The 512960-nt window shown below is 39.9% G+C and overlaps 2 protein-coding genes across 2 annotated transcripts; one reads left to right on the top strand and one right to left on the bottom strand.

Annotated features, from left to right (window-relative positions):
* Nucleotides 1–90254: 90254 nt before the first annotated feature.
* On the bottom strand, nt 90255–433493 carry Fbxl7 (F-box and leucine rich repeat protein 7). Its single transcript, XM_057790165.1, has 4 exons — nt 432976–433493; nt 328366–328455; nt 101131–101742; nt 90255–93308 (listed from the first exon to the last, which is right to left on the bottom strand). The coding sequence occupies exons 1-4, from the start codon at nt 433010–433012 to the stop codon at nt 92572–92574; spliced, it is 1476 nt and encodes a 491-aa protein (XP_057646148.1). The 5' UTR covers nt 433013–433493; the 3' UTR covers nt 90255–92571.
* LOC130887297 (60S ribosomal protein L31-like) lies at nt 365154–365546 on the top strand. Its single transcript, XM_057789655.1, has one exon. The coding sequence runs from the start codon at nt 365169–365171 to the stop codon at nt 365544–365546; it is 378 nt and encodes a 125-aa protein (XP_057645638.1). The 5' UTR covers nt 365154–365168.
* Nucleotides 433494–512960: the final 79467 nt, after the last annotated feature.

Genomic DNA, 512960 nt, shown 5'->3' with positions numbered 1-512960 from the left:
TAGCTAGAAAGGGCTGCAGTGATGAAATGGAACAAGGAATGATGTAATTTTATGCTAATTAAAATTACATTTTTAATATTTATTTAAAAAGAAAGTTTTCCATATCTTCTATTTTCTTATTGTACAATGAATAGCATAACTATGATACATGCTTTGTAATTTTTTTGCATTGAGCTATGTTTCAAAGCTGGGTTTTTAATTAAGAAGTAAAGTTCTGGTTTATTCAGTTGTATCTACACAGCATGCTTACTGCCATGGAAGAGGACAGTGATTCACTTCTGTTCTGAGGGTCGGACTGTGGGGTATCAGTTCAAGGCTGATATTCAGCTTGTTGCACAGTAACAGTCAGCCTGGAAGCTATGACTGATGTTCATTCTGTTTGATTGGTTCTAGGGATCCACCAAGGGTCTTCTTAATAATGAGTTTTGGATAGAGTATTATTGGATAGAAACCAAATAGAATAAAAGGATGTATGTCATACAATGTGAGTGGCAATGAGTTACTCACAGTGTTTCCTTCTCTACCCCAACACACACACACACACACACACACACACACACACATTTCTCAGTCTAATCACTCCAAAATTTAGATCAAAAGAAAAGTCATGCATTATTATCATAAGATAGTCTCAAAGTACTTACCTGAGTAGAGTGGAGCTGTGGATAGTGGATCCTATATACTTATCTGTTGGCTGAGATTTCTGTCCCACCATGAGGTTTTCTTCATCTGAATCTATCTTTACAGTATATCTCTCTTTTTCTGACCACGTGACTCTTTAATTTGCTAAGCAATATGGCAAGGATTAAAGCCGTGGCTTTGACAGCTGGATCCAACCCATTCCTTAGCTTTCTGAAAACCTAGCCTCAAGGCAAAAGTACCAGAGCCATGTTTATTGCCACAACTCTATGGCATTTCAAGATCCCTGACATCACCAAGAAGCATGCTGTTGGCAATTCATAAACACCATTTAAGTGTTTGGAAAGAGGTCCTCTTAAAAGAGTTGCAAGGTTTTGCAGCTAAAGCTGAGTCAGAAAGCCTCTCTTAAATGAGGCACACTTGCTTCTAGCAAACAGAGTCCACCTGAGAAAATGCTACCAAGAAGCCGTGCAACTCTGGTCTTTTTGCCTGGAATTACTTTCCCAGCTCTTTCAGGCTTTATGTGGATGCACACGTTGGGCACCATTTTTTGACTGGGGGTTTCTGTCCCACCAGGTCCCACATCCATTTAGTCCCAAATAAACACACAGAGGTCTACATTAATTATAAACTGTTTGGCCTAGTATCTCAGGCTTCTTATTAACACTTATAACTTATATTAGCGCATAATTCTTGTCTGTGTTAGCCACATGGCTTTGTACCTTTTTCGGGGAGGCAGTCACATCTTGCTTGCTCTGTCTGGCTTCCTCTCTGTCTGGGTGATGACTACAGACTGAAACTTCCCTCTTCCCAGAATTCTTGTTGCCCTGCCTCTACTTCCTGCCTGGTCACCCCACCTACACTTTCTGCCTGGCTACTGGCCAATCAGCATTTATTTAAAATATAATTGACAGGGTACAGACTATTGTCCCACAGCACTTATCCTGTAGATCTTATCTCCCTGGAGTTGATGTATTGGATACCTCATGAACACACATATGCACACATGTGAGAATGAGTGACCTCCAAAAACTAAAACTAAAAAAAAAGTGAGAATTAAAACCATTTGGCCAAGTGATACCAAAAATGCAGAAAGTTTTGCTTTCTTGTATTGCTGAATAGTTCAGCATCCTTCAGGATTTAGCGAACATGTACATTCTATCTTTAGAACACATTCAGAGAACAATTCCAGAAATGATACAGAGAGACTCCATCTGGAATCAATTGTTTAAAATGCTCAGCAAAACCCTCCTTCTCTTTGGAATGTTCCAGCCCTGTAAATAGAGTTAAGATTAAAATAACTCTCAAATCTCACTCTTGGCTGGAAAGTAATAGTGTATGGAGGGGGGATGTCTTAACACGAAGAATTCCTACAAAATATTCTGGTATGTTTTGTGGTTTGTCCATGTAGTTCTTTCTAACCTTGTACTTTGAAAACACTATCCTGAGTGAGGTAAGCCAGACCCAAAAAGAGGAACATGGGATGTACTCACTCATATTTGGTTTCTAGCCATAAATAAAGGACATTGAGACTATAATTCGTGATTCTAGAGAAGCTAAATAAGAAGGTGAACCCAAAGAAAAACATATAAGCATCCCCCTGAATATTAACCTTCATCAGGCGATGAAAGAAGACAGAGACAGAGACCAACATTGGAGCACTGGACTGAAGTCTCACGATCCAAAGGAGGAGCAGAAGGAGAGTGAGCACGAGCAAGGAACTCAGGCCCGCGAGGGGTGCACCCACACACTGAGGCAATGGGGATGTTCTATCGGGAACTCACCAAGGCCAGCTGGCCGGGGACTGAAAAAGCATGGGACAAAACCGGTCTCGCTGAACATAATGGACAATGAGGACTACTGAGAACTGAAGAACAATGGCAATGGGTTCTTGATCCTATTGCACGTAATGGCTTTGTGGGAGCCCAGGTAGTTTGGATGCTCACCTTAATAGACCTGGATGGAGGTGGGTGGTCCTTGGACCTCCCACAGGGCAGAGAAACCTGCTTGCTCTTTGGGCTGAGGAGGAAGGAAGACTTGATTGGGGGAGGGGGAGGGAATGGGAGGTGGTGGCGGGGAAGAGGCAGAAATCTTTAATAATTAAATAAATTAATTAATAAAAAAAAATAAGCCACACAAAAAAGTTGTCTCTACGTTGCATAGGCTTAGAAGTTCATTTCTTTTATAAATACAGTAACAGAATAGTGAGTTTAGCCCCAGAAAGAGCAGACAACACCAGAAGGTACAAATGAAATGACTGGTTATCGGATGTGCATCTACATGTCACAACATCCTCAGCACAGTGCTTTCTGTAAAACAAGAAGGAATACTATCTTTTGTGTAGGTTAGACCAAATGAGTCATTTATGGGGGTGCATGGGAAAAGTTGAAGATGCAAAGAGAGAGAATGAGGTAATACAGTAATCATGTATGATATTCTAAAAAAATATACTCACTATAAATAAAAATGAAATCATATCCACTCTTTTCCTTCACCGTCTGGGCCCATGTAGCTCCTATAGATTGGGTTTCAGGAAGTGGTTTATCAGAAACATCCTTGAGCCTATTAGGTGTAAATTTTATGGTGTCAATAATGGACCAGACACATGAAGCAATTTTCCTAGGTACCAGGAAAAATGCATTTCCTATCCTCAAGTAGCTGTTACTGCCCTCGACACTCAGGTTCACATCTCCTCCTGTCTCTTTTTATTCATCCTAATTAGAAACAACTGAATCCAGAGCTGTTCTCTGCCTGGTCAATCTGCAATTGGATTGTCTGTGTAATTCAGATGGAGAGACCTGATCCTGCCAGTCCCTAACGGGTCCTCTCCCACAGGCAGGCAGTGTGTCTGATTCTGATTCTGAGGTTTTTGGTTTTTTTTTTTTTTTTTTTTTTTTTTTTTTTTTTTTTTTTTTTTTTTTTTTTTTTGACAACACAAACTAAAAGGCTGTATGAGCCTCACAAAGTCTACCAAGTTTTTCTCATGTTTCTTATTTTTGAGACACATAAAAGTTTGACTTGCAAGAATTAATCTGTGTTCACCTTGATGCTGTGTTCACATACAGTGTGAGCATTAGAACTTATTTTTAAAGAAAAGTCCCCAAATGTCACAAAGGGTCTGAGGAAATCCATTCAGAATTGAAGGACAAGAATGTTTCAGTTCTCCTGGTTGTCAACACAGAAGGTTCTTTCTGAGCAGGAGTCAAACACAACTGTCTTGTGTCATACATTAATGGCAAGTTATTTGAGACCATCCTTTATTTCTTATCTCGTTCATCTCAGAGGTGAACACAAGAGTTGGGTCACATGGGCTTTTAGAGAAAAGAATAATCTAACTTCCCACATATAATCCAATTTAACATCAAAACTTCTCTCCAAATCAGTGATAGAATATCCATTTCAGAAAGGTTGTTTTAAAATCACATTTTGCTACCTTTTTGAGGGTTTTTATTTATTCAAGGCTGCGCTTAGCATGAGCGTCACCTAAGACTTCTCAGCTGCTATGTAGATCATGAGCCCTCCAATTCTCCCTATGGTAATTATAAGATCCACGAGTAGTACGCAATCTTGTACTCTCCAGGTACCAGCAACTTTGGAATTGTGTAAAAGTTTCCAGTTTTATTCTCTACATGGGAATTCTCGTCAGGTGTTACTGTGTCTCTTCTGTTGTTTGTTTGTTTAAATAATAGTACCTGCATCCTTTTCAGGGGGATGCTCTTGGAAGAAGTTGAGACAGAAAGACTTTGTGGGATGTCCAGAATCTGACCCTAAGGCGCCACTCCCATTATACAGTTATTTGAAACAAGCAGTCAGGCAGATTTTCCAAGCCCCTAAATCCATCTGCTTCATCTTCCTGGCAGCTGTGTCATCTGTAAGGACTGCAGGGACGTGCTTCTTACTCTGTCTCACATTTCATATGAAAGTTACAGTCTGAGGCAACCCTGGACTCGCCAAAACCTTGTCATCTTCACAGAAGGTGTTCCGGACGCCAGTCAGCTGTTTCCACTGACCAGACATCTCTAATTGTCTTGTAAAAGCTGGTAAATCAGATACCACAGAAGATGCTCTTGGAACGATCCTATGATGTTGTTTCTATTTGTCCCTTTAGAGGGTGAACATTCAAATCCAAGATCTCTTGACATTTCTGTTTCAAAGTACCAGGAATCAGCATCAACTGTACAGTGTAAGCTAGTGTTTCAAGATCATCTGTCTTGCAAAAATCCTTGGTGGGCAAAGGAGGAGTAAACTTAGAACTCTGCTTCATTTAAGTATGAGTCAAGATAGGATGGATAGATAAACGACCATAATGAAGACCTCAGGAACTCAGGGGTTCAGTAGGCATCCAAAGGGGTAGATATGGCCTTGAAGCAGTAAAACTGGGGACTGTGGGCATTCAGTATATGGGAACTGGCCATACATTATCAGGGTAAGCAGACCATAAAGAGGAATTACATGTCCAACGTTGCTTCCTGGGTTGTAAATAAATGATGCAGTAGGTGTGCTATTTTTCATCTGTATGGTATTAACTTAAAGTGTCTCTTGATGTACCTTTTGTCCTTCCTTGACTCATTCTCCAGAGAAAACATAGCCCCCTTTAGGAGGAGGCATAGCCTAGCTGGCAGGAACGGGGACAGTTCACTCAGAATGCCTGGGCTCGTATCTAGAACCCTCTTATTGGCTGTGTGGTTTTGTGTGAGTTACTTCTCTGTGCCTTGAGCTTAATATTCATGAAATGACATGTTATCATTTCCATCCCTAGCATAGAATGAATATTAATGAAATCAATATACCAGAAATCATTTAAACAGTGCCTGGCATAGGATTAGCCTTGCAAAAGTGTCAGCAACCATTATAACAACACAGAGGCAGATATAAAACACTTTATAGCTGAAAATGAGTTCTGAACTATGGGAAGTTTAGTTGTAAAATGTCTTTTTATTCTAGGCGTCAGGGTGGAAAAATCAGAGCCACTTCCATTGTGGGTGGGAATCCTAGATGTTATGGTCTCTGGATGCAAGGCAGTTAATACATGGGTTTGCCATGCTCAGACACGTGTTCATTCTTACTTGATGCTCTCTGCACTAGGTAGCCTTCTGTCGCTGTGAAAAAATGTTTGAGAAAATCAGCTTTTCCAGTTTTAGAGGATCCAGTCCCTGTATTCAGGTGCTTCTCCCAGCATTCTTCAGCCTGTGATGAAGCAGAATCATTATAGTAGAGAATGGGTGGTGGGCCTGAGCTTCTGATCTCAAGCCAGTTAGGAAGGAGAAAGCAGGGAGTGGGAGGGAGGGAGACAGAGAGAAAGAGACAGAGACAGACAGACATGAAAGAGAAACAGATAGATTGGAGAGAGAGAAAAAGAGGAAAAGAGGGAGGGAGGGAGGGAGGGAAGGAGGAAGAAAAGAGGAGGGAAGGAGAGAGAGAGAGAGAGAGAGAGAGAGAGAGAGAGAGAGAGAGAGAGAGAGAGAGAGAGAGAGAGAGAGAGAGAGAGAGAGAGAGAACCAAATTACTACTAAGGTGGCCAGAAAATTCATTCTTCAAAGTATGACCTCATTCCTTCCTCTAGTTTCTGTCCTTCCACATGTCTATTTTTCTTGCCATCTCCAAATTGTCCATTAATATAGAACAACTTGACTAAAACATCAGTGAGTCCAGAAACATCATGATCTGACCACTGTACCAAATCTCTAACTTCAAAAACTACTGTATCAAAACGCACTGTAGACCAAGCCTTTCACACATGATCTTTGTGATGCGTTCCAGATCCAAACTGTAGAACTCTCTGAACACAGGAGATGGTCAGTAAAAATGCTAGTCCTGGGACTTGCTCCTACTCCAGGAATATGAAACCTGGACAGACTCTTCCAATACACTCAGTTTTGACAGGTCTTGCCCCTCTGTTTGTTCCGAGAATTCTCCAATTCCAGCCCTCACTCCTACTCAATCAGATTAAATTTTAGCATTCCTGAGTTCCATGTAAACAGGAATTTTAGTTACCTCCCAGCTTCATGGTAATAGTTGAGGTCATGGGTACTTTTGGCAGGGGAGAGGCGGTATGGGGGTGAGGGGAGTGGCGTCATTGAAATCATGACAGAGTTACAGAACTTGAAAAGGTACAATCAGAATGAGAAAAAATGTGCATTCTTTGTTTCCCAGCTTTTATTTGATCCCAATAATAGTATCTGAGTAGGTTTAACACATTTCTCTTATCCACTACTTCCTTTTTCCTGGGATGTCTCATTGCTCAGTAACAAGACAAAATATAAATAACCAGGACCTTCAGTGAAACCTCCTCACCCAAGCATCATTTGCAATTACTCAGACATTGGTTTCAGCAAGATTAAATGGTGAGTTTTTGTAGTGTGTGGGTGGGGTGAGAACAATGCTTGAATTCCTATTCTCTATGATGCTCGATTTTCCTCCGTGTGTGTTTCCATCGATATGTTTGCTTCTATCTACCCATCTTCTGCCTACCTACCTATCTAACAACATACTTCTGGGTTGACGAAATACTGATAAGAGTGTTTGAAGAGATCTGGTCTTAGGGGATCGAGACAGTTTGGGACACATTCATTTTGTATGGAGAAAGAGGGGCACAAGAAATCCATCCAGATAAATTCCCTATCAACCATCCACGCCAGGCAGGTCATCCCATTTAACTGCACTGCCACACTGTGCACCGAGTCATCACTGTTTCAGAGACAGAAAGCTGAGGCTCAGAAAAACAACCCCAGTACACATAGCTAAGAGGCTGTATATTTGTCCTTAGGGTAACACCTAACAGACCACAAAATGCTTTCAGGTGAAAATATTTTTTAAACCATTATAAAAGAAATAAAGAAGCAGGCATGAATAATTAGAATCCTCCTTGTTCCCACAGATGCATATTGTAACCGAGCCCTTAGCCCACCAACTTCCACATCTCTATGTCCTCTTTTTCTCCAAGAATCCCTCCACTTTCCAATTCCTCCTAGACAAACCTCCTTCTTTCTAAAGATAGAACCTTTTGCACCTCCATCCATTCATGGTTTATATGACCTAGGAGTCTTACTCATGTAACTTTGTCTCTAGGATGCCTCTCTGGGACACAAAAGATATATAAAAAACAGAGTTTTCATATTCTTATGCCACCTCCATGCCCAAACCTTCATAGAAGAGAGAATAGAGAATATCTACTTTTTATAAGATTTCAGGGAAATATCATTTCAAAATATCAAATATTTCTGACAGCTTTTTGTTCATAACAAAACCTATTCCCCCAGAACTGTTTTCAATTCTGAAAGCTGTAACAATGTAAAGAACTATAATGAAACTTTTGAAAGTTAGAGTCTCGTTTCCTAGTATTCAGTATGCTAAGGTGGGGTCTGAGAAAATGGAGTAAAACTTCAGCCTGGGGGATGGAAACAATGCCACAGGTCACGTGAAGCAAAACCTGAAAAGAATATGAGTCTACTGTTAAGTGGTTTAACTATGTGACCTTGACCAAGTTACATTGCGTTTCTGTCCTCTCAATGGCATAAAACCCCAAAGATGAATCCTGGTGATCTCAGGAAGCTCTGCTGTCAAATGAAACAGTAGATGTGGAAGAGTTTTGAAAATGTATTATGTACAAGGAATATTATATATGCTGTAAACAAGCACTGCTTCCGTTAAGCCAAGAGCTGAGTCACTGGGACTAGCAATGAAGCAAATGGTGAAAGAGAAAAAGAATGGAAAAATATAGATGCTGAGTCATTCTCCTTGAGCCGGGGTGAGTCAGTGAAGGTGGCAGAGCTGAGGGCAAACCAGGTGAGCGGCTAGGAAAGGGGGTCAGACGGGGTTGCTCTTATATCCGGAAAATTGTTCAAGAGTCGCGGGTGAATTAAGAAGGGGAGTGTTTTTGACAGCTAAGGACGCTCTGTCACAGTAATGTGGATGGATCCTTCACTTAATCAGGAAGTCTTACTTCCATTCAACGCCCACTGTGTGCAAGTTAAAAAATGCTGTGGGTGATTTAAGGTGTATGATGCAATGTTTGTCCTTGTTACAGAAATAACAAAATCTAGTAAAAAGCAAGGTGAAGTGAATGTCACAAATGAATGAGGTATGGCAATGCTTCTCTCTTGTATTTTAATATCTGTGTGTACTGCACATTTAAAATATTACCTCGGGAACAACTGTACTAGTCTTCCCAATATTTGGGAAGGATCAGAGGTTTCATTCCCAGGCCGGACATGTGAGGCTGTGAACCAGATGCTCGCCTGTTTTGGCACATGTCTACTTATTCATAAAGAAGATCTTTGGAAAAAATATGAATTCTGAGCATGTGAGTTGGTTACCAGCCTTCATGTTGGCCTAATGAAAAGTCATGACTCACTGTAGTTTCTATTTGCTTTCACCGAACATTCACATTTGCTGGTCACTCATCCTCTGATTAATTCATATATGTCCTAAGTGTCTCAATATTTCATCTGTAAAATATGGTTATAACATCAACTCACTTACAATGTTGTGCCAATTAATACACTGACGCTAAAACCAGCAACCAAGTGTTCAGCAGAATACATGGCTCTTCATACCAGTTTCCAGCAGAGAGCAGATACCATCCCATTATTGTATCCTAGAGGTTATAATTTTATTATCATAAGTGGATTCTAATAACATATTTCTAAAGATTACAAAATATCTAAAATTCTATATAAAAAGCAAACTTCCCTTCTCCCACACAGAAATGACCCTTCCTGTGAAGTTCTAATGCACATTGCTGGTTAGAATGCACGATTATTTGGATTAGTGAGCAAAGGGACAATGCCTTGCTGCCTCTGAATTTATATGAACAAGGACACAGTCTTTGGCTCAAGGGTACTACTTGACTGTCCTTTGAGTCTTCAATAGGTTGCAGTAGATGAGAATAATTTCTCTGGCAATATTTAGAGCTGGGACTAATGAATCTTCATTTCTTTTCAAGCTCATCTATTCTGATTTAAAAGCAATGAATAGCAGCAGTTTGGAGAGATGTACTTTGTTCATGGGCATAATAAAAAATAGATGTCAATGTTCTTAATGTCCTTTCCCCAGGGGAGAAAATAATTGCTACAAGGAATTAAAATTTAACTCCTTGCTCTTATTACTTCAAAAAGGTTTTCTGGCATGTTTTAGGTACACCCATGGTTTGTCCAATTTAACTGCAGGATATTTTATATTTCTATGTTCATTAATATTTTACCTGTATTTGGCATATTGCTAACAAACTGAATTATATTCCGTTGTACTATTTTTTTTCAAAGAACTCAGAGCTTTAGCACTTTGAGTTGAACATACAGAATGCAGACCTCATGCTTAGTCACAATTTGTAGATGAGTATTGGTGTGTAGACCTGTCCCTAGTCTCAATCCCTCCCAAAAAGTTTCTCAGGTGAAGGGGACCCTGCACAGATGCAAAGTAGAAACCCCTAAAGAAAGGAGATCATGTTTATGTCAGGAAGGGAAGCCAGATAGCAGTACTGTCTAGATTACAGTTTCTTTTGAGAATGAAGTCCAGAGGTAGAAATATATAATGCAATATGATAAATATATCCTAAAATTATATCAATAAACAAAATGTCTTAAACAGAGGTAGAAGCATACATGTATACAATCTGACAAAATAACTTTGCAAAGGTATACAAATAATGTAAACAGAAATAACAAATATAATTTGAACTTGTATCAGTATACAAGAATCTATACTAATGTAAATTGTCCATAAATAATAGCTTTGTTTTTAAAGAGATCTCTGGACCTATATAATTTATACTCTAACCCTCTGCCCTATACAAATAATAATCAGCCCCTAAATAGTGTTCCCAAACCTGAGGAAAAACTGTGTTGGGAGTGGGGATGCTGTTGGTAAGACTCATGTAAGCATGAGACTCTTAGTACCAGGGTTGTGGATCTGAACCTCACATGGGGCGTCAGATGTTACTGGAAGGGGGAGTGAGGACATAAGTAGCCCTGGCAAGGCTGACGGTTTTCTCTGGGTACCTAACAGGTCATGTCCTAACATGGTCCAGCCTCTTACACATCATTGGCTGAAGGAAGTTCCCTATCAATTTGGTGTTAGCACATTTCCCAAGATTGTGCTTGCTCATTTTTATTGTCAGTGTAACGGTATTTAGATTCACTTCAGCCAGACAATTTGGGGCACATCTGAGCATATTTCTAGAAAGGTCTGCTGAGGATGTAAGATTAATCCTAAAGGCACCCAGCACCATCTTACAGTACAGCACCATCTTACAGTACAGTTAGCATCCCAGACTGAATAAAATGTAGAAAGGGAGAGTAAGTTACATGAGAGCACTCATTCCTCTCTGCCTCTAGGCTGTGGGTACCATGTGACCAGCTGTCATATAATTCTGTTGTGTTACCCTGTATATTCTGACTGTTAAAACTTCCTTGCCATGATGAGCTGGGCCCTCAAACTATAAGCCAAAAGTAAACCCATCCTTACTGGATTTGACTTTTTTTGGGTATAAGTAACCTACAGGATGCTTTAGGTCGTCACCAGCAATTGTTATAAACAGTTGGGGTAAAGTCTACTTACCATTCACGGACTGGAAGATTTCAAAAGCACCATCTAAAATCCTAGGACTCTATTTCTTCTACAGCATCTAATATTTTAATAACAATGATTTATAACAATGGAACATTTGGAAAGCACCTATAATACCCTTTGTTATATGGGAACCCGAGGGAGCATGGCCTCAGACTAATGAAGTACTTAAAATGTCGCACACATAGTCCAGAGCCGACAAGTGCTAACTGATGGGCTGCTGGGGTCAGACATCAGGGTTTAGAGATATCATCTGGTCTCTCCCAAACATAAGCTGTATTATGTGATTTTAGAAATATGCCACAAGCAAAGGAGCAAGAGAACATTTAGTAATAAAAAGATTGAGCTATTGGCAGCAAGATACTATTAGATTGCTGTGTAATTTTTGGTGCTGCTGTGATTGCGATGCCATTGCTAGATGAGGAGCCTTGAGCACGTTTCCCGTTAGCCTCTTGTGCTGCCCTGGAACCTTAGCAGTTTGTTTGGGTCCACAGTAAGGAACTGGATATACCACTTGCATATATTACCCAGTGCAAACGACTTACAGAGAATGCTGTATTTAGTGGCTGCCACAAGTAGTTCTTCATTAATAGATGCTGACACAGACCTTCCAGAGCTATTTCATTCCACTCCAGACTCTAATTCACTTTTCATGGAAAAGTCAAGACTTTTATAAAGCAAATAAAGCATTTTGAAAACACAGTATTGACTCATGTCTGCTGCAAAAGGACAGGAGCTTTGGGGAGACTATGGGCTACTTTTGGTTCCTATGCTGATTTTGGATGATTCTCACAATCATCTTTCAAAATAAATCTGTAAATTGACAGAGAGAGGAATGTCTTACTTCTCTGTCTGTGTTAAGTGCACTTCTTTCCAGGGTGTCCTTATTGATAAAGGCATCCACTCTGGTGCTAGAAGGATGGAACTGCTCCAGACAATCTAAAGGAGAAGCTGAAACCACATGCAGTTCAATTCCAGAGTTGCCTCCGCCTGCATTCTTCCACCCTCTTTGTCTTCATGGCAAAGCTTTATGGGAACTTGTATTTTCTGCTTCAGCAATATTAGAAAAAGATCAGAGGCTGGGTGGCTTAAACACAGTACTGTAGTCTGGAGGTCAAAGACCAGCATGCCAGCATGGGGGTTCCTTTGGGGGTCTGAGGAAGGGATCCATCCCAGACATCTCTCCCTGACTTGAAAATGCCATTGCTGGCTGCATCCTCACATGGCCATCCTGTGTGTCTTGTTATCCCAATGTCTATATTGATAAAGAACAGGAGGCGAAGCTGTTCTTCCCCGAGGTCACACACCACAGTGAGAGGGAGGCAGTGCCAGCAGCATCCAGCATAGCATAAGAAGAGATATTTTAATTTCCACCTGAGAGGATTTAGAAATTTCTTATATAGAGAGTCGCTTTCCTCCAATTGTAAGACCTGTTAGGATAGACATGCTTCTTGTTACCTGCACATGTATAGTCTATATGGAAAGGAACATGATAGATGTGGGTATAGAATAGCTACATAATCAATATGCAATTGCTCTTTTTGTTGTTGTTGTTTAGATAATGTATACATCAGATTTGAAGTCATCCCACTATGGCTAGAATGTGAAAGGTCTCCCAGAGGTCCTGGTATTAGGGCACATGATGTCCACTTGGTGGCACTGCTTGGGGAGGTTGTGGATTCAGTTGTTGGGCATGTGGCTGACCTAGCAGAGGGTGTGGGTCCTGAAGTATCTGTCAGCCTGGTTTTGAAGTGTGAGTTCTCTGCTTGGAGCCTCTCTGCTACCTGTGAAACTCACCATCGTGAACTCTACTGTGCCTTCCCCAAGGAGAAGGATGGAAACTGAGACCTGAATGGCCAAACAGACTCTCTTTACATCAGCCAATATTATATTGACAGGTCATTTTTGTCATGGTGACATGAAATGTAATGAATATTCTCCACTCCACTTGCTGCTCACCGCAACCCCCCTCCCCCGCCCCCCATCTGTGCTCTATGCGCTAGAACCCAGTTCACGAGCTTCGGGCAAGGGGCTGGAGGTTGAGAATACACGCGCAGAGACAGACTGACACACAGACATTCAAACACTGGTACCAAAAAGTCCCTCTTTAATAGCACCTCGGAGGCTTAAATACCCTGCAGTCAATAGCAAACAGGTGAAAATCCCATCCTCTGATCCTCTAGGCAAAGCACAGCTTTTAGTCACTTCAATTAGAAGGCTCTAGACAGGGAAGAGCAGCTGAAGGCCAGGACTCAATTCGTCCCAACATCCACTAGTGCATAACCTTTGTTCTGCAGAAGTCCAAAGCATATTTTCTCTGTTCTTTATAATTTTCAAGGGAAAGCTCCTAAGTCTGCTTTAACCAGAGTTAAGATACAACTTCAAGGCTCACCTTTGTCCCCTATCTACCACAGTTCTTACACAGAGGTCTTATAAGTTTCCTAGAATTTTCTTTGCTATGATCTGGTCTTCTTCCTCTTAGTTTCCATCAAGGGACATGGATGAAAGCCGTCATTCTCCCTTCATTGCCATCACCCTCGGTTTTACTCATCCCTAATGCAGGTAATTCAAAGGCTAACAGGTGTTGGCCTCTCCCCATTGAGACTTGACCTCACAGGATGAAAAACGAAAACAAGCTACAGCCTCTGCTTTGCAGATCACTAGAAAGTGTCCAGTGCCCTGATGACCCCCTGTAAAGGACCAGACTAAAGATGGGCCTTTGCCACTGTGTGCAGCTGGGAGAGTTGGCAAAACCTTGATATCAAAATTTAGATGCATGAAACCCAGGCTGCTAACTCCATTTTAGTGTGTCTTTTGAATTTGAGACACATATTTACATATTGTATACAGCTGTGGCTCTATGTTAAAAAGAAAACACTCCATTATAATGATATATGTTTACATTTTGAAAGAAATGGCTTCATGTATGCCCCTCTCCCCAAGCCTCTAATTTCTGGCTCTGTGAAACAGCAGTTTTATCTAACCTTTGGGTTCTAATTTATACCCCTACTTTGCTTTTGATAGAAGGTAGATAGCTTCTTCAAATGTTATTTCCTTGAAGGCATTTGTCTGATCTGTCTGTGAAGAAACAGCTCTCTTTCTGCTAGTCTCATGCACAAAACGATGAGTGAAAAGCCCCTTATCTATTTTTCTTAACGCAGAAAATCATGTTAAGGTAGTCATTGCCAGCATGTTCCTTATTTTATGGTGATACATGCCTTTAATTCCAGCACTAAGGAGGAAAACGCTAGTGAATCTTTATGGATCAAGAATATTCCAGGCTACACAGTGAATTCCAGGCCTGAGAATGTCTACATAGTGAGACCACCTTGAAAAAGTAAAAAGTTTATACATTTAAAAGTAGTTACATGTTAGTTGTTTCATTTTAATGCTTTTGCCAAAACAGAAAAATAAATGTATTAGGTGCTAGATATGTTAATTCTGCTTAGGAAATTGAATCAGTACAAATATTTTCATCATATGAGAATGCATATCTAAATACATATATAACAAGCAAATGCCTTTATGATTCACATATCCAGAATTAAATATGAGACTATTTCTCAGGGTAGTAAGCCCTGAAACCTCTGCTTGTCTTTATACCCTTGTCATATTAAATCCTGTTATTATGAGGTAGGGCAAAACCACTGTTTTTCCCTAAATCTTTTCCGGTAAGCCAGTGTCATGTGGCGATACACAGATGAATAGAAATGGGTTAAATCAAGATATGAAAGGGCCCTCCTCTTACAAATGGTGCTAGCTAAATCCACGTAAAGGGGAAGGGACGGCTGGTTCCTCCCGACCACTCAGCTGGCTTAGCCCTGAAATAACCACACAGAAATTGTATTAATTAAATCACTGATTGGACCATTATCTATAGCCTCTTATTAGCTAACTCTCACATCTTCATCAGTTCCTAAGCACGGAATCCCACCAATCCATGAGGTTCCTGAGCATGAACTCTCACCAGCCCTTGAACACAGAGTCCCACCAAGCCCTGAGCACAGAATCCCACCAATCCCCAAGTTTGCCCCAGAATCAGGCTTCAAAATGTCACCAACCCCAAGCCCCCTCTGAAAAGCTCCACCCCCAAAAAAATCCTATATAAACTCTGTACCCTGGGAGGTCACATTAGCATATTTCTATGTGTTTGAAGGGGTTCAAGGAGAGATTAGTTTGATACTGGTAGTCTGAGTAAGAGACATTCTTCTCCATTGTGAGAGGGAATCACTGCAATGAGTGATTGGAACAAGTCCATGAAAGACTGCTGATTTTGTTCTCAGCTCCTCGGCATATTCCTGGGACCGAAATCTTCAACTTTGTTGTCAGGTCTCCGCACTGTAGCAACACACTTCTGGGTCTTCAGCCTGCAGAAGGAAGATCAGTGGACTTTCACAGATGCCACATGTATTTGTACAAACGTCTTACACCAGGATGTCCTTGAACTCAGAATCCACCAACCTCTGCCTTCCTAGTGCAGGGATTAAATGTGTGTGCCACCACCTTCTGGTTTACATCTCATTTTTACATATTTTTAAATGTCTTCTGCTAGTTCTATTTTTCTGGAAACATCAGAGAGTGCAAAAGTCAATACTTCTATTACGTGGACATTTTGCAAATGTGTTCTTTCAGAGATAGGCTTCATGCAGACCAATTCCATAACTGCATGTGAAAACCATATAATCTCTGCTTCTTCTGTCTAGTCCTGAGTTTTGTCCACTTCCATGATTAGTAACACTTCTAGTTGAACATAGAACCTCTCGAGTCCCCACATTGGGAAAATACCACTGAGAAATGATACAGAGCAGCAGAGAACACTGATCAACAGGGACATCACGGTCTTGATATTGCACTCTGAGAATACGCAGATTTGAGAACATGTTTCCATTCCACAAACACCATGCATGACATTTAGTTGCTTTTATTTCTGTAAATTTTTCCCTCTGAGAACAATTGTCTGATAAATGACATTTTTGAAATTTGTCTTATTATGAGTATCAATTACCTTATTCATATACAAAGGTCACATTCAGCAACAAATCAGCCAATGTCTTTAATTTTATTCTCTTAATATGGTCTTTATTTCCATCATTAGGTATTTCAACGTGGCATATTAGTGAGTAGGAGTATATGACTCTGTGTGTATATATGTATATGTGTGATTGTAATGTTCATAGTCTATAAACTGAAAAATTCAGCTTAGTAGTACAGTATAATGAGGTATGGTGCTGGAAAATTTTTTCAATTGTTCCAAAATACATCTTGTCACTACATAGCCTGTTTGCACATCACAGACAATCTATACTTGAAGAAAATATGGGATATAATCTATGTTGAAATATTACAACATTTTAAATATTTAATCCCCAAGTTTTTTCTCAATATTTTCTTTTAAAAATAGCCCCAACTTCTCTAACTCTCTCTGTTGGTCCAACTCTCTGTTACTCTCCCTCCTTCTCTTTTTTCTGTGTGGAATGCACATGTGTGCATGTACATGTGCAGGTAGATTCATCCATTCATGCTCATCTGAATACCAGATGGTGATATTGAATGTCTGTCTTTGTTACACTCCACTTTTTAAGACAAGGTCTTATTGAACTCACAGCTTATCACTTTGGCTATATTGGCTGGCCAGTAAGCTCCCAGGATTTAATTGGCTTTGCTCTGGCCTGAAGCATTGTGTTTCTAGAATATTTTTAAGTGGGTTCTAATGATCTGGACTCAGGGCCTCGTGTTTCCGCACAAATATTTTGCCCACTGAAAGCCATCTCCCAACTCGGGAACATGGGCTTTCTGTGTGTGATGCTTTAGTTCTTTCTTTTCTTTTTATTGAACTTTCGAGAGCTCACATGCATAGATTACACTTCGCATGTCCTCATTACTTCTGCTTTGACTGTTGCTATATCTGACTGCTGCTCCTATTTTAAAGTCGTCATTTTTCATGTAGACATTTATTTTCTTCTGTATTGTCTGTGCTCCTTTTCTTTTTTCTCAAAAATCTTATGCAACCTAATGGGTGTAGATTGAGAGCAGAAAGAATTGCCTTCACTCTTTAATAGACTGTTGAATATCTTCAGCACCCTAGCCACCCATAAGACAAATAGTCATCAGGAATCCAATAATGGCCATCATGTAGCATGAGACTCACCCCTTCCTCAAGCGATAGACACAAAAGCCACAGAGTTAGCTGGGATGTTGTCCCAAACTCAGTGAGGAATTATTATCTTCCAGTTGAACCACATGGTAAACTTCTAACAGGCCTCATCACCTTCAAAACCCAAACCCAAATATGTGTTTTCCTCAGTTTATAAGGAAATGATGACCCAGTGTGCCCGAATCAGGGTCAGTTGGTGTAGAACCCCAAAAGACACCTGGGACTGGGTCCGTCTCACTTGTCCAGGTGAGAGAGATGCCCATTAATTAGAAATTTAACTTTTTCAAATGTCTACTTCTACACAGAGTTCATGAATATTCTAGAAACTGATCGTTTTGGTCACTATCTATTGACAAAGATTTCTGTCCCGCCTGGTCCGGGAGCCATTCAGTCCCAGAGAAACACACAGAGGCCTACATTATTATAAACTGGTTGGCCTATTAGTCCAGGCTTTCAATTAACTCTTACATCTTATATTAGCCCACAATTTTTGTCTGTGTTAGTCACATGGCTTGGTACCGTTATCAGTGAGGCGTTTTCATCTTAATTCCTTTGTGTCTAGGTAACAACTGTAGACTGACTCTTCCTTTTCTCGCCTCACTGCCTCTACTTCCTGCCTAGTTGCCCTGCCTATATTTCCTGCCTGGCTACTGGCCAATCAGCATTTGATTAAAAATAAAACAAGTGATAGGATAAAAGACCATTGTCCTACAGCAACTATCCTTTTTGAACCTAAGGGACACTGTATGTGTAGAAGGTGTGTCTGGGGAGGCAGAGATAAAACTAGAAGAAACTTTAAGACCCATTATATTCACCCAAATGACAACAACTTTTAGTAGCATTGAGCATAGACTGTCCAACCAAGTACTGCATGAGACAGTCTCCAAACCGCTGCTGTGTCTATGGTGCATCTTTAAATTTAAAGAATAAAATTTATTCATGGTATTTCTAATGAAATAATCAGAAAGCACTCCCTTCTCACCCTCCCTCACACAAGCAATGGCATCTCATTCCTTTCTCACTTTGCAAATGACACACATGTCTATACATCACTGACTGATTGGACACCATCAAAATAGAGTCACATTGCAAGGAGTATCTGGGAAGAGATGGAGGAGAGAAGAGAATATGATCAAAATGTGTATTTTATTTTATTTAAAAATTTATATAACAACACACACACATATATAGACAAACAATGCATACACACATGCTTCCATGTGAGCAGTTTTGTGCCTTTAAGTTAATCTTTCAGGCAGCTTTATAATGCAGAATACCTTAAGTAAGCAAATGGGGGCAAAAATCATGCACGGAATTCCATATTTCTCTAGGATTAAGTGTTTTAAACAAAAATTTATCACAATTTTTTTTTGAGATGAAATAGGCAGAACTTTCCTGAGTTAATGAGACATCCTATGTGTTTTGAGTTGTCTGAAAATAAGTTGATATGATGTCCATCTGTTGAGTGGGTCAATCACAACCTTTGCTACGTGGAGGATGATCTTACTTCCTTCAATGACTTCTAGATCTAACCATAATCCTTTTTTGGTGGTAGGGAAGGAACCACAAAAGTAAGCTAATGTGTACTGACTTTTCCCACTCTGTGAAGTGTATACTTCATTTTTAACTCATTAAAAATTCCTCTGGGCTGTAGACATTTGCAATTTCATTCAATAGTCAAGGAAACTGAGGATAAAGAAAGTTCAAACAAGCCTGTCTAAGATAATGCAACTAGTAAGTGATGGAAATGACATTTCAATTGAGCTTGTCTGCCTCCAAATTCCATGTTATGTCTAGCAACAATTGATTCTATCTCTGCTGAATAAGTAGTTGCCTCCTCTGGTAATATTCGCATCAATAATTGAACAAGGCAGAGCCAGCCTTGACATGAATGCCAGTGTGGGTCATCTGAGGTAACTGATGCCTGGCAGAAGCCCTTTTCCCTTTAGCTCTCTCCCCATTTCACTTTTCTCTGGCTAGATAAATTCTATTCCAGTGTCGAGTGAGTACTGAAGCATAACTTTCTACTCAACCCCATCTTTTCATTTGTAGAGCTTGGCAAACTATAAATTAAAGAAAAAATGAGGGCGAGAAGAAAAGGAGGTAGGAAAGACGAAAGAAGAAAGAGAAGGAGGGGTGAGAAAAGGAAGGGAGAAAGAAAGGGAGGGAGGAATTATGGAAGGAAAGTGGGAAAGGAGGGATTGTCATGGGAGGGAGGGAAGGACGAAGGAAGGAAGAGAAAAAGGGAGGGGATGACTCTCTTCAGTGTTTTACTTTTATCTACTTCTTGAGATGTATGAAAATGGTCAAATTCAGTGTCCTGCATGCTAGCTTAGTGATTGAAAGAGATAGATGTCCATGATGCTGACAAGACACCAGGGAAGCTGCAGTTCAAACCAATTCATTGATATATTTGCCCCCTATGCTTCTTTCTCTAAGAAGGACCTGCCACAGAAGTATCATGGAAAAGGCCTCTCAGGGCCATGAACTGAACTAAGCTGAAGACCTCAACACTGTACAGAACAGTATTAATTATGTACCATTCCGTTGAGATGCTCTGTAATGCTATGAGGAATAGCACTCAGTCTCCCTACAAATGTTCTCTCAGACAGTGACAGCTACCTTCCCTGTTCCTCAGCTGCTACCAAGCTTACCTTCTGTTTCCCCAGCTTTATGTGTTCTCTCTTAGCATTGGGATTCTGCGCTTTGCCCTAAAAAAACAAAATCAACATTTTCAATTTTTATAGCATCCCTAGTGAGAAATTCAGTTCATCACTTGAAGCTGTTTTGTTTCTCTTAAACAAGCCTGGGGGTATTTTCCCTGTTTTCATTTCAGAAGAGTTGCTCAACTTTTTCCAGAACGATTGTAGGATTACTTCTCTGTTGAAGAAAACTAGTATTAATAATCATTATTTGTTCAAGGTTGGCATCTGGGTTAAATGAAGCACAACACAGGCTAGAAAATTTAAGCAGGTTTGGTGTGTGTGTTTAGTTTTTGCAAGAACACTTTGTAATTATCAAGGTGTTTTGAAGGAAGCTATTGGTATTCCTGTGGCCATCATTACAGCTATTCATCACTCCTTCCACACATGGAGGAAACGGCAATTACTGAAACGTGAAGTGATTGCTACTCTTACAGGTCAGTTTTAACTGAATAACCCTGAAGGACAATACTGTTTCTATGTTCAAAGAGGTGGGAGGTGTGCTCCTTAAAATGACAGATGTCAGCACAGACACCATGACTTACACTCATAATCTAAAGGAGAAGATGATTAAAAGTTAGAATGCCTGGTCTGGTTACACAATAGCATCAGTAATAAACCTGTTTAGGGAAGGTTTCTTTTTATTTTACATGCACAAATATGATAATAAGGGAAGAATATATATATATATATATATATATATATATATATATATATATACACACACACACACACACAATTATAAAATCCTAGTTGTTCCAACTGTGGCTGTCTCTATTTCTTTTAATTGCAGACAAGGAAGCAAATAGAATTGAGATTAAAATTTTGGCTGACAGGGATGCTGGTGATGTTTCTGTTCTGTAGATGGTGTCCTTTATTTCTCTGGGAAGCTTTCTGTGATAATTTGAGTACATAATGATTTCTGATGATCTCAGGAGAACAAAAGGCTGACCCAGTCAGAATTCATCTTCTGCTTGCAAGTGTTGATGCAACCATTTAAAATGATTAAATATGACTGTAATAGTTCAAGTGAATATGCCCATCTTCTGGCACTGTGGTGTCTATGCCCCGTATCTGCCATGGACGAGGTGGGTATGTTGCTAAAGGAGGCCTTGGCTGGAGATTCACAGGTGGGAAGAGCATTGAACTGGCTTGTAATCATAACCAATCCTCAAAGTAAAGGTTCCATTTCTGAGGTAACCACAGACATCCACTGACACAGCATCATTTATTAGTCTTCTTCTCTTAAAATGTGACATTGAGGATAAGTTTCCCATGCAAGTTTTATGGGGACACATTCGAACCACTGTGCATGACCTCTCCAAAGTGGTCTACCCATTGTTTGGCCACGTGCATTTAGACTTGCATGGCAAGTGCTGCTGGTGGCCAAAAATCAAATCAATGTGCTTCATTGGCCCTTCTCTCCAACAGACTCTCCTCAGAGTCAGCAAAGGCCTAGGTTGGCGCTGGGATTGGAGTGGGGTAGAGTAGTCTCAAGGGTTTGTATGCTCTGGCAGTCAAATAGGCTGCATGGTAAACATTTTAGACTCTGTGGGTCATCTGTCTACAGTAGCTGTATGTAGCATATAGCAATGTGTACACCACATGCCAATGTGAGGGAAGAATTGACAGGCAAAGGTCTTGAGTCTTTGGCAGCATCTAAAGAAGGGTTTATTTATTGTGACTCAAGGTTTAAGAGTATAATTCATCAAGTTGGGGAAGGAAGGCATGGTGGCAAGAGCTTGGGGCAGCTGGATGCTTTGCATACCCAGTTCTCCCAGGTCCACCCCAACTTTTTCTTCAACACCCCCATGAAAAAAAGAAGAAAAGAAAAAAGAGGAAAAATTATATTAAGTTGAATTTGTGTGGCCATGTACTCACTGGAGCATGGTCACACTCCCAGTGGCCAGTTTTTCCTTAAAGGAAACTTATTCCTTCCCACCCAGCCTTGCCAGAAGCCATCAACTGTGAAGAGCTACACATCACCATCCCTATCACAAATTAAGGGTTCTCTTCAATGGTTCTCTGTATAGACTGTTTCTTGGGGGGATAGGGATAGAGGTTGTCTCAGAAGCCTTCTATGTCTCTAATTCTCAACTTGAGTCAGCAATCATCAGTGTCATTGCAAAAGAAGCTGTTTGACCTTTTCAGTCAGGGGTAGCATGGATCATGGACTTCCACATGGTTTCTGGTGACAGCAGAGACCACTGACCTCAGCATGATCTCCAGTAGCCATACAGCACAACCTAGAGACAGCCACATGGTTTCAGGTGACAACACAGACCACAGACATCCACATGGCCTTAGGTGGTAACATAGACCTCAGACGTTCACATGGTCTTCCGTGAAAACACATACCTCGGGCATCAATATGGCCTCCTGAGGGAGCACGGACCACGGAAGTCAACACAGATCTCAGTCACAGCAAGGACCATGGATACCATCATGCCCCTCAGTTGCAGCGCAGGCCACAGACATCAAGTGGCCTCCCACCCAACATCACAGACATCAACACAGCCTCAAACTGCAGCACAGACCCCAGACACCAACATAGTCTACTCTGGGAACAACATGGACCATATAAATATTTTGAGGAGGCCCAATCCAGAAAATGAACTGTTCTCCTTCTCAGATATCCAGACTTTGCTCAGAGCCAGGCGATCATACAGCTGGGAAACCAGTTTGGGGGCAGAGCCTACATGAGTTTCAGGTTGCTGCATACCACCCTGTAGGCCATAGTCAGCAAGGACATACTCCCCATTCAACTGCAGCCTTCTCCCACATCTGCCTCCTCCATGGGCCTCTAGTTCTGCTTTCTTCACTATGCAATGCTGATCTTTTCCTCCATCTTTCCCATCTCTCTACCACATATTCATTGTCATAGTGGCATTGCAAACTGCAGTGGGTCACACTGTATATTATTTGTGCTCAGTTTTACATGCAAACACTCATTGCAATGAGCCATTGGTCTGGTTCAAGGCTTCTTGTTTCTGGAGCACCATGAATCCTGGACCATTGCCGAGACTCCTCTCTATGATATCCTACTGTTACCCAGAATCAGAGGGGTCTTGTGACTAGCAGGGCATCCAGAGGCAGGACCCCTACGAGCTCCAGAATGCCTCATACCTCCCTGCATTCGGCGCCAGCTGCTCCAAAGCTCAGACCCTTGTGCTACAGCTTGCATGCAGTGCTCAGGCCCCATGTTTCAGTTCTCCCAGCAGGGTGAGCACCACCGGCTGCAAGCAATGCCTCCATTCTGTGGGTCGGCTGGGGGTCAAGAATCGGCCCTATTCAGTCATGCCATACTCTGCCTGCTGAGGCCACACGCCCATATCACTCCTATACCCTCTCTGCCGTGACTCTAGTTTTATCATTCTCGGTGGTACTCATGACTTTGTTTTGCCTTCTTTCTTTCCAAATTCCTGAGTTCACTTTTCAAAAGCATCTTTTCATAAGACCTGCCTTGTTTCAGTTGTTCTGGAGATAACTTCAGGCTCTGCAGGCTCCCCTCAGAGCCTCCATGGGTGTCTCAGACTCCTTGGAGCTGTTCCATGGTCCTACCACCACCTTAAGTTGACTAAAAGGGTATTCCTTCTAAACCTCAATTTTCCACTTCTTATCCCCATGGGATAATGGCTGTCCTAAAATACAAAATCCACCTACCTGAACCTCTAAAGTCTCCATAGACTTTAACCATCCCAACAAACTGTTCCTTTTTGTTTTGTTTTGTTTTGTTTTGTTTTTGTTTTTGTTTTTTGTTTTTTTGTTTTTCGAGACAGGGTTTCTCTGTGGTTTTGGAGCCTGTCCTGGAACTAGCTCTTGTAGACCAGGCTGGTCTCGAACTCACAGAGATCCGCCAGGCCCACCAAACTGTTCTAAAGTCTAAGTGCAGAGTTTCTTCTGAGTCTCGGATAATCTGCAAACTCTCATATAAAAAATAAGTTTCATACTTTGAACATATAATGGCACATAATAAACATTCCTCTTTGAAAAGGCAAGAAGGGAGCCAAATAAAGAATGACCAGACACAAAAGGCAAGACCAAAATCCAGCAGAGAAAATAGCACATCTTAAAGCTCCATGATGGAGTCATTTGAGCTACTAGGGGAGTAGCCCCACTGGTCCAGATCTGCTGCTTAGAACACTAATAGTTTTTCTCTTGGGCCAGCTCTTCTTCATTTGTGCAGCTTTCCTTAAAAGACATCTCTTGGTCCTAGCATTACCATCATCTTAGGTCTCCATTGGTGTTTAGGTTTTACCCCCACAGCTTCACTAAAAGGTTTCTCCAGGCATTATTGTAGGAGTCCTGATAACAACACACATTGCTTATCCTCAATGCCTCTCTAGAATGTTGCTACAAGACTTTGTGACTTCCTTAATCTTGTATCTGTCATGCTTGAACAACAAGTACCATATAAACTATCCTACTAAGTATACAAGACGATCAAAATTGAGCACAGCCCCTTTGGAGCTCATCTGGCTTGTCCTGTGTGTTCTGACCCTGAAGAGACACTTTCCCGAGTCTTCTTTTTGAGCAGGGAATGCCTTTAGTATCTCTCCTGCTCAGGCTTTTTCCTTCCAAGTGGTTTCAGCTGGGTGGGGCCTGACCTTCAGGGGAACCTCTACAAGTGCTTCACCTGTTCCTCTTTTCCCACAGTTTTAAACTTGCTCATACTACTTTCTTAGCCACACTTCATAGTTTTTCATGTCCTTTTTCTATTGCTCACTGTAGAATAGAATAAGATAAGAAGTCAAACCACAGCTCAAATGCTATCCTGTCTTAAAATTAGTCCATCAAACAAAGTAATCCATTATTTTTTTCAGTCTCTGTGGGAGGAATGGAGAAGAGTTTATAACCATGAGCATTAGAATGACTCATTGCTGGTAGAACTGCAAACTTAGAGAGCCACTATGGATATCAGTGTGATGGTTCCTCAGAAAGTTGGAAAAAGAGGTACCTCAAGATTCAGCTATATCACTCTTGGGCATATATCCAAAGGATGCTCATTCAACTACAGAAATAATTGTCCATCCATGTTCATTGCTGCTCCCACAAGTCTTGCTGAGAACTGCGTGACTGGGTTAGCTCTAGCAATGGCTCCATTTCTCCGTATCAGTTTTCCATAATAGTAACATTTATTGTTGCAAACGTAACACTTTCAAAGACAATGCAATGAAGAAAGAGTTTATTTGGTTCTCAGTATAAGGGTCATCATGGAGAGAAGCCATGGATAAAGGAACAAATTTTAGTAATCAGCTTGATTTTTAAAATTCAGTTTAGAGTCCCATTCCTTAGAATAGTGCCATCCACATTAAAGGTGGATCCTCCTACCTCAACATACCCTTTCTAGAAACCTTCTCTCAGATATGCACAAAGACTTATCTCTATATGGCTCTAGATTCTGCCAAGCTGAAGATTAGTATGAATTATCTCAATCCCCATTTTTTTATATCACCAAGTCAGAAGTTGTACAAATACATTGTATTGATCGATCATTGCATGCTCACATGTTCTTTAAGAGAGGCTTAGATGCACTGTGAAGTTTGTGCATACATATAAGGGTTGGGAGGGAAGAGAAATAAAGGGACAGAGAAATGGGCAGAGATAGGGAGAGGCAAAGAACATGAAAGAGAGATGGACAGACAGACACAGAGAGAGTAGGAGCAATGTAGAGACAGACACACTGCAATAAAGGAAAAAGTCTGCAATATTTTCTCACCTGCAAAACACACAGGTTGGATTAAATGGTCATGGAATTGTTTTGACTTTTCAGGTGCTGCAATTTTCAAACAGTAACACCTAACTGCCTGTGAATAATTATGAGTCTTTTCTTGTCATCTGAAAAAGATGGGAGGAATCAACACATCTACCATCTGCTTTGTGAGCTTCTTGGACCTGGAAAGTATTTCAGTGCTTGCTGTCTGGATGGCAAATAGATTTCATCATGCATACTAACTCCTATTGTTCGGTTTCGTTTTCCAAAATGCTTGTGCAAAAATGTAACTCATGCAACAACCCTTGTTTATTGGGAAAGAGAGTCGGGAATTTTTTAAAAGCTCGATAAAAGTGAGGGACTGGACCAAGGTAGAGCTGTTCATGGAATATGTGTCGCCTGCCCATAGTGAACCCTCAATTAGAAAGAATTTCCTCACAGGGACAGGACTGGTGAGAGCTGCACTGTGTGGCTGATTGCTGTGGTTTGAGGAAATGTCTCCCAAACACCGATGATGAAGTCTTGCTCCTTAGATTCTGACACTATTGGAATGTAATGGAATCTTTAAGAGACTGGGCCTAGAGGAAGGAAGTCAAACATTCTTCACTCCCTGCCAGGATGTTTCACATTACTTGAGGTTCCAAAGAAGAAAACCAACTGACCAAAGCTTAGACATTCAAAATCGTGAGCCCAAATAAACCTTTTGTCTTGTCAAGTTCATTATGCTACATTTTGCTATAGTAACAGAAAATGGCTAGTATATCTGTCTACAAATTCTAGCCTAAACTCAGAAGTATTAGGGGCCAAAATCCCTCGTGAGGACCTTCTTCACCAAAGAGAACTACGAGACCAGGAGTTTAGGTTGAAAGTAGCTGGGGAAATTGCAGCTGAGACCCTGAGCTACATGCTGAGCCAGGTAGGCTGTTCTACAGCAATTCAGTCAGAATGGAGGGCAGCGACTTTTAAGTCATCAGTAGCCAATGTAGACACTAATGGAGACACCAACCGCATGGTCTTACATGGTCTTTCAATACACTCTAGGGGACAGTGGTGCGACATTTAAAGATAACTTTGCATGAATCCTGAAGATGCTTTACCCAGAGCATAATTCCTGAGGTTATAACTCCTCCAGAATTATAGAGAGATAATGGAAAAGTAGAGCTGAGGTAAAGGATGAAATATTTGGCACATAAAAATCTGAAGGCTGTTTACAAAAAAAAAAAATCTTTCCCTGTTTATGAATTCTACATTCCCGTCCAATCCACGTGCCTAACTTATGTCTGTGTTAGCCCTTACAGACTAGCCAAATTTGGTTCACTGATATTGTAGGCACACAGAATCGAATGAGACAACCGTTTTCCTACATTAGATGTGCAGATTCTTAATTGGGACTGACCCAAACACTCAAAGGAAATGTGAGCTCAGTTTGTTGCATTTGCTTGAAAATGTGAACCTCTCTACATGGAAAACAGTTGCAGTCTTTATTTGACATGCCATCAGTTAAACAATTGTGAACCATAATATAACCTATATACTAGAATAACTTTTCTAAAAAAAAATAGCATTAAGTAGACTAGCTGTGACCAAATCCAGAGGAAGACAGGGAAATTAAATTGTGAAGGTCTGAAAAGGGTGGAGAAGTGGGAATTCTGTGGGAAACTAGGTTGCTAATTCTGTTTTTGAATAAAAAGATATACTTTAAAGATGTATTTTGGTATTATTTATCTCAGACTCATACAAAAGATTGAGGAAAAGATAATGCTGGGCAAGTAATAAAAGTAATAAAACTGGCTGCAAGGCAGTTACAGCTAAAATAGTGCATACTGGGATTGAAGAAAGTTTCATTTTCAATCTGTTTATTTCATCTAGAATCTATGAATTAAAATGCCAGTGCAAGTGTATGAGACATATGAAATACTTTCTTGCTTTTTTGTTCACTTTTCCTTGCTGAACTGAATGATTTAGCTATTTACGAAAGTCATATTAGCCCTGAAAAGGTGATATCTATCTTCAGTAAGGAAATGTATGTATACTGCGTTCAGTGAAGGACATATAAGTGATATGGTACTAAAGATAATTTTCTGACAGCAGCGTCATTGGAACGGGGGTGGTACAAGTTCTCAAGAAGCTAACTTTGAGGAGAAAAGAGTGATTTGATTGTGTCAAATCCTGAATTGGAAGAAACATTAATTACATCATTTTATTGTCAGGATTCTCCTCAAAATCTCCATGGAAGAAATTTTCAGCAGTTTCCATGGTAAGATTTGGAACTCTTATTGCATAGACACTAGTTTTCACATCAGTATGACATCTCTCTCCCTATCATTCTGCTTGTCATATTTTGTTTCTTGCCTTATTAGGAAAACTGCTACTTCATGAACTTCAACCATGAAGTGCCCATGAGGTGGACATGAGATCTTACAAGGTAGGTAGTAATGCCTCTTCTGCTTCTCTTCATTTGCATGCAGTTAGAGTAAGCATATTAGCAGAAGTGATTGTTACAGATTGCTAGCAACTGGTTTAGTGAGATTAGCTACTTCCCACACATAGATTTGGGTATGAGAGCTGAGATTCTTACCCAGTGAGATTCTGAGACCCTTCATGACTGCTGTCAGATCCTCACAAGAGACTTTGGCTTCTCTGAAACACAGAAATTAACATAGATTCTCTGAAATACCAAGAAGGCATCTAGAATAAGTTACGCTGTCTTGATTTCCCCCAGTTCTTTGAAGCCTGATAAATGAGGATCTCAGCACAGTGCTGCTCCCAGGAGATGCATCACATGTCCATAGTGAATTATCACTGTCACATGAAGTCTCCCTGGGTTGATTTCCTTGGAAGGAGACAGTATGGGCTCCTTTGCATCGGTTGCTAGTTGACTTGTTGTATCCATCAGCTAGAATTACAAATGTACTGCAGAATATAAGAAGAACGCTTTAAAAAATAGCTTTTTACTTAAAAGTCCTGCAGGATGCAACTTCCCCACATCCTCAAGCCCCAGAGACACATGACCATAATAATTTATGGTACATCAGCCAAGAGAACAGGGAAATCATCATCTCTAAATTATAAAATCATAGTCATACACTCTGTATAAGCTCTGGGTTTCCTTCCATGCAAATTTAGTCTCTATCATTAAATGCAAATATAATATACATTCCCAAACCACTGAGAAAAAACCTTCAAACTACAAACTAGACAGTAGCTTACAGCTGAGTGAACCTCAATCAAATTTGAATTCCAATTAACATACAAATTTAATAATGTTAACCATACCCATATCCACTACCATAGAATCAGCAGCTTTTTGATAGAAACTTGAGGAAATTTACAATCGTAATCCCATAAACCCACGCTACACTTTAGTTTCAAATTTAAACTGATTTTCAAGGTATCACTTGAAATCTTTTCTGATTTCCAAACGCACTTAAGCCTTGCCTATGGCTGTTTTGTCTCAGAAAAGGTTTTCCGTTAATCTTCCCAACTTCAACCATTTTAATTAAATTTCTGCTATGAAAGCTGATGTTCTTCCCTTTTGTTCAAGTAAAGAACTTTGGCGCACTGGAACAAATTTTCACTTGTTGTGCAGTGAAGAGATTGGTCATGTGCAAACAGTAGGAAGAGGGGCCTCTCTGGAGACTGTGTCTTAACTATAATATATAGCAAACTGCTGAAAAGTTATTAGTTTGAAACAGTTGGTAACTAATACCTTGCAGTTTCACAAGACCTACACTGGGTCTTCTGCTGTGGGAACAATGAGACCTGAATTTGTGCAGCTTAATTTATATGCAGATTCTAAGGATAAATTCACCTTTGACCTCATTCAAACTATCGGTTGCAAGTTTAAATTAATTTTATGACTGGGACCTCTATCCCTTAAGCTTTCCACCTTTGGGCCAACTTTGCATATATGGGCTGTATATTTCATCCTGGCTTTTCATTCAGCCACTCAAGGCAATGGGTGTGAATCCCATTACTGTTTTACCTATGTATTCTTTGGTGCTATCTCTCTATACGAAACTGGAGTAAAACATCCTGTATTTTTCATGCATGAGATTAGAGAGTGGTACTTAAATATTACTGTGTAATCTTCTTATTGTAAGTTTCCTAATAATTATATCACTAATAATTCCAAATTCAGTGGATTAGAATTAAAGACAAGCAGTATAGTGGATTCCTTTATGAAGTGAATATCAGCAACCAAAGCTAAGTAAGACAAATTATAATAAGAAAAAAATAAATGTTAGAGTGATCTGTAAACTAAGGCCTCATCTGCTCTTCTTCCTCCTCCTCCTTTTCTTGTTCCCACTTGCTGTGAACTGCTTTTCCATAGCTCCTGACTTATTTTTTCTGCCTTGTCAATCAACCATTAGATTATTATAAAAATTAACCTCTGGCAATTCTACTTTCACATTACTTCTAATATTTTTTCAAATCTTTTAGTGTCTCACTTGAAGATAGACAGCTGGCTCAGGCTGTTTCCATCAAAGTGTATAAGGAATATCTGTTCTCATAATGTTCACCTGTGTGGAGGAGGAAGCGTTTGACTTCAGGAAGAACCAAATTCACTAAGCCCTTCAGGCAGGCAGGCAGGCAGAAGTTTCAGTTGAAAGGGATGATCTATTATTAGATTACTCAAAATCATATTATTTACTTTTCTTAATAACAAATGCACATTATGTATGTATGATCAAGTGCCAAATCTCACTGACACAAATGTGTAACATGTTATTCCAATTGAAACATTATATTAGAAGTGATCTGACTATATGTGTTACAATACTCATAAAATATATGACTGCGGGGCACCTAGGTTGTTTCCAGGTTCTGGCTATTACAAATAGTGCTGCTATGAACATAGTTGAACAAATGCTTTTGTAGTATTATTGGGCATCTCTTGGGTATATTCCCAAGAGTGGAACTGCTGGATCCTGAGGTAGGTTGACTCCCAGTTTCCTGAGAAACCGCTACACTGATTTCCAAAGTGGTTGCACAAGTTTGCATTCCCACCAACAATGGATGAGTGTTCCCCTTACTCCACATCCTCTCCAGCATAGGCTATCATTGGTGTTTTTGATTTTAGCTATTCTGACAGGTATAAGATGGTATCTCAAAGTTGTTTTGATTTGCATTTCCCTGATCGCTAAGGATGTTGAACATGTCCTTATGTATCTTTTAGCCATTTGAAATACACTGTCTTATCTCACTGCTCAAAAACAATGGTGTAAGAGTAGATTTCCACCCTGGAAATGGGCAGTCATATCATGTATCAATCCACAGCAACTTACTCAGGGTTACGTGGTTCGATATGGAAGCACTGAGCTTCCCATGTAGAGGACATGTACTAGACAGAGCCAAAGGCCAATGAGAGTTGTTTTTAGAATTTGTTGTAGGCAGAGCTAGAAAATGGATGCATATTTCTTCACCAGTGTCAAGGATGGAGAGAAGAAGCTGATGCTTTTGCTTCTTGGGAAGTAGATGCTGAGACTTGGTATAAGTTTCAGGTATTTGGGGAAAACTTCCATGGGTACACAGTTGTTGGAGGAAAGAGAAGGGGCCAGGACCAAGCATGGGGCAACTTGTGGCTGGGAGCTGCTCTTAATGTTTCCGTTCTTACTCTTTAAATTGTACTGAGATTCTGTAATGAATTCTGTGATGTAGAAGTTTTGGAACTAAACCATATGTCTCTCTAATACCTACACACCTTACTGAACACAGAGAGGTCGAACTTGTACCTACCTAGAGCTTTCAGCCCTACAGACTAATCTTCATGGTTTTGAGACACCCTGAATGATAACAAAGGAGAAAGGTAAACACTGGTAAACCCTTGGATCTACAATGGTGGCCAGACTGTAAGATACAGTAGTGTAAGAGTGGTACAAAGTTTATAGGAGTAACCAGTATTTCATTGACTTTAAGGTCCACTCTATGAGATATAACCCATACCTGATACTGTTTGAGTGGCCAAGAACCCAGTACTAGATAGGATAGGTACCTAGGAGAAAACAGAATACTACTGTTCTACTAAAGGAATGTAGAAATAAAATGACTCCTAAGGACATTCTGCTATACTCATAGACCAATAACCAATAACCATGAACTTACAACTTGAAGTAATAAACAGCACATTCTTGCTCAGTCACCATCAGAGAAGCTTCCTTCTACAGCAGATGGGAACAAATACAGAGACCCAAAGCAAGACAATGTGTAAAGAGTGAGAGACCATGGAGTCATCAGTCCTAGATTGACTGTTTCTATCAAATCCCTCTCCTCAGGCCTCAGAGAATCCCCCAGAGGTGGAGGGGGATAGACTGTAAGAGCCAGAGGGCATGGAGGACATTAAGGAAACAAGACCTTCTAAACCCAGCAGAACCGATGCACATATTACTCATAGAGGCTGTGGCAGCATGCACAGGTCCTGCACAGGTCTGCATCAGATGGGGTCCAAGAGATAAGAGAAAAAGTGGACACACATCTCCATCCCTAACACAGAAGCTATCTCCAATGACAACCATTTGCAAATGGAAAGTTAGTTTTCTGCAAACTAGTCTCATGGGGGTAACAAACCACTCTTAATGGTATGCCCAACACAAAACAAACTCACTGGCATCGTTGAAGATTCCTTGCCTCATAATGTTATGTCAGTGCATTTTTCTTTTTAACCATACAGGTCCTTTGCATATTTATTATTGCTTCCAGTTTTGTGTTTATGGGATTCCCGTGTGTAATATGTGTATCTGTGCATCTTATGTGTTTCTCGGGCATTTTCTTTGGCTATATTTCTTCTGTGTTTTTTTTTTCCTATTCGGATTTGGTTTTGTTTTATCTTATTTAATTTTAATATTGTTCCATAGAATAATTCCTTAGAAACACACAAGAGAATTGTTTTCTAATAAGAGACAGGAAGGGGGTAGATCTGGGGGGAAGAGAGTGGAAGAACTGGGAGGGGAAACTGTAATCTGAATATATTTGAAAAAAATCTGTTTTCAATAAAATACAATACATGTCTCCCCAGATGCCCCAAAATGCTGTCTTCAAGAATTTCCTGAACTAGGAAAGAGTCACTCACCTCAAGTTCATGATTGCATTCCAGGGCAGCCACATCTAGTAAACTGTCAATGCAAAGATAAAGGCTTGGTCTCTTAGGCAGGCACAGAAAAAAATCCCTGCTGACCTAAAATACATATGGAGTCTAACATGGAAAAAAAATGAGGCAAAATATAAAACATAAAATGTAAAGGAAAATGTCACTAGAGGTGGTTGGAAGGAGGGGAAATGATGAAATGTGGGTCAAAGGGCATAAAGTCAGAAATCTGGAAAATGAATCGACTTAAAAGGTATATAACATGAGGAGTACAATTAATAATATATAGTTCTCAGGATTGCTGGCTGAAAGATTGGCCCTTGCCACACACACCGAAGTAACTGTGAGATGATGAATCTGTTAATTTATTTGATGAAAGAAACATTTCATTGCTCGTGTACATGTCAGGACACCATCTTACCTGCTTTAAAAACTTACAGCGCAATTTAATTTTTAAGTTCCAATGTCTCTCACTGCCAAGTGAGTATGTAATACAAGAGTGGCCAAGAAGAGAGACTGTACCAGGAAATAAACCCCGCCACAACTTCGCTCCTGGATTTTCCATTCTTTAGAATTATGAGAAAATAAGTACTTGTTTAAGCCAAAGACAAAAACTCAGGATACCTAGTAAGTTCTGACCAGTCTTTCTTCCAAGATGTTTTCCCCGACTGCAAAAGAAAGACACAGGACAATTGCTCCTTTGGTGTCAAGTCAGATGAGCAGGGAGAGTTTAATTGTAGAGGATAAAGTTTTTTTAAAAAAAAAAAATCATTGAATGAAGTAGTTACAGTGTTTTGGAAAATATTGATAGCTTTAGGGTGGAACTTGATAGATGTAGGGGTCATTTAAGGAAATAGTTGGGTGAATTGAATAAAGAAAGGTCTTTATTTGGCTGTTCAATCCTTGTAACTCAAATTTTGAGTACATTCCCCAATTGTGCAGGCAGATTGAAAGGAATGAAGATTGTATTCTCAGAGAAAAGGAACACTGAAGAAGGCCTAAACTAGGCCCTCTGAGTGTGGGTGACAGCTGTGTGGTTTGGGCAGTCAGTGAGACCACTGAAAGTGGGACCAGCATTTATCGCCAGGGCTTGAACTGACTTTTTGGAGCCCATTCTTTTTGTAGGGATACCTTGCTCAGCCTAAATATAGGGAGAAGGGCCTTCCTTGGGCCTGCCTCAAAGTCATGTGTCAGACTTTGTTGACTCCTCATGGGAAGCCTTACCCTCTCTGAAGAGTGGATGGGGAGTAGGGTAGGGGGACAGTGGGGAGGGCAGGAGAGGGGAGGGAGTCAGAACTGGGATAGGTATGTAAAATAAGAAAAGATCATTTTACAAATGAATGAATGAATGAAGAATGAATGAATGAAGGCTTCAATGACTCCAAAACCCTGATGATGGTAGCAGGTGCTTCCTAAAACTTTGGAAAAGAATTATCACAGCCTAAGTCATTGTTTGAATATATATAAAGTAATTATGTCATATGTTTAACCGTAGTGAGATCACACCCTACATACTTCTTTTCTTTCTGTTCTATTTGTCATTTTAAGCAGAGAGACCCATCATTTGAAGATGGTGATTGAAATATAATATGTATGGAGAATTGAAAATGAAACTTTGGCTAATCTTCCTTGGCTCAGACTATGGCCTCACAAAGACCAGCAGCAATAATAGCTGTGATTTATAGGTTTCTTGCAAAGCTCCAGGCATTGCTCTAAGTTCTTTGTGTGAGTTATTTCATGCTAAGAGTAGATGCTCATTAATATCCTCATTTTATATATGATAAAAATCCAGCTCGAGAGGTCAGATGTCCTGTTTCAAGGGGGGAGAAAAGCAAAGTTCAGATAGAACTAATGTTGCAGGCCGCTTTGCAGAAAGTACTCCAAATGAAAGTAATAAATCATGCCCCATGAGCTTTGGGAATGGCCAAGAAGGGATAGATGGTGCCTCACAGGATGGAAGAGAGCACACACCTGGCTTAGGGAGGGATATAGCAAGGGACAAAATGTAACAGTTCATTACCCCAGCAGCGACAGATAGATCAAGGGCTGTGACATCTCAGTTGAAGGGCTCCTCTTTCTACCTGGTGTACACAGAGGGTGCCTCTCCTGTGTGTCTTCATGGAACCATTCTAATTTATCCAAAGTGCACTGTGTTCCAAAGGTTTGGGAAGAAAAATGGAACAGATCAATGAAGGAATGAGTGAGTAGAAGTTTAAGGAGGGAAGATAGTAATACAGTTTTCAACAAGACAGACAAAATATATTTTTAAATATAGCAGCCAGTGCGGTAAACTTCCGACTTGGGGACAATTCCTGCAAAGGCTTAAGTGAATGAATGAGGTGCTGTTTCTATGCCCTACTTGTCTTCAGGTTGGTTTGAACATAGAGTCAGGAGCTGGGATTTCATGTGGATATATACTCATCCCAGTAAGCAAAGTCTTATTTGAGGTTTGCCACATATGCTTAAAACATACATGAATTGTCTATGTCTATGTATGTCATATATGTATGATTTTAAGAACTCAGTAATGTTTGTTGAACACTGAGCACTTGCATGGCATAAGGACAAATTCAAATAGTTCCCATTTTATATACTAAAATTAATTTGGTGTTACAGTATAGTTATTGACACCCAAACAGCAATGGTCTCATCTCTTTTTGTGGTCTCAGATCCAGTGTCCCTTCTTTATAAAAGCCTTGCTTATCTTGAAAACCTAACTCAAATCCCTTCTGTTATTTTTTTCTTGGTGACCAAATTTTGTCTCTTTGCTTATTGTGTGTTCTAACTAACATCTATTGGTGTGGAATAATTTAAAATGGCTTTCTGGTAGCAAAGGCTAGACCCTCTCATTCATTACTGTAACTCCAACACTTAGTGTCCAGAATATATCAGCTATATAAATAAATTTTATTTATTTAAAATTTAAATTTGATATAAATAAATTTAATATAATATAAATAAATTTATTTAAATTTATTTATATAAAATTTAAATATGAATGAAAGAGGAAACAACACTCCCATTTACAGTAAGATGAGAAAACCACTGGGGTGGTAAATGACCTTTGAGAGGTCAGACTTTAACTGCCCACAGATGAAGAAAAGTGTGCCGAGAAGAAGTTAACCAATTCGTTATCAAAGTTATTTGCATTTAAGCTAAATTAAGAATTTTATTTATTTAAAGGCCCATTGATTAATTTCCCAAGATAAGAAAAAGGTTACAGATGATGACAGCCAACACACTTCCTTCAGATATTGTATGGATTCTTTGAAAATGTGAGAATTCACACACACACGCACACATACACACACACACACACTCATACATATATAAAGCAACACAACAGCACACACACAAGCCAGTATAATATGGTTTTGTGAGATAGTCTAAGGTCAGTGCTGATAATTTCAAGTGTTAAAAAGCAAACATCTGATCTAACTGTAAAACATTCTGTTTTCAGAAGTTAAACCTGCTTCAGGGGTGTGTGTAGCCAGGTGAGTAGATCCCCAGAAAGTTCTGGTAACCCCTGCTTTAACCTGACTGGCCTCCTAAAGTAACCTTTGATTTTATAATTCCAAAATTCTACAGGAAAGCATAATTTCCCATTATTTCCCCAAACTTCCATCATCAAACTTCCATCATCTGTTCCTTTCTGGAAAAAGAGCTGAGCAGTAATTCTAGCCTCTGTGTTTGAAGTACATGGTTTTTTTTTTTCAACTCCAACAGTGATGCTTTATAAACTCATAACAAATGGGTTATGATTTAATAAACTCCACTCTTTCAAAGGGAACATGAGAAATCTGAGCAATTGGCCCAAACTGCATAACTGTTAGCCTTGATTTATTGGTAACAAAAGCAATTACATATTCATGGAGCTGTAACCACTATCTAGACACAACATTAATATTTATTAAAGCATTTTCCAGCAATAAGTGAGCTATTTTTCTAGCAAATCAAAATCCTGCATCATCTTGATTAACAAATATTATTGTTATACGGACTATACGTGTATAACTCAGACATTTAATCTTTAACAATCTCCTTAATCCTTGATTGAATTGTTGTGAGCTGATCTAGGAACACATGCAAACTTGGCCAATTGTTTTGTTTCAGCATTGCATACTGTGTTTGGGGAATGGAATGAGTGTTTGAATATGATGAGATGTCTGACCTTGAAATGAATATATTGTTTCACTATTTCATTCGATTCTATTTATATGTCATTTATATTATTTCCTTCACCATTTTATTCTTTTATAGCCACCTCAGCAAGTTCTACTTGGGATAAGAACAACCCAATATTTTTTCGGGTTTATGGTGTTTATACATGCGGGACTGTATTCAGCCATACTTTGTAATATGCAGAGAATATCATTTTAACATTCACTACCCAGAAAATCCATTTGACCCAAAGCAAAGACCACAGGTCTGCTAGATTTGGGGACATGGATATCGCATTTCCACAGTACACAAAACTACACTCCGGGTTCAGCAAGGACTTTCGCTTCTCTGTTATAATTAATACTGCACAAGCTTGTTGCCAGGTTTTACTCAGTTCATTTTTTTTTACTTTCTAATCTTTTAAATCGTATTTCTTTCCCACAAATTATAGGCAAACTGGCTGCACCGAGGCAATCTTCAGTACCAATAAATCACGCGTTCCATAAAACTACAGTTTCTTGCTGATGGCATTTGAAGAAGAAAGTTATTAAATCATCACTCATTTAATATGAATTTTAGGATGCTCAATTACAGCTTACTACATACTTTTTTTCTCTAGTCAGAGTGCAGGAATTTAGATATTGTAAAGACCTAAGCTGGATGTTAATGACTTTCAAGGTGTAATTGTCTGCTGTTGCTAATGATAAAATAGGCATGCCTATTTCCTTTAACTGCATGTTCCCAGCTCGGTGCCATGACATGAAGGAGAAACTCTTTGCACTCAGAGAAGACAGCTACCATGGCCTCATTGGACATCTCATGGAGTAGAACTCCTTTATTCCTCTCTTGAGTCCCACAGCTCACATTATAGAGACATGAGCCTGCAATAAGCTAATTAGGTCTAATGAGGTACATCCATGTTTACTTACTGGAAAGAAGAGAAGAGACACACGATATAAGTGTAGAGACATGGCCATTTTCCCAGGGAAATGAATTGATTCCTTGCTTTCTTGGAGGTGACATTCTTGGGGTGGAATTCCCTGTAGTAGAGTATTCCAGGCTCCAAGACTAGGATATTGATTCCTTTCCAAGGCTCAGGCCATTGTCCGTTAAGAGCATAGAAGTTGAATACATAAGACTTCAAGATTTTGCCAGGCACACCTTTAACCCAAGCACTGAAGGCAGAGGCAGGAGGATCTCTGTGAGGGTGAGGCCAGTCTGTTCTACATAGTAAGCTCCACGACAACCAGGACTATACAGAGAAGCCATGACTAAAATGAAAGAAAGAAAGAAAGAAAGAAAGAAAGAAAGAAAGAAGAAAGAAAGAAAGAAAGAAAGAAAGAAAGAAAGAAAGAAAGAAAGAGGGAGGGAGGGAGGGAGGGAGGGAGGGAGGAAGGAAGGAAGGAAGGAAGGAAGGAAGGAAGGAAGGAAGGAAGGAAGGAAAGGAAAGAAGGAAAAGAGAGAACAGGGAACAGGGGGAGGGAAAGAGGGAGTAAGGGAAGGAAGGGAGGGAGAGAGAGGGAGAGACGGGAGGAGTAGGAGGAAAGAAAGAAAGAAAGAAAGAAAGAAAGAAAGAAAGAAAGAAAGAAAGAAAGAAAGACAGACTCCAAGGATTTATTCACACCCCACAGTTGAAAAACTTAAAAAGACAGAAGATGTTTTTATAAAATTCCAGCTCTATCAGCAACTGGCAGATGAGTATTTCTCTTTGGATAGAAATCGAGTCTCTTGGAAGCAACCGTTTGGCCCATCGTCTTCTAGAACCCCCTTCAGTGAACGGCTTCTTGCACTGAGCGGTGACTTGCTGAAAGGCTTGTGTTGTGTGGGGAGGGTAGGCCCTCAAGTAATGCTCTTACTTAGGGACTGGTAGCTAAAATTCTATCATTGAAAACTGATTTTGACTTAATTATATTTCTCTTCCTCTAGTTCTTTTCTATAATTTTATAAATGTAAAGTCATTAGTAAAGGAGGGTAAATTTATAAAAACAATAGAGAAAAGTAGAGAGATATAAAATTGAAAGAAGTGTTGGGGAAATATGAGAATACTTAAAAAAATAACTTTGTTTTAACCTTGGGTCGTGGGGTCACAGCCTGTCTTTAAGCATAAATTTCATTGCTTCTTGTTTCCAAGCAGATTTCCCCACTTTACGATCTGCACTGAGAGCTCTCACGTGTGCTGTAGGATGCTTAGCAGCGTCACTGCCCCATACCGATAGCAGACAGTCAAACTTCAGCTACAGTTCTGTTTTTTTTTTTCAGACATTACCAACAATTCCCTGGTGGATAAAAATCACCCCTCATTGAGAACTCCCGGTGTAGTGTTCTTTACAGACTCCAGGGTAGAAGGCTGGATAATCGATTTGTCCTATAGATGGCGCTCTTGTTCAAGAACAAGCTTCTCTGAATGGGTAAAGACACACATCCAACTGAAAGGAATTACAGCATTAGTTCACAGGTCCCTAACTCAGCTGCAAATTACCCCCTTGGTTCTATGTCTTTCTGAATCATCAGGAGTCGAACAGCTCTCGGTAGCTCTGCTTGGTGATGCTGCCTTGACTCTCTGGGTTGGCTAGGAAAGTTGATCCCAAGGGTGGAAGGTTCTGGCTTCTAGGATAGCTCTTATCCAGGGAGGCTACCAGGGGAGGCTGGGTGAATGCCTGAGTTTGCAGATCATTGCCCATGCACCAGACCGCTCACATGCTTTCAATATTGCAGAACCGTTCCTTGTTGCCCTCTATGTTTTGTTGTTAAATTGCTTTCACTGTCGTATGTGGTCTGTGGAACACACCTCATATCTTCCTGCTTGTAACCATAATATTGCCAGTGTTTATCCCATTTAACAGAAGTCCCTTTCATTTTTTAGCCCGAAGAGTCAACATTAATTTGGAGTTGCAGGGCTCAGCAAATAACCCTTGAATAAGAGGTATATAAATACCTCCAACAAATTCCTTGTTACCCAAAAAGAATACATGTACCCTGAACACCCAAAATGTTGCTCAAAAATCCCAATGGCTAATTGTGGATCTCATTGTACAATGTTGAGTCAGCTTCTGGGTTGGAAAGCCAAAGTGGTCCTCCCGTTGCTAGAGCACACTGCAGACCTCATGCCCGTTCTCTCCCATCGATGAAGGGAGTGATTGACAGGCGCTGGAGACATGGACCACATAACTGTCTCTCATTTTGCCTTTAGCAGCAGGAGTGAGACTCATCAGCACTGGGAATTGTCAGCCCAGCTTGGTTATTATCCATAAACTCCTTCCCAACTTCTGTAAAGATTCGTGCTGCACAAATAAACATCCCAGAGGCCAGAGGTTCACATCCCCAGAGAACTCGCACTATATTCATGATGTGAATACACACTCTTAACGATTTACCATGTGAACATGGCTCCACTTTAGGCAAGGATGTTACTCCCAGGCAAGGGCACAAAGGGTCATCTAAAAGCATATGAACCCATTTGCAGGAAACCATCTGGTCAAGTCTGCTTTTCAATACTCAAGAGCTGCTTCTTAGAACCTCCCCGGGGACCACTTTTTCCAGTCACAACAGCAGTAGCTGAACTTGTGGTAGGATATAGCACTTCTAAAGGGATATGAGGAGTTCCATAAAGCAAATCCATAAAGGACCCCGATGACCTGCAGCAGTCAGAAGTGTGAGTTTAGTACCCTGAGCTCAAGGGTGCTCCCTGGATTCCTCTTTGAGCCACCTCTTAACATGTTCAGCTCACCTGGAACCACTGTTTCATTGTAGAGGTCCTCAATCCAGGTCATTCATTGTTGTCACTTAAGAGATCTTAAAAATACCGCTGAAGGGGGCTGGAAGACGACTCGGCATTTAGGAATATCTGTTGCTCTTGCAGAGGATCTGAATGTGGCTTCAGTACCCACATGGCAGTTCACAACCACCTCTAGTTCAGTTCCAGGGGCTTCAGTGCCCTCTTCTGACCTCCACCAGCACCAATCACAAATATGGTGAGTTTATATAAATGCAGGTAAGAAGTTATGGAACATACCAAGGTGTCTACCCACAAAGGAATGGATAGAAATATGCAGGATTTGGATTGCATCACTCTGAAGTGAAATGTTTCCTTCAACATAACTCAGTTCTTCATCTGTGTCTCTCAAGTCTACCTATGTGTGGACATAAGCTGGGGACTCAATATCCTGGTGTCTGAGCCCAATCTCACACTACAAATCTCTGCAGAAGTACCCCCACCACTTTTGAAAGTTTCTCAGTGTCTGAACATAAGAATGTGGGGCCCATTGGTGGACTTTCTGCTTGTAATGTGGAAAGAGCCCACACCAGAAAGAAGAATCTAACACAGACTGGCATCAACCTTTATGTAGTAAGCATCAAAAAAACTAGATATTCCTTCAAGAATTCATGAGGAGGTATGTGTGTGTGCGCATGTGTGTGTCTATCCATTTAAACATGCATTACACAATCATTGGCAAGGCGTGCTCCGTAAAGCTACATGAACATGGGTAGTAAACTCAGGACTAAGGAAAATAAAGTTGGCATCTCAAACATCCCTTAACAACTTCTGTACCCGAGTATTACTGAAAAATGATTAAAAGTTCAATCTTTCATGATTCAGAATCATACACTTCCAAAAGGAAAGCTTGCTTTAACAGGACTTAGTGTGTTTATCAAACTAATATTGGGAAACAAGAGCAAATACCTAGATTTGAAGAAGTCTCCAAATATGTAATTTGTGTGACCTTTGGGGAATTTTACCTTTCTCGGGATTTTGCCTATGAAGGTAGATTGTAGAAATTCTCCTGTATCCTGTCTCCCCTATTTCTATTTCCTTAGGATAGTTTTGTAGGTTCTATGCCATACACTCTGTATTTACCTATGTTCAGGGTTCTGGGTCTGTTGATGAACCCACTCCCGTCTTTCCTAAATATTTCACCCCAGCATATGTCCTATTCTCTGAGGCCTCTGTCTCCCGAAGTCTTCTGAAACAACGGATGTGCCAGAAAATTCTTAGAGGTGACTGACTGGCCAGTGAAAAATGATTATAAAATCGTCTTTTCTCTCAAGAATGAATGATTGTGAGAAAAATATCCAGAAAGTCCATTTCCACATAGAAACTGGTGAGTTGGTGGGAAGAACATGGGTTTTCTGTGGTGACTCTCAACTAATCCCCAATGTGAACAGCTGCTCTACATAGGATCTGTGTCGTCTCATGGCTGCCTGCCTGCTGCACAGAAAGAACAAATCCTCTTTCTTTACTCTGGGAATTGTTAACATTGAAAAGTGCAAAAAAGTTAAAACTTCAAGATTTTACTCATTTGCAAATAGTAATTAATTTTTTCATATTTTTTAAAGGTTAAACAGAATCCTACATGTTCTGAGAAGGTACAATGTTTTTATAAACAGATAGTGATATATGTCTTTCTACTAAACTAATAGAAAACTACCCAAAATGTTCATCTAAGTTTATACGTAAGATCACAGAAAATGTAGAGACACTGGAAAATAGCATGGGTGTATTCCAAAATGTTAAAATAGAACCTCCCCATGAGCCAGCATCCCATCTCTGAGAGCATGAACAAAGGAAATGAAATCAGAACATCAAAGATATTTCTGCTCCTCTGTGTTTAGTGGGGATTATTCACTACATCCAAGATAGTGAACAACTAAAGTCACCTTTGATGAGAATAAAGAAACTCTCTCTCTCCCACTCTCTCTTTCTTCTCTCTCCCCTGTTTTTCACCACCCTCCAACAGAGGCATATGGTTGAAAGATGGAAATCTTCTAGTCGTGACCACACATGTGAAAGTAGAAGAGCATATACAATGTGAAATAACCCAGATGCATAGAGACAAAAGCTTCAGAATCTCACTGACATGTGGAATCTAAAATAGCCAAGTTCACAGCAGCAAGATAGAACTACAGTTAGCTATATTTGAGGAGTATGAAGTGTCTGTTACACTCGATCAAAAACATTCTGAATCCTACGTGAAGTTACTATGTGAATATAGTTAATATGTGTACCTGAAATATACTGAGGATAGATCATAACTAAGTGCCCCCCCACACCACCCCACTAAGGAAAGAAGAGATGATGGTAGGCATATACAATGGTTGTTAGGTTAATTGACATTACTGTGATGATTATTTTATAATGTATACATATTTTATAAGATAAGTTGTATATCACACACACAAAAATGCTGGAGATGTGATTGCCTTACTCATGTTAGGCAAGCACTCTAATACTGAGTTATACTCCAATCCACAGTTATAATGTTTTAATTATAGCTTAATGAAGATGGGCAAGAACTGGCAGTGGGAGCATCTGGCTTTCTAATTGCAGTTAAGGAGAATGTAGTTTACACAAAGATGCTTGAGGTCATCAAAGTATTTTGCTTTCACATTAGTTAGAATCATATCTCTACTAAGTGTGAAGACAGCCCCTGTGAAATAATTTAACTTTCTTTTTTTCCCATTCCTGTTGTTTTTATTGTCTTCACAGTTATCCTTTTCTAGAAGGCCAGTAATGAGAAACATTCAGGATGTGGTCATTATCTATTGACTTCTTACATTTAATAATGCACATTTGGTTTTTCCATGTCTTATAAACGATGAACAGTATTTTTTTTTAGGAATGAATAGTATTTCATTGCTTGTATGTATCCCAGTTTTTTTTTTTTTCTTCTCTACTTGCTTACTGGAGGACATCTTGGTTGTTTCCAAGTTTTGGCAAGTATGAATGAGGTTTCCTTTTTTTTTTGGTATTAGAATAATCACTTTATTATTTTTTTAATTAAAATTTTCCACCTTCTCCCATTTCCCTCCCCCTCCCCCACTCCTTCTCCCCCTCCCTCTCCAGTCCAAAGACCAGTCAGGGTTCCTGCATATCACCACAGAACCTTCATCTGGCGATGGATGGGGACAGAGACAGAGACCCACATTGGAGCACTGGACTGAGCTCCCAAGGTCCAAATGAGGAGCAGAAGGAGGGAGAACATGAGCAAGGAAGTCAGGAACGCGAGGGGTGTGCCCACCCACTGAGACGGTGGGGCTGATCTAATGGGAGGCCAGCTGGACTGGGACTGATGGAGCATGTGATCAAACCGGACTCTCTGAATGTGGCTGACAATGAGGGCTGACTGAGAAGCCAAGGACAAGGGCACTGGGTTTTGATTCTACTGCACGTACTGGCTTTGTGGGAGCCTAGTCTGTTTGGATGCTCACCTTTCTAAACCTGGATGGAGGGGGGAGGGCCTTGAACTTTCTTATTTTATATAGATGAGCTTTTAGCTCTATATATCCAAATATGAGGAATGATCAGGCCAGATTCATGATTCTAGGATTATTCTTTGATGCTCAGACCACCATGGAAAGACAGGACGGAAGCTTCTCCCATCCCCTGCCCTTCCTTATTTTGTATTTTACAAGCAATGAGGTTTTGTACACAGAAAATTGGTGTGTGTGCACATATATGCATAAGGGTGCAAAAACCAGTGTATACAGAACACAGAGGAGGATGCCGGGTGTTAACAGAGACTGCTTATTCATTCCCTGGCCATCCAGTGACAAATAATCACACAGAAACTATATTAATTACAACGCTATTTGGCCTATTAGATCGGGCTTCTTATTAACATCACAAATAAACCCATTTCTATTAATCTGTGTATTGCCGCAAGGCTGAAGGTTTTCCAGCGTCTTTCTCCTTCAACAGCTACATGGTGTATCCCTGACTCTGTCTACTCTCTCTATATATATCATCCAGCCTGGCTATATTTTGCTCTGCCGTAGGCCAAAGTGGTCTTTATTCATTAACCAATAAAGGCAACACATACACAGAAGGGCATCGCATATCAGTGGGGTATCCTGCTCTACCACTCTGTGCTTTATTCTCTTGAGAAAGGGACTTGGGGCTTACTATTCTGTTTAGTTTGGGTGGGCACCAATCAGCCTGTGAACTTAAACTCCATGACATTTTGGCAAAAGGATCTAAGAACACACAATGGAGAAAAGACAATCTTTCGCAATTAGTGCTGGGAAATTTCATGTGCAGATACATGAGCTAAACTCCCATGATTTATGAGTTACAACTTTCAGCTGAAAACAGATTAAAGACTTGAACTTCATATCCCAAACTATGGAACTTCTGTAAGAAAACAAGACAAGGTTCAGAGCATTAGGTTCAGTGATGGCACTTGGATCCCGTGTTGGCTGAAAAACAATTTACAAATTTACTAATTGGAACTATAGCTAACTCAAAAAGATTCTGAAAATCAAAGGAAACTGCTGAGCAGAGAAACCAGTTAATGGGAGAAAATATTTGCAAATTATGCATGTGGCAAGAGATTAGTATCTAGAAACCAATAAGAGATTCAAAATAATCAAATAACCAAATTTTTAAATGTGTGAAGGTCTGAACGTGGTCTTCTGATAAGGGAAAAGGGTAAATAAACAACGATAATCACTTAAGGAAATGCAAATCAAAATCACAGTGGGATATCACTGCACCCTATTGAGAGTGGTTATTACTCAAAGGACAGCATTATAACAGCGGTTGGGGAGTATTTGGAGAAGGAGGAATGCTTACATACTGTTGCTGGAAATGTAAAGTTCTCTTGATGCTCAACCAGATTGCCTAACCTACCACACGGCTTGCATTCTTGTCTACTTCAAGTAGAGATCTAAGGACAGAACATTAACAATGGAGCCCAGAACAGGCTGAACCATGGAAAGCAGTCAAAAGAGTACTGATGGCAGCATACTGCTTTATCCCAATGCAATTTAGATTGAAAATATGTTAGCGATGTACAGAAGGAAATTCTGAGACTCCCTTGACCATTTAACGAAAAGATCACTGGGGCCTTAATTCACTTTTGTTACTCCTCAGCAGTATTTTATAGCCTTATTGGAAAAGTTAACACACAAATATAACAATAAGTGTGTATTTTATGGTTTTATCATTGTATTTCTTGGAATCAATCTAAATGTTGCTCCTTGGTTCCTTCCATCCATCCAAGAGAGTGAAGGACTGAATGAAAAGGCAAAAAGGCAGAAACAAAGTCCATTGCTGCATTTCTTTTTTTGCATTGCAAAAGCACCAGGCCACCCCTACTTATTCTTGCCCAGGGGATATTGGAACGAGAATTCAGAAATACCTGAAAGTTTGATTTGGATCTAAGCCAGTTCTTTATCATTGTCTCATCTGATGGACTCTCTTACATCAGGTGAAAAGTTACAAGCTTCACTAACAGTTCCAAAGGTCGCCATGATTTATTGTAGTTCACTGAGTATATCTAACTGTGATGCTCCGATGATTGTGTAAATTAAAATTCATACAGAATTCCAGATAAATTCAAACAGACTGAGATTGCCTCTCTTCCAGGTCTGTGGTTGTACAATCGAATTCCCATCAGGAAGTTATTAAATTAATATTATGAGATTTTGAAAAGATTCACATATGCCGCCAATTCACTGGTCTCTCAATCTCCTCGTCACAGAGTGTGCAGGGGACCTTTTAAAGCAGGGACTTATTTGATTCTGACATTTTAAGTCACGGAAAAGTTAAATTTTAAACTCAAGTTTTTTAAAAGATGAATAATACATATATTTTTTATAACTGACACATAAAAATTTCATATCATTTTGAGCTAACATGTGATGATTTCATTGATGATTATCCAAAATTCAAATATTGGACTAAGCATATCTATCTATTCAAACATTTATCATGTCTTCAAACATGTATCAGTCAGGAAGAGGACACGTCACTGGAGCTAGAGCTACGGGCTCTTTCTTCTTGCCCTTCCCGTCGTCTCCTGAATTGTGAAAATAAACTGTTTGCTAGTTTGTTAGACTATTCTAAGTTATGGTCATGTTATCAGCATTTAAGAAAATATTGTAAGCTACTGGACCATAGAAGAGGGGATAACAGCTTGTGTCTTATCCTTCACAATGACCCCAAATGGTGCAACACTGTAGTTTTCTTCTGATTGGTTCTTTTAGAGGCTAGAGGAACAATGAGAACTAAGGGAACATTTAAGAACAATTTAATTAAACATTGAATCAGTAACTGTGCAAAATACACTCAACTGGCCATTAAGGAAATGAAAATTAAGCCTACTTTGAGATTCTATCTCCTTCCAGTCAGAGATATTGTCATCAAAACATAGGACAACAGATGTTGTTGAGGGTACAGGAGAAGAGAAACCCTCATCCATTGCTGGTAGGTGTGTAAACCAGTACAGCCATTATGGAACTAATATTTGATGTTTCTTAAAAAATAGAAAAAAAGAATTACCTCCTGAACCAGACACATCACTTCTGGGTGTATACCCCAAGTTCTCCTTACACTGTTACAGAGACACTTGCACAGTTGCTCACTGTTGCTGCATTTGTGATAGCAAGGAAATGCAGCCAGTTTACATGCCCATCAATGGATAATGATAATGGGGTATAAACAATGGCATTTTACTCAGCTGTAAAGAAGAAAGTGATTATGAAACTGGCATTGGAAAAGAAATGGAAAGGTATTATATTTGAAGAGGTGATCCAAAATTAGGTTTAAAAGAAGTCCTCATTTTCTTTCTCATATTCAAAACCTAATTCTTAATATAGATAACAATGTATACAAATGGGAGCAGATGAGGGCAAAGCCTCAGAAAAATAGAAACGAGAACAAGGGATGGTAAAAGGAGACACTGGGGAAAGGCAGGGCAAAAGGACACATTTGCAAGGAGACTGGAGCAAGGATACGGGGAAGAGGGAAGCGTGAAACTGGTGGAGAGGAGACACAACTAGAGCAAATTTTACCTGGGGATGAAATAATTATTCCTAATATTTTATATTCTAATTAAATACTAAATATTTCAGAAGAGAAGGGAATGAAAGCAAACTAGAGCTATGCCTGAGGTAACTGAGGGATAGCTGTGCCTTGCAGGGAGTATGGAAACAAGTTAGTATAAGGCCTGAGTTGGTCCCTGGTCTCTCACAGGCTTGTCTATTTGGACATGAGTGTCCTTGTTCTACGCAGTCCCACCATCTGCCGGGTTATAGAGCCCTCACAAGAGGTTGGTCTAAACTGTATTGAAATTTTGTAATTAAGTCTCTTTTTGTTGTGAAGCTAGCCTGTCCGAGAGGCTTCACTGTGATAAGCATTAAATAGACTAATACCCCAGTCATCATAATGCTTCAGTGACGTGTAAGTCACTCCTAGCTCATCTACCCCTCTCCCACACCTGCTGTGTGCAAACTGTACCAAGGAATTCACTGCACAGATTAAAATGTGTTAGTGATTAGCTCTGAGCTACCAATAATGCATCCGTGTCAAATTAAGGAAAGAAATAAAACCAGTGTCCTTGGAGTCGTTTAACGGAGAGTGAGTCCAGGTTTGCATCACCTATGCCATGTTCCCCTTGTCCTCCGTCCTCTGTCTTTTGGTCTCATGGGTCTGAATCTGTGTGTGTCTGGATGCTGCCTTGTGAGTCTTGTTTGTTGTTTTCTCCGTGTGTGTTGTGGAGGAGCTCTGTGTGGCTGGTGTGTACATGTGTTGCATGTATCTATGTGTGCAAGTGCTGTCGGTCGTGTGACAGGTTGTGTCTGTCTTCTCTGACAACAGGACACACTGTCTTGATTGAACAGCATAGAAAGTATAACACAAGGAACGGAATCTTTAACGGAGTTTGGCAAGGGCTTAAGTCACGGCCTCCAATTGATCCCAGCTGGTCCAGATAAAAACGCCACTGTTTATCAAGCCATATCCGTAAATGGTTGCTTTCAACCTTTACAGTAAACTTTAGAAAGTTGTTTTTACCTTCTGTATTTAGTACTTCCAGCAAATGATACACAAGCATTATCTGGACCAGGGTACCGACAATTAAGATTGCAGATAAGGATTTGTTTAGGTGGTACAAATTAATTACCTGGGAAATCCAAGGCTAGTAAGGTTGATGGTTACATATTTTCCCTACAGGCAGGTTAAACAGAGTGTGAGTATACCCTCATTCTCTAGATAGTTAAGTTATACTCTTAACTCTCTTGTTAAGCCCTCAGTCTTAAGTCTTAAGTCTTCAACATGTATTATTAACTCTGGCTGTGAGGTTCAGCAAAAGTTCCAGTCGCTTGGAATGTAAGATATTATGATGATATTGTAGAACCACAATCCACAGCACTTTTTTCAGAAAGTCATTGGCCTTTGAAAACCTGTACGTGTTGTCTCCTCATTGAACCATGACCTCCACTCCTCTGCTCCTAGTCACTGTTTGCTTCTCTGATCACTGGTCCCGCAGCTCGGAGAGAACGGTCGCTCACAGACAGCTCACAGTCACACACGCCTGGAGTGTGTTCACTTTTCCTGTCTTTGGCATTTACTCCCATCCGAGGCCAGATGCAAGCACACTGGAGGGGAAAGCAAAAATGGATTTAAAGGAGATAAACTTAAGTCTTTGGGAGGCGCTTTATCTGATTTCGCTTATGGAACGTAGATGCTGTTCTTTTCTGCTCAGACTCTCAGAGTACGTGAATGGAAATTCAACCTAGGAAGCTGGTAGTAGGGAACTGGGGAAACAAATCCCATTTCCATGCCCCCGTGGTGACTTTAGGATAAGAGCCAGATTCAAAGAATTTTGGTAAAAGTTATCAGGTGGCTAGCTAGGGAAAGCTTTTTTCCCTTTTTAGCATGGGCTATATACCAGGACTCAACATAATTAAATCGAAAATATAGAATTAACAGAAGAAAATGTGATGAAATCTGTTTAACTCTCTTTTGCAAGGAGTATATTCCATGGAAAAGAACAGTGGCACTTTGAAATTGCTTGTATTTTGGCTGGCCGCCTGTGTTGTTTTCAATGTGGGGTAATTATGAACGAGAGTTTGAACAGTGAGTCGGCAGGAAATACTCAGTAGGAAGATCCCAGGTGTTGTTGGTTTATAGTTCTCTATTTCCAGGATCTTATGAAAATTCATTTTGACAACACCATGCTGGATGAACTTCTAAGATTTTTCTAGAAAGAGAGGAAAGCACCTTCAACAAAGATCCAGTCACCACACACATGCTACATTGGTTAAGGAGTTACATGGAAGAATAGTCGCCCCATGCAGATTTAGCTTTTTATTTTCAAAGACAGAAATTTGGTCTGACCAGATGGTTCAGCCGACAAAGGACCTGACAACCTGACTTTAATTCCCACGACCCACATAGTGAAAAGAGAGAACCAACTCTGGCAAGTTGTCCTATAACTTCAGCTGCACCATGGTAATTCACACACACACACAAATATAAAAAATCAAAAGACAAAAATATTAAAGGCTTTAGTAGAGAAGCTTTGAAACTTGAAGCACTATTTATTTTAAAAATATACTTTAGTTCTATATGATATATAAACATAAGGCGGAGACTTAGGAGTGAAGGGAAAGGACAAAGCACAGAGGGGGAGGGGGACCATCACTATTAACCACCACCACTAACAACAACAACAAATGCAAGTCCAATTTGTGTTGCCCATGGTCAAACGCCCAGTGGCAAGTCCCTTAAAGAAAACTGAGTCTTTCCCTACCCATACCCTCACCAGAAGCCATCAGTTGTGGAGAGCTACACATTTGAGGCCATGTTGATGTCCGTGGGCCATGTTGCCACAGAGGGCAATGTCATTTGAGGTCATGTTGATGTCCGTGGGCCACGTTGCCACAGAGGGCCATGTATGAGTCTGTGGTCCTGCTGCAGCCATGTTGATGTCCACAGTTATGAAGACGTACCTGATCTTTGCTGCTGCCTAAAGCCATGTTGATTTCCATGGCCTTTGTTGCTGCCTAGAGCCATGACTCATTTTTTTAGTACTTTTTCACTTTCTGAGCTACAAGGTGCTCCAGGTTCAACATAGGTTGCCCACTCTTCTAGTATTGACCACTTCTGTAATATTAAGGTTTATCTCAGGCTTCCTGACCATCCCTTATGTAATACCAGGATATTTAGTGTCTTTTCTTGGAAAGCAGTTCCATACATATGAACTGTATATGTACATGCATATCTGTACATGCCAGCAAATAAGGAAAAGAATTCACAGCTCAATGCTGGCATGTTATTGATTCTGAACCCCACTGATGTTTATATTTTAATCAATATTTTGCTTTCTTTATTAGTGTGGTTTTCTATTATCTTGAAATTTCTATATATGAGAGTTCTAAATTTTTTGTTTCAAATCTTTGTCTTTTATTTCAGTTTGTCAGTGTGTGATCATCTGCACAATGATCTGATAAATGTTTCATAGAGTTTTCGCTGAAGCTGTGGATTATCTTGGTGTAAACAGACCTCAACAGTATAGAACCTTTCAGAATATTTGTTTTTCTTTTGTGGATTTTGCTCAGGCAATTCACTGTTGTTTGGCTCTTAAATATCCCTCAAGGCTTTATGTTTAATACTTATTTGCCATCCTTGGTAGTAAGAATAATTATATTCTCCTGTTGGTGACAGAGCACTTAGCGGATGGGTCTGATGGAAGGCAGCCAGGTCACTGAGAGAGCATGTGTTTTAAGGGATAAAGTGGCCCAGGCTGCTACAATTTCTTGTCACTTCCCAGAATGCAATGAAAGAAACAGACCAGTTCTACCCTGTCTTCTCCCACTACCACATACCTAAAGGTATAGAGACAAACAATATAGACAGATGCCACTGACACTGTCAGCCAAATAAACTGTGCTTCTTTCTCACTTGATTTACTACAGGTATTTGTCACCTTGACACAAACTGAACACCTGATTTTCTAAAAGCCTTTTTTTGTGTGTAAGAAATTGAAACTAATTAATTAAAGTCTTATTTAAGGAACCTGATTTCAGCCGGGCGGTGGTGGCGCACGCCTTTAATCCCAGCACTTTGGAGGCAGAGGCAGGTGGATCTCTGTGAGTTCGAGGCCAGCCTGGTCTACAAGAGCTAGTTTCAGGACAGGCTCCAAAACCACAGAGAAACCCTGTTTTTTTTTTTTTTTTTTAAAAAAAAGGAACCTGATTTCAGAACCTAATTCTTTGAATTGAGGAATGGACTATAGTCAGGTCCAATAAGACAGCTCAGTGAGTTAAGGTGCCAGCCCCTAACATAACAACACAAGTATTGCCGGACACATGGAGGAAGAAGGAACCCAATTCCTAAAAATTACTCTCTCACTTCCATCCACACTTTGTGGAACATGCATTCTCCCCCAATAAATAAAATGCAGTAAAAACAATAGATCATAGTAATTGGCACCTTAACTTTTGGCTGGACAGCATTTCACATATTTCACATAGTCCTTTTTGATTTCATTTTTGTCTCTCCCTTGTCAACAGCAGCTAGACTGAGAGGAAAAGAGAGAAGGAAAAAAAATCTCCATATGATAGGAGAGTCATAGGAGAATGTGAGTCTTTGCTTCTGATGCCCTTAACAAAACTCACTATGCCCAGACTGAGGTAAGTAATGTCAAAATACTCAACACCCTAGACGTGTAACATTTTTATTTGTAGATGTTGTGCGAATGCCTCCTGTGTGGCTCCTTTCTGACTCTGAACACTCACAACCTTTTGTGATTTTTTTTTTAGAGATGGAAAAACATACCCATGTAGGATAAGATTGCAAATAAGTGAAATTATTTTTTCACCATGAAATCATTATTTGTTGGAAATACCTTAGATTTCATTTATTGCAGGAGCTTAGAATAATCATTCCCAGTACATCTATTGTGGTTTGGAAACCAAAGAAGACATGCATGTGGTCTTTTACAGCCCATTTAGTTTTGAAGATTTTCAAGAATTAATGTGTTCGCTGAAATTCTTTTTTCAACTTCATCCAATTCCACACAAGTTGCCCAGTTGGGAGAACATAATTAGGCCTCTGTTGTAGCTTAGAAATTAGTGATGCAAGGCAAGGATGGCTCAGAACAGTCTGAAGAGAAAACCCAAGGGAGGGCTCAACTGACATATTTCACTTCTAGAAGTGTGTATTCCCGCTGATGGCTGTGTAGACATTTTTCTCTTTAACTAAACTGTGCTGTGCTGTGCTCTGGTACACAATATGCCCTGTGGTTTCAGATGTTGGGTACCTTGGTATAGAAAGTTAAAAAAGAGGATAGTATTATCTTTTGAAGGAAGGCCACTAGTGGACACTTTACTATTGATTTTATTTTATAATAAAAATGTGCTGAAATACACATAGTATAAAATTTACCATTTACCATCTTTAAGTGTTCAGTTCTGTAGCACTAACTGCATCCATATTCCTGTGAAACTCACACCGCTATCCATCTGCAGAACTCATTTCATCTTGCAAAACTGAAATTCTATACCCATGAAACAATAACTCTCCATTTCCCTCTCTTTCCAGACGCTGGCAGCCACCATTCTGCTTTCCAGTTTTATGATTTTTGACTACTCTAAGTACCCCATATAAAAGAAATTATATAGTATTTGTCATTTTGTAGCTGGCTTATTTCACATATCATAAGTTCCCTAAAGTTGTTTCATGTTATAGCAAAGCTCAGCATTGTATTCCATCACAAGGTAGAATAATATTCCATTGTAGGTGCATGCTGCATCTTGGTGATTCAGTCATATATTGATGGATGTTTGGGTTGCCTCCATGTTTTAACTATTATGAATAGTACTGCTAGAAACATGGGTGTGTTTGGATCTCGTTAAGACTCTACTTTCGGTTGTCTGGTTAGTTCTAGCAGTGAAATTGTTGGATCCTTCAATAATTTCATTATAATCTTCTGAAGATCTTATTCTGTTTTCCACAGCGGCTATACCACTTACCATTCCCACCAACAATATACAAGGTTCAAGTTCCTCAAGAAATACTCCAAGTACATTTGAGAATGTGCATTCTGTTACTGGTGTCATGATACTCTGTTAGATCTAGCTGGTTTATAGTGACATTGAACTCTTGATTTCTTTCTTTGTCCTTTCCTGTCTGATTGTTCTGTAACTAACAGTTGGATGTTGACACATCCAGCTGTTATTATAGAATTACCTACCTTTTTCTTTAATTTATTAATTTATGTTTAATATCTTTTGAAGGTCTGCTATCACATATACAAAGGTTTTAAGTGTTTGTGTCCTCTTTCTGTATTAACATTTATTAACATGTATTTTTGTATTCTGTAACCTTTGAAATTTTAATAACTGTTTTACCCTCTCATGTTTACTTATTTGCTCTTGATTTTGTCTTTTCCTTTTCTTTTCAATTTTTAATCTTTGTATTAGAAATAAATTTCTTGTAGGCACAACCTAGCTGCATCATTTTTTAAAAATCCATTCTACAGACCTTCATTTTTTTATTGCAAAGCTTAAACTATCCTGATGTAAGGTAACCGCTGGTAAAGAGGTACTTGCTCATTTTGCCAAGTACTCAGGGCACTGTTCCCTCACTTCTATTTCTCTTCTTTCCGGTTGGACAGAGCATCACCATGGGCTGCTTAAATGTCTTCTTTTCTTTTTTGTTTTGAATCCAGCTTCTTGGTGCTTTTTAAGGGAAGATCATACTGGCTAGTTACAAGTAAATTTACAACACTCTAGTTTATACTGTTTAATAACATGGGAAGCTCCTTTGTGACTGTCTACATGACTTTGCATTATTAATGTCACAAACCATACCTTTACACAATGTGTAGAAAAACATAACTGTGCCCATTTTATGAATCAATCACCTTAGTTACACAATAGCAAAATAAGGAGTTACTAATGAGGACTGTGTGATCATTTGAATTTGAAAATTTCATTTTAGGATTCTATAATTATAAACCTAAAAAGAAACTTTATATTCTATACTTTGTCTTTTCATACCAGTTCTATCAACTGACAGCCAGAGTACATGCTCTGTGTTTGGTCTGTCCTGAGAAGATGATGTGGCCGATGAGTTCATGGTTTATGTCCTCAAGGGACAGCACTCTAACAGGGGTGGCAGAAAGTCCATAAATATTGTGGGAGCAGGGAGCCGGTCTCAAGAAAAACTCAGCAATGAGGAGGTCCTCTGTCTTAGTTAGGGTTTCTGTTGCTGTGAAGAGACACCATGAAGGGCAGCTCTTCTAAAGGAACACGTTTAACTGGGGCTGGTTTCCAGGTTCAGAAGTTTAGTCAATTCTTGCCGTGGGAAGCATGGCAGCACACAGGCAGAGTGTGCTGGAGAGGTAGCTAAGAGGCCTACATCTTGATCCACAGGCAGCAGTAAGTGAACCGCATGCCACATAGCTTGAGCATTTGAGACCTCAACATTTGCCTCCACAGTAACACGTTTCCTCCAACAAGGCCATACCTACCCCAATGAGACCACGCCTCCTAAAAATGCCACTCCCTATGGACCAAGCAGTCAAACATATAAGTGTATGGAGGCCAGAACCATTCAAACCACCACAACCTCCAACATGGGACTATAGAATAAGGTGTAGGGGAGACCCAGCCAATCACCTTGCTTGTAGGGCGGAGTCCCCCGAGGCTATTTTTTACTTATAAAGATTGCAGGCGTGCTCCCCGCCTTCCCTTTTGCTTTCCTGTTCTTCCTGTTCTCTGCTGGAACTTTGGTTTCTGTGAGTTTTTCCCCAATTAAAGCTGAATATTTTACTATAACTTCCGTCTGACGTTCATTTACGCCGTTACAATAAGGCATCTAAAACAAGCACACACATGCAAAGTAGCTATTACTGGAACAGCATCTTCTACATGCTGAATAGCAACTAAGGAAATTGTCCCATGAGGTCTTCACATGTCCATGTAAACCAAGGAAAAGGAGAGGACCACAATGTAATGTCATTAAATATCTGAGATTGGATTTACTCTGTGATAGATATCCTTCTAATATTTAATGATATAATCTTCTTTCAATAATAAATACATGTACCCAGTTATTCATATATATATCTGCATAGAGAGAAACACGAAAAAATGTTAAAATTAGTGAATCTGAATTAATTATATGTGGTAGATATTTATTCTACTCTATGCTTGTAAATTTCTGAAATTTGGTTTCAGAACAAATGCTAAGGGGCTGGACAGATAACTCAGCAGTTAAGACTATGAACTGCTCTCATAGAAGACTTGAGTTTAGTTCTAGAACTTGAAGTGGGTGACTCGCAATCACCTGCATGTCCAGCTCCAGTGGGATTCAAATCCTTCGAGGACAACTATGCTCTGACACACAGATACACACATAGCCCCACCTCACACCTGCTGGCTCTCTGGGCTGAGGAGGAAGGAAGACTTGATTGGGGGAGGGGGAGGGAATGGGAGGTGGTGGCGGGGAAGAGGCAGAAATCTTTAATAATTAAATAAATTAATTAAAAAAAATTAAAAAAAAAGATAGATAACTAGAAGATATATTTTCATTGAAAAATATCTATATCTGTAAGCACATGAATTCTGAATACTTCACTACTTAAAATAAAAACATTACAGATGTGCTCTTCAAAAAAAAAATACAACAAATATAAAAAACACAGAAGTAAAATTAAACCTTTTAAAATGCAAACTCTGATGATACAATTATTTTTTTATAAAATAAATGGAAAAATATTATGTATTGGTTTTGAAATTTTATTATCTATGAGCTCCCAAGGGAACAATATGACAGTTTCTTTTTGATGCGGTAATAAGTTACTATGAAGTTATTAAAATGTACATTTTATTCTGGATTTTAGAAAGCAGGAATCAAAAATGGGTCTCAGTGAATTAAAATAAAGCTGTGAACTTGGCTTGTATTCTTCTGGCTACCCAGGAAAGGAATCCATCCCTCTGCCATTTTTAAGGATCTATTGAGTGATTTTTTTTGTGTCATTATATAGCTGGTAGGTGAGTACAGGATAGGAAGATAGAAAGAGCAGAACACAAACTGGCTGGAGTACCCTGGGGCCAGGGTCATGCTGTTGTCCAGAGATGGGCAGTCAAGGGGGATGATGCCAGACAAATGGGAGAGCTCTAGACTCTACTGCTCCCTGGGGTCTCTGAGCTCATGGAAACCCCCATGTTTCCATTCAAGGATTCCAGGTGATTAAGTCAGGCCTGTCCAAGGTTAGAATGGTATTTAGCTACCATAATTCACCATAAGTCATCTGATTAAGGATTTTAATTGCATATGAAAAGTCCCTTTCAACAGAACCTTTTTGGCTAAACCCTTGGGAGAAGTCTGGAGACCACCAGCTGCCTGCTTCCTTTCTTCCTTCCTCCAACCCTCATAGAAGAATTTCTCACCCAGACACATTAAAGGGAGAGAATTCCAGACTCTGTGCTTCAGCCTCGCCAAGTTAGTTGACACATCATAAAGCTACAGCAGGAAGGGAGGAGTGAAGGAAACATGGTGTGAAGTTTCCTGGTTGGAGACACTGAAATGAACTCTGGGGAGACAGGCGAGCATGTGACACACAGAGCTACTCAGAGGAAGGACCTCTGTTATTTTACATTCTCTTGCAGTCATGACTTCAGACAGGACAGCAATTAGAGAGATAAGTGCATGAAAAGAACCACACATTTAAGGTCAATCAGCCTCTTTCTGGACGTCTCTTTCATTTTAGTTTGTGGTGATTAGACTCCTGTCTTCAGGAGTCATGAGTATATGACCACTGGGAACTGACAGGTGACACCAAGGCTTGTAGCTTTCCTGTTGGATTTTATTGCTTGGCAGTAACATTCACACCTCTTGGCCTCTTGGCTTCTCTGTGAAAACGGCATCTGCTCATTTCTCTAGGGTATACACATAGGAAATTGAGCATATGTGGGATAAAAGGGGATTGGGTGGGGCCTGACGTCACTCTAAGAGCCATTTATAGACCTTCTGCAACAGCTATGCCTCACGCTGTTCAGCTTTGCACGTCATCATCGGTCATTTAGAAATGTTATCTACAGGGCATCCATTGCTTCTTGGAATCCATATAATTTACCATTTTGTATTTACAGGAAAAAGTTACCCATGATGAGTCTTAATATGTTCACTCCAAGTTTTGCAGTTTGTGTTTTGTGTGCACATGTGTATTTGTGGAATAAACATGTATGTGTATGTGTGTGCAGGTATGCTCGTACACGCAGGCATATGTAAAGACCAGAGATAGACATTGAAATATCGATTTCTACTGCTGTCCACTTTGTACTTTGAGATAAAGTCGCTCTAACTGAACATGGAACTTACCATTTCAGTTAGACTGGTTAGCCAGGGAGCCCCAATGTCTGCCTGCCTTTGCTCCATGGCACTAGAGTTACACCATAATTTTGCATGGATGCTGAGGAACCAAACGCAAGTCCTCATGTATGTCCAAGAAGTAATTAAACTTTGAGACATTTTTTCAATTCTGGTTTGATTGTTAAAGTTAATGTATTGAATTGAAATGTGGGTTAAAAAAAAACTTTATAAAGCTACCTTGTATTGAAAATGAATTGTATATTGCTTTTATATTTGTTTTCCTATAGGCAGTTCAAGACATTATCTTATTATCTACTCTTTACCAATGAGAATTTCCTAAGTCTATTTTCTTTGTTGTTGTTTTGCTTTTTGGTTTTTCAAGACAGGGTTTCTCTGTAGTTTTTGAGCCTATCCTGGAACTCATTTTGTAGATCAGGCTGACTTTGAACTCACTAAGATCTGCCTGCCTCTGCCTCCCAAGTGCTAGGCTTAAAGGTGTGCTTGACCATCTAAGTCTGGTTTTTAGGAAAGGAATGGTAGAGTCAGGTTTTGAATACATGTGTGGCTGAACTAAGGTTAAAGTTTTATTAACTATGGCATGAATACACTTTTATTTGAAGCTTGATGGCTGTAACACAGTCAGGTAGTGAATATTCATATCAATGATGTTCTCTTACAAACTGATAGAAAAACTGCAATCTTCAAGTACTCCATTGCTGAAAGTTGGCATCAATCAAAAGAAAATCACAAACTCATAAAACGTAAATGGCTGGAACAGTAATGAAACCGAATGCCCAGCAATGTAAAGTTCATGACATCTGTTGTTTGATTGATTGAGACATCGTGAGCTGGACGCATATGATGATAGAAAGATAAATGTGCCGTGCACTATGAATGTGGCAATGGATACAGCATAGATTACCACAACATATGACAGTCTGATCAAGAGAAAACAAAGTTTGGTAGGTCAGGAAGCAGAAATTCATAGAATTCTCAACAATTTCCATCATATAGTCACAATCACCTTCTATCTCCTACATTAGAGAATTTTCATATTTGAAAATTTGGTCATTTCAAATTAGAGCTGCTTCATGTGTGTCTGAGAGTTTATACAACTAAATTGACTGCCATGCCTTGGTACCAGCGATGGAGTGGAAAAAAGCTGAAGTATCATCAATTGCCTCACAGAGCAGGATATTATCAAGTGAATATTTTCCATTTTATTTTTAAAATGTCATTTAGAAATAACACATAATAGTTGTGAATGTTTACCATACCCATTACCTCAAATATTATCATAACCTTGTGGTAAGAATATTTATATTATTTTTAACCTATTTTGAAATATATAAACCATTTTCATTGGACAATAGTCATTCTCCTATGCACTAGGACACCAGAATTTATTATTCATATCTAAGTATGACAATTGTCTCTAGTCTATTTCCTTCCTGACTGCCACAGTCTTTGGTAACCAATATTATATTATGTACTTCTATGAAATCAACATTTTTAGATGCTAATTGCATTAATGAAGTATTTATTTTCTGTGCCTGGCGAGTGTCACTTAAAATAGGTTGCTTGCTTCTAGATTTTGTAAAGCAGCTAATTCACTGTTCGGTTTGATTTTTTTGAATAATGTCCCATTCTCTAACTTTACATTGCCTCTTAAATGATTGTGTTTGCTGTCTTTCTCTTTCCTAGAATAGAGACATAAGCAGAGACAACACAACAGCTACAGTGAGGGATGGAACTCACAGCAATGTGTCCGGCAGATAGAGGAGGACATCAACAGATAATACATCAAGACAGAACAAAAACTGCTTTGCCTTCTAGAGGAAAGTTCAGATAGGGTTTGTCACTGAGAATACTTGAATTCCTAGGTGGTAGGTAAAGGGAGATCATCATTCATTAATTACCTTATTTAATACTTATATAGAAAGCTCCAAAAATGCACTGTTTTAGCATATCTAAGAATGCTTAATGGAAAATAGTATCCCTGTAACTCAGGTAGAATTTGCTGAAGTCATGCTCAACAAACCAGGATGCATCTAAAAGTATCCTGGCTCTGGTCCTCCATTCCCCTGGTGTTTGCAGCCATTAGAAAGACAGAAAACTAAAAACTAATGTCACAAATAAGTGTGTACTACCAAGGATAAAAAAGCTGAGAGGATAGATCATGATAATGCAATTGGTCCATTCAAAGCTGAGAACTGACCAGTCTCCCTCTCCATCTTCCCCTCTCTTTTATTCTCTCCCTCCTTTTCTCCGTCTTTATTCATCTCCATCTCTTTTTCTGAGCCTTTTGTCACTGTAGCCATCATCATCATTGTCATCCTCACCATTTCCATCTCCTCTCCTATCTGTCTCCTTCCCTCTCTCATTATGTTTGCTTTCCTTGTGTTCTTTAATGACTACTACACTGAGGCAGATAGGGAAGGAGCCAGCTAGCATCACTTACATAGAGAGTTAGTGAGCAGGTGTAAAGCATTTTCAAGTGTTAACAAAACATGGTTCATGCCTTGGGCACATCTCTATTGAAAGAAGGACCATATTTTGGGGAACAACTCTTGTCCTGAATTGGATGCGAGTGCATATTGTCTACATTTCTTTTATTTTCTTTTGTTTCTCTTTGGTTTGGAACCAGAATTTTATCCTTAACATTGACCTACCTTTCCCATAGCCGATTGACAAGTTATTTACTCCCAATGTCTTCCTTTTAACCTTCATTCCCCATGTAGAATGGTTATCATCGTCTTAGTACACCTTGCCTCATGAGGTTGTTTCTGAAGCAAAATAAGAGTAAGACTATAAAAGTTCAGACAGTCCTGAACACATAATATCCTTCACATAAAAGTTACCTCTTGTAACTGTTGCTATTATGAGTATGATTTTTATTATTATTGGGTCATAAAAGTCCTCAGCGAAACACGTGGCCTCTTCTTTCATCTAGTTCTCTGTGCACTGCACAGATACATCATTTTTAAATTGCTTCCAAGTTTTCTTCTTATATGGTCTTATAAATCTAAATCATGATTGCTGTCAACACATCTAAAATATTGCAATAATGAAGAAAATACCTTGTTTCCCCATCTAGAAGATAGTACTACTAACACATTGTGTATATTTTTCTATGTTTTACTGTGAATTTTATGCAGTGGTGTTGAAGTGTGTAACATACTTGTATATGCTTGATTTTCTAAAAACTATTTTAGTCTGATTTGAGATATACATTTCAAATATAAATGAAAGTAAATAAAATTTGTATGTTCATCATAGAAAAAGTACAAATACTTACAAAATGTATCTCTAAGCATTAAGAATATGTAGCTCTTAATTTGTGTTGTTTAGTAAAACATTTTCATGATTTTAAAGAAAAATAGTTGAAATGAGCTGATATATAATAAATTAATCAACAGATCAAAATTGATCAACAGAATACTTTTATATTATATGAAAAATTATGAAAGGTTATTTACTGAGAGATAATATAACCTCTGAGTACATTTATTATTTTTCTAGTTGATAAACACTTATCTTACCTTCATATTAAATTTTGTGAGATCAAAAATTTTCATTTAAATAACTTGAGATGACATCTGACAATATACTATAGATATAGTTTTGCTTTTATAAGTAAAAAAATTAATCTTCCAGTATTCTGCTGAATCAATCTCTTACCTACTCAAGAGATAGCTGTTCTTGGTATATTAGTTATATTCCTTATTGCTGTGACAAGATGTCTGATGACAAGAAACTTGAGGGAGAAAGCATTTAATGTTGCTCATGGTTTGAGGTGAATCACCAGTCATAGCAGAGAAGGCAAGAGTAAGCTGGCTGCTTTGTGTGTGATGTAAGAAGCAGAGTGTGTTGAATGTGCTCCTTTTGACTTAGACTTTTTCCCTCCTTTAATTTACTCTAGTATCCTAGATTATGGGATATTGTCATCACATTCACTGTGCATTTTCCTTCTTCAACTAAAACCCTGTGGAAACATACTCCCTAACATACCCCAGAGATGAATCTCGTAGGTGACTCTTAATTCAAGTGATAAAGAGAAACTATCACAAAAGTCCAGTTCTTACCGACTTCAAACTTGCCAACTTGATTCCTACTCTTGCCACCCAAACGCTTCACTTTTTAGTTCATAATGTTTCACCACGGCCTGTGTTTTACATTAGTTTAACAATGCAAAGTGATTTAATCCATTTATCCAATTCTCCCAAGATGTAAAAGTTCTAACATTGTTCAGAAAGTGAAGTTCACTTTCAGAGGGCTTATGGAAACTCAGGCAATCTCTTAACTATCAAAGAAAGAACAATCCTAATTCAGAACCGTGGGATGAGGACACATGCATTGATTTTCTTGTTGCTATGTTAAAATACCTAAAGAAACAACTTGGGGAAGAAAGATTTATTTGCACATAGTTGGAGGTTACAGTCTTTCTTGATGGGGCAGACATGGTGGCAGAAACATGTGGCTGATCTCATCACACCCACAACAGGAAGCCGAAAAAGTTGAATGCTTGTATACACCTTTTGCCATTTTTTATGAAGTCTGGGATCCAGCCCATGAAATGATGCCATCCATATTCAGAGTAGGTATTCCTACCTCAATTAGCCTGTTTTAGGAACTCATATGTATGTGTGTGTGTGTGTGTGTATATATATATATATCCGGAAATTTGTTCCCTGGGTGATTCTATATCGTTTCAAGTTGAAAGCCAATGTTAGGTATCAAATGGAAGGTACAGAATGGAAATATTAATTGAAAGCAAGAGTGAATTTCAGTATGGTAAATACCCAAGTCTGCAAGGCCCCATGTGAAATCTGGGATTTATTTATTAAGTAATCTGGGCTCAAATACCCTTAGGAACACTTACTCCCTTTAGTTCTGACCCCTACAGTACATAAAATCTCTGCAACAGTGGGCTCCACATTGTGCTGATATCTTTTCTTGGTTGGTATGCCAGGATCCTGGCTCTCTAAATTCTTAGATTTCCATTGTAAGTTAGGCTTCATGGTCATTGCTTCAACCATGACCTTTCAGCATTTCCCCAAAGAGAGTCTGACTGTGCCTCACCTTGCATGGTTTCAGAGGCTTTCTAGCCTGGTATAAGTCTCCATAACCCCATAACTTTTACATTTTGCATTTCTGAAAAACCAGCATGTAAGCAATACTGGCCCTTTGTCTAGACAAATAAATCGTGGTCTCCTAACACAGCTGCAACTACTTCTGCGGGGGTCGGTGACTAAACCCGAGAAAGCATTGCCCTAGGCAGCTGCTTCAGAGTAGCGGTTCTTAACCTGTGGATCTCTACCCCTTTAGGGGTCACATATCAGGTATTTTGCGTATCAGATTCTAACATTATAATTCACACCTGTAGCAAAATAGCAGAAATGAGGTATCAATGAAGATAACTTTATGGCTGGGGTCACCACCGTGTTAAACGGCCACAGCACAGGAAGGTTGAGAACCACTGTTTTAGAGTAAGTAGGATTCTCAGTTCAGTTTCCTTTCTTGGAAATGAATTTGGTGCATCAGGGAAATCGTTTCTATTGTCCCAGTGCAGAGGGAGAGATTTGTTCAAATTTGCTCATCTTTTCAGCAACTGCAGCTGTTCCCTTTGCACTCACCTTGTCTGCAACTTTGAACATTCCAATATTCCTTTCTTTGCCAAACTGTAAATTTTTAAATATATTTCTGCTCTCCCTCCCCCCTCTCTCATTAACTAACAGGAATAAGAAATAACCAGGCTACTCCCTCAGTGTCCTCCTATCCTGAAATTTCCTTTACTGAGTAACTTAGAATAATGTTTTACAATCCAAACTCAGTCAAAGTTACAAAAAACAGATCAGCCTATCATCGATCAATATATCATCTATCTATCTATCTATCATCTATCTATCTATCTATCTATCTATCTATCATCTATCTATCATCTATCTATCATCTATCTATCTCTTATCTATCATCTATCTATCTATCTATCTATCTATCTATCTATCTATCTATCTATCGATCATCTATCTATTATCTATCATCTATCATCTATCTATCTATCTATCTATCTATCTATCTATCTATCTATCTATCTATCATCTATCTATCTATCATCTATCATCTATCTATCTATCTATCTATCTATCTATCTATCTATCTATCATCTATCTATCTATCTATCTATCTATCATCTATCTATCTATCTATCTATCTATCTATCTATCTATCTATCATCTATCTCTCATATATCTGAAATGTAATGACCCTCGTCCCAGTTCTTGGTAGAGTTCACTGTTCTCTTTTGAAGCTTCATGAATATCTTTACTCTCTTTATATTTGCCTTCTTGACTTCCACACTCTGATTACAAAATTCCTAGATCTTCTTCATTACTCTGAAAAAACAAGTTCCAAAAGCCTAGAAATGGCATGGTCAGATTTATCACAACGCTAATCCTGCTCTTGGTACCTCTCTTAGTTAACTTTTTTTTAGCACTATAGTTAAATACCTGAAAATAAGCATTGTAAGAGAGGAAGGCTTTATGTTGGCTCATAATTAGAGAGTCACATTCCATTATGGGAGGGAAGGCATGGTAATGTGAGCTTGACTCAAGTACCAGATCATATTGCTTTTTACCACTTTGCCCAGTGGTCTGTAGAGGATGGGATCAAATAATAAGCCATACAGGTGTGCTGGAGGACATTATAGACAAAATTATATGTGAAATTTATGTTAGATGTAAAGTTTGGCCATTCTCTCATTCAATTCAAGCTAATCCAAGTGTAGATATAGTTTTTTGAACAGGTGGATTTTGCAATCTTTTTGTTGAAAACTCAACCTTGTAAACTGCATATTTCTCTTTATGTGAAGCCAAGGATCTCATGCACTTAAAGGAGAAAACTATTAATAGTTGCCAAGGCAAATTTTACTTAACCTATCCTAGAAGCTTATAAATTTGTCTTTATCTTTGAAACTCAAAGCTTCTGGCAGAGAATGGGGTAGTTTGTCTTGATTTCCTCCCCTCCAAGAATATAGTAACCTTTTCAGATTTTCACTCTTCAATTTTAAAACTCAAGTTCCTTGAAGTTTATCAACACAGAAATGAACTTTTCAAACATAGTGTTGATTATTGCTTGTATGGGGGAGCTCCTTCCTGGTTCTCATTTATAGCACATCATCTTTCACTTGATCAATTGTCCTTTATTTCCTCCAGCAGAAGAGGATTCAACTGATTGTATTGCTAACCTCCTTACATTGATTACCTATTCCATCCATTTGCTATTTATGCTATCGTGTTTTATTTTTTCTGTCTTCTCTTCATTCCATCTGTTTGTATTTTCCATTAATATCATGTTTTCTCTGACTCTAATCATGAATAATTTTAAAAGAAGCTTTGTTGTTCTTCTGAGGTTTCAGGATGGTGCTTAAATGCATTTAATCACACCTTAAGCACTTGTGTGTCATACCAGGCTGCTGTTGCAGCCCTTTGTGGTTGTTTATCTTTCTCCATGTGACATTCCCACAACTCCTTTTTTAAAAGATGATTTAATCTTATTTATTTTATAAGAATGGGTATTTTCCTACATGTATGTATGTGAGCCTCATGCATGTCTGGTGCTGGCAAAGTTTAGAAGAGGGAGTCAGATCCCTGCAACTGGAGTTAGCAATGCTTGTGGACCATCCCACATGGGTGCCAGGAACCAAACCTGGGTCCTCTGCAAGAGCAAGTGCTCTTACCCACTAAGTCATCTCCCTAATTTCTAACATTGATTTTATTTTTAATTTTTGAGACAAGTGCTCACTGTGTAACCCAAGATAGCCTGTATTTCACTAATTAGACCAAACTGGCCTCAAACTCACAAAGATCTGCCTGCTTCTGTCTCCTAAGTGTTGGAATTAAAAGCATGTGCCACTATGCCCAGTCTTTCAGGAATCCTTTTCCTCTTGGTTTTCCATAGGCTAAGATCACAGAAATTTCTACTTGGAGAATAGATGGAAATTGAGAGTGGGCCCGGGAACCTGCACTTTTTGGACCCCTTCTTGGGGCTTCTGTCTTCTGGTTCAAGTTCACTGTTTCTTTTAAGTTCCTCATCTACCCAACTCTATCCAGACCCTAGAATCTGCTCACTGTTCTCTTACCATTTCTTGTTTCCAAAGCTTTTGATTTTCTCTACTTAGTAAATAGTAAATTCTTAAGCCTTCTGTAATGACACACGTGTCAAAGTGTCTAATCATAGTATCCATTCTTTTGGTCAAATACTGGTCTACATGTACTATAGCTTTGAAAACACACTATGGGTTTGTATCATGTATACTTTGTTGTCTTTACATAAGCCACATAGCCTTCTGCAATATGGGTTAGCCCCAGCTTATCAGTTAGATACATCAAGGGGAAAACCTGAGGCTTCCCCAAAGCAGTAATTCTATTTTATCAAGTCCATTTCTTAATCAATCTATGTTGCTCTTGCCCAATTACTGAATAGGACCTGGCTGTTATAAAACTTTTGATAGCTACATATAGGTAAGGAATGTTTACAAGCACTGCTTACTCAAGATTCTATTTCCTTGTTATTTCTTTTGTCCCTCTGTGTTCACTATTACTCCAGCACTGGGAACCAGAAACTTGCAAGTCTCTGTACCTAATGCTTGGAAATTCTCAGACTTCTTGGAAGCCTAGAAATGCAAAGGAATGAAATGTAGTGAAGACAACAGGTGTGTTAAGTAAAGTGGCATTTGACCTCTTCTCTCTCCTAGATATTCAGAGCTCCAGGCTCGAAGGATAGCTATGCTATATTACTTACACAGCTGGAAGGAACTTCTGGACAACAGAGCTGCCTGTGTGGATCTGTCTGTGCTATCCAGAGAGATCAAATCACCTGCTGTCATAGTTCGCATTTCTATTGCTGTGATAAAGCACCATTACCAAAGTCACCCTGGGGAGAAAGGGTTTATTTCATCTTAGTGTCCTGATCACAGTTCATCATTGAGGGAGATCATGGCAGGAACTCAAACAGACCAGGAACCCGGAGGCAGGAGTTGATACAAGGGCCGTGGAGGGTGCTTCTTACAGATTTCCTCCTCATGGATTGCATAGCCTGCTTTCTTATATATCCCAGGACCACCTTCCCAGGGTGGCAACACTGTCTTAGTTAGGATTTTTATTACTGTGAAGAGACATCATGACCACAGAAAACTCGTATAAGGAAAATACTTAATTGGGGTGCCTCGCTTACAGTTTCAGAGATTCAGTCCACTATCATCATGCCAGAGGGCATGACAGCATGCAGTCAGACATGATTCTGGCTACATCTTGATCAGAAGGCAACAGGAAGTAGACTGTGGCACTGAGCATGGCTTGGGCATATATGAGACCTCGACGCCTATCCCCACAGTGACATACTCCCTCAAACAAGGCCGTCCCTATTCCAACAAAGGCACTCCTCCTAATAGTGTCTCAAACAAGGCCATCTCTACCCCAACAAAGACACACCTCCTAATCGTGTCACTCCCTATGAGTTTATGGGGGCCAATTACATTCAAATGTGCCTTTCTTATCAACCAATCAAGAACATTTAGCACACACTTTTCTCATTTGCCAATCTGTAGGAGAATTTTCTCAATTGAGAGTTTTTTTCTTTTACAAAAATGACTGCAGCTGATTCAAGTTTACAAATAAATAAATAAATACATAAATAAATAGCCAGGGCAATAAAATATGTATGACATGGAAGAGGAGCTTAAGACTTGCTACCATCATCATAGAGAGCCCAAAGTCTTACTTTCTGAAAGAGAGTAAGAAAGGATAGTGATGAGATTCAACCTGTACATGAAGCCATGAAGACCAAGAAAACTAAGGGTATATGTCCAAGTTTGGGATCAGAGGCATGAGAAGTAGAGATACAAGTACTGGAACTTCAAATCCCAAGAAACAAGAACTCAGTGTTCACTGGCAGAGAGGATGTCCCGGCTGAAGATGACACCAAACCTACACTGCCAACTTTAGCTTTACTTGCTTACTGGTCAAATGCTAACGTCTTTATACAGACACACCCAGAAATGATGCCTTCCTAACCATCCGAACCTGAGTCAGTCCAGGTGACATAGAAAATCATCCGTCACTTAAAGCAGACTGGATCTGTTGACTATCTGTTCATACTGATCCATCCTTGGCTTCAGTATTTGCAGTACATTCTTCAATATGCATTCTCATTGTATTAAAAGTATTCTGAAAACAGTAGGATTCTAAGTATCTCATGAATTTAAGTGTGGATATGGTACCAAACCCCCCAAAACACTTAGTGGCTCAGGTGGCATGTCTATGCAAAAAAAAAAAAAAGAAAAAAAAAAAAGAAAAAGAGAAATCCTAGGACAATATTCTCATTAATATTTTTCTTCTTTTTCTTGGTCACAAGCTGACACTATAGCCATTTTTTTTTAAAAAAAATATACATTATTTAATTCTTCCTCAAAGAATAGAAATATTTGAAATAAGTTATAGTTTTCAGAGCTGCTATGATCTTAACAATTTGCTCAGTTGATTAATCCATCAATATTTAGCAAGAATTTTACCAAAATGAGGCAAGTTTTAGGGGCTCTTAAGAGAGGTTCTCGGTAGCTGCTAGCCAGATGTCATTTGAAAACCAGAAGTCTGAGCCCATCATTGTTGATAAGGAAATGATTCAATTCCATTTGGGTAAACTATGTCTCTCTATGAAAGCAGACACTTGATTGAATCAAAGGAGGCTTTTCTTGGACACTCTGGTAATTGCTTCAGCTCTCTGGCTAGCTCTCAGATATTGCAAAAATGGTGTTTGAGGGAGAGGAGGATGGTAGGTCTAATTGCATAGTCTGGTTTTATAAGCAGGCTGCTTTCATCTTGCTCTTCTTTGGAAATAATGAGGTTTGTAAAATCACTGTAAATATACATCTGAACATGTAACCCTCCTCACTCTCCTGCATGATTTCATAAACAGCTGGTGTTGCCATGGCAGTTGAACAGAATAAACTTACTCATTCTAGAACATCTGTATCCAATACAGCCTCTCTGGCATGTCTCTGTCCCTCCTCTGTGTGTAACATGATGGAAAGCAGGCTCGGAGTTTTGGGTGTCTGCCTCATGTACTTCTTCTCCATATCATGAAAAGCCATTTCCTTTCCAACTCTCATAAATGCCTCGAGGATTTTCATTTTCCATTAAGAGGACAAGATTTTCCTTCTCTCTGTGATCTCAGAAGTTCTTGCAGCTGGTACTTTGAGGAAAGTGAAGAAAAGGCCGCCAGGCCTGTGACCCATCTGCTCTACAACCTCACAATTCCCACAGTTTTAACTTTTTATTTCGGTTTTGTAAATAAAACAATAGATATAAAAAACAAATGATAATTGATACCAAAAGTTGAAGGGTAAGATTGAGTGGCATCTGCTTCAAAACAATAAATTCTGGCCATGTCATCATTTTGTTCTTCGTTTCAATTCTTCTCAAGTTCCCTACCCAAGGAGATCACACGCTACCCCAGTCTTAAAAAGTATATTTTTGCTTAGAAATTCTGATAAGTGATTTGAAATATATCATTAAGACATTTATCTAGTTTAACCTGATCTTGTCTCATTTGGAAGAAAAGGGTTTGCTTTAATCAAAGGAAAAAAAACTTTAGCAATGTGTATAGTCTGAATTGTGATTCTCAGTGTATGGCCCTCAAGAAATACCAACATTCCTTAAAAAATCATGGGAATGGGAATTCTTTAGACAAATCAAAACCTAAAGATCTGGGATTGGGACCCATCTGTGTGTGAATTAGCAAGATTTCCAGGTGACTGCTAAAATTTGAGAACACTTGCTCCCTAAAAGAAAACTAGAGACTTAGAAACAAAATCAACATTTGTAATAACATACTCTCTCAGACCTTGACATAGAGACTTTGGCGATAGCATATGCTCTGTGAGCACTCTCTTGAGTTAACTGATTTACCTGACTTCAAGTAATGAATCATTACAGCAACCAATGGGGTAAGTACTGTCATTCTGATTATCAGAATGAGCTAAGTAGGACATTTCTAATATGACACTGCTTAATCAGCTGAGTGCACTTCCACTCAGCCCAGTGTAGCTAGGCATCCTGGGGTACCTTACCTGGACCTGCCGGACTTAGGAAAGAATTGAACATTTTTCACATGGAATCCAGGGAAGCTCTTGGAGGAGTGTTGTGAAATATTGGTTTAAGATGAATTACCTTTCTTTATGTTGTGGAATATTTCATTAATGATGCAAAGATGTGTTGCATTTTTTTATACTGCCTTTTTTTGTTTAACTCTGTGAAGCTGTGTTACTTTACCTGTCTAAAATACCTGCTTGGTTTAATAAACTGATGAATAGCCAACAGCTAGGTCAGAGAGAGAAATAGGTGGTACTGGCAGGCAGAGCGAATAAAAATGAGAAGAAGAGAAAAAAGAGGGAGGAGGGAGAAAAGGAGATGGAGAGAGTATGCCAGGGGGCAGTCACCCAACCACACAACCAGCCACAGAGCAAGAAGGAAAGAAATGTATATAGAATAGAGGAAGGAAAAATCAGGGGCAAGAGATAGATGGGATAATTTAAGTTAAGTAAAGCTGACGAGAAATAAGCCAACCTAAGCCAGGCATTCATAAGTAAGAATAAGTCTCTCTGTATTTATTTGGGAGCTGGGTGGAGGACCCCAAGAGAGCAAAGAGTTAAGAACAAAAAGAACCAACTGCAGGTGAATGTGAGGTCAGGTTCATTTCCAAAATATGAGATAAGTAAAGAAGGTGTACTATAGGTATATGCGTATGATATTTGAACATTACATCTGAGCACAGATTTCTGCAGGTACTTCTCATTTTTTTATTCATAGTAAAATATTTTTTTCATAAGCATCAACTGCTCAGCTAGTTCTTAAGGTTTAGAAAGAAAGTTTTATATCTCTCTGTGCCCAGAACACAGCCCTGATAATAGGATTTTTCAAGGATAATTTCAACTGTTTGGGGGTGTTCAAAGTTGTTTACATAGGGGCTTTTTGACTAGACTTTGGCTTGCTTTATGTTTAGAATGTAAAAGGACTCTAGACCTTAGTATAGTGAATGCCATGTTAGAGGCAACATTCTGATCTTGAAACTCAGGATGTAGGCTGAACACTTGTCAAAATGAGAACAAAGATCTAATCCATCAAAGACGTATTCCATAGTCACAGGAAAGTCCCTAAATGTACTGATCCTGCTTTGTGGCTTTTGTTGTTTGGTTTCTTCATAATTAAGTATGGCAACCAGGATGTGTTTTGTACATAAAGGACAAGGGCCATAAGGCTGCATGATTTGTCAAGTTCTCCCGGCAGCCTCTGGCTGGCAATAAATTCACACAGTGGTCTCTGGTGGGCTTATCTTGCAACAAGAACAAGCAATAGACACCTGTAAAATATATCAATTTTTCATTAATGTTCAATGAAAGTAAGATGTGAAACTGAAAATCCTTCCTTTCCTTCCTTGGAGTCAGTAGAAGGCAACCCTTATTGTGCAGAGCTGAGAGAATGAGCAAACATATTACTGTATTATTTTGGGTACCTGTGATTTGAGAACAATTTTAGGGAAGGGTCAGTGGGGCAAAGGGTGGAGTTGTGACCTAGTAAAAGTCAACTCTTTGTGTCCGTCTATGAGTGTGAATCTCTTGTTTGGACAGTTTCTTCATGGTCACTAAATTGTCGAGCGATAGTATGGATGATTTTCTTGCCTTCTCTAGAACAGGGTATCAGGACTCAGGCACCTGGGCTTTTCTTTTGCTCCAGAATTCTCCATCTCTTCCACAAGCCACAGTCACTTTCTGGACTCCTTCTCCTCAGACTGGTGTGCTCCACCTTCTTCACCACCTCACTGTTGCATAGTTTGCATAAGTACCAGCACCGCTGAGGGAACGAGGCCCACAGAAAGCCTCACGTGAACTCACTTCTCAGCATCGCCGAGGGAACGCGGCTCACAGAAAGCCTCACGTGAAGTCACTTCTGCACTGAATGAATATGACCAGAACCATGGGAAGTTACCAGATCCTCTGGCAGAGTTGGGGAGGCCTGCTCACTCATCACCAAGTCACTGCATTCCTCCCCAAACAGAGCAGCTCTTCTTGGTACCTTTATTGAACATTTGGTACATCTATTCAGGGATGAGGGTAAGACACTCTATGCCTCGCTCATAGTCTCTGCAAACTGTTACTGAACCTTCTCTCCTGTAGGTGGCATTTTTTTCTTCTCTATGATTACATTCAGAAGCCAGGTTCCTCAGAGCATGACATGCTACCAATAGGGATAGGTGAGGAGAGCGAATCTAAAACAATTTGGTCCTGTTTAAAAAATATCTAAAAAGATATCTAATGGAATATTTTCAAAAATAAATTAAACCTAGATAACTGATAACTCTGAATTCAGCAGCAAGGCTCATTACAGAACCACAAGCATGGTGTAACAATGACTTTTCAGAGGTACCTTGATATTTAGAGAAACAGAATTTTGATTGCTTTAGAGTGTAGAAGGGCAGTGGAAGAGCATCTTACAAAGCTCACTGGTATACTTACGTTTTTTCCCCTTGAAGACTCTCACAGAAGTCCAAAATAGTTACTGGGTAATTTTCATGAGGTAGTGTATATTGAGCTAAGGAACTATATTTTGTGGATGAAGATCTTACATGTACCAAGAACAGTGAAGTAGATATAATACTACCATACAATGTTTTAATACAAACCTTACGACTTTTGAGTTAAAGTCAGCAAGTTTTAGTTTGCACATGTTATCAGGTAATGGATACAATGCTGATGTATGATTAAAAAGACAGGATGCAACATAAATTAAAAATTGGACAGAGTATTTCTAAAGATAACCATGGCATTTGGTTCAACAGAACATAAAAACAGATGCAAGAGTCTTTGACTTGCAGTATACAGACTTTTGAGGAAGTACCAACACATCATTCGTTATTTATTTTATCATGATTTCAGGGTGGTAAAAAAATTTCTTTCATCATCTCTCACATATCACCCAGTTACTATGTAAGGAAGGAATCTGGGTCAAATTCTTACAAGTGAGGAATGGGGAAGCGAGGTAAAAACATGGTTTTGCTTTTCTCCTAGGTGCATTGGCCAGGGCCATAGCAGATTAACAAGAAAAATACATACAGAATTCTATCAACGTGTTCATGCTGCATGCACATGGGAGCATTCAAACAGGAACAAGAAGTGATTAGAATTTGAAATATATATGCTTTGTGAGAAAAAGAGGGGAGAGAAATGCCTATGGATTTCAGAAAGCATAAACAAGTCCTTGCTAGAGTAAGTGGAAGATATGACTGCTTGTGGCCTGAATGTGGTATCTACTCTTCTTCCACGTGAAAGGTGAGTAAAAGCCTAGGAAAGGAATTTATAACAGCTGCGCTGTTTTGGGAGTCTTTACTTTTAGGCAGCAGAGATTTATGAAGCTTCATGTCATGAGTAGAGACTTCTTAGATGCAGGATGTCATATTGGGGTCATCTTACAGCCACTAGGAACAGGGAGCGAGAACTGCTCCTGGAGACAGGTAGCTAAGAAGGCAGAGAGCTGGCGCATTGCTTTCCAAGCCCATTGGTCTTCCCATGATAGCTGTCATGTCAGGAGAAGGCAGGGGCCATTACAATAAAGGGAGAAAGAAAGCAGTTACTGAGAGCAGCCGGTGGTGGCATAAGAACCAGGGAGAGCAGTGAGTAAGGAGTGAGTAGTCTCTTCAGACACCGTACATCTCCCTCATCCTTCAACTGAAAAATAACAGCCTCTGTTTCCACGGGCTAGTTCTTCATCCATGATAAATGGCTGAGACACTGGAGTCATCAAGTTGCGGATGTCTTTCTGGCACCTGTAAACTTAAGGCAGCAAGCAAAAACTTTTTTTTCCCCTCATGGAAAGGCTTGCATCCTCTAGCTGATAGCTTCAACGGATGAGATCAGAAAAGAAACATGTTTATCAGGGCGTACCAGCGTAGAAATATTTGAAACATCTCTGTGTTTATCATATTGTACAGAAGATAAAAGAAGCTAAGTGCCATCAGCACTTCCGCCTCGAGACACATGAATATTTACATCCGTTCTATTAACAGGAAATACCTACTGTAGTTTAAAAAAAAAGACAGTAATAGGCTAAGAGGCAATACTTGTGTGTCTTTAACTTATCTATAGGCAACAACTTTTTCCTGGTTGTAAATCTCTTCCCATCACTTCCTACTGCTCCCTTCCCCTCTCAGCCACCTCCACTTTGTAAAACCACAGTATCAGAGCAGTTGCTGCTAAGGTTACTCAGCCAGTTTTTAGCAGCCATGCATTATATTGGAAATTTCCTGGGCCAAGAATTACTCCTGTCTACTTCGGGAAGCAAGAAGGACGTGTCAATCAATTTTTACGTCCACTGACAGGTGATGCACATGTTTTTTTGTCTTCTACCCACAGCTCCAGGTCTCTACCAATGTGTAGGTCTCACATTTAAAACAGAGATTTAAAATAATTTTAAAAGATGACTAGAACATTACAATTGGTTCTCTGGGCGAATCATGGCACTTTCCAACAATACAAAGGAATAAGAACCTTTTCTTAAGCACCCGTCTCTTCCCCCCATTTGCATGTCCTAAACCAATGAGGTTTCAGGGGACTGAGTTGTTTATAAGCTGACCACAACATTGACACTGTTGTGTTTTGCATATAGTTTATTTCTATGAAAGTTTATCCTGGGCCTATGACATTGACACAGTTGTGTTTGGCATATAGTTTGTTTCTATGAAAGTTTATCCTGGGCTCAGCCCCTGTGTAACAGTGCAGAAGTATTTGAAACTGAATTAGATATTAAGAAAGATCAATGATTTGTTCGAAGCTTTCATTCGGCAGGATGGATTGGTTAGTGCAAATGCAGATTGAATTTCTAAAGCACATTAAGATTCCTTGGCTCCCCTTATTTCCTCTTTCACTGTATAATCTCTCCCTGGCATGCTGCTTCTCCTCTGCTTTCTGTCAGGAGGGCCTCAAAACAAGCCAAGCAGATGCCAACACCAAGCTCCTGGACTTTAGAATCAGGAACAAATCATCCCTTTTGTTTATAAATAATCAATCTCACCTCTTCTGTTGCAGTCACAAACGGTAGACAAAGACAGTTCCAGAACTTAAGTTGGGATGTAGCTGATATCTGGATGTATGATTTGAGTATAGTGTTGCCATCCTCCACTCCTGAACAACTGGGAGAAAGAGAACTGGCTTCTCCCAGGAATGGCTCTTGCTCTTGATTGTCCAATTTACGGTGTTCAGCCCTGAAACTGTGTCCACACAAGCAACAGAAACAGACTCAGCAGGTCTCTTTCTCCCCATCTCTCTCTCTCTTTCTCATGTGTGTGTATGTGTGTGGTGTGTGTGTGTCTGTGTTTATGCAAGCTGCAGTAATGATGGAGACAATTTTAATAAAGAGCAGTGAGTGGAGGCATTAATATACAGCATCCAGGTTCAGTACATTTCCAGAGGAGGTCCAAATACAAGCCATCTTTTGGTTGCTTTGTGGTTTTTAGAAAGAAATTACACACACATACACACAAACAAAAACAAAAACAAAACAGCATTCTTGGGATACTAGAGGGATCAGCTAAGGATTCTTTTTTTTTTCTTTTTATTTATTTTTTATTCTTTTTTAATTAAAATTTCCACCTGCTCCCCGTTTCCCATTTCCCTCCCCTCCTCCCAAATATTGCCCCCTCCCCCCACTCCCCTCCCCCTATCCCCACTCCTCTTCTCCTCCCCCCACACCATTCCCCCTCCATCTCGATACTGAAGAGCAGTCCAAATTCTCTGCCCTGCAGGAAGACGAAGGTCTTCTATCTACGTCCAGGAAGGTGAGCGTCTAAACAGGCTAAGCTCCCACAAAGCCAGTTCATGTATTAGGATCGAAGCCTAGTGCCATTGTCCTTGGCTTCTCATCTGCCTTCATTGTCCGCCATGCTCAGAGAGTCCAGAATCAACCCATGCTTATTCAGTCCCAGACCAGCTGGCCTTGGTGGGCTCCCAATAGATCAGTTCCACTGTCACAGTGGGTGGGTGCATCCCTCGTGGTCCTGATTTCCTTGCTCATGTTCTCCCTCCTTCTGCTCCTCATTTGGACCTTAAGAGCTCAGACCGTTGCTCCAAATTGAGACTCTGTCTCTACCTCGATCCATCGCCAGATGAAGGTTCTAAGGTGATATGCAAGATATTCATCAGTATAGGATAGGGTCATTTCAGGTTCCCTCTCCTCAGCTAAGGATTCTTAATCTTCAGTATTTCACTGGTGATGAGGATGAGGAGGATGAAGGAAAGATCTAAAGCAGCACATTTCCTCAGCACTTCAGCATGCCAAGATACCTTTGTGCAACAGAACATAGCATTCAAGTCAGAGCTAGGAATCATTTTCTTTTGGCTGAAGCTCTCATATTATACCATTTATTAGAATATAAATCTTGCCTACAAAAGGATTGGAGACAGTATATAACTTTAAACAACAAAAAACAAAAGACTGGTAATCACATGAAAATCTTTGGAAGGAATAGATATTACCTGGAAAGAGCTAAAATGATGGCTTAGCCTATAATGTTTTTATTTCCTAGAAACAAAGAAAGACAAAGAGACACATTGAGATATGCCATTTTCCCAGACTGTTAAAGAAAGCAGGCAAACTTGTCTGCAGAGTAAATCTTTTTCCTGGAACTAAAGCCAAGGAGAAATTTATTGTGTGAGGCATTTTGCAGAAACTTAAGTGAATTAAGAATGTCAGATGTTGAACAAGGGATAGCAGATCATAAAATATACAATGTCTTCAAATAGATTTAATGAAAGCAATTATTTATAATGAAAACTGCCTTATAGCTAGCTTTAGTCTTATAAAAGAAATACTTGTTGTAATTCTTATCCTTGGGGAAATAAAACCTTTACAAACCCCCCTACTTGTGATAACGGTGGTGACAGTGAGTGGGAGAAATGAACCTTACAATACTGAGGAAGCTATATAATGCCACACAAGCCATTGGTGATTCTTTTTTTTTTTTTTTTTTTGCATGAATCTCCTGTTGACTGAAGATGCCTGTTTAGGACAATGTAACCAGATGGTTTTTCAGAGAAACTCGAAACTTTGCTCTCTATTTTTATCTTCCATCTTACCTCTCTGACTTCTTCCTTCTCCCTTGCTTTCTCTACTTCTTCTGCCCGTCCTGACTTTCTCTTGGCCTCTGAGAGAGAGGGATCAGCATTGACCTAGTGGTATGACTGAACAACAAACAATTGAGTAGTTGTCAAACAAAACATGCCAGGTGTTGAATGTACCCAGTCTCCACTGCAGCTGCAAAGCTCACCCTTCCTTAGATGTCACATCTTCCTTGGCTCTTCGACGCACACTCTGTGATTGGTAGTGCATACCATAAGTCACAGGATGCTAGTCTAAAACAAGTTCATTAAAAAAGACATAAACACAATGGAATACAACATAGCAGAAAAAAATAACGGCATCTTGAATTTTGCAGGAAAATGGATGGAGCTAGAAAACATTATTTTGAGTGAGGTAACCCAGACACAGAAAGACAAATATCACATGTACTCACTCACAGGTGCTTTTTAAACATAAATCAAAAGAAAACCAGCCTACAAACCACAATTCCAGAGAACCTAGAAAACAATGAGGACACTAAGAGAGACATACATAGATCTAATCTACATGGGAAGTAGAAAAAGACAAGATGTCCTGAGTAAATTGGGAACATGGGGATCTTGGGGGAAGGTTGAAGGGGGAAGGAAGAGGCAGGGAGGGGAGCAGAGAAAAATGTAGAGCTCAATAAAAATCAGAGTCTACCTCTGTCTTCTCAACTTTTAAATTGATGTTTTACAAAAACAAACAAACAAACAACAAAAAAACCCTAAAGCTTAGCATGGTAATTCATGCCTTTTATCCCAGCACTCAGGAGGCAGAGGCAAGTAGATTTCTGTAAAGTTTATGCCAGCCTGCTCTATGTAACAAGCCTAGGCTATATAGCGAGACCCTGTTTCTAAATAAATAAACAGACAAATAAATAAATAGAATAGCATGCTTGGTGGGACATACCTTTAATCTCAGCACAATGCAGGTAGAGGCAGGTGGGTTGTTATGAGTTAAAGAAGAGAGTTTTAGGCAAGCCACAGCCACACAATGAGATCATGGCTTTAAAAATAAAATTAGAAAATTCATCTGGCAAGTTGTGATGGCATTAGAACGTAAGCATTGTGAGGGCATGGGATCTGTCCATCTTATTTCCTGCTCTACCTCTAGAGCCTCAAAACGTGGCATCTTTTGATGGCATCTACGAACTTCTTTGTCCATTACAATTTTTTTATTAATAATTTATATGGAAGTACATTCCTTTTTCATATTTTCATACAGCATATTTAGATTCTATCCATCCCCTACTACTCCTCCAACTTTCTCTTTCTCGTTTTTCTTGTTCTTATTCTCTTTCATAGCACACTGGGTCCTGTTTGTTGTACCCATGCAAGCATGGATATAGAACATCATCCCATGGAACACATGTAACCCATCGTGGGCCACATCCCTAAAGAGAGCTTACTTTTCTTCCTCCAGCAGCTATGAACCGCCAATGGCAGCTTCGCAACTGCTGGGGACCTCGTGAGCTCCTTCCTTGTCTATGCTGAAGTGTTGACTCGGTAGATCTAATACAGATATTTTGATGGCGAAAGCCTCCTGTAAGTTCAGGAGTGCAGTTGTCCTTTCTTGTCCAGAAGACACCTTCGTTGTCCTCTGGTTTTGCTATTCCTTAATGTTACCTGAGTTTTGGGGAAGCTGTGATACAGGTGTCCCATCAAGGGCTAAGAAACAATTCTTTATTCTAGTCAAAACGCCTCTTAATGTTGTCTTTTCATCAACAGCTGACAGACACATCGAAGGCACGAATTCTGTGTGCTTGTGACAGAAACAGAGGGAAGACCGCCAGTGAAGGTATACTCAATTAATTGTCTAGAAAATGGTCAACTTTATAGCCCCCAAAGGATCTTTGTGTGTTAATAGCATTTTAGGCTGAAAATCCGGCAGGTGCATTGAGCCTTTTCCCAGCTGAGGCTCTAATTTTCCTTTTGGTTGGACTCGGCAGGCTTAGGAGCTGCTGTGATGTAGACTTTAAGTAAAAAATAAAATTGTTCAAGCCATCAGTGGAAACAGTTTATGTCACTGCACCAACTGCAATCTCTAGTTTAAACAAACTACTCATGAACAGTCTCTTCCCCTTCTTCTTGACAGTATTTGCTATGGAATAATAATGATATAAAACATAGTGGTATCTTCATATCTTTTCTTTCTTTGTTTGTTTCTTTTTTCCAAGACAGAGTTTTTCTGTAGTTTTGGAGCTTGTCCTGGAACTAGCTCTTGTAGACCAGGCTGGCCTCGAACTCACAGAGATCCACCTGCCTCTGCTTCTTGAGTGCTGGGATTAAAGGCATTCACCCGGCTAAGTACCTTCATATGTTGAGAGTATTTCTGTGCCCTCAGTCTTTTCATTATGTCTTTCCACAGTCAGATCTAACTGTTCCACCACACAGAAAACACTAAAAGGCTTCACATCAAAACTTTGGTTGTGTTTTTTGGAAATTAGTTCCCTGGGATGCTGGTTACTTCCGGCTATCAACAGTATGCATGCATTCTGCTATATTTTTTGGCTAGTGGATTTGAAAAGCCAGTACAAAGCACACATCTGAATACTACCACACTGGCAAAGAGTACCAAAGAAACATTGTGTTTGGCAAAAGGGGGAACTTTTAACTGCAACTGATAAATACACTCTTCTTCACTCACAGTAACTAGAACTGAGAAAAATATCCAGGCCATGAAGCCCTGTCTCCATCCTTTTCAGATCATTATTTATTCTTTTGGCTCTCTCTTATGGCAGCTCAATTTTATTGGCTGAGTCAAACGTCTTTTTGGTTTTCATTCCAGCATCAGTAGTTTATCTTACTCCTTCATTCTCCTAAGCAGACAAAGCAACCAGTATTAGGATGATGCTGATGAAAACAGAATGGCAGACGCAACGCTCAGCCTTCTTCATAAACGTTTTGATTTTTGTATTTTTTTTGTATTGAATTTTGTATTGTGTCTTGAAATGATTATGTTTCCTGAGGCTAAATGAAATAATGAAGAATCAAAAGTGCCAAGAACACCAGTTTCATTATGATGGTACCAATGCCGGGCACTTTCCAGCCAAATTGTGTGTGAGTGTATGTGTGTGTGTGTGTGCTTATATGTGTGTGTGTGTGTGTGTGTGTGCTTATATGTGTGTGTGGTTCGGGTCTGTCTTTCTTTTATATGAAGATCAGACCATCTTGGAACTATGAACAATGGGAATATTTCCAAGAGGTTTGGCTCCTAAGCTGCTATTGTTCTCATAAGCAATAATTTAGAAAAAAAACTCTAAGCATCAACACGACATCAATGGCAGAACCTGGAAGCAACTTCTTCTAGACTGTTCATTTCTAATGTAGTGATTAATGAACATAACAAGACCTGATCTTGTTATGAAAAGTCAAAGCAGGTCTTTCTTTAAAAGCCTGAAAACAGTACCAGGGTAGAGCTGGACTGTACTTCCGAGTTTGCTCTTTCAGGGTATGAGATGACTTAGCATGGAGATTTATCTTGGTCCATGACTACTCCGAGGGCCTTTTACCATGGATCCCTAATGTCAACAGGAATAACAGGAATGTTATTACTTTAGAAATCACCTTTGGAGACATCACAAGCACTGAACCACGGTTAATTTAGGGGCATTTGGAAACTGTTAATAAAAATGCTGAGCAGGGATCAACTCTGTTCCTTCTGAGACTTTTGTCAGTGCTTTCTACTTTCAGCTTGGAGTATTGCAGAGCTTTAAGGAAGGGCAAAGAAAGGCCCAGCAAGCAGTTCCAAGTGTGCCGGGACAACAGGATGGCAGCTGAACGTAGTTTCCTGGGCTATTACACCTTCACATGTGCAAAGTTCTACTAAATGTACTAAAATGCTGACTTGAAGTAGGCAAAGATCTGCTCGTGTGTTAGACGTATTTTGATATGAAACAGACAGTAGCCACAGCTCTTTCAGTATATGATTCATAAATATTGGAAACTTCAAAACCTAGGTGAACAGGAAGCAGGCCCAGGAGATATTCCAGTGTCACAGGTGAGCTGAAGCACAGTTACAATCCTTCCAACCAGAACTGGGCCCTTTACAAAATGAAACTTAATATTTGAAATCAACGGTTCTCAACTTGACCTTTTAGCAAACTTCTGTCTCCAAAACATATTTATATTATGATTCATAACAGTAGGAAAATTACAGTTATGAAGTAGTAAAGATAATGTTTATGTTTGGGGTTGTATTAAAGGGTTACACCATTAGGAAGGTTGAGAACCACTGTTTTAAACATTTAGCTCTTTATATTCCCAGTCCATTGATGAATATGTGAGAATAATATTTTGGGGCAATAAATCTAGTATATCCACAAAGTTCTTGATATTGTGATGTTTTCTCTTTTTTATTATTAAAGACAGACTTTATTAACTTTATTTTTTTAATTTTAATTTTTATTGAGATCCCCTCCTGCCTCTCCCCTCTCCTTCAACCCTTCTCCCCTCCTCTTCAACCCCCCTCCCAAGGTCCCCATGCTCCCAATTTACTTAGGAGATCTTGTCTTTTTCTACTTCTCATGTAGATGAGATCTACGTATGTCTCTCTTAGGGTCCTCATTGTTGTCTAGCTTCTCTGGGATTGTGATTTGTGGGCTGGTTTTCTCTGCTTTATGTTTAAAAACCACTTATGAGTGAGTACATGTGATCACTGTCTTTCTGTATCTGGGTTACCTCACTCAAAATGACGTTTTCTAGCTCCATTCATTTTCCTGCAAAATTCAAGATGTTATTTTTTTCTGTTGTGTAGTACTCCAATGTATAACTGTACCACATTTTCTTTACCCATTCTTTGATCGAGGGCCATTCAGGTTGTTTCGAGGTTCTGGCTATGACAAACCATGCTGCTATGAACATAGTTGAGCACATCTTTGTGGCACGATTGAGCATCCTTTGGATATATACCCAAACGTGGTATTGCTGGTTCTTGAGGAAGGTTGTTTCCTAATTTTCTGAGAAACTGCCACACTGACATCCAACGGGGTTGTACCAGCTTGCATTCCCACCAGTATTGCAGGAGTGTTCCTTTTACCCCACAACCTCTTCAGCATAAGTTGTCATCAGTGTTTTTTATCTTGGTCATTCTTACAAGTGTAAGATAGAATCTCAGAGGTGTTTTGATTTGCATTTCTCTGATGACTAAGGATGTTGAACATTTCCTTAAGTGTCTTTCAGCCATTTTAGATTCCTCTGTTGAGAGTGCTCTGTTTAGGTCTGTACTCCATTTTATTTATTGGATTATTTGTTCTTTTGATGACCAATTTCTTGAGTTCTTTGTATATTTTGGAGATCTGCTATTATGATATTTTCAATCAACAAATGTTGCAAAGAGCTTTGGGACTGCTGTAAATTGTTTTTATGAATTGTTGAATTTTTATCTAGCAAAAGGCTTTTTGTAGCTCAGTAACAGCTCCCAAAGACAGATTGGTAGTCATTGTGCTGGTTAATTTTTTATTTTAATTTTGATTTATTCTAAATGTGTTTTATGTCATGTATCCTGATCTCATTCATTTTCCAGTCCCTTTGTATCTGGCCTCTGCCCATGTAGCACCCTTCAAATAAAACAATATTTAAGAGAAAAAGGGCATAAAATTAAAGAGGAAAAGAATTTAAAATTTCATCATGGAAGCTGCAAGGTGACACCATGAGTCACGCCATAGACCCCTTGGTCCATCCATTTTTATTTTTAAGTGCTCATTGCAAAGAGCCGTTAGTCTGGTTCGAGGCCTCTGGATTTTACTACGATCAATGCTGGACCCTCACTAGGATTCTTCCTGTTGTTGCCATGTGTTGTGGAGATCCTGCAGCTTTAGGTCTGTGAGTCAGGTCCCTTCGCATGCTCCAGCAGATCATAGATGGAGTGGATGTTTGGGCTGGCCAAGTCGTAAGCTGGGTCTGGACCTGGGCAGCTGTAGGATTGGTCTGCCAGATGAGAAATGGGGACGGGGGGGGGGGGGGGGACGACTCTCATCTGTTCTTGTCAGCACAAGGCACATGGGTAATAGGGACAGCTGTCCCATGCTCACAGTTTCAGGGCTGGATCACCCACACCTGTGTTAACACGGTTGACTCTATTGTGCTGCCCTGACAAGGCATAGGACCTGCTGTCCCGAGTACTGCAGCTCATTAGGTTTAAATGTTAACTTGCCCCAACCTAGTATCCCCTTGGAAGAGCGTTTCAGTTGAGAAATCCTAGATCAGGTGGATTGTGGGTGCATCTATGGGGGAAACATCTCTGTTTCTCCTTGATGAAGGAAGGACAAGCCAACACCCGGAGGCACCATTTCCTAGGCATGTAGAGGTGAATGGTGTCAGAGAGCTAGCTAGCACAAGCCTACTGACTAGCAAGCCGTCTCCATGACTCCTACCATGCTTGCTCAGATGCGAAATAAGTTCCTGGGGTGGAGGAGATGCTCGGTGAGATAACAAGCAATCCTGCCTTCAAGGTTTTGCCTTGACATTTAAGTGATGGGCTGTGGGCTGGAATTATAAGCTGAATAACCCTCAATTCTCACAGGAGCGAAACTTAATTCTATAAATGACTATAAAGAGCAAAAATGAAGAGGCAATCACGACTAGTGAGTGAACATCTTCAAATATCATGAATATTTTTGACAAAATAATCCAGGCAAATCTCATCTAATTTATTGCTCTCTGATCTCTGATTCATAGTACGAGATAATTAAGTTTTTACACACATTTTGGAATTTGCCCTCAAGACATGAGGTGGAGTTTTTCTCTTTTTTTTTCTTAGATTTTTTTTCAACTTTCCAGGGTCATTTAAAAAAATAAGTATTGCAATATTTAATGCAAGCAGTATTTTCTGTAAGCAACCTATGCTTACAGAAGTTGCTTAAGGAGTTATCTGAAACAACCACAAAATCCCCTGGAAACTGGATTTGCTACGTTTGTGTCAGTGTGACCAATATGTCTAACAGATACACCTCAGGGGAGGAAGTTCTACTGTGTTTCAGGTGGTCAGAGACAGTCCAGTCCTGCGGGTAAGCAAGGCAGGAGAGCTGCTTAGCCCAGGCTTTACAGGGTGTGTGGCAAGAGAATCAGGAAGCAGAAACATCAGACTAGAATCGAGGATAGACAACGTTTTGGATTTATCCCCTTTTACCTACATCCACACAAAATTGCCTAAATAAATGCAATAAAATATTACAAAAACAGCATGATTTGAAGAGGATGAACAGATCTGCTCCTAGGCAGCCCACTTGTATCTCTTTTAGCCAAGATCTACTCAGTGTTTGTAGCTTTATTTGGGGAAAAAAAAGTCATGCCATTGGTATCTCTAGGCTTCATTGTCATAGGTACCTGCATTGTTTATTCAGGAGTTTTCTCAAGAGACTCTGAACCTGCTACACAATTCCTGGCTTCACAGGTTGGTTTGTGTTGTTTTGTTTCTGGTAGTTTGGGAGACCATCCCATGATCCTGTAACTCAAGTGTCCTGAAGGCCTGAAGACCCATGTTCGACACTCACCTGGAGATGCAGTCAAACACCTTTGAACCACAGCAGCAGCGTGCTGTCAACCCCTTAATGCTTGAGTCCGGGAGAACATGGACTGAGGTGTCTCTGTTCTAGAAGTTTCTCAGATTCATATCCTCATTCTCAGCAGAAGGCCTCCACACACACACACACACACACACACACACACACATCCAGTCACACCTGTCTGCTTTATTTTATTGATTTTTTGGTAGTGTCTTACTTGGTTGTCTGGATTTCCGATCATCCACCTCAGTCTTCTGCATGTTGCAACTCCAAGCCAACACCCCCCACATCTGACTTCCCTTTGTTGTTTTTAAAGAAATAGTTTTCTAAATGAGTTTACAGTTGTACATCTTAGGGTCTTCCATTACAGGGCTCTCATCTTCAAGGTCTTTTTCCCATTGGGCAGTTCTCAATTTCTCTTTAGCATAAGTATCAATCTCGTTAGCATAAGTATCCTATATGTCCACACTGCTTTGTCTGGTTCCAAACTGCACACTTTCATTTCTGTGTTATAGAATTTTCCTCCTTGGTTGTCAGTGTAAAGTTGGCTAAAAGCTGCAAGAAGTCGCCCATCAGTAACCTGAGTGTTACCATGACTTGAGATTTCCTCTATGAAGTAAATTAGTTCATTGCATTTAAATTGATCATATTTTAAACTTTCAGGACATGGATAAAAGGCAACCAGAACATGAATTCCTTCTGAAAATGGCACATAGTAAATATGCAAGTAACCAATTCCAGCTAGCAAAATAAATGGCCATATCTCAATATTCAAAATGGAAGCAAAATGAATAAAGCCACCCCAACAAAAATGATAAGATCTGGAAACTTAAGACCCAAATCTGAATTTGTATTTCCTTGTTGTGGACATAAACCTGGCTGAGTAGCAGCATTATGGAAAACGAAACAGATTTATGGAATTTTATCTCATCAAAATTAAGAAATACTGCTTTAAAAGGGGTTTTAAAATCCTTTAGGATTGCTTTAACAATGACCAGTTTCAGCTAAAAGACACTCTTAACCCTGTGTCTTTAAGTCTCACTTGTACTAGTTTTGTAAGTCTTTCTTGTGACTAATGGGAGCTGGGTTTAATAAAGGCTTCCAAGTCCTTGTGGAGAGGAAGATTTGAAAATGCTCCTAGGGTTCTTTCTCACCATTCAGAATATCTGGTAGGAATGGTCAATTTTCTCCTTGTCCAGAACAAGCTAGTGACTGTGAAGAATTTTCCACCAGGACCCGAAGGTCTATACACTAAGGATAAGAGACGTTAAAGAAATAAAACTTCTTACTACCGCTGAAGATATAGCCATGATCTATCATGATCACCTGTAACATCATCTCGAATCGAGTTTTAAATTGAAGGGGCCAATGTTTTCCCACATCCATGTTTGCTTTCCTCTGTGTGCTGTTTCAAAGAGAAACATCACACACATATGCGTAGGAGTCTTGGGGCAATGGCCCTAGTAGAACTGTCCCAGCTTGGGGATCTGGAAAGAGACTGGCTCTCATCATATGAGTGAGAGGTTACTATTTGAATATCTCTCCATTACTCTAGATCCACAACCCCTTGATCTCTAGGTCTGCAGCATGCCTGTGGTCATTCATTATTCTTTGGGTGTGCTAAGATTATAAACACGGAGGGGAGCCAACTGGAGTTCGACTGACCCAGTTCGCTCATGGAAAGATGCTGCTGCACAGCTGCCTTTCATATAGATCAATCATAAGTCACATGTTTAACCGCATGCAAGCAAAGATTAGAAGAGGAGAGATTGGAACTCTCTTACTCTGTTCTATGGTCAGTAATTGTTAGGCCAAACGGTCTCTTCTACCACTTTACCAAGTAGTAGTAGAATATGGAAATTCAATAGATCTGGATTAGCTCAGTTTCTACTTAGAAACAAAGAAACTGTACAGTCGAAATTAAGAATATTTGTTAGTTATTTTCAAAAAATACAAAATCAACCTTCAAATCTTTAAACCAAATCCACCCCAGGCTCTCAGATAATAGTGGAATAGGTTGTTTGTCAGTTCTGACATTTCTAGCCCTTTATCAACTTTCCCATAAATGAAAAAGGCCACGGTAAGTTTGTTTAAAATGTAAATGAAATACCATGAGAAATAAATGGTGTAGAAATCTGATGCTTTCTTTGTTTTTTTAGTTTTCATGTTATTGATAGAGTATGTCTGTGTATATGTTAGTGTTAGAAAGAATAATAGGAGTAAATAAAGTATCAATTACCGGTTGATCTTTGTAACTAGAATTCCTCCCTCCTGTATCTTTTGCATGACTATCTGGGAATGGGATTAATCAGGGCCTGCATATTCTGGGAGACACTCAGGGTTCTGGGAAACCATGACAACCGTCATTCTGCCTAGAGGGAGGATTCAAAAGCCTTTTTGTTGCTTTTGCAGTTGTAGCTGCTTTTGCTGTTTAGTTCATTGTTACTCTGAACAAATAAATTCGCGTTTGCCACCCTAGTGGCAAGTGAGATTGCCAAGAGCTCATCCTTAATGGCATTTCAGGCCATGGTAGGCTGTTGCTTTAGTCTTTTCAGGCCATCCATTACTTTTTAAGAGTACGACACAGTCATTTCCCAGTGAAGGGGCATGGTAAAGCGACCTGAGAAACCTTGGTTATTTGGATCCCCCCATCACAGGCATTTGTAACTAGATTAATACCAGAGGAGAACCCCGCTGCTGAATACTTCGAGAATAACTGACAGAGGGAACAATTAGCTTCTTGGAAATCCTGACTGAAGGTTCATGGGCATATGGGCCCCCATGTTTGTACCATTATGACATATACTGTTTGAAGGGGCATGCAAGCTCTGGGTATCTTAGTTTCTCAAAGAAATTCTGTTTCAGGGCCCCTTTCCTCACAATGCTTTTATCTACCAACACACATACACACACACATACACACACATGAGCCATGGGGGTAGGAACGTCCACAATTACAAAATCGGAAAAGGGAGTCGTAGGAAGAAAAGAGTGATCAAAGAGTTTAATGGGGGGTATAAACATTACAACATGTCATGTAAAAAACTGGCAAAAAAAATTAAACCATTTAAAAAACTTAGGTTCAGAGAGTTAAATGGAAAAACATGACAACATTCATGCATTAATCCAACAAATGTTTACTGAAAGCTTATTATGTTCTGGCCTTGATAGAATTTACCAAAATACTGCTATAGGAGACAAGTGATTAATATTAGTGGCCTCTTAGAGAAGTAGACCCATGAGGTTTGTTTCCCATTCTGACGAGGTGGGCATTAAAAAGGAATAGAATGGAATCCTATTGAATGCTCAAAACAGCAGCATTTGTGGAGAACACTCAAGGGGATAATATTGGGTAACACTACTCTCTCTCTTTCTCTCTCTCTCTCTCTCTCTCTCTCTCTCTCTCTCTCTCTCTCTTTCTGTGTGTGTGTGTGTGCAGGTTGTGTACAGGTAGCCACAGCGGCTGTGTGTTCATGGTCGCGATGGCCATGCCGTAGCAAGGGGACAGTAGTTCCTACTTCTCCTCTCTCTCTGCTTGGTCTTACTGTCTTTCTGTCTCATTTGATGTGCTGGTCCCTGGGTCCTAGAGCAGCTAATGCAGACATCTTATTTGAAGCTGACTGCTCAATAGTCACTCATTCTTAGCACTTGAATAATTTGTCTTTGCACTAACCATTATCCTCTGCAAAAAGAAGCTTTTCTGACCCCTGCTGAGTCATGCCAGTCTGTGTTTATAAACGTTAAGTATATAGGAGGCAGTTTGGCTATAGTAGTATGCCTTTCACTAGAGTCTATAATTCTCTTCTCCCTTTCCAAGTTAGAGACTTTGACCAGGGATACAGTACTTGCTATTTCCGACTGTGCTGTACTCATTCCCCACAGATTGCAATGGTGTCTGCACAAGGTAGATGTCAATAAATGGTTCCTTGATAATTTTTTTTACCATGATCACTTTTTCATTCATGAGAAAAGATGATTGAAATCTCCAGTGTCTAGTAACATACTAATTTACCATGTAGTCTAGGATGGAATTTCACCAGTGTAAGAAAAAAAAAAAGAAAGGAAGGAAGGAAGGAAGGAAGGAAGGAAGGAAGAAAGAAAGAAAGAAAGAAAGAAAGAAAGAAAGAAAGAAAGAAAGCAAGCCCAGAGGCAAAAGGTAATGGGTTAATTTAAGAAAAGCTGGCTAGCAAGGAGTCAAACTAAGGCCAGGCATATATAACTAGAAAAAAAATTAAAAAGCTGAGTAGCTGCTAAGACAACCATTCCACAACACACAAAAATATTGCTAGACAACATAATCCTTTACATCTCTCCTCAGACATCAGAATGATTTTAACTGCTAAACCCTTGAACAACACTAAAAGCAGAAAAATGGTTTTTTTGAGTGATCAGTAAGATTGGAATTGGAGATACAGACATTTCTTGAGCTTTTGAGTCAGACAGCACATCTGTTTTGTTGAACAGCAGGTCTGGTATCCTGCATAACTTCTGAGTCAAGGTGTTATGTTTTTAGAATACAACCTGATCTGCTAACTGGGGGTTGGAATAGGGCTTCACAAGATGAGCTTGTGGCCTAAGAAATGACATTGCACTGAAGGAAAAAGGACTGCATACACCAGGTTATCCAGCGAAACAAGCCCAAGCTGCTCTTGAGGGAACTTGAGTTGTGTTTAGGCAACTTAGTGATAACACCAGCATACACTCAAACAGGTGACGCAAGCTCACTGCTAATGGCATTTCTCCCTAATGAAGAACGATTTGGTAAATATGTATCAAACCCCAGAATAGAATGTACTAATAGCATCCAAGTGGAGAATATCACAGATTTTTAGTGTATTTTCATTGCAATATTTATTTACCTATCTTTCCAATATTTCTTCTCCATGTAGTATATATTTAACTTAAGAAAGTTACCTAGAATGGTCATGATGGCCAAGTATTGACACACTTGGCAGCTTTTCTTTGAGAATGTTGACACGGTAGGCAGTGATACTGTACTACTTTTTCTCTTAAACTATTCAATCTTTTAACTTGAAATTGAATTCTCCCGAAAGTCAGGTATCTGGAAGGCACTGTCTAATTGTAAACAAATAATGAAATTTTAAGTCAAAGAATTTCAAAGTGAATAGGTTTAACTCACTAGTATTCTTATTCTCAATGTTTTATTCACTTACCTGCTAATTTAAACCCAAAGTCCCAAGGTCCATGGAGACAACAGAACCTTGGGTCTGACTTTAAAGGGACAAGAGCAGCAATGAACTGCTTGTTCTGATTTCAACAGGAAGCACTGTTGATTGATTGATGATTGATTGGTTGCTTGGTTGCTTTTCAGTGCCCATATCCAAGCAGTGCCACCTTAGGCAAGATTATTAAAAATGGAACTGAGTCTGATTGCCAACATCTTGCTTTATTTCTTGGTGGAAGTAAATTAAGGCTTTCTAGACTCGTACAGCACGTAGTGATTTGAACATTAGAATTAAAGAGAAACAAACAAACAAACAACATTGACCAATGAGCATTCAATGTAACGGAGCCAGGAAAGAAGCCATGTTTTAACACAGAGAATTTTTCAATGAGGCCTTTTGCTTGTCCTCCAAAAGCTACCACAATGGGTTGTCTGTTACCCTCAATACCGGAACATTCCAAATCATTTGGTTTAATACTCCCCATTGTGACTCTGCAATTCACAAACTTTAGGTAGAACCTCAAGTCAGAGAGCAGAGGAGCGCTTCATTCAATTTCCTTTATGACCCTACATTCGGTTTCGGTGGCTGTCACTAGATCCTGTCCCCAGCCAAGACTTTTGCTTTCCCTAATGACATAATTTTGTTCACTCACCCAGACAAGGATGGTGTGAACTGAGCAGAAGCTGGGACTCATGGAGTGAGCGACAGAAACCTCCTGAGGGGTTGCCAGCTTATTGCCTAACTTCTTCTTCCCAACACAAGACAATAGTACACAGCAGAGCCTACAATGGGAGTGCAGTTGTCGTACAGTGCATAAGCTTGGTCTGTAACAAAGGCAGCGTGCTTGGCTCGAAGGAGCAGAGGCTCTGCGAATGGAGGCTAGACACTCCGAGAAGAAGATGGGTGAACTGTTTCCATAGTGATGGGGAAGGAGTGTGGCCAGAGAAAAAAACTTGGGGAAGTCCTGTGTTTACTAACAAAAGACAACTGGAGTTCACAGAAACAAGCGGCAGGATTTCTTCTGGCTATCTGATTCTTTAAAAATGAAACTAGTAAATTGATTTTTGTTCAGAAGGGACCATTTAAAAGTCCTTCACCTGAAAATTCAAAATTTGAACTGATATTGATGTTCTGTCCCAATGCCTTGGTGGGTGGAGCAGCATCTGTGTGTTCAGTGCATTCCCTCTCCTGCATGACTGGCGCTTCCAGTGGAACAATATTGAAACACCTGGAAGCCTGCTTTACATTCTTTAGTGGAAAACATGCAGACAGCAGGCAAGGTGGCCTTGGTACAATGAGCCACTTACAAAGTTAACCCCAGAAGGCTCGTTTGATGGAACAGTAAGGAGATGAGAGAAGTCAAACTGAATTGTGAATGACAAAGGACCAAGGCATCTGTCCCCGCGGGCTGCACGACAGATGTGTCTGAAGCACAGCACATGTGCACTGAGAAGGGTAAGAGAAACCTTTAAGGATGTGGGCTCCCTTGGACCTCACTTGTTAATTAAAAATTATAAGGGTCTGTACTTGGATTTGAAAATGCCCAGTGGATGCAAGCTGACAGGGAGATGCAGGCTTGGCGTCCTGGTGCACTCTCCTGCCTGGGTTGCGTGTGGTGGAGTGAGGGGATGCTACGGCACGTGAGCATGGAAGTGCAAGCATCCAACACGGCAGAAGACGTGTCAAAGCCTAGCCCACCACACAGTTGTGCTGGGTCTGAGAGAGGAGCACAGGGACATCCACACAGGACCCTAGGTGCACGGCAGTGACCCCACAGACCCACCTGAAAGCACAGCTCATCCACACAACCATTTCTCTCAGAAGCATTGCCCATGTGCTTTTCTACAATGCTCCTTATACAAAGCTCGGCTTACTGGTGTCATTATTCTCTCAGTTCTAAAATGGGCATGAAGGTCATCCCTACCTCTGGCCTCTGGTGGTGGGAAGCTGAAGCCCAGAAAGGTGAGGCTGACCAAGGTCACACAGCTAGTTAGTGGTAGAGCTGGGAGAGGAATTACGTCTCTTCTTATTCCGTGTGATTTGCCATAATGCATTAGCACAGGGAAGCTCTCTGCATACAGAAAATGTTAGCATGACTTTAACCCCAATTTGCTTTGTGAGCAATTTAGGAGCGGGGCTTAGGCAGCGTTAGAGGGCCTCATTCTGATGCTAAATGCTGCAGCTGTTGCAGGGTTGGATGCAAGGGTGAGGAACTCTGGGGCATAGCTTGTGTACAGGAGGGGGAAGGGAAGCCAGGGTAAGGTGCGTTTCTGAAGACACACTGACCAGCAAGATGAGCTGCATCCTTTCCAAGAGGATATGTCTACAAATGAACCGACCAGAAACAGTTTACCGTGGTAGAAATTTGGTTTTTCTCCTTCGTTTCTTTGACCTCATTTGTGGATGAGAAATAAAAATAAAAGCCAGACTCCAAAGAACATTCCTGGAAGAAACGGGGGCTGTGAGTGGGCATGGGTGCTTAACATGGGCAACTTTTACAAAACATTGTTTGGTTCATGTTGCTGTGAAAACATGCCCCCTGGGAGCTGTCCCTTCAGAAGAAAGCAGGGTTGGTATGCTCAATGACACAGCGCTTGCAGTGTCGTTTCACAAACCGCAGGGCCTCCACTGAAACTTCACAGTCCTGGACGTTCAGCATCTGCAGGTCAAAGCAGTTGGCAGCCACGATCTGCAGGCCCTGGCCGGTGATGCTCTCACAGGACTTGAGGCTTAATCTCTTGAGATTGAAACAGTTTAAAGCCAGGGATTCCAGACCTGTGTCAGAGACCAGAGGACATTTGCCAATGTCCAGAGACTTAAGTTTCGTGCAGTTCTTGGCAAGGTACTCCACGCCATGGTCCGTGATGCCCTCGCAGCCCCTCGCATTGAGGTAGCGTAATTTGCTGCAGTACTTAGCCACATAACGAATGCCCACATCCGTGATGCGGCCGCAGTGGGCGATGCTGAGGTACCGCAAGCGGGACTCCAGCTTAGCGATCTCCCGCAGGCCAAAGTCGCTGACAAAGCGGCAGTCACTGACACTCAGCTCCTTGATGGACGTGCAGTAGATAACCAGGTAGCGGAGGCCCTCGTCGGTGAGGCGGACACAGCGGCGCAGATAGAGGTGTGTGAGCTGCGTGCAGTGAGCTGCGATGGTGTGCAAACCTTCGTCCTCCAGCACGAAGCAGTCCGTCATATCAAGGTATCGGATGGAAATCTGTTTGCCATGCAAGGGGGACAGTTTAATGGAGGCCTCCCGGGTCAAGCTGATGCAAGTAACTTTGGAGCACCCTGCATAAAGACACAGAACACACGCTCAGAACAACTTGCCGGAGTGAGAACTTGGTTCTGGGGAGCCAGAACTGAGTCTTAGCTCTCTCTAGCCCAGCCCAGGGGTTAACGCTAATGGTCTTGACTCCTGAAGATAAAGATTTTAAGAATGATTTCCTGCTTGTCAGGTTATTTGATAATTTTGCTGAATTTTGGGCTTAAGGGGATTTGCAAAATTTTTAATTGGAAATATCAACATGTGTTGGGGCAAACCACACTTTGGTTTCTTTGTCCTAAAACGGACACAGGCCCTTTCCTTCAGGGCAGTTGTAATGGGGTAAGAGCACATGCCTAAATCTCTGGCTGTGATCCTAGAGGTTCAGGAAGTTCCTAAAGCTCTGGTAGTGACCTAATAGCTTCTTGATTCGAATAAATGAAGTGAGAGAGAAGGATAGGGAGAGAGGACACTGGTACTTGCTGGGCAGCCCCTTCCGGGTTCCCTGGGCTGATATTTTCACTGAGTTTAGGACCACTTTTCACTGCTTCCCCAGGAGGCCAAACATTCTGTATCTCAATGTTGTGACTGGCAGTCCTATACTTTGGGAATAGAATGATGTGCAGTGAAGCCACAGATAAGGAAAGCCTTTGGAAATTATGGGATATTTCTGTCATTATTACTCTATCTAAATTAATTTGTGGGATTTGATTCAACAGGTACTGATAGAAGATAGCAGTGCCATCTAAATTGTTGCCGTAACATGTCTACCTGTCTCCCTCTTTTGCTTTGCCCTTATACCCAGTATTTCTATACAGTTGTTAGAGGTCATTAGAAGTCTAGAAAAGGCACTCAAAACATCTTCACTCAGAGTCTTTAGAAGGGGGCCCATTTTGTGCTGAGTATAGTATCTAGTCAGTCTAACAGATCACCCAAGGGCTTCTCTGTGCTCTTACCACTGGCCCTACTGTGTGCCTGTCGTTTCCCTGACACCACCTCCGCCCCTGCCTTCTAGTCTCTGGGCCTGTATTATGAAAGGATCTTCCTCGGATAGCTCTAGGAGCCACCTTCAACTTTCTTAGGTCCCCGGGATACCAAACAATTGCTTTCCTGGACTGCCATATAAAAACCAGCATCCCTTTATTTGAAGCGCTCTTATCAGTTGGTAGCATCGCATGTTTATCTGTTCAGCTATTTATGCATGCTTCTAATGCATGCTCCTGAGGAAAAGTACTCAGGCAAGTTGATGACCGTACTTCCTGTGTTCAGTTCATAGCTGGCACTTGGTAGGTGCTGTTGAATGAATGAATGAGGGAGGGAAGACATGATTTATAGAAGAATGTCTCCATAATAGATCAGATGGGAGACTTGAATATCCATCATTTACATGTTCAGACTTTGGCCTTAGCTCAAGAATATCTGCATCAAAAATACTTATTTATTTTATAGTTAATAGAAATGCCTTTCATTTGTGTTGTCTTATAATATTTACAAAGTACTGTGATGAAGATTTTTTTATCTTATTCTTAATAAATTAAAGAATAGGATAGCAATGCCCAAGGAGATATTCTTGGATAACTCCTATACAACATTTTTAATTCCCTAGAACTATGTGTAAAATTATATACATATACATATGTATTGTACAGTTTAATTATTATAATATTGCATATCACTTTACAAAAATATATGTAGCCAACTTTTATTCTGTAAGCAGTTAATACCCATTAATACAAACTATAAAATATACATTTAGAGCCTATCCCATTCTACTACATTTTTTCTTCTCATTTTCTCCTAATTCTTATCAAATGCTGTTGCAAGTACACAACCATTTGCCTCACTTAAGACACCCCCAAATTTTAGCTACTCAATACAATATCTAAGACTTGTGAGTAGCACTATAACAATGTTATTGGGGACTTTTCTCCCATCTCCTGACAGGCTGACCAGGAAACTTTGATAAAGCATAGGTCCTGGGAATAACATGTTTCAAATATCATATCTTCAAAGCAAGGGTTTTAGGATGTGAAGCACAGAACCAACTATGGGAGACAGATGGGGTTCCCCTCTCCGGGGGCATCATGGGTTTCTGGGATATGGTTAACTCCGAGGACTTCCCTTCCAGTTTTTCTTTTAGGTTTCTTTCTTTGGGATGACTGTAACCCTGCATATCTTGAATTTTTCTTCCTATCTGGGTTGCCTGTGAAAGCATTCTTGCTTTCTTGTGTTATATAATGAATTTTAATCCAATATTTTGGTTTAAATATTTCTAGATTCTTAATATCCAGCAAAATCTATTGTGCACCAGGAAGAACACAATATTTGGGCAAAAACATATCTGAAAAATAGGATTTCAAATTTAAGAAAATATTTTAGTACAATTGCAGGAAATGATTTTGATATGCTTGTATGACTTATGTTATAGCTATCTCTAATTCTTACAGAGTTGTTGAGTTTGCATTGGAAAGAAAATAATTTTTTTCATGGTTCAGAAATGCCAATGGATAGTTCATGCATTCCTGTTATACAGACACACACGGACACTTAGAAATCATTTATTTAGACTTCAGTTTTAAAAAGAGGAGGCATGTGCCTTCTATACACAGGCTAGAGCAAGTTTACAACTATTCAAGGTTTCAATACTAAGAGGGAGGTAAGCAATGACTATGATATGGCAGCATTGTGGGTTACACAGGGATTTTCAGTAGATGCGTCATCAAGAGGTAAACATGCAGACAGCCGTGGAAGAGCTTTTTGAAATGACTGTATTTAAGGAGATCATAAAAGAGAAATAACTTGGATTCTGAAGTCCCAATACTGAAACAAAGGAAACCAAACTTGAGAGACAAGAAATCACTCAGTATCTGGAGGAATGAGAATATTCATGGAGTACATCTTAGGGTTTCTGGAAAGACTTAACAGAAAATAAGGAATGGTTGTCTGGGGCCAGAACATGGGGGACTGCCTTGAAGTCCAAGATAAAGGGGATGGGGTGTGAATACTCTTCCCCCAAAAGAAGAGCAACGGTTGAACAAGTATTGATTCAAGCTCTCTCAAATTTTCTCCGCATCGTGATTTATTCTCATTTGGGGTGAGGGGAATCTCTTCTTTCTGTAGAATGCAAGGTAGTCCTATCAGCAAAGACCGATGACTAATTTCGGGGTGAGGGGAATCTCTTCTTTCTGTAGAATGCAAGGTAGTCCTATCAGCAAAGACCGATGACTAATTTCTAAGATTCCTGATGAAAATATGAAAATGAAACAGCAATTGTTGCTGTTTATTGAGTGTTTGTTACAATTTTCTCAGTGGCGTGCATGCAATGACTTAACTCAGGGAAGCCTCAGCTACCCTAATTTTAATTATGAGATTTTTGACTTTTTTTTTTCAGCTTTTGCAATGTATCTTGGTATATTAACCAATGGAAACTTGAATTCTTTCAAGATAGCCATTTCAGGTTTTGGACGTTTTTTCCGCACTTAATTACAAGATCCCGAAACACAAAACAAAAATCCCTTGTTTGTGCTGATAAAAAAGCACATGTCTTGAGAGAGATGGACCTATAAATATGCAAGTACCAGAAAGTAAATTCAATGATGCTTTAGTTGCCATGTTCAAAATGCAGACACCAAGAGGAAATCCTTGGCTCACTTGACGTAAGGTGTAGAAGACTGTTCACATGAGATTCCACCTGTAAAATGGCAAATCTCTTAAGAGAGTTGTTGAGAAGGCTTTGGATGGGAGCAGAAAGAGGACTAGTATGGAACCCATATAGGTAGACATTCATTAATGTACGCACAGGTCCTTTGTGTTTGGGGATCTGCAGATAGTTCTGTAGAAGAATGAGAATTTGAATCTCATTGGAAGGACAATTGGATGAGCAATTCATTTGGGGCCTTAAATGAACTATTGAAAAATGAGTCTTTCCTGTAAGTGTTAAATGGAGAGCAATTGGAGATTTTAGGCATGAGAGTGAAGACTTACAACTTGAAAATTTTTCCTCCAGAAGCTGCATATGTGGAGTGCGGACTGAAGTGTTAAAAAGAGCAGTTGATGAAATGCTCCTGTAGGCAGGCAGGTGGAGGAGAGGGGGTGGGCTCCAGGGGCTGGGAAATTCACATGGTCTGGATAGGATTCTGCTGATTAGGAAGAAAAGATTGGGGAGGAAAAAAAAAGGTGGTTCTCAAGTTGGAGAGAGCCTCTTTGAGGTAATTTTACTTGCAACAATTACATTTTAGTTTTCAAAATAAGTTTATTTTTAAGATATTCTAATTATGTTTAAAATACTCATAAGACCCTGTCCCCTGCACCTGGCGTGGGCAGCACAATAGAGCCAACCCCATTGGCAGAGGTGTGGTAGAGCCAGGTCTGAAGTTGTGAGCATGGGAGAGCTGCCCCATGGATGGGGGAGGGCATCTCCTGAGGCAAGAGGGAGAGCTGACCCTGCTCCTCACTGACTGCAGCACTTGGGAGAGCGCCCCCTAAGCCAAGGCAACACAGTAGAGCTTCCTTGAAGGTGCAGGTGAAGGAGACCAGATGCTGAGGACATGAAAGCAGGAGAACTGTCCCTGCCCTGTGCTCATTGCTGCAAGGGGGAACTAGCCAGGGCAATGTAGGAGAGTTTACCCTGATGGTGAGGACAATGGAGAGCTGGGGGCTGATCAACCCTGCCATTACCTAGGCCTAGAACCAGGATTATGAGTCGGCCTACCCCAATATCCACTCCATCTGTGATTTGCTGGAGTGCATAAAGGAACTGGCCCTGCAGACCCAAAGCTGCAGGACCTCCACAAGACAGAACAACAGCAGGGTAACTAAGAGGAGTTCCAACGAGGGCCCAGCAACAACAGCGTAGCAGAAACCAGAGGCTTTGAACCAGACCAATGACTTTTTGCAATGAACACTCCCTAGTAAAGATATGTGGATAAAAGGGTTTGCTGTGTGACTCACTGTGTCATACTACAACTTCAAAAAGATAATACTAACAAAGGGTAATTTGTGATAATGTTAAGATACTGTATCTGGCTATGGTAACTACTAGTGATTTGAAAATGTAATATTAAGTATTAGCATTTTCTACCTTGCTAAATATGGCCCAGGTAATCTCATGCTACCTAGAGCAGTGGTTCTCAACCTTCCCAATGATGCAATCATACAGTTCCTCATGTTGTAGTAACCCTCAACCATAACATTATTTTGTTGCTATTTCCTAACTGCAATTTTGATACTGTTATGAATCATAATGTAAGTACCTGATATGGACCCCTGTGAAAGTTGCGACCCAGAGGCTGAGAAATGCTATTCTAGAGGATTTGAACTCTAGACCAGAAAGTGAGCCTTCCATACTGAAGTTTACTGTCATTGGAAAGCTAGCCACTATCTGAAACCCGCTTAAAACCATGGGGTTTGGGCGATGAATCATGAAAGCAGTTTTGGCAACTTTCTGGCCTCTCTGTGTCTTTTGGCATGACCACTTCCAAATTCCCCCAGAAATGGAAGAAATTTTTAGTAAGTGCTGAAGGCAAACCCATCCTTTAATCCAACCTGCTAAACCTTTCAAGTCCATCTCTCCCCAGTCATATGTGAAATTGCATCTTAAGTTGGTAAGCCACAGGCTCCTCCTATCCTCCTACACAGATATATAGATCTGTGGTGTTATTGGCAATCTTTGTGAAGCTCTAGAAATACGTATAATGTGAGAATGGCATTAAGGTAGAGGACAACTGGCGAGACAATGAGGATTACTGAGAACTCAAGAACAATGGCAATGGGTTTTTGATCCTACTGCACGTACTGGCTTTGTGGGAGCCTAGGCAGTTTGGATGCTCACCTTACTAGACCTGGATGGAGGTGGGTGGTCCTTGGACTTCCCACAGGGCAGAGAACCCTGATTGCTCTTAGGGCTGACGAGGAGGGTGACTTGATCGGGGGAGGGGGAGCGAAAGGGGAGGCAGTGGCAGGGAGGAGGCAGAAATCTTAAATAAATAAATAAATAAATAAATAAATAAATAAATAAATATTTCATGACAGTTAGTGATGTTGTACAGCAAGCTAACCCAGGCCGGAAAGCTCAGTAATCCCATTCCCAAAGAGTCAAGTGGCTTCGGCCCTTTAAACCTTCAAAATGATCTCAAATAGGAGAACACAAGTACTTGAATTCTACATGAAGAACACCTGGGGACATGCTCTGACATAGTACGGGATTCCATCAAGTCATTCTCTAACGAGGAAATACAAAGGAGGGTGTGTAAGTTGTTCAGATGGCAAGAATGAGAAAGAGTCTGTCAATCTTCTTAGCTAAAGAGAAAACACATCAGGCTGTAGCTCTGAGCACTAAGTGAACTGTCCCACATCTCAGGGCTCCATGTTCCCAGAGTGCCTTGGAGAAAGACCCTGAGAAATTGTCCTTGTTTTCTGCTTCTGTATGCCAATGGCGGCTCATGACTAATCTACCACACAGTCAGGATGACTTTGTCCCACAGCCAGCTCAAGCAGGAAAGCCATAAGCAGCTTTCCAGGCAGGGAAGGAATCTGCAAAAATAATGGGCTGTCAGCCGAAATATTTTCAGATGTCGGCTTCTGAAGGACAGACCAAGCTGGGAGCTGTTTTACCTCCAAGAATTTTTTTTTTGAAGGGCTTCATTTACCTCAGATTCTTGTAAATCCCAAATTCTATTTCTTTGCCTGACACAGTGGGTTTTACCTTCTGACCTTTCTCCAATCATTCCTGAGGTCAAAGATCATGTTGCTCATTTTTTTTTTAAAAAAAAGAAAACCTCTCTGACGCATATTACACATCTCAGCCTCTGTAATGTTCATTTTTTGACTGTATCGCAGATGAGATTTAAAAAGGGGCTGTTATTCAGGCTGGGTCCCTGACTGGCGCCAAAGTTTGACTCTGGGTTTTAATTCTTCCTGTCTGAGAGAGACTTTTAAGTAAAGCAATTATATGGGGATTTCCTTCCATTTTCAAAAGAATGAAAAGTTAGATTCAATGGACCCTGTCCTTGTACTCTGTAACTGAGAAATGCTTTAAAAGTTCTGTGAAATTAACCCAAAGGAAGGGAGAATGGGGGTACCACTTGACCATGACAGACTTCCCCAGTGTTTAGAGAAAGACAAGCCATTGTGAGCACAGCTGCCAGGCTTGCATTTTATTCCTCATGGAGGACTGTCTGGTCATGACGTGGTACACAGGGGCATCGCTGTTGCTTTACCATGGTTCACAGGCTCTACTAACTCATAACACATGCAAAAGGCTCATTTCTAAATGACCTGTTTAGTTAGATATTTCCTTCTGTTTGTCTTAATTAGATTTTTGGTTTCTATTGTGCACAGTTGTTCTGGAGTGTAAGGTCACATTTAAGGTAGATGGACCCCCAACCTATCAGGACCAAGATGCCCACAGTTCCTTCAAGAGGCAGATGTTCAATGCAGGGGCTACTTGTGCCCTTCAGAGTTATGAGTTCACAGTGAGATATGTCCTGACCAGTTGGCCTCCCTACTATGGACTGTCCATCTCTGGTAGCTAGCAAGGAGACACCAGGGGCTGGAGAGATGACTCAGTGTTTAAGAACACACACTGCTCTTCCAGAGGACCTGAGTTTCCAGTACCCCTCAACTGCCTTTAATTCCAACTCCAATGGATGCAAAGCCTTCTTGTGGCACCTGTGGGCACCTGCAGTCATATGCCCACACTATACACAGACACATAAATACACCTAAGTTTAAAAACATAAAAAAAAAAAAAAGAGAGAGAGAAAGGGACCCTGTAAAGTTAGCAATGTATCTTCTACTCTGGGGTGGTATATTAAGAACACACAGGTTTTAAGTTCAGTTTCCATTTACCTGACACATCCAGGTGCTCCAGGTTGGGGCAGAGGGACACCACATCAAAGACAGCTTCGTTGGAGATATTGTAACATCCTGAGACTTCCAGGCGCCTCAGTTCTGGACAGCACTGCGCAATGGTATAAAGGCCTCGGTCTGTGAGCCTCCGGCAGCCACTGACAATGACAGTCTCCAGCATGAGACACACATTGGGGGTGTCCTGGCAAAGCCTACGGGTCAGCACTTTCAGGGCACGGTCCACATTGATGGTCTCGCCCGTAAGGCGGATAGTCCTCCAGAGGCGCGGGTCCCAGGCCAGGTTGTACCAGCGGCGGCACACGCGTGCGCACCGGCACAGCTGGTTGGTGGGCAGGAAGGAGAAGATCTGCACCATGGAGTGGTCTGGGAGCCGGTCTATGCTGGCTTGTTCTTTCTGGGGTCTGGAGGCCAGACGGATGAGTGGGTGGGTGAGGCGGGTTGGGGGTGGGGAGTGAACCATTGCCACTGTCTCCCCGGTGATGGAGGATGAAGAAGTAGAGGAGCCCCTTCCATTCTGAAATCCCGGCAAAGTCGGTGGACATATCAAGGCTGGGCTGGGCGTGCTCAATGTACGCATGCTCAAGTCAGAATCTGGCAAAGGACAGAGAACAAAGGGTTAAGAATGAGGGCTTTTAATAGAACCTAGAGCTGGAAGGAAGGAAGGACACACATGGGGCAATGGTGACACTCCCCACGGCCTTCACTCCTGGACTTCTTCAGAGGCCCAGGCTGCAAGCCCCACCACTCCCTAAAAGCTTCTAACCCTCTTGCTCCACAACAGGGTAAGCAAACTGCAGCATTCACTTGTTAGGCCTGGGCTTTTCATTACAGTGACTCAGCCCTGCTCAGGCTATGCAAAAACTGTCATAATTAATAGAGAGGAAGACAGGCATGGGTGCCATAATCTTGACTCACATAAACAGAGCCGTTGGAGAGGACTTTGTGCAGACCAGGGGCAAATTTCCTCATTCCCCTATTCGCCCATAGCCCCCAGGACTGATCATAAATAAGAAAGGCACAGCTCCCAAGCTGCACTGCTTCCGTCTAGGGAGAAACCTTATCAGCGATAGAACTGATTTGCTCTCCTAGCGTCTCTTGAAGAGGCAGCTGATCGTACTGTATTTTACAAGTGAGGGGGATGTGTTTGAGCAGAGGGGAGAGCTTGGCTGTAGAAAGTCTCTGTTCCTTTGTACTCACTTGCTCTGGCATGCACTTGTCCCTCACTCTGGTGATAGTTTCCCAGAATAGGGAAACCACCAGGCTTTCTGAGTTAGGCCAGGCTCCAGTCCTTGAGAGTTCATTCTTCCTTCTAGCTAACTTTATTTACATTGCATTTGAAAGCTCTATTCTGTTCTTTGAAACCAGAGAGGTCACGTGATGAGGACTCTTGTAGCTTCTGAGTAGTCGAGGAATTAAGAATTAAGAATTGCTCAGAGGACTAGAGAGAGAACTCATCAGTTAAGAACACGCACTTCTAATGCAGAGGACCTGAGTTCAGTTCCTAGCACCGATTTTAAGTGGCTCACAACGGCCTGTAACCCTAAACTCCAGGGGCCTTGGTGCTTCTGTAGGCGCCAGTTATCACATACACAAACCCATACACAGACACATACATATACATAACTACAAACAAATATAAAGGAAAAGAATTCTTCAAAGAGAATTCTCAGTTCATTTCTCTTTTTCTACAAACAAGAATTAGTCTCTCCCTCTCTCTCCAAATACACTTAGATAATAGTATCTATTTTACATAGACATTATTTAGAAAATAATCCATTCAATATAGTTTATATAAATATGCATATATAAATTAATACCCATATGTGTTTATGGTATGTAGAGATAGAGGGGCAGAGAGACACAGAGAAAATTTATTTCTAAAATATAAATTTCTTTACCTGCAAAAATAAATGACTTGGTTAAATTATGTCTCAGTCAGTTCTACCTATGACCATATTTCTAAAGATTTAAGTCCTTTGGATATTCAAGAACAACAAACAGTAAGTCTTTAAGGAAAACTTTAAGCAGAAACTCAATTAGGCCTCTTAAAACTGCCTCCAACTTATCATGATACCAACTTATCATGATCGCATGTCCTCAGGGAATTAGCTCTGATGCTAGTATGTTTCTACAGAGGTGAACAGTTTACTTTGGGGCAGGGAGGAGGGACAACTCCAGGCTCTGGACTCTGCTGTTTAGGAAGATAAGAGGGCTCTGAAATCTCTCTCTTGCTTGCATAGGTTTCATTCATCTCGGAGAAGGTGTTTTAGAGCGCCACATGGAGCTCTGTGCTGTACGGCCCTGAAGCGTCACACATACTCCTCCTCCCTCTAGTGGAGGGGAACAGATGGCTTTACAACAGGAGTCTTCACCTGCCTCACTTTCTCCACTCATACCTCAGCCCTGAGGGGGTAATACAAATACATTCAGATCGTTTAGCACAGATGTGCCTTTCATGATCATTTCAGCCATTTGCTTTTCCTGTCTGCAAGATTCCCTGGGTGTGATAAGAATTTATGCCTACCCTGAAATGGAAATTACCCACAACTTTGAGGAATATTCTGGGCTGGGAAAATTGGGAAACTCTCTGATAGTTCTTCTTGCCATCCCACTTGGAGTTTATCCACAGGAATTCTAGAAGGAAGTCCATAATTCGTCATTGTTCACAAATTGTCTATGCATGCATGCATGCGTGAGTGTGTGTGTGTGTGTGTGTGTGTGCAGGATTTATTCCAAGAAAGCTGATATTTCTTTTACCAGGAACACGTAGCAAGATTTGCTGAGCCCTTCAGGCTGACTTTAAAATGGGTAAATAATCCTCCTAGAACTTTTGAAAGTATATAATCACAATGGAATATATAGCATCCAATAATTACAAAACAATAAAATGATGGTCTAAGCTTGAAGTATTCATACCTAGAACTTTCTATAAAATATTTTTCTTGATATTGTCCCATATAAAATTCACATATTAAACTTAAAAGGTAAACAACTATTTATCTATCTATGTATCTATGTATCTATCTATGTATCTATGTATCTATCTATGTATCTATGTATCTATCTATGTATCTATCTATGTATCTATGTATCTATCTATGTATCTATCTATGTATCTATGTATGTATGTATGTATGTATGTATGTATGTATGTATGTATCTATCTATCTATCTATCTATCTATCTATCTATCTATCTATCTATCTATCTATCTATCTATCTATCTATCTATCTATCTATCTATGTGTGTGTTTAAATTGAAACACACTTAATTATAAAAAAAGTAAGTATGCTTGCCAGACAATGTGTCAAAGAACCATTTACTGACACTAGACTGGCTTGCAGAAACAGACGACTCACAGAACTTTCGAGATTCTACACTGTGCTGGCACACTGGAAAAACAGAATATGGCTTCCACTTCAAACAGGAACCACATATGTCTCAGTTAGCAACTCTCGGTTGCACCAGAGAACGCAGAAACACCAACTCCACTCTTTATACATTTTTCTCTCCTTGGATCCTTTCAGCTAACTGGCATTGGTATTAACTGTTGACTTTTTCAAGTCAGCTTGGAAACAAGAACCTCAATGCCAAGCTATCGAGCATGCTCAGAAAAGTAGGGCACAGATGAAGCAGCCTGAAGATGGAAATTATGGAGGAAAGTGACAAGCCTCCTCCTGGTCATCTAGCATTGTGGTACAAACATGCAGAAAGACAGCTAAGTACATTGGAACTCAGACTTTGCAGGCATGACTTACTTTCAGTCCTAAATAGCTAATAGTAAAATTCTACCCTGAAGCAGAAGCCCACAGTTTATTTTAGCAGGAAAGTGATATGTATTTCACTAAAGAATAGTTCAACCACAACTCTGAGAGGATATTAATGGTCATCTTAATACTGGATAGGATTTGGGATATATCTATAGAAAAACTGGTGATCATACTTCATCGTTCTCCCCCCCCCCCCAAGATGAGAACATTTGTGATTGGTACAAGGAATTAACTACACACTGTCAGGAGGTGTTTTGCAAGGGCGAAAGTATCAAACCAGAGAATATCTTTTCAATTAAAAATATGGAAGGACAGAGAAAAGATAGAAAAGAGAATAATTCAAGTGTCATAAAAGCTGAAGAGGAGATGAAAGTGAGAAATGACATATTCTCACAATAAAATGTGAATTTCTGTATCTGGTCTCCTAGTGATACTAGAAACGTAGAGGTAGCCAAAGGATAGTGAAAATACACTGGTATCTTCAGGGCGAAAACCAGAATGGGTTATAAGGAATATTCTGACCAGGGAGGACAGGACAGCATTTTAGGTTTATATAATTCAATGTAATAAATGGTACTGTTGCAGATGTTTGGGTCACATGGCTATGGGCAAGATGGAGTTTTCATCCATTCAATGAATGATTTAACACACACTGTTCCTCATGTCTAGTTGAGGCCAGCAAGGGAGAGATAGCATCTGACTGGATTATAAAACAAAGGTTCCTAGCCTGCCTCCTGTCTTTCCCTCAGCCCCATTAGAGTGCTGCCACAGCACACGCTCAGGTGTCTGCAATTTCTTGCAATCCTTTGGGGAGACAGACAGGCAAATGACTATATTGAAGTTATTCCCAAATCCCATAAAATACAACATGGTAAAGGATAAAGAAGTTTTTATAAGTCTTGAAAAAAATAGAGCAGGAATCCAACCTGGAAAAGATAAATGTAGACTCTACTAGCAGTGGAAAAATATGTTAATCAGTATTTTAATAAGCTTTTATGTTTTTTGGACAAAAACAAAGGCATATTTTGACACAATGGTGATGCTGAAGTTAAATAAACATAATTGCATTTTATGATTATAGATATAGTCGAGTATGGACTAAATTAAGAGATTATAGATTCTTTAAAGAAATCCTGGTTTGTTAATTATTTAAATTACTTCCAAAGTATGTAACTAGTACAGGAGAATGTCCTTTAAAAAAATCATTTAGTTACTTTGAATATGAAAAAGAATTACATTGTTTTCCTGGGGGAAAATCTTATGAATCATTTTCTTCCTAATTTCAAAATTCTGGAAGTTTTACATCGTTATTAATCACAATACAGTACCAAAATATTCAAGGCATCTCTCACGAACATGCTTGTTAGTCACATATTCTTCTAACAAGCTAGTTGTCTATTTTTGCAGTTTTATTTTCAAACCACTGCTGTTTACACTCTAGGAATTTTATTTACATGACTCTGGGTTTTCAAAGTCAAAGTTTACAAGCCCACCCTCGTGTTTCCTCCATCTGATGACCTAAGCTTTAGTACAAGAGGCTTTACATCACAACCCAGCTTTCTCCTCAAGGACTATTGCCATAAAAAGCAAGAGTTCTTTTCTTATCTTAAACTCGAGCTTTAAGAAAATAGATCTATAAAACCGAGTTAATGAAAAAATAAATACACTCCAAGTGTATCATTTATCTCCTTGTTTTATTCAAAAATATTTCCTTTTAATGTGGTTACAATCATATAAACAATCTAGAACCCACTTAAGGCCCTTGCAGCTCTAAAGTAGAAAATGATACATGGAAGGTTAAACCTGCATTTTCATATGGAGGGAGTTAACGTCAGGATTTAAGAGTTCTTGTTGGGACTGCAGAAGATGGCACTTGCAGAATTAAATAAATACCTGTTAAAGACGTGTCCAGAAGAGAGTACATCCGTTGACAATCACCTGGACAAGCCTCACATGGGTATCTCCATCGTAACTGGCTTGTGGAATTCCAGTGAAAATAATGAGACTTTTCTGCTAGTGCGTGTAAAGCCTATTCTAGCATGCAGCTCTTTGTAAATGTTTGAACTTTATTTTCCCAATGCTATGCAGCATCTGACTCACTCTGCTCTTCTACAAGGGTATATTCCCATTGCTATGGAAGCTTGTAAGCCACAGACGGCGGCATGTACAGACTCACATGTTTGGACCCTGCCTGCAACGTGAGTACTCCGAAAGGACCACTTAAAAACGCAATACTCACAGAAAGATCAGAAAGCCTAACAGACCAAGACTGTTAGAACTCACAGACTCCTTTGGCTTGCTTTTGTGCTCAAATGACATCTAGCACCTGCTCCCCCTACCTTGTATGTCAAATGGCAAAGTAGGATGACTTTTAAATATCCCATAATGTGCCCATTATGCATGCACCATTCCCGAGATAATCCTCTGCTAGTAGAAGCTTCCCCCGTCATGCCTTAAGATTTATTAGTTACTTTTCCTTTTGCTGTGATCAAGGAGCTGACAAAAAACAATCCTAGGGAGGAAGCATTAGTGGCTTACAGTTTGAGGGAATGCAGTGAGTGCATCATGGGAGTGTAAGGCATGGATGTAGGTAGCTCCTTGGTGGCAGCTGGGATCCTCCCATCTTCTAAGGGGAAGCACAAAGTGAGCAGGAAATGGAGTTGGGCTGTAAAACTGAAGTGTGCACCCCCAGCGACGGATTTCCTTTAGAGGCTCTACCTTCTTCTGCTTCTACTCTTTAAATCAGTATCATCAGCTAGTACTCAAGTATTCAAACCTATGAGGGGCATTTCCTTCAAACCACAAGGCACATACATAATCTATGATAATTACAGAATCTCCCTAGACTTAAGATTTTCCTTCTTAAGAAATCGGGCCCCAGGTTCAAAGTCCTTGACAGGAAGAAATATTTAGCTAGGTCTTATAAAAACTTTATTCAGTTTTTCTTTGTAGTGGCTATGGAGATCTGTCCTCCATGGCAGACATGAATGTTGTCATTTTGAATTGAGAATCATTGTGATCTTGTGTATGAGACCCTTACAAAATTGGGCCCCTAAGATTTCTCTATCAAAGGTGGGGAGGGCACATGAAAGACAAAGGTGTCATAAACTCAGGAGTTACATGAGTACAGACCTGAAGCGACATACACACATAAAAATTGCTGGTGTGTGTGTGTGTGTGTGTGTAGGCAGAAGTTTCTGTCCTCATTGGTCCCAGAGCCATTCAGTCCTAAATAAATACACAGAAGCTTATATTATGAACTGTCCAGCCTATTGATTAGCTCTTGCAACTTAAATTAACCCATAATTCTTATCCATGTTTAGCCATGTGGCTTAGTACCTATTCTCAGTAAGACATTTTCATCTTGCTTTCTCTGTGTCTGACTAGCGACTGCATCTCTACCTTTTCTCTTCCCCAGAATCTAGAAACCATAGTCTGGTTGTCCAATCTATACTTCTGCCTGGCTACTGACCAATCAACATTTTATTAAACCAATACGAGTGACAAATCTTTACAGTGTACAAGAGCATTATCCCACAGCATGTGTGTGTGTGTGTGTGTGCATGTGCACGCATATACATGTGCCGCGCACTGTGCCCCCGTGTCTGCGCTCTGTGCGCTGGCACCCAGTTCGCGAGCTTCGGGCAAGGGGGCTGGAGGTTAAAATACACAGACACACACAGACAGAGAGACAGCGACACGGGTCATCCTTGAATTCCCCAAGAATGCCCCCTTTACTGTGTTCAGGGGCAGATTGTATAGAGATAGCCACGCCCCAGCCAAACCCACCAGAAACCACTCTTCTGCCATCAGGAACTCCTGAAGGTCTGGTGCTCAGAGCAGCTGTAGGCACTCAGATCAGGGGATTACAAGAAATTCAGGATCTGGGGTCTCACTGCTCCCAACATACAGGCACGAGGGTGGGCATCTTTTTTTTGTGTCTTCTGTCTGTGCATTTGTTTTCCATGACCCTACAAACAATCACTCACCTATGCTCCTATAGGGAGTCCAATTAAACTCACTGGTTCACCAAACTAGGCATGCACAGAATCATTTCTTTTGTCTGATACTGGTGCCATACTTTTTGAATAGATATTTGTTAGTGATCCTTCAGGAGAATTCCTGTCACACTAAGTACTCAAGTGAGGACATGACAGAATCACACGAAAGTATGGTATACGTGAACTAAACAAATGCCTAAAGAGAAAATCATGGTGAAAAATCCACAGGTCAAATCCTGCTGCAACATGTTCCCCTACTTTGTGTGGCTGAGACACCCCACTGGTGAATGAGGTTTGACATAGGAGTATGGAGACACCTCGCACAGGACTGACAAACGATAGCATGCATTTCAATGGACCTGCATTGTCCTTAGGAAGGGCAGTGAGTGAAAGGCATGAGGTTGAACAGTCTTCCAAGAAGAAAGCTTCTCAGGTAAGGTACGGTGTTCAATATACACGTGAGTGTCATCTTCAATCATGTATCCTCGGGAAAAGTTACACAACAGCTCTTGGTCAGGGAAGCTTGTTTTTGCAGTAGATGATAGCTGCTATCCCAACTTATAAGTGACCAGCCTTTTGGGAATAAGTTATTGATGCTGTGGCATAGTGGTTCAATTTTTTTTTTCCTAAATGAGAGAGAACATAATCTCTATCATCCCCTCCTCACACCTATGCTCAGGGAACAATGTAGAAGAAAGGGCATAAAGAATATAAGAACTGGAAGTATTGTTGAACCCGGTCTTCTAGGGACTACATGGCTGTTGCCTGCATGAGAGGCTCAGAAGCTTGAGTTCACTACTACTCCCTCAAGAAAGAGGAGGAGAGCATGAGGTGTAGGAAGCCTCCCTCATTCCTGATGCTATACAGACATTGTTGACTATTTCTAGGGAGTGTGAGGGGTTCTAGTTCATTGTTGTAGCTTCCTTTAAGTTGCTCATGCTCTTGCAAACAATCCCACACAATATGCTCCTGCTAGTAACCCTACTTAATTTAAGAGTGCCATAAGTCAGGCTTTGGTGGAATTCTTTCTTTGTTTTTGTCACTTGGGCCCTATCCAAGTTGAATACACGTGTGTTCACATATTTTGGGTAAAAGTAAAGCAGTAGTTCTATCCAATAAAATTCTTTTTTATTTTAAAAGTTATTACCTATTTATGGAAATTTATTTAGTTTTATATAGAAGACAATGCAATCCCACATTACTTTAAAATAATAATTTAACTTCATATTAAAAACCCTTAAGTGAATAATAGTATAGATGAGAGACAGATGTCAAAACAATTCTTACTGCAGAATATAAATGTCTTTACTTTGGGGACATTTTTGGGGTTGAAGATAGTTAAATTGAATTCTCACTTGCCATCTACCATGTGGAGTTTGTATGGTCAGGGAAAAAAATCCCTGAAACTTCATGATCCATAAATTACTCTTTTGGAAGCTAGAAGGCATTTTACCCACTTCTCCGCATAGTTAGGTAACTTTTATGAAAAGAATATTATTATTATCAGAGACCTTAAAAATCCCAGAACCTCTACTGGTGATACCATGGGAAAGCAATTCTGGGCCCTCCCACTATGGGTTTGTTTTTAGGGTCATGTTAGTCTGGATTCCATGGAGAAACTCTTTGGAAATTCCCTGCTCTTTCCTCCATAAACTTTTGCAAGGTCTTACATGTGAAGAGGTTAGAGGAGTTAAAACCACAGCCTTTGGGTGGATCACAGTGACCTTTCTCTTAGTTAACAAATTTGTTCATTGACTTTGAATTGGGTAAGCTCTTTTCCATCGTTTGTTCAATAAGAGTTGTTTTCTCCGAGCTCCTCCCATCCTCCCCTTCTCATATTTCTCATCCCATTTCCCCTTTGCCCCATGCCACCTCACCCGCAAGTTCCCAGTTTTTGCCCTGGAATCTTGTCTACTTCCCCCTCTCCATGCGGATGACTATATGATTTTCTTTGGGTTCACTTTCTTATTTAGCTTCTATAGGATCACACATTATATGCTTAATGTCTTTTATTTTATGGCTAGAAACCGATTATGAGTGAGTACATCCCATGTTCCTCTTTTTGAGTCTGGGATACCTCACTCAGGATAGTGTTTTCTATTTCCATCCATTTGCACACAAAATTCGAGAAGTCATTGTTTTTTACTGCTGAGTAGTACTCTAATATGTATATATTCCACACTTTCTTCATCCATTCCTCCATTGAAGGGCATCTAGGTTGTTTCCAGGTTTTGGCTATTACAAACAATGCTGCTATGAACATAGTTGAACAGATACTTTTGTCATTTGATGTGGCATCTCTTGGGTATATTCCCAATAGTGGTATTACTGGATCTTGGGGTAGGTTGATCCCAAATTTCCTGAGAAATCGCCACACTGATTGGGATGGTTGGGATATAGGAAGGATGGATATGGGAGCAGCGAAGTATATATCCTATCTAAGGGAGCCATCTTAGGGTTGGCAAGAGACTTGACTCTTGAGGGGTTCGCAGGTGTCCAGGAATATGTCCCCAGCTGGTACCTTGGGCAACTAAGGAGAGGGAACCTGAAATGACCCTATCCTATACTGATGAATATCTTGCATATCACCTTAGAACCTTCATCTGGCGATGGATCGAGGTAGAGACAGAGTCTCAATTTGGAGCAACGGTCTGAGCTCTTAAGGTCCAAATGAGGAGCAGAAGGAGGGAGAACATGAGCAAAAAATCAGGACCACGAGGGATGCACCCACCCACTGTGACAGTGGAACTGATTTATTGGGAGCCCACCAAGGCCAGCTGGTCTGGGACTGAATAAGCATGGGTTGATTCCGGACTCTCTGAGCATGGCGGTCAATGAAGACTGATGAGAAGCCAAAGACAATGGCACTAGGTTTCGATCCTAATACATGAACTGGCTTTGTGGGAGCTTAGCCTGTTTGGACGCTCACCTTTCTGGACGTAGATAGAAGGACCTTGGTCTTCCCGCAGGGCAGGGAATTTGGACTGCTCTTCAGTATCGAGAGGGAGGGGGAATGGAGTGGGGGGAGGAGAAGAGGAGTGGGGATAGGGGGAGGGAAGTGGGGGGAGGGCAATATTTGGGAGGAGGGGAGGGAAATGGGAAATGGGGAGCAGGTGGAAATTTTAATTAAAAAAGAATAAAAATAAATAAATAAGTAAAAAAAAAGAGTTGTTTTCTGTGACATGGTCGATGCTTTTTTTGAAAATTTTCCTATATTTGTGCAACATTATTCCAGTTTGCACTTCTCCTTATTTCTCAGTGGCTATTTCCTGGCCCTCTTCTGTGGTGTAGAGATGTGGGATTCCTCTCTGTATGCAGGGTCAGGGAGAAGCCATGTAGCCCTACTGGAGACAGACACCGGAACTTTACCCAGTAAGCCACAGCCTTGTGGCAATACACAGATTAATGGAGATGGGTTAATTTAAGATATGAGTTGGTCACAAATACACTTAAGCTATGGGCTAAACAGTATTGCAAATAATATGGTTTCTATGTGATTATTTTGGGGCTGAGCACCCAGGAACAAACAAGCAGCCTCTTACAATAGTGGACCATTTAAATGCTGATGTTCCTAAGTCATAGTCCCATTCCCAGTTGCTGCTCTGCTTCTTGGTAGTTTCTATCACCTTTCCTCTTGCCTATGAGCATTTGAACTCAGTGTCCTGTTGACAGAGCTTTCTTTCCTGCCCGGTCCCACAGCTATTTAGTCCCAAGAAACACACAGAGGTCTACATTAATCATAAACTGGTTGGCCAGTAGCTCAGGCTTTTTATTTAACTCTTACATATTAAATTAGCCCATAATTCTTCTCTGTTTAGCCACGTGGCTTGGTACCTTTTATCAGTGAGGCATTTTCATCTTGCTTCCTCTGTGTCTGGGTGATGACTGCAGACTGAGATTTTCCTCTTGCCAGAATTCTCCTGCTGTATCACCCCACCTCTACTTTGTGCCTAGTCACCCAGCCTATACTTTCTGCCTGGCTACTGGCCAATCAGCATTTTATTAAAATACTAGTGACAAATCTTTACAAAGTACGAGACCATTGCCCCGCAGCAGTGTCCAGTTGATACTTTTTCTATTTCCGTGTCTTATAAAAATATTAAGCACACTTGCCCGAGCACCTGCTTGAGCAGTGCTGTGCAATACGATAGCCATCAGGCACTTGTACCTATTAAAATTGAATGCATTACATTTTACTAAAAACTCAGCTCCTTGGGCACAATGGCTACAAAATTTATGAGTTCAGTAGTCATGTAACGAGTTTGCATACATTTGAAAAATTCTTCTTGAGAGATTGCAAGGACTCTGTTTGTCCTTTGGTATAAGGATCAACTATCCTAGATACAGTACATGTACAGGGGTGAACTCAGCTGTAGTGATTTTTCAGTTGTATTTTAATAAATAAAGTTTGCCTGAAGATCAGAGTGTAAAACAGCTGAACTGATCAGCCTTACAGACTAGGAAGTGATAACACACATCTTTAATCCTAACAGCCTAGTTTGGTATAGAAACCAGGCAGTAGTGGTGCATGCCTGTAATCCCAGAACTAGAAATGATTATAAAATGGGAGGAGACAGTTCTCACTCACAGTCTCATCCTGAGATTCCTGGAGGCAGGATTATCATTTCAGAATGAGGTAGAGGTAAGAGCCAGTAGCTGACTGATTTGCTTTTCTGAGCTTCATTTTGAACCCCAATATCTGTCTCTGGGTTTTTATTAATAATATCATTATTAACAATAACGGCATTAACAATACCATTGGAAAAACATCTTCCTATGCCTACATTCTGGATTGTATGATATCATCTGCTTCCCAAACTAAAACCTAGGAATCCCCTAGACTCTCCTCTCATTCTCACCAAGTGGTATTGGATCTGATGCCAAGTCTTTAAGTTGAAATGTCTAGGGATCTCAGTTTTCCTTTAATTCTCTCTACCATTCCATATCGGTTCAAGTTTTTCTTTCTCACAACTTCATTAACATGTTAGGTGACACTCCTGATTCTTGTTCTTCCCCTGCTCTACATATAGAGCTAACTTTTGAAAACACAGGCATATTTTCCAGTGCTCAAATCCTAAATGGGCCATTCTTTCTGTTATAGGTTAAACTGTGTTCTTCTGTACAAACATAGTTTCCTTAACACAGTTAAGACATGTTGAAGTCCTAACCCTGGTGTTGGTGAATGAGACTTTATGAACTGCAGAAAACACATATAACTTCTTCTGCACTGCTATTATTGAATGTCTAAAGTATGTAGACATCAGTAATACTAGATATTACTCAAGGAAGACAATCAAGTTTTTATAGTGTGTATGGGACCCACAAAGTTCCCAACTGTAAGCCCTTGCTTATGTTTTCCAAGTCAAGGCCTATTTCTCCAAATTAACTCTTAAGTTATCAGCTACAACTCTGATCTCTAAGATTGCACTATGTCAGATATTCTGTTGAACTTTCCAAGCTGAATAACTTAGCTATATTTACTGTTTCCTTTGAGCTAAGACATATGTATATTCCATCCTGTCTCTCTTCTCATAGTGCCTCTCCTGGTAGGAACAATGAGTATCTAAGGGCAATTGTTGTCATTTTCATCTCTAAGTCATTCAGACTTACCTGTATTCATTCACCCAGAAGTTGCTCAACTGACACACTAAAGAAAATGTGCTTCCCTTACCCTAAAACAAATCACTTGTGGTTTCCTGCTGGTTGCAATTGGAAACATTGATAGGGGCTAACAGCAGAAACTAGATGCTTTAGATTGAAGAAGTAGACACATCTCTGGGATTTGTTTAAATTTCATTTTTGGACATTATGTCTTTGTCTCTCCACTTAATTAAGGCTGAAGTAGCACACACTTAGTTTAATAATATTCATAGGCTCAGAAGCTTTCTTAAAAGATACAAGAAGACTCAAAGATGATATCCCTCAGGCCTCATCACAAAGTGTATCAGAGTCAAAATACTTGGTGATCCTGTTTTCTTTTTGATAATCTGCCTTCAACTCTTACCACATATAAATCAGTTGTCTTCTGTCAGTAAATCCACAGACAGAGATTAAGATTGTGCTGGTGCAGAGCATTGGCTCATTTAGGCAATAATTATGTGGACACAGACATGATATTGGGCACTTCGTTTTGGAGGTGTTCAGAACTTTTGTGTTTCATGAGTTGGGTCATAGGTGCCTGGTAAGGAAAATGAAGTGATAACTTCATAGATTTAGACAACATACTCCATCTCAAACACTAACCACCTGTTATAAGGAAGGAAAGAACACAGCCATGGGGAAGCAATGAAGGCAACATAAAATATCTACTGTGTAGTTTGAAGGCACAAGAAGATGGACAGCAACACATTGAAAAGTAGACACAGGGGACTTTCTTCTTTGGAAAATTTCTTAGGACTCAGAGTGGTGAGTTACTGGAGTGGATTCTATAGATTCTGTAAACATAGCTTCTGTCCCGACTCATCACACCACTTTGGGTAGCCTGGACAGAGTAAGTTAATTATTGAAGGATGCAAGTGGATTCCTTGGACATTTAAGCTCATTTATTTATTTATTTATTTACTTATTTACTTATTTATTTATTTATTTATTTATTAAAGATTTCTGCCTCTTCCCCGCCACCGCCTCCCATTTCCCTCCCCCTCCCCCAATCAAGTCTCCCTCCCTTGTCAGCCCAAAGATCAATCAGGGTTCCCTGTCCTCTGGGAAGTTCAAGGACCACCTCCATCCAGGTCTAGTAAGGTGAGCATCTAAACTGCCTAGGCTCCCACAAAGCCAGTACGTGCAGTGGGATCGAAAACCCATTGCCATTGTTCTTGAGTTCTCAGTAGTCCTCATTGTCTGCTATGTACAGCGAGTCCAGTTTTATCCCTTGCCACCTGGCCTTGGTGAGTTCCCGATAGAACATCCCCATTGTCTCAGTGTGTGGGTGCACCCCTCGCGGTCCTGAGTTCCTTGCTCGTGCTCTCTCTCCTTCTGCTCCTCATTTGGACCTTGAGATTTCAGTCCGCGGCTCCAATGTGGGTCTCTGTCTCTGTCTCCTTTCATCGTCTGATGAAGGTTAATATTCAAGAGGATGCTTATATGTTTTTTGGGGGGTTCACCTTCTTATTTAGCTTCTCTAGGATCACGAATTATAGGCTCAATGTCCTTTATTTATGGCTAGAAACCAAATATGAGTGAGTACATCCCATGTTCCTCTTTTTGGGTCTGGCTTACCTCACTCAGGATAGTGTTTTCTATTTCCGTCCATTTGTATGCAAAATTCAAGAAGTCATTGTTTTTTACTGCTGAGTAGTACTCTAATATGTATATATTCCATACTTTCTTCATCTATTCTTCCATTGAAGGGCATCTAGGTTGCTCAACTATGTTCATAGCAGCATTGTTTGTAATAGCCAGAACCTGGAAACAACCTGGACATTTAAATTCTAAAATGCATATTAACCTGAGAAAAACAAGCCTGCTGCAGTAAAACAGATAATCACATCCAGATAGCTGTTCACCATGTCTTAAGAACTGTGGGAGGAAAAAACAAAACCTGATGTTTTTGGTGGAGGGGCTATTATTTTAATGATTCTTAAGCTGATTTTCTCAAGTATTCAGATTAGAAGTAAAGCCTATGAAAATTTATTATTTCAAATCCATTTACTTCTGTGGTAACATCTCCTCCATGTCAATGATCTCACATGCAATGATTCAATGAGAATCAGCAGAACCCATGAAGCACAACAATGTCTCAGAATACTGAAGTTAAGAGTCAAAAATAGTGTGATGATTGATAGCATGTGTGTGTAGACATATTATATGTGGTCAACTCTTTCTATTCAGGGGTTTATCCAAAAATACTGATGTTTAAGATTATTTTAAAAATGTACTGTATTTGTACAGCTCTTTTCTTGCTGTTATTTCCTGAATAATAACACATGGTAATGAGTATGTACACAGAATTTACATTTTATTAGGTATTGTAGGTAGTATAAATCTGATTCAGCATGTACTGGAACACACATGAAGGTTCTATGTAAACATGTATACAGCACTTGCAAAGACTGGAGTTCAGAATCCACAGGGAATCCTAGGTTCACTGTGGACAATTGCATATAGAAATATAACATACAAATTCATATTATATTTTCTGTATTTATGTATATACATGGCCCAGATAGTCTGTTTTGTGTGTGTACATACATACATATATATGTATGTGTGTGTGTGTGTATTATTTAACTAATTATCCAGTCTTTTTTTTATAAATAAAAGAGAAATAGAAAATGCTGGGGAAAGTATAAACACCTTGCAGAAGTGGAGCAGGTGCAACAAAGTGACTTTCCAGCTGAAAGGGGAACTCAACGAGGAAATGGCACTGAAATTTCATGTGATATGCAACAGTGCAGACTTTTAGCTCTGAGCTGCAGCTTTTCATGGATTTCAGAGCTACAATCACATTGGGTTTTATTTTCTGGCCAACGGCAAGTATTTTAAATACAGAGTTGTATCCAATGATACACATTCCTGGTTTGAGGCTATAGTATAATTGATCTATAAGAATAGTTTTCATATGGCTATGCCTATATTTGTTGGAATAAATGCACAGATGTACTTAAAAATGAATGCTAATATCAAATTTCATTTCTCCTTTATATCTATAGATAGACAGATAAAATCTCTTTATCTTCCATCATTCTCATATCTATCTATCTATCTATCTATCTATCTATCTATCTATCTATCTATCTATCTATCTATCATCTATCTATCTATCATCTATCTATCTACATATTATCCAAATATGGACATAGATGTACATATAGATATATCAGTATACCTAGAGACATTATGAGAGTCTCAATCAATCAAGCTTCTGACTGGCACTGCATTTCCACTAGATATCATTGTCAAAATTATACACTTATTTTGTTATGTAAATCTACAGAACTTTCCAATCTTTGGGGAAGAAACAAGAAGTGTCATTCTTGGTCCACCAGAAATGAGCCATAGATGAGTAGCTGGTTATAACATAAACAGATGCTAGAGCTCATGAAATTTCCGCCATGTGACTGAAGGGTTATACAGTTCATATGAATCTAGCTGTATTCCAAGAGCAAATTCTAGTGAGACCATCTTCATTATTTTCATTTTATGTTTGCATATCCAGGCCAAGTGTATTACATTTCTGTACTGACTTTTCAATGTGTCTTGTTACTGTTTGTGTAAGTACACAGTCATAGTACGAAAGGTATTGGGCTGAGGTGGGTAGTTCAGTGGTCGGGCTTGCTCATTCTCAGTGTGACAGAAAGATGCTGATGGACGGTGCTGGGATCTCAATGAATTCTATGTCCTTTGCTTTAACTTCCAACCTTAATCCACTCTCGTTGGCTCAGTCTTTGAAAACACATCTGCCACCTATCTATTCCTTTACTTCACCTCTTCATGGATACAGGAAAAGGTGTGTATTGCATGCCAAATTTAGATAATTTTTTTGTTTACATACATTAAATTGAATTTGCCAAGTCCTTCTTCCAGTGGTTTAACTTTGCAGGACAACGAGGGGCTGATTTCAGCTCTCCTACTGCTAAGATCCCACAGACAAACTACTCTTTTATTTCTCAGTTTTTAAATTTTTTTTTTAGAATTTATGCTGTTACAAAATCTTTTCATGTGTGACTCGAATACTATATTCTCTGTAATTCTTCTCAGACTCTTAACATAGATGTGTGCCTCATTTAAATCACATAGCTCTTTGCATTTTAATCAAAACATATACTTATCAGTCTCCTCAGTCGATTTTATCCTCCATGACAATGTATGCCTTGATTATATTATTTAAAATTATTTTCCAGAATCTAAAAAAGTGACACACACTTCAGAGGCAAATACACAGAGTATGGATAAAAAAATATTATAAAGGATTTAGATATAACTGTGTAAAGTTTTTCATTTTAGGGTTGGTGAGATGGCTCAGTAGGCAAAGATGCTTGTCAAGCCAGGTGACCAGAACTCCATCACTAATACTAATCTAATACTAATGCAACTCTCTCAAGTTATAACCTACTTCCAAAGACCCTCTGGCTTCTGTGCACAGACAGACAGACACACATAAATGTAAATTTTAAAAGCTTTTCCTTTTTGTATCCTATGGTATGAAGCTGAATGATTATGCAGATCAGATATATATTTTTTTAAATTTAGATGACCCTATAAAACATTTTTTATTCAGGAAAATTTATACTTGTCTCCAACCTCACTGCAGTCTCACTTCTGAACATACAACATGCATTCTGCACTGTATGTGCTTCCATGCTGCCCAGAACAAATGCATGCTGCCTTCAATACCTCGGCTTGTAGCTGAGATTATCATGTATAGAAAATACGGTGTTTTTACTGTACAAAAACTTTTCTGCTTTTATAGTAATATCAAGATTTAATTATGGAAAACAAAACCTTTAACCTTGTGCTACCTTCATTCCTCTTCATGTATCAAACTACTAAAACTTGGGTTAGAATATTTGACTTTAAAAATTGTTGATTTTCACTAAAATGAATGAATGAACAAATGAGTGAATGAATTCAGGTCAGTATTCCCAACAGTTCAGAAATAGCCCAAATGTATTTCTGCCTTTTAGCATTATATATTCATGCAAAACAGAATTCTTATTATTATTATCAAATGAAAATGTCAATCAACTCTGCAGAATGCCAGTGCTCCACAGTGTAGTAGGAGGCTACTTGTTTGTTTCCCAGCTGCCCAGACTCCTGAAATAACCACACAGAAACTGTATTAATTAAATCACTGCTTGGCCAATCATTATAGCATATTCCTAGCAATCTCTTACATATTAAATTAACTCATTTCTATTATTTTATATTTTACCAAGAGGCCTAATGGCAAGGTTCCAGCATGTCTGTCTCTGGCTTCTCTCTGACTCCACCTTCTTTCTCCCAGCATTCAGTCTAGTTTTCCCTGCATACCTAAATTCTGCTCTATGTAGGCCTAAGACAGTTTCTTTATTAACCAATGGTTTTCACAGCATACAGAGGGGAATCCCACATCACCACAGTACTAAGCTTCAGTCAGGATTTAATGCTTATGTAAAATAAACAACATATCTATCTCATTAGCGTGCAACTTTGATTTCAGATTTTAATAGGTAAATTCGTATGTATACAAAATAATTATTTTTTAAAACTATATGATTTATTTTAAATAAATATTTTATTTATATATCTGTATATGAGTGCATGAATTCCTTGCGAAAAAGCAGTTGTGAGTGGAAAAAGCATAAGAAGTCCTCTTTAGCATAGAAATTTTAAGGATCTGACACACACAATTTATAATGTTTTCAAACAAAGCATTCAGTACATTCAATAGCTCGAGCATAGAATAGCTTCTTTCTTCATTGTATTTTAATTTTATATATTTTCAAGAATAAGTATTTTCAATTTTGTTTAAGGCTCCCTGTAGAGTTTCAGTTATACCTCTTCCCATATGTTTTAGCCTCTGCATGGTACTTGCTTTTCTTTGCCATTGAAATTAGCTAGATTTTAAAATTCGGAAATAGCTTATGAGATGCCAATTACATAAATAATGTATGCCTACTACTAACATTAAAAGGGGTTTTGATCCTACTTCATGTTCTGGCTTTGTGGGAGCCTAGACAGTTTGGATGTTCACCTTTCTAGACCTGGATGGAGTGGGGAGGACCTTGAACTTTCCACAGGGCAGGGAACCCTGACTGCTCTTGGGGCTGGAGAGGGAGGAGAAGAGGAGTGGGGGGAGGGAGAGAGGGGTGGGTGGCGGGGGAGGGAAATGGGAGGTGGGGAGGAGGCGGAAATTTTTTTTCAATAAAAAATAAAAAAATATATAGATTATCACAATGATAAGGATAACATATAATTTCCTCAATCACTTAAGCATTCTGATAGGGATTTTTTAAATCATGGGTACAGGGAATGGTAGATTCCTAAACAGAACATACAGGACAAACTGACAATGGCATGTTGATAGTTTTGAACTGTTTCAGAAATATAGATATTTTGACTTTCAGTTTGATCATTTACTTTATTAAAGTGAATATCTCATTGTCGTTAAAATTTTATGATTTATCTTTGGACTATTTTGAAGGCTTACTTTATCTTATTTTGTGTGGCAGCTTGCATACAGCTTAAAAATTAATATACCTCCTAGCAAATCTAATACCAAAAGGTCCGTAAGAAATATTTCATTAGCCTGATTGTGTTTGTATACAGTTGGTGTATAATTGTTGGGCAGAGTTCATATTTCTTTCTCAAATCTACCTTTTCACAAGAGTTAATAACAACAAAGTCTCTATTCATAAGTAGTAAAAATATGACATTCTCTTTATATGCCCACTGGAATGTGGCAGAATCTTTTCCTCAAAATGAATCATACAGTTAATTCTCATAGACCTCAGGTTGAACTTTACCTACATTGTAAACAGTAAACACTATAGAAACTACAAAGTTACTCAATAGCCTCCCCTCAGTTCTGATGATCTTCCTGGCTCTGAGACTGATATTTATTGTCTGAGGTCTGCACTAACAGGTAGCAGGCAAGTCTTGTATTTTAACACACCCAAGAATAAAAATGTTATTCCATTATTAGAATATTCTCTTTGTGATACCTCTGTATTTTGGTTGGTGAGAACAACCAAACAAAATTCCCAAAGTTCTTTTGGCATGTGTGACTCAGCTGATATCATATGAACCCCATTCACCTTGATTTTTTATATGTTGATGCCTCTACCTGATGGCACAGAATATTGGTCAGTTGAGAGTTCGCTATGTCTCTTGTTTGGATGCTCAAGTTCAGCTTAAGTTTGCTTCCTTACTCCCTAATACTAGGCATGACAGAGAGACACAGTTCAATCCACTCACTATATGCTCAAATGAAATTTGTGCTATGAGATATTTGACTTACATCCACCCAAACAAGTTGAGCAATTTGGGCTTAATGTTGAATTAGAAATGTGCAAAGGATTCTCTGTATCATTACTTTTCAATTGGATCCTGTAGACAATGACTCATCTAGAATTAAACGAAAATCATGATAATCAGGTCATGCAATAGGCTCATTCAAGTTGAATAGATACTTACCTCATGGCAGTCGCCTTTCTGATTTATGCCGATTCTGCTATTAACATGATTGTTGAGGTGGGGAGTTTGTAGGCCCCACTGTGCTCATTTTGTGCTTATAACCCAGCACTGATTTAGAACACATTAAATCATAATGCTCATTTCTTGCTATTGAAATGGATACGAATGAACTGTGATCACTATTTTTCTTTATAATTTCCTACCATTCCTTTTTGAAAGGAATGCTGGAAGAGAGACCATCACATGTTACGAAACAAGCAACATCTTTCCTGACTTTTCTACCAGGGGCATCGTGGTTAGAGCAAAAGCACAGATTTGGAGTTCAACTGACTTCTGCATCATCTGCCCCCAACAGAGCGACCTTTCGAGAATCACTATAATTTTTCCAAGCCTTGATTTTCGGATCTGTAAAATGAGGAAAATAGTATCTATTTGAAATATCATTACAAAACACAGAGTGAAGAAATAATTTCAGTTTAAATACTGAAGGAGAATTTGCCATATAGTAATTAAGAAGTATCTTCAACTTCCTTGTTTGCAGTAATTTCTTAAATGGCTGAACTGAACAGTAACAACATGCTGAATTTTCAGATCTGATGCAATCACAAGCCCAGAGAACAGTGGACTCGGTTTCCACAACAATTTTCATAGTTCTTGGACTCTCCTTTCTAAAAGCAGTCTGACTTCCCATCTGGAACTCTGCTATCATCTCTGGGCCACAGGAGCCATCACGTCCATTCCGGTTTCCCCACGCCATGCTTACTACTTGGCGGCCACATCCATCCTCTGCCTCTAACTCCCTTCATCTTTGTCTTTCTCATTCCTAGTTGTAGGGATAAGCCCCACCCCCTCGGGCTAATGTTTACTGATAAATCTGCCAGGCATGATCCCAGCAGCCCCTTTTTCTGCTTTCCTGTTCTCCTGTGGTCCTGTAAGTCTATTTCCATTAAAGCTGTATATATTTTTATAAAAAAAAGGGGGGGGATTAACTGGTTTTATGGGATGATTGGTATTTGTGAATTACTGTTTTTAGAAAATTGTATTGGTATTGTTTCTTGTATATTGATATATTGAATATTGAATGTGAGTGTTCCTACCTCTATTTTTGTATAAGAGTATGCTTATAACTTAGTCTATATTGTATTGATACATCTACCATATTACAATTTACATTTCTACCTCTGATACTATTTATATAATGACATTGTTTACAGTTGAAGATCATTGTCTTCATTTATTGCACAGTTGTTTATTCTTTTAGTCTTCAAGTTAGATAGGTATTGAGAATTATATGTTTGTCATATTTATTTTTAGGTTAATCGGGTCTTTTAGATACATAGAGATTATATTTAGTATAGATAGTATAATCTTCAGCCTCTTCGAAGAGCTGTAGAAAATGGCCTTTAATTTAACCTAAAATTCTGTGCCAATGAGACACAATTACTTCTGGCAACGCCACTCTACTCCCGAGAGAACGTTGAGCACCAAAGACACTCCACTGAGAGCTTGTCTTCTTGGCGGAACTGGCCTTTGGGTTAAGAAAAGCCCATACCTCAACTTCTGACAAAGACACAGAATATCCCTAAGTGGATGAAACAGGATTGTCTTATCCTGCCAAGACAGGGTAGGATAGTTCTAAGAATGGTATGTCAGTTATGTTAGGCCTTAGCCAAAGTTGGTTGACTCAACATTGCAAACGAGACTTTGGGTGATTGTCCAGGTAGTCAGTTGTCTCTGTCAATTGTTGCACATTTTGGATATCTCTCGTTTGTTAAGTAATATTTATTCCCTTCTCAGATCTTTGATGGAGTTGAAGATTATATAATTGTAGTTACTCTCTACGTTATTTAGACTCCTTGAGATAGAATGTTTAGCAAAACTTTTGTTCTCAATATTGTTTGTTATATTTATTATTTGTTATTATTGTATATAGTTGTATTTGGTTTAGTTCTGTCTTATTTAGACAAAAGGGGGAGATGTAGGGATAAGCCCAGTCCATTAGGGGGCGTGTTCGCCTCGGGCTAATGTTTACTGATAAATCTGCCGGGCGTGATCCCAGCACCCCCTTTTTCTGCTTTCCTGTTCTCCACGGGAACCTGTGGTCCTGTAAGTCAATTTCCTCATTAAAGCTGTATATATTTTTATAATCTGTCTGCATTCATTTACGTCATTATACCTAGTATCTAGCTTTGATAAATTCCACGTTTAGCAGATGGTTGTTAAATATAGCTATTATCTAAAAGACAGAACATTCTACTGGGGATTTCTTTCCAAAATTTTAAATGGAAAAGTTTTTGCCTTAACATACACAGCAACTCTGCAGATTGGCATTGCAGGAGGGATGGAAAGGAAATGGACGTGAGATCTAACAGTTGAGTTCCGCCATGTTCTCATCAGTCCTAGGATATGCTGGTTGTACAAACTGCAAACACTAGCTGAGCACAAACATCCATCACTCTCTGCTTCTTAGCTGTGGATGAGACACGAATCAGCGGCTTCAAACTCCTGCCGTCCCAATGTGATGGACAGTGTTCTTGCACTGTCTGTCAAAACGAACTCTTCATTGAGTTGATTTTGTCATAGTATTTTCTTACAACAACAGGAAAAGAAATAGAAGTCATACTTGAGGATTCTATTTTCCGGACATAGTTTAGTGCATATGGTAAAATTAAACACTGAAGACCTGCATTGCTTCTTTGGAAGTCTTTCAAAAACTCTTCATCAGCATTTGTTGCCATGGGTAATATAATAATAACACATGGAGCAACTATAATGAAGCTGTAATTTTCTCCGGCCATATGATAGATTTTAACAAGCATTGAATAATTTTAATTTTCAAGGTTTATCAATTGTCTTTTCAATATATTATTATTTAAGTTATGTTTGTTTTAAATACTACCTTCAAATTTATTGTCATGAACCAGCTAGTGGGTACCTCATCTCCTTCAGAACTTGTATAAAATGTGTAAAGAGTACAGAGTCGAAGACAGGAATAATGCGTGGACATTCTTGTTGGCCTGACTTGTAGACTCCCTTATAGAGAATACCAAAGGCAAAGTCTGTCAGTGTTATTCTCCTTACTTGCAAAATCAAAGTGAAATGGTGAATTCTCAAGAATTTCTTGTTCATTCTAAAGTCAGCTCTATGAAAAATCTTCTTAGGTAAGTATGTGTTAATGCACCTTGTTCAGTTTGGGACTGATTGCTGAATGATGTTATATGCTAGAGCTCTTTATCAGCTGTGGATAGCTGCTAAATAATCATGCACATGGAAGGAAAGAATCAACGGACTCTGGAGACAGAGATGCACAAAGCATTGCTGTGAACCTGGTTGACACTTACAAAGGCACCATTCCAAGACTTGGCTGCACGCTGCGATTAACAAGAGAGGGTTAAAACAGCACCAATGCCTGGATTCGTCCCCTGAGATTTTAATTTGATGGTATATGGAGTACACGGGCACTAGAGTTGTTTCACATCTCCTGGGAAGTCTTATGAGGAAGAGGGCTGGAGAGCCACTGGCTTCTGGGATCTAAGCATCCCTGGTGTGCCTTTACCGAGGGTCTCAGCTGAGTCGAGGCCGCAGTGGCATCTGCTGTCTAAATGTAAGAGTACTATGGTTCTGTAGTTTTCTACTTTGACTCATTGGGAATAACTCTCTGTGGCTCAGTGCTTGTCTAAGAAGTTTTGATTTGTAGACGGGAAGGCATCTTGAAGTCACATGTAAGCACCATGGTAATTTTTTTTTTTTTTTTTTTTTTTTTTTTTTTTTTTTTTTTTTTTTTTTTTTTTGGTCTTTTCGAGACAGGGTTTCTCTGTAGCTTTGGTGCCCATCCCGGAACTAGCTCTTGTAGACCAGGCTGGCCTCAAACTCCCAGAGATCCGCCTGCCTCTGCCTCCCGAGTGCTGGGACTAAGCACCATGGTAATTATGTAAAGAAAAACCTTATCTTAGTCCACATAAGGCTACTTGAGGAAGGGTCCCACTGAAGAACAAACTCTGCTTGCTGATCTTCAGCCCCTTGAACTGGAGGGCCTATGCTATCAAATACTCTACCACAGAGATATATCCTCAGGCCTACTAATGCCTCCTTTTTTGCTCTGTATGTGTGTGTGTGTGTCTATCAAGTTCGTCTTATATAAACTATCGGTAATATGAAGAAATCAAAGTTTAGATACTCCCAAAGCTATGAAGAAAGAAACTCTACACAGGTACACTTTTCAGTACTGGGTGAATTGTATCATCCGTTCAGGAAGAGAAAGACCAATATTGTCATTTTCCATAAAGGAGAGAGAAATTTAATCTTGAGTGACAGAATGGGTGCTTCAAGGATGGTGCAGATTGTTTTCCCTGGACATCATTTCCTGACCAGATATAGTTTCTCAAGCCAAACTAAATGATTCTTTGAATAATTTACATGTATATATATTCATATATATGTAAATATATACACATACATATTCTACTTGTTATATTAACTTTAATTATCAATTTGATCAGAAGGAATATAATAGATTATTAAAGCACATTTCTGAGTGTGTGCCTAAGATTTTATTTTCAGAGAAGATTCAGGACTGGGAGAAAGTTCACCCTAAATGTGGGTGGCCCCATCCCACAGACTGAAGCCTCAGAGTAACAAGAGCAGACAATGAGACACTCCAGCTCAGAACAGACATTCCTTCTTGTACAAGTCAACAGACAATCATGAATAGCGCCCTCTGGTACTCCAGGTCAAACAAATCTTACTGTCTTAGGTGGCTCCTGAGTACCAGGAGCGAGAGAGAGTAAGAGGAGAGAGAGTACACAACGCAGAAATGGAGGAGCAACACATCCCAGAGAAAGTTAACCATTTTAAAATACACATGCATTTTAAGTTATTCTTTTAGAGTATGTATATCATACACATACACATTTTAAAATATCAGAATTTCCTCTTTTACGCTGGCAAAAGAAATATGTTTAAAATAATTCAAAAATAATCACACAAAGCAAACCTTCTCGAGTTTACGAAAATAGGCACATGAGATACCTGTTAGATTCCCCACAAGAACTATTCATCTGTGTCTACTAAAAGATTACAGACACCCATGATGGGTGGTGGAGCGGGTAGTGAAAGGACTGTGTTCACTAAGTTACTTATAGGCTCGCGATCACCAGTGACATCCCTTCACAAAGCCTGGAAATGCACACGGACAATATTTATGCTTGCGAGACACATGGAGAGGGTGTGGAGCCGTGTCTAACGACAGCTGTGCAAATGGTTCCTTTTGTGGTACTTTCCAGACTTAAATATCCACTTGGCAATCCCCTGTTACATGCAAACACTGAAAATATGTTCGCTTTTGATATGTGGCAGAATCCAATTTGGGATTTAGAAGTTAACCCAAGAGAGATCATCTATTCTTCATGCCTTTTCTCCAGTTTCTTCCTCTCTCTCCCTTTCGGTGACAACCCACACAGCCATGGCTCTCCCTAAGAAGTTCCCAGAGCTCTTTTGTGCTATCGTAAACACAGGAGTGAAACATTGGCTGGAAATGTAAACTTGGATCAAGCTTCCAAAACACAACAGAACAATTGGTGGTCTTGTCAAGCCCAGCCTTTCATTGGGCAAAACCATAGGCTTGTCTAGGCTCCATTGTTTATAAGGTCCATCCCCATATATAAACTATTTTTCTTAAATTATGGGAGCCCTACGTTTAAAAGTGCAATGAGTCTTTGTTTAGAAAAAGCAATTTATCTGTCTCTAGAATTGGTAAAGCTTCTTCTCTTTTCTCTTACAGCCTGAAGCAAAGCAAAGTGCTTTTTGGCCTTTTAACTGCATCTGAGTCACAATGAGCTTGCGGAATGTCAAGCCGTCTTCACAGCACTTTAAATCACCGTCTGGGATCATGGAGGTCTGAGATCAGCGCTGTTGCTCTGTGAGCTGCTTCGCGGAGAAAATATGTGCTCTTGAGGTTAGGCACACACACGCAAACACATATGCGATTCCCAAGGTCTTGTCAGATTTTATTAGCAAAGGACTTTCCCCCTTGGCTGTGTATCCACTGTTTGTAGCCATGCTAATTACACAAAGTGGAATACCCTTGCTTTATGGGGTGAAAAGCTCGTGTTGGCAGCATGGTCTTCTATAAACCAGAATAACGAAGGGGCAAGGCAGGGATCACTGAAATTAGTCCCTAATTGAAGATAAAATACAACTTTGAAGATGTACCAAGTAACATGTTCTGGGGTCGCTGCTTCTACAAAAGGAAATAATGCACTTATGAGAAAGAAAATGCCTTTTGGAGACAGGGATAACCGAGGCCTCTCCAGTTTTAAAAGTCCCTGTGCCCGTTTTATGGCCATAGTGAGAGAGAACCAAGGTAAATATACAAGGCCACCCACTGGGACATAGTTCCAGTGCCTTGTGTGTGTTCTCACTGTAAAAATACACACGGCCACACACACATACTCACACACACACACACACACGGGCGTGTGTACCATAGTTATGGCATGTAAATTATTTCACCAGACTTATGGACACTAAAACTCGTGCGCAATATATCCAGGCTACACTCAGCACCGAATATCCTAGCAGTTCAAGCTGATGTCCTTTTTTTTTTCTTGTTCTTTTTTGGTAATTTATTCTCACAAAATATCAAATGAGAAAATGTTATCTTGAAAAATATTATGATACTAGATATTTTACCGTATCCTGTGTGATTTCATATATTATTATATATTATCACAGAAGTGGAGCGAGGCATCAGAATAATGAAGCTACACACACACACACACACACACACACACACACACACATAACTTCATTCTGGGGAAACTGAGGCTGGTAACTTGAACATTAACTTTGCATTTCACCTTCCCTTTTGAGTCTATTGGGGTGGGAAGCAGCCATCATTTGGGATTCCTTGCTGGTATTTACTGATGTCTATGCTCATATTTCTTGATTGTGAACTGGATTTAATGAAATCCTGAAATCTGACATTTGGAATGAATGGCAAAGAGCTGAGTCCAAGGTTATTTAACAGAGTTATATCTTTTATTTCCTCATTTATTTTTTCTCTTTCTCACCTTGTCTCTTGGTGAAGTAAGATATCATACTGGGAACCATCTCTTAGAGATGCCCACATAGCAAGAAATCTAAGGAGGCCTCTGGCCAGTAGTTCATGGGGAAATGAGGATCCCAGGCAACTACCAAGTGAAGAACTGCATCCTACATCCACAAAAGGGAGGCTAGACTGGATCCCTCCTAGGCTGAGCCTTAAGATGGCTGTGTCTTCCACAACTCAACCACTGCTTTAATTCATACTCACGGCTTGGCAGTGCTCTTGCTAGGCTTGCTAATTACTGGCTCTAGCAAGCTGTGTGTTCGTAAGCACTATCGTGTGTATGTGTGTGCATGCACATTATGCATGCATGAGTGTGTGAAGGCTGGTGTACATGGCTACCTGTGTGCTCACGGAGGCCAGAGAAAGGCTTCACGTGGGGCTGCTCTGTTACATGCGTCCTGCCTTACACTCCCCACCTTAGCCCCTCGAGAAGGGTTCTCTCGCTGAGCTAGGCTGGGAGGCAGCAATGCCCAATAATTCTGCCCTCTGCCTTCTCTCCAGTACCAGTCCCACTGTTTAAAGCTAGAGACTTGGGTGTCATTTGTTATCTAGCAATGTGTAGCCAGTACACAAGAGCTGGAAACACTCTCCTTCATTTATCGGCAGATTGTGAATTAGGAAAAGACAATTTGTACACACACACAATTTAAATTTAGTACATTTTATTCTCACTTTCCTTTCTCCTTTAAATGCTTTATTTGGGGGTCAGTCATTCTTTCCTATCTGAAAAATAAATCTGTTAGTATAACTGATCCAAGTGGTAAAAATTTCTCGCATGTTGATTTAATTCATTACTCGGAAACTGTATTTTATCCATTCACATTAGGGATTTGCTACCTTTTAATTTTTAAATTTAATTTTTGAGTTCCAGTGTTTCATGCATGCATATAAAATAAAATAATATGATAAAATTAACCTAATTCTATCCCTTTCAATTTCTTCCCTGTCCTCATCAGCACTTTCCTCCTACACCCACACTGTCACACACTCTCACCCTCACACACACACACCCTCACACACTCACACCCTCACACACAAACACTCACACCCTCCCACACTCCCATACTCACACACAAACACTTACAGCCTCCCACACTCACACCCTTAAACCCTCTCTCACACACACACACACATCAGCATTCCCTCCCACATTCACACCCTCACATCCTCACACCTTCACATTCTCCTACCCTCACACACTCCCACCCTCTCACCCTTACACACTCCCACCCTCACACACTCACACCCTCTCACCCTCACACACTCACACACTCACACCCTCTGACACTTACACCCTCTCACCCTCACACACTCACACCCTCACACACTCACACCCTCTCACCCTCACACTCACACCCTCACACACTCACACCCTCTCACCCTCACACACTCACACCCTCTCACCCTCACACCCTCACACACTCACACCCTCACACACTCACACCCTCTCACACTCACACCCCCTCACCCTTACACACTCACACCCTCTCACCCTTACACACTCACACGCTCACACACTCATACACTTCCACCTTCACACCCTCCAACCCTCACACACTCTCACACACACTGGCCTACCCTCCACACTCACACATTCATGCACTCTCACACTCACACCTTCACTTACTCCTACCCTCACACACTCACACCTCACACACTCACACACTTTTTAAAAACCCCAGGCCGTCCACGTCACACTGTCTCTATGAGCATGTGTAGAGTATCTCCTGTATCTCCTATCAGCGCATCGGCAGCCTCTTCATGTGTGCATCCCTGAAGAAAACCGTCTTTCCTCCATCCACAGTCATCAATTGTCAATCAGTCCTCAGATAGGGGTGGAGTTTCATGATCTCCTCCCTACTCCATGCTGGGATTTGGGTTGGCATGAACTGGTTCAGGCCTTGTTGCACGAAGTCATAGCTGCTGTGAGCTGATGTGTACAAAGGCCCTGTAGCATCTGACAAATAGAGTTTGGCTGTAGATGGCCACCATCTCTAGCTCTTATGAACTTTCTTCTCTTTCTCTGAGCCGTGGGTAGAAGTTTGTGTATTTGTATATGCTACACTCTCTTACGCTCTGCACTTTGACAAGCTGTAATCTCTGTATCAATCACCAATTATGGAAAAAAGAAACTTCTTTAATGAAGATTGGGAGATGCATTAATCTATAAGTATAAGCACAAGGAATTAGAAAGCAATTTATTACTAGCTCACCTTTATAGAATAGCATTAGGTTTACCCCTAAGGTCTATGACTTAGCCAGCCACTGCTTTGGGGGACAGACAACAGAAGCAGACATGCGTTCTGCCTTGTGGAGTGAGATCTAAATACAATCAGAGAGCTGGTTTTTAGTCCTAGAACATTCTTGCCATTATTACACTAGTGGGCATAACTTGCCAGGCAGGCTATTGTAGCCCCCAAAGTTTACATCTGGGTAACACCATGATGACTGTTCTGCATAGAATCATGAATAGAATCATCCACCTACATGAAAGCTAGCTAGCTTGGTTTTCCCATGTCCTGTGACTCAGGTATGTGGAGTCTTCAGCAATAGGGTCTGACTATCAAGTTCGATAAGGTAACAAAGAACAATGACAAGAGCCTATCATGCTTTAGGGGACCTATGGGCCTCCACTGACCACCAAGTTGATAAGAAGTAAGCTGGAGATGGCACTGGGATTTTTCTTAGTCCATGGTGTCTGGTAGAGGTACTGTACTCTAATCATAGGCTAACCACATTTAAACTCCTTTAATATGTCTACACGGCTATATTTTAGGAAGCTTCTAGAGTAAGGGGACTCCATCTTAAAACATCCTTCACTGAAGCATTGTCAATCCAGTCTGTGAAACTCAGGAATGGTAATAGCTCTAGCACCAGCACTCTGGTCCTGGCTGTGTGGAAGGGTCATGACCAAGGTGACATCTGGGGCTATATTGTACGTACCTTGCATTTCTCTCTACTGTGTGTGGTTTCTTGTGCATATGTGCAAGATTCCAGAACCTCCCATGAGGCAATATTTGGAGATTATGTGTCTTATGTCTTAAGGACACAATTAAGGTTGAATTATGTCAAAGGATGGGGCTCTTATCCACTTGCTCTAGTGTCCTTATAGGAAAGAAATCAGAGGACTCTGTATCCTGGGGGTGCATGGGGAGATGGCACTCACCTACTCTGCAGGAGATGAGGCTGTGAATGAAAGTCACCTCAACAGAACCCAGATCCTGGACTTTCAGCATCAGGAGCTGTGAGCAATATATTCCTGTCCTTTAAACCACTCAGACAGCATTTTATTATGGCTGCTTTAGCTGACTAATATTTACTCAGGATATTTTTGGTCTTTTAATAGCAAAAGGGTAGATTGTCAAGAATAAATATATTTAGTTGAAGGAAGGACTCTTTTATTACATAAAAGGAAAGATTATTTTATTATACAAATTCATCCATAAATTATTAAGCAGTTAGCCATGTTGGAACTTATATTCTCCACTTTTGGGGGTAGCTTGATATTTACAAACAGTTTGTTTATGCTTAGTAAATCCTTTCAAGCATAATAATAATTATAGCTAATTAGGAATTATTTAGTGGTAAAGCTCTAGACTCATACTCTTGTCCTATTGCATTCACTGAAACTCTTTTCAAAGTTTCAACAAAGCCAATTAGCAAATAGAAGTGGCAATTTGACCATCATTATGACTACATTACGGACCTGCTCTTAAGTTTTTTCCAACAAAAATACCTGTCTCATTCACTTGCAGAGTGACATGTGACTTTATAAAATGTAACCATAATTAATTATGATAAAATTGAAGTAAAAAAGCAAGGGTATATATAACTCATGCATCCCCAGCACATTTCACAAGAGGCAACTGTCTTCAGACTGTGGGGCACCTATATGTTTTCCTACAAGGGGAACTTACAGCTTTCGGCACATGGAGCTTAGCTCTGAGTTTGGGTGCTGAAAAAGCTAGCATCCTCAGCCACTCACACAAGAGTACCAGTCTATGACCTCCACAGACCACTAAGATACATATAAACAGCAAACATGAGACGAAGTGGAAAAAGTCAGCCTTCTGTTGGCACAGGCAAAGGTAGAGGACCATAGAAGCATCCCAGGACACCTGTTCCTTCAGATTCCTGTCAATATGTGGTCTACGGATCTTGAGTAGACTACTCTCTGGTTTCATATTCATCTGGGGACTTAGCATTAGAAGCCTTTCCTGATAGATACCATTTAGAAAATGTTTTTTGATTAAATTAAAAACTAGATTTGTATTTCTTGAAACTAAGAAGCATGAGTGATAATGGAGTGAAAGTCACAGAGGCAGCCTATGTTACCATGAGACATCTGACCGTTTTCTGGATGCTTCCAGCACTTTATACAACTGTCCATAGCTTATTTAATAGCTCTAGATATATTGCTTTCTGTTCTCATGCTCTATGATATACCTAAAGACATGATTCACTTTAGGTCAAAAATCAAGCTGAAAATCACTGGCTATTTTATATTCTGCCCGAAAGCTTAAGAGGCAGGGGCTAATAAGCAAGCCATCTGTCACAATTATGAAGGGAATTGTTTTCCTGGGTCATCCTTTTTGTACTAGGGAGATTTACAAGGGAAAGTCACTCTCTCTTTTTTTTTTTATATTAAGTAAAGATTTCATTCTCCACAGCTGATTACTCAGGTAGGAGACTGCTCAAGCTTATGTTTCTGTCATTTAATGGGTGAGGGTGGTAATTTTCTGGTCAATTGCTAATGGCCTCTCTAACCTCCATAGAGGATAAGGGTGGTTTTAGCAGGACCTGAGCTACATATTCCAGTGCTGCTCAACTACAACCAGGAGTGCAGGGTCATCTTTTAAGGATGCTTTAGATTTAGAAAAGAGACAATTAGAACTAACGATTCCTTTCCCCTCCCAATTTCAGAGAATCAGGTTACTGTCTTGAGAAACCTCTTCCGGCCATTATAAGCTGTGACTGTCACGTCTGAAATGCTGGCATGTTTGCACAAACTCTGCAGGGAGGAACAGAAAAGAATGGAATGGACTACTGGAAATAACAAACACTGAGTCAGGCATGTGGGTTGTAGTTTTGGCATGGGTGAAGACAATCATTCAAGGGACAGCAAATGAAACTCTTAGGCAAGAGTATAAAAAGTGTCTCGTGCAGTGTCTGACTTACAGAGGCGAGAGAACTGGTGTAGGCGAAGTCAGTACACCAATATTTTAAAGGCAATGCAGGTGAGCTGAATGTGATGTCACTGTCGAGACACATTTTATTCATCTTCCTAGGTTACGTATTCTTCTTGGAGCAGATGTAGCCTAAGTTCAGGGTAGATGGTGGAACTCTGAAAATGAAGTGGGCTAGAAAGATCATCAGTTAAGACTAAACAATAAAGTAGGAGGTTCCGCTTATTTCCTCCAAAACAGAGACAGTTGATTGTTGGGATCCTGTTAGGTATGAACGAAAGACAAAGTGGTGCAATATAAAGGGTCCCAGGAGGAAAGTATTAATGTCTCCTATAAGAAACAAGTCACATGACAATGACAAAAATCCCCAAAGACTTGGAGATATGACCTGAGAATGGATTGTAAATAATTGACAAGCCACTTTCTCCTGGGTGGGGATTAAACCTTGAGCTCGAAGCTACTGGATTTTCCATCCCCAGGTGAGATTTCCGGGGAATATGAAGAGAGATATGGTCGGAAAATTAAATCAATGGACATTTTGGAGAATAATCAAATCTGAACTATTTGTGAAACTTTATATTGAGTTTAGCATGAGTATCTGTTTATAAATGTACAAGGAGATTAATAGCAGTGATGGCATCTATCTATCATCTATCTATCTATCTATCTATCTATCTATCTATCTATCTATCTATCTATCATCTATCTATCTATCTATCTATCTATCATCTATCTATCTATCTATCTATCATCTATCTATCATCTATCATCTATCTATCTATCTATCTATCTATCTATCTATCTATCTATCTATCTATCTATCTATCTATCTATCTATCTCTGTCATTTATATGCCTATGTATATACCTATCTATCCACCTTCCACTACAAGTGTGTGATAATTTCTCTCTTCATTTACACAAGACAAATCCCCTGCAGCATCTATAGTGTTTTCTATCTAAACATATGTAGCTGACCTTGAGGGTTGGAGATCTGAAATAGTCTCCCAGACAACTGAAGGATTTCTTTTTGCACTACTGTCATCTTCTAGGTAAAGTCCTTTGGGGGGATGTTAGCCTGTAAGCTGGAGGCGGCTGCTGCAGTTTCAGTATGATCTAATTATTCCTCCAAAGGTTCATTTGATGGAATACTTGATCCCTACTGGGAAAATACTGAAAAGGGTTATAGAACCTTTAAGAGATGATGTCCTGTAGGAAGCCCTTAATCACTGAAAGTGTGAGGGGAGTTCTCATTTGATCACCTGGAAGTTTTTATGAGACAGTTATAAAAGCCTGAGTCTGGCCTCACCCAACTCTATCCGCTTCATGGCTCCGGATGTGACCACCAAACCCTCATGTGCAACTACCCTGACTTAGGGTTAAGGTTAGGGTTAGGGTGTGCAACTGCTCAACTGGAATAAAACTGATGCAAGCACCATGGCTTTAAGTCCCCCAAATTGTGGACTAAATGTGCCCCTTTTAAGCCATGTCAGATATTCCTTTACAGCAGCGAAGTTCTTCCTAACATAGAAGCTATGGGTCCAGGCAACGTGCCATTGAGGCTGATGCCCATGAGCTCTTTAAGAAGAGATCTGAAAGTCAAGGAGGGCCAGAGATCAGCCAAAAATCCGTATGTTGTTCCATGCAATAGAATGAATGTTGAAAGACAAACACAGGCAGGTGTGAAGGACAGACATTCTTTCAGAAGAAAACCAGCCATAAACATCATATTCTTTGTGGAAATATTAACAAACAGCCGTAACTCCCTTAGCAACTCAACGGTCATAGTAATAGACAATGAGAAAGCATGGAAAACCATTTTAAAGGGAGTTAGCATCAAAGATAGGCTCTCCAATGCAGACATAAGAGGGTACCGGGTAAATTAATGTTATTAGTAATTTCGTTTGGTTTGTTAATTTCCTGCTTTATACGATATGTCTTTTCTGCATACTGAGAGATGGCTACAGATATTAGTTTTAAATTATTTAATTATTCAGTGTTATTTACTTTGCTATTGCACAGTAATAAACAGCAAAGAATTAGTATGACAAGGATGGATTGCTTGTGTTTTCCTAATTGTATCTCTTTAATCTTCAAGGAGTTGAAATATGATTAAATGGTACTTCCACTAAATTAACAGGTATCATAAAGAGAATTACTATCTCTGTCACTATTCACATTAGTCTAACTTTTCTTTGGATATTGCATTACAGAGTCATCAGAGACTATGTAAAGTGATTAAGTGATTAAGTAAAAGTCTTCCAATCATCAAACAAGCTTCAAACTCTCTCCATGGCAATATAACCACTTGAATATATATATAATCCTACAGAGAAACCAACCACGAAGCTTACAGTTGCAGGCATACTATTCTGGTGGCAAGTATTTACTAACAATGGGAAGCTAGGTGCTGGAGACATAATTTGGTTTGCTAGTATCAAGTTACGTTATCTAAAACCAGCACTTTTAACCTTTCTGAGAGGGTAAAGGGTAGTTGAAAATGAAGTTGCCTGAAAAGCTCAACTGATCTCTATAGAAGCAAATTCACAGATAATAAAAATTAAGTTTCTTTTCTTTGATTCATAAAAGTTTACAAAACTTTATCTAGGATTTGAATGGCCTTTAAAATTTCATTCATCAGTTCATACAATACTATATTCCATGGATAGGGCTCAAATGCTCATGTTAATAAATTTGTTTGCATCTTGAAAATAGTCATGCATTACATCAGAAAAGTATTTTTCATAAAGAACTGCCTAAGTTTATTTTCCTAATTATTATTTTAAAGATATAGGAGAAGAAGCACCCAAAGATGTGAGTCCTGTTCCACCTCGACTAAAGGGTAGAGCGTTTTAGCTTACTCTTACTCTCTCAAACTTGTGAACAACAGGTGTGGCTACAAACAAGAGATCCTGACCTAGGGTGTGGTAATTAGTATTTTGAGTTTAGAGGTGGGTCCGGTTCACCTTGACCAAAGATCAGAGTATTCAAGCCCATTTCTACTCCTTCAAGGAGACTGGCAGAAGATTCCAGGGAGTCCTGTAGGACACTTGACTTATTCCTTATGTAATGTTAATAAAGTCTGTTGCATCTCCCTTCCCCCTTTGGAGTAAACTATATAAACATGTGGAAAATAAACATGGGTAAATTCAGTATTCACTGAATTTCCCTCCTGGCACTGTTCTGTGTTTCTGTCTCTTATTTCTCTCATATCTCTGTTCCTTTTGCTTAATAATGGTAATCCTCACACTCCTACCCTGGAACATGTGAATTTCATCAAGGCTAATCCCTGATAGATGGCACCTCAGTGTGGTGCTTCATGACAGATGATACACAGCTCCTTACGACACCTATTTATGAAAATGAAAGAACATTTAGATTCCAAATTACCTAACTAAAGAATGAAGAATTGACAAAGTCAACATAATGGTTTATGCCAGAAACTGAGGTCAGTTTCTCATCTCCTGTATTAGTTAAATTAAAGGTTGCTGGAACAAAATACAAAATAAGCTAACTTAAGGAGGGGTTTATTTTGACTTCCAGTTTGAGGGTTCAGTCCATCATAGTGAGGAAGACATGACAGCTGGAGTTTGAGGCAGCTGGTCACAGGAGATCTGCAGCTATGCGAAAGAGAATGCCAGTGTTCAAATCACTATCTCCATGTTATTTAGTCAGTACCCAATCCACAATTGAGGTAGGTCTTCCCACTTTCATTAACCAAGCCTAGAGACAGGTTCACAGGGATGCCCTTATGCTAACCTAATGTAGATAATCCCTCAAAATTATACCCACAGGCCTTCACACACATGAGTCTAGATCCTATCAAAATTACAATCAAGATAAACCATCATGCCTTTAGGTTCATGTGCAGAGATGAACTGAGTGTCTAAGATTAAGGTATTTTTACTCAGGGGCTTAAGTACAGACATTAAGAGCAACAGGCTTACTGAGAAAAAAACCCAACATATTGGTTGTAAATTAAGCTACTAAATGACTACTACATCTAATAAAATTACTTAATTAATTTCAATACAACATAGTACTCATGTAGTTTAGATTAACAGAAGGCAGAGGCATGGAGCCCAGTCCCAATTGAAACATCTAGAGAATAAGTCCATCATCTAAGGCTAAACAAACACTGAGGAAGTAGGAGCAGAGAGACTGTAAGAGACAAAGGACCAGGGGTATGTTGTGAGATTGTGTCTCCTTGGTGTGACAGAGGCTACACTCACAAAGCCTCACAACCATGACTGCCCAAACATGATCTTCATGAGGAAAACAATAGACAAGCCATAGCTACTGAAGAAAGACCAAGAGGGTCAACCCTACCTAAAGAGCAATAGACAAGTAGTGAGTTCTCAGAGTGAGAGAAACTGTCTTCTCTGGGGATGATTACCCCAATTGGGTATTCAATAGTAAATGAAAAAATGTATATCAGGCTATATTTAGGAATATGAATGTATATGCATTAGGCATGTAACAGCAAGAACTGGAAAAAGAGCACAATCTGAATTTGAATTTGAAATAGTGAAAGGAAGAGTATTTAGGAGAGTTTGAAGGGAGGTCAGGGTAAGGAAAAATGATGCAATTATAATTTAAAAATAAAAGAGATAATTTTAAAATATCAGAATTATTTTAATATGAAAAGGTTCATTTTGAAAGTAATATAGCTATTATAGCAGTCTAACATATAATAGTTTATAGAGTCATGCTACAGCATTACACATTTAAAGATTTAAAAAAAAAGATTTTCCTACCATAAAGACACACAGATTCTCACACAGACAAACATACACACACACACACCCTGCTATCTTCCTACCTTCCTTTCTTCTGGAGACAACTAACCTCATCCTCTCTCTAGTATCCAGAGTAACTCTCTTTCTTTTTTGAATCTACACATTTAGTTCATCATTGTCCCTTTTCAAATGCTTCAGTAGAGTTTTTTTTTTTTTAAAAAAATGAATTGATGAGCTTCAGAATGGCTTCTAAGTACTTGTTCTTCCGTATATTGCTTTACTAGTCTTCTGTTCAAGACACCATAGCACCCCAGAGCTATACCCTATGGACTTGTGGGCTTATGATTCTGAGGTCAGCACCAGGTCACCAATTTGGAAACACCACCACTACCCATATTCCACACTTACTAGTCATTCGGGCTTCTCAGGCCCATTTACTCACCATGGTAACATATTCTGATATCAATAATTAATTTCCTATTATTCTGATTATTTTCCCAAATGGTTTTGATACCACATAGTAGCAATACTTATTTTAAAGACACCAATTGTCTTCAATGGTAATAATTTTAAACGTTTTATAACAAAATAAAAACTCAGTTGGCAAATACATTTTGAACATTGATCAAAATTCTAGGTATTGAAATCAGTGATGAAAAACTTTTTTAAAAGATAATGATCCTATTTAGTAAAATATTTAGGTAACAGACCTTATATTATATTGGACCTTGTTAGAGAGGACACATAATTTACTATCTAAGTTAGGACATTTTTGAATATAAGAAATACCACTGATAACAGGCACACACATATATGCAAATATGAGGTTCTATGGATAAATAGTCATACAAGGAACATATAAATGAGAAAATACCACTGAAAGTTTAAAAAGCCAATATATGTGAACAAGAAGTAATAAACAAATACACACACACATATAGTATGCAACAAGGCAACATCTGTAATCAGAAAGTTTAGCTGAAATTACAGTAGGACATAGTCTGTAAACTGATAATGTCCCATACAGTCTGGGAGGTGTGCCATGGTAGACACCTTCTCATAGATCGTCCAGGCTGCTTTTTTCCTGTTACTCATACCCTTGTATATCATACCTCCTTAAAATTAGGGCAAGCTGAGTAACTTCCCTGTAACAAAGAAAATCCTGGGAGAGTGATGAGATATTACTTCTAAAACCAGACTGCAAAAGTCTGTGACTCTTGTCTGGTTAGCACGTTCTCATATTTATAGGCTTGTAACATTGATAAAATGCCCATGTGGTCTGTAACTGAGTTCAGTCTACAGCCAACAATGAGTGAGAACCTCTAGGTCCAACAGCACACAATGAAAAGTCACTTGTGTATAGTGGGAAGCAGATACTTCATCTGAGCTTTGACACATAACCACAGCCAACAAGAAGTCCTGGGCTTGGATTTCTGACCACAAAAGCAGTGAGAAGAGGCAAGGGTATTGTTTGAGTTGCTAAGCTTTGGAATAAGTTATTACCCAGCAGTAGATACATACGATCACTCCAGTGGAGAATAGTGAAAAGCAAAGGAAAGAGACCCAGAAAGAGATGGAGATGAATTTACACAAAGTTCCCTCAGAGGCCTCACTGAGATGGCTCCTTTGAGCAGAAATTTAACAGAAGGCATGAGCATGAATGGAAGATGCCTGTAAAGAGGATCCTCTTAGGCTCACGTGGTAGAGATGTAACCCTAAAAAAGGAACAATTCCCCTGTGCCAACTATTCCCTAGATGATTTACCTACATTTTCTCTCGATACAAGCACAAATGCCAAAGACAGATCTCAAACTGCAGGACTGCTCCTGTTCATAGGCCAGGACAACCAAGTTCAGCTCTTCCAAATCGCGTCACCAAGTAAGGATGGTTTTTGTTTTTCTAGTCGCTATAGACATGTAAGGTAGCCTGCAGATACAGCAAGCAGTAGCTGCATGAATGGGTAACGGAACTGTGGCACAGAGACATAATACAATTTCAATCAGCCACTTTGAAAGAGAATATTTGCAAGAAAAACCATTTTTATAGGGATGCAATTCCTTCTGAGGTCCTGAGCAAGTCCATGTCCTTGGTAGACGAGGCTCTAGAAGATTCTTTGCAGCTGTAGACTTCAGTTTGTAGGTTAGAGATCCCTGTTACCTAGCTGGACGCTGGTCAATGGCTGATAACAGGTTCTAGATCACATTACATTCCACGGCCCGATGTCTCCTTCTGCTACCTTTAAAATCACCCATAACTGGTCAAGACTTTTAGGATTCCAGTTTCTTCTGCCTCATCTTTGATGAAGCCTTTCTCTTTCCTTCTTCCATTTATGGACTCCAGTCTTAGATGTGGCAAATGTGAAGAATCCATGCTCACCCTTTTAAATTAAGTTTCATAACCATAATTTCACCCACAAACATGCTTTCACCATCCTATGGACTTTGGGGACTATCATTCTGCATTCCACAGGATAGCACTTTGGGGAAACAGCTTCATAAATACCAGATAGTGGTGATTCTCTGATCAATTAAAAGGTGAACTAATAATTTCCATGATTAATCCATGTGATATATGCCATCTTTGGGAACAAATATACTCTGAGATTATCAACTGTCAATCAAAGTTTCTGTAGGAAGCAGGCTTAAAGTGATTAAGTCTCGCCTAAGTACAGAGTTTAAGGGCAGCATTTTCTGAACATGGAGTACCTGAGTAAATCACAGAGTTGACCAACATCATACTATGTTTAAAGAACTGTGTTTTGATAACTTACTCACACCACGTGCTTTAAGGAAGCAGTGGGTGTGGCTAACTGCAGGTCAGTTAGCTTAGGGAAGAATTTTAGTCACATGGCCTTCTGTTTGAAAGCTTTTCTAAGAATGTCATAAATTTTTTTTTTTTTTTTTTTTTTTTTTTTGGTTTTTCGAGACAGGGTTTCTCTGTGGCTTTGGAGCCTGTCCTGGAACTAGCTCTAGACCAGGCTGGTCTCGAACTCACAGAAATCCGCCTGCCTCTGCCTCCCGAGTGTTGGGATTAAAGGCGTGTGCCACCATCGCCCGGCGAATGTCATAAATATTATGATTTATTTACACATGGAAAATATGTGCTTCTTGAAGGATTAACACACTCCAAATTTATTACTATTATAATGTAGTTTTCTGATGTTTCTATGTTTCAGTTAGAATGGACAAAAATCAGGGGAATAAAGGCCATTCAGTGTAAGTAATGGCCATAGTAACAGATAAAATCACCGTAAAATCTCCAGTAACTGTCTTAGTTAGGGTTACTCTTGATGTGATGAAACACCATGACCATCAAGTTGGAGAGGAAAAAGTTTATTACCCTCACAGTTTCATTCATCAAAGGCAGTGAGGGCAGGGACTCAAACAAGGCAGGAACACAGAGCCAGGAACTGAGGCAGAGGTCATGGAGTACTGTCTATTGGGCTTGCTCCCCACGGCTGCTTTCTTACAGAACCCAGGACCATCAGCCCACAGTGGGCTGGGCCCTCTCACATCAGTAACTAATTAAGAAAATGCCTTACAGGCTTGCCCACAGCCCAGCCTTATAGAGACATTTTCTCATTAAGGCTGCCTCCTTTCTGATGATTCTGGTTTGTGACAAGTTGGCATAAAACTAGCCAGTACAGGAACAATTTCTCCTCAGCACTATCTCGAGTCTTTTGATTACTTCTATGTATACACACACCTGTTTGCTCTCCTATTTGTAACCTGGGAGTTTTCATTCATAGGCTTTACTGAGAAACTTCACTTGCTCATCGCAGAGTTTGTTGTTGTGTCTGCCTGTACAAAGCCTTGTAGCCATGCTCTGCGTAATGGAAAGCCAAATACACACCTGCCACATTTGTATACCATTGCTGGGGAAGGTGATATTTCCTTCAGCATCTCGTTTACTCATGTAAATTTTGTCCTAGGAAGGAAAATTCACACTATTGTTTGTGTGAATTGTTTGGCCATGATAGGGCTCCTGGGCTGGGCATTTCCACTGCTGGCATCTTTGAAGATAATAAGAATGGACAGGAGAACTATTCTTCAGGAAAAAACTTGACAATTACATATTCTGTGTCAGGAAGGGAGCAGTTACTTTATGTGGGTATTTCCCCTGCAGCTAGAATTTAGGGGATTGTTTTCCATGACCTTTGGAACAATTTTAATTTCCTCAACACAGAAAGACCATTATTTAATCTCAGCAACAATTATGGTGAAAACAGCTCTAACTACGAATAAATTGAAAGGAACTATCCTCACCAAATGGTGCTATTGAAGATTGTTTTCAAAGAGCTATTTTTAAAATGAGAGAGAGGAGTTAGGAAAAAAGAAAGAGGAAATTAAGGAAGGGGAAAGAGAGAGACAGAGAGGAGGTGAGGAGAAGAAAGAAATGGGAGGAATGGAAGGAAGCAGATGCTGGCATAGATTCCCAGCTTCCTGAATGAATGACTGTGTGATATGCTGACGGATCAGTTCATGATGTAGAAGGGCAAAGTCAAAGTCATGGAAGCATCTTTGCTTAGGATCTTTAGTAAAAACATATTCTCAGTTCAGACTTTCTCTTGGAGAAATATATACTCCCCCCACAATGCTCTCTGTCTTTGTACCCCTAGCTAAGTTGCAGTTTGCTCAGTGTGGTGTCACCCCTTCCTTCACCATGGAACTAGGTTCGCATGAAATCATTCTCTGTCATTTTTATTTGTCGTCTTTGGAGATTTACCTTTGGGACCTCTGTGCCTTCAAGGATGTGGATGCAGGTGGAAGTCTCTGCTTCCATGTCATCATATAGACTGGACAAACGATGCATGTGATCCCTTTGTAGGCCTACTAGAAACATGCATGCATTCCTGAAGCCAGAGATGGCTTGTCGGCTTGCAATATTTTGAATTTTAAGTTTAAAAGGTAAGACTTCCAATAACATAAAAAACCATAGAATTCTTAACTTAATTAAGATGGCAGAATCCAGAAGTAAGTCCTATCGGCTGAATTTCTTTTTAGACTACATAGAACAGCTGATCTCAGACAGTCTGGCACAAGAAAACAGTGTAACTTGTTTAGGTGCACTCACCAATTGGTCCTCGTTTTATCTTCAGGGTGATTTCATCTTGTCTTTTTTTACTTCTTGTATTTTTTTTACATAATATAGCATATCTTTAATATTTTCTTACTCTGACAGAAACCAGAATGTTCTGAAACCTACACCATGAGCTTTGGCTGAGTTTCAGTATTAACAAATCTGCACTACTTTTCTGGCTTCTTCCATTAAATCTCTCCATCTTTCTCTGTGACACTTAGATTAAATTACTTCTGCCAAAATCTATTCTTTTCTCTGGGAGAACTGAAGACAAATCCTCTCATTTCGTCTATTTTTGCACCTCTCATTCTTCAACAGCCACCTAGCAGAACAAGACTGAAGAAACAAAGCTCTCCACTTGCTCTGAGAATGAAATAGCTGAAGCAAGATACTTTACAAAGAAAACAGTCTGTCTTGATTCTGGTTGGGCGTCATCTGGCAATACCTATATGCTGGCAGACCACCATAAAACAAGAGACAGGAAGCATGCATGTGGTCTCCTTTGGTCTCTTGGTATTGATGACACTACTAGGATTCAATAATGGAGGTTTTATCTTTATGAAATCACCAAAAAACCTATTTCTAAGCATCACAGATATTCTTACTTCTCTAAAAAATGACTTATTCTATAATTTACACCTGTGTGTTTATGCATTTTGGTCTGTCTGTGTGTTTGTGTCTGTGTATATCTGTGTACATGCATATACACTTGCGTGTGAGATGACAGCAGAGGGCATAAGCTCCTTTGGAACTGGAGTTACAGGTAGTTAAGAGCTCATGATGTGGGTGCAAGGAATTTTGAACAAGCAGCAAATGCTTTTAACTAAGTCATTTCTTCAGCCTTGGTTTCCATCTTTTCAATACTTCACAATGAGGCCATATTTGAACATATGATGCTACAAAGGACAAATAAGTCAAATGCAAGCAATATCAGGACATCTCCTATAGCTTTAGCCTTGAAACATCAATAGTAGAGTAGCTAGACATTTCAACAACAGCACAAAAACATCAACAGGCCACAAAGATTTTTTGGTCATCAAAATGAGGTCACATTGACCACTCTCCAAGGACCCCATGAAGCTATTTAGTTCACATGTCTCAAATTAGCCTTGGATCTTGCAAAATTTCTGCATTAATTATGTGAACTGGACTTTATATTCTGGGTGAAAAGAAGTAATCAAAATTTCTTATATAGGAAAACCAAGCTCTTGAAAAGAAGTATGACTAGAAAGTTTGTGAGGGCTTTAACTAACCATGCTATCTCTATGAAGAATTTGTGAACCCAGACTCAAGGCTGCACACATTACCATATCTGAGCTCTGTAGAGATTTTCTTAATGAAGGCAAGGCCCTGAGTCAGCATTGTGTCTAGTATGGCACAGAGTGGAGGGAACCGGACACAGTTCCTTTCCTTTGGGCTGAAAGTCAAAGGTTTCCTCTTAGCTGTAGGAGCTGAGGATCCTCCTCGTGGTAGAACAACGCTTCCTGTTTCTGCCCCAAACCATTGGTGTCAATATTCCCATGGCCACATCGTTCTGCTGCTGCAGAGACGATAACTATTCATTATATGAAAGGACCAGTTCTGGTTCCCTCCACTCAAGCCATGAGTAGGCAAAGCCCAGTACTACAAGTTCCCCTCTTTATCTTTTCTCTGTGAGATTTGGGTGCTCTGCTGCTTTGAGTCCATTTCTCAGTTTGGAATCTGAGGTAAACACCCAAAGCAGAGCTACATATAAACTGTCTTTTTTTTTGTTTTTGGTAAATGTGCATAAATACGATCTCTATATTCTCTTCTTTCTGTTTTCTTATTTTTTGATATGTTTGGTATTGCATTTTAATTATAACATTTCGTGGCGCACGCCTTTAATCCCAGCACTTGGGAGGCAGAGGCAGGCGGATCTCTGTGAGTTCGAGACCAGCCTGGTCTACAAGAGCTAGTTCCAGGACAGGCTCCAAAACCACAGAGAAACCCTGTCTCAAAAAACCAAAAAAAAAAAAAAAAAAAAAAAAAAAAAAGATTAATTATAACATTTCTCCCTTCCTTCCCTCACTCCAAGCTGACCCATGTACCCTATTCTTTCTCAAATTCATGGTCTCTTTTTTCATTAATTGAAACTGTCTTAATATATATACTTGTATATACATATGTTTCTAAATACAACCTATTTAGTCTATATAATAGTCTTTGTATGTATTAAAGAAAGTCAATGTTAGCTAAATTTGTGAATTCATATTTCCTATACTGTGTCAATACCTGTTGTGTAATACATGCCCCATAGGCATGTTTAATGAATAACTAGAGGAAGTTCTACTAAAAGTCTATTATCAATTTTGGTTGGTAGAAGATGAATGTGATGTGGATCTTCACATACATTAGAATAAAATATTATGACAAGGTGAGCATGTGATACACTTCTCAGATGGATATTTACCATATGCCTCAAAGTAGAGGTGTGTGCTTTTCTGAAGACAATAATTCACCTCTGGGAGCAAATAGCATAGCTGTTCATAGACCTGTGACTCTTTGTTAGCAAATGCTATCTCTATATATGATTGTTCTTGAAACAGAAAGGATGAGGCTTCCTTCTTTCCCATCTTCCTTTTTATGTTTCTGAGAATCATAGCTTATTCAGCATCTTTTCTACTGAGTCAAGGTACTTAGTTAAGGTGCCCTTATAACTCTCTTCTCTTTGAGATCCTCTTCAGAGAAACCTCTAACCCTCATTCTTGTAGGTGATGGAACAAAGTGTGTCTTGGGTTCCTGAACAAACTTCAGCAATTTGCATATATGTTACAGTTTGGGTGGTTGTACTGCTCTTTTAAGGAGAAAGGTAAGGGGACAATGGAAATGTCAGTAACTCTGACAACATCTGTGCATATACGATATGAAGCACTATCCATGGGAGGATCCCTTATGTATGTACTATAAGAGGATTCTGATACATGGACACTAATAGGTTAAACACGTGAGCAGTCACTGTGGATCACAGCACCGTATCATACCTAGGCTTAGGCAACCAGGTGTTTCCTTAGGAAAGCTGTAAAGATGTGCAACACAGGAGAATACACCAGGAACAAACATACCAATCTGGAATTGACAACATACATAAATATTGTCTCAATTATTGGAATATTATTTTTTGTACAAAAATTGAACAGAGAAACCTAGTAACAAAATCCACAGATGAGGACTGTGGACTCAGCATGACTACTAGCTGGCTATTGGAACCTTTCCTTCATCAAGTGAGTAACAAAAGAATTTTTTTCAAGAATAAAATCCTGACTGAGTGATTTAATGTAGAATGGTCCTTTATCACAGTTACAGATGATGACATGTCCTTTATGGTCATTTGTCATAAGGATGAATTGTTTGAAGTCTGACATATCTGAGATGCTCTACACACACACACACACACACACACACACACACACACACACACATATCCCTTCTCCATTTTCTGTTACTTAATAGCTGTAAAAATGGAATACAATCTAGTTCTCTTAGAATGCTGAAGAATTTCAATATGAAAAAAAATGGAAACAGACTGGAATAGTGCACAATAAACTTGGAAAGAATCCCACATTGCCATAATGATGAGAACGACACAATCTTGAGCCACTGTGCCAGCTTGGAACAATTGTTGGACTTGTCTGTCTCCATTTCCCATATTTATAGATGTTAGTCCTTGAACCAGAGGCATTTCAAACAAACGTGCCAAACAATTATCCATACAAATACACACATATATCAGAAGCTGTATGTTTAACACTGAAAACCATTCCTTGCAAAACATGTTTGTAAATGTCTGGTAGCAGTTATAAGATTCATAATCTCATTGCAAGAGAAAGGAAATCACCTTTCTCTGCATCATTAAGTTAAGCTTAAATGTGTTTCTGATCCCAATCCAATAGTGTTGATTTCTCACTTTGCCCAAGACCACAAGGAAACATTTGATGTTTTCAACAAGGCACTCTATTATGAATAAACTTAAGTATTTTCATGAATAAAGATCATTGAGTATTTTTCAGACTGTGCTCTTAAAAATCTCTAGATTTCTGATGACCTACATGAGAATTAGTCTAACATACGCAGGATGGTCATACAGATGTATATAAGGGCTTTCCTCTACTTTCAACCCATTGTAAACACAGATTAAATTCAGTCTGTGCAGCAAATGGTATGGATATTCTACAGAATTTCATTTCAAGGAAAGCTCTACCATTGGAACCCAAGCTATTGTGAGTTTCCACGCTGTGGTGGAAAGGGGAAAAACAACCATTTTATTTTGCATGTATGAGTGTTTGGCTTGTATGTATGGCTGTGCACTATCACATACATGTAGTACTCAAAGATGCCAGAAGACTGCATTGGATCTGCTAGGACTAGAGTTATAGGTGCTTGCAAGCTGCCAGGTGTATACTGGGAACTAAACTTGGGTCCTTTAGAAGGATAGAAGGTGTTCTTGATTACAGAGGGTAAGTAGACCAGGGAAAGTAAAGGAGGGTGAGCAGAGGATATGAGCAGAAGAGGTGAGTAGAGTAGGTGAGTGGAGGAGGTGAGCTGGTGGAGAACCCCTGGCTGATGCTGTCATGGCATCAGCACAGGAGCAGGGCCAGGTTTATTCAAGACAAATGTTCCCAGAAAACAAAGCAAGGAAGGTGGTTGCTTAAACTTTCGGTGCTGCAAAGGCAAAGGGAGACTATGAGAGCCATGATGTGGGCTTCCTAAGGAGAGAGATAGCAAACAGAGCTGAGGGCCACAGGGGGCAGAGGGCACTTTCTGTTGACAATAGGAAAATAAGATGTCTTGAGGCAGATAATGTGTGTCAAAGTTTTCAGAGACCCATGACACCCAAGAATGAGGTTGTCTATCTATATGGGTCTTGTTGTGGAGCAAACATTGAGATAGCCATCCACTGGTGTGCAGTCTCAACTCACCGAGGTGTAAACAAACCAGTAGCGGTTGTTCCCTAGTAACTGCTATTGACTAAACCCTTTTCAGGAACCACTGTTGTCTCACATTCCAGTAACCTTCATTGACAAAGTTCTTCAGTTTGGTTTGTGTCACCATCTCATAGTAAATGTAAAGGTCCTCTACCTCCTAAATAGAAGGTCAAACAGTGGCCTGTGATCAGCTGACAGAGTCCCCAAGAAATCCCAACTATACTTCATTGGTCAGAAACAGCACATGAATAATCCTGTCTTCAGAGGAGGTTGGGAAAGTGACTTTTTTGTTTAAGTATGTGCTAATACAAGTACAGTTTATGTGGTGTTAATGAATAGGGTGGGTATGTCCTACCTGCCACAGGAAGTGGTATTTGATGTTTTAGTTTCCTTGCTTGCTTGCTTCTGCATCTACAATATCTTCAGATTTTTCTTTCTTTATCCTCTCCCTCCCTACTGGATGCCCTGAGCTCTTTCTCAGTGAAAATCTCCGATTCAGCTCTTTCTTAATCTTTGGTTATACATATGGATCTCTTACATTCATGACAGCTTTGTGAATGCTTGGATGTGCTTGGAGGACCGCTTACAAGCAGCTTGTTTTTAGAAAATAAGAGTAGATTAGAACAAAAGTGTGGGAGGGAGGACTCCAGGGCTATACTGCCAGGTTCTAATGGATGAATGGCTTCTAGATATGTGGACTAGATGAGGTCATTTAGCCGCCCTCCATGCTTCAGCATCCTCATTTGCATTTTAATAAGAGAAGTTACGCAAAACACAGACTTCTGAGAAGTAAATGAGTTTACAATTGCATACATCAGTAGCTGAGTTCGGAAGTATTAATAATGATAACTATTATTGCTGTTGTTTACATATTTAATAATAATATTATTGAGCTATGCAAAGCACATTTTTAGAATTGGTGTTATAGATGGCAAAATCAGAAGGATGAAAGATCTTGTCTGCTTCTGTTGAATTGAGGGTTTATTGGCTGCATCTGCATCAGGAAGGGAAGGAGATCTTATACACTGTCCACAGGCGACTGATTGGAATGACTTTTCAATATGCTGTGCTAACGTTTTCAGTTTCAGAATTTTCTAGCTTTACAAAATGCTAATGTGTATGCATGAAGATAAATACAGTAGACACAGGCAGGCGGTGGTGGCACATACTTTTAATCCTAGGATTCAGGAGGCAGAGGCAGGTGGATCTCTGTGAGTTTGAGGCCAACCTGGTCTACAAGAGCTAGTTTCAGGACAAGCTCCAACGCTACAGAGAAATCCTGTCTCGAAAAATAAACAAACAAACAAAAAACAAAAAATTACAGTAGACACTCTACTAACTCTATTTTAAAATATGGTCTGTGATGTCAGGAATCACATATATTTTAGGATTAATAATCTATAAACTCTATGTTAACTTCAACTACTTTGAAAGGAGCTTAGGACACACTGAAGGAGACAATCAACAAAGATGAATATGACATAACTTCAAAACAGGGTTTGTATCAGGATTCATTAAAAAACATAAACAAGGAAGAAAAAAATGGGAAGTGAATGAAAACCTAACATGTGGATCTTGGTACATTTCCAATACCCCTGCATACATATATACACAATTTTATATAGATATACACATATAGACATATATACACAAGTCTAGTGCATATGCACATATAGGCATATATACACAAGTCTATGTGTATATACACATATAGGCATACATACACAAGTCTATGCATATATACACATATAGGCGTTTATATACATTGGTATTATATATATATATATGTCAGATACTCAACAATTATTTTATGGGTGGAACTCTTTAGTCTATAAGTATATTAACATGAGTGAACTTTACTTTGGTCGTAAGGGTAACAAATTTGCTTTTTCTTTAGAGTAATATACAAGCAGAGGGTCAAATTGCCTTTGTGGCTTTTTCTCAGTGTGACTATAGACAAACTAATGGGTCTCTGATCTTAGTTCTCTTAGCTCTGCCATGGGTAGTCCTGCACCCTCTCACAGTAAAGATGGACTTATAAAACTGAGCACACTTCCTTCTTACAAGGCCTGGCACACCGCACACTCCAGGAACCACAGTCTACTCCCTTCATTTCCTGTTCATTACAAAGCAGTTTCATAGCAATGGAGACAAATTTCTTGACCACAGTTTTTAATTCTGCTCCACGAGTGAGGTAACTTTTACAAATTTAGTTGTAATCTTCCTTCAACATATTAACCATTCTGGGACCATTCTTACTTTTAGAGCAAACAGGGAAACATGTTATCCAAAGAAATGAGATGGTTATGGCAGGAATGAGTACTAGGTTATGAGTAGTCCACAGTATACACATATATACATAGCCTTTGTGTCTCTGCCCATCTGTATCCAGAAAAGCACTCTACAATTAACTGGGAAAGTGGCCTCCTGATAAAGACATTCATGTGCAGAAAAACAGCAGGAAAGGCATGTCCCACAGCATCACTAATAGCTGTCTTCAATATGCAAAATCAAACTTATATTTACTCATCTTATGAGCTGATTTGAATACTGTACACTAAAAATAGAATTCATTTTGAAATAAGATGCATAGCGAATATTGCAAAATTTTACTTATTTATGTTGGAAATACATGGAATTAAATGATCAAACATAAAATATGGCCTTTTAAAATAATATTTTTTTGGTCAAAATAACCAGCATGGATTTGTAGCTATGTGTTTTCCCTAGCATGGATAGGGTCAGCTGTACTCTGCAAAGGAAGTGAAAACAATACATTTGGGCTTGTTTCTAACAGTAGGAAATACACTGGTCTTATCATCACATCAATGGATCTCGGTACCCTTATTCATTGTAAACAATTCAATGAGACATTAGTCAAACAGTTGATGGCTATTATTTTGGGAATACCATGTGTTTTCTGCAGTCAGTCTGAGTCTGTCAGGATGGAGTCATTTAGTTTTATTAGCCATTTGTGAGCAGGGAAAAACCTTCAAAATGCCTGTTTCAAATAGGGCTTAACTTGGAAATTTTAAAATGTGGGTGAGTTAATATAAGGAGAAATTGATGTCAGAAGTGGGGGCTGTTTGTGGCTGGTTTTAGACAGAATGATGTGCTCCAAGGTGAAGTATAAATGTGTAACAGGTGGGAACACGAGGGAACACATGGAGTCTAGCATTCTTCACATGTTCATGTTTGAGGAGGATTAGCAATTCTTAACGTTTCTCTTCTTTTTTCTTTTTGTAGAAAATCATTTAATTTAAAGTTGAATCACTCCTAGGACCCAGAAGATCTGCTTCCTCAAACGTCTGCCTTCTTTCCTGTCCACTAAGGCATGTTAATGTAATCAACTGTCAAGTAAGGTCATGGGCACGTATGCCAAGGTTTAGACAGACACCAAAAATTTAAAATAATAACGTATTTGGAATTCGATTTGCTTCACCTTTAAATGGCCTATTAACAATAAGCAACTGTTATATGCAAAATTTAGTTGTGAGAAACACTTGTTAGTGTTGCATGTCCAGATGAGACCACAAGTCTAGGCCTTGGATAAATATTTGCCACATGAATTATTAACAGATGCTTATTTATGATATGGATACCACAGCTCTTTTGCCTCTTGTATCTCTTGCACATTCTGGTGCCAGAATTATCTCTAGAGACAGCGATGAAATCAGAGTAAAGAAACTCCCAAGTGGCCCACTTTATTTTCCTGACTATTTCGGCCAATGGCTTGGCAGAGAGAAGCTATGTGCACGGTGATGAAAACAATCTGCTTTGTCTCAGTGTCTGTTCGATGGGAGACTCACAGGGATCTACCATCCACATGTCATTCAAGAAGACGGCCAAAAGGACAAATGGGAAATTAGGGATTCTGCACCTAAGCAAACACAGGGATGCTGCATTGATTTTCTGAAGCCAGACTCTATAAGGAACAATGATGTTAATGAATGAAGCCCTTAGCATTGCATCCCTACCTAGGACCTTGACTTTACATCCTCCTTCTTGTCCTTTACTCAGGGACCCCTGGTCTAGGAACTGCTGGTTTTCTCTAGTAAATGTATATTTCTACCTTAAGTATCAGACCTGAGGGCCTGAATTAAGGAAGGGCCGTGGGATACAACCCTCACAAGGTCTCTACGCTCAAGTTACTCCACATTAACCATGTCCATTGTCATGGCCCTTAGCCAGGGTTTTCTCCCCACTCGGGTTCCAGGGACAGCTGCTTCCCTTATGCTGCCCATAATCCTCTCCACTTGACTGTAGGCACCATTTCTCAACGTGAAATCCTGGTTGAACTGCATTCCCTTCTTGGTAGGCTCTTCATGTCTCCTCTTTCAACCCTCCCCTTTAAGATGCCACCTCTTTGAAAGCATAACCAGAGTGTGATCATGAGTCCCCAATGTCTGCTATGCATTGGATCACACAGTGAGGATATGCTTCAACACTGTCTTCAGGGCCACTGGGTAAAGATGCCTGCCACCAAGCCAAGCCTGACCTGAATTCCACCAAATGATAAAAGAACCAACTTCTGCAAATTGTTGTTAAGTGCACACTGTGGCACACATATACATAAGCACACACACATATACAAATTCCCATTCACAAAGTGAACTTTATAAAAATGTAAAAATCTTCTAAACAACAATAACAGCGCCCCCCACAGTCTTATATTATGTTATACTGATTCTGAAGAAGCCACACAAATGTTAAAGCCCAAATCCTAGGGTTTTACTCATCAACTCATAAATCCTAGGTTTACATTAGGCCAGTAATTTGCCTCTGTTTCCTTTGCTGTAAAACAAATAAAAAGATGGGCTATTTCATTCTCACAATACTGAGCTTTGACGAGGCTGAGCTAGTTTCCTCAATTTTAATCCGTCATGTCTAGATTTATTTTTCCCTGGAAAAGACACTTCAAGCTATCTGTAGGTCCTTCACCCCAGACAACAGCGCTTGAGATGCAATGAGTTTCATTCACACAGTGCAAACATGAAGTTGTAAAAGTATGAATAACTTCTGAGCCATTAAAAAAAAGCCGAGAACTGGAGTGTCTACATACCAACATTAGTTCCAAGTTCATGAAACAAGGAAACATTTAGCTGGGCAGGGAGTGCCACTTTTTCCGGGGAAGAAATGATTAAATGTGCAGAGGACTGTATCCCCACTGCAAACATAGGTCCTTCCAAATGCACAGACATGGCATTGGACCTGAGAAATACCCAGACGCTGCATATCTGTGTGGGGTGTTCTCTTATTGTTTCTAAGAGGAAGTGTGAATTACAGGATGCCTGATAAATCCATCCAGAAGTGCTAAGAAAAGCAGATGCTGATTTTCAAGCCTTATCAAAAAATTCTTTCTCTCTTCACTCACTTAGGTAGTTCAGAGTCAAACAGGATGGAAAAGTAATTTGCCTGCCCTGATCACTTATGCGCCCTGGGCGGAGGAGCTGGGAGCAAGTCAGAAATATTAATTTCCCACAGTCCACTCTCCTTCTCTGGGTGGTTAACATAAAATAAAGTATTTGATTTCCCCCAATCTTTCGACTGATGAAAGACGACAGGTCCAATAGGCAAGCTCATGGATGGAAATCATTATTTCCTGTGCGTAGAAGTTTTCTGTTTTCCCTGTAACCAATTCCGTACCACAGAGAGAATTCCAAAGTCTGCAAGGAGAGTGCCAAGTGGGTTAGTATCTCTCCTGCGATGGCTGGCTCCCCTCTGTCATATAGCTGCCTGCAGCAGCACAGGTCTAACCAGCTTTGACCTTACTGAAGTTGACAGAGCTGTGAAGGTGAATGTGTTCTTCCTTGCTTGCTGGCTTGCTGGGTTCAATCCTAGAGAGACTGTCATATTAAAATGTTCAAACCCCCCCCCCACGAATAAAAAAAGCAACTAGTCAAATATATTCTTAGGCATAAAGAACTTGTTGTAGGGGGAGACCACTGGGTACTTGCAGATGGTGTCTAACATTCCTTAAAATCTATTGTAGTTTGCCTTTTTGTTACGTATACAGGCTAAAATTTATTCTTAGATATCTATTGTCCTTAAAATACATTAACTGCATATCAGAAAGAATTATAAGAAATATAAAACTATTCAGGACAGATGGACTTAGGTTTTAGAATTATTGCACACTAGAGACCCACAGTAGCTTTCCCTTGTGAAAAAAGAGAGTGGAAAGATTCTTATGCATCAGACCATATTTTAAATGAGCAGAATTATCCACTAATTCACTAATTCAAGTAAGTCTCGGTTACCAAGAACATGAGTTCTAGACTGTTGTAGGGCAGGGAAAGAGAGACGGAGCTTTGAATGGACAGCGTCCTTGCTCTATGTGTGGTGTTATGAAGTACAGCTACTGAATGAGTGATTCTGATGGAGACATGCCTGCTCTTATCCTAGACTCCATTTTGCTAAGATCTTGATGGATGGAAACTCCTCTGAACTGTGGTGGGATTCTCCAAATGAACACATGGAAGCCAAACAAAGGGAATGGCTGTGAACTGCCCTGGCAGCATTTCTCCAGGAAATGGCCGGGTGTGTGTATCCTTGCTGATTACACACACAATTGCTCCACATGAGGTGTTTTGCATCAGAGCTGTGTTTCCAAATGGAGAAGCCAGAGCACTCTAACAGATCCCTTCTGCAAAGAGGCAGAGCGGCATCAGAGAGGAACACTGAGGAGTCCCCGAGGCTGAGGACGGGAAAGAGAAGGGAAAGATGAGCAGACAGCACAGCACGCATCCCAGAGGAAAGTCCAGGTCATCTCTTAAGCCACAGAATTTTTACAAGAAATCACGGGAAAATCAAATAACAAAAGCTCAGTCATTTTTGGGCAAGGCCAGCTCCTTTTCGTCCTTTTTTTTTTCGAGACAGGGTTTCTCCATAGCTTTTTTGGTTCCTGTCCTAGAACTAGCTCTTGTAGACCAGGCTGGTCTCAAACTCACAGAGATCTGCCTGCCTCTGCCTCCCGAGTGCCGGGACTAAAGGCATGTTCCACCGCCCGGCTTTCCTTTTTGTCTTAACCAATAAGGCTGTGTATTCTTGAAGAGATGGGATATGGTATGAATGCTCTATAAGGAAAAGTACCTTGCAATCAATCTCCTGCGAGAACCCTGAACCCATGATAACTTCAATGATAGCAGAGAAATTGGAATGCTGCAGGTCCAAAGCCTATTTACAATGTATTGCACGCTATCTTTACCACCCCCCCTCACGACACACACATAACCATTCCTTCCTATCTTTACCACCACCACCCCCTGCCCCGACACACACATAACCATTCTTTCCCGACCTCTGTGTCTGACTACATTTAATGGGTAAAACCTTTTTGGATTGTATTAAATTAACAGATCATTAGCTTCCACCAACCAGAAGGCTAACAAAGACAGCATCTGAGGCCTATAGCAGAGATTTCTATGCTTTGTTTTGACCTATATGCCTAATATTTTTACCACTGTTTTTGAAAAGCACCTTAATTTACCACTTTCTATTAATAACCACTGTTCTGATGTTATAAAATTTCAACATATGCTTACCATATTAGGGTATGGAATTTAGGACAACATAGAACTGTGTTTCTGGGCCACTGTCACTCCTATTTGGCTTTAGATGAAACTATCTCTTATCCTGGGTGTAGTGAGAATTGTGTTTTTGAGACAACAATGGACAGGTGAGATTCAGGAAGACAGGTCTTGGAGCCCACCTGCCTGGCTCAAATTGTAGTTTTCCCAAATAGGAAGAGATCAGCAAGCTTATTAACGATGAATCTATATCTTAGTCATCTCAGAAGAACCAATTATGGGTCATGAAAAAAATGAATGAGTTTTAATATCTACACATTTTCAAGTATAAGTAAGGCAGGCACAGGAAGACTGTAATGTGCTTCAAGCTTAACTATGTAAGCTGAATCCAAATAAACTGTGGCAATAGGATCCTACTTGCATTTCGTGAGATTAAATGGAAATTAATATGCAGAAGTTTGTATTTTGAAACAGCATTTATTCACTTATAATTTATTATTTCCTCTAATAATCCACTTACTGTTTATTAGTTTTCAGTCCAAGAGTCCCCTCAGATACAGTGAGAGAGCTTATTTAAAATTGTGGGAGACAGATCAAGAGAGCATTGCCCAGCTAGTTAAACAGTAATTCCCTTTATCCTTAACCTCTCTTTCTGTAGTTTGAGCAACCTATGGGCAAATTCAGTGCCCAAATAGGGAACATTCCACAAAACCATTCATGTTTTAAACTGTGAACAGTGCTGAGATATGCAATGAAATCTTAGCTATAGAGCTCCCTCCTGCCCAGGATCTAAACCATCCCCTTGCATGCTGCATCTATACTTCGTGTGCCGCCTACCACATCAATTACTCAGCAGCTGCCTCAGTTCTCAGCTTGTCTATAATAGTATCACGGTGCTTATATAAGAGTTTGGTACCGCTGTTGGTATCATGCATCCCCTGGGAAATATTGTGGGTGGTATATACAATTAAAATTGGCTTTACATATGAAAAATATTGAAATCACAAAGCAAATGATGAAATGTAGAAGGCGTTGAAGGATATTAAGGGATTTTGTAGAGCATGAGAGAATGGCTTGCACAGACCACACTTGAGTGGTGTTCATTAGCTGAACAGTATGAAAGAAAGAATGTATACACTCAGCTCCAAGGAACCTGAAAAAGGATATTCCACCTCAGCAGTTGCCATCTTGAATTTAGTTTTCCAGAGAAGGAATGATTTCAAGGAGCCACATTTGAAAACATTAGTCCTTGGTTTTGTTTCCCTTTAAACAGCCAAGGACTGTTTGCTCCTGTCAAAAAGGCTTTCTGGAATACCAGGGAAGCCCCGAGAGTTCCTGCAGAACTGGACTCCTTTATTCATGAAACACACTTTAGGCTCTCAGGCACAGCAGTCTTGCTGAAAAGGCTGGTGTTTGTTTTATGTTTAGTTAAATGATTCCACCAAAGCGTGAGTGCATGCGTACATGAAGCCGTGAGTGCACGCGCACGTGAAGCCGTGAGTGCACACGCACGTGAAGCCGTGAGTGAACATTGTTGTGCATCTCATGATGCATTAAGTGCAATGTTATGGGCACTAAACTTAATTTTTTTTTAAAGAAAGGAAAGAAGCAATTAATCGAGGAAGCTGTTAAGATAAAGAGACATGTACTCAACTATGTTCATAACAGTGTTGTTTGTCACAGGCAGAACCTGGAAACAACCTAAATGCCCCTCGACTGAAGAATGGATAAGGAAAATGTGGTACATTTACACAATGGAGTACTACACAGCAGAAAAAAAAACGACATCTTGAATTTTGCAGGCAAACTGAAGGAGCTAGAAAACCTTTTGAGTGAGGTAACCCAGACCCAGAAAGACAATTATCACATATACTCAGTCACAAGTGGTTTTTAAACATAAAAAAAAGCCCACAAATTACAATCCCAGAGAACCTAGACAACAATGAGGACCCTAAGAGAGACATATATAGATCTAATCTACATGGGAAGTAGAAAAAGGCAAGATCTCCTGAGTAAATTAGGAGCATGGGGACCTTGGGAGAGGGATGAAGGGGAGGGGAGAGGCAGGAGGGGGAGCAGAGAAAAATGTAGAGCTCAATAAAAGTAAATAAAAAATAAATAAAGAAGATACAGAGATATGCAAGCCATTGTATTTTCACCAAATCAGATCAGTGCCAGACAGATAGCTCAGCAGGTAAAGTTGCTATTGCCAAGCCAGTGGCTGAGTTCCTCATTTGATCCCTGGGAAATACAGACTGAGAGGGAGGGATCCAACTCCTGCAAGCTGCTCTCATTCCCTCCACGTGCATGTGGCAGGCTCCACATGCTGAAGAGAAACCCAGTGGAATATAAAGAATTACTTTTAAAAATAAGAAAAACTAAGACCTGACTATTATAAACATACTTTAAGAAATAATTGCAGGGCTGGAGAGATGGCCCAGGCGTTAAGAGCTCTGCTTGCTCTCCCAGAGGCTCTGAGTTCAATTCCCAACAACCACATGGTGGCTCACAACCATTTGTAATGAGATCTGGCGCCCTCTTCTGGCCTGAAGGGATATATGCAGACAAAACACTGTATATATAATAAATAAATCTTAAAAAAGAGAAATAATTGCATATGTGACACACTCCATCTGTCAGATGGCTTTTGTCTGACATATTCCTCAAGCACATCTGCTGGGTGTCTTAGTCACTAATTACTATGTGACTCATGACTAAGAACAATGCATTCAATCACTGTCACTGATTATTTCACAGTTTTTGTGGGCAGGTATCTTATCCTCATCCTCAGAACATGGAGCCACAAAGTTTCTGTCAAAATATGGAAGCAATGGTTTTCCTTTCTGGAAGCTGAATCCTTTTTTAAACGTCTGTGATTGACAGGAGAATTCAGACTTCGTGTCAGGAGAAGAAAGATCTCTAAATTCTTACAGGCAGCGCCAGTGACTCAGCTCCTAGAGTCCTCATGGGTCCTCTCTCCACACCCAGTCCCTTTATAGGTTTCCCACAGTGCACACTTCATTTCTTTAAGTATATCAGTGGACTCCTTCCCTTTCTAAGTTCCCTGTCTTTGTTCTTACAGATTTCTTCTGATTAACTAGCAAGACCTAGGACAATTCACTTTCAAAGTACGTAAAAGCCAACTGAGATGGAGCCTAAGTGCAAACAAGCTCCTTGCATCTTTGCTATGAAATGCCCAATCAAGAGAGTGATATACTGGTGAGATGGCTCAGGCTGTAAAACACTTAGCATGCAAGAGTGAGGACCTGTGTTCCACAGCAGCCAGGTAAAAAGATGTGCATGACTGCACAGGCTGCTACCCTAGTGCATAAAAGGGAAGATGCAGGGATGATCTCTGAGCATCACTGGCCAGACAGTCGGAAATCGATATGTCTACTCTTGGCCTCCATTGCACACACACATGAACACACACATACACACAAACAGAAAAAGGGACAGGGAAATCACATCACACACAGAGGTCTTGCTTATCCTGAAATAAGGGAATCTTACAGAGGATGCATACAGAAGACAATAATGCTGAAGACTCATTTCAGAATTCTGCCTATCACACTTACTGTGTAAAAGCATTTACAGTGTGAATATCGGTCAACTAGTACTCCAAGTTCAGCCATGTATATGCATAAGTTTTTTTATCCAATTTACCAAAATGTGACACCGTGTATCCTTTTCTTTCCAATCAGAGAGGGTATGGTATTGGTACAGTGGTAGGTATAGTTGCCATCCAATGTTTGCTAAGGTAAACATTTTATTGTAGTTTACATCTATTCTGGGATATGGAAATGGACCCTCATCTCATGTGTTCAGAGATGTTCTCTACATAACCCTTTTATAGCCTTAGTTTGAATTTCTTTCTCATATGAGTGAAATTGATTATTATTTTGTATATTTACTCATATAGATTGTTTGTAGAATTATTGGCCAAACATTTTGCTTTGTTGCTGTTGTGTGTGTGTTTGTAATGGAATTAATTCCTGTTTTTCCTCCATCATTTATTTATTCACTTACTTGTTTTTGAAGTGTTGAAGTGAATTAAAATAGAGAGCTGGCCTAAATTCTCCCTGGACAGACAACACCAATCAGGCCACACGACATCAACATTATTCGGTCTGGAAATAGGAACAAAACTTGAGCTCTTTCTTGAAAATGTTTATTTTTTAAAAAGAACTTAAGATCAACCAGTGAGAAGCAGCCAATAAGTTTATATCCATATGACCAAGGCTTTACAAGGGGAGAGATCAAATCAAGCTCCTCCCCCAGGGCAACCACTCAGCCATTCTTTTTGCTTGATTTCTGTGTCCCTCCGTGGAGCTCCTGAACTATCCTGGTTTGCATCGATCTGTCTCATGAATGCTCATCTTCTGAAGTAAACTTCCTTATTTTCTAAGAGATTCTATTTAAGGGACTTATATTCTTTTATCTTTATGAGTAGAGAGATAAAACAAATATGTAATAGTGGAAGTTTAAATTAATTAAATGCCCACTTCTTTACTCAATAAATTAAAATACATTTCCATGGAGTAGAACAATGAGGTAGGCTTATGAGATACATACATGGAAAGAATATGCATATTTAAGTGACTGCACATACATATTTAAATGTATATTCATAGAAAGATGCTGGAATGACATACCTAAAGTAGGCCCACATACTATATCTGATACACACTAAGAATTGGGCCATGGGGCCTAAAAGATGGATCAGTGATTAAGAGTACTGGCTACCCATCCAGAGGACCTGAGTTTGATTTCCACATGGCGGCTCACAACTGCCTCTAATCCCAGGGACAGGCGATCTGACACTCTCTTTGGACTTCTCTAGGAACCAGGAATGTATATGATGCATAGACACATACGCAGAAAAAAAAAAAAACACAGCCACACGCAAACAGTAAAATGAAAAATAAAAATCTAAAAAAAATTGGATTGGCATGGGCTTTGGTTTTCATCACTCCTGTAATCTTTCTCTTAATTTGGAAATAAGTAAACTTGATTTTATAGTTGAAAGGAAGATAAGCAGCAACACAATGATGTTCAATCCAATTTCAGTGGGAATCATTGTATTTTACTGTTTCTTAGTCAACTGAATATAACTATCATGGTTTGTACTAGAGGCACATTCTTTTGACAGCATGAGCACCTTCTAATTCTTTATGCTTCTGGCTTATTCCCATTTCTTCCATCTTGTGAAAGGAGACATGTGGGCCTTGGTGAGTCTGCCTGTTGGCTTGAGGTCAAAAGGTTGATTAGAGGGGAAAGGGTACTGTAACTTGGATGCTCAAAATCTCAGTAGAAGACCTATTTTACACCCACAAACGGCAACTTATTGCGGATCCATGTAGAACTGGGCAGGAACATGCAAAAGTATTAATGAGAAGCACTTGGTCAGATGATTGCATTAGAAAAGCCTACAGTGGCTAACGGCAAAACAGAAACCAGGGAAATATGATTCTCCTTATGTTGAAACTATTTCTCAAAAGGTACCGTTTTCACATAGCAGTAAACGGGAGAGATCAGCTCAGTAAGGTAGGGAACTGAGCAGTGCACAAGACAAAGCAGGAAACAGTCTCCACCTGCAGGATGGCTGAGCATCTGGGAATGCAACACCAACAGCCAGATGGCTGAGCTGAAATCTCAGCTGTGTCCTCAGTATAGCAGGAGGGATTCTGTTGTTGAAGTGGCTTCAGGTACAGCCCCTTTCTACAGGTCTTAATCAAAGGGCTTTTCATATCACGAACCAGTTATTACCAGTCTTTTATTTATTTTTTTTTTATTTATTTTTTTTTTATTTATTTTTTTTTTTTGGTTTTTTGAGACAGGGTTTCTCTGTGGTTTTGGAGCCTGTCCTGGAACTAGCTCTTGTAGACCAGGCTGGTCTCGAACTCACAAAGATCCGCCTGCCTCTGCCTCCCAAGTGCTGGGATTTTTAAAAGCGGTGGCGTCGGTGGATGACAGAGATTTATCCCTTACACAGGAGCCTTTCCAGCCGCCTCTGCAGAAGCACTGGACTCAAAACATCTGCTAAGACTTCTTTCCACCGAGTGATTCATATGCCCTTAGGAGACTCCTGCTTCTTAGCTCTGGGCTTTTTCGTACCCCAACCTGCCTTCCCCCATGGATGCGAAAGTATGCTGTTTTGAGGACCAAAGGCAAAGAACGTGGGGAGTCGCCACTTGCCTTCCTGGATTCCCATTTCTCCCAGCTCTGCTTTACTAAGAATGAGAGAAGGCTGGGCCACCCTGCTGCTTTTCTCTCCTTGCTCTGTGGCTGTGGAAAAAAACTCTGGAAGCTGCCCTCACAGTGCCAAATGCTGCCACACAAGACAGCACGGGGCAGGCATCAGAACTTTACTGCTGCCAAGTTAGAGCCACGTCCTCTACCCGGGCTTTGCAGGGGGATGGTTCTGGAGGGAGTGTAGGATGCCCTGAAAGTTAAGTGGAAACAGACTGCGGAGTCGCGATGGTAACACTCCATTTTTCCTAGCACTTGAACAGGAAGTACTGAGGCAAAACAAAAGACCAATCTGCATGCAATTAAAAGCTTCTCTGGGTAATTGCTTTTTCTCCCTGTTAAAGCAGCAGAAATTCAAACTTGTTATTTACTCAGCTTGTCCCACCTCTACTATGAAGCCGCCACCATTGGGGATAGTGTCTCAGGAGTTACTGCAAAAGTAGATCCATCAAAGGAATATAGGGTTTCATTTTAGTTCTGAATTTTTAAACTATACATGGCCTTTCTCGCGGGCAGTGGTTACTAATAGTTTGATCCCAATATTTGGAAATACATATATGTTTGCTTGTCTTGTGCATAAATCTTCATTAAAGTTTATTCGTTTGATGTCTTATTGAGATTTTAGGAAATGTTTTTAATTATAAAAATTATTTTATTAACTTTAAGATTTTGAAACTCAGCCCAAAATGAAAATAATATCAACTATTCAACAATTTATAAGGCTTCTAGAATTCTTGAAAACTACAGAATTTTACAATTTAATTTTCTTTTATTTCCTACATACAGCAATTTGAGACAAACATATTATGAACACTTATTGCTCCTGAATACGACTTTCTTTCCATTCTTCAGGGGTTTTATGCATATTCTTAACTATATCATCACCAATCAACCACAGAGCAGGCAATATTCATGTAGCTTTTATTTATTCAATAATTTGTTGAATTCTTTTTTTTTTGGTTTCAGTCTTTTTTTTATTAATTAATTTATTTAATTATTAAAGATTTCTGCCCCTTCCCCGCCACCACCCCCCATTCCCTCCCCCTCCCCCAATCAAGTCTTCCTTCCTCCTCAGCCCAAAGAGCAAGCAGGTTTCTCTGCCCTGTGGGAGGTCCAAGGACCACCCACCTCCATCCAGGTCTATTAAGGTGAGCATCCAAACTACCTGGGCTCCCACAAAGCCATTACGTGCAATAGGATCAAGAACCCATTGCCATTGTTCTTCAGTTCTCAGTAGTCCTCATTGTCCATTATGTTCAGCGAGACCAGTTTTGTCCCATGCTTTTTCAGTCCCCGGCCAGCTGGCCTTGGTGAGTTCCCGATAGAACATCCCCATTGCCTCAGTGTGTGGGTGCACCCCTCGCGGGCCTGAGTTCCTTGCTCGTGCTCACTCTCCTTCTGCTCCTCCTTTGGATCGTGAGACTTCAGTTCAGTGCTCCAATGTTGGTCTCTGTCTCTGTCTTCTTTCATCGCCTGATGAAGGTTAATATATCTGCTGGAGAGGTTGTGGAGAAAGGGGCACTCTCATCCATTGTTGGTGGGAATGCAAACTTGTGCAACCACTTTGGAAAGCAGTGTGGCGGTTTCTCAGGAAAGTCGGGTTCAACCTACCTCTCGACCCAGCAATACCACTGTTGGGAATATACCCAAGAGATGCCCAAACATACAACAAAAGTATATGCTCAACTATGTTCATAGCAGCATTGTTTGTAATAGCCAGAACCTGGAAACAACCTAGATGTCCTTCAATGGAAGAATGGATGAAGAAAGTATGGAATATATACATATTAGAGTACTACTCAGCAGTAAAAAACAATGACTTCTTGAATTTTGCATACAAATGGATGGAAATTGAAAACTCTATCCTGAGTGAGGTAAGCCAGACCCAAAAAGAGGAACATGGGATGTACTCACTCATATTTGGTTTCTAGCCATAAATAAAGGACATTAAGACTATAATTCGTGATTCTAGAGAAGCTAAATAAGAAGGTGAACCCAAAGAAAAACATATAAGCATCCCCCTGAATATTAACCTTCATCAGGCGATGAAAGAAGACAGAGACAGAGACCAAAATTTGTTGAATTCTTATCATGCAGAGAAGAATAGCAGGAAACAGACGAGACTATCTTTTAATATATAGACTTTTCATTTGTACAAGAAAAGTGAAAAATACAACAAGCAAGCATGTTTTTGCTGTGGTTAAAGTGTTATGATAATATTAAGTGCAATAAAGAGAGAGAACACTATGCCACACAGCTAAAAAGAAAATAATCACACACATACGCTACACATATACTTAATGTTATGTATGTTTTACATATTGTATGATTTTAAATATATTCTATACCTACAGCTCAGCTTGGCCTCAAATGTGCTATGTAGTGCAGGCTGAAGTTTACCTCAAAAATCCTATTCTTAGCTTCCTTCTCCAGTGCTGGAGTTACAGAAGGGGCCAGCATGCCTGCTTATTTACTGTGTATTTTTAATAGAAATAAGACCATATGTGATTCATTGTTTTTTGTGAGAACACATATATTTCTTGATGTACTGGATAATGGGAAGGCCACTAGGTTGACACTGCTTTTTTTTTTTTTTTTTTTTTTTTTTAATTTTTCGAGACAGGGTTTCTCCATAGCTTTTTGCTTCCTGTCCTGGAACTAGCTCTACTAGACCAGGCTGGCCTCGAACTCACAGAGATCCGCCTGCCTCTGCCCTCCGAGTGCTGGGATTAAAGGCGTGCGCCACCACCACCCGGCTTGACACTGCTTTTCTGTGCATCTGGAGGTTGGAACTCTCATCCTAATGTTGTTATTTGGCATGTTCAATCAGAGAAAAAAATTTAAAATTCACTAGCTTTACAAAAACTATAAGGCTCTAATTTTCTAATACAAAATAATTATCTCACTTCATAAGCAAACATCACTTACAATGTCTGAGTTTATTCTGAGGCTTTGTATGTGAACATTCTAGCTTCAGTTCAGAGTGGGCAAGTGTATCTGACTTGTCAATCAAGCACAAAGGATCTTGCTCTTGACGCATCAGTGACATGTTTTGACCATAGATATCTGAAGCCTGCACAATTCTGGGTAGTTGCCTGTTGGATAAAGGGAGGAATCTAAACCCAAAAGATCTGGATACTTCTGAGGTTTCTCATAAGAAAAGTAGAAGAATATTCCAAAATCTCACAACTGGGACTATGCCCTAGACAAAGGGCGAAGGTCAAGTTGACAGTTTTGTTGGACATCTCCTAATAAGAGCCCTATCATAAGTTCCTGATAGGGACATTCTAGAGCAGTGGTTCTCAATCATCCTCATGACCTTTTAATACAGTTCCTCACGTTGTGTACCTTTTTTTATTGCTATATTTTTATATAATATAGGCTATGGATGACCAGGGAAATGCTTGACAGGTGCTCCAAAACTTTCATGACTTTCTGAAGAAAATGGGCCGTCACAGGCTCTGGTTTCTCATGACCTCCAGGACATGGTTCTGGTTACCATTCTATTCCTCTCCAATTGCTCCATCAGGAAATCCTGGTTTAGAAGGGTGATAGGACTTCATACTTCTGTCTAGTGCAGTGGTTCATGTGGTTCATGACCACTTTGGTAAAGCTCTATCTCTAAAAATATTTACATTATGACATACAACAGTAGCAAATTACAGTAATAAAATAGCAATAAAATAATTTTATGATTGGGGGTCACCACAACTTGAGGAACTGTATTAAAGGGTCACAGCACTAGGAAGGTTGAGAACCATTGGTCTAGAATGTACCAATCAGAAATATCTATATGACACACATTAAGGCAGAATATGCCTGAGGCTCTGGGCTCTATTCCAAGCACCATAAACAAAGCAAAACAAAACTCACCACTCACCTCATCCAAACTCAACTTAGCCCAGCTCACTTGACTTCAAATTCAAACCCATTTCCCTGCCACTTTGACATTTCCAATCTCTTAGCAAGATCTAGCTTTTCATTTTCTCTTCATTGGACTAGGGTTCATCTCTTTCCAAGGTAAATATATATTTTTCATCATTTTTTCACATTGGTTTCTCAATCTGTATTCTTCTGAAATATATGGTCCAAGAGAGCGAGGAATTTTCCTTTCTCTACTGGTATAGCTTAAAGTTCCAAAAACAATTCCTAGAGCAGAGTAATTATAGAAGAATATTTGACGAGCCAACGAATGAGCTTTGCAGAGTACACTATATAAGCATAAGAAACAACGACCATGAAAGACAGAGACCACACGGATTTTGTCTACCGTGATGTTTTCTGGTATCTAAGTCACTGCTCACCAAACCAATTTCTGGGATAAGTAAAAGGGTGAGTGAACATAATTGGAGAGAACTGACTCATAATCTCCATAAGTACATTCCTCTGCCTTCGGCTGTGGTTTTAGCTTCTGAAATTTCTGTTGTCCATTACTCCCCATTGTCAACCATTGTCTAAAAGTTTAAGATGGAAAAATTCCAGAAATATACAATTTATAAATCCCAAACTATATGTTATGGTTAGACTGTAGTATATTACTAATAGTATTCTTTCTTATTATTCTTTTTTGATTGTGTATACTTTGCAATTAAAATGTCTATAAGGATATGTATATATAGGCAAAACACAGAATAGCAAGGTGTTAGTCAAATCTCTGTGTTGAAACATCCACTGATCATCTTGGGATGATACTCCCCATGGGTAAAGAAGGGCCATTATATCAATAAAAAGTTATTTTCCCCATTACTCACATGTCTTGTGGAGGCATGAGCCATCCCCAAAATTGTGAGGATGGGAGAACTGTATTCCTCATGTGTCATGAATCTGTCATGTGATGCCTCCCCTCTGCCCCACCACCCATCAATGCCTGGAGTAGGTAAGAGGTGGCCCTGAGGTAATAAGAGAGGGGGAGCTGGTCCTATCCCTCCATAGCTGCCACACAGGATATTGGCCCCTATGCCATGCTTGGGCAACACAGTAGAGGTGGCCCTGAAAGTCTAGGTGCAGGAGACCCAAACCTGAGGACACGAAAGCAGGAGAATCGCCCCACCCTTTGCTTTTCATTGCAAGGGGTGAACTAGCCTCGGCAATACAGGAGATCTTACCCTGGTGGTGAGGACAAGGAAAAACTGGCATGCTGACCAACCCTGCAACTACTAGCCCCAGAAACGGGGTTACGTGTTGGCTACCCCAACATCCACCATTTCTGTGATCTGCCGGAGCACATGGAATGAGCAGTCCTGCAGACCCAAAGTTGCAGGATCTCTACAACACAGCGCAACATAAGGATAATCAAGAGGAGCTCCAATGAGGGTCCAGCGTTGAAAGTATGATAGAAACCAGAGACCCTGAACCAGACCAAGGACTCTTTGCAATGAATACTTGCAAGTAAAGATATATGGATAAAAATAGTTTATGGCATGACTTACTGTGTCACACTACAGCTTCCATGATGAGACTGATTTTATTCTTCTCTTTATTTTTCTTTTTATTTCTTGTTTTTTTCTTTTAAATTTTATTATATTTTATTGGGGGGCAGGTTGTAAGGGCAGAGGATGGATACAAAGGGATGGGGAAATAGAGATGCATGGTATGAAAGGCATAAAGAATAAATAAATAAAAGAAAGGAAGGAAGTGAATGACTTTGACCCGATTTTAGTAAGTCAATGCCACCAGTCACCTCAGTTCTTTAGCTGCTTTTAGATGATAAAATTATCCATGGTGTTCCAAGAAAGATTGTTCTTTTTAGTGACTACAGATATCTAAAAACCTATGACTTAAAAAGCAAATCCTGACAAAGATGTCACTATCTTTTTTTGTTTTGTTTTGTTTTTCAAGACAGGGTTTCTCTGTAGCTTTGGAGCCTGTCCTGGAGCTAGCTCTTGTAGACCAGGCCGGACTCGAACTCACAGAGATCCACCTGTCTCTGCCTCCCAAGTGCTGGGATTAAAGGTATGCACCACAAGTGCCTGGCTGGATGAAAGCAGAAACTGGGAATTGAATTCAGGACCTCTGGAAGAGCAGCCAGTGCTCTTAACCTTTGAGCCACCTCTCCAGCCCTCAATATCTTTTAAACAAAGTAAACAGTATATAAAAATGATTTATCCAATGACAGAAACATACAGGACTCCACCATTTTGTGATATGCCTGTGTTCATTTCTAATTTCCCATGTCTTAATTGGAGCCTTAAATCTTACATCAGGTTTTGTGACTCAGAAAACCACCCTTGTAAGGTCTTAGTTTTCATATTTATAATAATGTGCACCCTTTCAGGTTTCTGTGAAGCTGAAAATGCTGTGTCTAGTAAAATGGTTAGTAGAGCGAACATAAAACATCACTAAGACATTTATATGCATTCTTCCAATACATCTACTCTAAAACAAATTATATTGATTGTACTGCATATTATAATTAAATAAAAATAGATAACAATTGAATGCTATAATTCTAAATGAGATTCTGATCCAAGGTCTATTGAACTATCTCCCATCTTTAGATTCTTCTTGAATTTTACATTGTTACTGTATAGTAGAAAAGACTACAAGAAATTTCAAATAAAGTACTGGCCATATCCCTGTCCCTTTCAATCTAATCTGGCTGCTGATAGCCATAAGTAGTTATTAATGCAGAGTTCTTTCAAAGTTAGAGCTTGCATGGGAATATTTACTAAAGGGGTAGAGTGAGAATTCATAAATCACTCAGTATTTACATTTGAGAAATGCTAATAGTGCATATTTATCCCTCATAAGCCATGACTTGGTTGTCAAGCAGTAGAAGTGACATTAAAATATGAAATCTGCAGTTTACAGTGAGGAGCCAAGCTCACTTATATGAAAGTATTTCTTACTGAAATTAGAGTAAAATTTAGTTTCCAGAATTAAAGAGTAAGTAAATCAAGAGCCAGAGAATTTGTCCTTGTTTTTCCTGCTGTCTTTATAGATCTTCAAAAGTATAATGCACAAAGTATAAATGTTAATGAGAAGCTATGTATCTGCACTCTTAGAACTTGCATCTTCAGCTTCAAGACTATCAAAGATGCACAGGGATAAGAGAGGACAAAATGAACAGATGGAGCTCTGAGAACATTCCCACAGCATCCGCAGTTCCAAAGTGCTTCTCCATGCACTAGCTGGCATCTGAACTCCCAGAGAGGAGTGGGGTAAGGCGATGAATTTGGTTAAGTATTTACATTACAAGATTTGCTTCATTTTAAATTATGTTTATGTGTGTACATATAGATGGCGGTCACATACACGCAGTATGGGTACCGGAAGAGGTCAAAAGAAAGTGGACATCACCTGGAGTTGGAGTCATAGGCATTTTAAACCACTGAAGAAGAGTACTGGCAAGAACTTAAGATACTCTTAACCACTGAGACCTCTGTCCATCCCTAAGGGCGAGGAGGCCACAATTGTAGATTGAATGTAATACTTCCACTCTATCCTTTGCAGGGCTCCAGCCCTTCCATCTGCTTTATACATATGCCTTTGTCATGGAAGACAGCGATACAACTCAATACAGCTCGCAAACTACTCAAATAAAAGTCTAAATTAGAAAAAACAAAACTCAAGAGTGCGAGTTATAAATATATATAATGGACAAGTGTAAAGAGCATGTGCAATTAGAGGAATAAGACGCACAGGCACCAGTTTAAGAGTAAAGGAGACAACTTTGAGACAGTGAAGAAAGAATTTTGGAACAAGGTTTCTGGACCAGCTACAAAACCCCCCATCAATGTCCCACTTGGAAGATAATCCTTTTAGATTAAGCTCTACATGTTAGCATGTACCATCACAGAACTAGGCTTTGCGTCAACAGCACTTGGCGAGTCCAAGTTACATTTCCCACATAAGTATACAATTCTTGGGTGGTCTTGTTAACCAGTGACATGAAATGACCAATGACATGTTCTCTTGCCTTGCCTCATTTCCAAATTTTGGATAACTTGAATCCCAATATGTATCTTACTGGGAACTGAGAACAGGCTAATAAGTACAGTGGAGATTCTTTGAGCATACTTCTGAAAATTATTGGGAACTCTTACATTTTAATATATAGCTTTACCTGGAGGTATGACAAACTGATATTTATTAACAAACAAGTTAACTCCATTGCTTGGTTTATTTCCTAGTAAGGATGATTTCTGGGCTTGTACAGGCGACTTTTAAACAAATGTAATATGATGGTATTTCATATTACAAGGGTTCTATACTCGGTTGTTACTTCTTTTTATTATGTTGTTCTCCACTGTTGAAGCAGCATAGACAGCTTCCTCTCTGACTGCCCTCAGGGAAAGAGTGATACAAGGAGAGTTTCAAAATGGGCTTTTGAAATTCATGGCAGAGACAACAACCTTCAAAGACAGACTAATGTAAATTAATAAGAAACACTTGTGATTTCCCAGGAAGAAAAAAAGATGTGTCTGTTCCATTAACTAGAGCCTGGAGTATTAATAGATTTTCACTATAAATCTTGGGCCTGGAGGGTGCTTTCAGAAATACAGCTGTCTTTTCCCCATGAAGGCCCAAGGCCTGGTTAAAAAGTAGAGGAGCAGGTGCTGAAGGACTGCCTATCCTGTCAGGGACACACAGCCAGGCAGAATGAAGGGCACAGGTCTCAGGAGACTGACAAAATTGAGCTACTACACATGTAGATGTACTCTGCTGACTCCATTCATAATTTAAAGATGTTCACGTCTTTCTGCCCACTCCACATGAGGGCACCTTCCTCTCCTTGCTACCTTGCTTTTATAAGGGGGGATTTTCTTTCTATTTTTCATGTCAGTGGCCGACTGTGATGGTTAGAACAACATTACCCAGAATAAATGCCATAGAACATGGTCTATGAAAGTAGACTTGCCTACTAAAATATATTTTAAAAACTATTGTAAAAATTCTTTTCATATAATACATTTTGATCATATTCTTTCACCTCCTACAGTTCTTTCCAGAGCCTCATTATCTTCTTACCCACCTTACCTCATGTTCTCTTTTTCAAACAAATGAACAAATAACAGAATGAAAGTTGAGACAGACAACAAAACGAAGAAGAAATAGAAGAAGAAGAAGAAGAAGAAGAAGAAGAAGAAGAAGAAGAAGAAGAAGAAGAAGAAGAAGAAGAAGAAGAGGAGGAGGAGGAGGAGGAGGAGGAGGAGGAGGAGGAGGAGGAGGAGGAGGAGGAGGAGAAAGGGAGGAAGAGGAAAAAAATCAGTAAGACAAAAGGACACCAAATCAAAATTAAAAGCATACACACACACTACATGGAGTTCATTTTGGGTTTACCAGCTACTCCTGGGCATAGGAACCACCCGAAAGTGTGGTCGATAAAGCTAGTGACACTCTGTTGGAGAAAGGTGCTTTTCCCTCTGGCAGCAGCTATCAATTGCCGATAGCTTTTTGGTTACAAATGGAACAATGTGCCCACTTCTCCTTCGTTCTGTGACTTTTGCAAGGTTTGAACCTGCTGTCATAGTCTCAATAAGTTTATATATGTTATCATGTTATCAGTCCTGTTGTATGTGGAAAACATTGGTTTATTGGAGTCATTAACCATGGGCTCTGATAATCTTTTCACCCCTCTTCTATATAGATCCCTGAGTTTTAAGGAGAGGAATCTGAATACATCCCATTTAGGACTGAGCACTCCGAAGTCTCTCCCTCTCTCCACATTGTCCATTTGTTGGTCTCTGATGGAAGTTGAGTGATGCTCTGCCATTAAGCCACATTTTATTCCAAAGACTTCCATGTTTGACAAGAGAATGCATCTCTTTCCAGGGAAAAGCTTCTTTCCAGGTCTTACATCTCTTTCCAAGGAACCCAACTGACATCTTGTGAGATCAGGTGCTCCTTGAATAGCACATTGGGGATCATTGGCCAGATCCTTTCTATCATGGTTGTGTCTTCAAAAGAAAGACTCAAAGCAAGTACAAGGGGTATCATTACCCCTTGTAGCAAAGGAAACTGTCTTCAAGTGTGCAGGAAGTACTGGAGGTGGTCATACGTTTTACCTGCCTACTTCTGACAATTTTATTCCATCTATCACTCCATCAGAGAAGAGGCGAGATTACTGACCATTCCAAGGACTCATGGGACAAAAGCATTATGCTTGTGAGGTACAAGGATAGTACCAGCAATGTAAGACTGATTCTAGTTCCTTCTTTACTTGTAATATTTTCTCAAAGTATATAGGTTTGGGAAGCTGTTGTTTGGTTATTCTTTTCGTCTTCAGATGGTGAGAACAAATCAGATACATGGACTGAATCCCCACTGCTGGTGTTTCTTGAAAAGTGATCATTTGGATGGAAATGGACTTTAAAAGGTGGTGGGAATGGAGAGATAAATTATCAGTTAAAAGCACCTGCTGCTCATGCAGAGGACCATGGTTCTCAGAACCCAGATGGTGGTTCAGAACCATCTGTTCTCTGCTTGTACCAGGCACTCATGATGTGCAGAGATATACATGCAGGAAAACACTCACACACATACACAAGCATTTTCTAAAGAGTAAAATGTAACTGGATAGAGAGAGGATAGAAGGCATTGCACTATGAAGGGTCGGGGGTTAAGTCTCAAGTCTCAAGTTCTTTTTTTGCTGACCCACTCTTCCTTGAGTTATGTGTTAGGGACCAAGACTGGCTCCAAGGCCAACATAGGACTAATAAACACAATATAGTGAAAAATGCTCAACCTCAGTAGGTTATGTTGCCAAGACAGTCAACCATGCTGGGAAGCAGACATGCTGGGAAGCAGTTGGGTGGCACCTCACATCTCAGCATGTTCCCTAAAGTTGAAGCAGAACAGGGTTATGTTCTGACCTGATTGTGGTAAAGTATTTGAGTTTTGAACATTTTCAAAAACCTAGTTTTAGATTTCTCCCTAGACCTGGAAGGACCCAGGCTAGTGAGGACTCAGATGTGTTACACTTACTGGCTTCCAGGCAAGTCTAACTACAGTGACTAACAGAGGCATATCTAACTGCAAACACGCTAAACAAATCTTTTCTTACTTATCTTCAAAGCCTACAATTTAATGGTCATGTTTTAAATATAAATGATACAGAAAAAACCCTGAGGGAAATCACTTTCAGGCATTTTTCATAAGAAAATACCCGGGTGGCACGTTATTTTGCTAATGATATGGTAATATTTCAAATATGAGGAGCTTATGCACCTGCTCAGAATAAAAATTAATGTTCTTTCAGAAGTCTTTCAAACTGAGTGAAGATGGACTAACTTCTCTGCTGACTGGGGAAGGTTAGTGAAGAGTACAGACCCTGAAATGAACAGAACTACAAGCATAGGATGTCAAACCTTGTTACAATATACCTGGGTCACCCACCACATTAGAAAGAAAATGATAACGGAAAAACAATTGTGATTCATTTCCAATTGTTCATTTTCTAAAATGGTATTGAAACCCAACTTTAAATGCACACAAATACTAGGTGCAGTGTGCCGTAATATACAACCAATCTTTGAAACATCCCATGGGATTCAGTAGTTTGAACGTTTTTGTTTGTCCATGGAGTAGTAATTTAGAAAACAAGGGAAGAAAAAACAGCTGTCAACAGTGAGCTGCAGGGAAATCCCCAGAGGTGACAAGGAAAAGCGGAAAGACTTAAGATGGTGCTGATACAGGAAGGGCGAGTTTAGATCCCTGTTAAATAGAGGTAGGGATGCCAGCCTGTTGGCAGGGCACCTTGGGAAAGTCAGCTCTGCCTCAGCTCTAATAGCTAGGCCAGTGGCATGGCTCAGGGTTTATTACTAATACAGATATCTTTTCCATGCTTCATTTCTGGTATTTAATTAAAAATGGTCATAACTCAAAGGCAGGAATACTTGTCAGAATTAAGTATGTCTTAAGCTGAGTAAAAATCCCAGGCACTCAAAATGTATGTTTTTAACTCTTCCAGTAAGTTTAGAGAATATTACTATTCTTCCATTCAGGCGTTAAATTGGAAATAAAGAGGAATGAAGGCAAATGTTTTGATGCCAAACAAAAAAAAAAAAAAAAAAGAAAAAGAAAAAAAACCACTGTCTTAGGAAGTTGTGTCCTAAACCTGGGTGTTAGAGAAGGACAGGGAGAAAGATTTTCCCTCTCTGGGAAAGAATTGTGAGCCCCTAGGTCATTGGGACAAGTGCTTGATCAAGGATCGTAGCAATTTTGGCATGGTGTGCTGTTTTATAATTTTAGTATGGAAAATACTTACTACAGGTGTGACCAATCGCACTCAAAGAATATTGAATTTTATGTAATAAAATCCTGAGTGAGCCTTCCAAGATAAACTGGCTACAGTGCATGCCATGGAGTAGGTGCTGTGAACTGACCGTTTGATGCCTGCAGACCTCAGCTTAGAATTTGATTGGCACTGTAACCATATTAAAAGGATGGGGGTTTAGAGAGGTAATGTGGGCTGTGTGGGTTCAAGCCTCATAAAAAGGTTCGTAGAGTGATTATAGGAATGGTATTGCTATCAAACCATGAGCTCACACCCTTGTCCTGTGGAATTTTTCCTGTCACCTCTTGTCTACCATGATGTAACAATATCACAGAAGGACCTCCCCAGATGCTCACACATTGATTGTGAACTTCCTATCCTCTAGAACCTTCCATTATCCATGTCTCAGGGATTCTGTCATAGGAGTATAAAGGAGATTAAGGCAATGGCTGAATGACTTGTCCTGATTTTTGTCATCAGCTACTTGAATGACTACCAACAATTATCAGAATGAAGATTTCAATTTGTCCATCGTTCCTAGTAGTGTGTGTGTGTGTGTGTGTGTGTGTGTGTGTGTGTGTTAGATACAGGAAATATGAAGATACATAAGACAAATAGGAAAATTCAAATAGTAAAGTAATTCGAATGCAATACCAGGATAATCAGCATAGAAATAGGTAAGATGTTTTAAAAGCATGGAGTAAGGCAGAGCTCTCTACCTCAGCATTACAGGGCCCCCTGAGAAAGTCTCTGTAGATGAGATGACAGCTGAAGGAAACCATAAAGAAGGTGAGCACGCTCATTAGGCAGGATTTGCTTTTATGGATGAAGTGGATAGACAATGCTGGAGAGGACCTGGCCTCTGGTCATTAGAGGCAGCTGGATATGACATCCCATTAACATACACTTAGTGCAAGGAAAAGAACCTGTGGGCACAGCTCCAAGTTGGTAGATTTGCTCTTTACAGTATTAAAAGACTCCTCGGGAGAACATGGTTTTCCTCTGTTATTTCAGGACTTACCTCTCTTTAATATCATTATTGTTGGTGCTCATGCCCCATAGACACATGGGAAAGTCTCTGTGAATGTGCTGGATAAAGCAACGGGAAGCTTACAGATGACGTCTGAGGCACTCTTACCCCAAAGATAGTCACAATTTCAAAACCTAATAAAATTTTTCTAAGAGACATTTAGTATTGGATTATTAGAAATTATAATACTTAAAAATACAAAATCATAGACTTAGCCATATGCTGGTGCCAATGCTGGTCAAACATCCCTCAAAGATGGCAAGAAGATTGATTATATGAGAAGCCTCTTTCTAGGCCTGCTGCCTCCGAATGCAGCCCCTGTCTTCAATATCCTGATATATTAATTTCAAATTCACTAAATGTTCTGCTTAGAGGATGAACTGTAGTGGGTGTGAGGTCCTCGTGCTCACAGAGAGCAGTGGGGAAACCAGAAATACTAAATAGTCAGGCTTCTCTCTTCAATCGAGGGATTTCTAACTGTTTCCACCTGGAGAGCTGGCAGGGGAGGTAGTCAGTAGTGGAACCCATTCCATTGAAAGAGGTCACAGGTTAAACTTAGGCCAGACACTTCCTCCTAGACCTTTATCCTTAGCTTTGTTTCTCAGGTAGTAGAATCCATTCCTAGGGAAGAAGTTACAGACATTTACTTTGCAAAAGAGACTTGTGCTATGCAAAAGAGACTTGAGTCATGTCTCAAGCTCAATTGTAAGAACTGTCACAAGGCAACTTTGTCCCAAAGTTATATTGTGTTTGCAACATGTCTATATGTCTAAATTAACTGCTTGGGGTTAGATTCTTGAAGTCTGAACCAACACTGGTTAACTAAGTCATGTTGAACCAGTTTCCCTCTTGCCTCACGCAGATTGTTACTCAGCCAGCCATGGCGTCTGCAGGGACCCCCACAATGAATGTCATGTACTGTGCAGTCAGCACCGGCCCGGGAATCAGCAGTAGTGAAACACATTCTTGGCCTTGCTTCCAACTTGGACAATCGCTAGCTGCGGAGCCTCCCCCGCCGGCCTTTAGCAAGAGGAAATGGTCAAAAGCAAGGACGCCTCTCACAAATTCTCGTCCTACAGCATAAGTTGTTAGACAGAATGGCTTTTATGTGTCTGCAGGTCACATCTTTAATAGTTTAGGTAAAAGATCTGAGAGACCTGGGGAGAAAACGAGAGTGTGGATGAAAATTTAACCCACGAAAATGGGCACATGAAGATTCAGAAACAGAGCAACATCCACGATAAAATTTCAAAGCATCAAATTCTACAATGGGAATTGGAAACCTTTATGTTTATACACGAGTGTGGCCAGATTTCTTCACAGAGGAGCACATGGCCTCCGTCTGTTGGCAAGAAGCCAGTGGCAGCTTCAGACGGTCCTAAATAAATAAACGCAAATCTGCTCCAGTGATGACTTGTAGGGCCTGTTTGGTATTTCAAAACAAAATAGGTGGTGGTTTCTATGAGTAGAGACTTTATATCTCTTATAAAGTCTTTTTTGTAAGTAATAAACATGACTTCAACTGGGCTAAATACAAGAAATATATTTATGGATGAATTCCAGAATTTCTTTGGTCTCCAGTAATCATGCAGGAATAAGAGGGACGACAACAGCACCATAAATACACTTAGCTGGTCAGAAGCTACATTAACAAGCATAACAAGAAAATAAACATTGAAAATTGGACTTTTAAGTCACCCGACATAGCTTATGGATTTTATTAAATAAAAGCCAAGATAATTAAATTACTCTAAAAGGTTAACTGAATGTTTATTATTTATTTTGGCTTAAAGTAAAAAAAAAAACTAGATAGTTTATAATATCTCGAGTTCTCCAAATTAATATATTTGATTTACTAACATAGAAACATATAATAATAAATTAGGTTCACATCTGAACTTCACAGACTGGCTCGGGAACTACTTCAGCTTTTCAAAACTTTGGTGTCAGGTTTGTGCAAAGACTGTTCTGGCAAATTTTAGCGCATTTTTAAGTTCATGAAAGTTTATGATTCAGAAACAATTCTCCACACAGAAACACAGAATATGAGAAAACCCTGCAACTGGTCAATATTACACCCTGGTTTTTTGTTTTTTTTGTTTTGTTTTGGTTTTTGTACTCTTTGTCTTTTCACATCAGTCAGCGGCTGAGTCTGGGTTCCTGGGGTCATAGAACACTGCTTGAAAAGCTTGGGGGTGTTTATTTAATTCCATAGACTGGTCCATCTTTGGGCTGAACTGAGCTTTCAAATAAGTGACCTCAATCACAGAAAAGACTTCACCTTCTTATAAGAAACAAAACCCTAAATTTTCCATCTCGAATTTTCTGTGAAAATGAACATGCTCTACAGAGGCTAGGAACAGCAGAGGGCACCAAAATCACAAGTAAACAAACAAAGGCAAACCTTGGCAATCCATACAGGGCCAGACAGTCCCTGGGAAAGCATCCCGGAGAAGGAACTCCAGCAGGGTAGGAACTGCATATTTGCAAAATGCATTTGGGAAGCAGCCAATGAAAAGGCTGATGCTTATTCTCAGTGTCTGTTTTCACATGAAGACCCCACATCCTCATCCTTTGGCATTTATTGGAACATTTCATTCACTTGGAGATGAGAGAGGAGGGATGCTGGCCTGAATTGTGCTCAGAACAGGTGGTTCAGGAGAACAGGTTTGCATCTAATAGGAGTCACTGATAATGAATGGTAGGGTATCAGATGCCTGGGTGTGGCGACTTGGTACACTTGAGATCGTCTCCAGTGAGACGCAGTTACCAGAGAGCACAGGGTGACAACAGAGGTAGATTACAGGAAGGGGAGTTGGGACAACCAAGAGAAAGGTCCTGAAAGTCAGCAGAGCAGTCATACAACTGGGGAATCTCCAAGTGGTAGCACCTGAACCTCATGAATCATAGGCTCATAAATCCAGTGAAAAGACGGAGCTAATGACTTAGGAACTCTCAATTGCAGTGCGTTAATTACACCTGTCATTATGTCAAATTGCAACGAGAACTAATCTCCTACCAGGAAGTAAGTACGAGATTGCATATGCTTTTGAAACACAGACCCTTTATTTTCAAATGGAAGGTTGCAGAGACCACGATGAGCCCAGAGATCTGCTATTGAAACTAATGATCATAATTGTACAAATGAGCACAAGAACGATGAAAGAATTTGCTAATGACTATTTCCTGTTGACACATATTGCACTCTGCGGAGTGTGGAGCTAGAAAGTACACTTGTCTACTCATCGGCACATGGACAAAGACACTCGCTGACATGCACAAAAAGTAGAAAATGGCTTATATGGAAACCGAAATATCTGTAAATACATTTAGACTTGTCTAGTTAATACAAAGCAAGAAAAAGGCCTGAGGCTGGATCCCCTTTTTGATGATAGCCTCTCATTTACTGGCTTTGCAACCCAGGGCATCTTTCTCATCACACAACCCATGTGGTCTCTGAAGCAGCAGTCTCAGCAGGAAACTGAGACATGTTCTCAGCACCATGCTCTTCTGTCAGAAACTGATGGCAGAATCTAGAGCCAATGGTAACAATCTACTGCATTAATTATGCACGAACATTTGGGAAGCCCTGCTCTATCTCTGTGTTCACTTTCTTCATCTATACAGTTGGAGAAATTGGTGTTTTGGTGGGAGACACATGAGTTCACACACACCCACAATGCACAGAGCACGGTGCCTGACGTGCAGTGTGGATATGTGGCCTGATATTTCTATATAAACAGCATGGCGTATGAAGGAAAGAGTCATATTAACTAGAATAAGCAAACTATTTATTTATGGTAAAAAATGAAACACTTCTTTTGCTATGGTCAATAATTAAAATACCAGATCCCACTGGAGAATGGGATGGAAAGATATCTGGGCTTCTGCAGCCAGGACTTAGAGAAGCTCCTCATGAGCATAGCCCAGTCAAGCTCCCTTCCCAAAGCAGCAGCATCATCCTCACTGCCTGGGCCAATGCTCTACCTTCGAGGGTGCATTGTTTGATGAAAGGATGGCTCATCACATGGGAGAATTTCAACTGCAGACACGAAAATAGCATAAGGCATTTGGAATACAATGCCAGCCCCTCCCTTCTAGCTCCAGATTGGAAGCTAGTTGAGTTTTTTGAAACTGAGAAATCAGACAGGAGTGATTTCAGACATCGCTAGGCAAGCAGAAGAAGAGTGTTCACCCGCAATGTAATTAATCTCTCACTTGACAGTCTTGGAAAGTCAGTCCTGCCTTCTCCTTTAGGGGCAAAAGAACCTGGTGGATATAAAAATGGCTGTGGAAGATTTTTGCTTAACTCTTAACACTCCAGAAAGTCTTCAGTGCTAATCTTCTAAATGAGTAAACCAGGCAGAGAGGAGGTGCTTGTGTGATGACGGTGATGTGGTCATGATGATGTTGATGATGCTAATGATGGAGGGTCAGAGAAGAGGAAGGAAGGAGGAGGCAATCACTTAGCAAGATCCAAGATGCTGTTGAGTTTTGTAACGCTTTTTATGTGCCTGGCTGTTTTGCCTACATGTAGTCCTGCTCACCATATGTGTGCAGTGTCTATGGTGGTCAGAAGAGGGTGTCAGATCCCTTGAGACTGGAGTTATAAAAAGTTGTGAGCCACCCTGTGGGACTGGGAATTGAGCCCAGGTCCTCTGGAAGAGAAGCAAGTGCTCTGAAATAATGGGCCATTTCGCCAGTTTCTGCTGCTGTGGTAACTGTTAGAGCTAAACAAAATGATGTCTTGAGAGACTAAGTAATCTACCCACACACAACAGCAACGAATGATCGAGTAGGATACAGCCCGAAAGGCTTGGCTATATAATGAATGCTCTCCTGCTTGCATTATGCTTTCTGTGTGGATTTGGGTGGGTAGGTGCTGGACATATGGGTGCATGCATTTGGCGGCCAGAAGACATTATCACTGTCGGGTTCTATGGATATTTATTTTAAAAGATAAACCTGGAGCTGAGTGAGTAGGGTAGCCTGATGGGCCAGGAAACCACAGGGTCTCACAGCTCGTTCTCTATCTTCCTAGCATTGGAATTTTAAGAATGTCCATCATTTCTGACATTTTTTCATATGGGTCCTGGGGATCAGAATCAGATACTCATGCTTGCCAGGGAAGCAATTTAGAGAGTAAGCCATCTCCCCAGCCTTCCACAATGCTTTGCTATGAGCTGTGATGATAGAACTTGAGAACAGTGTCTTAGGAATTACACATGATGTAATACACACATGATTAGGAATTTCATAAGAAATCTTCACAACAGAAAGATAAATACAAATAATCACTGAAGCACTTTAGGGAAAGCTGTTTATAGTTGGTAATGTGAGTAAAATTATTAACTTCATTCGTGAAATTATTGATTTCTTCCCTTGTAAATGTATTCATAATGATGCTATTGAATCATCAAAGTATTTATTGAGGGCCTGCCATGTGTTGCGACCTATTCAGTGAGTGGAGAAGTTGAAGATGAGGGTCCCTTCTCTTGTGGAAGATGATATTCCAAAAGGACAACTGTTTACATCTGCTATAACTACTATCAGAGTATCAAGATGGCAGAGTGATGTGGAAAACTTAAGAAATTGTTATTTTCTTAAACTTTCTTAGGTGGAGCTATGATAAGGAAAGAATCAAGTCCTGGACTTCTTCCCCCTGTGTTGGCCTGTGAAATTATTTCAGAGGGTTTGCAATATTAAGAAATAAATTGCAGCAGAAATACCATTCCCTCCATCAGCTTTTGTTTCATAGTACTAGATCCAAAGTGGAAGGGGAAAATGTATTTTGCTTTTGTTTCCAACCTTTTAAACATGTTGAGATCACTCTTGGAATGAAGTACACAAATGCTTAGTAGCAATCATAATGATAACGTAATAGGTGTTTTTCACTTGTTAGCTTAGATTTCCAAGCATCCAAATGTTTGGCCTTTGCTGAAAATGTCCAGATGAGCGATTACATTTGTGCAGTGTTCATACAGAGATGGGACCCTCTGGAGCCTCAGCCCCTTTAGTTGTAGCAGTATGATTAGAAATCGAAATTCGTGTCCTGTCTCAGATGACCTCAGGGAGCAAACTAAGGTTTGCAGGTCCTTTCCAGTCCTGGCTGTTTCCTGAATGCTCTTCTATCAACAGGCAGAATTGAGTAACTGATGAAGCCCCATGCCCTGGGCTGATGAAAATATGTGTCATTTGCCACTGTGCAGAAAAATCTAGCTGCTTTTTGAGGTACATCATCTCCTCCACTGAGCTGACTGGCTTCCCTGAGATTGATTACCTTTTAGGGGTTCCAAATTAATGATCAGCAGTTTCATAGAGTGTACCAAGGGTTATGGCTATTGCTCAAACGGGAGCTTCCTGTTTTGGAGATCATTGGGTTAATTTCCTATTTCTCTGTGTCTTAGTTAGGGTTTCTATTTCTGTGAAGAGACACCATGACCATGGCAAGTCTTATGCAGGGAACCATTTAATTGGCGGCTTACAGTTTCAGAGATTCAGTCTATCTGCATGATCATGGGCAGGGGGCATGGTGGCTGGAAGGATGGTAGCGCACAAGCCAGGGACTTGGTACTGGAGACGGAGCTGAGAATTCTACATCTTGAGCCAAAAGCAGCAGGAAGTGGACTGAGATCCTAGGTATAGCTGGAGCATATATAAGACCTCAAAGCCCACCCCCACAGTGACACACTTCCTCCAACAAGGCCATGCCTACTCCAACAAAGCCACACCTCTCAGTAGCGCCAGTACCTATGAGCTTATTGGGACCACCTACATTCAAACTGCCAGAGTCTGTAAATCATTAAGTATTTGGTGGGCAACTTAAGGTGAATTCATAAATGGCTTGTTTACCTGTTCTTTGAAATGTTCATTTCTGTGAGTTTTTGTAGAGAACAGCAACTTTGGTGTCTTTACATCAAAACCATGAAGCACTGAACTACAGAAGTATTAAATTAACTACAAGGTTAAATGTAGCATATAAAATGTGTCAGTAACTTGCATCAATATCATAAGCAATCAAATGAATTTAAAAAAAATGTTTAGGTGTATACCAATTTGAAAGTAATGAAGAAACTGAAAAATGGCTCATTTTATCAACGAGGAAAATATGTCCAGGAAATAACCACAATCCCCGATTGCCAATTAGTATCAAATGCAACACTTTATCGTTAGTCATCCTGATTAGTGTTTGCTATACAAATATATCATTATCAGATTAGCTGAGTGTTCACTGGATTTGAAAACTTGAGGTCCTATTCAGGGGAGGGCATTTCTCCTCCACCCAAGGACGGGACAGAATAGAGTATTAGATGAGTCACAAAGAAAATTATTTTGGTGTCTCATTCCCACCAATTAATTTTTGAATGCTTTCTAAAAATGAGATAAAATAAAGTGATTGATCACGGTTTCTACTATAATAACATATCTAAAGATCCAAACATTGCTGGGTAACCAAACTCATTTTAATTGTGCTTTCTATCAAAGCCTTGGCATAGATAGAAGAAATATGCATTTCACTAGTGAGAATCCAATAGTACTTTTCACATACAAATATGTATTTATAGCATTCTCCAGACAGTTCAAAATGAAACATATATTACACTTTAATCTAAAATAAATTACATTTTCTCAAATGCGCCACCTTACTAAAAACACTCTCCAGCCAAAACTCAACGTCCAGCCTTTTGACTTAGTACAGCCTGCAGAGGCTTAATGAAAGCAAGGAAGTGTGAAAATTTAAACCCCTTAAAGCAAACACAGAGCACTTTATAGGTGCTAAAATTCATTACTCATAAATCCAATATTTTATTTCAATTTCTCACAAAATTATCCTGTCCTAAGTAGTCAAATATGTAGACTGAGGTAAATGTAGAATGCTCCAAAATAATTTATTAAATTAAGGTTTCTCATCAATGGTAGATGCCTCTCATCGCCTTCCAATATGTCTCATTAAATGGGGATTAATTCTCAAGGCCTCCACTCTGCTAAGAATCCACTATAAATATGCAGTAGTACAGAGAATGGGCTAACACCATTACGAACACACTAACATCTTAAACTGCTTAGCAAGTTTGCCTCTATAATGAGTCTGGTGAAGAATTCTGTTTCCATGGAGGCTGGATAACTATTCTGCACTGGAATCCTATTCAAAGGCTGTACATTTATGTTTCTCTGCATTCAAAAGGCACTTCATTGCAATCCTCCTTCTCCTTATTCTCAATGAAATCATTAGCTGCAAAACTGCGATCAAATGTCATTCATAACAGAGCAGTACAGCAGCCCCTCCCACACTGGAGAAGTTGGTGGAGAAATTGGTGCCAATGGGTTGGTACAATATGAAGAAAAATAAAGTTATAAACTATCTTATGAAATGCCTTCTAGAAAATTAAGAGTGCATTTTGGAGATGTTACGAAGCTGGAAATGGTTGCCTATTAGAGACAGTATGCACCAATAGAGCACTGGGGTTGCTTAGGACAAGGCAGAGGCTAGGCAGCAGGCCGTCAATCTGAATATTATCACAATGGGAAAGGAATTTGGTCCTTCCTTCCTTCCTTCCTTCCTTCCTTCCTTCCTTCGTTCCTTCCTTCCTTCCTTCCTTCCTTCCTTCCTTCCTTCCTTCCTTCCTTCCTTCCTTCCTTCCTTCTTTCCAGTCAGGATTCTTCTACTTTATCTTCAAGATTAAAAAAAAGAAGACCAATTTATTTATTTGTTGTTTTTTTTTTAAGTTTTTTTGTGTGTTGTGTGTCTGTGTGTGTATGTGTATGCACGCACGTGTGTGTGCTCATGAGTACATGAAGTACATGAGTAGTTGGAGGCCAGAAAGGGAGTGGGATACCTGGAGCTGGAGTCACAGGCAATTGTGACTGCCACGTGCACACTGGGAACTGAATCCAGGTCTTTACATTAGCTTGAAGTGCTCTTACCCAGTAAATCATCAGCCCCACGCTCTCTTAGAGCTTACTAATTGTCCATATATATTGTGCACTATGTGCTGCACTAAGTGGACTCTTTGAATTTATTTATATCAGGTATTTTCAGACCCATCTGCTTGATCATGGAAGATGTTTTCATGTAAGATTGTTACGGGGTGAATTTTGTCTTTCACCCCAAATTCAAATGTCGAAAGTCCTAACCCCAGTTCCTCAGAATGCAGTTCTCCCCGTCCTCACTATCAGGGCGAGTTCTCCAATGTTGTTCCAGCTAATCCACGCACTGCAGCAATGAGCAACAGGTGGGGCCAGTTCTCCTGCTTTTACTGCTTCAGGGTCAGTTCTCCCACACCTATACCATAGGGCCGGCTCTACTGTGTTGCCCAGGTGAGGTAGAGAGCACTCTCCTGAATGCTGCAGCTGGTGAGGGGAAGGAAGAGCCCTCTCATTCTTATGACTCCAAGGCCAAGTTCTCCACCTGTCTCAGGCTTTGATGTGCATGATGGGGGAAACACATCTCTCCTCTGCCCATGCTGTATATGTAGTAGGAGGCCGCTTATTTATCCCCAGCCACCCAGATTCCTGAAATAATCACACAGAAACTATAGTATTTAAATCACTTCTTGGTATATTAGCTCTAGTTTCTTATTGGCTAGCTCTCACATCTTAATTTAACCCATTTCCACTATTTTATATTTTACCACAAGGCTTGTGGCCTACTAGAAAGGTTCTGGCTAGCAGCTTGCATCTTTTTCCTCTGGTGACTCCATGGCATCTCCAGATTCTGCCTTCTTTCTCCCAGCATTTAGTACAGTTTTCCTCGCCTAGCTCTACTCTACCCTATCACAGGCCAAGGCAGTTTCTTTATTCATTAACCAATAAAAGGAATACATATATAGAAGAACCTCCTACACAATTTTCCCTTTTCTGTTTAAATAAATAGGAAAGTTTTTAACTTTAAAATAGTAAAATTACATATAACAAAGTAGGTATCAAGTAAGAATTACAGCTACAACATTTATATCTACTTTATCTTTTATCGTAACTAAGGAAAACTATAATTATAACTATCTATTCTTCAAAACTCCTTCAAAAACTCCAGAAGGCTATAATATTACCTAAGTAAACAGGGAGTGCATTGTAACCAACTTTCAAAACTGTAGAATTGACAGAGATATCTCACTGCCTGGACAGTCAATCAAAATTCTTCTGTACCATTGGTGCATCCATCTTCAGCCTACAAACACATATTATACAGCAGACTTCCCCGTGAAGCAGGAAATTTCAAAGACAGTTCCACTTATTTTGGCAGTTTGTCAGTCACTTTTTCTGTGTCCTACAGAATGTCTGGCAGACTCTTACATGAAGCAGGAACCCCAAAGGACTATCTCACGTTTAGGCAAGTTCAGCAGTCATTTCTCTGTGGGTCCTGCATGTCCAGTTCATCAAGCAGTCCAGGCAAGAATAGTTTCTTGCCCAAATAGCTAACAAACTCTATGAGGAGCCTCTTCAATGCCCATCATCCTCTTGAAGTAATTGGTGCTGCCAGGAGCAGATGTGTCTCATTGTCATAAAATGTCCTAAGTTCTTAAAACCTTTTAAATACCATATTCTAAAGGTCTCTGAAATATTTGAAGAATGTTTATCTAACTGAAATGTATCTCTATATATCTAGAAAACCTAACTAACATGACTACAAGCTTAACTATTATAGATGACTCTCTATTAACCCATATTTCTTAATTATGCATTGCATTTTCAAATGAGGTGCACAAACACAATACCTTCAGAACAGACCAACCCTATCAATATCTGATCCTTCACACTCAGTGTTCACACTGTGTTAAGCCGTCAGAGCAGTGTAGCAGGTAGATGACGGATGTTGGCTTTGTTCTTAACATACCACTGCAGAATAAAAATGCTTTACTAGAAAATACAACAATAATAATAAAGTTCTGTCACTAAGAAATAATAATAGCAGAGTATAAATCAGCTAGATATATGTAGGTTAATAGAGAAAGATTTAAAAAGTATGTGACAGTAAGAATTCTGAAATGACTATTTCAGAAAAAAAAATCCCTGAGTGTTCTAGTTAACTGATGAGCATTTCTGCCTTAGAACATATTGTGTGGAGTGTGCAACAGGTAAGATACATATAGATCATAAATGACGCCCAAAATATCCACAACGACTCTAATTTCAAATCTGTTTCCACTCTTACCAGACTCCACTGAATTCTATCCATTAGATTCTGCACATAATGTATGTTTTTATATAACCAATTGTGTTCATTCCCGTTTTTGCAAATGGTCAGTTATACAAATATTAATTCCTATATATAGAAGGACAATCACAGGGCTGAGAAAAATTATAAGCAGATTAATAAAAGTAAGGATTTAAATTAACTAAAAAGAAAAGAGAGCAAGAAGTGAAGAGAAAAGTATGAAGTGATTAAGGAGATTTTGTTTGCTTTTCCATTATCCTTGCACAAAGGGAAAAGGAGAGATTCTCTCCCTCAGCAGCTTGGCAAGCCCTTGGACAATGTGTGGTTCAGTGCGGTTCTATTTGGTCATCAGTCTCTCCAAATAAAAAGTTTAGGGCCTGCCAGGAACACGAAGAACAATAGCAGCCTGGATAGCTTGTTACAACTTGCGGTCAGAAAAATGACATGAAATTACACCAGTGTTCTTAGTTCCATGGCCAGCTTGTTTTATGTCTCCATCCCCAAGTTCACATATTTCTTTGCTACCTCTCTTCAGCCATCTGGGCTATATTAATGGAGAAATGGGGGAGGAACCACAGCAATTATTTGGAAAATTAAGTTTAAAAAAATACAAATTACCTTCTCCTGAAAGGTCTGGGAAAATTTAAAAGCCAGTATTTCCTATGATTGAGATGATTTCAAGTTTTCAGAACATGTAATTTCTTTCAATAATAAAAGAGTTACATCTTTAAGAGCACAGACATCACAAATTTCTTTTCTAAATTGTAGGCTATTATTGGGATATACTTTAATTGCTCCTTATTAAAATTTATTCCTTTCCAACTATCTAAAATGTAAGAGCCCATCTAATGTTGATAAAAGGATAAAATGTTAACTATACTGAACTACATATATCAACACAACAAACCCATTCTCATTCTCATTACCGTTGCTTTGTGCCAAGCTGAATTTCATAACCAAGCCTAGTAAGATGCTTGGCCTGCATGGTCCAACTACCGAGCTGAGGTAAAGTGTGCCACTCGGTGGTACCCTAGGTAGTAACACCTCAGTAAAAGGAGGGTCCTACTGTAAGCTGTTCCACAGAAAGAATGTTTTCTTATAACACCCTCAGAGGCTACCTAGAAACAACTAGTGATATCAAATATCTCCAGGAGCCATGCTCATATTGCAAGAACAGATATCAGGTCAATCCAATTTGGTATTACATTAAGTCTGTTGGTTTAGATTAATTATTACTAATGATGTATTGACTTGTTACAGTGTTTGTGGATACATGGTTTACTCTATTAGTCACTAGTATCCTTGGCTAAGACTAACATTTTAATTTTTGATACTCCATCCAATGTCTGTTTATACTGCAAGGTCTACTAGAAGTCAAAATGAAATCAGTTTTAAAGCTACACACATGGCAATACTTGAGATAACTACTTTATTATGCTGCATTTGCTTCTGAAATATACGTCACAGGCCAGCAAGACAGCTCAACAGGTAAAAGTACTTTCCACGAAAGCATGAAGTCCTGAGCTCCTTCCCCAGAACTCATATCAGAGTGGCAGAGATGGAGGTTATATATTGGCTTGGCAATACATCCTTCCACTACTGCTGACTGTCAAATTTGCTAACGGCAGAGACCAACACGGAGCCTCTAATATAGCACCATCCCCCATGTTCAGTCAGCAACCTGGAGGCAAGTTGGTTACATTCGACCACTTTAATTGGAGGGGACATTATTTTGTCTTTACTGAAATACATACTTATTCTGTTTAGACCATTTTTTTGCTTATACCATCCAATAGCACCTACACAGGAATGGTACCACCCACACTGAGCTGCACCCTCCCACAACAATCATTAATTAAAAAAATGCCCTACACAGTTTCCTACAGGTAAATTTTATGGAAGATTTTTTCTTAATTAAGATTCCCTATTCTCAGATATGTCTAGGTTTGAGTCCAGTAGACAAAACCAAACAACAAACCATGTAAAGGTACAAGGGAAGACAAACCCCTTAGAATTTTCCTCTGGTATCAACATGTGCATTGTGTCACACACACACACACAAATGATTTGCTTATGACAAAAATTTCTTAGTAGTTCAAACAATCTAGTTTGAATAATTTAAACAATTATTTTGTTTAAACCAATGCTACAGTTTGGATTTAAAAAAAATCCTGCCTGCCTGATGCTTCTCTTTCATGCAATTATTTGGGTCTTTACCTAGGACTCTGTTTTCATTGTGGTTGTTGGCTATTTGTGTACAGGAACTAGTAAATGTTATAAACAGATGAGAAAATAAAGGAAAGGTTGTCACAATTCTTCAGAAAAGGGGCAGGCAGGGAACATTTTAGGCTTTATAGACAAAATAGTCTCTTCTGCATCCACTCAACCTCATCATGGCAAACAGTCATGGATGGCACATTGATGAATAAACCGGGCTGTGTTCTTATTGCTCAGGATTCTAGAACAAGTAGCCAGCCAGGGTTAGCCTGGGGGCTAGAGTTTGGCATCATCTAAAACTGGAGGACTCACTTGCCCTCTGGTCTTGTAAATCAACTCCTTATCAGAAAATCTGCCTTTATTGTCCCTGGGATTCATATCAATGTCCCAGTTATTCTTTCCTTATAACAAAGCACTCTTGTTTTCTCTGGCAGAAATTCACCTAGGTTGAGTTATTTTAAGAGTCTCGTCACGCTTCTAGATTTATTCATAATTGAACAAATGGTTCTTCAGGCAATCTGTTCAAGCACGGAAAATGTGGATCAATACAAAGCCTTGATTTCAAACGACATACCACTTGAGTGAGAAAATACACACTTAGAATACCTTACCTAGGAGAAATGCCTGTAAAGTCATGAACTTGAAACGTAGATGATAGATCACCATAATAACATTTGAGAGTAAACAATAGGGTAGCTTTTGCCTTCACTGCTCCTATGGTCTTGAGATGTCTCTTCTATCCCTTGAGATTCCGTATTTATGGTGGTGGACTTTTGTGAGGATGCCTGGAAGCCAACAGAATGCTCTGGTGTCTTTTGAACTTTGATTAGGCAAAAACATTTAAGACACATGATAATTTCCTTGCAAGAAAAAAAATGGTCTCCTAAATTCTATCTTACCTCCCAATTAAAGAATATTGTAGTACTCTATAAAAACAAAACACAAAACTGTCTTTAAAAAGAAAAATGAAGCACAGTTGAGCTGATTTTAATGACCAAACACACCACCTGTTTGCAAATGTTTCTGGAGCAGAGTCTCCAGTGTTGACTCTTAAAAGTAAATTAATAATGTGCACAGTACATAAATATTTTGTCTGACTTAATACAGTGGTATAGTGAGGACAATTAAGAATATCTGGCTCTAAAAGATATTGTTATTAGAACTCTTTACACTTTAGGACCTGTAGACCCTATCAAGCACTAATAAGATTGTTAGCTTCTGAAATTCTGTTTTAAATCTCTAATGTGAAAAGTTGAATCAAATTCAAGCTGTATTTATCTGGATAACAAACTGACATATTTAGAACAACAACAGTCAAGGTGTGCATAGAAGAAAGGCTTCCCAGTACTGTCAGGAGTTGCCCTGTCTTATCTCACCCTAGGAATGAGATCCAGAAGCCGTGGATCCATCTGTGAGAAAGCCATGAGATTTCCCCATTTATCAGCTGCTATGGAAGAATGCAGAGATGAATGTAAAGTTCCAGACACACACACACACACACACACACACACACACACACACACACACACACACGGGCAGAGTGAAGCGGGGAGAAAGAGTGAGAGGAGGGAACAGACTAGATAGGCAGTAGAACCATTAAGGAAGAGCAATAGAATGGTGGGCAGGGCACCTTGTGATTTACCAGACCACATCCTAGAAGGTCTAATCTTTAAAAGTTTTAGGAGCAATTTGTACTATGCCATCGTGAAAAAACTTTCACACAGGAAATGCATCCAGTTTGCTCTCTCTGGCCTGTACTGAAGCCAACTTTCTATCTATAGAGGAAAGACCTTTTGTGTTTTTATTCCTGCCTGTCTGCAATTATATTATTATTAGGTTGTAAACAATAGTTGTTTTGTTGTAAAGCATGAATAAAAAAGACTGAAGTTGGCAAACAATTGTGTGATCACTAGTCAGCCTTGACTCCCAAAGCTAAAAACAAAACAAAACAAAAAACCAAAAAAGCTTGTCTTCCAACTTGTGTGCAAAGATAAGGAGGAGGTTGGGAGTCTCCATGCAGAAACCCCAGCCCGACTGTCTAATTTACAAGCCCTGCCAGCATTTCCCACAGGGACTTCTCAGCTAGAATCATATTGTAGCTTTTGTTTGGTTCTGCTTTATTTCACTCATTGGAGGGAGCTACTGTTACTTGAAGCTTCTTAGGTTTCCAGAGCTTTGTTTGCCTTGAAGGTAGTAGGGAAAAGCAGAATGGAATTAGAGTATTTAAAATGCTGATGGCTGGAAAGCAAACATAGATGAACAGAATTTTCCCCCATTCCTCTTACATCTTTAGAATTTCAAGACCCCTTGTGTCTATCTGTCATTGCTCAGGTTAACCAGGAGGTGTCACTATGGTTGGATTAAAGGATTAACAGAAGACCGTGACAGTCTCCAAGAACACTTAGAATTTTCCACGAAATGACTACAACTATATAGAAAAGGATTTTATACTACAAGAAAATTGGCTATTCCGTTTTGCTTCTTAGTAAATACAGATACCATGTGTATTACACCTCAGATTCTTAAAAAAAAATGATGATGATTTTCTTTATGGCTCCTTGGAAAGGGAACTTCATTTCAGTGGGCAGTATGATGGGTTGAATGGGCGATTAATGTAAGTAAAGTCTTCGAGGGGCTCGGGCAGGAGAGCTTTATCATGAAAACGCGTAGCCACTTAGGTGGAAAAGAGAGCCAGCGTGGGCACAATATGGTGGGTGGGAGGAATAGAATATACTTAACTCAGCTGGTGGCTACGGGTTCATGGTGCAATGGTTGCTGTTGCTGCAGTTTATCTAGGATAACACTTGAGACTCTAATCCATATTGAAGGCAAAGATCAAGTTCATCGTATTCACTGTCCTCTACCCAATATATATTATAACCTTGTTTAAGGGAGGTGCTCAAATATTTGTTGAACTAATGAGCACATATATAGATCCACACAACTGACACATGAAAGAAACCCGGGGAGGTCAGGACTTTGAAAAATTTCTTCGTGTACAGTGGACTCTGAAAGAGAACCCTCTAAATTCAGTTCTTGTCTAGAGTAGGATAGATGGTAGCCAATCCTCAAGTGTTTCCACCTTTTAGCCCCTTGAATATGTGAATATGAACTTACTTAGAAGACGGGTCTTTAGAGACACAATTGAAGGATGTTGGCATCATACCATCTGGCTTAGGCAGATGTACCGTGACTCTAATCATCTCCATTCTCATTAGAGACATGTCGAGAATGAACAGGGAAGAAATGTGAAGATGAAGAGAGACTGGAATTAAAGAGGCTTCAAGACGGGGCTCTAGCTGCCAGAATCTGGAAGAACCATGGGATGGGGAAAGTGTTCAGCTGAGAGGGTTCTAAAGGAATATAGCCCTGTTGGTCTAATTAGTTAGAAATAAACTATTATGGTTCCTTTTCAGTATGGTGTAGGCTTAGATTTCTTGCACAATACCTATAAGTAGGAAAACCTAGACCCCTCTATCCCCTACCCAGAAGCTGCTGCCACTGACTGCAGAACTCTGAGAGATGAAAAGTTACAGGTAGTCTGATACAGAATGGACCCCTGGCTCAGAGAGGCTGCTGAATAATGTGCTCAAATTATTCACCAGATAACACTCTGTGGCTTAAACCGCCAACAAACTCACTTATGAGTGAGGACGTACCGTGTTTGTCTTCCTGAGTCTGGGTACCTCACTCTGGAACATGAGGAAACTGGAGGGAGGAACAGAGTGAGAGAGTAATAAAAGATATATCTCGATAGAGAGAGTCAAACCCGGTGCTAGGGAACGTCTCGGGAATTCGTAAGGACGACCCCAGCTAAGTCTCCTAGTAATAGTGGAAAGGGTGCCTTCCCCTATAATCTGATTGGTGACCACTCCACTGCCATTATGGAGCTTTCAGCCACTAGTTCATGGAACCAGATGCAGAGATCCACAGCCAAGCACCAGGCCAAGTTCTGGGGATTTAGTCAAAGACAGTGAGGAGGAACAAGGGAGGTCAAGATCATGAAGGGAAAATCTACAGAGACAGCTGAACCAAACTTGTGGAAACTCATCAACTCTAGACTTACAGCTGAGGAGCCGCCATGGGACCAAACTAGGCCTCTGCATGTGGGAGACAGTGATGAAGCTTGGACTTATCTGAGGGGCCCCAGGTAGTAGGACCAGGCTCTGTCTCAGGTGCATGAGCTAGCTTGTTGAAGCCCATTCCCTATGGTGGGATGCCTTGCTCAGCCTTAATGCACGGGGGAGGGGCTTGGTCCTGCCTCTACTTAATGTGGCAGGGTTTCCCCCGAGTCTTCTCCCTGTGGAAGGGCTTACACTTTGGGAGGAATGGATGGGCGGTAGGATTGTAAGGAGGCAAAGGGGGTGGGTGGAAGGAGGGGTGCGAGAGAGAACTGTGGTTGAAATGCAAAATGAAATTTAAAAAAGAAAAAGAAAAAAATTTGCTGCAGTAGCCCATAGGAAGTACACCTTACTGAAAGGACTGACTTCCATCTTTGAGAATGTGGCACCAGGGACTCACGGCGTCCCAGAGAAGGGTGCTCCCTCTGCTTTCTGTACCTAGTTTTTTCTACTACAATTCTTGCTCTAATCATTGTAAAATTTAAGGGTAAATTTTAAGAGCCCACTTGATTTTATGCATGAACAAAGGAAGCTTAACAGAGAAATGAAATTATAATGTACAGGCTGACTTAACTCCATCATTTTAAAGTCACTGTGACCTTGACCTCATGATTAAATGACGAGAGGACTGGGACTTTGAAACCATTTCTTCCCCATCTTCCTTTCTTCTCTCTTTGCATCCAAGTAGACTAAAGGTTGTAGAAGAAGCTTGCAGCTTTAAATATTCTCCGGTGTGAGCAACAGTGTAGTCCTCAACCAAGTGACCCCTGGTTCTGTGTGATAATGCAGTAAGTGCTTCTCATCCTATGATGTCTCTACAGGTGAGCAGGGCACAGTCCTGTGGAAGCTTGTTCGCAGATTCCTGTCTCTGTAAGGAGGATCTAGAGGAGATATCAAACAGTGCAGAAGCAAAGTCCCTGGCCTGATCCCTAGAGGAAGGTCTTCTGTCCAGACTTGCCTGGATTCTGCCAAACCTCCTCCTCTGGAAAGTGAGTTCATCGTCACAGTGAGGAGGGATTTCATGTTACTCTTTCGGGTCTCTGATGCATCATGTTCTCTCCTTGTGGATCACACAAAATAATTATGTCTATTCCTTGACCTTCAAACTTTTAACTTTCAAATATATTCTGGAATACATTGTAGACATCAATAGGACTATAACTATGGATTACAATGAGGAGGAACCCTCTTGGTTGCATGTCACCAGCACAGGACTGGCTTTGTATGCAGTTACACATGCACTCTAAGTCCAAGGAAAAAGGAAATGAAAATGTCCAAGTTAGCTGCTTCTTCTCAAGACCCTGGAAAGAGTCTTTATGGCATCTGGCATAATTTACTCATGGAGCCAAGGCCACAGTGGCTTTACGATGATGATACTTGACAGTGAAGCTGGAATGTACACTATAATTTCATTTCTGTCATGTTCCCTTTACGCTTGTACAAAACCAAGTGGACTCCTAATTCATCATTATAATTACACTATGATTAGGTTTGGTAATCTTGCAGATAACATACTCTCTGCAACCGTTAATCACACTTAAATGTTGTGCTTTTAAAAGCAGATATTAGCTGGGTGTTTTTCATGAAGCCCACTCTCTCCCTTGTTTACTCCATCAAATCAACAGTCCAGGAGCCAGTAAAGTGATTCGCTGGTACAAGTGTCTCTTGCTCTCTGGCTCCCATGCAGGAAGAGACAAGCCAACACTGGGCAGGGGAATGGAGTAACTGTGGTTTTAAACATCTAGTTAACCTTTCACAGGATTCAGCCCCCTACCAAGTAGACACAGTTGGTGTCCACTCACACTTCTGCAGGGGACATGGGAGTAGGGCATTCCTCATCTTTCCAGATGTACGACCTAACCAGTTGCCTTCCTTCCTCTGAGGATCCATCTGAATATGCCTTAACTTTGTAAAAGTCATCCTCTTAAATGCCTTTCACCTACTCTGTTAGGACACTCTGTGTAAGCTCATCATTTTCGAGCTGTAGGTGGCACTCGAAGCATAAAGTATGCCCCACTGTTTAGGTGCATGGTTAGCTAGGCATCACAATACTGACTTATAGCTGAATTGAAATTAGCATTTGAGTTATCAAAGCTGGGTTCTTTTTAGAGAAAAGTGTAGGAGGAGGCTGCTTATTCATTCCGTTCATCCAGAACCCAAGTAATCACACAGAAACTATATTATTTAAAACACTGCTTGGCCCATTGGCTCTAGCTTCTTATTGGATGACTCTTACATATTAATTTAACCCATTTCTATTAATCTGTGTATCGCCACGTGGCAGTGGTTTACCAGCAAAGTTTTGGGATCTGTCTCTGTCAGGGCTACATGGCTTCTCTCTCACCGTCACCTTCCTTCTACCTTGCTATAAGCCAAGCTAGTTTCTTTATTCATTAACCAATAAAAGTAACAATAGACAGAAGGAAATGCAAGATGTATAAACCTTCAGAAAATACAATCAACAACGATGTTCATAAGTTCTTAAATGAAATCTAGGCAGTGACAGACCTAGTTTGTATCCTACTCTTACTTATTATTTACCCAATTATTACATGATATTTTAACCTTAGTGTGTAAATAAAGATGGGAAATGAAAAGGAACCAACAGTCTACCCCTAAATATCCACCAATGTTGCTTTCTTTGGATGCTGAATTCTTGGGTTAATGACTTGGAGATTGCTATTGAGAAGTGGGAAAATTCTAGAGGCTGTGCTGAGTAGAATTCCTTAATTTACTAAGGCATTGTACTGCAGGACCCTGTGGGACTCCGATCACTTTCTCTTCCCCTCTTTGGTGCTAGTTATGGACAGCGGAGATCTAAAGCAACACCCATTCCTGTCAGGATTCAAAGGAACCTCTACAACTATAAATCAAAGGACATCTTTCTTCTTCATGCATTGCTCAGGTATCTCATTATAGTGATGGAAAGCTGCCTTATACAAATTTCATCAACATTTATAATTCACAGCACCACAGTCCACACTGGAGACTCACTTGTGGAAATGACCACCACAGGGCCCAGATGTAACCAGATGTGATGACACCTTTTGGCTAGGAAGAAAGCATATTTCATAAAATTAGGTCACCAGCAGAAGCTACTTTTGCATTTTGATTTTTTTTTCTTTTGCTCAGGGACTTACTTCATGATGACAGTCTCACCCAATTAGTCAGATTAATGGAGTCATTCCAATATTGAATATTGTTTTTATAAAGCACATTCTGTTTATGATGAAAACTAAGAAGTGTCATTGGTTTACAGATGTCACCCAGAGCAACATGCTGCTGTAGCTAAAGCTGAGGATTCTGCACTGCTGCAAAGCTGGAGCAGACAACAGGCCACAATACATACCAGATGCCACTCAACTGTGATGTGGCATGAAAGGATCTGATCAGAAATGCCCTGAACTTACTCTGCCTAAGAATGATCACTCAGACAGTAAGCTCTTTGATATGGTAATACAGCCAGATGCTAGTTCGTCTCCATTTCCAAGGTGGGGATCCAGGATGCTTTTCATCTTCTTTAATGTTGGAGGGCTCCAGCATCCATGGACAGGCACTTTTTCTCTTTTTATTGGGAGTGGAAGCAGGTGACTGACTTACACACTTGGAAATACAGACGGCATGGAGACAAGTTCCCTCTTTGCTCCCCTTTCTACAAAAACACTACAAAGCCGGGCGGTGGTGGCGCACGCCTTTAATCCCAGCACTTGGGAGGCAGAGGCAGGCGGATCTCTGTGAGTTCAAGACCAGTCTGGTCTACAAGAGCTAGTTCCAGGACAGGCTCCAAAGCCACAGAGAAACCCTGTCTCAAAAAACCAAAAAAAAAAAAAAAAAACAACAACAAAAAAAAACAAAACCAAAAAAACCAGAAAAAAAAAACACTACAAAGTAACTTGGTGATGGTCATACACAAAGGTAGTCTGGTTGGTGCTAGAAGCCTGTCTCATACTGAGATGTCCACAGTGGTGTGTGTGTGTGTTTACATTTGTAAGCATGCACATGCAATGTCTACCACAGTAAGATTCCATTGCTCCTTCGACCTTCATGACTAATGTGTCTGAAAATGTGTGGGAAGATGCTTCTGTTTCCTTCTTTCTTCTCACAGTGTTTCCGCAGCCCTTTGTCAAGGACAACCACTGAAGAGAACTAACATGTCTGGAACAATGAGGCAGTCAAAGCTATAGAGGTTAAACAGTATTTCCTTCCCACCTTGTAACCATAAGCCACTTTACTTTCTACTGTGATGATAACTAAACAGATTTGTGCTACTAAAGACAGAGTCTTGCTTCCACATGGCCAATACTATGGTATGGAACAGTTATCTAAGTAATAATAATACAATAAAAAAGATAAAAAAACCTGGAATAGTCCAAAATAAACAAACAGAAGAAAAAGAGCTGAAGTAAAAGCACCAGAAACACAGAGGCACAGAAACACACATTTGCACACATAGGAATCCCATAATATATAAATCAGGGAGCCATTCTCTCTCTATCATCTATCTATCTATCTATCTATCTATCTATCTATCTATCTATCTATCTATCTATCTATCAGCAATCTATCTATCTTCATCTATCTATCTATCTATGTATCTATCTATCTATGTATCTATCTATCTATGTATCTATCTATCTATGTATCTATCTATGTATCTATGTATGTATGTATGTATGTATGTATCTATCTATCTATCTATCTATCTATCTATCTATCTATCTATCAATCATCTCTCTCATCTATCTATCTATCTATCTATCTATCTATCTATCTGCAATCTATTTTCATCTATCATCTATCTATCTATTTATCTATCTATCTGTCTATCAGCAATCTATCTATCTATCTATCATCTATCTATCTATCTGCAATCTATCTATCTATCTATCATCTATCTATCTATCTATCTGTCTGTCTATCTATCTATCTATCATCTCTCTCTCATCTATCTATCTATCTATCTATCTATCTATCTATCTATCTATATCAGCAATCTATCTATCTTCATCTACCATCTATCTATCTATCTATCTAATCTATCTATCATCTATCTATCTATCTATCTATCTATCTATCTATCTATCTATCAGCAATCTATCATCTATCTATCTGTAATCTATCTATCTATCATCTATCTATCTATCTATCTATCTATCTATCTATCTATCATCAATCTATGCAAAGAACATGTAAGGTTTAAGAATATACACTCTGAGACATTATTAAACAAAGAATCTCCGAAGATTCCATTGAGTTTAGATTAGCCATCTACTACTGGGCATAGATCCTTTTTTTTTTTTTTTTTTTTTACCTGTCTCTGAGATTTTATTAATTGAGCTTCAAATATCAATTAAGACAATTCCCCACAGACATGCCCACAAGCCAACACAATGTAGACAGTCCCTTATTGTGACTCTCTTTCCGGGTGATTCTAGTTTGTGTCAAGGGAACAGTAAAGACTAAACATCAGAGATGGTTTTTTTTTTTGGTCTAGGAAACAACAGGGCCAAGGTCCAGAGGCAAGAGCAACTGCTGGCCCAGCTATGAGCTGGGCTGAAAGAATCTTTGGAGAGGGTGGACTCATGTGGAGGCAGGAAGAAAGGATGGTCAAGAGGTTGTGTTATTGGGAACGTTATTTTGGGAAGGGCTCCCAAGGGGTCATTAGGACATAGAGCCTATTCTTAATAATAGTTTGTATCCCCCAAAATGCTATGGACAGAGTTGGATAGAAGGTACAGTACTAAGAGCACCTGCCGCTTTTACATAAGACTTGTTCAGTTTCTAGTACTCATGTTCAGTAGCTTGCAACTGCTTGAAACCCCAGCTTCAGAAGTTCCAGACTCTCCTCTGCTTTCTAAGGGTACCTGCACTCAAGATAATATACCTCTACACAGACACATATACATAATTAAAAAGTAAAAATATTTCAAAATGCTACAAATACATCTTATGCACATCTTGTTACAATAACAAAATCCAAGCCGGATAGACCCTAATTTTCCTGTGTGAGGTGAAACTCAAGCTCCAGAGAAGCAGTAACATGGGCCCCAGATTCTCAGCAAGCTTGCTGACACAGTCCTGGCACACTCAGCTCTTCATCTTGTGACTAAGAAGTACTGCACTGTCCTTTCTTTAGAGCAACTTCTGCCAAAGCAATGACAATGACTATTAAGAGATGAAGACTGTGATGGCCCAGCACTGCCATAGCAGTATAGGCTTTCCAGGGAACAGTATTACCAAGATAAATACTGGAAGTTGTTAGGCTAGAACTAAATGTTCATCTGACCACGAGAAACCATTCCTTCCTCCACATCCTTATGTATTTTGGTCGTTGGAAAGAATTCAGATTTCCAGTGAAAGCGATCACAATTCTCATCCCTATTCCAAAGGACGATTCACTCCTGCTTCACACAGCCAATGGTCTTCTGTCCACTGCTAGGCCTTCCTCTTATGCTTCTTGGAATTTGCTATCCACTTTCCATACATCCTGCTTCCCATTTACGTTGCTGAATGCTCTCTTCATGCTATATGAACTTTAAACAAGACCTGGCTGGCTTCTACACACCCATTCCTCTGCTTTCTCGGTCTTGCATGAATCTCAGGAATTGGAGTTGAGGAGATCATCCACTGGTCTCCTTGATATTCCTTAGGCACCTTAGCATCACATCACATCTCATCACTCACCCCTACCTATTTCAAGATGTGTCAATCACCTGACGCTTTCCCTTTTTTTTTCTTACCCAGCCTAAATCCCAAATAGGCTACATCTTACCCTCATAGAAAAACCTACAACATCCTTTGTTCTGTCTTTTGCTGTGTCTGTCCCTGCCCAAGCTCAGACTCACTGTTGTGCTTCTCCACCTTCTTTATACCCTAGGACACACTTACTTAGATTTCTGGGGAATGTACTGCAGAAGTTTGTATTCACTTTAGATCTGTTGTTGCAGGTGTCAAATGAAGCCTCAATGTTTCTTTTATAAACCTTCTTTCTTATGTATTCTTTCTCCTTTTAACTCTCAGGCATCTTTCCAACCCCAGCATCTGCTCTTTGCATTGAGAAAACATCCATTGATATTTCATGGGGAAAAGGCAGCCTTTAATTAAAGAGGATTTCACCCATATTCTCTCAAGAATGTTTCCTCTTCGAGTTTTTCCCATTAATACTGTATCACCAATGCCTCTCTTTCAACTCTCCAATGCTACACAGAAGAGTAGGCATTTGCCAGTCTTCCCACTAAAAGAAAAGCAGTTTTCCTTTCACTCCTATATCTTTAGCTTTGCTCTGTTTCCATGTGCTTGCTTGTCAAATGGTGTCTATGTATTTCAGTTCCAGTTTCTGGTTTCTCGTGTACATTTAAAACATCCTTAAAAGAAATTTTTATTACTTACTTTTGTAAGATCTATCTATCTATCTATCTATCTATCTATCTATCTATCTATCTATCTATCTATCTATATCCAGGGTTTCTCTGTAGCTTTTTTCGGTTCCTGTCCTGGAACTAGCTCTTCTAGACCAGGCTGGCCTTGAACTCACAGAGATCCGCCTGCCTCTGCCTCCCGAGTGCTGGGGCTAAAGGCATGCGCCACCACCGCCCGGCTCCTTATATATTTTTAAATATCTAATTAACTTTCCTTTAGAGGCAATCATTTAAAAGTGTTTTAAGCAAGTGACAAGTTATTTAAACAAGTAAATTTCTCACAAAGTTTGTCACTATTCTTAATACTGAATAATGACATCTGATTTAAATGTCTGTATATGTTATTTTAGTTTTACAAACACACACATATACACTTTTCTTCAAAATTTCCAATGTATTTATATTAGGATTTGAGAAAAGCAATTTACAACTTCCAGTCACAAAAGAAGACTCCTTCATGGAAAGATTTATTGCTTATGTAATATTAGGGCAAACAAGCTTCCAGATATTTGTAGGTATCATATATGATTTTTCAGAATTCTACTCTTGAATAATATTGTCATACACCATGGCTGCATCTCATCCTTTGAACACTTTACTTTTTATAGCTATCAACTGTTTAAATTTTCTAATAATTTTACTATTTATCAAAAGCCCAGTGTTGAGCAGAACTGCAGAATTACTCTAGATTACTCAAATGTGGACTCCATCTTCTTACTCAAACTGATTCTTAATTGCAACAGAGGAAAGTGTCATGATAGAGGGCTTTGGGAACCACTGCTATAACCACACCTGCTGCCAGTGTTAGAATCCAGACCTGGCTAAGACACTGAAGGCAACAGTAAACTATCTGAAAGCAGAACAGTAGTCTGAAGAATCAGAGTGCTGCTATCTTTACAACCACGGGAAGCTTTGGCGCCAAAACCATAGATTTTCTGAATTCCCAAGTATCACAGGGCAAAAGAGATCAGATCAGATGAAATGATTGTGCTGGCTCACTGACTTGTGAAGGTTACAACATTAATTCTGATTAGCTTGACTGTATTGAAAAAATTAAAAATACTCCTGCATATACGCAACATTACTTTAACCCATGTAAGGGCTTCATCTGAGTGGTAAGAAGCACTTTTCTGTGTGTTAGCTAGTCCTTAGATTGGACCGTGGAATGGAGACGAAACAATGGGAACCAGTCTGCTACAGAGATACTCCTTGAGAGAGACTGAGGATGAAACAGTAACTCCAGCATCATTCCTTCCATTTATAGAAAGACCGTGTGTGCTTTTAGCCAAAGACATCATGATGAGACCCACTGCATGGATCTGAGCCATGAAGTGCACTGACAATATTCAGGAAATAGGTAAGTTATTTCCCCACTAGCAAGGAGAAAGAAAACAAACCAACAAAAACCCAGTCAACTTAAAGCTCTGGGAAGTACAGGGACTATTTTAAGGGGGAAGTTAAAACTCCACTACCCTTTAATGACTCATTGTAGAGAAAAGATAACTGAAGTTTCTAATTACATTAGAGTCCCAAGAATTTACTTTTTATTATAATGTCTTCATATTCATTAGGTATAAAATAGGAAAATATAAGCATATTTCAGATATTCATTGGTTTACCTGTTTAATCTTTTCTAAACTTAACAGTGTACACAAAACAAACTTCTTCTCTCAAACTATTTATATTGGAAAATCTTCAAATTGTAGGAAATACAAATACTCTCAAGGGGCTTGTTTGGTTGGGTTTTTGTTCATGCCGGGGAGGGGACTTGGTGATTTATTTTCCTCTCTCTTCTGACATTGCCAAATAGAAGATAAATTTGTGTTGTCCTATATTAGCAGTAATCCCCTTGAACAAATGAGTACCATTCCAATGTATGAAAAAGGCTATCCAACCTTGGAATTGGAATTTATTTTTTAAAAGAAATAAGTAGAGGTTTTTCAAACTATATATAACCAATTTCCTTAAAAGGAAAATTCTTGCCTGTCTCCTAGGCCCCAGAAGTTCTATGTATCGTACTTTTAAATTTTGATTTAACTTCTTTTTCATTTTTCAAAACGGTGCCATGTTTATAGTAATCATGTAAGTCTGACAGTGTCCTAACGAGAGTTGAACACAGCAGCTGTTTACCATTTCATGCTAATTAAATGTGATTTTTTCAGCATTATCCGTTTCATTCTTTGGCCTCCAATCACTTAAGCACAAGCAAGGAGAGGCAAAGGTAGATGATAGGGGATATGTTATCCATATAGTTCCAATTGACAAGTTTCAAGCATAAGAAAATCTTGGAGTTAAGATTCCAAAGCCACATTATTCAATATAATAGAAGTTGATACCCAGGTGCATTTAATTTTAAGCTAGAAGAAGAACCATAGCATCAAAACGCTCCAGGATCATGAGGTGAGGGTTTGTCCCAACTTCCACAAGGCAGTGAAGATGGTGACCTTCGGGTCAGTCTCTGCCATTTGCCTTTCTCTGTTTGTTTGATATGCAAATGAGAAGCATCTTTTGTCACTGGTAATAAGAACAGGGAGGACAAGCATGACTTGTAGTCTCAGTTTATTCGTACTATGAGGGTGGCATCTATGCTGTCTTCCTTTAATAATAATTAAAGATCCACAGGTTGGATTTTTAAATAAATTATCTTCTACTTTAATTAATTTATTTTGGAAATGTGATATATTGGGATATGGAGCTTCCTGGAAATAAAACACAATACACAGTTTGGGAAGAACTTATCAAGATACTAGAATACTAGAACTATTAGTCAGTAGTTTATACATTTTATCCAAGTTCAATGATAATTATCTTTATAAATATTAGCAGAATACATTGTTATCCATGTGAACATAGAAATACTTAAAGCAAGTCTTACGAATATAAAAAGAGATTATGAGAGATTTTTTTTCTCTTCTGTGCTGATGCTGGTGCCATGAAGTTATAAGAAACATCTGAGAGAAATTAACCAAAAAAATGTGAGAATTTTTTCCTGCCTCAACATCACATATGCTGAGATCCAGACACAATTATCCTCTAGAATGTATTGCAGATGCAGTGCTTAGCAAATGGGTGCAAGATGTTCGCTCAGATAGAAGCTTGCAGGCCAACGCGAGGGAAAACTGTTAGCAGGGGTTTCTAGAGAGTTGCCAACTCGGATCATTTTTTCCCTGAGAGTTTTGGCAGTTGCATTCCACCTCTTCAGATTGCAGTTATAATTGGTTGTTTCCATGGAAACGTAGACTTAAATCCATAGTCTTCTTTATTAACTAACTTTAAAATGGAGGTGTGCCCTGAGCAAAATGGGATTTGGGGCAGTGGTGGCAGACAACAAACCTATTGTATGCAGCTGTGCGGCACTAACTCCACAAGCAGGCGTGGCAGTCTCAGAGTTTACTAATCCACGTGCAGAGTGGCACCTGTGCTCCTGACTTTTCATAATCTTTGACAAATATCCATGGGCTCTGATTTATAAATTTATTGTCCAAGTTCACCAATATTATTGTCATTGTTGTTATACTGTTACAAAGGGCTCCCATTTGACATAAGAGAACTCATGATGAGTTACAGCTTTTTGTTTTTAATCCTGATTTTAAAAAATTGAAAGACTAGATGTTCTTCATGCCTTATATATTCAAGTGAAAACTTGGATAAGCACAATGTCTGGTATGTCTCAGGAAAGACTGCAATGGTGGTAGAATGGTGGGATACATTTTAACAGTGCAATTGGCAATTGACTTAATTTCCTAAGTCCTGGGCCACACTGAAATTCTGAATTAGCTGAAACAGGTGAAAAGGTCACAAGTTTTGTGAACCTAGCAGGTTTTCCTAGAAATCTCATGAAAATCAATACCCTGCTTACAAAATCAATTTCTGATTCCCACTTAGCCCCACCACTGGAGAGTGTAGAGGTTTCCCAGAAAAAAAAATCTGGTGCATGGAAAATATCAAGTAATTAAAGACGTAGTTTGTGTTTGGTGGGCTGGAGTTGGAATTAGGAGGAAGGTCATGAACTACCAGCTTCCTTGGTAGCTTTCTGTGTATGTGGTGGGGGTATAGAAAGCAACTTCCATGATGAACCATTTTAGAATGCACACGTGGCTAAACTGCACAAAGTAACACTTGCCATCTACAAGCAAAAATTACAAATGTTTAAAACGCTCTGCTATTTAAATAGTGATACTTAATGTCTGATTATCCAACTGTCCATCCTTCCCTTCCTCCTCCCCACCCTTTTTCTCCCTCCCTCCTCCCCACCCTTTCTCTTCCTACCTTCATCCCTCCTTCCCTCTCCTCTCTCGTAGCATTGCTGAATGAGAAAATGTTCTATATGCTCAGTTATACAATATACACACTGTGGTTAGCTATGGTAACTTCTTCAAAATTGAAAGTATTTAAAATGTTTAAAAAGTATATTTCTCTTCTGTGTCTTGCAATCTGTAAAGGGCATGTCTAATTGATAGTGTCTGTTGTACATCTTGTCAACTCCATTCCCTGTTAGAACTTCACCTTTCCTCACTTACTCCATAACGTCTGGAAACCTTAGAGAAATTGGATAGAAGTCCCTGAACCTCCAGGGGCAAAGAACCAAATCATCCAAACGTCTGTGATAATTCAGGACCATGGACAACAGCCAGGGACTCACCTGCCTCCACCTCCAAGTTAAAAAGGGAGGGCCAACAAAGGGTACAGTTTCATTATCTGAGGATGACCCATGCCTCTTGCTAAGGTACTATTATTCTCTAACTATAGGTTGTATCTGTATGCTCCCTGTAATCAGGTGAAAATGATTTGTCCAACTATTGGAGAAACAATAAACTAACTAATAATTTTCAAGCCAAAAATCTGGATTCTATACGAGAAGCACAGGGTTAAATTTACAGTAAATACACAGAGATGGGAACCTAGGACCATAGTCAGATGAACAGTAAAATAATAATTCATACTGGAAATAGAAAAATGTAATAATAACCATATACCTATACAAACACAAATATACAACCTGTATACATATATGTATAACATACATAGTAGGGTGATCATGTGATCCCTACTAAGATATTCATGCCCTAATCATTGGAGACTATTTTTATGTTTCTTTCCAAGGTATAAACAAATGTGTAGATTAAATTAAATTCATTGGGGCTGAAGAGATGGCTCATCAGTTAAGAGACCTTGCTGTCCTTGCAGAAGATCTGGATTCAGTTCCCAGCACCCATGTTGGGCAACTCAGAAACAGTTACACCTACACCTACAGCTCCGAGGGCTTTAACATCCTCTTCAGTCTTCCTTGAGCACTTACACTAAGAAGTTAAGACCCACAAATAGACATATGCATGCTCATAATTAAAAAGAAATATACCTTTAAACAGCAAACAAATTCCATTTCTGATTTGTGGTTGTTAAGAGCTAAACTTTTATTTTATAATCACTTGGTTGTAGTTATTTTCTACAGCAGCAATAAAAACTGATAGGAAATATTGCACAGAATCTACATGCGCACTGACAGAAATGAATCAGGGATAATGAGATTTGAAAGGAAGAGCTTTTGAATGATTTGCTTATTTCTGCTTTGATAAATTGACTAAAGCATCCATTTATTCTTTAAAGGTTGTAATGGAATGATCTTTGTATGTTGTAAATATGTACTATTTCTTTGGTTAATAAAAGAGATGCATGGCCAAAGCTGGATAGGTAGAGGTTAGGTGGGAAATGCAGACAAAAAGAAACATGTGGAAGAAGGAGAGAGGAGTCTCAGGAGTCACCAGGAGATATGGAGAGAAGCAAGATGAAAATGCCATGTTAAAAAAAAAGTATCAGCATGTGGCAGAGTGTAGACAAGAGATATGGGTTAATTTCAGTTATAATAGCTAGTAAGTAACAAGCCAAAGCTATCCTCAGAGCATTTATAATTAATAATAAGTCTCTGTGTGGTTATTTGTGAGTGGCTAGCAGGACAGAGCTGACCAGTGGTCCTGATGAAAATCTCCACCTATACAACGTGGAATATATTATTTGATACCACATATATAGAGACATGCACACATACATACATATATACCACAAATATAAAATATAATATTTAATATTTTATCTTCTCTTACTTTGATACATTACAATAATCAATATGGAACACAGTAAAATATAGTCCACTTAAAATTCATTTGTATACTTAAATAATTCCAAGGTTAGGGATAAAGTACTGAATATAATATAAATGTGAAGGCTAACTCAATCAGAGTGGTAGAAGGGAATGTTTTAAAGCAAATATAGGGTTGTTATTTGTAGACCTGTTTTTTCCCTTTTTATGTTTAATTTTCTTTAAGTACAGAATATTTTAGGCATGGAAAAGAATAATCATGCACATTCACAGGTCTGGATCACTGTTGATGTCTTTGAGAACTCAACCAGCCTTACAAGACTGCAAAAAGCAGAAACAGGAAGAACTGAGAGAATAAGAAGAAACACAAGAAGCACTGTTGGAGGAGAGGATGGAAGACTATTGGGACTCAGATTGTTCCTCCACTAATATATAGAGCTTGGCCAGAATTACGCTATGATCTGTGCCAATGTCTTTCACTTTAATACTTGCAATCACAATAAACAGAGGGTATCATTCTCCATAGTTTAATAGATTCTCAGACTCTCAGACCTGTGTAAATGGGCCAAGCTGATGGAGCATCTATGCATGAGCCAGCAGCAATAATTTAAAGGTATCTGACTCCAAAGCCACGGTTTTCCCATCATGTTTTTCAGGGATGAGTGCACAAAACCCTTTTATTTAACTCTTTGTCTTCCAAACAGACAGGATTCTGTTTTATAATCATGGGAACAAGACTTTTAATGGAACTGGACACTGATTCAGGCCACCCATAAACCAGCCACTGTCTCAGTGATACACTGAGTATACCTCAGATCTCTCCTAGGAGAGTAAGAGCTGCTCTCATTTGCTAACCTGTAGGAAAAACAGCTTCCTTAGTCTCACTGAGTTGTACTCTTATGTGAAAGACTACATGAGGTATATGCTGGCACAATAACAAGAGTTCAAACATGTAGTTTTCAAAAAATATTTTTTATTTTTATAAAATAAATTTTGGTTTTATCCTACTATTTCACCTGTATAGGCATTTTTGTCTGCATGTATGCATGTGTCCCATGTGTTCCTGGAAGCCATGAAGGTCAGTAGACGGTTTCATATCTCCTGTGACTGAAGCTACAGAAGTTTTGAGTTGCCATGTGAGTGCTTTGTCTTCTGGAAGAGCAACAAGTGCTCTTAACCACTTAGCCACTTCTCTGGTCCAATTTTAAATTGTGTGTATGTGTGTGTGCGTGCTTGCGCGCACATGTGTATGGAGGAAGAGTGATAGAGTAGAGAAAGAAAGAGAGAGGAGGAAGGGAGAGGGGATATGCCATCTGAGTGCTAAGTACAGTGCCTTGGAGGTCAGAAGAAGATATCAAATCCCATGAAGATGAAGCTACAGGTGGTGAGAAACCAACTATGACTACTGAAAACAGCTCTGGTTCTCTGGATGAGCAGTTAGCACTCTTTATTGCTAGTCCAACTCTTGATCCCTGATTTACAGCAATTTCTATGTATACCTTATCAATGATTTGAAATGTTTAGTTCAATTATTAATAGCAATTTTGTGAACATCAGATTATCATTTGAACCTCTGTTCGTTAAGACTGCTGCTATGGGACAATAGTCTTGTACCCTGTCACTTATATTGTATTGCTTTAGTAAAACACTGATTGGCTAGTAGCTAGGCAGGAAGTAGAGGTGGGGCAATGAGAACAGGAGAATTCTGGGAAGAGGAAAGACACAGTCTGCAGTCATCACCCAGACACAAAGGAAGAAAGATGAGAATCCTTCAATGAAAAAGGTACCAAACCATATGGCTATCACAGACAAGAATAATGGGCTAATTTAAGATGTAAGAATTAGTTAATAAGGAGCCTGAGCTAATAGGCCAACCAGTTTATAGTTAATGTAGACCTCTGTGTGTTTCTTGGGGACTGAATGACTGTGGGATCAGGCATGACAGAAACTTCTGTCAACAGACTGCTATTGTCTTAGAAGTAGAGAGGATACGGTTGAAAGGAACAGGCAAATATTTTGAACAATATTGTATCTGTTATTCATAGATCTTTTCACAGCAATTTATATTGTTTAGTTTCTATAAGATTCTTATGAAAAGATCCAGCCTGGAATTAGATTTCCTCATTCACAGATAGACCTTTAATTTATAACATCTTGATGTATATCCAGTTCCCAACATCATTAGAAGTTCCAGGGTACTGATACTGTCTCCCATAAGCCATCAACCTGTACCCAAAATGTTATAATGTTGCATGATGTTAGTAAAAGTGTCTTATCTAGGGAAATAATATTGATTAAGTGATTAATTAAACCTTAAATATTTATCAAAATGTCACCATGAAACCCTTAAATTGCTTTTGATTGGCCAAGAACCACTCCAAGATTCCACTGTATCTATTTCTTCATGTTTATTAGTCTTTAATAATCTGAGTAGTATAAATTATTTTACCACACAATAAGAAATTTTCTAATAGAGACTTAAGAAATGTACATGTTTGGAGAAATAACACATGTATCAATATGTAATGAGGTTGGTATTCTGAGTATTTGCAATATCTTCAAGCATTGCTCATTGTATGGGTTGCCATTTTGTACTCTTCCTATCACTTCAAATGATACCAGGGATAAGAGACTACGATTACCTAAGCACTAAAGAACCAGACATCAGTTCCCTCTGGACTTTCACCCCCTCTCTAGACTTCCTTCTCCTCTCCACTATTCTCGTCCTCAGCACTCACTATGTTATTAAGCTTTTCTACAAGATTTTGAAGTTAGACATTTTTACTGTCTTGATGGAGTTACAGTAGTCACTTCTTTCAAAGTCTTTTGGGTGTGCCATGTTGAATTTTAGAATTACATCACTATATTGTCTGAGAGATTGTTAGTTTGTTTAATGGTCATTTAAAAGAATGGATGTAATGTCAGAATTGAAAGGAATGACAGGAACATGGATTTATGAATGATTAAAGAACTTCTGTATCCCAATCAGCACAATATATAATTTTCCCTTGGATGATTTTTCTCCCCATAAGATACTAATTAACCTACAGCACTGGGTCAGTTTTAAAGGTTTCATGGTGATTAATTTAAGATATATACAAACATACTGATAATTAGCTAAACAGAGCTAGTATCATTTATTAGAGAATTCCAATACAGAGTACTCAGCAATCCAAACTGTGGCCTTCTGCCTTCCCCATGAGAAAGCAGCTGGTGGGCGAAAGGGTTGAGGGCTAAAGGTCATGTAGCAAGTCAGAGAGGACACAGCAAGGGATCTTTGGGCACCATCCTTGCCTCTGTATCCTGCTGTCTGTTTGTCCAGGTAAGCAGAATGATCTATGACTTTGGCAAACAGGTTGAAATACCATGCCAATACTATAGGTCACTATCTGGGAGCATTTCCCTATGTGTGCTTCATTCTGACTCTCTCATTGGCTGCTTTTATGACTAATTGAGACATGAATGCCCAGAGATGGAAGTCAAATGAATCAATCCATCCAAGTTCTTCGATACATATTTGTAGTGTTCAGGGCCCAATGCAACCAATATCCAGCTTATGCCTGATCACCACTATCGTCACCTTGCCTAGGGATGCAGGTCTAGATGGATGATGTCTGGTCTCACAGCAGTGGAGAATCTGACACCATACTAGGCCATACCACAGAAGTTACTACCACGGCCTGCAGAGTGAGTTCAGAAGAGCACACGTTCCCATCATTCAAACTCTGATGTTGGCTGTCTTCTTTGTTTTGTGTTGCTGGCTCTCCATTAAGCCTCTCTTTCAGCGCTTAAGTGTGAGCAAACTGTGCAATGTTATTCTGTAGAGTAATAACGGGATTCTGACTTTATCATGCATAGTCTGTAAAGGGGAGAAAAGGTTTTGAATACACAAAGAAAGAACATAACTTCTCTATCAATATAAAATAAAACTCCCCAAATTCCTGTCTCCCATGTAGCTGGTATCTATATCAACGGGTTACCTTATCTTCTGAATAGTTCTTGATGTTAGAGAAGTAAAAGTGTGGCAAAAGTTCCTATGTGATTCTTCAGAAAAACTTGATAAAATATTTATTATTGTGAACACCTACTGTTATTTTAGAATTAAAATTTTATGAATAGTCACATGACTCATAACCTATGTATATGTTACAGAAGAACTCACTCATGGAGACATTTGTCTTTGCTGATGCGTGTTGTTGGAGACTCATTATTATACAAATAAATAATAGGATCATGCTGAAAACAATAGCAAATTAGCTCACAAGGCACGAAGTCCGGAATGGAAATACAACATCTCCAGGAAACTGCTCACAGTTATTTTTACTATAATGAGGTGCCTCTAAAATTCTCATCTTGTATTTCCATATGCACGTGCTTGTTATACAAGCTCTGTTTTTCTTTATCCCTAGAGCAGAACTGTTCACTTGAAGCCAGGATACACATGGAAATGGACACTAGATGCCCACTTGAGCTTGGGGGATTGGAGAGGCTGATACACAGAGCCAGTGGCTTTGTAGTACTGGAATCTTAAATCAGCTTCCTGGCAGAAGACCAAACCTCAAGCGAGCAGAACTGAGCCCACTCTGAAATGCATCCCTTTTAGCTGTGGAATGAAAGAATGCCCATACAGTCACTTAAGTCATGCCACCTTCTGAATGAGAATTAGAGGTTTTTATTTAAAATTTTATTTTACTTATGTATCATTTAAGGCAGAATCTTATTCTGTAGCCCAAGTTGTCCTGGAATCCACCATGTAACCCGAAGCTAACCTCAAATTCACAGCACTACTTTGGGATCTGCCTCCCACTTGTTGGAAAGACAGGTGTCTGCCACTATACCCTGGAATACTGTAGAGTTTTAAAACAGAAAGATTTAATATCAGAGTGAAACTAAAAGATCCAATTAGCTTAGGGGATAGATAAGTGCCTTCTTGTCAGAGAGTACTGTCCATCAGAGTAAAATACGGCATGCTGCTAGCAGATTGATCTCTACATTAGTGTCTAAGAATTGGAAAACTAGATCAGCTCTAGCCTCAACTATTTCTCTGGTTTGACAAAGCTAGCTAAACACAAATCCAAGTCTGCAGGGAAGTAGGCTTACAGGAAAGTAATTCCTATTTATATTCAGGAGTACACCAGAGATAACATAAGACAGTGTACACCAGAGATAACAAAATTCATGGTTAAAAGAAAGGCAGTTATATTTCAACGCAGTCATGAATTTATTCGAAAATGGAAGCAAGAACTCAGAAAGACCTTGGCAGATATTAGGTTCCTGGCTTCATACACTTATTAACTATTTTCACCTGTGGCAATGAAACCAGGACCAACAGTAGCAGTATGTCAGATCTGTGATACTAATTAAATGAGCAAAAAATTATCGAATGCCTCTTTACTGTAACAAACATTGTACAGGAGGACAAGGGTAAACACGTGTGTCTCAGGGTTTCTACTGCTGTGAAGAGACACCATGATCAACAGTTACACATGAACCTTACATGAAACACAAGGTGAAGAGCTATTACAGTGAAGCCCCTTAACTTGTAAACTTTATATGTGTTAATAATTCAAATGAATTTGAAAAAAAATGAACTGTTATTAAAATGTATACACAAGAGAATTCCCTGTTTTGATTTTTATTGAGCTGTACATTTTTCTTTGCACCCTTCCCTGCTTTTCCCCTCCCCTTCAACCCTCTTCCAAGGTCCCCATGCTCTCAATTTACTCAGGAGATCTTGTCTTTTTCTACTACCCATGTAGATTAGACCTATATATGTCTCTCTTAGGGTCCTCATTGTTTTCTAGGTTCTCTGGGATTGTGATTTGTGGGTTGGTTTTCTTTGCTTTATGTTTAAAAACCACTTATGAGTAAGTACATGTGATAATTGTGTCTCTGGGTCTGAGTAACCTCACTCAAAATGATGTTTTCTAGCTCCATCCATTTGACTTTCTTTTAATTATTTTGCTTGTGAATAATTATATGTAATGATAACTATAGAAAGTAAAACTTTGGGTAGAAAAGACTTCTAGAGATTAAGTAGACTTGATGGAGCAGGTTCCAAAACATGGGTTCAGAAAACCAATACAAAGAGCATTGACCTATCTCTAACCAAGTGATAAATTACTGATCATTAGGTAAGCACCATGATGGGAAAGAGAGTGGTATGGAAAAGACCACAGAGCAATACAGAGCAATAGGTAGATTTACATTTACTGAGGATAGGAACCAATCATTTCCGTTTTAAAGTGTCTGTTGGAGGTATCTGCAGGTGACTGAAAATGTCCAGAGAGTGGATTTATACATCAGAAGTCCATGTATGAGTTATGAAATGGCACATGATTGGATTGGATTGTTGAAGGAGGTCTCTGCTTACCAATACCCAGTGCACGTGTACAAATGCACGCGCGCGCACACACACACACACACCACCACCACCACCACCACCAAAGCTAAAACAGAGCCAAATAAAACATTTCCCTTTCCATCTGCCAAGAACCTCTTACTTTTGGAACTCAATTTTAAGTTTGGTTATGCAAATGGCATAACTAATATTCCATGTCATGAATACAAACTACATGGGCATTCAGGATTTGTAATCAAATGCTGAGTTAAGTGCTATCTGGTAACGGCAAGAAGGATGAATCTGGACATTATCTTACAATCTGAAGCACTATACATACTCATTTCTTTCATGGTAAAAAGTTCAGAGATAAATAATAATGAACCAATATTACTGCAAGATTATATGACAACAACAAACAGACAGCAGACAGGGCTTTCAGAAGCAGTTTGGAGCAAACATCGAAAGTAATGAACACTTTCGATCAAATGCTAAGATCCTCAGTACCCAACTGTACGTCAGCCCAAAGTGATGATCATTTTCATGTAAATCATTGGTTACTGACTCAATTTTATCCAGAATGAGCTTCTTGGGAAACATAACATAACGCATTTTAGAAATATCTCAACTAAAGTGTTAAACTAAAATTATCTAAAAAAATTTTATAAGCCTTACAGCATTCTAAAAAATTCACAATTGGTATGCTTCGTTCATTGATCAGCTTGCTAATTGCTCTAATTGCTTTCCAAGAATCATTTCAATTAATTTTCCAAACAACTATTAAGAGGGTGGTATTCCTTTAGTCTTTATTTTAGAGATTTATGTTTACATATGAGGAGAGTGATGGAGTTTAAATCTTTCATTCTGGTTAACAGCACTAGTAAATCCTGAGTATCGGGTGGAAAATGAACCCAAAACCAGAAACTTGTTCAGACTAAATTAAATACTCAGACTGGAATGGGTCGTCAATAAAGCAATTGTGCTGTTTAAGAGCTGCCTCAGCAGTAGAGAACACTTGTTGTCAGCATCCACATGGTGGCTGAGAATCACCCCTAATCCCAGTCCCATGGGGTATCTAATACTCTCTTCTGGTCTACAAGTCCAACAGGCATTCAGATACACTTTGATATATTCAGGTAAAGCAGTCATGCACACAAAAAATAAATAATTTTTAAAACTAAAGTGATTGTAATATGTGATCTCTTAAGATAGCTCTTCCTGATCCCCACTTCCTGCTAGTCATGTTCCTGTGGCTTTGCTTACACATGTGCTTCTCGGCAACAGAATCTGGCAAAGGTGGAATGATGTCCTTTCTTGACACTTTAACAGAAGACTTTCCCCAGGATGCTTTGATGGAAGAAGCTGCCATGTTGTACGAATCCCACATCAAGGAACTGAGCATCATCAACTGGCCAACAGCCAGAGAAGAACTTCACCTCTTCCTCCAATAGTCTGCGAACAACTGCACATTGCCAACAACACAGTTCAGAGAAAGATCATTTTTCAGTAAACCTGACACCTTCAGGATCAGAAGCAGAGGCTCCAACCAGGCCAGACCTGGATTCTTGGCCCATAGAAAATCTTATTTGATAAATAACGTGTGGCGTACTATGCTGTTATGTTTAGGGGTCATTTGCAGCGGAGCAATCAATAAGTTCATTTGTTCTGTGTTAGTACTGGGAACATGTCAAAGCACACTGTAGCACTTTAAAGTAATTCAAAACACCTTATTTCCATGTAAGATTCACTTAAACGATGTCTTACATGGGAGAAAAAAATCAAACAAATGATAATGCTGTTCCAGCCCAGGAAGAAAGAGACTTGATGAACTGGAAGAAAAGAAAATCTTATCAGTTCTGTAAGTCACCAGTTTCAAAGTTACAAAGAATCGGGAAGTCCAGACGGGGCACAGGGGCATCTGGAGAGTTCTGGGTCTCTGTTGATGGTTATTCTCTTCCCTGCACACCAGACTGTCATAGTCTTGGTACCAAGAAAGACATCAACAATTCAATATAAAGAGAAGGGAAAGGAAATGACATACTTAAAATTAATTAACTCAGACAACAAAAGCAGAAAGAAGTTGAAAGGAAATGAAAACGCAGATTGCTCTGCACCTCCGAGCCAAGCCACCTCTGTCCACATGTATGCAGGGGACTAGAGGAGATAGATACTAAAGGAGATAGCTGTCCTGGAGGAAAACAAGTCACATCTTCTACTCTTTTACCTTACCATTCATGCCACAAACTTTTAAGTGTCTGGTATCTATGAACACTTACAAGTAAATCACTAGCTTTCTCTAATTCTCTCTCTAGATATCACTAGACTAATTCCGGTTTCAAAAGCACCATTGACATTAAGTTTTTGGATCCATGGTACCTTGCTTCTTATTTTATACATCTTGTTATTATTTGAAATTTCAACAAAAGTCTCAAAGGGCTTACAGAATTTCATTAGTAGAATGCATTTAACCCCAGTAGCCTGCTAACCATCACAGGCTCGCAACTCCGCATCCTGAAGAGGCAGGTGATTTCACTTATGTGTAGAGAGATGCCTACAACCCAAGGCTGGTTGCTGTTCCTCAGCATCCAGAGAAGATCACACTCATACTACATATAATTATTCTAGGAAGATCTGTACCCTTTCCCTTTTAAGTTCTTTGTCAGGACATTTCACCACCATAACAGGAACAGAAACCAAGGCATTTCTCTTCATTCTCTTTCTCCTCCAGTGCTGTGCTTGTGACTAGTGAATCCAATAAACTTTTTAATATCTCTTACTTTGTTCTTTCAGAAGACCACTTATTTCTTTGAGAGCTTACTTTGGCAAATGATAATCAGCTTTCTGATTAAACTTAAAAATAATCATGGGGAGTATTTGACTTCAATGTCAGATGGAATATTTCAATAATCAATAATCAGCTTCTTTCCTCCACCTTTATAAAGTTCAGAATCTCCTACCTAGGTTAGAGTGCCACCCATTGTAAGCAGGCCTTCCTCCTTCAATTGATATTATTAAGATGATTCTCGATAGATAATGCCTCATGGAGACTTTGTTATCAGTTAATGTAGATTTTCTCGAGTCAGCAACTAATCTAAGCATCACTGTGGGTATCACCTAGGAACATATGTCTGTTTATCTGAATGTCCAGCCCCTGTTCAATTTCTTGATTCTTGTCCAAGAGAGTCTGTTGATGCTGAAGAGTGTACTTCTTGAATTGCATTGACAAAATGGGACAAGACTTACTCCAAGAGCAGCAAAACCAACTTTGCCCTAAAGCCAACATTTTTTCTGAACAAAGGAAGGTTGATTAAACTGAGAACACATTTCGAGGTGTTTTTCCGAGACAGTGGAGAAGAACTATGCTCTATGAAGATGCTCGAAGCTCCCAAGGATATTCTAGATGAATAATTTGCAATATATTAATTTTAGGGATGAACATATTCATAGATTATAGAAACAATCTATTAAAATGAAGTTACAAAAGAGTATAGTGAGCAGGGTGCTAAATGGTCCCTGAGATGACTGCAAACCCTGCTGCTGAGTGCTAAGATATCACATTTTCCCATTCTCTAATTTTTTATCTAATCAACTTAAAAACCCTCAAATATTACCTCTTATTATTGGCCGGTCGTAGTAGGTCAGAAAAGGCCAACAGCTTGAGATGAACAATGAAGTAGGAAGAATCCTTGGAGCAGGAAGTGCCAGTATAGACTTTGAGAACCGCAAAGTACTCAGCCCACAAAGCTGGGAAGTATTTTGTAGCATGATTAATAACAACTCAGAGACAGAAACTTGGGTACAACCTGAAGTCGGAAAAGCAAAACAGCCAGACACTGGCTCTTACCTCTTCCTCAGTCTGAAATGGTGATCCTGTCTCCAGGAATCTCAGAATGAGACTGTCTGAGAGCTGTCTCTTCCCATCTTATATTCTTCTCTAGTGCTGGAATTAAAGGTGGGTACCACTACCACCTGGTTTTTATGGCAAACCAGTGTGGCAACTGGGATTAAAGTGTGTGTCATTATTGCCTGGTCTGTAAGGCTGACCAGGCTGTCCGTTTTACTCTCTGAACTTCAGGCAAGCTTTATTTAACAAAATACAAATGAAATATCATGACGTTATTTCAAAAAGGGAGAATGGGGCAACCAAGCTAAATAATTCCCCAGAGATATTCCAAGGAATGTAGATGGCCTATGGAAGGCCATGCAGAAGGGAAGTACACTGACCCCCAGGATGCAGCCAGCAGGACACCCTGTGGTAGAAAGAAAACTCAAGGCAAATCACTCCAGGCCTCTGATGTCCAACATATCATATAGGTTATTTCTATGACCTGTATTTCAAATATACAAATAAATGCACTATAGTATTAATTGTTTAATGTAGTAATTTCTATTTTGTTGCCTGCTGTTCTAAAGCCTTGAAGATTGACACATGGTAGGGTCTTCAATATTTCTGTTCAGTAAATAAAGCCTGTGGTGATACTTTGTTTGTACTGTAACAGAAAAAGAAGCTTGCCTGAAGATCAGAGTGCTGAGCTAGCCACACTAGTTAGCCCTAGAGGTTAGGGAGTGGTGGCACACACCTTTAATCCCATCAGAGACAGAGGCAGAGGAATCTCTGTGAGTTCAAGGACACCCTGGGCTGTGCTTAACTGATCCAGTCTAAAAGAGAATAGAGCCAAGAAGTAGTGGTGGCTACACCTTTAACCCCAGTACTGGGGAGGCACATGCTTTTAATCCTAGAACAAGGGAGTTGGAGATAGGAAGGAATGTGGTTGAGAAGTAAAAGAAATATAAGGCATAAGGAGATGAGCTCATTGAATTCAGTCTGAAGATTCATGGACACAGAATCCTGTCCACTTTGGTTTGAGGATTCGGTAGAGGTGAAAGGTCTCTCTAGTGACTCACTCCTTTACTTCTCTGATTTTTCAGCATTTACCCTGATATCTAAATCCAGATTTTTATTTTTTAAGATCAATTATATGTTTTGCTACAAAGCCAATATGTACCCTCTACTAATACAACGTGATATTATACATATACATATATATGCATATATAAAGCTTTTCCCTTCCCATATTTGCCCTTAATACCTTTACAAACTGGTACCTTCTTTTCTTTGATTATTATTGTTTTTCTTTACACACAAACACACACACACACGCATGTAAATAACCCTCCATGTCTGTTTTTATAGCTTGTGTGTATATGATTTCACAGCTGACTACATTGTATTAGATAATCAATTAGAAGTTCATTCCTGGAAGAGATACATCCTCTCAAAATAATTCTGTAATTCTGATGTCTCTTCTTTATGGAGCTTTTCGTGAACCAACAATACTAGAATAACAGGATAAACAACTTGAACACATTTGGTACAGAGTTCTTATCAATATTGCTCACAAGTTGAATTTGTAACCATAACATTTTAAGGATCAGCTTCCTCCGCTCTTCATACAGTCAGAGCTGACATGGGGTCCTGGGCAGTTGCTCATTCTTTAACGTCTTTCCTTTATCTTCCCCTTTTCTATTTCTCTTCCTCCTTCTTTAACTTTAGCAACATTTGGTGTCTAGGGTCATGTGTTTCTCTCTTGTCAGGGTTTTCCTATGTATTGTGTGATGCTGTACAAAATTGCTGATTTCAAGTCCCTAGAAGCCAAGCAAAAGGTCTCCAGACTTCTCCAAAAATTCCCTGGAGTACAAAATTCAGTGCTGATTGAGAACCCCGGGAAGAGGTAAAGTTGCCAGACTGAGATTGGGGTGGAGCCAGAAGATGTTTAAACATTCATGGTTAATTAAAAAGAATTACCAGCCAAATACTAGAATAGGCCTGCCTAATTCCTTACAACTCGCTAGGCAAGCAGCCAAGTTCAGCTGCCCCAGTTGGCAAAACAGAAAGAGGTGAGGAAACAGAGTGAGGAGCAGAAACAAGCACAAATGTAGGGCAAACATTACGAACAAAAATGTAGAGCAAATATTACGAACAAATACATAGGGCAGTATTTATGGATGGCAGAGTAAATTACAGATGAAAACTCAAGATGACACTCTTCCCTTTTGACTAGACATCCAGTCATCTTGCATTGCATTGTTAGGGAATATCTGAACTGACTAGAGCTGCTCTCTTTTCCTTTGCGTGAAATAGTCTTTGCCGAGAAGTCAGGAACATCAGGGCATTCATGCCCATATTTTGATAATGTATCAGCTGAGAAAACATCCTCTGGTAATAAAGGTCAAAATGAAAACAGTAATGGCCAACTTGGTAATCACTTTTATTGCCAAGGTGCCCCAGTACAGGCTCTTATCTAAGAGCCAAGCCACTTGGCAGGCCTCTCTTTTAGGTAGAAACAGTTTAAAAGCCTGAGCCAACACTGATCCTCACATTCGTTGCTCTCTGGTGGGCTTATGTTTTCTGGCTTGTCCCCAATCACCTGAGAGTAGACCTTGACTATGTGAAGGTTGAAACTGTGTCCCTCTGAAAGCCCAGAAAGGAAAGTCAAAAGGAAAAATGGCATCTCTGAATTGTCCTGGCATTTCGTGACTGGAAGCCCATGCTAGAAGGAACCTCATTTGTCTACACCATATTAGGAGCCCATTTGTTTGAAATACATTTTGACTCTGTGTTCTAGAGACTGCAACTATGATTTTTATTCCCCTCTTCATTTTCTTCCACAGGGATGAAACTGGGGTCCAGTCTCCTTCTCCCTCCTCATGCAGTACCAGAGTGATGTTGTCTGAGACCCCCTTACAGAATCTGTCATCCTTCTGCCTTCACCTGAGACCATCTTCCCACTGCCTCCTTCTGCATGAAATACAGCTCCCACTTCCTGTTTGGAAAACAGTATGGGCATACTCCTGCCTCAAACACTGTTTCAAATTTCTCCTTTCTTTGTACTACTGGGAATGAATTCATTCTTGGACCTTTGCAAAGCTCCCCCAGACTTCCCTGAGAATCAGTACTGCCACCATCCACTCTGCTTCACTTTCTTAATCGATCTATATTTTGTGCACAGTGGCTAAAGATTTAAAACAATTATATTATTTTCCAGTTGACTGCTCTTCTCCTTCCTTAGGATATGAGTACCACAAGGACAAGGTCTTTAATGTGTTACTAGTTTTCCTTCCACATTATAAAATATCCGGCCCAGAGCAGACACCTAAAATAAGTGTGTCAATGAACTTCTTATAGCTAGCATTTTTATGTAAATAGAAAGCAGTAAAAAACATGAATCAGCTAACACGTGAGTTTTGCTAATTAAATTATCAGGCATCGATGGTATCATCACTTTAACTCTGCGTCCTCATAGGCATGATTTCAAAATCATTAAAGGAGTATAACTAGATAGGTGTATTGAGTGGAAATAAATATACTCGTTCTGGCTCATTTGGTTTTTATTTTATGATAGCAGTGTGATTTTGTTGAGAAAAGTTCACGGTAAACTCAACAAGACTGAGTGTATAACACTGGAAAGCTCTTTGAAATTTCTATGTATTCCACTATTCAATTTTTTTAAAAGAAGATGTCATAAACATATAAAATTTTCAGTGGTAATTACACGAAGCCTTCTCAATTCTTTAGCATGAAAAGCTGTCTTAGATAACATCGAGTCTTACCCATTCATTCATTCATTTTATGAGCATTTCTTACATGCCTACTAGGTGCTGGGCAGTATAATTAGAAGAAGGAACTGAACAAAACAAGAATGAATAACGTAGAGAGACAGCTGTCTCCCTGAGCCACTTTAGCAAGCACCTCTTTTGACAGCAGTGAAACATTTCATCAGCCATTTCTACAATTCACATGATCCAAGGAGCGCTAACTCTCTTCTTACTAGGAGTAAGTTTGCTCTTTTCTCCACCCTTTATTTTAAAGTACCTGTGCAGCTCCAAAATTAAGATCTATTATTCTCCACCAATGCCACAGGGAGAAATATGTAGGGAGTGATTCTCAGATTTTGATTTATCAAAGGCAAAGCCATTTGTATTTCACACCAGGGAGCGTTCATACATAAAGCCCTTCTCATCAAGAAATTGTGGACAAAAATATCTCTGGAAACAGTGGAAAGTGTCCACTACGCAGAGATGGATTTTAGTGACCTTTGCACATACTCAGTATTTGCTCTTTTCTGCTATGGTTGCAGCAGAAATCCATCCATCCCAGGAAATTGTCAGTTCTGATTTTTATTCAGTTCTAACCATGACCACCAGGAGGCTGGAGGCTTGGTACATCTGCTCCTTTACCCCTGACTGTTGAAAGGCATGGCATGCTTCCCATATGTGAGGCACTCCTACGGCAGCTGGGTGGCTGGCATTTTCAGACATGGGGGCGTTCTTTCCTTGCGTGTCTTTCTGTTTGGTTAAGTGTTTCTACAGCTCCTAAGAATAGTCTCATTTTCCTCATAAAACCTGAGTTAACTAGACTACATGATATTTTCCTTCCTATTTGGCCTGACATCTCACTTCTGCAGAAAGCCACCTCTGGATGCACATAAACCAGATGTCCTTTAGCCATTTCTAATCTTTAACTATTTTTATATCCAACATTTATCATTTCCTAGAAATGAAGAGAAACAAAAAGAGGAAGAAACTTTGGCTCTACGACAAAGCACAGTAAAGTATAAAATGTGGCTTCCCAAATATATAATTTCATGTCAACCATCAATCCACAATTTTGGTGGAAATATTTTTAATTGAAAATTCCCATGAGAAAGAAATTGCAAACATATACACAAACTCTCATCCACACCATGTGGGAAACACCAATAAACTTTGACCTTCTGTTCACTATCAATCAAAATTATCACTGAGATTAAATATATACAGCAGTAGATTAAAAGTGTATTCATGTCACTATGAAAGCCCAATATTGAACTATTCTGAAACAAATTTTTCAATAAATATTGTGCTTTTGTCTGTTTTTTTTATTTAATTTTTAAACAAAGAAAACAAACTATCTTTTTTCATTATACATACCTATACAAGTTCCCACTCCCTCTCCTCCTCCCATTCCCTCCACATACCCTTCCACCCCACCCCCATCCAATCCTCAGAGAAGGTAAAGCACATTGCTTTGGGGAAGGTTCAAGGCCCTCCCTACTGTATCTAGGCTGAGCAAGGTATTCATCCAAAAAGAAAAGGTTCCCAAAAAAACCAGTACGTGCAGTAGGGATAAATCCTGTTGCAACTGCCAGTGGCCTCTCAGTCTGCCCCAGCCACACAACTGTCAATCACATTAAGAGGGACAAGTTTGGTCCTACGCTTGTTCCTTCCCAGTCCAGCTGGAGTTGATGAGCTCCTACTAGCTCAGGTATATTGTTTCAGCGGGTGAACCCATGACCACTTTGTTCATATTCTCACTCCTCCGACTTCTTTCTATCTGTTGCTTGTATTGGTTAATGAATAAAGAAACTGCCTCAGCCTTTTGATAGGGTAGAACTTAGGTAGGTGTGTAAAACAGAACTGAATGCTGGGAGGAAGAAAGCAGAGTCAGAGAGAAGCCATGGACAGACACTGGTTAGAATATTTCCCGGTAAGCCACTGCCATGTGGCGATATACAGATTAATAGAAACGGGTTAAATCAAGATGTGAGAGTTAGCCAATAAGAGACTATAGTAAATGGGCCAAGCAGTATTTTAATGAAAACAATTTCTGTGTGATTATTTAGTGGATAAGCTAGCCAGGTGGCCAGGACTAACAGGCAGCCCCTCCCTACAACAGGCCCCCTCTCCTTTATTGCTTAGGGTCTTAGCTGGAGTCAGTAAAGCAACTCTTTAAGCGGATTTAATAAAATAGCACTTAATGTTTCTTCCTTGCATTTCAAAGTTTGAAAAGAACATTTTTCAATATTCGTTTGTTTGATACTCGATTCCATTGCATAGTCACATAATATACCCTTCTTACAGGAATGTATGAGAAACATTTACTACACTTATTTGGGAAATTATTTACTATATTATTTATTGTCTTCATGTCATATAAACTTATGGGATTCTGAAACAGATTTTGTTTTGCTGTTGTTTGAAAAATTTCAAGATTCCAGAGAAGTTCTCTGACAACCCCACAGTGTTATGGTAATGGTATGCATTTGTGAATACCACTTTTTCCTTTGTCTGCTTTCATTTTGCCATAATTAGGATCCATTAACCCAGGCTTCTCTCTTGGTCTCACCTTATTCTATCCTGTGTATCTCGGTTAGCTAGGTCCAATACATTTTCTACAAAAGACAAGAAGTTGTGGTCAATGCTAAGCACTCATCATAGGCTCATGGGTCTGAAGCTTTGATCCCCACCTGGTGGTGCTGTTTGGGAAGGTTATGGGACTTTTTAGAGGGTGGAGGCTTGCCGGAGGATGTATGTCATTTGGGGTCAGCCTTGAGGTTTTACTGCTGTTAGCCTCAGCTCCTGTGTGAGGACACAGAATGATAAACAAAATTCCAAATGAAATTTTAAAAATCCCATAATATTCTAAGTAAGTTTATACTTTGTGATGCACTTGATTCATGACCTTATTTACAACCCTTGGCCTCATGAGGTCTTTGGGCTGCAGGGTGAACATGTCTCATGAAATGGAATGGATGTGGGGTCTGCAGTTCTGGGGAGGACACGTGTGTTAGTATCATAGCAATCACCCTAGAGCTGTGTGTTTACAGAGAACTGTTTCCCTTCAAGTAAACATGTGCTACTTTGAAGGAAGCCCCAAGACACTCTACAAGAGTCTGAGAGATAACAAACATCATCATTTATCTGTATAAAAATTGGTCATTTTTATGAAAACTGAATTACCATTTATTAGAAATAACATATTTAAAAATTTATTATGATTTGGTAGAACCAGGGGCCATCTATTTTGTTATATCATTATTTTTTAAATTATAAATGAATTTTCTAAATATGTCAATGTTATTAAAATATCATCAGAATTTAGTTAACTATGTATTAAAATAATGGTTTATTTATATTTTGAGAATTTCATATTACATATTTTGATCAGAGATTAGCTAGTAAGGAACCATGGGGATAAAAGAACCTCCCAAAGAAGAGGGATAGAAAACAGTATTATAAAGGGGAAAATGGAAAGAAAGATTAAGTGGGGAGGGGGATGGGAAAGAAGGGTACAGGGGGAGATAGGAAAAGAGATAACTCATGCTAAAGTATTTTTCAGTAAACTATATGGAAACCTACTACTGCAGAAGTTCCTAAAATATTATATATGTAAATGGAATTAGCTGATGATGATGGGGGACAATATCCCAAGTAGATCAAGTAGATAGTATATGATGTTCTCAAATGGTTCTCTTTTCAAGGTCCCGTGCAATTGGCCTACCTGCTGCATCTTATTTATATGTGGAATATATTCTATTTAAACTTGAGAGCTCAGGAAAACAATAAGATATTGAATTATACTACAAGGGGCTTTGAGTGTATCAATTTTAATTAAAACTATAAAAGGAGATGCATAAATGATCATTCCTTACAAGAAATACCCAGCAAAACAACAAATCCCATCTTAAAACCTCCAAGCAGCAATAAGCCTTGAACTGAAGTCAACCAATCCGATGTTGTAGCTTCTACAGATACTACACTATCCTTGTTCTCATCTGTGTTTTCCAAACATCATCCTACAGGACTGTTTCTCAAAAGTCCCCAGTGATGTCATGTGTATAGCCCAGCAGTCTTTAGCCCCAAGATCGCTCCAGCTCCATGCACGGGACTATGTAAATACAGACATTCACATATTCTTCAACATTATCTCAGGCATAGTCCACTTCCCTAGCCACCAATCACAGAAGAAATCCAACTATTCCTCAGGTTATTCAAACATGGTCCCTTCCCTACAAACATTTATTATTCTTATATGCATCACATCTCTTGCATCTAACTTCTCTTTCCAAAATCTTTGTGTATGTATCGGGGGTAGGGGAGGACTTACATGCTAGGGACACTTCCTAGATGTGACTTCTGGATTTCTAATGGACACCTCAAAGTGGTCATTTTTCATCAGCTTACTAATCAAAGGTTAGGCACCTCTAACACTTCCTCTTCAAGCCATGCCAGTTGGATCCCTGTAGTGCCCTGGCTTAAAGGTCACTTTCTCCCACCCTATGGACACTCACAGTTCCAACTACCCTGCAATCCATTCCTCATCAGCCCTCTCCATTTCCTACACCACAAGTTGTTTAAAATTTTCTGGAATTTTCTCATCTCTCTCTAACCACAAACACCATTTTCACTGTCCCCCATATCTATGGCATAATTTTTGAAAGGATACTCAAAACCTCTACATAGGATATTGGAATATAAACTTCTTTACCCAGAAAAGGAAGGAAAGTCCCCATATCATGTTTTTATATCCCTCTCATTGATTGTACTAGCCAGCAGGGTCAAGGTCATGACAGGGGAACCCACAGAGACAGTCTACCTGAGCCCCTGGGAGCTCAGAGATTCTGGACCTAAAGCTAGAGGGTTTGCCTGGGAATAACCTAAGACCTCTGCCTGGGTGGGACAATTGTGTCTGTTTGTGGTGCTTCTAGCAGTGGGCTTGGGACTTGTCCTTAGCACTTGAGCTTGCTTTTGGGAACCTATCCCACATGCTGGAATGCCTCACCCAGCCTTGATGCAGGGTAAGAAGCTTGGTCCTGCCTCAACTTAATGTGCCACACTTTGTTGATGCCCATGGGAGGCCTCCAGAGAGATGGAAAAGGAGTGGATGGGTACGGCAGAGGGGAGGTGAAGGGAGAGAGTAGGAGGAGAGGAAGGCAGGGAAACTGAGGTCAATATATAAAATAAATGAAAAAAATTGTAATGAAAGAAAAATTTACACCCCTCATATTGAGTGTTCTCTCACTCTTCTCAAATCTAGTTATAAAATTTACTCAGATTTCAAGACCCATATCATGTGATCTTCTTAAATATTTCTCCCATACTTTTATAATATTTTTGTGGTACTGGCTATCAAACTCAGAGTATGTTACCACTGAGCTATGGCTCCTACTCCCTGTCTTTAAAAATTTTTGAGACATGCATGACCTTACTGACTTACTCACAATGATCTTTAACTCTATAACCCACAGAAGCCTCCTGCCTCAGACCTATGCTACCAGGCCTAGCTGTTTCTTGTGTCTTTAATTCAAATAATTGTCTTTCCAAGAATACATTATAGGTCCTTTGGGATTATTGTATCTAAAAGAAATAAAGGGACCTCAAAGGGAAAATGAGAAGAAATGGAACAAAAGAATGAAGGACAAAGAAGAAGGAAGAATACGGAGGTAGAAGGAGACTGGGAAATGCCCTGAGGACATCTGTGATGATGTGATCTGGAGAGGCCACAGAGCGTTACAACACCCATTACCTCACGGATCAGTTCGATGGAGTCTTACCAATATCTACATATTGTTTATAACAGGACCAGAGAAATTAAACACCGTATGCATTTACCTAGACAGAAGCATGAAGAGCTGGGGTTGGATACAAGCCCTGGAAGAGGAGAACTGTTTATCAAGGTCTCAACGAGAAAAGGCAGCGTTCAGCATCAGATGCATTTGTGTGAGGCTGAAGCAGAGGGGAATCCATGGGCTGCTTTATGAGATGGGGAATATTTTTAAAAGCAATATACTATAACTGAAAATAACACATATGTTTTTACATTTTTTAATTAATTCAGTAGTTGTCTGCTCCAGAGACTTGCACTGATCCCAAGGCATCAACACTCTTTGCAACACATTCTTTGGCACATTATGTTATCTGAAACACAGGATTCTGGACCCTGCCTCATGTGCTGACACAGAGGTTGCTTGAGGACAGCTAGATCGAGTCCTGTCTCCACACTCAGTCCTGCCAGGCAGTGCTCTTTACTTGGAAAGCACGCATGGAACACTTACTGAATCCACAAACTTTATTTGGACTCCGCCAACCATTTTGGATTAAAAAATATGCTAATTTGATTTTCTTATCACTGTACTCATGTTAAATGTGACTCCTAATTTATGAGTTTGGCCCAAAGTAATTCGACTCCTCGCTCCTTATGAGGTATCATGCTTGGCAGAACACACCTCTCCCTGTGGTGCCAGAGCAATTTTACCTCTTTAAGTGCAATACATTTCTAATAAACCATATTGCAATACTAATAGAAAAATCAAGCTGGCATTGCTTAGTCCCAGAGGAGAGGGGTGTTTTGAAGTTCCATAGCTTCTCTGCTCATTAAGGGGGCAGTCAAAGAACAATGCAGTGACTCCCATTTGACACCAGCCCCAATGTGGAAACGCAATTCCGCAAATCAGCATCAAACAGTGAGTCTGCATGGGATGTGTGGAGTTCCTTCTTCCACGCAGGAAATGCTGCATGTGCAGGGAAAGAGGTTATTTTGTACACCAATTACTTAAAATTACACAACACTAATCCCCCTGTTGTTTCGTCACATCCTCCTTGGGTTTTATCTCCTTTGTTTTAAACTAAACAGAGTGTATAGGAAGGCAACTGATTTTTTGGAGTTGATCTTGTATCCTGCTACATTACTAAAGGTGTTTATCAGCTGTAGGAGTTCTTTGGTAGAGTTTTTGGGGTCGCTTATGTATACTATCATATCATCTGCAAATAACGAAAGTTTAACTTCTTCCTTTCCAATACGAATCCCCTTGATTCCCTTATGTTGTCTTATTGCTATTGCTAGAACGTCAAGCACTATATTGAAGAGGTATGGAGAGAGTGGACAGCCTTGTGGTGTTCCTGATTTTAGTGGGATGGTTTTGAGTTTTTCTCCGTTTAATTTAATGTTGGCTGTCGGCTTGCTGTAAATAGCTTTTATTATATTTAGGTATGACCCTTGTATCCCGACAGAGTCCAACATTGGAGCACTGGACTGAAACCCCAAGGTCCAAATCAGGAGCAGAGGAGAGAGAGCACGAGCAAGGAACTCAGGACAGCGAAGAGTGCACCCACACACTGAGACAATGGGGATGTTCTATCGGGAACTCACCAAGGCCAGCTGGCCTGGGTCTGAAAAAGCATGGGATAAAACCGGTCTCGCTGAACATAGCGGACAATGAGGACTGCTGAGAAGTCAAGAACAATGGCACTGGGTTTTGATCCTACTGCATGTACTGGCTTTGTGGGAGCCTAGGCTGTTTGGATGTTCACCTTACCAGACCTGGAAGGAAGTGGGAGGTCCTTGGACTTCCCACAGGGCAGGGAACCCTGACTGCTCTTCAGGCTGACAAGAGAGGGGGAGTTGATTAGGGGAGGGGGAGGGAAATGGGAGGCGGTGGCGGGGAGGAGACAGAAATCTTTAATGAATAAATAAATAAATAAATACAATAAAAAACAAACCAAAACAAACAAACAAAAAAACAGAGTGACCTTTAAACCCTGAGAAAAACATCTAATTATTGCCGTGTCCTGATTCTATAGCAGAAACTTGAGGGCAGAAAGTGTACTAGACATGAACAAACAAACACATCTGTGGAATTAACGTAAGAGCTTTTTGGCTACCTGTGCCAGAACCCATTTTCAAATACTGAATTTCATGTCTGGGGAGGAAAAAAATTTAAAAGTATGTAAAACAAACAGATCACGGGCAAAAAACTCAGATTCACCGAGGGAAGGGAGACAGGTGAGTCTATTCATCTGCTCATACTCTTTTTCGGCACTTGGGAACGTGCTGGGTATATATAACGTCCTTCCCTCCTGAAGTGCGGCACGATGTGGCTATTGTCTCTGGCAACCATCGGCATCGTGGAGAATCCATGACAGTCAGGAATCTCGCCAGGGCAGGGAGACTGCCAGCTGCGAGAAAGAAATCTACACACAGCCTCCTCTGCCTCTCTCTGCCCAGCACACTCAGGAATTCAATTCATCAAGAAAATTCGTCACATGGACCACTGACAGACTAACTCTCAGCATCAAAAGGTGATCTGTGTGTTCCGTGACAAGTCACATGCCACAGAATGATGAAGTAGGGGCTGCCAGGAAGCCCATGCTACACAATGACTTATTTGTCGTCTGTGCCCTGTGGTCATTTGTTTTCTGAACTAGAGCAATATTGAACTTTCTGAATGCGTCGTCCTCCCCACCCTGACTGATGAATTCCTTCCTTAGTTTCAATCATTTCTCCTTTTACTCATAAGCATGGACGTGGTAACTGGTGCCTCTGGCGGGCTGGGCTGCCAAAATGTCATGCCCAGCTGTTTATACTGGGAAACTTCTGCCAGGCAGTGGTTATTAAACAATATTAACCCTTTAGCCTCTCCTCCGGAATAGGTATGGGACTTCTCTCGAAGAGGAGTCAGGATTATAAAATAAATCTAATTTCATCAAGTTCTGAAAACTGTGCATGCTACCGGGCCATCCCCAATAACAGTATTTGATATATTTCACAGTATATGTGGGCAAATGTTCCTTCAACACTTGTTACAGCCTGCAGAAAACTATACCCCTATGTAAAATCACAAATTTTCCATGAAAAATATTGGTGTAAAAAGGCTTTTGCAAAATACAACAAAACTTATTTTCATGCAAGGTTGTATGAGGTCACAATCATGTAAAACCTAATCAAGTATATACTCTTATCCTGAATGTAAATCAAAATAAACCTAATCACATAATGTAAATATGAGAAAGATCTCAGTGGTCCATATGAATTACAACTACTGTGTTGTAAGGAGGTTGCTTGTTCATTTCCCAGTTGCCTAGACTCCCGATATAACCACACAGAAACTGTATTAATTAAATCACACCTTGGTCAATTACTTAAGTGTATTGCTAACTAGCTTACATCTAGAATTAATCCATCTCCATTATTTTGTATTTTACCATGAGGCTCGTGGACTACTGGCAAGTTTTTAGCATGTCTGTCTTTGGCAGCACGCCATGGCTTCTCCCTGATTCTGCCTCCTTTCTCCCAGCATTTAGTTAGTTTTCCCCACCTACCTCTATTCGCTGTGCAGGCCCAGGGACAGTTTCTTTATTAACCCATGGTATATACAGCATACAGAGGGGAATTCCACAACACTACTGGATAAAATAATTTAAATTTGTATTTTACAGGTATTATTTTTGGGTAAGATGCTGAAACAACTTATAGAAATTTTTATAACATGATAAAAATGCAAACAGGTAGAAATTAGGTAAGGAAATAATATAAAGCAAGGATGAAGTTTTTTCTGGATATACTAAATTTCTATATAATTATTGAAGTCAGGTTATACATTTCACTGGGAAGTTCTTTTTTGACCAGCCTAGCTACGAACCCTGTGATCCACAATGCTGACTTGCCTGCATCTGGTGTAATAATGTCACAAACTTTGGGAGGAACCAACCACTATCTGATTGGATTTAAGGATAACTCCATGAGATGGAACCTAGGTCTGACACTGCTAAGAATGGCTGAGAACCCAAGACTAGATAGGCCATGGGCCTTAGCAAATAGCAAATACTATTGTTCTGCTAAAGAAGCATAGCAATAAAATGACTTCTAATGATATTCTGCTATACCATAGATCAATGTCTCATTCAGCCATCATCAGAGAAGCTTCCTCCCGCAGTGGATGGGAACTATCACAGAGACTCACAACTGGAAAATACACAGAACGTGACAGACCCTTGGAATGCTCACTCCTAAATGAGATGTCTCCATCAAATACTTCCCCTCAGAGCCCAGGAAACTATGAGGAAGAGGAGGCCTTCCAAGCCAGGTAAACTTAAAGTGGCCCACAACATGGTCCATTCTAAACCAAACTTTCAAAAACAAACAAACAAAAAAAACCCAACTTGTCCATTTGAGGAATCCTTAAAATATTATCAGCAGTTTCATCAAGAGAAACTCTGGTGGCCAGAAAGCAAATCCTGATACTACATAGTTCTCCATGAAAAGAATAAAACCTGGCAACCAGAACTCCCATGCCCAGTAAAGGCTGTAAACTGGGAAAGAGCAATTATAAAACTCAAAGCTGAATTTTACTTCAATAGAGCAGTTCTTCAAGGGGGTGGAGGGAAATCTTCAGCAATAGTGGTAAAACCGAATGAACAAATGGAAACAAACCAGAGAAGTGGGAAGGAATCAAAGACTATAATAAAGTAGCAATGAACTAAAAGACCACATTTCATTAGGTACAGAACTTAAGAAGCTAAAATATTTTAAATTAATATTAGTTTATATTTTGCGGCACAACTGAAGAGCAAGATAGTTTTGTGCCATCAATAACCACGATTGGCAAGCACAGCTGTAGCAGAGCAGAGAGGGGGAAAGGGAGGGGGGAAATAGAGCAAATCAATTATAGGAGACAGATGAGAGGGAAAAAAGGAGTGAGAAAGGAAGGCAAGGCATGGCAGGGGAGAAGAGGAGAGAAGAGAGGCGAAGGATTTAGGCAGGTTATGACAATATTGGCGTCTCTGCACATAATTCTGAATAGAAAACGATACAGTCCCAATAGATAACAACAAAAAATTAAATAGCATTACTATGCAAATAGCAGTATACTTTGGGTCTACAACAAAGAAAAAAGAAAGGAAGGAAGGCAAGTTGGCTCTTGAAGATATATTTTAAAATGATTTTTGCATCTATCTATCTGTATGTCTATCTATTTATCTATCTATCTATCTATCTATCTATCTATCTATCTATCTATCTATCTATCTATCTACCTACCTACCTACCTACCTACCTACCTACCTATCTTTTTTAGTGTGGTGTGTGTGCACATACATGATAATACAGCAGCATGTCATGAGATCAGAGATCAGAAGACATGAGATCAGAGATCAGAAGACAATTTGCAGAGTAGATCTTTTTCTTTCTGCCTCCTGGGTTCCAGGGAATGAATTTATCCTCAGGCTTTAAGCCCAACATTTTTACCACTGAGCCATCTCTGAACTTATTCTTTAGGCAAAATATGATTATCCTTGCTCTGCTTATGAATAAACTTCATTTATGAATATATATGTATACATATATTATAAGCATTCTCATAAAAGAAACAAAACATACTGATATCTAATATTTTAACCTAAACAATGGATATTCTGGCCATAGTAAAAGCAAAACAAAACAAAAATATCTCTGAGATGAATTGCTAATGGCAATAAAAGTTTGGCAAAATAAAAGTCAGATCAATCTTCATAAAACACAAATGTCCTTTCCAAACAAAAAGAAGTTTTTTTAAAATCTGTTTAAAAAGAATAAGAACATTTTCTTCAGTAAAATAAGCCAGACAACAAGAGGTTGCATGCATTACTTTCTCATTTTATGGACTCTGAAAATGGGAAATCAATGTATGGTGATTTCCAGTGAACTGGTGCTTTCCTGGAGCTTGAAAACTGAATTTTACTGAAACAGGGGCAGTAAGAGACATTTTGGGGGTGATGTGAACTCTCTCTGCTTTGAGTGGGTGGTAATTCTAGGCATATGTACATTTGTCAAAATACATCAAATTGTACATATAAGTGTGTTTTATTGAACTGCTTGTAAATTTTACCTTAACGAAATTAACTTTAAAAGAAAATAAAAACAAGATAAAAACATTCTATTTTTGCAAATGAAAAAAGCCTTAAATATCTAAAATGTCTTAAATAGCATAACATTATGTTAGTTATAAAAGAAAGTTATTTAGAGAAAAATAAAATTCATGTAAAAAATCAACCCACCTTGCAAGGATTAGATGAAATTCTATTTAACTTCAAGAGGACTTATAGTGACATTTACAAAATAATTATAAAATTTATACCTCAACACCAAAAGACAGGTTGTTTCTGGAAGAAACTAAGATGACCTCTGGCATCTAGGTGCATGGAAATATCATGCCCATTGAAACACTGTACATGGGCCATTTTCAAAAGTCGTAATTCTCTCTCCTTCTACCATGTGGGTGCTAGGATTGAACCCTGGTTATCAGGCTTGGCAGGAAGCTCCTTTACCAGCTATGGTCTCTTGCTAGATTTAAAGTTATAAATATTTAAAGTTTGTCGTAGTCCAATGACTTTACTACACTTTCAGCACATGTTCTTGAGGTTACCTATACACATTGGACCTATGATGGAACAACACATAGGGTGTACTGCTATGCATCTCTGTTCTGCTCTGAGTTCATGCGTTCACGTCTGTAAACTCCAACTGGCAGTTAAGGCAGTATTTATTTCACAGAGCCTGGCTAAACCACAGGCTTTGTCAAATGTTTTACAGAGTTTGCAAACATAACAGAATTATGGAGAATTTGTTAACAATGCCTCAAGAGTTTAAAATGAGTCATGCTTACATATCTACAGACATTACATGCAGTACGAAAGAATTGAGAACACACTCTACCTGTATTCAACACCGATTATCAGACTCAACAAAGGAGTCATGGATAGGACTGACAAAGGATCAATTTCTTACACATGTTGGAGTCCTTTGACTTCTGTGCTGGCAGGGCACACAAAGAAAAACATTATACAATATTCCTAGTATAGCCATTCATCAGTTGCAACCAGACATTGGCTTCCATCCCAAGATTCAGGAAAAGCCAACAAAAGTACTCTGTGATAATCAGTAACATAAAATAAACAGTTGCTATTGTAATATATAATATAAAGTATTACATAAATACATAATATTAATAGCCATATTTCCTCCTATTTAATGTTTTCCAACATATAACATATTCCTTTGTAAGCCAACCACTAAGTTGTTTGGTGTGGGAGATCCTTTTGTCTGTGTTGCTTTTATTGGTTAATGAATAAAGAACTGCTTTGAGCCTATGGCAGGGAAGAACAGAACTAGGAAGGGAAAAGGTAGGTTGTATGCTGGGAGAAAGAAGGGCGGAGTCAGACAGAAGCCATGGAGTCAGGGCCAGAGTCAGTCATATCAAAACTTTGCTGGTAAGCCACTGCCACATGGAGATGGATTAAATTAAAATGTAAGAGCTAGCTGATGAAAAGTTAGAGCTAATAGGCCAAGCAGTGTTTTAAATAATATAGTTTCTGTGTCATTATTTCAGGTCTAAGCTAGCCAGGCGGCCAGGAACCAACAAGCGGCCTCAGCCAACAGTTGTTTGGAGAGTTGATTTCTTTTTTAAAATAGTGTTATATGAGTATTTCTGTATGTTTCTTTTGGTGCATATGAACAAAAAGTTGAGGGACTGTGTTCATCTGGACCCTGTACATGTTCTAGCTCACACCTCCAATCCCATAATGTCTTTTCCACACGACTGCTAGGTAAACTCCAGAGAGTAGGTGACTATCGTCTCCTGAGTCTATCCTCCATGGACTGGCAAATGTCTGTAAGTCCAAAGGATAAGTGTTTCTGGGTGTTGAGAATGGAAGCAGGACACCCAGCCTGTGATGAACACGAGTCTGCCGGTGGCATAAGATGGGGCAGTGAGTGGAAGGAAGCAATGAAATGTCAAGAAGGGCAGGATTCTAGATTCACACCTGGCCTGTCATGTCATGCTGCTGTAGTTATGTTTGCAACTGTTTTACAGATTTTTCAACTGTAACAGAATCATACAATACAGCAGCAATACAGCAGGAACTTAAAATGTGCCATGCTTGCATATTTATGTGAACCGTGTGAAAGAATTGATAACAAACTCTATCTGTATTAGAAGCTAAAAAAATAAATATGACATACATGTAAATGAAATATCTCAAGATAAATGGATCTCAGTTTGAAATCTCAGTATGGGCTTTTCAGCCTACTACTAAATTATTTCCTAGTAAAAACGAAAATTCCTCAAACAGAATTAAAGAAATGTTCCAAAGACCAGTGACATACATGTTTATGCAGTACCTGAAGTTACGGTGACAGAAAGTCATTATCTAGCCTGAGAAATATGCCTTGAAATATAGTACTGGAGGGTCAACATTTTAATATAGTTATTTACAACAGTTTTCACTTTTATATGAGAAGCAAGAAAATGCATGTGATATAAAATCTTCCTGAGAAGTTTAACTGCAAAGGATTGCTAAGAAATGACACAGTGGGAAGAGAACAGTTTTGAAAGTCAAAGAAAAGGATCCTACTTCTTTAAAGGTTAGGGTGCATTTAGCATCCTTGTGGATCTAAAATGGCAGCAACAGATTAAGAGTGGAGACAAGAGTAAAAGAAAGCACGAGACAGGCACTGGACCAGAATATGAATGACTTTCTTGAAAATGCAAATGACAAATCCCACAATGATTGATGGCGTCCTTTAGATTTTGATCCTTGTTGGCTATGCTCAGAACACATGGGCTTCCTAAATCTTTTTGAGAAACTTGACTTTAGATATAATTCTATATAGTGGGATTTCTTTTTTAATCAATTTCTATATCCATGTCTCTCTTAAAATGAGTTTTAAAGAAACTGAAGAGTCTGTTTCATTTGTTGGGAAAGAATTTACTCCAAGACTGAATCTTTGAAAGTCTAAGTTACAGGCTATAAACAAGGAGCACGATGAAAATTTATGCAGACCACAAAAAATAAAAAAATAATGATGGTGAAACTTGTGTGTGAATGAGTAGTATATATGTACCTTTTCAGTTAAACAATTACAACTTCCATAAAGGGAAATCATATTTGAAATCTAAGACAACACCTTTGAAGCATAAAATTCTCTAGAAAAAATGCAGATATTACTATCTTCAGGGAAACTCAACCAAGCATGGGTACGACGTAACAGGAAAAGGAAACGGTACATTAAAAGGTTGCCTCCTCACTTGGCCCATCCAATAATAGAAATGAACCATTTAATCAGGCACAATATGGTTTTTAAGATCATTTTACAAATGGATGAATGCTGATGAGCTTATTCTGCCATTTAAGGTAGCTATAATCAAACCTTAACACTTAAAATGTAGAAGGTTTTAGTGAGTCTTCTGATTTACCCTCAGTTCTTTCTGCTGTCATCTCCCATGTAACTCCAAAAATAATATTATCAGAGAAAATCTCGATGGAAGATCACAGGGAAAATGTCCTGGAGGCACCACAGTGTGGGTAGCCTGGAAAGATAACATTAATAATCATGATTGCTAATAAACGACAGGTTTTGTCTGTTTTATGGTTTATTGCAAATATCCTCTTTTATACACAGTAATTCAACCAAGATTGCAAATGCAGATTTGCTGGCATTTGTGGCAATTCCTTTTAATGAGTTCAGAAAACAGCCTGACGCCTGGAACAGAACTGGTGATCATTCTTGACCAAAGATGAGGCAGCAGCTCAGGAAGCTAAGTAGGCTCCAAAGGCTTGCAGCAGAATCTCTGCCAGCTGGGGTGTGCCTATTATGGTCTGTTATTTAGAATTCCCCTTCCTGCTCTCTGCAACTTGCATGGAAGATCCCTGAGAACTCAAATGAATCTTCCTTGATCCTGAACCTGAAGCAAAGCAAGCTCTCTTGACAGCAATCATCCATATAGAACATGGAACATTTCATTTGTTAATGGTACACATTTCACCTACAAATTAGGAAGCTTTAGAGCACCCCAAAACAAAAACAAAACAAAACAAAAACTCTTAAATGGTGAATGCCTTTAGCCAAACTTCCCAAGACTTTACAATATAAATATATTCATAAAAATGCAACTGAGTGACTATTTAGAAAATACAACAGGATTGGCATCTTGAAAGAAAGGTTTGGGTTTATTTCTCCATGCAGCCACAATTCCTTTTTTAAAATGGGTTTTATCTTGATTTATGTGTATAAGAGCCCTTATGTTGCAGGATGCAGTAGAGGGTGGGAGAGGTGACCACTCTACACTGCCTGACTAACAGCTTAGTTGTAAAAGCTTTCCTTGCCTGTAAAACATAATGATAGTAATTCTGACTTTAACATCTTCATGGTCATATCAGAGAATCAGTTAGCTTATTATCTGAAGCATCTTCTGTGTTCGCTAAATGATACTCATTGTTTCTATTGAGTTTTTCAGCTAAAAGAAAATGAATACAGAATTACAATGTAGAAAGAAAAGAGTACAATTATCTAATTTTCTGAAAGGAAGATTTGTCATATAAGACTAAGAGAGATCAGAGGCAAAGTCTTCACTGGTCATTGTTTTCAAAAATATGGAAAAAATGAGTATATGAAATTCCACCTAAAAGATGTCTGCAGACTTTTCTGCTGTCCTTTGGAAGAACTTTGTGCTTTTAAGCGTGAAACAGCTACGGCCATGAGACCAAATGAACTGCTCAGAACATACTGTGTGAGATAGGTCCTGAGAGGTCAGTGAGGACATTGTTTGAACTGATCCTTCTTCTCTGAACAGGTCTCCATGAGTAAAATCTGCTGTACCATAGGCAAGCGTGCACACTTGCTTGGATAAAAGCTGAATCTTATCTTTGGGTGAAGGCCACAAATAAAAGGGCTTTGGGCACCAGATAAAAGTATGCATCTTTTGTGTTTGGTCTTTTCATGATCACCCCCACCTTGTAGTCTTTGTCAATTCAAATCCTGTCCCCCTATCTTAATATTCATGAAACCTTTGGGACATCTTAATGCTTAAAGGATAAAAAGGGTCACTTATGTTTGCTTAATGCTGCAAAATTGCACTGATGATATTTATTTTAAACACCACGTGTTTTCCCCTCAGTGGAACAGTCTGCTATTGTTACAGCTGAAAGGAATAACCTCCAAACTAGGAAATATTTCCAAATCAAAAACTTGCGATGATTGTGTGGCCTGGATGCCTGGCTATACTATTATTTTTTCATATCATACAGGCTCAGCATCCCTGAAAAGGTCAACAGGTCTGAAGGCATGTCTATTTAGCAAGTCTTCAGCAGTCTTTACTGTAATATTCAAACCTTATCAATATTTAAATTGTGTCACATGCTTTGGTAGCTTGGAGATTTTCCACTTCAGTGTATCAGAAGCCTAGAAAGCACCCAAACAAAAGTCAAAGTCAGTGACCCTTTTAGATTTGTTATCATTTTCCCTCTAGTTTCTATTATGAAAAATGATAAGCCTACATAACAATTGCAAAAAGAGTTCAATGATGCATGCATTCTGAGATTCACTAGTTACTAAAAAGAGAAATTCTGTTTATATATAAAGTCGTCCTTAGATATCAATGGGGAATTCAATGCAAGAACCCAAATCTGTGGATAACAAAATTTACAGTTGATCAATTTCTTTACTTAAACTGGCATAGTCTCTGCATATGACCTAAGCCCAGTACCTCATGTATTTTTAACTTATATCTACATTATTTATGATATCAACATAATTAAATGCTCTAAGTCATTGCTGCATTATATTGATTAGAGATTGATGACAAGTAAAGTCATAAATTAAAGAGTATTTTAGGCTCTGTGCCATGACTCAGCAGGTGAAGATACTTGCTGCTAAGACTGATGACTGTAGTCTGCCATGTGGAAACCACGTAGCAGAAAGAGCTGACTCCTCCAAGTCATCCTCTAGCCTCCACTGCATGCTGTGGCATGATCTACCAAACCCAGTAGAGAAAAAATGTAAAATATATTTATTGTCTGTGCTTAGTTGATTTTGTGGCTATGGAAGTCTCTGACAGAGATGGCCAATTGTGTGTATCAGCAGTTCTCAAACTGTGGGTCCATGACCCCCATAGAGGGAACATATTAGATATTTACATTACAATTCATAATAGTGGCAAAATTATAGCTATGCAGTAGCAATGGTTGGAGGTCACCACAACATGAGGATCTGTATTAAGGGGTCAGAATAGGAAGACTGAGGACCTTGGTATACATAGTTTTGCTTGTAAAAAAAGGTAACACATGTGTATGGAATTTTATTCTGAATTACTTGAAATATTGCTAATCTCACATTTCTGACATCTTTTCATTTTACTTTTGAAATTAATATAAGTAGAACATTTCTCCTTTTTCTTTCCTCCCTCCAAACTCTCCAATATATACCCCCAATTTCCTTCACATTCTGCCCTCACTTTTTCACTGATTATTATTGCATGCATATGTATACACATATATATCTCTAATTATACCTGTTCAGTCCATATGGGATATGTGTGTGTGTGTGTGTGTGTGTGTGTGTGTGTATTATATATTATATATGGGCTGACCATCTGGCAGCAAGCAGCACACTGCTTTCCTCAGTTGCCTATAATTCTTCCTTTAGAGTTGAAATCTCAGGTGCTTTTCCCCCACTCACTATGGAACACCCATTGGTGTTTTCCTTGTTTAGATCACATTTTAGTAGCCCTGAATTTTTAAAATACATTAGTGTATAGCATCTACAAAGAACATCAACTGCAGCTCATCATTTATTTTTTTACAGAAAGTTTTATGATTCAACATGATTTTTACTATAAAATTCAGATGTAAACTTCCATCCTTGACTCTATTTTACGTACATGTCTGGACTCTGGATCAGGGTTCTTTTTCTAGAACACTGACACAGACTCTTTTCTTCATCTCTGACACTGGGAACTTTTCTAAAGGAGTCCAAGGCTGTCATTTTGCACAATGCTCCTCTTCATGGCTTGTGTGATTTATCACACTGACATTCGGGGAAACAACTCTGGAAGTAGGCAGCAGAGAGTGACATTATGCAGAATGCCTTAGGTTTATTTTCGTTCCCTGATTTGGACTTATTTGTTTTTCTCATTCGTTTTAACAGTGTAATGTGTAAGAGAGCAGGTGAACTTTTTAAGTTCAATTTCTTATTCCTTAACTGTGGCTAGTGTTCTGAAATACTAGAGTTGAGAAATTTATCACTGATAAATCATGACAGATTTTCCTGTGAAGTGGACTCTGAGGGACTATTTAGTACAGAAAAGGCTTAGGCCCTCAGAGTTTCTGCACTGAAATGAAAATCTTCAGTGGTGATATCTCCATGGAATTTCTCTTTCAGACCTGTTTGGAGAGTAGAAGCTTCCATCACCCAGGCAACTGGGGCATCCTACAAGATCCAAACCTGACTTGCAAGAGTTTTAGGGAGCTACATCTACCACAATCCTCAAGGAAAAGTTACGTTTATCAGGATGGGAAAATGTATGGAGTCTTCTATGGCAGATTTTTTTTGAGACAGAATTAAATCACGTAAGGAGATTCTGTACCGGCATTCTGTGTCTTTAAAAGTAATAAATCTTTACTCATTCCAATGTTCAGCCAGATAAGCCTAATTTCTAAGTCCCAGGCCAGCAAGGAAGAAAGACCTTATCTCAAAGACAGCTAGATTACACCTAAAGAATGATATGCAAAGTTGTCTTTTGGCCTTCTCAGAAGTGTGTGCATATGTGCATATGAAAACATAAGCCACAAAGTAGTCATCAAATATAACCTATAAACAAACTATATCTCAGTTTGTGGATTTGAGGTTCTATAATTTAGGATATATGTAATATCTTCTAAATGAGAAGGCTTTACATAACATTAGGTAAATCACATATAATGTGCAAGATATTAGGTTGAACAGAAAAAAATGGTGACATCGGCTCAGCGTGGAGTGAGTGAAATTGGATCTGAGCTGCTAAGCCTGCAAGGCAGCAGACAGGCCAACAAGTCTAGAAAGGAAGCAGTCAGCAGGGACGGTTACTACAGCAGACAATTGGGAAAACATGTCCCTTAATCCTGATATGAAATATGACCAGGATAGAACTGTGTGTAGCAAGCCAGGTTACTTTATTCATACAAATGGTGGGGTCATGTGCACACAAAACAAAGAATCATATGGCACAAAATAAGAATCCCAGTGTTCAGTGATCTCCTTAATTAAATATCATGCTGTTTGTATATACCTGGGGAAAGCGAACACTCAGCTCAATAGAAACATACAAGAAATCAATTATAAATAAATGAGCTTCAGCAATCCTGAAAGTTGTATGTGGCACATAGTTGTATCATTCCACTTAAGTCTTTGTATAGACAGCTGGGAGAAGATTACCTTTCAGAGAATTGCACAGTCTTAGCATTAAAAAAAAGAGTCACCTTTTTGAAGTACAGTGTGATCTTCGCAGAAGAACAAATGAAGCCAATGTCATCCAGGATTGTCTACAACTCTGGACACACACATTGCTCACGTGCAAATTTTGATTCTTTGAAGATGCCTACAGTATATCAATAGTGAGTGGACTTTTACAGTTAAAGCCCTAACCATTTTCTGTTGGAGATCACACTGAGGACCATCGCTGAATGTTCAATATCTAGGTCTGTAGTTCACATGGCACACTTAATAGGATGAGGCTCAATGGAAAACAAAAAATGATGGTGCAGTACTGGTTTATAGAGTCTGTCCGTCACTACAACCATAGGCCTGCCCATTCTACTATCTATGGACACAATGTTAGCACCCCTAGACACACACATGTGTGCAAGCACGTGCACACACATGCACACTCAATTAAACCTTGTCTATAGATGCTTTCCTGATCAACGACAGAGCTGAGCAACTCACAGACCACACTGTTCCACCAAACTTAGCAAAGATGGTAATTTTGTCTGTTTTTACTTGCCAGAGCCTTCATTGCCATTACCATAAAACTATTACTGTACTGTTACCACAGTAACCAATTGAAAGAACGAGTATTCCCACAAAGGACTACTACCATGTCATGACTACCACCACAAACTGAAAGAAGGACAATGATAAACATGGATTTATTGACAGCCGTGTAGGTTGAAAGTCCTACAACAAAGGCATCAACCAGGCTTCTCCTTCAGAAAGCTCCAGAGGGAATCACTTCTATCTGTTGAATTTCTAGAAGCACCTGCCTGCCCTGGACTATGGCATCTTCGCTGTACTCAGAAACATCATTCACAATCCTTTTCTTTCTACCTCGGTTCTCAAAATTCTTTCTGAGGTCATTTCTCCACCTTCTTCCTTCTCGAGTGAGAACCATCCATTTCCAAATCCACAAAGAGGGTCAAGAATAATCTTCACATCTCTAAGACGCCTCCTCAGTCACACTGGCCCCTTAACATAATCACTAGTTCTCAAACCAAGGATGGATGGAGCTATCTTTAGAGGTTAGTGTTACGTCAAACAATATGTTTTCTAAGAATAAAGGATTATCATCAATGACATGAATATCAGTAAGTACAATCTGGTCTAATATAATATTATTATATTTACCAAACATTCTTTAGTGTCTTAATTATTCCTTCTCCAATGTGTCTTTGCACTAAGGTGTGCTGTCATCTCAGAACGCAACAGGGGCACATCAGAGCCTTGAATTTGGCTTTCACATTTCTTCAATCAAAACTTTGAATGCTGTTGCAAGGAACCAAAATAATCACACAGAAACTTTATCAATTAAATCGCTGCTTGGCCCATTAGCTCTAGTTTCTTATTGGCTAACTCTTACATCTCAATTTAACCCATTTTCATTAATCTTTGTATCATCACAAGGTCATGGCCTACCAGCAAAAAGTTCCAGCACGTCTATCTTTGGCGGTGGATCCATGGCATCCCCTTACTGAGTGCCACTAAATTTTGAATATGACAAGGCCTTGAAAATTTTTGTCAACAAGAATACTACATTTATTTGTTTCTCATCTACTACAGGATAAAGAGGTCACACTTATGCATAGCTACAATGAGTATAAAGAAAGAATGCCATCAACGCAGTGGGGCACAATTGTAGGTGTGCTTCTATGAAGAAGACTGTGGCAAGGGTTTAAGTAGTGGTTACACTTGTCAAAGGTTGGGGTGAAAAGCATCAGATGGAAAATATGTGTGGGGATTCAATTGGGTGACTGTCCCACACGCTAGATGGGTTGTATTATGTGACAAAAGTGGCAAGCAAAACCTTTCAAATTCTAGATCAGAGGATTTATGCAACATATACATTCTGAAGGGACTTGATCAGAAGTGGATACTGAGGTGAAGCTATGCGAGGAGAATATTACTCTGACTGAAATTCAGAAGAAAGGAGTGCGCTTCCTGTTCTCCATCCTTATTTCCAGGCAGGAGCTGCATCCTCAATACTGCAGCTTCAGACAGCCCACTCTTTTCTTCCTCTTATTTTCATGTTTTATTTTCTATAACATGACTTTTTAGCTCCAGGGCAGGCAAAAATAAAATATACAAAGCCCCCAAAAAACTGCATGTCTCCCTGGAGTTTGCCTCTTAAAGGGGAAGTGAGGGGCATTAAACAAAAGTTCTAAGGTTTCATATGGTAATATCCATATGGAAAGCTTAACAAGAGCGTATTTATGCACACATGTGCCTGCAGATTTAAGACAGTCTCAATGTGGATGAAGATTTTTTAAAAAATGAGGAAACAAGCCATGGAAGAGCTGTGTTCAACACAGAGAACTGCAAGTGCAAAGTGTGCCCTGGGAGGTGCCGTGAGGTGAGAATGAAGGATTACGAGCCTAGTGTCAGAGACGGTGTATGTGTGTGTGTATGTGGGATGGTCACATGGAGAACACTGTTCAGTACTGCTAATACAGGTTTTCCTTTGGAGTTAGTTAGGACCTGGAGGTTTCTAGATGTAGTTGATAAGATCAGACATGTGTGTTAACTCTGTCATCTCGATGCCAGTGCTGAAACTCATCTACATGGAACAGGGGTGGAAGCCTCCTGTATAACACCTAGGAGGGCTCTATTTCAGTGTGTCCCCCATACATATACTGTTACCTAATAGCTTGAGTGGAGATATTAAGAGGGACGATCTCTCTATGGCTCATCGCAAACGTGTTCAAACAAGCCACACCCTCGCTGTTCACCCTCACATGCCTTTTGTCATGAGAGGTCATGGCATACATCTCATTTTGTCCTTTTACCCTCCCACCATGTTTGACTAAAGCAAAAAGGCACGATATAGGTTACAGGCCAGCAGCACAGTGCTGTAACATACGGGGGTTCTCCATAATCCTGAACTAGGATGAGGTGTGTGTGTGTGTGTGTGTGTGTGTGTGTGTGTGTGTGTGTGTGTGTAACATATTTCTACATCAAAATTTTATTCTCCCAAAAAAGGACTAAGAAGTTGGGGAATAATCTAGCTGAGATATGAGTCCAGAGTGTTAGCAACATAGAAAACAAGGAGCCTGTGTATATACATGTACTTAACATAAAACCTGTGGGGCTTGTATGCTTTAGGATGGCTTTAAGACATTACACTGTCTAAACTTCTCAGCCAAACTAAAACTTCCATGTGAGGAAGGCTCGTAGCTTATGTGTCCCCAGGGACTTGTTCAGGTTGGACCCTGGATCTTAGAGAGAACAAGTACTTGATTTGGATCAGGTTTTGATCGTTGGATACAAAGCAGCTGAGCAGCATCCAGAGACCAACTGCAGCCTTGCGAATGATTCCAGAACTCTTTCCATTTGCATCCATGACCAACTATGTGACAAAACATTTTCTGGGACAAGTCCCAATCTTCCCCACTTGCCAAAAGCCCTCTAGCACATCATTTTATTGCTGAAACTTTAGCTGTACTCAAATATTCCAAGACTGTATTATTAAGCACTGAGTAATTTTTTTATTCCATAAACTTTACTTAGCATGCTCTTTTGGTTTGAACACAAATAAACAAAGCCCCAAAGACAGAGACGTAACTTGCAGAATTCACAAAAATAGAAGAGAGAGTAAAAGCACATTGGATCTTTGGCTCTGGTTTCATTAAAGAAAAGGGAAACTGTGATTCTTTTGTTCTCATGATAATGGCTCAACGATTTTCAAACATTTATGGGATGGGATAACTGATTGCTCATTCCTAAAAGAAAAGAACAGCAAGGAGATTCTGTGCCATGGTGATCTCCAGCAATGTGCCTTTTGGTGTCAGCAGACAAGCACCAACATTCACATTCAGATCCTTCATCTAGATACAGTGATTCCTTCCTGCAGTCACTGTGAGCTCATTGCGATTACCCAATTTTCAGGTAAAAAACTTGGGAATAACTGAGTTAGGAACATTAGGTCAGAGTCCCCCTCTGCACCTGCTAAGACTCAGCATATCTGGTTTTCATTCAGAAGCAAACCCTGTGTTGCATTTGTATGCCTCTGTCCCATTAGCAGAGAAATGGGAAGCAGGTGAGAGGCGTGAGTCCTTTCCATCTCTAAAAGCTGGAACAGCCACTTGAACAGCCACTGCAGGGAGCAGAGAACTGACGGAAAGAACAGACAGTCCTGGGATTCGTCTTCCACAGTCAGATTACTGTGTTTTCAAACAGACAACATGGAAACCACACCATCTGTGATCCGGCACCACCCCAACCCGGTTGGCATGGGATGATGTAAAGCTCAATAGAAACAACAAGAAGAAAAGCATCCCAAGACTCTTGGGAAATCCATTTTCATTACTTGGCATAAAAATATACTTGACAAAAAAAAATCATTTGTCAGTCACTTAACCAAGAGAAAAAGATGAAGCATCAAGAATGAAAGAAAGCAGGTGACATGACATAGATGGAACAAAAGTGAAAGGTAACTGGAGGGGAAATGATGTTGAGGAAGGACAAGAGCTTGGGAAGGTTGGGAACCCATCCATGAACAAAGGCCCACTCTATTCTTGGCTGTCAATGTTCCCCAAAATGCCAAAGCAATTACCTACAATGCAAGAACACACCTTAGTGCTTCTGAAGCTATGAGGCCGTTTAGGGGTATAAGATGAGGAGGCTATTTTGATGAGTGTTCCCAAAACAAGTTCAGAAAACAGCCCTCTTAACGGACTGCCTCTCTTGCCTGTTCTCTGCAGTACTTGCTGAAGGTGACTGTGGGATTACGACTTTAATGTGGTGCTTTAAAGGCAAAGTGGACTCTAAGCTGACCTTTGGAAATCCTGGATCAGAAGGAAATAGAATCCAAATCTATGAGGTAAGCAGGATAGCAAGAGCCTCTTTCGTGGTAAGCAAATGACCTCTCACTGAGAAAAAGACCCAGCCTGCAGGGAGGAACAATTCCTAAGGATCCAAATAGTAGGTTTAGTGACAGAGGCTCTAGACAATCAGGAGTCAGCCCGTCTTCTCATGGTAGTTTGGTTGGGGACACGAATTTGTAAAGTTCATCATCACATTTCAGTTTTCAAGGACCCCGCTAGTCATATTTTAACAATCTTTCTGGTGACATACTCCCCATAAGGCTCCTGCCTCTTCCTGGAGCAAGTCCACCATCCTTTCTGACTTTGGATACATCTGTGCAGGAACACAGCCAAGTACACATTCCTCCAAACACCAAGGAATCTGAAACTTGTAGAATGTGGGTCCTCAGTGTTACAAAACAGATGATATTTATTCTTTAGGCTGTTCAAATGACTGTATAGGTTCCGTACTAAAAATGAGAGCATGCATAAGGATATACAGTAATACGTGTACAGAGATAATTACATATTCAGCTAGTCCAGTAAAACATCTTGATATTACTTTAATGTAATAATAATTTAAAGAAAATCATTCTTTTCTAGTCCTAAATAGGTATCTTTAGAGAGAGTCCATTCTTGAAACTATACAGAGAGTAAGGAACACTCAGAGCGTTTGCACAATTTGCTCATGCTAACTGATTCGAGATTAGAGAAACACCTGGATGACATTGTTGGAGCTAATTTTACTTTAATCACTGAATGTTTAAAGAGCTGCATGTTTTAATCCAACATGCCTCTGGAAGACTCAAAGTATTCCTATAAATCTATTGCAATGAAAGTACTCATTAAAAATCAAAAAGAAGTAGAGACGATGGTAAATAAATGAGCAATGGGTATGTGTCCAGAAACAAAGAGTGGGGAGTATACGGTACATGGTATAGAACTTCAAAACAGGTGTCACACCTAGAGAACTGATTTCATTGAATCAGTAACCTCCAGTTCGACCTTACAGTGTATCTGTAATACTGCAGGTGCTTGGTTTGCAGTATTGAGTGTGGAGTGCATGCAGTAAGAACAATGTTGTCATTTGACACTTTACCTTCTTAGTGGAAGATATTTCTAATCCAAAGTATTAGTTCAAAACACAAGAAAGGCATCTCGTGAGACACAATTTACTGCGTAGTTCATAAGGGAATAGCAAACTTACACTAAAAGTCTCTATGATCAATGGCTTGCCTCTTTGATGTTGCTTCCTTTTATGGAATTCTACATCATTGCTGAATAAACAGAAAGGAAGTTTTCTCGACTTCTTTGTAGAACTTGGAATATTATTATTAACATAATGAATACTACAGAATATTTCTGACATCACGGGCTTAAGCTGCTTATGTCTGAACCCATTTTTTTTCTCTATCCCAGATTGTTCCTTCTACCCACATTTTATAAACAACAACAACAAAGAAACAAAAAACAAAACAACAACAAAAGAAAACATTAAAAGAAGTTTTCTTTTCTTTGGATACCATCTTCTCTCAAGGAAAAGCTCTTCAGAATCTGATTCCGTCTTCAGAACCAGGTAGAAGGTCTCTCTAAGTAGGTGAGTTCCTACCACACTGCTCCCTCTCTCAAAGTTGTTCACAGATCTCATTACTTATGGCCTTAAAGACTGTCTGTGTTAGAACAATTTCTCAGTCAAGGACCCATTTTTTGTATTTTTTTTAAATTAACCTTGATGAATGATGTGCTTACTGTTAGAACTAGATCATTAATTGAAGCCATTAGATCACAAGTTCATTTTAGGTACAGACATGTATAGCTTACTCAGCATCTTGTCCCCAGTCACCTAACATATTTTCTGGAATCAGCATTCTAGAATCAATGCAATTAATCCACTCATCCAGCAATCATTCAATATCCAACAATGTCAAAATCTACTGGGGAGCTGAATTCGGTTATAAATTGGTATGAAATACACAGGGCATTGATTTATATAATTACTTTGAAAATGAAATGTGTCTCATTTGGGCTGAAGAGATGTTCTAACCTCTGCAGAGGGCTCAGGTGGTGCCAGAATAGTGGCTCATTGCAGTTCAAAAGGAGCTGATGCTCTTGTGTGGCCATACGATATACATACATACATGCAGGCAAAAGACTCATACACATAAAATAAAAATAGTTTTTAAAAGAATTACCTCATGTTGTTTTCCCATTGTAGTCTCAAAGTACTCCAATGGTTACTACAGTGCCTAGACTGCAAAGAACCCAGTCCTTAAATCTGTTCATTCACACAACCTGTGTGATGGGAACGTAGTTCTCAGGGATGCAGCCCCAGAGCTAATGTTCTCTATATTAAGTGACTTTAGAGAAACCTTCTATTCACTAAGTCAATCTACTTAGCAAACTGTGGCGGTACTGTTGCTGGCAAAAGGAATATAACCATAAGCGATCATTTGCCCTTGTGACTACATTCTCGCACAAATCTAAATTCACATATAGTAGTATCTAGTCCCTAACAATGAAGCTATTATTACCTATTTTTGGATTTGGTCTTAGAGCATATTAATTTGTAAAGGTAAATAACTGTGCACTTAATGAAAACTCAGCAAGGTGCTCATTTAAATCATAGAAAATAGTGAGAATGCTAACTCAGTGCACAGAGAAGACCTGAAGCTCTGGGTGCCAGAATTATTGGGAACCATTTAAACCAGATAAAAAGTAACTACATTATCTCTAACCTAGTCCACCCTCCCAACAAAAATGTGTTGTCTAGGCAAAGGAGTCTTATTTATGTCTAAATAAAAACTGAGATCTTACAGTGAAAGAAAAAGAGTGCCCAGAGAAGAGACTAGGGACAGAAGAGAAGGCCTAAACCCAGTTCTGCCCAGCCAGGGCTCTACTGACTTACACTACATCTCAGACACGTGAGTTCACTCACAGAGTATTTTAAGTAGTTTAATATGTGCTCTGACAAACATTCCAGACCTTAGAATAAATAAATAACTAAATAAAGCCATGCACCCTCATCTCTCGTAGGATTTAAATCCAATGTGGTGCCAAAGCAGAAGAAAGCCAGTGTGTCTTGCTTTAAACATGGCCATTGGGACATGGAAAATGTCACAGAATGTGGATCTAATTCTTGCCGGTGACAACACCACGTGGAATTCACATCATGGCCTCCTGTGTGGTAGTCTTTCAGAATCTGATGCTGAATGGTCCGTTTCCTCCTGATAATTCAATCTTAGAAAAATAAAATAAGTTTCAAGTCCGAAAATATGTAAGCTAGATTGTCGGTAGTTACCATTGAAAAGGTGTTTACTTTTTCCTCTCTCTCCCTAAACTGAAGGGATATTCCACTTGGTTACTGCACACAGAGCTTCAGATGTTTCCTCTTTTCCCTCCTGCACAAGGGAACCAAGGGCCTCCGAGAAGGAAGGATTTTCCTAGGGTCAACACGTGAGTAAACGCTATGAAGAAGATTCACTGGAGAATTGCAGAGTGCCCCCTCTGTTCTTACAGACTACCTTCCTCACCTTCCTCCTGCTTTGGGCCACTTCCTGGTCTCATCACATCTTGCTTTATCACCTGTAATCAACTGAAAGAGTGAAAGGCCAGAAATCCAGGCCACCAAAGACAAGAGGGTATGGAGACTAGGAGCCTCAGTGTGATGCCAGCCTGTAACTCGTCCGTGTGACATCAGCCCATTACTTGGTTGAAAAACTCAGTAGTATGATGCCAGCCTGTTACTCGGGTCAGAAACTCATCAGTGTGACGTCAGCCCGTTACTCGGGTCAGAAACTCATCAGTGTGACGCCAACCTGTTACTTCAGGTTAGAAACTCATCAGTGATAATAACCTACTTCTCATGTCTAAATCTCAGAATCCAAGATGAGTCAATGTCTACCTCTGGCTGTTTAGGTGCACTGCACAAATACAGTAGCCAACATAGGTTATGCCACAGAAAATTACAGCAGCCAGTGTCATCGTTCTCTCATTGAGCTAAAGCGACGTCACTTTTCACTTAGAAGGCTGAGCTAGACATTAAAATTAGTAGTGGATCTCCGTGATGACCAATGTGACAACCTGAGTGTAGTCCCCAGGACCCCCATGGTCAGGGAGACTGGCTCCTTTCAGTTGTACTCTGACCCCAGGTATAGATGCCCGCATATTCACAACACTCCAAATAAATAAATAATGTAATGATGGAGATGGAAAATATTAAAATATTTCCATTTAAAATGACCAATATTATTGGCATAAAGTTGACATTAACTAGCCTTGTGAAGAGATTTTTTCTTTTTTGGCTGATCGAGCTAACACATTGGCAGCTGTCACTTCCCTTTAGTACACGCCTAAAGCACCTGAAACCTAAAATGAGCAGGTTAATTTCGAAAGCTTCGATCAGCGTGAAACCATCATTCATGGCTCACTATGCAAATTCACCTTTCATGATGGCATATTAATTTGTAAAATTTGACATAGTCTTTTTAAAATTGCACAGTTTCTGATAGGACCACTCCTAAATTTTTAGAGGATAATATGATGATGACAGGCATTTCAAGGAATCACAAAAGCCTTGATGGATTGGAAGATAGAATTGAAATGATACAGTTGTGAGTGTTATGGTTCTCAGGGAAAAGGTGTCTTGGCAGTTGAGACCAAAGGACTACCACAAAGTCACACGGCACAACAAAACTCACACAAGAGATTTATTGGAAGGGATGAACCCAGGAGGATGGCTGCCTCTGATCAAGCCAGAAGCAGCAAAGAACTGAGCAGAAGACAGGGTTTATATAGCTTTTCTCAGGAGGAGGGGTACACTCTCCAGGGTGAAGACTGGAGGGATTTCAAGTTCAGAATTTGAGGAGAGTTCAGGGATTAGTAGAATTCAAGTCCTGAGGTTGGGTTTTTACTCTGTAGGGCTGGATCCAGGGATTAGGGCAGTTAGAGAACTCTGTGGGTGCAACATGGAGGGGTTTACAATAGACAGGTGGTGACCTGTTCATTGTGTTAGAAATTTATACATGTATATAATGTGCTTTGATCAAATCCATCCCCTTTGACCTCCCCTTCAAAATGTTATCCTACCTAGTCCATATACACTCCACAACAACAAACTGCATGTTCTTTGTTTGTGATCCCACACTGTCTATGTAAGTACCAATTCTGAGCACTATTACTCCTCTAATTTACCTACTGTGCCATCTTACTGATCCTAGAAAATGAAGTTTATTCCATTACAAATTCGGCTATATCTGTGTATTTCTTTTTTAAGTAATTAATTTTTAAAAAAGAAAACAAACTCTCTTTTTTTCATTTTACATACCAATCCCAGTTCCCACTCCCTCCCTCCTCCCATTCCTTCCACCAAACCCTCCCATCCTACCCTTCATCTACTAACAGAGAGGGTAAAGGCACATTGCTTTGGGGATGGTCCAAGGCTCTCCCTACTATATCTAGGCTGAGCAAGGTATTCATCCAAAGAGAATGGGTTCCCAAAAAGGCCAGTATAAGCAGTGGGGATAAATCCTGGTGCCACTGCCAGTGGCCTCACAGTCTGCCCCAGCCATACAACTGTCAGCCACATTCAGAGGGTCTAGTTTGGTCCTATGCTGTTTCTTTCCCTGTCTGACTGGAGTTGGTGAGATCCCTTAGGTCAGGTAAAATGTTTTGGTGAGTGTACCCATCATGGTCTTGACCTCTTTGCTCATATTCTCACTCCTCCCACTCTTCAACTGAACTTTGAGAGCTCGGTCTAGTGCTCCAGTTTAAGTCTCTGCCTCTGTTTCTGTCAGTTGTTGGATGAAGGTTCTATGGTGATATTTAAGATATTCATCAGTCTCAATAGAGGGCAAGGCCAGTTCAGGCACCCTCTCCTCTATTGCCTAGGGTCTTAGCTGGGGTCATCCTTATGTATTCCTGGATATTTCTCTAGTGCCAGGTTTCTGGAGGAAGGACGGAGATGACAGGAAAGAGATATTTTGGGCGGGGAGCCATTATGAGACTATATATTTCTTAAAATCAAAAACAAAACTTTGGAAATTCATTTTGCTAAAGGTGAAAAACAACCTCATTGTAAATGTAACTTAGAATAGTAAAATCATAAATACAATGCTGAAATATTCACATGGAAATAGTTGCACAGTTGTTGTAAGGAGGCCACTTGGTTCCTGGCTGCTCAGTTCTGAAATAATCACATAGAAGTCCTATTATTTGCAATACTGTTTGGCCAATAGCTTAAGCATATTTTTGGCTAACTCATATTCTAAATTAATCCAACTCTATTAATCTGTTTATTGCCACGAGGCTGTGGCTTACTGGGTAAAGTTCTGGCATCTCTGGTTGAGCTACATGGTTTCTCCCTGCCCTTCTTTCTCCCAGCATTCAGCCTAGCTTTCCCCACCTAACTAAGCTAAGCAACACATAGACAGAGGGACCTCCCACACCACACAATCTAACACTAAGTTTAAAATTAAACATATCCTGCAATTAGCAAAATTGACTCAAATTATTATGGACCTAAGAACCTATAGAGAATGTTTTCTCTACAGAAAATACTTTGATCTACAGAGACAAGTCAATTCTAAATGTCAACAATTTTGAATTTATTAGTGACAAAACAAAATCTTGAAGATGGTACTACATATTATTAAAACTGATTTATTGGGAGCCCATCAAGGCCAGCTGGTCTGGGACTGAATAAGCATGGGTTGAAACTGGACTCTCTGAGCATGGCGGACAATGAAGGCTGATGAGAAGCCAAGGACAATGGCACTAGGTTTTGATCCTAATACATGAACTGGCTTTGTGGGAGCTTATCCTGTTTAGACGCTCACCTTCTTGGACGAAGATAGAAGACCTTCGTCTTCCCGCAGGGCAGGGAATTTGTTCTTTTTTTTTTTTTTTCCTTTTATTTTTTTTATTAATTAATTTATTTAATTATTAAAGATTTCTGCCTCTTCCCCGCCACCACCTCCCATTCCCTCCCCCTCCCCCCATCAAGTCTTCCTTCCTCCTCAGCCCAAAGAGCAAGCAGGTTTCTCTGCCCTGTGGGAGGTCCAAGGACCACCCACCTCCATCCAGGTCTATTAAGGTGAGCATCCAAACTACCTGGGCTCCCACAAAGCCATTACGTGCAATAGGATCAAGAACCCATCAGGGCAGGGAATTTGGACTGCTCTTAAGTATCGAGAGGGAGGAGGAATGGTGTGGGGGGAGGAGAAGAGGAGTGGGGATAGAGGGAGGGGAGTGGGGGAGGGGGCAATATTTGGGAGGAGGGGAGGGAAATGGGAAACGGGGAGCAGGTGGAAATCTTAATTAAAAAAGAATAAAAATAAAAATAAAAAAAAAGAAAAAGAAAAAAAAGAAAAACAACAAACCTATAGAAAATAATATCATTTAGTAAAATAAAAGACTTAACATGGAGAAACTCTATGCAGAAGAATGAGACTGCTTCTAATATATGTTGTGGTATGTGTGTATGTGGTGTGTTATGGTGTGTGTATTGTGCTGTGTTGTATGTGTGGTATATTGTGTGTGTTGTGTATGTGCTGTATTGTGTGTGTTATGTGTCTTGTGGTGTGTATCTTGTGGTATGTGTGTTTCCTGTGTGTGTTGCATGTGTGTGGCTTGGTGAGCAGCTCTGCTGAGAAGGAGATCATCCCTATTTTGTTTCCTTTGGTGTCTCTTGCTTTTTTTCAAAGTCTCAGTTTTCATGTGTGCTCTCTCACTGGGTAAACCGAGTCTTTCAAGCAACAGATGGTTATTTATTGTATTTATCTTCCATTGATCCTCCCTTCATCACAGTGGACTTGCCTACTTCTGTGGTTCTGTACATGCACAGCTGCCTTTCCTCCAACCTCAGTCTTCAAGGCTGACACAAGCTCCAGCCACTGTGAGCATACTGTGAGCCAGTGTGTGTCAATATCACCAAATATATGACAAACGAAAACACAAATGATCCCTAATTCAGAAGCACCTTCTAATCTCTGAAGTGACTGATAATAATCCTTCCATGAGGCATAGCCTCAAACCAAAACACACACACACACAGCATATATCATAATACACAGCATAACACACATGCACATACCTCTATATAAACCTCTGCATGAACTTAGTAGTTTCCATGGAAAATCTAACTATTCAATCAAATTAACACAGCCTTGGACTGCTTCAGCCTGTATTTTTCCTTCAATGTTTATTAACTAGAAATGCAGAATAGCAGATCAAGAGCTATTTGATTCTTGATAATCTAGAAGTCAGAATTTTTCCCTCAGAGGGGACAAGATAAATCAACAATGCATTACTAATTTGTTCTCCTGGGAAACATTAACTGCACTGATTTGCGGTCTTTCTCAAATCCAGCAAACACAGCATCTAGTAACGAATGAACATTTGAGTAATTTGGCAAGTTCTTCTTTAATAAATTTCTGCAATATAATTTTGAGAGAACATATTTTGTGGACTAGACCTGAGAAAGGAGTCATCAGAACTCTAGATCTCACTGCATGGGCCACATCACCAGGGAAGCTGAATGCACCAAAGGGCATTTTACAAACTCAGTGTAAATCACGATCAATTGTACTGTACAAAAACATCTCACTGGGATATAAATATAACTAAAAAATACTTTAAATAAACTATGAAGTTACTATGGATTATTTAAGTATGAACCAAGTTCGCTTCTACAAGGCATGTTATTTGAAACAACAAACTACATAACAAAAATGTAGTGATTCAGAGACACACTTGATACCACTTGGATTGGCACAGTCCCATTTGCAGAGAAAAGACCAAAGGATATTTTGAGTCACATGAAGACCCAAGTCTTCCTTCCAGTATGACCAGCTCATAGCAGCAAGCACTGCAGACTCCCCTTATTACATATTTTAGGACATGCAATTGCATTTCTGAGTCTCCCAAATCAGAAAATTGGTTTCACGCAGAGGCCTGAATTACTTGGAAACAAGCAGAGATTAACAATGAACACATTATTGAGTGCATCTCCACAAGGAGCTCTTTTGGCTTCAGTCCATCTACATTTTATCTGTACCACATCTTGAAAGGAAGTTTTTAAACATGTCATTTTGATCAAATGCGTGGACCCCGTCAAGTCCTTGGAAGTTTGGGGGACCTCATTATTGAGGTTTAGTTCCACTTCAAGGAGAGTTCTTGTCTTACTACCAAGAAACAGGCATTACATGGGCACACAACCTTATTTCTATCATCCTTTTGATAATAAAAGATACCAACAATATGCTTCATTTTTAAACATGATTCTTAGGATAGGTTTTGCTTTTCTTTAAAAGCATGTCCATTGAGGTGGCCAAGCAAAAGCTGTAAACAGCTTCCTTATCACTGTCCAGATCACGTCTTATAGAAGCAGTGTTTTGTGAAGATGATATTCACAGACTGAACTGGCTGTGAAGTTTTGTGTCATAATAAGATTATGTACCCAACACATTCACCAAAAAAATCATTTAGGTGACGCCTCTGACAGAATTTTCCAGGATAATAGCACATATGCTAAGCTATCTATAGTTTAGATTAAATGATCCTACAGTTTCAAAATGTTTCCCAAGATACCATTAATCTCATGGTCAATTGCTGAATTTGATATGGTAATCTTTGATCTATATACTCCAGCCCAGTGGTTCTCAACTTTCCCAATGCTGTAATTCTTTAATGTAATTCTTTTTTTAAATTTTTTTTAATTTTATTCTTTTTTAATTAAAATTTCCACCTCCTCCCCGTTTCCCATTTCCCTCCCCCTCCTCCCACATATTGCCCCCTCCCCCCACTCCCCCATCCCCACTCCTCTTCTCCTCCCCCCACTCCATTCCCCCTCCCTCTCTATACTGAAGAGCAGTCCAAATTCCCTGCCCTGCGGGAAGAAGAAAAACGTATAGTCATCTGCCTGGATAGGGGAAGTAGACAAGATTGAGGGGCAAAAACTGGGAACTTGCGGGTGAGGTGGCAAGGGGCAAAGGGGAAATGGGGTGAGAAATGTGAGAAGGGGAGGATGGGAGGAGCTTGGGGGAATGGGATGGTTGGGATATAGGAAGGGTGGAATACGGGAGCAGCGAAATATATATACTAACTAAGGGAGCCATCTTAGGGTTGGCAAGAGACTTGACTCTAGAGGGGCTCACAGGTGTCCAGGGAGATGTCCCCAGCTGGTACCTTGGGCAACTGAGGAGAGGGAACCTGAAATGACCCTATCCTATACTGATGAATATCTTGCATATCACCTTAGAACCTTCATCTGGCGATGGATCGAGATAGAGACAGAGACCCAATTTGGAGCAACGAACTGAGCTCTTAAGGTCCAAATGAGGAGCAGAAGGAGGGAGAACATGAGCAAGGAAGTCAGGACCACGAGGGGTGCACCCACCCACTGTGACAGTGGAACTGATCTATTGGGAGCCCACCAAGGCCAGCTGGACTGGGACTGAATAAGCATGGTTTGAAACTGGACTCTCTGAACATGGCGGACAATGAAGGCCGATGAGAAGCCAAGGACAATGGCACTAGGTTTTGATCCTAATACATGAACTGGCTTTGTGGGAGCTTAGCCTGTTTGGATGCTCACCTTCCTGGACCTAGATAGAAGTGGGAGGACCTTGGTCTTTAATGTAATTCTTTATGCTGTGGTAATCCCCAAATAATGAAAATTATTTTTATTGCTACTTAACAACTGTAACCTTGCTACTTTTGTGAATATTAATGTAAATATCTGTGTTTTCTGATGGTCTTAGGCAACCCCTGTGAAAGGATCATTAGACTCCAAAAAGGTCAAGAGCTACAGTTTGAGTACCATTGATCCAGTCCTATGTCTGTTTTCCCCAATACGTATTTGTACCCACCAGGAGAGAGAGAGTAAAATCAGAACTTACTACTTAGGTGAACCCCTTCTTTGTAAATAAGATTGCTGTTGAATAAATGCATTAAGCATTAAAGAGGTCATCCTGAAGTAGGGTGGTCTCATAACCATTTTAGACTAAAGTCCTTACACGAAGACAGGAACAACTCAGAATGAAGGCCTGAGGTAACAGAAGCAGGAGAGGAAGCGATGCTGTGGTAACCAGGGGAACTGAAGATGGGCAGTCCTGTTCAGACACCTGGGAGGATGCTTCCCAGAACATCAAAGGGAAAATGACACTTCAAATTGAAACTTCTAGCAGTCTGAAGTGTGAAACAAGTTACTTCTGGAGCAATGTACAGAGTTCATGGCATTTTGTTTCAGCATCCTTGGGAAACCACAGCACCTCATGATGGTGCAGCCAGTAGCAAGATTCCTAGAGTGGAGGGTACAGCCAGAGCCTTGCTTGGGGGCCTTTACTAGAAGACTCTCCCCAACCCTCACAAAGACAGGGTTACTACCGTCATCTCACTTAGACTACTAATTTCCCTTCTTCTCCAGTGACAGATCAAATTTTGCTCTGAAGGTAACTTCCTCCATGTTGGGAGGGAGTGCCTCTAAAACCAGCAAAATGCATATTACTAGTTTCATATCAGACTTAGGATCATTGTTTGTCCTATAAGTAGGGACCAAAAACTTAGTCAATTAAGAGGGTTCATGTTATCACATTTGTAATTAGTTTGTAAACTATGCCTAAAGAAATAGGAATTGCTGATTAATTTGATTAATGTTAATTAAGTATTGTTTAAGCTGTCCTTTCACGTTAGCTTCTGTTATGGAGAGAAGCCATCTACAATTACAGGCCAAATTTTTTGAGCAGCTGAATTCAGTCATGCTAATTGAGTCAATGTATAGCAACAATACTGATATGTATGGGTCTAACAGAGATAAGAAAATAATTATTTTCTAACTGGGGACAATCCTTGACCATCAACAAGTATTTATAATCATTGTTTCAGATTAAACTTAGAATAAAACAGTCTTTTACATTATAAAAACACATTTATTGTATTACCCTTATTTTGTTTATTGTTGACTGATAAAAGTGTAAAGATCATTATATTCATTCATAAAAGTCACCACTATAATTTTGTAATTCTTAAACTTCTATTTATTGTTTATTTACTTATTGAGACAAGGTCTTACTACTAATCAGCAGGCCTGGCTTGTCTTGAATTCACAGTAATTCTCCTGCCTCAATATCACAAGTACTAAAACTATAAGTAAGATTGACAATACCTAGATAACTCTTCACTGATTTTACTTCAGAATATTTCACCTAAATACCCCTCTAATACTTCCTGCACATTAAAAATTCATATGGAAATCCATAAACTCAAGATTAATGATATAAGATTTATATTTATGAGATGTCTACTGAGTTTGAATGTGTAACTGATTCAATCATGTTCTAGAAGTTGGCAGGATTTTATAAAATTCTCTGATAATATCAGCTATTTTTCCAAAGAGTATTATGGATGATTTGACTTGCACAGACACGTTTGTCTGTGTGTGTTTTGCATGTGTGTTTGTGTGTGTATGTGTATGCATATTTGTGTGTGTGCTTGTGTGTCTGTGTGGTTTTTTGAAAAGGACTCTTTTTTTATAATTTTCCTTTTGTTTATTTCCTGTATCCCAACTTCTGAAACTTACATTAAAAAAAAAATACTTTGTCTTCATGTTGCAACTTTCCATGTGGGTATCAAGGCTGTAAATCAGCATCAAATTTCCTCGAAGTTATCAGTCAGTAGACTGATCTTATAAGGAATATTCTCATCCTAAGAGTATGTTTGAACCATTTGGCAGATTTAAAAAGCAGAATTTCATTAGTTTTTAGCTCCAGGATGCTGGTTAGCTTGCGCAAAGTCCAAAATAGCGCTGGCTTTTTAATTCAGTCATTTTCTTTTTTTTTTTAACTTACATTTAAGCATATTTAAAGAAAAAGACAGAATCTCATTATTTTGCTTTTCCAGGCAAGTTTTAAAATATGCAAAAGAGAGGCAAATTTGTTCTTTTGATAGTTTAATTAAGCCTGTGTGTGTAGATGGTCTGTCAACTCCCTTTACAAAGGGCTATTTTACCTCCAACATTCTGTCCTCACTCTCTCCATCCCCAGTCTGTCTCCTTACCTTGAGTTTAGAATATGGAGACAGTCTGTTCAGAAACCCCTTCATAGCTTTCACTACATTCTACACACTAAGATCATTTCAGTCTTATAGAACTTATTAAATCTTACCACTCTTTGGCTCAGAACCATACATTTGCTCAATGATTCCCTTCAAAATTAGATGTAATTCCTTGGTCAAGCATTTATGATCCTTGTAAACATGTCACTGAAATGTGTCTGCCTCTCTTTATACTCTCTCTCTCTCCACATACACAGACACACACATACAAACACACACACACACGCACAAACACACACACACAACACACATGCACAGATGCACACAACCACACCTTGAAGCTGAACAGATATACCAAACATTCTTTCAAGTCACTCTGACCCCCAAAGGAAACAATCTCATAATTTTTTGAACTTTGACAATCTGACTACTGAATCCCCAGAAACTCCCACCATCTGTGTGTTGATTGATTATACGTGAGCCTCTTTTCCCTGTCATATTGATCTCTAACACCTTTGTTAGTCACTTACTATTGCTGATAGTAGTGACATAAAATTGCTGACACCACAGTTTTCCTGTGAAGAATGAAGTTGTTAAAACAAGCATTCGGATACTACAGTATGCAGTTACCAAACACGTGAAAGGAAGCTTGTACCAAAGACTATCATAGATTGAACGGGCACTTCTCCAAAAATAACTGTCAGGGAACATGGGATTCCAGAAAGATAAAATTGTCCCTCGGGACAATTCTCAAGCACACCTTTGAATAAATTGATATCATGATAGAAGTCATCACTGATGAGATTCTAAAAAACTGTGGAGCTGATAAAATACCACAAACAAAAGAATGTGAACACTCATGTAATGGAAAATTCCCTTTAGAAATTTAATAGTAATAAAGACTTGTCATAAGCAATATGTTAAAGCACCTGAGAAATACAAACTCTTGAAAAATAACAACTAAACACAGAAATACACAGGATAAATTAGTAAGATTTTATGTTCAGGTTTAGAGCAATCAGAAAATAAAATAAATAAACATGGTTTTAAGTATTTAAGGGTCTAGATTGTATCTGGAACCCATCTAATTTACAATAATTCCTTTGTATCCTCTTAAATCAATGTATAGAATGTGAGGGAAAGCAGAATTATAATTGAATGGATAATTTTACACCCTGTTAGTTTCATGTGATGGCTCAGATATATTTAATTCTAGTTATCTAATGTTGGCGGTACTGCTGTGTCCTGAGGGTTTCAGAATGACTGGGGCATGATGAAAATGAAGCTGAGCACACTGAGCCCCAGTCTCAGAAAAGCAAACTCCATCCCCAGGAGCCAAAGGTATTCAGGGAGGGCAAGGAGAAACCAGAAAAGTGCAGCAACTCCACAAAATTCTCCAGTTGGGCCCCCACTCTCAGTAGGCACGCCTCTTCTATAAGAAAATAAACCTTCGCAGGGCATCTGTGACACCAGAGCATCAGGCCCACGCTCAAGACTGGTGCATCAACAGTTGGAGAAAACAAGTGCGCTCAGACGTAGAAGTCGCCTGCACATCATGTACTCTAAGTGGACCTCCACCTCCTTCCTTGGCATAGAGCTAAAGAGCCAGACAAGCCTGGGTTGGATTCTAGCTCTGCCTCTTCTATGCTGTGGGATAATTGTCCTCCAGATAATGTCAGGGACTGAGACGATCTGCAAAGTACTCAACATGGTGACTGACACAGAAGGAAACACCCGCAGACATGTCTGTCATGATCATCGTTAATAAATCACCTTCATTCTGCCTAAGATTTGGCCCCTGAATGTCACATCTTGGATGGGAGAGAAGCACATGAGATGCCCACCTCTCCCCCGAGGGACTATTAGTAATTAATGGTGGAAATGGTGCCTTTTTCCTCAACGGCATTGCTGTTGACAAGTTGCCTCTGCTCTAGTAAATAATCCACCCACAATGAGGCAAGAGATTCTAATTAAACTCAGTGGGTCACACACACAAAGAACACATGAAAGGCAGAGAGGGACATGTTGGGAAGAAGGAGAGGAACAATGATGAGAGAGGAGGAAAGGGGGGGTGAAATCAATTGAAATTAACTATGAAAATGCATGAAACTGTCAAATAAATAAAAAAAAATCACTTTGTGATGGGCAAACGTACAGGTATGCTAGCTTTCTTTTACAAACAGCAATGAGCTGACTTAGGAGGGCCACATGCTCTGAAAAGGGCCGTCATTCATAGTATATCCATGTCCTTCCAAAGCCATGGCTGTTTCAGACGTCATTCAGAGCAAGCTGGAAAAGGATGATTAAAAAAAAAAAAAGCAGGGGCTGTGACACTCTCAGTCTAAAACTTTCTCTTCTTCAGGGTTCTCGGGCACCACTGGCTTCAACTGCCTTCCAAGCTCAGTGATCAGGGAGCGTTTCACGGGGGAGCTGTGCCAGCAGTTTAGATAATCCCTCATCAAGAGAGCTCAATGAAAGAATCACTGGAGATGAACCGAATGAATACACAGCCAACATCAAGGTCATCTCCCTTTTGTCCTTTGATTTCAAAAGGAAATCGTTATTAGTCCCAAGTTTAAATAGGAATCTTAATCCTAGCCCTTAAAAAAGGGGTTAAAGGCTCAGACAGCAATTTCTGTTTTTATTTATTTTTGTGCAGATCTGTTGCCTGTGCTTAAATGTTCTTATTAAATCTCTCTGTTTTATAGCTAATCACATTTTTATAGCAGGCATGAAGCTCTCTCTACAAGGTCTTTGCCGAGCTGTTCCTGTAAATCAAAACCTTGCTTGACTATTCTTCTGGCTGGCAGGAGAACCGGGTGAGTTTTACCATTTATGGTCCTAAAGACCAACCCGATTCTTTTTCTGTTCCTTTTAATGTTTTTCCCCACTTGGCCCCCTCCCTTCCTCTGGCCTTCAGATGTATATTCCAGGCTTAGCTGAAACCTGCATGAATAGATTACTTCATTTCTTACCACGTAACATTAATAAAGGTGTCAAGATGACAGAGGATGCTTGGCTTACGTTCTTCTGCCCCAGATCTATTTCTCGAGGGCAGACTGCTGTTGGTTGGAAAAACATGATCTGTTCAGCTTCTGGAACCTGACCTCCAAAGTCTATTTAAAGTATTAACACACATTTTTTTTAGTGAAATATATTTATAAAGTACACAGGACACTTAAGGAAGTCGTGTCTTCTTAGACTGTTTTGACGTCAGTGCCACTGTGACCACATGTCTGTGTTAGGATGGCACGAAGAGATACTGTATGCTGAACCCCTTTCCTGGCTGTAGGGCTCTGGGCAACAGGTACGTTACCAGAATTTACACTAGTATTAAAAAAATGTTTCATAGTCTTTTTTGTTGTTGTTGTTGTTAGTTGTTGTGAGACTAAGACAAAGGGATGAGCAGTGATAGAGGCTGATAGTAAAGTGTATATTAAGCATGCTTAAAGCTCTGTGTTCAATTATCAGCCCCAAGAGGAAGAGGAAAGAAAGGGGGAGAATGTTTCATGGTGATTGTATATAGCAAGAAGAGCTGCACCTACCTGGTGTCACAAAATGACACTTGGAACATCTGACTTGAAAGCAGCTGGCACGGTATGTCAAGCCTTGATCACATACCCATTTTTATGCCTAAGAGTACAAGTCTGTCTTTATGAAGAAAAAGAAGAAGGAAAAAGAAGAAGGAGAAGGAGAAGTTGGAGGAGGAGGGAGAGGGAGGGGAGAAGGAGGGAGAGGAGAGTAAGAGCAGCCCTAATGGCACCATGATATTTAGAAGAACGAAGCTGAGAACAATGTGAAACATTACATGCATGGTTTAAAAGAGACAATAGAGGGAAACAAATGGTGGGGCATTTTTCATATCTCTAAAAAAAAAGAGAGAGAAAAATGAACAGGCAATTTGATTAGATAGGGTCAGCCCATGTAGCTCAGAAAAATTCAAGTAACAAAAGTTCACACTTCATATTATTAATGTCATCCCAAGTGACTTACATGCATTAACCTTCCATCTCACTGGAAAAGACGCTGTTATTAGCCATCCTTCACAGAGGAGAGAACTGACGTACATAAATTTGAAGCAGTTTGTAGGATTTTGAGTTAACAAATGGAGCCAAACTGGGCTTCCTGTCTGAGACAACCTCCAAGGTTTCACCCTTTCACCGTCTGTCACTCTGGTACTGTTCCCTTTGTGGCTGCATGGTAGCTGCCTAGATGTGGCAGACACTCACCCATGGAAAACACTTTGTTTGCTGTGGGATGATTATGCCCCTCCCATCTTCATGGGTTGAAAATTTAATTACCAAATTCATATGCCAACAGAATTTGGAGGTGACACTTTGGGGAGAAAATTAAGATAGGATTATGAGGGTAGGTCTGCCCAGGATGGCATTATTCGCTTTATGTGGAGAAGAAGGAAGCTAGAGCTAGCGAGCTTTTTCTGTGTCTCCACACAATGTCCTCTGCAGTAGCATCCTGCAATGAGAAATCTTTACCACATGCCAATGTCCAATGCCATTCTCCCCAACCTACAGAATTATGAGCCAAAACAATGTATTTTTATTGTATATATATATATATGTGTGTGTGTGTGTGTGTGTGTGTGTGTATGTATATATTTTTCTGCTCCCTTCCCTGCCTCTCCTCCTCCCTTCTCCCAATTTACTCTGGAGATCTTGTCTTTTTCTTCTTCCCATGTACATGTGCATTAGATCCATGTATGTCTCTCTTAGGGTACTCTTCATTGTCTAGGTTCTCTGGGATTGTGAATTGTGGGTTAGTTTTTTTTTTTTGATCTATGTCTATAAGCTACTTATGAGTGAGTATATATGATATTTGTCTTTCTGGGTCTGGATTACCTCACTCAAAATGATGTTTTCTAGATTCATCCATTTACCTGTAAATTTCAAGATGTCATTTTTTCTGCTGTATAGTACTCCATTGTGTAAATGTACCACATTTTCCTTATCCACTCTTCAGTCAAGGGGCATTTAGGTTGTTTCCAGGTTCTGTCTATGACAAACAATGCTGCTATGTACATACTTGAGTACATGTCCTTGTGGTATGATTGAGATCCTTTGGGTATATACCCAAAAGTGGTATTGCTGGGTCTTGAGGTAGGTTGTTTTCTAATTATCTGAGAAATCACCATATTAAAACCCAAAGTGGCTGTACCAGTTTGCATTCCCACCAGCAATGGAGGAGTGTTCCCTTAACCCGACAACCTCTCCAGGATAAGTTGTCATCAGTGTTTTTAATCTTGGTCATTCTTACATGTGGAAGATGGAATCTCAGAGTTGTTTTGATTTGCATTTGGATGATGGCTAAGGATGGTGAGCATTTCCATAAGTGTCTTTCAGCCCTTTTAGATTCATCTGTTGGAAGTTCTCTGTTTAGGTCTGTACTCCATTTTTATTGGATTATTTGTTCTTTTGATGACCAGCTTCTTGAACTATTTGTATATTTTGGAGATCAGCTTTCTGTCTGATGTAGGGTTGTGAAGATCTTTTCCCATTCTGTAGGCTACCATGTTGTCTTGTTGACCATGTTTTACAGAGGCTTCTCAGTTTCAGGAGATCCCATTTATTATTGTTTCTTTCAGTGTCTGTGCTGCTGGGGGTTATATTTAGGAAGTGGACTCCTGTGACAATGCATTCAGGTGTACTTCCCACTTTCTCTTCTATAAGGTTCAGTGTGGTTAGCTTTATCTTTGATCCATTTGAACTTGAGTTTTGTGCATGGCAATAGATATGGATCTATTTTCATTCTTCTACATGTTGATATTTAGTTAAAGCCATGTATTTTTAATGAATTATAAAGTCTTCACCGTTTGACAATAGCAACAGAAAACAAATTAAGGCAAACTCCTAGAATCTAAGCCAAATCTAACATGGCATCTGCCTTCTATGATCACTGTTTGCCAGAAACCTAAACGGCACATCTTGTCTGAAGTCCGCTTTTACAACTTAAACAGTGACACAAGTGACACTGATTTGTATCATTCTTTAAGTTGGCATCAACTTCCCTCTCTTCTGTGAACTTCATCCCAGATGACAGTAGAATGATAAGGGATTTTTTAGATGTTACTGTACCATTATAAGAGAACTGGGCCAAAGAAACATGCATTAATAACCTCCCGACTCAAGGATAAATCATAATACAGCCTCCAAGAAGTCTTCCTGCTCTCCACAGCACTGCTTGGAATAGAAGAAAATGTCAAGGAAGAAAGTACATTGAGGAGGTAACCACCATAGGGAACATAACCCCTCAAAGACATTGGGCAGCTGGGTCTTCCTGGTTTGAATTAACCTCTACAAAACCAGGGAAGCCTGCTCAGAATCCAACTCCACCATTTTAACACGGCAGAGAAGGTGAGTTAAAGAGAGAGCTGCAGACAGCCACAGCGTTCAGAAAGGCCTTGTAGAAGGAGCAAGGGGAAGATATTTAGTTTTGTTAGAGAATTATTCCATACACACTGGCAATTTCATTCAGTCCACTTTTAGTGAACTATCAAGTGAGGTTTGATTCTCTCTACATAGATAAACAATGTCCCTTGGTGAGAGGCTGTCATTTTTGGTGTCTGCCATATCATGTTGTGGAGGACAATGGGAAACCTTCCCAAGAAAGGTGGTGTGCATTCGGTTGGCTTCACACTGATGGCAGCAGAGATACACAATGACAAAGAAAGGAAATTATTTAGTACAAATATGAAGTAAATATGAAAAGTAAATATGATCAAAGTTTCACTTATACAAAGCTATTAATTTCATAATGAAATTGCTTAATATAAACAGTACACAGCAATAAAATGGCATAGTATTTGTATTTAACCTCCCATACTACTAATTTCTAATCTTTGTTTGTTTTATATTGTTTTTTGTCTGTTTGATGTTTCCATGTGTATGTAGCCCTGACTGTCCTGGAACTCAATTCATAGACCATGTTAGCATCAAACTCAGGAATCTGCCAGCCTCTGCCTCCTCCTCCCAACTGCTAGGATTAAAGGTGTGATGTACACTGAGCATAGGCAAATTTTTTAGTGTTGGTTGATTCTTTGGATTTGGAACTTGCACTGATGGCTGCCATAAATATAGATACCTGAATATTTCAAATGAGATGAGAACATGCCCTATGAATCCTGAAAGGCCCATGACCTCAGACAGTAGAGTCCACTACTCACACTCCCTGCAACCCAAATCTAGCCCCATAACAGTTTCAGTGAGGAGCCCCTGCTGCTCATCACTAAATGAACCCAGCTGTGTCCCTCTGCCACCCTCCCCCACTTCCATGGAGTTCAGGAGCAAATTCTGAGAAACAATGTATATTTGTTCTAATCACTGACCAAAGGGACAGTTTCCTAGCTATGCACCATTATTTATTTGAATTGAGTTCGGTTTTGGTTACACCCGCAAAGCTGATTGTTTAAAGTAACTATATAGCCTTGAAAGCTGGAAAGAAAAAGTGAAGAAATGCCTCATCACTTAGCTCATCTGTTTAAACATATATATATATATATGTATATATATATGTTATATATATATATATATGTTTTCTACATCATAAGAACAGAGAATAGCGCAGAAACAAGACTAGATTTCAGCAGGAGAGCTCGTACTCAGCACAGAGCTCCAGTTCCTAAGGACATACAGTCATATTTGCAGGCGATGTTTTAGATTTTATTTATTTATTTTCTATGTGTGTAGACAGGCATGACTGCCATGGTGCACAGATGGATATCAGTGGACCATTTGTGTGAACTGGCTTCCTTTATCCACCTGAGGGATCAAACTTGGCTTGGTGGCAAGTGTCTCTATCCTCTGACAATTTCCCTGGCAGTAGGGGAGAATTGTGATTGCCATGGTGTGAGACCAGCATCAGAGACTGGAGTCTGGGATGTTCAGAAGCATCTTATAGTGCAGGGGACAGCTGCCTGCAATAAGGAACAAGCACAACAAACTGTCAGTGATTCTAAGGTGGGGAAGGACTGGTTTAGACAGACCACAATTCACCCAAGTCCACTATTAGCTAAGTACATGTTCTCTTTGACATGGATTTATCTCTTCAAAACAGCAAGATATTACAAACAATTGCACAACTACACTGACATCTGGGTCTTTTGTGGGTTTCCTTAGGGTGGGCGAGTCATTGTTCTAACGTGTTTTCCGTTTGTTTGGTCACCTGTGATCACACTACTAATTTATAAAACACTGTTAAGATATTTCAGAGGAGGAAAACTGAGACACAAAGTTGGTCTCTTTCCCTGACCCAATAAGAGGAATGTGGAGCCTGAAAGCTAATGTATACTACAGTATAGGAAGTACCTATTTCCAGAGCTCTTGCTGTTGCTATTGCTCTGAGACAACTCTGGAAATCACAAAAAGACAGTGATGATGGAAATTCCAGAAACTATATCAAGACCATGTTCTATTATGAAGAGAATCAGAAATCATTCATAAATCCATATATATATATATATATATATATATGCATTTTTCTATTACATTGACAATGACCTTACAAATTTTTCTCATAAGTGCTCATTGTATTAATAATTGAAAAATACTAATGTGAGGGAAAGAACTGATGATAATTATAGAAAATGGACATGAAAAGAAAGAATAAGAATGGATGAAAGAATGGGAATAAAGACAGAGAGCAAACCCTGATATCGCTATATGTACATCAGTCCAGAAAGCAACCATGGTACCACCTGGCCCATTGAAGTCCCCACTAGGAACTAGCCACACTTCTGCCTTTGTAGAAAAAAGAGACTGATGGTGAACTGTGATTCACTGACAGTGCCCTTTCAAAAACAGGAGAAGGAGAACAACTTCTTTTCTGAGAAATTTCCTACTAGAAATTATGGACATTTTTGGCCCTCTCCAGAGCCTCTACAGAGGGGTTTCTCAGAGCCTTGTTAATAGTCACACAACATGTCAATAAAACATTCAGTGTGAACTCTCCTGACTCCCATTTCACGAAATGCTGTTAGAGGAAACTAAGTATGTTATGGTCATACTACTGGCTAGAAACTTTTGTTCTTGGTTACTTGACCTCATCACCCATGTCTCTTCTAGCAAGACATTTATAAGTTGATGTAGGCTGATTGGCCTGGAAAGCGACTGACAACAGAGAAGGAAGAGGGCATGGGACAAGAACAGGATCCAGCTTTCCTGGTGATAATGTGGCACTGTGACAGGGTAGGGTGCTTAAGAGTATGGCTTGTGATTTCAGACACACATGAGGGTGAAGGCCAGCTCGCAACTCCAAGAACACTTCTGACTCTGACTAAACAAGCTTCAGTCTTCATGTTGGGAATTGAGAGGCTATAAGACTAAGGATTTGTCAAAGCACCTTTGAGAGGCTATAAGGCTAAGGATTTGTCAAAACACCTTTATGACCGCACTGGAGACTGAACAATACTTGATCTCTAGTTCCCACTCCTAATGAAATCCAACACTCTCATATGGCAACAAATATGTGGTCATATTTTAATCTGCCCACATGATTTTAAAAGAAATAATGCAATGGCTTAACTGAACTTAACTTAGTTAAGGAGAAAAATAAGAAAAGCATCAAAGTACTGTGCATATAAGTACAGTCAGGGTCTTCTCTTAAGATGCAGGAGATCCTGACCAGGGAAGGCCCTAACTTCACACTGTGGAGCACTGTAATTTGCTATGGCTTGAACAGGCTCTCCAATGTTTTCTATGTTGGGAGCTTGATCCCCACTGTAGTGATGTCACTTCACGGAGGGATCTATAAGGAGATGTACCCAGGGGTACAGCACTAAGTCACTGAGGATGCTACCTGTGGCACATTCTGATTAGTTCTCTGCTCAGAGGACTTAGAAAGGAGCATGTCTGGGTTTTCCCCCTTGATTCTAGCTTGCTATGTAAGGTTGTTCCTCTTCCAGATGAAGGTACCATAATACTTCCTGCCTCTACATGATACAGTGAGAAGATCTTCACTATAGGTAATCACTTGCTGAGGCCATGGTCAGAACTGAGCTAAATAATCTTTACTTCATAAACTATCCAGCCGTGGGTATTGCGTTATATTAAAAGAAAGCAAGCTTATGTGATGAATCAGGTAAGTTTTTCCTGCTGTTCTTGTCAGATCACAAGTCTCTGCACGGCATTTACCTAGGTCTAGTCACTCATGTACCACTCTAATTTTGAAAAATTGGTTATAAGGATGCTGCAAATAGAAGCTGGGCTATGAATGTATGATTGACAGGAGTGCTGAATGCGTGGGTGCACGGCAAGGTCTAATGGTGCATGCTTGCAATTACATCTTACAATATGCTGAAAATTATCTAAATGATTGCCTCAATCAAACCTTAATAGGCTTCTATGTTCGTAAATGCAATTGCCTACTTGCCTTTGACAGGCACTACAGTCTCTTTTTCCATCCACAAACACAGCTTCAGGGAATGAAAGGGAATCAAATATAACAAAAAGTTTATAGAAAAAAAGATTGCAACTTCTGATCTTTGAAGTGGAAAAAATAAAGAAAGTGGAGAATTTCAGGAAAGCTACGTGCTGAATAATTTTTGGTAAAATTTGGATTACTTAGGAGAAGGGTCATCTGCTTCAGACTAAACCCTCCCCCTCTCTTTATCCACACCCTGTGTCAGGAACAGCCACAGACTCAGGGATGTGTGACATTGATATGGCCGCCCTTTCAGGTACACTCTGAAGAGGACTCTAGATGTGAAACAAACACCTCCAGCCCCCCCATCCCCCCCACATACACACTGACACTTCTACCTTCCCTCTGTGGTCTCCTCAAACACGGCTACACTTCAGAGTGGAACTAATGAGTCGGGAGTCAACTGCAGTTATAGGAGGCCTTATACAGAAATCCTTTTAGAAATGTGCCTGCAGGCGACCCAAGGCAGACCTCCACAAACTGAAGAAGCACACTGAAGTTGACCGTGGTTGCTGCTCCATTCTGACACAGTCCAGCCTCACTGCCACGTGACATCTAAATGAACGTCACAGGACCCTGAAGTCCCTCCACACAATCAATCACAGCATTGCAAACCACACACTCCTAGCTGATTAATTAAAAACAACAGTGATCGACGCCCAGTGAGTGGAGAGTTTCAAAAACAACAAAAGTCGAGGTTCAGCTTGCCAGAGACTGTACCCAGTCAGCCCTGAAGCACTGGGAGACTGATTAATTTTACCTTTGAAACAAACATTTCCTACACACACCTCTCATGAATATGCAACAGCCCTTCACCCTCCCTCCATCTTAAACTAAGTGTCACCTGCCCTTGGCTTTTGGAAACACTACAGGAGCAGTAATCAGTGCCCCAGTCTGTTTATTATGACTAAGCAGTGTCCGAAGCTCTAGATCTCCATAAATGAAACCAGGTGAGCCCATATGTTGTTTTCAACATGTAGGACCTCAGACAGGAAAGTGTTTCTCTGGCATCTGCTCAGCTGAAGAGTTTCCAACCAGAAAGAAACACGTCTAAGGGCACAGGGTAGCAGAATCCTCCAGTGGAGCTCCAGCATGAAGCAACATGTGGTCGTTAGGTAGCCGTCCTTTGACCAAGCTCCCTTTGAGAGCATTCAGAACTATGTTCTTGGGCACCACTTAATCCCTGATGCATACAGTTGTATTTTCCCAGCTGCTTACAACCATTTTGAGCAAGGTGTGATAAAAGAAGGCATTGATAAGTTATGCAAATAAAACTTTAAAGCAGAAGGAGGGAGAACATGAGCAAAAAATCAGGACCACGAGGGATGCACCCACCCACTGTGACAGTGGAACCGATTTATTGGGAGCCCACCAAGGCCAGCTGGTCTGGGACTGAATAAGCATGGGTTGATTCCGGACTCTCTGAGCATGGCAGTCAATGAAGGCTGATGAGAAGCCAAGGACAATGGCACTAGGTTTCGATCCTAATACATGAACTGGCTTTGTGGGAGCTTAGCCTGTTTGGACGCTCACCTTTCTGGATGTAGATAGAAGGACCTTGGTCTTCCCGCAGGGCACGGAATTTGGACTGCTCTTCAGTATCGAGAGGGAGGGGGAATGGAGTTGGGGGAGGAGAAGAGGAGTGGGGATAGGGGGAGGGAAGTGGGGGGAGGGGGCAATATTTGGGAGGAGGGGAGGGAAATGGGAAACGGGGAGCAGGTGGAAATTTTAATTAAAAAAGAAATAAATAAAAAATATAAAAGAAAAAAAAAAGAAAAAAGAAAAAAAAAACTTTAAAGCAGTATTTTATATATAGGATGATATTGAATACCATCATATGATTCTTCATAAGGCGAGGCAGAAACTAAAGAGATGGGTCAGTGGGTCAAGTGCTCACAGTGCAAACGTCAATACCCAAGTTCAGATCGCCAGCACCCAAGAAAACACCCGGTGGCTATATCAGCCACAGGCAATCTGAAGACTCAGGAGGCAAACACAGGGGACGCCCAGAGCAAGGTGGCTAGCTTGACTAACAAGAATGGGAGCTCCAGGTTTAGTGAGAGACCCTGCCTCATTAAATAATACAAGCAATTTAAAGACACTCCACATCAAATTTGGGCCTCCACATACAAGTATGCATGTACATGCAAAACACAGATGTACAGATAAAAGTAGGAAGGTCTATTAGGTGGGAGTGGTGTGAATCATGTTGTGTGGACAACCAACTTGTATGCTTTCTTACGGAATACCCAGCAACACTACATTTCCCAGTGTTCCTTGCAATTAAGTTTAACTAAGCCCATGTGACTGTGATCTGGACAATGAACTGTGGGCAGAGGTGATGGAAGTCACCTTCCATTTGGCAATCACTCCCTTGCACAGCCTCTGGCATCAATGCTTCTTATGTTTTCTGGCAATTCTGTTGACCATGTGCTACTCATTACCAGCAAAGCTAGATCCCTAAATGCATCAAGGTCATACTGAACTATGTAGCTCGGGCCCTCGCCCGACTTCTGAGCACACCAGCCTGTGACAGAATCGATTGGCAAAGCTTCTCACAGGGTGGTTGTGTGTGTGTTGGGTGATGTTGGTCATAACCTCATCCTCTGATTAGTACAGACGGAGCTGCATTGCCCAGACTGACTGACATGCTATAGTCTAGTTAAAGTGATCTGAGGAAACAAGCTGGGAAATTCTCATCAGCTGAGAAAATTAATCTTGCCTAGAGAGCAGCTGCAATGCTCCATTCTCCAAATAGAGAACAAACAAATAAAATTCCTTTACCTTGTGTTTACACTCTAGATGCTCCCCTTTCTCAGCCAAGACAAAGGCACATGTAAAACCAACATAAAAAATATCAAAACCAACACTAACCCACTTTCCTGGAAAGTCTAATTTTAATCTTGAGATAAATGATGATATTCAGTGCAGATTCTAGACACTTACTTGTCAGAAAGCTAACGGAGTTTTATTGCAGAAAGTAGACAAAAATAAAACAGGAATCAAACAACAAAGTTACCCATTTTCACAATTCTTTATTAACTATGATTTATAGTCTTATATAAAATATTCTGATCTTATTGTGAGTAATAAATATTTGCATAATATCTATTTGTCCTTTTGATACTTCTGAATATGTCAAGAACATTTCCAGCAGACTGTTTTTTCTGTGATGTTCCCTTCTTAGTTGCATAAGGATTTGCGTTTCTTTAACTACAAGACTTCCATTGACAAAGCATAGTTTGATTCAGATTTTGTTGTTGCTGTAATAAGTAATATTAGATTGTGAAAACTTATGGAGCTATGTTTGCTAACCTGTCATGATCCATTCTGGGTGAATTCTGGGCTATGAAGTTAGTGAAATAGAAGCTCTGTCTTTTTGTAACATTTTTAATTCAAATTGCTAAATCATGCTATATCCCTACTAGGTTTGACATTTCCTACACAAAACAGCTGTGTTTCCTAACACATATGTTCTTAAATGCAAAGTACATTAATTAGAATATCTTAATAATTTTATTTTTCCTATATTATTCTTTTCTTTAAGGATTTTTTGTAGGTTTCTTTTTGTTTGAATGTGTGTGTAATGGGAAAACATACATGTTTGTAGAGTTGCCCATAGATGTCAGCTAGGAGAGCTAAAATGGAATTCCAGGTTTGTAAGCTTCATGATGTGGGTGCTGGGAACTGAACTTGGGTCCTCTGTGAAAGCAATATAGACTCTTAATCTCTGAAAAGTCTCTCCAGCCCTCTATATGGTTCTTGAAGGATATGGACATGCTATTGTCATTTTAATATTTACATTCCAGTCAAATACAAACACACACACACACACACACACACACTATGGGTCAGTTCTGAGGCACTGTCTCCACCTCAATGTAAGTTTCAAACTCCTCATTTAGCAAGTGAAAATAACTAAAACAACTATACTTCACGGAATTCTTCTGGCCATTTACCAAGATAATACAAAGGCCGTTAGCACACTTATACTGAATCTATACATAGCCTTGGGCAAATATTTATTGAGACCAACTCACCTATGCATTTATTATACAAAGTCAAACATACCCCCTGTAATTTACAAGGTCATGAGCATAAATGTCTTTGTACCCCATATTCAGTGGTACCATCATCTCCCTTTCCCCTTTGTAACTTAGTTGCTAGGGGTGACCCACACAGTCCCTCAAGACTTCAGCTCAGTCAGTGAGCCATCAGCCACTCCTCTCCTTAAAAAAAAATTCCATTAGATGCTTCAAGAATTGAATATGTGTCCTTGAGGTAGGCCAGTATTTACTTGTTTTACTTTTCAGGAAAAATGCAGTTGTCTACACTTGTACTCACGAAAGCATATGGGCATTTGTATTTGAGTAGGAAAGAGATGGTGTGAACACATGTCAACAAGATGTCTTTTGGATGCTTAGCTGTCCAAGCTTGAACTGATATGGAGGCATTCTCTATCACCAAAGTCACCAAAATGGAATGCAGTTTACTTACTAACAAACATTTTTTTAAAGTCAAAATTGTAATTGCATCTAAAGTAAGACGTTAAGAAGTGCTACCCAGAATAGCTAAAGTGCTATACATCTGCCTATGCATTGTACTGGGAGGTTAGGCTATTTTAGCTGACATATACTAAGTAAACATAGTGATGGATTATAAAGTGAGAACTCAAGATTATCTACAGCATATAAGGATTAGATGACAATAATCAGCATGTCTCAGTCTCAAACATGTATTGTTTCTGAAATCTTCTCTTGGAGGTGTTTGGAACACAGTAAATCCTAGCAACTTCAGTCACCCTGCTGTGCCACAGAGCTCTAAGGCACGCCGCTCCTGCCTTTCTTCAATATTCACTCATTCAGAACCCTCTTTCCATCCCCCAGTCTTTCTAACCTGGAGTAATCTTGGCGTTAGTTGTGCCTGTGAGATACCACACCCCCTTGGCATCAATATACAAATGAGAACAAGTCGTATTTATCTCATCTCCCAGGCTTGTTTCTCTCAAGGTGCATCTGTGTTGTTGCAAATGACAGGAGTGTCACTGATCTCGTGGCTGAGTAATGTCACCTTCTCTGTCCACACCACCTTTTCTCTACTCATTCACCCATCAGTCGACACAGCAATTACAAACAACACTCTGGTGAGCATGGAAGAACACAGGTCATTGTTTTTAAGTAAACTCATCAAAATCAGCAGCTTCTCCAAGTAGACTGGAAAAGCCTTGGGAGATTTATAGCTCCCTCGCTGCATACTTTGACTGGTGTCAAGGAGGCTAATGAGTCATCAAAGTCATTTCTTGTGAAGAAAATGGGGACCGGAGAGGTACATCAGCTATTGTAAGTATGTACTAAACTTCCAGAGGACTTGTTTTTAATGCCCAGCACCCTCACTGGGCTACTCAAAACCACCTGAAACTCTAGTTCATGGGAACCCCAAGCTGTCTTCTGATATTTGTGAGCTAAAAGTACACACCCTGACGCAGACATATACAGTCACAGAAATTTGCAAAATAAAGATTAAATTAAAGGCAACAACTGAATTTCTAGCTATATAATATTAATAACAGTCTGAAGAAAACCCAGAGTTCCCCATTCCCCTGAATGTTAATTCAGAAATACCAGGAACATATATCCCAAGGTGAAACTATATGATACCCAAGTACTAGGCCCTTTGAAATAAGTACCATTGAAATAATGAATCATTCCTTCCCAAGACACAGCAGCTGCCTGACAGGATTCACAGAATCTATTTGAAGAAGCCATTCAACTATTTCTCTTTCTATTAATTATTTTCCACTTATTTTACATCCTGGAATTCATTTATTTTACACCCTGACTGCAGTTTCCTCTCTGTCCTCTCCTTCTGTTCCCTCCTACTACCCCCCCATTCCACTCTTCTTTGTTTCTGTTACACAGTTATCACTCATAAACAAATCTGAGTCAGGAAAATATAATTTTGAAAGTTTGTATCTATCCTACTTTCCGGAGAATCACTACTCCGAATTCCAACATCCCTGCCATCTAAAGCTGAGTATTCTGAGTTTTACCTCCAAGGTCAAGAGGAGTACATTCTCATTTTATGCATCACCAGAGAGGAGTAAAATGACTTTGTTTTCCCCTTTCTCTGTGTTTGCATTACATTTATTGCTAATCTGAGGATGACTTCGCAGTGAGAACCCTGTGAGGATACCTTTCTTAGGCATCCTGGAAAGGCTGTTGGGAGAAACAGGAGGACATCATCATCTCCCACACAGGAGGCACAGGACCAGGAAAGAAGAAAGGTCGAAGTGTTCTTCTGAAGGAAAGGGACACAGCAGAGACGGCATTAGGACAACAACTGATTGCAGATTTGCTTTTGTCACTGTTGTTGTTTTGATGACTGGTCATGGCGGTAGTTGATAAGTGACTACAAAGTCACCTGAGACACATATTCCAAGATATGCTATTATCTGAATATAATCAGTGGTTTCTTAAGATCATCCCCTGGACAATAAGAAAGCTAAATTTAATGCTATGGAAGCTTAAGATTCAATACTCAACACGTACTCTGTTCAATCCTTCTCTTATTTTTTGTTTTGTTTGTTGGTTTGTTCAACTGGTTGTTTATTATTTATTTACCTATTTTTGTTTGTTTGTTTGTTTTAAGGCATGGTATCTTGTAGTCTCTGCTCTCAATGAAATTGTAATGTAGCCCAGGATGACATTCAAGTCCTCTTCCCTCTGCTTTTGCTACACGAGGTCTGGAATTCCAGGCAAGGAGTACTATGCATGTTTTTCTATGTAGTATGGGCCAAATGAGGGCCTCCTGCGTGCTAGGCAACTATATTGACTGAGCTCTTAATATCAGCTATCCAGAAATTTCTTGAGTACAGCAATTCTATTTCCAACTTCCTTTCTAGCTTAAAAGCAACATCATCAAAGAAACAAATAAAAAATAATGGGGCACTGAACTAACAGAGAACTCTCAACAGAGGAATCTAAAATGGCTGAAAGACACTTAAGGAAATGCTCAACATCCTTAGCCATCAGAGAAATGCAAATCAAAACAACTCTGAGATTCTATCTTAGACCTCTAAGAATGGCCAAGATTAAAAACACTGATGACTACTTAGGCTGGAGAGGTTGTGGGGTAAAGGGAACACTCCTTTATTGCTTGTGGAAGTGCACGCTGGTACAGCCCCTTTGGTATCAGTAGGAAAATTTCTCAGAAAATTAGGAAACAATCTTCCTCAAGACCCAGTAATACCACTTTGGGTATATGCCCAAAGGATGCTCAATAGTACCACAAGGACATGTGCTCAACTATGTTCACATCAGCATTGTTTATCATAGCCATAACCTGGAAACAACCTAAATGCCCTAAATGAAGAACAGATAAACAAAAATGTGGTACATTTACACAATGGAGTACTACACACCTGAAAAAATAATGACATCTTGAAATTTGCAGGCAAACAGATCTAGAAAACATCATACTTAGTGAGGTAACCCAGACCCAGAAAGGCAAATATCATATGTATTCACTCATAAGGGCTTTTAGACATAGAGCAAAGAAAACAAGCCTACAGTTCACAATCCCAGAGAACCTAGACAACAATGAGGACCCTAAGAGAAACATACATGGACCTAATCTACATAGGAAGTAAAAATGACAAGATATCCAGAGTAAATTAGGAGAATGGGGACCTTGGGGGAGGGTTGAAGTGGGGAGGGAAGAGGAAGGGAGAGGAGTAGAAAAATGTATAGCTCAATAAAATCAATAAAAATAAGAAAAAGTCAACAATTTCATGGTACTGGTGAGATGTAAATGCTTTGTGCTCATATTGATGATTATAATGAGGATTGGCTAACATGAAAGATATTTTTGCATTTACATTTTTGCCATAATAATGTAATATGCAAACTAAAAAATGAAACCTTAAAATTGGGAACCATATTTAATTTAGGTCTTTGTAATAAAAAATCAAATTGCAGATGTGGGCTGTCTAACTAGAAATCCAAAATGAGGTTAATTTAACGGCAGCCTACTGCCACTGCTGTCAGGATTTGCTATGTGGCAATTTGTTGAATCTGGATCATGAACTTTTTGCCAGAGTTCAAGAGACTGGTTTCCTTGGCTAATCCCTTACCAGCAAGAGTTTCTGAAGCAAAGAGACAAAAAGCTTTGCCTTAGGAACTGGATCCTCAGTACATGAAAATCTCTCAGCACACACATGAGCACTATGTAGGGTAAACCACAAAAGACCTAACATTTAACTGGGTAGGGGTCTTTTCTGTCTATTAAAGAAATATTTCCAGGAACATTGAAACACTAAGATCCAGAAAATTTTGTTTTAAAATATCTAAGTAAGATTTTAAAAATATAAAAAAACTCTTGATTTTTATGACATAGCCATATTCATGGCTCTTAAATTACAGTCCAAGGAAAGCCTTGGCATCAAGATCCAATTGAAGTTTAAGTATCAAAAGCAGGAACCAACAAAGGGATTTAGACAAATTAGATATGACAACAGAAAAGTGAGAAGTAAAAATCTGCCATATGCCTTCCTGAGTTCAATTCCAGACTAACTTGTTACTTTAAAATTAAGCGCAAATGTGCCACAAACACAGAATTCTGGAGATCCAAAGTGTCTTCAGAGATTGTTTCTGTCATCATTTTGTAGATAAACCAATTGGGGCACAATGAAGGCCAAGGACATGTTCAAGACTAACTAAAGAAATGAGAAATCTTAGACATCCTAATACAGTATTCTCCCAGTAAAAATAGTGCTTAGAAACATTAACACCACTGAAGTAGGAACAGTCAAACACAAGGCATCCTACACATGCAAGGGTACGTACTTTGCCAGCACAGACCAACTTCCTTCTTTCAATGAACCTCTCAGATAACCATTGGGATTGAAAATATTACAGAATTAAAGTTATGGGAATGAAGAGAATCCTCAAAATCCATGTTGTCAAAACTCAACAAATCTTTTTTATCTTCTTTTTTAAATTAAATTTATTTTTAAAATGATCTTTTCTCATTTTACATACCTTTCCCAGTTCCCACTCACTCCACCTCCCTCCCACCCCACCCTCTATCCACTCCTCAGAGAGGGTAATGCTTCCCACATGGAGTTAACAAAGTCTGACACATCACTTTGAGGCAAGACCAAACCCACCCCTTCCCATATTTAAGCTCAACAAGGTATCCAAAAAGAATGGGCTACAGAAAGCCAGTTCAAGACTAGGGGTAAATCCTGGTCCCACTGCCAGTGGTGCCACAGACTGCCCAAGTCACACAAGCATCACTCTCATTCAGAGGAACTAGTTTGGTCCTATGTAGGTTTCCCTGTTATCATTCTGGAGCCAGTGAGCTCCCACTAACTCAGGTTAGCTGTTTCTGTGGGTACCCCATCATGGTGTTGACCTTTTTGCACATATTATTGCTCCTCCCTCTCTTCAACTGGTCTCCGGAAGCTCGGCCCAGTGCTTAGCTGTGGATCCCTGCTTCCATCAGTTGCTTGGATTAAGGTTCTATGGTAGTCCATCAATCTGATTACAGGGGAAGCCAGTCCAGGCACCCTATCCATTATTGCTTAGTGTCTTAGCTGGGCTCATTCTTGTGGATTCCTGGGAATTTCCCCGGTGCCAGGCTTCACACTAGCCCCATAATGGCTCCCATAATCAAGATATCTCTTTCCTTGCTCTCACTTTGCATTCTTCCCCCATCTCATCCATCTTGCTCCCTCATATTCTCCTCCTCCTTTCTCTTTTCACTTCCCCTTCCACCCTCGCTTCTTCCCCCATCCATGCTTCCAATTTTCTCAGATCTTGTCTATTTCCCATTCCCAAAGGGATCCATGTATGTCTCTCTTAGGGAGTCTCCTTGTAACCTAGCTTCTCTGGGGACATGGACTCTAGGCTGGTTATCCTTTGCTTTATGTCTAATATCCACTCACGAGGGAGTCCATGTCATGTTTGTCTTTTTGGGTCGGCATTACCTCACTTAGGATTTTTTTTCCATCTATTTGCATGAAAATTTTCAAGATACCATTGTTTTTACCACTGTAGTATTCCATTGTGTAAATGTACCAAATTTTCTTTAGCTCTTCTTCGGTTGAGGGCCATCTAGGTTGTTTCCAGGTTCTGGTTATTATGAATAATGCTGCTATGAATGTGGTTGAGCAAATGTCCTTGTGTTATGAGTGTGTGCCCTTCGGATATATGCCCAAGAATAGTATTGCTGAGTCTTGAGGTATATTGATTCTCAATTTTCTGAAAAACTGCCATACTGATTTCCAAAATGGCTGTACAAGTTTGGATTCCCACCAGCAATGGCGAAGTCTTCCCCTTACTCTGCATCCTCTTCAACATAAGCTACTATTGGTAAATCTCACAATTCTTAAAAGAGTCTATGTTGAGAGGGCATTCACACACCAAAGGAGAAGGGCCAAGTGCATCTTTGTACTCTGTGCTATCTACAATCATTAGATAAAACTGCAAGAGGCAGAGCCTCCTTGGATTGGGTCCTAATGGATGAGTAGAAGTTACTTTGGACTTTAAAGAAAAGAAGAAGCCATGAAGAGGGGAAGGTAGTGTGTCAAATTATCAGGCTGGTCCATGCTCAGTGGAGGAGTAAGACTCACATGCATTGTATGAAGGAAGGAACTGGGGGAAAGGGAAGCATAATAACTAAGCAGTAATTTTATATGGCAGTCAAATGCATTACAGCTTTAGCTCATAACCCATCACTTCGGAAAAGGAGTGCAATGGAACAGTAGGATAAAGAAGTTCTCCAGTTTGCTTTCTCCTTGGCCTGTTTGTTCATAAAGGATTCTGCATTCTTATTTGTTAAGAAACGATACAAGTGAGTAAAACACCAGAGCTACAACTATTACAACTATATTCACAGCTTCTGATACCAGTAAACAAATTACACAACTCTAGCTTTTACCTGGAAATGAGATAAATAATGGTTTTAAACAATATTTAAAAGCTAAGGAAACATGAGCTGGAAGACAGTATTATGTGGAGAATCATTGCAACGTTTTCTGAGAAGCATTCAGTCTATTCAATCTGACTTGCCTACAAAACTCCAGACCAGTGGCGACCAAGGAAACAAACAAGGCCCATGTGGATCAGTTTAAGTCCAGATGGGGAGAGGAGATCCAGAAACTAGAGAATGTAATTTGGAGATGATTAAAAATATAGAGATTTTGATTTAGCTCATGTGCTTTTTTGCGTTCTCACTCACGAGAAGCTACCACTAGACCCCATCACAATGGCCAAGTTCTATCACCAAGAAGGAATGAAAAATAACCAAGGAGTATAACAGTCACATGTTCTTTCTACTTGGTGCAAAAAGAAATCTAACTCAAACAAATAGTGAGTACTCGTACAATAAAAGAAATGTTTCTATTTAAAGTAATCAGAATACATTCCAAATATTTAAAATGGTGCCATTAGTATATCTACTGAGTTCCCATGCTAGCAGATGCTTAATTCAATAAATGCATGAGAAATAGTGAGCATAGGAGCCTTCAGAAACGAGGGGACTAATAGGTAATGAATAGAAAAACACATAGCAGAGGGTTAGTTTCATGTTTCCTAATACCCTAAAAATGGATAGTTATAAAAAAATCAACACCAACATTTCAAATCTGGAAATAAAATCATCTGACACATCATATGAACTTTAAAAGGCAAACAGAGGCAATCAAACAAACCTCCCAGGCCTCTGCAATGACAAAGCTTTAAAGTGATCAATTAAAATGGAGGTGACACAAGGTCATTTTTTTTGATGATTCCCAAGTGGTAAAGATGCCTTTTGTCCATTATTAATTCCCGATAATCTCCAATCTAGGAAAAGAATTATGCAACATTTTTAGTCATTATACAAGACATTTGATTCTTGTAAATCATCTATAGCTAATGCACTCCCAATTAACATAAGTAAAATAAATGAATATTGTGAAGATAAACCCCACTTTGACTCGGTTTCCTTTATGAGGAGTTGATATATGGCCACATTCTAGACACTGCAGTTGATGCATTATTCATCTGACTGCTGATGTACCTTGTGTTCAAAATGAATTGTGACAGACCAGCTTGTTGCAGTTGAAGAAGGCAAATGAGAAATTCTATATCATCAGGTTTACTGGTGCAGGAGGCTGACCACAGTTGTGTATGTAGTATTATGTATTCCAGGGGTCATCCTATAGGTTAGTCCTGGAATCTTAAGGCTCTATATGGAAAAAAAATCTCAGGAAATTTAACTTTTTGTTAACATAAGGCAACAGTAAAACCTCTAACAGACGACAACATATCAGAACCACCTGAGCTAATTATCAGTTACATTTTTGTGGTTGGAAGATATTGGGCTGAGCCCTAACACAATGGTAAGGGTGGAAGGGTTGTGTTATAGCTTTGAAATAAAACAATCAGCCACCAGTTCTCTCTATGGTTAAAACCAAAAACTTGTAACATAAACAGTGAAATTCCAAACCTTGGGAGTTATGATAATGAACTTTGTGGATTGGAACTCTTCCCACAAGTAAGAGGGTAGTTCAAATTGTGAGTATGATTTATGAACAGAAACCATATACCCAGCTGGATTAGATTAGCTATGTACAATTCAACCATATTTAAAATTGTTTTGCAAAGTAGGGATTGTTGTCAGCGTCTTTGTTTAATGATACTGATTTCCTTGCAACATCCTTTTGAAACTTATTATTTACATTTTCCTCTTAAAGTATTATTTTAATCATATTCTTTTCCCTCCATCTTTTCTCAGATCCTCCCCACCTCCTGACCCACCCAACTTCATGTTCTCTCTTTCTACCCCCCCCCTTTCTCTCTCTTTCTCTCCATAAAGTCCAACCCCTAATCAGGAAGCTATTTACAACCGATATCTGCTGCAAAATAGAAAATTAGTTTTAATCAATGGAGTATCACTGAGTTTATAAACCACATTCTAGGGCAGGCACCATGTTTTCATCAATGGTGTATCACTGAGTTTATAAACCACATTCTAGGGCAGGCACCATGCCAAGGAAGTTGCCTAACACAAAATGGTCTCCATGTTGTGGGTTCTTTGTTTTCTTGGTACTTTTTTACATTGTTGACTTTTTTCCTTTCCATCTGTCCTTCTTCATCCCTTTCTTCCTTCTCTTTTTCTTCTTTGTGTAGTAGATGAACATCCATCTGTCCTTGTAACACCTTTTTTGATTAGTCATTAACAGTGAGGACTGTTGATTCTATTTTTAAAAAGGTCAGGAAAACTCATTATACACCTATTGGTTTCTATGAGGTGAAAGTTAATATCAATGATCTAAATAAAATACCAGTTATGTATATATGCATAGGTACATATGTACATGTATATACATACAGAACATGTGTTGCTGATGGCTGAACCCAAGACCTCATGTCTGTGGGAAGGTGTTCTGCTGTGTCACCTGGTCAGACAATATAAAGTTATTCTGATGATGGTAGCATCAATTATGAGGTCATTAGGTGAGCTCAGAATGGCAACAGATTACAACTGACCTTTCCCTCATCTGAATGCCACTTTTCACACTTCCACTTCAAAGATGAGTAAATGGTAGGTAGTTCAGAGCTTACTGTCACATCCTAAACAGTAGAGTCCTGTTTGAAGGGACTGATAGGAGTCTAAAGTCTAGATTTACTTTTCCACTATAGAATACCAGGACATAATGTGACCAATTTCCTCAGCACTCCAGGTTTATCCACAAACGTATATTCTCATTTGCAAGAGAATATGCTCAGAGAAGCACGTGTTCTGTCCAGCTCCAGTATGCTACCATTGTCCATGTGTTTTGAATCTTTATTTTCTTTTCCTTTTGGAATTAACTACTGGGGTATAAAACAGTTAGAATAACAAAAATATGTTAATTGAATATTTAAAAAGATAATAAGGATGAAGACATATAAATTGATGGGCAGTTAACCTTAGGGATAGTACTTGAAGTAAAATAATCTGATATAACTAAGAACAAAAAACTAATTTTCTTATGTAGCTCATACACCGTGAAGGCATTTCCAAAGAAAGCCAAAATTTATTTAAGCACCAGTGACTGTTGGAATCGGCACACAGTCTTATTCTATGACTAACTCAAAGGACAGAATTCATTTAAACACTAACATTAACTTCAGATGTGTTCCTGTGCTTTATGACCAATCGTTAACAACACTGGTGTATGTACTAAGATCTCCATCGAATTCTCAACCCTGGTGTGTAAGGGAACAATAGCTGCTTTATCCTCAGAGTGACACATGCCATCAGTGTGGATGGGTTTACAATCAGTTACATAGTCACAGGGTCTTTACCCACTCAGTCAACCAACCATGGATTAAAAAAAAAAAATCCTTATTACAAGAAAATCATCATTGCAATCTATAATCCCAATATTCATGAGGCAGAGGCAGGAGAATGTCGACAAAGTCTGCCTGGGTTCCATAGTGAGTTTAAGGCCAGGTTGTTATATTTAGAGTAATCTTTCCCCAAACCAAATCAAAATTCAAAGGAAAGAAGATGCATAGTGGTTGCCATTGAAATCATGTACACAGCACCAACAAATATGAACTCAGCATGTTGTATGTAAATGAATGCATATATGTGTGTGAATGTATATACATTTGTCTACATACATGCATACATAAATGTAGCTAACAATAATAATCAAAGTAAAAAAGACCATCAATTTGAAACAGGTGGCTCATAAGAGTGGTTTAAGGAAGAAGAAGGACCAGACAAAGGAAAGAGGGGCAAGAGATGAAATTCTATTTTTAATCCAAAGTATTTAGAAGAGAAAAATTTTTAATTAAAAAGTAAGTAAGGAAAGGAGAGGGAGGGAAGCAGAAAAGGACAAAGGAAGGGAGGAAGTTACTTTACTGTTCTGAACATGCGCAAATTTTCTTTTGTAAATATTACAAAAGATAAGGTATAAAATGTTTACATGGCATATGTATTTCATATTATAAGTAATTTAGAGATAATTTACAGTCCTTGAGGTTGTAAAGGCTCTGCTGTTTTCACACAAGGAACTTCAATGTTATTAGATTTTGGTGTCCTTGGGTGTCCTGGAATGGAGCCCCAGTTATGGTTCCAGTATGAAATGTCTCTACCTGCTCAGGTGTTGAAGTTTAGGGCTCTAGATTGTGGCACTGGTTTTGGAGTTGGTAGAAGCTGAAAGAGGCTGGCAATTTTTGGAAGACAGAAGTCACTGTCTAGCACTCTGCAATGTGCCATCTGACTCCTGGAGCTCCTGCTCTCCTTCCAGTCTCCAGGAGGGTATAACTCATTTACCCTCATCTGCCCCGGACTCCTCTTGCCAAGGTGCTCTGTCCAAGCAAGTATGAGCTGAACATTCTAAAATGTGAGCCAGAGTAAATAATTCTCACCTTTAAGTTGTCTTCTTAGATACTTAAATACTTTGATATTGTAATGATGAAAGTACACAGTGTACATAAGAGAGCTATCTTTCAGAGTGATTATTTACCAGTTTTTTTCTAACCTCAAATGCCTTTGAAGGCCCAAGTACATTAACTGCCTTTTCACATTTCCCTCACATCTTACTTTCAGTACCCTGAGAAATGTGGAATCACCATCAAATGAGACCATCAAAACATTTTACAAAATATATAAAGTAAGAGAGGTGAAAAAGAGACAAGAATTAAATTTTAAAAATAAATTTAAAATCTTTATTGATTTTATAGCTTCATATTTTAAAAAGATCCCATAGGCTGTTCTTTCCATCATAAAAAATTTCTATGAAAACAGAATTATCTTTAGAAATTAAATGGAAACAATGTTAGTATATCTAATTTTAAACAGGAGGAAAAAGAGAGGCAGTGCTGGCCAAAGTGCTTCAGCCACATAAAAACAAACATTGAGGACATTTTGAAGAGTTAACAGTCTTCAAAATGACAATTCTTCCAAGTCCTTTAAAGACATTAATGGGCAGAAACTCATTTAGAGACATTAAAATGTCTCAATAAAGATTCTGGGTAGTTGCATTTTTATATGATTAAATCAGCATACATGAAGACCTGAAGTCTTGAGACGTACTGTCCCCCTAAAAGGGAGGTAGAATAAGGAAAAGGTTTCTTTTCAACATAATCCAGAGTGCAGTTGTGGCATGAAGTAGATTGCTTTATCACTAATTAGTGGATTTTTACGGCGAGGATTTTTTCACTAAGAAGATTTTTACGGTGCCCCACCTAGTACTAGACCTCTTGCACCAAGGACAGTTTCACACCTGCTCTGGACACCTCTTACCTGACATTCTCTTGCTGGTGAGGTGTTTCTGAAACCCAAAGTATTTTTACAAAGCTATGCATTTCTTTCTAGAACAGCTCCATGAATACATCAGATCTGCTTTCATTCTGACCCTAGAACCACTGCTGGATTTTCACAGTTAGGGATCAACCAAAGTATTCTTTATGTATTTTTCTTGCTGTTTCTATTCATCATCAGCCTTCTAAATTGTATCATGGTTGACATAATCTCCAAAATCTTGGTTTTTTTCTATGCTGGTAGTTGTCATGGTACAATGAGGCTTTTAATAGCAATAATGGTTCATCCAGAAGGAAATTATTACATGTAAAACACAAAGTTAGAATCAGAAACCATTATCCAAAGACCCCTAAAATGAAGAATATTTGATAATCCACACTGATTCCTAGTTTCTAAAAGGAAACACCCAGTTCCATTTAATTAGTACTTGCAATGGAGGAGAGGATTAAATGAAGAAACCTGGGCAACAGTTTTCGAAAAGTAATCCAAGAAAAGACTCAAGAAAGGAATTATATTGAAATTGGAGTGATCCCTTAATTGGCACCAAATGAATTATCTGAAAGTAAAGGCACTTAGCCGTGGTGGTAAGAGTGTATATATCAAGAATGGCATGACTTCTGCAGACCGTGTCCACACATGTTCCAGGATATGAGAATACATTGGCTACTGTCCAAATTGAGCACGGTGAAGCTAGGATGGGACGGAACATAGGACACTCCGTTGCTGGACTCCATGCCACCATTTCTCATGAACACAATCAAAGCAGACATAACAAATGGCTCTACAGAGTAACTAAAGGAGAAGGCAAAGTGGCCTAAAGTCATGAAGCTTTATATTGGAGGAAGGTCTGAGGGTCAATTTGGGAACAGTTTATTCATCCACTTGATTCTGATTTGCTGGAGGAAATAACAAACAGGAGTCCCTGTGCTGTGTGTGATGTTCTCAGGGAAGCAGGAAATCTTAGCTGTGCTGAAGGAAACTTAGAGGAAGCAGGTGACACAACATTAACCTTGAATCTGAGAGTCACAGCATGAATGAAACTCTCAGTTACAGTTATCTGTTTACCATTTATCTGCAGTGTGGGGATGGATCCCAGAGCCTTACCTATGCTACAGAAGCTCCTCACCTCTGAGCACCGCCCCAGGATGAGACTATTAATGTCAAATATTTATTTGATTTTTAATTATGCACGTATGTCTATGTGTGGATTTGTGCCCATGAGGGCAGGCACTTAGATCCAGGGGCATACATTCCTTGGAAGCTGGAGTTACCTGTGGTTGTCAGCTGCTTGACATGGGTGCTGGGAACTGACATAGATCCTTGGGAAGAGCAGTAAGTGTTCTTAACTGTGACTCCCCTCCAGCCCTTGCAAAATTTTTGATTTTAAATAGAAGAGAGAAAACAAAGAATACAAAGACTCATTCATACTGCCAATGACTAAATCAGAAATTAGGTTAGTTATTTTTATTTCCACACGAAATGTCTTGGCAAGATTCAGATGGAAAGGTCTTTCTTTCGGCTCTATGTATACTTGCTTTCTGCTACAGAGCTATCTGGGCATAACTAAAATTTATTATATGACCAATCAACTTGAGCAACCACCTTCAAAGTAACACCAGGTTATGCCTTCACCCGTGCTGTATTGTCCCCACTTCATACAGTTTCTATTGGGTTATGTTGTGTCCCCATGGCCGAGGGGAAGCAGAATGGGTCAAACCAAGTGCCACCTCTGCAAACATCCACAGTAAGTGGCTCATAGCCTCCACTTACCACTACCCACTGGCAGAGGTGGTAAGACAAATTGAGAGCAATGGAATGAAAATGGCCAACTCTCCCAGAAGACCCGGAAACAAGTGTTTTTGAGCATTAGTGCAATTTTAAACAACCTAGGTTCCTTTTAGGAGAGATACTTTCTTGCTTAAATGGGACATTGTTCAAGAACATTTGCAGTTTAAATTTGAACATGGATTGTGCAAATAAAAATAGGTGAAGACAGAAAGAAGGACGGGCATGCCTAAAGATTGCTATCCAATATTCTGACACGGAAAGGCCGTCTAGCAATTTGAAGAAATTATTGGTCACCAGTCTTGAAATGGGTAATAACTTGATTGGATTTAAAGTGAGAAAAGTTAAGATTCTCTATAGATTATCAACCTGCACTTCAATACAGGAAATGCAAAAAAATAAAAGAAGTCTATCTACGCATGGTATTTCATGGCAGTAATACCAGGGTTTGTGAAGCAGAGATCAAAGAATCAAAACTTCTGGGTGACCTTGGCTACATGGCACAAGGAAGCTAACTTGCCTCGAGAAAGACAGAGAAGGAGGAGGACAATAATGATGACTATGATGACAAAGATGGAGGAGGAGGAGGAAGAAGACGCTGTAGCAAGGAAAGAGAAGGAGAGGGAGGAGGAGCAGGAAAGAAGGAGAGGAGAGGGGACTGGAGGGCAATAGAGGGGAGGGAAGAGATGAACGAGGAGTGGGTGGGAGGGAAGAGGGGAGAGGGGAGACAAGAGAGAAGAGACTGAGATATTGGAAGCGCGGGTATCAGGTATCAGTGGTATAGTCATGCATATGTTGTCCTTACTTCTCTGAACAAGTTACCTCTTGTGCTCGGGTAAGCAACAAACTCTACGTAGTGAGGCACAGCTAAAGCAGGACGTGAAAGTGGAAGTGTTCCCGGTGGAGAACAATGCCAGAGGGAGAAGTGCAACACCGAGGCTGATGTGTAAATGTGATGAGGATATAAACAGCTACAGCTCAGCATACAGATGTGCAAAACTGTCCAATAGGAAAATAACTGGAGAAGGATGAAGCTAGAACTTCGAGTCATTTGAAATCATTTAAAAACTAATATGTCACGTCCCAAATTCTACCTAGCAGACTCTTAATTTAGATTACCGGAAGTGTCTGGAAGCGCATTGCAGGGTCCACACATTCCCAATGTGGCTGCCAGCAGTTGGCGTTATGGGAATAGGAAAGTAATAATCAATCCATTAACAATGGATCTGTTTGCCCTCTTGTAACTTTATGGAAGGCTGAAAAAGTAAGCGGGGAGACTACTTTTGCAAATCCTTGAAGAAACTTGACAGGTACCGTTGGCCCACTAACAGAGCTTATGCTTTATAGATTCTTTCCATAGATGCTGGACTTGATTCAAGGACTAAGAGTACTGATAATTATCCAGTTTCTTTTAAAATAAAAACAGAAAATGGACGAGTAAAGGGGGAGAGCCTTATGCTACAGCATACAGGAGGCAGGAAAAATAAAGATACCTTTGGCCTCTAGGGACACACTTGCTGATGAATATGAGGTTCATTCTTCAAAGGAGTCAGAACAGAGGAAAATCAAGTGGATTAGCAAATGTTCCACCTCCGAAAGGAAGCTAATTGAGTGAAAGAAGCATGGGGTACCAACTTCACTACTACAAGGTTTTCCACAGCCGTTTAGTTTGTAAGAGCAGCTGTGTCGAACCTAAAGGACACTGAACTATCAAAAGTCAAGTTTATACGCTTTCCCTCCCAATCTAATATCTTCATAATGTAAGCACTATTAATAATTCAGTATGTATCTTCTGTAATATTAACTTTGCTTCCAGAACTGAGCTTACACATGCTCTATGGCCTTTTACTGAAAGGAAAGCATCATTTGTGGTCTTCATTTGTCTCAGAAATTGCAGGCAGATCTGCGTTAGCCATGCTCTAGAAGTGTGGACTCTGGGTATAATTCCTACAGCACTGTTTTCCATTTGAGCGTTATCTGGGTCATTTCCAGATAAGGCTCAAATGGAGAACAGTGGTGTAAGAATTATTTTCACGTTCCAGTTAAACCTTCAAAAAGCTTGATAGACATTTATGTTAGTCATGTATATTTTGATGTTTTTATATGTGTGAATGTTTTGCCTGCATGTATGTTTATGCACCATCTGTGTTCCTGATGCCCACAGAGATCAGAACTGGGCATTGGGTCCCCTGGGACAGGAGTAGACAGTTGTGAGCCACCATGTGAGTTATGGGGGTGAGGCAGAGGATGTTCCTTGGGAGACTATGGCCTAGAGAGTAATTTATGATTTTCTTTGTTATGTTACTAAGACTTTTTGAAATTGTTAACCATATTGCTACATAAAATTTAAGATAACCTGCAGCGGGTAGGGGACAGGAGCAGCCCACCCCTCCTATTACCTTAGGCTAGCTCTCCTACCTGCTTCCAGCATTGATGGGGCTTTTTTTTTTTTTTTTTTTTTTTGGGAAATTGTGACCCAATAATGCTTTTTATTGTTAAAATGTGTATATTCATGCATCTTTATTTTCACTTATAGTAGTTTATCCAAAGACAAAATTCAGGGATTTAAGGTATGTGACTAGGGCTGAAGAGATGGATTAGAAGATGCTAAGTAAAAGCTGTTGCTCTTGCACAGGACTGTGGTTCAGTTACAAAACTCAGAGGACCTGATATTTTACAGAAGTGACCCCAAAAATTCTACCAGGGAACTGCTATAGCTGATAAACACCTGCAGTCATGTGGCAGGATACAAAATAAACTCAAAAAAAAAAAAAAAAAAAAAAACAGTAGCCTTCTGATAAATGAACTGAGAAAGAAAAAAGAGAAATATAACCCTTTACAATAGCTAAAATCAACATAAAATAACTTGGGATAACTCTAACCAAAGGATTGGAAGACCTTTATGATGAGAACTTTAAGTCTTTAATGAAAGCAATTAAAGAAGATATCAGAAAATGGAAAGATCCCCTATGGTCTTGAACAGGTAGGATCAACATACTAAAATAGCAAATTTACCAAAAGCAAACTACAAATTCATTGTAATCCCCATCAAAATCCCAGCACAATTCTTCACAGACCTTGAAAGAACAATATTCAAATTCATCTGGAAAACTGTAGAAGGAGCTGCGGGTCGTTTCCCACCGCCCAGCTCCCACACGGCTAGCTTTACCCAAAATAATTACACGAAAACTGTATTCTTTTAGACACTGCTTGGCCCATTAGCTCTAGCCTCTTACTGGCTAATTCTCACATCTTGATTAATCCATTTCTAATAATCTGTGTAGCACCACGAGGTGGTGGCTTACCAGGAAGGATCTTAACTTGTGTCCATCTTGGAAGGAAAGCTATAGTGTCTGCTCACTTCCCTTCTTCCCAGCATTCTGTTTGGTCTACTCCGCCTATCTAAATTCTGCCCTATCAGGTCAAGCAGTTTTCTTTATTAATTAACCAGTGAAACAACAGATAGACAGATGACCCTCCTCCATCAGAAAACTAAAAATCCAGAACAGTCAAAATAGTCCTGTACAATAAAGGAACTTCTGAAGGCATCACCAACCCTAACTTCAGGCTCTACTATAGAGCTATAGTAATGCAAATAGCTTGATATTGGCACAAAACCAGACAGGTGGACCAATAGAATTGAATCAAAGAGACTTATTAATCCAAATACCTATGAACACATGATTTTTGAAAAAGAAGCTAAAATTATACAACAGAAAAAAAAGCATCTTCAACAAATGGTGCTGGCATAAATGGATGTCGACATGTAGAAGAATGCAAATAGATCTATATCTATCCCCATGCACAAAACTCAAGTCTAAATGGATCAAAGACCTCAACATAAATCCAGCCACAATGAATTTCATAGAAGAGAAAGTGGGAAAGTAGCCTTGAATACATTGGCACAGGAGATCTCTCCGGAATATGGCACCAGTAGCTCAGATGCTGAAATCGACAGTTAATAAATCAGACCTCCTGAAACTGAGAAGCTTCTGTAAGGCAAAGGACTCAGTCAACAAGACAAAACAGCAACCTACAGAATAGGAAAAAATCTTCACAAATCTCACACTAAACAGAGGACTGATCTCCAAAATATACAAAAAACTCAAGAAATTAGATATCAAAATACCAAATAATCCAATTTAAAAATATGGTACAGATCTTAACAGAGAATTCTCAACAGAGGAATCTCAAACGGTGAAACACACTTAAGGAAATGCTCAACAGTCTTAGTCATCAGGGAAATGCAAATCCAGACGACTCTGAGATTCCATCTTACACCAGTCAGACAGGCTAAGATCAAAAACACAAATGATAGCTTATGTTGGAGAGGATGTGGAGTTAAGGCGAATACTCCTACATTGCTTGTGGGAGTGCAAACTTGTACAGCCACTTTGGAAATCAGTGTGATGGTTTCCCAGAAAATTGGGAATCAATCTACTTCAAGACCCAGCAATGCCACTCTTGGGCATATACCCAAAGGATACCAAATCATACTACAAGGACGTTTGCTCAACTATGTTCATAGCTGCATTATTTATAATAGCCAGAAACTGGAAATAACCTAGATGCCCCTTAACTGAAGAATAGATAAAGAAAATGTGGTACACTCATACAATGGAGTACTACTCAGTGGTAAAAAACAATGACATCTTGAAGTTGCAAGCAAATGGATGGAACTAGGAAAAAAAAAACATCCTGAGTGAGGTAACCCAGACTCAGAAAGACAAACACAGTATGTACTCACCCGTAAGTGGGTATTAGATATAAAGCAAAGGATAACCAGCCTACAGTCCACAAACCCAGAGGAGCTGGATAACAAGGAGAACTCTCAGAGAGACATAAATGGATCCCCCAAGGAAGGGGAAGTAGACAAGATCTCTTTAGTAAAGTGTTGTAGTGGGAGGATGGGGAAGGGTGGTAGTAGGGGAGTGGGGAGGAAAAGGGGAAAGAGAAGTAGAAAATGAGGTATCAGGAAGGTAGAGCTGGGAGAAGGACAGAGAGAAGAGAAAAGAAAGAGATACCTTGAAAGAGGGAGCCATATAGGGTTAGTGAGAAACCAGGCACTAGGGGAAATCCCAGGAATCCACAAGGCTGGGCCCAGCTAAGAATCTAAGTTGTAGTGGACAGGGTATCTAAAATGCCCTTCCCTGTAATCAGATTGATGACTACCTTAATTGTCATCACAGAACCTTCATCCAGTAACTCATGGAAGCAGATGCAGAGATCCACAGCTAAGCACTGGGCCAAACTCCTGGAGTTCAGCCATAGAGAGGAAAGAGCAATATTAAGAGCAAAGGGCCAAGACGATGATGGGGATACCCATAGAAACAGCTGACCTGTGCTAGTGGGAGCTCACTGACTCTGGACTGACAGCTGGGGAACCTGCATAAGATGACCTAGGCCCTCTGAATGTGGGTGACAGCTGTGTGGCTTGGGCAGGCTGTGGGGCCACTAGCAGTGAAACCAGTATTTATCCCTAGTGCATGAACTGGCTCTTTGGAGCCCATTCCCTATGGATACCTTGCTCAGTCTAGATACGGGGGCACACTCTCAGGGATGTGCCAGACTTTGTTGACTCCACATGGGAGGCCTCACCCTCTCTGAGGAGTGGGTGGAGGTGGAGAGAGGAAAAGATGGGGGAGCTGGAGGACAGAGGTAGAGGGAACTGGGATTGGTGTGTAAAATAAGATTGTTTTAAAAATAAAGATAAATTAACATTTCCAACAACATTGGTGGAAATAAACAGGTAAATTATTTTTTTAAAAAGGCAAGAAAATTGCTATTACAGTCCTCAGCTGTTGCTACCTGACAGTAAGTATTCTCAGCTTTCTTTTGGTGGCACCTGGGAATCTTCCCATTTCATGGTATTTTCATAATGGTCATGAAGATGTTAGGTCATGTGCAGACAGAAGATGGCTATCAGTGGATGCTGAAGAGGCTAAAGATGAACCGAGACCATTTGCAACACCCAAACCTCTCCACATCAGCTTTGTAGTTGCAGCTTCTTTCCAGGAATTCTTTTTTTCAGTGGTGTAAGAATAGTTCTTTTCTGAATTCTTATAAGGCCCTTGAGTCTCAGGATATTTTTAGTTTGAACAAATGTGACAGATAGAGCTTTCCATTTTATTGTTTGCCTAATTGTCTAGGAGGCTGTGTTCTTTTTGTTTGCATTTTTTTTCCCTAGTACACTGCCCATTATAGCATTTGCATATTTTCCTCTGGTTGTTTTGACCCTTTGTTATTTGGACTGTAATTACCTTCTCCCAGTCTATCATTTGTCATTCGACCTTTCTGGGGGTGACTCAGAGTTCCTGGTTGCAAACACAATGTGCTCCTACCACTTTAAACAGAAATTAGATTCACGAGGAGCACTTGATAGATCACAGAAAGCCCAAGGAAAAAACAAGGAGTTGAGCTTCCAGGATGCAACATGGTGCTCCGGCATCTCTGGTGAGCTCTCCTCATCCCTCCAGATAGCCTGTCTGCTCCCCTAAGCTCTCCTCCCCAGAGCACTGACTGACTCCACAGCTGGAAGTTTCTCTGTTACTCAGCATAATGGATAACAGCAGGCATCTCTCCTTGCATCAGAGCTTAGAACAGTGTCTCTAATGGAAAGAAGGAAGCACCAAGGGTAGCTGCAGGAGGGACCAGGACACCTCAGTTCTGTGTTCATCCTTAGCAGGCAAGCTCCTCAGGCTTAGGAATGCTTTTTAGAGTCACCAGCCAGTCAACAAACCTTTCTGTGAACAACTAGTACTACGCAGAGACTTGGCTCACATATGCTTTTACATTTCGTGAAATCAAGAATACAAATTTTCTTTATATTTTTGTGGATTGGGTCATGATGCTAAAAATAAGAGCCCCACAACCATGATAATCATATAATATTCTCCAACAATATTTTTTTTTATTTATTTATTTATTATGGATACAATATTCTGCCTGTCTGTATGCCTGAAGGCCAGAAGAGGGCGCCAGACCTCTTTACAGATGGTTGTGAGCCACCATGTGGTTGCTGGGAATTGAACTCAGGACCTTTGGAAGAGCAGGCAATGCTCTTAACCACTGAGCCATCTCTCCAGCCCCCCCAACAATATTTTTTAAGACTGATAGTGACTAATGCTTTAACAGTGAGATTTTTTTCATTCATCTGTAACCTGTTGTATTATCAAATGGGAATAAAATTTTAATGATTTTAAAAGGTCCAAAAGTCCAGCTAATTTTCTGTAATATATACTATTTTATTATATATATGCATATATACACACACATTATTTTAGCCAACAACTTATAACACCGTCTTGAATTGTGTGTTAAATGATCTCTATTTTAGAAATTTCTAAAATTCTTTGTTTTTTTTTTCTTTGCAGGTCAGTACTACATAGCTTCAAGTAGTTGTATACCCAATGTTAATTTTATAATTACTTCAATTTAGTGTTTTCTAAGCAGTTTTCAAGTTCATTCTTCAATAAATACTTTATAAGGGGTTCAGGAAGACAGGAAGATACTAGTGGGTAGCACAGAACAGAATCACCGCACATTTGTATACATGCATGAAAAAGATAGAAAAAGTTTATAATCCCTTTATACATTCTAAAGAAGAAAGGCCTTGAACTATGGTTGGAATGACCTTAACTTTATATTCTGATATCAAAAAATAATGACATTGGGATGACATTTTATCTTCCCAATTATGAACATGGTCTGTTCCTGTATGTTTATGTCTATAATAAATTTATAGTCTTCTTTATGAAGCTCATTCCTAGAGAATCTATAGGATGTTTTTCATGTGTGACTATGAATAGAATATCATTTCCTATTTTAGCTTATTTTTCTGGCTGTATTTAATCCTATAATACATCAACTATAGGCTTGTATATCATGTAAGTAATTTGCAGAGTGAACTCTACTGATAATTTCATTGTTTTATATAACACGTTTGACAAGTGATAAGGACATTTTCAAAGTGGCAGTGTCTATCTTTCATTGCCCATATTGTTGTTTTCAGATTGCTGTGTCTATAAAACAACCATCCTCCAAAGCTTTTGACCCTCTTTGTCTGTACTATAGTAACTGCACATATTGCCACCTATAAAACGCTAGCAACTCACTATTGACATCCTTAAAAATGACTACTATTTACATCAAACTATGCAGCGCCTTCCATAGCTCATTTAGAACCAGATCTAAAAATTCTAAGACTTTAGAAAGCACTGTGAAAGTTCCCTTCTCTTCTCAGAACACATAGCTCTAATTTCTGCTGCACATCAAAAGCTAAATACTTTGGCTGATTAAGAACTTATCAGTAAACACATAAGGAAAACATATGTAAAATTATAATAGTCTATCAGGCAAAACAATAACTATAAACATTATTGCACCTAATAATCATCTGATACTACCTCAGCGATGGTCACAACAATGCAGACTTCTGGAGAGGTGATTTGTTTTGTTATAAAAAGGAGCACGGCAGCTTGGTGACAGGCCTACACCTATAACCCAATTTAGGAGGGCGAGGCAGCATTACCGCAGGATTGGGGCCAGTCTTCAGTGTACAGCAAGCCGAAAGCTAGGCTGAACTATATAGTGCCCCTCCACTGACACATTCCAAAGACAGAGATCTAATAACAAGAAGAATAAAAGACAAAAGAGTCCTCCAGACCACAGTACTACAGGTAGAGGAAGTCAAATGATCAGGATTGCGGCTGTGTTGACATGCTGTGCTCCGTGACTCCCTCACCTTCTCCGGGTGTAATTTTCCTAAAGTGAGTGGCTTAATCTAAAGAGCATTTCAGTTATTCTCAATTTTCATGTTCCAAGAACCTCGGTTTCAAAAGGGCAAATGTGTTACCCAAGACCATGGGAAATGGATAACATGTCTGAACTCACAGAAACACAACTATTTTAGGTTCATTGAAACCATAATTTCAGACATGCTGATTAACCATAGTTAGCTCATAAAGACATTCAGCTATTGTCTGGGTCTTGGCTGATTGCAACACAACACAGAAGGTGATGAATAATTTAGCTATAAGTTATATTTCCAAGGCAACTGTACTTTGTCAAAGAGAACTAGAGCCTTTGTTTATGTCCACACTTTCACTAGTATACACAAAAAGTTCAATGTGGGACCACAGCATGTCCTAAGATGGGGAGTCTTAGCAATAGGGCTAAACCAATTTCTTAAAACAGATCTACAGCCGCCATTACAAGGGAACACATTCCCGTTACCAGCAAGGCCCATTCAAGCAGCCATGTGAGAAATTTCCAGTATGTACACAGAATGAAAGGTAAAAATGATTACACCAATTTTTGACATGAATTTTTACATTCTAGAGATTTATAAACATGAAACCCACATGTGAATATCCGAATGAAGGAAGGCTGGTGGTAGAGTCCTATTTCATGATGTTTGTCTTCTAAAATGAAATTTTAGCCTCACCAGTCCAAAATTTATCCAACACGCACAGAGAAAACCACCAAAAATGTTGGATCGTATCTCCCGTAGCTCAATGTTTCACCGGGCCAAACCAGGCGGCTGTTTTCCTAATCAGGAAGTAACTCTGTTTCAGAAAGTAAAGCTTTGGGGAATAGTTAGAGGTTTTGAATACTCTAAATAACCTTGAATCCTTCAGAAAGTAAATTCAAGATGAAAATGAGCCATAAGCAATAGACATCAAGAATATTAAAAGAGAGAGATTGCTTCCGAATACTTATCACACATTCAAACTCTAAGGGTAGTCCACAGCGGGCAGTGGGCAGTTTGCTAGAAACCTGTTTCGTATTGTATTTTACCTTTTCAGTAGCTTTTCTTCACAGAGTTAAGAAGCAGGCCACTCTCCTTTGATTGCATCTCTACACAAGTGGATGCCCAAACCACTTGCTTTCTTAGTGATGTAAATGAGCTCATTAAAGACCCTACTATTTCCATGTCAAGGTAAGTGACTGAATTGCCAATTTCATCTGGCCTGATTTGGGACCCATTTAAGAGTAGGCCAGGAAGTTGCTCACCCTTACCCTAGACTCCAAAACGAAAAAACTTTTCTCTGAGAAATAATTGGCTCCACTGACTATGGGAGGTTAAGTCACTTTTAGTCGAGTCTAATTAGTTCACTGTTTGCTTTATTTGACTCAATTGAAGTTAAACGGGCATTTGCATGACCATAAACCAGATTTCCATGTGTTGACAGGTTCATTGCTTTTAAGTGATGTTTATTAGTTCTCTAAGTTTGAGTCAAAGTCATTAACACTATTAGTAATGAACACCATTATGAAGAAAAGTGAAGCCGGTGTGGAAGAGCACAGTGAAAGGAAGCTTTGGTGCAGAGACATCCGGTGACAGCAATAGTGTCATTGCACGCGCACACACACACACACACACACACACAGTGATGATGCATGGATAAAAGAAGCAGTTTTCATACCTTCAGCTTTTTTTTTTAATTAAATACCACACATTTGAGGGGCTTAAATTGGCTCCACATCTTAACTTTAGCTGGTCAATGGCTTCCACATATCTCAAGCCTGTTCCTAAAAGGTACATGCATGTACATACAGATAGCAATAACTGTAATAAATAGATAAAATAAAGAGGAGATGAAATTAGAAGGGGATATGAGGGAGTCCAGAGGGAATTGGTGGGGAGTGGAGCTGACCAAAATACTTTGTATAGAACTTTGAAACTCTCAAAGAATTGAAACAATTATTTTAAAAAAAAAAAAAAAAGTTTAGGGTCTTAATAACATCAGCCACAAGGCTGAAAGGCAAATTAAGTGAGCCGGTCTGGGGGTGTTCCCACTGGAAAGGTGGATGTTTTCACGGGACTCAGGGCCATAAATGAGTTTTTTGACACAGGACAATGAGCATCAACCCCAATACCCTGAAATCAAATGTTTCCTTGTTTCTGATACAATTCTAGTATTTCCAATGAGAACTTAAAACACAAATCCCTCCACAACACCAGTTCCTGGGCGCACAAGGGACACCACAAGTGAGCATTCCACACATATATACAGAAGGTGAGGACACAAGACAGATATAATAAAAGAACCGCATAACATCACCTCCAGGCATTAGGAGCACAGAAAGCAAATGACTTTTGTATTTAGACTTAGATCCCTAAAGTATCCCCAGGATACCTCATTAGGTATATGCAAATATTCTCAAATCCAAAGGAAAATTATGGCATCTGAAACATTTTAAGACCCTGACCCTTTATTAAGACATAACCAAGCTATAGTGCATACTTCCAAATGCAATCTGAAACATGTGTGTAAGATCTCACAACACTGAGGCTAGCCTGTGGCTAGAGTAAAATCCTTTATGCTTCAAGAAGTGTAATAGAAAATTGGAGAATATGTGCTCTGAAAGGCTGTCATGGGGGAGTTTTGGAGGGTAGCAATTTCTCCATGACTCCCTTCTAACCGCAGTGACACAAACTGCAATCCATACAGAGAAGCATTCCAACACAAATGCACAGGGAAAATCCTCCAGATCAAGCCTGTATCCCATCACCATTTACCTATCTTTGAGTGTTAGGGGAAAGCTCTGTAATTTCTGCCCTTGCCAAAGAGCTCAGTCATGAGTGAGGAGGACAGAGGTTGATGCCCATGAGTAAGACAATAGCCAAAACCTGGAAACAACCTAGATGCCCTTCAATGGAGGAATGGATGAAGAAAGTGTGGAATATATACATATTAGAGTACTACTCAGCAGTAAAAAACAATGACTTCTCGAATTTTGCGTGCAAATGGATGGAAATAGAAAACACTATCCTGAGTGAGGTATCCCAGACTCAAAAAGAGGAACATGGGATGTACTCACTCATAATCGATTTCTAGCCATAAAATAAAAGACATTAAGCATATAATGTGTGATCCTATAGAAGCTAAATAAGAAAGTGAACCCAAAGAAAATCATATAGTCATCCGCATGGAGAGGGGGAAGTAGACAAGATTCCAGGGCAAAAACTGGGAACTTGCGGGTGAGGTGGCATGGGGCAAAGGGGAAATGGGATGAGAAATATGAGAAGGGGAGGATGGGAGGAGCTCGGAGGATTGGGATGGTTGGGATATAGGAAGGATGGATACGGGAGCAGCGAAGTATATATCCTATCTAAGGGAGCCATCTTAGGGTTGGCAAGAGACTTGACTCTTGAGGGGTTCGCAGGTGTCCAGGAATATGTCCCCAGCTGGTACCTTGGGCAACTAAGGAGAGGGAACCTGAAATGACCCTATCCTATACTGATGAATATCTTGCATATCACCTTAGAACCTTCATCTGGCGATGGATCGAGGTAGAGACAGAGTCTCAATTTGGAGCAACGGTCTGAGCTCTTAAGGTCCAAATGAGGAGCAGAAGGAGGGAGAACATGAGCAAAAAATCAGGACCACGAGGGATGCACCCACCCACTGTGACAGTGGAACTGATTTATTGGGAGCCCACCAAGGCCAGCTGGTCTGGGACTGAATAAGCATGGGTTGATTCCGGACTCTCTGAGCATGGCGGTCAATGAAGACTGATGAGAAGCCAAGGACAATGGCACTAGGTTTCGATCCTAATACATGAACTGGCTTTGTGGGAGCTTAGCCTGTTTGGACGCTCACCTTTCTGGACGTAGATAGAAGGACCTTGGTCTTCCCACAGGGCAGGGAATTTGGACTGCTCTTCAGTATCGAGAGGGAGGGGGAATGGAGTGGGGGGAGGAGAAGAGGAGTGGGGATAGGGGGAGGGAAGTGGGGGGAGGGCAATATTTGGGAGGAGGGGAGGGAAATGGGAAATGGGGAGCAGGTGGAAATTTTAATTAAAAAAGAATAAAAATAAATAAATAAGTAAAAAAAAAAAAAAAGACAATACAGAAATCCTGGGAGAAGCTTGCATGTGGATTCAGGTACGCAGGGTGGGAAAGGAATGGAAAGATGGGTACCTGAGTCAAACAAGAAAAGAATCCTTGGCATTTTAATTCAGTTTTGTTTAAGAGGGCAAAGAAAATGAATATATGCAGATGAGGAAAAATGGGGGCAAGTGTCTTTAAGAATAAAAAAAAAATCCATTTCTAATAAATTTCAAAACATGATCCCAAATCGATTTCATGTCTCATTTATCAAACTGCAAAATAATTTCAATTGTAGTGACTTTCATTTTCCTCTGTCTAAAGGCTAGCATCTTAGCACAAAGTACTAAAAGGACACATACATGGGCTTTAATTCTGACCACAGCTCCCAGCACAGAGTGAGCCACCACAAAATCAGCCTTAGGGACTGAGAAGGAGCAAGTTTGAGGATGAGGTCACAGGAGCAGCTGGAGTGTCTTGGTCTCAGCTGAGTGCACCTTCAGCAAACATAGATAAGGCATTGCACTGCCCTTCAGGTGCAGGGTTACAGCTGGGAAGGACAAGACACAGTGGTGTCATTACAAGAGGCCACTAGGGAAACACACGCAGCAAACTGGTACACTTGTGAGAGGCAAACATGGAAAACTTCATTTTACATAACCACTCATTTCTTACTGGACAACGGTTTTTATTAAGCTTAAAAATTTTTTATATATTCTAGATTTAAGTGTGTATCATAAAGCAAAGTTTTACAGATACTGTCTTCAAAACTGTGACATCCTAGTGATAATGTCTTTTATAAAAATCTTACTGGCATGTTTTCAATATGTGTAGTGATGAGTTTTCTAAGGGTATTATCAACTAAATATATTGCGGAATTTGGCCATATGCACACTCATACCCTTTCTATCCACCAATCTGTGTATTGTAAAAACATATAGTTTACTTAATATGATCAACTATAGTTGATCTATATTAATACAAATGATATAATTTTATTCTTTTTATGGTAGAATAAAAGACACTATTTTGCGGCTATAGATGTAGTCTTTATCCATTCCTGTATTGAAAAACACCTAGACTGACTATATGACTTGAATACTCTAAGCATGTCTGTGTCTCCAAAGGGTAAGAATGAAGAACCCTTCGTTTATATACTCAACAGTGGTACAACAGGGTCATATGATATTTCTATTTTTATTATTTGGAGTAAGGTCCATACTGATTTCCCTGAGGGCTGGACTGATGTACATTCTTACCAGCAAGGTACGATGCCATCCCTCTCCATACAATATTTTCCAGCAGTTGTTGTTTCATTTCTCAATCAGCCAATGTGATTGGTGTGACATAGAATATCAATGTGGTTTTAATTTGCATTTCTTTGATGGCTAAGAATACTTAACATGTTTTCTTGTTGAGCGACTGTTTCTACTTCATCTTTTGGAAGCCATGTTCATTTATTGATGTTTGGAATTTGGTATTTAGATTCGTAAGTTTTTTACATCTTCCAAATATTTATCCTCTCTCAGATATATTGCTAGAAAAGATTTTCTCACATATGCTAGTCTGTGGATACATTTGATTGTTTACTTTACTGAGTAGGTGTTTTAATAACTATTGTAGTCCCTTTCAGTATGATTTTCAAATATAAAAATGTTATAAGCTAAAAGAAATTCAGTTTTTGTGACTTGGCATTTTGTATAATTTTTTTTAAGCATTGGCAAACTATTAAGATAAGATTTCCCCTTGTAGATATTTTCTTTTTCTTATGTGTGCCACAGTGCCTGTCCAGATATCAGGTGACAACACTGGTGTCATATTTTGGTTTTCATCTTCTTTGACACAGAATCTCTCTTGCTCTTGAGCAGCATACGCCAGGAAATCTGGCCCATGGGCTTCCGGGAACTCTCCTAGCTCTACCTCCTGCCTCTTGGTGTACATCCTGGATACAGACATGCATTACCACATCTGGTATTCATATGAATTGTGGGTCTCCAAACTTATGTCCTCATATTAGAGTTCCAAGTTCTTTTACCTACTGAATCATTGTATCTTGTTTTTTTTTTAATTGGTTTTATTCTCAGCTCTTACATTCTGTCTACAGTCCATTTTGAGTAATCTGTGTCTTACAGCTAATTTTGTTGCAGTGTGGCTTCCCAGTTGTTATTGCACTGATTGTTTAATAGATTATCCTTTCTCCCATTGGATTAGGTTTTCATAGTTGCTAAAAATATCAATTGTATAGGTTTATTTCTGGATTCTGTTCTATCCTACTGATCTATTTCCTACCTTGGCATCAATCCCACAATGCCTGATTTCCTGCAGCTTTAGAGTACATTTTGGAATCGGGGCAAAAATCAGCTTCCAAGGACTGAAGGTCAGAATCAGATAAAAGCAGGTGTTGCTTGGTGAAAATGCCCAGAGGATGCTGCTGGAACTCCTCGCATCTGTTCTGGTAGAGTCAGGGTTTGTCCCTGATGCCTCTGAAGAGCTGATGCAACAAGGAGGACTGGAACAACCCCAACCACAAGACAAAAGAGCCAGAACACAGAGAGACCTGTTAATGTGTAGCTCAGACTCCCAGACACAGATTGAAATAAAATTGAAGCAACCAGCTCAGCATCTTTCCCTGATGCTCCCACTGAGATGACATACGAGCAATAAGCTGTGGTTACACACTTGCATGATTAATGCCTTAAAAACCCGAACCACAAGGACACCTTTAGATAGCTACATACTGCCAGAAACAAATCTACTTGCCTAAACACACAAATAAGGCAGCTGAGACAGCTTAACTGGGTAGCTCAACATCATTCTGCCAAAATATGATACCCTTCTCTTTTCCATTCTGGTCTCGGGGCCTCATAACATCACCAAGGGCAGTCCCCGTGAAATTTCCCCCATCTGCTCTATTGTTCCCTAGATTGGCATGAGCTTCTGTAACTACAAGACCTGACCTTGTTAAAATACCAAACCAATAATGTACCATCAAAGCAACCAAAGAGGAAGGCACAATAGATTTACAATGTTAAAATGTATGCTTCCTGTGTTACAAAGAAGAAAGTAAATACATCGCAAAAAGAAATGAAAATATGGTCACTTTCCTAAAAGCATAAGAACAATCCTGGCTCTAAAAAGTTGAAATTGACTTGGCTAAGATTCTGATGAGTGCAGTCAAAGGCAATAAAAGTTGTGGAGTCAGACTTCAAGTGGTCATTTCTCCCTAGTTTGAGGGAAAGTTCATTTTAGTTGGAGTATGTTGTTCATTGGAAGTCTTCAACAGGGCATAAGACGAGAAGATTGGAAGCACGGAAAATTACTGTGGCCAGGGCAGCCTGAATGGAAAATACGTTCCACACATATGCATGGAGAAGTTGGTCACAGAGACAATCCTGCAGCAGCGTTGCTTCACTTGGCCAAGTTGGAGCCATGCTGGGGTTTGATCCACTTAGCTCTGTGAGTACTGAACAGTTAATCTGGGATTTATTTCAGACAGGGTACATACATAGACAGACACACACACACACACACACGCACACCCCACAGGAATGCCCTAAAATATTAAAATACAGAAGTGGCCATGCTATTAGAAGAGTAAATTCTTCATGATATGCCTAGTGCTAGCGTCCCAAATCACCACTTATGAACCACTTCTACTTCAGGCATCCTAGGAGGTTTCACATACATTGTTTTACCTATGCTTTAAACACACGGATATCAGCAACAATCATGTGGTTTTACTTCCAATTCAGATGTGAACTTTTAAAAGGTACATCATAATAAGATTCCATGAAACTAATAAATTTCACACCCGACTTTCTGTTCTTGAATGACTTCAACATTAATGGAAACACATTTGCCACGTGTGTTTGAAGAAAACTAAATTCAGTAGTAGGTAACAGTGGGAAAATTAAACCATGCAGTTTAAAATGACTTTGTTATTCAGTCCCTTTGTCTGTGGGATGTCTTGATTGGTTTTACCAAAGAACATTTTAGTGGCAACACTTATCAGCTGTAACAGCACTGGAACATTCCTTAGGGACGTACTAGCCTTTCCCTCACTTCCGGGCTTTAGAGAGACCACTTAAGAAAGGAGAAGCAGTAGGCATTGCAGTCTCCAAACTCTGATATAAAAACTCAGTTTCAAGAGCGTAGGTGAGTGCTTCCACCTGTCTTCCTAAGTTTATTCATTGATAAAGATGAAAGAGCCATTTGCCTACATTGGTTATATTAATTGTGGTGATGGAAAGTACAGACCTTTTATACCAATCAATGAATTATACCAAAAATTTCCAATAAGCATTAATACTCTACCATTCTCTTTTCCTCTGATATTAATGCAAAGTAAAATAGGCTTTACAGTGTTCTTCTTTCTTGGACTCTTACAGTTATCTAGTATGTACTATGGAAAAGAAAAAGAATGGAAAGATAAACAATATTAATACATTCCTGTATTAATGCACCTCTATATTAATCCAGTACTATTAATGCAAACCTGGATTCTTCCAAAATACTTCTTTTTTCAATAGATTTTTGTAGTCACTTAACCTTTTTACTTTCTAGACTTTAGGCTTGACTACTTTTGTCATTTAGATTTAATAGATGATATACTACAGGAGACAGCATAGAAAAATTATGGTGACCTCAGAGAAAAGAGGATAAGAAATAAGATGTATAATATACAGAACAGTAGTCTCAGTATTTGCAATCTGTGTTTAAATCCATTACAAGATGCTTGTTTCTTGCTTGGAATTCACATGGGTCTTTCCACATTGAAAATGTAGACATGATGCTCATTCTCTCTAAACCATCAGAATTTATGAAAGTCAAATAAAATTGTTTGATAAGTTTTCTTATGAATGCTAGGTAACTTTTAGTGACTGAAAAGGTTTGTTGCTATTCGAAGGCAAATAGATACACCATGGTTACTGATTTTACCACGCTATCCTTATGATGACACAATGATGCTAATGTAAAACTTCCACAGATCCAATAGCATCAGAGAATGTTATCCAGTGCCATTTAACACCTGAGGACCAGACTAAACATGATTCTATTCCGTGGTGTGAACTAGCAGATACTGTCAACAGCATCTCTGCCAGCTTAGAGCCTGGAAAAGTGAAACCCTCCATAAACTCCAGGCTTGAAAGGGGCACTGTTGGTACCTGCATTTTCCAGGGTACTGGTTAGCCATATATGAAAGTGGATAGCCAGCTGACTGGCAATAACACATTAGAATCTTTAGAGAACTATGGTCCCTATGCTTTAACCAGTGGGAGTAAAGACCCGCAGTTATGATCACCTTGTAACACACCATTGACATTAAATAGAGAGTCTTAGGAAATCGCAGAACAACAGAATAACTGAAATCAAAAAATGTGGCGTTTAAACATTTCCAGCAACCCCACAGTCCTGAACATCTGAAAACGATTTGAGGGCTGGGATCAGCCAAGGAGAATGTCTAATTTCCACTAATGTAGAAAGGTCTATCCAGGCCTTGCCATAGCCACACAGACAGCAGTTGAGACAGTCTTCAAGGCTGATTCCAGCTAAATCTGCTGAAAATTGTTCCCTGGCATTCTTTCAAGTTCTTCATTTTGGAGCCATACTGTCTGAGTCCAGTTCTTAGGTGACCACTTACTAGATGTATAACTTTAGGCAAGACTGCTTTGTCTCACTTTCTTCACCTGTGAATGGAATAATAACAACACCCCCTCATTAGGGTGCTGGTAGATTAAATTGGGGGGAATAAAAGAGAATTCCACAGAAAAGCAAGTTCCCTATTATAGCTTAGTTCTTCTTAGTGTGATATCGACTAGTACATAAATATTCAAAATTAAATCATTGTACATTTTCTTGATATTGTGCCAAAGGCACACCTTTAATTTGCATGAAATATCATGCTGATTCTCTTACGCTTACATTACAAAGAAGCATGAGAGAGGCTGTCCGTACCACGCTGCTAGACTAAGGCTGTCCCAGCCACGCTGATACATTACTCATGATTTTCAATGCAGGCCCTTCCTGCTTTCGCAGTTACCCACCCCTGTTAGGCCTCACCCCCTCCAAGAGTTTCTTAGAAATACCAATGAAGCAATTGCTTGTCCATGATTGTTAGGAGGGAGAAAGCTCTGAATAAGCCAAAATTTCATGCTGGAAAGGAAGGCTCAGCAGTTACCTTGTCATTTTCAAGGGAACATTGTATCTAAGTCATTGCCTTATTGGCAAAATCTTCTCTCTTGTAGAGCTTTATATAGAATTGAACCAAGTAAGACTATTGCAAAGAAGACAAAGAGTTAAGAAGATACTTTATAAACAATATAAGACAACAGAAAATAGTTTTCCCATCATCATGAAGGTCTAGGTAAAGGAATTCATCAACCGATATAAGGATTTCCGGAATTATAAGTAGAATCTCCAGTCTAATGATAAAAAAAAAAACAAAATCTCTCCAAAATCAAATGCCCATCTTGAAAAAAAATGCACTTAAATGGTGGTGAGAACTGCTTCACCTAAACTAGCCTTGAGTATCAACCACTTTGCCCAAGAAAACTACCTGTTACTGTGGTAGGTCAGCTAGAAATGAGAAGATCAAGTAAGCCTCAGGAGTGCCAAATAAATATCTGAAAACATTTTGGCTCTTACTATCTTCTTTGCTGCAGTCCTGAATCCATCTCAAGGTGAGAAATTTGACCAGGTATCCCATCCAATCAGAATTCACCATGGTATCATTTGCTCTACTGTTTCATTCCTCCTGAGTATACTATACCTTTTAGATCTAAAACTAAGCAATGAGGACTATTAACCTCACTCATAGTATTTATGTCTCTGAAAACAACTTAGCTCATTGAGGTTTCAAGCTTCCTGTCCCACTCTGCAATGATAAAGTTTAGTCTCCTGGGCTAGGGATATACTTAAGTTGGTAGAGTACTTGCCTAGCATATATGAAGAGCTAGGAGCCATCCCTCACACATGAACCAGGCATGGTGGCTCATATGTGCTATCCAACACTCAGCAGGAGGCAAAAGCAGAAAATCAGAAGTGCAAGTTCATCCTGATGCCAGTCTTAGACTACATGAATCTCCATCAAAACAGAAGGGAGGTGGGAAGGGATGGAGAGGAGAGAGCAGGCAAGATTTAGAATCTTAACAGCAACCAATAAAACTGAAACCATCTTTAGACTAAAAGAAACAGAGTCTTTCCTCAGAAACGAAGCAATTCTCAAGTCAGAAAAAAGTAATGAATAAATTAGTCTTGCGATTTTTCTCTCCTGTCCTTTGGTGTGACAGGGGAGGATTCATTACCATTTTAACACACTCCTCCCTCACACATCAACCTAAACAGCAAACTGTTAGTGAGGCCATACTGGGGAAGGAAAATTCCAGCATTATCACTTTTAATGAAGGAAACGAGAAACTGTCCAAACAATGTTTAACTCAGAAATAATTTATTTTGGCTTTCAGCAGTGGCAAACACTGAGTCAGATTCCCATGAGAGCACCAATATGGACCGTGGTGATATTTTGTTTGAGATCTAACAAATAAAGCTTGCATGAAGACCAGAGTGTGGAGCTAGTCACTAGTTAGCCATAGGGAACAGGTAGTGGAGGCACACACCTATAATCCCAGCACTTGAAAGGCAGAGGCAGACATACCTCTTTGAGTTCAAAGCCATCCTGGGCTATATGAGACTGATCCAGTCTAAAAGAGAAACAGAGATAGGCGGTGATGGCTCACACCTTTAATCCCAGTACTTGGGAGTCACACACCTTTAATCCCAGCACTAGGAAGGTTGAGACAGGAAAGGATATGGCTGGACAGAGAGAGGAATATAAGGTGGGTGGAGACAGAACTCATTGCATTCAATCTAAGGATTCCTAGAGACAGGGTTGCCCATTTGATATGAGGAGTCATTAGAGGTAAGAATTAGTGGCTGGCTGCTCTGCTTCTCTGATTTTTCAGAATTTACCCATATATATGACTCAGGGTTTATTATTTAGACCAACTAGAATTGACACTACAATGGACACATTACTTGCCCATCTATTCTAGGCCTTGACAAGCACCTCAAGTCAAATCTGAAGAGCCAAGACATGCAGGCTGTCAGGTGACCAAAGCCTGGCATAAAAAGACACAACTTTGGAACTTGAAAGAGCATGACTCAGTGGTTAAGAGAGCATATTGCTACTGAGAGGGACTTGAGTTCAGTTGCCAAAACCTATGTTGGAAGTCCAGCACCAGGGAGTCTAATGTCCAATGTCTCTGGCCTCCACAGGCACCTATAATAATGTCCAGACACAGGAAAAAACATACATGTGTGCATGCATGCATGCATGGGTGTATACACAAAACACTCAAAAAATAGAACAAGAAAGACACATCTTTCCGGATTCTGCAACCCTATACATCAACTGTACCTGTAGGAAACCTTCATCTCACCCTTCTCATTTCTTGTACTAACAGATACCAATGCTTTCAGAATAAAAATACATGGGTTAAATCCCATACTTCTTACTTTAAACAAGTAGACTTCGTTTTCTACACATCTCAATACTTCGCAAAATGCAAGAGGTAAGAAAGATAAGGACAAGGACAATGAATATATCCATGTGGTGGGCCAGCGCTTACTCTAGTAGCTTTGTAATGTACCTGTTTACACTCTGCCATAGGAAGGCAATGTATGGTTTATGAAATACTTCTTCAAAGATCTGACTATAAGCATGGCATGGGGAACAATGTGACTAGAGGCTACATTTTGTTAATGCTTAGAAATTCAAAATTTCGGCTGGGGATGTAGCTCAATGGTGGCAAGATCATCTGGGGTATGTAATATCCTGGGTTCCTCCTTAGCATTTCCAAAAGGGGAGAGAGAAGAAGGAGGAGGAAAAGGAGGAAGAGGCAGAAGGAGGAGGAGCGGAGGAAAGGGGAAGGGAAGGAGAGAGGGAGGGAGGGAAGAAGTGAGGGAAGGAGGGAAGAAGGGAGGGAGGGAGGGAGGGAGGGAGAGAGGGAGGGAGGGAGGGAGGGAGAGAGGGAGGGAGGGAGGGAGGGAGGGAGGGAGGGAGGGAGGGAGGGAGGGAGAGGATCCAAAACATATACAACTCTCGAGTTAGAATTTAACCAATTCCTTCTTTGCAAAACTGGATTGGGGGAAAAGAATTTGGCTAGTCTAATATTTCAGACCCATCTGAAGAGAAGTATCTCTGTGATGGAGTATGGAGAGTGGAACTCCTGAAGCTAAAGTGAGTATTTAAACTTATGCAACTTGAGCTATTTCTATTTTTATTTCACATAAAAATTTATCATGTGAAAAAATGTACCTGCTCATCATCATTCTCATTTTAGACACATGTAAAAAGTAAATGAAACTCACGAAACAAATTATAATTGAGATGCATAAAATGATTCCCAGATCTCAAGAAAAAGGTCAGAAAACAGTAGAAGGTAGACACTCGATTTATGAAAGAAAAATGCAACTCTACTTTTTCTTTATCAAATCACAAAATTAGTTGCACACCTGGTCACTCATCACAGGATATGAGCACTGTCGGAGACTAAGGAAAATAAGAAGGCTGGATGGAAGCTCCGGTCCAGATTCCATCCTGCATCTCTCAGTCTCTTCCACGAGGCTCATCTGTGTCTGTCTTTCTCTAAGGGAACCAAGGGTAACCTGCTTTTTTCTACGCTGCCCAACAGGTTTGAAAATTAGCCAATTTTCTTTACATTCATTCAAAACCACCCAGAAGGCTAAATTCATCCTCTTACTACATGGGGAGCTTTCGCTTAGCTTTAAACAACAGGTTCCATGGATTGTGAACGTCAATGTTCCAGACAGCTCCAAATTATTGATCATGGCAATCAAGCTATACACTTATATATCAGAAATCAAATAGGAGGCATGATTTACAGTCCAATACTATGTGTGATATGGGTGGCTGAATGAGTCCTGAATTCTGTGAGTGTTGAAGGCTCGATGTCAAAATTGATAGTGTGTGTACCTATGGAAGCCCCCAGACCCTGTTCACTTCCAAAATAAATGGGAGTCCTGTTGTTTCTTTTTTCAAAATTATATAACAGATAGAAAACATTGGAAAATGTCCTAACACATAATTTTCCTGTTTAATATTTTCCAAAAGGGTATATAAATAGAGCTAGGGTGTAAATACATTGGTACAACAGGGCTGTGCTAGGATATCTCTACCATCTCTTCTCAGCCACAAACTGTCAATTTTTAATTACTGGTCTTGCTGAAATCATATATCAGAATATATGTCCTTCCGAATGTCACTCACACATGAGAGATGTCACATTTAGGATGGGGGTGGCTATTACAAGGAAATAATTCATGATTGTGGAGTGATTCATGATTGCAGACCTCAAGCTGCAGTCAGAAATCTGAAGGAAATCCAGGAGAAGGGATGGAGTAAAATCAAGTTCAAATCCAAAGGAAGACAACCAATGCCCAGGCTCAAAGGAAAGCAGGAAGAATTATTTCATCCCATTATTCTACATAGATAGGACGATGCCTTCCTACATCCTTCCTACATTGAGGGGAACTATCATTGGTTTTCAAACTACCAAATTTAAGTGTTACTCTCATCAGTAGACACCCACATAGACTCACCTAGAAAGAACACTGAACCAACTGTCTGAGCATTTCGTGGACTGGTCAAGCCCATGACAATAATGACATTTAAAGACAATCACTTCAAATCATTTTTTTTCTGCTTTCGCCTGAAATAATTCTCATGCAACTAGTTTATCCACTTGTCTCTAATGTCTCCAAAGTCGATGCCCAACCAAGAAAGAAGTTCATTAATAGATTGTAGAGATTGGAAGGAGGACCTGAACATTCCCAGATCCATTCTTTCTGGGTCCCCTATCTTGAATATTCCTGCTGATAGTGTAGGCAAAAATAATCTTCGGTTCGCAGTCCCATAAAAAAATGTGAGGGACGAACCTAAGGAAACAAATTCAAGAAGCAAAGGTGGTAAACACAGAACAGAGATTCTACAGGAATTTTGCATTGATATTCTAACTCCAAGCTTAATACTAAGCTTCAGATATGGGGCCTCAGCCAAGTCCAGCTGTGTGAAACTTAGTAATCATGGCTGCACTGTTCCTTGAGTAGTATGAGGAAGCCGTATCTGGTTCCTAAGCAACAGGGGCTCCATTTCCTCTGGCAACACAGGAAACACTAAAGACAGGGAAAACAATAGTCCCCTAAGACTCTATTATGGGTTAAATTATGTCAACCCGAAATATAATTCAAACCCTAATTCCCAAGACCTCAGAATATGAGTTATTTGAAGACAGAGTTGTGGCTGTTGGCATAACAATAGTTAAAATGTATTCATGTTGGATGGGTCTTTAAACCAAAAAAAAAAAAAAAACAAAAAAAACCTCCATCTACATAAGTGATGCACAAAGAGCCATTTCTCAAAGGGCACAGAGACTAGAAATGCTGCAATGCTGCATCTATAAGTGGCAGAGCATCAATGAGTTAAATGAGGAAGAAGTTTTGTTTCCTAAGGAAAGACTGGCCACCGTCAGTCTATTTCTGATGTCTATATGCCAGAAATGTGAGTGATATACTTTGTGGTTCTTTTGTTACAGAAGCTCTATGGCACAAATACTGTCTAACACATCAATCTATACATAGATGGAGATTCCCAAGGACATCTTAAGATGCAAATCCAAGGAATGGTTTTCTAAACATCCTTGTATGTCTTCCTCAGAGAAAAGCAAGGCGTTTCTATAAAACACATCTGAGTGGATCAAAAAGGGGGAAGAGAATGTGGCAGAATTAGCAAAAACATCAGAATTCACCCACGAAGCCCTCATTGTTTTCCATCCCCTCCCAGATTCAAAATACCCTGACCTCCTGACATAGTTCACTTTAGCAGACCCGCATCTGTAATGGTTGAGGGTACAATTCACTAAACAAGTGTCACACATCAGGAAGTGACCAAGGAACAATGACCAATATGACCAATACGTGTCATATTGTACCACATCAGATATTATGAAAGACAGAAAATCTTATTAGGTGATGGAAACAGCTCTGCCTGAACTCAATAAATTAGATTCTGATTTGAAGAACAAGAGTCTAAGGACTCGAAGCCTCAGTTCAGGACTAAATTTGATATTTCTAGATCAAGAGGAGAATATGGAATCTACAGCTTGGAAAACTATGAATAAATTGCAATGCCAGTGATGCAGAAGGAATCGCAACCCTTACTCGAGAATCATTCCTCAGAGTGTTTCTTAGGGAGACAGTTTCATGGTGAACTCAATACAGAATAAAACTCCCTACTGAGGCAAAAGAACTCATGCCTCACTTCTGGGTTCTTACAGGGAATAATACTCTAACCATGATAGATAATCCTGGAGCACTGTTCTTTCTCCTCACCTACTTTCTAGTCTCACGAATTCGGAAAGACTGTTTTCTTTAAGCACTGTTTGGCATCACTGACATTTAATGGATGAAAAATTTTGAGCAAATGTCGTAGTTTTTCTAGGATCTTCAAGTAGGTGGATGTGCAAGCTGAGGGCTTGGAACGATGTGCAAATCAGCTCTAGACTTGTGTTAGGATGTATGGCAGCCATTGTTGCCCTCGGAGTTAAAGCTGAAGTTAACCTAGTATGCTAGACAGTCTCCTGTGTCACCACCACGTGCAGGCATTCAACACCAGAATCACTCAATCAAACCTGACCTCTTCAAATGTTAATGTGAATGCAAGCCCCGTAGATGATTTTTAAATGCAAGTCCCGATTCCACGGGCTTAAAGTGCATCGTGAGATTCAGTTCCCTAAGGGTTACCAGATGCAATCTAACTGGCCTTCTGATATCACTTTGAACATCTCAGGGTCAGATGACCAAGTTCATAAAACCCTTGGCACTACCAATGAGTCTTTCAGGTTATACAGGAATGAATCTGTCTTCCAGTTCCTACTGGACAACTGCTTCTCATATTTTGAACCTAGATCACACATTAGCTCCTATGGGAAACTTCTGCAAGCTCTCCACTTCCATAGACACAGCTACTCTTGTCTCTGGGTCTTTCGTGGCTTCTGAATATTATATTGCTTCTAATTATAGACTTAAATTTATCTTCATGACAGAGTTCATCCCCAGAGGTCAAAGTTGATATCTATCATGTCCCCTTGTCCTTCAGAACAAATAATTAGAAATAGGTGTTAAAGGATTAAGTGTTAATGGAAATTAGCTGAATGTAATAACCAATCATGGGCTGTAATATAAGAAATTTAGATCCTTTCAAAATAAACTATTCATCTTTGGTTCTTTCTGCCCTCCACATTGTGATTGGTTCATCATGGTGCCTACTACTCACCTTCAAGATTCTCTTCAACACACACTATCACTTTTTGAGGGACCAGAGTTTAAAATCACATAGCTCTCCTATCAAAAACAATACCTTAAATATGAGGCACTCAGAAGCTGTGGTGCCTGGAGCAAATCACTATTCTCTCTGTCTCGGCTTCTTTGCAAAGGATTATACTAATGCCTTCCTACTTTTTCTGGGGTTAGGAGAGTTAATAGAAGAACCACGCGGAGCATGAGGGGGGCATTATTGAATGTTGTCTGCTGCTGCTGCTGCTGTGAATTGTACAATTTATTGGCATGCTCCCTCCTACAAGAGAAGTGTAGATACTTTCCTGAGCTGCTCTGCTTCTCATCAGGCTCGCATGCTCCCATAGATAGGCTTCCTCCATCACCTACATGTGCAACAGTGTGCTTTTGTGTGTATTCTGATTTTGCATTCTTGCTTGTCTCAGCTCATCCTTGTTCCTCCCATGATGCTGCCCAAAAACGTAATGGCCATTACCCTTCCTTCACAGTGCTACAGCCCCTTCTGCCCTTTTTATACAGGCTCTGAGCTCATAAGGAAAACATTCCCACATTGACTCCAATCTCTGTCCACTGAAAACTGTCTTTATTACATGGTTGGAATTTCATTTCATTCACTTGTTTTATAGCTGTCCATATCATTACCTTTCTTGACTTCTCAGATGGCCCACAACAAATGTCAGGGGCTCTTTCTCACCGGAAAGAACATTTCAGCAGTGAAGAAGCTAACATCATCCATCCCAGGTGTTCCTCTTCAGTCAAGCAAGACATGAGGCCATTATCATCAGATTAAACAAGGAGCTCTTCTGTATCCTCTCTCTCCTATAACTATTAAATTATACTATTTATGGTCTCAAGCATGTGGGCTCTGACAAGATATGTAACACATTGTTTCCATATTATATTCCTCAAAGCCTTTCTATTAGACACGTCACTTTGGAGAAAAGAATCCAATTTCCCAGACACCAGTACTGATGACTGCAAAGGAGAGGCTGGCGCATGATTAATGCGAGAAATAAACAACACAGAACTCCAATTCATCACCAGCTACATAATCAAAGAAAATGATTTAACATGACTTCAAATTATAGCAGAATGGATGTGGTGGTGTGTTTAAATTTAAAGAACATACTCACAGTACACCTACTAATTTTTCAATAATTCCCTGCCTTAACATCCCTCAACATTAGTCAGTCATAAATTGGTCCCTGTCACTGTAAGAGATCTTGCACTGTTGATACAACTGGAGAATAATTAACTCTAAAATGAATGCGCTGAAGACAGCAAGGCTTCATGGGGGTAACGCATGTAGCTCGATTGGTAGACGGCTTCCCTAGCATGCACAAAGCCTTGGGTTCAAAATTCAACATGACGTAAATTGGGAATGCTGGTATATGGCTCAAATCCCAGTACTGGAGAAGAACTACAAGCCCTGCCTCTAAAAGAAAACAATTATTTTATGAAATCACAGTCATGTTAAGGGTCATAACAGACTATTGAAGAAACTCATATCCATGTCCTCACTATTACATATTAAATGGGAAAACACACTGAATCAGATCTGCAGCTTGATATGAAGCACTTAGAATATAGAAATATGAGCCACAAAGAGATTATCAATCCTCTAGGGAAAGCAAAGAATAATTAAACATAGAAAAAATGTGGGTGAAAACACAGGCCAGGACCACAGAACAAAGCTCTGTAAACTCTTGCCCGGCCTAAAGGAATCTCTGAATGAAATCGTGGCTCCTCTCACTATCCAGCCACACCCAACACAGCAGAAAATGTGGCAAGTCCACCCCAAAGTCCTCCACGTCTCCTCCCTGTTCTTGAAATCCCATCATCCTTTACATACGTGGAGGAAGCTATACAGACAGCCCTGACTTTTATGTATATCTCATCTTTCCTGCTATTGTGTCCAAACACAAACACTTCCCAGAAAACCCTGCAACTCAAGACCAAGTCTGATTTTGGTTCCCCTCCAGAGCACCCTGTTTACTAGTGATAGACCCCTCCACAGCATCCTGATGCACATCTGGACCCTGTTTACTGGTGATAGTCCCCTCCACAGCATCCTGACGCACATCTGGACCCTGTTTACTAGTGATAGACCCCTCCACAGCATCCTGACGCACATCTGCACTGTTTACTAGTGATAGACCCCTCCACAGCATCCTGACGCACATCTGGACCCTGTTTACTGGTGATAGTCCCCCCCCCCACAGCATCCTGACGCACATCTGCACTGTTTACTAGTGATAGACCCCTCCACAGCATCCTGACGCACATCTGCACTGTTTACTAGTGATAGACCCCCCCCACAGCATCCTGACGCACATCTGCACCCTGTTTACTGGTGATAGTCCCCTCCACAGCATCCTGACGCACATCTGCACTGTTTACTGGTGATAGTCCCCCCCACACACAGCATCCTGACGCACATCTGCACCCTGTTTACTGGTGATAGTCCCCTCCACAGCATCCTGACGCACATCTGCACCCTGTTTACTGGTGATAGTCCCCTCCACAGCATCCTAAGCGTATCTGCACCCTGTTTACTAGTGACAGTTACAAACACACAACCACTGATCACAATTAGTGGAATTAGTGAGCCCTCCCCAGTGCGATTGGATCTATGGTTGACTGTATATTCGCAGGTCTGAATAGATAAACTGGAACATGGCCAGTTTATCAGAGGCCAAATCCTTGAAGAAAACTGGCTCTCCTCTCGGCAGTTATCAATTACCAATATCTCTGCAGTGAGGGGGTTGATTTGGTGACCACCTTCCATCTCTAAGCTGAATTTGTCTGGCTTGAACTGAGTTCATATGTGAACTGCCCGATTATGTCCCAAATCACGGATTTGTTATAGTCATGTGTGACCTCTGGCGCCTACAGCCCTTCTGTTTCCTCTTCCACACTGGTCCCTGAACCTCGGGGAGAGAAGGCTGTGATATAAATGCACCATGTATGACTGAGCACCTACAGACTGTCACTCTCTGCACGCTGACCAGCTCTGGGTCTCTGCTAATAGCTATGTCAACTGAGAAAGTAGTAGGTTTCTTTGATGCACAAAGCGGGTTTAAGAGATGCACTAACTAAACTGGGGAGTTGTGCACTAAACTAGGGAGTATTCCTGTGCCAAGGAAATGTGAAAGAGTATCCTCATTGCTAACACCCCAAAAATCCAGCAAGCTTAGAATAGGATCTCAGCACAGCCAGAAGTTTTAGCTTCAGAACATGTACAGGCTGCTGTGAACAGATGCATCCAGGAGTAACCAGGGAAAAAATGACACCTCCCTTCTATCAAGCATATTACCTACTTCCAGCTCCCATTACAGCAGAGTTCAAACAATGAATCAGACTGGTGTCTCCAACAGTCCAGGCCTTCTACCTATGAGACCTCAGTGACCTGAGGGCATCTCCCAGTTTCAAGATGTTTTTTCCACTGAAACATGGATGAAAGTATCTGCCACTTTTGCTAAATGTCTGTATGCACCGCTGGTACAAAAAGAGATTTATGCCAGACAGAGTAAATACGGGCTGCTACCTCCATCCAGATTTTTAAAAATGTAAAAAAAAAAAAAAAAAAAAAAAAAAAAAAGCAATGAAAATCAGCCATAAGATGTAGCTGTGGACTGTGGATGTATGGTTTGCTCGGTGACCTGTGCCTGTCACAGCTTTCAGGGATCATATCTGGTCATTTTTCAGATGCTGATTTGAGAGAGCACACCCATCTAGAAACCAAATAGTTAATGGCTCAGCAGTACAGCTTTGTGTCCAATAAAAACACTTAGTAAAATAATATACACCAAGAAAGTTTTGCAATGTCCAGTAATATAAATTTAAGAAGTCAACACGCATGGATACATTGTTAAACACATATTTTCAGCTATAACATTGTTAGAAATCAACTCAGCAGCAAGTACCCTGTGCTTGCTTCTTGACTTGTGTGACAAATATGGATTTCTCTACTATAAGAACCCAGATACCTTCTGAACATGACTTTGAAGAAGATGGAGGAAGAGGATGGATGAAGAGTATGAGAAGGAGGGGGAAATAGGTAGAAGGAGGAGGAGAAGAAATGAAAAGGGGGAGGAGGAGAAAGGAGGGATGAGGAGGAGGAAAAAGAAAGAGGAGGGGGAGGAGGAAGAAGGAGGAGGATGGAAAGAAGGAAGAAAGAGAAGGGGAGGAAGATGGAGCAGGAGGAAAAAGGGGGAGAGGAAGGAGGGGATAAAGTTGGGGATGTGAGCCTAGAATAAAAGGGTAGTTTTATAGCAAGAAATATTGATGACAGGAGAGGGAAGCTAAAGGATCTCCATAGCAGTTCTAAAAGGCACTATATGAGAACAGTAGCTAATAACTGTAAGAATATTAGTTCAAAATTACATTCAAAGAGCAAAGCCAATGTAAGTCACTCAGATTTAATGTAAATTGAACAAAGTAACACAAGTGATCACAAATATTGCCACACACAACAGAGGAGAAGGCTAACAGAATACCTGTGCGCAAATCGCACTTGTGGTAAAGGGTTGGCTGATGGATTATCTAGAGCAGTTTTAGTTGTATCTGTGATGGCCAGTGATGACCGAGAAGGAAAGCATGCAGCCTCAAAGGGTGCCTCTCAGTGATTGCTACAGGAAATCCAGGCCACCTGCAGGCCTGTGAACATAACAGCCTTGACTAAAGGTCTTCACAGACTCAGGAAAGTGTCTCTAGCAACTGCTACCCTGATGACAGGGATGGGGGCAAGGGCATCCTTGGCCCCATAGCTATATCTTCTTTGAGAGCATCTATTTCTCTCCCTTCCTTAACAGCTCTATCATTTACAACACAAAAATCTCTTCTGTGTAGAAAATGTAGATTTTTTTTCAGCCCAGTTCTAAGAAGTCACAATCACAGTTACTGAGAACAACAGTCCGTTAAAGCACAGGAAATTGACGAGGGGACAGCATCCTTCACACACAGCAGAGAGGACCCGGTTATGTTTCTGATCATTTACCATATGGCTGCCTACTTCCCACGGAGAAGAGTCACTGCCAAATTACAAACAACCCCTAACCTATACGTGAGCTCCTCCCTCTAGGCTGTGCACACTTTAAATCTATAAGTATCTTGGACATAAAAGAACACCTCTGAGAAACGAGTGCTTTTTATCTCCTTATTTGTTAGTCTAACAGCGTGGGATGTTAGGAACTTCCCAAGGAAGTGAGTGTATCCTCAGGAAGCTATCTCCAGGCAGAGGAAGTAAACAGGCATGTTAATCTGATGTTTAAGGTCACCATGTGTTCACAGCTCTAAAGGTCAAATATTTTCAAAATCAGATTATTTGTACTGAGATAATGAGTCCCTCCCCACCACCAGGGCTGTTTCTCCTCTTTTCTGAAGGTGGCTTTTCAGTGTTACAATGGAAAGGACGGTGGACAAGGAAGAGCAGAATGAAACAGTGTTAGTATTACTTGTCACTTGTCTCACTCATTGTATGAATTCCACTAAGACCCTCATGCAAAGAGCAGGCACTCAATATTGTCAGGCAAGAAAGGTTCTATCTAGAAGCTTCCACCATCCCCCCGATGGACCCAGGTGGATTTCCTAAGTTGTGAACGCCCTGATTAAGCATGTGACATCTTCCTCTCGCTGCTGTACTCTCTACCCACAGAGCAAAATCCAAGTCCCAGTTTCCCAGGAGGCCTCCCCTCTCCTCTGGCTCTAACCCATCTTTTTTCCTGTGCACCTCTTACTGAGGTCACCAGATGAGAGTCACTCCTGTTCTATTCTTGATTACTAGTTAACTGCTCTTTCAATGTCACCCTGGTTCTGACTCTGTCATATTATCGGACCCCTTCAAGAATCACAATAGAATCCACTGAACTATTGTAAGAGATGCATGTTTAAGGTTAGGGGGAAAGGAGGCAACGCTAGAGTGCTGCAGAGTACATGCTCTGTCTAAATGATGAATCCAAAATGTTAAAGGTTCTTTGGGGAGAACAAACTATGTTTTAGTGAAGTATTGCCCACTATGCTACAACTGTATGACCCATGGCTACCACCTATTTCTGATACCACAAGTGCCAATCAAAGGTACTGAAGTTCAATACATCCCCATTTATCTCAGCTGAAGCTGCTGAACAATCTTAAGAATGAACAAAGCCCTCATTACAAACATGTGTAGTTGCATATAAATGAACCAGAATGTTTGCCTCTGAGACACACCGATTGCTTATTGAGTACTCTTCTTTTTTTCTAAAGCAAAGGGTAAACCAAGAAGAAGAAGTAAATATAAAATTATTTTATAAATGGTTTAGAATATGAAAGATAAAAAATAATATACCTTCTCCAAAGACTACATAAAGACACTTGAGATGCCATACTTTAAATATTACTCTAAAATGGAGGGGGTGGGGAGGAGAGAGAGGGAGAGCTGGTTTCCCTTGGGGAGTAGTGTATGATAGTCATTCCAGATTATCCAGTTTTGAAGATAATTCCCTGATGAAATTATACTTAGTTTGAATCTGAGTGTATCTGGGGTTTTATCTCTAAGCTTATATACCAATTTTGTAGATCACAAATTGACGAGTTTCACACAGCTTAGACTAATCCTTGAATGCAAATTGGACATCTTGTCTTTATTAAATTGGACACATTGACTCTATTACATGCTCAACTCCCCAGAGGTAATTTGTGAAGTGTTTCAGATCTACCTAAATTTATAATTAGGCAGCAGCTTAAGCTGTAAGAGCAACTCCATCATGTAGCAATGAACTACTAATTAAATTAGCAAAACACATTAAATCTCATCAGCTAAAGCTTTGCAACGATTTCCTATGTGATGCTGACACTTTCAGAGATGGTTAAGTTTAAAATTTAATTTTAAAAGCAAAAAAAAAAAAAAAACTAAGTACTAATCAGCTATCACCTTTGCTTACAGCTAATGGAATTTCCAGAGACTACATCCAATTTCAGAATCTCTAAAGTGTCTACCCAAACACTGAGCTTGGGCCCATGTCATTTTTGAACCAGTACTTTAAGGACATTCTTTTTTTTTTTTTTTGGTTTTTCGAGACAGGGTTTCTCTGTGGCTTTGGAGCCTGTCCTGGAACTAGCTCTTGTAGACCAGGCTGGTCTCGAACTCACAGAGATCCACCTGCCTCTGCCTCCCAAGTGCTGGGATTAAAGGCGTGCGCCACCACCGCCCGGCTCTTTAAGGACATTCTTAAATGCCATTATCTTCCACTGGCTCTGTACATTTTGTTCATCTTTCTATGTTTTATTTTTACTTTTATGAAATTAGACTTCTAATTTTGCTTGATTTTTAAGCTGAGATTTATTTCAAGGTTTGTGCTGTGTTATCATAATCTTCTTCTTGAGAAAATTCGAACTAGAGAATGAATAACCCACGAGGGTGGTTTGGTAAGAGCACGTGCTGTGTAAACAGGAAGACCTGAGTTTGAATCCCTATATAAAAAGTTGGGTATAGGTGTGCATGCCTGTAACTAGCAATAGGAAAATAGACAGGTGGATCCTCAGAGCTCCCTCGCCAGAGAGCCTAGCCAAATCAGCAACTTTCTGATTCAGTAAGAGGTAATACATCACCCTTCGTAGTTCATATGATTTTAATCCGCACTTACCTTTGAGTGCCCTTGCTTATCTTTCCAATGGAAGCACTGATGTCTATTTGTCAAGAGATATATGATGACAGAGCAACTTTAAATGCAGTCCTACTCATGAAATCACTTGTAAGCACTTGATGCAGGAGGCTCAACAATAGAAATTGTTTGTTGGGTGAAGCTGGGAAGATGGTTCGACGAGTTAAGTGTTGCTATCCAAACATAAGAGCCCGAGTTAGGATCCCCAGCACACACGAAAAGCTAGGTGCAGAGTCATGTCTGTCACCCCACAAAGGTGAAGACCTGAAGCTTGTTAGCCAATCAGCCTACTTAAATCAGTGAGCTCCAGGCTCACTAAAAGAGCCTGTGCCAAAACAGAAAGTGTAAAGTCACTGAGGAAGACACGTGATATTGACTTCCACACACAAATATTTATGTGTAAATTCACATATATGTCCACATGCATACCACACACATACAAACACAAAATTCATTGAAAAGTGACAAAGATTCTCAAGGTCAAGTGAAACCACCCCGAGTTAAAAGCATGATTTTTCCCTTCCTTGGTGAATCACATTAACTTTGTTTAAGAATACACCCTAAAAGTAGACAGAACACAACAGAAGACAGAGGGATAAACAAAGCCATATGCCTCCGCACATTCAAATCAGCTCTTTCGCTACAGACCTAATTTGGGCACTGAAAATGTAGAAACCAACAACTATATAAATAACTGGGTGGATGTAGGTCCAGGAGAATATCACTACACATTCTTTGTGAGTCGACTCATGTCACATGCCTCGAATCGAAGATTTAAAATCACTTTCTTACCAGAAGTCATTTAAAGACACAATTCTACACAGCACTGTCAAGGAACGCTATTCCAAGACCCAGAGGGAAGTGACTAGGTAGGTTAAGGTCCTCGATTGTGAAGTCACTTGGCTGAGGTCTTTGATTGTGAAGCCACTAGGTAGGTTAAAATCCTCGATTATAAAGCAACTAGGTAGGTTAAGCTCCTCAATTGTGAAGTCACTAGGTAGGTTAAGGCCCTCGATTGTGAAGTCACTTGGTTGAGGTTGTTGACTGTGAAGTCACTTGATTAAAGTCTTTAACTATGAAGTCACTAGGTAGGTTAAGGTCCTCTAACCTTCCAGAGCAGATACTGTTCTGATAAAACTCAGAATCTACCTAGGTTCAACAACCTTTCTCAAACACTTCCACACAGTCTGGCTTGGCCTTGCAGCAAGCCCATAATAAACAGAGGAAAAAAGAGAATGAAACACTTCTACCAGCAGAAACAACAGCGGTTTTTTTTGTTTTTGTTTTTGTTTTTTGTTTTGTTTTTTTAAGATTACATAAGTCTTTTGTTATTAGTTGCCGCTATTTTTTTCCTAGTGTGTTCAATCCAACACTGCTGAATCATACTCCCACTTGGCAATTTCATAGGGGTACAGAATCTCCACTTCATTCCCAGTGTCCTGGGTATTTCTTTGTAAGTTTCTCTTTCCCATGCTGCAAGAGAGCAGGTGGAAAGGCAGAGAAGCACGAAACAATGGAGAGGAAATGTGCAGTCCAAGAAGGCTGGTGGTGATGCCCCTGCCAGTGCAGAGACAAGCGGTGACCCTCAGACCCAAGGAGAGGAAGCCCTACCTCAGCCGGAACCCCGTCCTAGTGAAAGGACCTGGCAGGGACTCCTAGTCTATTCCAGAAAGGCCCTGTACAAAAGGAAATTCTCACTGCAAAGTCCAAGGTTGAAAAGAAGAAAAAGTAGACGGTCTTTGTTACTGCCACAAAACCAGTTGGTGGCAATAAAGAATGGTGAGAATTGGACGGTGACATTTTGCAAAATACCTTGGTATTATCCTACCAAAGACATCCCATGGAAGCTACTGAGCCATGACAAAAAACGCTTCGGCTGGCACATGAGATGTCTCTGGCCAGCACCATTCCCAGGACCATCTGATTACCCTCACCAGGTGCTAGACAGGCAAGAGTGGTTTGCCTGAAGCAACTGGGCAGTGGCTGCTACTTCTAACTGGACTTCCTTGCCTCAACCTAGAACACACTGAAAGTTCATTACCACCTCCACAAAAGTCGCTATTATCAAGGTTAAAATCCGCAAACTCCCTACAGATGCTTCCTTCAAGAAGAAGCAGTTGTGCATGTCAGGCACCAGGAAGGAGAGATCTTCCACATGGAGAAGGACCAGTTAACAGAGCACGGCTGATCACAATGCTCTGGACTCACAGATTTTGCCCAAGATCAAAGTTGTTCTTCAGCTTCATGGATAGGTGTGTGATCTTAGTTCGCTCTGACAAATGGGATGTATCCTCACAAACTGCTGGGCTAAATTTCTAATAACCCAATTAAACAGCTTCACATGTTAACAAAGAAAGGTAGGTTAAAAGAAGGAAGGAAGGAAGGAAGGAAGGAAGGAAGGAAGGAAGGAAGGAAGGAAGGAAGGAAGGAACTGGACAGTCCCCTATAGCTTCAAAATCCTAGAACTGTGCAGGTGACTAGCCTCATAGCCAACATTTACAAAACAACCACCACACTTGACCAGTCCCTGGGAGCAATAGCTGCCTTGGCTGTGTTTAAAGCACAGTGAGCTGAACTAACTTCATCTTACTCCAGAGCAAGAGAAAGACTGAGATGTTACCCATAAAGCCACATCCTCATGCCATGTGCAAAACTCAGCTAGCTTTCCAGGAGACTCCACTACAGTCCACTGACTCTGCTCAAGGCTGCTTGGTGTGCACCCCCATTCAATCCAAACATTAGACGTGACTTTCACTGTTTGTGGTCAACGGTCATTCTTCTTAACATAGAACACTTGAAAAGATGGGAATGACTTCCAAGAGTACAACATGAAGAGGAGCACAAATGGCAGGAAAAGTGCTGTGACTTGCAAGGCTAGCATGCAACTTATGCCAGGATGATGAAAAATGCAGATTTCTATACTTGAACCTAAACCCCTGTAGCATTGGCTCTCAACCTGTGAGTCAAACGCCCTTTGGCAAGGTCACAAAATATATCCAGCATATCAGATATTTACAATATGATTCCTAACAGTAGCAAAATTACAGTTATGAAGTGGCAATGAAATACTTTTGCAGTTGGAGGTCACTACACCATAAGAAATTGTATTAAAGGGTTCTAACCTACAGAATGTTGAAACCACTGTCCTATAGTATCAGGAAATCATGAGCTTCAAGTATCATACTGAATATAATGGGCTATAAAGAAAAACTCTATCAGTTATCATGGAGCACTCCATGCCTCTGGCCATGTCTTAGGAGTGTGTGTCTGAGCCTCAATGAAGATACACACCATGTTTACATGAAAACATTTCTTGTGGTTATTAAATGGCATTCTTAGCTAAGTGTTATAATGTATACTGTGATGCTAGCACTTGGGAAAGCAAGGCAGAGGGGCTACATGTTTAAGGTCACCCAAATCTACAGAGAGAACCTCTAAATCAAAGATTAAAAAGATGCTTTCTCTCATGGATGTAACAAACTTTACTAACAAATTTCATGGAGCACATCCTGTGCTGTGCCATCTTCAAGCAAACACTACACACTCGTTGGGCACAACAGGCCACTCACAGCCAAAGCTCCAGAGCAGGTCTGACTACTTCCTGCTGCCCTCTCAAAGCTTAGAGGCAGCAATTTCAAGCTATTGTTACTGTGATCTACACAGGAATCTGTAGAAGTGTCAGCTCCTTCTACAGCCTTCCCCACTGTACAGCATGGTCATCTCAATGATTGTGTTTGCTTAGAGTTAAACCTGCTCTATCATCCTTCCCCAACTTAAATGCAGATGTGAATGTCCTTCTCTAAGCAGATGTGTGTTCTTCTCTTCGCCATGCACCACATCCTCAATTTATCCCACCACACTCTGTAGAGTAGAATCGTGTTTTTCTAACAAGGAACACAGCCGGTACTATTAGCGACGTGACAGAGGTCAGATTCTAACTCACACAGATATCTACACACATCACCACAAACAACAACAAAAATCAAAGACCAATAGAATCCTCTCATTTCCTCCCCCATCTCACCTGTGACAGCTCAGCACCACCGTATGATGTTTGCGATCCAACTGTTAACGCTCTCAAGATCTCAGGGAAATTAATAATGTATATTATTTGTTTACCAATCAATCTAGATCTTAAAACTGAGAGTCAGCCTGTGCTCGCGGGATGCAATGCTTACGAAGATGGAGGTAAAAATAATCAGGAAAGAACCAACACACAAACCACTGTGAAAAGTCAGCTCTGCTCTCACCAGTTTCCTTATCATGGAAAGTTACACAGTGGAGCTGGAGAGATGGCTCAGCCCTGAAGAGGACATTCTCCTCTCCTGAGTTCAGATGCGAGCACCCACATGCTGTGGTTCACAAATATCTGTAACACCAGGTCCTGGGAATCCACTATCTTCTTCGACACACACGTGTGCACGTGATTCTTTTCACTTAATGTTAAATATAATTCTTGACAATGGTGGGGAAAGAATCAGACGATAGTTTTAAAGGAGCCCTCTGTCATCTCTGTAGGAAGTGGTGCCCGCCTTCTGTTACTGTATGGGAGCATTGCCAAGACGAGTCACCTGGTCCTTTCCAGAAGGAAGAACTCACACAACATCAGGTAAATCCACCTGTGGAGGTCAGAGAATAAGCCACCCTAATCATTCATCCTGAGAAGCAGCCTGAGGCTCTGTCATTTGTGTGGGGGAGAAAATTAGCCCTGGCTATTTACCAGCCTGTGCAGGAGCATCTGTGTGGCAGGCGGCCCTTGCGTACACGTCCCTGAAGTAAATGCCCACACTTCATTTATAGATTAATATTTTAAATTGCCACTGACCAGAACCATGTAGACAAAAAGGATCTTCATTCTTTACACCCCTCCTCCAACTCTCTCAGATAGCAAAGGTTAACACACGCCTTTTTATTATTTTTTACCTCTCCAATGACATCTCCGCAGAGATTAGACTTTCTCCCCTAAGATAGGGAAACGAACTCCACACTAATTTAGCCCATTCTGTTTCAAAAGAACATAAAATTTTCTTAGTCTTTTTTCCTTGGTATTATTTTCATAATGTCAAAAATGAAATCATGACAAATTATATAAAACCGTGCCGTGGAAAACAGTGCCTCTCCCTGGGGAAAAAAAAACAAGAAAAGAAAGCTTGAGCTGCTCAGGGTTTCCTTATTTTATTTTCAAACATAGAGAGCAATGTTTATAAATGCACAAAATCCTAGAATCTTCTTCCTCAATTCTTACAATAAAACATCTACGGTTCATTATTTCCTATGTTTAAAGGGAAAAAGAATAATGAAAAAACATGAACACAGGCAAACGCCAACTATTTAAGTTTATCTATTTCCATAGACGCATGGGTGTGGCAAGATTGACTGTCATATCCTAGTGGGAAGAACTGAGAATCTCGTGAAAGGAGATTCTAGCTGAAGAGAGCCACTCTGGATAAATGGAAGTCATTTTCACTCTGCATTCTAGGAATGGAGCTGCCAAAAGCAAGAGGCTATAACCAAACAGTTATATTCAGCTGCCTCCACTGAATTTCAAGAGTGATCAAATGCCCCCACTTAACCTAGCAAGTGGAAAATTAAAATTGGATTGCTACCTGGCCTTTTGCTGTGCTGAGTGGAACGCACCAATCCATCTGCCTTAGGAGCTGCTGATGCACAAGAAACAATACAAGGGTTTAAACATAAATGAATGCCATGTGGCCATCCAAGTCACCTATACACTGGCCTGAGAATAACGAGCCCATGGAAGGTCATGCTGTGCTCCCTGAGACCCCATGAAACACATGGGAAGAGAAGAACCACCAGTGGAGGAAAAGAATCAACTTCAGTGCACAGATTACAATAGAAATAGACAAAACACAAAGAACTCAAAGGGCCAACATCAGCCTGTAGCATGATTCCTGATTGTAAGAGCAGCAGACACTAAGCCTCCAAAACGAAAACTCAACACAAGCTTCCTTAGCACTCTGTACATTTGAGAAAATCAGAATGCATAAAATATGCAAATCAATTGACCCTGTTTAAAAAAAAAAGCCTACTGGCATAAATGGCACATAAACGACCTGTGTTGAATAATTAATCTAGAGGGAACTCTTATTCAGAGACGAAACATCCATTGTGTTTGACATTAAAACAAAATAACTGGGTCGACTTTCCACTAAATATCATAGAAATAATTCCTCGCTCAATTAAGTAATAGCTCAAAGCTTCCTGGGAAGCAACTGAATTCCAGCATGCAGTTCAGAAACTGCTATGGAATCCTTGACCAGGCATGGGTGAATAAATGTTCGCATTTAAGACAACGTCTTTCACATATTATTTAAATAATGAAACAAAGCATCTTTGCATATACCCAGCTTCTGGCATTAATTCCAGCCCTCCACACGTGGCTGACCCTCTCGTCAGCATCATCCTGAACGTAAGGAACAACTGTTCTGCACATTCTTGCAGTAACTTTCAACTTGTATCAAAGGCTCTTATATCATACCACCTTACCATAGTGGAAAATTGGAATATGATGTCATAGTGGTTTCTCCTGAGTCAGTCTATCACATTTTCGCAAAATAATAGCATCTGCCTTAACATTAATACACTTAAATCCCACCAAGTCAACTTCAATGGAAGTAAGTGCAGCCAAAGTGAACTCCAGGAGGTCACTGCCTGCTCCTTTTTAAGATCTGATAGAGTCTCATGCAGTCAGCTAGAGGTCAGTCTCCCACAGTCTCTTCATCTTTCAAACAGTCAGCTCAGGAAGGGAAAGATGAAACATGAAGACCAGACGTGCCTACCTTCGCTGGTGGCCACATTCTTCTGGGCTTTGGTTGGCGTGTGATCTGTACTTGAACTCACGTCGGATGAGATGCTTGAGCTGCCTTTGCCTAGAGCAAAACAAGAAAAAAAAAAGAGTTTCTGAGCCTTGTAATCTCAGAACTAGATCATGCCTTTTACTCAGTTGCACACTAAGCCTCTCATTTCCAAGTAAGCGGCTCTAACACAAAAGCTGGAGCTCATTAAAGGGTTTTGACTTATGTATTAAATATCTTTGTGGAAATACCTGACCCACGTCACAGCAGAACGAAAGCCCTCTTATAACAGGGCCTAGTGATAAACTTAGACAAGGCTACAAGACATGGCCAGTGTGCAAATATAAGCCTGTGTTGGGATAAAGGGAATGAGCAAGTTTGTGTGGGGGGCACAGCCACTGCATTAACACTTTGCACCACACAGCACTGGAAATAAAGAAATCTCAGAGTGAAGGATTACCAGAGAAGCAAGAGCTCGCTGGCTCCACATAGCTTTATCACTTTCAGAATACAAATTCCATGATTTAACGTGTCTTTCTTGGAAATAACAAAAAATCAAGGGCATGGGTTTTTGGACCAACAGGGGTCCTCAGTCCAGGAAGCGATTTCTACTCAAGAAGATGTGTGTGAATGCTTGGCACCATTTTGAGTTGACATAAGCCATACAGAGGTGCTACTGGCACTGGACACCAGGGTTGCTCCAAAAGGCCTTAAAACAGACAGGACAGAACCTCTACCTCTGTTGAGATGTCTGCTCGACCTGATTTTACCTAAGTCCTGGGCTGAGTTTCCACACAGGGGAAGGCCTAAGATCCATGGCAGGAGATTTCAAAATGCCCCAAGTTACTGATGTCCTTGCTGACATCCAAGATTCCCATCTCCTTCCCGCATAAATATACCTCTAACTTTAATTAGCACAATATGGCAATGCTGAGGGGATTTTGGCAACGTGACTAAAGTCCCATTAATTAAGCAAAAGGAACCCTATCTTGTGTAGACCCGACCAAATGAGGTAAGTACTTTGAGAGGGTCTAGAGGAAAGAGGAGCTCCTGTTGTTCTTGACTCTCAAACAGTAAATGTTAAGGTCAGGGTTAGGCTTACCATACATGGCAGTGAATTGAATTTGGTCATCATCTGAAAAGAGAAGAGGACCCCAGATGCCCACAAAGAGCATGGCTCCAGCTAATAGTTTGGTTGTAGCTCTGTACCACCCTGTGCAAAGGACCCTGTACAATACATATTCAGAATTCAACTTCAACTGTGCAATATTTACCTTTGCTGTATTCTCTTATATAACAGTGACTTTTGCAGTAACAGAAAACCCACTAACTATATTAAAGATGCAATTGTTTCATCCCACAAGTTATGATCAAAAGTTTACAGTTCACCAAGAACAGTTTTCTAATAGTCTGCCCAATGGTGTAGCTGGTGCATTGGATATTTACTTTCTACCAAACTGTTGAACTCTTAACTCCCAGGGACACAGCCTTAAGTGATGAAGGGCTTGGGGGATAATTAGATCACGAGAGTGTAGTCCTCATAAAAGACAACTGTGCCCTTATCAAAGAGCTCCCTGTCTTCTCCTGTCACATGAGGGTACAACACAACAAGAATATGAGAACCAGGGAGCAGGTCCTTAAGCAAGAACCAACTGTGCAGGCACCCCAACCCTAAACTACCAGCTTTTAAATGGTAAGGAATAGGTTTATTGCATGTAAATCCCCCAGTCTTGGGTATTTTGTCACAGCAGCGCATATGGACTAAATCAAGCTTGAATGAGTAAGTTCATAATCGAATTTTACAGAGTAGAACAGCATAAAGTCCTAGATGTAAGAAGTTTTGGGATTCTGACTGCTATGTTGAAAGTCATGGAAAAATCCAAGTAGATGAGAATAAATATCACCTGAGCAGGCAAGACAAATGGCTGTCTCCCATTACCACTGCCCCCAACTCACTGTGACTTAATGCTCCAAAAGGACTCTGCTATTTAGATTGCATTTCACAAATGCTTCCCTCGGCATTAAGTGAGATGTTGTGGTAACTCTGTTATGGTTTGGGTCTAACCAACCCCTTGGATTGGAGCCGTTGGAGGCAGACCGACATGGCCAGCCACTTACCTACTTAGAAGCATGTGAACTTGCTCCCTGACCTCAGTACAAATCTCCTTTACTTTGTAATCCTGGACACTCACTCCCTGAGCCTCCCTTCTCTGCTGGAAGATCAGCAACTATATCTGGTAGGGGAGGTCCTTGGACTGAATGATTTCTGCTGGCTCAAATTGTTAATGACTCTGAGTCCATTAGATTATTCTTCAAAGCCAAGTAACATAAACACTCCTTTTAACAAGGCAAAAATGTTATTGTACACCACCTAATACATAGACTTAAATTATTTTAATTATGTTATTGCTTAGTGATGTACATATGGAAAACTTGAAATAAATCCCATATGTTCTACCTCTGTTTCAACAAGAAAAGCAAAACAAAATAACAAATTGAGCACAAAATAATAAAACACATAATATTAATACATAACAGCATTAATTTAACATAATATATATTGGTGGTTTTTGTTAAGATTAACTTGCATTTCCAATCTTTTTAAATTGATTTTTATTGAGCTCTATATTTTTCTCTGCTCCCCTCCCTGCTTCTCCCCTCCCCTTCAACCCTCTCCCAAGGTCCCCATGCTCCCAATTTACTCAGGAGATCTTGTCTTTTTCTACTACTCATATAGATTAGATCTATTTATGCCTCTCTTGCATTTCAAATCACTAGCTGCTAAAGCCAATGTGTGTCTGGATAGAAGACACCTCTGATGCTCTATGATGGCTGAGGATCAACTCCACCTATCCGTCACTCCTTACAATGAACTCAGGGATTCCTTTGGTGTTTTGTAGAGAGGGCCTTACAAAGTAATTTTGTCTGGAACTTTCTATGTAGATCAGACTAGCCATGAAATCACAGAGTTATGCCTCCTTCTGCCTCCCAAGCACTGAGATTAAAAATGGTTGTTACCAAAACAGGCAGGGAGTTCTTTCTTGTAACCACGTAGACCATCAGCAGAGCTTCATTTGGTCGAATTTAATTGTTTACAACTTCAGCGTTCTGGTTTTCTGTGCTATTTTAAGTCAGAGTCTTACAGCAGGATTCTTCTGATGTGAAGCCTAGATGCCACGTTCTACGACTCTCACTGCATATAGTAATCATCCTTGTCAATGGACTAATCTGTTACATGAATACTTGCACACAATGAGTAACGATTAGATCAGGATACTCGGAGTATCTATCACCTTAAATGACCATTCCTTTGAGTTAGAAGCATTCATTTTTAAATTTCCATGACATTGGAAGTCCAAAGATAACACGTGCCTGAGGAAATTCTCAGTCACAACTGGAAATGTATTTGTACCCTCTCTGTGCTCATGAATGAAAAGGGGAATAAAGGTGAAGCAATAATATTATCAATGGTTCCATATGGAGCTGGCTGCCAGCACCTGGGTTGTGTGTTGCAACCTCGTATGTTAGATGTTTCACCTTATTAGATATTCACCGTGTTCTCAATTGTGCTTCGGACTCTCTAAGAAATTGTGCTCCTCTAAGAAAATATTAGATTCCTCCATTTGCTAATTTTCCCCACCAACACCAACACAACATTGCAGCTATGATGGACAGTTACTAAACGCTGACTGTATACATCTACTTTATGCACAAAAAGATCAAGAAACATTTTTTTTGTTCCCTTTAGGGAAAAACTGCCTCCATTGACGATGCATGTTCTTCAGTAAGTAAACATTTTGAAAACACATTAACATTCAAGGCATTAGTTAAGGAACGTAAGATAATAGGAGCTCCAGCCCAGTTGGTGCTCACAGCTTGAGGTAGTTACATTTTATGCTACCACAAATACAAAGGCATTGCTCTGAACCTCGGCTCACAACATTTTCACCAACAGATCCATGCAGAACCTTGTTTTATATGTGTTTCTTTTCAAAGTCATCATGTTTGATGTGCTTCTGGCTCATTTACATTAGACTTAAGGCCAACAGCACTGTAAATGAATCCTGGATGAGGATAATCTATATGGGCCATCAGAGTCTGTCTTTTAGGAAACCTAGAAAGCTTTGTAAAACTATGCCTGTCACATTTTAAATGGCAAAATTACCAAGAGACAGCAGCAATAAATACCATACAATAAACAGACCACAAAGGATCACGGGTGATGGCTGGAGGTACGGTGCAGTGGTAGATGACTTACCTACGTCGTACAAAATCCTGAGTTTGATCCCAATAATGGGAAAAAATTAGGATAACAAGAATAACAACACAATAAACAAAGGTGACATACAGCAGGAGACAGACGGCAGATTGCTCCCTCACTACTCATGAGAACATACTTGAATATAACTAAATATAAGTGGTAGTATGATTGTTTCAAATGAAGCGTTTTAGCTGATATTCTGAAATTCTGCTCTTTTTTTAACTTTTTATTGAGTTGTATTGTTCTTTCTCTAGGGATAAGAAAGGACATGGGGCGCTCAATCAACTTATCCAAGGGCAAAGGAATGGTCAGTATTTGAACACTGTCAGACACACAGATTGCATTTTCTTGTTTTATTTCTAACACTAGTCCTAGTCCATTATGTAACTGTTTCTTCAAACAATAAGAATCAAGACACATTGAATGGAAATCATTTTTGTTTTTTCCATCTGATTACCAGCTCCAGATGGGCAGGTTCTGCATCTGTTTCCTTCACATCTGTATCCCTGTGCTGTTTGGTCTACACTACGGACCCTCAATACATGTATCAAACGGTTTATGTAAGTGGCTGGCTACAGGGATGAAGTGGAGATTTATCCTATTCTGTTAGCACTGGTCCCATGATACTTTCTAAGAAGCACCATTCAAACCCATGCTCACTCAACAAAGTCTATATAACCATTGTGCTTAGAGCTTGTTACATATAACTTCCAAAACACATACAGATTCCCAGAGGGGTCTTACAGTATAGTAGTCTGCATTAGCTTCCTGGAACCATCACAATAAATTACTTCTAGCTGGATGAGTTAAAATAAGAAAAAGTGTATTATTTCACAGTTATGAAAGCTACAGGTTTGAAAGCAAGGTGTTGACAAGACCATGTCCCCCTGAAGGGCTCTGAGGGGAATCTGGTGCAGGCTTCCTTCCCAGCTTCAGCAGGTTGCCAGCAATCCCAGAAGTTCTTTGGTTGGTGTCAGCCTATGCCTCATCCCTGCCTGGAGCATCAGGTAACTTCCTTCACTCTGTGGCCCCTGTCTCTTGTGAAAACGCCATTCAGATGCCCAGAAACCACTCTACTCTGGTGGCCCTCAATGCAGCTAAAGGACATGAACTGCAGAAGAGAGAGAACATAGTTCACTCCAGAAATTAAATAGAAAAATCCCATTCCAAACTGCCATATGGGTATTTGCTCAAGTTTCACTGTGTGACACCATTATCATGGGTGGGAAAGCAAGACGAGCAAGTAAGATTTAGAGCGTCATTGAATTCAGGAAGTTTGAGTTGCCCTGTTTGAGAACAACATAGCACCCAGGCTAGATGGTTTCACAGTGAAAAGGTAAGCCCCTTTCCACTAGTGGCATCAGGACAGAGCCCAGTCCCCTGGCCACACACACCCCTACTGGCTTACAGGCGATTCAGTGAGAGTTAACACAGATGCCAACTGACACAGACAGATGCTGCTGCTGCTGCTGCAGCCACTGACAGATGGTGTTTCCCAGCTGGTATTCTGAACAGAGTAATGAGAGGATCAGAACCACGGACAAGCAAGAGGCTTCGTGCATGAATGCAGAATTTCCATTGTGATGGAAGTCACTACAAAGTCATCCTTATGCTAATAGCATCGCTACAGTTTTATTCCAGTAATTAATTTCATCACAAACACCTGAGTTCTGAAGAGCTGTTGTAGCTCATGCACCATAAAAATTTGTGCCTGAGCTCCAGCAAAGAGTACACTCGCTGTTCCTGGGGGCCCCTTCCACTTCAGTGTGACCTGAGAGAACCTCCAAAGCCGTGCACGCCCTCCTGGCATTGAGCCTAAGTCTGAATAAGTCTGCAATGGCCTCTTCTGATTCTCTTATTGATTTTACCCCTTCAACATCCTGTGCCACACACAATTCCAGGAATCATCACAGTCAGGATGTTTTCTTTCTGACTTTTTCTTTTACTTTCTCTTTATTTATTCTATGTGACTTTCATATAATGTATCTTGATCCCATTCATTTCCCCGTCCCCTCTGCCCCTGAAATCCCCCAAAATAAAACAAAATTTAAGAGAAAAAAAAGAGAAAAGGGGGGAAATTAAAATTCTCATGATGGAAGCTACAGTGTGGCACAATGAATCCCTCACTGGACCCTTTTGTCCGTGTATCTTTACTTGCAAGTGTTAACCACAAAGAGTCATTGTTCTGGTTCAAGGCCTCTGGTTTCTACTATACTAATTACATTGGGCCCTTACTGGGACTCTTCTTGGATATCTTGTCGTTGCCCTGTGTTAGGGAGATGCCGCAGCTTTGGGTCTGTGGGTCAGGCCCCTTCCTGTGCTCCAGCAGATCATAGATGAGGTAGTTGTTGGGGCAGTCTAATTGGTGTAAGTGAGGGAGAGTCAACCCGGAGGACATGAAAACAGAACTAGCCCCACTCCTTGCTCATTGAAGCAAGAGTGAATGAGCTGGGGCCATACTGGAGGGCTCACCCTGGTGGGGAGGACAGGAGAGAACTGGCAGACTGATGAACCCTACAGCTGCCCAAGCCCAGAGCCAGGCTTAGGAATTGGTCTTCTGCAGAATTTTGAGGGTAGGGAAACAACAGGAAAGCCACCATGGCCTTTCATCAGAGTGAGGGGTACAGTGAGCATCGACCTCTGAGTCTGCAGCTGTTTGTGGACTGGTCCCCGGTTAGTTAGACAGTTAAAGACACTTGAAAATGGCTGCTGCTTGCTGACTCGAGGCTTTTTGCAAAACACCTTCCCATGCATTTTTCTTAATTGTCATCGATGATCAATCTAAAGCCGTGAAAATTCTTTACACAGCTTAAGGTCCCCTTGCTGTCCTCCTTTCAACCTTAGCAGCAGTCAGGAGTGAAGAGGGAAGGAGGAATAGAGGTTTCATATTGCATCAAATGCAAAACAATCAGGATCTCATCATTTCCAACCGTACATGGGATAGTCAGAAAAAAACCAAAAACAAAAACAAAATACAGGCAATAACCTATTGCCAAAATTCTATATATGGAAACAAAACAAACATAAAAAAACAAAACAGCCTGATTTGATTTTTTAAAAAAAAAAAAAAAAGGTTTAAAATGCACACAATCTACCACAGAGAAGATTTGGGAATCAAATGCACAGGAATTCACAGCTCAGACCCACACTTTCTCTCTGACCCGCAGAAGGTCGGGACAGCTACCCAGTGTTTCCGACATCCACCCCTCACCTCTAATGGGAGGGAAAGCTGAAGGAAATGGCTTAGAGATTCTTCTCAGATTTCCACTTTTTAAGCCTCCACTTAAAACTGTATTCACCCTCGGAGAAGACTATAAACTATTTCACCAGCAGAAGACAAGCTCCAGAAACACCTGAAACTGAAGGGAACATCATTCCCCCTCTAATAACAAGGGCATCACACATGCACGTACACATACACAAAGTCACACGTGACACACACATACATATGCACACCTACAAAATGTATACACTTACACATATATGCCTGCACCTCCACAGACAATACATGCCTATGTTGTACAAACTGCAGGACAAAAACTTTCTTGAGGAAGAATTAAATGTGCTACATATTTCAAAGATTTCAAACGATGGTGTCTTAGCAACAAGCATGTGGGCAGAGCATCATGACAGAGAGCATAGAGAAAGATGCTGTTTATCTTATAGCAGACAGGAAGCTGAGAAGGAGAAAGGGGCTATATTGATCGAACATTCAAAGGCACGCCCTTATCACCCACCTTCTGCAGATAGTTCCCTTCTCTTGGCAGCTTCCATAACCTCCCTAAATGATACCACCAGCTGAGGACCAAGCCAGAAAAGAAAATTCACATCCAAATCATAACATAAATATATATTTAATTTGCAAAAGCACAGGTAGAATATTTCAGTGTCGTATCTTTGAACCTCCGACTTTTGAAGTGGTCAACCTAGTGGGATCTTTTTAGTCTCTAAGTGACAGTCCACATTTTCTTGCTCTTAAGATGATTCTTACTCATCTCTCATGTCTTCCTCTTTTTTCTGAGTGGGAGATATTTTCTTTAGCTCAATAGAGGGAAACTGGAATCCCATTCCACAGGAGTGGTGGTATCTCTGAGAACCAGCAGGTGAATGGCAGCAAGGGGACACCCCAAATGACCAGAGCCCTCCCACCAGGAATCCTCAAGGGAGGAAGGGAAACAGGAGTATGCCACAAGGAATGCCTGCACGACTGGAAGTCTGCTCTATCCTCTAAATCCATAGCTGCCACATACCACCTCCAGTGTCAGCAGGCAATGCAGCCTGTCCTTCGTGATCAGTGCAGGCCTTCTTTCCTGTCCCATGAAGGAAGGGCAGAGACATGGTCAAAATTGTTCACTGCAAAAGGATAGGTCTTTACTCTTTGACTATCTATCTATCTACATCCATGTATGTATGCATGCATACATACATAATATATAAATATTATATATCAACAGCAGCAGGTATCAATAATATCCATACTATATCAAAAGGAGCTATGGTTTGACTGACTCAAAGGCAGAAGTTTGATCTCTAGTACACTGGTTGGAGAGAGGCCTAATGAGAGACAACAGGATCATGTGGGCACTGCTGGCAATCATGAGAGTAGCTTTAGGAACTGCGGTCGTCCCTCCTGGTTTCCTTTAGTATGATCTCATTTGCCCTTTCACACTTGCCATGACACAGAGCATCACAGAGGCCTTCACCAGACACCAACAAGATTATGGGGCTGGACTCGTCAGAATCACAAACTTCATTTCTTGAGGAGTTATCCAGTCTGGATTTTATAACAACAGAAAATGAGTAAGAGGAAAGGAGGGGGTATCCTATTTACTTTTCTGTTGCTATGATACATGTCTCCCCAAAAGCAACCTAAGGGAGAAAGAAATTGTAGACTCGCGATTTAAGGCAGCTGATCCCACTGCATCTACAATCAGGAAGCAGGCAGCAATGAATGCCTGGGCTCAGCTCGCTTTCTCCCTTGGACACAGTCTAGGCCCCAGCCCATGAAACAACATGACCCACAGAGGGAAAGTAGGTATTCCCATCCCAATTAGCCTAGTTAAGATTATCTGCCATGGTATGTCTACACACCTGTCTCCCAGGTGATCTCTACAAGCTGCCAATCAAGACTAGCCACCACAGGGCCGAATTTCTAAGGAAGATAGGTTGTACTCAGATAAAGGTATCCCTGACATGTTACCAGATGAAGTTGCTACTACTAGACATTTCTCCATGGGGTGAAGCGATGGCTGTCAGAGGAGCTGGCCTGCTACATGAGGTTGTAAAAGTTGGAGGCAATTATTTTTTTGATAAAACTGTAGTTTGAATTGAGGGAAAAAAATATATACCATAAATAAGTATTCGTGCACTTCTGACTTCAGACGCTGACAACTCCAAAAGGCAGAGTAAGCATAAAGCAGTAATGGGATTAGTGGTCAATTTTAACGTCTCAAATGATCACAAGCAAGGAAAGCACAAAAGTAGTATGCTCAGCCAAATGCTAAATCCACTATGACTTCTAGACCCCAACAAATAGTCTAATTTTCTCTGTGCAACAAACAGATGACTCGCTAGGTCATTCTTCTCCTAAAAACTTCAACTTTCATTTATAATCTCTGTTGTATTTTTCAAAGCTTTATGCATTAAAAAGTATCACTCTCCCTAAATTTTGCATTTATGGCCTTTTTATCATATAAATTGTGGTCATAACCTAAGTGAAGGTTTTCTGAGGCCATTGGAGGGAAAGGTCTCTCTTCTGTAAAGGAGATACATTAAGCAAAATAAATCTTGCCTAAACCTGGAATTGTTCTCAAACATATAGCACTTTGGAACTAATCTCTTCTCTCTTGAAAATATAATCATTTTTCATTGGCCAGAAGAGATCAAATACTCAAGGGACAGCTGTTGTTTTCTTCCTCTGAAGTACTAACTCTTGATTAATAATCATAAAATCCCCCAGCATTCTTGTCCGACACTCTTCCGGCACAAAGGCAACACTTCAGCCATAAAGGTGTCAGGAACACATGAACTACCCTTACCTCTGAAGGATAAGAAGGAACCAGGGATCGAAGCACAAATTGTGCATGTCGAAGCGTCTCTCCATTCCAGGCCTTCCTCTTCATTGTCTTGTCAAGTTTAATATTCTCAAACTAAAAGCAAGCTGTGTTTGATGAATAAGCTGGGAACCCAGTTAGAAATTTAAGGGCATGTTTATGCTATATATGTGTTCATAAAGATTTGAGTGGAATGTAATTTATAGGCCTTTGACTCATTTAAATATAAAGTAAGAATTTCAGGCATCTGAGTTGGTAGTGTCTAGGGAGATGTTTTTAAATACGTAGTCTGAGACAGGCAGAATAATCTTATTGCCTTAGAGATTTATGTATCTCTTATAGATATGAAATGGGATCAAATATAAAAAGGAATATTTTGGCTTGTTTTCCCCCTGCCCTTCTCACTCATTCTAACATATGAGAGATGAGATGGAACAAAGATAAACACACCGCAATGCTTTTTCTGTGCTCTGCTCCAAATACAAGACAGCCATTTCTGTGACCTCCTAGTAATCAACATGTGTAGAATGTGGGTTTTTCTACCTTGTAATCAGAAAACAAGCCATAAATTCTGTAGCAAGCCATGAAATTCATTTGGGTATCCCTTGTTTCAGTATCCAACAAGGTAAGGTGAGGGTTCACTTCTTCTGAATAGGGAGGGGTCTGGTTGCACGAATAATCAACCATATGATTATACATTTGGAACATTAGTTACAGGATATGGTTGATTTCTCACACAATTACATCCCACCCATTTTTCTGAGAAACAAGTTAAAATCTAGGGTTGATTAATTGGCTAGGATGACTCAGAGAACTCAGGGGAAGACTTCATTATGCTAATTGGCTTATTTATAGGATATTAAAAAACAATATAGCTAAAGAGATATGGAAGAAAGATTATTGGACAATTGACTTGGCACCATCTTCCAGAATCTTTCATGTATTCACTCAGAGAGAAACTCTCCAAATTCTCATCCTCTTTATGTTTCATAAATGCTTCATTTCATAGGTATGAATATCTCTACCCACTGCCATTTATGACTGGCTCAGTTGTAAAACCCTTTCCTCTCTGTTGATGGAGGTGTAGAGCTCAAACTTCCATTATGCTATGGAGTGGTTCCTCAAGCAACTGTACCAACCCTTCAGGAGCTATCAAAATCAGCTATCTCATTAGCAAGTAAAAGACATGCTTTGGCTCTGAATATTGAAGGGTCTTAGAAGTTAAATATATCAAGAAACTGGACAAGGGCCACATGCTTACTCACAATATTATGCCTTTCATCCTATGAATTTAAGATGTCATACACCCAGTATCTACATCATGCCACTATCTATGCTGATACCACTAAAAGGTTCTTGTTGGATTTTGGCTTAAGCTTAAAACTCTCTTTTGATACGTTGAGTGAACTGTGGAGTAGTAAGTGAAACATAGTCTCTGCTTTGTACCATTTGAATATGAAGTCTCCTACAAGTTTATGTGTTAGGGGGTTGATTTCTGTCAATAGACTATCTTCAAGAAAATCATTTTAAAATGTTTTTCTTATTGTTATTTTCAAAGCAGACCTCAGCCTAATTCTGGTATGACCATACATTATGATTCGCTTACTGCCTGCTGTAGACACAAGAGCTCTTATTTTTGCAAGCAAGAAGGCTTGATTTTAAACTCTACTTTGTAATTAACCAAACAAACAATCTGATAGTTCAATGCCACCCTATTTTCCTTTTGCCACATAGGAGGATTGGGGCTGAGGATGCCCCTGCCCTGCAACTCTGAGAACAGATAATCACTACTCAGCAAGTTTTGTAACCTCTTATATTTCACAAAACCCTTACAGCAAGCCCATGATATAGGGCCAGTATTTCTACCCTCACTGCATTCCTATCTTCTTACACACCCTGGGATCACAGACACTGCAGTTGGCAACAACACTACATCATGGAGCCCTTGGGAACAAATTATTGCTGAAGATTACTGTGCTCTAAATACTTGGCGATGAAAATAAGACATAGTAAACCATTTTCCACACAGGTATGTTTCTATATATTTTTATATTTTCTATGATTTTTCTATGTTTTATATGAGACTGGCCAAATTTCCACACCACTGTACACGCATGTACAAAGAACCATCAGCAAGCAACGCATGTTAGTAAATAGCAATGGTCCATGAGAACTTGGGAAGAAACAACACTTCTATTGTGGTCAAGAATATTGACAGTATGTAATAACAGACCCATGCTGCTTTGTACCAACAATCACTAGGATGTAGCGTCACCACTTCGGGAGCAGTAGCTAGGATGTTATACCAAAAGCCCAGGTTATTATCAGAAAGGTTCTAAAAGCAGGAATGTTGAGGCATCTCTAAAGCTATTGGTGAGTGCCAGTTTTGTACCCGCCTCCTCCACAGCATCTGCCTGATCAGATCCATGGAACCATATTCAGTCCCATTCCCCATGTCAAAGCCCACAGACCCCAGTGTTGCTCCCTTCCCTCCCTAGTGTAAGCTGGAAAACTCAGTTCATGTCCCTGCTGTTGCCCTTGAATTTCATGCACCAGGAGTTCAGCCTGTCTGGTGAGTGGCTAAGGAGTGTTCCCATCATTCCTGGAAAAGACAACTCCTCTACTACCAAGTAAGGAATGGAAATGCCAGTTCAAAGAGTAATGAAGTTTATTGGCCTGGACCGCCCAGGATTGGGACAGATACACTTTTAACCTTTCCAACTGTTTACTTTCTAAATACCTTACCAAATTCTTGACCTCTGTGACCCACCATATGTCCTCCCTCTACACGCTATGAAAATCCTGGACAACCAAGACACCGAACCTCCTGTTGCCGTTCTCAGTCTCATTTGAAAGAAAAAATATTTTACTTTCATTGTAGGGTTTCAAAGCAAAGGCAAATGCTTCAAAACCCTCCCTAATTAGTATCACTCACGTTGTCTTACAGGTCATCGAGAAATAAATATTTAATGTCCAGTGTCTATAGAACATATTCCTGTCATTGGAGACAGTAATTTGCCTGAAGAAAGAAATTAATAAAATTAATGGTAAATGTTGTGTTGAACTGTAAGAAACTGCCACTTTGTGGCCAGGATCAGTACTATTACATAGCACAATCTATTTTAAACATTTCTTTTGGGGTGAAACTTTGTCATTGTTGACCACTATAAAAATAAAAATAAATCATAGATAGAGGCATAAAGTCTTCTCAATATACAGTACCAGAATGAGTTGCTAATCAACATGCTTATAGAAATAATATACATTAAAAATTGAGAGAAAATTCACCATCTTCTAGGAAAATGAATGAAAAACATCCATTATAGGAATTAATCAAATAAACAATAACAATTATGATGAAACCTGCATGATATTATGACTATCTCTTACATTATTTAACTTCTTGCAAAGCCCTTGGAAAAATTAGGTTATTAATTTCTAACCTAAATCTTTGCACTCAAATACTTATTGAGAGTTTCATACTGAGCAGGGGAAGACTAAGAACTGCTTATTTTTAAAGAAGAGGCAAGTGGGGAAAATCGCAAGGAAGCAGGAGAAAGGTAGTAAATGATGCCAGCTGTATCCACTCCAGCTCACTATCCTTCTGAGGCTGGACCTTTATTTTAAAGGCTCTAAACTCTTCAATGAGAATGGGTTTACATCTTTCCCTGAAATGCAAGCCGATGATCCAAACAGTGCACATAATCTCATAGGAGCGCACTTTCCTTGTTCTTGACCTTGCACATTAAATGCTAGCCGGTGGACCAACCAGTGCACATAATCTCATAGCATCACACTTCCCTTGTGCTTGAACTTGCACATCTCATCCTGAAAGGGGTCCTTCGGGCACTCTGTTTTTCATTTTCAAACACAAACAAAATTTTATCTCCAGGGTGAAATCTAAGGTGAGTACACTCTACCTGAACATGTCTCCAAATCCTGAAAGGGGCACCTTACTGATATCACGTCTAGCCTCCCCATGGCTGTGCTGAGCTAAATTTCAAAAGTACATTTTTACTCTTGCAATCTTTACAGATAAATACTCTCCTCTTACTGATGACAGAGGTCTGCTATTTTCTACCAAACACAGAAGGGCTGCTGATGTAACACACCCCCATCAAGCTTTTGTGGATACCTATGCATTAAATGGGGTGCCTCAGCTAAGGTGGCCAGGCAGGAGGGATTTAAGCATTGCTCACAGAGAAGAAAAACCTAACTGTGATGGTGTGAAGCAGTGCAATTGACACTGACTCTGCATAACTTCATCTAATCCTCCTAACAACCTGTGGAGTTCAAGATAAGGAAGCTGGGAATCACCATTTACTGCAGAACATAACTGTTTCCCCTTTAGGAAGTGCCATCATAAATTAAACTGATGGCTGTCCAGATTGGTAGTACAGAATATCAAATTGGAGCAGAACATGAACAGAAGACCTAAATTTCAGTTCTGGAACTTACTAGCTTAGTGACTTAAACGCTAGGAGCACCAGTGAGTGCATTTAGAACACAGACTAAGTTACTATTCGGTAAGCATTCATGAAGACCAAAGATTCTCATGCAACTCTACTATGTCTTCAGCAGAACAGTCTCCAGAATGGCGCACCTAGCCAGTGAGACCCAACATTTCCCCTTATAAGAATCAAAATAGACTCATGATATAAGATCCAAGGCTGATGTCACTGAACCCAGCTCCCTAAGAACTAAAAGAGAAGAGCTAGCCAGTATTCATGGAGTCAAGCATATGTCTACCCCAAGCCCTTCAATCATCCCCTTTTCCATTGCCCTACTACATAATAAGAAAATCACTTTCATCTCACAAGGTGAAATTTCTAAATCGACATTCCCATTGTCCCTGTCTACATAGGGAGCTGCCACAATCTGTCATTATCCACAGGTAAAAGTGATGCTGTAATTGTTAGGCCCAGGAAAATCCTACACTCCAAGGGAAGCACACTTGAGTTTTTAAAACACTAAAGCAGTGAGAGAGTCTAAGACATGTTATGTACAGAACAAACAAAAAAAACCCACCTTCTTAATAGAGAATCCTTATTTCTACATTAGAATGGAAAAGACACAAGACAACACAATGTAAACTCACTAGAAGTATTTCCCCAAGCACAACTATATGTCTCTAATTTAATCATTGAGTACCGGCATGTTTCGTGATGACACGATCAGGTATAAAGAGCCAGAAATTTCACAGTAGTATCACTTCTCCCCTCGAGTCATATGCAGCTAGGATGGGACTAATCTGGAAATGGCAATAGCCTCTGTAAGTCATAGATATAAGGGCTATGTGCTCCCCGCAAATCCAGCTAGCTCAGAAGTGGCAAGCAGCACTAGGTGTTCTGGGAAATGAGACAATGATAAGTGCACAGTCCAATGGGTAGTAGGGCACAGTGACCACAGGGGAATACAGATGAAGAAAGGGAAGGAGATAGGCGAGGCTCACAGAACTTCAAATTAAGTCTTACAGAACCTCTTGGACTATATCCAGAAAGCTATAGAGAAATTTTGGAGGACTTTTATGTCAGCTTGGAGAAAGCTAAGATTACAGGATGAGGGGTAAGACTAGAAGCATTAAGACTATGTAAAAAAAAAAAATGCTTTAACTACCCCAAGACTCAGTACTTCTCTTCCCATGATTGTTATTATTTATGAAGTCCTGGGTTCCCTCTCAGGAACTGAGACTTAGAATACAGGACTCGGGTGATTCAAGATAGACCTGATCTGAGAGCCTCTTTCCTACAGTCTAGCTTCCACAGTTCCAAAAATACTCCCCAAGAGAGGAGAGCGATTAAACAGCTCCATGCAGCTTAACCAGGACATCCATAAAAGTGTATGTTGGCAGTAACCAAGAACTGTCCAATTTGGCTTAAGGTCCACCCAACAGGAGGCAAATCATGCCTGGTCCTGAAAAGCCAGGCCGTTTCTTTGGGCTAGTGATGCCATGAATATTAGAAAAGTATCAACTTCTGCCACTTGGCTGGACCAGTATATGATTCCTTAGTATACTATAATTTTTATCTGTATAGTCACAGACAAGGGTGGCTAACACCCCTCATCAAAGAAACTTCCTTTGGAGACTATCACAGAAAACCACAGATGAACAAAGTGCAGATATCAAGAGATACCAGGCCCAACAGATGCATCTATATCATGTCTCTTGCATCTATGGCTCAGTAAATATTAAGAAAGAAAAGAAAGAAAGATTGTAAGAACCAGAATATCAGAAAGTGACCAGTGAAACAGTCTCTAATAAAAACTGTTGAAACAACATGACCAACACAATGGCAATAGCAATTGGTATATCAGCACAGAAGAGAGAAAATGTCATGGGGTCCCTTGTCTAGACAAGGACAATTACTGACTGCCAGGAGAAAGAGAATTAGCTTCTCCCAGGGATGAACTCCCATAATGGTTGCCCAGTATAGAGTGGTCAGCTCTGAAATCATATACACATGAACAATAAAATAGATTCAACAGGTTGTATTTATATATTGGTGCATAACCACACATAATAATACTTGAGAGTGGGAAGCATAGGAAGTTTGAGAGAGGGTACCTGGGAAGGGCTGGAAGAAAGTAGAGAGAGGAAAGTGATATAATTCTGCTTAAAATAAAACATATTTGAAAAAATCTGACTACCACTTCACAATAAACAAACAAATAAGTTATATATTCATAAACAAAGCTGATTAGCAGAGATAAAGCAATACATAACCGAGTTTTCTTTTTCTTTTTTTAAGAGAGTGAACTAAAATCTTTAAATTTAAACCAAGTGTCTTAGTCCCTGTTCTATTGCTGTGAAAAGACAGCATGACCAAGACAACTCATAAAAGAAAACGTTTAATAAGAGGCTTGCTTACAGTGTTAAAGGCTTAGTTCATTCTCATCATGGCAAGGAGTATGGTGGCACACGGACAGGCACTGTACCAGACCATAATCCACTGTAGTGATTGTTTGTAATATATCAAATAAAGCTTGCCTGAAGATCACAGTGCAGAAATAAGCCACTACTTAGCTATAGATACCAGGCAGTGGTGGCACATACCTTTAATCCCAGCACTCTGGAGACACAGGCAGATGAATCTCCATGAGTTCAAAGCCAATCTGGGCTACATGAGATTGAATCTGTCTAACAGAGAAACAGAGCTCATATGCCTTTAATCCCAGCCCTAGGGAGGTGGAGACAGAAGTGATATAACTGGGCAGAGAGAGCAATAGAAGGCTCAGGAGACTGGAGTTCAGAGAGTTTGGTGATTCATAGAGACAAATGCAGTCTGAGGCTTCCTAGAGAGAGATTCAGTCTGAAGATTCAGAGAGACAGGATCACCCCTCGGTCTGAGCACTGGTAGAGGTGAGAACTCTTCAGTGACTGCTGCTCTGCTTCTCTGATCTCCCAGCTTTTCATCTCTTAATATCTGACTCTGGTTTATATTATTAAGACCAATTAGAATTTGTGCTACAGTCCACAGGCAGAGAGAGAGAAACAGGGAGAAGGAGAGGGAGAAAGGGAGGAAGGGAGACAGAGAGGGAGAGACAGAGAGAGGGACCGAAACTGACATCCTGGCATGGGCTTTTGAAACCTCAAAGCCCACCCCCATTGATAAACTTCCTCCAAGCCCACACCTCCTAATCCATCTATCCTATCAAGGAGGTCCACTCCCTGGTGACTAAGCATTTATGTGTATGAACCTATGGGAGTCATCCTTATTCATACCAACGCACAAACAAACAAAGTTCTAAAATTGTTATTCTTCCAATTTTCCTATTTTAGTAATCATCCCATCGCTAGGAATAAAGCTTGGTGTGGACAGAGGAAGGAGGTACAACGTAAGTAGGAGGAAGGGTAATTGATACATCTCAGGTGCACGTAGCCTGTTATGACGAAAAGATAATAGCACGACTTCTGCCCCTTGCCAGAGTTCTTTTGGACAATGACCAGTGGCTGACTTATACATCAGTGTTTAAATGTGTAGTAATATCAGCCTAAAGCACTTCATAAAGTGATGACTTATTTGGGGAATAACAGCATTCACTTTTAAAACATGGCCATTCATTTTTGACAGTAAGTAAATCATGCAAAAGTCTCTGAGCAAACTACCAACACCGAGCAATAAATCTTTGGATTCAGCCCTACACCAGGCATAATGCTATAAAACGAAAAGTCTAGTTTTAACTCGGTGACCTCAGTCTTGCCTCTGCTGGACAGTAAATCTGATGCAAAATGAGCAAATATGGGTGGCTGAGTTTCAACCTGGCATAACACCGCGACTTTGTCAAGGATCCCAGAATTTAGAATTTTTAAGAACAACAACTGAATGAGAAGGCTGAAAACAAAAACACATGCTACACAGCTGGAGAGGGAGAAATCAAAGGAAGAGTTTTCACCTCAGTTGGGAGAACACTTTGGCGACTCCTTTGACTTTGGGAATGGCAACTCCATTCCCAAAATTTGGGCTTTCATTCTCTGAACTTATTATCTCCGAGATATATATGCATTGGGTGAATGATGATATATTTACTCTTTCATCCATCCAATTAAAATTCAATCAGTGTCTCACCACTTACTATCTCCGGTACCCTGAAAATCATTTAAGTTTGTGTAGCTCAATTTTTGAATCACTGACACTGAAATGACCTTCACACATAACGCACAGGACACTTTAACCATAGCCCTTCACACTCAGTACCATACAACATGCTGATGCTGAAGATATAGTGAGCAAAGCGAGACCCTGCCTTCGTCGGGACATAATGAGAAAATCAAATTACATTATATCACATACAGAGGATTTAGAATGGAAGTACAGGGTCCTACTCAGTAAAAGCAGAGCTCCCTAGAGGATGGTTTTAAGAAAGGCTGTGCAGAGCCGGGGACCACTGAGCTCAAGTCTTTGAGGTGAAATAAGTCATACAAAAAGAAAGGGCTTTTGGAACGTCACCTCGGCACTGAGCAGAACTAGTGAAATGTTTCTTGACCACAAATCCCAGACAAAACATCCATAAGGAGTAATCCCATTTTCAACTTTACACACAGATGTTGAAATAGGTAATGCTGGGGGCTAGAGACATGGGTCAGCAGCTAAGAGAACCCAAAGCTCTTGCAGAGGACCTGGGATTGGTCCCCAACTGCCATATGACAATGCACCACTGTCTCTAACTACAGTTCCAGAGGATCTGATGCTCTCTTCTGGCCTCTCAGGATAGCGTGCGGTTCACAAACATTCATGGAAGATCACCCACATAAAATAAAAATGAACTTTGCAAAAGGGGGTAACTTTTCATTTGCTTCTATTTGAAGGTGTCATTTGTTTCTACCTTGGTTGCAAGATACAAAGAAATCAAGCTGGAACAAAGCTGGTAAGGTCACTGCTGCTAGCTAGCTTTCAAGGAGCCAGAAGGTGCTATGCAGGTAAAGAAAAACCATCTGTGGTTCTTACCCAGCTATGAACCTTATGAAGTATAATATCAACCTGCTAGATAAGTTGAGTCTACCTGGATTAGTGGCATACATGCTATCTGTGTAGCCAAACGCTCTCTGATTGAACTTGAGGCTCTTTCCACCGGAGGAAATCCATGTCTGATATTCTAAATTCAGTCAACAATCGCTCTTGAGAAATTCATGGGTCTACGAGGGAAGTTGACCATTTTGGCTTAGCTAAACTGACATAGCATCAAATGGGCATTCTAAGTATCTATGTTGACACCCACAGACAAAGGCTACTCTCACTCTTAATCAAAGAAGCCTCTCTTGTTTTTGCAGCAAATGGCAGTGAATCATGGCTACCCAAGATCCCAGTGTTGTAGGAGTAAAGTAAGAAAACAAGTAAAGGTAAGAATATAAAGGCAAGATGGGGTAAGTGCTGCTACCTGCCACCTTCTAGGTAGGACACATCCATTGTACACATGCATGAACTTAGCAGCTACAGTGTCAACAAAGAAGGGTTAGGGAGAGCTCATGGGGCCCCATTCTTTCCTGCTTAATTAATGGCTACCGACAGATCCTGGCAGACAGTGGGTCCTTATTACCAGTTGTGTAGACACAGGTGAGATCACCAGACTAAAATATTTAACCAAACCTATGGTCGCACAAATGGCCCTGGTTAAACTCAGTGGTTGTCCTGGTTGGGGTTATTATTGCTGTAATGAAACACCATGATCAAAAAAACTCAACAAGAAAATCCACATCACTATTTATCATCAAAGGATGTCAGGACATGAACTCAAACAGGCAGAAGCTGATGCAGAGGCCATGAAGGAGAGCTGCTTTAGGCTTTCTCCTGGCTTGCTCAGCTGGCTTTCTTAGAGGACCAAAGACCACCAGCTGAGGGGTGGCACCACCCACAACGGGTTGGGCCCTCCCACATCAATCACTTCTTAAGAAAATGCCCAGCAGTTTTACTTACAGCCCAATCTTATGGAGGCTTTCCTCTGTTGATGTCCCCTCCTCATTAAAGCTTGTGAGCTTCTGTAAAGATGACACAAAATTACTCAACACAGTAGGTCACAAAACAACGCAGAAAGAAAGGATGGTAGGGAAGAGACTTGTAGAGAAGAAGGTGGCCGGCAGGAATGGGAGAAAGAAAGAGGGATAATAAGAACATGTCTGAAACTGCAAAAGCACTAAGGAAAAAATACTTTAAAGAAAGACGAGAGATACTGGAAAGGAATAACTGCAAAAGAAAAGGCAAAAAGGGGGAAGGGTGGGGTGCAATTTGTCATCACCCAGAAGTGCTAATGCTGGCTCTGAAACCTCAAACTCAGACTCCCTCATCAATCTTAATACCCCCCAGATTCTGTGCAGAGCAACCACAGAAAGAAAAGAAAGTTCTTAGCCAAATACTGGAGTTCAGCTTAGAAAAACGAGCTCTGCAATGACAGCACATATTTTAGGGGCTTATTGGGATCTAACTAAGGAGACTGGCTCCAAGCCTTGTAGGTTCACATATTTTCTTGATTCCTAAATTAATCATTTTTAAATCATCTGCTTTAAAATAAACCAAAGGGGAGCTTCCTCCAGGAATAGCCACTTTTTGGCATTTCACAATTAAAAAACTAGAGCACGTTTCTGGGGTGAGCACTGAATAAGAATTTGATTGAGATTTAATATGATACATGCTCATGTGTAATGCAAAGCAATGAGGCTGAAAAGAAATATATAATAGGATACAACCCTAACATAAAGCTAAATCAGTTTTAACTACTCATCAGGATTTATTAACCAGAGCTGAGCAATTTGATAGTGTTGTACTTAATGTTATCTGAACCTTTGATTGGAGAAAATTATAATTATTTTACTCTTCCTATAGACATATCTTAGGCATGCAATCACATTCTTCTCCACTAATAAAACTCCAAAGAAAAACAAGATTGCAGGTCTAGTCTGTATATGACATTTTCAGTATGGTGAATTAGCTAACAAAGGCAACTAATATTTTTTAAAAGTTTTTAATGTTTATCATTTTATTGTTTTTTTTCCTCTGAAATATATCTCGATACATATTCTTAAAAGGTCAAACTATCCATGTTTTCATAATTCTTGTGACTTGCCTGGCTGTGACTCACCTAGGTAGTCCTACCCTCTCTGTAAGTGTGTACAATGGATTAACCAGTGGCTTGCTTTCTGCAGACTTTTTTGTATTTCCTTTTAGCATACACATATACAAATATGTTTTTCCTTACAGAATGTGCTAGAAGTTCTCAAACATCATACATGGTAGCCCTTCTCTATATATACACTGTTAAACACAAACCATGTAAGCTTGCAAGGCAGTAATTACAAAACTAGTTAACTGAAAGTCATGGAATTCCTTAGGAAACAAATTTGATTATGTTCAGAACTCCACCACAGGATTGCTGAATAAGATTCCAAAGGAAGCTTTGCTGCACCTCTCTTAAAGACACCACAAAACTAGTTTACCAAAGTAGCTGAGAAATTTTGCATCTTTCAAAGGAAGTGTTCTCGAGGGCATTAAATAATGCTCCCAGGAGCACAATTTTCACCCTCTATTTTATAGTCAGAGGATTCCAGTCCATTGCAGCTTCATGATCAGATAAAAACAGGATTCTCTAGTGGTCGCTCTTTCTATGATTTCCCAAGAAAATCAAAGAACTAGGGAGTTCACTACATTGAGTGAAGGTTCAGGTCAGCAACTGTGAACGCCAATAAACATGGCACAAGCCAGAATAGAGGCCTCAAGAAACAAGTGTATAGAGTAAGAGTAGCTGAGCTGAGCGGACACTGCTGGTCCTCATATTTCATCATTGATCAACCCCAGGCATATTGATATTGCTACTTCATAACAATGGCTGTTCATATACACAGAACAACCTGAACTTGACCTGAAATTGGAGATGAAAAAATGTCAGCACCCAAGGAATATTTATCTCAGATTTCTTCTCCACGGACACCTCAGTGGTATCTAGCTCACATCAGTGTGTCTTAACACATACATAGACAACAGTGATGTGGGATTCCCCACTCTATGCTGTGAATATGTTTTATTGCCATTGGTTAATAAAGAAGCTGTTTCAGTCAGTGGCTTTGCAGAATAGAGCAAGGTGGGAATTCCAAACAGATAGAGGAAGAAAGAAGGTAGACACCTCATAGCTGCCAAAGGAGACAGAAATAAAAAATAATAGGAATGAGTTAACTTAAGATATAAGAGCTAGCTAGCAATATGCTTAAGCTATTGGCCAAATAGTATTGCAATTAATACAGCTTCTGTATGATTATTTTGGGTCCGGGTGACCCGGAAGGAATGAGCAGCCTCTGCCTACACAACAGGATCTAATACTCAAGCAAGTGCAGTGGAAAGATTGCTCATCTATTCATTTATTCAATGTATGTTTAAAAACATCCATTATTTTAATATCAGTCACATAGCTAGTAAAAGGGAGATCTCTATAAGCAAATTCAGAGTCTGATGAATTAGCCAAATAATCACATTAATAAATATAAAATATAACTAAGGACTTTAAAATACACATGTAGGTTTTTTAGTACAAGTAAAGAAAGAAGAGAAGGTAGAAAAGAGGGAAGAAGGGAAGGAAGGAAAAAAGGAAGCAAGGGAAAAAGGGAGAAGAGATGAAGTGGGAGGGAGAAAGAAAGGGAGGGAGGGAGAGAGGGAAAAATAGAAGTAAGGAAGGAGTGTTGTATAGACTGGACATAAGGTAAGGTAACCTGTGTTGAGTAAGTAGTAAGCTGAACGGCAAGGAGTCTGGGAGTGGCAGGCAGCAGTAACAGTCGACGTGAGAGTTACAAGTTACATTCTATTAAACAATGTCCATGAGCTGGGACATAGAAAACAGCACACAGAGGACAGGGGTCTTTGTTCAAAAGCATTAAGAATTACCAAAGAATTTAAAGACAAACTCTAATAATCAACTGAATGCAACTGTACAACAAAAGAAAATGTGTTTGAAGACAACTGGCAAACAATTTCAAGAATTGTAATAAGGATAGATCTTACAGCATACTTTACCTGACATCTACTTCAGAGAAATGAACGATTAAAAAGTTTAAGTTGGTGATTGAAAGGGCGTTAGAAGGTATAAGCACTTGTTTGATAATATGAACTAGAGAAATATTTAAGTCATATCAGGAAATGATGAAATCATATAGGAAATGATATAAAAATGTGGCCTAAAAGAATCTTAATTCCTGCATAGTAAAGAAGAGGGAACAGAGAAATAAAAGCATCCAAAATGATCTCATGGAGAAATAATAATAAATACATAAAAATAAAATATTATTAGTAACACATTGTATGACCAAATAATGGTTATTACTCAATTCTATATAATAATAGTCCTAATTTATAAATTCAAAAAATACAACAGCAACCTTGGGAAAAACATGAGCATGGTCAACAAGTGTGGGAAGATGGTTTATCTTCATGGTAATTACATGAGCATGGTCAATGGGTGTGGGAAAATGGTCAATCTTCATGGTAATAACAAAAAATGAGACACTGAAAAGACCTAAAAATTTCATAGGAACCAACGGCTAACAGAGTGAGAGACCATGGCAACCTGTAGTCAGCCAGAGCATAGAATTTGTCTGAGAGTTTAAAAAAAAAAAACAATTTGAAAACATCTATTTAATTTAAATAAGCAGGAAGCTCAACTCAGCAAGAATTCTAAGATCAAACCACAGTCATTTAGCAGACACATAACATGAATGAAGAAATTAGGATATTGAATTGATTAAGTAAACTGTCACTGATGGGAGGGACACATAGAAACTTGAGCAATTGGTACATTTATTGACAAGCGAGTACTTGTATGACACTATTGAATAAAATTAGGCTACAGAGTGTCATGTGCAACAACAGCCACAAGTGGAGACTAGTACACATATCCTTGTACAAAAAACAGAATACTTGTCTTTCATCTTTCCCTACACATGAGAACACAGAAGATCAAATCCATTCACTGTTTCCCATAAGACCTCAACATATCATATTACTATTAAATGAATTTTCAGGATGCAGAATAGAATGTCCTGCTCATACCCTTTTCATTTTCAGTGTGTGTACTTTAATCTCTTGTCTCTGGAATACATTTCAGTGTAAGATAAGAGGAAAGAGCAAGTCTGGCTTCTGTCTGGACTTTGAGATGGGGCCTCAGGGAAGGAGCTTGCTTTCCTGCCGTCACCCGTGTTCCACCGCTCAGAAATTCTCACAAATCCCACAAAGCACATAAGCAAACAAGAGAGCAAAAGAAGGGGAAAGGCGGGCACATACTCAGGCAACAGAGATTCGAACGTACAAAACTAAACCTGAACGTCTAAGTCACAGCAGGGCAAACTGTTGAGTAAACAGCTGTAAGTGTTTCATCAAGAAATTTGTACAAGAACATAAGGGCCCTGAAAGCTGTCAAAATATCTACATTTTTATGTCTATTCCCCACATTAGAGTCCTAGTGATCGTTTTCTGTTCCAAAGGAAGCACATTAGATCCAACAGTGAGGATTCCTGGAGGCCTAACCACAATAGTAACTCCACTTTTCTTAACATCATTGGGTTGAGCAACATGAGCCTGGTAAATCCTCAGAGTAGCAGCTAGGGTTGGAGGGTAATGGGTGGGACTAGCTGATACTTGTTTGAATTACATCTCTCATGCATCTGCAAAGATGGTAGGTGGTTCACTGGAAAGATGGCTCAGCAATTAGAAACACTGGGAACTCTTCCAAAGGACCAAGGGTCAATTCACAAAAGGCTGTAACTCCAGTTTCAGCCAATCTGACTTCTTCTGGCCTCTATGGGTGCCAGGCACACATGTGGAGCAGACATTCATGCAGGCCAAACACCCATAGACATGAAATAATAAAATAAAAATTTCAAAGACAATAAAGGGTTGGTTAGAATTAAGTTAATTAATAAACGTTATAGGAGCAGCCAATAACCACAGCTGTGGAGGTCAGAGGTTCTAGTGGGAGCCTACTACCACTGCTTTGTTATTGTGTCATCCTGCCAAACTGCTTTGTAGACACTCCTAGTTGAGCCTATAAATCAGCACTGTGCCCAGTCTTCATCAGATAAGTCTCTTATTACAGTGGGCAGTGGAATGCTGACACCCATAACTTGTCAAAGTGCTGACGATATGTGATGGTAAAATGCTCAGCCTGAAATGGGATAACTATGTCACCCACCTCTACGGCTTAAAGAACAACACAAATCAGAGAACAGAAAGACTTTCAAGAACCAGAGGATAGAGAGATGTATAGTAAAAAGATGTCTTCTGAATGGCTTCGCCATTGTACCCGCAAACTCAATGCATCTGTGCTTATCCTCATAAGACTGGGCCTATTAGAATTTCACCATGGATAGGGAAGGGTCCTATGAGGTCCAACTCCTTCCTGAGGGACTACTGACAATTAATGGCGGTTAGGGGGTGGGAGTTATGTTCTGGGGGGTTGTGGTCACTGCTAATTTGCCCTTGTTCTAATAAATAACCTCCTGCTAATGGTCTGGGCACACACAAAAAGAAGACACAAAAGTATGGGAGGTTTTGTTGAGAAAGAAGATCCCAGAGAGTGACGGAGGGGATAAGAGATGGGGATAAAGCCTTTGCGCTAAAATGGATCCACACATTCAGTGGCCCTCCAACATGATTTTTATAGACAGGGCAAACACCATAGCATTCAGGTAGGGCTCTAATTTTACTGTGAGAGGGAGAAAGTGGATTCTGCTCACTAACCAGTGGCAGCTGTTGTCTCTGGGACTTGGAACTATTCAATTGTGACTAAAAGGTGGTTTAACTTGAAATCCTGGATCTGAGTGAAGCCTCTGGTGAGCAGTCTGGACAACTCTGAGTGGAGGGCTGCAGGGTTTCTGCCTCATATCTTCCTGATGTCCTCGTTTCTTTTCCCAATACAGGGCTACATCCATGAAGGGAGCTGTGACACTCTACACCGAAGACTGCTCATCTGGACAACTGAAACATATCATAATCTACCCTGCAACCTCAGCTCAGACGGGGGGGTAAGATTCTTCATGGCCACCACAGTCTGTTCCTGTTCCAGTTCTCCAGCCATCCTGGACCTTGAGGTTGCTGTTCACAGAGACTTTGTTATTTTTCCCCAAGAATATACTCTCTGGGAACACACCAGTTACAAAAGAAAGAAACAGGCAAAGACCTATTTGAACACTTTGCACAAGACAATTTCTCTTTGAATTTATCCAAGAACCGGGATTAAAGCTATTCAAGTAATTGAAACGACATGTAAGACATCACATTTTGCAAAAGTGACCACACATTGTACCCTACTCCACAAAGCACCCAACCCTGGCCATAGCCTGAACAAGAAGTGGAGTCTAGTTCTCCTCCCCTTGGAGTTAACACAAGCTTGTAAATCACTTTTGACCAATGCCTAAGCCATAAAAAATGCTATAGAGAGGATGTTTTCAAAATCAGACATGAATTTCCTGTTTCTGAGGTTTGAAGGTAGAGATCAAGGCACAATCACAGTTCCCAGTGAGGGCCCTCTCTCTGATTCTGACAGATACCTTCTTTCTTCCAGCTCTATCCTTACAAGGCAGAGAAAAAAGAACTTTGTACTCTTCATTCAGGAATTGAGAATTCTCCACTCTACTTCATAAGCTCAACCAAACCACAATCAATTCCCCAAAGATGCTACCCACCCATACATCCTGTATGGAGTTATGGCTTTGTACAGCATGAAAGAGGTGAGACCATCTGGGAAAGGAAGGGTCCCAGTGGCAAGGTGACATGGGGAGAAAAAGGAAAATGCATGGGGTATGGATGTTGGATAGAATCCAGTTACAATATATGCTTAAATAAAATGGTTATAGAAAACCCAACAGTATGTACCATGAATATGCCAAATTTTAAAAAGTAAAAAACAAAGACTTTGGTTTCGATGAATGAAATGGAGAAAGGCAGGAGAATAAACAAGCTACATTAACCAACAGAACATTCAGAAGATACTGAATCTTCAGTCATCATAAAAACCAGTGAGGCTTTTGCTTAGACAATGGAATAGGCCACAACTGGATGTTTTTCTGATGAATGGCAGTTTGATTGTCCTGAGACTCTCATTATACCAGGCAGATATCACGAGCTCCTAAGGCCCCACTGAATAATAAGGAGGTAATATTAGTTACTCCTGTCCCAAGTGCCCAGCTCTGTTGTCTCGGGCATTTCCGGTCCAGATACTAACTAACCCCAGAACCATACCACTAAGTTTTTCTCCAACACTTTGCTTCATAATCACTGGAAAACTATAAAACAGTAAAGATTGCTAAAGGCACTAAGCTTTAAGGCATTTTTAAGCAGCCACTGAAACTAGAACCTAGAGTCACACAATAATAGGCAGCAGAACTGCTTTATTGTGAAATATGATTATGTGCATTTTTGTGAAGTCATTTTGTTTGGTTGAAAAAGGAAACTGTGTTTTACAATGTTCATGATTTACCTTCAGACATGCTAGTTTTCTTGGTAAAGAATTACGAAGTGTATTCCAAACCTGCGTTCTACTTGGCAAATGATAGCACGTAAGAGAAGCAGGATCCTAGGATCCTGTGTTCTTCCAGCATGCCAATTATTCGCAGAGCCAATAGCAGTACACCCAGCTTCCCCTCCAGGAGTCCACTGCCAACTCTGGATACAAATAAATGCTTTCTGTTAAAGCAAGTCCGCACTTAGATTAGGTTACACGGAAAACACAAGATGTATTAGCTACTTTCCAGTTGTCATGACACAACACCATGATCAAGGCAACTTACAAAAGAAAGTGTTTAATTTCGCTTATTGTTTCAGAGGATTAGCATCCATGATGGCAGAGAAAAGGCAGGAGGAACAGCTGAGAGTTCATATCTTGAGTCACAAGTAGATGGTAGGGTGGGAATGCTAGGAATGGTCTGATTCTTTTGAAACCTCGAAGTCACCTGCAGGGACACACCTCCTCTAATAAGGCCACATCTTCTAATCCTTTCCAAACAGTTCCAGCAATCGGGGACCAAGTATTCAGTTATAGGAGCCTATGGGGTCATTCTCATTCAAGTCACTGCACAAGGTATAAAGCCTCATCCCATGCATATGTATGAATGACAGGACCCCCACCGCTCTCCTCTCCCATACTGCCAACTTCCTACACACAGTGAGGATCCCTCCCATGCATCTAAAGGTATTTACACCAAAAGATCTGAAACTGTAAAAATACCAAAGAGTAGGACACTATTACATCTCAAAAGAATGATGCATCAATTCTAACACAAAAGCCACAGATTCTTACAAGAAAAATGAATATATACCTACACATATCTATTTGACGACAAAAGTGGGCTAAACAGAGAAAGTGTTAAAGACTATAACAGCTGGTTAATTACTTCTCATGAAGATGCTTCATGTCATAACAACAAAGTCACATATAAATATTTGCTATCTCCCTTCTGCTCTTGAGATCTCAAGTGCATTGCCTGTCCCGTGAGGCAATATGGAAATTTGTCCTAAGTAAGGCAATATAGAAATATTTATGTAGTAAAGAGAACTGGGTTCCTCATACAGCTGGCTGTCTTGCATTTTCATTTCATGAAGACTTCTAAAGGGCTGATCAAAAAAACATTCCTTCTTAAATGAATTCAAATGCCCCTGCCTCTCGCTGTACATGGGGCTGGACAAGAAAAGGTTAATATTTTATTTTACAGAATGAGAACATCTGTTTTATTCCAGATGGGACCAAAATGATGTCCATTTTCTTTTTTAAACATATAGCATGTATGTTGCTTTCAACTCAAGTTCTAGAAGTATTTTGGATCTCTTGTACCATCATCACGGGTGGTATGTATGAAAATCTCACCAAAGGGTTGATTGCTGTAAACACTGGCTAAGGGAGACAGCACTCTTCAGATCTTCAGAATGACATCAGAGCTCGCTTATCTGGATTAGCCACAGATATATCATTTCCAAGTCCACTAGCTTACACATAAGTACTCAGAAGGCCAACAATAAGACGCACTGACGTCCTTTGTCATGTGGAGCCATGAAGCAAAACTGTTTTTCATTGAGATCTAGTCTCTTACTAGGGAACTACATCTTAATTACTACTCAAGGGGAATTTTTCCCAATCTATTTTTGTTCTTCATGTCAAGAAATCATCAAAACATGTCCTTCATCCTGTTCTCTACCTGACTTCTTCCTATAATATGGGAGGAAAAACAGGACATTCCAGAAATGCCTTTGTTCCCAAAAGAATATCTCTAAGCATTTTCTTCATATAAGAAAGAAGTGTTTTACGTTACGGGTGATGGCCAGTTAAGATCCATGTTTCTCTGGATGAACTACAGCATTATCAGCCAACGGAAACACCTGCATAGTTCTGTGTTCCTGCATTATACCCATGACCACACATCCCATAAACATGGAATTCAAATCCAAAGAACAAAAAAACACAGGTGGTGTGGGAAAACAGCTCCTTATAAATCTGCAAAATGCAACAATCTTTCAAAGCAAACAAGGCTATCTATGTATAATTATAGCAAAGAAACTTAAGCAACAATCCCAATAACTCTAATTAGTTTTATAATGTATGGAGCTGGAACTAAACATGATCATAGATTAAAGCATTACAAAAGAGTTCTCAGGAGACAGATAGCAGTTGACAGATGCAACAGACCACCATTAGCAAGACTCTGGTTTTTATTTTTCTGAACAACTTCAGAACAGAAAATTACCCCAAAGATTCATTAGACCCAAGGCCCCCAAAGTATTATATCCTTATGTCCATAAAAAATACAACACACACACACACACACAGGGAGGGGAGGCTACTATAATAATAATGTTTCACTGCATGAATAAGGGCATAAACCAAGAGAACTAACCACTTTGATTTATTTAAAAATAGCTATGCCCAGAACCTTCAAGAAGTCTTCATGAAATGAAAATTCAAGACAGCCAGCTGCATGGGGAACCAAGTTCTCTTCACCATGTAGACAGTTCCATATTGCCTGACTTTCCCCATAAAACAGGCTCTGTATGTGGAATCTCAAGACCATGCAGGAAGACAGTGTCCCCATGTCACTGGGACAAGGGAAGCCAGCCTCTAAAGAACTCACATACCGGCCTACAGAAAACAGGTGCCACATCAACATCATCAACAATGACCACATTGAGCTAGGGGGTCTAGGGATAGGAAGAAGAAAGTTACTGGATTATGAAATGAGCAATTGAGCCATGCCTGTCAAACCCAGTTTCATGGTAGACAGAGTGAAATGAAGCAAATCTCCCAAAAGACAATCATCTAGACTGCCTCTCCAAATATTTCCCATACAATCTCACGACTTTAGAGTTTTATGTTTAATAAAACCTTTATGGGAAAAAGACATCACTTATACTGTTTGTTTTCAGTTAAGCTCAATTTTTACTCAAAATACAAAAAATACAATTTTAATGTTTGCTATACTCCCATTACTTTGCTTAAGGATTCTGCAAATGCCATGATAATTAGTAGATGTCTTCTGACCTTGGGGAAGTGACAGCAGAGCTGCAAAGATGTCTGGAAAGACAGACAGACAATCAGCTCATCCGAGTGTCAGACCCATGCTGCTGACCACAGTTACAACCCAGCTAAAGACTTGGAAATCGCAATTCAAATTGAGGATGCAGACCACAGATAGCCAACTACTTCATCTGAGGTTCGTGGCTGCATGGAGTTATCAAAGACAAGGGAAATATCAATCTTTGGGAAGGTATCTTAACATCAGTGATCCAAACAAGCCCCAAAGTTCAAAAGGATTCTTAAGGCAAGTGTCTGTTTGCCTGGTGAGTGTTGCTGCGTGTTGAGCACTTACAGCGTTAATGGTATTCTTACTTCCAAAGACACAGTTTATTCTAGTTTATAAAGTCCAGCTACTTAGATCTTATCATTCCACTCTGAAACATTAGCCATTAGGTGATTATGTCATCACTTCTCATATTCTGTAAAGGTCATGCATTATAAACCCAACTTGATCCTACAAAAGGATAAGACTACCAATAGTATGCCTGGGGCTGGAGAGCTGGCAGAATTTACAGGTGCTTACTGCTCCTGCAAAGGCCTGGAATTAGATTCACAGGACTCACATTAGGCAGCTTACAACTGCCTCTACCTCCACCTTCAGATCTGACATCCTCCTCTATTCTCACTGGGCACGCGGGCACGTACATGCACGCACACACACACACACACACACACACAAGTATTCATGCTTTCCCATAAATAAAAAGATGTTTAAAAAGAATATAATTCTATTTCTGACATTTAATCACTCATCATTCAGTAGCTTTCACTAAAATACAGAAATCAATCACACACACACACAGAGCAAAGAATAAATTAGGGAATGGAGAAAATATCATTAAAGGCCAAAAGATCCGTTGCCCATCATTTAACTGCAGTTATGAGCCTCTGTTGTTCTTTTTAAACTACAATCCTTTGTTCCATGGTATGTTAAAATAAAAAAGGAAAAAGTAGCTACAGATTACACCGTATTTCCCCAAGGACATAAGCAAGCATTTAATATATCACATTCTACCTATGATATTACAGTCCAACTTTAAAATAGTTGAAGTAAGATATAAGAAAATTATAGAGCTACCAGCCATGCTTCACAGGAATGAAATGTTCTGCTAAGCAGTCTAAAAAACAAAGGACAAAGAAACAAAAACACTTTTTAAGTACAGAAATACTCTTTTATTACCACAAGCTTAAAATACTAAGACACTAAGTCTAGTCTAAAATAATATAGCCAGCCACACATGCCTCTGACACAAAGATTCAGTCAAATGTGTATTTTGTAATCAATCAATCACTGTAAAGAGAAAGCTATTATACCAGAAAACACACAAGGAAGAACTCACATTCTTGTGATTTTTAAACCTCTATTGGAGTCTTCCAACAACCAAACTCTAGATTTGGTTCCTTTTTTAAGTAAAAGGTAATGCAAGCATACAATAATAAGAATAAGGGTGTGGAGGGAGGTAAGTTTATGTGTTAAAATGTCAGAGGCAATCCTGAACTACTGCATAATCCAGACAGAGAGAAACTGAGAAGAGTGGTTTCAGGGAGCGAGCTCTTTCTAAACCATGGTTTCTCAATTTTACCATGATTGCATTTGGAGCTAATTTTCTGTTGTTATCATGAATATTTGTCATAATCTGCATGTTCTCCCTTCTAGATACTGATAGGATATGCTTATTTTTATAGTTATGACAATCAAAATTATGACTCTAGATAACTAAATATCCCACGAGAGATAAACTTGCTTAGGCTGACAATTACTATTCTACTGCAATGATGATGAAGTGAATTCTAGTCCTTGGGAACCAAAACCAGGTTGATGCTTCACATAGTCTAAAGCGTTTGGGTCAATGCAGTGTGTTGTCCACTTAAGAGGCGATATCAAGGGCAAAGCAGAAAGCAAAATGCAAGCTAATTTTCCAGGCTACCCTGAACCAGGTCAGCTATCTTCTGTTTTTCAATTGTAATTCTCAAAAATAACTGTAAAAGATGCTAGACATATAAACCCTTGAGAAGTTAAGGGCCTGGACAGAACCTTAAGGATCCATTTTACCGTCCTCCAGAAAGACAATGATCAGTGCTTTAGTCAAGAGCACTTGCAGGGAAGGTTGTTTTCTATAATCCCTTCATTGTGAAGGGGGACAGGCTTCATGGGATATTTCCTGCTTTTGTGCATCTTCAGTGACAGGCTTATAAGAGGGTCTAGGCCTCTTCCATCCTTTGCTGCCTAATGACAAGTCACAAATATTCATATGGTGACTGTTTCTGGACTTGTTGTATATGAGTAAATTCAGTCTTACTCGGCTCAGGCAAGCTCATAACTGTATTAGTTACCTTTCTGTTGCTTTGATAAAATTCCATGATAAAATTAAAGAAGAGTTCATGCACTTTAAGTTCCCGAGGGTTATATGTTCATAAAGGTGGTGGTGGGGTGGGGGTGGGGGAACAGGGCATCAGCAGCAGGAAGTTGAGAGGTCACATCTCAACCACACAGAGCAAGGTACACCTACACTTTCTCAGAGCTCACACCCACAACAGACTTCCCGTAGCTGGGCTCCATACCTGGAAGGTTCCATAATCCTCCCAAACCACACCACATACTGGGCACCAAGAGTTCAAATTCATAAACCTGTAATGGGCATTTGTCTTTCAAACCACAGCACTGAAATCTCATTTCAACCACTCGTGAGAAGCAGAGAGAGTAAATTGGTTGGGTAGTGAGCCTCATATATTCCCAAAGTCTGCATCCCATGATGTGCTTGACTTGGATAAGCAAGGCTCCAAATATGAAAAATGCCATGATTTCTCCAAACACTGCTATCAAGTGGTGATTAAGTATACAAATACATTGCTCATTGAAACCACACATGTAATTAATGTGTGAGGCACCTCCTTCACAGAGTAAAGCAATCACCCTCTTTCACAAAAAAGATTAAGAAACATCTTTTCTACAGGATGTATTTTCCACTTTAATGCAGGGGCTTAGGGGAGACTTGATATGCAAAAATATACTTCATAAGTATTCAAATAAATACAATGATTAGAAACTAGAAATAGAAAAAATAAGAGAAAGAAAAATATTTCATAGATACATAGAATAATAATCCCAATGATGGGAGATTTTAGAAACATAAATTAATAATGTATTCATCATAGCTACATTAAAAGGTTGCCATGATTCAGGGTGTGGAAAACGAAGACAAAAGAAAAATAGATGTCATCATTTTGGGGACCCAACAACAACATATAGACTAGTCCTTTAAAGAGTTGATTGAGTCAAAAAAATCTGAGGTGCTTTCTCACATCACGACCATGCTCATACCCCGATGAACTGCATAAGTATTTGAGTATCTGGACATTCTCTAAAAGCCTTCTAACTAAATCAGAAAGGTTGTAGGGACTTTGTAAACAGAGCTATGAAACAATGCAATTTCTGAATATATAAATAATAACAGAAGAATTGCCATTGTAGAAACCAAGAACTTATAAAAAACATCCATTCACAGGATCTAAGGAAGGCCATGTGTAAGAACAAGATATTGGAGGATGAGCATACCACTCAAGGTTTCTGAGAAGAATAAAGCTAAACTTGAAAATAACAATAAACTTCCCAAATCCATTAAAAGTTTATGGGAAATGTGAAGGCATAAAACCTAAAGTCATTTCTATATCCTTACAGTCTAACTGTGGTCCTGGATTCCTTTGGCCTCTCAGGAGCACTCCTGATGGCTACTTCAGAATTCTCCATATACACACTGTGTCACATAACCTGAAGTGTAAGGACAATAGACCCTGGAGTCTTGTACTATTTTTTTTCTTTACTACGAGTGACATCAGAACTGCCTATTTAATATACATCTCTGTGTGTTTAGTCTGGAAATTCTCTACCTACATCTGACCGTTTTCTTCATACTGGTTTCACTAACTGCCTAATTCCTTATTGGATGTGCTGAGGTCACCTTAAGTCAACCATGTTTTTTAATAGCGCTGATGGTATTCTTTAAAAACCACAGTGCTTAGAATATATTTCTATATAAAACAATGATGCATATATACAAAGGAAGCTAAGATTTAAATTTGTTCCACCATGAAAAGGATCTTTATCATTTACTGGTAAATACTGAGTTGAACCTGAATTATTTTATGGAGCCCAGGAAGTTCTTGCTCAATAAGTACTTCTGTTGTCATAGTATATTTAATCTCCATGTATTTGTAGAACAGACTCATTTAATGTTATCAAAAAGAAAATCTATTCCGTTATGATCCATTTTATTGATTGCACAGCTTATATGTTTGCAAAAGCTCTCTAAATTTTTAACGATATATATTATAGGATTACTCTATCTAGGAAAGTTGCCAAATAATTGTCATTTAAAAAATAGTAATGACAGATACAGACAATAAAAGCTACCAATGGATTTCTGGGAAAATAAATTTCAGTTAGAAGTCTTAAAATTTTCCAGAAGTCAGGAAATGATGACCAAGACGTCCAATGTAGGATCAACACTTGGGTCCACAGGTCAATGTTATATGTGTGTATGGTCCCATTTTTTCCTGTGTGACATTTCAGTGGTCACGGAGGGACAACTTGGGAGAGTGGCAGAGACATTTGTTAATACCGACCTACATTTATGAGGTTATACTGTGAGGGCCCAGACTTGTGGCCCTGTTCTATCTTGACTGGAGGTCAGAGAGTTTGAGCTTAATTTTGCTCTCTCAAAGTTCTTGACAACAGGTGTGGCTACAAATGAGAGATGCTGACCTAGGGTGTGGTTAATTAGCATTTGGGGTGTAGGGGTGGATCGACTCCAACTGAACCAAAAGTAGGAAAATTAACGTCTATTCTTCATATCATGTTAATGAAGTCTGTTGCCCTCATACTCCCCTTTTGGAGTAAAGTATTCAAGCATGTGGAAAATAAACAAGGCAGATTTAGTATTGACTGAATGTCCCTCCCAATGCTGTTCTGTGTTTGTGCCTCTTATTTTTCCTATATCTCTGTTCCTTTGACCAATAATTCTAATCCTCAAGCTCCTACCCTGGAAAGTGCAATGAAGCTGGCCTCTGACAATGTACATCGAGGACCACAGGCCCAACTATTAATCTGTACTGTACCTCGTGGCTTATACAGACCCAAAGCTTACAATTACTCTCTATTACTGACTAGATTAAGCTGGTTACCTGAAGTAGAAAGCAAGGGATCACTGAACAAAAGACACCGCCTGATTTTTCTTGGACAGAATTCACTGTACAAAATCATTTGTGTGTGGGACAGGGGTCGGCGGGAAGACCAAAACAGAAACAAACAATGCTCTAGGATATGAGAGTGACAGTGCTTTTCAGGTCCCCTTTGCAGCACTAAGAAATGTCCTTGATAAAACTCTCCTTAGGCTTTCCTTCCCACAATCCCTCGCGCCCGTCCTTTCCAGCTTGGGCCCTGTAGAATGGCTCCTGAAAAGAAGGGTGGCGAGAAGAAAAAGGGCCGTTCTGCCATCAACGAGGTGGTGACCCAAGAATGCACCATCAACATTCACAAGCGCATCCATGGCGTGGGCTTCAAGAAGCGTGCTCCTAGGGCACTCAAAGAAATCCGGAAATTTGCCATGAAGGAGATGGGGACTCCAGATGTGCGGATTGATACCAGGCTCAATAAAGCCGTCTGGACCAAAGGAATAAAGAATGTTCAATACCGTATCCGGGTACGTTTGTCCAGAAAACGTAATGAGGATGAGGACTCACCAAACAAACTCTACACACTGGTAACTTACGTGCCTGTTTCCACATTTAAAAATCTACAGACAGTCAATGTGGATGAGAAGTAACCTACTGAATCTCAAATAAAGTTGGAGAACTGAAAAAAAAAAACTCTCCTTAGCCAAAATCACCTTAACTAACGTCCTTTTACAGTTGTCCTTTCCACTGACATAATTAAAGCTATCATTTCACTATAAATACAGCACTCGTGCATGGAATCCTCATAGACAAATAAATAAGGCTTCCTTTTCTGAAACAGCTTTGATGTGGAATTCCCCTCTGTATGCGAATAACAATGGTTAATAAAGGACTGTCTTGGGCCTGCAAAAGGCAGAATAGAGGTAGGTGAGGAAAACTAAACTGAATGCTGGGAGAAAGAAGGCGGAGTCTGTAAGAAGCCATGTAGCCCCACTGGAAACGCTAGAACTTTACCTGGTAAGTCACAGCCTCATGGTGATACACAGATTAATGGAGATGGGTTAATTTAAGATATGAGTTAGTCAGAAGTATGCTTAAGCTATTGGTCAAACAATATTGCAAATAATATGGCTTCTGTATGATTATTTCAGTTCTGGGCAGCTGGGAACAAACAAGCAGCCCTCCTACTATACAGTTTCCCCATCTAATTTGTGATATTAGAGCTCTTCTCTGAAACACAATTCTCCTCACTGCCTGCTCCCAATGCCTCTCCAGTTAGAGCATCATGGAAAACTCATGTCCTGTAAGGACATGAATCTATCCTATATTTTCATTTTATATTCTCCAGAGACTCCAACACATGAAAGACTCAGAGACACTCCATGCAATCGAGCAAACATTTATTGAGCTGCTGTATTGCTCGCTGAGCCTTAGAATTAAAAACAAATAACATTGAGCTGTCTCTCTTTGGAGATTGCACAATCAATTACTGAAGACAAACATCTTCTCTAAGCACCAAAGTGAGATTACAGAGGTGTGTGCCCAGGCTTGAGGAAAAGAAGATTGAGTTTTCCCCATGAATTTGGACTTCAGGGGGTCTTCTCTGGACCCAGAAGATGGATTCTCTGCATTTCTTCCTCATCCTTGCCAAAGAAAGAAAAAAAAATCTATGCACACAAGGGTAAATCTGAGTTACTGCTAATCAAGAAAAGGTTGTCTTTTAATGCTAGGAAATACCAAAAATGCTGGGACTGGACACGGGAGTGCACTAAAGTGGATAGGATATAATTTAGCTCACACTATTTTGTGATGGGCATCAAGGGAGAAGGTGAATTATTGTGTCAGTCTCCAGGACTTCCACATAGAGCACTTTTAAACCACCAGCCTTACGAACCAATATATAGCAATATACAACCAGCAAGAGGGGGAACAATCTGACTTCCTCAAGGCCCATATCTAGAGCAAGAGCCCCAGATTCCTACATCGCCGTGACTCAGCTGCCCTTTGAGCATCGACAACTTAAATATAATTTGTTTTTGCAGTGTCAAAGACAACATTGATGATTAAACATCTTGCTGTCATCTGTGCTTCATATTTCAGTAAACTACTTCAAGCCACCACTATGGGGGCCACTGTTGGCACATCTGCTGAAACTCTTCTCAACGCCAGTTTGGCATTTTTGCATGTCTTATCTGAAGGCACCAAGAGACTCTCCAATCACCAAACATTTACATTTTACCTCTGTGGTCTTCCTTATTGCTAAGTAAGCATTGTCATTAAAGCTTTTAAAAATAAACAGCAACATAAACAAACGAGTAAAATTACTTTCATCATGACTAAGGGATTATGCCAAATTTATTTAAATAGACATTACTTAAGACATCCAGATGCCATCCATGCCTCTATTATCCAAGCCAAAAGAAAATAAAACATGATAGATAATTTTGCAGTAGCTCAGGGAGTTGCTTTTAAACAATTATTTAAATGGCAGAGCCAGACTATCTGAGTAGAAGAGCTCTGTGTGCAGCAAAAGACCCCGCCTCACTAAATAAAGTGGAAAGCAGTTGAAAGTCCTTAATGTCAACCTCTGATCTCTACAGGCAAGCCCCTCTACATGCACCAAAACATATGTGTCCACCTACATGTGAACACACATGTATGCATATCATATACATATATACAAATAAAAAAGGGTAAATATGCAAAAGCTGGATATTTTACACAGAATTCGAGTTACAGAAATATGATTATACTGGGGCAAGAGAGTGCAGTGGGTTGGCTTGCTGTGGTCTTATCCTCTCTATCCCACATGATATTAACTTAACTTCTGTTTTGGGCACTTGTATAGCTACCACGGTGCTCATCCATTTGTAATAGGAGTGAGCACAAATCTACAAGTGGAAGAATGATCTCACACAGAAGGCTTGGAGCACTCAACCCAATGGCATGGAGATGACCCCAGAATAATTGCACACCCATGCACATCACCTTCACCAGAGTATCATCTGCTAGACATCAGCTCCTACAGATCTAAAGTCATAGGAAGAATACTTTTGCTGAAGACACTTATGTGTAACCTGGTCAAATCATTCCATTTGCAACACATGAGGTGGGGAGAACAATTCGATTCAAACCTCATTCTCGAGCCCAACTCTAAAACTGTATTTGAAATCAAATACTCTCAAGCTCTGGCTTTCTACACTATTTTGTTTTCCAAAAATCTGTAGATGAAGAGGTTATCAGCTGAAGGTCTTAGAGGCTTCCTCCTTAGGAAAAAAAAGTTGCTTCCATTGTAACTATTATTAAGGAAAGGATGGCTAAGTTCAGGACTTCTACTCAGCATTGTTTAGAAAGACAAACAAATAAATAAAGGTCCTTGACTTAAGTGGCAGAATCAAAGTCTTAGTTAGATTTTTATCATTTCAAGTCTATTTGGTGATTTGAATCTGAGTGTGAAAAATAGACATTGAGGTTGTTAAGACTAAACATTTTAAAATTGTATTTCACAAAACCGAAAGCACAACTACAAATCAGAAGCTCAAAAGGAATGAACCTACAGAGTTAGTCAGATTCGGGGCAATTGGTAACTCAATTCTGGGCCCATATGTTTCGGGGAGCAGTAGACAATGACACTGGGTGGCATTTTTTGAGTTAGCTAAACAGTGATGCTATAGAAGGTGGTAGTTGAGGTTGGTACCAGGAGTGGAGCTATACAGCTGCAGATCTGCCACCTCGTTTGTCTGGACCGAGACACCAAATGCTCAGCAGAAGAGAATGGTTTCAGTGACAACACCATAGAGGCTTAAGGGACAGGCAAAAGGCTCTCATGAAACCATCTGGGTCCCTTAAAGGAACAGACAATGCATGCTGGCCTGCACGATGTCCATGCCTTCTAATTACAAAGGCAGGCCAACACACCATTTATCTGTAAAGGAGAATAAAGACAAGGAAATGCAAATCTTCAAAAAAAATTCAATATTCCACTATACGGTCAGGACAGACAAATCCACTTTATAGTATTAAATTTTATTAATAAATAGAAATGTAGAAGAGTCATTAATAATCCACAAAATCATAAACCTTGATTGGAAGGGAAGTTGGTGAGTATTGAATTAAACTCATTCATCTTAACATACCGAGAAACTGAAGCCAGGAAAATTAGGTGGCTTGCCCAAATATAAATGAACTCCATCTAAAAACATCTCCTGGTCTGTAGGAAAGTATGCCCCTAAATGAAGCAGATGAGCTGCTGGAGCAGTCAAAATTAAGTGTGTTGGTGTCCTGCCAGGACTACTGGCACATGTTTTGAGTGTAGAAATATCCTAGAAGGCAGTTCATCAATAGATGCTATCCTTAGATAAAAATCATTATTCTCCCAGATTATATACTGCACAGAGGCTATGTACCCCCACTGTCTAACTCTGGGGAAACAAATGATTTGGGGGTAAAATCAATGAGAACTTTCCTACATGTGTAGCTACAATATAATGATCCACAAGGAGCCAGGAGAATACCAAGGCACCAGAGAAGTTAAGAAAGAAAATAAAACACAGCACCTTGCATTTCACAAGATCTAAACTAAGATGCTTATGCTACCTGATCCTCTCTGGAGACTATAGGAAAGTGGCCTCTTACTTTAACAAAAGCATATAATAGTCATCTCTAACAAGTTTCTTGAACCTTTACTATACTTTATAAAACTTACAATACGGCTGGAAAGATGGCTCAGAGCTGAAGAGCACTTGTTGTTCTTGTAGAGGACCTGGGTTCAATTCTTCACACTCACATGGTGGCTCACAACTGTTAACTCCAGGAGATACAACGCCCTCTTCTGACCTTCAGTGGCACCAGGCATGTATGTGGTACACAGAAAAAAAAAAAAGTCATGTGTGCTGGCACACACCCTTAATCTCAGCCCTGGAGAGGCAGAGGAAGGAAGATCTCTGAGTTCAAGGCCAGCCTGGTGTATTGGTGTATGAAGTGAGTACCAGGACAGCCAGGATTACACACAGAAACCCTATCTTGAAAAAAAAAAAAAAAACACACACATAAAGGAGTCATACTAGCATCTAGTTCCCAAAATTCATGTTCCCATTTAAAAAAAAAAATAGGACTTTCCAACCCAAAACATTTGCTCTGAGTCACAGCTCTGTTAGCACACCAGCTCAGAGCAGTGCACATGAGATTCAACCAAACCTAAGTTCCTACGGATAGCCTTAGGAGAAACTATTCAGTCTTTGCTTGGTATTCCTAAGCCACTTCTCTAAATAAAATGAGAGGCCAGTTCATTTACCTCGAAAGTGGGAGTCACTTTTATCACAAAGGATCCCATAAAAGGAATTGGAACAGTCCCAGAAAGCCCTGCCCAATTAGGTCAAATTCCTGTGCAAATTTTCAGTTGACACACAGATGAGTGTGTACCTCATACTACTGTTCCAAACCATGAAATATTTATGGAGATTGGGTCCATACACTACAGAGAACATGTGACAATTGTCTTGGTGGGCCTGTGTTATCTCACTTTTTCCAATTCCATTTATCTGCAAATTTCATACTGATAACTTAATAAAATCCTACTGTGTAAAAGAACCACATTTTCATCATCCATCAGTTTATGGGCATCTAAGTTGACTCCATTTCACAGCTAATGTGTCTATAACAGTGATGTACGTGAAATACAAATATCTTCCTAGTGGGATATGGAGTCCTTAGGGTATATGCTTCGGAATGATATCTCTTGGCTATGTCGTAGCTATATTGCTAAATTATAAAAGCAACTATAGAAACAACAACAACTCCAGATGATTGTTCAAAGTAGGTCCACAAGTTTTCACTTCCTTCAACAGTGGATAAGGGTTTCCTTTCCCCATATACACCAGCATTCATTGTCATCTGTATTCTTAATGGCCATTCTTATTGATTGATATATAATCTTAAAGTCATTTTAAACAACTATATTTCTCCAATAGCTAAGGATGCTGAAAACGTTTAATAAAAAGATTTCCTAATGAGTTGTCTGACTTCATTTAGGAGTTCTCCCTTCAGTTCCACAGTGCATTTGTAGTGGAATTTTCTGTTTCTTGATGTTTGTTTTTCTTTTCTTTTTTTATAGTTCTTTGTACATTGTAGACACTAATCCTCTTCCAGATGTATATAGCTGAAAAAGATTTTCTTCCCTTCTAGGGGCTTGCTCGTTAATAGATTGACAGTTTTCCTTGCTATAGCCGACTGAATATAGTCTTTTCTAGAATATCCATTTACCTCCAAAGTTCATGATTTGTCTTTACAGCAGAATAGTAAATATATATATATATACACATACATATACATATGTATTTATGTATACACATACATATATTCACATTTTCATCATGCATTCATGTGTTGAAGGCTGGTTAGGTTGCTTCCATTTCCTAGCTATTGTGAAAAGGGTGGTAACGAACATTCCTAAACAAGTATTTGGAGTAAGATGTTGAGCCCTTTGGGCAGATGCCAAAATGAAGTATAGCTGGATGACATGGTAGCTTTATTTTTACTGTTTGATGATTCTCCATAATGATGTCCAGGAGGCGTATAGATTCTGCATTCCCACCAACCTTCTTTCAAGTGCTTTGTCAGACTAGTACAAGTGACTTGACTCCAGAAACAATACAGGGTATTGCTGTCACCCTTGGTGGTTTCTCAAAAGTTTGATGGTAAATCCTACTGCTAAAGACACTGCACACTTAGCTCACAAGACTCAGGTGATTCAAACTGTATCTAAATAGAGAGACCTTTTCCTGCAATATGGCTTCTATAATACTAGAAAACACTAGAAAGCAAGGTGCCAAGAGAGGAAGGCAATTAATAGCCCCACCCAACAATGACAAGCATGATAAGAGAGCCATAAAGGTGCAATCCAATGGCATTCACATGTTGATGGCAAGCAAGAGCTATCTAATTAGACTATAGGCCCCCTTAAGGCCACTGGGGAGTAGGGAGGCCATAGAGCTCAGGAGAGAATCTCATACCATCATTCTGTTATACCAGAATAATTCCTGAGTGCATACTAAATCTTTTTATTTATTTATTTATCTATTATGTATATAATATTCTGTCTGTGTGTATGCCTGCAGGCCAGAAGAGGGCACCAGACCCCATTACAGATGGCTGTGAGCCACCATGTGGTTGCAGGGAATTGAACTCAGGACCTTTGGAAGAGCAGGCAATGCTCTTAGCCTCTGAACCATCTCTCCAGCCCCGTGCATACTAAATCTTATCCTTATATCCACAGATAAGTGTATCATCTGTCATAAAATAAGCTTCTTTTTAACAGCTGATGGAGACTATTACAGAAAACCACAGCTGGACATAATGCAGAAATCAATGGATTGTGGTTTGTCCAGCTCCAATAGATACATATATAGCACAGCTCCTGAATCTATAGTTTGGAGAATGCCATAGAAATGGGAGCGAGGGATTGCAAAAACCGGAAAACCAGGAAGTTTTTCTCAGACCGACTCTCTTAGAAATGGTCGCATCAATACCTGAATAATGACAGCATCAGTAGATGTGCTAACACAGAAGGTAAATTTTCTCACAGGGTTCCACCCCTAGACAAAGAAGTACAGGCAACTAATGACTGCTGAGAGACAGAGAATTAGCCTATCCCAAGGGTGAGTCCCCTAGTCAGTTATACAACACAAAGTTGTCAGTTGTGAAGCTATACACACACAAACAACAAAAATGGACTGAACAAGTGTTATTTATATATTTATGCTTATATATGTATGTGTGAGTGTGTGTGCATATGCAGGTGTGTGTGCGTGTGTGAGAGAGAGAAAGAGAGAGAGAGATGCCAATGAAAAAGAGGCTGTCATGTGGTGATATTTTGTTTGTGCTATAACATATAAACTTGACCAAGGATCAGAATGTAGAGAAAGCCACTAGTTAGCCATAGAGGTCAGGCAGTGGTGGCACACATCTTTAATCCCAGCAGATGGAGCAAGAAGCAGATGGATCTCTGTGAGTTCAAGGACACCCTAGGCAACACTGATTGATCCAGTCTCAAAGAGAAACAGAGCCAGTGGGTGCTGGCTCACATGTTTAATCCCAACACTGTGGAGACAGGATGGCATATGACTAGGTGGAGAGAGGAATATAAGGCTGGAGAGACAGGAGATCAAGACATTCAGTTTGAGGAATCTTAGAGACAAGAAATCCTATTAAGTCGGAAATTCATGGAGTCAGGACCTTGACTCTTTCAGTATAAGGATTTGGTACAGGAAAATAGTCTCTCTAATGGCTCCTTTACTTCTCTGATCTTTCAGCACTAACCCCAGAACTCACGCTGCGCTGTCATTTTCTGAGTAGGGGTACGGGAGGTTTGCAAGGAAGGGTGCTTGAAAAAGCCTAGAAAAAGTCAACATGGGAAGGGCTGGAGGAAGGAAAAGGAAGAGAGGAAGTATTGTAACTACATTTTAGTTAAAATGTATCTAAAAGAATTAACAGACTAAAGTAAAATGTTTTTTTAAAAAAAGAATGAAAGAATGATCTGGTTTCATTCTTCTAATTGTCTCACTCCCTGATTTCCAGCACCATTTGTTGAAGGTGTTATTCAAATATTTAGGTGTGTGTGTGTGTGTGTGTGTGTGTGTGTGTGTGTGTGTGTGTGTGTGTGTAAGTTGGGGTACATATGGAAGCTAGGAAATTTGTTAGAAGGACATTTGGGAGGATGCTTAAGGGAGTGAGAAGAGCAGAACATAGTAGATAACATGAACAGAAGGGGGCAGATGATGGGGATAGAAATTTCTAAACAGAGTCGAGGGAAGGTGAGGAGGCAAAGGTAAGGGTTACCCAGAACTCAGGGTACATGAAAAAGCCATATGGAAGCCTACTACAGTCTTACACCACAATTAAAAGTACAAGGAGAGAGAGAGAGAGAGAGAGAGAGAGAGAGAGAGAGAGAGAGAGAGAGAGAGAGAGAGATCAACCCAAGTGATTGGGTAAGCTGCTTCTGGAAGCCACTAGATTACAAAATAAAAATCCCAGTACCAGGTATTTGTTGGTCAGGAAGGTCTCAGAGGCCCCATAACAATACAGGCTGTTGCTATTCCTTTTGGCCGCCCACCTGAACTGGATGATGACACCCTGATGTTGAAGATACCCCCATTTCTTGTTAAAAGATACAGAGACACCAAACTGGACCTGAGTCAGAAACCTTCTCCCACTGCCCAGGTTTCATAGTCCCAGAAAGCGCTATGTGTGTTTCTGGGAGAAAACAGCATCAAGGGTCTTATTCAACTGTGAGCCCTATGAAATTCAATGCCAATCTGCCAGGGAAGATGTGCTCACTTGAAGACTAGCAGCACCACTGGTAAGAGGTCACCAATGCTCCCTGACTGGATCTGAGGCCTGCTCCACAGGGCAAATCCATTCCTGCTGCTGCAGTCTGGTTTTACAAAGAGGTGGCTGGGAAAGTCAAATGTCCTAGGGAGGGAGTTAAGGGAGAGATAACACTATTGTTTATTAAATTAACATAACATCAAACTGCCTGAAGAAAGGGCCAGTCTTTATAATGGTAACATGGATTTGGGGGGACCTAGAGACTGGCTATATCTGGGTAAACTAGCATTTCAACTTATAGAGTATATAAAGACAATTGTCCTTCGTGATGTGGTTGAGCCTCATCCAGGCAGTTCGAGTGTAGTAGAACAAAAACAGTGAGCCTCCTATTAATGAGATGAATTTCCTTCTGCCCAAGTGACTGGAGTTGGATATCAGCTCTTTCATGCCCTTGAGTTTGAACTGAAAATGTGAGGTCTTGAGGCTGCCAGCCTTCGTACTGGAACTAAAACTTTGGCTCTCCTGGGTCTCCAGTTTGCCAGCTCCAGACCTAGAGACTTGTCAACTTCCATAATTATGTGAGCCAATTTCTTATAATAAATTTCTTTGTGTGACTCTACAAAAAAAAAAAATCCTGTTGGTTCTATTTCTCTGGAGAACCCTGACTAATACAACATGACATGGGGACTCTAACAAAGACCATATTTTCTTTTCTCCCCTTTAATAAATACGTCTAATCAGACCATGAGCTAGTGTGTCTTCCTGGAGAAGAGGGCTTCCTTCCATCTGAGTACACCCTTTCTCAGTCTCACAGGCCGACTGTAAAACCACGCTGTTGTATTAGGACGGTTTAGATTTCAACGCATTTTTTCTCCATGGACACATGACAAAACTTTTAAAAGGTTAATCATAGATTTATGGCATGGAAAAACTATATCAGAAAGACAGGAGACCATAGCCAACTGTCATTCACTTTAATGAAAAAGATTGCATGACTTTCTGCTCTCAAATGGGAAAATAAATTCTACTGTATTTATTTTAGTTCTGGCATATTAGAACTAACTATAAGTGTTTCATTACTTATTGTTATAAAGCATTATCTTTACTTTTTAAAAGAAGAAAAAGAATGGGAGATGGTTCAGTGTGTAAAGTGTTTGCTGTATGCAGGACCTAAGTTCAATTTCCCCTAACTATATAAAAAGCTTGGTAGACTTCTTTGTACTTGTAATTCCAGCACCTAGGATGGGGACAGGCAAATCCTAAGAGTTCATGAAAGGCCATTCTAATTGAAATGGCAAGTTCCAGGTTTGATGAGAGAGAACCTATCTAAAAAACTACAGTGGACAGCAACAGCAGAAGATACCCTAACATGTCAGTTTCTGGTCTCAATATGTTCCTGCACAGTTGAGTGTACCTGTACACATACATATATTCATACATAATGAAAGAGAAAGAGAGAGAGGGGACACAGAGAGAGAGAGAGAATACACTCATATACTGGAGCATTTGTATGTTAAGAGACCTTAAATATTTATATTTTATAAAGCATATATAATATTACTGTGTCTTTTAAGATCAGTACTGTATAAAAGCACAAATCTGAAAGAATAAGCTTCCTAATGTTTTAAATATATTTCAGCCATATTGGTCACCAAATGGCATATCCACACATACAATACTTAAACAGATTTCTGTGGGTTGAGTGTCGGAAATCTTCTAAAAAGCCATTTGGCATACAGCATATTGGAGCAAAGTCAAACTACAAAAAGACAGTGATAGGAAAGCTCACAAGCTGGTGTAAACGATGACTAAGTTTCAATTTTCTTCACTCACCCACAGCTCAGGGCTTATTTTTTTTTCTTTTATTTCTTGATTTAGTTGATTGTCGAAGTATGTATCGGCTTATTATGTGTTTATTAAATAAATCTTATGCACATTGGCATTTCTTTTCCCCTGTTCTAAAAAAAATCCACAATGGGGTTTACCAAATATCATGCATACACACACACAAACAAACACATCACACATACACACACAAACACACCACACACACACTTCCTTGCCACTGAATTGAGGGTAAAAATTCCTCTAGAAAACTATAACCATATTTTAAGAATGGTTCTTGACTTTCTTCCTCCATGCCTCCTCTTCCCCCACCTGATCCCTTTCTTTCCCATCCCTACCTGCCCTCAGTCTATCCACAAAATCTATTCTATTTCCCCTTCCTATGATCAGAGCGGGAGGAAGGACTGTGGGAGACAGAGGAGAGGAGGACATCAAGAGAACGCTGCCCACAGAATCAATTTTAAAAGGATCACAGAGACTGAAGCAACAACCCCAGAACCTGCATGGGTCTAAGCTAGGCCCTCTGCATCTAGGTTATTGTCATCTAGCTTGGTGTGCTTGTGCAAGTCCTAGCAGTGAGAAGTCTCTGATTGCTTTGCCTGCTCTTGGGACCCTCCTCCTCAGATTGGGTTGCCTTGTCCAGTCTTGCTATTAAGGTTTGTGCCTAGTCTTATTGTAACTTGCTATGGCATGTTCAGTTGATATCCCTAGAAGGCCTGCTCTTTCTTTTTTTCTTTCTTAGGAAAATTGAAAAAGCGTGGTCTGGGAGAGAGGAGAGGTGGAATTGGCTGGCAGGAGTGGAGAGAAGAGAATCTGCAGTCAGGATGTATGGGAGAAAAATAAAACATAACAATAAAAGAGTGGTTGTTTAATATTAAATTAAAAAAATACACAAACCATGTTGTGTTGTTCTGCACTAATAATACCATAATGTTCATTAGGAGGTTTTATCATGAAGAAGAGAAGGAAGTAGGCAGGAATCATGTACCTTATATTCTAAAAACCCTTGACAGCAAGAATGGTGTATTATCCCTGACTTTTTTCTAAGGTAACTAAATAGTCCAATATATCCTCCAAAAGAATGGGGCCAAAAGAAAAGCTTTTAAATTTTATTTGTTAAATGTGGATGGGAAGGAAGCCAGTCTTCAGTGAATGCATCTCCCAGAGTTTCATAAGGAATGAACTCATTTCAAATGCTGACAATGGACATCTTAAGACACAGCGAGACACATATAGACACAGACTGCATAAACAAAAGTACCAATTTCATCTTTAATTAGACTATTAAAAGAGTGAACACACAAGTCTGAGGCTGGACATACATTTTTAAGTTCGAGTAATTCCCCACAAACGGCAGATTCCTATTCTGCAAATAAGGGTGGATCAGCTCTAAATACAGCGCTCTCCATGCCAAAACATCAGCCTGACAGAAACATTCAAAGGGCCCAGTTCAAGTGGCAACTTCTGACTCCAGGGGGAAAGCTGGAGAGAAAGTCCTCTTTAGGCAAGCTTCAGCATGGAGAGTATGCGGGGGGGAGCATTCTCTTAAAAAAAAAAAAGTGACTTTGTGGAATGATTGAGGGGGAGAGAAACACTTGCAGTAAGCAGTGAACTGCCTTGAAGTCTTCCTTCTTATTAAAAGGGCTTCAGTGACTCCAATTATCCTCACAGCTAGCATCAACTCAGCAAGTGTCAGAAGGGAATCCCTGAGAGTAACTTAGCAGAGAAAATAAATGAAACTCTGGTTGGGGGTTTGCATACTTGATCGCCGCATAAATCGCAGAGCACAGTCAAGGATGGAGTAAGTCTAGAGCATTGGCCCCTGTTGCTTTTGTTTCTGCAGTGAAGTTCGACTTAGGTCAATGCTAGCCCAACCCGGTGCCAAGCACCAGGCTAAGTCCTGAAGACACAAAGATGAGCAAATCATTCTCAGTAGGAAATTTGAGGTTTTTTTTTCCCCAAAAAACTCAGTAGTTCTACCCCTCACTGATACAACCTCAGCTTTGCAAAATAAGACACAAACAAGGAAGAGTGCATAGGCAGAATAAGGAAGTGGCCTCTCACCATCCTCTTTAAAAATGGAAAGTAGTCCAGCATGCCACGACCCGAGCCCCTTCCATGCTGACTTTTCTACATAATGATTAGTAGCATCTAACACAGGAATATTAGAACAAGTTCTATTATTTAAGATCTGTAAGTCTACCTGGAACTTAAGCTCCATCTGGGCAAGATTTGGGATCTTATTTTATTCACTGACTTGACTATCTAGAGTCGAGAACTGGGTGTGGGTGTGGAGGTTAACAATAATCAATAAATGTAGAAGGAAGAAAGGATGAAAAGCATGAATGGAGGGAGAGAGGGTGAGAAAGGGAGGGAGGGATGAAGGGAAGGAGGGAGGGAATAAGGAAATAAGTTACTTGAGCTCTTGATAGAACAACAAAGAAAAGGGGAAATTTACATAATAAAAATGATCTTCAATAAGATATTTTAGAACATTTCAAGAAACATTAAAATCACTCAAGATCTGAACATATTGAGAAAGACTTCATGTCCAAAGAAGCCTTTAAATGAAACCTATGCACACATAGTCATATATCCTCAGTCACATTGACGGTTTGCATTGCTAACCCCGTGATCCCTTAGTCTTCAAGCAGTCACGGAGTCTATATAAAATTCACAGCCTTGTCAACACAGTCCTGTCAAAGCATCCCTTTGGATTAAATTGTATAGTAATTGAGGGATGAGTTTCAGTTTTCCTACATGTGTCTTCTCTCTAGGAATTTTGGGAAATGTGCTTCATCTTCTTATACCTCCTAATTCCTAGACTTAATCTCCCTGTGCATTCTCCTTGCGAAAATACACATTGCTTCCTTTGCAGAATCTACACAAACAGACAAATATGAGGCTAATGTGGATGGATACAATGCCTCCATCAGCTGTGTACTTAGTGTCTGCCAAGTACTGACTTGAGTCCTCATGAACTCACTTAATTCCTATATCATTCAGGAGAAGTCAGTAGCCTTGTTAAAACTATCACGTTGTCCACATGGAACACTCAAGACTCCCCTGTTTACATCCACTGGGGAGCAAGCTCTTGCCTCACTGCTCCGATTGCCAGAACTCTAGATGCTTCCACACACTCACCCAAAACTAATTTACATCTGAGTTTCTACAGCATGGAAAAAAATAATAAATTTTTAAAAAGTAACCTTGGTACAAGACAGACAAAATTAATTCCTCTCTAAAAAAAAATTCAATTTGGACACCATTCAATGTGGGTGTAATTCCAGACACTCAGATGAACACTTAGGCGGCCTTACCTATGAGGAGGTAGCATCTCTTAGATCTTGACAGGCAGCTCTTGTTGACTCAGGAACCTTGGGGTTATTTTTGGAATCCAGAGGCAGGGAACTGGCTATTTCCATATTAAATCCCTGGGGCACAGCAAGCTGAGTACTCATAACTACGCGTGCCCACTTAAGAGTGAAATCCGGCCTGGCACCTGTGTGATTCCCTTGGCTGGCTCCCCTTGGCCTGGTAGCAATAAATAACAGCGCAAAAGCCAGAAATCGTGCACTACATTCTAAGGTTTAAGAAAGTAATTGGGCTTAAGCGATGAATCTCTTTGTGTTGCAGAAATGGGAAGTGGAGATTTATTGTCTTGGAAAGCAGAGGAAAAGCCAACCCAAGCCCTTCTGGCTTCAAGAGAGACTAGCTGAAGCCATGTGACAAACGAATGCATATAATACCATTGTTACAGCAAGGAATCTATCTCTATGGGTTTCTTCTTTATGTATTCTGCATACACATACATACACACACACACACACACACACCACACATTAGTTTGCAGAGGTTATTTTTGTTTCTTTTTGAATTACTGCAGCTTGAACCAAGAGCTTCACACTTGATAGGTAATCGTTCTACCATGGAGCTACATGCGCAGCACAAGAAAATTGGCCTGTTTAACCAAATAAGGCCATTAGTTATATTTACAATGTCATACAACCATCACCATTACCTATTTCCAGTGTGTCGTTATCCCCCAAAAGAAGCTCTGTCCTCACAGAACATCAACTCATAGCCTCCCTCTTCAGTCCTCCTGCTGGAATGTTTACTCTTGGCCTCTATGAATTTGCCTATCCTCTACACTGCATACTAACACTTATACTGTGAAGTTTCTTCACTGTTTTGTGTTGCAGAGGTGTAAGGTTTTAAGCAGGTCTCTTTGCTGCACAGCTAACTACAAACGCCATACACTGAATGACCATGAGTAGAGGAGTCAGATCCTTCACTGGGTAGGCAGTACTATCTAGGAAGTAATTTCACTTCCAAAGAGTCTGGGGTTGAACCAGAATAAATCTCCACTTCTCATTGAAATGGAACATTAACCAGGCAAGAAGGCAGCCCCTACAGTCTATTTCACTGGCTGAAAGACAGGTTCTCTGACAAATTTAACTCATTTACTTCTAAAATATACACCTTCTTTGCCATGGACACAGGCTGCCCAACCTTCAAGTTCAAAGTAGAAGCATGAATTATAATAAAATAACTATTCTCAGTATCCCAATGCTTAACAAAAAAAAAAAAAAAAAAAAAAAAAAAACAAGAAGAAGGTGTATTCTCATTTATTCTATGTCTGAGTTAATCCAGATGTTGAGTGATGGTTAATTTTATGTGTGAATTTAAATGGGTTAGAGTTGTTCACATCAGCTAAACATTATTTCAATGTGATCTATAAAAGTGTTTCTAGAAGAGATTAGTAAAAAGTTAATGGGCATCTTTATCCAAGTTGCTGAAGACCTCAGCAGAACAATCAAGTGGAAGAAGGATGGAATGTTCTGAGCTCTTGGCCTGATTGTGTGCAAACCTGTCTGACATTAGGTGAGAAACGCATCAATGGCCCTCCTTGATCTCAGACTTCTGAACTTAGACCACAGGCTCCTCTAGATCTCCAGTTTAGAGTGGATTGGAGGAATTTCCTCAGCCTCCACAGTAACATGGAAGTTCCTCGAGATAAATAATTCCTACATATTAGATTCTCAATGCCAGTTGATTCTATTTCTTGGGAACCTCCTGATGAACACATGCAGATAGTGTACCTTGTTTTACGCCATATCTAGTAAGTTGGCGATCTATCAAGCCACTCTTCTCAGCAATCTAAGCCTTCATTTGTAAAACAACAAAAAAGATCCCAGGACAGAGAGCGAAAGCTGGTTCTGAAGAATGGACTGTAATAAGCAGAGTATAAAGATATCTCCTTCCTAATAGAAAAAGCATAGAAATCAATTTCCTTTCTTGGGTCTACCTGATAAAGACAACTGTAGCAGAGAGCCCAAGACATCTCAGAGAGACTTCTTCTAGACTACCCCTGCTCTCCTAAACCATTCTCAACAATCACCCTTTGGGGATGCTTGGTAAGCTTCCCAATGCAATTAGACTCTGCAAGTCTATCTACTGATTTCAGCTGTCACGTAGCTCCTGCTCTAACAACTGCTTCCCAATTGGCTCAACTCTCTAGTCATCTGTCCTTTGCTGTATAACCAGGCCAACAACAAGCGACTTTAATTTCTAAGAACACAGAAGGTTTCAGACGTCTTGTTTAGGATTCCTACTACTGGATATGTGTATGTATGTGTATATGTGTATAGGGGTGTGTGTGTAACTTTCAGATTTTATAATTTGAAGTCAATATTCCAGGACTGTTACTCTCAAAAGCAAGAATATGAGATGGTCAAAATGCCTGAATAACTCCATCACTCTGAATCATTGATAATCTATATTTTAAAAAAAACAGATGCATTAGGGGAGACCCTAACAATATCATTCTGCTAAATGAACAGTGTTAAATTTACCTCTGTAAATTCTTATCATTTTACCCACAGATTAGTGCTTCTCTCACCTCTCATCCCCCATCAGATAAGCAGATAGCAATTAACTGAGGCCCACAGCTCATGGCTGTCCAGAGAACAAGACATTGTGGAGTATTCAGCTCTATATCTCATCCCTCTCTTTACATCTCGGGAATTCTCGCAGAGTAAAGGGCAGAAAGGTTGTAATGGGCGTCTATAGTCTAACAGTGCTTCCTGTGCGTGGCAGGGCCTTTGCACACAGGAACTCACATACTTGTGAATGAATGTAAGATACCTGCACAAGGTAAAGCCAGAAAAGAATTCTAGCATGAATTGGGCCAGACAGGATCTGGCACACCTGAATACATGCAGACAAACACACATATAAAATAAGAAAAACACACAGTTAGTTTTCCACTTTGAAGTTAGTACTTACTACATCTTTCCTTCTGCCAAAGAGTCCTTAGAATAGGAACCAGATGATTCTGGCCCACCTCGAGTCACGTGGCCACAGAGCAGATCTTCAATGATACGCTGAAACAATTTGTAGATAAGACCAAGCCAATTCTATTTCCCTAGAATCCAATTCAAACCAACCTTCCCCATACTTCATCCTGAAATCCGTTTGATCAGCGATGACAGTGTAGGCTGTCTGACCATTTAAATCAAGTACAACGGCAAAGATGAGCACACAAAAGAAAAAATGACGTCACACACTGAATGCTCACCCATTTCCCCCACCCCCCGGCACTGAAAAATTTCTCTCCTTGTTTCGAGTTTCTTCAAAAGCCTAGCCAGAATTCCCACACTAACATTAATAAAATTTCCCTTATCTTTTTTTATTTCCTTTTTTCCCTAAGAATAAATCACAAAGTGTATTGATAGTTAAAACCATTCACATATGTTTAAGGAATCTGAACGCTTAATTAACCTCTTTAAATTTCAATCTTTAATCTATAGAATAGGGATTTACTCATTTGCTCAACAAATACTACTCAGTGTCCACTGTGTGTCAATTACCAACAAACTATTGTGATTATCAATGATTAGAAATTCTTGATAATATTCTCATAGCAATTAAGATAGAGTAAATGACATGACCAGATTAATCATAGCAGTAAGTCACAATGAGTGTGTCACATTTTAAGAAGTAAATCATGCAATAAGAACACATTCAAGAAAGACTGACTTTTTAAAAAGTCTCTGAAAAAAGTCCAGTAGAGGTTAACAAGGCAGAGAACAAAGTGAAAAAGCATTTCAGGAGTAGGGTCATTAATGCATTAATACCTAGAGAGAAGAGGCATGGGCAATATCAAGGTTCACAAAAAGACAAGTGGGCAGAGGTACTGTAGCAAGAAAAGAAATGATAAAAAGAAATGAAACTGTCACAGAGGGCCCGGGATCAGCATCCCCTAGGCTTACTGTCTAGTACGTCTCACTTCAGGGAACAGAAGCTGCCAGAGAAATCTAGACCATGGCTATAAGACTGTGAGTCAGTGAGACCAATAAGAAGTCTTGATGGAGGGTACAATCACAGGCAAGAATAATGGACTGTTGTAACATAGGCTGGGTGTCCAGTGAAACAGGGAAGTGGTCAATGACATTCATCAAGTGAGAGACTAAAGAACTTTATGTGAACCTCAGACAAGCCTCTGAGACAAGAGAAGGTATTGCATGGTGTGCCCAGGAGAAAGGGGGAATGGTAAATATTAATAGAAGCATGTAGATTTTTGTGGGGATCAAACTAAACAATCCATATCAGAAAGCTCTCAACATAGACCCTCAAAAATGAAAACAGGAACCTTTTTTTCTTTTAATTAATGACTACCACTCTCTCCTGTGCCAAAAGTGAGTTAAAAGTATGTAAATAAGTAAGTTACCATCAGTAGGAATCTCAGTTCCCATCCTGGCATAAACACACACTAGGAGATGCAGCAATGGCTTAAGTACTTGAGGCACCAGCCTCTCCTTATGTTGGCTTAACATCCCTTCCAAGTCTGAATGAATAATTCTTGTTCTTGATGATACCCAGCATGATGAATACATGATAGACTCCTGCTGTTAGTGCCAGTTGGATAATTATGCATCAATAACGCACTGTCCCCATGCTTTGTTGAGAAAACTTTGTAAGGAGTGGGGGCTTTCTGCCTTGAAAGGACAACTATTCAAAGTCAGTGCCCAACAGCAGCTCAAGTAAAAGGCTTCCATGGCAACACGGATGGATGCTCTGGGTCAAGTACATGTTCTGAGAAAGCAAGCAGCATGCAAATGAGCGCAACACCATGGCCCACAGCCTGCACAGGCAGTGTTTACTCTAATCCAGCCCTTGTCCTGCGGTAATGCACCAATGCCACAGTAGTGCCGAGTCTAACACAAACACCGTGGGGTAACAAGGAGGGTCTTCCTCGGAAGGGCATTTCTGCATGATTCTCCCAGTCCTAAGGCATGGATGTTCACTTTACTTAAAATTTGAAAATAAAATATAACTCCCACCCTATTTAAAGTGGCCCAAAGCCCAGATTTAAATTGTAACATTTGTGCATGTGCTACTGTTTAAGTCATGTCTTGAACTGTTTCAGCTGCTTGGAAGGGGCAGTCAAGATGCTGGGTGAGTGGGTGGGTGGTAGGTGGGCGGTGACTTCTAGATTGGATAGTGCTGATTCGGGATAAAGTGAGGGGGAAAACAAGGTGAAATCAGGGCACTGTCGGACCGTCATGTATTTTTTGCAGAGCTCAAGAGAATTTGGATCACCCCAAAAAGATATGAACTTGATTTAAATTTAAGTTTTGAATCAGACAAATAATAAGGGGGACATAAAAAGGGATAGAGGAGGAAAGGGAAGGAAGAAAGGTGTAGAATTCTATTCCAGTTAGAATATATTTTAAATGATCATATAATGTTAAATAAAATAAATAAACATTGAGTTTGGGAGCTGTCTAGCAAGCCTAGCCTACTTGGTAAAGCCCAAGCTATTGAATGATCTAGTTTCAAAATACCAGGTAGGGACCAGGGAGGTGGCTCAGTCAGTAAAGTGCTTGCTAAGTAAACATGAGAATGAGTTTGGTTCCCCTGAATCCATGTACAGCATGCTATGTGCCTAAAGTCCCAGCACTGGGGAAACTAAGGCAGGAAGATCTCTAGGGCCCACTGAAGGCCATTCACTCTCTCCAAATCAGTTTCAGTGGGACATTCTGTCTCAAAACTAATAAGCAACTGAGAATGACACCTCACACTGTCCATTGTCTTATAGCCTGCCTTCACATGCAGACACATGCAAATGCAAAAGTGTGGGGGTCTGTGTGTGTGTGTGTGTGTGTGTGTGTGGTCTGTGTGTTTAAGAAAAGTACACAAAGACATAATAAATTAGCACATTTGTAAAGACCCTGCATCTGACTCTGGGCACTCAGCTGCCTAGCTCTATTGGAATTCTCCAAGTTTCCTCATCTGAATCTGACACAGAAAAGAACCTAAAGTTCTTCTGAATCTTCTTAGGCTAAAATACCAAGTTCTGGGACATCACCTTCCAAAAGTACATCGTTTGGTCTAATTTCCTTTGGAAAACCCAGCATCATCATGGCTCCCGGCCACCAATCCCGATATCTCAGCTACCCGTATGGATTAAACACAGGATTAAAGTCCTGTGCTAACAAGATTTTCATCCCATCTCCCAATAGCTACATAACATTGATGGGTCTTACAAGCTGCCTTGAAGGAAAAATAAACTTGTTCAGTGTTGCTTTTGAAAAGATTGGCCAAAGCCAGGTGATCGTGGTGCATGCCTTTAATTCCAGTACTCGGGAGGCAGAAAGGGGCAGATCTCTGTGAGTTCAAGGCTAGCCTGGACTATAAGAGCTAGTTCCAGGACAAGCTCCAAAGCTACATCAAAACTCTGTCTCGAGAGGAAAAAAAAGTTGACTAAGCTTCCAGGCATGTTTTGAGGACATCTTTATTTAAAGTACCTGGGATATAGAAAGAAAAATATAATACTGTGGATCCTGAGGAATCTTCTTATTTCAACAAATTTAGCCAATATCCTCCAAAAGAAGAAACTACTGGAAACCTATTCTCTGAGACCTTTGCACAGAAGCTGCTGGGTCCTGGCTCTTGCCAAACTCTCCACAGGTAGCTGCCAACAGCAGCCTAAAGCTGCTCGCAACCCTGATTCTATAAGCATCTCCCCACTTCCCTTGACAGTCCAGCCAGTGTCTATACAGTGAATACATTCCTGATGTTCCCCTAGTGGAACCACTCCAACATCTAGTGCAAACGGAGCATGTGTTAGCTTTGTCTATCAAGGGCCAGAGAAAGTCTTTGAGTCTTCGCATGCAAAATCACTCTGAAAGAGTCAGAATCCTTCTGCTCCTCCTTTGGATCTACCTCTCGACCCAGCAATACCACTATTGGGAATATACCCAAGAGATGCCCAAACATACAACAAAAGTATATGCTCAACTATGTTCATAGCAGCATTGTTTGTAATAGCCAGAACCTGGAAACAACCTAGATGTCCTTCAATGGAAGAATGGATGAAGAAAGTATGGAATATATACATATTAGAGTACTACTCAGCAGTAAAAAACAATGACTTCTTGAATTTTGCATACAAATGGACGGAAATAGAAAACACTATCCTGAGTGAGGTAAGCCAGACCCAAAAAGAGGAACATGGGATGTACTCACTCATATTTGGTTTCTAGCCATAAATAAAGGACATTGAGACTATAATTCGTGATTCTAGAGAAGCTAAATAAGAAGGTGAACCCAAAGAAAAACATATAAGCATCCTCCTGAATATTAACCTTCATCAGGCGATGAAAAAAGACAGAGACAGAGACCAACATTGGAGTATTGATTTTATTTTGGAAGGATTGGAAGCAAATGACTTTTTCCCAGGGGCAACTCTTCTGTATTACCCACAAGGAGGCATCAACAGAACCTACGTTTAGACATCAGCACTACAAAAACAGAGAATTGCTTTCTGTAAGGAAACCCAACCATACCAGATCCCCACGCTGTTCCCAGCTCAGGAAACTAGCCCTTCTATGCTTTAAAAAGAGACTACAACTCTAGCTTGTAACGGGGATATAAAAGTCAGAGGGACGTTAACGCAGAACAGAATAACCTTGTGTGCGTTTCACTGCACCTTATGATTTAAAAAGCAGAAAGGAAAGTGGTATCTTGGAATGTTTTAGATTTATCTCAATCAAAATAAGCGAAGTGTCCAGTGGATTCTGAAGTTTATCACTCTGCTCCAGGTCCACAAAGGGCTGATTGTCATCTGAGAAGTAAAAAGCTACGGTACGCTGTTGAACTTGTGCTAAAGGAAAATAATGACCATCACAGTTTCCAAGGGGTAAGATATATGGCTATATGCCCCATAGAAGACGAGCACCGATCATATTGGAAAAACAGCAAATGATGGAGCAGGTAACCATCTGTGACCAAAACACATTGATCACTGCAGAGTTGGAGAAGCCTGTGCACGGGCAGGCTTGATGGGTAACGGCGGAAACATTCCCTGTACTTTCCTTATGTGCTAAGGATGGGGGTTGGCGTGCACTTGCATGCATCATGCAGGGAGTTATACAAAGAGCAAAAGCCTTCAAGCCATGGCTCAGAAAGACAAATGTCATGTTTTCTCTCCTCTGTGGTTCCTATGTTTCATCTATCAACACATCAAAGCACCTATCTATCTATGACATGAAAGGACAAGTGCCCAGGAGAGCAAAAGGGACTAACAATGGGGCAGAGGGACAAATAAGAGCATGGAGAAAGTGACAATTAGTGTTAACTGTCATGCACGGGGCCATTATCTTGATGAAGCCAACTGAGGTGGGAAGACTCACCAACTGTGGGCGGGTCCCTTCCCTGGGCAGCAATCCTAAACTATGCAAAATGCACAGGGTGAAGTGAGCAGCAGATTGCATTCATCCCCATTTCCTGTCTGTGGATGGGATGTGGCCTAGTGATGCAAGTCCCTGTTGCCTTAACGTCTCCCATCATGGTGGACTCAGCCCTGGGATGAGGAAACAAAATAAACTCTGGAGAGACAGTTCAGCAGATAAGACTGTGCACTGCTCTTGCAATAGGCCTTTCATTCCCTAACACCCAGGCACATGTGATTCATAGCTGCCTGTAACTCTAGCTCCAGGGAACCCAATGCCCTCTTCTGGCCTTTACCGACTCTTATACTCATCATGTTATACCTTAAAATAGATTAGATTATCAATGGCTACTGTAGTATAATTTAAATATCTATATAATTTTTTTAAAGTTGCATTGTTAATTTACTTGAGAGTTATTTAGAACTATGCAAAAAATAAACTGTTTTAACAGAAGAGAGATATTTTAATGAATTTGTATTTTCTAATTTTTTCACTAAATTTAAGTTATTGGCATAAAGTGGAATAAGGCATCACTTTAAGTGTTTGATTCAAATACATGATTTCTTGAAGTGAATTATCTGTCAAATGGGTCCTCATTGAGAAAACTACTCTAATAAAAAGCTAATAGTGACTTCCCAGATACAGTATTAAAGGATGGAGGGCAATCCAGGCTCTAGATGGTAGTGATAACAGGTAGTGATAACATGCTGCCTTTTGTTTAAGAAAGAACAGACCACACTCAGCTCTCTATTTAAGAAGCAGAAAAAACAATGAAGAAAGAAATGAAAAGAAAAAGAAGAAAGAAAAAAAGTAACCCAGAGACCGATAAAAATGGCTACATAAGGGAGCAACACTGCCTGGGACACAGGATTTTGTAAGAAAATGCCTTGATTCTTAAGACAGATGTGCTGGAGGACTAAGGAGTGAGATATCATAGTGACAACTTAAAAATGTGTGAGTGTGCCTGCACACACATGCACACTCATAAACACCCCTTAGGACACATGTATAAAGAGAAGGAAAGGAGAGATAAAATAACTGAGAGGCAAATTTTAAACTTTAATGAGGTCAGGTACGATGGATTGAACATTGTACCCCTAAAATATATATGATGAAATTCTGCTAACCCTCAGGTGGTGATATCAGGAGAGGGGAGAGGGTTAGGGCATGAGTGCAGAACTCCTGTGAATAAGATCACTTTTCTTACAAAAAGGTCCCTCCTCCCAGAATCTCCATGCCTTCTTTCCATATACAAGGAAACAATGGAACAATAACAGTCCACAACCTCAGCCCCAAAGACAGTTCCCCACCCTTGGCATACCATAGGCACCCGATCTTAGAATTCTACTCTCAGCTAATGGGCTGTGAGACTTCATTATAGCAACCTGCTAGAATGGATTAAGATACCAAGTGAAGGTTATGGAAAATCCTTAATCTTCATTCTTCTTCCTCCTCCACATTAATCCCGAACATGGGAAGACTCGTAGTGCTGGCAGCAGGAAGACAATTGGGTGGTCCAAAGAGCAAGAAACGTAAAATCTTACTTCCACAAAGCTGATAACAGAGTTTGAAAGAGTTTCCATGCAGATCAAATTCCTCTTGAAGTGGTTTAGAAAAAGTTGTGGGAGGGGAAAAGAATATGGCCAAAATATTTTGTATGCAAATTTTTCAAAGAGACCTTTTTTCCAGCCAGGTGGTGTTGGTGGCACAGTCCTTTAATCCCAGCACTCGGGAGGCAGTGGCAAGCGGATCTCTGTGAGTTTGATGCCAGCCTGGCCTATAAGAGCTGTTCCAGTACAGGCTCCAAAGCTACAGAGAAACTCTGTCACGAAAAATTAAAAAAATAAAATTACCAATAATATAAAGTATGAAAATATAAAATCATGCCGGTCTGGCAGAAGATATTACACAATTGGTTAGCAAAATATATTCTTGGCATTTTTAAAAAAATATTTTCTTCCTCCCAAGTAAACAAACTTTTCAATGGATGAGAAAGAAAGTTTGCATTGACCCTGACTCATGAGCTCCTTTAGTGATTTCTGTCAATTAAAGTGAATACTTCTACTCTGTATCCCCCTCCCCCAACCCGTCTTTCTTCAGTGTCCTCCAGGGGCTACTGCTGAATCCAGCAGAATTAATTACTTGCATCTTGATATCTGACAGGTGCATGATGAAGTCTTCCTGAAAAGGGTACTGGGTTTTAAAACATCATAAATACGACTTGAAATTAGATTCTCTCCTGGCTCTGTATTTCTGGAGAAGATACAAATGTAAGAAAACCGCCAAAGGTGGATCGTATATTTTTTTTAAATTATGTTTTTAAAGAGAATGGCCTTGGTTATAGGAAGAATGCCACTGCTTTACAAAATAATTAAAACACTATTTGCACTGTATTCTTTAATCAGCAAAAGGAAGCCTATGAGAGTTGGTTGAAAATGGCTCCTGTCACAAATGCGCGCTTGAAGAAAAGCCCCAGGGCATCACCTCTGGGAGGAAGTCCCACACAACCGTCATAAAATAGAGTACAGACTACCTAGTAAAACCTCTCTTCCTAAAGAGAGAACGGTCTGTCTCAATAGAAGTGCCTACATAAAACGAGGAGCATCGCACCCCAAGGATCCACCTCAGAGCTGACTCACAGCCAAATGAGTAAACTAAGCGCTGAACCAAGGGAACGACTTAGTCAACAAACACCCCACGTGAAGAAGGAGGTGTCCTAGCGTCCACCCTCAGAACTTGGTTCGTGGGTAGGTGAGGAGAAATTCGAGAACAGAAATACTTCAGGAGGTGCAGTTATTTTTCTACAGACCTATTTACGCTGGTTCCTACCAGCAGGAGCTGGTTAGAGGAAGCTGCTACCAGTCATCACAGAGCAGCTCCACAGACCATGTGGAGACTCCGCCACAGAAGTCATTTATTCTTGGGTGTAATGAGATGGTGCTGTTGCCTTTTATTTTTTTTAACTGCCATTAGCATGAATTGTTCACTAGAGAAGGATGCTTTGGCCATTAAAATAAGTGAGGGAAAAGCCCAGGTATATAAGGATATTTATGTGCCTCCTGCAGCCAACCACCTGCAAATCATTTTAGTTCTGTAAGCTAATAAAAAAGCATGGTGCCTTTTCCTTCTGTTTATTCTCTGGAAGTTTTCCTTCTGTCTCCCACTTACAAGAATACATTTTGTTTTCTTCAATTTTCTCCCCTACAAACATTTTCCCACTGGCTCATTTCTAGCCTACGCCATCTCTCAGGCTGTACAGACGAATTACCCGAACATACTTTCTGAGTTTGTGCAAGCCCCGGAACAAGCAAGCGCACTGATTTCCCCTGTGTTTTCACTGGAATGAAAGCAACACAATCCCAATGACCCACTGCTCCCAACCAGTTTCTCCAAGTGCTCCCTGGTCTGTTTGGAGACTGTATAATCAGAGTAGATACATTTGAATAGATTTAAAGAGAAGGTTCTGCCAGATGCATGGAGAGAGAGTATCAGGTTCCCAAGGCACATTTGCCATTAATATTCTGAGTGTCTGAACGCCAGTAATTTCTGGAGAACTTGACATTGAATGTCAACGTGAATTTGCTGATTTCTCTCCAATACTTTAAGGGGGGAAACACACACACAGAAATTGAGAGTGGGGGAATGTCCTACTTCTTCCAACCCTACCAATGCAAAAACATAGCACAAAGTACAAAGTACAGGGCAGGGGGACGATTGGCATCTTCTGATAATCCCCTAGCCATGTTACTCTTCACTCGATCTTCTATGAATAACAAACACATTGAAAAGTACAACATGGGCTGTTCCTGTTCATTATTATTAAATTAAGCATAGGAGCAAAGCAGTGACTTGTGCTTTATGAGAAAACTGTGCTTTCTGTGGGAAAGGGGATTGAGAATATTTATTACCTGTAGGTGGTTTCAACCTTCAAATTGCTTTATCGTGGAACCACCCTATCTATGTGTGGCTGGCAGATTCAAAAATCAGTACTTGGGGGGAGGGGGATAAGTTGTTTTGGTCTTCAGTTATTTTCAGATGCATTCAATAAAATATATTCTATGAGGAATGGGATAAACAAAAGAACTCTTGTATAACTGACAAAACCTAGGTCTGGCTAACATGTGATGAACCTTGCTGGAATCTATGAAATAACAGGATGTTCTACAGTTAATGACCAGTTCCTTCAATTCGGAAGAATTGCTTCTGTCTACCTGACAACTACTTCAACCCAAGCAACACATAATTATACAATTCAAGCATCCAATGATACATCTACGTTATTACTGTTGAGAGGTGTCCAATCCCAGTGCTCCTGCTGGACAATGTCCACGACCCTCTCTCTGTCTCTGGTTCCCATTCGCTGAGTGTTACATGCAGTCCTTGGAAAATGCTGCAACATCCCTTTCTCTGCAAAGTCTCTCCTTTGCACATGCCCTCTTTAAAATAAAAAAAGCCATATTCCTATCACCCCTTCCAACTCAGGGAGTGCATCAGTTTGTCCTGCTACAGACTCTGCCACATCTATGAACTGGAAAATGGTCTCCACCACATCAACAACTGGAGATAGTCACTTTTACATCTTCCCTTTTCAGTTTTAATGACTTGATTGATGTTCGGACTTTATGCAATGGAAGCATTAAAGGTTTTTAAACTGATTTTTATTTTTGATTTCCATTTCATTTCGAGTCTTTAATGTGTCATAACTACTGTGCCTTGTGTCTTGGTCAAAGCTGACAGATTAACACCTTGTAAAACTGTTGCTTATAAAAAGAAGATATTTTGATAGGAGATAATTACATAGAAAATAATTACTACTAGCAAATATACACCTATTAGAATCATGCAAAAACCAGAAAACTGACATTACAAAGGCTGGTATGTGTATGGAGTCACAAAACTAAATCTTTCATTATTGGTGAAGATGAAAAATGGTGCAATGCAGAATTCCCTCTGTGTGCTGTGATTACCATTAATGAATAAAGAAACTGCTTTGGACTTATAGCAAGGCAGAACTTAGGTAGGCAGGGAAAGCTAGACTGAATGCTGGGAGAAGGAGGGGCGAAGTCAGAGGGAAGCCATGAAACCACCAGAGACAGATGCTGGAAACTTTACCAGGTAAGCCACAGCCACATGGTGATGTACAGATTAATAGAAATGGGTTAAATTAATATAAGAGTTAGCCAATAAGAAGCTAGAGCTAATGGGCCAAGCAATGATTTAATTAATATGGTTTATGTGTAATTATTTGGGGTCTAAGCTAGCAGGGCAGCTGGGAACCAACAAGTGGCCTCTCTCCCTCCAACAATGGTGTGTGTGAATCTATGTGTATTTGTATGAGAATTAGTGTGTGTGCCTCTGTGAATGTGTGTGAGCATACGTAAGAAAATGTGTACTTGGAAAATAGTCTGGAAGCTTCCTACATGGCTAACCACACTTACAATGCAATAGAGCAATTGTGCTCCTTGGTCTTTATCCAAAGCAGTTGAAAACTTGTGCACACTAGAAATATGCACACGGATCTTAAAGAGACTTTAAGAGTAGAAGCAAGCAAGAGGCCCTTCAGCAGATGACTGGAAAATAAACTAACTTGCATTAAGACAGTGGAATATTGTTCAAAGTCCTAAGAATAGTACCTGTCTGCCATGATAAACCTAGAGGATAAAAAAAAATGCATGTTAGTAAGTGAAAGAAACAAATCTCAATGTCTCTGCATGATCTTGTTCCAGCCAATGACACTCTGGAAAAAGCAAAGGGATGTGGACACAGTAAAACAGTGGCAATCAGTGGCTAGAAAGGAGGAAGAGATGGCTCTCCAGTACACAGGAGACTTGCAGGGCAGAGAAATGTTCTATATAATTCTGTAAAGGTGGATATATGTCACTGGGCCATTTACAAAACCAGAGAATCCACCACAGCAAGAATGACCTCTGGTCTAAATCATGGATTTGGGAAGTGATGCTGTGTCCGTGTGTGCATATTATCTCTAACAAATGCCCCTTTCTGGTGAAAGATGGGAATGCTGGGTGGATAGACAGAATTTGGGAACTAGAGAATGCCTCCTGCTCATTCTTGCTATGGGTTTAAAATTGGCCTAAAACCAGAGCATATTTAAAGGAAAACAAAAGAAAAGGTGTAATTCTTTAACTGACTAGGAACATTTTTATTAATATTTTGAAAACACTCTTCCTTGCCTCTCTGTCTACAATTTACAAGATAGTGAATCCTCGTATAAGAAGTAGCCAGAGTTTGGAAATAATCCCTCATTCATCCTGAACTCATAATCATTTCATATTATGCACACAAATAAGTAATTGCATGTTAATTCTGCAACCCTGAACTGTGAAACTCTTGACCTCTGGTTCCTCTCATGTGGTATATAACAGCAGCTGAAGGAAGACAATCAGGGCTTGGAGCAACTGGGGTCCTTCAGTGATGAGGTGAGGACTCTGGCACTCTGAGTTATCTGCCAAGATCTCTGTTCTCTGTCTACTGGAAGCCTCGCTCACCGTGTGATAATGTGGACATGCTGAAGACATTAAAGGAGCAGGTCAGACAGAGCTCAGTGGTAGAGAACAAGAGCAAAGGAAAATGGGTGCCTCTGGAGTGTGGGTAAGTCCCTGTGAGGGTTGCCCTTGACAAAGACTAGTGCCATTCTCTTATGACCTGCTTAGTTTCCATAAAAGTTTATTGGTATAAAAAGAACAAGCTGAGGCCCTAAGTCTCTTTGTTCTCCTGGATTGCCGAGTCTTCCTTCTAAGAACACTTTATGCTGGATTATCTAGCATACTGGAAGGACCCTTGCCCAGACCAAGTTCGACTGGTACCATACTGAATCCCTTCATAATGCAATACCTTCTTTCTTTGATAAATTGCCATCCACTGAGCAGTTTGTTATAGCAACAGAAAACAGATTAATACAAAGGTGTATCCAACTACATCGGGCGGGAGAGATGTCTCAATGTTTAAGAGCACTGCCTGCTCTTCCTAAGGGTCCTGAGTTCAATTCCCAGCAACTACATGGTGGCTTATAAGCATCTGTAATAAGATCTGGTGCCCTCTTGAGGAAGAGACCTGGTCAGTCGTCCTCATCAGCTTAGACCATAAAACCCAATATGGACAAGTTCAACAGAACTGCCGTGTATGGGCTGCCCATGCCTGCTTCAGCATTGCCAGAGCATAAATTTCAATTTCATTTTCACATCATGCTGAACAGAGAACCACCAAGTGAATTCAGTCATACATGGTTTAACCTTAAAGACAATAAGAAATGGCTTATTCAGCACTGAGCATGTACCAAGCACTAAGCTAACATTTTATACACAGCAGGTGACATCGTCAAGGATGTATATAATACTCTTACTAAAATCACTTCCACTTTATAGTTAAAGACATTAACAATTAGTGTAACTGAAGATCAGACTTTAACCTGTGCCCACAGTACCAACAAAGACTTTCTTTCAAAGAAACACCACACTGTAGAGTAACAGCATGAACATTCATATAACTTATTTCTGATACATCTCATGTTCTGGAAAGCCAGCAAACTGGGGGCGGGGGGATGATTATTTACAATGGCTAATTTAGTGCTAGGTACACAGCAGGCTTAGTTAAACTATGACTAAATTGACTGTATAATCAAAGAAAATTGGGTTAAATGAGGTAAAATCTTGAGTGTAATATTCACAAAATTGATGTGAAAATTACAAGAAAACACTCCAAATAAATAAGATTTATTCACACATGACCACTTATGCTTCCCACAAGCCCTCATCTGACCCTATACAATCTTCCTTCACCCCAGCTAATCATCCTCACTCCACAGCTCCGAAGAGTTCCTTCCCAAAGCAGTCAGCTTGCCCCACCATGGTTCCCTTAGCAAATGCCTGAGTGGCATTTCATGTTAATGTAAAGTGTGACTGTCACCTTAAATTACATGGAATATTTTTATCATGAATTTTTTATTGTTGTATTTTTATGAATTATAAAATGTGTAATTGAAACTCATCACACAGATGACCCTGATTAAACTATTAAGTCTGAAAACAAAAGAAAAATAGATGACTCAAGGTCCCCGCCAGGGAAAGCGGGCCCCTGCTGCTGGGGCTGCAGTCTCTGCTGTGATCTGCTGGACCTGCTCTGCCTGCGCCCTACTTCCATTAGTCCCTGGCTCATTGGGGCATCCAGGAGTTCCTGTGTAGGTGCCGAGAAGTTTCATCGGGATGGGTGAGTGTGTGCTACCCTGGGGCGGACTGTCCCGGTAGAGAGCACAAACACCCCTCCCCCAGCTCCTGCTGCAGGGCTTGCTCTCCTACACACCCGCCCCCACCCCCACCCCCAAACCTGCCTTGTCTGCAAGGTCCTTAGCTGTGGAACAGTTTCCTGCCATTTCACTAAGGCTACCAACCCAGAGCAGTGAGTCCCTGACTAGAGGGCAGGCCTCAAGGTCCCCGCCAGGGAAAGCGGGCCCCTGCTGCTGGGGCTGCAGTCTCTGCTGTGATCTGCTGGACCTGCTCTGCCTGCGCCCTACTTCCATTAGTCCCTGGCTCATTGGGGCATCCAGGAGATCCTGTGTAGGTGCCGAGAAGTTTCATCGGGACGGGTGAGTGTGTACTATCCTGGGGCGGACGGTCCCGGCAGAGAGCACAAAGGCCCCTACACTAAGGCTACCCAACCAGAGCAGCAGGCAGGCCTCAGCAACCCCCGAAAGGGAGTGCAGGCACCTCCAGCTTGTACTGCAGTGTCGCCTGTGTTCTACTGGACCCCGCCCGACCCCTTGCATTCGGCCTTCTTTACGCGGGTCATTGGAATACCACGCATCCATGTTTTGGTGTTGAGGAGTTCACCTGGAAGGGAACGGTTCCTGCCCCTACACTGAGGAGATACACCTAGAGAGTTAGTCACAGCAAAGACTGGTCCAAGACATCAGGCCTCTCCTGGCTCCATTTGAAGGAAAAGATGGGCAGGCGCCAATGCAAGAATTCCCCCAACAACTTGAAAGGCAACGTGACATCACCAGGATCCAGGAATCCCGAAATGAGAAGTCTAAACCCTAATACAGAAGAATTAGAAGAATTCGACTCAAAAGTGAATTTTATGAAAATAATAGAGGACCTTAAACAGGAGGTGAAAAACTGCCACAACCAATTAGAGATTACAAACAAAAAGGTAGAGGAAATGAATAAATATCTCAAAGATACCCAAGAAAACCAAGAGAAACAAGAAAAAGTAATCAAACAGGTAAGGGAAACGGTTCAAGACTTGAAGAATGAAGTGGAAGTAATAAAGAAAACACAAACCGAGGGAAGGATGGAGATGGAAAATTTGAATAAACGAACAGGAACTACAGAGACAAGTACCACCAACAGATTACAAGAGATAGAAGAAAGAATCTCAGACACTGAAGATACCATAGAGAAAATAAACACTCTCATCAAAGAAAACAGCATAACCAACAAATTCTCATCACAAAACATTCAGGAAATCTGGGACACAATAAAAAGACCAAACCTAAGAATAATAGGGATAGAAGAAGGAGAAGAAGTACAGCTCAATGGTCCAGAAAATATATTTAATAAAATTATAGAAGAAAACTTTCCCAACCTTAAGAAAGATATTCCTTTGAAGGTCCAAGAAGCATACAGAACACCAAATCGACTGGATCAAAAAAAAACATCTCCTCGTCATATAATAATCAAAACACAAAACATACAGAATAAAGAAAGAATATTAAGAGCTGCAAAGGAAAAAGGTCAAGTTACCTATAAAGGTAAACCTATCAGACTTACACCTGATTTCTCTATGGAAACCATGAAAGCCAGAAGGTCCTGGATAGATATACTGCAGAAACTACGAGACCATGGATGCAAGCCCAGACTACTATACCCAGCCAAGCTTTCGTTCACTATAAATGGAGAAAACAAAGTTTTCCAGGATAAAAACAAATTTAAACAATACGTAGCCACAAATCCAGCCCTTCAGAAAGTAATTGAAGGAAAATCACAAACCAAGGAGTCCAACAATGCCCACAATAACTCAGACATCTAAAGACCCTTCACCAGCACAACTTAAAGAAGGGAAACACACAAACTCTACTACCAAAGGAAAGAAAGAAAGAAAGAAAGAAAGAAAGAAAGAAAGAAAGAAAGAAAGGAAAAATGACCGGAGTTAACAACCACTGGTCATTAATATCACTTAATATCAATGGACTCAACTCACCTATAAAGAGGCACAGGCTAAGAGATTGGATACGAAAACAGGATCCAACATTCTGATGCTTACAAGAAACACACCTCAACCACAAAGACAGACATCTACTCAGAGTAAAGGGCTGGGAAAAGGTTTATCAAGCAAACGGACCTAAGAAACAAGCAGGTGTGGCCATACTAATTTCTAAGAAAGTTGACTTCAAACTAAAATCAATCAAAAGAGATGGAGATGGACATTTTTTACTCATAACAGGAACAATTCACCAGGATGAAATCTCAATCCTGAATATATATGCCCCTAATATAAAAGCACCCACTTATGTAAAAGAAACGTTACTAAAACTCAAGGCAGTCATCAAACCACACACACTAATAGTAGGAGATTTCAACACTCCTCTCTCACCAATGGACAGGTCAATCAAACAGAAACCTAACAGAGAAATAAGAGGATTAAGGGAGGTAATGAATCAAATGGACTTAACAGACATCTATAGAACATTCCACCCAAATAGGAAAGAATATACCTTCTTCTCTGCAGCTCATGGAACCTTCTCGAAAATAGACCACATACTCGGTAACAAAGCAAACTTACACAGTTACAAAAAAATATCGGTAACCACCTGTGTCTTATCAGATCACCATGGATTAAAGTTAGAATTCAACAACAATGCTATCCCCAGAAAGCCTATGAACTCATGGAAACTGGACAGTCAACTACTGAACCTCACCTGGATCAAGGAAGAAATAAAGAAAGAAATTAAAGTCTTTCTTGAATTCAATGAAAACGAAGACGCAACATACTCAACCTATGGGACACTATGAAAGCAGTGCTAAGAGGAAAATTCATAGCATTAAGTGCCCACTTAAAGAAAACGGAGAAAGCACACATTGGAGACTTAATAGCCCACCTGAAAGCTTTAGAAAAAAAAGAAGCAGACTCACCTAGGAGAAGTAGAAGACTGGAAATAATCAAATTGAGGGCTGAAATCAACAAAATAGAAACACAGAAAACAATCCAAAGAATCAATGAAACAAAAAGCTGGTTCATGGAGAAAATCAATAAGATTGATAAACCCCTATCCAAACTAATCAAACGGCGGAGAGAGAATACGCAAATTAACAAAATCAGAAACGAAAAGGGAGACATAACCACAGACTCAGAGGAAATTCAGAGAATCATTAGATCTTACTACAAAAATCTGTATGCCACAAAATTGGAAAATGTTATAGAAATGGACACTTTTTTAAATAAGTACCATATACCAAAGTTAAACCAGGACCAGGTGAACAATCTAAATAGACCTGTTAGTCGCGAAGAATTAGAAGTTGTTATAAAAAACCTCCCCACCAAAAAAAGCCCAGGTCCAGATGGCTTCAATGCAGAATTCTACCAGAACTTCCAAGAAGACCTAATACCTATATTCCTTAATGTATTTCACAATATTGAAACAGAGAAGTCATTGCCAAATTCCTTTTATGAAGCTGAAGTTACTCTGATACCAAAACCACACAAAGACACAACCAAGAAAGAGAACTACAGGCCAATCTCACTCATGAACATCGACGCAAAAATACTCAATAAAATACTGGCAAACCGAATCCAAGAACACATCAGAAAAATTATCCATTATGATCAAGTAGGCTTCATCCCAGAGATGCAGGGCTGGTTCAACATACGAAAATCTATCAATGTAATCCATCATATAAATAAACTGAAAGAAAAAAACCATATGATCATTTCATTAGATGCTGAAAAAGCATTTGACAAAATTCAACATCCCTTTATGATAAAGGTCTTAGAGAGATTAGGAATACAAGGGTCGTTCCTAACTATAATAAAAGCTATTTATAGCAAGCCGTCAGCTAACATCAAATTAAATGGAGAGAAACTCAAAGCTATTCCACTAAAATCAGGAACACGACAAGGTTATCCACTCTCTCCATACCTCTTTAATATAGTGCTTGAAATTCTAGCAATAGCAATAAGACAACATAAGGGGATCAAAGGGATTCAAATCGGAAAGGAAGAAGTTAAACTTTCATTATTTGCAGACGATATGATAGTGTACATAAGCGACCCCAAAAACTCCAGCAAAGAACTCCTTCAGCTGATAAACACCTTTAGTAGCGTTGCAGGATACAAGATCAATTCCAAAAAATCAGTTGCCCTCCTATACACAAAGGATAAGGAAGCAGAGATGGAAATCAGAGAAGCATCACCCTTCACGATAGCCACAAATAGCATAAAATATCTTGGGGTAACCCTAACCAAGGAAGTAAAGGATCTATTTGACAAGAACTTTAAGTCAATGAAGAAAGAAATTGAGGAGGATACCAGAAAATGGAAGGATCTCCCTTGCTCTTGGATAGGGAGGATCAACATAGTAAAAATGGCAATTCTACCAAGGGCAATTTATAGATTCAATGCAATCCCCATTAAAATCCCATCAAAATTCTTCACAGATCTTGAGAGGACAATAATCAACTTTATATGGAGAAACAAAAAACCCAGGATAGCCAAAACAATCTTATATAATAAAGGATCGTCTGGAGGCATTACCATCCCTGACCTCAAACTCTATTACAGAGCCTCAGTATTGAAAACAGTTTGGTATTGGCATAAAAACAGAGAAGTCGACTAATGGAACCGAGTAGAAGACCCTGATTTTAACCCACAAACTTATGAACACCTAATTTTTGATAAAGGAGCTAAAAGTATTCAATGGAAAAAAGAGAGCATCTTCAACAAATGGTGCTGGCAGAACTGGTTGTCAACGTGTAGAAGAATGAAAATAGATCCATATCTATCACCATGCACAAAACTCAAGTCCAAATGGATTAAAGACCTCAATATTAGTCTGAACACACTGAACCTGATAGAAGAAAAAGTTGGAAGTACTCTACAACATATGGGTACAGGAGATTACTTCCTACGTTTATCCCCAGCAGCACAGACATTAAGGGCAACATTGAATAAATGGGACCTCCTGAAACTGAGTAGCTTCTGTAAAGCAAAGGACACTGTCACTAAGACAAAAAGGCAACCCACTGACTGGGAGAAGATCTTCACCAACCCTGCAACAGACAAAGGTCTGATCACCAAAATATATAAAGAACTCAAGAAACTAAACTTTAAAATGCTAATGAACCCAATAAAAAAATGGGGCACTGATCTGAACAGAGAATTCTCAACAGAAGAAATTCAAATGGCCAAAAGACACCTAAGGTCATGCTCAACCTCCTTAGCGATTAGGGAAATGCAAATTAAAACAACTTTGAGATACCATCTTACACCTGTCAGAATGGCTAAAATCAAAAACACCAATGATAGCCTTTGCTGGAGAGGTTGTGGAGAAAGAGGCACACTCATTCATTGCTGGTGGGAATGCAAACTTGTGCAACCACTTTGGAAATCAGTGTGGCGATTTCTCAGGAAATTTGGGATCAACCTACCCCAAGATCCAGTAATACCACTATTGAGAATATACCCAAGAGATGCCACATCAAATGACAAAAGTATCTGTTCAACTATGTTCATAGCAGCATTGTTTGTAATAGCCAAAACCTGGAAACAACCTAGATGCCCTTCAATGGAGGAATGGATGAAGAAAGTGTGGAATATATACATATTAGAGTACTACTCAGCAGTAAAAAACAATGACTTCTCGAATTTTGCGTGCAAATGGATGGAAATAGAAAACACTATCCTGAGTGAGGTATCCCAGACCCAAAAAGAGGAACATGGGATGTACTCACTCATAATCGGTTTCTAGCCATAAAATAAAAGACATTAAGCATATAATGTGTGATCCTATAGAAGCTAAATAAGAAAGTGAACCCAAAGAAAATCATATAGTCATCCGCATGGAGAGGGGGAAGTAGACAAGATTCCAGGGCAAAAACTGGGAACTTGCGGGTGAGGTGGCATGGGGCAAAGGGGAAATGGGATGAGAAATATGAGAAGGGGAGGATGGGAGGAGCTCGGGGGATTGGGATGGTTGGGATATAGGAAGGATGGATACGGGAGCAGCGAAGTATATATCCTATCTAAGGGAGCCATCTTAGGGTTGGCAAGAGACTTGACTCTTGAGGGGTTCGCAGGTGTCCAGGAATATGTCCCCAGCTGGTACCTTGGGCAACTAAGGAGAGGGAACCTGAAATGACCCTATCCTATACTGATGAATATCTTGCATATCACCTTAGAACCTTCATCTGGCGATGGATCGAGGTAGAGACAGAGTCTCAATTTGGAGCAACGGTCTGAGCTCTTAAGGTCCAAATGAGGAGCAGAAGGAGGGAGAACATGAGCAAAAAATCAGGACCACGAGGGATGCACCCACCCACTGTGACAGTGGAACTGATTTATTGGGAGCCCACCAAGGCCAGCTGGTCTGGGACTGAATAAGCATGGGTTGATTCCGGACTCTCTGAGCATGGCGGTCAATGAAGACTGATGAGAAGCCAAGGACAATGGCACTAGGTTTCGATCCTAATACATGAACTGGCTTTGTGGGAGCTTAGCCTGTTTGGACGCTCACCTTTCTGGACGTAGATAGAAGGACCTTGGTCTTCCCGCAGGGCAGGGAATTTGGACTGCTCTTCAGTATCGAGAGGGAGGGGGAATGGAGTGGGGGGAGGAGAAGAGGAGTGGGGATAGGGGGAGGGAAGTGGGGGGAGGGCAATATTTGGGAGGAGGGGAGGGAAATGGGAAACGGGGAGCAGGTGGAAATTTTAATTAAAAAAGAATAAAAATAAATAAATAAATAAAAAAAAGAAAGAAAAATAGATGAATACAGAATTTAGACTTGTGGGGAGAAGAGTGGGTTGATGGGAGCAGGAAGTAGCCAAGGAAGGGTGAATGTTGAGAGCACCCAGAATCCAATGTGTACATGCATGAAAATGTCAAATAACAAATGGAGTTATAATGTATAATTGGCAAAATATCTGTCTCATACCTCCAAATTTAGGGATTGCTCCCAATAGATTTTTCTTCTTTAATAATTCTTGCTTATAGTTATTTTCTATATATTTACTGTATTTTTCTGTATTCACTATAAACTGTGTCTGCTTTCTGAGTGGCTCCTAGAAGAAAATCTAAGAGTTTGGGGTGGTTTTCCTAGTAAGAATGGCGTTATCCATGGCTGGGAGGACTGCTCAATGGTTAGAGCATTGCCACGAGAAAAGCAAGTATGAAAACCAAAGTCCAGATCCCCAGAATCCACATATACCCTAAGAGGGCAGATGGCATGCCTAAAATTCCACAACTTACGGAAGTGTGGACAGAGGATTGCCACTGTAATTCAGGCAGCAAGTTTAGTAAAGTGGTGAGCTCTGGGTTCAACTAGCAGTCCCTTCCTCAACTTACAATGTTGAAGCAATTGAGAGTGACTATTCCTTTAACGTGTATACACCACACACACACACACACACACACACACACACACATTAAAAAACATGGCCATCTGCTGAGTACAAGTGATAGGCTTGAGACCGTCAGCTTTGCTACATGAATATAATCAGGTAAGTTCATTATAGTAATCAGATTTGTATATAATTAATGTATTTGTTTTACGTTGGGAGTGCTACTTGACATTGTGACATGTGAGTGTCATTGACTCCATTATCAGGTTTGGGGCTCTTTGTCAGTTTACCAAGGCCTGAGTTGTTTTCCCTGCACACTATACATGTCATCATATAACATCGGCGAAAACGAAAACATCCCCCGACAACACCACTGGAACCCCCCCCCCCCCAGGAAGAAACTCCGTACCTTATTCTCCTGTATTTGTTACAGTCTATAACCTTCATGGAGAAACATGACCATGAGAAGAACACCTTTTCTGGAAGTCTTACTGTATCAGCACACATGGACATTATTTTATAGACTTCTGAGACATTTCCTTATCTGAGAAGCTGGAAGTCCTAGTCAATGAACACGTAATATCAGCTTAATAAGACTAAACAAAAATGTGTGGCTCAGTTAATAGACATGTAAGGTTCACTTACTAATCCATTCACCAACCATTTATAGCATCTCAGTGGGTGCCAGGCAAGAAGAGAGCCTATAATTTCATGGTGTTTGTCTTTACATACCAAGAGAAATGTTAGCAATATAAAGTTTGTATAGGGGATGGTAAATAGGATAGTTGATGGTTTCACAAGCCACCTATATCTGGTAGAATTTATAGAGAAGCCTCAATAACAGTGACTTCAACTAATATATATTCATTTTCTTGCTGTAAGAGTGGAGACGAGGACTTGATGACATTTGTTCAGGATTAACGTATTATATTCCACCTTCTCCAAAGAGTTGGATTCCATCAAAACGACATTATATAACATAAGATGTCAGCGATGACTCGAGCCCTGAAAGCCCAGCTCACTTTTGTCAGAACCCCAAGAGATATCAATATGCAATTTCTCAACCATGGCAGACATAGGAGTCTGGCAAATCATTTTGCTTGGCAAGTTACTGTAGTGGCTTGAGGGTCTATGAGCAAGACGATAGAGAGATGGCTGATACAGGCATCCCATAATATCTGTTACCCCATCTGCAAAATGTATAATTCAGCATACAAATGCAAACAAGAAAAGGGAAACTGAGCATAAAGGAAGACAACATGAAACATGGAAAAAAAAAACTTCCTAAAACGTACATTTAAAAAAAGATAAAATCAGTCAAGTAAAAACACCCAGACACTTAAATTTCACTAAGCTCAAGAGCCAAGATATATAATCAACTGAAGTCTTCACTGATTAAAAAAAAAATGGAGTTTTAAAGGTATGTGTCTGTGAACATGCATATGTGAGAGGGGGGTGGAGAGAGAAGGACAAAGAGGGGGGGACAGAGGGAGGGAGGGAAGGAGAGGGGAGGGAGAGAGATGGGGAGGGGAGAGGTTTCAAGATTTTTAAAGAGAACAGCTTTGCTACTTTGACAGCATGGATGACGCAAGCTCATTGAAACGAGCCCAGTGCAGAAGGAAAAGGCATCATAGGTCTTCCATGTGGAATCAAGGAAAGCAAAAGTCACAGAGAAAAAGTGGAAGAGCAGCTAAGGAGGTGGAGGAGGGGAAGCCGTGGAGACACTGCCCCAAGAACACACAATCTTAGCATGCTGGTACACTCAAGAGTTCTATTGGGCTGGGCGATGGTGGCGCACGCCTTTAATCCCAGCACCTGGGAGGCAGAGGCAGGCGGATCTCTGTGAGTTCGAGGCCAGCCTGGTCTACAAGAGCTAGTTCCAGGACAGGCTCCAAAGCCACAGAGAAACCCTGTCTCGAAAAACCAAAAAAAAAAAAAAAAAAAAAAAAAAAAAGAGTTCTATTGGATGGCACAGTAGCTGCAGATAATGAGAACATTACATACTTGCTGAGAGGGTAAATTCCAGTCCTTGCCCCAACCTGTATGGTTACATGAATGTTTATTAGCTTGATTTTGTTATTCCCTTATGTATATACATTTTAAAACATCATGGCATACACCATTAATATATACAATTTAATTGCCCAATTGAATACAACGAGTAGCTTTAAAAAGGAAACCAGCAGACTTCAGATTCTAACCCTTTGTATGGGAAAACTAACACACAAGGAGGAGAAACACACAAGATCATAGGTCATAAGATTTCTACCAGATTCCACCAAACCATTGCTGCAGAGTCTCTAGGGAATGACTGTCCTGAGTAAATGAGCAGAAAATAAACTGTTTCTCCCATAGACAACCAATGTGGAATAGAGCAAGTCTCTGACGCCTCCTTACTAATGTCCACCGTGAGCCTTTTTCACAAGTGAAAGAGCAAAATTATGAGAGCCACGATCATAGTACATACACATCGGTGATGTGCCAACGGTGATGTTCTCTTAGACAGGGAATAGGTGATGTTCCCATGGATAATACATTTATATGATAAGCTGCAGTTCCTCACAATGCCAAAATTCCATGGTGCTTCTTTATAATATATCCCAGAAGCCCATGTGTGAAGCATATAAACCATATAACTGGAAGGAAATGGATCAACGTATTCACAGTGATAATTACAGAATGGTGAAATTAAACAAACTGCAATTTTATCGTCTTCCATATCCATGTCCCCCCAAATGTTTAGTGCTGGTTTAAAAAGAAATATACAAATGTTTGCCTGCATTTCTTTAATAAGGTTAGTGTGTGCCTGCTGGGGGCCTGCAGAGGCCATTTAAAAAAACAAAACAAAAACTGAAAATGGAGAAAGGCCAAACTTTTTTTCCTAACTGTTTTACTCAAACTAAGGACAGTCTGAAAGTATAGATCCCAAGGAATCAAGGTCAAGCAGCCAACTAAACCACGGTGATGGGAAGAGTTGCCAAGACTGAACCTTGCCCTACTCAACCTGGAAAGGACATTCCTCGTGAAGCAAGTGGCAAAATGCTGGTGAGAGCTCAGTATCTCAGGCAGGAAGTTTACAACAGCCTGGAGGACTTTCTAGGAAGGTTAAAATCCTTCCTTGGCATGGGCGCTCCTCTGAGACACCAGAGAGCAACTCATTGTATTCAGAACAGTCGCAGACAGAGTATAAACTCTTGCACCCTTTTCTCTCATCTAGGTTTGATTATGAGGTTTCCCATTCCCTGTGATGACACACGCACATTCTCTTCATCTGGGTGCAGTCTGAATCTATGCAGGAATGCTCCTCTTCTGTTTGTGGGTTTCATTTTTTAAGCAGGCTTCATCTAGTGAAAAACAAGCTCTTGCCTCATTCCTTTGAGTGTCCAGGTCTGTTTTGAATAAAGGCCTTAATTGGTCTGAAATTCTGACATGAGACACCCGTTGTTTGATTGAAGGGCTTCTTGTTCATTTGTCCCAGGACGAGATTTTAACTGCAACTTTAGGGGCAACCAAAGAATGACCCTGGTATTCCTGTTCCCACAAGACAGGACTCTTTTTCTCCCCAGACAAGGTGTATGTGGATAGAGCGCATGATGAGGGATCTTCAAGACAATGACTACATGTCAAAAGGAGCAACCTCTGTGAGCTCCTCTTGTACTCCACATCCAGGAGAATGGTGCCAGCCCATCAACCGTGCCACTCTCTGCCCGAGGAACTTACTCGGATCTGCCCTCCTTATCACCAGCTCCCTGTGGGTGGGAAATGCTACCCATCTTCTCTACATACTGACTCAAAGCCCAGGATCCCCAGAAGTCTCCCTTCCGTGCCCCCCCCCCGCCATGGCAGATGATCTCATTGCCTCTTCCAGCTTTCTCCCCCACAATGTTCAGCATGCACGTGGAATGTTGTTTTGCTTCTTATTGGCAATGTCACATACTTGGTCACCATGCTTGCTTATGTCTCTGTGTGCGCTCTACTCCACAAAACTTCAAGTTCCTAAACAACAGGGAATATGTAATGCAAGGCCGCTGTGATACTTCATCTCTGCAAAGAAAAGGCAAATCGAGGGTGCTAAGCAGGCTGGAATCTCTAAAATGGAACCCAGGTTGCCAAAACTGAAAGAGTTCAAACATTTCCTTCTATGGTGTTCTGTGGACTCCAATGTCTGAATATCATGATTTTCTTTTTGTGCCCTCTTCCTTCTATTATACGTCAGAGCTTTGGGCTGCTGATGTATATACCTAGGCTTGTGGACATGTACATATGCAAACATGCAAACAGACACACAGAGCCATATAAAGGAAAACCACCAACCTGTGAAGCAGGAGAACTGGACTAGGATATAGGCGGGAATGCAACGCTGGCCCTGCGTGCGGGTGAGTGCACCTCTCCACCTTACAGATCCTAATGCACAAACAGAAGCATGGGACTCGAGCACTTTAAAGTGGGTAGGATCTGTTCTAGATTACCAAGATGAAATGACAGTTAGCTAGAGGATTTTAAATAGACATGGTGAGACATCACACGTACCCGCAGAAGTGTCTGCTGGAAGATTCTAAGATCCCTGGCCTACACAGTTTCCATTCCGCTGCTGTGATAAACTCTGAGGGAAAGCAACTCAGAGTAAAGGCTTCACTCTGGCAGAATCCCCCACTGAGAGTATTCAGAGCAGGAACTCAAGTCAGGAGCATAGAGCAGAATCTCCAGAGAAGTGCTACTTTTTGGCTCCTCTGACTTGTTCCCTGGCTTGTCCCCTTGCTCACACGTGCCTGGATTCCTTGTACCACTCAGGCTGTCTTGACTGGGAATAGTAATGCCTGTCCGTAGACACCATCAACTAGTATTGAAAATACCCCACAGACACGCTCACAGGCCAATCTGATCTAGACAATTCTTCAGTTGAGGTTTCCTCTTCCTAGGTGATTCTAGGTTATGTCAAGTTGAAAATAAAATTTAAGCAACACACACACAAATGTGTGAAACCCAGGTTAGAACAAAGCTCAGTATATATTTCGTTTTTTCCTACAGATGCAGATCCATAATATATAAAGAACTCAAGAAGCAAAGGGTTCAGGAAACAAAGAGACCACTTAAGAATGGCCTAGGGATTTCTACAAAATTTTCCAAAGAAAATTAATAGTGGCTAAGAAATAGCTCAAAAAATATTCACCATGCTTAGCTATTAGGGAAATTCAAGTTCAGTTAAGTTGAGTAAGAGGAGCATTCCTCTACTGCTGGTGGGATGCTGTGGGACAATAGTCTGTACCCTGTCAATTATATTTTAAATAAATGCTGATTGGCCAGTAGCCAGGCAGGAAGTATAGGTGGGGCACAGGAAGTAGAGGTGGGGCAACGAGAATTCAGGGAAGAAGGAAATCTCAGTCTGGAGTACTGACTCAGCCTCAGAGGAAGCAAGATGTGACTGCCTCACTGAAAAAGGTACCAAGCCAGTGGCCAACAAGAATAATGGGCTGATAAAAGTTATAAAAATTAATTAATAAGAAGCCTGAGCTACTAGGCCAATCAGTTTGTGATTAATGTAGACCTCTGTGTGTTTATTTGAGAGTAAATGAATGGGGGACCTGGTGGTACAGATACCTCAGTCAACAGTGGGAGTGTAAACTTATAGAGCCACTTTGGAAATCAGTATCACGGTTTCTCAGAAAATAGAGAACCAATCTACCTCAAGACCCAGTGATGTCACTCTTGGGCATATACCTGGGCATATACTCAAAGGATGCTCAACCATACCCCAAGGACACTTGCTCAACTGTTCATAGCAGCATTATTCATAATAGTCAGAACCTGGAAACAACCTAGATGCCCTGCAACCAACCAAAGAATGGATAAAGACAACGTTGAGTATATACACAATGGAGTATTATTCAGCAGTGAGGGACAGAACAACGACATCATGAAATTTGCAAGCAAATGAATAGAACTAGAAAAAAAAATCATCCTGAGTGAGGTAACTCAGACTCAGAAAGACAAACATGGTGGGTACTCACTCGTAAGTGGACAATAGAGGTAAAGCAAAAGATAACCAGGATATAAACCTCAACCTCAGAGGGCCTGGATGGTGGGGAGGACCCTATGTGGGATACATGAATCTCCCTGGGATAAGGAGGTGGATGGGATATCCTGGGCAAACTGATGAGTACAGGGGAGGGGATAGAGGAATTGGAACATGGAGGATCAGGGCGGTCCAGTCGTGGGTGGGACAGAGCAGGAGAGTGATGGGGAGATGTCTTGATAGAGGGGACCTCCTGTGGAGCTGGGGACACACCTGGTGCCAGGGAGGTTCCTGGGTGCTCACAAGGTTGACACCAGCTGGGACTCCTGGCAGTGATGGGGAGGGTACCCCAGGCTAGTTTTCCCCTGTGATCATATTAGTAACTGCTCTGGTTGTCATCATAGAACCTTTATCCAGTACCAGATGAAGGCAGATGCAGAGGTCCACAACCAGGCACTGAGCTGAGATCCTGGAATCCAGCTGATAAAAGGGTGGAGAAATCATATGAGCAGGGGAACAGGTGTCAGAATTGTGATGGGGAAACCCACAGAGACAGCTGACCTGTGCTTTGTGGGAGCTCGAGGACTCTGGATGGACAGCTGGGGAAACAGCATGGGATCAACCTTGACCCTCTGCATTTGAGTAATGATGGTGTGGCTTGATCTTTTGTGGGGCCCAAGTGGTGGCACCAGGACCTGGTCCTGATATGAGCTTGCTCTGTAGAACCTGTTCCTTATGGTGGGATACTTTGCTTAGCCTTAATGTAGGGGGAAGGAGCTTGGTCCTGCCTCAGGTTAATGTGCCCTGTTTTGTTCATTCCCATGGGAGGCCATGTTCCATCTAAGTGGACGGGGAGAGAGAGTGGATGTAGGGGAGGTGGAGGGAGCAGGAAGAGAGGAAGGAGGAGAAACTGTGGTTGGTATGTAAAGTAAATTTTTTAAAATGATGAAAAAAATTTTTTGGAACTTCATCTTCTCCTAGTCAGAGAGGCTAAAAGATAGATAGATAGATAGATAGATAGATAGATAGATAGATAGATAGATAGATAGATAGATAGATAGATAGATGATAGATAGATGATAGATAGATAGATAGATAGATAGATAGATAGATAGATAGGTAGATAGATAGATAGATAGATAGATAGATAGATAGATAGATAAATAGATTTGAAAACAAATTCTGTAGAGGATGTGGGGAAAGTGGAATCTTCATTTTCTGTTGGTGGGATTGCAAGATGATGTAGACACTAAAGAAATCGGTGTATGAAATCTCAAAAAGCTAAAACAAAACAAAACAAAACACCAGCTATACCACTCTTGGACATATTCCCAAAAGACCCATCATATTTTTCCATAAACCTGCTCAGCCACATTCATCACCACACTAATCACAATAGCTAGGAAATGAATACAGGCCTAAACATATATGAGCAACACTAAATGATTACAGCAGGTCATATGTATAAGTGCATGTGCATTTGCATACATAAGAACTATAATTTAAAAGTAAAAGCCATTAACTTGAGAAGGTATGGAAAAGATAGAAACAGGGAGAACTGGAGGGAGGAGAGGAACAGGGGGTAATGTAAATATAGTGCACACATATGAAATTCTCAAGAAGCGAATACATTTTTAAAAATATTCTACCCAAGGTCCAAATGATGAGCAGAAGGAGAGAGAGCACGAGCAAGGAACTCAGGACCGTGAGGGGTGCACCCACACACTGAGACAATGGGGATGTTCTATCGGGAACTCACCAAGGCCAGCTGGCCAGGGTCTGAAAAAGCATGGGATAAAACCGGACTCGCTGGATCTATTTGACAAGAACTTTAAGTCAATGAAGAAAGAAATTGAGGAGGATACCAGAAAATGGAAGGATCTCCCTTGCTCTTGGATAGGGAGGATCAACATAGTAAAAATGGCAATTCTACCAAGGGCAATTTATAGATTCAATGCAATCCCCATCAAAATCCCATCAAAATTCTTCACAGATCTTGAGAGGACAATAATCAACTTTATATGGAGAAACAAAAAACCCAGGATAGTCAAAACAATCTTATATAATAAAGGATCATCTGGAGGCATTACCATCCCTGACCTCAAACTCTATTACAGAGCCTCAGTATTGAAAACAGTTTGGTATTGGCATAAAAACAGAGAAGTCGACCAATGGAACCGAGTAGAAGACCCTGATTTTAACCCACAAACTTATGAACACCTAATTTTTGATAAAGGAGCTAAAAGTATTCAATGGAAAAAAGAGAGCATCTTCAACAAATGGTGCTGGCAGAACTGGTTGTCAACGTGTAGAAGAATGAAAATAGATCCATATCTATCACCATGCACAAAACTCAAGTCCAAATGGATTAAAGACCTCAATATTAGTCTGAACACACTGAACCTGATAGAAGAAAAAGTTGGAAGTACTCTACAACATATGGGTACAGGAGATTACTTCCTACATTTATCCCCAGCAGCACAGACATTAAGGGCAACATTGAATAAATGGGACCTCCTGAAACTGAGTAGCTTCTGTAAAGCAAAGGACACTGTCACTAAGACAAAAAGGCAACCCACTGACTGGGAGAAGATCTTCACCAACCCTGCAACAGACAAAGGTCTGATCACCAAAATATATAAAGAACTCAAGAAACTAAACTTTAAAATGCTAATGAACCCAATAAAAAAATGGGGCACTGATCTGAACAGAGAATTCTCAACAGAAGAAATTCAAATGGCCAAAAGACACCTAAGGTCATGCTCAACCTCCTTAGCGATAAGGGAAATGCAAATTAAAACAACTTTGAGATACCATCTTACACCTGTCAGAATGGCTAAAATCAAGAAAACCAATGATAGCCTTTGCTGGAGAGGTTGTGGAGAAAGAGGCACACTCATTCATTGCTGGTGGGAATGCAAACTTGTGCAACCACTTTGGAAATCAGTGTGGCGATTTCTCAGGAAATTTGGGATCAACCTACCCCAAGATCCAGTAATACCACTATTGGGAATATACCCAAGAGATGCCACATCAAATGACAAAAGTATCTGTTCAACTATGTTCATAGCAGCATTGTTTGTAATAGCCAAAACCTGGAAACAACCTAGATGCCCTTCAATGGAGGAATGGATGAAGAAAGTGTGGAATATATACATATTAGAGTACTACTCAGCAGTAAAAAACAATGACTTCTCGAATTTTGCATGCAAATGGATGGAAATAGAAAACACTATCCTGAGTGAGGTATCCCAGACTCAAAAAGAGGAACATGGGATGTACTCACTCATAATCGGTTTCTAGCCATAAAATAAAAGACATTAAGCATATAATGTGTGATCCTATAGAAGCTAAATAAGAAAGTGAACCCAAAGAAAATCATATAGTCATCCGCATGGAGAGGGGGAAGTAGACAAGATTCCAGGGCAAAAACTGGGAACTTGCGGGTGAGGTGGCATGGGGCAAAGGGGAAATGGGATGAGAAATATGAGAAGGGGAGGATGGGAGGAGCTCGGGGGATTGGGATGGTTGGGATATAGGAAGGATGGATACGGGAGCAGCGAAGTATATATCCTATCTAAGGGAGCCATCTTAGGGTTGGCAAGAGACTTGACTCTTGAGGGGTTCGCAGGTGTCCAGGAATATGTCCCCAGCTGGTACCTTGGGCAACTAAGGAGAGGGAACCTGAAATGACCCTATCCTATACTGATGAATATCTTGCATATCACCTTAGAACCTTCATCTGGCGATGGATCGAGGTAGAGACAGAGTCTCAATTTGGAGCAACGGTCTGAGCTCTTAAGGTCCAAATGAGGAGCAGAAGGAGGGAGAACATGAGCAAAAAATCAGGACCACGAGGGATGCACCCACCCACTGTGACAGTGGAACTGATTTATTGGGAGCCCACCAAGGCCAGCTGGTCTGGGACTGAATAAGCATGGGTTGATTCTGGACTCTCTGAGCATGGCGGTCAATGAAGACTGATGAGAAGCCAAGGACAATGGCACTAGGTTTCGATCCTAATACATGAACTGGCTTTGTGGGAGCTTAGCCTGTTTGGACGCTCACCTTTCTGGACGTAGATAGAAGGACCTTGGTCTTCCCGCAGGGCAGGGAATTTGGACTGCTCTTCAGTATCGAGAGGGAGGGGGAATGGAGTGGGGGGAGGAGAAGAGGAGTGGGGATAGGGGGAGGGAAGTGGGGGGAGGGCAATATTTGGGAGGAGGGGAGGGAAATGGGAAATGGGGAGGAGGTGGAAATTTTAATTAAAAAAGAATAAAAATAAATAAATAAGTAAAAAAAAAAAAAAAAAAACCGGACTCGCTGAACATAGCGGACAATGAGGGCTGCTGAGAAGTCAAGAACAATGGCACTGGGTTTTGTTCCTACTGCACGTACTGGCTTTGTGGGAGCCTAGGCTGTTTGGATGCTCACCTTACTAGACCTGGAAGGAAGTGGGAGGTCCTTGGACTTCCCACAGGGCAGGGAACCCTGACTGCTCTTTGGGCTGCTGAGGGAGGGGGAGTTGGCTGGGGGAGGGGGAGGGAAATGGGAGGCGGTGGCGGGGAGGAAGCAGAAATCTTTAATAAATAAATAAATAAATAAAATACTTAAAAAAATAAAAAATATATTCTAACCATACACTAGACACTAACCCTTTAAATATGGGGAAACTGAGTCAAAAGATTCTTCTCACTCAAGGTCATATCATTTATGAAAACCAGAGTCACAATTCAGACTCTGCACTGGTGGGAACATGTATGGAGAAAAGTTTCTACGAACACCCTGAGAATAAAACATGATGTGGAAGGTGGGTTACAGGCTCTGTGAGCTGGTACAGTCACCAGCGTGGGTCCGTGGCCCATCTCATGCAAGAATATTTCCTTTCCATGGGGCTGAGATGCTCTTGCCTCTTCTGCATAAGACAGAAAATACTTACAAAGTACATTTAGGATAGATGGATTAACAAAGGCAAGTTGTTGGTTACCTATACTATATTTTAGTCTCCAGTGATAAGTGCATATAGTCTAGCAACCCTTCTGAAAAGAGATGAAATTCATTACTAACAACAAAAGAAGGAAATTACTGGCCCACGGCAGCTAATGTGAGTTCATGACATACTGTTCTATGATCATCAAGGGATAATATCATTAGCTCCACCAACTATACCCTTACACTTCCTCATTCAGCTAGGTTTGTACAAAGAGAGACAAAGGAGGCAGCAGCATGTTGCCAGAAAATTACACACATGCAGACACCCAGACACTTACCATTTTGATTGCAAAAGACAAAAAAAGCATTACATATAATTGTGCTAATTTGAAAAGACCGTCCTAAGTTTCTCAAGGAGAGATTTATCTGTTCATTACAAAAATGAGCCCTTCAGCCTCCCAAGAAGAACGTGTCATTTGCTCCCACAAATGGACCGTAAAATCCTCTCTGTTAACTATATTTGGCTGTCTTCATCAGGCTGATTTCTTAGAGTAGCAAGAATGCCAATGTTTTCAATCCTCAGATATATCAACTGCCAGAAAGCAATCAGGAGTCATAGCCCATGGCTCCACAGGAGAACCAGATCAAGGGCTCTACACACAGGAACTGCTTAGTGAACTGGAGAACAGGTCAGGCCTATAAAGCATTATACAGTTGTTCATTGGAGTTTTACATCCATGTATTCATACATCACAACATAAAAAAACTGTGAGCTAGGCACCCCCTAAATTAACCCACCAAATCATCTGCATGAATATGCAAATTACCTGTGTTCCACTAACTTGGGATGTGGAATAGCCAATCTCTACATTAAACATCCACTTATTTTTGACAAAACTGGCTGGTATCCCTCCTTCTTTTTCTCCCACAGGAATACTACAAATCACCCAGGTCACCAAGAAAGGGCCACGCTTCTCAGCGACACATACAGCTGGGTCTGGACATGAGACTCTGTTTGGGGCAACAGGATGTACAAGTGAGCTATGTCTATGTCTGGATCATGTTTGTCCTTCTTGTAAACTAGAACACAGATGTGTAGTGACATCATGAGGGACAATGAACCAAAAAGACAGAAAAGAACAAGCGCCTGAATGACCTAAAATAAGAATCACGCAGGAAAACTGGACGCTCTGCTCCTGTCCAGCATTGAATTTCTACAGCGTCTTCTTAAAGGAGCTTACATTTATCCTAATCAAGAAATAGGAAACCTGCAGGATGATGTCATTGACTTCAACTTCAATAATAATTTCTTGAACATGTGCTTCTTAGTAGGATAGGCACTGAAGGAGCTGGGTCCCTTGGAGAGGTGTTGGAATGTCTGAGAACCAAGCTTTAATTTCATTTACTTATAGCTAATGAAAACTCAAAAGAAGCAGGTTTCTAGTTGCTTTTGTATCAAACAGTTCAGTGTCTTGAATATCGAACATGATTAATGTATAACAAATAGGAAAAGCCATTATCATCACAGACTAAACTGTTTCTAAGTTTAACTTTTGCCATCATGTCATGGAGTAACAGACGGTCTCACTCCAGAACTTTTTCAGAAAAAAAGTACTGGGCTGAAACTAAATAGGAAGTATTTAAAGGTGTTATGGTATTTAATTTTTAATTGAATTGTTGTTATTTTATGTACTTGACTGTTTTTCCTGTATGTATGAGCACCTCGGGTGCGGCTCGTGCCTGTGGATGTTGGAAGAAGTCATTAGATCTGCTGGAACTGAAGTAATGGTTCTGAGTCACCATGTGTGTTCTGGGAACTAAGGGCCTCTCTGATAGCAACAACCCTTCAACTTCAGAGCTGCAGTTTTAAAGGTGGCCAAAGCTGCCATTTGCACAGATAGGACACATGCAATTCTTCTGTTCCATCATCAATACATTGCTTTCCATAAGCAAAACTCAGCTGATTGTTTTTGTTTAAAAAGAGAAATGCAACATAACCAGCCACAATTGATCTAAACAGAAAGTTTCTCCTCTATTCCACCAAACAGAGATCTGGGATTATCCACACTAACTTAGGGGTTTCTGGAGTGCTTTCCAAACAGTTTGGGCACACAACATATACAATTCCACTTTGGAGGGGTCATTTGCATTTCTCTGTGAAAACTCTATAACATTCCAGGAAAACACGCGTGTTCGGAAAGATTGCAATGCCATTTGAAAACAGTTCTCAAAAGCACGTAATTGAGGTTCTCAATGTAATTATAAGAAGCAAATAATCCAAGCTGGGCACAGTGCCTAGAAATCAGAGTCAGAGGTACACGTCAGAGTGAGACTGACAAACAGAAAAGAAAGAAGCAGGCGTGCTAGGATGAGAGGGGAATAGGACAGGAGAGAAGGAAAACTCCAGAGGCAAACAATGGATGAGCAGAGGAGGGTAGCAAGGGCAGGAAGGCATCACCCAGAAGAGATGAGAAACCAGGCAATGTCCAGTATCACAAATATGTCCGCAAAAACTTTTTTCTTGAGCCGGGTGGTGGTGGCGCACGCCTTTAATCCCAGCACTAGGGAGGCAGAGGCAGGCGGATCTCTGTGAGTTTGAGACCAGCCTGGTCTACAAGAGCTAGTTCCAGGACAGGCTCCAAAACCACAGAGAAACCCTGTCTCGAAAAACCAAAAAAAAAAAAAAAACAAAAAACTTTTTTCTTTTTATTTATTTATTGGGGGGGTGGGTTGAGACAGGTTTTCTCTGTAGTTTTGGAGCCTATCCTAGAACTAGCTCTTGTAGACCAGGCTGGCCTCAAATTCACAGCGATTTGCCTGCCTCTGCCCCCTGAGTGCTAGAATTAAAAGCATGCGCCATCATTGCCTTGTTCACAAAAGCCTTATTTAAGAATTTCTATGAACAAATGGCAGAGACACATAAAATTTGCATGTTTTTCAACCCCAAAGTGAGCTTATTAATAAACTCATCTTGTACAATGTAATCTCCATTTCTGGAACGACTTTTAACGCCAATAAAAGCAGTGTTTTCTAGCTCTTATTCGAAGCTCCATATTAGTCTACATAGTTGTATAAAAAGATTCCATTGTTCACATGGTTAACATTCAGCATAAGCAACGAGGATGAGGACAGATGTGCAGCGCCATCATCTCTCGTGTGCATCCAGTGTTAGCAGAGAAAAGAGAAGCGTTTCTTCACGAGACTCGGGACTTGCTTTATCCTCCTGCTTTACATAATAGAAGCATCGCAAATTACTGATATTTTTGAAACTTACAGCTACAGAACCTAAATGTGTGAAAAGTTTTGAGTCAAAAGGTAATGATCCAGAAAGAAGCCATCCCTCTGTCCTCACAATACATAGGTAGTGTTACTAGTTCCCAAAGTGAAGCTGCAGTTTATAAAAACACTCATACTCACAATGGACTGAGGGCTGGAGCACAAGCTGTGGCATCTCCTTTGATTGCACTGAAAGTCAGCTATACAACACCAGCTCCTGAGTACAGCATCCTATTGAACTCATCCTGCCCTACACTACATTAAGGTGCTGATAGGATGTGATCAGTATCCTATATCAGGATGCCAGTGATAAGAACATCCCATTCAACAGTGCTTGTCCTTTTAACACCTTCATGTCTGATCTGTAGAATTAGTAAGTTACTGTAACATGTTATAATTGCATGAAACTTTCCACTTGTGCTCCTGAGGTCCAGAAATGAGCAGTGTTAGCTCGGCATACTGGTGTACATCTGTATCCCCCATCCTCGGGAGGCTGAGGTAGGAGGACAACGATCTCAAGTCAGCCTGATCTACATTGTAAAAATCTCTCTCACAAAGAAAACTTTACTAAACAGAGCATTAAAATAAACAAACAAAAAATAGCAGCAACATTAGCATAGCTTCGGTTTGATAAAATGCATGTCCTAGTGATGTTTGTGGTCTGTCAGGGCTTATATATTTACTACTTCAACAAATTAAAGTCATTCCATGTAAATATGCACAGGGCATGTAATTCAATTTGATGGCTACTGAAATAGGAACAATGGACGCACATATACCATACAATCAAAACCACTAAACAGTTCATAAAAAAAACCTTCAAAAGGGCATAGAAAAATTCTGGACAGAGTCACATTCCCAGAGTACAGGTGCATCTTCAAATAACACCAATCCTCCACCCCTCTACCACCCAAGGATATCTAGAATTGCCATCATAAAAGGGTAGCTTAGACTGTTTCTCAAACATATCAAGCAATGATTATTTGTTGTAAAGAAAACCCCATAAAAACGAGCTACATTCTACCTTCCCTTCAATCAAAGCTGACGTGAAGGGTTCCCCCAAGAGGCAGAACTAGACAAGAACTCAGGCTCAAGTGTGATTGTGTCTAGCTATGAATATGATTTCCTTATCCAAAACTGGATTCCAACAGCTCTTCGGTTCCATCTCTGACTCTTCCAGTTCTGGAATAAAGCACTCAGAGTCCATCTACTAACTTACTAGAGCAAATTAGGAGAATTCAAGAGGAGTACAAGAGGAGACACAGCAGCAAATGAAGTCTATGCTGATCCTAAGAAGGCCCCTCAAAAGACAGGAGAACTGACTTGTTTGGCCTCCATTACTGTGAGCTAAGGCTATTGGTCAAGCCACCCTATTGAGCAGGGACTGATGAAAGGATTAAACAGACCCGAGAAGAAAGCCAGCACAAGTCTCTTAACTATCAGCTAAAAATTCCTTTCTAAAGAAAGTTGGAATTGCTAGAAATAAGTGACACATGCTAGAACCTGGCTAACAGCAGCCCTGGTGTGCCCTAGTTCACATTCTATTTGTTCATAGTTATAAATTTTAGGGTTTATAATATAATTATATTTTTTCCTTGTTCCATTTCCTTCCTATAATCCCTCCCATCTCTCTCTGTGTCTCTGTCTGTCTCTCTCTCTCTAACACATACACACACACATATACAGCTCTCTTTCTCTTTAAAATGCATGGACTCTCTCTCTCTCTCTCTTTTTTTTTTTTGGTCACCCCTCACTGCCTTTTGAGCATTGAACAAATGATCAAATTCCATAATGCAACATTAACCCAATGCCCAGTGGTGATACACATACTGTTAAACACCAAGTTAATAAATTGCCATGTTCTGTTTAAGCTCACTGAGATGGTGGTTTTGGAACCCAAGCATGTTTGTGATTTATTTTTTTGAAACAGGGTCTAACTACAAGGCCCCAGCCAGACTGAAACTCAAGGGATCTGCCTGCCTCTGCCTCCTCTGATGTGCACCCACCATGTCTGGGCTTTTTGTGTGTGCATTTTTTTCCAGTTTTTTCTAACTACTCAACAGAAAAAAAAGAAAAAAGAAAAAAAAAACGATATCTTCAAATTTGCAAGCAAATGTACAGACTGAACTAGGAAAAAAAAACATACTGAGTAAGGTAACCCAGACCCAGAAAGACAAATATAATATGTACTAACTCATAAGTGACTTTTAGACATATAGCAAAGAACAACCAACATATAATTCACAACCCCAGGGAACCTAGACAACAAAGAGAATCCTAAGAGAGACACACATGGATCTGCCTAGGAAGGAAAAAAAGACAAGATCTCCAGAGTAAATAGGGATTGTGGGGGGCAGGGAGAAGAGTGGAAGGGGAGAGGGGCAGAATGAAAGGGAGTGGGGAAAGTATATAGCTCAATTAAAAACAATAAATAAAATAAAATTTTTTTAAAAAACAGCCTCTTGCCGGGCAGTGGTGGCGCACGCCTTTAATCTCAGCACTCGGGAGGCAGAGGCAGGCGGATCTCTGGGAGTTCGAGGCCAGCCTGGTCTACAAGAGCTAGTTCCGGGACAGGCACCAAAGCTACAGAGAAACCCTGTCTCGAAAAAAAAAAAAGGCTCTTTTCTTAAATTATTGTTACACATGTATATGTATAGGTAGAGGCACAGGTATGTAAATATATATTTCTAAATACATAAATACAATATCATCAGTCTGTAAAATGTATGTATATTTTAGGGGCTGTCTTTGTTGTGTGAATCCACAGTTAACAGCCTCCTAGGTGCCTGGAGCACAGGTTTATTGAGTAGTACCATGACAAACGAAAGTAAAAAGAAAAAGGCAGATTAGACAAAGAAAGCAACCGACATTTGATACAGTCATGAGGTAGAATTTGGCCACTTCTACGAAGAAGCATGGAGTCCAGATTGCCTTTCAGGATTGTCCCAAACTAGCCCTACTTCAGTGAATCAACGGATATGGCGGTGAGCTACTGGAGACCCATACTCTGTGAGGGCATCCGATCATGCCAGTTCTGAAGGACATGGACAGAGAAGTAGGGACAGCACTATTAACCCCAACACCAATAAAAAGAAGAACAGAGTGGGAGCATGCTGAGGAAGAGAGAATTGGAGAGAGAGACAGCTGGGCTTGGAATATTTATCTCAGCATGCTCCACTCTGACCACCTGTGTGATCTCATCATGGTTGTTCGGTGGCTTTGGTGCAACTCTTTCATGTAACATGCTCTGACTGGCTGTCACTCCAGAAATACCCAGGAGCCTTCCGTATTTCATCTGTGACCCCTGCCTGAGACTCTCCTATCACCTACCCATGGCCTTCATATGCCCAGAAGGGAAAGGACATGGGAAATCTGCGGCATTTGAAATCCACCTTCATTCAGTATGCAGGATCATTTTTCACTGCAGAAAATTCTCATCTCCGTACTGCAGTGGACACTCAGCAACCCCATGATTAAATGAGATTTGCAAGCAGCAACGTGGGGACTTCGACATTTACAATGAATATGATTATTCACTTAGTTGTATCTTTATTACCCATGCTCCCCCTTGTGAGGCAATTTTCCTTATTGGAAGTAAAGCAATCTCAACCAAAGCACTTAAAAATTATCCTTTTCCTGTTTTTATTAGCTGGTATCAGAGAAATGACTATTTGAAGCACAACCAACAGGAGGAAATTGGTTTTTTATTGCTCAGTTCACATTGTTACAGCTTTAGGAGGGGAGAAAAGGCTCCCCAAGGAAATACCATCTCTCAAAGCACACTCTCAGGGTAATCAACAGGAAAAGTCTTTCAAAGGGAAGGAAACAGAGAAAAATATTAAAACATAATTAAATAAGCAAAGTATCAGAAAAATAAAACTTAAGAAAGAAGCTGTTCAAGACAGAAATGGCATTACTTAAAACTGATTGCAGAATAGTACATTATCGCAAAGAGGTTTTGCCATTCTTTCTGATCAATTTTAACAACTGTTAATCTTCAAAATCAAAACCCGAAGGATGAGTGAGCTCAGTGGGTAAAGGTGCCCGCTGCCAAGCCTAAAACCTACCTGAGTTTGATCCCCAGAACCCACACGGTAGGAAGAGAAAACCTGTTCCAGTAAGTTGTTCACCTCCACACATACAAGGTAGCACACATGTGCACACGTGCGCATGCGCGCACACACACACACACACAAATAAACAAATGGAAAAAGAATTTTAATCAAGACTGGGTGGGGCAGTAGGGAGTACTTAGTGGGTAAAGTACTTGTTCTGCAATTCTAAGGACCAGAGTTCAGTTTCCCAGCTCACACATCAATATGAAAGAAGCAAGATGCATCGTCTGTAATTAAAAACAGGGCACAGTAGACAGCAACAGAGAAAACTGGCTCAATAGACTAACAAAATAGATGAGCTCTGAGTTCAAGTGAGAGACCCTGGATCAACATATAAGGTGGAGAGCTACTGAAGGACATCCCAAAGTCAACTCTCATGCAACCATGAGAGTGCATACAAACGTACCTACGCACACGTGTAAACAAACGTAGACAAATGCATACACATATCACACAATTTTACACAATAGGTAAAATAAAATGAAATGGAGAACAGTAGTGAGCATTGACTATCCCCCCCATGAATATATGTATGGATATACTAGCACTTCAAATATCAGCCAGGCTCAATGTAATGCATAATAAACTCCCCATCCCACTACTGAGACCTTCAGAAAACAATCAAAATACACTGTTCAGATTGATGTCTAGCCTCCACAGCTCAGAAAACTGCACTAAAGCAACAATGTATATCCTTTACCCCAGGTTTCTTTCTTCAAGGCTCATGAGCTGGGACCTTTCATTACTCCTCTGTATTGTTTTGTAATGGCTCTGAAGGGATTCCTCTAATAAATGTCATGTGATTAATGAAACAAATGGCAATTTTAATTGTAGTGCTCAAATTTCTTGCAGAAGAATAGTGTTTCTACTGACAAAAAAAATGGAGTTTGCATAATTTATGGGAAAGTATATATACACACAAGAATTGCACAAGTCCATGCCAGACAAAATCCCAGCACGAAGAAGGGGAAGAGGACACAGTGTCCACCTTACCAAGAAAGCTTTTGGCAATTGAGAGTTCATGGGAAAGGGAAAGTCAGTTTTCTCCAATAGAGTGTCACTGGACATGTCAACCACACTCCGTGCCAAGAGTGGTTGGTCAGTAAAAAAACAAATACCTTGGGGTATTTGTCTGTTTGTTTGTTTGTTTGGTTGGTTGGTTCGGTTAGTTGGTTGGTTGGTTGTTTTATTGGTGTGATGTTTTTGTTTTGACCCTTGTTTGTGGGGATTGAGAGAGAGAGAGAGAGAGAGAGAGAGAGAGAGAGAGAGGGAAAGGGAAAGAGAGAAATAACATTAAGTTGAGTGGACAGGATCTGGGAGGAGTTGGATGAGGGGAAAGAATATGACCAAACTAAATTGTAGATAAAATTTTTAATAAATTTTTAATACTAGGAACACATGGCCCACCAAATCAACTAAGGAGAGCCCATATGGGCTCACAGAAACTGACGCAGCAATGGGGCCTGCATGGGTCTGTACCAGGCCCTCTGTGTTATGTTATGGCCTCCAGCTTGGTATTTCTATGCAACAGCTAACAGTGGGAGCATTTATCTCTGACTCCTTTGCCAGCTCGTGAGACTCTTTTCTTCCTTATCAGGTTGCCTTGTCCAGCTTTGATATGAGGGCTTTCTCTTTGTCTTACTGTGTCTTGCCATAGTCTCTTGGGGGCCTACTCTTTTCTGAAGAGGAAATAGAGGGGGAGTTGATCTCAGGGAGAAGGAGGGAACTAGGAGAAGTGGAGGAAGGGAAAACTGTGGTTGGGGTGTGTTGTATGAGAGATGAATCTATTTTCAGTTTAAAAAAGTAAATTATAATATTTTCAAAGATATTATCAAAGAAATATTATGTTGAAAAGAACTCTTTGTTTGTGTGGTATGAGGGATTGAACTAAGAGCCTGGTATATTCTAAGCATAGGTTATACTGCTGAACTCCACAGACAGTACAATTTACTTCTTAAGGGTAAAATGTCTAAGGTGAAGAAATGTTCCCTGAGAACATGACAGGAGTGCTCATGGTGTTTCTGGAGCCAACACTGACAGACTATTGCTCTAGATTGACCCTCATTTATTCATTGAACAAACTATAAAGATGACCTACTTTGCGAGTAGGGATATATTCACCTGTGATTAAGGGCATGATGCATGAACAATGGATAAACACAAGAGACAAAATAAAAGAAACAGGAAAACAGAGTTTAAGCTGGAAGACAGCGAGGCAATAACCTTCTGGTATGGATTCATCCTCATAGCAACTAAAGGAGAACAGTAGGGTAAAGGACAGTATACTAAATTTAGCATCAGAATGACCCCCATTTAATCTTCATTGTATAATGAAGGCAAAGGATTTCATCTACTAAGGCCTTAGTTTCCTTGCCAGTAACCTAGAGACCATGGTAGACACAGTCACTGTGATGTAAAATGGTATTAACTTCTGAAATCTTCAATAGTTTACAAAGACATTTCACAGACATAATGATGAAGAAGCCTCCCAGGACTGGCGAAACAGAAGGGCACGCTCTCAAATATATGTCAGGATAAATCCCCATATTAAATGCTGCTTAGAGTCTGTAGCTGTTAAGCCGGAGGGAAATATAAGAGATGAATTCCTCAGTATTTACAGAGGAAAAAAATTATGCACATTTCTTAGTCTTCTGTTGGCTATTATTTTATAAGCAGATACGAAGGTCATCCCAAGTAAAGGGCTATCTCAGAACAAAGCTCAATTAAAATGAATCGTGCCCCGGAAGCAGAGGACAACCTCCCCGCTTTACACTCCACAGACTCCAAGGAACTGCTAATTATTTTATACGCTAACATTAAGAGATACCAGATAGCCTGCCAGTTTGTCAGCAGATTGTTACCTAATGAGTAGTTAATCTGCTCTCTGGAGAACCACGCAGTTGAATAACTGCTTCCTTCAGATGTGTCTTTCATTTCTGACGAGCGACTCCACAGACCCATCACTCTGGTTTCCCCACTCAGCTACTTCTTAGTCACTGAGACTTTGGAACAATAAGTAAAACAAAGCTGAAGGGGGGTTTGGGCCGACACCCAAATGGCAAGACCGCAAGCACAGTGAAGTAAGCAAAGGCTCTAGAGCAGCCATGGGTTTCAGACATGGCACCACTAAACTGTCACCTGCTGTGTGCCCAGGACTGACAACTTCCAAGCCTGTGTCTTGTAACTATGCAGTGGAAATATGAGTATCTACCCATTGCCTGTCCTGACAATAACACAATGGCTGCGTAACATGCCTCAAGAAGGTGGTGGGGACTAGGAAGGACTCAATAACTGTAGTCTAGACTACTTAATTATTTATTTATTTCCCTACTTATTTTTAAGAAAGCATCTTGTTCCATAGTCAGTATTAGCCTGCATTTCACCGTGCAGCCCAGGCTGGCCTTGAACTCAGGTCAGTCCTTCCCCTTTAGTTTAGCAAGGGCTGAGATTACAGACTGGCAACACCGTGGCCAGATTTTAAATACTATTAATACAAAGATTGAAACTATAATAAATTTAGCAATATCCAAACCTGCCAGATATGTATTAGCAATCATTTTGTTTTGTAAGCAATATTTTTCTAAGTAAGGAAAACTAAGTGAGCACAAATTATATTGTCAACATTAGAGGCAAATAATGCTCTGATTTCTCACAACCTCATTTTGCTGTCTTCTTTGCTCAGTTTTTTAAAATGGGTTTTCTTCTTCATCATCATTCTTTTCTCTTCCCATCTACTATAAACACAATTGACAGTTGGAATGAGTAAGGCTTTTTCTTGATCATGGACTTGGCCAAACTGTTCCCCGGATATGACTCAAGAATCCAGCTAAACCAAAAGGTTCATGTACATAAGTAAGTCAACTTTCCTGACTTCATCACCTTGCCAAAAAAGTGGCTTCCATGCAGCAAAAAGGTCAATCCACAAGTATAAGAGAAATGCTTGAGATTTTTTTTCTAGATATTCTGGTTGACTTTCCACAGCTACATTTGCTTGGAAAATGCAGCACAGGAATTTACCACAGAATGGGTAGCAAACAAAAAAATGTTTTAATAACATTTCTACACATTGCTCAGAGCTTCTAAAGTTACAATTATGAGTTCACGCAGTGTGAACAACTGTTTTTCATTTGTTTCTGGTTGAAGAATTTAAATAGGAATTGATAGAATGAGCCCGTCACAAGCACCACCTAATAGAGATTTACTGCTCCAGAAACGGTCCGAAGTACTTAAACCATGGAACAGACAAAATGTTGGCCATGTGTTTATATTTCATTACCGAGGAAAATTCAGAGATGGTTAGTGATTACTCATGTCAAGACTTTTAACAGCTATACCTCTTTGGAGTATTAGCTAGCATATTTTAAAGCCTCCCTATTGGGCTTCCCTTTGCCTTCATTGCAGCACACGGGCTTGGGACCGGCTTGGGAGATCGTTCGATGTCTAAGAATACAAGCTGCTGTTTCAGAGAACTACAGTTTAGTTCCCATCAGCCATGTCATGTGGCTCAAAACTGCTAGTAACTCTCGCTCCAGAAGATCAAAATGCCCTGCTCTGGCATCCAGGGGCACTGTGTGCGCACACGTGAACACACACACACACACACACGCACGAGCACATGCGCACACACCTTTAATGAAAAAAAAATCTTTACAAATCATAATGTATCACTCCTCCGAGATAGTAGTTTTGCTTTGAAATTTATTTTTAGAAAACGTACACATCTTTTAGGCATTCAGAGACTGCAAACACACGTAGAGGCTGACACAATTAATAGAGTAACTTAATTCCTAGGTGTACATCCAACCTATCAAATATACATCTGGTATATTTGAAAGATGAAGTCCTTCTGTGAATCTGCACTTGCTGTGCTGTTTGGCTACTAGTTTAGGGAAAGGTTAAATGTGCTGTGTCCCCTGAAGGTTCCATGTGTTGAAATTTGATCCTCATTACCAAGTGTTAAGAGGGCAGAAGCTTGATCTGACTATGCTGTTTAAAGGGAAGCACAAGAACGGATTAGTTCATAAGGTCCCCTATACCTAAGTCTTGGATGCTTTCTGAGAGATGTGAGCATGTTCTCACACCGCATCACTTAGCTCTTGTTAGGAGGCGCTTGGCAGAAGGACCATCATTAGATACAGCCCTTTAGACCACAACTGCAAACTCAAATACACCTCCTCTCCTCACACACACCTTGCCAAAGGTGTTACATTTTAATACTAAACATGAGCTTAAAAAAAAAAAAAAATTACCCCTGTGTGTATCTTCTCAATTAGAACACAAATTTCCTTGGACCAAGTCTTATCCCACTAAGCGATCAGTGAGCTCAGCAAAAGGTCTGAATTTTAGATTAAACAAGGAACAAGCAACTCCAGGGCAAGTTCCACTGAGGCTGATTGTACTTCCATGCAAGAGGAAGAAGGGCTGCCCTGGTGTCTCCCAGAAGTCACTGAACTGAAGCCTCTCACAGCTTCTGGAAGACCATGGCTTCTGCGCACATTTCTAGCCAGTTGGTAGCTTCTAACTAAATGCAGTAATCGCTAATATCGACTTTCAAATCACCTCTACAAGGGCAAATACTGACCTGAGATGACCTGAATACAATTAAAAAGCCTGTTTTACATTGAGAAGTTCCCTGTGTCCTGGAGTAAATAATAAAAGTAACAATAAGGAGATAAGGAGAGGGAGTCATGATCCATGATTGCATTCAGAACAAGGAGTCATTTGTCAAACCTGATTTCCATGTCGGAGGCTAGACTCCAGAGAAGACAGGAGGAAAAAAACAATCAGTAAACAACCTGAAAATTAATATTGTATATATTTTTATAGATATACTTATTGGGTTATATATATATATACATATATATGTAATGTGTGTGTTATATTTATTTATGTATATGATACACAGGGAAATGAAAATTTACCCAGAAAAAGATGAAAGGAATGCTCTTTTAAAAGTATGTTAATTTATATAGAATTATATCACTTTCCTCCCTTACTTTCATTCCTATAGCCCCTCCCACATATCCCTCTCATTCTCCCACAAGTCTTTTATTATTATTATTTATTATTATCATTATTATATATACATACATATGTATATATGCACAATGTATAGCAATATGACTTCAGGGCTAACCACTCAACAAGGTGGCTCAAACTACTCCCAGCTTCCTCAGACATAAACATGTGGGGTAAAATACTTGCTAGGGAACTGACTCAAAAGTCTCCATACTGCACCCTTCATTGCAATCACCCTGCCAGGTGAGGATCCTCCAGCTCCCTAGGCAGATCAGCCTCAACTATTGCACAGGGCTTCTTCCATAAGAGCCAAACCTAACTCCCTGCAACTTGCATACATTGTGAGCACTCTGGAAGCTCTTCAAACATTGCATGTACGGTGTGAGGATTCTAGCCTCCACTTACCCCTCTTTTCTTTCATTGGGAGAATTTATTCACTAGAGACTTTATTCTAGTACCGTGACACATTGTGATGGATCACAATGAGAAGTTTCTATTACTCAAACAGATGACCAAAACCCAGAGATAACAGCAAATATGAAATAAAGACGGGGCCACTCTAAATTATGCAAAATCAATGGAAAATTCTTTCTGTTCAAGTGGTAGAGAGAGTTAGAAAAGAGCTAATGACTTGGTTCCCAGCATGGAGAGAAAGCTACCTCTCTTTTCATGCCTTTATTTTGAAGTTTCAAAAAAGATCGCCAGTTCTCCAAAATTACTGCTCACCATCAGACCAAACATGGTCTTACCAGCAGCACTGTACAGATGCTTTTATTTAAACCAAACACTGGAACAGTATCCTTTATCTTCTGATTTGCATCTTGATGGAATTCTTTGCTGCAGGCAAATGATGGAAACCTGCTTCTATCTCAGCGTTATGGTGATAGTTACAGTATGTCTGGGCCAACATGCACAATTCTGATAGGCAACCAAAGACAAACAAGACAGAACTTTTGAGGAATGCAAAAGTTCGTCGGACCTATTAAGGCATGAATCTAGACAAATTCTCTATCCAGTTGTCAGAAGGTAGCAGCTACTACAGAAGACTGACAATACTGTCCTCTCAATAGACTGAAAGAGACTGATACCTAAAGGCCCTCCAAAGATACACGCTGAAATTTTAATTGCAATATGTTAGCATTAGGAAGTGAAGCCAGTGTGTATTGTATGAAGGCAAAGCCCTCATGGAGGGGATTTGCATACTCTAAGAGTGCAGATAGCTGGTTAAGCCTGTTTCCTCAGTGGTCTTGCCAGGATGCAGGTAGAAGCCAGCATCCACAGCCTGGAGGAGGGGTTCTTACCAGAACCTAGGCATGCAAACATGCTCCTTGCTTTCTGTGAGAAATCACTATCTACAGTTTATAGTCCACCCAGGATGTGGTGCCTGGTGAGAGTGTTTCAGCCGATGGAGACAAGAAAGCAATTTGAAAGCACAATACATCTACAAAGTTCCATGCCCAGCTTCCTAGAAGTCTTGGTATAAACTTCAACTCTTCAGTGAGGCCACATGGTGACTAATTAAACTGGGTCTTATCATAGGCTGCCAAATTTCTCATTAAGAGATTTTAGCCCCTCATAGCAGACAAGTAAAATAGCTATTATTTGGCAAAACCAATGACTCTGGAAGAGACTAGCTTTCTTGGCCCTGACTTTCTTTCTTGGTAAAATAAGGCACACGAGAGACCCTGCCCTGTAAGATTTACTTTGTGGGTAGAGTGAGACAGTGCATGCCAGGCATATAAAACCATGAACAGATACAGTAGACTTCGGCAAGTGTTAATTGCCATTATTGTTATTTCAAGATTAATTTCCCGGTGGTGAAGGATTTGTGAGGACTCAGACCCTCAAGCAACTGGCTCTCCTCATTGAGATGGTGAAAAGGCCCTACTAGACCCCAAAGCTACGAGGGGTCAAGCCCCATGGCTGTGGCCTCTCAGCTCAGATTCAACAAGACATAGGGTTTTGCAAAGGAGCTGTTAACAGTGTGAGTGCTACTGCCTCTGACCTGGAGAAGTAGAATAAACATAACACTGAAGCCTTAAAAGGCAGAGAAGGCAGCTCCCCTCTTCCTACTTGAACTGACATTTGTTTATTTGGCTTAACTGAAGTCAAAGCTAATGGTTCTAATGCCTTTGAATCCCCCAACTCATTCTTCATATTTCTCCGCATAGGCTGTAACTTAAACTTTCTGAAACCAGATAAAGACCAAAAATAATGGTCTCTCATGAAAGAATTTACCAGAACATACTAATCATTTAGACATTGGCTTATGTTTCTAGAAAGCTAAAGATTAAGAATGTAAGGTTTCTCCCTGGAGCAACATCCAAGACCAGCCTAAGCGGCAGAGTATGAATCTGAACATTCACGAAGAAATTAGGGAAATAAAACACTCTGAAATCACTCACTATGGATTCAAAGATACTTTTGACCTCAAAAAAAGAAAAGATTGAGGTACCAGAATTAGGATGACAAGTGGGGATATGTAAGCATTATAGAGGAGGAAGGGGGTTAGTAATTATTGATTTCTTAGCGAGTAAGTCTTCACTTGCTTATTAATTATAACAGGTCTTCACAAGGCTAACCTTCTCCAAGCGGTCCATTAAAAGACATTAAGCAAGCCAACCGAAATGAATGGCCACACAGTGAGGAAAGAGATGATGGTAAATTCTGCCCACACTCTTCACTTTGGAAAAGAAAGATCCCAGAATGTAAAGTTGGAATTTTATTCCAAATTCCAAAGTGGATGCCCTATTTTCTCACTAGAAGATCTAGAAACTGTAATACACACAATATATGATGAGTGTGTAGCTCTGGGAGGAACCCAAAACTCCAAGTTCTGACAGTCTTCCGGGCAGTGTTAACCCCACCTACCCTTGGGTCACAGCAAGGTGGAAGGTGCTATCCCAGGACACCTGTTAAGATAGTCTTACAAAGACCTTTTAAAGTTGTATAATGTACTTCCAAGAGGAAGGAAGGTTATCCACAAATTACCCACGATCAAAATTTTTAATGATTCAAGGATCTTTGTAATATCCAGAGCCTGTTTATATACTGTCAATGGCCAGAATTATAGAAATATACACTTGCAGTTTTGAAGCATTCACAAACACCACTGATATAGAGTTGAACGAACTCCTCACAATCTGTGTATTGACACTGATTGATAAGGCCCCTTGTGTTTGACATATTGTGTAATTTCTAAATCTCACTCCGTCCAGAAAACTATCTTGATTCTCAGCCTTGTTTGATAACAGATATAAATTAATAGGGACAGCTTCCACGTTTTTTGAATTAGATACTTTGGATGGGGAACACAGCATATCACAGCATATCATATTCTGAGGCGTCTCTGTATAGATTTGTATCGTGCCACAATACAGCTTTATTCACTATACCTAACTATATATAGAACCTTATTTAGAAGGGGACACAGAATAACAGGGAGGAAGACGAAGGAGGGGGAGGTCTGAGGTCACGTTACTTGGGTTTCTCTATTTTCTTTCTCGTCTATCACAGAGGAATCTTGACTCATCTGAAACGGCTTGATGAAAACTAAACACAGTGTGGCTCTCCAGCCAAAACTCACAAACACTCTCATTGGTCTTTCCTGATCAGCTGAGCTCAAGAGCCACCCCCCCCCCCCAAAGAAGTCTACAGTGGATCTAAATCTGATCCCAGTAAAATCTGACTTGAACCGAAGTGCAAACGCAGAGGTAGCATTTACGGGTAACAGCTGGAGAACATTAGTTCCCTGTCTCTCCCCCCTTTTCTCCCAGGGGTTGAAAATTCTGCTGTTCAGACCGGAAGTCGTCATATACCACACACTGTAGGCTACGATATGCTGAGATGTGAGAATGCATTACAGAGGATTAGGAGAGCCCTGCCATGGTTTAGTGGGAGAAGCAGAGGAAAAACTCTTGCACCTCTCAGGCCCTGCTCCCTCCTCCCCTATCAAAGCCAGGACTGACAGGTACACTGACAGTTACTGAACCCCTTCAAATCTAAGAGGCTTCATTGTTCATATCTCCACACACTTTAAAAACATTAACTTGAATACCTTTGGAGAGCGAGGGGCCAAAATTCTCCAATAATCTCTTCTGACACACTTTCACACTTGCTATCTAAAAAAACTAACTTTTTTTTTTCAAAATATTTCTCTCCTGTATCTGCTCAGGACGTGCATACATATGCACAAGTACATCTGTTTATGTAGGAAACGCACGCATACATATGGAATTCTAAACATGATGGTCTGGAAATGGATGATTTTTTTTTTAATCGTCTACATTTTTTAGGGCTTGCTTTTACTCTAATTTAACGACACAGAGACAAACGAACAGGATGAAGGGGGTCCGTCACCGTCACCCCACATGCAGAGTAGTTATTCTGCATTCCTACCAGTCTGCAAGGGCTGCCCCTCTCCTTTGTCATCGCCTGTGCTATGGGGGAGGCTGTAAGTCCAAGAAAGTCTCTTGACTCCCTCCAGCCAGGTTCACTAGATACAGACCTTAACTCTTGAACTGCAGAAAATGTCTTTGCTGTGTGCTATCAGGAATATGCTGTTAATCACTGGAGTTAAAACACTACCGGTATTATGCAAAGCGGGGGAGGCGGGACTGAGAAGGCAACCCACACATCCATCATCCCTTAGGAGTAGGCGGAGTTTAAAGTTTCCCCAACTTCCAAGTTCTCACTTGACAGGCAATATTTCTGTGCAATTTCCAGCCCCGAGTAACAGATGGTGCTCTGCCTGTCTTGAGCCTCCAGAGAGGCCAGACAAAGCTCCCAACCACTCCGTGCCTCACGGGACCCATAGGTGGTTAGTTTCACGGAGCTGTCAGACCAGGGCAGTTAGCAAAGAATGGAAGCTTAACTTCTTCCAGAAGTTTTTTTCCTGGTACGAGGAAGTCCAGAGAACTGAAGCACAAAGGCCTGGGAAAGTTTCACGGCTTCAATTCTTGGCCAAACCATCACCTACACCAAGGTGCACAGGGAAGGAAAGCTGAGGCACACGTGTTCAGAAAGAAACACAGCAGAAATGCAACTTGAGCAGTCCTAAAGACAACCTGGAAAATTGCTTAAGAGACCCCGGTGGTGGAAAGACATCCTCGAGGAACCAGAGATTGATCCCGCAGAGCCCACAGGGAAGACGACAACCCCCAAAGGCACCAAAGTAGGGTGCGCCTGAGCTGTGAATGAAAGGAAAGGGAGGGGGCGCGATCCTGGAGTCGGGGGACGTTCGGCCCACTCACCCTCACTGCCGTACTGTTTGCCATTGTTCGCGCCCATCCTGTAGCCGTCATGCCCGCCGTCTCCCTGGACACTGCATAGCTGGGGCGCACCTCCCAGGCGGCGGGGCAGAGGAAAGCGGGCAGGACCTGACCGTTAGCTGCACATTCCCCTTCTGTGGACCGATCTGGGCGGGGGACGGCCCTGCTCCGCGGAGGGAAGGGGAGTGCTAGGTTCGCTCCTGGCACCCCCGGAGGTGGCAGGCCGGGTCCGGGACAGTCACTGGGGGATCTCAGAATCCGTGCTCCAGACTAGAGGGAGCTGCGCGACGCAGAGCCCGCGCCCCGGTGCCGCCCCTAGGCTCGCCGCTCCTCCGCCGCGGGGTCCCCATGCGCCTCCGCAGACCCCAACCGTGCGCGCTGAGTCGCGCCTGCCCCGGGCTGTCCCGCTCCGCCGCCTCCTCCCTGCACCCCCGTGCGTCCGCGGCTTCCCCGGGGAGGGCGCGGCGGCCACTTGTTGCGGTGCCCCGAGTCCGCGGAGACTTGTGGCCCGGCGCTGCTCGCCTGCGGGCCGGACTTTTGTTAGCGCCAGGCGCCTCCTCTCGCCGCCCAGCGTCAATCACAGCTGGAGCCCCGGGGAGGAAGGCCGGCTTGGAGATGCGCGGCCTTTTAAAGGGGCAGCGCGCCTTTTCCCGGTTCCAGCTCCCGGCCCCCGCCAGGGCTCCGGCTCGCCGCGCCACTCGCGAACCCTTGGGCGAAAGAGAACGTGAGGCGCGCTACGTTTTACTATTGTTCTTTTATAGACTGTGAGCTTCAAGTTGTCCTTCGAATTCCCGGAGAGTTATCTACAAACACGGCTTATTTGGGGTATGTGGCGTTTAAAATAAACACGCCATCAGTGTTTGGTCGTGACACACTTGAGGTACCTGTGCTGGCAATCTCCAGAGGCTCCCCGGGTTTGGGGGCTAAAGTGAGGAATGGAGGAGGGGTGGGGAAAACTTGAGGCGAACTTAGCTGGGAGTGGTCTCTGGAGAGCAAAGACATTCCCCGCCCCGCGAAGGAGGTTTTCTGGCTCAGAAGTTTTTAAAAGCTTCCGAGCCACCAAGTTTTTTTTTCTTCCCCTCATTTCTATTTTTTTTTCTTGTAGTTGGTTCCGTCCTTTGGTTAGTCCTTTCTGCCTCCTTCCGAGACTCACGTGGCATTAGTAAAGCTTTTTATTTTAATGCCCCTGTGGTATTCCTTCCATTAAATAGAAAAAGGAAATTCTTCGTGTTCTACCCCTTTTCCATAAGTACATACAAAGTCCCAGTGAAGAACGGAGCGTTCATCGGGCAGGTTTCTTCATAGTGAGACAAACGCACAGCAGTTTCTCCTGACAGATGCCTTAAACTAAATGCTTATTGGTTTGTATATCTTTGCATATTCATATCAATTCAATATAAATTCTTAAAGAGAAACCCAGGGGATTAGTGGTCATCTATTTCTTCTAAAGGCTTCCAGTGAGATAAATTGACCTCTTGCAAATTCTCTTTGGGTGATTTCCCACAATGTCGTAGAGTTTAAAATCTACACTTAACATGCAAGTGCCATGTTCTAAAATAAAATAATAAACATATAAATATTCAAGGGTAGAATGGAGTAGTTCTATATTGTATTGAGAACATTTCTTGTTTCCTACTACAAAGCCTTGAAAAGATAGTTTAATGACTTTTAAAATATCTAGAATCTGGATAATAATACGTAATCCCCAAATATCTGTTTAACTAAATAAAATTTAAAAACCTATATCATGGGCTTTCCATCGGGTCCTCCGAGAAAACATAAAGCACATCTTAAAGAGAATTGACCTCAGGGTTATCTTCTTGCAAAGAAGCTGGGTCCTCCCAGATTCTTGGAGTGACCTTGAACATCTGACCAGCCTGCCTCCTCCTGCCAAGGTGGTGGGGTTATAGGCATTGGTCTCCATACCTAGGTTTATGCAGTACTGGAAATCAAAGCCAGAACTTCATTCATTCTAAGGGGAGCATTCTACCCACGGAGATAATCCCCACTCTTAACTCCAGGTGATTTCATGTCTCCATTTAAGAAACTGTCTGAACTTTATCATTTTTGCAGCTTAGCCGAAGACAGATCCACAATGACTGAGGAAAGCGAGTAAGGCTTCTGCCATGTTAGGTGCGGAGTTTGCGATTTGTTTTGCTCAGTCGCCTCCCAGATCTTTCCATCCTTCATTGTAGTTCCCTAAAGTATGGAAATGGTGAGAAACCAAACAGAGGCTCCAAAGGTGTAGCTACCCAGTGATGTGGGATGTCCTTCTGTGTGCTGAGAATATGTGTTGTTTTTATTGGTCGATGTTAACCAATGGCTTGGGCTTCTTACTGGCTACCTCTAACTGTAAATTAGCCCATTTCTTTTAGTTTATATTTTACCTCAAGGCTCATGGTTTGTTACCTCACATCTTGCTTCCCCAGCGGCTACATGATATCACCTCGACTCTGCCTACTCTCTCTCTCCCTCTGTATATTTGTTTGGACTTCCTGTGTAGCTAAATTTTGTCTATTGGCTGAAATCACTTTATTCACCAACCACTAAAAGCAATACATATACACAAAGGCATCCCACATCAATCAAGAGTCCACAGGCGGTTAAGTGCCAGAAATATTCAGCTTCTGTCCTCCCAACCCCATTGATTCCTTGACTTCGTCATTAGTCAACTTTGAGTCAATGACCTTGTCTTTGGGTCAGGTCGTCTGTCAAGGTGTTTGATATCCAGGTAAAGCTACATGTGACAAGCACATTGTGGTGACAAAATTTATCTAGTTTATTTGAAATTAAAGTATATGTTCTTAAGTTTCTGCTACCTGCTATAACTGTGTACAGGGTTAACCCCATTTGTAAAATTCCTACTGTACATAAAATAGAAAAATATATTTAACGTTCTTCAGAAAATAGAAGTTGACACAAATATATGTTGGCCTCCTCACTGTGAAAGCCTGAGAACAGTAGTTAACCAAAAAGAAAAGTCCTAGTCTCGTTAAACTTCAAGTTATATTCATATGTGACTACGCTCTGTTTTTCAAAATTAAGATATTGTATAAATGTTTTCATGCAACCCGAAATTTCAATGTTTTTGCATAGTTTCCAAACCCAAAATTTTCATCACCAATTTACAAGCCTCTTGAGACGAGTACAGTGTGCTTTTCACCAGCATACTCAACTTTCCAGCCCAGACCTTAACACAAGGACTCACTCATCCATCACTTGGGGAATGGATGAAAGCTGAGCAAAGAAATAACAGTGGCGGGTGCGGCATTCCGTCTTCCCTGTCCATGCCCGCTTAAAGGGGCCGAACCCCTGAAACAAGAGTCTAAGTACACATTCTATGTCACTACAAAATGGAATGAGAAAGCTTGCCCCACAGGAAGGAACCTGTATCTGATGCTGTTTACTGGGGTGAAAAACCCAGGGAAAACAGAGTACTGTGATTCTGCTCAGTAGATATCACATTAAACCACCGCTAAGTTCTCAGCATTATAGCCATAGATTAGTGTGTCTCTTGGCTCTCATCAGAGAAACTTCTCTGTACTCTAGCTGGTGACTAGCACAGAGCCCCACAGTGGTCTGTGTACAGAGATTAAGAGACTGTGAAGGGCTCAGCTCTAATGGGACATCTACATCATCCCTCCTTCCCCAGGACTCAGAGATAACCACAATGGTGGTAAATCTGGACATCTACAATGAAGCAGTATTTGTCGGACATGACAGGCTGTCACACACAGGACTCACGGCTGCTGTGACTGCATACAATGCCTGCACAGGATCTAGCCTGCAGAATTCCAGCATGGGCTGAGGGAGCGGATCACAAAGTCCCACCCCACCCGAAGATCCTTTGACACTTGATAGCTACTGGGAGATGGAAAGTCAGTTAGCTTCAGGGAAGGGACCCCTGAAAGAATACCCATGCTCTGGTGGGGGTCCTAGCTCATATACTTAAAGGCAGCACCAACTAGAACTACTTTGTCCTGAATGAACCTGATATAAAAAAGAAAAAACATTCAGGCAGGAGAAAAAAAATCTATGTTTTGATTGCTATTCTTTGCTTCTGGTTTGGTTTTGGTTTTGTTATGAGACTAAGTCTATTCTAATAAGGTTGGCCATTCTAATAAGTCAGCTCTCCGATTAGCAGAAATGCGCACTTTCCTAAGAGTATGCACACTATTTATCATGTTGAAGTTAGATGTCAGCTTGATTTATTCTTATTTGGTCCTTATGTTCTCTGAGGGCGAAGCTATAGAGCTTTAGGTTAATCTGAACTTGACATTGGAGATAGGCTGTCAATGCCATCTGAAGGCAGCTGTCACCCCAGGTGCCCACTTTGTCTCCTCTCTTAATCTGGTCCTTGGCTTCCAGGTTCATCCATGGACCCTGTAGGTTAAGTAGATGCCGATGCACCTTGGATACCCATTTTGGGGAATACCCAAAGATAGAACCTCCGTTTAAAAGAAACAACTACTGAGAGTCAGCACAGAACACACTAGTTTTTGAGGCTGTGCAGATGACTTAGCTGTCAAAGTGCAGGAGGACCCTGTATGAGGCTCTGAGTTAGATCCCCAGCACTGATACACAAACTAGCCCAGTGGTACCTCTGAACCCCAAAGCTGGGATACAAGGGCTGACACGGGGACACTGGCCCAGAACCTGAACCATATGGATTATTGAACTCCATGTTCGGTCAGAGACCCCGTGTCAAAACATAAAATGGGGGCACTGAGAGTTGACTTAGTGGTTAAGAACATGTGTTGCTCTTGCAGAAGACCTAGGTTAAGCTCTGCGCACCTACCTAATAGCTCACGGCCATCTGTAATTCTAGTTCCAGGGATTCCGATACTCTCTTCTGACCTTTTCAAGCACCAGACATAAATGGGATGCATAATTTGCCCTTTCAAAGCTGCTATGGTCAACTGTATTGGTGGGAGAGTTTTGGTACCAGAAATCGGCTTTGGTTCATACTTCACTGCAAGTCCTTCTACAGTCTAGGCTAAGAGGCCAGCCCAAGATCATGTGTCAGTCATGATGTTCAGTAGACTGAAAGAAACCACAGCAAACATCACAAACACACCTGACATCTCCACATGCATCATAAACAACGTGTGTGACCCATTTTTATGCCTTACAAGGTCACATGATGAAAGGGAAGAATAAATTAAGAAAACTGAATTACTGCACCCGGAATGTGAATACATCCTTCATAGGTTTGTGAAAATGGGTCAAAGGCCAGATTATATAAGGTGTTGTGATCTTAATTACTCTTACTTGTTCTTATAATAAATTGTGGGGGAATTTTTAAGTAGGGGTATGATTTGACCCGATTGGTATTTGAAACTGTTATATGCTGTGCCCATGCATGAAAAAGGTACAGACACTTAGGACAGCAAATACATGTCCATAGCTCTTTGCACTCGAATAGATGAGTCAAAGTTGACTTTGATCTGTGCACCATGAATACTTGAGTAAGGGAAAGCACTCAGACTCAGTGTGTATTTTGGAGACAGTACTGACGAACTCACCAGACTATGGCTTTTGAAAAGAAGACAATTAGGAATGGTGGCCAGGATATACCTGGTCAAGAGTATATTGGGTGGTTAGGAGGGTCAAGAGGAGACATGTGGGGATAGCTATCTGAAAGGGGATACTGGCATTCAGAAATCTATATTGTACACATCAAACTCAGAAACATGCCATCATTTTTGTTAATGATTCTGGTATCAGGGAATAAAACAGCACTGGATATATTGATTTATGGGTCTTTAGCCTAAAAGAGATATTAATCACATAGACCTGGGGGTGGAAATTAGGAAGAAAAGTATAAATATTGTGGCAAGGTGGGGCTAGAATGTGACATATGTCAGCATTTCATTCCACAGAGGAGAAATAACTGGCAAAGGAGACCAAGGAGTAAATGATAATGCCGAATGAAAACACACGAGATAAGGGTCTGAGGAAAGTTAAGATACAAATACTTCCAGAAGGAGGAAGTGACTCCGTGTATTTGGCAGGATCTGGCAGCAGGTGATAATCGTCAGCTGTCTGGGAAGCTATAACAAGCCACTTAGGCAGAGTGGCGTGGACTAGACAAATTGGGGAGGGGGCAGGGATTGTTTGTTTTTATGGACTCTGCTAGGCGATGCTTAGAGGTTGATAGGGATAAACCAACAGAAAGAATGCACAAGAAGAAAAGAAGGAAGAAGGAAATGGCTTAGAGCGGAAGCAGGAAGAGGTGCTCCATCAAGAGATGCAGCTACACTCTGAAATCAGATGTAGACAGTTGATAATGCCAGGGAAGAGAGGGCTGTTGGCACTGCCTAATTAACTCCCCGAACAGGCAACTACTGTGATGTTCAAGCTCCAAAGACACAGGGATGGGAGGGCATGCTAATCATCTCCGCCTGGTTCTGCCACTGTCTCACCCAACCAGCCCAGCAAGAAGGTCTAACGAAAAGAGTCACAGTGGGAGTTGTCTTCCATGGCCCAGCTGTGAGAGAGTAGCTCTGCAAACTCCTATAGAAGCCCTAGCCAACTCCTCAGCCAGGGGGAGGGCAAAACATGGCCCTTACAGTCCATTGTGAACCCCCTTGGCTGCTTAGCAATCTTCAGCTTCAGTAGTGCTTACAGCCCAGGACTGAGTTCACTTTCTTTCTGACTTTCTCAGTAACTGGTGGATGTAAGCATGAAAGCTGCTGCTTTAGAACCATGGTTTGCCCTTTCAACACCAATATAACACTCATCCCTGGTTGACAGAAACACAGATTGCTGACACTTTCACAAAGCACCTTCCAGGGGAATTTTAATAAAGGCAAAGAGCTTCTTTGTCATCTCCTAAGGAAATCTGAATCTAAAGAAGGTTTGCAGAGGCTCTGACCCTTACCTTGACTGGAGACATCTCTAAACTAGAGTCTCTCAACCTGGCATTCAGCGGTAGGTAGTTCTCTGTTGAGAAGGGCTTTGCTGTACATACTGAGAATGTCCTGGAGCATTTCTGGATTTCCGTGTTAAATGCTAACTGTACCACTCACCAGCTATGTCTCCAAACCTTTCCCAGTGTTCCCTAGGGAATCACCTGCTCCACCCCAGACACTTGAGGTCTCTGTTATACAGCATCTCTCATGGTTAGAGGTTCCCATAGGATTAAAGCAATCTAGTAGACTGTAACCTCTTCCTAATCCTGCTTTCATAATTCACTTACAAGTGTTTCTGAGAGCAGTCCCCAAACTAGCCTTACAGAAATGTCCTCCTGGTTCCCACTGACTTGGAACTCAGTCTTAACGGTGGTCCTATTAAAGTAGTGGAGTTGGATTATCTAACCTTTGGCAGGGTGAGTCCTGCCATTGGTTCATGGTGTACTAACAGACTTGATATATACTACTAGTGCAACCGACATTATATTTATTTCAGTGACATAGCATGGGATAAAGCTGAATTATCAGGTTTGTGTAAAATATCCATTGTAGGTAGAAGTTTCTGTCCTACTAGCGGCTCCCAAATAAACACACTTAGGTTTATATTAATTACAAAGGCCCAGCCAATAGCTAAGACTTACTACTAACTAGCTCTTACAACCTAAATCAACCCATGTCTATTAATCTATGGATTGCCATGTGACACATAGCTTTATCTGTCCCCCAATGTGTCTTGCTCCCTCTTTGTCTCCTGGCGACTCCACTGACTCTTCCCTTCTTTCTCCTAGCATTCTCAGTTTGGTGTCCCACCTATACTTCTTGCCTAGCTACCAGCCAGTCAGCACTCTGTTATTTAATATGTGGGAGGAAGACTGATTACAAGGTCCGTGAAATCAGTTGGTAGTAGACATATCCAATCAATGGTGAAGGACGATGGAAAGCTGAAGGTGGGCTATCACTAGATTGTAGTGGCACCTCAATTATTTCAATAAATAAAGCTTGCCTGAATATCAGAGAAAACAGTCCCACTAGTCAGCCTTACTACCATGCAGTGGAAACACACACCTTTAATCCTAGTAGCCACACTAGCTGCTATAGAAACTGGGCAATGCATGCCTTTAATCCCAAAAAGGCATGTCTTTAATCCCAGAACTAGATAGGATTTAAGTCTGGAGGCGACAGCTCTCACACAGTATCACTCTGAGATTCCTGAAGGCAGGATCACCATTTTGGACCGAGATCAAGGTGAGAGCCAGTGGATGGCTATTTTGCTTTTCAGATCTTCAGGTTGAACCCCAATTTCTCTCTCTGAGATTTTATTAATCGTGCTTCATTAGATACTACCTTCTTGGGATGGAATAGGTGGACAGAAGCAGTAGTGGAACAGCATACATCCAGTTTGGTATATGAATGCCTGGTCTTCTTGTCTCAGTTTGGAACACCCTTATAGCTTGATTTACTTAGGGTCTTACTGGAGATAAAGCACATCCAACTTCTTACCAATCATGGATCCCAGACTTTTATGTAGAATGTCTGTACAAACTGAGACTTGTTACTAAGTTTTTACTAAGACAGTGTCCCAACAAGTCTCTTGGTGTACAGATGTCCAGAAATTTCCAAAAATATTCTGTGTCAACTCTTATAAATACTTTGGCCAAATATTTTCTTGTACTTCTTGCTCTCTTTGGCTTCCTTTCATTAAAAAATCCTTGAGTATGTATTTATATTAATCTTTCCTAAATCTCCTAATTCTATTTTTTTTGTTACTGTCATTATCTAAGCCACTCCACTGACATAGATATTACTGAGATGACCAAAAGTAGCCATTTTGGAAAATCTTCTGAAGTATTTATTCTGTACCAGTAGGGCCTCCACATCACAATATGAAAACTCTCCTGCCCTTTCTTTCTTGTGCTTGGTTATTTGTAAACACTGGGGGTTTTTCCTGTAAGTCTATGGAAGAGTTCAAGTGCTTAGGTCATTGTGTGCACACACTCTCCAAACTCACACGTGCTCACGCCAGTGATTTCAACACAGTTCAAAAATACTTTCAATTCTCTAATCTCTAAATCCATAACCTCATTCATTTTACCTCCCCCATCTTAGTGTCTTATGCTTATCAACATCCCCCAGACCTGTCTCTCAAACCCCCTATAAACAACCTGAAGATCACAGTGGCAGGGACAATATCCTGTCTTTCTGGTTTACTTCTCTTATGACACTTAGATGTTGCCCTCTTCACAAGATCACCCTCTGAGGGCATATAACTGAGTGATTTTAATCAGTGTCTCACTGTCCCACTGTAGCCTCTTCTGCTTACTTTTTTCCATGCGAGTTTTAGTTCCCATCCATCACTGAAATTCTTCCAAACTCCTGTGATTTACTCTTATGTCAGTGTACGTAATCAGTCAAGCCAAGAACACCAGCTCTGTCTGTCAAAGACCTCAGCTGAACGGGTTGGGGAAAATGTACCTACTGACTCCACAGAGGCCCTTACTGCCACCTGGTCACTTGCTCCATTTCTCCAGTCCTTTATTTCCCTTTATTCTCCTCTGTCTACAAGAGCTCCATCCTCCAGCTTAGCTGACGGCTTTACTTGTATTTCCTTCTATACTATGACCCCTGGATCTTGTTTGTTCAGTTACATTCATGGCTGCTTTTCCATTTTTCATCCTTCCTTGTACTTTCTCTTGACCTGTCCCAGGTATTCCATACACTCTTCTACACAGTAGCCTTTCTCACTATCCTCTGTGCTCTCGATGCCTAGCTCAGCTTTCCTCTTCCCCACTCGACCAGCTCCAATCAGTTCAGTGGATCTACCCATTCTTCCAGAGATTATGTTTCATTTTCCTTTCTAACTCCCCCACTGAGCCCATTCTCCAACTCCTTTGCATATTCCTCTCATCTCTCTGCCTCTCTATGCTTTGTAGAAATGAGTCCAAGGCTTCTCAGCCATGGCTTTTCTTCTTTGTTCCTGTCCCAGTGACGTCACATGGAGTGTTACAGCTTTAAATTCATTACAAAATCTCCAGGTCAGATCTCTCCCTTAAATTAAAGATCAATATCTCTTACTCTGTCACTGGCATGCTCATTGGATTGTAAATTCAAATAGCTTAAGCTTAACAAATCTCAAAATAAACTCATATCATACCCCCTAGTCTTAATAAACAGAGACTTCAACTTCATATTTGCTCAGGTCAAAAACCTTTGTGTTATCTTCAACTTTCAAATAAAGAAAAATGGTGTGCTAGCTCTCCCTTCAAAATACATTCAGTTTGTATATGTCATGATTTTCTTTGTTTCTTACACCAGGATTTTTTTTATGAGGTTCCTCTGATACAGTTGTTGGTATTCATTTTTCTTCATATTCCAGGGTGATCCCTTCTTCAGAAGTTGAGCTATTGCTTCTACTATCCTTGTGTCTCCATTGTCTTCCAATCACAGGGTAACATCTGAAGTCCTCACAGCCATCATGTTGTTACTTTCCTTTTTTTATTTTTCTGATATGTTCTCTTTGCCTACCTTGATCCCAGGATCTCAGCCTGATTCTAGACTCTTATCAGGAAGCCTGGGCTCTGCATTCCCTGCTTGACCTGAACCTGATATCTAACTCTTTTGAGTGTTAGACCCTTCCTAGTCTACAGGTACCTCCTTTGGGTCCCGATGGCTTCCAAAGCTGTCTCTATGATTGTCTTTGACCTTTGATATTGTAAAGGTGGCCATCCCATCTGTCTAACTGTCCCGAGTTCATTTTCTCCTTTACTGTCACTTTGTCTGGTTTTCTTCTTACTTCAATGCTGACTCATCTAGAAGATATGAACCCCAAGTTTTAAGGTGATTTTATTAAGGGGCTGGCACAGTAAGTCTCCCTACAGACCGCATAGATCCTAAGGTGATTTTATTAACTGACTGTCACAGTAAGTCTTCCTATAGACTTCATGGATCCTCATCTCATTGTTAAGTATGAAAGGGAAAAAACTCTTTCCCAGAAAGCTCTCCTGAGTAATGTGTTTGGGCTTCCAAAAAATTGAAATTACTGCTCCAAGGTCAAGTCTCTCAAAAAAATATATTCCTGGACACATAGCTTAATTGTCCTGTCCAATCATGTGCTTCTTTAGGCTTCTTTGGTCAATTACCAAGTCCTTCACTTAGCATATCAATGGTAATTTACAGAGCCAGACACTGAAAGTCACACTGTGATTGTGAACGCCTTTGACTCCTCTGTAGCCGTTCATAAGCACTGGCAGTTTGCCTGTGTTAGTTCTTCCCTTGCTTCTGATAACATATACAACGCCAGTGTGATTGACAAGCTCTTAATATCTTCAAGGACTCCCATGTCTCAAAACGTGAGCCTGGCCAGTTTTTAAGCTGCAAAGGCATTCACATTTTCACATCAGCTCTGGTCCCACCCATCCCACCGACATTTGTTGCTACTTTTTAATGTAACACACACTAAACATTTGCTTTTTGTAAATAAAACAAACGCTCTAATAAATGTTTCCGTGTCATTTGGCCCCATTACAGCTGCATGCTTTCCAGTCCAGCCAAACTGTACCATGACAGTGGAGCCAGTGCGGTTCTGTTAAAAAGAGTTACTGCTGGCATATCCTTTGGGGAATGGCTTCTCTGACTCTTCAGTGAAATGCTATTTTCCATATTGTGAAAGGACTTTCTTCTTGTCATGAGCTCAGAATATGCAGAGTGAAGACAAATCCCCACAGAGGAATGTTAGGACAGAGTTGTCCCATTAGGAAAACCTCGGCTTTTTGCATCTGTTTTCTCCTATTAACACGAGCTAGTGGGTCAGAGAGATGGCTCAGGGGCTAAAGGTGCTTGCTGCCAAGCCTGACAACTGTAAGTTTAATCCCAAGAAACATCATAAGCATAGTGGAGGGAGAGAAATGACAGTCCCGAGTTGTTCCACATATGTGTTGTGGAAGTAAAAAGTACAAGCAACATAGGTCATGACCAAAGGAAAACTGTCTCTGTTCCTTACCTTGCGTTTACCGCTTGAATGCATCCCCATGCAAATTTTGCCTTCTCTATCAATAACACCAGAACTATTTTCTTTGGTAAATTCTCTTCTTGGTAAGACTAACAGTCCAGACATCTGTTTCCTTTTGTGGGGTGGGCTTTAATTTTAGCCAAAAAGCAATATGTTGTTCCCATAACATTTGTATCCCATATTGTATCCCACTGCTGTACTTTGTCATACTGGTCATTATTGTAATCCACAAGATTCAGAGATGGATATGACCATTGGTGACTGTCTCTCCTCAGTAGCCTGGATGGCACCCTCTGGTACTATGAAAGTTAGCCTTAGTTATGGAGCCTGCTTCCCAGTGAGTACTAACTCGAGTTCTCTCCATCATGTGACCAATGCATGTAGTATCTTGAGCAATAAGCTCATTCATCAAGTTCTAGTGGAAGGTTAAGCTAAATGACAGTGGCCTTTGTTATTTTGGGGATACCCTTGATCAACACCAAGTGTTGGGCTTTATATTTGGCAACATCACTTCTGAAAGGAGATTATTCTTGTGTAGGGCAACCCCAATCCAACCCTTTCATAAGTTTATAAAAGAGTAGGCTTCCATTTTTCAATGGAATTTTGGCTTTTGAAATGCCAATTTAATGCTAATTAAACCTGTCCCTAGCCTCTTAGCTTCTGTTCTCTCAGAGTCCCCTCCCCACCTACACCTACCACTTCTTCTCACTTGTGTTCTCCTTATAATCCCTCTGTTAAACCTGTATATCCCCTTCTAACCAATGGTCCCTTTTTAAGTTTCCTGACTTCTACAAGTACTACAAGCTAATCCCAAAGATCTAAAGACATAAGGCTAAGATCCACATAAGAGTGAGAAATGTTTCTCTTTCTGGGTCTGTGTTACCACAGTCAGCATTATATACAATTCCATGTATTTATCTATAAATTTTATAATTTCACTTTTCCTTGTGTGTGCATAAAATACCATTGTGTGTAGGTAACATATTTGCCTTGTCCATTCATCGGTTGATAGACATCTAACTCATTTGTATATCCTATCTAATACAAATAGTATAGCTATGAACATATATGAACATGTGTCTCTGCAACAGGAGAAAGTCTTTTATATAAATTCCCAGGGTGTTATAGCTGGGACATATGCCAGATCTTTATCTAGTTTATGGAGCAAACACTAAATTGATTTCCATAGTGATTGTACCAATTTGCACTCCCATCAAAAATACATGAATGAGGTATAATATGAAATCTCAAAGCGGTTTAATTTGCATTCTCCTGATGTCTAAGGATGGGTGGGACTTCATGAAATTAAAAGAAAATTCATATTGCAAAAGAAATATGAATGGACTGAAAGGGTTGAATAGGAAAAAATTCAGCACACATCTGACAGAAGTATCTAGAATAGATGAAGAACTCAGAAAACCAAGCAATGGAGTGATGACTCAGTGGTTAAGCAAGCTTACCACTCACAGAGAGAACCAAGATTTGATTTGCAGCACCCACATGATGGCTCACAGCCATCTCTAACTCCAGTTCAGGAGGATCCAATGCCTTTTTTGACCTCTTTGGGCTCCTGTACACACGGTACTCATAAGTATGCTCTAGTATACACATATATGAGATAAATTTTGAACTGAACATCAGTTTAAAAGTGGGTTATGGAACTGAACAGAGAGCTCTCAGGAAAAGAAATAAATGACTAGGAAATATTCATCTTGAGTTTTTAAAAATAAATCTTCATTATCAAGGGAATTTTGCTATTGAATTCCCTGGGCTTTCCCTCAGTAGCTTGACATTACCCTAAGTGCTCACAAGATTCTTAGCTCCTAAATGATTTCTTCTCTGAACTCATACACTTAGAATAATAATGACCTCCAAGTGATGTTAGTGAAAACTTACCTGACTTTTATGTCAAAAAATTCCAGGCAAGTATTTCCCAAAATCAGGCACAATGCTGTGAGATATAGCACAAAGCTGAAGTACAGCACTGGATCACAGAAGACATTACTCTACAGCATTTCTTAGTCCCTTCATTCGGGCAGTCATTCCCCAAGAATCATCTTAATGCCCCCTACAGTGTCCTTGATGCTATTTGCTTCCATCAACAACTAGAAGGTGACTTCAAACGTCATTACAAGGCCACAGCCCTCACTTACTGGAAATTCATGGAAGTTAACCAGCACATCTGCCAAGAATTTACCATCTAACATCAAGTTATAACCAACCTAGAAACTGATTCCAGCTTCAACTGTTGAGAATAGAGAAGGCAGACAGACAAGCTAGTTTGTTTTAAAATTATATTTATGTGTGTGTGTGTTTACACATGCACATGTGCAGTGGATAACATAGAGAGTTGGTTCTTTTCCTCCATCACATGGGTCCTGTTATTGAACTCAGTTCATCAGACTTGGCACCAGATGCCTTTAACTACTGAGCTATTCCATCAGACCTGAGAATAATTTTACGATAGTTAATCTTTTAGAGAGCATGCTAGCAGACCTGACATCCCTGTGTTCCCATTGGTAGGTTAGCAGCGATATGACTTTGTGATTTTATTCCAAAAGCATTGTCGTTTTCTCTGCAAAACATGTAAAGAGTGCAAACTCTTAACATCTTTGGAAACAAACCTTCAGATGTCCTTGGGTCCATGTTCTATTTCCTCAAGTTTAAGCTAAGTAGCTAGAACATCTGACTTTTTTTGTCAGAGAAAGCCTACAGCACTTTTCTCCTACTGCCTTGGTGCCTTCTCTCTTCATACTTCATATATCATTTGAAGAACTTAGACCAGCTAATAAATCTCCTTTCCTAACAATCCAGTCTTGGGACACAATTTTCAGGATAAACTTAGAAACATAAACTTTTAAAATTTCTAAGGCGTTTCATAGTTTATCTTTGCAATCATTTTCTTTCCGAAAATAGGAAGGCTGATGCCCACAGAAGTTAGGAACACGTCCAAGAACACTTAGGAATAAACAATGTTAAAAATCACTATTCCAGATAATGTATTTTGAAGTGGAACATGTTTAATACCCAAACTTTGAGGGAAAATGTTAGTTTAATTGCATTTTATAATATAACTTTTCTTCTGAACATGAAATTTAATACTAATAGGTATTGTAAAGAGTTAGTACTCTACTGTACATGTACCCCTCAGAAAACTCTCTTTGACTTGCAAGTTATTTCTATATTGAAGTGTGTTTTACTTAAAATGATACTCTAAATAGAGAATCGGGGCTCTGATGTTAGCTACCATGTAAGTGTTTAAAACTAAGCCAGGTATGATTAGTGACATGTTCCTGTCATATAGCACTCAGAAGGCTAAAGCAAGAGGATCACACTTCGAGGCTAGCCTAGGCTACATAGTGATACCTTGTCTGAAAATAAAGAATATCACTCATAAATTGTTAAAATGTATAACAAAGGTGAAATTTCCTTCAGTAATGTTCAGAGTATGGAGTTTATAGTTTTAAGAGACAGAGCAAAGCTAAATAGGCCTTATTCTGCCTTTTGAGTCTACCAATTCAAATTGCAACATGAAGTGGGAATTATATTTTCCCAAAGAGTAGTTCATAAATATAAAGGTGTCTCTCTGTATAATTTATAATTAATAAGAGGTGGAAAGAGATCAGCAAATCTATAATTCTACCATTTTTCTATTCTCTTTCTACTGGAAAAACCTGTGTTCCCCATTTCTTAAACCCTCAATTCTTCTACATGCTAGTATTTTGATTTAACTGATTGACACGTACAAAGAGTCATGCTTGACATGCACAAGAAATCTGCAGCTATTTGTCACAGGCAGATCAGTGAATAGTGAGCAGAGAAGTCACTGGGTAGTTCTTTCAAGAAAGAGATGTGATGTTGGCCATTAAAATCTTTCCAACAGGCCCGTATGTTCAGAGAAGGATCAAGGTTACCTTACAAAAACAAAATCAGTGAGAGGAGAAGGTGCATGTTTCGAGACATACAACTGCCCAGAATGCTGACTGACAAGCAAAGGGTGATCAGTCTGCCAGAGTATAACCCAAGTTCTTACCATTCCAGTAACACAGCCTGGCATTTTTAGTTGGATGAATATACAAAAAGCATATTTTACCATTTTGTTGATGCTGACTTGCCAGCAAATTGTGTGTTTTGAGTTGCACTCTGAGTTTCTTACGCATCGCCTACTCTTCTTTGTCCTTATAAATCTGAAATTAAAGCAGCACTAAAAGAACACATAGCTGATGCAGGCAAACTGCAAACAATTATTCTATCTATGATTCTGATGCCTAGACAGACATACCAGATGCCCATATTGATTCATTTTTCATTTCTATTGCAAAATACCAGAGGCAGGCTAGTTTCAGAAAAGAAAGGTATATTAGCTTACAGCTTTAGAGACTGAATTTCCAAGCTCTAGCACCTCTGTGTTTGGTCCCTGGTGAAGGTTGTACCACAACGACAGTAACCTTTGGAAGGAGAGATCACGTGTTGGAAGTCAGAAGTCAGTCTCACTCAGAAATAATTCAGTGTCAAAGGAGCTCACGACTCTTATGAGAGCTGCCTTAAATTTGTTTGGATGTCAAGAGTCATCATGGCCCGAAGATCATATGCAGTCCCTACTTCTCAGCGGCTGCACAGTCTCTCACACTGCACTCCAGGAACCACTGTGCAAACCTCTCTCATCCACACCTCATTCATGCCATAGCAGTAACTCCCAAAGCAGTCTCACTGCTGTTGCTTGAGGGAATTAAACATTACTTGAGACCATTTATGATTCATTTAATAGTAGATGCTGCAGGTAAAAAAAGAGAGAGAAGAAAAATGAAAAGTATCCATTAATCAGCACTGAATACTGATTTTTCTTCTGCAGTCTTTCATCAAATACCTTGAAACATTTGATTTTCTATAATTCCCAAATATTTCCAAATAACTCTGACTTTTTTCCTCTTGAGGATTGAAACTAAGAAGGCTGATGTTTGCGTAGCAGATATTATACTTTACAACAGCACAGTTCTGTGTGAATATAGAACATTCTAGATTTTAAGCAACGCAATCTTTTAATACTAGTCTCTTTCTCTGTCTAAATCCCACTATAATTTGCCCCTCAAAGTACTTTCTCTGCTTGCATATAAAATTACTTCTATCCCTATTGTAGAGCAGGATTTTAGAACTCTTGTTAAAGTGTTTGCACTGGGGAATTGTCATTCTTTGTTGGGGAATGTCTTGATAGTTTTCACAATGACTTGAAATCATTTGCAATATAGATCACACAGGAAAAGAATCTCCTTCAGTTCCTTCCAGTCTCCCAAGATTCAACCCCTTCTGAAACTTTCTCTTTGGCTCATTGAAGATCATTATTAACAGAGGGATAACAACAGCTAGACCCCATTCATGACCAGCATCTCTATGCTGCCTTCAATGCTTTTGCAATGACTAGTTAGGAACGACAGAAGACAAGCTAATGTGTATCCAACTAATGGCAACACAGTTCTTGAAGGAGTAAACTGGAGAATGAAGAGAATGAAGAATAAAATGTTCTGCAGTTAAGAACAATTGTGTTTTGGCCATGGACCCAAGATTGGTGTGTAGCACTCAGATGGCAGCTTATAAACCTCTGTAACTCAAGTTTTAGGACATTCAATGCCCTAAATCCTCTGATCTCTGGAGGTGCAGCATACCTGAGATGTCTGCATGCATGTAGGCACACACACATACACATATATATTTATAAATGCATATTTTAGAAAGTAAGAGAAAAAAAGAAAACGATTTTTAGACCCAAAGTAAAAATTTAATTTAGCATCAAATGGTTTCTAATCATTTATTTTCTGATTCAGTTTTTATATAAACATAGTTTGTCTTTATTATCTTGTGAAGGAAGCTGTTCCTAGCCTACACTGATTACTGATTTCTACAGTTTTGTGTTTATGTCTATGGCCTCTCTGTTAGATAGTTGTTACAAAAAAAAAAAAAGAATCATGACAGAATTAGCTCTCAACTGTGAAGCTCTTTGCTTGCATCATGAATGCCTAAATTATAGAAAACTGTAACTATGCAGTTTCTACTTGTATTTCATAAATGTTTTCATTGTGATATACCCTTCAGGACATGTTACTGTGATCACGTGTCCTCTGGTCAGCTTTGAGCCATGACTGAAAAGAATGCAATTCACACGCAAGTATCTGATGTGCTACTCATTTATAAACCTGAAAGACAGTTGAGCCAGCTTATCTGTTCCTTTTGTACCATTTTTATTTTTAACATCATGAAGGTCTTTTGAAATTCACCCTTCCCTCCTGGAAAGCTCCAAATAACTAGTGCTGGTTCCAAAACTGGCCTTGCCAATATTTTGCTACTTATAGTAAATCCCTGGCTGGTATTTACATTGATAATCAATCTTTGTTTGCTGCTTAATCCATTCAAATTTCCTCTTGATGGAAGTGATTTCATTGAACAGAGGATACTGCATGCAAATAAGGACACTTCAGCTACAGAAAAGCAGCCATCAGAACACATTACAGTCTAACAGTAGAGAAGAAATTAATCTCACAGTGGCTTCACTTCAAATTGGTATGATGTCCCAGTAATAAATTCCTGCCCAGATGGAATAATTTTCTATATCATAAATATTTTAAAACACTTGATCTGTATTAAAACTTGTCAGGATTGAAACTAACTTTGGATATTTTGAATATTTTTAAATGAACGTTAAGCAGATAAGTGTTTGGTTACTTTGAATGCACTTCAAAATTATTTCACATTTTCCAAAAGCTTGTTCTATTACGTACACTATTTAACACAAAGAAAAGATCATCAAATGCTGCCATTGTCAGACTTGGAGCACCAAAAGAAGGCTAAACTTCTTTTACATTAATACATTAACTACATCTCTATTGTATTTAAAGACATTTATCAGTCTTTTCTAATGAAAATAATTCTGAAAACAATCATTATTCTTTTCAACTAAGGTCTTAGATTTGTATTGCCAATTCAATTATTCTTTTTAAAAAAGTCCATTTTTTTCATAGTGGTGAATGCAGGCTTTTGTAGTGAGGAATCTCTACTGTCACATACAGAAAATATCTTCCACAGCACTGTGTTTAATGATGTCAGGGTACTCAAGATGGTGGCCTTAAGGAGAGAAGACATTGGCTTCATCATGCCAAGGGCAGAAGCCAACTCCAGAGTTGATGTTAATCAGTTAGGAATTGCAAGTTTGCAGGAGGTAAAATTCAGCGCTCATTGGCTTACATCAACTGTCAAGACAGTATGCTGTGGGGAGAGCTGGCTTTAGGGTTGCCAATGCTCCAAATCCCATGTGCTTTTACAGATTAGCATCAGCCCTTAAATTATATCTGGGAGTAAACTGGAAATCAGCCTGGTATCTTTAGTCTAAGTATTAGATAACCAAACAAGCAATCCAAAAAGCAATGGGAGATTTAGACATTAGCAGATGTTTTAACATCTCTAGAAAAATAATCAGCCTTGGAAACCAAGGAAATACTTTTAATGACAATGACATGGAGCTCTGTTCTTATATGATAGACTGTGGACAAGTTTCTCCAGAGGTGTGGACCTTCCAGCTTGAAAAGCTTCAAAGGCAGGAAGGCATTTGTCCAAGCATGTAGTACTTTGGCCATCTCCTACTACATCATGACTTAAGAGATGCTTATGAAATAAGCAAGCATTCAATTAAAAAAACTCAGCTTAGGTTTTGGATGTTACTATTCATTATTTGAATTAATTTCAAAAGTAGCAAAGAAATAATATGGAAGACAGTTGGTTCAAGGTAGGTGTAGAAGAGACCTACACCTACTAGAGGAGAGAAACTAGAAGAATGAATATACATATATAATGTATATATGCATATATGTATGTGTGTGTGCTTTATTTTAGTTGATTGTAGATCTAGTGAGGTTGGTAAGATTATTTATTAACATTATTCAGATGTCAATCATATTCACTTGTCATCTCTCAGTTAAGCCTAGAAATTGATGTGGGATATCCTCTTATATGCTGTAAAGATGTGTTGCTCTCATTGGTTGGTAAATAAAGCTGGTTTGGCCTATGACAAGGCAGGATAGGGCCATGTAGGAAATCCAAACAAAGATAGAGGAGAAGGAAGGAGTCTTAGAGATTCCAACCAAATGTGCGGAATTAAGACATGTCAAAAATGAGGTAACAAGCCACATACTATGTGGCAAAGCACAGATAAAAAATATGGGCTAAAATAATATGGGTTAATTTAAATGTAAGAGCTAAAAAGCAATAAGTCTGTACCATCAGCCAAACTTTTATAACTAACATAAGCCTCTGAGTATTGATGCAGGAACTGGATGGCAGGAGAGAAACCTCCATTTAGAAGAAATCAGGAAATCATGTACTTTAGGAAGTACATTTTGTACAAAAGCAAATAGTTTTAAATTAATTCGAATGATTAAGAGTGGTGTCCAAGATTTACAATGATTTATTTTATTAAATAATCACCTGCTTATTTCTTAAAACTTAGAGTTCCCAGCCTTCACACACATAGTTTTATAAATGATGTGAAAATATGTGGAGAGAGGAAAAATTGAAAAGGGTTATCTCTTGACCTTGTCTATAGTAATTCATATTTCATCAGTGAAAATAACATGAAATTGAATTCCTTATTTGTTCTGGTGTCAAAGCTCTTCACAAAGGAGGAGATGATCACACTACCCATCAGCATGTCCTTTTTGACATACTTCAAGGATCCTTCTCAGAACATCTGGTCACTCTCCTATAAATAACCTTGGTGTGCTTGTTGATGGTTATCTATTTCACTTGTTACTCATTTGACAATATTTCTCCAGACAGTTAATAATAATAATAATATACATACATACATACATACATACATACATACATACAAAGTTCTATGAAATCAGGACATGTATCAGCTAAGAATGGTAATTTTCCACACTCTGAACTATATGAACTACATGTGGAGATACAACACTTCTCAAGATAAAGGCACCTGGATATTCTGGAGATAGTGAGACTATGATTATATTTAACTTTTAAACCTTAGGTGTGGATATGGAGGCTACCAATAAGATGCTCCCAGCTCATTGCCTTAAAAGATAGGTACTTTGTTTTTCCTAGTAGCCTTGAATGTTACTAGAAATGGTTAGAGGGAGAAGTGGAGCCCTGTTTTTGATCCATATTCTACTGACTTCTTTGTTGTTTACTACTTCATACATATGATCGTCAATTCTGCTGTCAGCCTACCTGACTTTGGAAATGTCACTCCGTATCTATGGACTTCAGTTGCCTTTCCACAACTTACCAGTAAAAATCATTTTGCTTAGCATAAACATATACGCATTCTGTGATCATGCCTACCTTCCCACATTTGTCTCTTTTTCCACAAATCCCTGGCCAACTAGGGGAGTTCAGAAATCTCCTTTTAAGTTGGCCCTTGATATTCATGTTTGCCATGTTGCTCTGACATCAAATAAATTTAAGCTACATAGTTACTAAGAGGATATATATATGTGTGTGTGTGTGTGTGTATACATATATAATGACTTATGTAATACATATATGGGAATATACATATTTTTCCCACCTATACATCCTGCCTGGCTACTGGCCAATCAGTGTTTTATTAACACAATACCATTGTTGCACAGCACTTAGTCATAAATGGAATATCATATCGCACCACTATTCTCCAATTCTCACGGATCATGACAGAAGAGAAGGAGGGTAGATGATAAGAGCCAGGTATTGGGGAGGACTGCTTGGAAACAGTGTCTTCTGGACACAACAGGACCCAGATTTTGTGAACTCAACAGTAGATATTTGCCTGCAGAAGGTCTGCACATGATCAAGTAAGAAACCATTCCAGCATGGATGATGAGGTATTCACAAACTCCCACAACAACCTAAGGAACTGTTAGCAATTGAATGCTGGGAGAGGAAGAGTCATCTTTCTCTAAGGGTGCAGCCCCTAGTATATTGATTCTGCTCTAGGGGATGGTCCCAAGCTCCTGACTATATAAGCAGCACAAATTTGACTAATTTGTTTATATAAAAAAGGGGCATCTTAACTTAGGATAGGTATCGTGGGGTAGATCTGGAAGGAGATGTGGGAGGAATGTGAAGGAAATAGAGAATACATTTTATTCAACTATAAATTTTCAAAGAATTATTAAAAAGCATTTTTAAAAGAAGTTATTTGGACATTAGCCTGGAGTTGAAATGTACACCTGTACATTTGTATAGTTTTACACCTGTTGTTGGCCCCCAGTTCCTAGTTCTGTTTGAGAAGGTACAATTTGGAGGCACAGCCTTGCTGGAGGAAGTGTGTCGCTGGCACACTTTGAGGATTGGTAGCCTTACCCTACTTCCTACTTGCTCTCTGTGCTCCTTGTGTACAAAGGAAATGCAATCGGCCGTTTTCCTGCTCCAGCTGCCTGATGCCATGCCTTCCCACCACATGAGCTCAACCCTTTGGAATTGTAAGCTAAAACAAACTGTTCCTTCTACAAATTGCTTTTGGTCATGGTCTTTCAACAAAACAACAAAAAGTAGTTGATACACCCCTCTTGTTTGAGCTTTTTGGCCATTGCCGCTTCTCCTTCTACTTAAATACAGCGACTGTGGTAAAGAAGAGCAGTTGAAGAACTGCAACTCTGAGATAAACGTAAGCCCCAACGCAACATCTTTGATAATTCCATGCTGTGCAAAAGAAGCAAATTGCCAAACTGCGTGTGGATAACAAAACAGATTGTGACCACCAAGTAGCCTTTATTACCATGGATTGCAAAGGAACAGACATTTCATTCATTAATTTGGTCAATTTTTATTCCCATGTCTCAGATTACAGGCTGTTCAACTGCAAACCTGATGACAGGGATATGCAGCCAATTACAGGACATGATACTGGATTTTTTTAAGATTTGGGTCATAGTTTTACGATTTTCAGACTGTGAACTATTGAGAAACACGTGCTCTGTTGGATAAATGCGGTCATGTGAGCATTTATCTATGTATTGATAGATAAATACACTTAGATCATGTGTGCAGTGTGTATCACTAGTCATGCTGCGTGACTTCCCTGTGATTTTTCATTTCCTGTTCTGGGACAAAAGGATGCATTCTGTTTATTTCATACTGACAATGGGGCAATGATAGCTTGGCTTTTATAAACTTAAAAGTTATCTGAGAAAAATGAGAAAGATTTTCAGGGTGGCCTTTTAGACATCTGTGTGTGAGATAAAATTTAATTTTTTGCATAGTCATGATACTTAATATTGTTATTTACTATTACAGATGAGGAAAGTGAAACACAGAGAAATTGGGCAAGTTCAATGGGGGTAATTCCAATAAGTCAGAGTTAGGGTTTGATCTCCTAACACTTACACTAAAAGTCCACAGTCACATACACTTTGCTCCAAGCACTGTCCCAAGGAGACACAGGTACAGCAATGTATTATAGTTTAAAGGTCAACATGAAACTTAGTTTTTGAGAGAGGAGAAATTTGCTCTTCTGATTTTATCCTTTGAATTACCCTTTGCCTTTGTGCATACCAGGGCTGCATTTTAATACAGATTTGCCCAGACATGAATGTGGTTCATGCAAATACCAATAAGAAGAACACTACTATAAACCTCATAACATTTCCCCCAAGAGCAAAGGTTTACATTTTCAAGGTCAAACATCAAGGCAGATTTCCAGTCGACAATGAGTGAAAATAAATAAATAAATAAATAAATAAATAAATAAATAAATAAATATTTGAAATGAAGCCAAGTCCATGAAAAAAATGCCCACTTCAAAACCTTAATGAAGGCAATTTGTCAACAATTTCACACATCATTTGCCCACAACCTTTGAAGAAATGGTTTCCCAATTTACCTTCTCCCCTGTGAACTTCAGATCACATGCATTTTAATGAACCATTAATCATCATCGTGCCCAGAAACTAAGACAGAGGAGCACACAATCTGAGATCCATGGTGTGTGTTCTATGTTCTTCTTTTTTTACATCATGCCAGAGAAATGTGTGCAAGATCCTATGAGTCCTTGGTATCTGCTGCTCAAACCTGGAGTGAATTTGTTAGAAAGAGTTAGAAAATCAGAATATATTTTGCAGTGTTTAGAACTTGGGTGTCTAAAACATTTCTAGAGAAGTTAGAAAAGACAAAGACAGAGGAAGAATGGATACAAATGGATACATGTTTCTCTAATGATCAAGAACACCTTTCTATGACATGGAGTCTTTAAGTAATTACTTTAACGTTTTGCAAAGGATTCGCTTTACAAACTAACTTAAACCATTACTGCTGATCACGGTTTCTTAACCAAAGTGCCTGAGGGAGAAGTTGGTGGAAAGTAATTAATAAGACCAAAAAATGAGGTTTGCTGCATGTAACGGATACTGTTTGTAAATCTGGGACTCATAAAGTGCTGTGCTCATGGAAGGGGGAGACACAGATGTTTCTGCTATTTTAGTTAAGGGGAAAAGTGTAAGAACACTTGGAACTACAGCGTTTACCGCAGAAACTATTGTCTCACTCTTCAACATAGATTACAACTTCACTGCGGCATACATGTTTAGACCACATACAAGAATCAAGCAGGGTATTGACACAGCCAAATATCTGTGGCTTTGTATGACAAGGTGAAAAGTGTCATTGACCCAGTGTGTGGGGCTTTTCCAGAGGAGCAGAACCAAATGGCTATTTATCGACCGTCTATTTTTCTATCTCTGCATATATTTAGTATGGTAAATATCTGAGCTCTTTTAGGAGGCTGAGAAAAATATTTTTGAGACCCAGTTCCCAGTGGTTATCAGACCCAGAATCCAAAGAGTAAAGAACCATGCACTACAGTGTTCATAGGGGTCCTAGTACAAGAAGAGCAAGTGAAAGAAGCAGAGAAAAGAGAGCAAGGGGAGGAACAGGGGGAGAAAGAGAGTAAAGGAAAATTGCGAGGAGAGAGAAGAAGAGGGGAATCTATCTTTTAATCTTCACAGCTGTCAGTAATTTGGTTGATACCAATCTTATGCCGGTGAAGAAATGTCATCACAGAAAAATCCAGAAACAATGTTTTCTCAGTTCTCACAGTCAAGATGACCTATAAAGTTATCCCTGATGCTCCATTAGTGAGGCATATGAGTAAAAAGTGGGGGCAATGAAGAGATGGAGGAAGACTTGGGAAAGCTGACATGTTTTCTCTGTAATTATCTAGGTAATGTAAAATAGTGGAAACTCTGAGTGTAAACATGACTAAGGGCATGCTCTGAAAACTGATAAAGCACTTTTATTCAGGATAGACTAGGATGATGGGAACATTTTAGCCATTGTTCCATTTTCTCAGAATTGTGTTTATTATACCATTCAAGCTGAAATCACTCACAATACTAGCAGCATAATTTTTGTGCATATGGCATGAGTAGATGTATGTTTTGTGAAATAGAGCTCAGAAAAAAAGCCTGTTTGGATGTGACATAATGGAAAAACCTGTATATAGTTTTTATATCAAAAATGAGGAGAATAAAATACATCTGTGACACTGGTCTGTTGTTATCTCAGTCTGGCTGACTTCACTTCCAATAAAGGAGGTATAGTGAGCAGTGGAAACACTGCATATTAACTAATAAACAACTGTGAGGTATCTGTTTAGACGTGGGTTAATGAAAGCAGGCGATGATAGCTCATAGGGGTCTTTTGTCTGAAAATGTCTCAATCCCAGTGTTTGTAATCGGTAGCCAACTTCCAGGATAAATACACCGATTCCCCTGGGTCACACAGAACAGGCAGAGACGTGGATAAATATCACCAAGCTCTGAGATGAAGATAAGATCCTGAGAAGTAATTCTGAGTAGCCATGAATAATCAGAAACCACCTCTTTTGATTTGGCTGTTCAGTTTTGTTCAACACAGCAATTTAACCCAAGGAATGTATGTGTCTCCCAAGCACACATGAGCTGCACTGAGAGTTGTTCCGATTTTTCCTCATTTTGAAAATAAATATGAAAACCTAAAATATAAGAGAAGGGATCTCATGTGGTCTACATGGTGACATAGTTTAAGGTATATTGCTGTTCCCCCATAAGTGTTCAGTTTTTAGAAAGAAAATAGCCAACGTGGTGGAGGGGCACTTGGAAATGTTCCTTTTCTCTCTTATTTCCATGTGTGTGACATCTGTTCATTGTGGGGATCACTCAGTACTGGGGATCTCACAGCACAGCTCTAAAGCACCCATGCTCATAGCTTCTTGTTCTCAGTGTCCTCGTGTTACTCTAATATACTAAGATGAAGTCACACTGGTGAGATGCCAGAGTTTGCTTTACTGTGACATTACACCACAGTCTTTGACGGAAACATCAAGATGTTTGTCAGTCCATAAAGTACTATTAGGTAGACAACCCCTTTTCTAATTAATCCTTGTGCACATATAAAGTCATCTAGAAAACTTAGTGCCTTATTATTTTTCTCACTGTTGTGACAAAAAATACTCAATAAAAGTATTTGTTGAAGGAAGGGGTTGCTCTGACTCACAGTTTGATGGTGCTGTCTATCACAACAGGGAAGGCATCATATGGGAGCTTGAGGCAGATGGCCACAGTGCATCAGCAGTCTGGAAACAGAGATGGATGTTAGGGCAATGTTTGCTTTTGCATTTCTATCCAGGATGGTGGCGCCTGCATTCAAGGTTGGTCTTAATTATTATTATGTATAATTACATATTCTTATTACTTGTGTGAGAACAGTAAATCCATGCCACACATTCTCCACTGTCTTGATCTACAGCAAAATGGATATGTAACTTTTAAGTTGTAGAACTCTTCAGGGAGCTTAAATGAGACTCAATGGCTTTTGAAGATGCTGTTCCAAGTTGGTATTTGGGTTATACTCTACCTTACTGTGTATGGTAAAGTTTCTGTTTTTATTTAATTATGTCACCTTATTTACTCAATCACAAAGTGTTTCATAATGAATTCCGTAAGCCCTAGAATATTTGAGAAATTACCAAAACTCAGAAGGTATAAAGGGCTATGAATTTTCCTACGTTATTAGCCTTATTGATAAACCATTTCTGAATAGAGCAATGACAGATAACAATGGTAAATGTGGTTTATACACAAGACCTACAAGCCCAGATGATTAAAATTGGGCTTGGGAGATGAGAGGGTAAAATAAGCACTCTTTTTACATAGTACCATGGAACTAAGACATATGCATAGTGTACTATGTAACTAAGACATATGCATCATGTGCCTATTTCCTCACTTTGCACAATTTTATATCCAATGAAAACTTATGTTATAAAGACCCCACTGAAGACGATCATTAAGGCATAGTTTATATCTGGTTGAAAGTATTTATTCCAGCCAACTGGGACGACCCTCAGGTATTCTGAATCTAAGCATAGTCCCATGCAATTATACTAAGGGGCTTTCAAAGGCAAAAACCATATCTTGCTATCTTGCTCTACAGCAACAAGGATAGGCTTTCCTCGAGCAAGCAGTATAACAGAAGTTAAGATAAGCAGTTAGCTACAGGGGGTTCTGCACAAGCAGACAGTTTAACAGACGTTAAAGTAAGTTAGTGGGGGTATCTTGACCTCAGGTTCACAGAATAGAGTTGAACAATTTTCCATGAGAGCCTCCATCAAGGAGATTAAACTCTAGTTAAATCCAAAGTAAGAGATGGAGGAATCTCTGCACTGTCTTGCCCAGTCACACTAATATACATTAACAGTAAACCATGAAAAGAAACTGTATCATTCGGATGTACACACATTTAAATTTACTTAGCATTATAGGAAAGAAGAAATAATGTTCTAATGTGTACTTAACTCATTAGGGATCATGGTAACAGAGTATTCATTTGACTCACTGTCTTCCAAGATTTCTGTTTCCACACAAAGTCTTGCAGCACATGCATTTGAGGACTGAGTTACTGGCTGATACTGTTTGTGTAGAATCTCTTGAAACTGCTGAAGGGAGGAAATACTCTGCTGCCTATAAAAGCTTTTAGGAGATTTGAACCAACTGTTATTTTCATCGTTTTAAAATAACATCACATACTTATGCCCAAACTATCTTGGTTCAAAGTCATCACAAAAACATTCAAATGAAAATATGGCTTCAAAAACAGTCTAGTAAAGGGGTGACAGTCCTTTGGGTTTATCAGCATTGCGGAGCACACAGCACTCAACCACAAAGTATTAGAAGAGGGAGCACCATCCATGGATTTATAATGACATTAATATGATATTTCTGTGGTTAATGATGGGCAGATGTCATGACAGAAGCCAAGCAGCAGTTCAAAAAACTTCAAGCTATGCAAACAAGTTTGCAGGGTTGCAGAATTAGAACAAAAGAAGTAGCTATTTTAGACTGTGTTTATCAAGATGTTGCTATTGAATTTCAGATTTTTGCCCCTGTCTATTGTTTGTGGTGTTTCTAATTGCCATTTTCCCTTGCCAGAACCTTTCTCTCAGCTTTTAAAAATTTCCAGTCTCCCAAACATGATGCTTCCAAGTAAGACTCATTCTGTTTCAAGTTGAGAAGTTTAACTAATTTGAGGATTGTAAGGAATTGTTTTTTAAAAATTAACTCATCCAATTTTCTCATCTTAAATAATGTGGTCAATGTGCTGTAGTACTCTAGGACAGAAGTCTGTCTTCCTTCCAGACTGTTCTGGGACAAACCATTAGAATGTGGTCTCCAGCACATGAATAATTGTAAGAAAATAAAATCAATTGTTTTCATCAACAAATTTCTGAGTAATTTTCTTAATTTAAGAACACTATATATATTGTTACAAAGGATTGAACCTTTTGGGGGAAATTTTTAAAAACAAAAATAATGCATTCAATTAGGTCTACCTGTTTAACAAGAAAAATAGCATACTTAGCATGCTTCTCCAGAGGACAGCAGCCTGGAGGAAAAACAATCTGGAAAGAACTGCCACAAGATGTTTTCTTGTGATTCAGGCCGTGCCCACAGAATTGCAAGAAATTTAGTCTCCTTCCATTCTTCTCAATTAGCTCACTGCCTCATTAGCTAGGGGTGTTTTATAGGAGCGCTTATTCCTGTTCCTCTTGTATCCATGATAAATGGAAGAATTCTTACTCTAAATTCTGTCACTTCTCCAGATGGCTGTCAGAAACATCTCCTGTCTTCTATTAGGAAGTAAAGATGAGGATAAGAAAGCATCTACAGAAAGTGATGTAATCATATAACTTCTCCAGTACTTTTCCTGTTATCCCAGTACTTTGGAGACTGAGACAGGAAGATTAATATGAGTTCCAGGCCAACCTGGAATACTAGCAAGATCTTAAATTGCCTTAGAAAGAGAGAGGAGGTGGTGTTGGCAGGGTTTTCATGATTCTGTGCTAAAGCAGTGGTCAGAAATCATGACAAGGTGTCACCATCCTTCTTATGTAGGATACCTTAGTGGTATTTTATGTGAGGGAGAAGGTTCAAAGCTTGTAGTTGGAAGAATTTGCTCCATACAGCTCAGCTCAAGCGCTCATTAGGAGAAAAAAATCTTGAGGCAAAGTATTTTATTCATTGATCACTTGGGAGCTATCTGACATAATTCTGTGCTGTCAAGGAGACAAAGTGGGTACAAAGAGTCCACCTTAAGACACACGGTGCAATAAATGTGAGAACTTGAGAGCTAGTTCCAGAAGAACAGTAGCTACTTCCTGCCGAATGAGATCACAAACCCCAGCAGGGGAGGCAGCCAGGACTCCTTTTGGAGGTAACTATCATGAGGTTGAGGACAATGAATTTGAAAGGGAAATGGAGAAGGATGAGAGAGACTGAAGACAAGGAGGTTGACTGAGGACAGGGATCTCCTAAAGCACTTGCTGTAGACACACTCTGTGAGAAGTTTCGCTTTTGGGGGTGTATTGAGCTAGTCAGACAAAGTTCCTGGTCTTGTCTTCCAAGCTGGCATGATTCTTTCTGGATTTCCTAGACCTACTTGAGTTGGAATGCATCTACGCTGGAGAGAAACTTGTAGGACTTGGAAAGGAGCCAATACCTGCCCCCTGATGCTTAGCAGAGGAAGAAGCCTTGATGCCTTACAGAGATGGATGGAAGACAAGGGAGGAAATCTAGGAGCATTTCTCTGCCATTTTATATTTTTTCTGCATTTCCCTAGTATTTCTACCTCTTGGAGCACACATGTAGACTCCACTATGTTATTTTAGGGAGTGATTTAGACAACAAATCCACGCAAGTGGTATCCATACGCAGCATAAGCAGATTAATTTGTAATGCTTTATAGCAGATCATTGCTGAAAAATTAGTGATTGTAAATAATGTGAAATTATTCTAGAAGAAGGAAGTCTAAAATTGTTCTCACTAGGCTACTGTCAAGGTGTTAGAAAGCCTGTGCTCCTTGTCTTTAGGGAGGACTCTATCTCCTTGCCTTAACTAGCTTTAGGGCTCTCTGCCCAGTGGCCAATCTTACCTTCTCTCTTCTCACCACTGCTACAACCCTTACAGCTTTTCTCTCAGTGTTTGACCCTCTTGTCACTGTCTTAAAAAGTCACTTGTGATCCACCCACATAATCTTGGGGACACACTCCTCATTTGAAATCCTTAATTAATTACTACGATCCAGTCTTTTACTGTAGAAGGTATTATTTTCATGTTCATGTGATTGTTTTCTCTGGTATCCTTGGAAGAACCATGATTTACAGTCTTTGCAGCTACGTGTAGAGATCCTAGGTAAGGACCCCTTGAAAACTAAGGTTTTATATCGTAAAGGTGACTATGAGGTAACACAGAGGGGTCACTTCCATGAAACAAAAACCCAGTGTTATTTATTCAGAATTCTCATTGAAAAGAAAGGCATAGAATACAGGTATAAAAGAAAGTATTTTATTGAACTTGAGGTTTTAGAGGGTTAGAGTTCATGATGGCCAACCAAAGGCATGGCAGAAGGAACTGCTGATAGATTAACATCTTGAATCTCAAGCAGGAGGCAGAGAGCATACTGGGAATGACACCAGCTGTCTTAGCTAGAGTTCTTACTGCTGTGATGAAACACCGTAACCAAAAGGAAGTTGGAGAAGAAAGGGTTTATTTGCTTTACACTTCGACAACATAGTCCAACATTGAAGGAAGGCAGGACAAGAATGCCAGCAGGGCAGAAACCTGGAGGTAGGAGCTGATGCTGAGGCCTTACAGGGGTGCTGCTTACTGGCTTGCTCATCATAGCTCGCTCAGCCTGCTTTCTTACAGAAGTCTGGATGATTTACAGTATGATAGACACTATCATATCAATCACTAATAAGGAAAACACCCTACAGGCTTCCCTACATCCAGATCTTATAGAGGCATTTTCTCAATTTAGATTGCCTCCTCTCACATGACTGTTGGGAGGAGCCGCTTGTTGGTCCCAGCCATCCAGAACCAAAATAACCACAGAGAAACTGTATTAATTAAATTACTGCTTGGCTCATTAGCTCTAACTTCTTACTGGCTAACTCTTACATCTTAGTTTAACCCATTTCTAGTAATCTGTATATCACCACGAGGTCGTGGCCTAGCAGCAAAATTTCAGCATGTCTGTCTTTGGTGGTGGCGGCTTCATGGCATCCCCTGGCTTTGTCTTCCTTCTCCGAGCATTCAGTCCAGTTTTCCCTGCCTACTTAAGCTCTGCCCTATCAACAGGCCAAGACAGTTTCTTTATTCATTAATGGTAGTCACAGCACACAGAGGGACTCCCACATCACATGACTCTAGCTTGGGTCAACTTGACACAAAGTCAGCCAGCACACCAGTCTTTGGAAACCTCAAGCCTGCCCCAGTGACTCGCCTCTTCCAATAAGGCCACACCTGATTCCTCCTAAACATTTCCACCAACTGGGTGTCAAATACTCAAAACACATGAAATTATGAGGCCATTCTTAGTCAAACCACCGTATTATACTTCCGGGTCTCCATAGGCTGTGGCCATACCAAAGTGCAAAACGTAATTAGTTCAAATTCCAAAGTTATTATCATCTTTTACTCTCAATGTCATTTAAAAGTCCAATATCCAAAATTTCTTCAGAAGCTCAAGGCAATTTCTTAATTATAACCCCCTATGAAATCAAAAGCCAATTACAGACTGAAAATATCCAGTGACATAAAATATACATTACCCTTCTTAAAGGGAGGAATCGGAGAATAGGGAAGAAAAAACTAAGAAACATCAAAGCCAGCAGGGTAAACTAAAAATCCTCAAGTTCCATATCCAAGGTCAAAGGTTTAAACGGCTCTGTCCCTCCAACTTTACTACCTTCAAGACCCCTCTCTCTCTCTCTCTCTCTCTTGCTCATTCCACTCCCATGTATAGCTCTCCATGGTGACATTCCATGTCTCTAGCATCTCAAACTTCTCAGAGTATTCAACACCATCCACACTCCACTTTACATCCCCGCCAAAGAGTGATTACTGACACTCATGCCATGGCATCAGTAGGTCTCTCCAGCCCTTGCACTGTTGCTGTCTTACCATCATATTGAGACTCTATCAGCAAACTTTTCAAATTTCTAACTTACAAGTGAAAAGTTAATAATTAGACAGTTACTATAAAAATTACAGTAGAAAATTATACTACCACTATTTGGATCAGTCTTCCTTAGTCAGCAGGTAGGAAGATGTTTGAAACAGATAAAAGACAGAGACCCTCAGCGAAAAGATACTTTTTCATCAGAGATGAAAGTAGAGCCAACGGCTGGAGAGATGGCTCAGATGTTAAGAGCACAGGCTGCTTTTCCAGAGGTCCTGAGTTCAATTCCCAGCAACTACATGGTGACTCACAGCTATCTGGTGCACCTTCTGGCACACAAGCGTACATGCAAGCAGAACACTGTATACATAATAAATAAATAAAATCTTAAAAACAGAAAATAGAGCCAAACAAAATGAATGAGTTAAAAATACAGCAACAAATTATAAACTTAAGGGCAGGCTTTGAAGAGCAGATTAGAGAAAAAGGAATCAGTCAGTAGAAACTAGAACAACTAGAATTATTCCATCCAAACAATCCAGACAAAATACATTGACCTGTATCTGTATCTTTGGGACCAACAGAAGCACAGTGATTAATTTTATTTGTTTAGACAATGTATTCTGATATCTGATCAAAAACTATGCTAGATGTTTCTATAAAAGTACTTTTAGAAGAGACTAAGAGGTACATTGCTAGACTTTGAATAATATAGATTGTTTTCCAGAATGTGGTTACCCTCATCTAATCAGTAGAAGACTGGCCCCACCGCAAGGATTTCTCTCAATCCAAATCTTCCCTGTGTCTCTAGTCTGCTGGGTCAAGTATCACCTACTTTGGTCTTGTCGAACATCTATAATTGCTTAAGCTGATTCCTTAAATATCTTATATATCCTGTTGGTTTTATATCCTTGTATATTGCCAGGTTATGCACAGAAAGGATAAAGTCAACCCTTATGTCTCAGTCTCAAATTGATAGAAAAAAATCAAGCAGAGCTGGAAGAGAAGTAATGGAGAAAAACACTGGGAAAAATGGTTTAAAAAGTGATGCAGGAAGTTGAGTGAAACTCTGAGCAAATGCATGGACAATTCAGATACCTGTCACTGGCAGAGTTATGAATTAAGATCAAGAAACAACCTGTAAAGTAATGAGCAGAGAATGCCTTGTCTTTAGAAATAGAGTTCAAATGGCAGTAGGTATCTGAGACAGCAAGAAGATCTGGAAGAAGTCATGCAAGGTTTTCAAGAGCTGAACATAAGGAAAAGTAAAACTCGAGCTCAGGGTCTAGCAAAATCAGAGGAGAAACAAGACCGCCTCAAATGAGGGAAGCTCACACTGCCAGAACCTGTCAGCGAGCACAAGGATGCAGAATACAGGATAAACTCAGAAATGCAGTTGTGTTTATGTGTGATAACAGTGAGCATATGGAATCATAATTAGCTAAAATATGGTGCCATATTTAGATATTTTAAAACAAAATTACTAGCTATCAGTTTTATAAAGTACAAATGGAATTTTTATGTTTAAAACTGCATTGATGAACTCCAAGTTGAAATAAATGAGAAATAAATGAGATTCATAGATTGAAATACTCATAAAAGAATGTGAATTCTCCTTGACTGCCATACAAGTGCAGTATGATTTCTATTAAAATACTATGACAGCTTCTTGACAACATAAATGTACTATTGTAAAACATGATAATATGGAAAAGGAAGATCTCTCTCTCTTTCTCTCCCCCTCTCTCACTCTTTCTCTCTCTCCCTTTTCTCTTCACACTGCTTAATCTGTGTTAAAACTTTTTCTTATAAAACCAACTTTATTTCATAAAAAGTAAAAGATGTTAGAGTGCTGAAAGGAAGAAAGAACTAGGAAGAAGGACCAGACCCAACCTAAGACTTGTCGCATCATGGCATCAGTCATGATTGTTGTGATAACAGAGAAGTGGAGGCATAGTGGACCAAGCCAGACAACTAGAAATGGAGCTATCCATATTCATCCAGCTTGTTTTGAGAGAGGGAAGGAAGGAAGGAAGGAAGGAAGGAAGGAAGGAAGGAAGGAAGGAAGGAAAAATAAGAAAGAAAGGAAACGGGGAAAGAAGAAAAAGATAAAAGCAAAGAAAAGATTTGGGGAAAGAACCACTTTTTAAACTAATGGAACATGGAGAATTATGTGTTCATAAGCACAAAAATTATGTACAAACAAACCTTATGTAAGTCTTACCAAAATTTAACTCAAAAAAAAAAACCTACAAACTTAAATATAAGACATAAAATCAAAAAGGTTTAGAAAGTGAAAAAAGTCTTATAAGCTGCGGTTATAAACCAATCTTAGACTTGAAAACAAAAGCCTGGATTGTGTAGGAAGATAACTTTAAATTGTATTGCATTTAAATTATCAGCATGGAAGCATGTAAAAGGATCTGACAAGGGAGCACAGATCTGACAAGGGACTCTCATCTCTGTTATATGATTGTTTGGGTCTTTTTATAAAATCCTAAACCTCTAATAAAAGTAATCTAATTAGGCAACAGATAGAACATGTAGACCATGAAAGCCACTGCACTAGAGAGGATCTACCAACAGCAAACAAACACAAAAATATGCTAACGTTATTAGCCACTATGTGACTTCAAATTAAACCACAACAAGTCATGAATAGACACCAATCACAATATTCCAAATTTGTTTTATCTATGATCTTCATTCCGTGAAATCAAGTTGTGTTCATGATTGCACAACATTAGGCATGGTAATAGTAATTTATGTCATGTGTCCGTGTTACATCAGAAACAAGGAGAGTATAAAAGAAAGAAAATCCAGGTCCAGAACACAGTGGCTAACAGCTTTTATATGGTCCATAGTCCTTTTCTTAGGGTGTCATCTATTCCTCTCTCCTAAAGACTGCTGACCTGTCTACTACTCAACCTCATGTGCATCATACCCAAAGAATCAGTCTTCCTAACCATGAGGGATCTCATACTGCTTAATAAATATTTTGCCGCCTCTGCATGCTCAAATGTGATGCTGCGTAAATGGGGAACTGCATGAAAAACTCTTGGAGGGAAGCTGTGTCTGAAGAGACACACAGATTAGAACTGCAGTTCTGTGGAGGGACAGGAACGCTGCAGGTCCAGAGGTCAGTCCCTTTATCTTGGGCTAGTTATAGCCCTCCATATCAGCCATTCCGTGCCCTCCTCTATATCAGAACTAACATCAGAACTAACTAATCATGGAATTTATAACTTTATAGACCACTAGTTTCGACCAATGTAAGAGCTAAGATTGCCATCGGACAGCATCTCGGGCCTATAGAAAACCTTCCCTTATAATAAGTGCTGTAGCTGCGCCTCTATTGCACCCCCATGTATTTTAAGATTGCCTTGAGTTCTGACTTTCTTTGTTCTTTAAAAACCATAAAACTACATGGCACTGCTTCCACATTGGAACCTGGAATTTGGGGTAACCGAAATCTGTGTTCCTGGGCCATGGCCATTCAAATGCCTCCAGAATAAACTACTTCTTATTCCTTTAAAATAACAGTAACTCAAATGTTTTTAAAAATAAAAAAAAATCAGATGATGAAAGGGAATGAAGACAAAGTGGATCTTACAGCTTAGCAGTGTTCTGTTTTTAAGTAACCAAACTTGTAGTTATCGTGTGATCCAGTAATTATATGCTTAGACATTTATTCCATAAAAGTAGATACTTATGTCTGTACAAAGGCATATATGGATTTTATAGCAGCTTTACTGCAATAGCCATGAAATTGAAGCCACGTAGAAGTCTTTCAGTGAAGGAAAGGTTGAACAAACTGTGGCATGTCCCCAGTGACCCATGCAACCTGGGAGAATACTCCTAGAACTATCTGAGCCAAAAAGAACAGTTCTAAACATAAGCCACATGTATTCCTTTTGTACTCATTACTCTTCTCATTGCCATGGTAGAATCCCTGACACATTCAACTTCATGGAGAACGGGTCTATTTGGATTATGGGTGGGGTGTACAACCCATCACGGCAGGAAAAGGCACAGTTGCACAGGAGCATGTGCCTGGGATGCCTCACTTCACATTCTCAGTAGAACAGGAAGCGAGTGCACAGGAGGTGGAACTGGACTGTGAACCTCAAGTCCAGCCCCAAAAACCCGTGTCTTCTAGCGGAACTCTACATGCAAATGATCTCACGACTTCTCCAAATAATGTCAAATTTAGAAAACAGTACATAAAACATGAGTTTGTGGGGAGTGCTTTACATCAATCTATAATGTAACATTTCTAAAGTGAAAAAGTTATAGATTGAGAGCTGATTAGAGGTTTGGGAAGTGATGTGGGAAGGTGATGGTTTTGTTCTAAAAGGATAGTGTAGCCCCTTGTGAAGATGGAACTATTCTGTCTTGACTATATCCCAGATGTGATGCTTTAGTATTAATCAATGTCACCATTGGAAGTGTTATGGATTGAGTCAGCATCTTATCCCTCCATTCACATTTTAAAAATTATATCATCTCCACCCTTTGCTGCTGTCAACATAGTAGTATTAGGCAGGGATCCTTTAGGGGACTGCTTGTTTACATGAGATCATGAAGGCACATTCCTTACTTACTTACTTACTTACTTACTTACTTACTTACTGCTGTTATAGGAAGTAAAAGCTGAGTAGCTCTCTTTCTCTCTACTATGTGAGGACCTAGGAAGAAGGAAGAGAAGAAGATCCTATCAGAAACAATCTATATTGCTACATTGATCTCAGATTTTTAATATCCAGGACTGAACATTTACTCTCTATTGTTTAAGCCACCCAGTGCATGGAATTTAGTTATGGTGGGGCAGAGTGCACTAAGTCAGGGAGAAACTGGATAGAGAGTGTGCTGGGCCCAAGTACACTATGTCTTTCCTCCTGTGCAAAACAAGTATTTTATAATGTCTCAGCCTTGATACAGCAGGCAGGGACTTGATCCTGTGTCAACTTGGTATGCCAGACTTTGTTGACTCCCCAGGGGAGGCCTTACACCCTCTGAAAAGTGAATGAGGGTGGGATGTGGGGGATGAGGGGCAAAGGAGAAGGGGAAACAGGATGAACTGGGGCTGATATGTAAAATGAAAAATAAATTTAAATAAAAAAGTTTCATTGAAAAGAAATGTTCTTTTGTTTTCAGAAATGTTTCTAGTTTGGAAGTATCTTTGAGATGTACTGGTAGGGCATAAGGTAAGAGGCCTCACTCATGTGGTACACCCCCCAACACATATATACATATATATACACATACACATATGTATACATGTACATACACATACACACATACTTATATATACACATATATACATACACACATATAAATATACACACCTATACACACATATGTATACATACACAACACACACATATATACAAACAAATATACACATGCACACACATATAAACATACACATACATACACACATACACACACCTATGTAGCTTTGTCATGTGTTGGGAAGTCACTGCTGCTCTCCCGGCAGTTAAGAAACTGAGCCAGCAGGAGGTAAGCTGGCCTGAACAGAGTTGGACAACAAATGTTACTGAAGCTTTCTTGGAGACCTCTATTTCAAATAGCCTTCTTGGAAATGAATGAATTTACATGACTGTAGAAGAAGATGGATTAGCTTTGTATCCCCGGGGTCACTAGAGAAACTGCATCCCCACAGATTAGGCGACCAGGAGCGAGGTGACTTTCTATCCCCAGAAAAGAAAAGGAAATGTAAGTGACTGATAACTGAAGGTGCACCTGCACACTAAGCCACCTATAAAGCAGAGGAGCTGCAGGATCAAGGACAAGAAATGGTCACAATGAACATCCTGTTGGCTCTTCTATCCCCAGCACTTGGATAAGGTTTTCCTGTGTGTTCCTGGAGAATGTAAAGTGTGCAGGGGAAAAAAGTCTCTGTAGACTCCATTCAAATACAAATATGCAAGGAATGCACAGGAGAAGCAGAGATCCTCTGTTTGTTTTGCATTAGGGATGGATTCCTGATATTCACAGTCCCAAGGCCAGTTCCTAGAAACCAACTGTCTTGCTTTGGCAGACTCCGTAGAAAGCATTATCTGCTGTGTAAATAAAAGAGCTGGGCTTCACGTTCCCTCACTTCAGCCGCTTTTCCTAAATTGGGAATTGAATGGCAGATTCCAACTTGTATCCAAGTACTTAAGATATTATTAGACTTTGAGAACTCAGAACATAAAGAACTTCCTGAGCAGTTATTTTGCGAAAACACACAGTAAGCTGAATTCACTGGAATGAGATTCCACTTGAATCTGAGACCGGTGTGGGAGCCTTCCTTTGGGTATTCGTTATGTTTTTTATTTCTCTTCTTAAGCTACAAACAGTTCATAAGACAAAGGGCTAAAAAACGTAGAATGGAACTAACTCATTCACTGTGGTAAGTTCACCTATGAAAAAGCAAAAGAAGACCATGAAGGGTTCATCCACTGACAGTTTACCTGAGCTAATGGGAGCTCACCAACTCCAGCTGGACTGGGAAGGAACAAACATAGCATCAAACTAGTTCCTCTGAATGTCGGTAACAGTTGCCTGACTGGGGCAGACTAAGGGGCCACTGTTAGTGGCACCTGGATTTATCTCAACTTCATGTACTGGCTTTTTGGGATCCTATTCTTTTTGGCTATATACCTTGGTCAGCCTAGATATAGTAGGGAAGGCCTTGGACCTTCCACAAAGCAGTGGGCCTTATCCTCTTTTAGGATTAGAGGGGGGTGGGGTGGGAGGGTGTATGGAGAGAATGGGAGAAAGGGAGGGAGTGGGAATTTGGATTGGTAGTTTAAAAAAAATCTAATAAATTAAAAAGAAAGAAAAGCAAAAGTTAGCTTCCAGGCAGTGTGATGCCCAACTTGTAACCAGAAGCCTGAGTAATCAGGCAATCCCTCATGTGCACCTGAGCTACCGTTTTAACCAATGCAAGTGCCGCAGACTGCATCCAACATGCTGCTGAACTTCCAGTGCATCATAGGCTGCCAAGGTGTTATCTCACTTATTCCTTCAAGACCTTCCTACCTAGTTTCCTCAGGGCTAGACTTGAGAAGGCACCTTGGCTACAGAAGAGTAAGTGTTCAGGGCATTCATTATCTAGCCCATAATAATATCAGGTAGCATTTATTGAATTACAACTAGGTAACAGCCACTGAGCCTGGTTCCATACGTGTATTATGTCATTCAGTGCTCACTGGGGAGAGAGAGAGATTGCATCTATATCCTGTGAGCCCCTGGTAAATGGGCAGGTACATGCCTGCCCGGAGATTGCATCTGTGCTAAATATTTCATTTTGCTTTTTTAATACGCATGCTCATTCCCCAACTGAACCCATGTCACCAAAGAGTTAAATCCTCAGGCGACTCAGGGAATGTTGCTTTAGAACAGTGTAAGTATGATGAATTCTGACTGTTAGTGCTTGTATAATTTAAGACCTCTGAAACTGTCCTCGCGTACTACCTTATATAGCCTATAAGGTAAGTCAACCTGTTGGCATGGGTTTCCACACACTACACACACTACCTCATACAGTCTATAAGGTAAATTCACATACCAACATGTGTTTCCACACAGTACCTCACACAGCAAAATAAGGTAAAACCATCCATCTCATGGCATGGGTTTCTTTGTCCCCTGTTCAGGACATTCTTTGTTGGTTGGTGACATTTGATAATTCCTCCTGTAATTTAAGCCTCAATCATTTCTCTGGCCCCATACGGTGCCTTCAGAACGGAATATGTTCTAGAGGCAGAAGCGAGGAGATTCATGTCACAGGCATTTTTGGGGCAGTTTTATCTAATAGAAGTATCACACACACACTCTATAGTCAACATACCATTGAGCTCCTAGTACATCATGAGCCACCACAGTTGAAAGTCTTTTTCCATTTCTTTGAAGACATTGTAAACTAATGTCAATATGTCTACCCTTCAACCGTGTGCATGCTCATGAGTACATGTGATCTATCCATAGGCATTCCTCTTCTCCACTCCCTACTCCTATACCCCTGGCTCTCTTGATTAAACGTTTCTCCACCAGATCTCTTCTGCTTCTGTTGTCATTTCACCCTTTGTGACACCTTCCCCTCTTTCCTCTTCTCCCTCCTAAGATCTCCTCCTCCCTCAGATCCTCATCCCCATTTAACGATATGCACAGAGACATACCTATATTTAAGCACATATACAATTTAAACCTAGATTCTGAATATGACAGACAGTATGGAATATGCATTCCATTCAAGATTTTCTTACTTCCCCCCTCTCTCCATCCTAAATAACTAAACCATTACCTTAAGCATCCACTGTACCCACCCATGTTTTCCTACATACTTGCTGCCTTATGTAAGTACAGGTACCAGGGGCAGAGAAGACACAGCAGATATTCATCAGCGAATCATTTTGATGCAGAGCAATAATGAGCTTCTGTCAAATAGTGCTGTGTACTCCTATTGTGTCATAAGAAGTCACCGCACAGACTCGTGTTTCCATCCTGTTTCGATGTTGAGCAAATCAGACACAAGATATGTGTAAATAATGCTGAAACATCTGGATGAAAAGGAAGAAAATCAATTATCTGGATGTTTTGTCTACACAACATCAAAACATGTAAGCCCTGTGTAGACAAAACATCCACATGATTGAACACTGCACTTTTCATCCAGACACTTTACTGTCATGTGGATGAAAACCACTGCCAAGTTAAAGACAAAAGAAAAAACAATTTAAAAAATTTAAAACACACAACAGAGCAAAGCTTGCCTGATTGGTAGAATGTGAGGTAATTGTTCCTAAGCTTGATATGGAAAAGAGAGACAAAATAGTGTTTCAAATCAATTTTTGAAAACTCTAAGCCATACAACAAAAACCATATTACAATGAACCACAGGCTCATAGTTATCTTAATAAATCATGAACACATTAAGTAGCACTTAGTAAAAACACACACCACTTTTTACTTAAGGCTGTGTTTACAGATGAGATGATGTACTCACAGAAAAGGACAGTGGTTACTCCATGCCAATTTGTCTTCTGGAATAACTAAAGTAATCCTAGTTGTCTAACAATAAGTTAGCTTACCAGTACAAATTCAGTAAATAGTCACTGTCAAAGGGCCAGGAGCTGCGTGGGTTTCTTTTTAAGAGTCAGCCTGTTAGTTTACCGACCCAAACTATGTTTAGTAGTACCTATTTTATACATACAGAAGCAGGTCATGAAGACGAGTGAAGAAAATGACCAAGTTCTCACAAAATGATCATTTCTACAAGTCGGATGGTGCTTAACAGAATTTTTTATTTAATACATCTTATTTTGAATGGAATATCTTTGAACAATAGATTTCAGAAAGTGGATGTAACTGTATCTAAGAAAACTGGGAATTACAGTTTAACACACAACCATTCATTCTGTCTCATTTTCCTTCACATTATCAGTAGTCTTCCATTTCCTAAACCAAATATACCTAAGTGAGAGCAACTTGCAGGGAAGGAGCTGTTAGCATCAGCAGCTACTGTTATCACGAAGAACCCAACAGGAGTGTCCTTACTGGCCATCTGACATGGTTCAGTGATAAAACATGGTAAGTTTCATGACTTACTGTCACTATTCCTTCTTTGGTAGACAGTTCCAAAGGCTGTATACAGAGGCCATCGGGAACACTCTGCCTTCAGAGTTGGTTTTATTCACTTTCGTTATCTGGCAGTGACTTGGATGGATGGAAGAGAAAGGATGAAGGGAACTTCTCCTGCCAAAACTTGTGTAATCAGGACCCAGTGGACTCAGATTTTCCAGGTCAAAAAACTGTAAAAAAAAATATCACCAGGAGGGGAATGGGTCTATAGAGGAAAGCAGTGGGATGCTCCACTTGGGCCATAGAAATGCATTACTCATAGCAAAGACGCTTGTTCTTGTGATAATCACTGAGCATTAGTCTGCAGCCACGCCGATGAATTGAGAATTGCTGTGATTTATGACTGTGGCATCAGGGCTGGAGTAAGCTTCACAATACAAACTCATACACATTCCCAAGCAAGAGCATCAAGAATTTGATGCTGAAACTGCATGGTGGCAATGCTATAACTCTGGGAAGATTCTGAAAAGTGTTGAATTTTACTTCAAAATGGGGGGAGTTTTGCAGTGTGTAAGTTACATAGCAGTCTAAAAAGAACTTCATCAGACTAATTCAAATGGGTTCCTGGACATCAAATATACAAAGTGGTATTTTGGGGATTTAATGTAAATGAAACAGAAACATATGGAGTAAATTTTTGCAAAATTACACACGATTTCTAAAATTAAGGGGGAAACTTTCTTGGCAAAACATAGTTGTATTTTATCTAATCCAAAAATATTTGAAAAATAAATTGAGACATTTCATAAACCAAAATATAGCTGGTTTTTCCATCCATTATGTGTTTGTTTTGTACAGTCATTAAATGCACTTATCCTTGTGTTGGAAGGAACAGTCAGGTACCTGGGTGCAGAGCCACAAACACTTAGGACATTCTAAAACACAAAGCAAGGTCATATTATGGAAAAGCTGCAGCAGCATATTAAACATTATGTTAAGGGAAAATATTCACGGCAACCAAGGAGAACACTTTTCACAACAGCCCCCTCGTTGAGTTTAAGAGCATAAAAGTCATTAAAGGTGAGTTTGATCATCATAAGCATCTGTCCATCTCTGTTACCTGTTAACATCTCTGGGTGCTCAAGAGTCATTGCTACTGGACAGTAATCCTTCTGCATGACTCAATCAAATGAGCTTATAAATGACAGATGTTTCTATATCTATCACAAATTTGGAATGATCATTTAAAGCCATACCATGTTTCTGTTCTCCTTTCTCTTGCTAAGTCCTAGATGGCAATTTCTCAAACAGTATTACCCAATGTCCTTTCTACAGTGAATTGACAGTGTCTATGGGTCCTTTATACCTGTGAAAGTGGAAGAAGTTTTAACTTCCTACCCCTCTTCTCAGTGTTATTTCCTCAAGATAGTTTCCTGGACTACAAGGTTACAAGAGGGAATATGGAGAAGCACGTCCCAACCCACAAAAAGTAACATTTAATTTAGGCCTAGAAAAGGGAGTGTTATGCATAGCTCCTGGACACAGTTCAAACACATTGACAGATCTACTTAGAACTGGCTGTTTAAAGCCTTGGAAATATGCTTTGCTCCTAGGTCCATTAAAACATGGTAGGTTTCTCATATGATGGCAACTTCCCCTTCCTCCTGTCATGTTATTATGTGTCTTAACACTATTGATTCTGGTGCTCTGTGTCAGGATCAAGGATGCACAGTAGCAAAAGATGGCAGACCACACATGTATAGATTCTATCCTTCTGATACCACATATAACCGCAGCAGCTACATAGGTAAGCTGGCACTAAACAATCAAAGAGAAAGAAGGACAAGCCCAGTGATCATACTCCCCCTAGAAAGAGTGTTCTGGAGATCAGTGTTCCACGCAGGCTTCCTGGGGAGATTCCATGTGTCTATATAAAGAGCTGAGTCTTCCAGTGAGGCTGTCATCAGCTTGGTAACATAAACACTTGGAGTTTCTTTCTCCCCCAGGCAGACTTGACTCTTCCTCTTAGTTTTACTACACTAATCCAGATTGCAAAGTTTGTTGTAAAGAAATTCTAGGCCCCTTGGATGAGATAATCAAAATAGAAAGGCATCCTTTGGAGTAGAATGTTCGGAGACAATAGGGATGGCAGGTGTGAGAGCAACTGTCACCAAAGCTCTCCCCTATTGAAAATGGCGATACCATACAGTTGGAGATCAGGGACCCCAGGAAGTAAACTGACTATTATTACTGATAGATGTAAAATACATGGTGACAGTGACAGCAAAGATGTTGGAGAGAACAGGATACTTCTGCTGTGGGAACTCCTTCAGCCAATAACCTTTAAGATACTGGCCCACTTTGGGCATGGTCTTGTGTACTATAAATGCAGACAAAAGGCATGAACAGGCCTCTTGGCTACTGGATTTGGATCCAGATCCCAGTGCACGCAGAGGACTGTGGATTGCTACTCTTTCTGTGAGTTTATCCCCTGGTAATTTAACCTTTGTTATACTCCATTTTGGGCTATTGTGGAACTCTTTTGTATGCCAACACATTGGTGCCAATGTGGTCTGAATCCATGCCACTGCTAGGCCTTGTCCAGGCTCCCACGGACTTCTCACACCCCACACAGCTGAACTACCCCTCTGGGGAGCTGTGCAAGGTTTGGCTCCACTGGCCTGCCATGGTGATTTGGCAATTTTCCACTAAACCATCCCCATGTGGCTTGGTCCTACCTACTGTTCCCAGCGCACACAGAGATCTGCGGATCACTACTCTTCCTGTGAGTTTATCCCCAGATAAATACATCTTTGTTAAACTCCATTTCAGGCTATTGTGGAACTCTTGTACACCAACATACTTCCTTTTTAACAGCAAGCACTTGTAGCAAGAAATGAGACTTACATAAGAATTTCACAGCATAGAGCCCCTATGATGTCTTAAAGAGAAATGTTCTCTTTCTTCAGACATAAAATACACTATATTGAAAATCATGTTCAGTATTTGATTATTGGGCTGATAAAGTTGCTGAGGTAATATGTGGAACTTGCACAAGTAAGTTCAAATCTAACAATAATAATTAAGGAAAAGAGCTTGACAATCTCCCTCCCTCAGATCACAGAATTATGCTGACTAACAAAGGAATTTCCTTCTCAAAGTAATAAGAGAGAAAACCTTACTTTGCCTGAAAATTGTATGAGGACCTGAGTGGAGGTGCCTCTCAGCATGACTTACCAATTTTTTTTCTGGGGTTTCTGCTCACAGAATCCCACTGTAACTCAACTTTACTGAAGCACAGGACCTAACTGTCCAGGGAAAATCTGATCTACTCATGGGCAGAAATGGCAAAGCAGGAACAGGAGTGGGATCAGTGTTTGATCTATAGAAATCTATGATAATTGTGTGTGGAGAGAATAGGCAAGATGAAGAAGTCCTTAGATGGTTGGAATTTTGCTGGTTTGTGCAGTAAAACATCAAAGTGCAAGGAGTTGTGAGATAGTGCCAACATACAGAAAGAAAATCTAGTGCCTAGATCTAAGTTCAGGCATAAATCAGGAGACTTGTGATCTAAGGGATGCTTGACAGGTGGAATGAAGTGAACAAAAGCCACACTTCCCAAATTCTTCCTCAAATTAAGGTCATGGCCAACATCCAGGACCACTATGCACTAGAGAAGAAAAGTACCCAAACATCTGAAAGCTGTATGAAATCTTACCATGATTTAAATGGTCAAAAATTTCCGGCCTAGTCTTCTGCTAAGGATAGACACTTTAAAGATATTTGAGAGGAAAACAGATGGAGAAAGGTTTCCCAAATGTGCTTAGAGAGAGTATTGAATGCATGGAGTTAATTTAGACGTTAAGCCCTAAGGTAGGCGAAGACATCAGTTGCATGTATTTAGGGAAGTTAGCTAAGGAAACAGAAGAGGACAAGTTGGAAGTTTAGAGAGCAAAGAATTTTGGTTAGGAACGTGTCGGACAACATCCTGTGTATAATTTTCATTTGTTCTCAGGATCATCTTCTGAGTATTTGTTGCACTTGTAGAAGAACCAAATACATTTTGCTCACAACTATTTATGAGAAAAGGGGAATTCCTTTTGTCTTGCTTAGTTTTTAATTAATTTCAAAAAAGAACCTTCATGAAGCGAGACTAAGGCAGGCAAAAATAGATGCCTGGGGTAAGTCTCCGGTTAATGGGAATGTGGCAATCGTGGAAAGACAGATTTGTTTGGCCAAGTTTCACTCTGTTCTTGCGATCTGGCCTTGGGCTAGTGGATTGGAATTGAAAAGGGTCTGGGGAGACATTAAACAGAAAAGAACTGTTGGAGACTGTTTCAGCTGAAGCTGTAGAAAAGGAGCTTAGGAAAGGGCTTACATGCTCACACTTTCTCAAATTTTGCAGCAAGATTTGAAACAAAAGAAAAAAGGCAAAGTATAATTATGAGGTGAAACATTACCTAGATGACCACATTTTTCAAAGGAACACTATTATTGTTGTAATATAAAATACAGTCTTATGGGTTGAAGGCTTGAAGCAGTGTTCAGAGATGTGGCTTTGGGGGAAGTGGTTGGATCAAAAGGGCTCTTACTTCATCAATGAGCTAATCCATTTGATTAATAATTTGATTGTAGAAATGTCAGGCATCAATAATTAGCTTTAATTCAAGTTCCAGGGGATAGAAGACCCTCTTCCTGATGCTGCTGGTACCTGTCCATATGCACATACCCACATAGAGACAACCACATGTACACATAATTCAATTGTTAAATAAATCTTTAAAATTATTTGTTAAAGCTTGGCAATGTGATTGGAACATCGAGCCTAGTCAGAGGAAATAGGTCCCTGGGATATGACTTTGAAGAGCACATCTTGTCCCTTTCCCTCCCCCTTCATGTTCTGGCTTCCAGGAGCTGGGCAGCCTTATCTGCCACACAGTATTGTTGCCATGATTTTCTGTCTTGCCTCAGGCCAAAGCAGTGGGTCAAGTCAAGCAGACTAGAGATTCTGAAGCTGGAAAAATATTTCCTCCTGAGTTAATTTTCTCAGGCATTTTGTGAGAGTGATAAGAAATTGGCAAGGACACAAAGGCCAAATATGAAATTGGTTAGTCACTAAAATGAGAAGGCTATTTTAATTAATACAAAAATGAATCGTACCTATTGACAATAAACAAGTTATAAAATAATTGATGGGAATAAAAGTACAAGTTATATACTTTATCAGGTTAGAACAGTGTACTTCCTAACTGCTTCTGAAGAGAGACTAGAGTACATATTTTCAGTTAAGTCTGACATTTTTGTTGCCTAGAAATATCACCAATAAACTTTAAGCAATTATTTTATTTTTGAGATTATAATATAATTATATCATTTTCCCCTTCCCATTCTTCCCTTTAGACTCTCCAAAATACTCCTCTTTTTTGTCCTTCAAATTCATGGTCTTTTTCACTAATTATTGTTACATAATATATGTTTATGCATATGCATACATATTCTTACATAAATACAACCTGCTCAATCTGTATAATGCTGCCTGTATGTATGCTTTCAGGTTTGGCCACTTGGTGCTGGAGAGCCAGTAGCTATTTCTCATGTTCTCAGCATTCCTTAGTGGCCCTCAGTTCTTTGTGAAGGGTTGAAGCCTTTGGGGCTTAAGAAAATTCCCCAATAAAGAAACAATCATGGTGGTAAAGAATCTGGTGTGACTATTTGTAAGTCCTTCATAATTTTCCTGATGTTTAATAACTGTTTTTAAGAAAATAGAGAACTTTCCAGAGGAGCAATAGAGCCTCTTCAGAGTCAGTGGGCCTTTTTCCAAGGTACCATTCTGGTGGACAGAGACATTCTAGTGATGGACCCAAGTGAAGCTCATCGTTTCTTAGTTCTTTCCAGGTGGCACTTGTACTATTCAACCTCTTTCTTCTTTCCTTTGTTTCTGTGTGTGATGTGCTGTGTATGATATGTAGGTGTTTATGTGGATGTGAATAGGTGTGTGTACATCTGTGTGAGTGTGCATGTGGAGGCCACAGATTGGCAGGAGTGTCTCCTTTCATGGTCCACTTTGTTCTCTGAGACAGCGTCTCTCACTGAACCTTGAAACATAGGCTATCTACCGTCACCTCTATCACTGGCACCTCCTAGAATCTGCCTGCCTTGACCAACTCCATGTGCTAGCATTACAGACGGGCATTGCTTCTGTTGGCTTCTATGTGAATTCTGAGACTCCAAACTCAGGTTAGCATGCTTGAACTTTACTCTGACCAGGACCATTTAGAATAGAAGAAGCACTTTCCCTACTGGGCCATCACGCCAGCCCTGTCTAGTCCTTCTCTATCTGGGTATTTGTCATAGTCCTGTGACTCCAAGATTTTACAGAATTTTATCTAACATAACATCTGTTATCATAAAGATACACACATAGAATCAAGTCACTGATATAGACCATACATGCTTATGCACCACTAAAATTAATACCTCATTTAACTGCTGTTGATAAAACAATTTTCCTAAAAGACATGATTAATGTTTGAGGTGACAGATATACTAGCTGGGTTTACTTATTATACCTTCGTTTTAGTTACTTTCCTATTGCTATGCTAAAACACCATGACCAAGGCAACTTATAGAAGATGCTTTTAGTTGGCTGACCCTTTCAGGGGGTTAGAATTTGTGAGTATTCTGGTGGAAAGCATGGCAGCAGGTAGGCAGGCATGGTGATATACCAGCGACTAAAAGCTTACATCTTTATCTACAACAACCATGTGAGAGGAGAGAGGGAGATAAAGATAGATAGATAGATAGATAGATAGATAGATAGATAGATAGGAGAGATGATAGATAGATGATAGATAGACAGATAAGAGAGATGATAGATAGATAGATAGATAATAGATAGATAGATAGATAGATAGATAGATAGATAGATAGATAGATGATAGATAATATATAGATGATGGATAGATAGATATATGATGGATAGATAGATAGATGATAGATAGATAAGAGAGATGATAGATAGATAGATAGATAGATAGATAGATGATAGATTGATAGATAATAGATAGATGATAGATAGATAGATAGATGATAGATAGATAGATAGATAGATAGATAGATAGATAGATGATTGATAGATAGATAGATAGATAATAGATAGATGATCGATAGATAGATGATAGATAGATAGATAGATAGATAGATAGATAGATAGATAGATAGATAGAAAGATAGATAGATAGATGATAGAGAGATGATAGAGAGATGATAGATAGATAAGAGAGATGATAGATAGATAGATAGATAGATAGATAGATAGATAGATAGATAGATAGACAGAAATGGGAATGGCTTCCCTTTTGAATGCTCAAAGCCTGCGCCCAGTCATACACCTCCTTCATAAAGACAACGCCCTCTTCTCCTCCCAAACAGTTCCACAAACTGGGGGACCAACTATTCAAATATACGGAAGCCATTGTCATTCAAACCACCACAACAAAGTATGCATGCATTCCAACACTATACTGTGTCACTCAACATAAAGAATGATTATTAGTCATTTACATATAAGCTTTTTAAACTGTCTCTGAGTTGACTCTAAAAGTGGTCCCCAGTATCAGGTCTCACCTTCTGATTCTTTCTAAGAAATAGACGGATTCTCTGCACACATATGAACACTTTTCTAGAGGATCTACTTTTAAGGGCTCCGGAACACTAAATTGGCAATGTATTTTGGTTTACTCTGTCTACAGCCTGACAGCCACAAAGCCTTTTCTTACCCAAATTACGTAGCATTGAAACCTCAAGAACATCAGTTTGGATAGTGTGTGGAAATGCTGAGATCTCAAAATGGCGTACTTTGAGGATCCTTCAAATAATATGTACCACCTTTCACCTACCTGTATGCAAAATTAGGGTACTGAATTACACACATGTTCATAATAAACACACTAAGATATTTAAAGTTATCTAAACTCTTTCTTTGCTTTTTTTCTTAGCTTAATATAATGGAGAGCAAAGATTATTTGTTCAGTGAAAATGTCACATTTTGTGACTCATTTATTCAGCAATGTTTGGTTAATTTGATTTTGTTGGGCATTTTTATATATCTGATATATTTACCCAGAGGACTTTTGGCACTAGCAGCATATTAAAGTTAGAAAAAAATAACCGTGTAGCCTAGAATTGGGAAGACTCAATTGCATCCAGATGAGGGCCAAATCCACTTCAGATTTCTAAAGCAAACAAAATTAATTGTGTCAAAAATTAATCCTTTGGAGAGCACTGGAATGTGTATTTATCCCTATCCTAGTTACTGTGGCATTCTGGTGACCCTAGTTTGTTTTATTTCACATCCCCCATCCTGCTTTTCATCTTCCCTTTGGTTCCTTATCCTTGCTATTTCTGATTCACATTGTTTTTCTGAATACATAATCAAAAGGAGAAATTGAGACAGGTATATGAAGAGCATTTGAGCTTTTTAAATGTTTTCCACGCTTTTTCCCTCGCTCTGGTTCAATATAACAGTGGCTCATCTAATTTCCTTGGCTTCCCATGCCCTCCTTTACCCAGCATGCCTTAACAGTCAATCATCCTTAGATGTGTGGGCGTCTTCTCTGTTTAAGGTTAAGTTGGCAGTTTTGAATGACAGTTTGGGGACACATGAAAAGAATATTATCAGTGGAAATGGGGGAAGAGATAGAACAAGACAACTTGGATTTCTCTATGAGGTTGTGTGACTTATGTATCATGGTTTCTGGTTGATTAATGTCAGTGTGTCATAGATTTTAATGTCTCCCATTTAATGTGGCTTTATTAACAGTATGGAAAGCAGCACCAATAAAACCTTTGACCAATGGCCAGCATGCATAGACCAGCATGCAGAGTGTCCACTTACTGATGATGTGACCTACCTCATTCCTTTGGTTTTCCCAGATTTGTTCTGTCCCTAGAGCTCTTATTCTTATATATAAAAAATAAAACTCAAATTTGCCTCTAAAGAACTCGTTTTCAATCAACATCACCCACTCTCCTGTAACTCCTCTGCATTCATCCACAAGTTTTGTGGGAAAATGGGGACTCACAGTAAAGTAAGAATCTGTGCTTTAACATATATGACTACAAAACTGTAAGCAGAAAATTTGATGTCATGTGGTTATTATAGACTGAATCCTTGTGTCCACTGACCATGCAAATTCATAAGCTGAAATCATGTTCCTAATGCAATGATAACTAGCATGTGAGGTCTTTGGATGGTATGGGGTGGGGGGCAGCTGAACCAGGAAAGATGAAGTTCACCTAAGTTAGGAACAAATATAAGACCTCTATCTCCACTGTATAATCCAGGAGCTGATCCAAACTCTGACTGAGAAACATCCAGAATGGCCAGTGGTTTCATCGTGTTGATTAGTCAGTGTTTTAAACATCAGATTTAATTATTTCTGCATCAAATATTCATCACAGACCTGATCCACTGCAATTACATGATACTATATGAAGCAAAAGAATGAGCTGGTTTTTGAGCTAGCCCAGAAAAAAAGGTAAATTATACATCAGTTATTAACTACTCTGGGTTATAGGCATTACTTCTATAGCTGATTTTATTCCTCATTCTGACACTTCGCAAAGTTAAACCCAGGGACAGATGATGTGCATATGAAAAGAATGTGGATCAAGTCGTGAGAAAGAGTTGAGAAAGAAGATGACTGGAAGAAGCAGAGCTTTGGAGAATGACAAAGTCTCCCTTTATCTCTCAGCAAACCAGGTGGGCCGTCCTGCTAATACAGCAGAGTCAGCTCTTCTATGCAGAGCAACATGGTTCTCTCAATCCATATGCATGAGTTTGACTTCCTGACTCTTCCGCAGTCAAATTTTCTAGCATTTTCTTAATCTCTCATGAATTCAAGGTGGTTCTAAGAATATAATCAGATTGCTTGATTTCTATGCTGAAAGGGCCTTTTTTCTTTTGGTATTTATTTTAAGACCAGGGAAAATACAGTTCTTAAAAAATATAAATGCAAAATTTAGCCTGTTTTCTCTCAATTAAGCATTTTTTATTCAAAAACAAACACATTTTTACCAGATGTATGAACTCAAGAAACTACTGATTTAAAACAATCAGTACCAATTATTCTTAAAGCAGAGTGAAAACTGTAGACACAATTCATTGTCTACAGTCTACCTATGTCTTTAGGAATCTCCAGCCACTTTGATTTACAATATTATAAGCTATTTTAATGTCCCAAAGTAGGCTGATATGCTTATGTAAATGACATTTAGATTTTTCAATGTATCTTAGATGGCCTGCTAATTATAAATATGCTAATGTTTCTAATACCAGACACAAAATGGAGGTAAAAATCTTTGTAGCCTGACTTTGTACTCTTTTAAAAGAAACTTGAAAACTGTCACCACAAATGTTAAAATGGAATAACTAAACTTTGCCAGAATAAAAAATGATGTGCGATGCTATATATTTCAGACATATAGACCATAGTCAGCTGAATGTGGTGATGCATACCTTTAATAGTCAGCAGAACTCAGCAGGCAGAGGCAGGTGAATCTCTGTGAGGTCGAGGCTAATCTGGTCTACAAAGTGAGTTCCAGGACTGCTAAGGCTCTTACACAGAGAAACCTTGTCTCAAACAAACAAATAAATCAAGACCAACCAAAAACAAAACAGAACAACAACAAAAAACCAAAAAACAAATCTGTAGTCAAACCAAAGTTTTCTAATTTCATTAAAATGTTGAGTATTAGACTTAGCATCATGTACATAGATTTTATCCCTTGGGAACAAACTCAATGGAGACTTGATAGTCATCTTCATACCTTTGTAATATTCAATTTGCAAAAGCAAATCTGCAGGGACTAGGGCAATTTAGTGAAAGCTCTCTCAGACCACTGGAATGAATCATCTCTAGTATCATCTGGGAGTCTACGACTTGAGATTATCCCTAAGCAAAACAAAAACCATCACAAAGACTTAGTTCAAACACTGAAAATAAAAAATTGTGGGCATCTACTTTGCATCACGTTTAATGCTTACAACTGGTTAAAGTGCCTGATGTTTGTGGATTCTGTGAGCATGCACAGGTGACCTTTGGGACTAAGATTTGCTCCTCCACCCACTAGGGCAATTATTTATCCTCTAGAACGTGATGGTTACCAAAAGATCTCACCTCGCCTCACATCTTCCTTCTAGTGTAATCTTTATTCAATAACCAAAGACCTGCCTGTATTGCCTCAGGTTATGATAGTACTGAGTGATCACCCAGCTCTTGAAGTGTTCTTTGTGGGACCTTCTGAATCCTCTCTTCCATCTCACTTTACTGTCTCCCTAGAGTTAGGAAAAGGGGGAGTGCTGTAATTCTATTTTTTTAAAGAAATAAAGAAGCAAGGGGTAGTGGCACATGCCTTCAATCTTAGCACTTAGGAAGCAGAGACAGACAGGCAGATCACTATGAGTTCAAGACCAGCCTGATCAACATAGTGAGTTCCAGCACAGCCAGAGTTACATAGAAAGACCCTGTATCAATCCCCCCCTCGCAAAAAAAAAAGCAATAAAAGAAAGAAAGAGAACATGGTGCTAATTTTAGCTGATATATGCGGTACTATTGAATGAGGAGGTGCTGAAAGCCATGTCTAGGTAAAGTTCAGGAGAGGCTGGTACTTTGTAGGGGCTGTACCTCAAGAGCATCATGGGAGCTCCAGGTATTTTCTTAACACAATTTTTTTGGAAGCTGCACAGGGAGAGACTTGAAAGAGAACAGTTAGCCAGGAGAGGAAGACCTTAACATTTAAAGTAAATCAGATGACCTAACCCATACTATGATAGTTTCTCTACTTCCTGGAGAAATGGTTGTGATTAATACTAGAAAGACCACATGAACACACACACACACACACACACAAATATATTCACCAGACAGTGGATTATTATTTATATTGGGGTTTCCAGTTCATTGTTATATTATTTATAAAGTTCCATGTTGAAAAACTGAGCCTCACTTTGATAGAAAGAGGTATGTGCAGCATTACAAACATCACCAAGATACTGGAACATCAAGAGAGTCAGTCAGTGGCATCGGTGACATAAAATGATGTCATCTCAGTAGAGGTGACCTCATGATCTGTGGTGTGTCTTTGGAGCTTTGTTGGCTTAGTGTCTCCTATTGTGTGTCAGACAACAGGAGGCAGAACTAAGCTCAGCACCTGGTACTAGTCCACAACTTAAATTGAAAAATGCCTCAAAGTCTCTGCTTTCATTTTCTTTTCAATCTGGCATCACAATCTATAGCATCATTAGCCAATAAAACTCTAACAAGAACAGAAAGTCTCATGTTCGATGCTGACTAATAAAGTCATTATATACATCTATTCAGCACTTAAAGCACCAGAAAATACAAAGTTTATATAACTTTAATTGATTTATGTTTAAATGTATACTGCTACCTAGGGTTACCTTATTTGAGAGTATAGATACAGGCTGCTATGTAGGTGCTAAAACCCTATATTGTCATTTTTCCAAGAAGTAAGGAAACTCTGCCCCTTGTATAAATAATTGTGACATTTCCTGATTTCACTGAAGCTAAGAATTCATTATCATACTTGATCTGCCTGGGATAACATTTATGCTTGCTACGACTTGAAACTAAAGTTAGCAATCTGTAGTCTGGAGGTAGTTTCTGTAGAAAAACGGAAAAACAGTTAACAGCGGCATTGGAACACAGCATGCCCACTTGTTTAGAAAGTCGTCTACAGCAGCTCTCCATGCTACATGGCACAGCCAGATCATTTTGGAAGAGACTAGTTGGGAAAGTGGAAAATATTTCCTCTAGATTTTACAAAATAAACCTGCCCATCCCCAGAGCAGAATAAGGTTAAAAACGAAGTCCAAATACTGTCTTTATAGATTTAAAATCTTTCTCATCCGATCAGACCTTCACATCAGCATGTTGAATGCTTTTCAACTTCTTCATTTGACACCAATGAAGTGTTATTGGTTGTGTGAGTTCAACCTTCGCCTAGCCTCAATGCAAATTTTAACAGAGAGATGCTCTCTTTGAGAGCCTGTGTCTGAATAAATGACCAGACCCCGTGCTTGCCTGCTGGTGATTTCACAATGCTTCCCAAGACCTTTGCAACCCTTCTACGGGATTTTTCCCTCTTTATTTTAAAAGAATGTAAAATTTAACTATGGGCTGCCATCCCATTTCACTGGTTTTCCAAACTTATGGGATGGATTTATCCACATAGCAAAATATGCAAACTATCACTCATTCCGTGTGGAAATACTAGTTCAATTTCTCATTTTAAGCCAGATCGAAATTTGTATGAGAATGCCTACCACACCCTTGGCTTCTTTGACTTATCTATTGAAAAATCATGATGCGTCTCAATCTGAAGTCATAAATGCAGATGTTCAAGAGGTGTGGATGGTTATCCATGTATAAATAGACAAGCTAACAGCTAGTCTATTATTTTGGTTGTTATTTTTACATGTGCATATATGTGCAGTGGATTTAGGTACATATATACATGTTCTCACAAGTGTTGACAGAAGTGTGTGTGTGTGTGTGTATGTCTGTGTGTCTGTGTGTGTGCATATGGAAGCCAAATGATATCAATGGGTCTCTTTCTTGACTTCCCTCTATTTTATGTGTTGGAAAGGGTCTCTTAATTGAATCCAGAGTTGGATGATTCACCTAGTCTAGCTAGTTAGCTTGCTGGTGTGTCTGTGTGTGTGGGGGGGGGAGGGGTAATCCCGGTATCTCCCTTGTAAGAGCTTAGGAAAAGATTGTCCTAGCTTTTCAGTTTCACATGTGACCACTTATCCAAAGAGTAGTGAAAAACCAATAGCCAGGCCTTTGTGAGAGACAAAAATGAGACAATATGATATGTAGTTGGGTTTGTTTATATCTACCAAGCATGGCCTGGTCCTAATAGACACATTTCCCATCAAAGAAAAGGAATGAAACTACCAAACACCATGAATTAAGTAACTGACCTTATAAAGAATCCTCTAAGTAATGAATTCTAAAGGACATCACCTTCACACTGATTACTGTAATTCTTACACAGTTAATGAAAATCAGTTTCTCATGTTAAATATAAAATAACCCTTCAAGCAAAGTAACAAACCCTTCTCTTGATTGTTTTTTCACAGACTTCATGCCTTGATGAAGTTTGATTTTTCAGCGTAAAATGTTTTGGCAAGAATCAAATGTCTGTATACACACACAATACACATATGCACGCATGTACACGCATATATGCATTAAAACCTGAATTAAAATACATTGATATTATTAAATGACTTCAATATTATTTTATATATGTGTATATATTTTACACACACATAAATAGTTTGGACTACATGTTCAGTTATGCTATGCCACTTGTTAGGTGTTAATTTGTCAACTGACTTACTGAACAAAATAGTCTGGAATGAAGTTGTAACATCACAGGTTTAGAACAATTCTTGTACTGTTATAACATCTACACAAACATTTGTTTCTAACCCTGAGTATAGAGCATGGTTATAATTTTGTAATTATTCATTTTTCTTTTACTTTTTGCTTGATATGTAATACATTAATACAACGGTTTTCTTATGGTTTCTCTTTCATTATTTAAACTTCAGTTTCTGATCATGTTTATGTTTTAACTACTTCTTTCTCGCTGGTTGTCCTTAAGTGTTTGGGAGGGCAATAATGGGAAAGGCTGCAGAGGCTATGTGTCAATTTACCCATCCCTTGACATCAGGAGATCCCATGGCGCTGTTTGACAGTCAGAAGAAGCAGGTCGGCAGCAGACCCTTCTGAATCCTGCAGAGTGACTTTACTGAACTGTATTTTAGCATTATCCCATTTCTGCACATGGGACGTTATAAATCAAGACAGATAACATTAATGATTCTGTTTGTCGTGATGATACAGAATGTTTTACTAAGACTTTCATGTCTTCTTGATGTGCCACCCTCCCCCCCCGCCTCCACTGTCTTTCCTCCTAATCACCTTGAAGAGAAATTGCCTTGATCTAGCAATGCTCTAGCAGTTCAGCACTGCTTGTATTACATGCTGAGAAGTTGGAGCCAATACAAAAGATAGGGGAGGAGGATTAACTTTGTCTCTAGTTTCTGGCCCTTTTCTTTCCCTCAGTCCTCTGATGTCTCCTTACATAGTTTGTCAAGTCTAACTTTGTGCACCATTCTGAATAATATCTGTAGTGATGTAAAGAAGATGAGAAGGTAGGAGGTTGTATTCCACTGATGCTACCAAGAGATGGGAGAGACAGAGACAGAGAAAGAGGAGGAGAGAAGGGGAAGGGGAAGAACAGAGAAGAGCAGAGGAGAGTGGAGGGGGGGGAGAGAGAAGGAATTAGATGGGGAGAGGAGAGGAGAGGAGGGGAGAAGGGAGGGGAGGGGAGGGGAGGGGAGGGGAGAGGAGAGGAAAGGAGAGGAGAGGAGGGTAGGAATTTGACATTCTCTTTCCTGTCCCAGAGTGTTCTGGTTGTCACAGTTGTGGACTAGATCTGTGCAGGATTTTCCTGCTAAGTTTCACTAAAGAGGGAAGATCTACTCTAAAAGTGAGCAGCACTTTCTAGTGGCAGCCAGACAGAAAAGAAGTGAGAGAAAGAAATACTTTTCACCTGTTTGCTTTCATTTCGTGATAGTTAAGTTCACCTGCACTGTTGGGAACTTAGGATCCACAGAACCATGAGTGTGATACGCAGGAGGGAGGAGAGTTGATCTTCGGAGGTCATAGTAAACAGGATGAGATTGGGGGACTCGTTTGCAAACATTTCTTCTGTTAAAAACCTCACTTTCTGAAAATGGAAAAAACTCTCCAAACCAAACTTTAGAAAATGCCATCATTCAATAAAAATGCAAGCAATTTGAAGAGTCATTTCAGTAAAGATAAGGACTAAGGATTAACATGTCAGATAACACATGTTAATGATGTGCAACTTAATTAACTAATGAAAATCAAATCAAGACTACACTGTGATATCACGGCAAACTCACTAACTGCTAGCATCAGGACCCAGCCCACTAATATTAGCAATTATGTATGAGCCATGAGTTTCAAACAAGCTGGTATAAATGTTAACTTTTACCAGTACTTTGGGAAACAACTATAGTTCCTTTAAAGAATAATAATGCATTATTTCATTTGACTGGTATATTCTACTCACTAGTATTTAAGAAAATCAAAAGCTTATAGGTTGATAAAGACTTGCCTATATATGACTTAAAGTAATCCAAACCTGGAAACAACTCAAACGTCCATTAGTAGCTGAATATAAATAAATATGTTGCAGCTCTGCAGTGGAATGCCATTCAAGAATAAAAATGAATTATTATTGCTACACTCACTCAGGTGAATCTCAAAATAAGTATGTTAAATAAGAAAAGCCAGAGAGAGAATAGGGGAGAATATGCAGTCAGACTTAAATAGAATTCTGGGACATTCAGACCAATGTAAAGCAACAGAAAGAAAACCAGCAGTCACCTGAGGATGAGATTGATGGGGTCAAAGCCTGCCAACAAGGGGGGCTACAAGGCTCATGAAAAGAACTTCTAGGGATTGTGAATGTGCTAATTATTGTGACTGTGTTTCAAAACATACCAATTATACAGTCAAGAACATTCAGGAAAAACATAACATTTAGTTTATTTTGTATAAAGCATATCTCAATAAAATTTTCTTACATAAAGAATTGCCACAGGAAGAAAGAGCTAAGAAGAGGAGCACAGACATGAGCAAATGCAACCAGGAACTCTGCACTTGGATTAAGAAACAGAAAAGTTTAGCTATTCGTCATAATATGCAAAATAAAAACCAATCTTAGACATATTAGAGGTTAAAAAATAAAAGAATGCACACTTTTACTTTTGGAGACTTTCTCACATTTATCCTGAAATATTATGTATTGGGTTTGTGTGCGCATTCTTATAAAATAGAAGAAAAAGAAAAAGTTATAAGAAAAATTGTTAGAAGTTAGAAACCAGATTAAGGTGAGGAGAATGAGCTAATGAGCTAAGTGCGTGCACACCTGTAATTCCAGCACTTAGGAGGTATGGCAGGAGTTCAAAGTCATCCTTAGCTACATAGCAAATTTGAAACCCATCTTGGCTCAATCCTTATCTCAAAATAAGAAAGGAAAATGAGGATGATGTGAAATCCATAAAGATAAATCAGGTTTCAAGATGAAGGGCAAATTGGCTCCATAAAGGTACTTGCTACATGAGAATAGCAACCTAAGTTTATTATTCAGAAACCATATAAAGGTGGAAGGAAGTTAGGAAATGGCTCTAAAATATTGTCCCCTAAATAAGCCATGACACACATGCCCCCACAAACATCACACACACACACACACACACACACACACACACACTCATACACATATCAGCTAAGTCACTATGGCACCAGAAACTAGACAGGCAAAACATCATAAGAAATGAGACTAGAACTTGGCTTAAGTGAGCCAAAGATATCTGTGCTTTGTGAGCATCTATGTGCAGACGTCTTCCTCTAGCATGGAAGTGGAGGGTTTTGCTCTGCACAGAAATAATACACACCTGTTCTCATGATACTAAATTGAGTTATCCAAACAAAAATCCATGGAGCCTGTGAATTTGTCCTCAAGCAACTTATCTACAAAAATACTTATAAAAGCCACTGCTCTGCATGCTGAGGGTGACCATATCAGCAAACAAACTGGATTAAGTGCTTTCTCAGATGAAATTTATTTTATTAATAAATATCAAGCTGATTAAATCAGATGTAAATATGCTTTAAACCTTGCCTTTCTTCCTTGTCCACAAGACAGTAAATTTTTCTAGCATGCAGTTTTAAAAAGCCTTTCTTGGTGGTGGCTAAGTATAGTACAATCTGTAGAAGTATTAAGAGCTATTTTAGTTCTTCGGTTTGAATAGCGTGGGTAGAGATGGCTCCCTTTATCTGTACTGTCTCGTGAGTGCAAATATCAAATAAATACCTCCTAAAAATAACATGTCAAATCCATCCTCGCACCCTTTCTGACACTGCTGTACTCTCTGCCACTATCTTAGGTTTTCTGGGATGAGAAATGAATTGGAAACCACCTTCCAGATGCATGGTTCAAAAGTCAGGATTGTAATATTGTTGCCTAAAGAATTCCCAGCACCAGGGACTCTCCCAAAGAATGCTAAAGTCATGTTTATCCTCAGCTCCTGCAGTCCTGAACTGCCTGTAGCCCCTCCGAGCTCAGGCTGCCAAGAGAAACACAAAAGTGAGAAGCTATCTCTAAGAAACGGCACAAGAACACTCGCGGGCACTTCTCCTCTTGTTTTTCTTTTTCTTTTCTTCCTTTTCTTCTGTTTCTTTCATTCTTTTTCAAAAAGTCAGGAAAATCAGGTCAGTTAAACATTTTTAAAAGTACGTCATTTTCCTTCATTGATTGTAGATTTGCCTGCCTGGAAGTTTGGCTAAACAACCAAGAAAAATAGCCTTTAAGAAAAAGCACAGGAAAAACATGCTACAGAAACACAGTAATGGAAACATTCAGTGTTGATTCTTTTAGTATAAAATGTTTCAGCTCTTCCAGGAGTGTTGCCTCTAAGGGAGTTGGCTCTGCCCCGGCAGGAAACTGCAATAAAAGAGACCCCGGTATTTAGAGAAAGAGAGAAGTATGTTATTCTAAGATACTCAGTCCTTCTCTAAATCCACACCTGGTTCATCAAGGGTAAAATAGCATGACGTCTGGCCCCTGGCTTCTCCTTTTCCAAAATGATTCACTCAGTCAAGTGAAAGTTCATTGCATTTTCCACTCAGCTAAAATTGCTAAAAAATATGATCACATACATGAAAATAGACAATAGATTATTCTACCTTATAATCAGGACGAATCCTCTAGTTCTGTTCTAATGGAATACACTTAAGTGTTGGTAATGTTAGTTAGGGATTTATTATATTTATTTAAAGAATGCTTCAATCCCATCTATCCATTTACATTTCACCTCAGAATGCAAAGAAACTCTGGGGAATGAGAAATTCCCCATAGGTTCATGGATTTGAATACCTGGTCTCCAGCTGGCGGTGCTGTCTAGTAAAGTCATAGAGCCTTCAGGAGGTGCAGACTTGATAGAAGAAGTACATCCCTAGTTTCCCAGTTTTGAGAATTTATAGTCTCGCTCCACTTCCAGTTCACTCTCTTTGGTTCTTTTGTGTGGTTGAAATGGGAGCAGCCAGCTTGCTGCTGCTCTGGTCTCTTGCTGTCATGCCTTCCTGATGATTACAGATTCCCACTCCCGAACAATAAGCCAAAACAAACTCTTCTGTGAGTGGCTTTTAGTCATAGCATTCTAACGTAGCAGCAGAAAAGCAACTAATAGATGCAAACTCTGAGAGCACATCTGGTTACCTCTTTATTTCCACTTATGTTAATTGACCTCCAAATGAAAACTGCTCTCCACGCTGTGATTTATATGTATTTTAAACATGCATTTTTATTTGTGTGTTGTGGGTGGTGACTGAGCATACTGGAAGATGGTGTCAGATCCACTGGTGCTAAAATTACAGACAGTTATAGGCAGCCCTACCTGGCTGCTAAGAACTGAACTAGGAGCCTCTGGAAGAGCAATAAGGGCTGGGAACTCCTAAGTCATCTCTCCAGACCCAATTTTATGGCTTCTTTAGTCAAGGAAGATTATAAATGGAGATATGTATGACGTGTAAGAAGTCAAAGTTCTGCGGCTGTTTGGCTTTGTGCTCCAATTCGGTCAGCTGTACCTGAAGGCGGAGGGTGTGCCTATCACATCAGAAGGAGTTTCTCAGGAGTACTGAACACAGAGCAGTAGACTGCATAAGCAGGAACTCATGAATGAGAAAGAAACAAAAACAAGAGACAAAAAACAGGAGACAGTGTAAAGTCCCAGAAAGAAGACCGTAGGATGTGCGGGTCATCACGTTTTATGAAGTGTTAACAAGGAAAAGGGTTAAACTATAAAAAGGCCACTTCTTAGATGTCTTACTGCTTAAATTTTTTTGGCATGGACTATGGAATATGAATGCTCTTGAACAAATCTTTTAATAAGTATAACCTACATGTTTCCCTTTTAAAAAATTATTGATTTGCCTCATGGAAGAGAATTCCAAAACCAAAATCAATCTGACGTCTTACTTAGCGTGGGCTAAAATGCAAATCCTGTAGGCAGGAACATGTAATGCCCACCAAAATATCTCTTCAGCCAAACCAGTTCCTCCACCAGAAAAAAACACATGCTGGGCTTGTATTCCCGGAAAACACAAACCCAAGACATTTGTCAAAATCAAGTTGCATTTTCTCACCAGGAAATCATCTGTCCCAAGGTCTAAGACTAGTTTAGGGGGTAAAGATTCTCAGTTTAACCCAAGTGACTACTCTTCTCCAAGAAGAGGGCTTCTAGGCAGAGATACTTAGCCCCCTGTATTCTGATGTGGAATTCCCTTCTGTATGCTGTGAATATCATTGGTTAATAAATGCACTGCTTTGGGTCTATAGCAGAGCTATAGGGGTACAGAGTTAGGGAGGGAAAACTAAATGGAATTCTGAGAGAAAGGAGGTGGAGTCAGAGAGAAGCCATGTAGCCAGAGATAGACTCCAGAATTTTTCCTGGTAAGCTACAGCCTAGTGGAGATACACAGATTAATAGAAATGGGTTGAATTGAGATGTAAGAGTTAGCCAATAAGAAGGTAAAGCTAATGGGCCAAACAGTCATTTAAATAATACAGTTTCTGTGTGGTTATTACGGGTCTGAGCTGCTGAACAGCCAGGAACAAGCAAGAGATCTCTTACATCAGGATTCCACTCTGTCCTTTATACTCGTAGAAAACTCACAATCCTGAGCAAACCTTAATTTGCTCCCATAGTCAGCAAATCTTTTTCAAAAGCATAAGAAAAGTCAAGTGTGGTGGTATACATCCGTAATCTCAGTATTTAGGATACGGAGGCAGGAACATCAGGAGTTCAAGGCCAGCTTATCTACAAGAGACCTTTTCTCTCAAACCACACAAAAGAAAATACAAAATACAGTGGTACACCTTCTCTTCTGTTTACTGAGATGCTTGGTAAATGGGGTCTGATATGATGGTGCGTGTGGAAAATTCAGTTCAGTTACCACTTCCTTCCTTCTGCCACACTCCCTTTTACTCTCTAGCTGCAGCCAAACCGCCTGGGGTTGGCAGGCTGTGACAAGTTTTAAATCACCTATCACAGACATTTTGGAGTGGGAAGTCTATGCCTGTGATGGCCTCTCTATCTGCCATTAAAGTAAGACCAAAAGCCAGTTGATTACAAGAATGACACACCAACAGGTCTTTCCTTTGAAGTCACATATAGTGATTCTCTTATGTTTTAATAAATAAAAGCTTGTCTAAATGTCAGAATGGCAAAGCTAAGCCACTGGAAGTCAGGCAGTAGTGGTATACACTTTAATCCCAGGATTTGGGAAACAGAGGCAGTTGTATCTCTGTGAATTCAAGGCCACCCTGGGCTACACTAGATCAATACAGAAACAAATCCAGGCGGTGGTAGCCTATACCTTTAATCCCAGTACTAGAAGGAATATAAAATGAGAGGAGAGAGAGGCTTAGTTCGCTAAGTTTATGGTCGCCCGGTCTTGGTAGAGGTAGAACTCCTCTAGTGGCTTGACTGCTTTGATTTTCTGGTTTTCAGGCTGAATCTCAATTTCTGTCCCTGCGTTTTTATTATTTGTGCTACAGGCAAATAACTGTAAATGCAGTGGTTCTCAATCTTCCTAATACTGTGTCCCTTTAATACAGTTCCTCGTGTTGTGGTGACCCCCCAACCATAAAATTATCTTATGGTTATCTTATATCTGTAATGTTGCTACTGTTATGAACCATAATGTAAATATCTGATATGCAGGATGTCTGCTATGTGACCCCAGTGAAAAGGTCACTTGACCCCCAAAGGGGCACAACCCACAGGTTGAGAACTGCTGAGTTACAGAAAAGAGTTCAGGAGTTGTTTGGATAATGAGCTAATAGGAGTAAACAATTCTAAACTCATCCCGTTCCTTCCATGTTTATTTCTTTCCCCGATGCAAAACACGTTTTACCTTAAAGCTTCCACTTCCTCCTAAAGATGGGGGTGGATGTCATTTATGACCTGAAATCAATCCAAATGGATAAGATTCACAAAAGGCATCTTAAAACTCAACATAATCACAAACACCCTGAACTGGGAGACTAAAGAAGAAAACAGAATCCCCAGTGGTCCTCTGCTCTGTCAACTCTACTCGTTTTGATGTGTTACTTCCTCTTCCTGCGCTGGAGCTGAACTGAAGGCGGGCGGGCACGCGCATGCTCCAGCAGCTTGCCCAGGAACTGTAAACAGACCTAGCTTTTCTAGGTTTATGTGTGCTGTTCCCAAACCGACCACATTGCCTAACCTGAAATGAACATGAACTTCTCTGCCTACAACTGACTTCAACATGAACAGCAAATATGATGGATTTTCTCCTGTGTGAATGTCAGATGCACACCAGATGTGGGTGCGCTGCAGCCCACTGGCCTCTTAGGGGCCGTCTGGACATTTACACTGTAGATAGTCTCTGTTTTAGGATCACTTTGAGAAAATTTACTGAAAACAGGAATTACCAAATGTGATTGTTGTCAAGGTGGCATGTCATCGCTGCTTCTTCCTCCTTCATCTCTCCCAGCTGTGGCATGGCTTCCCATCTGTGAATGAATGCACCCTCTGAGCACCTTGGAGTACCCAGCCACCTATTAGAAGCTCCAGGAAGCTTCACTCCTAAGAGTGAATACCATCCTGCCTCTGTGGAAGTTTTACCTCGCTTTACATGCATGCTCGTGGTTTTTCCCTATTAGACGGTCCTCTTCAATCTTCTGGAATGCCATGCCTGCAAGCAAGTCAAGGCCATTCTTAACTGGGGATTTTATCTTGTATTTCTTCTAAGGAACAGAATCCTGTTGGGCAGGCACGTTGGTTTGGTCTTTTACTCCTTGCAAGCCCATGCACAATATTTAGGAATTTTTCTGCATTCCTTTCAGCATCTAGACCAGGAGACATAGACATCACACAACCACACACATACCACACACATACACACACACACACACATCATAGATACAAGCTATGGCCCAAGAGCCAAAGCTAGTCCTCTGCTTGTTTTTGAATAGCATGCCAGCTTGTTGTAGGGCTATGGTCTTGTACCCTGTCACTTATATTGTATTGCCTTAATAAAACACTGGTCAGTAGCCAGGAAGGAAGTAAAGGTGAGGCAACCAGGCAGGAAGTAGAGGCAGGGCAACAAGAACAGGAAAATTCTTGGAAGAGAGAAGACTCAGCCTGCCATAACCCAGACACATAGGAAACAAGATGAGAATGCCTTGCTGATAAAAGTTACCAAGCCACATAACTAACATAGACAGGAATAATGTGCTAATTTAAGATGTAAGAATTAGTTAATAAGAAGTCCGAACTAATAGGCCAACCAGTTTATAATTAATGTAGACCTCTGTGTGTTTCTTTAGAACTGAATGGCTGTGGAAATAGGCCATAAAACTCTGTCAACATGAGCTTATAATAACTTTCACATTTTTTAATAACTGAAAAGAAAAAAGGGAACTCTTCCCAAATTTAAAATATTTATTCTCTAGCCTTTTATAGGTCTGCTGGTCTATGATTTTAGACAATTTTCCCTTCTTTTCACAAAACAGAGAGGTCTCACCCCGACTCCTGCAGAAACTGAACTATCTGCACCTGCCCCTTCTCCGCACCACAGCTCTGCAGAACTGACCTTTGAACCCCCAGGGCCTGGCTTGGTTCCTTTGCAGCACAGCCTGTCAGCTCCTACTGAATGCTTCATTCCTACCTTCCTGTGCCCTCAATCTCTCTTTCCCTTGTCTGCACAAGTTAGATTTCCCATGGAGTCTGCAGCCTTCCCCACCCATCTCCCTTCTCTTATTAGAGTACCTTCTCTGTAGCTGTGACATTAAGCATTTTAACCAGGCGACTCATGTAAGAGTAGGCGCTACCTCTGTGAATGACTCTCCCCATGGCTTCCTAAGGATAGAAATAGAAATGACATCAGTGAGGGATACAGAGGAGACCTACAGACAACCCACAGTTAACTTCACCCATATGTGATGGAGGAATTACTTTCATTTAATAAAGAAACTGCCTTGGCCCATTTATAGGCCAGCCCTTAGGTGGGTGGAGTAAACAGAACAGAATGCTGGGAGAAAGAAGCCGAGTCAAGGAGTCGCCATGATTCTCCCACTCCAGACAGACGCAGGTTAAGATCTTCCCTGGTAAGCCAGCTCATGGTGCTGCACAAAATATTAGAAATGGGTTAGATCAATATGTAAGAGCTAGCCAATAAGAGGCTGAAAATAATGGGCCAGGCAGTGATTAAAAGAATACAGTTTCCGTACAATTATTTCGGGGCATAAGCTAGCCATGTGGGCGGCCGGGTGCCGGGGACGCAGCCCCGCCGCTCTTATTACAACACATATGGCCATGAATGTAACTGAGAACCTTGTCTTGTCTGTCTCTACGCATTGGAGCCGTGACAGGAACAAATGCTAAGGAAAGAGAGACAGAGAGATACAGAGACAGCAGAGACAAGAGAGAGACAGAAACACACACCCAAAGAGAGAGGGAAAGAGAGAAAGAGATCACTGAATCACTGGCATGGGATTAGCTGATCCTGACTAAGTGGAATGATAAAACAAATTGATAAAACTTGGAAAAAATAAATGAACAAAGACAGACTAAAATAGGGACATTTAAAATATAGTTTTAAAAATATGAATGATCAAGCCTACTTTGATCAACACCTCAGGTACTTAACATCCAGCTTCTAGAACAAGATACTGTCCAATGCAGGGATGGCATTGAGTCCAGAATCCCAGCCAGAAATTGGCTCCTTGTGAAATCACATAAAGAAGCTCAAATATCATATAGCTTCTCCCAGGGAGCAATGAACAAACATCTATTAAAAAGGAGGGGGTTGTGAGTCTCAGGTTCTTGCATCTGGCTGCCTGGATCTTTTCAGGTTCCCTCTTCCCTGCAGTGGGTAATATTTCAATTTAGAAAACGTAACCACACAACAAGTCATTAGAACTGAGTACAACCACCGTGAGTGTTGTTTCTAACTACAATGAACTCTCATATTTGTGGTCTCAAGAATCTTTTCAAATGCACTTGTGGCTGCCACAGATGTGAGCATTTTCCACCTTGACTAAAGGTCAGAGACTTTCAGCTTATTCTTGCCCTCTCAAAGTTGTTGATAACAGGTGTGGCTGCAAACAAGCAATCCTGACCTAGGGTGTGGTTAATTAGTATTTTAAGTATAAAGGTGGATCTGCTCTATGTTAGGTTTCAGGGAGTGTCTGCCTTCAGGATACTTGGCCTATTCTTTATATTACGTTAATGAAGTCTGTTGCCTCCCCTTTTGGAGTGAACTATATAAGCATGTGGAAAATAAACACGGGTGAATTCAGTATTCCCTCCTGATGATGTTCTGTATTTCTAATTTCTCTCACATCTCTATTCCTTTTGCTTAATGATTCTCACCCTCATGCTCCTACCCTGAAATATGCGGATTTCGACGAGGCTGGACCCTGACAGATGTCACCCCAAAATGTGGCTTATGACATGAACTTATACAAAGAAGAGGTGAGTACTAGAGGAACTGTCTGGGAAGAAGAATGCCAACAAGAGTGGGAAGGGAATGAAAGACTGTAATAGTTGTGTGCATATTAGGCCAACATATTGCATACATGTATCCAACTGACAAAAGTAAAAAGGAAATGATTAACAGTGAATAAGTAGACAAATGAAATATACTGAACATCTCAGCTATTTGTGAAATAGTATAAAATCACATATCTGATGACAAGTTTACAAAATCTGATGATTTGTTACAAAATGTATCAAATAATTTTAAAAATAAAAATGAAAATTTTAACTGTCAAAATAAATGTGTTTTGAGAAATTATTGAACTGTTCTATAATTATTCTGCCTATGTCTGAATAAACCTTCACATTCAGCAAAGAACTATTAGTAACATTTATCTTAGTAAAAATTTTAAAACATATGTAATATGAAAGTATAAAGAGGAAAGACTAGAGGAGCAAAGGTTTAATGGGGTGGAAAGGGGAATATGGAAAGGGTGGACAGGGAAGGTCAACAAAATATAAGGATGTATGGAAAAATCCATGTAGAAACACACTTCTTTATAAGAATATATAAAAATATCATTTTAGAAAGGGAAGTTGAACAGAAATACTCTGTACAGGTATTAACTCTGCTCCTAGATGTCACGGGTTTCCAAACATACCAGTCCTGCATGCTGAGTAGCTTTCTCTAAGTCATTACCCATGCAGCTTCCAGATGTTTCCAAAACAAAAGCATCTATTGTTATTGTTCTGAATTCTCCACTATAACTGGACTAAGACACAATCACTGAACAACACATATTCTGGATTCAGGACATAGAGATACCAAACTGGAATTGAGTTGAAAATTTTCCTGCTGGCTAGGGTTCATAAGAGCCAGAAGGTGTCATGCAGACTGACGGGGAAGAGCCCTCATCAACAACCATTCTCCAGTGTAAACCCTGTACACAATCATACTGAAGTAGCTGACAAGACTTAACCACTGTTGCAATAGAGGCACGAGTGTTCTGGGAATAACTAACAGCTTCTTGATTGGAGCTGAAACTTTTTACATTAGAGGAAACTCATGCCTGACTCTGTAGAATTGGTCAGAAGCCTACGGCTGCAGATGCACAGGGTCTTTGCAGGGAGCCCACTACTGACATTTTGCTAAATAAACATATAATTAAACTGACTTCTAAACACTTATGCTTATACCCATGGACTAGGAAAACTCTTCTCCTTGGTCAAAGAAGCTTCTTTGGCAGTGGATAACAGTCACAGTAGAACCTTTAACAGATAAAAATGCTGAATTATACAGGACTGCTATGTGCTTGGCCCTAAATAGGACATCTATGCCACACCTGCGAAGCCCAGGTAACATTGAGGAAAATGAAAAAGAAGAACTGTAGGAAAGTAAAGATGTGTATGTAGGAGGGTGATACACTGCTGTCTCATGAATATGACATGGCCAGTGTAGTCATGAGCATATAACACCCATGACTGCCTGCAATGGGTCCCCAAACCAAAAATAAAAGCAACTTCATACAGACTAGCAGGTTGCATTTATGTGTACACACACACACACATATATACACATACACATAATGAAAGAAAAGGTCATGGATTTGAAAGAGAGCAAGAAGGAGTATATGGGAGGGTTTGGAAAAAGGAAAAGGAAGGGGAAAAGAAATAATTATAATATCAAAAGAATATTTTTAATTAAAAGAGGAATGAAGAGAGGAAGGGATCTGATGTCAGCAGGAGCAGAAGGGGTCAGAGAAGGTAATGAAGGTGAATGCCATGGCCCTATATACATGGAGGTACAGAATTGTCAATGTATGGAAAGGCTCTAGGATGTCTTGGATTTTATTTCTCACCTGAATAGACGAAGCATGTTTAGCTGTTAGAGAGTGCATAGATACACTTGAACTAGCCCATTCCTTTTTCTCTAAACTCTAAATGACTGTCCTTAAAATGACGGTACCCCTTCTGTGTTACCGAAAGGCAGGTGTGAGAAATGCTGTCGTGCTGCTCTCAGTAAGATTCACTACTGACATCTGTAGAGCCGAGAGGAAACATAGCTCGGGGAAACATTCATTTCTTTTAGCAGTTTTTCCCAGCAGCTTTGGAAAACATTCTTCTGACTCATACGTCAGGAAATCTTTGACAAGCCCGTTAGAATTTAGAGGTTGTAGCTGATGGTTGAAAAAGTGAGTCTTCTGTTTGTTTCCTCTCCTGTGTCTCCTCTTCTCTTTTCCTTTCTTTTTAGCCAGAATCTTGCCAGAAACAATCTGGTTATAAGTGATGAGAGACTTTATTTAAAAAGATGGCTATAATGGGTGAGAGAGGCTGTTCAACATTGAGAATTCTGAAGCATAAAATCTTGGAAAGTCTGGAAGTCAGAAAAAAACTGATGCCGCAGTTCTAGAACTAAAGTTAATGAGTACTTGCCTGAATATACTAAAACCATAGGAATTTGGTGTACAACAATGTGTGTGTCTGATAGGATGGTAGAATTTCAAAAAAAGAATGCTTCCAACTTGTGCAGCATGGGTATGTCACGCTAAGTAGAACAAGTGAAGCATGGTAGGGGACATGTTTCACACTGTCTGTCCTAAGTACAAAAGCCAACCCTAGAAACATAAGCTAGAGGTTGAGGCAGACGGATGCAAGCAAGGGGAAATGGAAGAGGCTGGCCGAAAAGTACAATATTTCAGTCAGATAAGAGAAATTCATTTTAGTGTCCTCTTCCCCAGCATGGTGACTCTATTGATAGTATATATTTCAAAATTACTGGAAATCTACATTATAAATGTGTTCAATGCAGAAGTGATACCAGCAAGCTGATATGAGCATTATCTTGGTTTAAAAATTAGTCTCACCATTTGACATACAGCAAAGCATCACACCGAACACCATAAATGTATATAGTTATTGCTCGCCAGCTGGAACTAAAAATTGCAATGCTTCTCTAAGGAATGTACTTGTTCCTGAAAGAAGAAGATGCATCTTTCTCCCACATGTTTGAGCTATCACATGCTGTTGGGATCACCATTACCAGGGAAAGCAATACACCAACTTAGCCCTTTGTAAGTCAGTGTTCCACCCAGGACTGGAAAGGCAGAAGCCAGAAATATCAAAACTTGACCACTGGGAACCAGTTCTAAGAATTGCCTAATGAAGAAAGAAAAGTAACTGCTTCCCTGCTGAGTTGGAATGATGGGAACATTCCACAATCTGGGCAATAGTTTCCAGTCACACCTTATACCAACCTACACATACCTAGACTGATTCACATAGACCAGTATGCATTATATAAGATGTATTCTGCTTTATAACAACCCCATCATCCTTTTCCCTGGGCCTCTTTATTCTCAGCTCTCTCGATCCTCCAGTAAGCCCTCTGAAAATGGAGAAAATATTCTCTTACAGAAAGTGGAGAGAACACTCCCAGTGCTGCTATGCTACTGTTAAATACTACCTCTACCTGAACTGTGTTATTTGGTATCCATTTTAAAATATGAATAAGCATCTTCTTTTGATGAGTGCTGAACATTTGTCAGTTGTAAACATTGCTTTATGTGCAGTAATTCTTACAACACAGCTGTTCTACAGAAGCCAGACTATCAAGTGCAGGCTGAGTCAGACTCTTTGGAAAGGTCTGACCTAATGAACTAAAACTAATACTATCTACTCCCTCTGAGTCAGCTACTTTTAAGACATTAGTTATGTTGATAATCCAAATTCTTTGACTACAAATCACACATTAGTTCAACATATATATGGAAATACTTTAAATCACTGAACTGTTTGTCATATTCCAAGGCAGGCAAAGCTGTCCATGAAAAACTTAGACCTAGTAGTGACATGTCTCTCTAGTTCTTTCTTTATAACCAAAACCACAGGGACGCAAACACATTGGAAGACCTGTAAGATAACAACAGCAGTCTAGAGTCCATGAGCTCCCACTAGCTCAGGTCAACGGTTTCTGTGGGTTTCCCAATCATGATATTGATCCCCCCCTTGCTCGTATAATCCCTCCTCCCTCTCTTCAGCTGGACTCCAGGAGCTTGGCTCAGGGCTTGGCTGTGGATCTCTGCATCTGCTTCCATCAGTTACTGGATGAAGGATCCATGATGACAATTAGAGTAGTCACCAGTCTGATTATGGGAGAAAGCCAGTTCAGGCGCCTCTCCACTATTGCTGGGAGTCTTAGTTGGGGTCATCCTTGTGGGTTCCTGGGAATTTCCCTAGCACCAGATTTCTCAATAACCCCATAATGGCTCCCTCTATCAAGATGTCTTTTTCATTGCTTTCCCTCTTCATTCCTTCCCCAACTCAACCATCTCCTGCCTTCTTCCCTTCCAGTTTACCTGGGAGATCTTATCTATTTCTCCTTTTTAGGGCAATGAAAGCTGGTGAGCCTGCATGGGCCTGAACTAGGTTCTCTGAATGTGGGTGACAGTAATGTGGCTTGGTCTGTGGGACCCCTCACAGTAGAACCAGGATTTATCCCTAGTTCATGAACTGGCTTTTTTTTTTGAGCCCATCCCCTATAGTAGGATACCTTGCTCAGCCTGGAGGAGGAACTTGGTCCTGCTTGAAATTGTTATGCCAGGTTTAGTTGATTCTCCATGGGAGGCCTTATACCATCTTCGAGGAATGGATAGGGGTGGGGGAAGAGGGAGGGAGAAGAGAGGAAGAACTGTTGTTGGTATGTAAAATGAATAAAAAATCAACATAAAAGGAATGCACCTGTAGTGGCATTTCATTTGTATCTCAATAAATAAAGTTTGCCTGAAGATCAGAAAAGCAAAGTAGCCATCCACTGGCTCTTACCTCAACCTCAGTCCAAAAATGATGATCCGGCCTCCAGGAAACCCCAGAATGAGACTGAGAGTGAGAAGAAGAAGAAGAAGAAGAAGAAGAAGAAGAAGAAGAAGAAGAAGAAGAAGAAGAAGAAGAAGAAGAAGAAGAAGAAGAAGAAGAAGAAGAAGAAGAAGAAGAAGAAGAAGAAGAAGAAGAAATTTCCAGCTTCCCTTTTATGTGCAGGGACTTAAATTAACAGAAGAGGGAGAGGGTGGGGAGTGTTTGTTTCTATGGTAAGGTTTTATACATTTTATATTCGTTGTCTCTCTGAACCAGTTAAACAACTAAGAAATTCCTAGATCTATGCCATCTCGGTGAGGAACTTTAAAGATAAGAGGCTTCCATTTCCACAAGCATGGACACTTCAGAGTCTAAACACAGAGATTCTTGGCAGAGCTAGAACTGCTGCAAAAGCCAGGGAGCTACAGGTGGTAGTAGACACCCCAAGCCTTCTATTTGCCTGCAAGAATACTGTGAAAACTGTAGTACCTCTTAGAATCTAGGAAGAGGATAGGACCCAGAGATCCAGGTGCAAAGATGGCGTTCAAAACATTAGTAGTAATTGCTATGAGTAACTATTGTTCAGACAGAATGGGTACTGGCTGGAAGAAAAGAGTAGATTCCAGATACTTCCATGCTCCAGTCAATACCGTAATTCAAGGAATGCCAATAGTGATCTGAACTTGCTAGAACAAACAAAATTTCCCTCTCTAGAGCCTCTGGGGGTTGTAACACCATCTTGACTTGAGACTTCTGGTATATAAAATAGGGAAAGAGTAAATTTCTCTTGTTTCAAACCACCGAGTTTGTTGAATACATCATAGCATCCAAGAAAACTTACACACTTGTATTTCTGCTGCTGTCCCTACCCAATATCTATTTAGAAAAGATGACCTCTGTATTCACAATGGTTTACAAGTGTGGACAACACAATTGCATCTGGAAACATCTCATCCTGACCTTATGACTGTGGATCCACCAGCCCTCCTAACTTTTATAGGTGAGAGAAAATCTTGTCTGTAAAGTCCCGTTAAAGTAGATAAATATGTAATCATAGATATTTTCTGATTCAGGGAATAATTTTCAGACTACCATTTCTGTTTCTCAGACTTCAAGAGAATAAAAACTCAGGCTGTAAACATGACCTGTTACAGAAAGGTCCCTCTCTCAGAAATGAAGTTGTTTACTTCTACAAATTGAATATTATCTCCCACTTAAGTACTTATTCCTAATCCTAACTTGGATTAACTGTAAAGATTCAAGTTATGTGTTATGAGATCATTTCAGGGTGCACAAGACAATCTAGATTGCATCTAGTACTTGGGACAGTGCCTTGAAGACAGCATGTCTTGTTAAACTGTAATTGCCTGCACATCTCAAACCAAATAATCTACGTTTTACAGTTCCCCGTGTACAGGCATTACCTTCATCCTCTGATGTGCTGTACATTGCTATTTTTCTCACTTCTAAATCAAGGTGACCCAGAAAGGCACAAAGTTCCATGAGAATTTAGAAGAGAAATAAATTAATTTTATCTAGGAAAATAGGACTTTACTGAATTCACAGAGTATTTGGTTTCAGTTCTATGGTTCTTGTAATAAATGTGTGTGTGTACACACAACCATATGTTTAAGTAAATTACTCAAAAATCACTCTGTCTTTTAATCTCCCTCTCTCACTCAGACCATCCACCCACCAAAGTCCATTTCATGCAAAAAAGACTGAAATATAAACCACCCAGGAAAGCTTCCAGGCTGTCCTGAATCCTCACATCTAGAGATATTGCAGACTTCATCTTTCATTGCATATGGTGGCCTTGATGTACAAATGAGTAAGGAAGCAAAGAGCCATGACCACTCATGGGACACGTATCTGTCTGTCTTAAACTTTCCATTTCTGTCAGCATTCTCAAGAAAATTTCTCCTCTTCCAGGGTTACAAAGTCAGATGCAGCTGCTTGACTTGGGCAGCCACTTGCATCATTTGAGGTGTCCCTCAAGAACAAATTGGAATTCTCTACATTTGTCAGTGGAGTCCAAAGCATAATTTATTTAAGCCCAGCCTTTTGTCGTTAGAAACCTCAACTGGTCCATTCCGTGCACTTCAGACCCCCACGTGTTTTTGCTCATTTTTGGTTTCTTGTGCAAGTAAGTTTTGCAATTAGATTTATCATTCTGTAAACTTGAGTTCTGCCAATGTCAGGAGCCAAGATTTCAAGTTATGACTTGAATCCATTGCTATGAGAACTTAGGGAGAATGGCCGAGTTCTACTATGGTTATTTTTATATTGTTTTTTTTAACTCCTAGATGTTGAAGTAGTCATGTCAGTTCTGAGGCTAAGAAGGGGAGGGGTGATTTGGATTTTGAATTTCCTTCTCTCTTGGATTTTATCTCATCATACTTTTGTTTTGGGATTTTTCTTAATTTGCTTTATTAGTTTTCCTTGGGGAGTAACTCTGCCATTCTTCATCTCTTATAAAAATGAAAACAGTTTTGTGGTGATATATGTTAAGATGTTATTAGTTGAGGGGATGCTGGTGTCTGGACAAGATTCAAAGTTTATACACCACACCAAGTGTGGCTTCTTTTTTACGTATCAGTTCTTCTCATAGCAAATGTTTCATTCAGTTATTAGCATAGGTGTGAGCACTGAAGTTTGAAAATAGAAATGTCTGGCAAGACCAAGAAGTTAACATGTGTAACAAGAAACAATAAGGGACTTTGACCTAAGCATTGGCTTCTCAGTATTAAAGTAACGTTAGCCCCATAAGGAAATAGAACTGCTCAGGAAATTGTACTATGCTTGTACAACTTCACTAAGGATCAGTTTAAAACAGCTCCAGAGTTTTTTTATTTTTTAACCTCCTGAGTGCTGAATACTTGTTCAATTCAGTTAAATAAGTAAAGACTTGGGAATTTACATATTACTATTTTCAACCTTTTATTGCACTGTAATTGGCAAGTGAAAGTGGTATTTATTTAAAGTGCACACAATTGTGATTTCTACATGTATACAGGGTGCACTGATTACCATAATCAAGTTACACCAACACATTCATCACCAAGTGAGATAGCATGAGGTTAGAAGAAAAACAAACTTAAAATCTCCTTCGCTGAGTTTCAAGTAAATTACATGGTTTTATCTATAGTCATTATGCCATAAATTGTGTATATGTGTGTGTGTGTATGGTATGGGTACTTGCATGTATGCATCATACATGTGCACTGAGACCCAAAATTGATGTTGGGTGTCTTCATTAACACTCTCTGTAACACAAATAATAAAAACAGAGAGACGGATATAAGGGTTCAAACTAAAGATCAGAAAAGCAAAACAGACGACCACTCGAGAGACCTTTATCTCTACCAAATCTTCAAGACTGAAAGGGCAAGATCCTGTCTCCATGAATCCTCAGACTCTACACTCAAGTGAGTTCTTGTCTCTTCCCCTTTATATTCCTCTCTCTGTATAGCCATGTAGCTCCTGTCTCCACCTCCCTAGTGCTGGTATTAAAAGTGTGTGACCCACAAACACTAGGATTAAATAAAGATGTGACCCACCACCACCTGAATCTGTTTTTAGATCAATCTTGTGTAGCCGTGAACTCACATATATGCGTCTGCCTTTGTCTCCCAAGTCCTAGGATTAAGGGTGTGTGTCACTACTCCCTAGTCTGTATGACTGACTAATATGACTGTTTTGCCCTCTGATGTTCAGGCAAACTTTATTTATTTATTTTTTAATATTTATTTATTTATTATGTATACAATATTCTGTTTGTGTGTATGTCTGCAGGCCAGAAGAGAGCACCAGACCTCATTACAGATGGTTGTGAGCCACCATGTGGTTGCTGGGAATTGAACTCAGGACCTTTGGAAGAGCAGGCAATGCTCTTAACCACTGAACCATCTCTCCAGCCCCCAAACTTTATTTATTAAAACACAAATCATATACCACTGCTGTAGGAAATCCTTCAGCCAGTAGCCTTTAAGTTACCCCACCATTTGGGCATGGTCTCTTATACTATAAATGCCAATGTAAAGTACATGTGCCCTCTCTCTTCTGGCTGCTGGATTTGGTTGCTATGCCCCGTTCAAGCAGAGGACTATATTCTGTGAGTCTACCCCTCTCACCTCCTCCCCCACCATCACTTCCTTTTCTTTTTTCTCTTCCTCCTTTTCATTCCCCATTGTTGAAAGGCCTAGTTCTTTCCTCAATTTCCCTGATACTGTAAAAGATTTTGGTAAGCTAAGGATGATCTAAGGGATGATTTAAATCCACCACTACTCAACATCTAACATGGAGACATAGAATAATGCCACGTGTGGCTAGCCTAGAGAAAGACCAGAATTCTGAACATATTCTAAATGGGCAATGCTTTTCAACCTTAGCAATGCTGGGGAAAAGCTTGAGTCAAACCAAAGGAAAGCAGGGACCAGATCCACTGAAGAGCCAAATCATTTGCTGAAGCAAGACGTATTTGCTTGTTTCTCTAAAGTTTTAGGCTTTTAGCTAGTCCACCATCAATAACACATTCTCCCCTGAGTAGGTTATAGGGAAAGCAGCCACCTTCCTCAGAAGTGTGACAATATAATGGACTCTCTTAGTTCCCCAAGTCCCCAGCAGTCATCATAAAAACTTCTCTTTGTGGGAGGACAGGCAATCTGCTAATGATTAAGGAAGGACCTTTTCAAATTTCCGAACCTAGCCAATGCTCAGAATTGTTAAGTCACAGTCCAGTTCCTGCCCAAGGCCTATGGCTTTCATTCAGCTATGAGGAGCTTAGGAAAGGTTCTTGTTAGTGTTTTTGCTTTTTAGTCATTTGCTGAGGGTGCTCCAACAACAATGAATCTTCCACTCGTTTTGTAAGATAATCTTTTTCTAGAACATTATACAGGTCAACCTTTGAGAGACAGTTGCCTTCTCTTTTTCTATAATTCTTAACACACTTGGCCAGCATGGCATGTGGCCGACCCACAGGTTATCTCAGGAAGCCAGGTGACCTAGGGAGCAAGCTTCCTCTCCCCCACTAGTAGTCCTATTCAACGCATCGCCAAGCTTGCAGATTGCTGTGAGATGGGTCGGCCAAGGTTCAGATGTCTTTTCCTGGGGCAGATGTTCTCTTACTTGGAAATACCTTCAGCTGGTTGTGTGTCATTATTTCCTGTGTAGATAATATGTCGTTACCTATCTCCTGTCTCATGTGAGCCATGTGCGTAATGGACATTTCAGGCTCCAGAATGACAGTTTAAGATAAAAGTGTTAAAAATAACCTGTAGCATCCTCCTTTGTTTTTTTATTAATTAATTTAAAATTTTTGCACAATATATTTTGATCACATTCTTTCCCCTCCTCTTATTCCGCCAACTCCTTCTCACCTCCCTCCACACTCAGGTTCATGTTTTTTCCCTCCTCCTTCTCCCCAAAATGCCCACAAATAAAAATCAAAACAGATAAACTTAAGAAACAACAACAAAAATAATACAAAAAAATGACCAAACAAAACATCAAAAAAAACCCTCATTAGAGCCAATTTTCTATTGGCCAGCTACTCTTCGACCAAGGCTTGACTGGAGGTGCAGTTGATACACAAAGTAACACTCCACTTCAGAAAACTGATTTTCCCTTTCCCAAGAGGTATTGATGCAACAGGCCTGTGTCTATGTCCCCTTCTCAGGCCTGGAATTTTGTCTGGCTTGAACCTGTGCAGGTCGTGTGTGTGCCGTCACAGTGTCTGTGACTTCATAGGTGCATCAGTCCTGCTGTGTTTGGAAGACACTGTTTCCTTGAGGTCATTCACTGCCGCTGACTCTCGCAGTCTTTACACGCCTTTTGTGAACAGTTTGATGAAGACATCCCATTTACGACTGCATGTTGCCAACTCTCTCATCCTCTGAACATTGTCTTGTTGTGGATCTCTGCTGAGCTTACCACATTTTGCAAAGATCGGCTTCTCTGATGAAGTTGAGCAATGCTCTGATTTATGGGTAGAGCAATAAGTCATTAGGAGTCGCTTTATTGCTATGCTCCTTTAGCAGAATAAGAGAAAAATTTCCCCTAGGTACTTCATCTGTGTCAGGGAAGGATTCTATCTCACATAGTGAAATTAAATCCAACCAAAGAGTGGCTAGGTACCCTTATAATATGTATGTCACTACCCTACCAGTCTCTCTTGCAGGCAGACCAACACTCTGGTCTCAGCATTTCTATCTGGGTGATATTAATGATTACTTTCACTTCCGATTGCATGTGACATACTTTTCAGAACATGAAGGCTAGTCAGTATGGGTGAAGTTGCTGGCTGGACACCAGCTCAGTTTCTCCATCTTCATTGACTTAAGTAAGTTGTGTTTGCTGCAATGCAGCCTTACTGTCAGGTTATGTCAAGGAACAAACAGCCTTGGCAACAGCTTGTGATATTTGAGAAGTCTGTGGGACTCATTCGGTTAATGACTCCAACTAGATGCAACCCCTTCCTGGCACTAGAGATTTTACTTTGTGGCTTAAGATATCCAGATGGGGCATCATCTCCCCAATTATCGCGTGACTCCATTTAGATTCCTTTCATAATTCATGTAATATTTTAGGAAGTTTCCAGAGTAGTAGGTTTCCATACAACTTTTCACAAGGACTTTAGTGTTAATTATCAACCCCCACATCGCCTTTTCCTCTGCTCTCTGCTTGCCCTCCCTGTTGATTCCTCCTCTCCACTGTGCCATTTGTCTCTTTATGCCTCTATATTCTATTTTTCCTTCCTTGCTTAGCGCTACTTGGAGTGTGGTTGTCTTAGTCTTTTTTTATATTTCCAAGATTCCTCTATCACTTCCAAATTGAAAATATTCTTTTTTTTAAAGACAGGATTTCTCTGTGTTCCATACCCTGGCTGTGCTAGAACTCACTTTGTAAACCAATATGACCTTAATCTCACAGAGATCTGTCTGTCTCTGCCTCCTGAGTACTGGGATTAAAGGCATGCACCACCACAGCCTGGTAAATATTCTTATACTTTATTTCTAACTTAAGTTTATTTATTAAAATATAGACATTCAGTACAATTAGATTTGTTTTTCTGGTTTTTGTAAGCAAGGTATTGAATTATGTTTACTCTAACAATGTTTAAAGACTCTGCGAAAGTCTGAGTCATTTGAAAAATTGTAATATTGACAAAATTGTTCGTATATTTATATTTTTGAACACTGTGGTAGTTTGAATAGGAATAGTCCCCTGAACTCATGTGTTTGAGTGTTTGGTCTAATAGGGAGTAGCATTGTGTAAATAGGTGTAACCTTGTTGGAGGAAATGTATCACTGTGGGGGCTGGCTTTAAGGTCTTATAGCTATGCTCAAACTATGCTTAGTGTGACATACAGTCTCCTTCTGCTGCCTGCAGATCAAGATGTAGAACTCTCAGCTATCTCTCCAGCAAC

Source organism: Chionomys nivalis, chromosome 15, assembly GCF_950005125.1.
Source record: "Chionomys nivalis chromosome 15, mChiNiv1.1, whole genome shotgun sequence".
NCBI lineage: Eukaryota > Metazoa > Chordata > Mammalia > Rodentia > Cricetidae > Chionomys > Chionomys nivalis.
This window is presented reverse-complemented; position numbering and strand designations above follow the sequence as displayed.

Excerpts from the sequence above, each read along its gene's own strand:
- Fbxl7 (XM_057790165.1), bottom strand. The coding sequence starts at position 433,012 with ATGGGCGCGAACAATGGCAAACAGTACGGCAGTGAGG. Across the intron at positions 328,456-432,975 it reads CAAACAGTACGGCAGTGAGG|GCAAAGGCAGCTCAAGCATC; the intron begins GTGAGTGGGCCG and ends GTTTTGCTCTAG. Across the intron at positions 101,743-328,365 it reads GAATGTGGCCACCAGCGAAG|ATTCTGACTTGAGCATGCGT; the intron begins GTAGGCACGTCT and ends GTCCTTTGCCAG.
- LOC130887297 (XM_057789655.1), top strand. The coding sequence starts at position 365,169 with ATGGCTCCTGAAAAGAAGGGTGGCGAGAAGAAAAAGGGCCGTTCTGCC.